This window comes from Temnothorax nylanderi, unplaced genomic scaffold (genome assembly GCF_030848795.1).
Source record: "Temnothorax nylanderi isolate EJ_2023f unplaced genomic scaffold, tnyl_v1.0 TNYL_tig0084_pilon, whole genome shotgun sequence".
NCBI classification, from domain to species: Eukaryota; Metazoa; Arthropoda; class Insecta; order Hymenoptera; family Formicidae; genus Temnothorax; species Temnothorax nylanderi.
This window is the reverse complement of record NW_027249146.1, coordinates 271943-813179: the sequence shown is the minus strand read 5'-3', so window position 1 is coordinate 813179 and position 541237 is coordinate 271943. Positions and strand designations below refer to the sequence as shown.

The 541237-nt window shown below is 34.7% G+C and overlaps 31 protein-coding genes, 10 long non-coding RNA genes and 1 other non-coding gene across 66 annotated transcripts; 25 read left to right on the top strand and 17 right to left on the bottom strand.

Moving 5' to 3' along the window:
- The first annotated feature begins 59 nt into the window (after positions 1 to 59).
- LOC139774670 (uncharacterized) lies at positions 60 to 820 on the top strand. Its single transcript, XR_011718639.1, has 3 exons — positions 60 to 268; positions 425 to 680; positions 742 to 820. It is a non-coding gene; the product is annotated as an uncharacterized lncRNA (long non-coding RNA).
- Positions 821 to 6621: 5801 nt separating this feature from the next.
- Positions 6622 to 8915, top strand: LOC139774657 (uncharacterized). The gene is made up of 6 exons (XM_071710073.1): positions 6622 to 7085; positions 7465 to 7626; positions 7809 to 8061; positions 8236 to 8304; positions 8414 to 8500; positions 8732 to 8915. Exons 1-6 carry the CDS (start codon positions 6829 to 6831, stop codon positions 8786 to 8788), a joined length of 885 nt encoding a protein of 294 aa, XP_071566174.1. The 5' UTR covers positions 6622 to 6828; the 3' UTR covers positions 8789 to 8915.
- Positions 8916 to 12248: 3333 nt separating this feature from the next.
- LOC139774659 (uncharacterized) lies at positions 12249 to 15719 on the top strand. Its single transcript, XM_071710075.1, has 7 exons — positions 12249 to 12860; positions 13411 to 13685; positions 13827 to 13988; positions 14363 to 14618; positions 14901 to 14969; positions 15047 to 15136; positions 15347 to 15719. Exons 1-7 carry the CDS (start codon positions 12600 to 12602, stop codon positions 15422 to 15424), a joined length of 1191 nt encoding a protein of 396 aa, XP_071566176.1. The 5' UTR covers positions 12249 to 12599; the 3' UTR covers positions 15425 to 15719.
- Positions 15720 to 15979: 260 nt separating this feature from the next.
- Positions 15980 to 18653, top strand: LOC139774663 (uncharacterized). The gene is made up of 7 exons (XM_071710078.1): positions 15980 to 16191; positions 16514 to 16785; positions 17578 to 17742; positions 17815 to 18067; positions 18129 to 18197; positions 18302 to 18391; positions 18474 to 18653. The coding sequence occupies exons 1-7, from the start codon at positions 16099 to 16101 to the stop codon at positions 18531 to 18533; spliced, it is 1002 nt and encodes a 333-aa protein (XP_071566179.1). The 5' UTR covers positions 15980 to 16098; the 3' UTR covers positions 18534 to 18653.
- Positions 18654 to 19059: 406 nt separating this feature from the next.
- LOC139774662 (uncharacterized) lies at positions 19060 to 24828 on the top strand. Its single transcript, XM_071710077.1, has 13 exons — positions 19060 to 19567; positions 19956 to 20230; positions 20416 to 20577; positions 20657 to 20906; positions 21060 to 21128; positions 21280 to 21344; positions 22699 to 22756; positions 23137 to 23408; positions 23564 to 23725; positions 23885 to 24134; positions 24284 to 24352; positions 24466 to 24555; positions 24647 to 24828. Exons 1-13 carry the CDS (start codon positions 19301 to 19303, stop codon positions 24713 to 24715), a joined length of 2058 nt encoding a protein of 685 aa, XP_071566178.1. The 5' UTR covers positions 19060 to 19300; the 3' UTR covers positions 24716 to 24828.
- A 393-nt stretch (positions 24829 to 25221) lies between these two features.
- On the top strand, positions 25222 to 27825 carry LOC139774665 (uncharacterized). Its single transcript, XM_071710083.1, has 7 exons — positions 25222 to 25787; positions 26169 to 26440; positions 26599 to 26760; positions 26923 to 27172; positions 27320 to 27388; positions 27506 to 27595; positions 27690 to 27825. Exons 1-7 carry the CDS (start codon positions 25515 to 25517, stop codon positions 27747 to 27749), a joined length of 1176 nt encoding a protein of 391 aa, XP_071566184.1. The 5' UTR covers positions 25222 to 25514; the 3' UTR covers positions 27750 to 27825.
- A 310-nt stretch (positions 27826 to 28135) lies between these two features.
- Positions 28136 to 31306, top strand: LOC139774661 (uncharacterized). The gene is made up of 7 exons (XM_071710076.1): positions 28136 to 28791; positions 29173 to 29448; positions 29605 to 29766; positions 29906 to 30155; positions 30306 to 30374; positions 30491 to 30580; positions 30675 to 31306. The coding sequence occupies exons 3-7, from the start codon at positions 29654 to 29656 to the stop codon at positions 30732 to 30734; spliced, it is 582 nt and encodes a 193-aa protein (XP_071566177.1). The 5' UTR covers positions 28136 to 28791; positions 29173 to 29448; positions 29605 to 29653; the 3' UTR covers positions 30735 to 31306.
- Positions 31307 to 33476: 2170 nt separating this feature from the next.
- LOC139774668 (uncharacterized) lies at positions 33477 to 35274 on the top strand. The gene is made up of 6 exons (XM_071710085.1): positions 33477 to 33611; positions 34116 to 34277; positions 34417 to 34666; positions 34817 to 34885; positions 35003 to 35092; positions 35187 to 35274. The coding sequence occupies exons 1-6, from the start codon at positions 33535 to 33537 to the stop codon at positions 35244 to 35246; spliced, it is 708 nt and encodes a 235-aa protein (XP_071566186.1). The 5' UTR covers positions 33477 to 33534; the 3' UTR covers positions 35247 to 35274.
- Positions 35275 to 57691: 22417 nt separating this feature from the next.
- LOC139774666 (uncharacterized) lies at positions 57692 to 58713 on the top strand. Its single transcript, XR_011718636.1, has 3 exons — positions 57692 to 57822; positions 57944 to 58033; positions 58132 to 58713. It is a non-coding gene; the product is annotated as an uncharacterized lncRNA (long non-coding RNA).
- Positions 58714 to 59416: 703 nt separating this feature from the next.
- LOC139774669 (uncharacterized) lies at positions 59417 to 60354 on the top strand. The gene is made up of 3 exons (XR_011718638.1): positions 59417 to 59788; positions 59954 to 60109; positions 60175 to 60354. It is a non-coding gene; the product is annotated as an uncharacterized lncRNA (long non-coding RNA).
- A 17399-nt stretch (positions 60355 to 77753) lies between these two features.
- LOC139774655 (uncharacterized) lies at positions 77754 to 78651 on the top strand. Its single transcript, XR_011718632.1, has 4 exons — positions 77754 to 77907; positions 77989 to 78238; positions 78384 to 78452; positions 78570 to 78651. It is a non-coding gene; the product is annotated as an uncharacterized lncRNA (long non-coding RNA).
- A 1742-nt stretch (positions 78652 to 80393) lies between these two features.
- LOC139774628 (uncharacterized) lies at positions 80394 to 85682 on the top strand. The gene is made up of 10 exons (XM_071710037.1): positions 80394 to 80551; positions 80729 to 80890; positions 80961 to 81213; positions 81487 to 81555; positions 81663 to 81752; positions 82599 to 82609; positions 83090 to 83161; positions 83401 to 83613; positions 83785 to 84061; positions 85413 to 85682. Exons 1-10 carry the CDS (start codon positions 80454 to 80456, stop codon positions 85524 to 85526), a joined length of 1359 nt encoding a protein of 452 aa, XP_071566138.1. The 5' UTR covers positions 80394 to 80453; the 3' UTR covers positions 85527 to 85682.
- A 9692-nt stretch (positions 85683 to 95374) lies between these two features.
- Positions 95375 to 131479, bottom strand: LOC139774660 (uncharacterized). The gene is made up of 3 exons (XR_011718635.1): positions 131446 to 131479; positions 95707 to 95829; positions 95375 to 95428 (listed from the first exon to the last, which is right to left on the bottom strand). It is a non-coding gene; the product is annotated as an uncharacterized lncRNA (long non-coding RNA).
- A 32392-nt stretch (positions 131480 to 163871) lies between these two features.
- LOC139774652 (G-protein coupled receptor dmsr-1) lies at positions 163872 to 186953 on the top strand. Its single transcript, XM_071710070.1, has 2 exons — positions 163872 to 166773; positions 179923 to 186953. The coding sequence occupies exons 1-2, from the start codon at positions 165747 to 165749 to the stop codon at positions 180132 to 180134; spliced, it is 1239 nt and encodes a 412-aa protein (XP_071566171.1). The 5' UTR covers positions 163872 to 165746; the 3' UTR covers positions 180135 to 186953.
- A 3012-nt stretch (positions 186954 to 189965) lies between these two features.
- On the top strand, positions 189966 to 193839 carry Xpc (DNA repair protein complementing XP-C cells). Its single transcript, XM_071710071.1, has 6 exons — positions 189966 to 190158; positions 190222 to 191981; positions 192096 to 192301; positions 192408 to 192672; positions 192787 to 192955; positions 193124 to 193839. Exons 2-6 carry the CDS (start codon positions 190236 to 190238, stop codon positions 193477 to 193479), a joined length of 2742 nt encoding a protein of 913 aa, XP_071566172.1. The 5' UTR covers positions 189966 to 190158; positions 190222 to 190235; the 3' UTR covers positions 193480 to 193839.
- A 1966-nt stretch (positions 193840 to 195805) lies between these two features.
- LOC139774664 (inactive ubiquitin carboxyl-terminal hydrolase MINDY-4B) lies at positions 195806 to 208580 on the top strand. 3 transcript variants are annotated; one of them, XM_071710080.1, is made up of 14 exons: positions 195806 to 196181; positions 196535 to 196695; positions 197906 to 198069; positions 199869 to 200103; positions 200198 to 200422; positions 204940 to 205025; positions 205169 to 205386; positions 205541 to 205748; positions 206215 to 206280; positions 206495 to 206565; positions 206688 to 206838; positions 207089 to 207288; positions 207650 to 207799; positions 208109 to 208580. In XM_071710080.1, exons 5-14 carry the CDS (start codon positions 200299 to 200301, stop codon positions 208152 to 208154), a joined length of 1320 nt encoding a protein of 439 aa, XP_071566181.1. In that variant the 5' UTR covers positions 195806 to 196181; positions 196535 to 196695; positions 197906 to 198069; positions 199869 to 200103; positions 200198 to 200298; the 3' UTR covers positions 208155 to 208580. The 3 variants fall into 3 exon arrangements, with proteins under 3 accessions (XP_071566181.1, XP_071566183.1, XP_071566182.1); XM_071710081.1 differs by lacking the exons at positions 195806 to 196181; positions 196535 to 196695; positions 197906 to 198069 and adding an exon at positions 198486 to 198813; XM_071710082.1 differs by lacking the exons at positions 196535 to 196695; positions 197906 to 198069; positions 199869 to 200103; positions 200198 to 200422 and having other exon boundaries at positions 195810 to 196181.
- Positions 208581 to 210389: 1809 nt separating this feature from the next.
- Positions 210390 to 223365, top strand: Cad96cb (protocadherin Fat 4-like Cad96Ca). The gene is made up of 18 exons (XM_071710066.1): positions 210390 to 211079; positions 214103 to 214213; positions 217203 to 217489; positions 218041 to 218133; positions 218211 to 218318; positions 218506 to 218607; positions 219165 to 219290; positions 219396 to 219590; positions 219661 to 219742; positions 220212 to 220321; positions 220404 to 220550; positions 220704 to 220818; positions 220898 to 220967; positions 221172 to 221282; positions 221369 to 221542; positions 221857 to 222110; positions 222463 to 222734; positions 223169 to 223365. The coding sequence occupies exons 2-18, from the start codon at positions 214147 to 214149 to the stop codon at positions 223256 to 223258; spliced, it is 2403 nt and encodes an 800-aa protein (XP_071566167.1). The 5' UTR covers positions 210390 to 211079; positions 214103 to 214146; the 3' UTR covers positions 223259 to 223365.
- On the bottom strand, positions 221801 to 222608 carry LOC139774651 (uncharacterized). Its single transcript, XR_011718631.1, has 3 exons — positions 222487 to 222608; positions 222326 to 222377; positions 221801 to 222098 (listed from the first exon to the last, which is right to left on the bottom strand). It is a non-coding gene; the product is annotated as an uncharacterized lncRNA (long non-coding RNA).
- Positions 223366 to 226188: 2823 nt separating the features above from the next.
- On the top strand, positions 226189 to 227895 carry LOC139774650 (uncharacterized). Its single transcript, XM_071710069.1, has 5 exons — positions 226189 to 226285; positions 226610 to 226819; positions 226976 to 227080; positions 227281 to 227572; positions 227731 to 227895. The coding sequence occupies exons 1-5, from the start codon at positions 226204 to 226206 to the stop codon at positions 227888 to 227890; spliced, it is 849 nt and encodes a 282-aa protein (XP_071566170.1). The 5' UTR covers positions 226189 to 226203; the 3' UTR covers positions 227891 to 227895.
- Positions 227896 to 227931: 36 nt separating this feature from the next.
- On the bottom strand, positions 227932 to 232902 carry LOC139774648 (uncharacterized). Its single transcript, XM_071710067.1, has 4 exons — positions 231681 to 232902; positions 229842 to 230103; positions 229193 to 229339; positions 227932 to 229055 (listed from the first exon to the last, which is right to left on the bottom strand). Exons 1-4 carry the CDS (start codon positions 231902 to 231904, stop codon positions 228693 to 228695), a joined length of 996 nt encoding a protein of 331 aa, XP_071566168.1. The 5' UTR covers positions 231905 to 232902; the 3' UTR covers positions 227932 to 228692.
- A 137-nt stretch (positions 232903 to 233039) lies between these two features.
- On the bottom strand, positions 233040 to 239079 carry LOC139774649 (5'-deoxynucleotidase HDDC2). The gene is made up of 4 exons (XM_071710068.1): positions 238874 to 239079; positions 237191 to 237315; positions 236828 to 236996; positions 233040 to 236724 (listed from the first exon to the last, which is right to left on the bottom strand). The coding sequence occupies exons 1-4, from the start codon at positions 238925 to 238927 to the stop codon at positions 236494 to 236496; spliced, it is 579 nt and encodes a 192-aa protein (XP_071566169.1). The 5' UTR covers positions 238928 to 239079; the 3' UTR covers positions 233040 to 236493.
- A 956-nt stretch (positions 239080 to 240035) lies between these two features.
- LOC139774642 (uncharacterized) lies at positions 240036 to 244492 on the top strand. 4 transcript variants are annotated; one of them, XM_071710060.1, is made up of 4 exons: positions 240036 to 240224; positions 241026 to 241109; positions 241355 to 242285; positions 242492 to 244492. In XM_071710060.1, exons 2-4 carry the CDS (start codon positions 241068 to 241070, stop codon positions 243706 to 243708), a joined length of 2190 nt encoding a protein of 729 aa, XP_071566161.1. In that variant the 5' UTR covers positions 240036 to 240224; positions 241026 to 241067; the 3' UTR covers positions 243709 to 244492. The 4 variants fall into 4 exon arrangements, with proteins under 4 accessions (XP_071566161.1, XP_071566162.1, XP_071566160.1 ...); XM_071710061.1 differs by lacking the exon at positions 240036 to 240224 and adding an exon at positions 240354 to 240597; XM_071710059.1 differs by lacking the exon at positions 240036 to 240224 and adding an exon at positions 240622 to 240749.
- Positions 241104 to 245440, bottom strand: LOC139774646 (uncharacterized). Its single transcript, XR_011718629.1, has 2 exons — positions 245302 to 245440; positions 241104 to 242294 (listed from the first exon to the last, which is right to left on the bottom strand). It is a non-coding gene; the product is annotated as an uncharacterized lncRNA (long non-coding RNA).
- Positions 245272 to 250509, top strand: LOC139774643 (V-type proton ATPase catalytic subunit A). Its single transcript, XM_071710063.1, has 12 exons — positions 245272 to 245407; positions 246645 to 246744; positions 246821 to 246933; positions 247011 to 247376; positions 247462 to 247518; positions 247600 to 247694; positions 247776 to 248047; positions 248164 to 248347; positions 248545 to 248662; positions 248743 to 249023; positions 249145 to 249334; positions 249437 to 250509. Exons 2-12 carry the CDS (start codon positions 246654 to 246656, stop codon positions 249527 to 249529), a joined length of 1860 nt encoding a protein of 619 aa, XP_071566164.1. The 5' UTR covers positions 245272 to 245407; positions 246645 to 246653; the 3' UTR covers positions 249530 to 250509.
- A 51-nt stretch (positions 250510 to 250560) lies between these two features.
- On the bottom strand, positions 250561 to 253512 carry LOC139774644 (upstream stimulatory factor 1). Of its 2 annotated transcripts, none has more exons than XM_071710064.1 (5): positions 253358 to 253512; positions 253068 to 253138; positions 252648 to 252937; positions 252389 to 252556; positions 250561 to 252310 (listed from the first exon to the last, which is right to left on the bottom strand). In XM_071710064.1, the coding sequence occupies exons 1-5, from the start codon at positions 253396 to 253398 to the stop codon at positions 252089 to 252091; spliced, it is 792 nt and encodes a 263-aa protein (XP_071566165.1). In that variant the 5' UTR covers positions 253399 to 253512; the 3' UTR covers positions 250561 to 252088. The 2 variants fall into 2 exon arrangements, with proteins under 2 accessions (XP_071566165.1, XP_071566166.1); XM_071710065.1 differs by having other exon boundaries at positions 253213 to 253489.
- Positions 253513 to 254419: 907 nt separating this feature from the next.
- On the top strand, positions 254420 to 255769 carry San (Probable N-acetyltransferase san). The gene is made up of 4 exons (XM_071710058.1): positions 254420 to 254651; positions 254825 to 254981; positions 255254 to 255420; positions 255508 to 255769. The coding sequence occupies exons 1-4, from the start codon at positions 254644 to 254646 to the stop codon at positions 255677 to 255679; spliced, it is 504 nt and encodes a 167-aa protein (XP_071566159.1). The 5' UTR covers positions 254420 to 254643; the 3' UTR covers positions 255680 to 255769.
- A 166-nt stretch (positions 255770 to 255935) lies between these two features.
- Hsl (hormone-sensitive lipase) lies at positions 255936 to 260870 on the bottom strand. Of its 2 annotated transcripts, none has more exons than XM_071710054.1 (10): positions 259612 to 260870; positions 259319 to 259523; positions 258980 to 259193; positions 258633 to 258814; positions 258185 to 258467; positions 257879 to 258101; positions 257546 to 257724; positions 257114 to 257448; positions 256884 to 257009; positions 255936 to 256790 (listed from the first exon to the last, which is right to left on the bottom strand). In XM_071710054.1, the coding sequence occupies exons 1-10, from the start codon at positions 259971 to 259973 to the stop codon at positions 256722 to 256724; spliced, it is 2178 nt and encodes a 725-aa protein (XP_071566155.1). In that variant the 5' UTR covers positions 259974 to 260870; the 3' UTR covers positions 255936 to 256721. The 2 variants fall into 2 exon arrangements, with proteins under 2 accessions (XP_071566155.1, XP_071566154.1); XM_071710053.1 differs by having other exon boundaries at positions 257546 to 257727; positions 259612 to 260866.
- Positions 260871 to 263044: 2174 nt separating this feature from the next.
- Appl (amyloid-beta-like protein) lies at positions 263045 to 310235 on the bottom strand. 3 transcript variants are annotated; one of them, XM_071710057.1, is made up of 15 exons: positions 309844 to 310235; positions 281820 to 281873; positions 281092 to 281223; positions 278828 to 278954; positions 275526 to 275616; positions 274793 to 274923; positions 271095 to 271320; positions 270686 to 270896; positions 270259 to 270441; positions 269748 to 269819; positions 269478 to 269668; positions 269176 to 269276; positions 268879 to 269105; positions 268536 to 268682; positions 263045 to 268319 (listed from the first exon to the last, which is right to left on the bottom strand). In XM_071710057.1, the coding sequence occupies exons 1-15, from the start codon at positions 309901 to 309903 to the stop codon at positions 268209 to 268211; spliced, it is 2064 nt and encodes a 687-aa protein (XP_071566158.1). In that variant the 5' UTR covers positions 309904 to 310235; the 3' UTR covers positions 263045 to 268208. The 3 variants fall into 3 exon arrangements, with proteins under 3 accessions (XP_071566158.1, XP_071566157.1, XP_071566156.1); XM_071710056.1 differs by having other exon boundaries at positions 269176 to 269336; positions 270259 to 270432; positions 309844 to 310234; XM_071710055.1 differs by having other exon boundaries at positions 269176 to 269336; positions 309844 to 310233.
- A 6832-nt stretch (positions 310236 to 317067) lies between these two features.
- On the bottom strand, positions 317068 to 330398 carry LOC139774637 (persulfide dioxygenase ETHE1, mitochondrial). 2 transcript variants are annotated; one of them, XM_071710051.1, is made up of 6 exons: positions 330055 to 330369; positions 327195 to 327339; positions 324237 to 324422; positions 321013 to 321101; positions 319039 to 319249; positions 317068 to 317415 (listed from the first exon to the last, which is right to left on the bottom strand). In XM_071710051.1, the coding sequence occupies exons 1-6, from the start codon at positions 330190 to 330192 to the stop codon at positions 317348 to 317350; spliced, it is 837 nt and encodes a 278-aa protein (XP_071566152.1). In that variant the 5' UTR covers positions 330193 to 330369; the 3' UTR covers positions 317068 to 317347. The 2 variants fall into 2 exon arrangements, with proteins under 2 accessions (XP_071566152.1, XP_071566153.1); XM_071710052.1 differs by lacking the exon at positions 327195 to 327339 and having other exon boundaries at positions 330055 to 330398.
- Positions 330399 to 331269: 871 nt separating this feature from the next.
- LOC139774633 (small ribosomal subunit protein eS19) lies at positions 331270 to 332310 on the top strand. The gene is made up of 3 exons (XM_071710049.1): positions 331270 to 331331; positions 331556 to 331626; positions 331882 to 332310. Exons 2-3 carry the CDS (start codon positions 331556 to 331558, stop codon positions 332270 to 332272), a joined length of 462 nt encoding a protein of 153 aa, XP_071566150.1. The 5' UTR covers positions 331270 to 331331; the 3' UTR covers positions 332273 to 332310.
- Positions 332311 to 332452: 142 nt separating this feature from the next.
- Asap (ArfGAP domain of ASAP) lies at positions 332453 to 380534 on the top strand. Of its 5 annotated transcripts, none has more exons than XM_071710043.1 (17): positions 332453 to 334185; positions 355703 to 355775; positions 363376 to 363521; positions 367539 to 367793; positions 368562 to 368647; positions 368854 to 369010; positions 369375 to 369639; positions 369747 to 369974; positions 370434 to 370656; positions 370772 to 370952; positions 371071 to 371346; positions 371629 to 371748; positions 371849 to 372059; positions 372227 to 372481; positions 372567 to 372730; positions 374102 to 374170; positions 375480 to 380534. In XM_071710043.1, the coding sequence occupies exons 1-17, from the start codon at positions 334060 to 334062 to the stop codon at positions 375693 to 375695; spliced, it is 3051 nt and encodes a 1016-aa protein (XP_071566144.1). In that variant the 5' UTR covers positions 332453 to 334059; the 3' UTR covers positions 375696 to 380534. The 5 variants fall into 5 exon arrangements, with proteins under 5 accessions (XP_071566144.1, XP_071566146.1, XP_071566143.1 ...); XM_071710045.1 differs by having other exon boundaries at positions 372197 to 372325; XM_071710042.1 differs by having other exon boundaries at positions 372197 to 372481.
- Positions 380535 to 380942: 408 nt separating this feature from the next.
- On the bottom strand, positions 380943 to 389846 carry Smg (sterile alpha motif domain containing protein 4 smaug). 2 transcript variants are annotated; one of them, XM_071710047.1, is made up of 9 exons: positions 389655 to 389846; positions 387348 to 387677; positions 386921 to 387239; positions 386550 to 386785; positions 386359 to 386469; positions 385768 to 386142; positions 385521 to 385680; positions 385147 to 385402; positions 380943 to 385060 (listed from the first exon to the last, which is right to left on the bottom strand). In XM_071710047.1, the coding sequence occupies exons 2-9, from the start codon at positions 387559 to 387561 to the stop codon at positions 384893 to 384895; spliced, it is 1839 nt and encodes a 612-aa protein (XP_071566148.1). In that variant the 5' UTR covers positions 387562 to 387677; positions 389655 to 389846; the 3' UTR covers positions 380943 to 384892. The 2 variants fall into 2 exon arrangements, with proteins under 2 accessions (XP_071566148.1, XP_071566149.1); XM_071710048.1 differs by having other exon boundaries at positions 387348 to 387674.
- Positions 389847 to 391325: 1479 nt separating this feature from the next.
- Positions 391326 to 392834, bottom strand: Yippee (yippee zinc finger protein). The gene is made up of 2 exons (XM_071710050.1): positions 392326 to 392834; positions 391326 to 391980 (listed from the first exon to the last, which is right to left on the bottom strand). The coding sequence occupies exons 1-2, from the start codon at positions 392484 to 392486 to the stop codon at positions 391782 to 391784; spliced, it is 360 nt and encodes a 119-aa protein (XP_071566151.1). The 5' UTR covers positions 392487 to 392834; the 3' UTR covers positions 391326 to 391781.
- Positions 392835 to 393638: 804 nt separating this feature from the next.
- On the bottom strand, positions 393639 to 401240 carry Bbx (bobby sox). Of its 4 annotated transcripts, XM_071710038.1 has the most exons (9): positions 401026 to 401240; positions 399194 to 399663; positions 398090 to 398290; positions 397488 to 397940; positions 397202 to 397377; positions 396731 to 396853; positions 396540 to 396647; positions 395966 to 396285; positions 393639 to 395663 (listed from the first exon to the last, which is right to left on the bottom strand). In XM_071710038.1, the coding sequence occupies exons 2-9, from the start codon at positions 399296 to 399298 to the stop codon at positions 395575 to 395577; spliced, it is 1575 nt and encodes a 524-aa protein (XP_071566139.1). In that variant the 5' UTR covers positions 399299 to 399663; positions 401026 to 401240; the 3' UTR covers positions 393639 to 395574. The 4 variants fall into 4 exon arrangements, with proteins under 4 accessions (XP_071566139.1, XP_071566141.1, XP_071566140.1 ...); XM_071710040.1 differs by lacking the exon at positions 399194 to 399663 and having other exon boundaries at positions 401026 to 401238; XM_071710039.1 differs by lacking the exons at positions 399194 to 399663; positions 401026 to 401240 and adding an exon at positions 400432 to 400917.
- A 723-nt stretch (positions 401241 to 401963) lies between these two features.
- Positions 401964 to 404389, top strand: LOC139774656 (uncharacterized). 2 transcript variants are annotated; one of them, XR_011718634.1, is made up of 3 exons: positions 401964 to 402408; positions 402480 to 402562; positions 404031 to 404389. It is a non-coding gene; the product is annotated as an uncharacterized lncRNA (long non-coding RNA). The 2 variants fall into 2 exon arrangements; XR_011718633.1 differs by lacking the exon at positions 404031 to 404389 and having other exon boundaries at positions 402480 to 403052.
- A 41610-nt stretch (positions 404390 to 445999) lies between these two features.
- On the bottom strand, positions 446000 to 508706 carry LOC139774622 (prolactin-releasing peptide receptor). 6 transcript variants are annotated; one of them, XM_071710029.1, is made up of 4 exons: positions 507741 to 508704; positions 504219 to 506506; positions 501375 to 501626; positions 446000 to 446343 (listed from the first exon to the last, which is right to left on the bottom strand). In XM_071710029.1, exons 2-3 carry the CDS (start codon positions 505200 to 505202, stop codon positions 501390 to 501392), a joined length of 1221 nt encoding a protein of 406 aa, XP_071566130.1. In that variant the 5' UTR covers positions 505203 to 506506; positions 507741 to 508704; the 3' UTR covers positions 446000 to 446343; positions 501375 to 501389. The 6 variants fall into 6 exon arrangements, with proteins under 6 accessions (XP_071566130.1, XP_071566131.1, XP_071566132.1 ...); XM_071710030.1 differs by having other exon boundaries at positions 508088 to 508704; XM_071710031.1 differs by having other exon boundaries at positions 508094 to 508704.
- A 2622-nt stretch (positions 508707 to 511328) lies between these two features.
- Atg101 (autophagy-related protein 101) lies at positions 511329 to 516961 on the bottom strand. Its single transcript, XM_071710035.1, has 2 exons — positions 515630 to 516961; positions 511329 to 514783 (listed from the first exon to the last, which is right to left on the bottom strand). Exon 2 carries the CDS (start codon positions 514773 to 514775, stop codon positions 514119 to 514121), a length of 657 nt encoding a protein of 218 aa, XP_071566136.1. The 5' UTR covers positions 514776 to 514783; positions 515630 to 516961; the 3' UTR covers positions 511329 to 514118.
- Positions 516962 to 519316: 2355 nt separating this feature from the next.
- Hlh54f (basic helix-loop-helix domain-containing transcription factor HLH54F) lies at positions 519317 to 522959 on the bottom strand. Its single transcript, XM_071710074.1, has 3 exons — positions 522855 to 522959; positions 520979 to 521291; positions 519317 to 520060 (listed from the first exon to the last, which is right to left on the bottom strand). The coding sequence occupies exons 2-3, from the start codon at positions 521288 to 521290 to the stop codon at positions 519863 to 519865; spliced, it is 510 nt and encodes a 169-aa protein (XP_071566175.1). The 5' UTR covers position 521291; positions 522855 to 522959; the 3' UTR covers positions 519317 to 519862.
- A 2192-nt stretch (positions 522960 to 525151) lies between these two features.
- Yeti (yeti) lies at positions 525152 to 528723 on the top strand. The gene is made up of 3 exons (XM_071710036.1): positions 525152 to 525466; positions 526037 to 526417; positions 527247 to 528723. The coding sequence occupies exons 2-3, from the start codon at positions 526066 to 526068 to the stop codon at positions 527759 to 527761; spliced, it is 867 nt and encodes a 288-aa protein (XP_071566137.1). The 5' UTR covers positions 525152 to 525466; positions 526037 to 526065; the 3' UTR covers positions 527762 to 528723.
- Positions 528724 to 528943: 220 nt separating this feature from the next.
- LOC139774627 (uncharacterized) lies at positions 528944 to 529444 on the bottom strand. The gene is made up of 2 exons (XR_011718625.1): positions 529349 to 529444; positions 528944 to 529273 (listed from the first exon to the last, which is right to left on the bottom strand). It is a non-coding gene; the product is annotated as an uncharacterized lncRNA (long non-coding RNA).
- A 2618-nt stretch (positions 529445 to 532062) lies between these two features.
- Positions 532063 to 533303, bottom strand: LOC139774626 (uncharacterized). The gene is made up of 2 exons (XR_011718623.1): positions 533041 to 533303; positions 532063 to 532717 (listed from the first exon to the last, which is right to left on the bottom strand). It is a non-coding gene; the product is annotated as an uncharacterized lncRNA (long non-coding RNA).
- On the top strand, positions 533291 to 533453 carry LOC139774671 (U1 spliceosomal RNA). Its single transcript, XR_011718640.1, has one exon. It is a non-coding gene; the product is annotated as a U1 spliceosomal RNA (small nuclear RNA).
- The last annotated feature ends 7784 nt before the right edge of the window (positions 533454 to 541237 follow it).

The window sequence follows — 541237 nt, the reverse complement described above, 5'->3', positions numbered from 1 at the left end:
TTCCTTAAAGGATTTAAATTATATACACATTAAAAAACATGTCATTTAAATAAAAACTTTAACATTCGGTAATATATTATGTAGTTATATAATTTCAGAAATATTATTTGCACAGGTATATTTGTATCAGATTTGACAAAGTAAACGAGCATATGCGATACGTATTAGCGAGACAAGATCATGATCTGAGATATACATGGAAGAAATCTATGGTCGCTCATCGACACACTTTATGTACTAATTACAAGCAAATATTATGGACTTCAATGTAAATCGTAACACACTGACCAGATTATCGACTTAGTGCTATTTGAATAAAAAATTTGAACTTTATTTTAAAAAATAATTAATTAAGATAATTATTTTCTGCAAATTTTCACAAAATATATTTGCATTATTATTAAAAAATTATATTTTTTTATAGGCATCTTCATTTAGAATTATGTCGCATTGCTCGCGAATTAAATTCCATCTTTGGAATACACATAACTTTTGAAATGACAACGTGCCTTATATTCATAACGACATTGGCTTATGGTATATGCATGCTGTTAATGCAGGAGGTTTCAAAGGAAATATTACAATCACCATATGTATGGTTTTATGTCAGCTTATCGTTCTTCGCATTATTAATAAGAGTATACGCTGTAAATTACATATGTGAAAGTGTTATGATTAAGGTAAAATCATTTAATGCAAGATAAAAGTGTATATTCAATAATAATGAATTCCGAGTTTCAGGCAAATGAAATTAACAAAATAATTTATCAAATACCGTCAAATACCCTATCAAATACACGTCAGTACGCTGATGCACGGAAGGAGGTAAATATATTTTAAGAAATAAAATAGATATGAGCAAAAAATAAATATATAACAAATAAATCAAACTTAAATAATGACTATTATCTATAGATTTATCAGTTTACTTTTCAAAGCAATGCATCATCCGTATGAAATTAACTGGAATGAATCTTTTCAACCTTGGAAATGAGTGCTTGCGAAAGGTTTGCTTTACATTTATCTCTCTCTGTCTCTACCAATTTATTTTTCGAGTTTTAAACCATAAAAATACAGAAATTCAGAAAATTACTCTTTTAAGATTATCTCCATCAAAACTATTATTTTTTTTATTGCTACCGCAGTACTATAGTTATGTCAAACGTTTCTATTTGTTAAATTTATCTTATAGTTTTGCAATAAATTACTGTTTTTAAACTCAGCTAATTGATATGTTTCTTTTTCAGTTTTGCATAACAATTGTGACGTTCGTGATTATCATGGTGCAAATAGAAGTATATATAGGTCAATAAATGGCTGATAATTTGTTATCAAAGAAGAAACTAAAGAATCAAATACTTTATTAAGCTTAATATCATATCAAAATTATTTTATTTATACCGATTAAACATTACTTAGAGACTATAAAATATCAGTAAGATAATAACTAAGACAAAACTTTCCTTCAGAATGGCAATAAATGTAAGCATCTGTATTTCATTTGAGTATATTATAATAATAATAGTAATATTATATTATATACTTGTTCCATCTTTTTGCAAATTTTATAGAAGGAGATTAAATATAATAATCTTGATATCTTCTTTTCCATTGTATCACAAACCAAAACTATACAAGTCGGAAAAGGGGGGAAGTACTCGTGGTATTTTTATTTTTCACTTAATATATATCTACAGATAACTAATTAAACTTTAACACTGACAAAGAATAAAAACATAAAGGACGAGACGCAATAGACCTAAATCAGAAATTCTATTAAAACAAAAATATTTTAAATACCTTAAGCTGTAAATTTATTTAATTTATGAAAAATAAATTCTTGCATTATTTTTCATTGGGATTCCATTTCTTTTCTTATCTCTCTACAAATTACTAAAATAAATTTCAAGAAACTCTGTTAAAATATGATTGTGCTGTTTTATTGAGAACAAAATATACGCAACATGAAATATGTATATTTTATTCTCAAAACATACGCTAAATAAAATTAATTTTAAATAATCTATAATCGAATAATAGATAGGTATATATTTTATCTTTAAGAACTTTTCTTTTCTTATGATTTCTTTTCTTATGGTAATGTAATGATAAATCATATAAACAGTTGAATTACTGCTGTGTAATTCTTTATATGTAGATATATTCAACTTTTTATGCTGTATGTTATTTATATCTTACATTAACGAAAAATTATTTTTAATTATAAAAATATTATCTTTTGTATTAAAGATAAAGGTAAATAGAAAGTAACTTAATATAAAACATCAGAAATATATTTCTCCTCTTTCTTATTCGTTTTCTTCTTTGTAATTATATTAAAATATTTCATGTCAAAAGGAGAAAGTCATGTAAAAATACAATATTATTACCTACATTATTCATTATTTTAACTTTCTTTAATCTCATTATGCACATATACAATATAGCATATAATAATAAAAAATTATATAGGACAACATTACAAGGAGAATATTGAATGTGCTTGCTTCATACAAGAAAACACGCGGGAAATGAATTAGCAACATTACTATGATAGCTTGCATTAACGATGAATTATTTCTTTGATTAGAGAGGATTGATCGCTTTAATTTGCGTGAGTGCTATAAATTATAGAAATGTATATTGCGATTACGAGAATCTACTGTCGTTGCAAATTGGCACAGTCGTATTGCGCCTAGTAAATAAGTTTGAACCGTTAGTGTGTAATCATGATGGTTACTATTCAACAAGTTTTACGTCCTCTTTTGATTATGTGTTTCATCATGGGTTTAGGCGTCTATCCTATGAAACAATCGAATCCAAGGATTCGCTGGATTGCATACTTAAGTATTTTATATTGTTTGACTATCTGGTTTTCTTATGCTTATCTTCTTCACTACACAATAACTTTCTTTGCATGGAAAGTATTATTTCGTAATACCATAAATAGGATTATTACGACAATTAACATAATTACCACTATTATATCTGTGATCATGAGTTTCTATCATCAAAAGGTACAATTACATTTTCCCTTTCTTGTATTTATATAAAGTGTATATTTAAATATCATATCATATTATTTATATTTAATATCATTGAAATCTTCAGTACAGTAAGTACAGTAAAATTTTTATCTTTTATAATTTAATATTTTATATTAAATAACTTAAAGTTTTCTTAAATGTCTTATACTACATGTCACTATAAATGTGTGTCTTTCAGTTGTCGATTTATTATTGTTTTAGAGATTTGAAATAACCTTGAAAAAGCTTTCTGCTGTGGATAATTCTTTGGAAGAATTGGGCGTTCCAATGATGTATCAAAGGATACATAAATATTCAAACTTAGTGGTAATCGGGTGGATTGCATATAGTCTCTCTCTAAATTTTTTGGATACAATATGGTGGACAGGTTTAGACAATTCCTGGGGATTATTTCTAGCTCATATACTAAATCACTGTATTAATATCAATGCATTCGTGGATTTACTATTTACCTTCTTTTTATGGTTTGTATAATACTTGTATAATACTGTAACACGTATGTGTGTGTGTGTGTGTAAATTAATAAAATATAATTATCACTAAAATGGTAATTTTCGGCATTCATAACAAAAGCTTTAGAAAAATTATTTTAAATAATATATTTTTCGGTGGTTTAATATTATTTCTTAAAGGATTTTAAATTATACACATTAAAAGACATGTCATTTAAATAAAAACTTTAACATTCAGTGATATATGTATGTAGTTATATAATTTCAGAAATATTATTTGCACAGGTATATTTGTATCAGATTTGACAAAGTAAACGAGCATATGCGATACGTATTAGTGAGACAAGATCATGATCTGAGATGTACATGGAAGAAATCTATGGTCGCTCATCGACACACTTTATGTACTAATTACAAGCGAATATTATGGATTTTAATGTAAATTGAAACGCATATGTTTGACCAGATTATCGACTTAGTGCTATTTAAATAAAAAAGTTTAATGGAACTCTATTAAAAAAAATAATTAATTAAGATAATTATTTTCTGTAAATTTTCACAAAATAAATTTATATTATTTATTAAAGAACTATATTTTTTATAGGCATCTTCATTTAGAATTATGTCGCATTGCTCGCGAATTAAACTTTATCTTTGGAATACAGATAACTTTTGAAATGACAATGTGCCTTATATTCATGACGTCATTGGCTTATGGTGCATGCATGATGTTAATGCAGGAACTTTCAAAGGAAATATTACAATCACCAACCGTATGGTTTAATCTCAGCTCATGGTTCTTCGCATTATTAATAAGAGTATACGCTGTAAATTACATATGTGAAAGTGTTATGATTAAGGTAAAATCATTTAATGCAAGATAAAAGTGTATATTCAATAATAATAAATTCCGAGTTTCAGGCAAATGAAATTAACAAAATAATTTATCAAATACCGTCAAATACCCTAAAAATTACCCATCAGTACGCTGATGCATGGGAGGAGGTAAATATATTTTAATAAATAAAATAAATATAAGCAGAAAATAAATATATAACAAATAAATCAAACTTAAATAATGACTATTTTATCTACAGATTTATCAGTTTACTTTTCAAGTAATGCATCATCCGTTGAAATTGACCGGAATGAATCTTTTCAACCTTGGAAATGAGTGCTTGCGAAAGGTTTGCTTTACATTTATCTCTCTATATATCTACCAATTTATTTTTATATCGAGTTTTAAACCATAAAATACAGAAATCCAGAAAATTACTCTTTTAAGATTATCTCCATCAAAACTATTATTTTTTTAATTGCTACTGCAGTACTATAGTTATGGCAAGCGTTTCTATTTTTAAATTTATCTTATAGTTTTGCAATAAATTACTTTTTTTAAACTCAGCTAATGGATACGTTTCTTTTTCAGTTTTGCATAACAATTGTGACGTTCGTGATTATCATGGTGCAAATAGAAGTATATATCAGTCCTTAAATGGCTGATAATTTGCTATCAAAGAAGAAAGTAAGGAATCAAATACTTTATTAAGCTTAATATCATATCAAAATTATTTTATATATATTTATACCGATTAAACAATACTTAGAAACTTATGAAATATTAGTAAGATAATAATTAAGACAAAACTTTCCTTCAGAATGGCAATAAATGTAAGCATCTTGTGTTTCATTTGAGTATATTTTAATAATAATAGTAATATTATATTATATACGTGTTCCATTATCTCAAATATTATAGAAAGATTAAATATAATGATCTTAATATCTTTTTATCCATTGTATTACAACCCAAATCTATACAAGTCGAAAAAAAGGGGAAGGGGGGGCTCGTGGTATTTATATTTTCCACTTAATATGTATCTACATATAACTAATTAAACTTTAACACTGACAAAGAATTAAAACATAAAACACGAGAAGTAATAGACCTAAATCAGAAATTCTGTTTATAATAAATTACATATAAATGTAAACTTTTTTCTTTACAAAATTGAATGCTATAAAAGTGCACATACATACATACAGTTTTACACACATAAAACATATATTGAGAATATTATAAATTAACCTTTATATTTACATTTATAAATCATATTATTATTACAAAAATAATTTTACGTACCTTTAATTTACGAAAACATATTGTGCGCATTAACTTCTATATATAAAATGCTTTATCGAAGCTATCAGCTTTAACTCAAGTCGACACGTGTCGACACGTGTCGTTAAAAGTCATGTAAATAAAGAGTACTCATTAAATACACTTATTGAGTTCGGTATAAAGACGCAATATCGCAAGGATACTCGTTTATAACCGTGTACATAACGTGCACTTGCTATAATACATACGTATAAATAATACTTGCACGAGGAAAAAGCAATCTAATCTAGATTATCTATGTGTTTATTCTATCGCTCAATACTCGCTGGTCAAATGACAATTCCGATGTGTACCTTACAGTATAATTCTCGCAAAGTTTCCTAGAGGATCTACGAAAAGGAAAGTAAAAGTGTATTCGAAATTCTTGCGAAAAATATTGAAATGCGTTTGTGTCTCGCGCAGCAAGATGCAATTCAAGAATTTATAATTAGTAATCCGGAAACTATGACGAAAACGGTCCAGACAGCGCTGGCACCATTATTGATCACCGGCTCGTTCTGTAATTTGGGCTTGTTCGAATATCCTCTTGGACAACCTAGGCCATATCTCACTTGTCTATATTTCTTGACCACATGGAGTCTTTTTGCGTATTTCTTCTACTATCTAGTCTATATCTCTTCTACTTTATTCTTGTACACGTCTTGGCCTAGTGTGATAATAATGATCTCCGCAATTGTGTCGATGCTTGTTAGCTTGTTTCGTTATAAGGTAAGAGTCTTAAAATGTACCACAAATCCCTAGTCTTTCTTAATTTTCTAATAAAATTTTTAATCTTTATTTAATCGTTAAACCATTTTCTTCATTGAGAAAATTAGTCTTGATCTCTGACAGTTACAGACAAAGATGAATTTATTAAAAACTTTTAGACAGATCAATTTTAATGCTTCTGTTATTATTCATTGCAGACAAAATGCTTGGTAAAATTAATATTTATATTTGTATATTATTACTTTCTTAAATTAATTTTCAATACACCTTTTTTAAACCTTATATTTCAAATGCTAGTCACATTTTGATAACTTCTTTCTTTATCACATTTTCTATATATATATCTGAATAATAATTTTTATTAAAATATAAATTTCTTCTAATCATTTCCCTTTTACGTCACGTAATCGATCTATATGATTTTTTGAAGGAATTGAAAATGTGCTTACATAAACTTTCCATAGTGGACGACACATTGGAATTGTTGGGATCGTCAAAGAAATATCAACGGTTACGTAAATGGATAATTCTAATGATATCCGGATGGATTGCATTGTCTCTTTTCATGAATACAGTCGACAGTATTTGGCTGAATTACGATCATTTCAGTATCAGTCGTATCTGTGTTCCATTTCTGGGAAATTATTTACTCCATGTCAATACTTTAAGTGCTTTGACTTGGGGAACTATTCTGGGGTCGGTATATACATATATACATATAAATTTCGTAAAGCTACTCGACGCAATGTGCGTCAAAATATTTACAATCTAAAAAGCTTAAAGATTAAAAAAATGTTTTTCAAATACTTTGAGATTCTTTAATAATTTTAAATAAAATTTCGTCAGTTAGAGTTGTTATTGTAAAGAATGCATTGTAAAATGGAGAGATAATAAAATTATATTCTATACACTAAATATAAAATATGTATATTAAAGCATACTTAGTAAAAGACAAAATTCTAATTTAGTGCACCTTCCATTGCTAATTAATACAATTAAAATATGTGTATATAATAACGTCTTAATTTTAATATAACAATAAGATATATAGTTAAATCTCTTCCATTAAATTCAGATACACAAGCTCTAGATTCCAGCAAGTCAACAAGCACATTCATGTGCTCTATTCTGATTTGTTAGAGGACAACGCAGATTGTACCAAAAGAAATAGATTTATCATAGTTAATCAGCGGAAAACAGAAGCTAAAGAATGCAAGCGATATATGTGGATTATAATGTAATTAAAAAAAATTATTGTATACATGTATATTATTTCAATTTCAATTGTGTAAGATACGCAAATCGCAAATTGTAATTAAAGTTTGAATCGATTTATATGCTAAGAACATTTTTCGCTTATAACTTTTCGTACGTGTCTCTGTGGTTTGTTTAATAGTAACAATTACGGTTCAATTACAGGCACGTCCATCTACAGATATGCCTCATATCACGCGAGCTAAACAAAGTATTCAATGTGCAAATGACAGTACAAATGACATCTTACTTTGCGTTTATTCTAGAACTGTGCCTCGAAATTTATTCGACGCATATAAACAAGAATTCAAAATCATCTGGACATATTTTAGACAACATATTTTCTTATGTTGGGGGTATCCTGTATAGCGTCATTATTCTCATATTAAATCATATCTGTCAAACTGTCTACTATAAGGTATAGTAGACTAAAATTATTAGTAATTAATTATAATCAGTATGATAAGCACAAGTAACTATTCTGCAACAATGAAAGCTATGTCAAATAGATTTTATTTAAGCTATTTGATCTTATTCTGTGTAAAACTGTTAACGTAGCTGCAAGTTTTAATTTATATTAATGTAATTTCAGGCAAACAAGACAATAGCAAATCTCTACAAATTGTCCAATGACAATCTCGATGAAGACTTACGTGAACAGGTAAATACATAATTACTACATAATTTCGTATATAGAATTTTCATGTTAACTATCCTATACATATAATAATTTGTATTTAACATTTATTTAATTATTTTATTTCAATTAGACTCTACAATTTATACTACAAGTAAAACAAACGGAAATAAAATTTGGCTCGGGATTTTCCTACTTTGGTTATAATTTCATTCGCGGGGTATGTTCTACATTTAGTAAAAGTATAAATATATAATAGAATACAAATATATTCAATCTTTTGTAAACTATATAAATATCTAAATAGCAACATAATATTTAAAACATTTTCTATTTTATTATTTGTATTTTATATTTTTTGTTGTTATGTTACATATTCAAAAACTTCTTTTCAATTTATGCAGTTTAACTAAATTGTTTTCATTAAGTACAATTAAAGCATATTTTTCAGTTCTACCAGTCAATTGTGACAGTCTTGATGATTGTAATACAGATGGGTTACATATAATAACACTACTTGATTAGAATGAAATACGCAGATGCGCTAACACATATTTGTCATATCTAAGTTTTTAAGAAAACATATATGTATTTTGTAAGTAATAAAAAATAAAATATAAACCTGTCATGCTCAATATAAACTTGTCTGTTTTAATTTGTTTTAATTTTATTTAAATTTTTCTATTAACAGCTCATTTTGTAGTCTTTATTTTCTAAAAAGGATTCCAATTGTTCTAAATATAAGGAAATGTAAAACAGAACTATAATACTACACTGAAAAAAATTATGTCATTATTTAGTCTTCATTTCACGGTCTTCACTCAACTATAGTGCAAATTGTGTTCTATTTTTTTTTTTATTAGCAAAAGTAATGCTTTCTTTAACAAATCGATTCTTTTAATCTACATAAGTGCTAGCACATTTATTCCTGAAATTATAGAGACATTTATCTTCGGGTCATGTCAATGTCAAGGTAATCTCCATTATCTCGCAGTGTCGTTTAATACCTCAACGCGATATCCCTAGTTGAATCTCGCAGAAAGAAATTTCCATGAAGAATATTCAAGTGCTATAATACGATCGCTTTCAATCGCATTGTGCTTATTCAGATATGCCATATAAGATATTTAAATATCCTCAAGGTTGGCCGAGACTATGTTTCACCATCTTCTATATTCTAATATTATGGCTGCTTTATACTTACATCACCTTTGAAATATGGATATTTCTTAAAAAATGTAAGATTAGCTTTCCTATAGTTGTGACGGCTATAGTAACATTTGTGCTGTGATATCTATATATGCTGCTTAATTTGTATTACATTAAGGTATGAAAATTTTACATAATTTTGCATATATATAAAAAATACAAGGAAAGAGAAACTACTTTAAAATTATATAATTAAATTATGTGAGCTATTTATTTTAAAAATAGTATAAGTTTAATTTTAAAATGTTTCTTCGATAAATATAATATACGCAATAGCAATGTAATATGTATATGTAATATATACATATTATATTGCTATATATCTGTTTCAAGATTTTTAGAGAATAGACTTATGCCACCTTAGGCACAATGTAAAATGATATGAAATAGAATCTATAAAAAATAATAATTTTAAAACATTTAATCATAAATATCTAAAAGATATCCTAATATATTTTGCTACATTTTTATTATTTTATAATATATAATACCAAGATGTGCAAAGAAAAAATATCGAAGATTGATTATTAAAGTACACAGCAAGTACCTAATGTTATAAATGTCTTATCTTATGTACACAGTTTTCAAAGTACATATTTTTTTGTAACACATTTTTTTAGAATTTTAAAGATTGTCTAAATAAATTGAATATCGTGAATGATACATTGGAAAAATTCGGGACGCCGAACAATTATAAGAAATTACGCATGTGGATTAAATGGTTGATCATTGGATGGATTCTTTCAATCTTTGTTATGAATACATTAGACAGTTCATGGTTAATTGGACGAATTCCCACATTTTACACCATAAAAGCAATAAAAGCAATAAATATATTTGACATTCATAATAAACTGTACGCTTCATATCAATACGCTATATAATATATTAATTACAATATTACTTAGGTGTGTACAGATAAGATTGCAATACAATAAAATAAATTTTTTGCAATATGAAATGCAGATTATGCAATTATTATTATAGCAATAAATTATTTTTTTTGTACCACGTTCACTGCAGATACATCGGATCTCAATTCGAACACATAAATCAGCATATTCAAGAAATAACACAGCAAAAAAACCGGCGAATAAGGCATGCCTGAACAAATTCTGTTTTACCTCTGATTCGCCGACAAATGGCTGGTACCAAAACATCTAACAATAAGCGACTTATATGGATCTTAATGTAAGAATAGTTCACAGAAAGTGTAGCATACTACATAACAATCCTCAAACTGCAAGCAGTAATAATACAATAAAATCGCAAAATATTTGTGACAAAAAATGTTACTTTTAATTTTTGTTATATCCAGAAATTAATATATTCACAAACAATTTAAATATAAACAGTTTAGTAGAATTTAGTTATTCTTCAAATAGAGAAATATTAATTAGGGATAATATATTTTTTACGTTTCACTAAGACTTTCAATCGTTTTGTTTTTGAAAGAGATTTCGTAACAAGACAAGTTTGAAAACTGCGAATATGTGAGACAAAGATCTACCATATTTAGTAAGGTAAATGTACGAATACCTGGACAGTCAGTAAACACGGACCTATGTCTGGACACCTTTATCATTTTAGTCCTTAAGATGAGTATAACGCGAATTAAAATCAAAGATAAAAATATTTTCCTTGTATTTTGAAACTTTAGTTACGGTATCCAAACGTTAATTCGCGTTATACTTATTTAAGGACTAAAATGACAAAGGTGTTCAGACATAGGTACGTGTCCACTGACCAGGCATTGGTACATTTACCTAATTCATATATTGTACACGAAGATTGTTCATCACTTGATTGAGCATTTCGCAGGCACGTACATCTAGAATTGTGCTCGATATCACGTAAATTAAATACGATATTTGGATTTCAAATGGTGTTGCAGACGACTACGTTACAAATTTTCACAATACAACTTGTTATCCTACTTTATGATTCAATCATGATGATAAATACACACTCTATATATCAAATGAAAATCGATATTTTAATTATTTTGGCTTGGACCATAAACAGTATCACTAAAATAATTGTTTTTAATTATATATGCGAGGAAATTTGCACCAAGATACATTAAAAAAGTTATTCAGTAGCCAAATAATATCTGTAATTTATGATTTATCTGCGTCAATAGGAAATAGATATATGTATGTTTACAAAAAAATCATAATATTAGCTATAATCAAGTTAAAGCTGCTAAAATATTTCTTTAACACCATTTCAAAGCAACAAAAAATATAAATTGATCTTTTTAAAAACATAATTAATCTATATTAATCTTATATATATGTATATAGAGATTATATTTCGGATTTAATTAATATTAGGCAAATAGAACCGAGATGTTTCTCAATAGATTGACAAATCATATTTTTGATGACGAGATGCAGAATAACGTAAGCAACGATTTTGATTGCTTGAATACTTGTGCAAAATTAAACATTTTTAATTATATAATTATTTACAGATTACTCAGTTTCTATTGCAACTGTTACAAAGACCATTACAAATCTCTGGGCTTGGATTTTACTATTATGGTTACAACTTCGTACAATGTGGGTCTGTAGTTATTTTTGGATAATATAATTAATATAATTAATGTAATTTGCAAAAGTGTATAATATTATTATAAATAATTAGTCCCTAGAAATATTAATAGACACGCTAAAAAGCTAAAACATAAGAAACAATTTTTCTTTCAGTTTGCGCGAAATATTGCGTCAATCATAATAATCGTGATACAAGGACATCCATAAGAGGAATATTGAAGAAAAATAATATTGTTCTAAATATGAGAAAATAATATTTAAACATGCAAATGCACATTACATTTTATCCTTTTTCGCTTCTTTCACTTAATTAGAATTTGAATTACTATGCCTATTTGATTCGTAAACAGTTTTTTTCTAACAGATCGATTTTTTCAATTTGCGTAAGTGCTAGCATAATTATTAAAATTACAGAAATTATTATTTTTTCGATCATGATGGTATAAATGTAATTTGTGTTATTTCACATTACAACACATTTATAACAAGACAGACGTTTAATATCCTGACACGAAGTAAGAGTTCTTAAGTTAATCGCGCTAAAAAATCACCATGAAGAATATTCAAATGGCTATATCACCACTTTTGACCGTGTTGTGCTTATGCGGATTTGGAGTGTTTGGCTATCCTCAAAATCAGCTGAGATTTTGTCTCACCATTTTCTACATTCTGATATCGTGGTTGTCTTACATTTATATCTTCTTCAAAACGAGAATATTTCTTCAGAGGAACAAACTTGAATTTCCTATGTTTGCTTACACTAACGTGGTTTTTGCAATACTATATATGTTATTCAATTTCTATCATAATAAGGTACGCTAATTCGGCCTAATGTTGTATCGATTTCATTCTCTTTCTCACATTCTTATACATGTACATTAAAGAAGAAACGTCCAAAAATTGAATTATATTATTATGTTATATTATGTATGACTATCTATCACTACACTATCTTTGAAAGTAATGCAAATCCATTTTAAGAAAATTGAATAATAAATGCAGGATTTCCAAAAATAAATTTACAATATATTAAATATTAGTATAAAATATGTATAGTGCAAAATAATAAGAAATAAATAGATATATATTTCTTTAAAATATATATTGGCAAGTATTTAAAAGATATCCTAATATTATCAATATTTAAATATATTTTTACACATATCTTGCGCTGTATTGTTTGATAATATCATAAATTTTATAATATAATTTTATAATATCATAAATATATAATAATATTTTAAATAATATAATAAATATAATAATATTATATTTAATATAATATTATAATTATTCCTGTATGTCCCGTTATTTGTATAGTTCTTAAAATATATATTTCTCCGTTTGTTTGCAATACTTTCAGAAATTTAAAAGTTGTTTGGACAAACTAGATATTGTAAACAACACATTGGAGAAACTTGGGATATCAAAGAATTATGCAAAATTGCGGGTACAAATTATATGGTTAATCATTGGCTGGATCGTCTCGATATTTTTATTAGATGTAAACGATTATTTGTGGTACAGTCGACATATTCCTAAATCTTACACCAAAATGGCTATATGTGTACCATCTATTGCAAACCATCCTATTCATATCAACACGCTGTACGATTTAATGTACATAACGCTGCTAAGGTTTGTAAATAACGTTTGCATATAATAAATATTATTTTTTAACGGAGTTAAAATAGTATTATGATAAATTGTACATATCATGTAGACAGATTCAATAAATTTATTCAGTAAATTAATTATTTTGCATCGCATTTAATGCAGATATATAGGATCTCAATTTGAGCATGTTAACAAGTATATTCAAGAGATAGAAGAGCAAAAAAAACAAAGAGTAAGATATGCGTGGGCAACTTCTACTTCGCCCCTAATTCGCCGACACATGGCTGGCACTGAAACATCTAAACAAGATATATGGATTTTAATGTAAGAATAGCAGAAAGTATATACATATATATTATAGCAGTTCTCAAACTGTATATCATGGTAACAAATTAAAATTATACTAAAGGATCGATTTATTAATATGTGAAAAAAATATTACTTATTATTATTATACATATGTGTTCGAAATAGATAAATATAATTATTTTCTAAGCAAGAGACAATTAAGTAGAAAAATATAATGTACTTTAACAAAAGTTTTATAAAATTTATTCTTGTAATAGACTTTATAGACTTTGTAAATGAAAGTTTGAAAGCTGCGTACGTATAAAGTAAATACAGTATCTATTATACTTTATTGTATGTACATTTTATGTGATGAGCCAAAATTACCATTTATCACGTACATTTCGCAGGCATATTCATCTCAAACTGTGTTCAATATCACGTGAATTAAATACGATATTTGGATCGCAAATGGTGATGCAAGCAGTTGCATTTCATGTTTTCACAGTACAAATTATTTATGAATGTTATATTACAATGATAATGTTACATAACAACTTCACGTACGAAAAACTGATAGATTCTTCGGGTATTTATTTGTGGATCCTAATCAACACTATAAAAATGATTGTCCTTAATTACATCTGCGAAAGAGTTTGTGCTAAGGTACATATATTTACAAAAATATATATGCAACAAACAATAAAATTATATAATTTGCTTATTATTTATATGTATTAGTAATTAATATGTTTTCATACATATTTATAAAAAAAATTTTCTTGCTTTCTCTTCTCTCCTTTTAGTTACTTTTATTAGGTAAGATATTACAATATTATTCAAAGATGTCAAAATTTGTTTGAAAATATAATAAATATTTTCTATACATATGATTTATTTTTTATTTAAATATACGCGTAGCTGTTAATAAAATTTTGTTAATATTAGGCAAATAGAACGGAGACATTTTTGAACAGATTGACAAATCTTACTTTTGATGTCGAGACTCATGAAACTGTAAGCGACAATTTTTGTGTAAATGTGTACTTGCACAAAATGTAATTAAATGTTTTTAATTACATAATTATTTACAGATTATGCAATTTCTGTTCCAAATATTCAAGAGGCCATTAAAAATCTCCGGGCTTGGGCTTTTTCATTTCGGTTCTAAATTTCTTCGTGAGGTATGTAACTATCTTTTGATATATGATGAATTTTAGATTATATTATGAATAATAATTATATTATAAGATTATAAGTTAATTTAAGTTTAAACATATCAGAAATAAAATCTTTTTATTATATAACAATAGAATACTAATATAGATAATCTATTATACTATTTTATTGTATTAAAGTAAATAAAATGATAAATAGCAAATAATTCTTTCTAGTGTGCAAGCTTCGTTGCGATGATCATAGTATTTGTGATACAATCACCTCCAGAAGAAGGCAGTTACGTAGGTAGCTGAAAAGAAAAAAAATTTTTTAAATATTGCTTATATTAATTTATTAAACGTTTATTAAAATTATTTTCTTCGTCAGTTTTCCAACTAATACTGATTAAAAAGTAAATATTTATCTTATTTATTATACGGTAATTTTTTTAAATACATGCAATGTTATCATACAACAGTCCGGCGAATAAGTATATTAATATAGAGATGTAAGAATAACATCGACATTTACTATGTATTTGCTTTGTATAAAAACATACACCAACGTATTTTTCAACAACCTTATTCCAATAAAAATATTAAAAAGTAATAGTATCGAATTTTTTGTTATGAATGCATTTACTTTACGTCGACCACGTCATTAGACCTCTTTGTACAGCTCGTGGTATGTAAAATTTAACAGAGATCGATAATTTCAATATGCATAAGTGCTGCAATTACAATTATGGAAATTCATCGTTGTAGTCATCCACTCAACAGAAAAAGCATAGTAGTTTGTAATTTCAACGATACCTACAATGACCGAGAGCATTCGAACGGTTCTATCGCCTCTCCTGATAATCAATTTCGTGCTTGGTTTAAGAATTGTCGAGTTTCCGGCAGGTCGCTCCAGACCATGGCTCAGTCTTTTATACATACTGCTATTGTGGTTGACTTACTATTATGTGAATTCCATTGCAGCGTTTTATATGAATATTTATTCAGTCTGGCATCATATTTGCCATTGGCTAAACACTTTCATAACGTTATTATCAATTATAATTGGAATGTACTATGATAAGGTAGGAAAAAATTTGACATAATCTTATCACTAAAAAATGTTATCTCGGATGTATTCAGATAATTTTAGTTCTGAAGTAAATCATTGATTGATAAATAAAGCTAACAGTTTTTTGCAACATTAAACTACTAAAAGAAATAGTTATAAAACATGTGAAATATCTTACATATTAATTAAGATCATATAAATTATTGGCTCTTTTCGGCAATAATATAGTAAACTATTACATTTAATATAGTAAAACTATTCCTTAAAACAATATAAAAAATATCTTTTAAAAATGATATCTACATACACATCTTATACCTTATTTTTGTGCTTAGAAATTTAGATATTGTCTGAAGAAGCTTGCTATTGTGGACATCACATTAGAAAGATTGGGAACAACAATAAATTATCGACAGCTATATATAAAAACAGTATGGCTTGTCGTAGGATGGTTTGTGACAGCCGCATTAATAAATTGTCTGCATATCCTATTTCTACAATATCAGTATAATTATGATATTCTAATACTTATTTGTATCACCATGGCAGTAAACTATTGTTCTCATATTAATTTTATCGACGATCTAACTGTTGCAAGTATCCTTGGGTTGGTATCTTATATATATAAACATTGCTATATCAGAATTGTATGTGTATATTTTGTATAAGATATACATATAACATAAATTATATATTCTAAAAAATTATTATGCTATACACAATATACAGGGTGATTCAAAAGATTACTGCTAAACTTAAGGAGCGTATAGAGGGATCAAAATAGAACAACTTTTGATTAAAAACTTGTATTCTCCGAAGTAATCTTAAGTCAGTACAGGTCTTCGAATATATTTGGAACTCGGATAATATACCAATGAAATAATCGCAATTTGCTACTCTTCCACTAGCTTTATTTTGTTTTCTTTAAGATTTTGTTAAGGATTACGTGAGATACCTGGGATATTTGAGAGAGTGCGTCAGAGTTCTGTTCGACGATGCCGAAATGCTTGCATTGAATGTGTGGGGTCGCCAATTCAAACATTTTTTGTAAATTCAGTTTGTGTGCTAGTGTAATCCTTAACAAAATCTGAATAAAAGCAAAATAAAGCTAGGGAGAGTAGAAAATTACGATTATTTCATTAGTATATTTTCCAAGCTCCATACATTTAAAGGCCTGTACTGACTCGAGATTACTTCGAAGAACATAGGTTCCTAATCGAAAGTTGCTCTATTTTGATCTCTCTATACGCTCTTTAAGTTTGGCAGTAACCTTTTGAATCACCCTGTATAATACATAAAAAATTAGTTTTTTAAAGTTTAAAAAAAATTTTTAATATATCTGCGTTTTTTTATATGTACATTAATAATCGTTATTATTCAATCTTCTCCATACATATAGATACATAGGATTACAATTTGACGAAATTAACAAACATCTTCAAAATTTGGCAAGCAATAACAAACAAGCAATAAAGCGAGCTTGGGAAAATACTCTATTAGATTCACCGGCCCAATGCACACTTCCGAAAACTTCTAGCAATAAACAGATAATATGGACCACAATGTAAGAAAATGTTTATAATTTTAGTCTACAACAAAATTGGACAGCAAAAGTTAAAATGTCGTCTTTACGCAGGCATCTTCACTTAGAATTATGTAAAATATCTCGTGAAATAGATACGATATTCGGAATACAGACGACTTTTAAAATGGGATGTTATTTTGGCTTTATGGCGATGAATCTTCATGAACTTTTTAATCTGATATTTATAAAGAATTATTTTATAAATACTAAGAATATGAACATCTGTATTCAGATAACTTGGTTTTTCCATAACGTTTTGAAACTCCTCTTCGTTAATTATATGTGTGAAAAAGTCAGCACAAAGGTATCAGACCATTCACCATTCTTAAATTAGAAACAATTCTGACTTATTTTGACTCTTTTAGGCAAATGCAACGAAAACTTTTGCGAATAGAGTATTATGTTCTATGTGCGATGTCGAAATAAATGAAAATGTAAGTATTAATATAAATTTTATAAATATTAAAATAAACATTTAATTTAGAAAACAGAAAAACTATTATTATTTTAATCTGTTTTGTATTCTAATATATAACAGATATCGCAATTATTATTACAAATGGCTCAATCGCCACTCAGATTCTACGGGCTTGGTCTATTTCAATTTGGATTCAAATTCCTTCACGGGGTATGTAATATGTACAAAATAATTATATATTACAAAATAATAAATACATCATAAATATCTAAAAAGATAAATTATCTTTCAGTTCACTACATCTCTTACGACAGTAGTAGTTATATTAATACAAGCGCATACAAATGAATAGACATTTTTAAGAAATATGGTTAATACAGTGCAAAACATATTCAATAAGCAAGCATCAGAAGCAATGTAATATACAATATATAGTAGTATAATTTCTTATAAATATATAATGTTAACTATATTTTTGACAACAATTTACACGCACTATAAATTAATAATTATCACATATTTTCAAAACATTCAATAAAATAAAAGCATAAAATTTTTCACTATGTTTTTATGTCGATTTTATCGATTCTTTCTCTCCTTCACCCATTATGCGTGCTTATGAAAATTATTTTCTCAATAAAGCTAATTTTATATTGTTTTATCGAATAATATCTCTACAATCCTTAGACATAAAAAGCAAAACTGTAATTTCTTATATATGCATATTCCACTTAAAATAATAATATAATGGTTCCTAAAAACAAATCTACCATTGATACTTATTAATATTCATATTATCACGTACATCATAAAAATATTTTGAGACAGTATATTATACACAATAGAATTATATAAATACGAAACATTAGAAACATGAAAATAATACAATATTTATATTTCTGTCTTATATAAACGTATCTGTATTGAATAAAAACAAAGGCATATCCATCATCCGTCTAGTTCGATAAATAGTGATGCATACATTATAGTAGACTAATTGCTTTAATATCCATAAGTGCCAAATGAAAATTGTAGAGTTTGCTATCGTTACCGTTCGTTACAATTTGTGCAACCAACAGGTCAATAAAAGTACAGTTTAGAATAGATATCGTGTGCGCAATGACCAAGAGTATTCGAAAAATTTTGGAGCCACTTCTAATAATCAGTTATGTGTTTGGTTTAAGAATTGCCAATTTATCTAGTCATGTAAAACTATGGCTTAGTGTCTTATATATGTTGCTAGTTTGGTTAACTTACTATTTCTTCTCGACATGTATAATAATGTCTTCTGTTGATAAAGTTCACTCCATCGAAGACCATATTTGCTATTGGCTAGAAATCCTTACGACCTCATTGACAATCGTAATTGGAATATGTAATAATAAGGTAAGGAAATATTGATATAAGTAGTCATTAATAATAAGCAATTTCGTGCATATATTTACACAATAACACTAATTAAAAAATATATATCTATAAAGCTAATAATTTATAATTTATTAAATTTCATACCTATTTAATAATAAGAACTGCCATAAAAACACAAAAACTTTCACACACACATATAAATACGCATTGCTAGATACTTTTTTTTAATATCTTATAAAATAATTTTCTCAAACCATATAAAAATATAAATAAAAATAACAATTTAAAGAACTCTTATATGTTCCTAAAATATAAAAAATATGTTATTAGATATGTTCAATACAATCGTCAAATTTTTGAATAAGTAATAATTATTTGTCTATTTTGCATTTCATTTCTGTGACAGAAATTCCAGAATTGTCTGAAAAAACTCGATATTGTCGATAATACATTGCTTAAACTAGGAACAATGACAGATTATGATAAACTACGCAAGAAAACACTATGGCTTGTCTTAGGATGGTTTGCGATAGTCACATTAACGAATTGCAGTACAGCATTATTCATAAAAGATGAATATAACTTGTATAATGCTGCAAAAGCCATGTGTTACATCTTTATAAAAAACTACTGCTTTCATATAAACTTCATTGGTGATTTAACTACCGCAAGTATTCTCGAGTTGGTACATTTTTCTAAATACAATAACTATTATACTTTCTCGAGTAGTCATATACATAAATTAATTTAATTAAATTATCATGCATAAATTATATGATTTCCTAAGTCTATTTGAAAATATTGATACAATATGCTGCTATTTGCAAATAACAAATTTATTTTCCATCTATTTTCTTAATATTTAGATACACAGGATTAAAGTTTGATCAAATCAATGAACATCTTCAGAACTTGATGAAAAATAATAAACGGAAAATAAAACAGGCTTGGGAAAATTCTGTGACATATCCGCACCAATGCAATTTTTCAAAAACACTAAGCAGCAAATGCATAATGTGGACTATTATGTAAGAAAATTTACATAAATTGTACTACAGTAATATTGCTAGTAAGAATATAACTTTATATTTATATATGCATGTCCAGACATCTTCAATTGGAGCTACGCAAAATATTCCGTGAAATAGACTCAATATTTGGAACACAAATGACGTTCAAAATGGCATGCTATTTTGCTTGGATAGCGATTGATTTGCGCGAAATTCTTTACCCAATCCTTATCAACAATTATGTGAAATATAGAATAATAGCGGTTACCCTACACTTTATCTGGCTTTCTCATAATGTTTTCAAATTCCTGCTCATAAATTACATATGCGAAACAGTCACTACTAAGGTATTCATTTTATGTTTAATCTTATTTTAGAAAATATCAGTATAAAATTTGTTTATGATAAATAAATCAATTTAAGATTTGAGTATTATTGTCATTAGTTTTAAAATGAAATTAAAAGCTTCTATAATAATATTCAACATATTACAATTTCAGGCAAGTGCAACAGCAGATTTATTAAATAAATTTTCGTGCTTCACTTGTGACACTGAAATTCGTGAAATTGTAAGTCTTAAAACAAATACATTGGAATATTATATATATTAAAATAAATATTGAATAACGTGTAAATGGGTAAATATAAAAAATCAACAAGATATGCATTAAAAGTAATGCATTTTGTTAATATAGATTTCACAATTTTCCTTACAAATAGTTTATGCACCACTTAGATTCTGCGGAATCGGGTTTTTCCAATTTGGCTTCAAGTTTCTTCACAGGGTACGTTATACTTATGATATAGTTATATTACAAGTAGTTAAATTTGACAAATATTTAAAAAACAAACTTACACTGTCTTTATTTTTAGTTTGTGATGTCTATTGCGACCCTCTTAGTTATTATATTACAAGCGCACGTAAATTACGACAACGTTCCTAAAACAAAAATCCCTACATAAAGTATGTTTCAGAAAATGTATTTTATGGTCACTTCTGTATTTGGTTTGTTATTACTCATATTAGTATTAAGAAAATATTTTTTAATTTTGAATTTAAAATTGTATTTAAAAAAATAATTAAAATTATGTTATCTATAATAAGAGGTAAGAATATAAATTCTTTATTATAGAATTATATCAACTTTATCTGTTCACTCTTTGCATATATAGTTTCTTTATATAATTATTTAAATAATATAATTTCTATTGTAATAAACAGAAGTATTTTATAATTGCGCATATTTGGTAATACATAATGGTATTTGTATATTATGTACTTGTTATAGCAATAATTGTGATTGAAATCTATCTTGTTTAATGACTTTAAACAAATATTATATGTATATAACTAGTATTATTTTATATAACTAGTAATTGATAGTAGATAGTAGATATTAATACTAATATAAAACGCAAATAAAAAATAAAATACGAAGCAGTCGAGAACATTCACATTTCTGTTACACAAGTATATATGTTTCTTGTTAAAACAAATAGTATATCTATCATCAGTCGATACATCATACGGCATATACTGTATATGTATATGCAGGATGATAGTTAAAATATATATCTTGCTTAATAAAATATTTAAATAAGTATATACTAGAGATAGCCCTATACAAAGCTCAAATAAAAAGATAAAAAATAAAGTTGACAAGAACAATAATATTCTTATTTCTGTTACATAAACATGTGTACACATACACATTATGTATACACATCTGTTTTATGTTAAAACAAGTAGTCCATCATCTGACTTATTGCGATAGATCATAAAACATAAATTATAATAGACTGATTACTTTAATATCTATAAGTGCCTTAATTGAAATTGCAAAGATCCACTATCGTTACCATTTGCTCGCAACCAACTTCTGCAAACACCTGGTCAACAAAAATTCAGTTTGGAATAGAAATCATGTGCGCAATGACCAAAAGTATTCGAATGATTTTAATGCCATTTTTAGTGATCAGCTATGTGTTTGGTTTAAGAATTGCTAATTTATCCAGACGTTCAAGACTGTTTGGTATTTTATATATGCTGCTGGTTTGGTCGGTTTACTATTTCTTCTCAACATCTACATTGATGTCTACTTTATACAAGTTTTATTCCATCGAACAACGCATTTGCAGTTGGGCAGAAATCTTTGTGACATTACTGTCAATCGTGTTTGGTATATATCATGATAAGGTAAGGTAATGTTAGTATAAGTAGTTATTATTAATAAGCATTTTCATACTGATTTGCACAACAATAATATATAAAATGTCTGTAAAATTTATAATTTGTAGTTAAATAAGTTACAAGCCTGCTTAATAATAAAAACTACTAAAAAGAATTTCCTATATACTGATATAACATGTACTGATAAATTTCCTTTTCTTAGATATCTAATAACATAATTTAAATTGAATGTATGATCATCTAAATTGAATGTCCAAGAATAATAGATTAAAAAACTTCCATACGTCCTTGAAATACCAAACAGCTATTAGATACAGAACATAAATAAAGTCTTAAATTTTTGGATAAATAATAATTATCTGACTACTTCACATTCTTTGTTACAGAAATTCTGGAACTGTCTTAAAAAGTTCGATATTGTTGACAACACATTGCTTAAACTTGGAACAATGACGGATTATGACAAACTACGTAAAAAAACACTATGGGTTGTCTTAGGATGGTTTGCGATAGTCACATTAACGAATTGCAATACACTATCACTTGTAAAAAAGAAATATAACTGCAATGTTGCAAAAGCCATGTGTTACATCTTTATAACAAACTACTGCTTACATATAAACTTTATTGGTGATTTAACTACCGCAAGTATTCTCGAGTTGGTACATTTTTCTAAATACAATTACTATTACTTTCTTTCGAGTAGTCGTATGCATAAATTATATGATTTCCGAAGTCTATTTGAAAATATTGATATGATATGCTGTTATTTGCAAATAAATATTTACCTTTCCACACTTTCTTAATATTTAGATACACAGGATTAAAGTTTGATCAAATTAATGAACATCTTCAGAACTTAATGAGAAATAATAAACGGAAAATAAAACAGGCTTGGGAAAATCCTGTGACATATCCCCGCCAACGCAGATGTTCGAAAACATTAAGCAACAAGTGCATAATATGGATCGTTATGTAAGAAAATTTACGTAAATTGTACTGCTAAATATTAATAGATATTACTAAAAATTACTCAAATATACGTCAATTGTAACTGCAGTAATATTAATAAAAACAATTTACAAATAGTAATGTACACAAAATGAAACGTTATATGTACATGTATACATCCAGACATCTGCATTTGGAGCTGCGCAAAATATCCTATGAAATCGACTCAATATTTGGAACGCAAATGACTTTTAAAATGGCATACTATTTTGGCATGATAGCACTTGACTTGCAAGGAATTCTCTACACAATTCTGACCAACAATTATATGAAATCTAGAATAATGTCTGCCGCTGTGTATTTTGTTTGGCTCTCTTATAATGTTTTCAAATTCCTACTCATTAATTATTTCTGCGAAATAGTCTCCACCAAGGTATTCATTTTACATATAATTTCTACATAACATCAATTTAAATTCTACTTATAACAAATAAATCAATTAAAAATTTGACTGTTATTAATTTCCAGTGTTAAAATTAAATTAAAAGTTTCTTCAATTACAATCAAAATATACAATTTTAGGCAAGGGCAACAGCAGATTTATTAAATAGATTATCATATTTCACTTGTGACGTTGAAATTCATGAAACCGTAAGTTTTAAGATAAGTTTGTAGGAATGTTTTAAAATAGACATTAAATTATTTTAACAAATATAAATAACCAACTAAATGTACATTATAAGTATTGCATTATGTTAATTTAGATTTCACAGTTTTCATTACAAATAGTTCATGGACCACTTAGATTTTGCGGAATCGGATTTTTCCAATTTGGCTTCAAATTTCTTCTTACGGTACGTTACATTTATTGTGTAATTACATACTACAAATAGACTTCGTAACAAATATTTAGAAGAAGAACTTACACACTGTCTTTATTTTTAGTTTATAACGTCTATTGCGACCATTTCAGTTATAATAATACAAGCACAACCAAATAGGCAAACATTTTGATCAAATTATGACAGAGTTCATAAAAAATAGTTTAATAAAAGTATAAATAAACAGTTTAAATAAAAATCAATGTATATTTCATAAAATGCATTATACGATATCTCCTGGATTTGCTGTGGCATAATTATATTAGTATTATTATATTAGTATTAGTATATTATATTAGTATTAGTATAATTATATTAGAAATAAAAATATTGAATTAAAAATATTTTATGCAATAATGAGTATCTATAGATAATTAATATATTTTATTATTGCCATGTATCTATTCTACATTTGTTCATTATTCTCTTTATTATTAACAAAATTACTTTTTCCATGTAGTTTTTTATATAGATATAGTTATTCAATTAATATAATGGAAAGAAACATTTTATAACTATAAATTTATGGTATTTGTATGTTATGTATTTGTTACAGCTGTAATGACGGTTAAAATATATCTTGCTTAATAAAATATTTAAATAAGTATATACTAGATATAGCCCTATACAAAACCCAAATAAAAAGATAAAAAACAAAATTGACAAGTACAATAATATTCTCATTTCTGTTATATAAACATGTGTACACACATACATTATGAATACACATCTGTTTTGTGTTAAAACAAGACGTCCATCATTGGACTTATTTCGACAGATCATAAAACATAAATTGTAATAGACTGATTACTTTAATATCCATAAGTGCCTTAATTGAAATTGCAAAGATCCACTATCGTTACCATTCGTAACCAACTTCTGCAAACACCTGTTCAACCTGGTCAACAAAAGTTCAGTTTGGAATAGAAATCATGTGTGCAATGACCAAAAGTATTCGAATGATTTTAATGCCATTTTTGGTGATCAGCTATGTGTTTGGTTTAAGAATTGCTAATTTATCCAGACGTTCAAGACTGTTTAATATTTTATATATGCTGCTGGTTTGGTCGGTTTACTATTTCTTCTCAACATCTACATTGATATCTAATTTTTACAAGCTTTATCCAATCGAAGATCGCATTTGCATTTGGGCAGAAATCTTTGTGACATTACTGTCAATCGTGTTTGGTATATATCATGATAAGGTAAGATAATGTTAGTATAAGTAGTTATTATTAATAAACATTTTCATACCGATTTGCACAACTATAATATATAAAATGTCTGTAAAATTTATAATTTGTAGTTAAATAAGTTACAAGCCTACTTAATAATAAAAACTACTAAAAAAGAATTTCCTATATACTGATATAACATGTACTGATAAATTTCCTTTTCTTAGATATTTAATAACATAATTTAAATTAAATGTATGATCATCTATATTGAATGTCCAAGAATAATAGATTTAAAAACTTCCATATGTCCTTGAAATATCAAACAGCTATTAGATACAGAACATAAATAAAGTCTTAAATTTTTGGATAAATAATAATTATCTGACTACTTCACATTCTTTGTTACAGAAATTCTGGAACTGTCTTAAAAAGCTCGATATTGTTGACAACACATTGCTTAAACTGGGAACAATGACGGATTATGACAAACTACGTAAAAAAACACTATGGTTTGTCTTAGGATGGGTCGCAGCAGTCACATTGACGAATTGCAGTGCAGCATTAGCCATAAAAGATAAATATGACTGTCATGTTGCAAAAGCCATGTGTTACATCTTTATAGTAAACTATTGCTTTCATATAAACTTTGTTGGTGATTTAACTACCGCAAGTATTCTCGAGTTGGTACATTTTTCTAAATACAATTACTATTACTTTCTTTCGAGTAGTCGTATGCATAAATTATGCTTTCCGAAGTCTATTTGAAAATATTGATATAATATGCTGCTATTTGCACAAATAATTTCATATTTAACTTTCATACTATCTTAATATTTAGATACACAGGATTAAAGTTTGATCAAATTAATGAACATCTTCAGAACTTAATGAGAAATAATAAACGGACAATAAAACAGACTTGGGAAAATACTGTGACATATCCGCGCCAACGCAGATGTTCGAAAACACTAAGCGACAAGTGCATAATATGGATCGTTATGTAAGAAAATTTACGTAAATTGTTCTGCTAAATATTAATATTACTAAAAATTATTCAAATTTACATCAATTGTAACTGCAGTAATATTACTAAAAATAATTTACAAATAGTAATATACACAAAATGAAACGTTATATGTATTATACATGTATATACATCCAGACATCTGCATTTGGAGCTGCGCAAAATATCCTATGAAATAGACTCAATACTTGGAACGCAAATGACTTTTAAAATGGCATACTATTTTGGCATGATAGCGATTGACTTGCGCGAAATTCTCTACGCAATTCTGATCAACAATTATGTGAAATCTAGGATAATGTCTGCCGTTGCAAACTTTCTTTGGTTCTCTCATAATGTTTTCAAATTCCTGCTCATTAATTATTTGTGCGAAATAGTCTCCATCAAGGTATTTATTTTACATTTAATTTCAACGTAACATCAATTTAAATTCTACTTATAATAAATAAATCAGTTAATTTGACTGTTATTAATTTCCAGTGTTAAAATTAAATTAAAAATTTCTTTAATTAAATTCAAAATATTACAATTTTAGGCAAAGACAACAGCAGATTTATTAAATAAATTGTCATATTTTACTTGTGACGTTGAAATTCATGAAACCGTAAGTTTTTAAGATACGTTTTTAAGATAAATTGGAATGTTTTAATATAGACATTAAATAATTTTAACAAATAACTAACAAAATGTACATTATAAGTATTGCATTGTATTAATTTAGATTTCACAGTTTTCATTACAAATAGTTCATGCACCACTTAGATTCTGCGGAATCGGATTTTTCCAATTTGGCTTCAAATTTCTTTATATGGTAAGTTATATTTATTGTGTAATTACATACCACAAATTGTCACATTCGTAACAAATATTTAGAAGAAGAACTTATACACTGTCTTTGTTTTTAGTTTATAACGAATATTGCGACCGTTTTAGTTATAATTATACAAGCACGAGCAAAGAAGTAAGCATTTCGATCAAGTTATGACAGAGTTCATAATTAAAATAGTTTAATAAAAGTATAAATAAATAGTTGAAATAAAAATCAATGTATATTTCATAAAATGCATTATACGATATCTCCTGGATTTGCTGTGGTATAATTTTATTAGTATTTAGAAATAAAAATATTGAATTACAAATATTTTATGCAATAATAAGTATCTATAGATAAATTAATATTTTTTATTATTGCCATGTATCTATTCTACATTTGTTCATTATTCTCTTTATTATTAACAAAATTACTTTTTCCATGTAGTTTTTTATATAGTCATAGTTATTCAATTAATATAATGGAAAGAAACATTTTATAACTATAAATTTATGGTATTTGTATGTTATGTACTTGTTACAGCTGTAATGACGGTTAAAATATATCTTGCTTAATAAAATATTTAAATAAGTATATACTAGATATAGCCCTATACAAAACCCAAATAAAAAGATAAAAAACAAAATTGACAAGTACAATAATATTCTTATTTCTGTTATATAAACATGTGTACACACATACATTATGAATACACATCTGTTTTGTGTTAAAACAAGACGTCCATCATTGGACTTATTTCGACAGATCATAAAACATAAACTGTAATAGACTGATTACTTTAATATCCATAAGTGCCTTAACTGAAATTGCAAAGATCCACTATCGTTACCATTCGCTCGTAACCAACTTCTGCAAACACCTGTTCAACCTGGTCAACAAAAGTTCAGTTTGGAATAGAAATCATGTGCGCAATGACCAAAAGTATTCGAATGATTTTAATGCCATTTTTAGTGATCAGCTATGTGTTTGGTTTAAGAATTGCTAATTTATCCGGACGTTCAAGACTGTTTAATATTTTATATATGCTGCTGGTTTGGTCGGTTTACTATTTCTTCTCAACATCTACATTGATATCTACTTTTTACAAGTTTTATCCTATCGAAGATCGCATTTGCAGTGGGGCAGAAATCTTTGTGACATTACTGTCAATCGTGTTTGGTATATATCATGATAAGGTAAGGTAATGTTAGTATAAGTAGTTATTATTAATAAGCATTTTCAGACTGATTTGCACAACTATAATATATAAAATGTCTGTAAAATTTATAATTTGTAGTTAATTAAGTTACAAGCCTGCTTAATAATAAAAACTACTAAAAAAGAATTTCTTATATACTGATATAACACGCACTGATAAATTTCCTTTTCTTAGATATTTAATAACATAATTTAAATTGAATGTATGATCATCTAAATTGAATGTCCAAGAATAATAGATTAAAAAACTTCCATACGTCCTTGAAATATCAAACAGCTATTAGATACAGAACATAAATAAAGTCTTAAATTTTTGGATAAATAATTATTATCTGACTACTTCACATTCTTTGTTACAGAAATTCTGGAACTGTCTTAAAAAGCTCGATATTGTTGACAACACATTGCTTAAACTGGGAACAATGACGGATTATGACAAACTACGTAAAAAAACACAATGGTTTGTCTTAGGATGGGTCGCAGCAGTCACATTATCGAATTGCAGTTCAGCATTATTCGTAAAAAATAAATATGACTGTCATGTTGCAAAAGCCATGTGTTACATCTTTATAATAAACTACTGCTTTCATATAAACTTTGTTGGTGATTTAACTACCGCAAGTATTCTCGAATTGGTACATTTTTCTAAATACAATTACTATTACTTTCTTTCGAGTAGTCGTATGCATAAATTATATGATTTCCAAAATCTATTTAAAAATATTGATATAATATGCTGCTATTTTGCAAATAATTTCATATTTACCTTTTCATACTATCTTAATATTTAGATACACAGGATTAAAGTTTGATCAAATTAATGAACATCTTCAGAACTTGATGAGAAATGATAAACGAAAAATAAAACAGGCTTGGGAAAATCCTGTGACATATCCGTACCAACGCAGATGTTCGAAAACACTAAGCAACAAGTGCATAATATGGATCGTTATGTAAGAAAATTTACGTAAATTGTACTACTATAAATATTAATATTACTAAAAATTACTCAAATTTACATCAACTGTAACTGCACTAATATTACTAAACAAAATGAAACGTTATATGTATTATACATGTATACACATCCAGGCATCTGCATATGGAGCTGCGCAAAATATCCTACGAAATAGACTCAATATTTGGAACGCAAATGACTTTTAAAATGGCATACTATTTTGGCATGATAGCGATTGACTTGCGCGAAATTCTCTACGCAATTCTGATCAACAATTATGTGAAATCTAGGATAATGTCTGGCGTTGTGTACTTTCTTTGGTTCTCTCATAATGTTTACAAATTCCTGCTCATTAATTATTTGTGCGAAATAGTCTCCATCAAGGTATATATTTTACATTTAATTTCAACGTAACATCAATTTAAATTCTACTTATAATAAATAAATCAATTAAAAATTTGACTATTATTAATTTTCAGTTTTAAAATTAAATTAAAAGTTTCTTCAATTAAATTCAAAATATTACAATTTTAGGCAAGGACAACGGCAGATTTATTAAATAAATTATCATATTTTACTTGTGACGTTGAAATTCATGAAACCGTAAGTTTTTAAGATAAGTTTTTTAGATAATTGGAATGTGTTAATGTAGACATTAAATAATTTTAACAAATAACCACCAAAATGTACATTATAAGTATTGCATTGTATTAATTTAGATTTCACAGTTTTCATTACAAATAGTTCATGCACCACTTAGATTCTGCGGAATCGGATTTTTCCAATTTGGCTTCAAATTTCTTTATATGGTAAGTTATATTTATTGTGTAATTACATACCACAAATTGTCACATTCGTAACAAATATTTAGAAGAAGAACTTATACACTGTCTTTGTTTTTAGTTTATAACGAATATTGCGACCGTTTTAGTTATAATAATACAAGCACGAGCAAATAAGTAAGCATTTTGATCAAGTTATGACAGAGTTCATACAAAATAATTTAAATAAAAATCCATACATATATATATATATCTAAATAGATTATCATATTTCACTTGTGACGTTGAATTCATGATACCGTAAGTTTTAAAATAGGCTTATTGGAATGTTTTAAAATAGACATTAAATTATTTTAACAAATATAAATAACCAACAAAATGTACATTATAAGTATTGCATTCAGTTAATTTAGATTTCACAGTTTTCATTACAAATAGTACATGCACCACTTAGATTCTGCGGAATCGGATTTTTCCAGTTTGGCTTCAAATTTCTTTATACGGTACGTTATATTTATTGTGTAATTACATATACCACAACTGGCCACATATATTTAGAAGAAGAACTTACACACTGTCTTTGTTTTTAATTTATAACGTCTATTGCGACTGTTTTAGTCGTAATAATACAAGCACAAGCAAACAAGTAAATATTTTGATCAAGTTATGACAGAGTTCATAATTAAAATAGTTTAATAAAAGTATAAATAAATAGTTGAAATAAAAATCAATGTATATTTCATAAAATGCATTATACGATATCTCCTGGATTTGCTGTGGTATAATTTTATTAGTATTTAGAAATAAAAGTATTGAATTAAAAAATATTCTATGCAATAATGAGTATCTATAGATAATTGATATTTTTTATTATTGCCATGTATCTATTCTACATTTGTTCATTATTTTCTTTATTATTAACAAAATTACTTTTTCCATATAGTTTTTTGTATAGATATAGTTATTCAATTAATATAATAGAAAGAAACATTTTATAACTATAATATAAATTTATAGTATTTGTATATTATGTATTTGTTACAGCTGTAATGATGGTTAAAATATATCTTGTTTATAAAATATTTAAATAAGTATATACTAAATATAGCCCTATACAAAACCCAAATAAAAGGATAAAAACAAAATTGACAAGTAAAATAATATTCTTATTTCTGTTACATAAACATGTGTACACACATACATTATGAATACACATCTGTTTTGTGTTAAAACAAGACGTCCATCATTGGACTTATTTCGACAGATCATAAAACATAAATTGTAATAGACTGATTACTTTAATATCCATAAGTGCCTTAATTGAAATTGCAAAGATGCTTATCGTTACCATTCGCTCGTAACCAACTTCTGCAAACACCTGTTCAACCTGGTCAACAAAAGTTCAGTATGGAATAGAAATCATGTGTGCAATGACCAAAAGTATTCGAATGATTTTAATGCCATTTTTGGTGATCAGCTATGTGTTTGGTTTAAGAATTGTTAATTTATCTAGACATTCAAGACTGTTTAATATTTTATACGTGCTGCTGGTTTGGTCGGTTTACTATTTCCTCTCAACATCTACATTGATATCTGCTTTTTACAAGTTTTATCCCATCGAAGACCGCATTTGCTGTTGTGCAGAAATCTTTGTGACATTATTGTCAATCATGTTTGGTCTATATCATGATAAGGTAAAGAAATATTAGTATAAGTAGTTATTATTAATAAGCATTTTCAGACTGATTTGCACAACTATAATATATAAAATGTCTGTAAAATTTATAATTTGTAGTTAATTAAGTTACAAGCCTGCTTAATAATAAAAACTACTAAAAAAGAATTTCTTATATACTGATATAACACGCACTGATAAATTTCCTTTTCTTAGATACTTAAGGGGAGGTTCTCATCTAGCGACCCAAAAGTAAGGTAATTTTCTTGAATTTTTTTTTCATAAAAGGAAGTAAATGAACAACTGAAGGTTTTTGACACTTATTTATGGAGTCTAAGAGTACATAAAAAAATTTTTTTTAATAGAAATTGCTGCCGTGGAATGGTGTTACACGTGGTGCATCGTGACCGCGTCAAAAAAAGATGTCCAATTGGCAATCACTCTAGCACCTGTAAAAATTATCAGAAATCAAAAATCCAAAAATTTTCATGAAATATATAATATTTGTTGGAGCTTGAACCTATAATATGAATAAAAAGTCGAAAATTAAAAAAATGACGGACATTTGAATTTTGAGTACCGTTTTTTCACGTTTTTTTCGCTCTTTAATGTGCTATATAAAAAAGAAAAACAACAAATATCACCTGCATTTAGGTTCAGGCTTCAATAAATTTAATATACTTTAAAACAAAAAAAAAAGGCGATCCGTCAATTAGTTTTTGAGTAATCGTGATTGCCAATCGTGATTGCCGCGGTCACGATGCACCACGTGTAACACCATTCCACGGCAGCAATTTCTATTAAAAAAAATTTTTTTATGTACTCTTAGACTCCATAAATAAGTGTCAAAAACCTTCAGTTGTTCATTTACTTCCTTCTATGAAAAAAAAATTCAAGAAAATTACCTTACTTTTGGGTCGCTAGATGAGAACCTCCCCTTAATAATAGATATAATTTAAGTTGTATGTATAATTATGTCTAAGAATATTAGATTAAAAAACTCTCATATGTCCTTGAAATATCAAACAGCTATTAGATACAGAACATAAATAAAGTCTTAAATTTTTGTATAAATAATAGTTATCTGCCTATTTCACATTCTTTGTAACAGAAATTCTGGAACTGTCTGAAAAAGATCGATATTGTCGACAACACATTGCATAAACTGGGAACAATGACGGATTATGATAAACTATGTAAAAAAACAGTATGGTTCGTCTTAGGATGGATCGTAACAGTCACATTGACGAATTGCAGTGCAGCATTAGCCATAAAAGATAAATATGACTCTTATGTTGCAAAAGCCATGTGTTACAGCTTTATAATAAACTACTGCTTTCATATAAACTTTGTTGGTGATTTAACTACTGCAAGTATTCTCGAGTTGGTACATTTTTCTAAATACAATTACTATTACTTTCTTTCGAGTAGTCGTATGCATAAATTATATGATTTCCAAAATCTATTTAACCCTTAAATGCCACCCGGGGTCCAGCGGACCCCAGACCCTTTAGAATGATATATTTTCAAATGTTCCCTCCAAAAATGGAGCTCATATTTATTTATTATTTTTTTGATTTTGGAGCCAATATTTTAACTGTTGGCGATCTTAATTTTTTATACTATGTTGAAATTGAAATTTTAACAATATAAGCATTTTATTCTCTTTTCTAAGCCTTGAACAACATTGAAAATAATTTTCATAACTAAATATCAAAAAATCAAAAAGTAAGGAGACATTTTTCATGCTGGGGTCTTTTAGACCCCATGTGTCATTTACGAGATTTTTGAGAGGTGTGGCATTTAAGGGTTAAAAATATTGATATAATATGCTGCTATTTTGCAAATAATTTCATATTTACCTTTTCATACTATTTTAATATTTAGATACACAGGATTAAAGTTTGATCAAATTAATGAACATCTTCAGAACTTGATGAGAAATGATAAACGAAAAATAAAACAGGCTTGGGAAAATCCTGTGACATATCCGTACCAACGCAGATGTTCGAAAACACTAAGCAACAAGTGCATAATATGGATCGTTATGTAAGAAAATTTACGTAAATTGTACTACTATAAATATTAATATTACTAAAAATTACTCAAATTTACATCAATTGTAACTGCACTAATATTACTAAACAAAATGAAACGTTATATGTATTATACATGTATACACATCCAGGCATCTGCATATGGAGCTGCGCAAAATATCCTACGAAATAGACTCAATATTTGGAACGCAAATGACTTTTAAAATGGCATACTATTTTGGCATGATAGCGATTGACTTGCGCGAAATTCTCTACGCAATTCTGATCAACAATTATGTGAAATCTAGGATAATGTCTGTCGTTGTGTACTTTCTTTGGTTCTCTCATAATGTTTTCAAATTCCTGCTCATTAATTATTTGTGCGAAATAGTCTCCATCAAGGTATATATTTTACATTTAATTTCAACGTAACATCAATTTAAATTCTACTTATAATAAATAAATCAATTAAAAATTTGACTATTATTAATTTTCAGTGTTAAAATTCAATTAAAAGTTTCTTCAATTACATTCAAAATATTACAATTTTAGGCAAGGACAACAGCAGATTTATTAAATAAATTATCATATTTTACTTGTGACGTTGAAATTCATGAAACCGTAAGTTTTTAAGATACGTTTTTAAGATAAATTGGAATGTTTTAATATAGACATTAAATAATTCTAACAAATAACTAACAAAATGTACATTATAAGTATTGCATTGTATTAATTTAGATTTCACAGTTTTCATTACAAATAGTTCATGCACCACTTAGATTCTGCGGAATCGGATTTTTCCAATTTGGCTTCAAATTTCTTTATATGGTAAGTTATATTTATTGTGTAATTACATACCACAAATTGTCACATTCGTAACAAATATTTAGAAGAAGAACTTATACACTGTCTTTGTTTTTAGTTTATAACGAATATTGCGACCGTTTTAGTTATAATAATACAAGCACGAGCAAATAAGTAAGCATTTTGATCAAGTTATGACAGAGTTCATACAAAATAATTTAAATAGAAATCCATGTATATATACATATATATATATATATATATAATATTATATACATTTTATAAAATGTATTATACAATATATTCTAGATTTGGTTTTGTATACTCATGTTAATATTGAAAATTAATGAGTAGAAAAAATAAAAAAATATTATATGGTATAAAAGGTAAATCACAAATATTCTTTATTATGCTTTTATATCGATTTCATCTGTCCATAACTGTCTTAATTATTAAGAGAATTATTCTTTGAATATAGTGTTTTAATACAGGGTGTCCACTGACTAACCGAAAAGTAAAGATAGGTTGGATATAATATAAAAGCAAAGTCATGAACCATTTTGCAAAATTAGCTGCTGCAGTTATTGAGTAATTAATTAAAATGTCTGAGCGAATGAGAGCATGAGAAGCGGTAAATCGGACTTGGTAGGCACGTAAAATGGCTTAATTGTTAGATGTCTTATTGTTAGCAATGATGATCATTATCCGATAGCGAGAGGTGGAGTCACACAGCTGCGAGCAACGCGTGACACGATCGCGTGCCGAAAAACTATGGCCCACTTTGGTTCTCAAGTAATTGTAGTGTGTATTAGGCATAATACCATGCAAACAAACGGTACAATTCTTGCACCAATTCCATTATCCACGTTTACTTCAACAACTATATCTTTATATAATTTATATAACTTAATTACTACTTTAAGTTAAAATGCATCATACTGTCTTTGATTATGTATTTAAAACTTAAATTGTATGTGCGTTATCATTATATTCCAACATTTGCACTGAAGTTTAGTATACAGTGTATATAATATTAACGTTGGATAATACATGTATAATATACTACAAAAATAATATAATCTTTTTATACATGTATAATGTTAACTATAATTTTCACAACTATTTACACGCACTACAAATTATAATAATTTTGTCACATCTCTTCAAAATATGCAACAAAATAAATACACAAGATTTTTTCACAACGTTTTTATCGTTATTTTGCCGATTCTCCTTCTTCTTTACTCATTATGTTTATAAAAATTATTCTCTCCGTAGAGCTAATTTTATATTGTTTTATCATATAATATCATTCCTTAAGTATAAAAAGCAAAAGTTTGTAATAATTTTTGTGTTCGTAATATACTGGGCAACAAAATTATCGCAACAAAAATTTACGTAAAAAATTTGCCCAACTTCAAATAAGCATAACTCCGCGAAAAATTGTCATATCTGAAAGATTTTTTTTTCATTTTAAAGGGTGAAGTCTGTATTTTAAGGAACCATTGTTAGATTTTGAATTTAGCCTTCCGCCCTCCCGCCGTTCTTCGAAAAGTAAGGACGTGTTACGTCTCCAAAAAATTGCATACTTTGACACATTCTACGGAGTAGAATGAATTTTTTTCGTAACTATCATGGCAACCATCGTAAAATATGGACTTTTCCCTGCAAATTAAAAAAAAAATTAAGTCCGTACGATTTTTTTTCGCCGAGTTATGGCTTATCAAAGTTACCTATGCATTTTTGTGCATTCAATCACCGCCAACATTAGTATTACCCGATGAACACTTCGGGGAGGTTATTGGTCGGATTTTGCCTATCGTGTATGTGTGTGTGTGTGTTAGCAGAGATTTGCGCAAACTAATTTTTATTCAAACGAGGCATTGTTACGATTTTGTCTTTTGGTTCCGAATGAGCAATACAATACAGTGACTGCAATACTGTGAAGTTTTGTAATACTGAAGTAAGTAACTTCACAGTACATTACTTCTGTAAGTATAACTTCACAGTATTGCAATCACTGTATTGTATCGTTCATTCGAAAACAAACGACAAAATCGTAACAATTCCTCGTTTGAATGAAAATCAGTGTGCCCAAATCTCTGCTAACACACACACACACACACACACACACACACACACATACACGATAGGCAAAATCCGACCAATAACGTCCCCGTAGTGTTCATCGGGTAATACTAATGTTGGCGGTGATTGAATGCACAAAAATGCATAGGTAACTTTGATAAGCCATAACTCGGTGAAAAAAAATCGTACGGACTTAATTTTTTTTTTAATTTGCAGGGAAAAGTCCATATTTTACGATGGTTGCCATGATAGTTACGAAAAAAATTCATTCTACTCCGTATAATGTGTCAAAGTATGCAATTTTTTGGAGACGTAACACGTCCTTACTTTTGGAAGAACGGCGGGAGGGCGGGAGGCTAAATTCAAAATCTAACAATGGTTCCTTAAAATACAGACTTCACCCTTTAAAATAAAAAAAAATCTTTCAGATATGACAATTTTTCGTGGAGTTATGCTTATTTGAAGTTGGGCAAATTTTTTACGTAAATTTTTGTTGCGATAATTTTGTTGCCCAGTGTATATACACGTAATATAGTAACATAACGCTTCCTAAAAATACATCTGCCATTGATATTGATTCATATTTATATTATCTCATACATCGATCATGGATATATTTTAAAACATGTTATACATAATATTATACATATATATAAACACAAAACATTAGAAATATAAAACTATCACAATATTTCTGTTATATGAACATATCTGTATTCAACAAAAAAGGCATATTCTTTTATTCATCCGGTTTCGATAAATGATGACACATAAATTGTAATAGACTGATTACTTTAATATCCATAAGTGCCTAATTGAAATTATAAAGATCCGCTATCGTTACCATTTGCTACAACTTCTGCTAGCAACTGGTCAGCAAAAGTTCAGTTTGTTATAGAAACCATGTGTGCAATGACCAAAGGTATTCGAACGATTTTAACGCCATTTCTAATTATCAGTTATGTATTTGGATTAAGAATTGTTAATTCATCTAAACGTTCAAGTTTATGGTTTAATTTTTTATATATGCTGCTACTTTGGTCAGTTTACTATATTCTCTCAACATCTGCATTGATATCTTCCTTTAATGAGATTTATCACATCGAGGACAATATTTGTTATTGGCTAGAATCATATACGACCTTATTGTCAATCGTGTTTGGGATATACCATGAGAAGGTTTGTAGTTACTAATATATAAAGCTATTATTAATAAGCAATTAATATTGTAATATATAGAGCTATTGATAATAAATAATTTTTTTTCTCTAATACACAATTACACAGATAAAATAGACATGAAAATTATAATCCATAATTCACTAATTTCTCCCTGAGGGTGTTACACTTTGTTGTCAGACACTCTGTATATTCTTAACATATAATATAAAATATGCGCTGTTAGACACATAAGCTGAATAAAATCGTCAAATTTTGGAATAATGAATAATTATTTATCGATTTCACACGACAGAAATTCCAAAACTGTTTGAGAAAACTCGATATTGTGGACAGTACATTATTTAAACTAGGAACAGTGACAGATTATAACAAACTACGTAAGAAAACAGTACGGTTTGTCTTAGGATGGTTCATGATGGTTATATTAACGATATACAGTGTAGCATTATCTTTAAAAAATGAATATAATCGTGATATTGCAACATCCATATTCTTCGTGTTGATACGAGACTACTGCTTTCACATCAACTTTATCGGCAATTTGACTGCAGCAAGTATTCTCGAGTTAGTACATTTCTTCCATATACATATTATTACTTTATAAATTAATCAAACTCAATTAAAAATTAGTCAAACTAAGATTTGCAAAAATTAATTAAACTAAAATATAACGCTTAAATTTTATGATTTTTTGAAGTATTTTTGTAAACATTAATGCCATATAACTATTTTATACACAAATTTTTATACTTATTATTAGATACATAGAATTAAAGTTTGATCAAATCAATGAGCATCTTCAGAACTTGATAAGAAATAATGAACGCAAAATAAAACAGGCTTGGCAAAGACCCAGAACACATCAGCATCAACGCAGATTTTCCAAAGCACTAAACAGCAAGTGCATAATATGGATCGTTACGTAAGAAAATTTACTTAAATTGTACTGCTAAATATTAATATTACCAAAAATTACTTAAATTTACTTAATGTAAATTAATTGTAAGTTACTTAAATTGTAACAGCAATAAGATTACTACAAACAATTTACAAATAATAATATATACAGACTAAAATTTTATATGTATATGTGCACGTCTAGACATCTTCATTTGGAGTTACGTAAAATATCCAGTGAAATAGACTCAATATTTGGAAAGCAAATAACTTTTAACATGGCATGCTATTTTTGTTGGATAGTGGTTGACTTGCGCGAAATTCTCAACGGAATTCTTATAAACAATTATGTGAAATATTGGATAACATGGGTTACCATATACTTTATCTGGTTTTCTCATAATGTTTCCAAATTCTTGCTCATTAATTATATGTGCGAAACAGTCTCCACAAAGGTATTCATTTTACATTTAATTTCTAAGAAACATTGACTTAACCCTTAACGTGTATACTTGGGTCTACGGCGTCCGAGTCAAAGTGATATCCGCTCGTAACTGTAAAACTTGCAAGCCTGTTAAAAGATATTAAATAAACGATATTTATCAAAATGACTATAAAATCGTCAACTACAATGTAGACAGATGTTTCATGAATTTTTTTAGATTTTTTAAAATACTTTAAGGTAGGGAAAAATAGCGTTGAATGTGACAGACCCACCTACACTGAGAAAAATCTCTCGGAAAAAGTTAACACAATATTGTAGACCTTATTTTGTCAGATAAGTAACTTTAAATTGTAATGTAATAGAAAATATGAAATACACCGATTAACTACAATTTTGTAGCAAATTTATTTTGTCACATGCAAACACAAAAACTGTGATTCTGTGAAACAAATGCGCGAATTAATACTGTAATATTTTACAGTCTTAAGCAGTTTATCAATTGATTTCAGACAATCTGAGAATAATTTTTTAGAACAATTTTTTAGACTCATTTACTACAATTTATCCCCTGTCCCTATTTGTACTATTATTTGTAGAAGAGATCTTCACAATTGTACTATCTGATGCTACAATTTTTTCTGAGAGTATACACCGTCAAGATCGCAAAACGTATACACTTTAAGGATTAAAATTTACTTATAACAAATAAATGAATTACAGATTTTACTGTTACTAATATCTAGTGTTAAAACTAAATAAAAAATTTCTTTAATTACGTTCAGCATATTATAATTTTAGGCAAGTGCAACAGCAGATTTATTAAATAGATTATCGTATTTCACTCGTGACACTGAAATTCGTGAAATCGTAAGTTTCAAGATTAATTCGTTGAAATATATATATAGATTAAAATAATAATTAAATAACGTACAAGAAAATATTAAAAAATCAATAAAATATGCATTAAAAATATTGTATTTTGTTATTACAGAGTTCACAATTTTCATTGCAAAGAGTTCATGCACCACTTAGATTCTGCGGAATCGGATTTTTCCAGTTTGGCTTCAAATTTCTTTATATGGTAAGTTATATTTATTGTGTAATTACATATCACGAATGGCCACAAATATTTAGAAGAAAAACTTACACACTGTCTTTGTTTTTAGTTTATAACGTCTATTGCGACCGTTTTAGTTATAATAATACAAGCACAAGCAAAATAAGTAAACATTTTGATCAAGTTATGACAGAGTTTATACAAAATAATGTAAATAAAAATCCATATATAATATTATGTACATTTTATAAAATGTATTATACGATGTATTCTGGATTTGGTTTTGTGTACTCATGTTAATATTGAAAATTAATGAGTAGAAAAAATAAAAAAATATTATATGGTATATAAAAGGTAAATCACAAATATTCTTTATTATGCTTTTATATCGATTTTATCTGTCCATGATTGTGTTCATTATTAAGAGAATTATTCTTTAAATATAGTTTTTGTATACAGGGTGTCCACAATTCACTGACCGAAAGGTGAAGGTAGGTTGGATATATAATTGAAAAGCAAAGTCACGAACCATTTTGCAAAATTCGCTACAGTTATTGAGTAATTAATTAAAACGTCTGAGCAAATAAAAGCATGAGAAGCGGTAAACCGGACGTGGTAGGCACGTAAAATGGCTTAATTATTAGATGTCTTATTGTTAGCAACGGTGATCATTATCTGATAGCGAGAGGTGGAGTCACGCAGCTGCGAGCAACGCGTGACACGACCGCGCGCCGAAAAACTATGGTTTACTGTAGTTCTCAAGTAATTGCAGTATGTATTAGGCATAATACCATGCGAACAAACGCTACCATTCTTGCACCAATTCCATTATGATCGAATACCAATGAAGAACAAAACATTTGGTTTTTATGGATTTTATATTATACTGTACTATTTTACGACCACTTTTACTTCAACGACTATCTCTATATAACTTAATTACTACTTTATGTTGAAATGCATCATACTGTCTTTGATTATATATTTAAAACTTAATGTGCGTTATCATTATATTTCAACATTCGCTGAAGTCGGTTTAGTATATATTGTATATAATATTAACGTTGGATAATACCTATATGTATAATATACTATAATAAATAATACAATCTTTTTATACATATATAATGTTAACTATAATTTTCACAACTATTTACACGCACTACAAATTATAATAATTTTGTCACATCTCTTCAAAATATGCAACAAAATAAATGCACAAGATTTTTTCACAACGTTTTTATGTCGATTTTGCCGATTCTCCTTCTTCTTCACTCATTATGTTTATAAAAATTATTCTCTCCGTAAAGCTATAATTTTAAATTGTTTTATCATATAATATCATTCCTTAAGTATAAAAAGCAAAAGTTTGTAATAATTTTTATGTGTTCGTAATATATACACGTAATATAATAAAATAACGCTTCCTAAAAATACATCTGCCATTGATATTGAATCATATTTATATTATCTCATACATCGATCATGGATATATTTTAAAACATGTTATACATAATATTATACATATATATAAACACAAAACATTAGAAACATAAAACTATTACAATATTTATATTTCTGTTATATGAACGTATCTGTATTCAACAAAAAAAGGCATATTCTTTATTCATCCGGTTTCGATAAACGATAACGCATAAATTGTAGTAGACTAATTACTTTAATGTCCATAAGTATCTAATTGAAATTATAAAGATCCGCTATCGTTACCATTTTTTGCAAATTCTGCAACCAACTGGTCAGCAAAAGTTCAGTATAGAATAGAAACCATGTGTGCAATGACCAAAGGTATTCGAACGATTTTAATGCCATTTCTAATGATCAGTTATGTGTTTGGATTAAGAATTGTTAATTTATCTAAACATTCAAGATTATGGTTTAGTTTTTTATATATGCTGCTACTTTGGTCAGTTTACTATATTCTCTCAACATCTGCATTGATATCTTCCTTTAATGATGTTTATCCCATCGAGAACAACATTTGCTATTGGCTAGAAATCCTTATAACTTCATTGACAATCGTGTTTGGAGTATACCATGAGACGGTATGTAGTTATTAATAATAACCAATTGATGTTGTAATATATATGGAGTTATTAATAATAAACAATTTTTTGTCCATTACACAATTAAATAGCTAAAACATAAGGATTATAATCCACAGTTCAATAAATTCTCTATCTGTTTAATAATAAAAACTACCGCAAGAAAACTAAATCCCGCACATATTAATACGTTAATAAGTTATTTTCTAAATATCTAATAAAATAATTCATTCAAATTCTATAGAATATACATATAATAGAAATAACATAATAGAAGACTCTTATATATTACATTCTTAAAATATAAAATACGCGCTGTTAGATACATAAGCTTAATAAAATCATTAAATTTTTGAATATATAATAATTATTTACCTATTTCGCACGACAGAAATTCCAAAACTGTTTGAGAAAATTCGATATTGTGGACAGTACATTATTTAAGCTAGGAACAATGACAGATTATGACAAACTACGTAAGAAAACAGTTTGGCTTGTGTTGGGATGGTTCATGATATTTATATTATCGACATACAGTGTAGCATTATTAATAAAAAATGAATACGATCGTGATGTTGCAACATCCATGTTCGTCGTGCTGATACGAGAATACTGCTTTTACATCAACTTTATTGGTGATTTGACTACTGCAGGTATCCTCGAGTTAGTACAATATTTTACTATATACTTACTATTACTTTATAATTCAGTCATTTGCAAAAACTAAATAAATAAAAATAAATGATTATAATGCATTTAATTTTTTTAAATAATTTTTAAAGTATTTTTGTAATTTTTGATACCATATAGCTAATATTCACAAATTTTTTTACTTATACACTTAGATACATAGGATTAAAGTTTGATCAAATCAATGAACATCTTCAGGCTTGGGAAAATCCTATAACATATCCGCGCCAACGCAGATTTCCGAAAACACTAAGTAACAAGTATATAATATGGATCGCTGTGTAAGAAAATTTACGTAAATTGTACTGCAGTGATATTAGTAAAAATTAATCAAATTTATGTCAATTTTAACTGCAGTAATACCAGCAAAAAGTTTGCAAATAATAAAATACATAGAATGAAATTTTATATGTACATGTACACGTCCAGCCATCTTCAATTGGAGTTACGCAAAATATCCAGTGAAATAGACTCAATATTTGGAACGCAAATAACTTTTAAAATGGCATCCTATTTTGCTTGGATAGTGTATGACTTGCGCGATACTCTCTACGCAATCCTTATAAACAATTATGTAAAGTCTAGATTAATGTTCATTATCCTGCACTTTGTCTGGTTTATTATTAACGTTTTCAAATTCTTGCTCATTAATTATATGTGCGAAACAGTCTCTACCAAGGTATTTATTTTATAGTTAATTTCAAGAAAATGTTTATTTAAAATTTTCTTATAATAAATAAGTCAATTAAAGATTTTACTGTTATTCATATCCATAGTGATAAAACTAGATTAAAAACTTCTTCAATTACATTCGGCATATTACAATTTTAGGCAAGTGCAACAGCAGATTTATTAAATAGATTATCGTATTCCACTTGTGACGTTGAAATTCGTGAAATCGTAAGTTGCTAGACCAATTCATTGAAATATATATATAGATTGAAATAATCATTAAATAACGTATAATATTAAAATATTAAAAAATTAATAAAATATCTATTAAAAATAATGTATTTTGTTATTGTAGATTTCACAATTTTCATTACAAAGAATTCATGCACCACTTAGATTTTACGGAATCGGATTTTTCCAATTTGGCTTCAAATTTCTTCACAAGGTATGTTGCATTTGTTATGTAATTACATAATAAAAATATTCACATTTGTGACAAGTATTTAATAGAAAGACTTACACACTGTCTTTGTTTTTAGTTTATAACGTCTATTGCGACCGTCTTAGTTATAATAATACAAGCACAAGCAAATAAATAAATATTTTTATCATGTCATAACATGTTCACAACACAGTTCATAGAAAATATTTTAAATAAAAATCCACATATATAATATATATTTTATAAATTGCATTATATATAATTTCTTCTGGATTTGGTTTGATACACTCATATTAATATTGAAAATTAATGAGTAAAAAAAAATAAAAAAATATTTTATATAATAAAAGGTAAGTAATTAATATTCTTTATTATGCTTTCAAGTCGATTTCATATGTCCACGATTATCTTCATAACCGTAAGAATTATTCGTTGCATATAATTTTTTATATTTATATATCACATAATTTATTAATATCATTAATATATTATTATATTGTATATTTAAAGTATATATATTAACATGATTATATGTATTTCAAAAAATGCAACAAAATTAATGCATACAATTTTTCACAACATCTTTATATATTTTATAGTAATTTTACCGATTCTCCCTCTCCTCCATTCATTACGCTTAAAACAATTATTGTGTCCATAAAGTTAATTTTATATTGTTTTATCAAATAATATCATTCTAATATAATAACATAATGCTTCCTAAAAATACATTTACCATTAGGTAATATTGATTAATATTCATATTATCTCCTATATATCATGGATATTTTAACTATTTTAAGACATATTATATAGAATAGTATTATATAAACACAAAACAATAGAAACATAAAAATGTTACAATATTTATATTTTTGTTATATGAATATATCTGTATTCAATAAAAACAAGGACATATCTGTCACCTGTACAGTTTGGATAAACGGTAGCGCGCGCATAAATTGTAGTAGACTGATTACTTTAATATCCATAAGTACCTAATTGAAATTATAAAGATCCGCTATCGTTACTATTTGCTACAACTTCTGCTAGCAACTGGTTAGCAAAAGTTCAGTTTGGTATAGAAACTATGTGTGCAATGACCAAAGGTATTCGAACGATTTTAACGCCATTTCTAATTATCAGTTATGTGTTTGGATTAAGAATTGTTAATTCATCTAAACGTTCAAGATTATGGTTTAATTTTTTATATATGCTGCTACTTTGGTCAGTTTACTATATTCTCTCAACATCTGCATTGATATCTTCCTTTAATGAGATTTATCACACCGAGGACAATATTTGTTATTGGCTAGAATCATTTACGACCTTATTTTCAATCGTGCTTGGGATATATCATGAGAAGGTGTGTAGTTATTAATATATTAACTCATTATTAATAAGCAATAGATCTTGTAATATATAGAGTTATTGATAATAAATAATTTTTTCTCTAATACACAATTACATAGATAAAATATACACAGATAAAAATTATAATCTATTATTCACTAAATTCTCTATCTATTTAATAATAAAAATTACCACAGGAAAACTAAATCTCGCACATATTGATACGGTATATAAATGTAATGAATTACTTTTCTAAATATTTAATAAAGTAATTCATACAAATTTTATAGAATATATATAGGACTAACAAAAGAGAAGACACATATATTACATTCTTAAAATATAAAATATGCGCTATTAGAAGGTATATTAAGCTATCTAAGCCAAATTATCAAAACACAAAAAATTTTATATGGAATTAATTTGCTAATTAATTAATTTGCTAAGATTAAGCTATCCAGCCATTGTAAAAAAAAACATACACAAGTCAAAGCAAAAAATTAATAATACCAAAACTATTTGCTATTTTTTGCTTGCAAAAATAATTTTTTTGCTCACACTATTAAAAAGTTACAAAAGGCTGGATAGCTTAAGAATAAGTTACCACGCCATTGTAAAAAACAGCACATACATAAGTCAAAGCATAAGTAAATAAATTAATAATACCAAAATTATTTGCTACTTTTTTGCTACTTTTTGCTTGCAAAAGTAATTTTTTTGCTCCAGCTTTTAAGAAGACACCAAGATCAAAATGGAGCGTTTAAGAGTAAAGCGCATTAAAGAAATTAATTTCTTGCATTATTATAGTATCAGAATGTTTCCTGCATTATATTTGCTCTCAAGATATCCAAGTCTCGAATTTTTTGCTCGTGAAATAATTTTAAAAAATTTATATTTTACTCATTATACAAGTCTGTTTCCCTTTCTAAAAAAGGCATGTCATCGACTCATCGATACCCGAATCTATCGAAGTATTGTTGTCAATACTTCGCGATGCCGATTGGTTCTTTCACTGCGCTTACTTCATGAGCATCTGTCATGTTGCATATTTTGACAGTTTTGTGTATCAAAGGGTTAATATTGTAATGTAATAGATAAATAGCGCGCGCATGTCTGTGATGTCTGGTGTATAAAATATCTCGTTTTTTTATTTTTTCTATATCCCTATTAGTTACAGGAATAATTTTTTGCTTTGATCTATGTATATGCTGTTTTTTACAATGGCGTGGCAGCTTATTCTTAAGCTATCCAGCCCTTTGTAACTTTTTAATAGCTGGAGCAAAAAAATTACTTTTAAAAGCAAAAAATAGCAAATAATTAGCAAATTAATTCCATATAAAATTTTTTGTGTTCTGATAATTTGGCTTAAATAGCTGCTATTAGAAACATATAAGCTCAATAAAATCGTTAAATTTTCGAATAAATAATAATTATTTTTCTATTTCGCATTCTACCTTTACGACAGAAATTCCAAAACTGTTTGAGAAAATTCGATATTGTGGACAGTACATTATTTAAGCTAGGAACAATGACAGATTATGACAAACTACGTAAGAAAACAGTTTGGCTTGTGTTGGGATGGTTCATGATATTTATATTATCGTCGTACAGTGTAGCATTATTCATGAAATATGAACATAATCGTGATATTGCAACATCCATGTTCTTCGTGTTGATACGAGACTACTGCTTTCAAACCAACTTTATCGGTGATTTGATTACAGCAGTTATCCTCGGGTTAGTACAATATTTTACTATATACTTACTATTACTTTACAATTCAGCCATTCACAAAAATTAAATTAAAACATAAATATAATGCATATATTTTATGATTTCTAAAGTATTTTCGTAATTATTGATACCATATAGCTATTATTTACAAATTTTTGTACTTTTATAGATACATAGGATTAAAGTTTGATCAAATCAATGAACATCTTCAAAACTTGATGAGAAATAATAAGCGAAAAATAAAACAAGCTTGGGAAAAGCCTGTGATATATCCGCGCCAATGCAGATTTTCAAAAACACTAAGCAGCAAGTGCATAATATGGATCGCTTTGTAAGAAAATTTACATAAATTATAATGCAGTAATATTAGTATATATCACTCAAATTCATGTCAATTATAACTGCAGTAATACTAGTAAAATATTTGCGACCAATGAAATGCACATAATGAAATTTTATATGTACATGCATACGTCCAGCCATCTTCATTTGGAGTTACGCAAAATATCCAGCGAAATAGACTCAATATTTGGAACGCAAATGACTCTTAAAATGGCATATTATTTTGGTTGGATAGCGATTGACTTGCGCGAAACTCTCTATGCAATCCTTATAACCAATTATGTAAAGTTTAGAATAATGACCGTCATCAACCATTTTATCTGGTTTCTTATTAATGTTTTCAAATTCTTGCTCATTAATTATATGTGCGAAAAAGTCTCCACCAAGGTATTCATTTTACATTTAATTTCGAGTAAATGTCAATTTAAAATTTTCTTATAACAAACAAGTTGATTAAAGATTTTACTGTTATTAATATCTATCTTAAAATTAATTTAAAAATTTCTTTAATTACATTCGGTATATTACAATTTTAGGCAAGTGCAACAGCAGATTTATTAAATAGATTATCGTATTTCACTTGTGACGTTGAAATTCGTGAAATTGTAAGTTGCTAGACCAATTCATTGAAATATATATATTATTGAAATAATCATTAAATAACGTATAATATTAAAATATTAAAAAATCAATAAAATATCTACTAAATGTAATGTATTTTGTTATTATAGATTTCACAATTTTCATTACAAGGAGTTCATGCACCACTTAGATTTTGCGGAATCGGATTTTTCCAATTTGGCTACAAATTTCTTCATAGGGTACGTTACATTTATCGTTTAATTACATACTACAAATAGTCACATTCGTAACAAATATTTAATAGAAGAACTTACACACTGTCTTTATTTTTAGTTTATAACGTCTATTGCGACCGTTTCAGTTATAATAATACAAGCACAAGCAAGTAAATAAATATTTTTATCATGTTGTAACACAGTTGATACAAAATAGTTTAAATAAATATCCACATATAATATATATTTTATAAAATGCATTATATATAATATCTTCTGGACTTGGCTTGATACACTCATATTAATATTGAAAATTGTGAGTAAAAAAAATAAAAAAATATTTTATGTAATAAAAGGTAAATAATTAATATTCTTTATTATGCTTTCATATCAATTTTATCTGTCCACGATTATCTTCATAACCGTAAGAATTATTCTTTGGATGTATTTTTTTTATACTAGACATCACAGACGCGCGCGATTTTAACCATTTCTAATGATCAGTTATGTTTTGGTTTAAGAATTGTTAATTTATCTATAAATCTCTCGCGAAACTATGATTTAGTCTTTCATATATGTTGTCCGTTTGGTTGATTTACTACTTTCTTTCGTATATTCATTAATATATTTTATTCATGAGTCCTATCCAATTGAGAGCGAGAGAGAGAGAGAGAGAGAGAGAGAGAGAGAGAGAGAGAGAGAGAGAGAGAGAGTACTATACATATATGCTGTTAGCTGGAGATTCGTTATCAATCTTGTAGTTCGATGTATATCATAATAAGGTAAGAAATTATTAATGTAAACGATTATTACTATAATAAATAATTTCGAACGTATAAATAATTTCCACAGCTATATTATAATAAAATATTGATGCAGCATGTGTTAATAAAGTCCTTTGCATATTTTATAAAATAATTATTTAAAAATAAATTTTTTTTCCAGAAATTCCAGAACTGCCTAAAGAAGTTCGATATTGTTAACAATACACTGTTAGAACTCGGAACAGTAACATATTATAATAAACTATACATAAAAAATCTCTGTGGCTCGTCTGACGGCACTATTCATAAAAGCTGTACGTGGCTGCAACATTTAAACTACTATGAATCTCGTCTTTACACGAAATTACTTTTTTTATATTAATTTCATATTAATCGGTGACTTCACTACTACAACTATTCTTGGTTTGTATAACTTTTTACATATATAACAGTTGTTTCGTAACAGCACGTTTATAAATTAATAAAACTAAACCATTAGGGGTATATCAATTTAAAATATATTAAAATAAACACAAAAATTCCAATAAATAAGTTCATTATATCGCCATTAGAATAATCCTAAACTCTACCATTTTCAGTTTCAATAACAAAATCTATAAACAAACGTTTGGCACCTCCTTGGTCTCACCATTGTCTCCGATCATTGCGGATTTAATATAAGATCTCTCTAAATCAAAGCCATTGAGAGCTGACTACGCTTCACAATTCAGTTTTATAGATATGTCGATGACATTGCATTCGCCGCTCTTACAAATTTACTAAAGGAAACTGTTGACATTTTTAACTCACTGCACAATAGATTACATTTCAACATTGAGATAAGTTCACATGACCGCCTTAATTTTTTAGACGTTATAGTAATTGTTGACTAAGATAGGATCATATATTCGACTGGTATTGTAATAAAGCAACTTTCTCGGGAAGATATTTAAATTATTATTCATATCATCCAGCTATCCATAAAAGAGGCGTAATTTTTGGGCTAGTGGATAGAGTATTCCACCTCTCTCACTCTCGTTCTCATCAAAAGAACTTATTTTTAGTTATTGACATCCTATCTCAAAACTGCTATTCAGTTATCTCCTTCTTATTTACGAATAACCGACAACAACCTTAAAACTCTCATCACAATAAACAACAAACCCAATCACTATACTGATAGCCAACTGCCTTCCTCAACGTTTTTCACACTCCTTTAAGTAAACATGTATCGAAACAGTTCAAACCAATTGCTTCCAAATTTAAATTTACACTGGCTTACAAGGTATTAACAATCTCAGACCTATCATCAAAGCACAAAAAAATATTTTAGACAAATTCTCCAATAGCAACGTACGTAGTCTATAAAATTTTATGTCTTAATTGTAACTCGTCTTATGTGTGGGACAGACAAAAAGACAGCTTAGACTCAAAAAACATCGTACTGATATTATTAGAAACACATGCCCATCTGTCTTTCTCTTGAGTTTCCCTCACTGTTTATTTCTATGTTTATTTTTATTCTCAATTTATTTGCTGATTTAACACTTGTCACTCACAACAATAATCATTTAAACGTTGCTTTTCCTCGGCGTAAGTCATCCCAACAACGTGACCTGGTCGACGTTGACATGCATAATAATGCGGTTATTAATTTGATCAAATTTTAATCCTATGTACATAGGATCCTATGTACATAGGATTAAAATTTGACCAAAATAATAATCATCTTCGTTATATGACAACAAATAATAATCATGAAATGAAACAAGTTTGGGAAAATCTCAAGATTCGCACCGATAAACATTAACCGGTTTAATATACAATAATAGAGGAAAGTCCCCTATTATGAGATAGGATCCTAATATGAGTTGGCGGAGTTTTTTCATGGTGGGATCAACAGATGGGGCCTATATAGGGCCTTTCAGCTTAACATATCTCATATTAGCATCCTGTCTCATAATAGGGGACTTTCCTCTATTAACGCCGGATAATGTATAGTATACAATACGTAAATTTTTATAAATATAAAATGTTAACTATACTTCTGACAACTATTCACACGCTATAAATTAATGATTTTGTCACATCTTTTCAAAAAATGCAACAAAATAAAAACATAAAATTTCCCACTCTGTTTTCATGTCGATTTTACCGATTCTTTGTCCTTCACTCATACATAGACGTTATATAATAACATAATGCTCTCTAAAAATACATCTACCATTAATATTGATTAATATTCATATTGTCTCATATACATCATAAAAATATTTTAGACATATATTATAGATAATAATATTATAAAATCAAAACATTAGAAACATAAAACTATTACAATATTTATATTTCTGTTACATGAACATATCTGTATTCAACAAAAAAAGGCTTATTCTTTATTCATCAGGTTTCGATAAACGATAACGCATAAATTGTAGTAGACTAATTACTTTAATATCCATAAATATCTAATTGAAATTGTTGCGTACGAATAGTTTATAAGTAGTCCGCCTACAGGGATCTATGTTTCGCTAGTTACTTCGCTAGTTACTATTTGGTGGCGTTGTCGGTCGAACACTGAGCGGCGAGTTTAGTCAAGACTTTTTTTGTATAAGCGGGAGTCTCAAGCGGAGAGTCGTCACGGCAGCACGCATGGAGCCCCTTGCACAATGCCAGGCAACAGGCAATAGGAACAGGGAATAGAAATCATGTATAAATGCAGAATAAACAGTGACACAAGCAATAGACACAGAGTTTCCGTCACGTTGGAAATTCTGTGCCTATTGCCTGTTGCCAACCAATCACAGTATTCGAATTTTTTAGGTTGTAATTAAAGATTTTTTTGTTATTTCCTGTTCCTATTGCCTGTTGCCTGGCATTGTGCAAAGGGCTTTAAATACATACAGTTGAAAGGGTGTCCTTCATTATTCCACCATCTATATACCATTAATAGTAATAGCGTCGACATACGCATGCGACACGAGTCGCGGATGTCAAGAAATTGATATCATCAACAGAAATTATAAGGTTCCGCTATCGTTACCATTTTCTGCAAATTCTGCAACCAACTGGTCAGCAAAAGTTCAGTTTGGAATAGAAACCATGTGTGCAATGACCAAAAGTATTCGAACAATTTTGATGCCATTTCTGATAATCAGTTATGTGTTTGGTTTAAGAATTGTTAATTTATCTAAACATTCAAGATTATGGTTTAGTGTTTTATATATGCTGTTACTTTGGTCAGTTTACTGTATCCTCTCAACATCTGCATTGATATCTTCTTTTAATGAGCTTTATCCCATCGAGGACAGCATTTTCTATTGGCTAGAATCATATACGACCTTATTTTCAATCGTGTTTGGGATATACCATGAGAAGGTGTGTAGTTACTAATATATAAAGCTATTAATAAGCAATTAATATTGTAATATATAGAGTTATTGATAATAAATAATTTTTTTCCTCTAATACACAATTACACAGATAAAATAGACATAAAAATTATAATCCATATATAATTCACTAATTTCTCCCTGAGGGTGTTACACTTTGTTGTCAGACACTCTGTATATTCTTAACATATAATATAAAATCTGCGCTGTTAGACACATAAGCTGAATAAAATCGTCAAATTTTGGAATAATGAGTAATTATCGATTTCACACGACAGAAATTCCAAAACTGTTTGAGAAAACTCGATATTGTGGACAGTACATTATTTAAGCTAGGAACAGTGACAGATTATAACAAACTACGTAAGAAAACAGTACTGTTTGTCTTAGGATGGTTCATGATGGTTATATTAATGATATACAGTGTAGCATTATCTTTAAAAAATGAATATAATCGTGATATTGCAACATCCATATTCTTCGTGTTGATACGAGACTACTGCTTTCACATCAACTTTATCGGCAACTTGACTGCAGCAAGTATTCTCGAGTTAGTACATTTCTTCCATATACATATTATTACTTTATAAAATTAATCAAACTCAATTAAAAATTAGTCAAACTAAAATTTGCAAAAATTAATCAAACTAAAATATAACGCTTAAATTTTATGATTTTTTGAAGTATTTTTGTAAACATTAATGCCATATAACTATTTTATACACAAATTTTTATACTTATTATTAGATACATAGGATTAAAGTTTGATCAAATCAATGAGCATCTTCAGAACTTGATGAGAAATAAGGAACGCAAAATAAAACAGGCTTGGGAAAAGCCTGTGATATATCCGCGCCAACGCAGATTTTCCAAAACACTAAACAACAAGTGCATAATATGGATCGTTACGTAAGAAAATTGACTTAAATTGTACTGCTAAATATTAATATTACCAAAAATTACTCAAATTTACTTAATGTAAATTAATTGTAAGTTACTTAAATTGTAACAGCAATAAGATTACTAAAAACAATTTACAAATAATAATATACACAGACTAAAATTTTATATGTATAATGTGCACGTCTAGACATCTTCATTTGGAGTTACGTAAAATATCCAGTGAAATAGACTCAATATTTGGAAAGCAAATAACTTTTAATATGGCATGCTATTTTTGTTGGATATTGGTTGACTTGCGCGAAATTCTCAACGGAATTCTTATAAACAATTATGTGAAATATTGGATAACATGGGTTATCATATACATTTTCTGGTTTTCTCATAATATTTCCAAATTCTTCCTCATTAATTATATGTGCGAAACAGTCTCCACAAAGGTATTCATTTTACATTTAATTTCTAAGAAACATTGACTTAACCTTTAACGTGTATACTTGGGTCTACGGCGTCCGAGTCAAAGTGATATCCGCTCGTAACTGTACAACTTGCAAGCCTGTTAGAAGATATTAAATAAACGATATTTATCAAAATGACTATAAAATCGTGAACTACAATGTAGACAGATGTTTCATGAATTTTTTTAGATTTTTTTAAATACTTTAAGGTAGGGAAAAATAGCGTTGAATGTGACAGACCCACCTATACACCGTCAAGATCGCAAAACGTATACACTTTAAGGGTTAAAATTTACTTATGACAAATAAATGAATTACAGATTTTACTGTTACTAATACCTAGTGTTAAAACTAAATGAAAAATCTCTTTAATTACGTTCAGCATATTATAATTTTAGGCAAGTGCAACAGCAGATTTATTAAATAGATTATCGTATTTCACTCGTGACACTGAAATTCGTGAAATCGTAAGTTTCAAGATTAATTCGTTGAACTATATATATTATTAAAATAATCATTAAATAATGTACAAGAAAATATTCAAAAATCAATAAAATATGCATTAAAAATATTGTATTTTGTTATTACAGAGTTCACAGTTTTCATTGCAAAGAGCTCATGCACCACTTAAATTTTGCGGAATCGGATTTTTTCAATTTGGCTTCAAATTTCTTTATGGGGTACGTTATATTTATCATGTATATATACAACAGTCACATTCGGGACAAATATTTAATAAAAGAACTTACACACTGTCATTTTTTTAGTTTACAACTTCTATTGCGACTGTTTTAATTATAATAATACAAGCACGAGGAAATAAGTAAAAATTTTAAACAAGTTATGACAGAGTTCATAAAAAATAGTTTAAATAAAAATCCATGTATATTTTATGAAATATGCATTATACGATATCTTCTAGATTTGATTTGATGTACATATGTTAATATTGAGAATAAATGAGTGAAAAATATAATAAATATTTTATCCAATATTATAAAAGATAAATGATAAATATTCTTTATTTATGCTTTCATCAATTTTATCTGTCCACAATTCTCTTCATTATTAAAAGAATTATTCTTTGTGTATAGGTTTTTATAGTTATATATAATCTATAATTTGATAATATTATTAATATATTATTTATTATTATAAATTATATTATATATATAACTTTTAATATTATTAGAATAATAATAAATAATAATAGATTTATTTTTTGTTATTATTATATTAATAGTTATATATAATATAAGTTCGATCATAATAAATTAAGAAGCACTTCATAATTGCATATATTATATTTATCATATTTATATATTATGTCTTTATTGCCACTAATTAATTATAATTTATTAATTATAATTAAAATCGTTCTCGTTTAATAAAATGTTTATACATGTACGGTACTATAATATAAAAATTAAAAAATAAAAGATTAATGTATCAAAAATAATATTCATATTTCTGATATATCAACTTATCCGTTTTATGTTAGAACAGGTAGTATATCCGTTATCCTGTTTTAATAGATTATGGCATAAAAATTATAGTAGATTGATAACTTTAATATCTATAAGTGCCTTATTAATTGAAATTACAAACATCCATTATCGTTACCATACGGTGTAACTTATGCAACTAACTGACCAGAAAAGTGCAGTTTGAAATAGTAACCGTGTGTGCAATGACCAAAAATATTCGAACGATTTTAACGCCATTTCTAACAATCAGTTATGTGTTTGGTTTAAGAATTGCTAATTTGTCTATAGATCTCTCGAAACTATGGTTTAGTTTTTTATATATGCTGCTAGTTTGGTTGATTTACTATTTTCTTTCGACATGTACATTAGTGTATTCTTTTCATAAGTCTTATCCAATTGAGTACCACATATGTTATTGGCTGGAGATGTTTATGAGTTCATTATTAATCGCGTTTGGTATATATCATAATAAGGTAAGAAAATGTTAATACATATTGTCATTACTATAATAAGCAATTTCGAACGTATTTCCACAGCTAAATTATATAATAAAATATTAATCCAGCACGCGTTGATAAAGTTCTTTGCATATTTGATAAAATAATTATTTAAAAATAATTCTGTATAAGAATGTGCAAAAAGAACGCAATAAAAATGCATTCGATATTTGATACAAGATATTGTATTATATTACTAAATTTTTCGGTTCAACACTAATTACCTATACTTGCTTTACTTTGTTTGCTCGTCTAATTGTAACTTCTTCAGAAATTCCAGAATTGCCTAAAGAGGTTCGATATTGTTGACGATACGCTGTTAAAACTCGGAACAGTAACAGATTATGACAAATTACATCAAAAATCACTATGGATCGTCTTAGGATGGTTCGTGGTAGTTATATCAATAAATAGTATAACGGCACTGTGCGTAAAAGCTAAAGATAACTGTGACTTTTTAACTGCTATGATTGTCGTCTTCACACGAAATTACACTTTTCATATTAATGCTATCGGTGACTTGACTACTGCAACTATTCTTGGGTTGGTACAACTTTTTACATATATAACAGTTATTTCATAGCATAATCATGTGTATAAATAAAACTAAATCATTATAGATATACAAATTTAAGTTATAATTAAATATTTTTAAATTTGATACGGTACACTTATCTTCTAACAATAAAATTATCCAGTAATTTTTTTCTTTCATATGTTTAGTTACATAGGATTAAAATTTGATCAAATAAATAAACACCTTCAAGATTTGACAGGAGATGACAGATCTGGAATAAAATTGACTTCGAAAAATCTCATGATACACTCGCATCGACACAGATTTTCGAAAGCTCTAAGCAGTCAATGCATAATATGGACTGTTATGTAAGAAAGTATACGTAAATTCCAGCAATTAAATGCAGAAATTTTACTTATTGTTAGTAACATTTAATATTGTGTACGAGCAGACATCTCCAATTGGAATTACGCAAAATATCCTGTGAAATAGACTCAATATTTGGAACGCAAATGTCTTTAAAAATGGCATGCTATTTTGGTTGGTTAGCGTTCGAGTTACGCTCAATTTTCAGTACAATACTTATCGACAATTATATAAAATCTGATAGAATAATGAATACCGCAATACACCTAAGTCACTTATTATGGTTTTTTCATAATGTTTCTAAATTTCTCCTCATTAATTATGTATGTGAGACAGTTAGCAACAAGGTACTGATTCTATATTTAATTTCATATTTGAAATAGGATATCACTTAGCGGTCAAATTATAGAAAACCAATTTTAAGTACATAAATAATATGTACTTAAAATTGGTTTTCTATAATTTGACCGCTAAGTGATATCCTATTTTAAATTACTGTATTAGAAGCAACTTCCATTTTATTCAGCATATTCTAATTTTAGGCAAGTGCAACAGGAAATTTAATGAATAGATTAATGTATTCCAATTGTGATGTTGAAGTTCGTGAAATAGTAAGTTTTAAGATAATTTTGTTGGAACGTTATTAAAATAAACATTTAATAATGTCTAAATAAATAATATAAATGTCCAACAAGATACCTATATTAAAAATAACCCATTGTATTAATATAGATTTCACAATTTTCATTGCAAATGACTTATGTACCACTTAGATTTTGCGGGATCGGATTTTTTCAATTTGGCTTCAAATTTCTTTACAAGGTATGTTATATACTTAGGTACTTATAATATAATTACATATAACTTAAATTTCTGATAAATATTTAAGACAAAAATTTATACATTGTTTTTATTTTCAGTTTATCATGTCTCTTGCGACCGTTTCAGTTATAGTAATACAAGCAGGTGAAAATAAGTAAATACTTTTATCAAATTTCAGTTTTATAAGTATTCAGTTTCAGAGTTCATAAAAAAATAGTTGAAATTGTAATCACTGTATATTGTCCAATTTATAAAATGCGTTATGTGATACCTTCTAAATAATAGTTTGATATGTTCACATTAGTACCGAAAGAGAGAATTAATAATTGAGAAAGAGTATTAATAACATTTTTATGTAGTACAAAAGGTAAACGATGAATGTTCTCTATTATATATTTTTATATCGATTTCGTCTTTCTACGATTCTCTTCATTTAAGAGAATTAATGTTTGTCTAAAGCTTTATATATAATTATAATTAATCAAATAATACAAATTGCACCATAATGAAAAGTAATTCGTTGTACTTACATATGTATATTTATAATATTTCTATATTATCTATTTGTTACAGCTGTAATTGTGATTAAAATGTATCTTATGCTGTTTGAAAGTAATACGCTTACATGCTATAGCACTGTATAAACGCTCTGTCCAAGAAATAAAAAACAAAAATGTCAAGAACAATATTTATATTATTTGAACATGTCTATTACGTATAAGAAGAAGTACTTTATTTATCATCTGTCCTATTTCAATTATGTCGCATAAATTTTAGTAGATTGATTACCTAATATCCATAAGTGCTTTAATAGAAATTACAAAGATCCGCTACCATTACTATTCGGTGCATTTTATGCAAGTCAGCAAAAGTGCAGTTTGAAATAGTAATAGTGGGCGCAATGAGTCAAAGTATTCGAGCGATTTTAACGCCGCTTCTGATAATCAGTTATGTTTTTGGTTTAAGGATTGCCAATTTATCCACAGGTCACGCAAGACTATGGTTTAGTTTTTTATATATGCTGCTAGTTTGGTTGATTTATTCTTTTCTTTCGATGTCAGCCTTAATACCTTATTTTTTTAAGTTTTATTCCACCGATTACCACATTTGCTTTTTACTGGAGTTGTTTATAACATTTTTGTCGATCATATTTGGGATATATTATAATGAGGTAAGAAGATATTAATATATTCAATTATTAATAATAAAAAATTACAAGCACTGCACATTCAGTAGTTATAAATTTTTAACTTATAATTAAATGTTATTATTTTATTTATCGGTTTAATAAAAAGAATTATAGGAGGGGTTAAGGAAACATAAAATCTCCACATATTAATTTAATAACACATATATATATGTGTGTGTGTGTGTGTGTGTGTGTGTGTGTGTATGTGTGCGCTATTTAGTGCCTAAACTGTAATATTATTATAAATTTTTTCAAATAATAATAATTATTCGTTTACTTATATCTTCCTGACAGAAATTCCGAAGCTGCTTAAAAAAACTCGATATTGTCGACAAGACACTACATGAACTCGAAACAGTAACAGATTATGATAAACTATATACAAAAACACTATGGCTCGTTTTAGGATGGTCCATAATAGTTACATTAATGAATTGCGGTACAGCGTTATATCTGAAATTTGAATATAATTGCGACATTGTAACAGCTATTCTTTTCATCTTTTTACTAGCCTACTCTTTTCATATTAACTTTATCGGTGATTTGATTATTGCAAGTGTCCTTGGGTTAGTATATCTTTTTATTGCATGTACAATCACTAATATTTTATAGCATAGTTTATATAAGTATGTGCATAAATATTTCACAATTTTTTAAGTATTTCAAAAAATCCAGATACAGTACAACTACAAACAACGATTTTGTTACCCATCAACTTTCTTTACGTTTAGATACGTGGGAGTAAAATTTGATCAAATCAATGAACAACTTCAGAATTTAATAAAAAATAATAAACATAAAGTAAAACAAGCCTGGGGAAATCGCATGACGCATCAACGCAGATTTTTGAAAGTTCCAAGCAGTAAATGCATCATCTGGATAGTTATGTAAGAAAATTTTCGGAAATTCTATTCATTGCAGCAATTTTATTCTGTAAAATTTAACATTGCAGACATCTTTATTTGGAGTTACGCAAAATATCCCGAGAGGTGGACTCAATATTTGGAACAGAACTGACTATTAAAATGGCATATTATTTTTCTTGGATAGTGATTGACTTACGTATAATTTCCTCCGCAATACTTATTGACAATTATGTGAAATCTAATAAAATAATATGTGTTGTCCTATATTTAATCTGGTTTTTTCATAACGTTTGCAAATTCCTGCTCATTAATTACGTGTGCGAAACCGTCACCACCAAGGTATTCATTTTTAATTTAATTTTAAAACATCAATTTTTAAAATTTACTTTAGAACTGCGTTATTAAATAATATACGGTGTTAAATTAGTAAATTAGATACAACTTAAATTTAATTCAATATATTTTAATTTTACAGGCAAAAACAACAAGAGATTTAATAAATAAATTATCGTATTCCACTTCTGATATTGAAGTTCGCGAAATCGTAAGTCTTAATATGAATTGGCTAGACATTATTAAGAGAAATATTGAAAAAAGAAAAATATAAATAATCTAAGTAAATATAAATAATTTATAAAATAAAAATTAAAAATAATCCATTGTATTAATACAGATTTCACAATTTTCATTACAAATGGCTTATGTACCACTTCAATTCTGCGGAATCGGATTTTTCCAATTTGGCTTCAAATTTCTTCATAAGGTATGCTACATTTATTATCTAATTACATACTAAAAGTAATAAAATAATTGTAATAAATATTTAAAACAATATTTAAAACAAAAACTTATATATTGCCTTTATTTTTAGTTTATCATGTCCATTGCGACCGTTTTAGTTATAGTAATACAAGCAAATGTAAATAAGTAAGGAATTTTATTATAACAGAATCATATTAAATCATGATAAAATCACAAAATATTGTTAACGATAATTATAATCAATCCATAATGTCTAGTCTATATAAAACATGTTATATAATATAAATATTCTCTAGCTAAAATATGGTTTTACATTCCTGTATTAAGACTGTGGGAAAAAGTAATAATTTAAAAAAAAATTAATAACATTTTCTTAAAAAAAAAAACAAGTGGTAAATATTCTATTATGTTTTCATATCTATTTCTACACCTTTTTGCGATTTTTCATTTTATAAGAATCATTCTTAACATAAAATTTATTTATATAATAAATAAAATAGAATATATAATGTGTACCGAAACAGAAAGCAGTGCTTTAATACACAATTAAATTTATGTATAATCTATTTATTATTATAACTAAAATCTTTCATGTGATGTTTAATTAATAATATTTTAAGATTTCTGCTATAAAATGCAAATGCTTAGATAAAAAAATAAAGTATGTTAAAAATAATATTTATACTTTTGTTATATAAATATCTATTTTATGTAAGAACAAATAGATACAGATAATACCTATCATCTATCCTCTTGTGATCGATCGCGTCGCGTAAACTTTAATATAGATTGATTATACCTTAATATCCATAAGTGCTTTAATAAAAATTACAAAGATCTACTATACCATTCGATGGTAGTACTACTTATACAATTATCTAGTCAACAGAAATGCAGTTTGAAATAGCATCGGTATGTGCAATGACCAACGGTATTCGAACGATTTTGACGCCATTTCTGATAATCAGTTATGTGTTTGGTTTAAGAATTGCTAGTTTATCTAGAAAACATTTAAAACTATGGTTTAGTCTTTTATATATACTATTAGTTTGGTTGATTTATTATTTTCTCTTGACGTCTGCATTCATATCTTCTTTTAATAAATATAATTCCATCGAGTACCACATTTTCTATGCGCTGGAATTGTTTATAACATTACTGTCAATCGTGTTTAGTGTATACCATGACAAGGTGAGAAAATAGTAATATGTAGTTATTAATAATAAACATTTTCAAATATATCTGACTACTACAATATCTGAAGTAGCTGTAAAGTTTTTCAATTATAATTCATTACTTTATATATCTGTTTAGTAATAAAAATTGCTACAAAATCATGAAATTTCTACATATTGACGCAATATACACAAATAAATACACTTTTCTTACTTAAATTAATTAATTTGTACCGTATAAAATAATGTATAAAATAATACAATAAAAAAGTATTATATGTCTTTAAAGAATATGATACATACGATATTAGACACATAAGCTATATAAAATCGTCAAATTTTTGATCAAATAATAATTACTTATCTCATTACATCTTTGTAACAGAAATTTCGAAACTGTCTAAAGAAGCTTGATATCGTGGATGACACGTTGCTTAAACTCGGAACAATGACAAATTACGATAAGCTACGTAAGAAAACAATATGGCTCGTCTTGGGATGGTTCGTGATAGTCATGTTAATAAATTGTGGGACAGCATTATTCGTAAAACATGAATTTAAGTGTGATATTGTAGCAGCCATGCTTCTCCTCTTTATACGAAACTACTCCTTTCATATTAACGTTATCGGTGACTTGACTACTGCAAGTATTCTTACGTTGGTACATCTTTTTATATATACGATATTACTTTATAGCAATTATATGCAATTAAATTAATAAAGCTAAATTATCCTGCAGAAAAACTCAAAATCTTTTTAAAATATTTCTAAAAATGTTTTTAGATATACATATATTACCTCTTAATAAATTTACTTGCTAATAACGACATCATTATTTAACAACTTCCTTTTTATACTTATAGATATATAGGATTAAAGTTTGATCAAATCAATAAACACCTTCAGGATTTAATGGGAGATGACAGATATGGAATAAAATTGGCTTCGGAAAATCTCATGATACACTCGCATCGACACAGACTTTCGAAAACTCTAAGCGGTCAATGCATAATATGGACTGTTATGTAAGAATTAAAGTATACGTAAATTCCAGCAATTAAATGCAGGAATTTTACTTATTGTTAGTAACATTTAATATTGTGTACGAACAGACATCTTCATTTGGAGTTAAACAAAATATCTCGCGAGATAGACACACTACTTGGAACACAAATGTCTTTTAAAATGGCATGCTATTTTGGTTGGATAGTGATTGACTTACGTATAATTTTTTCCGCAATGCTTATCAACAATTATATAAAAACTAATAAATATATTTGTGCTGTCCTGCATTTCGTCTGGTTGTCTCATAACGTTTTGAAATTTCTGCTCATTAATTACGTGTGCGAAACAGTCAGCGCCAAGGTATTGATATTTATTTAATTTTGAAAAACTTCTATTTTCTTTAAAAGATACAACTTGACTGTTAAATTTTTTTTATTATTAAATTAAAAGCAATTTCAATTTTCAACATATTCCAATTTTAGGCAAGCGCAACAGGAGATTTATTAAATAGATTATCTTATTTCACTTGCAATGTTAAAATTCATGAAATCGTAAGTTTTAAAATAAATTTGCTAAACGTTATTAAAATAAATATTATCTAATTAACATTTATTTCCATACAAATAACCAATAAGATTGCATTAAAAGTGATCTATTGTATTAATATAGATTTCTCAGTTTTCATTGCATATAGTTTATGCACCACTTAGATTCTGCGGAGTCGGATTTTTTCAGTTTGGCTTCAAATTTCTTTACAGGGTACGTTATACTTATTATATAATTACATAGATACTACAAATAGTTGCTTTCGTGATAAATATTTAAAATAAAAACTTATACACTGTCTTTATTTTTAGTTTGTCGTGTCTATTGCAACTGTTTCGATCATATTAATACAAGCGTACACAAAAAAGTAAGCATTTATAAGATATATAATAAAATTTACAAAAATATTTTAAATAATAATCTGCATATAATGTATAATTTATAAAACATTTTATATGACATAATTTTCACACAATTCTCAAGGAAAGAATAAATATTTCTTATATCTTATTTTCATATCTCACATTTTAATATTACACTTTCATAAATTAATATTATTAGATATTGATTCAAATCAACATTATATATTTGATAATATTTTTAGATAGTTATAACTCCTCGATCAAACAATAAAAAACAGAAATGTCATAAACAACATTAATTTCCGCATATTTTAATATTACATTTTCAATTAATATTATTGGATATTGATTCAGATCAACATTATATAATTTGATAATATTGTTAGATAGCTATAATGACTCCTCGATCAAATAATAAAAAACAGAAATGTCATAAACAACATTAATATCTGTATCTTATAAGTATATATTTGCTCTGTGTAAAAAGAAGCGACATATCCATCGTCAATTCTTTTCCGATAGACTGCGATATAAACTAGAATAAATTGATTATTTCATTATCTATAACGCCTCAACGAAAATTACGATCTACTATTCTTACTATTCAGTACAACTGATGCAACCATTTGGTTAGTAAGAGAAGTATAATTCGAAATCACAACAGTGATTATCATATACGCAATGAAGAACATTCAGTCAGCTTTATTGCTACTTTTGACGATCAGTTACGTGTCTGGTTTGAGAATTGTTGAATTTTCAACATATCACCGAAGATATTTCAATCTCTTGTACGTGCTGCTCTTCTGGTCGGTTTATTATTTCCTCTTCAGCTATACAGTAATGCCTTATGTTAGCATTGATGTTTATCCTCTTACATATCGTATTTGTATTTATGTGGAGATTTTCACAATGTTATTGACAATTGCAATTGGAGTGTATTATAATAAGGTAAGAAAATCTCGTCATTAATCGCTCACTCAATAATAAGTAATTTTAGTTACATTTCGAAATAATACAACTTCAATGTCTGTATTAATATAGAATTAAATTTTATATAGTAATAAAATTTTTAATTCATAACTTCTATATTTTATATTATATTTTATATTATAATTTATTATTCCTTATTTTATTTATTTTTATAATGAAGAAACTTGTCATAAGAATATAATGCTTTGCATGTTGATACAATATAAGTGATTGTTAAATTTCTTTTTTCAATATATTTAACAAATTATTGTTTCATGCAAAAAAGAAATATATTATAAGAATGCCATTTATATTCAATTACATCTCTTTGAAGTTAATATAATAACGTTATTATATATATATATATATATATATATATATATAGACATAGGATAGACAAATTTTCAGATAAACATTATTTCTTTGTGCATTATCACGCATTGCGTCTTACATCAGAAATTTAGGGACTGCTTAAAGAAGCTTACAATTGTGGACGATACATTGGAAAAACTTGGAACAACAACAGATTACCACAAGCTGTATATGAAGACGATATGGTTCGTCTTGAGTTTGATCATAATAGTCACGTTATTAACTTATATAGAGACTCGATGGTTGCAAAATGAATACAATTATGACGTTACAAAAGCTATCTATATCGTCTGTATAATAAATTATTGTACTCATGTTAATTGTATTAGAAGTCTGATTTTTACGAGTATTCTTGGGTTAGTATATCTTTTATATAAAGAAGTTATCTTAGTAGAATTATATGTATAGGGGAGACCGGGGCTCATTGGCACAAGAAAATTATCACTATCAAAAACGCTTATGTCGCGAAATACACTATAACTCAGAATGTTCCGTTTAATACTGGCACATAAAGACGCATTACAGTAGGAAAGGTAGATTTAAAGCCTAGTGTCAAGTTTGCCCCGTTGTCGGCTTAGCCCCGGAAGAATCCATTATCACTTTGAAAATAAAAAATAACGTTATCATATATTTAAATATAGACATTTTTTACATTGGACCCAAAGATTACTTAAACAAACTTATATAGAGACTCGATTTGTTACAATTATGATAGAAGCTATTATATCGAGGAAAGTCTCTGATTCAAGAAGGTAAAAGCAAGTTGAAAAGTTATTTTCGAAGCAGAGGAAACTCTGATTCAAGAGGTAGCAAGTAAATTTTCGAGCGTTTAAAGTTGGCAAGTTGGCTACAATGCAGCATGTTCATATTTCACTTATTACAAAGAAACTATACAGTATACAGGAGCGTTCCTGGCATGAAAATGTAGAGAAAGGTTCTCTCTATCATATTAGTACTGTTTAATCATGATAATTGGTTGTTTAAAAACTCAAATGTCGAAATTGTGAAAACTGTGCCAAGGAGCCACGGTCTCCCTTAAATTAATGAAACTATATTAGTAATACGTGTAAAAGAAATTATACTCCTTACAATCTTTTAAAGATTTAAATACAATATATTTTTGCATATACATATATATGCTAATGGTACGAAACGTTATCCACTAATCTTTTCTCTATTTCAGATGTATAAAATTAAAGTTTGATCAAATTAATAAATTTCTTTGGAATTTGACAAGAAATAAACATAGAATAACGGCAATTTGGGAAGATCCTGTGTCACATTCGCATCAACGCAGATTTCCAAAAATTGCAAACAATGACTGGCTGATTTACGTTTTAATGTAAAAAATCAATGTAAATTCTAAAAATAATAATAATTGCACATAATTAATTTAAAATATTGCATTTATTCAGGCATCTTTATTTGGAGTTATATAAGATATCTCGAGAAATAAACTCGATATTCGGAGTAGAGATAACTATATCCATAGTATGTTACACCTTTTGGTTAACACAGATTTTTTATGAAATTACCAACATAATATTTATCAACGATTATGTAAAATTCAACAACAAAACACTGTTCATTGTTTCCATTCTAATGTGGTGTTTCTACTTCATCTTTAAACTTCTGTACATTAATTATGTATGCGAGAGAATCAGCACTAAGGTATTATTCTATATTCAAATTCAAAATTATTTTGGAATAATTTTTAACAGTTATTAATATAACACTATATGATTAAATTAAAAACAATCTTAATTTTGCACAAATTTTAGGCAAATATAACAAGAGATTTAATAAATAAGATATCTTATTCCAATCGTGATATTAATCATGAAAACGTAAGTTAATCTTAAAATAAGTTTGTTAAATATTGCTAAAATAAAACACACGAATTTAAGTTTAAGTAAAAACAGATAAACAAAAATGTGTATATATTAACCCATTATGTTAATATAGATTTCACAGTTTCTATTGCAAATAGCTCAAACGCCACTCAAATTCTGTGGGATTGGACTTTTCCAATTTGGCTATAAAGTCTTTCATGATGTACGTTGTAGTTTTCATATGTTTATTCACTAAACACGTATTTATAATAAAAATTAAAAAATAACATTACTTTTTTTTAGTTCTCCAAGTACACTGTGACCATTTTAGTTATATTAACACAAATGCATATGGATAAGTAAGCGTTCGAAAAAGTCATGATTAACATAATGTATGAATAACTTTTAAATGAATAACTTAAAATATTGAAAAATAAAGACGTTGATAAGTAAAGTATCTAATAAAATGTTTTCTCTAAACATGCATTGGTAGTTATATATTTACGCTGTAAACTAATTTATCATTTTCTAAAAAAATTATGTTATAAACGAAATTAATATTTTGTACTTTACGTTCTATTTCTATACCAAGTATCTCTCCCTCCTGTTTTTCTTATAATTATTCTTTACACATAACGTAAAACATTTTTGTATAATTTATCAAAAGATATATTTCTATTACCTTAAAGCGCTACATGTTGTAAAGATTATTTATGTTTATATATTGTTTCATTAATACATTATTATTGACATCAATTTTATTACTACATTGTCAATTATTAAAATAGACATTATTACATATTTCAAAATTACATGTGCTTTTTCATAATTTTTTTACCCACATAATAGCACTGTACAATAGTAAAAGTAAAAAAAGAACAAAGAAAAATACCAAGAACAACATCGGTATTACGAATGTATTTGTTCGTGAAAACACGACGAATCCATCTAATTCTATTTCGAGGATAGCTCGTGGTATGTAAACTTTAGCATAAAATCGATTATTTCATCATACATAAGTAATAATTGTACTTATAAAGATCCGCTATCGTTATCATTTAACGAAGTTGTTGGCAAAGAAAGTGCAGTTCGTAATTGCGAAGGCATATGCTATGACAAAAGATATTTGGGAAGTTTTGTCGTTGTTACTGATTATCAGTTATATATGCGGTTTAAAAATAATCAAATTTCCTATATGAGATCTAAGACAATGGTTCGGTTTTGTGTACATATTGCTGTTCTGGGCGGTTTACAATTTTATTCTGATATATACAACATCTTATACAGTCTCTTATACTTATACAATTGAATATCACGTTTGCATTGGACTACATACTTTTACAATGTTAATATCAATTATCATTGGAGTATATTATGATAAGGTAAGAAACATAGGATGGAAATCATGTGTCTGATTGTGAGTATTTAAAATAAATGATTGTAATTAATATCCATAAGTGTAGATAGTGGAAGGGAAAGTATGGGGGATGATAAAGGAGTTGAAGGAGGACAGTAAAAGAAAAGATGAGGAGATAGAAGAACTGAAGAAGGAGGTAGAGAGATAAAAAAAAAGGCGGATAGGATGGAACAGAGCAGGGGCAAAAGGAAAAGGGATGATAGCGAAGAGAGTAAGGGTAAGGCTGGTAAGAGGAAATGGTAGGCAGAGGAGTATGAAAGGAACGACAACGAGAAGAGAAAGAAGAATGTGATAATAAGGAACCTAAGGGAGAGATGGGTAGGAAAGGAATCAAATTGGGAGAAGGTGAAGGAATTGTTTGCGGAAGGATTAAAGGTGAAGGTGGAGATAAAAGAAGTAAGTGTGATAGGACAGAGAGGGGACTGGGTGACGATATTAGTAAAGATGGGGAATAAGGAGGATAAGTGGAAGGTATTGGAGGCAAGGAGAAAGGAAGGGAGCAGATTAAGGGTGAAAATGGACGAGGATAAATCGGTGGAGACGAGGGTAAGAGAAAGAGAAAAGAAAGAAAGGAGAAAAAAAGGAGAGAGGAGGAAAGCAGTAGTTCGAAGAGGACTGAGGAGGACGAGATTACGAAAAGAATGGAGGAGAATCTATTGATGGATTCGGACGAGGACAAAGATGATAGGAAGAGAAGAGAGTAGGAGAATTGTGGAATAGTAGGGAGAGATAAAGGGAGATAGAGAGAGAAGCGTTAAGGGAAAGGGAAAGGACGAGGAGAAGGAGGTAAAAGCGTAGGATTAATACCTGTATTTGCAGAGTAAGGGCAGTGTAAGAGGGAAGAAAGGCGTCGAACGCAAGGAGGGAGAGAGCCGGACAAAAGGGAAGAGCCGCGCCAGGAAGGAGGGAGTCAGAGGGGTGCTGAATTGGAGGAAGCGGATGGAGAGGGCCAGAGAGGGGCCGGACGAAAGGGGAAGGGAAGGGAAATAAGATGTAAGGTCGCACATAGCCAGGACGCGAGGGAGAGAAATATATATTTGTAAGAAGTTTGGGAACGTTCCTCATAAAAAAAAACGCCTTGTAAGCCCTACGGGGAGAGACAATAAATTCATACATACATAATATCCATAAGTGCTTTAATAAAAATTACAAAGATCTACTATACCATTCGATGGTAGTACTACTTATACAACTATCTAGTCAACAGAAATGCAGTTTGAAATAGCATCGGTATGTACAATGACCAACCGTATTCGAATGATTTTGACGCCATTTCTGATAATCAGTTATGTGTTTGGTTTAAGAATTGCTAGTTTATCTAGAAGACATTTAAAACTATGGTTTAGTCTTTTATATATACTATTAGTTATATATACTATTATATATACTATTAGTTGATTTATTATTTTCTCTTGACGTCTGCATTAATATCTTCTGTAATTATATAGTAATACGGACCACCCTCCGATGACCTTGACCTTGACATATGTTGTCAAGGTCACCCTCCTGAGTAACCTTCGGAAGGTTTTAGCCGTCGCTCATTATTCGTTAAAAAGTTATTAACAAAAAAAGTTTCAAAAATATAGCAGTTATTTTAAGTATTGAGAGGCATAAATGACTAATATTACGTCTTTTTTTTTAAGTAGAGAATATCTCGTTTCGCGTGAAAGTTGCTGCTTTACCAAAACACAACATTTAAAGCAGTAAATTGTTGATAAATTGAAGTCTTTTTGTTAAAGCAGAGAATACTTTATTTCGGGAGAAAGTCGCTGCTTTACCAAAACAAGTAAATTTTCTTCTGAAGTAGAGAATACTTTATTCACTGCTTTAAATGTTGTGTTTTGGTAAAGTAGCGACTTTCACGCGAAACGAGGTATTCTCTGCTTTAAAAAAAAGATGTAATATTGGTCGTTTATGTCTCTCAATATTTAAAACTTTTTAGACACAAAAAATAGTCTTTTTTTAAGTATATTCGTGGAGGCAGTAGGTTCCGCCCTTCTGTGGTCACATGGGTTCGTGGCGTGCTTTACGAGCTCGTTTATTGTATATCGCCACAAATATTCACACAGATGATCGACTAACTTATCTTGTTTAATATCACCTCTACTTAAACGAGCTCGTAAAGCATTGCACGCCAACCCATGTGACAACTCGTTTCGCGTGGAAAGTGTATGCGTGAACTATTTCGACTTTTTCATTAGTCATTTATGCTTTCCAATACTCAAAATAGCTGCTATATTTTCGAAACTTTTTTTGTTAATAACTTTTTAACGAATAACGAGCGACGGCTAAAACCTTCCGAAGGTCACTCAGGAGGGTGACCTTGACAACATATGTCAAGGTCAAAGTCATCGGAAGGTGGTCCGTATTACTACATAATTACCATATCTTCTTTTAATAAATATCATTCCATCGAGTACCAAATTTTCTATGCGCTAAAATTGTTTATAACATTACTGTCAATCGTTTAGTGTATACCATGATAAGGTGAGAAAATAGTAATATGTAGTTATTAATAATAAACATTTTCAAATAATATCTGACTACTACAATATCTGAAGTAGCTGTAAAGTTTTTCAATTATATAATTCATTACTTTATATATCTGTTTAGTAATAAAAATTGCCACAAAATCATGAAATTTCTACATATTGACGTAATATACACAGATAAATACACTTTTCTTACTTAAATTAATTAATTTGTACCGTATAAAATAATGTATAAAATAATACAATAAAAATTTTTATATGTCTTTGAAGAATAAGATATATACGATATTAGACACATAAGCTATATAAAATTGTCAAATTTTTGATCAAATAATAATTACTTATCTCATTACATTTTTGTAACAGAAATTTCAAAACTGTCTAAAGAAGCTTGATATCATAGATGACACGTTGCTTAAACTCGGAACAATGACAAATTACGATAAGCTACGTAAGAAAACAATATGGCTCGTCTTGGAATGGTTCGTGATAGTCATGTTAATAAATTGTGGGACAGCATTATTCGTAGAACATGAATTTAAGTGTGATATTGTAACAGCCATGCTTCTCCTCTTTATACGAAACTACTCCTTTCATATTAACGTTATTAGTGACTTGACTACTGCAAGTATTCTTACGTTGGTACATCTTTTTATATATACGATATTTTTACATTACTTTATAGCAATTATATGCAATTAAATTAAAAAAGCTAAATTATCCTGCAGAAAAACTCAAAATCTTTTTAAAATATTTCTAAAAATGTTTTTAGATATACATATATTACCTCTTAATACATTTACTTGCTAATAACGACATCATTATTTAACAACTTCCTTTTTATACTTATAGATATATAGGATTAAAGTTTGATCAAATCAATAAACACCTTCAGGATTTAATGGGAGATGACAGATATGGAATAAAATTGGCTTCGGAAAATCTCATGATACACTCGCATCGACACAGACTTTCGAAAACTCTAAACAGTCAATGCATAATATGGACTGTTATGTAAGACTTAAAGTGTACGTAAATTCCAGCAATTAAATGCAGAAATTTAACTTATTGTTAGTAACATTTAATATTGTGTACAAACAGACATCTTCATTTGGAGTTAAACAAAATATCTCGCGAGATAGACACACTACTTGGAACACAAATGTCTTTTAAAATGGCATGCTATTTTTGATTGGATAGTGATTGACTTACGCATAATTTTTTCCGCAATGCTTATCAACAATTATATAAAAACTAATAGATATATTTGTGTTGTCCTGCATTTCGTCTGGTTGTCTCATAACGTTTTGAAATTTCTGCTCATTAATTACGTGTGCGAAACAGTCAGCGCCAAGGTATTGATATTTATTTAATTTTGAAAAACTTCTATTTTCTTTAAAAGATACAACTTGACTATTGAATATATTTTATTATTAAATTAAAAACAATTTCAATTTTCAACATATTCCAATTTTAGGCAAGTGCAACAGGAGATTTATTAAATAGATTATCTTATTTCACTTGCAATGCAATGTTAAAATTCATGAAATCGTAAGTTTTAAAATAAATTTGCTAAACGTTATTAAAATAAATATTATCTAATTAACATTTATTTCCATACAAATAACCAATAAGATTGCATTAAAAGTGATCTATTGTATTAATATAGATTTCTCAGTTTTCATTGCATATAGTTTATGCACCACTTAGATTCTGCGGATTCGGATTTTTTCAGTTCGGCTTCAAATTTCTTTACAGGGTACGTTACACTTATCATATAATTACATAAATACGACAAATAGTTGCTTTCGTGATAAATATTTAAAATAAAAACTTATACACTGTCTTTATTTTTAGTTTATCGTGTCTATTGCAACTGTTTCGATCATATTAATACAAGCGTACACAAAAAAGTAAGCATTTATAAGATATATAATAAAATTTACAAAAATAATTTAAATAATAATCTGCATATAATGTATAATTTATAAAACATATTATATATGACATGATTTTCATACAATTCTCAAGGAAAGAATAAATATTTCTTATATCTTATTTTCATATCTCACATTTTAATATTACACTTTCAATTAATATTATTAGATATTGATTCAAATCAACATTATATATTTAATATTATTTTTAGATAGTTATAACTCCTCGATCAAACAATAAAAAACAGAAATGTCATAAACAACATTAATATCCGCATATTTTAATATTACATTTTCAATTAATATTATTGGATATTGATTCAGATCAACATTATATAATTTGATAATATAATGTTGATCTGTTGTTATAGCTATAATTAGATAGCTATAATGACTCCTCGATCAAATAATAAAAAACAGAAATGTCATAAACAACATTAATATCTGCATCTTATATGTATATATTTGCTCTGGGTAAAAAGGAGCGACATATCCATCATCAATTTTTTTCCGCGATCTAGACTGCGATATAAACTAGAATAAATTGATTATTTCATTATCTATAATGCCTCAACGACCTACTATTCTTACTATTCAGTACAACTGATACAACCATTTGGTTAGTAAGAGGAGTATAATTCGAAATCACAACAGTGATTATCATATACCCAATGAAGAACATTCAGTCAGCTTTATTGCTACTTTTGACGATCAGTTACGTGTCTGGTTTGAGAATTGTTGAATTTTCAACATATCACCGAAGATATTTCAATCTCTTGTACGTGCTGCTCTTCTGGTCGGTTTATTATTTCCTCTTCAGCTATACAGTAATGCCTTATGTTAGCATTGATGTTTATCCTCTTACATATCGTATTTGTTTTCATGTGGAGATTTTCACAATGTTATTGACAATTGCGATTGGAGTGTATTATAATAAGGTAAGAAAATCTCGTTATTGCTCGCTCACTCAGTAATAAATAATTTCAGTTACATTTCGAAATAATACAACTTCAATATCTGTATCAACATAGAATTAAATTTTATATAGTAATAAAATTTTTAATTCATAACTTCTATATTTGATATTATATTTTATATTATAATTTATTATTCCTTATTTTATCTTATTTTTATAATGAAGAAACTTGTCATAAGAATATAATGCTTTGCATGTTGATACAATATAAGTTATTGTTAAATTTCTTTTTTCAATATATTTAACAAATTATTGTTTCATGCAAAAAAGAAATATATTATAAGAATGCCATTTATATTCAATTATATCTCTTTAAAGTTAAGATAATTACGTTATTAGACATAGGATAGACAAGTTTTCAGATAAACATTATTTCTTTGTGCATTATCACGCATTGCGTGATAATGCACGTCTTACATCAGAAATTTAGGGACTGCTTAAAGAAGCTTACAATTGTGGACGATACATTGGAAAAACTTGGAACAGCAACAGATTACTACAAGCTGTATATGAAGACGATATGGTTCGTCTTGAGTTTGATCATAATAGTCACATTATTAACTTATATAGAGACTCGATGGTTGCAAAATGAATTCAATTATGACGTTACAACAGCTATCTATATCGTCTGTATAATAAATTATTGTACTCATGTTAATTGTATTAGAAGTCTGATTTTTACGAGTATTCTTGGGTTGGTATATCTTTTATATAAAGAAGTTATTTTAGTAGAATTATATGTATAGGGGAGACCGGGGCTCATTGGCACAAGCGGTAAGTTGACAATGCGTTCCGTTTATGTATTTATAGAAACTATACAGTATACAGGAACGTTCCTGGCATGAAAATGTAAAGAAAGGTTCTCTCTATCATATTAGTACTGTTTAATCATGATAATTGGTTGTTTAAAAACTCAAATGCCGAAATTGTGAAAACTGTGCCAAGGAGCACCGGTCTCCCCTAAATTAATGAAACTATATTAGTAATACGTGTAAAAGAAATTATACTCCTTTAAAATCTTTTAAAGATTTAAATACAATATATTTTTGCATATACATATATATGCTAATGGTACGAAACGTTATCCACTAATCTTTTCTCTATTTCAGATGTATAAAATTAAAGTTTGATCAAATTAATAAATTTCTTTGGAATTTGACAAGAAATAAACATAGAATAACGGCAATTTGGGAAGATCCTGTGTCACATTCGCATCAACGCAGATTTCCAAAAGTTGCAAACAATGACTGGCTGATTTACGTTTTAATGTAAAAAATCAATGTAAATTCTAAAAATAATAATAATTGCACATAATTAATTTAAAATATTGCATTTACTCAGGCATCTTTATTTGGAGTTATATAAAATATCTCGAGAAATAAACTCGATATTCGGAGTAGAGATAACTATATCCATAGTATGTTACACTTTTTGGTTAACACAGATGTTATCTGAAATTATGAACGTAATATTTATCAACGATTATGTAAAAGGCAATAACAAAACACTGTCCATTGTTTCCAATCTAATTTGGTGTTTCTACTTCATCTTTAAACTTCTGTACATTAATTATGTATGCGAGAGAATCAGTACTAAGGTATTATTCTATATTCAAACTCAAAATTATTTTAGAATAATTTTTAACAATTATTAATATAACTTTATATGACTAAATTAAAAACAATCTTAATTTTGCACAAATTTTAGGCAAATATAACAGGAGATTTAATAAATAAAATATCTTATTCCAATCGTGATATTAATCATGAAAACGTAAGTTAATCTTAAAATAAGTTTGTTAAATATTGCTAAAATAAAACACACGAATTTAAGTTTAAGTAAAAACAGATAAACAAAAATGTGTGTATATTAACCTATTATGTTAATATAGATTTCACAGTTTCTATTGCAAATAGCTCAAATGCCACTCAAATTCTGTGGGATTGGACTTTTCCGATTTGGCTATAAAGTCTTTCATGATGTACGTTGTAGTTTTCATATGTTTATTCACTAAACACGTATTTATAATAAAGATGTGAAAAATAAGATTACTTTTTTTTAGTTCTCCAAGTACACTGTGACGATTTTAGTTATATTAACACAGATGCATATGGATAAGTAAGCGTTTGAGAAAGTCATGATTAACATAATGTATAAATAACTTTTAATTACTTAAAATATTGAAAAATAAAGATGTTGATAAGTAAAGTATCTAATAAAATGTTTTCTAAATATGCATTAGTTGTTATATATTTGGTTGTTATGTAAACTAATTTATCATTTTCTAAAAAATTATGTTATAAACGAAATTAATACTTTATACTTTACGTTCTATTTCTATACCAAGTATCTCCCTCCTGTTTTTCTTACAATTATTTTTTACACATAACGTAAAACATTTTTGTATAATTTATCAAAAGATATGTTTCTATTACCTTAAAGCGCTACATGTTGTAAAGATTATTTACGTTTATATATTGTTTTATTATTACATTATTATTGACATCAATTTTATTACTACATTGTCAATTATTTAAATAGACATTATTACATATTTCAAAATTACATTGGCTTTTTCATAATTTTTTTACCCACATAATAGCGCTGTACAATAGTAAGAGTAAAAAAAGAACAAAGAAAAATACCAGGAACAACATCGGTATTACGAATGTATTTGTTCGTGAAAACACGACGAATCCATCTAATTCTATTTTGAGGATAGCTCGTGGTATGTAAAATTTAGCATAAAATCGATTATTTCATCATACATAAGTAGTAATTGTACTTATAAAGATCCGCTATCGTTATCATTTAACGAAGTTGTCGGCAAAGAAAGTGCAGTTCGTAATTGCGAAGGCATATGCTATGACGAAAGATATTTGGGAAGTTTTGTCGTTGTTACTGATTATCAGTTATGTATGCGGCTTAAGAATAATCAAGTTTCCTATAGAAGATCTAAGACAATGGTTCGGTTTTGTGTACATATTGCTGTTCTGGGCGGTTTACAATCTTATTCTGATACATACAATATCTTATACAGTCTCTTATACGATTGAATATCACGTTTGCATTGGACTACATACTTTTACAACGTTAATATCAATTATCATTGGAGTATATTATGATAAGGTAAGAAACATAGGATGGAAATCATTTGTCTAAGTATTTAAAATAAATGATTGTAAAATAAAACTCACACAACTTGCAGTTTGTTATATTAATGTTCATCTAATAAAAAAGAAACTGTTATACTTATGTAAAGTGTTTTGCATAATAATAAGTCATAAGATATAACATTTTAATTTTTTGCTGCACATTTTTGACAGAATTATTTCTTTAGAAAAGCAATTTATAACAATAATATTCATATTTTATTATATCTCTTTAAAAATAAAATTAATATCTTATTAAAATCGTTGTGGATATACAAATTATCTATCTACACTTTATTTCTTTACGTCAGATATTTAGAAGTTGTATAAAGAAACTCACTATTGTGGACGACACATTAGAAAAACTTGGAACAACAACAAATTATCACAAGTTTAAGATGAAAATAGTATGGCTTACTTTAGGATGGTTTGTGATAATTATATTGCTAACTTATTTGGAGTATTATCTTTTAAGAAGCCGTATGGATATTTTACCAGCTATATTTATTCCCGTTATGCGCAATTATTGTGTTTATATTAACTTTATTGGCAATCTAATAATTACGATTATTCTTGGGTTAGTCCATGTTTTTATTTAAACAAATAAATTTGTTAATTTTTTTATTCACATTTGATATTATTCATATTTTTATTTAGATACACGGGATTAAAGTTCGATCAAATTAACGAATACCTTAAGAAATTGTCAGAAGATAATAAACGTAGAGTAAACCTAACTTGGAAACATTCCATGTTACGTTCATATAAATCCAGATTTCCAAAAGCTTCGGGAAACAAATGTAACAAAATATGGATTGTAATGTAAGTGTATTTATGTAAGTTTAATTAATCATCAGTTATAATAGTTACATCGTGCAGCAAGATCACTGTCATGTTTAATAGGCATCTTCATTCGGAGTTATGTAAAATATCCCGCAAAATGGACTCAATATTTGGGACACAAATGACTCTCGAAATGGGATGTTATTTCACTTACATAGCAACGGCTTCCAAAGAATTTTTCCGCATAACGTACAATAAAAATTATGTAAATAACTCGATGCTTTACGTCTTCATACTTCTGTTCTGGCTTCTTATATATATTTTCAGACTCTTTCTCATTAATTATGTATGTGAGAGGGTCAGCACCAAGGTATTAATGCTACATACAAAAAATTTTTAAATATATTTATTTAAAATTTAATTTTAATAGTTTGATTATTACAATTAAGTAATATTAAGTTCTAATATTAATAAATTGTGAACTATATTTTTATTTAGCAAATTCCAAATTTTAGGCAAGTGCAACAAGAGATTTTATAAATAAATTTTCATATTCTACTTGCGATATTGAAATTCGTGAAAACGTAAGTTTTCAAATTGGCTTAATGTTATTAAAACATAGATTTAGATTAAAATAAAAATAAAAAAACTATATGTGACAAAACTATGTGACAATTAAGTAATTCATTGTATTAATATAGAATTTACAGTTTTTACTGCAAATAACTCAATCGCCACTTAAGTTCTACGGGCTTGGACTTTTCCAGTTTGGTTTTAAATTCCTTTATGGGGTAAGTTGCAACTTAATTATTATAAGTACTTGCTATTAAAAAATATCTAAAAAATAAATTTACAAATATCTCTAAAAAATAAATTCATTATCTTTTTCAGTTCTTCGCTTCTGTTTTAACCGTATTAGTAATATATACACAAACGTTTACAACAGTAAACATTTAAATAATAATTAATGTATTAAACATTTAAATAATGTATAAATAACATTCAAATATCTAACAGTAATATTTAGCACGTAATTCATAAACTTTGATAAATATTTTCTAAATATACATATATGGCAGTCATATACTGTTCCTGAGATTTATTTTTTACAGAAAGTTTAACATATAAAACTTATCTTTTTTATATTATTTTATAAGTCTCTCTTATATTTATTCGTAATAATCATTTTCCTTATAAAGATAATTTTACATAGATATATATAGATTGATAGAATTAGCTGTGAAAATCGCAGTAATTTCAATAATAATAATATTATAAGAAAAGTATTATATGTAATTGTAAAAGCATACATTTAAGCAAAAATAAAGCAGAATATTATAAACATTTTTTATATTACACTATCATTTAACATTAGTTATCGGAACACTATAATGCATCATTTGTTATTTAATAATATTTTAAACGTGTATTTTATACGTGTATAACATCACTGTAAAATCAATAAAAGAAAAGAAAAATAAGTAAGTATATTAACAAAATCGATTTTTGTTACAAATTATTTATTTTGCTTCGTAAGCTTATTGTGTTTTACGTGAAAATAGATAAGGAACTTAACAGTTGCCCTGTTTGCTTGCAATGTAAAATTTAGTGGATCGATTATTCCAATATGCGTAAGTGCAGCAATTACAATTACGGAGATCTGCTATTGTAGTCTATTGGCGATCAGCAAGAAGAGTATAGTTCGAAATCTGCCATGGCGAAAAGCATTAGATCTGTTTTATCGCCACTTCTGTTAATCAGTTCGATGTGCGGTTTGAGGATTATCGAGTTTTCCGCGGGACATCCAAAACTTTGGTTCAGTCTCCTTTACATTCCGCTACTGTGGTCGGTTTACTGTTTTCTCGTGATAGATAAAGGAATATCTTATATACCTGAGGAATCCGCCGATTATATTATTTATGTTTTATTGAACATTTTTACAGTTTTATTATCAATACTTCTCGGAATATATCATGATAAGGTAGGAAAACTGTTAAGATAAATTAAATATTAATATATTATACGCACATTAATAATACATTATCTCAATCATATTATTATTCAAATTGCTTTTATATAAAATAATTTTGATATTTAAATATTAAATTGAATTTGAATATCCTTGCTTTATTTGTACATTCTTGCAATATTATTTATTTTTAGTAAAAAAATTTTCTAATAAAAATTATTTTACATATAGATAAGTATACAAATTATTAAAATTTCTTTTTGCAATATGTTCAATAAAATCTTCTTTAACTTCATTTAACTCGATCATACTGACGCATTTAACTTAATGTATCTATTGTTCAAATAAAATCGCACTTTTTTGAAAAGTGACATAAATACACTATTAGGCACGTTAAATTTCTAAATAAATAATATTTATCAATCGTATATTGACTTTTTTACATAAGAAATTTAGAAACTGCCTAAAAAAGCTCGCTGTTGTGGATGACACATTGAAGAAACTCGGATCAAAAACGGATTACGAGAAATTAACTAGAAGAACAGTGTGGGTTATCTTAGGATGGTCTGTAATAGTTTTATTATTAAACTTTTGCGATTATATACGGTGGTCCGATATGCATGACGCTCTATCGTCCATCTATGCAACACTTATACTAAACTATTGTTCTGATATCAACATTATTGACGACTTGATTTTTGCGAGTATTCTTGGGTTAGTAAATCCTTTTATATAAATATATAAATTATCATACATGAAAATTATTTCAGCAATCTATGCATAAATTAATATTAATGTTTAAGAAATTAAGTTTTTTTTAGAAACTTTTCTAAATTACAGTATATATATTTGTGCATATTTCTATCTTTCGCTAAATCTCTTCTACATTAGATACTTAGGATTGAAATTTGATCAAGTCAACGAACATCTTTACAAATTGACAACAGAGAATATACGTGGGATAAAACAGGTTTGGGAAAATCCTGTATTACATTCTCAACAAGCTAAACTCCCGAATGTTCCGAGCAGTAAACATATAACATGGATCGTAATGTAAGTATAAATAATATAATCATTGTTACACAACGATTTTGCATAATAAATTTGCTATTTTTTTACGCAGACATCTTCATCTGGAGTTACAGAAATTATCTCACGAGATAAACTCGATATTCGAAATACAAATGACTTGGAAGATGGTATGTTATTTGGGTTTTATAGCGGAGTTTTACCGTGAACTTTACACCGCGATATTCGTCAGGAATTATGTCCCTAATAAAAGAATCTTAATCGTCATTATAATTATATTATGGCTCACTTGGTATATCTCCAGAGTTATCCTGATCAATTATATGTGCGAGAAAGTTAGTGCAAAGGTATCGAATCTATACATATTCAAATTCGAAATGCATCTATTTTAATTCGCTTTCAGTGATTACATAACTGCTAACTACTGAGCACGTATTATGGAACTTTTCGGAATGGATTCCGATCGGAATTGTTATTTCCTAGATTTCTATTATGTTTTCTAGGGAAAACGGAATAATTCCGATCGCAATCCATTATAAAAAGTTCCATAATACGTGACTTGAACATGAATGCTAAATTTCACAATATGTAAAGTAATATCAATTTGATTCTAATTTTAGGCAAATACAACAGGCGAAGTTCTAAGTAAAATACTGTATTTCTCTTACGATGAGGAAATACGTGAAAATGTAAGCTTCAACCTAAAATTAAAAGATTACGTTACTGTGTCTAAATCAAGCTCTGATTTAACGCAAACTGAAAATTATATATTAAATTATCTATTATCTTCATGCAGATTTTACAATTGTTATTGCAAGTAACACAAGCGCCACTCAGGTTTTGCGGGCTTAGATCTTTCCAATTTGGATATAAATTCCTTTACGGGGTACGTTATTAATTATTTATTATCATGTTGTCCACGAATGACTGTATATACACACTGAACATTTAAAAATCAATATTAATTCTTTTTTAGTACTCCGAATCTATTCTGACACTTGCAATTATATTAATACAATCAGACAGGTTCAACCGTGATGCATTAAAAAATTATAGCTAAATGCGATATGCAAACAATTTTCAATAAGCAATTAATATATCGATTTAACATTCAGTATATAATGTACATTTTTTAGATAACATTTTAATATATCTATATGTTTTTGCTGAGAATTAATATTCTTTTCTAGTGCAAGAAACTGCAAAATATAAAATATCTGTTACCCTATTTTTACGTTTTATCTTATCTTTTTCGTTTGTTCTTTCTCACAATAGTTATTTTCTTAATAGAAGCAATTTTATATATTTTATTATATAAAAAAATATAAGTTGTTACTGAAAAATAATGCCAGTAATAAAGAAAGATAAAGTACTCAATTTCTCTCATTTACATTACATTAATTATTAACTGGGATAATTTAATGCTAATTGGATGTTGAAGCCGACAAAAGAAATAAATAGATGTAATTAATAAATTAATTAATAAATTGCACATAGTCAGGTACGCGTTTATACCTGTAAGTTTATTGTATAATAAATATTATTATGCTTATATATCTTTCAAAAGCACATTGTTCGACAACATCGTTAACTCGCTATTAAATTCAATCCGAATATTACACAGTAATATATATTACCTGAACATTGCATCAATTCACATAAACATCATATGAATAAAGACTAAAGACTTTCATAAATTTTGGTTATAAATTTGCACCAAATAATATTACAGATGAAATTAACGTAAAAATATGATAATATCAGTACAAACTGTACAAAAGATATCTTTCTAAAATAAAAATTAAATTTTATGCAAATTTTGTGCTATTATGAATAATAAAAAGCGTAAGAAACCTCGTCATGTGCATATTGTCGCAAAAATCGATAACAAACCTCCGCATTTTGATGCATCTATTAATTTGAAAGCTCATGATTTGCAACAAGATGCTCTACGAGTTAAACAAATAGATAAAGAGAATATGAAACTATTGAAGAAGATAAACATAATTCATCGATTAGGGGTTAGTATCGTCATATCTTATTTTACTAAAACTAATACAATTTTATACATATTATATATTAAATACTAATTATTTAATTATTATATACTTCTTAATATTATGGAAATTTGTTCAATTTTATTTACCTTTAAATAATATTAATCCAGATGTAATAGGCAGAAATATAAAACACGGTAATGTTAAGCGTTTACTTTGTTTTTAGGGACCTGTGGATTGCTGGGCACCGGACGTCAGATATAAATCGAAATTTGAGGATCAAGAGCGCAAAAACAATGTAATTATGCGTAAAAATAGAATTATGCTAAAGAAAATCCGTCAAGCGGAAAGTCAATATCCCACCCGCGCGTTTTTGAAAAACTGGAAGAATATGCATGAAGCACTAGAGCACCATGCAAGGTTTCTTTGCCTAATTAATATTTAAAAAAATAATTTTATAGTAACTTTAGCTTACACTTCTACTTAAAAATTTGCATTTTGCAATTAAACTTCTATGTATTTTTCTATATTATGCAGATACATCTCAGTGATTCAAAGACTGTCCGTTGTATTTGATACACAAAAGCGATTATCTGAGAAAAGTCGAACGAGATGTTTCTTCGACATTGGTCTTAAAGAAGAAAGTCAGAAATTAGGGCGTATAGTATTTGAACTCTACGACAGTGTCGTACCACGTACATGCGAGAACTTCGCAGCTTTCTGCCGTGGAGTAAACGGATTGTCGTATAAGTACATAAATTATATTACAATATATTATATTATACATATTATATGCGAAAAACAAGTCAATAATCATGTTTGAAATTGTACCAAAATTTAAATTTATCAAAAATTTATCCAAGAATGTTTATTAAGCCCAAGGTTTTCCGAAACATTTCGTATAAAATTTTTAATTCATAGGCACACTCCATTTCATCGTATCGTCTCTGGCTATTGGTGTCAAGGAGGAGATGTCACAAAGTTTGACGGTACCGGCGGTACTTCCATATACGGTGACTCATTTGACAAGGAAAACTCTAATCTACGTCATATAGGACCCGGAATCCTGTCTACATGCGACAATAATGACGGAAAAAACGATTCCAAATTTAATCTTACATTTAAATGCTTGAAAACTGTAGACCCCCATAAGACCGTTTTCGGCCGAGTAATAGATGGAATGATGAACATTTACAAGGTAACGTTCTCCTTTTCTTTAGTAATTTAAACTTCATTTAAATAACGTTTCTCATGCAGTAATACAATGTCATCAGCCAGCATTGTTCATTTAATTATGTAAACTGACTTGCTGATGACAGAAAAGAAATGGTCTCTCTTATTGTTCTTCTGATAAAGTGAAACTCTCGTATCACGAATAAATAATATTCTGTACTAAGAGAATTATACTACAACTAAATATATTACAATATATTACAATAGATTTTGTTTCTTTTTATGCTTTAATGCTCAGTTTTACCAAAATTTAACTAATTAGATTTCTTTAATATACATATATTAAATTAGGAAAATATATAAACAATTCTAAAATTGATAGACAATAATTTAATAATTTAATTTGATCGATTATGTTTTTTGTTATATAGGTAAAAGAAATAAAAAAATAAGTTTTAGCATGTGCTATTCCGCTCTACACGAATCTATACAAATCTGTACGAATCTGTATAAATCTTCCTTTTTTTGTTCTTATATCTTCCTTATCTGCTTTCCATATTGTCTTGACTTGACGCATATAAATGAAGAGCTTCTATATTATCGTAACTTGGAACTTTATGTTTATTGATTATGTAATGACAATGGAATATATGTCGCCATCTAACGAAGAGCTTGCAAATTACATACGAAAACACATTTCGATTTTTCTTTTTTTATGAGAATATATTATACTACAAATTAAATTATTTATATTCTTATATAACAATTTATATTATTAAATTTAACATAAAATATAATGTAAATAATTTATTAGTTTATAATTTTTGTTTAATAGTAAACTTACTAACTTTTAACATCAATGGTAATCATCATATATGGAATCCCAAGTAGAACATTGCATAAAATGTTCTCTCAGATAGAACATAAAACTTATAATGATATCATGATGAGAGAGAGATGTTATCATGAATGTATTCGCAGATAAGTGGTGAATAAAGTCATGATAACATCATCATAATATCATTGTGAGTTTTATTTTCTATCTGGGATTAAAAGTAGATCTGAATTTTTATTTTTCAAAATTTGAGAACAACAAATTATCAAATTTGTCTTTTTATCTGTTATTTTTAAATAAAAATATAATTTATCACATATTACACTATAAAAGTTGGCAAAGATCATTTTAAAAATATCGTGAATGAAATAAATAAGAGAAAGGGAGAGAGAGATAATTATCCCGTATTTTACAGATAATAAAAAACTTTATTTTTATTGTATCACTCAGTATCGTTTTGCGAGAGCGATTTAATTGTCCACGCGTTTAAATTTGACCACGGAATAGTGGTAAACTGTTTATCTGCTATCTGATTAAACAGATCGAGGGATTCGGTACGAAGACTGGAAAGCCAATAAAATCGGTGATTGTGTTAAATTGCGGAGTACTATCGGCAAAACGTACGTATGAAAGACTATCCAAGTTTCAAATATGAGCAAACTGCATTATTCATGTGTAAAAACATAATTAACAAATTCTAAAACTAGCGTATCAATAATCGTAATTTCAACGTTCTGTTAGAAGTCCACAATAGTCATTAAAAAACAAATAATAAATAATTTATTTTATAAAGAGATATCAAATAAAAATGTTACATAATTATAAAAAGTCTATTCTTTTAAATATAATAATAATAATAAACTAATTTTACTAAATATGAATTATTTGGTCGCATATTATATGTATTCCAAGCTTAATAAAAAAAAATCTATTCGCAAATGTAATGAAATTTTATATAGTTATTATAAATGCACTCCCCTCTCACACTCGTAAGATAGAAATGCCTATGGTGGATAGTATTCATATTTGGTACGATTTGTTAATTAATTAGAATTCTAAATAGACAGACTTGAATAAAAGGCTCTATATTAAAAATTATATTAATATGTATGAGAGCCTTTCAAAACGTGGCGAAGAGATTTTCCCGAATTTTTCTCCAGTTTTTAATCAAATATCTCTCATTAAATATTTTCCGCGCAACACGTTAAAATATCCATTTTATAACACGGTCACGTATTCTATAGAAAATATAAAAATAAATAAAGTTGTAAAAACAAATACGAATTCAGTTGATAAAAAAAATATAAACAAGCAAAAACAAATAAACGAATATAAATTAAGACATAAATTAAATTGATAGTGTATGCGCAGGTCGCAGCATTACTGTTTTAAATGCAGGTCATGTAGGCGATTTAAAAATTGGAACTTACTAGTATAGTATAGTTTGATCATAGTTTGATCATAATCTTGATTGATGAACAGACTAGGATACTCGTACGGAATAAACGAGTAAGCAAACCCCATAGTTTCCGCTTCAACAAAATTTGTAAAGTTAAGATAAAAAGTTGAGACAAACTGTCTCAATTAATTATTTTGAAAACTTTAAATATTTAAGAGTAAATATATATTTTTTAATTCGTAATTGAACCACATTATCGCTAATTTTGTTACACATACTATGAAGTGTAAGCAATGCAGAACGAGACATCGTAAGGCAAAGCCGCATACCTTCTTATCTATTTCGGAAGAGATTGGAAAATGTGAGTTTCGCTTCATCTCGTTTGTTTCACGACTAACTGTAATGGAGTCAGCATAATCAGCATAACAACAAACGGAAAGTTTTTCTTGTGGACATGCACATTCGAGCTTTACGTTTCTCGTTTTACGGTCGCATTATACACGATGTACTTGGTCTTTTACGATTTCAAAAGACTTGCCGGTTGTTTCCAACTGCAAGCATGTATTGACCGTAAGATATTCCCGGCATTCATTGAGATGTCTACCGTCTTACCCTCAGCCCCTCGGATGTCCCACATTCCGCGAAATGATGCATACCTCGCATTCACAACATTAATCCGACCATTATACTTTCGAGTATGCCCGTGAGAATAGTTCATCCTCCACCTTCTTACTCTCTTTTATTCTATTTCTTCCTTTCCTTTCTCAAGGTTATTATGATTATTGGTGCTGGGCAGTATCGCAGTTACGAATATACTGAGAGTTAAAGAGAAACAAATATAAGAATGTAAAATATAAAAGTCAAAACATAAATATAAAGATAATAAAAAAGATATTCTTACACTTAATTTCTTCATTAATTTCAAACTAATACTCTTTCTAAAAAAATACTATAGCTGTTTATGTTCTTTATTGCAAAACATATCGTATATTTTTTATACATTGTTAAATATCATACATGTATTTCTTATATTTGATTTTTTAATAATTAAAAATTGATACCGTTGACTTGGAATATATTTTATTATGTATCAGTTTCATTTTTTGTAATTTATATGTATCTATATTTTTCGAAATAATAACGCTTTAATTTGATATTCAGATTTAACTATGGTATCAGAATAATATCACAGTGACGAAATAAATTTATTATTATTAACTTTTCCAACGATAAATAATTTCTCTTTGTATTCGTTATGTTTTGCAACAATAATTATTATTGTAACATCGTAATGGTGATACCATTTATTATTACGTCGACATTCACTTGAATGTATCGTCGATATTGAATTTGGAATTGGGATTGGTATACGGAAATTGTATCTGCGATCGTTGTGACGTTACAGTAGTTGCCTTGATAAATAATATTGCTCTCCGATATGGACGATTATTATTACATTAAAACATATATTGATGCAAAGATCATTGTACCGTGAAAATCTCTTCAATGACCATCACAGTAATTACGACGTATTAATTATGGCAATTATCGATAGTATTAATCACGTTTATTTTAAGTTCATAACAGCTTGTCTAATTAAATTATAATTTAAGAAATAATGGTTCTGCACCGTTGCACACAATGAGATAAAATTAGACAAGAATGAAACAAGACTTCAAACAGTTCAAACCAAAAATTGTAAAACAGATTCATAAATAACTTTGATTTATCATTACATTATATATTTTTAGTAACAAATATATTACGCAATATCCAAATTTTTCTTTCAATTAAACTAAATTATTTTCTAAAGTTGAATAGTAGCGCTTTAATAGTACTTTATAATAGGACTTTAAATGTGTTAAATAATATTTACATTAGTATAAGTACTTTCTCAATTATTTACTAATTTCTATTGATAAATGGTCAAACTATATTTATTATGTATGCTGTCGTTTTCTCCGTTTTCTCGTGTAAACTATCTTTTTATCATTCCAATCGTGACACATTTGTTTCGTTCAATCAAAGAAAATCTTTATTTCTTCCCATCACCGATACAACACACAGCCTTGCTACGTGACCAGAGCATCGATGATAAACTTTTCCTCATTAACTAGAAATAATCTTCTTTTATATCGAATTTAAACGACCACGTATTATTAGAAATATATAGAAACACGTGACCAAGACGTTCAAACATATCCGCGTTACCATCACCACATGAGTTCGTTGTCATGAATTGTACTTTCTCCTGAGTTTTTTTGCTCGCATTTACGCGGAGACGTATGTCAACTTCACCGCTATTCCAACAGCTTAATATTTTCCACCGGTATAGCCAGTGTTATCGTTATTGAAGTTTCAATTCTCGCGTGCTTGCTTAATGCGCGTATCCTCTAACAAAGGCATTTCCACGTGGATAAATGAGAAAATATTTTTACGATCTCTCGTTTTACGACCTTTTTTTATTGGTCAGATTATGCGCGTGCTCCGATATTTAGATGCAAAAGACGCCGTTACCGAGGAAAAGAATTTTAATACGATATTTCTATGCACATTCCCGCGTCTGCAGAAATCTCATGAGATTCTGATTGCCGCAATTTTCAAGGACACTAAAGTGTTCAATTGAATAAATTTTAAATTTATTTCTTTCGGAGTATTTTCCTATTGATAAACGGAATTTTGAAATTGAGAATGTATACATGTATATATGAATGAGTTGAAGAATTTATTTACATTAAATTTTAAATCCAAATTAGAAACAATAAGATAATTTTTGCAATTACATAGAATTTCATCTATCTATTTCTACAAATGGAAAGATGTAAATGCACATTTTGAGATTTTATTTTTCTTATTTTCATATACCGTTGTACAATTAAAATTTATATGAAGTTTATTAAAAAATTAATTCGCGAATTCTTTCTATTGCCTTGAGTTCATTTAGAATAAACCAAGCATTGCATATTAATTAATATTTTTCTCATTATTATGTTCATTTCTAATATTATTTTTAACACTACCATTTAATAATATGGACATTATAGTACGAGATATATCATAGAACGAGTTATAATATATATCTTTATATAATTTCACGTTATATAAGAAACTACGTACTACGTAATACAAAAACAATGCCTAATATAGTTAGACACTTCCTAATTGTCACTTTACAAATTTCTTATAAAAGAGAACAGACAAAAAGAAGAAATTTATACAATCAAAAAATAGGAAATTGCTTTAAATTAGAGGTCCCGTTTCTTTCATTCTACTTTTATAATTTATATAATATACGAATAATAAAAGCTATATTGACAGGCCGATGAGTCGTTATCTAAATTATCCAACGAAAATTTACGAAGCTACGAAAGAAAAAGACAAGTCTTCTACATTTAATTCGGCGTTCAAAATTAAAATTTCCTCCCGGCCGTAGCGCCGGGAGGAAATTGAAATTGATCAATTGATTGACCAACAATCAGGAAAAAAACGAGGAACTATTCGGCAAAACTCATCCTCGGTACGTTTGTCGCGCACGAGTGACATTGCACAATTCCCGTTTGAAGCAGGAATTAAAATTATAGAATTTGCAAAAATTTATTCACTCTGTGCACGCAAATATTACGAAAGATCCAGCTAAAGATTCTATCACGAGTGATTCTCTCACAATGCAGCTTAACGAAACGTCAAGCATTAATATAGAATAGAAGAAAAATAATATAAAATGATATCATAATATATATTAATTTAGAGTATGGTAATAAAAACCAGAGTTTGAAACAACAGAGCGCTGAATTATAGCCGCGATTATTACAAAGGTCTCGTTTATTACATAATCTTTGATTATATAAGATAAAATAACTTCAGAATGAGAAAATACAACGCTTCGTAAATCCTTATCCATAAAATAATTTAATAAGATTTAATAAAGAAAGATTAAAAGCTTATAAGGAATATAGTATCTAAGTAAATTTTCGTCGAAAAAAAGAAGATTTTATGTTGGTCTAAAGAACAGTTTCCAGTTCGTTGAAACGGTTCAGCGTCCTGCACATGTTACTTGGAGCGCATCGGTCGTCTGCGGTAATGAAAGCTGCAGTATTGACCGCTCATACCACGAAATGAAATAATCGAAATACCTCTATGAGATTATCTAATCGTCGGATCCGTCGAAATGCGGTAAACTACGAGCGGACTCGCACGCTCGGAAAATTAGGTCGCTAATTCTATAGATTTCGCGTATTCGAACTGCCTCCGCGTGGAACGCAATCGGACGGCGGCGCCGCGCTGGCTCGTTTTAATCACCGATTAAGCTCTTGGCGCGTTTCAACCTTCGTCCAAAGAGCGCCCCTCTTAACTCTTGATTCGACAATATTAATCCGGCCAACTTGATTACCGCTCAACTGAGAGTTATTCTCCGCGAATTTCCGCCTGTTACCGACGTTCAACGTCGAGAAGAAAAACGGCGTAATAGCGAAATTTTTCTCTCGGATACAGTATGATGCGCGGTTGATTAATGGATCTTAGCACGTACAATTAATCATTTCATTGTATACACTTCGACCATACGTTGTGATATATTACGGCGATGTGTAAGCAAGATAAACCTGTTTGCGCAAATGTGTGTAGTTGATGAAGTCAGGTGTGTACGAATTTATCAATATATGTATATTTCAATTTCCTAAAGAGATATTTATATAATGTATAATTTTTGATAAAATTAGATATATATATATAGAATAAAAAATTTGTAGTCGAGTTCGATGACAATATAAGTCGTCTCAGTTATCATTATTTTATATTCTTACTAAGAAAAGATTGACAAATTTTATACCAAATAATTTTATCGTATCCCTCTTTTGTCAATTTAGCAATCCTCAGCGATCTGGAAAGCTTGTAAGGAATTATTAAGGCTTCTTGAATTGTGTAGCTTTATGAGGCTTCTTGAATTGTTTAACGCTAATGTTTCAGAAAACTTAGCAGAGTCAATTTTTCAGTTGTGCTCTTCATGCAAATGCAAATATGTACTCGCGATGAGGTCGACGAGAATAATAGAAGGATATATATTATGAATATTTTAATGTCCAAATAGAGACAGCAAACTTCTCCTTTCATTTTTCTTAAATTCTGGATTTCTCTCAGGATTCTTTCTCGTTTAATTTATTAAAGTTATCTTTTATATCGTAAAACATTATGTAAATATTATCCCTTTTTATTAGCATAAATGAGTTTATTAAAGAGAATAAAGATAAATTGAGCGCATTCTAAAATACCGACATGATAAACGAGAGAAATTTGACGCAATTCTCTCGCGATGATATTTACTTCTTTCACGATCTCGTCCTAATGAAGCAGTACATCATTCTATGAGCTTAACCAGAATAAAGAGTTTGAGGGATTGCATTGGCCTGAGAACACGAATTTTAATAAGCTCGTAACCACAAACACATTGTCTCCCAACTTGACATCCTTTTAATAAACATAAAATATGTTTAAATTCGGAGAAGATCCATAAAAGCTGTACTGATTACATTTTTTTATTAATACTTTCATAATATAAGTAGATAAAAACTGAACTTAACAGTTTAATAAGTTTACAATATTTTTTCCAGGAAATTTATTTACAATTATTCACTTGTGTTTAATTATTTACAATAGACATTATATTTAAAAACTAATTACATTAAAATGCATACTAATTTTGCTTTTATTATTATAATAAGTCATTACTCACACCAATTTTTTTCAACGCAAAAATTGATTGTCACTATTTAATCACAAAATTATATTAAATTTACTTAATTGTAAAATTGGACATACCCTTGACCCGACATAACTTTGTACTTTTCCACTAATTGCTTAAAAGATCATTTAACTTTGAATGCTTTATTCAACGAGATGTGACGACTCCGGCCAATTCCGCGTCGGAATGTACGCTTTGAACATGAAGAATGTAACGTTCGATGACGCTGGCTACGCGAGAGTTTAAAGGCGCAGCTTTGTATAGCAACAAACCCACTCTGTAAATATATTCTACCATCAGAAGCAAAGAGGAAACAAAGGGTTTCATACCTTGCTCGCGAGAAAGAATGTCGTGAAAATTGAATCGACGTGAAAAGTGGTTGCGAAGCAACTATTTGCCGTATCTTTTGAATGGAACAGAAACATAGGTAAAATAACCAAAAGCTCTTAAAAAGAATGTCACATCGCATAACAGCGCATTTGACAAATTATTCCTTTCAAGCGTAAATCTCCAATAAGCAACTTTTCTTTTGTCAATGTTGCATATTGTAAAGTGTACATTATAAACTCATTAAGTACTCCGTCATATTTATATAAAAATTATTGAAAAATATAATTATCAAAATTAATAAATATTAAAATTTAAAAGTAATTAATTAATTAACACCTTAATTAATGTTAATAATCTCAATAAATATCACGTATTATTATATCAATAAGCATTTAATATCTGTACGATTTTAGAGGTTTATAATACCTACATTACTATAAATAAAATAAAATTAAAAAAAATTATAAAGTTAGATTTGTTTTTCCACCTATTGCAATCTATATATTACTTATTGTTAGTCTTGTATGATCTTTCATCAACTCCCTTTAGGTGGAGATGGAGAATTTATATTCTAAAAATCATAGATAACAATTATTAATTTCTAGCAAAACATAATCTCAAAAACCTGTTTCTCAAAACGTAGCTTGGTTAAACAGTTAACTTTCTCTAATCTGAAGATATATTGAACCAAGGAAGTTTCAGGATGAGTTTTAAACACTCCATGCAGCGCATGTCATTGCAATCTCTGTTTGCAAATGTCTAAAGTTTTAGCTATAACGAACCTTAAACTTCTTAACACACGCGAAACTTTCCGTAACATATGCAACGATCTCGTCATATCGTCCGTTAGCTAATTATTACATGTATGTGTGAACCTGGATCAAAAAATAAATAAATAGATCAATATAAAATACACGCACGAACGTATGGTATATTTATTATTTATTTTAATTTGTTTTCTGATTATTTTAATACGTACTTCAATGATACGTAATCAATGATTGCTAATGAAGATGTAAAAGATCCTTTAAAGCTTTAGCCGTTTAGGCTAGGCCATAAAAAGCTTTAGCCTTAAAAACCATTAAACCTCTGAGAAAATTTATTTTAGTAAAATTTAAGATTTAGAAAATGTATTTTAGTACCATCCAAATTTCATTTTATTCTATTTGTGATACGAATTATCATATTAAATATTTTGCACAACAGTTTAATGAGAAACAGTTCATCTTTGTGTGATGCTACCAAAGCAGTTATGCATGTAAATTATTATGTAAATTTTGAAGTGTGAAAATAGTTAATTTTCTGCTCTAATAGCTTTTTAAGTTAAATTGATCAAAATATAAGTTTATGTTTTACATGTCGATAACATAATTAAAAAATCAATAGTTCAAAATCTAATTCTAAGTAATTTATGTTGTGTCTTTTAAGAATAATCATTTATAAAAGCTATATAGTAATTCAGAAATTAAATAAATTTATTATTAGATTAATAATTAGAATCTTCTAAGTAGATGATAATAATATTTTAAAGCGTTTCTTACATACAAAAAACGTTCTCTGAACCAGGTTATTTGATATTTATATCCACAAAACTTGTAAAATACGCTTGGCGGTGAATGTGTTAATATATTATACAGTACAACATTGTATAATTTTTATAATAAAATATAACGTCTCTCGTATTTCATAAATTCATAAAAATAAAATTTAATTTTGAAAAATTATAGGGTAAACTCGGGTAAGATGGCCATACAGGAAAGATGGCCAACTTATGTTCTTTCAATCTAGCTCGCCATGAAACATCGAATGAACATGGGTTGGCCATCTTTCCTGATGTATGGCCATCTTACCCGAGTTTACTCTAAAGCTTTTTATATTCTTTTATATTTGATTCACGTTCTTATCTATCTTCGTTCTTATCTACTCGTTTATTTCTACCTATAGTACACCGATTTACAGTTATGACCGTAATCATGAAATTAGGAAAGCGTTGCATGAATTTAAATTGCGAACGTCGATTTAAATCGCGAACGTTTTGAAATCTTATTGGAACTTTAACTTACACAAAATTGAAATTTAATTTGAGACAGCACATCTTTCCGCCTCCAATTGCGTGTAATCGTATACGAGAAAACATTATTGGGCTATTTTTGTATAATGTATTTTTTTTATCTTGTCTGATGTTTTTTACACCAACCTACCTTGTGTATGTCTTCTTCTTTCTTATGGCCAGATTGAACTTAGCTTTTGTTGCTCCTGGCTAATATCCATTCTAGCCAGAGATAAGAAGGAGAAAGACTCCTGTTGCCGGCTAATTATAATAGCCGGCAGATAAGCGTAAAAATTTACGCTCTTTTATGATGCGCGAAACTCGAACATGTTGCGAAAGGCCATTGTAGTAATTGAATTTATTCAGTAAAAAATATGCAATAAACGTCCGCTAAGATATTAATTAATTTCGTATTTATTCTTTACACACATTTATTCTTAACACTTCCAACCGACACTTGAAATTTATATCCAATCAGAAATACATTTAAATTTGGAAAAAATTTGTATGTTTATCGCGTTCTAATTCGAAAATATTATATACTCGATAATTTAGCAAATGTTAAAAATTTTGCACGTTAAATTTTTATAATACAAATAGAGAACTTTAATTCAGAAGTAATGAATAAAACTTGCTGGACACGATGCAATAAAATCCGCGGCCCATATATACGTATATTTTCATCGATTCGATCTTTATTCGTTGTTGAATATGAATCTCAAAAGCATGCAGAGATGAGAAATTCAGAATAAGTGACGTGAGATCCGGAAGAATTCTCAATAAATTTCTCTCACAATTAATATCGATAAAAATATCTGTTTGTATTTTATTTGTAAATTATCAAAATTATTTTCCATATTTTATATTATTAAAAATTCAAATATTTTAAATAATATAACTGTAAAATAATCATTACAAAAAATTATTCTGTTATGCGACAAAACATATATAATGGATCTCACGTCATATAATAAAGTTAATTTATCACTCACCGAATCGATGCGCAACAGCAGAGTGATCAGCTACGTAATTACGTTGATTCTGTAACACGTAAACGTAAGATCCAAATTAAAGAAGCATTCAAAATCTTTAAAAACATAATTCTTATGTGTATCGAATCTTTTATTCGTCTTTCAATTAGATATTTATCAAAATAATTATAGATTTTCTGAAAAAGATCTTTACAAGAATAAACTTTTATGGAATTTTTAGATTACTTCTTTTTCTATAATTAATATATTTAAGTCACTGCGAAATAAAACGACCTACATAAATAGGAAAGAACAATTAATTTCACGCAAAGAAGAAATAATACTCACCACAAGGTTGCTCCACCGGCACCCGATGCCTTTCCTAGGCCTTCTCCTCCTCTCAGGTCCAATTTGTCAGCTTCATAAAACTCCCTCGACGCGATATTATTCTCGTAGTCGAATCGTTATTTTCTGAATCATTTAAGTAAACGATTAAATTAAAAGGAAATAAGAATACAATAAATTTAATATATATAATATATAATATAAAAGTCAATTATATTCACTTTCGCCTATCTAGTTACGAATTGTCAGCTCTGTAGAACTCGCTCGATATTCGCGAAAACGCGGGTAATTACGATCGCGCGATACTGTGCATACGACACTCCCAGAGTTAATGCGCAACGTGACAAACCGACTGCGGTTCGTGTCAGTTAAGTCGGTGATGGATACGTTAGCTTCCCCGTCATTAGGGTATTAAACCCTTCAGGGTACTGAGCCCTTAAATTCCATCACTGCACGGTCGTACTTGCAGACGAGTTATCGTCGACAAAAATTATGTATTATCGGTATGCTTAGAAAAAAATAAGTACCAAACGCGTCATATATGCGAGCCAATGCGTCGTCGCCGCGACATATTAATCAACGAACAAAACAAATATCGAACATTTTGTTTAACAAATCGCAAATTGATTATTAACAAATGATTGATTTAACGTTTATCTAAAGAATAAAATTTTCCTTCCCTTTGATCAAGATAATTACTTACTGTAACAATTCTGATTGTGAGATATGTATAATGACATTTGGTATCTTTCTGTATCTGTTGCGATCGTATCTCGTGGACTAATGCGACAATACACGAAGCGGCACGTTCCATTGCCTGTTTGTTCGACGGTCGATGTGCGAATGGCGACCTTGTGTATACAAAAATATAACAGTACGCTATACTCTGGAGTAAACAAAATATCAAGACCGCGCGTCAACCGAATTATTGTCTCTTCGAAAAATATTTTAATGCTTTTCATTATATAAATTTATTCCAAATAATCTTTTCCTTATAAATACCAATGTTTCTGACTAGGTTTGATTATGTAAGCTGTAAGCTATCAGCGCGCAGTTTCCCGCAGTTTCTCGCAGTTACATAAATAACTCCAGATTACCTGTTTTGACGGAGTTAAGCTTTCGTCAAACTTTCGTTTAACTGCCATAAAACCCGTACAAAATCATTAACTAAATTTACAATAAATACGCCTCGAGCATTGTAACAGATGCTGAAACCCTTCATCATGCTCTTCAGTATATTCGCCAAAACGTCAAGTTTAACTAGCTTTGCTACGCGGATTATAGTTTCGGAACGGTATAAGTTCTCACGCGGTTTTGCCTCCAATTAGTACAGAAGATTCGACCCTCAATTTCGATAGAAATCTATCGGCGCGGACAGTGAACATGTTACGTTCAGGAATTGATCGTAGATATTCTCGGAAGTTCTCTCGCTACGTAAACTTCATTATTACCAATGCGGATATCACGTTCCCGTATTATACTGTGGATATACTATGATATTGTCATTTGCACCGGTATGGAAACAGTATTATCCGGTATTATTCATAGGGAAATGAAATTGGCGCCAATTTCGTGACGGATAAATTGGTTGGGTTTCTAAAACGCCACCGGAACATAACTCGGATAATATTGTCTTCCGCACAATAATACAGGCAAATATACAATAGCCACTGCATTGCGCGGATTGGTTATCGCTTCTATGTCGATAGCAGTGTTAGTTTCTTAACATCACAGAAACTGAGTTGCATAACAGCAAATTCTATTACGTATTTCATCGTCTTAATGAAATTTTCCCTCTTTATCGAAGATTGGGAGAACTTCGAAAAGCAAAACTTCCCATGGAATGTCTACAATGTATGTCGCAAATATTGACATTATTTTTATTAAATGTATAGAAAAATATTTTAAGAATCTCAGAAAACGAATTTCGGAGAACGGAAAATGTTCTTAAAGAAAGGAATCACTCTGACATTTGTTTTCCTCGAATTATTGCTTCTTCTAAGAACTCGATTAAAACGATAAAAGGATTCGGATTTACGTTATATATTTTTATCATTAGATAAATTCCATAAAATAACTTTAAAAAATAAAAAATTGTTGATTCTTAAAAATTCTATTCTATATTACTTAAAAAGTAATTTAAATGATTTAAGTAAAAGATATATCTTTATACCTAAGTAAATGTTTTTCTCGATAAATAATTAGTTACGTTTGTCGATCAACATTTAGAACGTGACAATTTATAATTATTATAACTATAAATAATTATTGATTTTCAGAATAGTAATCCCCATATACGTATAGAAAAATTTTATATCGCACTATCTTATCCAAAGATGCGATTTGATCATTGCAAATTTCCGTACAACATATTAATTCGGAGATCAGACGCGTTGAGAAATGTCGATACATTTGTAAAATGATTAGATTAATTAGCATACCACGATGGGACATGACTTACCGCAAATTGCCTACACGATTTAATAATGGTACAAAAGCATTTCTTCGCGTAAGCCTGTGCGCATAATCGAGTAACCGATACGCTCGTTTCAGAAATGAAGCAAAGCTATACAGCTTAAATCCTCCACCGATCGTAATATTATTGTCTGATGCAATCCAATATGATCCTGTATCGCATTCAGAACCGCGGAATTCAGATTGGAATGCTAATCGATTATATACCCGGATCGCAATAAACGGAATATCCTACGTAAATGCTGTAGCTTACAAATATTATTTATGTGACTAAATCTCTTTGCGGAAACTATGTGATAAATATTTAAAAATTAAAAACCTGATGTTCGTTTTACATACAAGTTTATTTCTGTGTCCATAACTTTTTCGTATCAGCGTGTATACAAATTATATTAATCTCATCTTGTACACTCAAAAATCAAGATGTTTCGAGTAGTTTATATAATGGTAATTTTTGTACCCATCGCATGTAAATTTTTAATAATATAGAATAATAAAAGCAATATAAAAATGTAGTTTTATTCTTGATTATAATCGCGGCTCATAAATAACGTTTAAATAAAAAGAATTTGTTTTGCTTCCTCATAGAGGAAGCTTTGTGATGGTGAAAAAAAAATTTTTCGAGATTTTGATGGAAATAGGTTTAGAATGTTCCAAAATGTCGAGAAATCATATTATTTTATAGAAATTTAACAAGCAATTACAAATATTTCAATATTGCAACACTGGCATGAATCGTTCAATTTTACGTAACGAAGAACTATGCGTATATATTGAAAATTTATAAAACGTGTCTCTCTACTTTTAAATTTTTTTATTGTACATTTACATGCTTTTATACGAAAATACATATACAAAAATACAATACATAAGTGCTATGTGCTTTAAACACTTTCAACGATGAGAGATGGAAAGGGTTGCAACGTCAAACGAATTTTACATGGCCAAGTCGAAAAACAACTGACGCGAACAGATATCGCACGCGATAAGATTGACACGGAAAAATTGGAGCAAACGTATATATTACGATTTAATGTGATTTCAGAAGTTTTTTATTTCAAGGCTATTGCAATTAAGAGCGAGAATAATGTTGGAAAATTAAATTTTTTCGAACTAATTCATAATTAACAAATTTTAGTCGGATTTTGTAAATTATGATTAACAAATCCATCTATATTACAATAAAGAAAATAGATATTTATTAATGTATTACATATTTTGATTTGTAGATCTTCTTAATACTATATTGTTAATATTATACATTTCTCTTTCTAATTAAATGTATTAATATAAAGCTATATAAATAAAACTGCAAGAATTATTATAGAATTGCAATCAGTTGCCGAGTGCCATAATATCATATATATCATTTCGAGGATTATTCGAATTATCGTCATGAGTATCCGAGTTGCAGCTTCGTCATTAATTAGGTATCAAATGTGCATATATGCTGAGATATCCATTCCTACTTTGATCTAGAAGTACTTTCAGCGAATAGCCACAGTTTTATAGTGAAAATCAATAGATGTAATTAAATCCTGCAGCAGTATTGAAAGGCTAAAATACGATTCCGCTAATAAAAAAAATTAAATATCTCCTTTAAAACTCATTTCTCTTACTATAAACACAATTAAACAATTTTTAAGATTAAAAAGCTATATGTAAAAGAAGAAAAAAGAGATTAAATTTCTGTCAATAAAAAGTTGATTACAAAACAGTTAGAATATAATATTTTACATTATTCTATTCTCTATTGCAATAATATCACAGAAACAAAAGCTAGGCAGTACTTATACTGTGGTAAAATCATCAAAAAGTTGCTACTCCACTGTTGAAAAAATAATCAGTGGCTATATATTTATAACAAATGGCGAAGTTAGCTTATAATAAATAATTTTAGGCATAACGAAAATTCAAGATGAAATAAAAGGATTCTACGAAAGTACAGCATGACACTTTTCTGACGAACTTCTAAAAGAAAAGTCGGCGCTCGTAACATAGTCTTTGAAGTATTCGTGCCCTGATGCTCACCATGTAACAAACGGAGCGAAGGGCGTAATGTTGCGTTTTATAAGGGTATAAAAGAGTCGTGACGTCGTAGCAGAGACGGAAAAAAAGAAAGCGAAATTTAACGGGGCATACATGCAAGTATTCGAAGTATTCAAATAAAGTATCTCTGTTAGCTTAAGCACACTGCCCGTTGAAAAACTGTAAGTTTCACGATAAAAGAATTTCATAAAAATTAAGAGCTTGGCAAGAATGCGAGATGTTAATTGACTAATCGGTGTCGTAATAATAAAATACTTCAGTAGTTTTATTCCAATACTGATTTATCGTCTCTTGATATTACTCATTAACATGCGTTTTCATAAAATTTAAAAAGTTTATTGACGTTTGTAATTTTTCAAAATCTTGAAACTGTTATTTTGTATGAATCATATCCGTAAAACATTTGAAATAAAACCTCGTGTTTTATTTCATGACGAAAAAAAATATATATTTATATATTTCTCATCTTAAAATAATTATCTTAAAATAATCATCTTAAAAAACTCTAAACATTTTGCATAGATATTTCTACAAATAATTGCCACTTTATGACAGTCATAATTTATGAATTCTAGTTGTTCCTTCTTACATTAAAAAATTGAATTCTATAGATCTTTATATCTTAAATAATAAAACAATACAATTTATTAAATATTAGGAGAATTCTGTGACTTTAAGCCAAAAGTCACGGTCGTAGTCTTTATCACAGAAATATGTTTCGCTTTATACATGGTAGCCACATCGCTATGTTGGTACCTGTCTATACAGTGCAGTGTAATAATCGCATTAAACTGTCTGCCTTAGTTTATAAGCTTTGCGCGTTACGGTATTTAAACGGTCACGTGTTTGTAATAACATAAAATTCTATATATCCTAGTGTAATATTTTATAATAATAAACAATTAATAAGAAATGCAAAAAGAAGGCTTAAGAATTGGCACGTGAAAATACCGCGACACAACTGTGATACGAAATAATCCCTTAGTCCTGGAAATTCTCGATCCCTCAAATACCTAATTATTTAGATAAATCGTGTTCTTAATGAACGTTTCCACTGAGCAAAAGCTCATTTGCTATTCAAAGGTTTGCCACTGACATATGGAATTTTTCTCTAAGATCGTATAATACGACATAATTAACAAAATCGAGTTAGTTAAGATAGACAGTTCGAAAATATATAATCGAAATTAGTATATCACGTGCAATATGCTTTAAATGCATAAATTCCGCAAAATGCGTGTATTATTTAATTAATAACCGATATATATTGCACCTTTAAATTACTTTGATACCTCGTTAATTACTTCACATAATCAATCCGAAAATAAAGGGAGGCAAATTACATTTAAATCATTAAAAGACTAAAAGTGCGATACGGAGGTAATATTCGAAACTAAGCATTGTTAAAGAAATAATTACATCCATAAACATAATGTAATAATTTATCATTTCCATCTCCTGTCATTTCAATTTGTATATTTAAATAGATCGCGCGACATACCTACTTCGATAAATAAGTTGTTGCCTCATGTTACTAACGCAACGTTGAGGGTGCAAGTTAATTACCACGCAAACTTATAATTGTTAGTTGTTTATAGGAAATTATTGCGATCGTGTTTCTAAAGATAATTAAGTGCGTTTTCAAAAATATTAACACGATGACTGACGAAGCAACTCGCGTCAGTGCTTGCCAACTCGAGTGCTCACCGCGCGAATGACAACAAAGGAACCGCGTATACACAGTAACATATGTTGTACGCCACGAAAAAAAAACAAGCACGGCATTGTGCCAGCCAGTTCACCGTTGCAAAAATATTTAATATACATATATACTGCATACCGTAAATTTCATATCTTTATCCCTGCATATTAATATCGAAGGTTACTATCGTACATTAAATCTAATATTAATCTAAGTTTAATCTAAGTATTAATCTAAAGTTTAATTTTACTTTATATCAATCAAAAAATTATTTACGTCAAATAATTCGTTATTAATTTGCCAAATTGCCTCTTGCTAAATTATTTATTTTTTTCAGAAGAATAAAATTTTAATAATTCAATGAATTTTATTATAATTTAAAAAATTAAAATATTAAATAACCTCAGAAAATGTGACAATTTATTTTCTTGATAAAATTATCTTAGTTAAATTATATTATAATATCTTATTATTTTGGTATGTAGAACTGTACAAGGTAAATAATAATGATAAATCAACTTTTATTTTCCGATTACACAAAACAAAAATAAATAATTAATTATTCGGTATTTCGTTTAAAAAGATTAAATTATTTGCATGTTAAACTTTACAAGTAGGTAATCAATTTGCCAAAGTCATTGATACCTATATAATAGATATTGAGAACCTATGTATAAGAAATTAACAGAATCAGTGGAATAAAAGATTAATATTATTTGAATTGTGAGAATCAATAACAGATAATAGACTGCACATACGTATAAGAGCAATTACTAAGTGCACGATACTACACGTTGGCCTATAATCGTTTATAACTCAAGAACCATCGTGACCTCGACAGTTTTGTATTAAGATCTCCTCTAATTAATCCTCAGAATATATTAAAATATTATACGGTGTTTATAGAGCATTCTGTGTATAAGCATCATTTATAAGTATTAAATAGTTTGCAAAGTGACAACACGGATAGTCTTCCGCCCGGCGCGGTAAAGTTCACTCTAGTTTCTGGTACGTGTTGAAAGTCATTAAAATGCACGTATATAGCCGGTAACCCGCTCGCCGCAAGTTGCCACCTGTTCGAGAACTAATTAAACGAGCTACGCCCTCATAAAAGCAAATAACTGAAATTCATTCCTATATGCTAATCTCCTCTAAAAACGATAGCAAATGAATAGTAGAATTTGATTTTATTCCTGTTCGCAAGCATTTTGTGGCTCAATTGTTAATTAAATATATTCTAATTTTAACTCCTTGACTGTTAGTCGGGAAAAAATGCTTGTGGACCAAAAATGCTTATGACAAGAGTTAATAAAATTATAAAAAGGATACTTTCTGGAGGTTTTTCGAGTTGCTGAATCTACATTTCTATTGAAATTTTAAATGTATATATTTTAAACGTAAAAATTTATAAAAATTCTTATAAATCAAATTTTATGCAAACCGAGCGGTATTTTATACTCTGGGAAAATTTTTTACCGATTTGGACCCACAGTAAGTACTTTAACATTTTGGTTAGTGCCCCTTAAGTGAAAATTATCTTTGCGTAACTGAATATCGACAGAACTAATTGAGAGAATTAACTAGTATAACTTAAAAATCTTTGAAATAGATAGAATAGCTAATTACGATTTTTAGTTACGCGGTGTTATTTCTAGTCCAAATACGTAAAATTAGAGGATTACGATATCCAAATAATTTGATTACTATAATCGTGGGCCCCAAATTTTTCCCAGAGAATTTTTTGGCCGCCAGATTGAATCCACTATTTTAAATTTTGCAATTTTAATTTCAAATTTGAATTCAGCAACCCCAAAAACATAAAAATATAATATCCCGTTCTAATTGCTCCGGTATCTTTTTTGAATATGCGAATATTTCCATCATTGATAGTCAAGGAATTAATGATAAATAAAGATTTATTTGTCAAATGTGCCTTTAGAGAAGATATTTGCCAATAAAACTTGAAAAAGAATTAAATTTTAATAGTCATTATATGTACCTATTATATAAAAGACACAAATTTATAAAAAAAAATAATTGTCACAATTATGCAACGTATTTTGTATGTGCTTTCGACTCTATGTTAATATTTCGTAATTAAGCAATCTCGTAAATATTGCTTACATTAATATTTATCGATGTAAAAAATAACGTATCTTAAACAAAAAGTCGATTTGGCCACGTTATTTCGAGACATTTATTTCATTTTATTCAGGGCTTCAGTTTCATTGAAATTTGTCTTCTTTTCCTATTTTTCATTCTAACATGCCAAAGGCTCGTTAAATCGTACTTCTCTCGTTTCGTTTCACTTCTCTCAGCCTTTCTCACGAATGTCAGTATCAATTCACAGGAAATGAGCGCAGCGGGAGTTTCAAGTTAAACGAAGAAACGAGAATAATACAGAGATAGTACGATCAGAATCGTATTTACATAGAACGATTCATTCTATAAATTACCTCTAATTTTATTTCTTATCATTGGACTATATACATATATATATATATATATATATATATATATATATATATATATAAGAACATGTATTTTTTATATTTAGATTTAGATCTTCAACAAAGTTGCAAGCCTGTTCATTTGCAATTGTATTTTACAATTGTATTTTCATTTACAATTGAACAGTTTATTTGCTGTAATAGTCTGTATAATTCTACAGAGAATCTAATTTACATAACTGTAGAATTTATCCAGAATCTAAAACCGCTCTTGGGTATAGTAGCTATAACAGTAACACGAGCATCTTTTTCAACACCATTGCATGGAAGGTGTTGAAATTATTCGCTCTAGCGTTCGTGTACTTAATATGCTGGGAACTCGTGCGCCAGTATTTCTGCCGCGAAAAGTTCGCCGGAGCAGTCGTTGCAGCCTCGGGAGAAAAAGAAAAAAATTGCTTTCAATTTCTACTCTCATTTAAATCGCAAGTCAAATGCAAATCAGCCGCGGAAGCTCGTGCACGCATGGTTAAATGCAATCGTATTATCGCGTCCAGGAAGTGCGTCGAACATTCCTCTTTAATTAACGAATTCAGACGAGCGAGGCACGCGATGGAGCCTCTAATTTAACAATTTATTAAAAATAAAAAATCATCGTGCAAATAATAATTTTATTAAAGAGATCGAAAAATCGAGATCGAGGAAACAATTTTTGATGTTTTATATTCGAGATTTTTTAAAAATACGTATAAAAATTACATTCTGCGAGATAAGGAATTTAATCAGTTCGGCCAACTCTGCGTATAATGTTAATAATGAATAATGGTTATAGAAATCAAACCCGTATGCACGTAAAAATCATTCGCTGCAATTTTCTCTGATGTGTCCCATTGTATTGTATTTATTATTGAAAAATGATTCACTTAAAATGCAATATAATTATTGCATGTAATTATATACTTTATTCAAATGTGATATAAATTGTAATACAAATAGCCGTAAAGAATTAATAACAATATGAGTTAAAAACAATTAATTTAAATTTCAAGTAAAAATCTAAATTTAACATAAAAATAATTCATTTAAAACAATTTTAAAATTTATATAGTTATGTTTCAATTATTTTAGAAATATTTTATATTAAATTTAATTTAATATAAAAAAGACGGACTAACGAGCAACGTCGGTTGATTAGCACCCTTTGATGCTGGTGGATTGATAACTTGTGATCGAACCTTGCGTTACCAAGAATTTTATATCAAACATTTCATAAACAAGGAATCACTATCTTGCTTCGAAATCAGCTAGAACATTATTTCATCAGAAACTTATCAAAAAATTATGTGAAATTACGTAAAGATACGTAAATAGATATAAAAATAATATTAACTGTATATGTAATATTTTGAATCATACGCGTTTCATTGAAATATTTATAAATATAAATTATGCAATCGTAGGATGTGATACATACATTTGAAATTGATATCACGTAAAATCTTAATAAAATATTATTTTTTAGTATCGCGATAAAAATATTTTTATCACAAGAAATTAAAGATGTAACAATAATTTATTATATGATAAATGTAATTTTAATTATAATATGACATTTTCATAGCAACTCCGATATTTGTAACAAACACAAATCACAAAAAAAAGAGAAACGGTATAAGCTTAAGGAAAGCGAGTATTGTGTGCAACCAAAATAAATGTACTCTCTTTATTTTATTAAGCTGTTATTATTTCTGTCTTCGATCGTTTAATTACACTAGAAACCTATTGTGCTGTTACATATTACGCGATATAATTCTGTGTAAATTCTGTGTAAACGCATCAATATTGTTAAATCCCATCAAGGCCGGGAGCAATTTTAAGTCTTCAGCTTAATAATTAACCAGCTCAGTATCTTGTCGAAGCGCAAAGTCAAACGCTTAATTTGTTTTCAGTTTACTGTAATTAAAGCACAACAAGTATATATATATGTATATTGCATACACTATTATATGTATATTATATATTATATATATTGTAGGTACACAACTTTCCCCTTTCATCTTTTCCTCGCAACGTTTGACAATTTTTATGGGATTCTGTGAGAATGAACAATTTTTTATCCGCAGAACTGTCATCACTATTATTTTTTATGACAAAAATAACTCCTTTCTTATCTTTCCATGCAATTCAATGGTATCGAAACATCTCATCTGTCGCACATTTTCCGTCCTAAAATCGTAGCAACGGCACGATTGCTTATCGCCTTTAGCTCGTGATTCGTTGTTGCTAAATTCTTTATCGCCGTTATGTCACTATGATATTTCAGGTTGTATAGATTTTGAAGTGACTTCGCTATTAATATCTATATTAAGTAAAATAATTCATAAGTGTTATAATACAACGTTTATATAATTAGTTGCAGCATAAAATTTTTTCAATGTTTTTATTACTCCATTCTCAAAAATTTGTTTTTGTGATTTAAATATATATCTCAGGATTTTTAATATGTAATCTATTATCGTGAATACATTTATTACAACGCCCAATTGCCCCAATTAATACGATTATTTCAAAATGTTTCATGAACCTAGAGATATCAAGCCCAATTTAAGTATTACAAAACCTGCATACGTTATATTTGTTGCATGGCTTCATACATGCGCAAATAACTTGCTTGTTTTCTCTTAATAACGCGGAAATATATGAGATAAACTTTACAGAGAAACTGTGAAGCTATTTATCGTTTTAATCGAGCGATATAAATCGACGAGTTTCTAGATTGTTAATTAACATAGTAAAGCGAGTTTTAATAAGAAATAAAAATCTGCCAAGAATAAGATTTTGCAATAAACAGATGAAAAGACTTCTTGTCTACTCTTTATAAAATGCCATAACTTATTGCAAGATACATAATAAAAAAATTGTGTTTCCTTCCATTTATCATAATTTAAAAGAAAGAAATAAACAGGCAATTATGTTAAAGTAAGTCATGTGATTCAACTTGAAGTTATATTTAACTAAAATTTAATATCGTTACCGTAATCGAGACATTAAATATTAAATATAATCTCGGATTTTTAAAAGTGATATCCATGTTTTCACTTAATCCTAAGAACCGACAAGTTAATAAAGAGAAGTTACGATCTTTTGAAGAGAACTTTCAAAAAAATTATTTCTTATACCTATTTAAATAATCGATAGTCAGCAGTTCGTCAACTTTATGTTGCCGCTTGGTATCAATTATAAAAGTTGAAGAGAGATTCGAAGAAATCTGTTATATTAATAAAATCATTTTATATATGGAATAAAAAGTCATTAAAAAGTTTCAAAGTACAGAATTTTTATACAAACTTAGAAAAATTTGTTAAAACAGCGAGGAACACAGGATAAGATTTATATGTATTGTTATTAAGCCAGGTATGTAAATGATCAAAATGTTAAAAATTTAGATAAATTTGTATCAAATTTAAAAATGTTTAATAATTGAACTAAAATATATATACATATAATGTATATGTATATGTAATATACGTAAAATTTACTTCGATCCAGTTCTGGAGAAAACAATAGCTTTTGCCTTAGTTTAATTGTATATCATATCGGTGGTTTGCTTACTTTTATTAACTATTATTAAATTTGATGTTTGTGAATATTTAATTATCTATTTTCTTCTATATGATATCTCATAAAACAGTGCTCAGTTTAAAAATTTACTTTTGCAAATATGCCTTATTCACTTCAGACATAGAGGTCAACTTCTCAAAATAACAGAAACTAAATTTTATTTCGATATATTCCACAACTGATGCAAAGTGGCCGCAATATTATTTGTCTTGTAAAATTTAAATAAAGAACTCTATGGCACTCTGTATAGACGGTTATTAATTCAGAAAATCGATACCAAATAATACAGCCATTTCTAAATAAGCACAAAACATCGGTAACTTTCCGATACGTTATAAATTATTTACAGGAGCAAAGCTAAATATAACGAAAAGTTTTATCGTCCCACAGTTACAGTTAGCAGTCCGCAATTACAATTTCTGTTTGAAACGTATACATTTGCGGTGATTGGTCTGGAAGAGAGAAACGGCTGGGGAGAAACTAAACGAAAAAGAGAGGAACCATCAGAGATCCATGCGCAAATGATTTCATTAAACATTAATCCTACGGCAAAAATAAGTCAAAAATAAAGGTAGACCACAATACTACTTTCATTTTCCTTAGCTTAATGAATAAATTTCATTTCATAAATAAATTCACGTTCTCTCTTTTTCTTCTCTTTCTTCCTGTCCTTATATTTGCACCAGAATTAATCGGCTCGCGTATTTTTCCCCATGTGAATTTTGATATAAAGCTCACAGCGAGATGAAAATATTTCTTCCGCGAAATCTATCTATACGAATAACGGAAATGAAAACCTTCGAATAATGAAGAGCTCTATATAATAATTTGACGAAACGGAAACTGTAATTCTCGATAATTACCATTTAAATATTTTCATTGGTCATATATGCACGTTATACCTTACTTCTCTATCTCAAATTAAATATTCCCATAACCAAATCTTCTCTCTTTAAAAAATCTCCTATCAGAATTAAAAACACATTCATATTGATTTAGTATCCTGCAATGCGTCGTGCTTGTTATTTTAGTTTGTGCGAGAAAATAATTTTTTACGTTTCTTTTCTTTGTATTATCTTTTTCAGATATATATAATATCTAAATCGTAGACACGTATATAGATTGAACTCGCGACGTCGTGACAATGATTGATGCGGTTTGGATTTTTATATCGTTGTACAGCAAATGATATTGGCGACACGATATAATTAATCTATTAGATGACTCGAGATTGCTTGTCAAACCTTTTTCGGCTTTTAATGATACGGCCGTGTTAGTAATGCTATGGTAGTAAATGAGATTAGCAAACGTTATTGTGACGATCAATACAGTTTATTGCGCGCGTAAATCTTTATGCGACATTCTGAAGCTGCGTTAGATATAATCTAAATCCGATGCCATATTTCGAAAAATTCAAGAATAAACAATAAAATGGATATACAATAAAATAAGAATAAGTAATTTAAAAAACGGCGAGTAAAGCAGTTGTCAATACAATAAAACTTTAAACTTTTTTATCTGGAAATGTAATTTTCTTGACAAAATAAAGTATTAATTATATTTCCGTATTAAACACAGAAATATTTTAATAAAAAACGTAATTGTATGTATAAAATTTTTCATAATATTATAAAATAACTGTTAGAAATTTAGAAATTGCCAGTTGTCTTCCAATTGCAAAGCAAATAAAATTTTCACACGTCACGTCATCTCATGTAAGTGCGTCGTCTCATCTAAATATTCAAATTTAATGTTTTAACAACTCATAACATCGTAGCTTTTAGCAAAACCTCATTTATGATTCTACCATAGCGCATTAAACATTTTTAAGCTGTCGCAGCTTTCACAGTCCCGAGAAATAGCTAAAAAGATTATATCTTTCAAAATACTTTTTAAAGCACTAAACAGAAATCCATTTCTTTCCAATACTTTAATCCGTAAATTATCATGGGATACTTTTATTATAACAAATTTTTTAATATCGCAGCTGTTGTTCATAGAAGTTGCTAAATGGATTTTATCTCTTTCTTAAATAATTATACACGGTTAGCAAATTCTAATAATGGAAGAAGTAACAAAAGAAGAGAGAAACTTCTTTCATTATCCTAGTTATTATTTCAGGTATATACTTCTCCACAAAACTTAATCTTATTTTTAAATCTGTTCTTTTTTACGAGAAGATACTTATATTTTCAACGTGTAAAATAATTTAATTTTATCCAAGTAATACAAAGAAAAATGTCAATGAGTGGTAAAAGTGTATGTTAAATATATATAACATCGGACAACTAATTCGTTTTTTAATTACATTTATTTAAGAAATAAATCAAATTAAAATTCAATATTACGATAATATTAATTATAATTAAAAGAGAGCAAATTTTACAGTTTAATAAAGCAGATTATAAATTTTTGAAATTTTTGAGATACCAAAATAGATTTAATTAAAACCTTTTTCGCCTTCAACTATTTAAATTTTGTAATTTGAGAATCTTTTTAGTAAATAATTATTCGTTTTGTTTCAGTCTTTTGAGATTTTCATCTTTAGCCTTTAAAAACTCCGTTCGCAATTTGAATTCTATATCCACCTATACACGAGGGTCTACAGATTTTAAATCATGCCCTCACAGAAAGTATCTCGTAAGCCTAATTTAACCCAGAAAAGGGTTAATTGAAATTTGCCCATTAAACAGTGAACTGAATCTTGTTGTACTCAATTCACTGTTTAACCCATACCCCGATACTCGCTTTTCCCATATTCGGTTTCCTCACTACGCAACACTGGTAATTGGAAAACTTTTGCTGGCTAAAGGACAGCTTTTCAAGGGAATTTTTTTCCACCGATATCAATCGTAAAACTTTATTGGGTTTGGGAGCGGAGCAAAAAATGAATTCGTTTCAGTATTGTTTGAACGCGGGCAAGCTTGAGTATCGCATTGCGTTATTTCCTTTTTTCTCGTATGTGTGAGTGTGTATTTTGGATCTCCATACTCTGCGTACTTTAGCGCTTGAATTTTGTTGACATTTACGTTCACCATTTTTAGTGACTGTCCAGTACATTGCGCACAGCCGATAATAGCAGATAATATCGAAAACGTATCGAACGCTTCATAAATATCCTCTAAATATCTATTAAAAATAAATTTAAAAACCACTTGCAAAAATAGATTTTCTCATATTTGCAAAAAGAAAATAATATTCTATTATGAACTTGCATCTATTATATGTCTTAAATTAAATTTAAATTATATAATCAAAATTTGTATAAGTTACAGATATTACATATGAATGCGTCTTGCCATATATGATTTCTCTGTACTCTAAAGCAGAGAAAATATGCTTTCTTTTATTGACAGAATCTCTTAAGAAACCTGTTGACGAAATTTTTCAAGCAAACATCTTCAAAGAAAATGCACTCGTCGTAAGTTAAAACTTACGACGTTATGTTATATTAGATTATTTAATTGATCGTTTTCAATCCTTAATAAATAATATATATCTTCACTAAAGAACGGCGCGTAAATAATAATAGAGGAGTATCAAGTTTTGATTGCAATTTATATGGTTAGTCAAGTCATTAGTGCGTTTCTGTTGAATAAGGCATTAAATAATAAAATATTTTACTTAGTAATAAGACACTTTACAAGCACCTAAATAGTAAGAGAGAACAAAACGTAATTTTATTAAAATTAATGTTCAACTAATGTGTAAATATCGACTAACACGATGACGTTAAGTTAAAAAAATAACAATAGAATTTTTCATCGCATAACATGGCTATTCGCTCGAGGAAAGGTATATAAAATTCAAACTTGTACAGATATTATTCCCACGGCATCAGTTTTGTTAATAAATAAAGAGATAAATTAATCATACAAACAATGTGCAGCGGTTCGCAAGCAATATTAAGCAGGTTTCAGCCCAAATTTCACACCAAGTCTGCCAGTCTGCCATTAATTTATGATGTTATTCATTCACAACTACTTCGTTGATCAACGAAATTCGCATCAGCATGCAGAGAAATTGTTTTTTCAACGGAAATTTATGCTTTTTGCAACTCCATAGAAAGTAATCAAGTTTATTTAGAATGCTCATTATTATCGATTTTATTTTGGTGCATTTCTGGAACCGAATTCGAGATCGATTTCCGGTCCGCAATGAGCTATGCGAAAAATTATTGCGAATATATTTCTGGCAAGATGCGTGAAAAATTTTCGCGATCGAGTCGACTCGTCGGATGGAGTATAAAAATGAAATTCAATAAACGCACGTGTAATATCACAGAACAAATTGTATTTTCACAGAAAGCGTTCGCACACCGCCGAAGGTTCTCCTTCGTGTTTTTACTCTCTCCATGGCATTCCATGTACCGCAGGACATGTTGAAATTTCAGTGAAACATCATTAAGCGATCAATAATAATTTTTTACAAGACCTTAAGTGTAGGAATATATATATGTATTTTTATGTTACGTCAATTATAATTCAGATATCAATTCGTGTATCCAATTTTGAGTAGGTATTAATATAAATGTACATTATTTTCTCCAAATTTAAAAATTTTATTCGTGTATTCAGTTTTATATTTCTATATGTTGAATAATTTTATGTAGGTATATCTAACTAATATCAGTAGAATATATAATAATGCTCTTTTCATATCAAGTTATAAAAAAAGAATAGACAGATATGTATAACTTCATGCACGTGGAGAGATTGAGATGGTAGACACGATGGAAAATTCATCAGCCGGACGTATTATCGTACCGCGACACAAGCATAGAATAATTTATATTCATTTATTAATTGAATGACCCGTCATCACTAGAGATCGATAAGTATTTTAAGTAATAAGTAATTATTCATTGTTCCGGAATAGAATATCAAGACAAACTCACAATACACCGAGATACCTTCAAGTAAGTAAGTACGGCAAAAATAAACCACTAAATAATGTATGGGAATGCGCATAGTTTTAATCTATTATAACTGCGTTTCACTTTGCGCTAATGTATCTATCTTAATAAATATGCCCAAATTTTTTGCAAGAACGTGAAACTAAAATTTTTATTAACAAGGGTTATATGTAAGTAAAATATAATAAAATTAATAACAGTAATAAATAATTAAATTATTAAGAATACAAGAAAGCTCGTATAATTTAAAATCATCTAAATAATAAAGAGTTTAGAGCCGTGACAGGATGTTCGTGTCGATAATAATATTTCTCTGTGAATTTTTAACTTTTAATTCCAACTCAGTCGATTTAAATATACAGATTCACTGTTCCAACAAAAACTATAGCTGTGTTTTAAGACCAAAAAATTTTCAGCGCGCAGTTCACTGATTGTGAGTTGGGAAAAATATTAAAAATTTACACAGAAATATTATTATCGACACAAACATCCTGTCACGGTTTTAAGCTCTTTATTATTTAGATAAAATTATAAATTATTTATTTGATAATATTATTCTTCTTAAATATACTGTTTGCATCAAGAATATATTAATAAATTAATAGAAATGTAGAGATATTTTTTATGTTTCTTTTCTATCAAACAACAATTGCGCGAGACATCGCAAGTAAATATAAAGGAAATGTCTCCTCACGAGATTAATTAATTTCTTAGTAAGGCGAAAAAACAGTTACTTGCTAAAAAAGTTTGAAGACAGATCTCACTCGTTAATCATAATCACGAACTTTGTATCCTTCTTTGCGCCAGTCAACTTTGTCGAAACATTTTATACTCGTGTGCACCACACCACAACAACGTCTATCATACATATCACAGAGTTACGAAAAGTTTGGTAAGAAAAAAAACCAGGAAGAAATGATATAACAAATTTTCATAAGAAGAGAACTGAATCCAGGTAAAATAAAATATTTTAAGTTTCTATGAGACGTCGGATAATCCTTGTGCAATATTTTTATATTAACACAACAATGCAATTTTTATGTTAAAATTAAGAAAGATTAATAAAAAACAGAAATTTCAAGATTAGGATAATTTCCAAATTATAAGCAATCAAAGTTGACTATCGCAACTTTTATACTTGTTAGTAACTGTGCATACCAATCTCTTACTTATTATTGATTTTCACAGTTCAAATAATGTTCAACTAATTTTATCTCTTGGTTTCTTTATTTAGAAATAATTCTCTTTTTCTTTTGTAAAAGTTGCTCTATCAACTTTCATCACTTTCTAACGAACTGCTTCTATCCATAAAGTATTTTATATCGTCTTTATTATTTATAATTGCGCGATTATCCTATAAGTTTATAAGTCACAGAAGACGCGTATGCATAGATAAACGGATGGTTACGTATATATTCCGTGATTAAATTAGCTCTAATCAGTCTTAGTCTATCCACTTTAAAGCAATGATCTTTAAGTAATATTACATTATTCTTATACTACTTGTAAGATAATATACAGATGTATACATTTACATATGTATTTATATACAAGATACATTTTTCATAGATCCATTACTTCAGATTGAAATAAAAGAATTTGTCATTCACCAATACGATGCGCAACAGCGGTGTTGTTCATATTGTACATATATTTACATATATATATGTATTTTTATGATCGATGGAAGAATAAAGCGAAAAAAGTACGAAAATATATAATTTAGATACATATAAACGCGATATTCCGCAGATTTATGTTTCCAGTACCTGTCACGATCTCTCAAGAGATTATGATACGACACAAGGAACGGCTCGCGTCGCACGATTTGTCGACTTGTATCTCACTGCATATACTGACGCAATGACTTTGTGTAAACAAATACGCCATACTGCACCGCGTATATATACAAGTGCCGAGCACTGACAATGAGTGTGGTGTAACAGCCAATTTGTTGCCATCACTACGAAATTTAATACGCGCTTTCAAATATATACGTGCTATACATTCTTAGATTCTGAATGGAGTTCGATGAATAGATTATTTTCATTCATTCTACGTTTCGTAACGACGCCAAAGACACCAATTAATTTCACTCGATTGAGAAATCTTAATGAAGGTATACTATTACTTAAGTTCTAATTTAATTCTTAGATGAATATTCCTCATTTATATATATATTTATATATATTTATTTGTCAGTAGCTGATTGCCATAATGTACAGTATTTGCACATAAGAAAACAAAGACAAAATTAGCTGAGCAATAAGAATATTATCTAAGCTGTAAAAATCTTTATATTGTAACATATTATTACATGTTACATTATAAGTAAATATTATTATTTTATTTTGTTGTTTAAATTATAATTCTTTCCTTTCAAAGATAACTTTAAAAGATTTAAATTAATTTAAATTTATTTAATTAAATCATAAATATTTAAAAATTTGACACAATAATATTTTATATAAATTATTTGTTTTCTTGCATTTGAATTATTTTATTATTACCTTAAATAATTAAAAATATATTATTTTAAATATGTATTATATATATGTATGTCGTTTACGAATATAATTCTATTTTATCCAAATTTTTGTGATAAAATAAATCATATAATAAATCACACACATAAAATAAATTATAAATGTTCCTATGCTATATCTTACAGTCTCCTGTCTTTTGTACGAATCCATTTCCATGTTTTGCTTCAACAGAACGCGTTTATAGTTTCCTAGCTTTAGTAGACCAACAAAATGTATAAGCGCGGAAAACGCGCGTAGGCATTCGTTTTCTCGTATTTGCTCTCAGCGTTCTCCTGTTTACGATCCGAGGGAAGGTTTCTGCGGCAAAAAAAAGCCGATTGCTCCCGTGAGAAAATACTGTCAGGATTTTACGATGGGTCCGTCTCGCATTTTGCCAATAATTCCGTGAAATATTGACTGCGACTACGTTTCGTTAAATGTTTACCGAATACTCAATTAATGATGGCTAGGATCTTGTGTACACATAGAATAGGACAGACAGAATATCCATAAATGCGATCGATAAACCTTGCAAACAGAGAACATGTTTATCGCCGGCTCAGAGAAACGCTTCAATCATTTATCCAGATCTCGAAACTTTATTTTCTATTATATAGGGATGATCAATGAAAATTATTCCACGAACTTTTGGTCTTAAGACAAATCTGAAATAGAGCCTTTAAAGACTCGAAATAAAAGTACATATGTAGGTATATATATTCTTAAGTATTGAAATTTTAAATCTCATAATTATGATGTAATCCAAGTATTTAAGTAATCTAAGTATATATTTGAATTTAAAAAAAGACATTTTATCGCGAGTACTTTTTTTTATTTTAGAACATACATATAAAGCATTTTATCAACTAATTCTATTATAATAACTTCACAATTTTATGTGTGGTACTCTATACATTCTTATAACGATATCCCTTTTACTGCGACATTTTATTCTCTATGTGTTGTTTCAAATTTTTACTTTATAAGACTAGAAATTAGATTTTTTTATTGCGTTTCACATTACTTGTAAGAATTCTTTTGCTATTATTTGAGAAAAAAGCAGTGTCTAAAATCAAGTCATTTCTTGTAAAAGAAATATATAAGTACTATAATCTATAATGGACTGCAATTCAATATTTACGTAAAGGTAAAAATTCGGAGCTTTTTACCTTTGCTTACATCACACGTTTCGCGGGTTGAAGTAAAACGTCATGCAATCGGCTTCATAAAATGCACGGTTGCTAAAGACATTTGCTGCATTTGACTACATGGCAGTAGCCTAGGTGCACTTTACACAGATAGCTGTAACTTTATGCACCACTCACAATATGCGCAAACATACATGTAGAAACTGTCTACACCGCAATTTCCTATATATATTCATATTTCATTATTTATAGTTCTAAAAAAAACTCAATATATGAGTTTTGCCATAAACGTGAAGTAATCCAAACGATATACATTTTTTAATCATAAAACCTCCTAAAAAAATTGAAATCTCTTTCTTTTAATAGAAATTTGATGAAATAGAAATCGTTTTTATAACTACATAGCTTTTAAATATTTCATAATTAAACTTCAAATTACAATTTTATTTTAGTTAAATTCTTTAAGATTTATACATTATCTTAAATATCTTGATATTATATCAAATATTTTGTAATAATAGGTCTAAATAAAAAAATATATAATTATTTTTTAATAATAATTAATATGCTCAACATATCCGAAATGTTAAAAATAATTAATGCAATTTTTAAAAAATACACTTTAAAAATATTATTTAGCAGAAAAAATAAATTTTATTAATTAAAAGCTGTTTTCTGGTCCTGCATTTTTAAAATTTCGATAATTTGTACTTTTTAGCGTACGGAATTTGTACATTTTGGCATAAAGCAACGAACTAATTTTTTCGTTATAAAAGAATACAAATTAATTTATCCGTTTATCTTCGTCATGTCGTGAATTTCCACAATGCCAGCTCGTGCAGAAATTTGTTTCAAAATTATATGCGATTTTGAATTAATATCGGACGGAAAGGAATAATCAATGAGCTGTTCGTAATTTAAGTAGGTCGACATTACAATATATGCTTCTCTTTGGCTTTTCTTCTTCTTGAATTATGCCGCCCTGAACAAAATCTCTAAGAAGCTCTAAGTGATGCATGGATTATTTACGAAGCACTTAAAAGTGTTAAATTGAGATAAAAGCATGTGCAAAAAGGGATGTCAGATATCGCGAAGAGGTGTGGGTTTAAAATTAGGTCAGAAAATCATTACATAAAACAGATCTTCATCGTCGAGCAAAATTGAAACTTTATACTCGCTGTTGCGCAATACGCCTTACTAAATTGACGCTAACATAGCGGAGCCCGAAAAGAGCTCCACGTGTGTTGTAACTTAGACGTTAATGGTAGTCGCGGTCAATTTATCATTTTAAAGTTTTATATCTCGAGTTACATTTGTGCGACAGTCTTTTAATAGTAGTTTTATAAACAGCGCCATGAATCTCAATAGATTAAAAAATTTCTTAACTTGTGAAGTTTATTTTCTCATGTCTCACCATATCGCACAAAGAGTAGTTTTTTACGAAATCTAAAATTTGTTAATCTCAAATTTACATTTTTATTCGGTTAAAATTGCATTTACCTCTGTATCTATTTATGCAGCTTTAATAGAATGAACAAGACAGTATGAAAGGCAATATTCAAAAAATAAACGTATGAGATGGATAATAGGAAACCGATTCCCGTGTGCGATAAAGTTTCCGCAGATAATGATAAATTGGGCGTTACGTTACGCAATAATTGCGCGATTAATTACACATGTAGCGATCGCTAACACGCGTGCCAATTTATTTCCTACGATCCTACGTATCTATCGATCTGTAGTTTCTCATTACCGTCTCGTGAGTATCAACGCAATAAACACGAACGCACAGAGGTAATTGACGTCCGACATTAACTTACACTGAGATAAGGATGATGCATCCTGATTAAATGGACCCACATAAACAAACTCTGTAAATGTCGCATTTATAGCGATTGCTCTAACGGAAATGAACAAACTGGGCAAACACAACAGGTAAATTTATATATTTTGTGTTTTGTCCAGGAACTATCTTGATTTTCATGTTATACATTCGTAATTAAATTATTTTCAATCGACTGGAAAATGTAACATGAATCAAAATAATATTTTACACGCAAAACAGATATCATAAGTTACCAAAATCTCAATTACGGTATACCTATATATATTTTTTTTACGAAACATTTAACGTTAACAATCACAGAATTTAGCAAACGTGCTTCGAGATCGTAAAATAAATACTCACTATTCTCTGCTAAAGACCATTTCCAGGATATATTGTATGGATATATATCTATATGTATATATAAGTACATATGTATCTTCTTGAGAAGTGTGTTAGGATATAAACTACGCTTCCGTGACCGCGAGACCTCAAAATACTCGCAATAGTCGCAATAATTGTTTCCGTTACCGCGGCGACTTCCGGGATTTTGTGCGACGTTAAAACGACTCCATCGTAATAACAGACACATAAATAAAACACACCGATGCCAAACATACGTCACTTTTTCTAATTTTATAAAAATATAATAACGTCAATACACCGTCAACTGAAATATCTAAAAAGCCTCTCTCAGTCTCTCATGTTTTTCAAACAACTTCAATGTTATTACTATTTCCACAGTCTGAAACAAATATTTCTTTTAAAAAACCGAATATGTATTTTCTTTTGCATTTTTAATGTATCAGTAACATTTATATTGATTGTAAATATGCGTGGCATTAAACATTTTCAAAACTTCTGCATGAAAAACTAATATTGAATACGTTATTATAAATATGTATTATTCTTATTATTGACACAATATAAATTAATAAAATAAAAGAAGAAATACATAGAAGAAGGCAATGTACCTATATTGAATTCAGTATGCAAAATTCAGCTTTTCATGCTCGAGAAAATAAAAGAACCGATTGACGAACTTCATTATTATATTCGAATTCATTATTATTAACATATCCTGGTGCTCATGATACTCTCCAACGATCTTAAAGCTAATATCACGAATATATAGATGATCATTTTATCGTCCTTCGAGAAACCATCCTTACTGTAGGCCACTGTAGGGCATCTAATCAATAGGGCGCGTACACACCGTGCCCTTAATATACAAAACGATCTCCAATTTGTATTCGAGTGAAATGTCAACCAATCGTTTGGAAATCAAGATATGGGAAAGCCATTACGTTCCCCATCATCGAAAGAGAATGGCAATCAAATGCGCTCGACCCGACATTTCGTTCCTATTAGATCAGCCGAAGGGAGTAATGATGCGGCTATCAAATTTCTACGCTATAGAAAATCGGGTAACAACGGAACACAAGAGAGGAAAGGCCAATATGTCGACAAGTTTACGAGCGATCGAACGAATTTTTAATGACGTACATTGTAACGAGTATGGCCATCGAACATGACTGCCAATTACGTTCTTCTTTACATTCATACATAGGGAAATTTAAAAAATTGAAATTTTTCCTGCAATGATATTTTTTACCCTATTCTTGCTATAATTCAATACCGGGGACACAGGCAGAGAGTAAAATAAAAAGGGGGAGAGTGAAATAAAAAGGGGAAGAATTTAATTTTCAAGCAGGATAAAATGTTTGAAATATGTACGGCGTTACCATATGATAATTTACTTCCATATTGAAACAAGACATAATCCAGAATACTGTGAATTTTTACTGTAATTTCATGTAAACTGCATTACAATTAATATTTATTATAAGACACGTTGAAAGAGTCGGGGGTTTTGTAACGAGATAAAGAAGGAGAGAGAAAAAGAGAAAAACAGGAGAAAAAAAACCTAGACTGAGCGGATTAGTTTACCCCGAGGCAAAGGATACTCCCCGGTAGTAGACCTTTCCCTCAACCAAAGTGTCTCTACGATACATCGTACCGATCCTTCGAACTGATATATCGTACCTCCATATTGGTTGAGTGATAGTATTTACCCTTTACGCACGGTAAAATAATTTAACATTCCTATGACGTGAATTTTTATTGAGCTTTAGATAGACCATTGTCTATCGAACGCGTCATCATTGTTATATTTACACATATGTTAACTTTTCGAAATTTAGCAAGTTGTATTGCGATACTTATATAAGTAAATTACTCGCTTAACTAATATACTTGCTTCGGATTTTTTATGTAAAAAAATGTTGCTGAGCATCTAATGTATTCCGTTACAATTTTCATTGTTACAGTATGTACAGATTAAATAAAATTTATTACTGATGAATCGAGCAACGATCAATTTACGAAATTATGGCATAATTATTTGTTGAACAGCATTTATTTTTCTGCAGAAACATTTCAATCCACGCAATCAGTAAACGTAATCAGTACGTAATTTTTTAAATTGTTTAATTAACTGACTTATCTCCTGACTGAGTATGAGTATATATAGTCGACTTGCTACTCTTTTAAGTATAATAAAAAATGTCTGATAATTTAACTCGTCTCATTTTTTATTTCTATTTTTTTTTCATATCAAAAGGTTTTTTTTTCGATTTCTCTCTAAATGAGTTAGATTCGCGCTGAATCATTTTATCGCGTTCTAAACATTTGCGCGCTGAGTGCAATTGACATTTATCGGCACTATTATCCTCTCCTTCGCAATTCGACGATGTTGATGCAATTCGCCTACGTTTCCATCGTCGTTTCCTCGAGACTAATTGTATCGAAGTCGATACGAGCGATATAATTAAACGAGCGACTTTTCTCGATAGCGCTATCGGTTTACACCTTTCTCTGTAATACGCATGATCGATAGATATAGTAATTAGAGAGGTGACTCAAATTAACCGTTGCGGACGAGACTCGTAATTACAGAGGCCCCTATCAAAGCCCGAAGATCTGTCGCACATTGGAATAAGAGACACGATACGAATCGAGCAGAATGGTCTCTGATTAACACTGTCATGCTAAAAAGTCATTAGCGATCTTAGTAACATCGTTAGCTTCTTTTGTATAATTTGAGAAACGATCGATCACAAGTCGAATTGGATTCTGAAGAACGCATTATGCAAATCGTGTTAAAAACAAACTACATGCGAAAAGAATATTACCGAGAGTACTATAGTAATCTCTAGTATAATAATATAAGTACTAGTATTATTATTATTATTATTGTCATTATTATTATTATTATCATTATTATTATTATTATTATTATTATTATTATTATTATTATTATTATTGTAACGATAATAATAGTGAACAGCGCAATTCAATGGTAAAAGGATATTGATTGTTACGAAAGATGTCTGACAACACAGCAAAATTGGAACTCAAACACTTTAGTCTCCCCTCAGGGACAAGGCAATCCTAAAACGCGTGCGTTGAATTTTTATTCTTAGGCCTTTCTCTAATAAATTGAAGATTCTCGAAGAATTTTGGGCTTAACGCGTCAGTTAACTTGCGCATTTCTTTATTAACATTCAGGGTTTGTCCCAGAAAGTTTGTCTAAGTAAACCTAAAACAAAGCTTCCTCTATGAGGAAGCAAAATTTACGATTATGTTACAATATTATTTAATTGTAATATAAAAACTATTTCATTTCTTTCTAATAAGTTCGAAACACTCTTGGTTTTTTAGAGAGAGAGAGATGAAAGCGAATATATAAAACGTATTATGCAGGTAAAAATGTTAAGGAACGCGAAAGCAATTTTCGTATGAGGCCAAACTTCAAAGTATAAGCCAAATTCCAGCGGATGAAAGCTGCGAAGTGAATCAGTAGAATACGTTTGAAAAACACTCAAGAATTTTTCCCTCTACTATTGGCTTTGCACGTGGACTGTTTAACATCTAGGGCGACGGCACGTATACTCACTGTTGGTCTTATGCAAAATGCTTCTAGCTGTTTGCTGACACGTTAACGTGAGTACATAATCGGTTTAAGTTATACCGTCAAACCAGTCAAACTGGCTTGCCTTGCTAGTAAATAAATATTTAATACCCTCGAAACGCTAGCAAGGTTTCGAGGTTCGAAAATACGGTCGGACAATAATCGTATCAACGTATTGCCTAAACATGAAGAATCATTGTAAGAATCATTCTTTGCTGAATATATATACTCAATATGCTTTTGTTATAAATCTGTTAATAATAAAATTCGGCAAGCTGCAAAGATATTATATTGAATAATCATAACAGCCTAAAAGAGAATAATAAGAATACATATCATAAATTACTAATTGTTTTAAGATTTTGAAACAATTGGTGAAAAATAATGAAAGTTATAATTAAAAGTACGCAAATTAAAAAATGTATCATAGCTTATAATTTAGATTAATTTAACTTTAATTATTGTTTAAGTATAAATATAAATTATAATTATTTAAAACAATTACTAAAACCCAATGTGGATGTGTTATGTTTTTGGATATGCGATATTATCTTTCTATATCGAACCGCTGTTAATTATACAAAATGTCACAATAGAGAATAAATAGGAAATGACCAGCAATATACAATTCAGCTCGTATTTATTTTCGCCCGTGTCACATCCATTAAAAATGATCAATTACACACGGTGATAGCTCACATTTAATAAAAAAGAAATTTTCCTGAGTAAAAATAAAATATTTTTGATTAAATAATATGAATAAAAAAAGATATTTAATTTCGCAATAATTCTAACTTATCATTTCGTCTTATACTTTTAATTTTTAAAGAATGTTATATATTTTTTCATAGATTTATCATATAAATCTCATATTGCATCTTCGTCAAAATTATATTCAACTACTCTAATCATTTCCAATAGCAGATAAAATAATAAATATTGATTTCAAACATTTGAAAAGCTATCTTCGACAGGAAATTCAGACTTTACCATCCACGCCACGGTACGCCAAAGCAAAGGAAATCTGTCCGCAGAACAAAATCTAAAAAAAGAATCGCTCTAGGGCTGCGACGATCGGATTTATCTCAGGCACATCAGTCCAAAAGACTTACTCAAAGATGAATATAAGAAAATAAAATGTCGCTTGATGTGTGTGCTCGAGACATTAAACAAATAAAATAAAGCGATTCTCCATTCGCCGGCACAAAATCAAATCGAAATGTCAACAAAGGAAAATATAAGATAATTTCAGCAAGAGTTTATAACGGAAAAAAAGAGAAGAAAAATAGAGAAGAAAGAAAGAAAAAATAAAAGTTACAGCAAAGAATATTATATAATTAAATTCTCTATTATAATTTCATATATTTCGTAAAAAATAAAACAATTAATTATAATCGCGAATTTTAACGCAAATATAGTATGCCATGGAAGAGATATATGTATATATATATATATATATATACATATAATATGTATATACATATACATATATATCTTACGTTCTATTATTTACGAACTACAAGTTAATTCCCTTTGATATTCCGGTTCTGGAAACATCGATGCACTCATGCGGCAATTATGAGACCGTTTCGAGGATCATATTCCCATGATATCTGCAATATGTACAGACTATGAGACGTCATGAAACATCTGATATCACCCATCAGGCATATCAGTCAACGAATGTCGGTTCCCCGGGAGAACAAACCGAGAACGGAAACATGACGGTTAGGTCCGGTTATCAAATGCGAGACAGAATAATGTTTGCCACCAGGCTTTCATTAGCATCAGCAATTATCAGATCCCATTTCATCGAGAAATTTAACATCAGTTTGATGATCGTAATCAAACTATAATTTAATCAAAATTAATTGGATTCATTTGCATTTGCAAAATTTATTGTTTCGACATTGAAACATTAAGCAAGTTGGTAATTAAAATGTAAGTTAAAATTAATAATTAGTAATAAATTAAAATATTAATATTCACGTAATATCATATACCTATTATGCGAATATTGTTTAACATTAATAATAATTTCTTATAATATAACTTGTACGCAGATGTTGGTCTACTAGAATTCAATATAGTACAAATAATATATATTATTGTTTATATAATTTATTATACGTAGCAGAGTATACTAATATCTGCAGACTCCATTCTAATTGTTTATCATCTTAGATCTAATTATTATTTTATTCGTTAAATTACGATTATTATACTTTTAAAAATGATATTAATTACTTTTTATTACAATTAGAATAAAAAATATCCAGTTAATAGATTATCGTTTTAATAGATTAAAAAATGGCAAATAAATATGATGGGCTTCAAAGCTATTTCAGTTCTCTGTCATGTGGGTTTGCAAATGTAATTTTCTTCGACGAAATCGATTGCTAACTCGATGCACGTGGAAAATTCTTATTAAGACGACAAATTCTTATGATCAATCGATAAACTTCATTAAAAGGGGATGGCAAATTACGCAGGGACTTTTATAGCGCGGCACCAGTCGATAATTGCGTAAACATGACAGACTTGTAAATTAGCTTGGTAATAATACCCGTAGACTCGCAATAACTAGGATATTCGCGCAATCTGTACATGATACATATTTGCAAAAAATTTTCATAAAATGTCTTATATTCAGAAGCTCGTATATTTACAAGTTATTCAATGTGTGCAAGTTGGATGTTACTGTAGTACATGTAATTTATCTTTAACGATTACCATAAAAATCTTTTTAAAATAATTGACTGCTTTCAATCAATCATTTTTTTGTCTGGTGTTAATTATTTCACTTTTAAACCGTATATGTTCTCTCAAAATTTAACACTTAGGTATATATATATATATATATATATATATATACATTGTGATTTAATTATTTACAAAACAAATCGACAAGCATTTTTAATTTTAAAAAATATTAATTACATATCTTTGCATAATAAGAGTAATATTAAGAAAAATAAATATGTTAGTAATGAGAGGAATATGTCTCATTTGCTGCTCTTATATGCATCTTTAGTCGCATCCAATATTGCTCGTATTCCACACAAAAAATTGCCACGATGTTATTCTAATTGCAAATCGGCCACGAGCAAAAATAAACGAGGACAACGCCGATGCGCGTCGTACATCGTGCTTGACAACCTTAACGTCGCATCGTTCTTTTCGCGCAGCGGAAATTTTATTAGCTTCCACGACACGCTCCCATTGGGACGCAAAAGTGATTTATTTTTCAGACAGATGGTGAGAGGAAGCTATGACGTCGGCGATAGACAATGTACACCTCAAGGCAAAGTATTATATGAGCTCAAGCGCGCACACACTTTGTTGTATTATTTTTCAATCTGTAAGAATATACAAATAATGAAATTGTGATATATATTTACCGTCAATTCACGATTTTTCTCCGGACTATTTTCATAATTCTATGTTATAAAGGTAAATTCAATATCAATTCGAATTTATCTTCTAAAATATTAAATACTACATTAAATACAGATACAGATCAACAGACGTGTGGTCTTGATATTTATTTTTATTTTCTAATGTATAACGTGTTTTGGTGCGAACACTGCGAACGTAAGGTTGCTGTGCTTTCGCTGTGCTATTCATATGAGGACACTCGAGCTATCTGCTGGCGCGAGACGCTTCGTGTATCGTCGAGTGATTTTCCGTCGATGATTCCTTTTCGCAAACGGTTTGCGAATATCGTTCCCCCCCTAATAATGTACTTTTACAATTAACATTCTGACACGCGCGTATCGAGGCGACGGCTGTTTGAAAGCAGGTATTTCGCGTGACTTAATTGTTCATTAGAAGGGAGAACCGGAATAATAGAGCGGTAACTATAAATTACCGTTCCCTTGCTATAATTACGGTCAATAATTATCTCTACAACAATGCTTGGATTTATCTCGAATAACTCTCGTGCTTTGAATTTCTCGCTGATTCAAAATGTAATTTATCTATAATTATTATCGGATCAGCACAGCGTAATTGTGCACGAATTGTCGAATAAAGCAATTCAAGTAACGGAAACTGCAATATATATCCACCGTTTGTTAATAATATTTCGTTTATTTTGCGGGATCATGCGTTGCATACAATATACATTGCCATGGAGGTAAAATATAAAACGCTACATTATCGTTGTACTTTAGTGACTACTACGCGCGCACTAATAAAATTAATCCGTTTTCGTGAGTATTTTCCTAAATGTGAAAAAAAAAACAGAAAGAGAAGAAAGAGAAAAGGAACAAGGAAACCTGAGCATCGAATAGCTTAATCACGACTCAGTTGCTACGCATCGTATCTGTAAGTCTCAAATTATCTTTTATTTTAATATACGATAATGAATCTTTGAATATTATTTAGTATATTCCAATTTATCTATATATCTATAAGATTATAAAATCTTATAAATCCATTACCTTGAAATGGATATATTGGCTATATTGGCGTAAATATTTAACTGTATTCTGTACATGTCGAAATCGTACATCGATCTTTATCAATATCTCTTTATCAATATCTTTACCAATAATCATCAATTTACGAGGATTTGCACGCATTAAAGTTGAACGATAGATCAAGATAAATATATCAAAACATTATAAAAGTTTTAGAATAGGAATTTTAAAAGTGTCTAATTTTAAAATGTTACGAAGAAAACAAAATTAGATGAAATTCCCTTTTCACACGTTACTCAAAATATTTGCTATGTTATGCCACGGTGGCCATATACAAAATAGCAAAGAGTATAAGATGAGTTTATGCGTCGCCGTAGTTCCATCACGAATTAAATCATAACCGGTGACGCATCCGGGACGTGTGGTTGGAATAAACTCTCGGCGGATTTTACGTATATCGTAATCGCGCGGATGCTATAGTTATAGACATAGACGACAACTGGCGTCGCCATGGCGACCTCAATGTACAGACGAGATACTCCACGTTTGTAATCCGCCGAGATTAAACCGGATTTTTTTGCTAGATGATCGCGCCCCGGATTGCGGTGCTCGACCATTTTTCACGGACCATTCGTTCGCCCGCTTCCATAAGAAATGCTCCTCACCGCGATTTCGAAATGCCGCGATTCATTAATAGGTGTTCCGATGCGCGATACACGTTGTACGATAAATCCGACCGTAATTCTCAATTAAGAGATCGACAGTGAATCTGCGATTGATTAATATACGTAAAAAGTTAAAATTACACAATTGAGGAAAGATATGTCTCAATATCTCAGAAGCGTCGATTTTATTTTTAACGATAGATATTTTAATTAATTTAAAATTAAATTCTTTTAAACTAAAATATCGGGATATTGATAATGAGAATAAAAAAATTTTAATTAAAAGATTAAAAGAATTAAATTTTTACAGTGGAATAATTTCATCATTATTTTCACAAAAGTTCAAAAATTCTTTAAATTACATTTGAGAGGTAAATATATGTAGACTAGGTATTTCTCTCTCAACAATTTTTGCACACGCGCCGAAGTGAATAAAAGCGCACAAAGGCGCATAGAAGCGTAACAAGTACGAACGAACTCAGTATACTCCGGATCGAAATTGCACGTGTACTCGATTCAAGATAAATACAACCACAACCGCGATATTGCAACTATTTCTGGCGGCAGAGGCCTTCGAGAAGTCTCGAGCGCGCTTTTTCAAAAAGGATGACAATTGCAAGGACGACGATAAAAGCTATAATGATACTCCTTTAGTCGAGCTCGCGCGTGATTTTAGTTGCATAATATATGTAACAAAACGCGGAGCAAGATTCAAAAACAACGTCAAGAGAGAAACTCCGTGACAAAGGAGTATCTCCTTTCTCGACTGTAAGCTCCTTACGGCATAATATGAGAACAGTAGCTTCCTATGCAATTGCCACAAGTGCTCTTGATGAAATGCGCCTGTGTTCGTAACGCGTGTTTGTGGAACGTTATCGAGGAAACTGCAGTATTGCATGTCCGACGATCCCGTATGCTGCCGCAGATGCAAGTACTGTCACTTACAAAGCTCTCCGTTAACTGCTTTAAACTGCGATTCAGCACGTTCGCAAGTTCTGCGCCGAGCTTTAAATCTCTCATCTTCGCGAAAGAAAAAACGAAAGAAAGATAGGACACGCGAATAAAGAAATTCTTCTTCGGCGAGTGATCGTGTGCATTCTAATGTATTGGTTGAAGTAAAAATGTCATTAATGCAACGAATTACCTCATTCGTCGTTTTAGAAAAGAAATGTCTTGTTGGGAAAGAAATTCTCCTGTCACAAGAACGGTATGATTCGAATGCAGATCTCGTTGTAGCCGTTTAATTTCCTGATGTTGCAAAGAGAAAAGAAAGAAAAAAAACATCGAGCTTTTATGATGAATATTGGCAGTAGCCAACGCGGAGGATAATAAAATATTGTATAGTTCAATGATAGAACAGTATTTCATTTTTTGCATACTTTACCTCTTTTATTCGTTCCCTTCATTGATCATTCATGTTGCATTCATGTTTCATTGACAGCCGCCACCTCTCCCACTGACTCACATTTGTTATCTATATAGTTTAATTAAACGTTGCAACGCACTGCATTCACGATTAGTTTTTACACGACCGTAGCTTCCATTTATCTCGCAATACATATTTTCATACATATGCATGTGCTCAGACGCCTATGCAAATCCTTTCTGACCTTTAATACGGTCTACCTTAGGGTGGAAATACGGTTACGATATGTGCATGATAAGTCGCCGAGAAATAGTCGCTATCAATATATTCCTCTTCATTATCTCTATTATTGTATAAAATAATACATTCACCTACTTTATACATTGACATTTGGAAACAAAAAGGTTCACTTTTATTATATTTATTATATTTATCGATTTATAACAGGCATGGTCAACTTCGAGCTCCGGAGCCACGACACTTCTCCCTTCTATCTACATAAAATGGAGGAAAGGGGTTCCTCCGCTGAATAAAGTTAATCATGCCTGCTAAACTTTATCCAGCGGAGAAACCCTTTTCCCCCACTCTCCGGGGATGAAAAAAGGGAAGCGTCGTGGCTCGGGAACTCGAGATTCATCATGTCTGATTTATAACATTTGTAGTCAATACTCTCCTACTGTAATACAATATAATATAAGTCCCAGAACTAACATATTTAATAATTATATATGTATATATTTAATGTTGTCTAAATATATGTATAATAGGCAATTTTAATGAAAAGATTATTCTGCATCTTATCGAAAGACACATTGACATCCAAAGGAAATAATGGTTTGAATGGAGAAATGAAATTTAATAATAAATGCGGTGAAAATGCGCATCGTTATTTTCATAGAACATACTGTTATATTATAGCGCATATGCAAACCATAAAGCTCGTAATGTAACTTTGTAATTCCGAAACTCGTACAATAACGTAGATATGCCACTTGCGTTTTACGAGAGACTGTAATTTCATTGCACGACAAAACACAAATTTTGCAGCTAGTGATATTTTGCAAATGTATTACAAACAAACAAATCAAATTTTTTAATATTTATGCTAGTTAAATTTTATTGTATATATGAAATTTTTAGATTCAAATTAAATTATTTTTACAATTTTAATATTAAACTTGCGCTTGGAATCATATTCGTATAAATTCGCGGAAATTTATTTTATTATTTGTGGTTGCGTAGTCTGTTGTAATAAATATCCATGCAGCTCTCGAATTTCAAAAAGATTTTAATATTCGCTTTTTCGTCTCCTTTCTTTGCAATTTATATAATAAAAATGTGATTTTCTCCATATTTTTAAATCTCGAAAAAATCTCAAAATTGTCTAAATACATAACTTGGTTTTCGTATCCCATATAATAGAAGCCCATTATGCTATAACGTACTGTGAGGATAACGGTATACAAATCTGGGACCGACCAAACTGATGATGAGAACAATGAAAAGAAAAGATCGATTTCTCGTTTCCAATATTGAAACAAATTTTGAAACTAATAGAAGTTTGGATATTGATATCCGTTACAAGGAGAATTTTCGAGATAACTCTGAGAGTTTGCAATATTCACGTTTAAATATTGCGCAAATTATAAATTGCGTTCAATCATAAAAATATATATATATATAATAATATTGCTCAAGTATATTTTATAAGTTTTTTACGTAATCCACAATTCATAGCGGATGCTTGTTAGCGTATAATTGACGCTAATGTGATGTATGTTAGCAGATTTGTATTAAAATAATTGAGTTATTATAATATATTAATTTATAAATGACACAATATGTTAAGGGATAACGAATATTCTCAATTACGGTAAAATAATTATCCCAATAATTTCTATATTATCTGACAAAGTGCTGTTACACGATTTAATAATATTTAAGCATATGAAATATTATAAAAATTAAAAAATATTTAACCATTTTTAACCAAAATATTCTATTAAGTCTACTTTTAAACTATAATTTGCGTTAGAATTCAGAATAACATCCTATTTATAATTTTATATATTGTGTAATACAAAAAATATTTGAAGAATTAGAATACGCCCGTATATAAAACATATATTAAAATATACATATATATACATAAAAATATGACGCATATAAAATTATAAATAAAAACCTAAAATCTGACACAAATTATAAAATCGTTTAAAATGGGCTTCATAAAACGAAATACGATTATATCTTTGAACGAGATCAATATAAAATTCGCAATGTTAAAGTTTGCGATAAAGTTCCGTTCCAAGTATTTTAAAAGTTTCAAGTGAGTTAAACTTCTCAAAGCTTTCAGTACTTAAGGTACTTAGGGTACTAAAACTAGAAGTGTCTTAAAATCGGAAAATTGTCAAAATATACCCTCCTAGAATTGATAGTATTTCAATGGCAAATTCCTAACAACTACCTTCCTAATTTTACGGAACAATAAATTATATAGCTTTCTGCGGCGGAACTTCTAGACCTACAAGACCTTAAAATACTTTAGTAGCATCGACAGTTTAATCAAACACGACTTAATAGAGTAATTAAAACGTCAAGACTTACCAAGATGCTCGAGACAGCGAGATAATCAGAATCTGCAACAAATAAGAAAAATTTGTAAATTAAAATTTAGATTAATTATTTTTCGTTAATATGATCGCAACGCATATTTATATATCATAATTTTTCTATCAACTTGTGATTATACAACGTAAAAAATCTAATCTTGAAAGAACCTAGGTAAAGAAATTTATCGAATAAGATAGATATATTTTTCTTTTTTAACCTTTATGGAAATTAATTTAAAAGTTTACTATCGAACAAAGGGATAGCGAATATTAATTTTCTCTATGTAGCGCAAAACAATACCGTATCATCCAGGATAAAAGAAGAATTGATATCGCGCTACAACGCAAAAGCTGGATTAACATACATATATATGTATATATACAATATATATATATATGTATATATCAATCGCACGTGCTTTTTAAAAATTGGGTGCAACTGTCTAAAAATTGCATGCGACTTTCTAAAAATCGCGTGCTATTTTTTAAGAACGCGTGCAATTTCTTTAAAACTTAAGTGACTATATAACAATATAAGTAGCTGCGCTGTATATAAGTAAAAAAATAATTTTTTATTTTAAAAATAAGAATTCTACAAAATATAAAAATAATTTATATGCTGTAATAAATGTACAATAAGTTATTTATATTTTAAGAATATATAAATCTATTTTAAACAGCTGTAATGTTTATATTATTTTCTTAAGTATACTCTGTATACACGTATACAGAGATTATATACTCTTGCCGAGATTACTTTTGTTTGAAATAAAATATCATGTCCTTCTGAATTGCTCTGAATCGCTTCTCAGTAGATCTTTGTAAGTTAATTAGTGAAGTTACCAGACGCTCGGCAAATACAAGCGCGAAATTGAAGAAATCCACCTTTATGTAGGACAACTACTCCAAACCAAAAATAAACTTTCTTCAACCTCGACAATTGCTCTGATGACGCGTTTAGTTTATCGGCGGTGTTCATTATTACAATTAAAAGTGCTTTATTTCCGAGTCCATTATTACAATCTAAAGTGTTTTATTTCCAAGCGCATTATCGATGTTGTGATTTCTAATTGAAAATTTACACATCACGCTAAACGTCATCAATGGCTAACGTCACAGATTTCATCCTGTATTATTTTAACTCCGCAAAAACATACATTAAAACTGATTTTAACGATACTGTTAACCAAAGGTATGTCACGATTTAATTAATTAATTCAATCTATTTGTGAAATCGCGAATACAATAAAATATATGGCAAATTATAACAGTTTCCAGTACAATTACTTTGTATTATGTTATATCGATTATTGTCCAATTTTATAATTTGATTATTCATCGAAAAATTCGCATCTTAATTATAATGCAAAACTTTTAATGAAGATCACCGGCCGTGTATCGTCGCGGAAACGACAAACATTGCCACGTACTCTCACGTCTTATCTCGAAGTAGAAGAGACAACCGTTCTTGAGATGCTAAATCGAAATGGAGTTTGACGGGATCATTAAAATCATCAAAATGGTACTGCCTCGCGTCGACGTTTGATAGACAGGAGCAAATAAATCAACCATGTTTATTCATACAGTGCTCGTCGCCGACAACTTCCTCGGCGTCGCACGGCCTCCTCAGGATCGATAACATGCCATATGCTCGGCTGCCTCGCGATTAATCACCGAAAATTCGGGATGCGGTTGTTCACTTGCCCGGAGAAAACGATATAACACGAGATTTCGCTGGGATGATAGATTGACGCGGTGTTCGCAAACTCGATTATTATATACTTCTCAGTAATCTCATATCTGATCCGAAATGAAAAATTGTACTTCAATTTTTGATGTGTCAATATTATGTCCACAATAGTTCTCACGGTAACGATGAAGGGCAGTTATCGAATTTTATGAGAATTAATTCGATATGCATGAAAAAGGCATGGAAAAGGCACATTAATATAAATATAGAGAAAACAAATTAATCAATGTAAATAATTATATTATTCTGTTTTCTGTTCTTTAAATTTTTGTTTAATATTACTTAACTGACATTCACTTATTTTTCAATAATTTTATTACATATTTTCATGCATTTTGCTTTTTACATTTAATTATTAATTATTAAATGTAAATCTGTTGTATATTTTTATATTATTAAAAATTAAATGTTAATTAAAATATTTAAAAATAATTAAGTTAACATAAAATTAATAAACAATTCATTATCAATTAATTTGATAACATTATTTGATGGTCTTTGATTTCTATTTTTTATTTTTATATTTTCTATTTCGAACATTTTTCTACTTGACCAACTAATAATATTATTTCCCACGCATTATATCTAATGTGAAAAGATAAAGTTAAGTTCTAAATGTAATCGGTCACACTATATAAGGATTCTTCGTGTAAGAACGTCGACCCGGAGTATATCGTCCGTAGACTTTCCTCCAGGAAACTTTCTAATATAAGGCGTGTGGAGAAGAAACGATGTATATGTGTGGCGAGGGGGGGGGGTGTAATCCTTATAAAACCTAAATCACAGACCAGCAGGATGAAGAGGGATGCGCTTAGAAAGAGAGTATAGGATTATTTTAATCTTGGATTAAAGTAGATATGCTTCCACCTCGGTTATCACGGTATCAAACTTTCTCACTTGAAACTAGCGAAAAAACTCTTATCACATGCGAGATGTGTCACTAAGAATACACTCCTACAAAAATGCGATATAAGGATATTTCGATTGAAATACATCGAGCATCCTTTTTTCGAAAAGTATTAGTAAATAAGTGATTGTTTAAACAAAATTTTAGAACGCTGCAAATAATATTTAAGTCACTTTTGTTTTGTACATAGTGCTCACAGATGTCTTCCTTAATATGACAAATCGACATAATTTACTTCCTCAGAGATGACTGATCCGCGGTCATTTAAACTTGGCACGCGGACCCGAACTCTATATATACACTCGTACACTCACATATACATTTACATGCTTTGAAATAAATAAAACTAAGATAACCGAAGCTCAAGATAATTTTTTATAAAATTATAATATATATTACTTAATTTATTTTGCGTGATAAAATCAATTGCTCATTTATCAATAAAATGTAATTTATGACTAACAATAAGTAGAAACAAATTTAACGAAATAAAGATCTCTAAACCGCAGAACAATTTAGTTTCGTGAACAAATCTCAGGTAAATAAATTCGTTGCTAGATAAACTTGAATAATAAAATTATTCATAAATCTCGCTTAATTTAAAGTGATAAAAATTATCAAAAATTTGCATCACTAACATGCAAGAAGTAGTCATAAATTAGTGTTTTGAAATCTTTTTCAGCGCAAAGTACCGTGACTTATTAGCTTATTCGTTCTACGTATTATACCATAAATTACACGCTTCTCTTTCCAAGAAGCAAAATCCGCGTGACAATATATCGCGCGAGATTAAAAGGCATGAAGGATTAATTGAAAATCGTTTGTGAGAAAGCGATCGTTAGGAAGCGGCCACGTCCAGCGTGAAATAATGCCGCGTCATAAAAAGGATAGTGTCAGTTTCAAAACAACGGGACCAGCTATAGTGCATCCACGACGGGTACTTTAGCCCTCTTTTACGTTCTTTTAGCTTCTACTACCTGATATCAGTCGCCGTCATGGCGAGACGGAAAAGAGCTCTTCCCGAAGCAATATGGCAAACTATCGCTCGAGTGATGAAATAAATTTTGTACCAGTTTGCCACGGATACTCATGGTATTTTGCATCCATTTATAATGCATTTATATGATATATTTAACAGCTTAATATTCATATAGAACCATTACTTCGCAAATAAATAAATTTAAAAGATGTCAATATCTCGTCTGATGTAGGTATATCTTCATTTTCATTATAATTCCTTATACATATACAGTTAAAGCGTGCTCCTGAATTTTGCAACTTTCTCAAGTATTTTACTTTAGAAAAAAAATACTTCAAAATTTACACTTATAAAAATAAAGATTTTAATACATGTTTTTAATTGCTATTATATTGGTAATGGAAATTAGAATGTGTTTTTATCTAAGTAAAAAGTTAATCAATTTAACGAATCTTTTTCTATCAAATTTAACTTTAACTGCATGGAATTATCTTGACTAACATTAAAAGTAAACGATCGCAATAAAGTGGAGCTTAACAAACTCACTATTTTTTTCTTTGAGACTACATAATCCCTCGATGTACACTATGGTACATTCTGAGCATATATAGATAGTATCCCAGGGTAAACACTTTTAAAGGAACTAACCGGAATTACCGGAATCCACAATTATTGAGCAATCTGTTATCGCAAACTTCGCTCAAAGACTTTTTCCCCAGATTCCGTGATTTTATCACGATAGTCATTTAAACTTATCAAAGCCGTACGAAGTACAGGCTACACCCGCTCACACGTACACCCGCGCATGTTTACACGATAACTCGCGCTATCTCGGCGTAGCTTTGCGAGGCGTTATTCTTGAGAGGTTTTTTTCTTTTCACGTCCGCAGAAATAAAGAGTAACTGTTTCCTGCGTCTACCGAAAGTGCATCGCCGATGCAATTTAAACTTTTAACATTTTGCGTTAGAGCTGTACGCAAGGAAACCCGCTATATAGTAGTAACTTATTTCTCGCTATCCCGCAGGCGTAACCTGTAAAAGACGGGTGAACGTAATGCGATGTAAGAAGTACAAAAGCTGTCGAACTTACCGATTTCAGCTCCCGTGTCTTCTCCGCTCGCAAAAGATTTTTTGAAAAAGTTCGGTGATAGACATAAGCGATATTATAGTTTTATGACGGATATTGACCATAAAAAACATCATTGCCGTTGATGGATTTTTGAAAAAAAAATTAATAACCATTTCAGTGGAATGTCGCAACTTAATAAATTTCGAAAAATCTGTAAATTTTTCAGCAAAATAAAACCACCAAGTCATTCTTCAGTCATTTTGTGTATGTTACTTGTATTATGTACAGTGCAACGCAAGATATAATTATCTTGTTAATATTTCCATTTAATTACAATTTTTATATTTACAAATTAAAACTGAGCCCTAACTTTTTATGTATGAATAGTAATCGTACAAGTTTATACATATTTCTCATGTGTAAGAAGAAAAAGTTAATTTGCATTTATTATTAACTGGCGTATGCAACAGAGTATTAATATCCTATTTATTATATTAATTTATTGACCATAAACGATAAGTGGTTCATGTACTTATTCATTACATTTATCTAAACTTAAATATATTGTTTAAATGTGAAACAATTAATATTTAAAATTAAAAACACTGAAAAAAGTAATCCGGCAAAAAAAACATTTAACATATCATAAAAACTCTCCCTTGAACTATAACTTGAGTGAACGTTAATTAACATGAAAAACTAGAGAGGGACAAGAAAGAAAGAAATAGGAGACACGACATGACGAAATAGGAGACACGACATGACGATCGGATTGAAGAGTAGCGGTGTTAAATGAAGTAAGAAACTGGACACGCACATTTCGGCGTCCACTATTTCTTGATTTCCCCTGTGAATTAAACTTCTACCAACCAATTAAAGCCCAGACTCCGGATCTGCAACTACAGCGATACCTAACTACAAATTACCGGAAATTAGATAAGCTTTGCGCGTATTTGCTTTGCACCTGTGCAAGTGTTAATTACATGTCGTCACGAAACTGATAGTCGTCGAAGTATTTCTAGATCGGCATCGCCAGTCTATTGCAATATGCCATTAAAATTAATATCAAACGATTCTAGGTCATGATATCGCTCGTTCTATAATTTCTCTAATTGTAAGACGCCAATAATATCTACGTTTCATCCGCCAATAATATATATCTGAATATGAATCAAAAGATTAATATAGAAACTACCATAATTAAAAAATTTTGTGGGTTTCGCCTATGTATATACGCAGCGGAAAATACTGTGATGGAAAGCAGCGAAGAGCTTTCAACGAGGAAAACGCATTATGGTAACCGCATTAATAATCTTCTCTCTGCCGGATTACTCTCCTTCTGTGTAGCTTTAAAAGCCTCCGATAATTAATAAAACTTGATATAATACAAATAAAGATCCCCGAAGTTAAGATAATGCTCGTAACCACTTTCGCGCTAATGGTAGTTTCGAAGCCATTTATTCAAAACAAACGCAAATGCGCTTATTAAAATACAGTCGTCTCATTTTTATCTAACAAGAGAGATTGAGATCTAGTTATATGTGGCATAACTTTTATATTTCGAGCAATATTTAATTCTGGATAGACAACATGTATAGGCTTGGCATATTTATATGAGATTAACAGTACGATTAACAATTTAAATCTACCAAAGTTAGTCACACTGTATAAATTTTGAAATTTTAGCTCAATTAAATATAAATTATTTTACCAAATAATATATCTGTGAAGTATAAAAAAATATTTAAAATGTTTCGTTTTTTAAACGTTTTCATTTAAAATATTTTATTAATGAAAAAAATTAAACTCCTGTTGACCAATCTTATCAAACACTGAGACAAGCTTTGACGAAGTCAATTTTTGTGTGAATAAATTAGAACCGGGTCGTATTCAACCTTAAATATGTTCGCTTCTTCGATAAATTTTAATCTACTCAACCATGTGTTTGCTTTCTCTCTGCATAGTATGATACAAAAATTACCATAACATGTCCACGATAACGTCGACAACTTTTTTAATAAAAGTAAAATAAAAAATATACGCATCATATCTCGTCCGTTGTAAAAGTTTCTATATATATTACGAAAATGCATTCGAGCAGAAAGATAGAGCCTTCTTATAAAACAAAATAAACGTCAGATAAATGGAACGAAAGTTATCTTTTCTCATACGCGAAAACACGAGGGTGGCCTTAATCTTCAAACAGCGCTAGCTGTTCTACTTCAAACACCTCCTTGTTTTCAGTATTAATTGTAAATAACATAAAATAGCTACGATACGTGTAACAATGCAAACTAACGTACGATAGTGTCAAAAGTCGTAGCCGCAATTAGTTACAAAATATGGATGACATAGAGATAGGAGCAATTTAAGCGCAAGTATAGCTATACTATATATCGAGAATTTATGCAACGCGTCGTGTTATACGAAGCTCACAGCAATGTTTCATAAATCTTCAATTCAGACCAGAGTTTCATGTTAAACGAGGTATTAAACAAACGCCGCGTGAATTTCAAGTTTATATAAGACCACGATGCATTATACGGAGTAGGTATTCAAAGTGATGCTACGTGAAGTTTATATATTTAAACCTCGTTACGTGTACATTGCACTATCTATATACCAATCTGTTCGAAGAAGTCGATTGCTACCTTTCTACGTAGTCATGCATTATTTTATCTATTTGATATTGAGAAAAGAAGGGCACAGAAATGATCACGTTTATTTTTAATCGTCATTTTGTACATATCTATAGCGTTGGCATATTGCATTTTCGATTATACAATATATTTTAAAATTTGCAGTCAATATTTTTGTAGCAATTTCTCGTTTCCACTACGTTGTGATCTCTAATATATTAAATAAATTATGTCGTATTCGTTTATATCTACCATTTTTTTACCGATATATAAAGCATTTATTAATATCAAATAATAAATGGAATATCCAGCAATCAAGAATTTTTGCAGCACTTGAGTAAAAAACTTTCCAATAATTCCAATTTCTATTAATACGTAAATAAAATACGGTTTCTCTAAAACGGTTTAAGAACTACTACTTTTGCGTCAACATTGCAGAATTCTGTATTCTGGATGCAAAAAATAAAAGCCGAAGAGCTAATTGAAAGCTCATCAAGGTTTTGTGTAATCCGCCTAAATCTCTTATAGGACTTAAAAGTTTCCTCAAACTGTTGTTTACTCTGACTTGCTTCCATCGTGTGTTGTTTTTACTCGTGATTTTCATTTTTCATCGACCAATATCGATGTGTACCTTATTCCACCTACGAACGAAGCGCGATTTATTTTACAATAAAAAGTTTTATAAATAAACTTGAAGTGATTAAAAGTTTCACTTTACGGATTGGAGTTCGAACACGGAACGCTTTAAGTTTTTTTCTTTCAAGGCGAGTTTCCTCATAGAGTGAATTCTTCAAATTAGACCCATAAGAGAAAGAGGTCAAGGGAGAAATCTGGCGAGCTAAGGAAACTATTAAAACAACCGAGCATATTTTGTTATTAAACTATTAAAATACCTGTTTTTCTCTCATTCTTTCAAAAATATGCACGAAAATCATACTAATAAGGATTAATAAAATTAGCATTTTGATAATTTTGATATAAAAACAAATTTAGTTATATTTATGTAAATAACGTAAGGCTAATAATATAATAATATAATTTAATAATGTAGTAATAAAATATTATAATAATCATAATTAAATTATAATCTTGCATCTAACAATTTATAATTGATTATCAACATCAAACTAGAAACCTTTATTTCGTATTTATAATAAATTAATCCCAGTCAAACTTACATATTCCATTCAATAGTGTAAAAAAGTCATGACTAAATACCTATAGTTAATTCTAGTATAATTAATTCCTTTAAAATAAATGTTGTTGTTATTAATGTTAAAAGAATAACAATAAGTATTCTTAAAAATTATAAAACTTATTATAAACTTACTCGAATTATTCAGTACATTTAACCTTTACTTTCCACTATTCAATAATTAATAGTTTGCTTTAAGTAAGATATCATTTAATATACAAACACGAATAAGTTTCGCTTTAATACATCTGAATGCTCGTGGACGTGTTAATTACTAACAGGTCACGCCAGCGATATTATATACCAGTAGCTTAATAATGTTCTGCCCGCATGAATAAAGATGATAATTACGAATTCGCAATGAGCACGATGTTGCATTAAGAGAACAAGGCGGCATTTCTAATTAATCACGCGGTTGGTTTCATCTAACGGCTAACAAGCATTCTGCAATCTGACGTGCGTCGCCTAGCTGCTTCTGTCTTTGTGCGCCGATTTGTATCCCCAGATGGAATTTCGAGCGGTGAATTAACGCCATTAATTATCTTATGCGAAAAGCCACGTTTTCAAAGCAGTTATTATTAACGATGGAACATTCACCGAGCCTACATAATAGCGGATTATAAAATAACTGTTCGTAATGACTTTAATGAAGATTACTATGATATATATTCGGGCATATATCATTTATAATTGCGTTTTCATATTGTTTTCAAGATTAAATCTATGCAATATAGAATATTATCACTCTCAGATGTATTAAAGATTAATGTCAAATTTCTATGTATTACATGCCTTATAAATAGAATAAATTTTCGAAATCTTCCAAGTTTTAATAATTTTCAGTTATAAATCCTATACACGAATTTGTTATTTAATTATGTTATTTAATTACTAATTTATATGATACATATTAATGGATTTAGAAAAAATTAATTTATAAAGTTTATTTAGAACATGAAAATTGTGTAATATCCAAAAGACTATCCAAAGAGAATCCAAAGTTATAGTTATTGCATCTTTCAGTAATAATATAATTATTTATTATATTACACTATATGTATGAGTATTTGTTACATTATACTATGTCGTCAAATTTAACTATTATTTTCTTTACCTATAATCTCTTGCAAACTGCTTACGTGCTTTTGAGCTTTACTTGTTACATTACAGTGTTGAACAAGAAATCCGGTTTGAAAGAGTTGAATGTGCGTCGCGCTCATAATCGACACTAGCCACGTTTCTCCGCTAAACGTGGAATCTTTCTTCCATTATGTATTGCACTTTCTCAGAATCGAACACGTTGCATGACTCGTGAAGAATTTCAATTAAATACGTACATATATTTTCAAAAAAGCCAGATTTATTTTTAAATGAAAAAAGCTTCATTCGACAAAGTACTTTCATATATGCATGTTTAAATTTATTATCTTTTGACGTAGAACTACGTCTTTGTCGACAGTAAATAGGGGGTAACATTGGGAGCACAGATGCAACAAAAACATGTCACACTTTGAACGTTTATATCTTCGAAACTAATAATCGTAGAGTAATGATTAATACGTCATTAGATAGCTTATATAGTCCCATTTTCTCTTGAAAGTTTCAGAAGTCTCAAAAAGCTTCCTAAATGAGGAAGCCAAATAATTATAAGCAAATAATTATGCTCAGGTCTCAACCACTTTCAATTTTGGCAATTTAATATCAATTATTGGCAACTTTTCTAATTCCATTATATTCTTCAGTTTTTTCTACCCCTATTTCATATATAATACTTTAAGATTCGGTTGATTAGACCCAGCTTTATTAGGCTTCTATGTATGTACGTATTCCTAGCAAATTTTAACGTATGTAACTCAAGAACTAATCGACCAAATTTTAAAGAATTATATATGAAATAGGGGTAGAAAAGATTGAAGAACATAATAGAATTAGAAAAAAATTGCCAATATAATAAAAATCAAACGGGCACAGTAACAACTGTGCCGCAACCAACAACGTAGAACTACGTCTACTGTCACTAGTTCATGTTAAACTATTCAGCGAAGGACAGTTGACGTAGGGCTATGCCAACTGTCCTTCACTGAATACTTTAACATGAACTAGTGACAGTAGACGTAGTTCTACGTTGTTGGTTGCGGCACAGTTGTTACTGTTTGCTAACATTTCTCTCATTAAACTATCAAGCTTCGGCGCTCGGTATTTTTTATATCACTCCTCCTTCTTTTTCTTTTTCTCTCCCTATCTTAAAATTATATGTATATTTATATATATTATATATATATAATTTAATAAAATATTTTAACTTAATACAAATTTGCATTGAACAAGAACGTATTAGTAGGTAATAGTACTTATTATTTCAAATTTAGCCCTAATCTCGTTTAATTGTGAAACTTTATCAAATAAGATTTCACTATCGACTCCGATCAATTTAATTAGCCCGTGACATAATGCATCTCCGCAAAATTACGGTTTAAATAGAACCATCCATTAAGAGAGGCCTCTTCGATCCGACCTCGGGGTGACATTTAATGACGACATAATTGATTTGTGTTACGATGGCTTATCAGACGTGCTTCGATAGTGAGGTAGAACGATCCAGAGATTAGGTATAAAAGCACTCTCTCGGATCACTTTCTCGAGCATTCTCGCGTAAATGGAACCCGCATCGTTGAATTGCTCTCAGATTGTTTTATGAACAAACAAGTGATTTTGTTCTACGAACAAACACTTTACATACCTCGCCAATGTGATCATGCATTTCGTATTTTAATGCTATCATGTTCCTTCTTGCGTGTGCCAAATTTTATGATAAAAGTAACATTACGCGAACAAATCTCAGAATTGGTGAATTAATGTAATAACACTTCATCAGTTTATTGATGTATCGCATGATTCTGTTTAAATACAGGAAAATTACAGCAATTCTTCATTTAATCTACTGGTTTCTGTTAGATTAATAGTCATTATTGGGTAATTTGTAATTTAATCTATCTATACACATGTAATTCTTGATTATATTTGCAAAAAGATATGAATCCAGCCAATACGCTAACAAGGTAATCTTTATTAAGAATACATTCCATATTAATCATTGTTTACCCATTCTAATGCAATTGTTACCGTAAAATTATACGTTCGTGTACAATTACTTGTGACAAATGGAGTTTTGTTTCATAACGCAACACTGACAATAATTCCAACCTTTGGAATTACGATATTATCTGCCTGATGAAATTAGGTCTCTACGCGAAAAATTAACACAATTCAATTGTGACGTTTACATAATTCCCAAACGCCACGTCGCAGGTCATGGAAGTCACGCTAATGAAGAAATTACGAGCCGATAATTACACGTGTCCGTCGGAATCAATAGCACCCATGCATATACCTCGAATATTTGCTACTATGCACAAGATATCGGTTAGCCACGTGCATTTATGTAAGCTATATTTATGTCGCCTATATTGCAAATTATTTTATCTCGCGAAAGACGAGATACGGCACTTTTTTTCCGATATTCTCTCTCAAATCCTGTTGCTGACAAAAACAAAAATATGCCGATGCGATTTACAACATTCAGCTACACTCCATGTGAATATTTTCCTAATCGGCTTTGTTATTTCTCACCTGTCATCGTGCAACATGCGTGGCAAATGTGTCATTTACACACCGCATCCTCTATCGATGACACATGAAACATTAATTTTGCGTTTTTGACAATGTCATGTTTAACGATCTCGAAAAAAAGTTTTCTCATTTTTTTGGTCTATTGCATCATGTGCGAATGATATAAGAAAATAAAAGCATATAAAATCGCAATATTAATATAAATGTCTGACAGTGATATATATCAAGATAAAAGCCATCATAAAATTATTACAAATTACTAATAATTAAACGCTTCTAATATAAAATTATGACACTTAAAAGTGGAGTTATTCAATATTTAATTTTTGTTTGTGTTCTCAATCCAGAGTAATTGGCATATAGATGCGCCTTTTAAATTCAAAAATAATATAAAATTACGAAATCAATAAAAGTAATAAGATCTACAGTAATTTATTCACATATTTTTTATTTTATTATAACGACAATACTTTCTCATTAATATCAAATTTGTAATGTGTGAGAAAGAAGATAATAATACGTTCTACAGAGGAATTTTACGTATCCTACGTAGTAGACTTATATATATATCATGTTCTATAAATTATCACCAATAACCTCTTAAGTTTGACACACTTACTCCTAAATTGCAATTGAGCTAAGTTCAACAAAGTAATATCATAACCGAAAGTGAAGCAGTCGATCTATTTCATTAACTAAATGAATACTTCCTTCTTACTCCCGTAAGTTCGTTATTGCGAGATTAATTTTTTGTCGTAATTTTGACATCACATTAAGAGACAATTCTAAAGTCATTAACTACGTCGAGAGGATCATAATCGACGAACTCGCACCTCTTTATAATACTTTTTTCTCCAGTTTGATGGCATTCTTAGCGAGACTTGCAAGTTCTTTAAAAGATTGAAAATATCGACAAATTGTATTACACGGCCCTTCATGTTTTGCAATATCCATGTACATATATTTCAGCAATTTTCTTTCTTCTAACAGTCAATCATCTTAAACTGATAGTTAAGAAAAAAAAATTACGGAAATATTAAAATAGAAAGACCTAGATATAACTATAAGAAGTTTTCGTATAATATTAAATAACTTCTCTAACTTCCTCGCGTATAAAATTTATGGAAAAATATCGTGTATGAAATTGATATTCCAAATGACTGACATAAAAATATTAAGAATCTTTAAATTATCAATTAAATTTGCACGATGTTCCTGAAATAAAATTATCCGATTTAAAATATAAATGATATAAGTTGAAATAAAATTATCCAATTTGGGTCACTCGCAATTAGAGAAGATTGTAGATCTTGTCCGCCAACTACACGCTTACATTTTTTAAGAATTCTTCGGTATTTGAATTATACATAAACAGCTCGGAGACAATTCGCCGAGATAAAAGAATAATACTTTCTTACATTGTCAAAAAGTTTCTCCGCTAGAGATATTTTTCCATAAATTTCTCGTGACGTGTGTGATCTATGTTCTAAAATAAATCCATTTAAATAACTTTGTTCTCGCAAAACTTTCGTATTCTAAACAGGTCGCGATACTTGTGATTCGAGAAGGTGCACTTAATATTCTATATGAAATTCCCGAGAAACGATGACTCTTATTAATAGAGTTTCAAACAGCACGGACGAATTAATTTCAAAGCCGATTATATCGCAAAATCATATTGCCATGTTGTTGTCGAATTCAGCTAACGATAACGATATTAAAGGCTTTCGTCATTTTCTGGATCATTAATTGCCGTTATAGAAGCCATTAAAGCTCATAATAAAAGCCGACGATAATCATAGCTAAACCGATTTACGACTATCCTATTAAAATGCAACGTGTTAATACGTCGGATACATTAATCTATGCAAATAAATGATTAATTGCTTATATTTATGCATTATTTAAGCATTGCTTATGTAATGCAGATTAGAAAGTTTTGCAAGAATTGTGACGAAACGATTACACAAGAACATTATAAAATAAAACAATTTTCAATTTGCTTTTAGCAAGTTTTAGAAAGTTAATATTGCATTGCATAATTCATTTTATTCATTTATTAAAACTAACATTAATCAATTGATTAAATTCTTCAATTCAATGACAGGGATTTTGTAGTGCTGTCGCTTTATACATATATCGCTCGCAAGTTAATGCAGTAGTTGCGGCGTACCGACGACCAAATAACATAAAATAATGACACTGTTTAGTACCAATGCTACGGTCAATTGTCGGCAAATTATCAATGACCGCATGCGAGATGTAAAACCAACCACACATAATCACCATTATGCGTAGCATATATCTGGATTTCACGTGCTATGAATTTAAACTTCACAGAAATAACGAAATTTTAGTATAGCACAAGCTTAGAAACTTTCTCGTAAGAAAATAAATTAGAAAAAATAATCCTCGATAAAAATGTCGGAATTCTCTTTGAAAAAACGATAAACTTTTCCAAGACCTATCAACACATAAATAAATTTTCACTATGACTCACGTTTACGTCTAAACATCCCACAAAAAAAGAAGCTGTTTTAAAAAGTTTTTAGTGCAAAATATAACAAACAATACTGCGTGAAATATTATTTTACGCTTATGTTTCGCTCTAGTTTTTACCCGAAACTCATGACTATAAGATTCTGTGAGCGCCGCGTGAAACAGGCGCGTAAAATTCCTCTACAATTTTCAGCCATGATAAACAAAATATCTCAACGTTCCGGAAATAGTGTAGTGACGCCAGAAATGCCAAGAATTTGCAGGATTATCGCTTCCATGCGTAAGCATAGTCTTCGTTATTAATCGTTCGTTTCTGTAACACCTCGCTGTTTGTTTGAATAAAATTTCCAACGCGTTCAGAGAATACCTCTCAAAGCGACGAATTGACACAACGTATGAGTCGCCATTAAAATTTTTTCATACAAGCAAAAGCATATTGGAAAAAAAAATTGCTGATAAATTATAAGAGCTAGTCATCCGTTGAGAGAGTAATATTTTTCTGTAAAAAAATTGTTGTTAAATTAAAATTTGGGCAAATTAACAAAACACTTCGTAATTACCATATTATTATAATAGATATATCTCTGATTTCACGTAACTAAACGAGAAGTAAATTCTAATTAGGACGTAAATTAGAACGAGGCTTTCCTTTGCGGTTACTCTTGATTATCAATTTCAAACTATTCGCAATATAATAATCGTTAATGCGGAAATTGTTAATATTAGATGTAATGTATTGCAATTAATTGAATTCAGTAAATAGTTTGCAATTTCGTGATCATCGCTATTAGGTGGATATAAAGTATCCTTCACACACACACTTTTTTTTTAACTTATCGTGATACGTTAAGTATCATATTTATTGTAACTCAATTATTTTTAATATTTTAAAGAAAAGAACAATAAGAAAAAATTGTTTATCTAAATTTAATGATATCAATCAATATTTTAATCGCAAAATTGCAAAGGGTTACCGATAATTATGTCAATTAGAATGAAACGCCGTTCTCTCATTAAGTAAGTTCGTCTCTACTAGACAGAAGTTTTGGAAGAATGCAACTGTTTCTCGGAAATCACTATAATTACACTTTATTACATTCCGTTGATCAATTTTGGAAATACGAATAATGCGTCATTGCAAACTATGAGCGTGTTCAAGACACTATTTAATTAAACCAAATCCCTACTGTTAAAACTCAACAATAATTAATTTTCTAAAAATAATTTATATTAATAATCGCAAAAATATATAACAGATTTGTAATTATATTATTTCTCATCTCGCTACACGCGATTTTTGTCTTTATGAAGCTACGTAATTTTTCTATCGCACGTGACCATACTTGCAATCAGTCTTAAGCCGGTTCTACAATACGTCGCAAACGATGGCAACTGCTAGTTGAAAAGTGTTATTTCTGATTGCCGATTGCCAGTTACTGTCGCCAAAAAAGTTAAAAGTTCGCCAACTCTCTTTTGACAACCGCAATTGACAAGCGCAACATAGAAATAACACTTTTCAGCTAGCAGTTGCCATCGTTTTGCGACGTATTGTAGAACCGGCTTTACAATCACTTACAATCACCTACAATCACTCACGATCGCTTACAATCACACTTAGAGCATTTCTAACTATAAATCTCTTGAATCAATTTTCTGCACTTACTTCGCAGAGAAGCAAAAAACGAAGCGTACAAAAGACTGGAACATATTGATCAATAGGGTACGTGCGAAATAAAACGAATGCGCTGAGCTCGCAATCACATCCTACAATTTGGTGGAGACTTCCGTAAAACCCCATTTTTCAAACGACACGTGCGCAACTTTACGACAATCTTCTATCTGCTTAGTGCCGAGGAAGGAAATAATTTTACAAAGATAGTTTAAAAAAAATGTTGGAAAAATATTCTTTGCGTTTTTCTAAAATCGATATTATCTCGCAACATCTTGATGTTTATATACCTTCCCATAATACTTCAAAGACCGAAAAGATAATGAAAAATTCTCTTTCAGAAAATTCTAGCTCTAAGAAAAGCTCTGAGAAAACTCTGGCTCTAAAATTCTGAATTTTCATGAAATTGTTTGTATTTAATAATAATAATATGTCGATATAAAGTTATTTCGTAATGACAAGCTGTAATATAGTTCGGCGCATTTTATCTGACATGTACCATGTTGATCGATATTCCCGTCCTACGTTTCTAACGTTTCGCTTCTCGCCTCTCCGCAAGGAGATTTCAAAAAACCGTTTATAAAATTTTGGTCAATATGGTTGGTAGGATTATGGAGTGCAAACATAATAGAAGTGAACGTGCACTTCTTGAAGCAATATCAGACGGAAATATTTTTCCTCATTGCATATAAGAGGCATCGCAAAAATTCATATCACAAAAATTGGGTGCTCCAAATGTCGTAGAAATGTTTCTCACAGTAAAATCTCTCGCGTTTACTAAACGAAATCACGATCTGCTCATCTCTAGATATATAATAGCCAGTGCTGAAGCGTTTCTGGATTCCAGCCAAAATTATTTCGAGAATTATTACTAATAAAGCACGTTTTGTTCCACTGAAACGATGTCCTTCGTTTTATTGTAGATTTTGATTGTCGTGTTTTGTAAATCAAGGAAAACGATATCTTTATTAAATAAATATGCAAAATCATTTTCGTTACTAATTCTTGTTAAATTATTTCTGCAGCTTATTTAATAAAAACTTTTATCACGGCAAATAATTCTCATTATTACATGGAGAGATGATGAGAATAAGAACTCATTAAGCTATTTTATACATGTTATAAATGTTTTAATATTAACATATCTCACAATAACTCAATTAAATATGAACAATTATTTCTACATAATATAAGTCGACTAAAGAACAGACGCATACGCCTCTCTGTCAATTAAATAAAGATTTCTTAAAAGAGCTATATTAACGGTAGATAAATTATCCCCTTTACATAATTCCTAAAGACAAATTTTAATGTAAATTTTGTAGAAATGCAAAAATAATATCTATTTATTAATATCTATTATTATGAAAGAATAAGATTTATATTTTAATACTAAATATCCTTGCTTTTATCTAAAATAATTTTAAACAAACTTTTATTTTCGCATACCTTGGCATGTAAAATTATATCGTTAAGTAAAACAGTTTGAGTGAAAAATCTGGATGAGATATCTTGTTCTATATCGAGGTAATCACCCATTCTGTACTACTCACGCTAACTGACGGTGGAAATGATGGACAGGATATGATTGACAGAATAATATGTGTTCTATCGCAACGAAGTATTCGTATCTATCAATTTTAGCTCGGTAAATAACGCCCAACAATTTCGCATCTCAAGTAAAATTACAAGCATGAAATGTCTCTGTCAGTTATAATATATTAATATAAATTCATGAGAGATTATTTATATCTCTTTTTTGGATAAGATTATTATGTTAAAGAGATTTAAACTTCATTAACTCAAGATCTGCTAAAACAATTTACAATTTCTATATAAAATAATTTTAATTCATTAAAATCCAAAGATCAACAGCAAGAGCAAAAAATACCCAATTAAATTTTTCTTTCTAATATAAAGTGCGTATATAGTTTAATATTACTAATAAAATAAAACTCGATTTAAATTACAGAAACACGAGTTTGAAACATTCAGGTAACGGGATCGTACTGCCGAGCTCCACTGCAAATGGCATTACGTTAAATAATTTAGTCGCTATTATCCTGGAACGGGCATTAACTTTGTGCGACAGCTTTTTTCCCAAGCCTGATGGTTACAATTATAAAAGCGTCGCTAATACGATCTATTCTATTGCAGGCAGCGTGTGACGGTATACCGTCTTTGCAATCTGTGTCCACGCATTTAGCTCATTAGTGGCGTTAACACTACCAATCCTCGTCTACAAGGCAGTTAACAGGGGACGGTAATTATGCGCTTCGATGATTCGCGCAAAGGTGGATATGCACGAGAATTCGCGTTACACATGCATACATAGACATGTACAAAAGCATACACAGGTATACACATATATACGTATACAGGTGTACAAACGTCATGCGTAGGCCCTTGGAGATATACGAAAGCTCTGAAGTGCGCCTCATGCCTTATTCCCGCCTCACAGAATATTTGTGTCCGCTATAGAGAGGACTATGTCAAACTACCGTACCGAGATTTATACATACGCATTCAGATCTGGGCTAACGGGGTCCGGCATAGAGGTCCCATAATTAATACGCATTTCTCTTTGGCTCTCTCTGTCTCTTTCGTTTCGGCTTTGATCCTTCGAAAGGCAAATCGCATTCGACGGCCTAGTTCGTGTCACATTACAAGCTGCACAACTCTCACGTAGCGTGTAACACTGGGCTTTATTTTCGAATTTTTGGAATGACTGTAATTAGCGGGCACAATAACGCGTTTCTGCGTTCGCACCGTGGCATACAGGAGCGCTTTTGTGATTTGCGTTAATCGACAGCACGAAACATTGGTTACATAACGCGACCAAAGAGATTCATTGTAGAATGTAGATGATGTTTGTTTCATAGCGGACTTTTATTTTTCCTTCTATTTGTTAACCTTCTATTTGTTAAAAGGTATTCTTTTTCTATTACGCATATAAAGTTGTGCGCAATAAATATTTTTAAATTCTTATTTTAAACGAATATGCGAGATACTAAAAAACCCTGCTTTAATAATTTAATTAAATTATTTTATTATAATATGATATAAAAGAATAGAATTAAAATAATGATATAAAAGAAGACTCAAATGAATGGATTCCGGAATTGTACTCGTGCATATATATAGAAACTAGTCTGCAGTAATGTACAATAAAAGAATGTCGAAAAAATTAATTCGAAAATTAGTTCACCGGAATGTGATATATTAGGCCAAGCTTTTAATAATTTCTATTAAATATTAAAAAATAAAAAGTTTTTAAATAAATAAAAATCCCAGATGTCAAAAACTTATATTTAATTGCAGAATTATCATTAACTTGGACGACTAAAAAATCTAAACGCAAGATTGAAAATAAATATTTGTTTGTTACAGTATTGCTGCGTTTCTGTTATAGAGAAATTGATATGGAAAATTTATAACGTTGATTGCACATTTCTAACCCACTGTTCAGATCAATCAGCTGTTTTGGTCTACTTTTGTAAACTTTATTTTATTCAGTTTTTCAATTGTTTCAATCATGCTTGTGCTACCTATACAAAAACATATTTTTTTAATGCAATTTTGTTTCTTTACCTCTTTGAATAAAAGAGAGCTTTCCTTTATACAACATATTTTTCACCGTAAAAAAAACCAAGGGTCTAGTGAAAAGATCAATTTTATTCGACTATACGATTCTAATTCACCAACGTACTCTACGGTTACGTAGTAAAAATAGCGTGAAGGACCATTCTTCCATAGCGAAAACAAAAATGGTTTAATGGCTACATCGTGTAAATATTGGATAATGTAAAAATATACATACTAGCGAATGGGCTGCACCTACTCTACAAATGAATATGATCACGCATTCTCGATGATGCCATGCGTGTTTTCCCTGCAACTAATCTGCACATGAAGGCAATTCCATTGCAGTTATCCAATTACATTAATACGATTGTCATTCGTTCATTTCTCATTTATTTTACTATAAAATAAAAATTAACTTTCGAAGAGAACTAGCTTTTTCCTTGAAAAATTTTACAATCTTTACCTGCTTTCCTTCTTCGTACTATACATTATGCAACACTTCACGGTTCTCTTATTAACTTTTTCGCGAATAAACTTTTGGTCTGCAGTTATGAAAAATTGATGCAAATACGAGTTGCGAATATACGAAATATACGCGAATATACGCGGATAAAGACTGCATAAATATAAAACTCCTATCATGTTCTTATTTTTCTTGACCTCACGACAGTTTGCCATTTAAATTTACAAATAATATATTTTCTTTAATCCCTCTATATTCATTTTCAAGTATATACTATAATAGCAATGAAAATCCCCCTTAAGTCCGTTTTCGAACGACCATTCGACAAAGTGAATGTAAACTAAATTCTCACATTGTGATCACGAAAAACCTGAAAAGGGTACGTCCAAGGAAAAACTTGATTTGCTTTTGTTGACGTAAGATAAACCAATAATGAACCGGAGTTGATAAAAAACGCGAGAGCACGCGATCTTAACAACAAACAACTGTATTTTTATACCTATTTATATCTTTCTTTCAATATAGATTGTAAAATAACAATCGCAACTTCATCAATAACCTGTTTTATTATTAATAAAAAAAAAATTTTTTACTCGCTAAAACATAGATAAAACTTTTCTCAGTTACCTAAAATTTTTATTTCAAGAAAGCGAAAGAGAGACTGAGAGTTCACAAAATTCCAAGCAAACTTATCAACTTTGTGATAAAAAAATCATAATATATTGCAAGATTAGAATTCATTAGCATGTCTATTCCCTTAAGATAAAAGTTGTACCATTATTTTAATTACCGGTAGACACAAACTCGGCTAGCAGCAAAAAGACAAAATCTCTTTCTTTCGTTATTCTGGCCACGGTATATGAAATTTCACGCTTAATAAGCAATTTTTCTTAGAGAGAGAGAGAGAGAGAGAGAGAGAGAGAGACGATGATAAAGTACTGTAAGACTTACTTGATAAATATTGTAGGACTTAATCCTGACATAGCACTATGTATATTCTTTCTTTCATCCCTATCTTTTCAAAGAAAGTCGACAAGCTTACCCCATATGAAAAGAAAAAGAGCGTTAATTAAAATTTCTTTTATACTGAAAGAATTGATATATATTGCAGATTTCTCTCTCATTAAGTAAGACTCATTGAGACTCTTTTCGTTCTAATCTAACAGGTACAATATCGAAAGTTAATATTGAAAGATCTTTCGACAAAAAATTTCAAAGCGTGTTTTTTTAAACTGCGGTTATAAATCAGCCGATAAAATCACAATTTATTCTTTTTGCTTCTTAAAGAAATATTGCCAATCTACATAATGCAAGGGCAAGAACCACTTAATCAGTGAATTACGATCATTTGTCACAATCCACCTGGTAAGCGCATGTATTAATTCTCGAAGTGTCGCGACCACTCGCTCGTATATTTAGTCGGATTCTGTCAAATCGATTTCCCTTTTTCACAGCGGTTAACATATTTTTGCAAGACAGCCATGTAGAATGCAGATTCGCCATTTTCGCAAATATGTAATCTTTTTCATCATCACCGGATCAGAGCGACATTTAAACTTTAGCATTTATATAAGTTTCGTATATCCGTTACACCTTTGCAATCTTCATCGTTATAGATAATGTTGTTTTACATGTACATTGCATAACGTGCTATCCAGCCGATACAATCAGTGATTAAATATAGACGGAAATAAAGTTAAACGTGTGTGTCGAGGGAATTTTTCAACGCGAGCGAAACGCGTCGTTTTATAAAACGTTAATTTCAAAGCGCCATCAAAAGACACGCAGGTCACAACGGTACTGAAACTCATTACATGGCAATTGGAGATACGCTAGTGCAACAGATAAAATGACGTTTATGAAGAATTCCGGAAAGACGCCGCGCCGGTCTGACACGAACGGCTGCATTGTGTCGCGTATTCTAAGCTCTTGCGCAAGCACGGATTACTTCGCAAATAAAACCTCGTAACTTACAAAAGTACAATGAAGTTCTCAATCCTGTGTCGGCGTGAATATGAAAGTAACATATCCGTACTAGATCAATAAAAAAAATGTGCATGTAAAAGAATGTAAAAACAGATATAAACTAAAATCTAAAAAAAAAGTTTGCAGTTTTGAATATTATAATTCGAACTTACAATCAAACTAACTTTATTCGTAAAATAATAACTGTAATAATTAAGAATATGATAATTATTATTATAATCACATTATGTTTGTATAAAACGTGTTTTTCTGCTACACGTTGACATTACCCGAAAATGAAGATACCACGATTTTTCTTCATTTTCATGCATATGAGTCAACACTACCCCAACTATGCAAGACATGTTATACACAGCATTACTTTCGACTGCGTAGGAAGCAAGAGACGACCTTGTCGTGAAAGAAGCACGACATACCAAGCGCACAAGACATATTCCCCGTTTATAAGCGGCGCGCAACAGCAATAAAGTTCCACATTAATAAGCGGCAGTGGATGTCAAGTAAATTATTCTCTCTCCAACACCTCCGCCAAGTTTTGAAAGAATGTACATGAGTTTCATATGCTGCATGAACGTAGTTAAAAGGGATTTTATCTTCGTCGCGTGATGAAGATACTTATAGAGTAAGAAAAGTATAAAATTTTTACATTCCGTGGCACGACACATTTAATTTTCAACTGTTCCAATTGTATTAAGCATTATTGCACTCTAAGTATCTTATAAAATTTCATAAAATACCTGGAATTTTATTAAATACCAGCTTTATCCTTTTTAATATAAAAGCAAATAACGAAATATAAAATCGATATCGTTTTCCAAACTGTTAACATAAATTATAACACCATTTATTTATCGAAGTCAAAAGCGCCCGCTATATATATTAATTATAGTTATCAATACTTATCCATCATATTTAACTACAAATAATCAAATAAAATTATTCACATAAATAAAACATCAGTTCAACACATGCATATTATTCACCGTGTTTGTCATAAATTTATAATTTTTATAACTTTTATAAATACTTTCAGATAAATTATAAATTAATATAAATTATAGATCGCGTAAATTAATACACGCCTGTGCAAATAGCGAAAAAGTAATATCTAAAGTCATCGAGAACGATATATTTGACGTATCAAATTGTGATACTCGAAAAGCAATAAAATTTAAACAAATAACCCAAGGGACGGACGAAGGTTCGATAACGACTGTCTGGCGAGGGCAATGACTTTTCGTACCTACATTCGCGATTCATTCATATCTGTCACAACCGGTGGTTGCCTGTCAAACTTTGCATGACGGCGAATGATTTTAACGAGCTATATACAATTCGTCGTACTGAAACGTCCAATTTGCGATCGTCGACATCTATTTGACGCACTTTTTGATCGATCCTACGCAACTATTTTTAATAACTGGCGAAGGGTTCAGGGTAACCCTGCTCGTTACTAAATTAACGTAACAAGAGCGCCCTTTCTTTTTCGCAGAACAATGCAAATCATTCTTGTTCTATCGCAGTATTTCACAAAATATTCCCCTCTCTCTCTCTCTCTCTCTCTCTTGTGGGATTAACACATACATCTTTAAAACAAAACAGAAGGTTTAAATAAAAACTCTTTCTCTTGCAAGCTATTGTTAGAAGTATACGTATGTATAGAGTCATCATAGTTAGAAAAAAGTTTAACTCTTCCTTTCTTAGAGAAAAATACATTGTTACAGTTACCATAGCTAGTAGACATAATATTTTATTATATTTATTATAGAGCTAGACGTTATAATTGACACTCAACAGCAACACTTATCTTTTTTTTAATCTTGAAAATTAGTTCGTTTTTACGCGTATATGAATGTAAATTTTTACTTTAATATAAATATGACAGATTTTCTTTTAAACAGATTTTTAAAAACATGTATTTACAGATACGTATTTTATATCTTTTTTTAATATGTGAGCGTTAAAAATAGAATGTCAATATATAAACATCTGCTCTTTCAACGTACAGAAGTACCTACTTCAAAATATGCTCTTTAAAGGCATACGTATACTACATCGTTCGTCAACTGCACCCTAATTTGTCGACTAGTGCCTTGGCGAAGCCTCACCCTGTTCCCGATAAAAATAACTTTTTATTACAAAGGGAAAATAGATCGAGACTAACTTCTCCATGTTCTTAAATATCTCATGAGCATTAATATTAAAATATGTTCATCTTTAGCGAAAGCTTTATGAGTCTAATATATGTCAATTAATATTAATGATAATAAATGGTATTAATGTGTGTGTGTATTTTACTAATGTACCATTTTACTAATGTATAACTCTATACATCAGTTGTCTACTAATTTTTTGTTTCATAATTAACTTTAGCAAAATTAAGAAGAATTAGTGAAATATGTAACAATGTGTTTAATCGTTCATTAAACTATTTGTTATATTGTTAAAAATTTCCATGTATTTTAATTGTACATAAACGTAAATAAAAATATAGAAATTCCTAAAGTTAAATAAAACGTTACATTTGTTCGGTTCGTCCTCCAATATTACATTTAAAATTATGTTTTTTGTTTTTGTGCAAGAACTGACCTAACTTCAAGCTGTCATATCGCGTTATTATACGTCAAAACTTAATCCAGCCAGAATGTCGGCTACAAAGTACAAAGCAAGGATTTTATTTATAAACCCGAGTATATATGTTGCTTGTCGCGGTTCATAGCCGCGGGATGAATGTAACATAATTTAAGTACTGCAGAATGTGCATGTAGATTCGAAACGATACGGCACGGAATATGTGCGCGAATATTGTATCTTGTTATGCACGCGATGCTACTAACAGTGATACGCAATACAAACATCACGCAGCAGCATTGTTACATATGAGGATTTGGCTGTATGCAATGTAATTTGGACAAGGACCGTACGTCTTGCGTTTGGAATGAGGGCCTGACAACGGGAGAGCGGTGAGAGTAACTATTAACCCTTCGGGATCAAGATAAATCTCCAATGGTATTCTGATCGCGCGCTTGGGTTTGGAACCGAATCCATTTAGCTTATGTGTCTGTCACATTCATTAATTGACGTAAACGAGATAGCTATTACTTTCATGCGTAATTATACGCAGTATTCAAATTTTTCCCGTACAAATTCATGCTTACATGCTTTGCATAACGAAATTTCGTAATTATTTCTAATACAATTTTTCAAATGTCACATTTTATCGTAAAATTGTTTAATATTTGAAATGTTCTATCAAGCACTAAATTAAAGTTTCATATAAAATGCAAATAATTGGAAAATAAAATATGAATAACAACGAGACTGTTTAAAATTTAACTCACAAGAACACTGACTATCTTATCACTTATAAATTATTTTCAATATTATAATTGGTTGGGGAAAAAGAAATCCATTATTTTTTCGTTTATTTCAAGGCTAAAATAATAGATTACTTTTTCCCCAACCTAATATTATACTATCTAGTGCGTTAATTAAGTATTATTGCATTATTTTGGAAGCCATATCTGCATGTTAGAATTTCAAAATAACAGAATAACTTAAAAGCTTTAGGCTTTTGACCAAGAGATAATCAAACTTTCGATTAACTCCAACCTTCATTTATCAGCTTGAATCTCAGATGTTGAGATGTTTCATCTAACCATCAATTGAGAGAAGCGCGTTCACCGTGATCGCACCGCGAAAAAAAAAAACAAGAAAATATCGTTTAACTTTAAACTACACTTTCAAGATTGCTCCCAGGAAAATTGTTTTTGACAACTTGCGCAATATTCAATTAAACCGCAATGAAGTACCCCCGTAGAAGCGACAGCGCTATCTTGAATTTCCGGAGTTATTAGCTTGTGGACAACCGTACTTCCGTTTTGCCGAGACATTTTCATTAACAACGTACATCAAAGGCATTTCCAGTCTTTTCGCGAATACTGGCAATGTGCTTCGATGCTGAAAATGTACTTACCGTATGAACAAACAACAAATATACTAGCTGTTGTTGCACATAACAGTATACATTATATAGGGTATGAATTTTAAATAACCAAATGTTATTTTCTGTTCAACATAGATGAATAAAAGAGAAGACAAACAGAGTTAAATAATGTTCAGAGAAGTATCCCTCATCTTGCGTAAAGAGAAAAAAAGCGCTTTAAAAATGGATGTAATAAAAAAGTAATTCTAGCTATTATGCATTATTATAAAAAAACTAATATTTACATACATTTTTTATCTTGTGACTGATACATATATAATACAGATATAGATATTTCCAATCGCAAAGCGTAATATTTCGCAAAAGTGTGAAACCAACCGCGTAAATGCGCGGTCATAAATAAAAAGTATATTCGATTCAAAGTAATATTTTATATTGATGGTTTTTTAACAATCGGACAATAAATGTCGGTATTGCCGGACTGCGTGCAAGCATTGCACTTTTTTTATTTTGTTTTTATTATATATAAAACCGATTTCAATCATCTACATTTTATACGATGTGTGAATTTTAATAAAAAATATTCTCCAATGTGTTTATTACGAGCTACTTTCGTAGCCAAGCGTAAATTATCCAAGATTCTTCCTTCATTTTGGTATTGATTTAATTCGCAGCTCAATACTGTGAGTTGGTTTAAATAGAAAACAGCGCGAAGATTCATCTGAACGAATCTGGAAATTCCAGCAGCTGCTATTTACATGTTCTGTAATTCTGAATCGATGACCTACGGAGTGATAATGTAATTATTTGATATAATGAAATAATTCAATCTCTGTCTCGGGACATCGATTCGACGAGGACCGTTGTTTTTTGCGAAATAGAGTACTGTTGTTTGCGTTAAATAAGTAACACGATCGCACATTATACTCGTAATCGTTCTCTACTGCAATATAATAACACGTTTACAGCATAAATATCGTATTACCGGCAAATAAATAAAAAGAAAGTGTTAAAATAATACAACATTATACAACAGCCACTGTTAAACAAGACAGGATTACGAAACGGCTATAATTTCACTAGCACTGTTTATTGGAACACATTGAGTTCTGTTATTCACTTTATCGTGCTCCGTGGAAAACAATTGGCAAAAGGTAGTCTCCTCGATATTACTGTCGTCAATCGATCGAGAAATAAGAAAATAACAGGAAAAGGAAAACAAACTGACATTGATCATCTGTGAAATGGTGACAAGGAAGTTTGCAGATACTAAAACACTGCTCGTGAAAGTTAGAGACGTAATAATGTATGAACCATCCCGAGAATGATTCATACCTTGTCTTTCTCGAGTTCCACCGAAATATTGTCCAGATCACAGATAATCCCCAAGGATCATCTTAAAAAATAAAAAAGTGTACTATCTCACATATGTGCTTGCAGAAAATAAAAATACCGACATTTCTTTCTTTTGCAAAGATATGTAGCTAATCGACAAGAAGCTGGCGATAATTAATATAAGTAAATGTTTAATTATAATTTATTTTAATTTATAATTATTGTGATTGCACGTTATAAGTTTCAATTTTCTTTTTCTTTTTTAAGTTTCCATTTTCTTGTGTATATATATTTGATCATAATTATTATATTATTACAATTTAATTAATACAAACAAGGTTCATTGAGTATGATAGACATCTCAATAAAAATTACAATAACATGTTGATATTATTGATAATTTTTCTTAGTGACACAATTGTATAATTAAACATTTACTTACATTATATAGAAAAATGTTTCTTCATACCTTCGCGTGTTATTTTTTCACGTAGAATTAATACCGTCCTTAGTTTAGGACGGCCCATATATATCACTTACGACAGAAAATTTAATATAAGAGAAGATAAGTTTTGAATCCCCGTATTTTTTCTCGAGGACGACCAAAAAGTTAAAGGTGTATATCATTCGTGTCACGTTAGAAAAATAAGAAAGGTCTGATCGAAATGTATCGGAAACAATTTGTGTACAAGCAACGATTTCCATTCCATGTCGAAGTTGTATTCTCGTGACAAATAACTGTTAACACGCTGCGACTATTCTTTATCACGATTGAGATATTGTCGAAATCCTGTCAGCAAATTTCAGATGTCATATCAACCAACAGAAAGTCATCGAATATACATTCGAATATTATTCGTCGAGATGATTAAACATTTATGCATGAACTTTGTCTGATCTTTCCATCAAGGATAGTTTATGTAAGTACTCTATTTTGAATGGAAAATATGTTTCGTACGAAATCGTATATTTCAGAGCAAGATATATCCCGCAGATTACATATAGGATACAAAGTTACAATAAAATATTGAAAATATAATAATGTACTTTATGAAATACTTCTAGGAAGAATATAAGAACGAAAAGAAAGAGAGCGAGAAAGAGAGAGAAAGAGAGAAATACAATAATAGAAGCTTTTACTTTCCTAACTCAAAAATTGGATGTAATTTTAAATTTTGTTTATAACAGAGTTACTTTTTAGGAGAGTACCATCTCTTATAATACGATACTCTTTTATAATACAATAATTCATTAATATTATTACGCCGTATGTAGTAATTTGTTTATGCGTTATACAATATTATTCAATTGTATCATCTTACAATTAGACTTAAAAAATATAACAACTCCTATCAGAAAATTGCACTTCCAGCCTTTCGCTCTCACCTTTTTCTCAAATATATTTCACAAAGTGTATTATTACATCTCCAATGTTTTCCAACTCTAATAGAGTTACGTGTGTCGAATTTCCTCCAGTTATATTCTACAGATTTCAGAAGTATATTATGCTTATCAATTCATGTTGTTTTGTTACAATATGTATTAATAATTGGCATTGCGTTCAATATAGTACAACTGAGAAGTTAATGATTTATTCTAGATATATAATAATAATGCACGCAGGAGCCGATGCGTAACGCTAATATTGATACAAACCGAATTCACGCACCGTAAAATAACGATTTCCCTTGAGCATTTAAACCCATTTAAATAATTATTATTGCGCAGTGGATACTCCATTAAATGTCCCATTTGCAGACAAAGTTATATTTCAGATTTAAGGCTGACTGTCTCACATGTGATTCTAAATGCTTTCGTGAGTCAAACAACGTAACATTATATGAGACGTGCAATGATATAACGTCCGAAAGCTCTAGCTTCAAAACGTTTTTTCAAACCGAATAATCCGCGATTGAAAATAAAATATAGAATCATACAAATCCGTACGGAAGCTTCTAATGCGATACCATTAAGAAAAGGCATGCTCTTGCTCGCCCTAATGTAAAACTCGTTCTCCGCGCTCAACTCAGTGTAATAGCTTTCCAGTGTTAGGTATATAATATGCATGAGGCCGCAAAAAACTTCAAGAAGAAACAGAAACGAAGTAATAAGGTCAAAAAAGGCGAAAAAGCAGCCAAAAAAGGAAAAAAGGAATAATTTATTCAAACTCTTCAAAATCAATGAGTTTATATCCAGATACTGAGAGCATAAAATAGTAATCTCTATATAAGAATTCAATATCCTTTCTATGTGTTAAAAGAATTATTTTGCCATAAAATGTTTGTAATAAAGTAAATCAAGAATTAAATCTAAAAGACAATGTAAAATTCTATAGCGTTTAAATTTTCACAATTCTTAATATTAATTAAATAATAATAAAATATATTAAAATTATAATAGATTCGATAAAAAGAGTAAGAATAGAATTTTGCGTAATAAAAACTTTAGGTATATAACTAGCAAAATTATTGATTACTTTTCTCCGCCTTGTTTCGTAACGTTACACTTAAACGAGCCCCCCTTACTAAAACGAGCAACTTTGCGCTGGTCACTATAACCCCCTATCCACTTTAGCCCCTATCGCCCTTTACGGATTACTATGGAAACGCGATCTAAGGTACTATTCCATCGTGTCTATGTATAACGGGGAAAATTGAATTCATTGAAATTATACCAGTTTCTGCACGGACCGACTTTGAACGACGAGTTTCGAACGGAAATACGAAGCGCACGTTTTCAATCGAACACGAATTGCTACGCGTTGTTATCTGCGCTCATTGTAAGCCTCACAAGCTCGGAGAGACGACATACGAATATCTTTGGAGGTTTCTGAGAGACGAAAAGCTCAGCACGGCATGTATTAATGACAGAAATTAACGCCGGGATGCTGTTACAAATTGTTTCACATATGCAAAATGATTCTCGCTGTCACGTGTATTAGGAGATATTGCGCAATGCCTGCACTTTGCAACGGAGATTACAGAATAATAAGAAGGGAGATTCATCACTGAGCTCCATTAAATACGACTGCAGTACAATGTTACTATAACGCAAGGAAATATATATAGAAATTTTTATAATGCGAGATTATAAAATATTATTTAGTTTTTCTTTCTTCGAAAATCTCCGAAGAAATTGAAAAAAACAATTATTTGTATTTTTACATGAATAGTAATAAATAAACATTTGTTTTTAACCCCACTATTCTAAAAATATTTAAGAGAAGAGAATATTTAATTAAAAGAATTGCAACTGCCCAGATTTCTACGCTTTTTCGCGATTATCCTCCATTTAGAATGTTTAATGTTAAATACGGACATTTAATCTCATATTTTATGTATATGTAATATGAGAATTGCGTTTGCGTATTATCAGAGAACATTTAGTACCAAATCTGTGATGACAATACGGAACTGAGTGTATTCATGAAACATTCCCCTATCTACGACCGCAGTATTTTCGTACATCATCACCATGCGTTTAGAGCGCCCCAATTTTCAGGCAAATTACTCGATTAATTAACTGAACATACCAATCAATTGATCACTTCTACTGAACCGATTACTCCGATTTACTAACGCTAATCCACATTTGTAGGTGCTAATTACGTTCGCTATTCAAAGATACCGAAGCGCGTACGTGGATTCCATTCGCGAAAGGGCCGTTCTATTAACACGAGACAAACGACGAATGCAGTTGCGAGAAAAAGCAATTCTCAGTGATGCGGAGATTACATTGCTACGTCAAAGCCGAGTCGGGGATCACTCCCATATCGTTGCAACCGGAAGCTGATACCGATGGCTGATACCGAAGCGCGCCGATGACAGGAGACAAACCCGAGTAAAGAGCAAGGCACTTTAGCGAGGGATGCGCTTTAACGAGAATCACAAGCGAAAGGACCGATAAAAGAGAACCAGGAAAAGTATAGCAACTAGGAAGAATAAAAATGAAGCGTTCTACTCTGATGCGAGGCGACCAGGAACCAGGATTTTTCTTCCGCCCAGTAATGTATGCCGACATTTTAATGGTTCCTATTGTTAACTCAGATTTCTCCCTCTACCACCCGCACGAGATTTAGACTGTTTCCTTTTCTCGCAGAATTGTATAGCGCCACGATTCGATTGTACACAAATATCGCAGCTCTGCGTTGTGATTTGATAAAATTAAATCTCCCAGTGTGACGATGCTTCCAATGTTTTCTAAATATTCTTTCTCCTTTTACAAAGGAAAGATACCGTTAAAAATAAAGACAGTAAGAAAGAAGATTACATAAGAATAAAATAAAAATAATCTTATTTGTATAGTTTCTCCACAGCATTGTTCGATAAATACAATTTACGCAACATATTACACAATTTTAAAATAAAAAAGATATAAGAATGTATGGAATTATGTAAGTGAGTCTTAAATCACGATAACAAATAATTTAATTTACACTTTTTCCGTATAGGTTTATTTCCAAGAAAAGATTTCAATTAAGATTTAAATTAAATCTTCACTTGTGTGCCTTACGGATTGCCGCGTCCAAGATTTCTCGATCATTCCTAAAGAGATCCGAACTATATTCGCGCTTTCATCGCGAAGACGCAAAGAACTGCTTTGACAGACGAGAAAGGACAGTAAATACGGGGGTGGAGAGAGAGATAGAAAGAAACAGAATGAAGGGAAGGAAGACAGAAGGGGACTAGAATGGAGAAATGGACGCAGGCGCAAAAGCTACCCCAGATGTACGGGCGTCGCGACGCCTTTCGCTTCATTCGGCGTCCGGACGTCAACTTACCACACATGTGGAACCGCGCGACGCTCCTCTCGCAATCCTACCTAACGTAAAACAGCTGTGTTGTTCGCGATAGAATCGCTAGTAAAGCGAAAAAATCGCGAAACGATCGGTGCGAGTGTGATAAGTATCACGAAGAATTAAGATAAACTGTTATAAAGAGCGAAAAGCGCGATAAAACGAGCGATCTCAAATTAGCGCTCGAAGTAATTTTAGCTGGTGGCATTTCCGCGATCAAAAGCTCGCCTAGTGATCGGTTGAGTGGGAGCGGTAATTCGATCCGCAAGCGGCGAGGGAAGTGGAAAATTGAAAGCGGAATGTTTGTGCATCTCTTCGTCCGGATTGACGATAATGCTCGTTTCGTGCTCGAACGGTTATTACGCTGTGCGTAGAAAAGTGAGTCCCTATGGCACTCGAGGATCATTCGCACTACACCAGGGTGCGGCAGCCGCGATTAATAACTGAAGCGTCCTTCTCACACGTGTCACCGGTCGTACGTGTCACATGACGCTGTGTCCTGCACGCGACACAAAAATTCAATTTGCTCGAAAAGTCGCGATTCCTCGAATCATCGCGGAAAACTGGACTCCGCACTGGCAGCGCAACTGATTTAAAAAAAAATTAATTAATCATCATCCTCTTTAATCGTAATCCTGTCTACTAATTAATAATGCTACTTGATATTGACGTCAGACACTTGAAGAATTTAAATCTCTGATAAGAAATATGTTAACCTTTATCGTTGTAAAAGAGAGAAACAAGCTTGATATGTGTCATATAAAAGCTTGATATTGTTAGTGCGCGGAATCGATTTGTATATCTTTTAAGCGCTAAAACAAACTCCAAAATGTGAAATATAAAAGTTGAGGTGACTGCACTCATACTAGACTCTCCACTTGGAAACGTTAAATTGTCACGCGATAACAATAATAATAACGAAAAAGTTTTATTACTATTACATTTCAGCGTTTCGTGTTCTCTTCGATAGCGTAAAAGTTTGTCCAAAACGCTATCGACTATGATCATTCGAGTTAAATCGAAGGACAGGATCCTTAATCGCGTGGTAACTTTATCCTTTCCTTCATCTCTGCGCGTGTACGAGTACATATCGTCTCAAAGTAATCGCGCGATTTCCAGTTCGAAGAACGTAGAAAAATTATCACATTCTCTCGATGTCGCGCCAGTGAACAGTGATTCTCGCCTTCTCATCGAACTTAGTCAACCGAAATTTTAAAGTGAATCAAAAATGTGATATAAGTAGGCGACGGATTGATTCGATTATTCCGATCACATCTCCCCGAAGTGACATCGAAATGACGAAAACGTTTTCCCGTTTGCTGTGAAACATGCCAATACCGGTTTATAAATTTTCCCTAATGTTTAGAATCGCTAATAATTAGCACTGCTAAATAAAGAACAATTATTGTAATATAATAACTGTAACCTGTGTGTGATAATTGTCTTCGTTAATCTGACAGTGATAACTTCCAAGTAACGTATTTATAACTATAATCTTAATTTGATTGGCAGTATTGAAATATGTGTAAGTCGTCATCACCGACAGCTGCAACGTGATATAATTGCAAGTTATTAATGTAATTTCATGATAGTGATTACGATAAATCGCTATTTCTTTATCGGAAATTGTAATTCCGATTAACTCTGATTCACGTTACTTCATTTGTGTAACGTTCTTCATAAAAAAAAAAAAAACAGTAAGAGAACTATTGTCACAGATGGTAATGATTCAGCCGAGGGAAATCAAAACTCGAAAGCGCGTGAAAAAAAGAAGAGTTTGTTGATCTTTCCGTATATCCCACAGTGGAAGTGCACTTTACTCGTTCGCAGGACCACTTCATTTCGCGAAGATGAATGTCAGTCTGAACTTTACGCCGGAACCCACGGGATATACGTGCGGCAAGAGCTTGGAATCCTTCCACGATTGGTATACTCAGGTGCACGGTTGGGCTAGTCTGTTGGTATGCATATTCGGCTCAATCGCCAATGTGCTCAATATCGCCGTGCTGACGCGTCGCGAGATGCAATCGCCCACTAACATGATTCTCACCGGTCTCGCCGTGGCTGATCTCCTTGTGATGATCGAGTACATTCCTTACGCGATCCACATGTACCTCTATCAACGATCCCGCAAAGATACCTTCACTTACGGCTGGACCATCTTCGTGCTGTTCCACTCGAACTTCACCCAAGTATGTCACACGACCTCGATCTTCTTGACGGTGACTCTGGCGGTCTGGAGATACATCGCGGTGGCACATCCACAGAGAAATCGCGAGTGGTGCAGCAACAAGCGCACTTTTCTGATGATCGCCTTCGCTTATGTGTCCTCCCCGATACTTTGCATACCGCTTTACATCAACACCGAAGTGAGGCCGCAAGTGGAAATGTTGGACGAAAAAGGGATGAGCATAAATATAACAAAACTCGAGCAGACGGCCAACAGCACGGTCGCGTATCCCGAAGGCACTAACACCACGCTATATTTCGTGAAACTCGCCGAGTCTCCGATAAGCAATGTTCTCAAGGACATCAACGTCTGGATCTACAGTGTGGTGATCAAGCTAATACCGTGTGTGGCTTTGACGGGATTGAGTATCAAGCTGGTTAAGGTGTTACTGGAGGCAAAACAGCGGCGGAAGAAACTCACTACAAAGAACACCGCGATCAAGATGGGCAATGGCAAGGGGAACGCTTGCGAGAAACCCAAGAAGAGAAGAAAGGGCAACGATAAAGAGAGACAGACTGACAGGACTACAATGATGTTGTTGGCGGTGCTCCTGTTATTCCTCGTCACGGAAATGCCGCAGGGCATTTTAGGATTGCTCAGCGTTATATTGGGTCCGAGTTTCTTCAACACGTGCTACATGATGTTGGGTAAGTCCAGAATGTATCAACATTGACCAGAAATAAATATATAATATTATATTATTATTTTGCATTATTTAATATAATATTATCATCTCAGAAAATAGCTAGGATGTATTCTAAAATCTTTCTAAATTTTGTTTCTAGCCCGATTGTTATGTGCAATCGAGTGCTTACATTCAACAGTTAAATTTTTGTACAATACTTAAGAAGCGTACTTCTTCGTTTACTCGTTTAATCAATTTTATGATTTAAATGCTCGAAAAACACGAAAGCAGTGGATAATTCGTGCACTGTAGTATATAAGGATATGTCACACTTGTTATATATTCGTTGTATGTACATATCGCGAGGGCTGAGATTTAATTAATAAATTCTATTGTAATTTAACAGATTAATATTTGATCGCTGCTGTTGTGACAATGACGAATATGCAAGAATTAAACTCTGTATAATAACGATGACACTGTTTATTATTCATTTTATACGTGTCGTGTATGTTGTAGAATTGTAGATCAAGTTTTATTTCCATTCTCAATTTTAATAAAAGTTTTTATATGGTGTAGCAATAAAAAAGTGAAAATTATTTTAATGCGACTAAATAATAAACAATATTTTTGTGCTATCGGTTATTAATACATTACATAACTTTTTTATATTGCTTTACGGTATCATTTCCACGTAAAAGCTTCAATGATTGCTAATGTAATTCACGCGCGGGATCATTAACCGGCATTATTCACCGTATAATGTATTTCTACTAAAAGTATGTCATAAAGAAGATGTATTGAATTTGATAAAAATTGATATTAAGCCGCAAACTAGAGGGAAAATTACTATGGCAGACATTCGAGCTGATGAAAATTGAGTCCATACGATTCAGGAACAAAAAAGGCGATTTAAATTCAAGCCACGAGACTCGTGCGAATCTCGAGTATTTGCTGTGAATTTCATGAATTTGTCTATAAGACGTCTTTGTTTGTGGGAGCACCGTAAATAGAAGAACACGCTACTGCACTCGACATTTACGATAAAGCATATAAAACTTCTATCGTAAAAGTTCTTCCGGAGTAAAAGAGTGTCAGAGCGTGAAATATGACAGTCCGATAGTTTGTATAAAGAAGTTTTAATAAGTGCGATCTCCGTCGGATAAGTAACTGTTAAGGCAATATTTCACGCGCAGAACGATAAGTCATCAATGTCCTTCCCCTAATTGGTATAATATTTTAAAAATTGCCAAGATAATATAACGAGTCCAAGACTTGTTATAAGATTTCACATTTACTGCAAATTAACGCAACATTAAGTTTATATTATCGGAATTATTGATTAACTAATAATAAGAAATTTTATAGAAAAGCGATTTTCTACAAAAAAAAAAGAGAGAGAAGTGCTGTCTAAATTATATATAATGGTTACTCTGGCGAAAGATCATACGGTTAATAATTGATGTACTTGATATTACAATGTCTCATGCGTGAAATATGAAATTGAGGCGGAAACAGTGTTAGGCGAATCAAATTATGCATTTCACGAACATTAAATATGTTTACTTTACGTCACCGGCATTTTCATCGTCGTCACGTTTAATCTGCATTTTACATCATCATATATTATACGTCGCTCTGAAATTGTTACGAGAGTGTTATGAGTGGTTGAAAGCATAGCAAATACTTTTAAAAGCAGTATATTAATATATTATGTCAATTATAACTTGTTATCAAAATCTGTACTTTTACGGTACTTTATAACGACGCGATATTTCATATTATATCATCTTCATATAAAATTGGCTTACAATAATGTGTTTTGAAATTATCGTCACTAGACTACAAGTGTGTAATCGCACTTTATTAGATTTACTACGCTAAAAATTATTGGAATATCATCTCTTATTTTATATAAAAAGATAATAGAACAGAAATGCTAATATACTAATGTTGATTTCGTTCCTTTCGTAGCAAAAACACGACACAATCACGACAAAATACTAAAAAAAAATCAATATCTCCCTCTTTTATCATACACATAATCATATCGTAAAATTATACCGAAAGCGAGAAGAGTGTCGCGCAGAATGCCGTGTGTAACAAATCTTCTCCGCTATAGGATCCAAATGCGACATAATAAGATCGTTTTGCTCCGTCGGAATATTGAATCAGAAAAAGGACCAAATACTGGCTGCTAGATGTCGAAACTTTGCAAATATTATATGAAATTTTCTATGTCTGAACCTTTTTAAAGTTCGGATTCTTTGCTGATATGTTATCGTACATCAAATCAATCCATCAATTATTTTAATAAATGGAAGAAAAACATTTCTTTCATATCCCAAAGGAAACTGCAGTATCTGAGGGTAACTCATTTTCTCATCTCATTGCGTTAGTCTCTTTTAACTTCGCGATCCAATTATCGAGAGCGAATACTTTTGTAAGATAATTTGAATATTTTCGTAAAATAAGTTATAAAGTATATAATATATATAAAAGTGATACTTTCGTTATGATTTAAAGCCTTGCGCGGTTCATGAATATCTTGAAAATCGCAAACTTTCCCCTATTTTCCCGTTAGCAAAAAATAAATTGAGGATCTGCGGTAGAACGCAAATCACATCGGACGAGACGTATATAGATAAAAATATGGATTTTCACTAATTATATCAAAGAAATATTTGACCATAACTTTATCATTTGTGAATTTGATCTATCGTAATTGTTTATATAAAAAATATTATTGTTATTACACGATCGTATCATCCTAAATTAAAAAGCACCCAAATAATTTCGTTAACTTGAAAAGTTCATATCTTAGAAAGAATCGTATTTTAGAATGTACAATGGTCTAAATATAAATTAAAACTAGAATTTTAAGTTTTTAACTATCCAAAATTTTAAATATTTTAAGATGCATATTTGAGATCAAAAAATTGGAAAATGTAAAATTTCGGATTTACAAATATTTAAATATCAAAAAGAGTTTCGAACGTATCTCACGATTGTGAATCCTGCGAACGACAGGCGATTTTATACATTTTCAGTTAGATTTGCCAGTTTTTGATAGGCAACTAGTAGTGGAGTCTCGTTTGCGTTCTATCTTCGATTGGCGTATTCTAATTAACACGTGTATTTTCATCAATATTGTAATCATGCACAAATGTAATCTTGTATGGCGAAAGCAAAGGTCAACAAGCATCGTGTACCTATGTGCACGATACGTCGATACATATGTACACCACCGCTATTCACTCCTCGATTTAACCGCGGGGTTTCATGGAAAATACATATTTTTCTCTTTGTGCCGAAGATTACACGGATATTACAAAGATATTAATAAGATGTCAGTAAAAGACTTTCAGATCTTTTCAAACGTTTTTTCTTCCGTAATTTGTTTTTATATCTTCACCAACGATTACTGATTTGCGATTGGTTACGAGTTAAATACTCATCTCATTTAAAGTCATTAATAAGGTTCTCTATGTTTCAGGAAAAAGAAAAGAGAACAAATAGTTAAATTGACCCGTCTGCTTTCCTTTCATTATCTCTACATAAAGGATCGAAAGTTATATGTAACCATTTCCATAAAACAATCAAATTAAACTTTTGTACCTGGAAGCGGTGCAAGTAAGCTTACTGAAACTAATTGCACGGTGGTCTGCTCGAATGTGAGTTCACTATCTAGTGAGCGAAAATATATTCCACTTGCCAGTTCATTAGCAAATGGAATACATTTTCTTTCGTCGTTGATACATACGGCATCAGATTCCTATATTCAAATTTCAATTCGTATATCAATATGAGATATGAGGGAAGTTGACATAAAAATTTCACATCACGTACTACACAATTTCGAATTTCAAACGAGTAATTTTTATGAAACTTTTCTTGTGGAAGTGTCTCTGTACGTGCGTGTATATCGATATCGGATGCGTTTGGCAAGCAAAGAAAATTTGCGCTACGTACGATTATTCGCATATATTATCCCACTGCTGAAAATTCTCAGAAAGACTCGATATCTCGATCTTATATAGAAATAAAAAAATTATTCTGATAAGAGACATTAAAAAGCAGACTTGATATAAATAAGCTATTTGTCGAGAAAATTGTTTCCACGAACGACGGAGAATATGATGTTAATGCAGAAAAAATGAGAATCTATATATAAAACAGTAGTTTTCATTTGCTTTACTTGTTCGACATGTATAGCTGATATAGCGACAAGTAGAAAGTACAAATAAAAATTCCCTTTAGAGTCAACTTTTGACATTTATACATGCAATGACGTCTGTAAAGTCACCTAATAAATTTCATTTGTGTGACATTATGACGTACGCGATAGTAACTCGTAACATAATTTCCGTTGCTGCATTTATATGGTATTTGCTACTGTTAACTTTCTCGTACTTTTAACGACCGGCCACATGTTACTGGGCGCGTGAAGCATATTATGATATAGTGTTTGAATACGTAGTTCGTATTGAATAATATTCCTATTAGCACAACATTAACGGACTGTTCGCGTCTCGCCACTGATGACGACAGAGCGCAAGTTCTTCAACTTCCCTGACTGTACATTGCGTCAACAAAGTGCGTCCTTTAAAAACAACAAATGCTACTGCGCTCGCAACAACAAACAGGAGCGGCTTTACCAACGATCCTGTTATGCTAAATGCTAAATAGCGACGGTTAATGTATCGTCTTTCTTATGCAACTTGTTGAAATTAAAATTACGCACGTTTGACCAAAAGTTAGATAATTAATAATGCAAGATTAAAAAGCGAGAAAGATATATATGAAAATTTGTGCAAAATAACGAACTTATAATTGAACTTTTTCCAGACCATCTGGTGTGTCTCCGATATCATCTAACAAAGTCTCGTAAAAAAATATGAGAATAACCATTTCTGATTATGGAACTTATAATTTGATCCTATGATTCAGAGAGAGAGATAAAATTTTAATTCAAAAATGTAAATTTTGTACTTTTTACAATGTTAGAATATCCGTCTAAATTTTGTCGTTGGATCGACCAAAAAGTATTACGTGAGTCATCTTGTAGAAAGATTTCATAGAAATAAAAAGATAGTAAATTGTCTTATTATTTTCTTTGTTTTCTATTTTCATTTTCTTAATATTATTTTAATAAGGTATAGCCGATTACCAAATATGGTGGACGTAAATAGATGATGAATAGATCTGCGATCTCGATAATGAGCATACGAAAAGTGCATAATTTGGCGCGGCGTGATACCATCAGCAGAAAAGTTAGACGCTAACGAGGAAGTTACTGATTCCGCAATAACTCTGAGTGACATAAACGCGACATCACGTCGCGCATTATCTCAGCACGCTACTGGAAATAACGAGTACGACGTAGTATGAAGGATGGACACAAAAGAGAGAGTATGGCTCCATGAATAATAACGCTATTCCTTCTCCTATATTCGTCAATAATAAACGACTGACAAAATTACGAGCAAGTCATGTTGGCGGTCGGCTACATGACGCAATCGCTTTCATGGCTGCATGTATGAAAATATAAATATGTTCTCATAAATATTTCTATTCATACGTCACGTACATTTAGAACCATTAATATATAATAGGCGTGGAACAATTGAATTTATTTTATATGTATCCTGTTTCTCTCTTTCTTCTGACATCTTGTTACATTACTTGATCTTTTGTCTTTTATCAGAAAAAAAAAGATATAGTATGAAATAATTTATAACAAATAATTATAATAAAACATAAATTAGCCTAAAATAAATTATAATATATAATAAGGTTATTATGAGATCAATTGAACATATTCTTTTCAGACATAGGCAATTTCATTATTAGTAATGTGATTTGTAACGATATTTTGAATGCAAATGTGGGTAATTGAGCTTGCAAAGAAAACACTATGTTTTATTAACGATTATAAACTTAAGCAAGATTAATCTGATTTACCAATTTTACACAAGATTGTACTCAATGTGATGATACAAACAGAAACATGAACCATCCATTCACTTATCTAGCGAAACAATTTTGAGACAAATTCACATTATGCAATGCACAATTTCAATTAATGAAGCTGTTCATGGCAGAAGTTAATTAAGAGAACTTCTCGCTCAAGAAGATTCCGTGAATTCGTTCTTGGAGTTTTGCAGACGATAAGCAACGTAAGATTAATCAAAGTGGTACGTTGTATAGGTAATGGTACATGTCTTGTTAAATTCTATACAAGATCTCGAAACTTTGTGGAAGACAAGTAAATAAAAGATTGATGTTACCGTTGTTGAGAAGAAACGACAAAACGTAAAAGGGCTTAACTTTATTATATACGACGCGTTTTGTACGGGGACACTGACAATAAGTCACATCGTAATGTAATCACATAACGATAAATTCTATTACAGAAAATGCGAGCAAAGCTGGCAAACTTTTATCGCCAAACTTCTATTTTCAGCCTAGCTCTCTATTTCCATTTAATCTATTTAGATTTATTAGTAAGTAACTATTTCCAGACTCTTTGCGACAACTGCCAACTGAAGGTTGCCAAAACTAAATTAGATTGGTTTTCAAGGAAATGTGGGTTTTTCCGGCAAATAATCTTGACATCAGCTATCTAATAAAATAGAGCATCAAGTTTTGATATGTAACAATCAAATAGCTGATATGTTGATGTACTTTTTATCCGGAATTGTAATTTTAAAAAGAACTTCCCATATTTATTTTATCCATTTTTATTTATTTTTAAAATAAATAAACGTAATCGGATCACATAGAATGCTGCGCCAAATGGAGCTTACTAGCTTACACATATACGTTATCTCTGTACCAAAAGTTAAGCTATATTACAAAAACGCTTTGTAATGGAAAATGGTGCAAATGTAGGTTTAATAACGTCACCATTAATAAGGCAAAAATAAGGAAAATAAAATATGTTATAACGTGAGACATTTATGATATAACTACACATAAATGCATGTAGCGATGTACAATACATCGCTGTATTAACTAAATAGTTAACAAATCCTGCGGAAATTACGTTCAAAATTTTACTCCAAAATTATTAATAACTTTCTATTGCAAATATTATGAGTGTATATATGTATATAAAACAAATTTTTGACACAAAATTAAAAACAAATATTTTTAATTAAAATTAAAAAAGCAAATACTTTTAAAAAAGTACCTAATGAAAGTTTGATGTCACTGTATTAAAAATTTAATACTCAAGACCTGTGTCGCTGAAAGCATATTGATTTTCAACAAATGTTTAAATCGCTCGTGAAACCAAAATCATAAAAACACATTTCCCTTGTATGTAACACCTGTGTTTAAAGTAAAGACATAAAAAATGTATTTAAAATTTATTATTTGCGCGTAAGTAAGCTTAAGCGATAAAAGCGTTAAAATATGTATATAAAAATGTGTCTATCCATTAAGAATACTTGTCAAAATACTAATTTTACTTTTTTTACCTATTATTCTTTTTTTTATATTAAATATCTTAGTAACGTTAAGTCAAAATTTTATAAAATTTATTTAAAATTAACTCTAAAGAAAAAACTATATATTTTTTTTATAATCTAGTATGTACAAGCCAATCGCTTTCACAACACGACTTCAAAATTATTTCTAATCAAAACTTTGATATCTTCTTTCGAAAAAAGAAAAAGTTGCAGATTATAGTTAAAACACATGTAGGCGAAAGGAATAACGACAGGAGTTCTGAAAGCCCACGCACATGCATAAAGTGATATAAATTCTCTACTTCGTACGCTTACAATTACCTATATTTTATATCAACTATTATCTAAACTATTTCCCATCAACCTCGTATGCACATCGTCAAACTTCAGTTAAACATTTTGAATATCAAATATTATTCTCAAAATTTATGATTTAATAATAACTATCTTAAAAGTCACATATACACACACACACACACATTCTAACTTTTTCAACCACTTCCAAATTCAAAAAAATCCAAATTGAAAAATATCAAATTTAATATTTAGCTACAAAATATTGTAATATCACATATAATACTATAATAATAATAAGATTAAGATAACAGACAATCCACATTTTTTTTTTTTAAGTTTAACAGCAAATCTTTAACCTATACTGAAAGGAAGGGATCTCGAGCTCTTAAGAAATTGTGGGTTAATTGCTATAATCTATTTTACAATATTTTGTACATCCTATAAAATTATGTTTTTTGGAAGGAATTTTGATATGCTGAGTCCTTAAAATTTAAAAACGTGGTTGCCTATTGCAATCTTTTTCTAAAGTATTTAACACATATTATAAAACACTTCTGTAAACAGTTACTAATTTAGATATTTTTAATATTTGTACATTTTTCCTATATTATTTGAATTGCCTGTATAGAGATATTTCTTATTACAAATAGTCATTATTGAACTATAAATTAAGAAAAAGATTTGCTATTCAAAATATCTCGTAAAAACTTATCATATACACACGGACTAGTAGGAAATGACTCGGAAAAGCTCCGCTACTGACGTTTGCACTTTTCGCACATTTGCCTTGAAGATTATACTCGTGAAAAGACGGAAAATTCAAAGCGAAATGTACGAATGCACAATATAGCAACATTTAATAAACGGCTTTGCGAACCCAGCTATAATGAGGCACAAACGTGTCAGACCTTACGCTCGACATTTTACATTCGCAAGGTTATCGAGACATCGGAATTGGATCTTGAAACGAAGGCAACCAAACGCGCTGACAAAAACGAGAGAACGAGGGAGAGAATGAGCAATTTATCTTTCCAGTTCGGCTGATCGGAATCAGAAAAGGGTCGTTCCGATCACAAGAAGAGTGCCCTGATAGATTTAACGTGATGAAGATCGCGTACAGAACCATTACTAAGGATTCTGTTCGTGGTCTTTGTTCTTGCGATTCTACCGCGCTGATTGAGGATCACTTGAAACGCGTTTGCCGAGCGTCTCACGAATCTCATTGTAGGAGGGAAAAGACTCGCTCTCGCGTTGTCTTTCTCTCTACAGGGACAAGAACAATCGTATGAACTGGTAAGAACGTCAGAACTCTGACGAAGACGAGGACTATGCTATGGAGGCATACTGTGGTAGTTTCCTAGGAAGTGGCACGCAATTCCATTAAGATATCGTGGAGCTATCTAATTACATAGAATAGAATATAGGATCGTTGCCGTTTTTTTTATTTCAGCCGATTATTAAAACATTTTTCTCAGTACCATTAAATTGATCAATTGAATGATACGACAACGACGAAAGCTACACAGCATATTCTGGAAAATGTCATAGAATCTCATTAAGATATTGCAGAATAACCTCAGAAACGATTATATAAGACATGAATCTGCTGCTGTTTAGCAATATTAATTGACTTTTTATCAAATTGTTCCTCTTTGATGAATTTTAATTGAAAGTTTGAATTCTATGGAAAATAATAAGGCAAATAATTTTAATAAAAGCGAAATATCTATCCTGACATAAGACCGCAAGGTAAAAACACATTTTACAAATTAAATGAAAAGCATCTAGTAAAAACAGGTTTTATTAAATTAATCCCTAATTTAATAATAATAATTTTTTGCGCTAATATGTATCTCAAAATATTCACTTGTAATCTTTTATTCATTTTCATTTTTAAAAACGCATATATCTACATGATTTGTGCTGATATTGTTAAAATACATACAGAGTTCCCCACTTATAAACAAAGCAATGAACGTAATCCATAAAAATAAATGTTTATTTTTACAGATCACAAACTCTTGTCTTGCTTCCGTCGTGCTTTAAAAGCCACGGTATGTTTATTATTTAAATATCTATCATCGAAATACGATAAGAGATTTCAAATACTTGACTATTTCGATATAAAAGACTACGTTGAGGTTGAGATCGCAAACAAAGATATATCTATATTGGCGAATGCTCGACGAGAATATCTTTCGTCTTATTTTCTTCTATTTTCACACTTCTGAAAACAACAGGGATGTTACCGACTCTTGCTACGAGAATCCTCCAGGGTATTTACTTAACGTTCGATACTGAGATGCACCGTACTTATCACGCGGTACCAAAATGGAACGGTCAGGACAATGACAAAGGATACAGGTATTGCAAGTGAGGAGGTCTTATTTGATGTGCACTCGTATTAAACTTGCTTCTATTATTCGTATTCCCCTGTGGTTCTCGTTATACTGCAATAACAAGGGCTTTTTGTAAAGTAAACACTGATGTTGCGTGGAATCGTGTGTATAATGTGGAATAGCAAATACGGTTAGATTGTGGCATTGTAATCATAAAATTAAACATAACGCGAAAAAAGAAAGAGAGAGAAGAGTAAGTTGTTATACCTAAATCATAATTTTAGAGGAATATTAATTGTGTTACATATTGTACTACTTTTACCATATTATTCGTGATCCGCTTCCAATTTGATCAAAGAATCTGTCATAGAATGACATAAGAACATCATTTTTTAATACTTTAATTTTAGACTGTATATATATATATATATATATATATATATATATATATCTATGCATTCTAAAAAAAATATGTATATATGACATTTAGTATACTATATCTCATTTTTAAGATACGTATATATATGTATATGAAATATGTTGGGCAGAATATTTCCAAGATAAAATTTCACATAAAAACTCGCGTAATCTTGTAATCTTATATCGAACACGGTACCCTGGTGTCCACCCCATCCGAAGTACGGTATCGCAAAAGTTCCCTATTATTTCCTCCCGACAACCGTAAAACGTCGTCGTTAAACATGGATCTGGAGGAAACGGCGCACAATTCGCTGGGATTGTTTGCAGCTTGCGGTCGCGCATGGAAATACATGTGGGTTTGCCGCGACGGAAGGGTAATTTACACAAACATTACATCGTTCGATAGCGCGCCGAAAGAGATTGAGAAGCAATGTGTTTGCATTCTTGCCGCACAGCACGGCGGAAGCCGTTCTAACGCGAATAGATTTTTTCGCTTAGCAAGACAAATGGTCGATTTGTCGAGCAATGTTATATATACAACGGCCGTTGTATACCGTACACAAAGCCCAAACGGCATTATGTGGTAGACGTGACTTCAGCATCGTCGCAAAAATTAGATCGCATCTGCGCATCAGTAGATACTATTGACTTTATGGTAGCCGACAAGACTGATTTATTTTACGAATGTAAAACGTAATGACACATGATATGTGGCAAAAAAAATTTTTTTTTTAACTTTAGAATAATGTTATACATAATTTTTATCTTTTATTACTATAGATTGTTGTTTATTAGATTGTTAGATATGAAGCAAGGTCACTTCTCTGTGCAAATTTTGCGAACTTTGCAAACAGATGAAAAGATTTATTTCCTAAATCTTATAATGGTAAAATACATATATGCAAAAACATAATCGAGGAATAAATTCAAAAACCAAAAAATAAGTTTAAAACAATACAACTACTATTATAGAATTTAAAAAATAAGAGATTATTATTATTGCTATTAAATAAATTTAATAATCTTATAGAAATGACAGTAAAACTAGATTGACCATTCAAAATAAGTATTCTTTCCTTATTAAGATAATTTCAATAAATATTTGTATATAAATTAAAATGTAAAAGTTCAAATATTTACAATGCGTATAAATCAAGTAAAAAAAACATAAGTAGATCGTATAAAACGTACAAATGCTCTTATAGAAAGCGTATTATTTCAGTTAAAATCCGATTAAATATTATCAATAATCAGAGAAGAGAACTTTATCATAATATAAAGTTATAATAACTCTACATCAAAATCAATTATTTCTTTTGGCTTATCCGATCAATTTTAATATTAAGTCAATTAAATTCTGATATTTAAAAGCGAAAGGTCACATACGATATAATGTTAAATCATATATTTTAAGCCAAACCGCTAAAACTATTAACTTAGAGATTAAGATTTAACGAGTGCTTGGATAATCATGACATTTTTTAAATGTGACATTCACGATAAAATATGTCATGTATTATTATAATAAACATAGATTATAAAAATTCGCGAAGCATGTATAATGGTACTTGAAATTTTATAACCAAAAAAAATCACCTGGTTAAAATGTTAAACTCACTGAAATAGTGCGAAATACCTAACAATTTATATTTTACGATAACGGTACTATTATTTTACAGAAGCGATACGATATGTCCGAAATTTATATATTTCATCGTTCCGGCAAAAGAATTCAAGATGGTATGTGGAGACTTCCATTCAATCTCGGAAGCGTGTCGAGAATGTATCTACCGAAATGCATGCTTTCTCGTGTATGAAGTGTTATAAAATACATCGTTTTATTTATGTCGGACATTCTTATATGTCGGACGTCTCTCGTCATGCGAAAAGTCCATATGTCCGGCCCACTCGCCCATACCAAAATCAAGACGCTAGCTCCGATTGTTTTTTACTCACGTCACGCACCTGAATTATTGCGTATTCCAAAAAAAAGACATAATCTCTTTAAAATTTAAGAGAAGACAAAGATAGAAGGGGCGCGGAAAAAAGATAAGGAAATGTCGAAATACGTACGAAAAGAAATACATTTCTGCGAGCCCCCCTTCATGTAAAAGATTACAGAAAGGATTTTAGTAAAGCCCGTGAAAAACTTCCATTCACATCTTTGAGCCTTTCGAAATGTAATGCATATAGAGTATAGACGTTTGGATAAAAACAAGAGAAATCCCAGAAAATTCGAACTTTAACCTAATCCACTTCGAAAGTGGATTGTTTAATGCATAGATATTTCTTTTTGATAAAGAGAAAGACTTTCTGAAGAATTTTCATTAAATCTGTATTTACATTTAATTTGCGACTCTATGATATATAGCTAAGTCTCAAAGTAAAACTTAATTGACTAGTCGGTCAACTAAAGACAGAAGATCATTAAAAGAGCATCTTAATTTTCGGATTGCTAAAGATTCTTTTAGAATGTTTTCTTTTCTTCATCAACAAGAAACTTATGTACCAAATTCCAGAGGCAAACTTCTCAAAAATTTATTCAAAAGTTCAAAGAGTTGATGGAAAAGTTTCTGAAGCTAAATCATTCTTGGCAATTTTAAACTTCCTACTAATCAAGTTTGTTTCTTTTCTCGACAGGCGACGTGATAGACATTCTGACACTTATAAACTCGGCCATCAACTTCATCTTGTACTGCGCCATGAGTCGACAATTTCGCACAACCTTCAATCAGCTGTTCTGCAATCGATGGCGATTAATCGGCAGATGGATGGCGGTGCCGCATCAACCGATGGAGAACAACGGGCACACCGGGACCAATCACACGGTGACCCAGGTCACCCAGGTCTAGCGTCGAAGAAATCAACGAACCTTTTGCTATCCGGTGTAAAGAGCTCGCTGGACTAGCTTCCTCTTAAACACGTGTACCGCGAGAATGGAAAGAAGGTATTTCCTCCGCGGTTCTCCGCCCGCCAACATGGCGGCAAGCAAAGAGAGGTGAAATTTATTTGCTCGCTACTGCCACCGGTCTTAATTGCATCGTCGTTGCGAACTTTACAACGCCCGGGGCGTCTTCAAGCGTCGGCTTACGTCCCGGGCGTACGACACACCAGATATGTAACAAATATTTGTTTAAGTTAGTTGGCGAGTCGTTATGTTTTTCCAACATGTTTCTATTCAATTTTGCATGTTACTTAGTTACATTGCAACGTGTCCGACTGCCGTCGAATTGACGATACGCACAATTATATACATAAAAAACAAATGTTGTGATAGGTATGTGAAAACGTCAGATTATTGTTATTAGTGATTTTATAATGCCATCGTACTTCCATATTTATAAGATGTATCTTCAATTAGAAAATTATCAATTTGCCAGATGACTGTATCAGAAATTATAAAACTTATTACATGAATAGCGAATTTTTATTCACAAACACTATTTCTTGTTCATTAAAAATTTTTAATTAAAGCAAAATTAGAAGCTTGTACATCATTTCGCAACAAGTCACTTTAAATATTGTTTTAAAATTTACATAAAATTATCATATTATAGAATATAAAATGATCCTATAATCCCCGTACTACATTCGATGATGGAAAAATATATATTTATCAAGAAGTTTCTTCATATTTTCCAATTTCCAATTCTGCGCTCTAATATCTATTTATGCTGTGAAAATAATCAGTTTGTATTTTTGTTTATTGCACATTCTGATTGACTATTTCAAAAACTTAAACGAAAAAACCTTAAACGGGCAATAAGAGCACAAGCGTGTCGTTAAAACGCTAAACTTTATTCTCAGAAGTCAAAATTAACGAAGTCAAATTCACGAACGTTTCAAAAACTTATATTGTTAATTATTATATTAATAATTATATTGATCTCATATGCACTAACAACGTTCTATTTACATTTTGCTTAGTCAATATTAACAGTCATTGACAAATTAAGATTATCGTACTACGCCAAATAAATTGTTAACAGCACAGCCTAGTTGAAACATAAGACGTGTGCTTATTAAACTGAGTTTAAATTGCTTAAAATTTGCAGACAAAGATCATTACGATGCATAGCGCAAGCTGCAGTATAATTTTCTACAGGAAATAGAACATAACTAACTTAACTACGTCGTAAACAGTTAAGTCCAAAGGCGTCATGCTTCTTCAGAAAATACAGCAGCAGCGAAATGTTTAAATAGTTTAGACTGTACTAATGTAGAATAGTGGCGCAACAAGATGGCATTCGAGCAGTTACCTATTTTGTTCTTAGAGATTTAATAGACGTTTTTTAAGATACTTTCTTTAAAAAATTTCAATATTTTTGTAATATTAAAAACGTATTTTCCACTTATTTATCTCGGTTCTAGTTTATAATAATTTTTTATTTGTAATTTGCAAAAATGTTTTTTAATTATTGTAAAATGTTGTTTCACAAAATAATATTTAATAACAGATTTGATCTAAAAAGGCGATGTTTAATATATTTTTTTAATCCTAAAAAATGTTTAATTGCCATTGATTATTATCTACAAATTCGCATACCTATTTATTATAAACTAGAAAATATATACAGCATATATACGAGATGATAAGTATAAATAATAAATTAATTTGTCATACAAATCAAAATAAAGGATTAAGAGCTCAAAAAGTAGAATATAATTATATACTCGTAGAATAATTAAATACTAATTACATATGGATTAATATAAAAGTTGCTATACTGTTTTTACCGACTCGCAAACCGGATAGACAACTTTATTATGGAATTATTCGAAAGCAGCGCCGTGAAAACGAGCGCAGTGATTAACATAATTAACAATGCAATGCGAGATGTAGAATTTGCGTCGCCCAAAGGACAGTTTTGCTTTGCGATTCACAGTTATGCAGTTGAATATTTAAAAAAATCTCCTCGATGCAACTTCTTCTTTCGCTCAAGTTAAATGCAAATTACATTCATAATTTACATTTTACCCTTAAAAGATAATAAAAGATCAAAGTATTTCTCCGTAAAACGCTATTTATGCCTCTTTTTATGCAAAAAACTTTTTGCGGGAAACCTTATCATGATTAAAATATTGATTTTCCAATTACAATCACGACGCGATTTTACAGTTACTATCACAACAATACTTTTCATTATTAATTATTATCTCTATCGCTAACATTATCGTAAATTCAAAAATGTATTCAAAAACAATGTTACATACATCTTTAATATGCATTTCATAATTTGCTAATGCATGTTTTCTACAAATTTGATAAATACTTTAAAATATGTTGTAATTTATTTTATAATTAAATGTTAAAATATTATATTTGACAAATTTCTTATAAAGTCGCCTTAATCTTTTATACACGACTTTAATAGCATTAAAAGCGCAATCACGGAAAATATCGCTCGTTTTCACATCTCTCTTTTTGGAAGTGTTCTTTCAAAATGGTTTTGCATCTGAAAACGTTTAATGTACATTTCAATTAAAAACTCTTGCTGGACAATAATAAATCGGACTATTTGATCAAATTTTGCAAAACGAAGCTTTCAAATCTCGACGCGTTATTAAAATTCGAAATATCAAACGTCCGTCCGAGAACAAGTATGAAAAAAAGTGGCATCCGTTCTTGATTTCAGAAGCGCGCAGTACACGCGCGATAATCGAATTGTCGCGTTTTCAATCTCGGGCTTGCGTTTATTGCACGTTCAACGCGCTCGATACCCTTATCGATTGCAAGAGACCGCAGAAGCGACGGATTACGAAATAAAAATCTGTGAATTGCGTCACCGCAATAAATTAGAACTTCCTTAAATCACTCCGTCTGTCCGATAAACCACTCTTAGACCAAATCGCAACAATTACTACGCGACACGAAGAATTGTCGCGATTAATCGTTGCCTTCCATTTGTGGCAAAACTTTATCGGCTTGTATAAAAATCGCTGTGTAAGTCGCGCGAACACATAAAGTTTCTCGCGGGAGCTGGATATTTATTTGTGTCCGCCCACAACTGGGTTCGATAAATTGTCGCGGTCGCGGACAATTTTTATCTCAACGGGCTTTTCAAATTTCCCTGACATTAATTCTTTATATTACATTCATTTTCATTATTGAAAGACATCGGATTGCTTGCACGAACATTCTATTCTCTTATACTTTTATTTTCAGTTCTGTGATTATTTTAATAATGCCTTATGTCATTTATTTTATTATCATATATATTTTCTATTTATACAATTTTTTAACACAAAAGTATATTTATTGTATTCGTAGAAATATGTGAACTATATAATTTATTTTTTAATATGTGTTAACTTTTTAGTCTCTACAGTATATTTTGTGACAGAGAGAAAGCAGGAGAGAGTTCATCTATATAATAAAATTAATAATCAAATGTTTTTAATTAACGCAGTATATCTAAATGTTGGAGCGCAAAGACTTAATATTTGTGCAAATTTAAAAAATTTACAGAATTGTTAATCTACTGTATCGTAAATGTCTGGAAGAAATTGGAAAAAATATTTTTCTAAGATTGCGAAAAGACTGTTTCATATGAAATTATGATAAAGATATATGTAAAACTCAAGATCAAATCATGAATCAGTTTCAGACTTCTTTCCAGCAAGATTATGTACAATTTCTCTAATTTGATTCACAAGCTAATTTCTCCTATAAAATACGAATCACTTCTTCATTTCAGTAAAAAAGTACCTGAATCAGGGAATGATTTATTACCTTCAGCAAAATGGCTGAAGCAAATCTTCTTATGAGATAAGTAATGTCCTCGTTTAGTCGAAATGAGTTGTACGATAAGTATGATATCAAGCTAAACCCTCTTCACGTTGGCAATGGAACAGAAACATTATCTCTCTATGCAATCTTGTACCATTAGATAGGCGCTGCAAGTAATATTTCCCTTTCGTGATAGAGATTCGTTAGAAAGAAATAGCAAATATGCTTATATACAAAAGAAATCAGCGCTGAAATCAGCCCTACAAATGTGTTGTTACGTGTTGTTTGTAGCGGATAGCAAAAAGTTCGTTGATTACTTCGCGAAGGGAGTTGATAAAAAAATGATAATTAATGAATGCGGTTCGGTCGATACGTTAAATGATCTTTGTATCTGAGGGTATGTTGTAAACTATACTTTTGGGAAATCTCTATAGATGCGTTACGTTCGTTTGAAGAAACATGTTTCATGCTAAAGTGACGTTAGGTTGGGAGCCAATTACGAGGATCAATTGGGAGATTCGTGTTTCTCGAAGCCTTTTGACAACGTTAACAAAGGCAGGCGCTCACCACTTTCAAAGACGTCGTTGATCTCTCAATACTTCGTTTCGCGTTTCTCAAAAGCGAAACTATACCGTGTATAAGGTGTACGTAAATACAAACGTGGATTTTCGAAGAAAACGCGAGATAAAGTAAAATAAATAAGCGAGAATGACAAAGGACTGACACTGTCACAAATATTTATGTGAGTCTTTCTATCCTAAGATAAAACATGATAAAATATTTGTTAAATGTCCCGTCAAACTGCCCAATCTAACATCATAAATATTTATTAAACGCGAAAATGCAAGTTCGTGTCTTTTACGTAATTTTCATATTTTGTTTGATATAAATTATATAATCCTTTTGTTCTTTTACATGGAACGTAATAATATCGAGTTTGTAATTTTATTTCATTAATTGTTTAATTTAATTAAATTGCGTTATTATTATCGATATTATGATAACGGGACATGTATCCCGCTGTATAAGATTAATATAAATTGTAAGAGCTAGTATTTATATTGCGTCATATAATATAGTTGTCTTTACTGCGGAACATGCCAATTTCTATGTTATATTTAAAGATAACAATGTGGAAGTGATAAATAATTATTGATCCATTAATTATAAATTATATTTAAGATTTTAAAAAACACACACACAAAACACACACTTTGAAAATGACCTGGCGGTAGTTGGAAAGTAAGAATAACCGAGAACATCTCACCGATATTCTTATACCTGTACAACGACCATATGAGTAATGAATTAAGAAACTTATTAATTTTTAATATTCCCTGTAAAATTATAACATATCGAATTTTTAATAAAAATAACATTGTTTTCAGGAAAATGATATTACTTCCTTTAGATCGAATATACTCAAACACTGTATAGACTGATTACCAATGATAGAAAGCAATGATAAAATTGCTTTAAAGAGATTTTTTTGTTACTTTTTATTAGAAATATCGTATAATCTCTTCATGTTTGATATATAATGATTAAGCGTGAACTATATACATTATTACGTCGGTGTAAAGTTTGCATTATCTCCCAATACGTTTAAATAATTTTAAGCGCATGGGCAAATATTGTTTTTATCGGTTATTTGTTTCCGATTGAGCTTACGAATGACGTTTAATTTTCGCGTGACCTGGTCATTTAAAACAACACCGTTGTTTTTATCGACCGTATTTAACTAACAATGACGAAGTAAATTACATCGAGACACGTGTCGCGATGTCTGGTTATTGTGAATCTGCATACTGCAACAATTGGTGTATCGTATAGGTAAAACGCTATTATTTACGCTTTTAATAAGCTCATACAAAAAACTCAACGCACTGAAGTTTTGCTTCTTGAGTTTCAGATGTATGGAATATTCTATCTTTGGAAGTTGTCCGCTCTTATTTCCATTCTAAAAATTCTTGATCAATTTAAACATTTAAAGTTTCCGAAGAAGAATTAATCTAATTGAACTATCTTTTCTCACAGCTTCTTAACGCTTAATCTCCGATATCATTTTACTGATTCACAAATTATTAATAATCTATTATAATAAAGTCTGCTTGATATTAAGTGAAAAGACAAGAAGTTTTATCTATTTTCTCTGGAGTTTAATTTGTAAAAATCCCCTACTTACAGGAGAAAAAGATATTAGTCAAAATCTATGTTTAGACAAAATGAACACGAGAATTATAATAAAAGAATTTGTATGAATTTGTAAAAAATATAAAGAAGAAATATAAAGAGTCCTATATGTATGCAAATGATAATATTGTGTGCTATCGAATAAAATCGAGCATGAATAATAATAAGCATCGATTTATGTCGTTAACAAGTATTACATATCGACAGTGTCTTTGTATAAACAGTCGCGCGACACCATCTATCTTTTTTTTTTCTTTTTTATTTAAACTTCCGACAGATTAAAACTGGGAATCAATATCTTTAAATCAAAAGTCACAAGTCCTGTAATTGCTTCATTCCAACTGGTTCCTTAAATATGCATTTAATCCAAAGAGTTGAAACTGATTTCACAGAGTTTAACAGTGCTTAATTAGAAACTTTATACTTGAAAGTGGCTTGGGAGTAATTAAAAGTCTTAACGAATGCTTGATACCGGAAACGCAATTTGTATTAGCTACATCTCGAACCAGCTTCCGAACAAACCATATCTCGGAACAGCTGTGCAAGCTGTAATTATCTCATATCCTCATGTCCTCGCATAGAGGAACAATATCAAGGTAAAGCTACATGTATAGACGCAGTAAATGCACATTACACATTATGTGCATTACGTAGTGTCATTAAAATAAATGAGATTGCATACTAAAATTGTATATTATTAGAAAATATTCTATAGAAAATAAATGGTAAAGTTTCTTTTATAAAAATCTATTGCTTGTTTATCAATTCAATCAGTAAAATTTCAAAAACTAAAGAATTCTAGTACATCCTATGCATAACAAGTATTTAACATATAATCTTATTATTATGAAATGAATGTTACACGTATTAATATTGATAAAATTCTGTACAAACAATTAAATATTGATATTTTCTTACGTAATTTGTCTATGTATTTATATGCAGAATATATAATGTACATAATTTAGCTACACAATTTACAATTTATGTAGACAAAGTATTGTAATAATTTCCAATTTTCCAGGCTATCATGTTTTCTGAATTTATAATTCGCATAATAAAGAGAATATATGTATATGTAAAAGAGAATCATACATACTTCATAATTAATGAGGTATATTCTATAATAAAGCTACTGGAATATGAAAAACACAGTAGAACTTTTTTAAAAGGTTTGAAATTTGAAGCATAAAATATAAGACACGGTTGTTTTACATTCATGAATGTCCCACGTGGATAGAAAATATATTTTTCTCCATCTCCGTATAATTTGTAATTTATAATTTCATTAAAATCAGATTGTGTTTATCTATAGGTCAGTCTTCTTCGAGGGAACGTAAAAAAGATCGTAACGATGATCTGAACACGAAATGCAACCCCGTATATTAAATACTTTTGGGCCGGTATTCAGATTATATAAGATCTTATATACATATAAGATCGTCTTAAATTCATCTTCAGATACTCCGTAGTCAGTGAAACGAGTCGTACAGCACCTGAAGATAAACTTAAGACGGTCTCTTAAATATAAGCTCCAACTATGAATACCTTAACAATCGATACCCACAAATAAATCTTCATAAATTCATGTATATGCATGCGGCTGTTTACAACAGCTTTATACGACAGAGAGATCCGTTCTCTGTTCAAGGTTTGGTTTCGATAACTTTATGCACATACCTTTATCAGAAGTCCACACTGGATCCTCACACCTATCCTGCACACTGATATTGAAGATACGTGGTGTTCCAAGCATCCATCGTGTCCTTTTGACCATGAATAGTCCAAATCTGAAAACAATATTTTTCGTTTTAACATCAAAACATTGATAAATGTTTCAGTTATAAAAATTAAAATATTCTTCTCTTTCACAACTATATATAAGCTTTATTTTCCGTTTACTTCTAAATACAGTTTTCATTTTAATGAAAAATAAAGCTTATTTAAGATATTTAATACTGATTATTGACAGGTTGCGAAAAAACATATGCTCAGCTTTAAATCCCGATTTACCACGGAATTCTCAACTGCGGAGAATGGAACATTCTAAGTCATGCATGCATGGTTTATTATTCGCAGTTTATCGGATTCCATGCTACGTACATTGGATTTGAAATGTGACTGAACAAGGCAAATGTCGGCACCGGGGTTTACACATAAATGCACTTAGGTATTGTACATCGGCCATCGGATCGCCAATTATCCATTACGTCAAACCATATTCAGAGAGTGCAGGTGCACGAGATACTGACAAACTCGACGTATCCCGATAAATTGCCGGAGGCGATGCACGCGCTCGGAGAAAGCCGCTAACGTCGCAAAAGAGACGAGCGCATCTGTTTGCTCATTATTTATAAACGTTAGTACGCTACTATCGAAATAATTCATCGCTTTATAATCAAGAATGTGACTCGCAGCTGTACGCAGGTTTCCGTAGTAGAAAACCCATCATCGCACCATTACATGTCGATTCGATTACAAGCATTAGAGAACAAAAATGGATTAAAAAAAAGAGATAATCTCTTCAACCCCAAAACGTCGATAACTGTAAGGTCATCTATAATGAAATACTAAACCGATAAAACTCCAAATTAACAACGCTATGAAAAGATCAAAAATTATAAGAAATAAAATTTGAATAATGAACGTTGATGAAGTAATATAAATGTTACTCATTAGTTAATTTTACATATTTGAATAGAAATTTAATTCGAAAAATCTGGTAACCGGTAATACCGAGTTATTTTATCCCCTTGCATGTAATTCATATGTTTAATGTTTCTATTCAAATTTCAAGATAATTCTGGGAATTATTTGAATGGACAACGAGTTTAAGTGCGCAGACAACGTCTTTCAAACCAGCGAAAAACTGTTTTGCTTCAAAATTCATACACTACCGTGCGCACTTAATTTCTCCTATTTAGCGCACGCTTTTTCCCCGTCACGCTACACCTTCCGCAATTTTTTCACCAAAAGGAGATCATTGTTACAGTAATATTTCATAAAATCTCCAGCTTTTGTTATGCAAGGATATAAATTTCACTGTCGCACGTAAAGCGAAGAATAAATGAACGCCTGGGTAAACCGGCTTTGTTGTCAACGTTACGCGCTATCCATCATATTCACGAAAGTCGGTTTATTATCATTGTTAAGAAAAGGTTCGAGTCAAATAAATGCGTCAAATGTATTATAAAAAATTGATAACTTTCCGATCGCATTTAGAGGATACGATTATGATAAAAAAAATCTTGGTAAAAAATATTTTAGTATATTTCTTTCTTTACAAAAATCGATAAAAGTTATGAAAAATACGATATAGAGATATCTAATGCAAAATATCATAAGAATATATAAAATTATTTAAGAAATATTTAAGGAATACTATAAAAATGTATTGCAAAATGTTGATTTTAAAAATATGACTTGCAAGTTGCAATAACAAAAATATTGCTGTTGATCTGAAAATTCACAATTTATAAAATTGCAAATATTAAAAGAATGTAAATTTTACTTTGTATCTCATTTTTATCTTGAATTTTTTAACAAAAATTTTTAACTAAATTCTACTATTTAATTTAATCTATAATTTAATTTAATTCTCTGTATAAAATAAATTTATACATATGTTATTAATACAAATTTGTTTATCAAGAAGTAAATTTCATCTCGAGCCAAATTGTAAAACAAAATAATATCACGTTTGCACACTATACTTACTGTTATCGATAAACTAGCAGGCTTATATATCATTCGAAGGTAATAAGACTATTTCATAACAATGCTTTCCTGTGTTTTTCGTCACACACGTGCAGTGTCTTCTCACATTATTGTGTATAAGTACATTTACATAATATAAATACAATAAATTGTGACAGCTTCGTATAGGCAATTAATCTTTGTTAAATTACGTTATAAGAAAAATCAATTTCACGGACATTAACGAACTGCGGCAGGTAAAGTACGATAATAACGAACAATAACAAGTAGCGGCAGACTAATGAGATTATATTTTGCAGGATAAACGCTCAATATGAATGATTCCGACGATGACAGTTCCGACAGCAGCAACGATTTCGCCGGTATCACGCCAAAAGACGAGCTGACAGCTAGTTTCTTCTCAATAAAACCGGCGACAAAGCCTAACCTAGTGAAGCACGATAGCGAGGACGGGAGCAGCGACGACGAAAATTTCGCGAGTGTGCCCGAGAACAATGACATCGAACTGTTCTCCGAAGTGGTCAGGAATCTGGAAGCCTCGCAGAGGGCTCATGTCAACGATGAGGAGCCTAAGCAGCACTCCTCCAAGGACGATAGCATGCGGGTGAACAAAGAAGTCAAGACAGAAAAGAAGAGGAAAAATATATCGGACGAGATAAACGCCGTTTTGCTTCAAGGGGAAAGCGGAGCACACGCATTCCGCAAGGATGACGAGGATGACGAGGACACGAACGACGAGGAGGAGCAGGAAGAGGATGTTAAACGTCCTGAAGATTATACCATACCTAAGGAAGGTGTCAAGATAACTTTGCCAGGCACGAGTATGCTTTTCAAGAAGAAAACAGGCAGCAAGAAGGAGTCCGATCTGACTGCGCTTCTACGAAGAAAATTGAAAGCCAATCAGATTATTATAGAAAAAGCTGGTAGACTTTGTTGGCTGGCATATGGTTTTTACTTAAATCATCAAGCAAGTGATCCTGAGATAATGGCAACAGTGGTGTCTCTTATCTCGACTAAAAATTATCCAAAGGACAACTTTAATTTGGAATATCTGACAAAATTGACAAAATGGTTTAAAAATGTATTTACTGTAGAATCTAGCGATAACGAAGTCATTATAAATAGAGAAACGTTATTGAAAAGAATCGCGGAGAAGAAAATTTACAACTACAGAGAATTGGTGATATTGTACGTGGCGATATTGCGAGGTATCGGCTTACATTGTCGTTTAGTAGTGTCTCTCAATCCACCGCTTGTAAAAGCTTACAACGAATTACTGCCTAAAACGAGCACAGCGGAAAAAGATGGTAAAATTAAAGACGAAACAAAAGCTAAGGTAACATCTAAGGAAGATAAGAAAAATGTGGGCAAACTTAAAGAAGAGACGAAGGAAACAAAGAGTAAGGTAACGTCTAAGGAAGATAAGAAAAATGTGAAATCAAAGAAAGAGCTCAAAAATAACAATGTAATTCAGAATAACGAAGCTGCACGAAGTAACGCCAACGTAGAAGCAAAGAAAAGGGCAGCAGAGATTCTTCGTTCCAAGTATTCCTACAGTAAGAAAAACAAAGATAAGTTAAATAGCAGTATATCCGCGCAAGATAATGCTTCTACGTCCAAAAATGTCGAAACAGCTTCGACAAGCTCAAATAAAGTAGAGGCTGATCCATCCCCAAGGCGTTTAAGATCTCGTAAAGCACATGATGTTGTACCTACTTCAACCGAACAACAAAACGCTAAGATTATTTCAAAAAATGACCAATCTAAAATGAGAAATTCTAAGAGACAGTCACGGAGTGATAGTCAAAGTTCAAGTTCCGAAGAAGAAGAAGAAGAACCACCCAGCAAATCAAAAAGGAGATGCAGCAGTAAAAATAAAGCAGTTATTAAATCTAAAGGAAAGGGTGAAAAAAAAGACCAAGCGTCAACCGATGAAGAAACCGATAATAAATTGAAAACGAGACGAGATGTATGGGCCGAAGTATACGTGGAATCTAAAGCAAGCTGGATATGCATAAATGTTATGGATGGAAATGTAGATTGTGTAGCTGAAATATATGTAAGTAACTTGAAAAAGTAACGGAAAATAATTCCTTCCATAATTACAAAACAACTCTTATAATTTTTTTGTCTATGAGATTTTCATGAAATTTATTACATAATAATGTTTCAGAAAAGAGCAACCAAGCCAGTATTATACGTGATAGCTTATAATTCGGAAAGATTAGTAAAGGATGTTACAAGACGCTACTGCCCGCAGTGGCTTTCTGTCACACGTAAGCAGCGTATTGATGAGAAATGGTGGATTGAGACTTTAACTTATTGGCAAGAAAGGGAGACAGCTATGTCTAAACAGGAAGATGAATTGCTATTGCAAAAGTAATCTCTCTTCTTGTTTTTCCAATTTTTGATTCTATCCTATTTATTTAGACACAACTGCGACGAACGATATCAAAAGATAACTAATGTACCACTGTTTTCACAGGGAATTGGAGCAACCATTGCCTAAAACCGTTGGCGAGTGCAAAGGGCACCCATTATACGTTCTCGTCAGGCATTTACTAAAATACGAAGCATTGTATCCACCGGATTGTGTGCCATTAGGACATTTGAAAACGGGCGAAGCTATTTATTCGCGGTATTGCGTACATACGCTACGCTCGCGAGAGACCTGGCTAAAGCAAGCTCGTGTAGTTAAGCCGAAACAGGACCCTTACAAAATAGTTAAAGCACTTCCAAAATATGACAAGGTAAAATGGGTAAAAATAATATACCTCGTAGAATACACAGAGAATGTGTTTGTCTCATGTGTTAGTCTCATTTGTATGAAAATTATATGAAAAATGTAACAAAAATTTTGGCAGCTTTCAGGTATGAGACTTAAGGATTCTGCGTTGGAACTATTCGGAGAATGGCAAACTACAGATTACGAGCCCCCAGAAGCTAAAGATGGTATTGTGCCACGAAACGAATACGGAAATGTTGATTTGTTTAAGATGTGTATGCTTCCAAAAGGCACAGTGCATATAAACCGTTAGTACAATATATCTGTCATATTAACGATATTCTCTTTAACATTTCGTCACATTATTTTACATCGAATAAAATAAATAGCAAAATGTAGAAAATTAGAAAAATTTTAAAGGAATTTTACAATATTGCGATATCTCTAGTGCACATTCAATGAATGAATCCTTGTAGTTCCAGGATTAAATCGCGTCGCGCGAAAATTGAACATAGATTGCGCGACTGCCGTAGTGGGTTTCAATTTTGGTTGCATGGGCGCTGTGCCGGCCATTGAGGGCTATGTCGTATGCGCCGAATACGAAGATACGTTACGAGACGCTTGGGAAACTGAACAAATTGAATCAGCTAAACGGGCCGCCGAGAAAACGAGGAAGAAGGTCTACGGTAATTGGAGGAAACTTATTAGGGGCTTACTCATTAGGGAGAAACTATCGAAGAAATACGACTTTACCGAAAAATCGAAGACGGACCAGTCGAACAAACGTCCGAAACCGCAAAAGGGCGCCGCGAAGAAGTCCAAAGCGCAATAGAATACATGTGTACACATATCTGTTTATATACGCGTTAATTTGAAAACATTTATTGTCTTGAATGAAGCCTTATTCATATTGAATGCCATAAATCTTTAGAATTGATACTTATTATTGTTGAAGCAGGTTTTTTTTACCGATACCTCACATAACATTGTATAAAGCTCCATACTTGATATTACTTTGATATTTATTCATTCAGGTATACTGTGTATGATTTATAGCGCTGTGAACGCTTTTTGCGTGGATTAAATTATTTTTATAACATAATAATGTGCAGTCTACGTGATGTTTTTCAAACTCCATTGTATTGTAACGAAGAATGTAGTATTATATAAATATCGAACATGTTTATATTTACGTTGAATTTATAATTCCATGTTTGCGCAAAAGAAAAATACCCGAATGTTTACTTCCTCGGTCGCTGTGACGTTTATTGTTAATATCATTATTGATATTTTACACTTATTTTTTTACCAACTGTTTGATAATCTCGCTGAAATATTTGCGATATCAATTTACATTTCGCTCGTTTATTTCCAATATCTCATATATTGCCTCTAATGGATTACGGACTACGTGATGCATTATATATCAGTACGGTTAGCCAGATGACCCAGATTTTTCGCAAGAATTTCATCTTCCCACGATCGTGTGCGTGGGTGTATCGTGGGTGTGTAAATATCTTTTATTTGTTCTTATCTAAACTTGGATTTCCACGAAAAAAAAGGAATAATCTACGTATGCGGCTCCGGAAGCACTCGTTTCCACGAATATAAATTTTCTCATCTTACAATTAGTGCGTGGATATTAATTTTAATTTTGCTTCTTGTTAGGCGCGCGCGCGCGCGCACGCAACGATTTCTCGACAATATATCATATCATACGCTGCGATACTAATGAATAGCTTTTAGATGCGGAAAAATTACCTGGAATTGCGAATTTGCGACCGAAAGTCGAGGGGCGTTCATTGCGACGTGCTACAATTCGCGCGATAGCTTGCGGCCGGCGCGTTTCGGAAATACATCGCAATTAGGCTGCCATATTTGAATCTTTTATATCCTCTCATCCCAAACGCGTTAGGGCCAAAGCACATATGACAGTCGTAGTCGTGGACGTAAGTAACGCACAAGCTTTGGCGTATCCTGATCTGTCAGGTCGGGGACTACGACCGTCGTATATTATCGCTACGCCATGTTAATCGACCTCGCTACGGATATCCCTCGTTCGATCTTATTTACCGCCAGTCTTTCCCGTGTCTCGTAGGTCTCGAATATCTCTTCGATATTTTAGATCTTTGCGCGGAGAGTCAAGATCGATTGTGCTCTACTTGTTTGACCGTCGCGTCGCGGCGTACGTCGGAGCCGGTCACGGATACTAATTTCGGCTCTGTTCTTTTATCCGACGACTACTCGGCGGTATTACGCCATGAGCTTCAAGATTAACGGCTCAACAGCTTTAATGCGGAAGAATTACCTGGATTTCCGAATATCTACGCGGCTGTGTGGCCGAAAGATCGCAGGTCATTACGAACGACGCGGCGGCGGCGGCGGCGAACGCGGCTGCAAATCCGCCGAATCTGCGAGGCGCGAATGCGTTCGGCAAACGGCGCGAATCGCTCGCTTCGTTCGGGTTCGCGACGAGACGAGCGCTGGCGCGCCATATTCAAATTTTGAAAATGACAATCTCTCGTAAAACAAACGCTAAAAAATAAAGCGTTTTTACGTTTTAAACTGCTCATTCGTTGTCATTCTTTTTCTTTTCAAATATCCTTTGAATTGTGAACAGATTCGAATATGAAAAATTAAATTAAATTAAATTAAAATACTAACCTGAAGTGAAACACGTTAAAAAGAAGAAAATTAGGAGCTTTTTACATACATCTTGCTATTGTTTTCTGCTTATTAAATTTATGTTTAATACTCAAAGAAAACGCATGATAAATAACTATCTATATATTCACTCTTTCAAAGAAAAAATAATAAATTAATTAATTTAAAAATAATAAATAAGTTAATTTAAAATTTTTAAATATCCAGGAAGAAAATACCATGTTTATTGTCAAAATATCATAAATAATATTTATGACACTTTTACAAAATATAAATATTACTTGTACAATATATAAATATTACCTTTTTTTAATTAAAAAAAGATTAAAGAAATTTTTATCTAATCTCATTAATTATTAATTGAGTAAAGAGTTTAAAAATTATTAAATTAACAATGTTTAGAATTGACTATTTGACGTGTTGCGTAATTAATTGTTTTTTAAAGAGACGATTTCCTCGAGGATCACGCCAGTGTAATTTGGGAAACACAATTCGTTTGGGCATATACGTAATAAAACAGCGGGGCAGCAAATAATTTATGCAACTTCCATGGAAGTGTGCCAAAGACGGTGTTCTCGAGTAATTGGAGTATTTTTGCTAGATAGGCATGCCCTAGGTGGAGCTTCTATTAGCCCGGATCACGAAAGCCGACCTGGAAACTGATTCAGCCTGGATTCGGGTTTCTTCTTTGTAATGAGACCGTTCATTTACGGCGGAAGTGCGATAATACCGGGGCCGAAACTGTCATTTCGGTCTCAATATTTGTATCCCGATATTGCATAATCAAGGATATTACAAGTCAACGGCGTTCCTTGCACTCGTTTCCAGTCAATAAAAGTTTCGGAACAGGATGGAGGGATCATTTATGAGGTAAAAAGTTTCCTTGACGTAGTTGAACTCTTGTGCTTCATAAAGAATAAAATTCTTCTTCTATCTCGACTTTGAATAATATTTATGGGCATAAATTGCATTTAACACAATATTTTTAACTTCTAATTGTAAGAGATGTAGTGTAGAATTACATTAATCTGTATTTTACAATTTATCTGGGAATATACTTTCTTTACTTGTACGATTCGTTCTTATATGTATAATTTGTTAATTAAATAAGAAGAAAGTAATATTCTGCATAAATAAACTCTGCATACATAATAAAAATAAAAGGTATAATCAAATGTGTCGCATTTTATTTTTTTACGTAAAGAGCTTCTTGTTTTTAGCAGATTTTTAAAAAATTGAAGAAGATAGATCCTAATTATTTTTCATGCAGTACAAAGGATTCTATGATGCGTATTGGAAGACAAAGGAAAAGACTAATAGTAGTAAATATTATGCATGGTTGCAATGACAAATTCAATATTTCTTTGTCTGATTGTAATAAAAGGTACGAAGTACGAAAATTTTTACATTAAATTTATAAAGATAGGAAATAAGTTAAAATTGTTCTCTTAGATATTACATTATTTCAATAGAATACTTCCCGAAGTTAATTTTATTCTACTTTTAAGAGTAGCCTCTGTATGATTTATATTTTTCCTTCAAATTTTTCTTAAAAGAATAGCAGAATCTAAAAATCCCAAAATTTGTAAAAGAATCTATTAAAGCTAAAATTGGGATTTCTAGAATGCTGTCGGCTCAATCGCAGAAGACATCATATGTGTCCCGATAATGAATGTCATAATTTAGAGTTTCTAATGCTATTTCCCCCGTTTTACAAGATTTAAGCAACAAACACTTGTACTTCGAACTTTACGAGCTTCGGCAACATTACACAATATGAGAAAGAATCATATGTTCTCCTTTGTACGATGAAAGTTTTCCCATTTTCCGAGGCGCCCGTCAACGATCGATCATCCGCGCGAGATATATGATCTCCGCCTCGCCTGGCGTAACCCGTGTAGTGCTGATCGATCATTAAGCTCACCTCTCGTTCGTTCCGGTATACTCGCACGTGTGCATGCATTGCACGGCTCCTGGTACTACGCCACACGGTTTTAGCTGTCCAATTTCATATTCGCACCGGCGTCAGCTATAGATATCGCACGTATATGCATACAGTTGCATCAACACCTTGACGCATTCTCGTGTATGGCACACGGACTGCACGTCTATTTCAGAACGCGAACTTGAACTTAGACTCGTTCGAGCGCGGACTCGCGTAGGATAATCAGGAAATTGGCAATTAGAAACGAGCAAGAAGTTCGATTCGTTTCGACCACGAGAACGGCGGGGAAATCAATTTTAAGGATCCTTCGGCTTCCTTGTTATCCTCTGGGCATCGTGATCCGAGCGAATCGTTTAATTGAATCTTCCGATCAAGCGAAAGGTCGGAAGATGATAATCTGATCGGAATCTTTTCGATTGACTTGATATATAAATCAATAATTTGTAGACTATTTTTATCTTTAAGATACTAGCGCTATTCTTGATGTTATTCCTTTATGTTACTTATTATTACAATTGTTTAAATTCTGCAATACTCAAACAGTGTTTCTAACTAAATTTTAACATTTTATTTGATTATCTTATAACAAAAATAATTTATCAAATTTTTATAAATTTCTTACGGTTTGGTGCGTACATTTTTATTTCAGAACGATATAAGACAATCTAATTATCATTTATAACGGAAACTGGTATTGCAAGGAAGGATTAAATACGCGCATTATGCGTTAGTCGTATATGGAGCGGAAGAATCATATAAGGAAATACGCACACCATTCCAGTTAATTACAAATAGTTCTTCTCGATGGTAAAGGTAACTGTTGCTTATGGTCAAATGGCTTTCTTCTGCGTGCGATGAAAAATTGCAAGAAGTTTGAAAATCTAACTGACCGGGTCTAATTAATGGACTAAAAACACGCGTACTGAAACTTAAATACCACAAGCGCGACCTTTGCTAAATTTTTTATCGATATTTTTTGTAGTGTATTACATAATGACATAAATTACATTTTAATTAATTTATTCCAAAAGATGCAATAATTTCTTGTACAGATATTTATATTTCAATAAATGCTTTGTTAACAACAAGATGTAACGATTTAAGACTGTAATCATCTTATTTTGCAACACTGTAATTAATGGAATAATTTATGGAATATTGCTATAATAATCGAACAATCATACTTTTTCCATCCTCTGGCCCGGAAAAGTGCAAGTGCCTGAATTTATTTGATTAAAGTCGTTTCTGAGAGCAAGACTTCATTTCCGATTGTCTGTAAGGCCGGCACGAGAATAGCACGAAACACATGCAAAGATGCGCAGCTCCGATAGATCTATAAGATAAGACGATTCGTACTCCGCACATCTGTGCCGAATACAATAGCTTAGATATAGAGTAGATGTGTGCCAGGTGCTACGCAGGTATAAAAGCGTGATTCGGGCACGTCGAAGCTGTCAGTACGTGTATAACAATTAGACGAACAATTTCCTTTAACCGCGATCCATTCATTACAGATCATCTCATTACAGTCTATCAAATAATATTTACAACACATGGGTATATGCAGAAAAACACTGGTTTAGCATTTAAGACTTTTAGTAATAAGTCTACATTTAAAAATTTTAGAAATTTAAATCTCCTTAACTGTGTCGATTAATCTCTTTAAAGAACTTTACTATATTCACATAATTTAAAGCTCGATAACTACGTGATAAAAAATTATAAACTATTTGGAACGTTTAGAAATTAATCTTTTCTAATATAATTGAAAATTTATAGGCATATGTGAAGAGGACATGAATGTCTCGATCGGAAACTATTTTCAAAATAATAGCTTGCAAGAATACATCGCTTTTTAGATTGAAATTTGTAATAGTGATGAACAAGCATGATACGTAAGATGAGTCGCTACAACACTTTAATCGACGAAATTGTTGTGTTCTCTTTTTGACCCACCCTCTGTGTAGGGTGCTCGCGCGGTGTGCTAAGCTGAGTCAGCTCGGGGGTGTTAGTTAGGGTTATTATTTCTCGCTTCACGTCTGACGGCAGTCTGTCAGTTATCGCAAGTCAATGAAAGTACAAACAGCATCGTTACCTTCACAGACATTCGTGGTACTCGATTAGAGTGATTAGATTAAATATTCGGAATACATGCAAATGTATTAAACGTATGAACAAGTGTCTAATGTAATGAACGTAATTTTAATTTGTTACAATATAAACTAAAGCTATTCTAAAGAACGTGTTCATAAAATACACGCACATACAAACTAACATGTACATGTATAATATTAATATAACGCGTCTAAATTAAAAATAGATAAAATAATATTTTTAATAAAAACCTTTAAAATTGTTACAACAGACAGACAATGTTTTTTTAAATAATTGTACAAATTAATCATAAAATAATGGAAGAATACTGATTTCAAAATAAAATAAAACGAAGCAATTATTGACTGTTAAAAAATAATAAATTTTAAAATTTAGCTATTCTGCCGAATAATATCTGCATTTAAATCACCGACATCTTAAAGATTACTGCATGCACGTAGAATTTCGCGTACTTCAACTTTTAAGCGCGGACGTTAAAGTCTAACATTGCTTATCAGAGAACCACCGGGAGAAACTGTAGGCAAGGCACGTTATTTTTCCTGCATTCCGTCTTCGGCGAGCAAAATGAGAAAACGTGAGAATTTACTAACTACGGCGTAAATCGACGTGATCGTTTTTGCCGAAGTTATGCCGGTTAAGGAACGACTGCTGAATGGAAACGAATGGAATTTTATGGACCGTCGAGCTGCATCAGACTGTGGATCATAAAGCTGACGCATGAAGCAGAAGAAGGTATATATCTTCCGAAACGAAAAAAAAACGTGTCGTTAAACAAATTCAATATGTGATTGTTACATAAAAAAATAACTGCGATGGTGTCCAGCAGCGATCTGTCTGTGTATTGGTGGTTTGAAATTCTTTAGACTGTGAGTCGCAACGTGTGCCTAAATTTAAATCTTGAACAAATACAAAAAGTAAACTTTAGAAATGGCTGAATCCGACGTGACGGAAGAGAAGGAGGCCGCTGTGACAAACGCGACATCCACCTGCGATAAGCGACATTGCAAGGAGATGCGGAAGGAGAAGTTACCCCCATACCTTCGGGATAGAGGTACGAAAAAAATCTCTGATACTTAAATCACAAAAAGATAATTTTTTATTTGTACACTGAGAAAAAAAAGCTGTTGCTTCAATTACAGTGCTATCACGGGGTGCCAAAAACATAAGTAGTTTATTCAATTGTATTATTATTAGACCCAAATATCCGGATTATTAAACCAATAATTTGATTATTGGTTTAACTTTACTAAAACTACCTCTAAAAGGCTGAAAAATACCTACTTAAACCAATAATTAAATTATTGGTTTAATAATCCGGATATTTGGGTCTAATAATAATACAATTGAATAAACTACTTATGTTTTTGGCACCCCGTGATAGCACTGTAATTGAATTTTTTCTCAGTGTAGTATACCTACTACGATTGCCCTAATTTCATGATACGTAGTTATATTCTAAATCGCACACTTAAGTATGTTTAATTATACTTTATTTAATGACCAATTAGTAAAAGAAATATTGTTTAAAGAACTAAATTTTTTTCTAGTTAAATACTCTTTTCTCTGTAGAAAAGAAACGACATAATTTTATATTGTAAGAACTAATTGTAAGTTGTAATTATTTCAATTATATTAGTAATTTAAATTACAAAAACTAGATTGCAATGCTTTCACTTTCTAGATTAGATACTTTTTAGTATCTAATAATATATATATGTTGTAGTCAATTCTATGTGTGTGCAAAGAGATTTAAACTTTAAAGTAAAGTAAACTTCCAATATAGTGAGTTAATATTTTGCGCTGAATTAAATTATTAATCAACTACGGCAACTTTCTCTTTATTACGATAATCCTCATTTGTGCAAACCAATTATGAACTTAAATTTAACGAAGTATGAAAGGAGAGCATCGATTGCTTCACTGGATGAAGTATTACCCGCATAATATTTCGTATATTGAATATTTTCTCGGCTATGAGTAATATCAATGTGTACGAAGCGATTAATTATGTGAGTTAAACGAATATATATATATATGTATATCTTTTCATGTCCCATATAAAATATATTCTTTTTAGCTTCGCAAACACACTTAGGTTAAAAGTATTTTTATAGTTCTATACAAATTTACTCGCAAGCAAGATGTGAAATAAACTCCTCTTGCAAGTTTGGCTCCTCTTGCTGAAAACTCTTCAAGTCAAAAAGATCGATAGGCCGTGCTTTCGCAGTCTCTATGCGTACTGAACATCGAGATCAAGCAAGCTTTTGCCCTTTTGCTCTACGCGAGGTTTCTGTCCTCGCTGAGCTGGCCTTAGGACTGCAATACTGTTAGTACAAGTTATTGTCTGCAAGTAAAATTCTTTGCAATTTTAAGTAAGCTATTTCACATCTTGCTTGCGAGTAAATTTGTATAGAACTATAAAAATACTTTTAACCCAAGTGTGTTTGCGAAGCTAAAAAACAGGACTAACTGCAGTATCGCATTTTGTATTTTCGCACATGTAATCTTTTATGCGTGAGAAATATTTCTGTATTATAATTTTGCTTTATTAACGCACTTATATAGTTTTTTAGCTAAATTTTAGTTTATCTTGCATGCGTGATAAATAAATCAAATTTTATCTTTATCATATAAAATAATACTTACATTATTTACTCTTTCCGTATTTATAACGTTTTTTTGTACGCTATAAATATTATTATTAAAATAAATAGTGCATGTATGAACAACATCAAAAAATAAATCTTATTTTTGGAATAATTTCATAAAAATTATTTGCAACAAAAAACAATAAAAATTTCAGCAGTCTCAGAAAAATATTTATTATTGTCAAAAATAGCTGAGCTAAATAGACAGATAAAGGTTCATAATTAACACTGCTTTTTATTTACTTTATTCTAAAATGTTTTATCCAAATACAACATGCACCTTTGTTATAATTTTGACTCTTCCTTTAAGTAAGCGAACTCATTTGCTTTGTTAAGATGATAGAACACAGAAGGATGCAACCAGGCATAATTCTATGGAACATACAAGCGTGTACACTGCAGGAACGTAAACGAATAGATCGATAGGTATGCCTCCTCGACAGGCGCCTCGCAAATGTAAATTAGGGACGCGATATATCAGGGTGTGCAATCGCCAAATGCAGATGGCCGTTCCGGCGCGAATTCGTAATCCGATATTTTGATTGCACGCGAACACGCGATCGCTTTCGAGCTACGAGGTAGTCGAAAGGCCGCGCCGGATGATCTATACACGTCTTCGCCATCTGAAAATGGCAGCTTCGGTTGCCATCTCTCTCTCTTGATATTCAGTCAAACGACATTTTGTTTTTACGACGTCTATCTAGATCTAAAATCGAGAGAATAAATGGAGAAAATAAAATCACGAAATTTTTTCGCATCACGCATATGCGTGCATATGAGAACAAGTTTTATTTTTATTTCTAACATTGTTATAAGAAACAGAATTCAAAAATTCCTTCCTTTTAAAATAATAATATTTTTTTATATAAAAATAATTTACAATAATGTAAATTTTAATTAATATAAACTAAAAATTGTTAATAGATTAAATAACAGAGATACCAAGAAGAATTAAAAATGTAGAAGAAAAAGTACAAAAATATAAAGCAGAATAAAAATTTGAAATTAAAATGTAATTTTCTGACAAAGAGTGAAAACGTAAAATAAATTATAATTTTTTTCAAGAACCCATGTAAATTCTTTAAATGTAAAATTTTATAAATTACTTTTATTTTAGGGATTGTTAGAACAAAAATTCTTAAAAACATAATGGATTTTAATGGAAATTCTTTTTTTTCATATTATTTTAGTTATATATACGAATATTAAAATATAGTAATTACGCTTTTATTTCAACCACCTCTTCAAGCTTTACCTTAAAGCATTAAATATAGTAAATGTAGTTAATTTGATTGGAAACCTCGTATTGGCTTTCCCACACATTCGTTTATTAGTTTTCTGTCAGATCCGTCAAGGTCCTGCCGTAATAATCGATCAGCTCATCCGAGCTGTTCCGAGAAAACAAGAACCTTGCCCCCAAATTCACCCCATCTTACCCCTGTATGCTTCTCGCCGTTATATCCGACGTACACGCGAGAAGTCTAAAGACCCGAGCACATCCATCGCGTATATAAACAGTATCGCATTAAACTTCATCGTCTCCCAAAGCACTCACCAGCGGAAATACGGGAAACACAGGAACTTAGATAACTTCAACCACTGTTACATCTAGCCACATGCAACGGCGTAATGTTTTAATTACCCCTCATTCAACCGACAGAAAACTTTAAATGATCCTTCAACCTTTACCAATCTTGATTTTATCCTTTATCTCTATAAGCTTCGTGATAACTTCAATATTAACAATGTGACAATGTATGGTTAAAAAGATAGAATATCACACATAAATGTAGCATGCTTGATTCAGAGTGCTACAGAAATGAAAATTCTACAATTCTTTCTTATTTTTTTCTTTATTTTACTTTTTCGTCTTTAGTTTCCTTTCTCTTGCCTCTCCTATTTTTTCCTATTTTTATATTTCTATATCTCTTCTTCTCTCTTTGTTTCTTACTTTCCTCTTTTTATTTTTCTCCCTTTTTATTTATTATTTTTATTTTATTTATTTATTATTTTGTTTACCTCTCTTTTCATCATATCTTTCTTCCTTTATCTTTTCTCTTCAGCTCTCTTTTCTTTTATCTTTTCTATTTACATTTTACTTTATTCTGCTTTTTTTCTCCTTTATATTACCTTTTTTCTGTTAGTTTCTTTTTTCTCTTGGTGATAGATCTTCAGATAATTTACTTACGCCAATGACCGCCACTCACCTGCGCTCAAATTCCAGCTCGAAGTGCGGCATGACAAATAGACATTAGTAGGGCATGTCTATCGTTCCCAGCTGTCGTAACTCTTTTCGGACGTTCGAATTGACACCTCTCGTGCGCGATCGGTCTGAAAGCCCCGGCGCGACGTACATATTTCGCGAAATGCTTGCACGCATAAGCGTCGCATATTAGATCCTATATAAAGGAAGGTGCGGATTCCGGCACGATCTCAATTGATATCAGATATTCTACCGACGTAGTACCACCGGGTGACAACTGGCTGTGGAAGCCATCTGAGAATCTCCCTCGTCTCGGCGAAATCGTTTCTTGCGCTTCAATACTCGAGCTGGGCAAAAAGTAGAAAAGTAGTGTCGTTAAATAATAAATTGAAGATTTAATTTTATTGTAAAAAATTATATAATTATTAATTGTATAAAGAGAGACATTTGAATTAACATTGTGCATATAATACACAATGGAATGTGTTTTAGTAGATGCAATATAATATTATAAAATAATCACAGCTAATACTTTCCATACTTTTAATATCACAGCATTAAGAATATTTCGAAGATGTTGCTGTCAACTCGAGCAGCCCGATACGCCGCTCTTATGGCCGAACCCGACGAGCTTTACCCAGGTGTAAAAAGGCATTTAGTTTTAAGCTCTGTTCTATTTCGTGAGTACTAATATATCTTTTGGATTGTGTGTTTCAGAAAAAATACTCTACCCACGTAATACGAGAGCTCTACCAAAAACGCCCGTGATCGGTGGACAACCCATCGAGGAAGAAACGTGCATGGTAATTTTAAAATACACATAAATTTTATTATAAATATAATAAAGAATTATATAAAAATTTATAAACGTATAAAAATGTTTGAAAACTATCGCTTAATTCATAAAAATTAGTCGTTGTATGTTAATGATTTCCTGTCGTTATAGGCTTTGAGAACGTTGGTCTTTGGTTCCTGCGCGAGTCCACCTAAAGTCGAATGGGCAAGGACCGGGCTGACCTTACGACCATATGGACAAAGTTTAGCATTTGGATTGAGAACGCCCAGGAACACAACAAGAGGCCTCGTCACCGCAGTGCAAGCTGTCATGCTAAAGCACTTTCTATTCAAGTGCGACAAGCAAGATCTACGTGCAAATTCCGAGACGTAAGTGCCTTATTTATATAAACAGCAGATATATTATTCTATTACCGTATGCGTAATCAAAATATTATTAACACGATAATTAGAATATTATTAGATAAGTGTAATTATATGAAATCGTAAATCGATTATTAAGGAAAATTTCTTTTGATTGCAGCTTGCTGAAACCTTCATATGATCGACAGATCGAAGTGTTGACTTCTGCAATATCGGAGATTATCTGGCGTTGTGCAGGTGGTTTCTCCGTGTCCACATGTCCAAATGTGGTCAGCAACATCGTGCCAAAGGCCATAGTAGCTCTGCCGCAGGATACGCCATATCTTCAACACAGTGTGCAATATTTTCAAGATGGATTAACAGAAACGGTATGTTTTCCTTTATGTAATTTTCTGCATCAATAAATTAAATAGATATTTAAAAGAATTGCTTATCAGTAATTTCGTCTTCGTCAGTTTTAATATATATTTTTCTTTATTATTCAATTATAAATATATACTTTTTATATTAAATAAACAGTTAGAGATTTAAATCTTATAAAAAAAGGTAAATCTGTGGCGAAATTGACATTCTCGCGCGCGTTCAGTGAAATAATTTAGTAATGTGTCACTCCATTTCTATCACATTAACGAGTAACAAAGTGAAATCTAACTTTCTCATTTAATTACGACGAAACAGAATATGTCTCAAATTATAGCGTTGGTATTTTGGTAAGTGTGTTAGAATAATCTCGAGATTGCGTGCGATATATCTCTGACTGTATGGTTGACAATTCATGTTCTACGACGTTATCAGATTCAAGTACACTCCTTGAAAGGTTGCTTTGTACTCTAGCTGCACCTTTTCGAGTTCAATTCCTTGGAGGATCTTGAGATATTTGTCAAGAGATACTTGTACCTGGTGAGTATTTACGTAAGGAAACTAAAACATACTTGACGGATTGTCAGATTATACAAACATTATCGGACATTATTTAAGTGATGGAATCGCATATTATAGTTTCTATATCAAACTCAAATTTTAATTGCGTTTTATCATTGTGATAAAATAAATTTCTTTTCCATAAAGTCAATAAAATATAAAATTATCTTACTCAGAATTTTCATACCTTCAGTTTCACGACGAAGGCGGACCTGGTGCGAAGTTACTTTTATACAGCGCAGTGCTTTCAAGAGGCCTCTCAAAGTAAGATACCTTTTTTAACATTTTTTCTTATTCTATTTCAAGTTGAAGATGAAAAAGGATTGCCTCAATTGGACAATTAAATGCAAGTTACTTTGATTAATGTATTTAAATGCATATTTCAGGGTTCGAAACGATTTAGAAGATTCAAAGGCATCGATCCTCGGTGGATGCTCGGAAGAAGGCCCAATCAGTGTTATTGTCTTCGTTTTAACTGGTCGTGCTTCACCGCATCTTCACAACGGAGTGCTTCACGTTGGCGATGAAAATACATATGTAAGTTTATAATAATTTTGTTCCTTACCATTTACAAATTTACGTATTTATAATTACGATTGTTATAATATATATATATCTATTATAACATCTATAGATCATATCGAAATTGGTATGAAATTTCTGCATGTATCATAGATTATTTCCACAAAAAGAATTATTGATATGTATCGAATAAATGTAGCCTAATTTAAAAAAAAAGACAATTATTTATTCAAATGTTAATTCAATATAATTAATTCGAAATAAGGCTGTACCGCAATGGGGCGTCCTTATGAGAAGCGAAGTGGGGTTCTTAGTGCACGAAGGTGACAGCAATATAGGCAAACAGCCGGGTTCTCGATTGAAGACACCCAGTTTACCGATATGGGTGACTCTTTGTCTCGGTCACCATGGCGTGCTCTTCAACACGAATCGAGAATTGCTGAGGAATTATCACGCAGAACGACGGTACATATCCATCATGTAATTTTACGTGTCACTCGAATTTTTTGTTAATTTTATTTATGTCCTAATTTTTTTATAGTAGTAATAATTTATTAATTTATTATCAATACAATATTATCATAATATTAATTACCTATATTTTATTTCTGACATACGATAATCCCTATATAAAGTATAAATAATCAGATATGCAATTTATAAATGAAAAAAGCTGTTATATTGATTATATGCATTAAGGAAATGTATCTTATGTAAACATAGCTCAGAATTCACTTCTAACTTCTAAATACAAACACATAAATAGTATCTGACTTTTTCTTAGACAGTCTCAAGGAAATATCACATATTCTAAATATGTTAAAAGATTCGAGATTCAATATTTCACCTGCGGTGGCAGTCATGCTACGTTGACGGTGGATACCAGGGCAAACGAGACTTCCGGAGGATCAGATGCTGCAACAATGGAAACCGCGGATATCGCCGCGACACCATTAGAGAAGCTTATTCGATCCAAGTTAGTATTATTTAACAAATAATATAAAGCATAAATTTTACTTAAGTAAATTTTACTATTCTCAATTTTACAAGAACTATACTCCATGCTCGATTCAATACAACAGCTTAATTTGAAAAGTTTATTTACTTGCACCGTTAATTTTAGAAGCTTTTTAGTGCGTGAAAAAGATCTAATTGTAAGATCGCTATTGTCTTCTCGATTACAAAATGATCATGCGATATCTGCGAGATCGCTCGTGCGTTACCGTAAACGGCGCAGAATTCAAGGTATCACCTCTTCCACTTATTGTTCCACGCTGCACCAAAGGTGGCAGGATGCTCTAATACAATGGAACGGAACGCCGGTGATGTGAGGGATACGAAAGGATGACGACCAGATCCACTCTTCCGTGTTAAGCCGTGTGTCCGTGATTCCGTGTATCCGTGATGCTAATCGATCAGCGCTTATCGAGCGCTATGCACGCTTATCCCAGTAAAGGGGATTAATTAATTATCGTTAATAAGATAAGTCCACGTAGAAATTATATGTGTCGCGATGTCAGACGTTCCATGATTTTAAATGTGATAAAATTCTTCTGACGCTTTCTTAGATGGTACATCAGGCATTTGTACGATGACCAAGAAGCTTTGTTATTTCGTGAAATATTTGTCAATAAATGGCTGTGTTAATGAATTATTATCTCATATGAACTGTGTATTGTAAGAAAAGAATACATTGTGTAATTGTTACGTTTAACATCATATTTGTCTACAATAAATACTTTGCTTCTTTTAGGAAATTACAATATCTTTATTTTAAAGAAATCAAATTTTATATTTAAAAAAAAAATATATATATATATATATAATTATACACGCATATACAAAACGAATATAAAAATTAAACCGACCTAAATTCATCATTAAATCATTCTTAGAAAGAGCGGATACCGTTCGGCAGATATACCGTTCAGTGAATGATAAACAAACTATCACGCGATCGCGTGGAAAACGATACGTCTTCTTTGACTTTGACTCATGTGCATACAATATCACAATGCAATCAGCTTGAAGGATTATACAGCCAATTTTAATTTATTGAGATCAATACTATTAATAATTTTGTTCAAAATATTATTGTCAGGAGATATCAAGATTTTCAATACAGTAAGTACATTATTTTATCAATATTCTATGGTTAAAAATATTAACAGAATAACAAATAGAAATAATTTTAAAAAATGATTCTAATAAAAAATATACAACAGCTAGAGACAAAAACGTTATTTTTCAAACATTATTAAATAGTGATATAAAATCACCAAGAGTAATGGAGATATTTTTGACAATCAAATAGCATGACTAACTGTTTCATAAAATCGAATAAAAAGTGATCTCATAAATCTCCATTTGTTATAATGATCGAGCGTTTGAGAACTTTTATAATAATTGAGCACTTTCGAAAATATCCGATAAATTGCATGTCTCAATTGTGTCGGCCGGTGGACGCACCGTTAGCGAGTCATTCTGCGTAAATCGCGGACAAAAGCAGAAACTGGTTCAAAGTGGAAAGGACTTAAGACAGGCCGATGTTTATTAACTGCAAGAACCGTGCATAATAAAAGTCATTTTTCCCATGGGGGGTACGAAGAGGGACGAGGAGGGACGAGCCCCGCAATTTCACAGATCGATGGATCCACGAGGGACATCGTCGCGATGCCATAAGCCATAAGCGAATCACGGCGCCTGCAACGCGGATCTTGTTCCACTTGCCCTCGACCACTTCTCACGACATTAAATCGCGAGCCGCCAAGGGGAACGAGACGCTACGCGTATTGCCGAAAAAAATTGCGCGCTTACACAATTGTTAGTCATTTCTTGATTATGCGATTCGTTACTCGTTATTACAGTACGCTGTACTGACAATCTCATATTCGTTACGTGATTAGAGTTAAGAAGATAAGAAGAAAACGTATGTGAAAAGTTGGTATGAAAGATATTTAATGTAGTGCCAGGTCAGAGAGAATCCCAATTTAAATTATTATTTATAAAATACCGCTAACTCTTCTACTAGATGCAATTGCGATTAGTTCATATTTTTCACAGTAAATGTATCAAAATTATTGCTATCGTGTTGCTGAAATGTGAGACTATCTTTTATCTATATCTCTTCCACTATATCAAATATCGCAAATTCCATCCTGCTCTCTCTTCTCTCAGCGCGTATAAGTTAATTGTTTTTAATTGTTATATTATATCGCGTTTTAATCTTATTCATTTAATTCTTACAGCTTTCTACGTTTTGTTTCTAAGAAAATTTTCTCCGAGGGAAAGACCGAAAGTATACTCGCGCTCCCGTCTTTGGTAAGGTCGACGCAGGTCCCCGAAGGGCCTCGAAGATAGGGGTCAGTTATGCGCACACCTATTCAAACGCACGCATATGCGTCGCGTCCGTTCCCCCATCGTATATGAAAGCAAACACCTGTTCGCGGTGCGATTCAGATACACGTTTCTGTTGGTCGCCGCAGTCCCCCCTTCCTGACAATGGGGAGCCGAGTGGCACTCCGGCCGCTTTGCACGACGGCTCCGTTTTGTAGTAAAGAGTTCTACAGCCCTACAGCGCGGTAGTCGTAGCCGAGTTTGATCGAGATCGATCACGATAGTGCACGGAGTATAAAGTGCGACGTACACGGTGTATATTAAAGCTGAAGCAGAAAAATAAAACGACGAAAATAAATGAAGCAATATAAAATATTTAAGACCACACTGAAATATAAATTCCTAAAGAAAGAAAGAGTTGAAGATCTCCGGAAAATAAAAAAGACTCTGCGAAAGTAAGTGATCTTTTGAAGAATCAAATCGTCGTAAGAATATAAAGATTAAAAAATATGTAAATTGTGAATTAAAAAAATCAAGTAAAATATGAATTTTATTTAAAGATATGACAAAATTGTAGATTTTTTTACTGAAAAAATTTAGTTGAACAAATTGATCGGTACATTTATAGTATAAAATTCGAGAATTTAGGCTTATGTTCATCATGTGCGCGAAAAGAAGTGAATTATAAGACCGTCTGGCCACGTCGATCGATAAAGACAACTGAGGGTATACTTCGTAAGCCCTTTGTGCTTTTTGATGTAAAGGGAGGTGGCTAAGTGCATGGTAGATCAAGAGATTAGTAATCTGCGGAATTTATGTTATTAATAAAGAACCAGTGCTGTGAGAGAGATCTCTTGTCTTCGCAAACAATGGAGATATAGATACATGGACTTGCACGCTTTTTCCGAGCACATTTTGTGGTAAGTATCTGTTACTAATCTCTGATTTTATTTTTTAAACCTATTATTTAAAGAATCTTAATAAAAATCTTTATAATAATTCAAAGTAATTTATTATGGTTAATAAAATTAAACGTAATTTCTTACAATAACAAATTATAATTATAAAGTATAAATAATAATTAATAAAAGCAATAATAATATAAAATAATTAACAAGAAGTAATATTGTTGATGAAAAATTAATCACGGCTTATACATTAATATCGATAAAAACATGTTTTTATGATATAAGATATCAAATTTTGATATCAAATTCCCTTATTATTATTTGAATAGGCATCAGAATTCTTTTTCTCTAAGAATTTGATAATTATAAATACTTTAACAAATGGAATTAATAAGAAGTAAGTGCATGCTTTTTCGAAAGTAAGAAATCTTATATAACTTCTGCCTTCATACTTCTTACACGCTTTAATTAAACGAAAGGTACGATATAACATGATTGAACACGATCGTGATAATTCAACATTTAAATATTATTGTTAAGTTAAATATCACTTAAATATTATTAAGTAAAGTAAATATCACACGTACGATTGTTAATTTCATAATGTAATAAAAAAGTAATTAATTACAAACTTTGATAAAGTGAAGTATCAATACGAAGATTCAGATCACTTGGACTGTCAATTTCCGCAACACAAATACTAATGATATTTTTATACAGTTATCCGCTGAAGCGGAGGCCGGAGGCCTTTACGCCGGTTGCCCATTGCGTTGCGTTTCAATTTACGGTTCGTGAATTTAAGCAGTACTGCGCCCCATATAGCCAAGGTATCCGACCATTTTGCGTATAAATTTCCTTGTCCAGGCATTTTCGAAAAAACTTCTTTACACCTGTTTCTTTATTGTAAATTTATTGCATTTCTTTCCTTATTTTTATCTCTCTCATGTTATGCCAAAAAATATCCCATAGAATGCAACAAACAACAAACAATTATGCAAAATGTTTTAGACAAAGATAACAAATAATTTAGAAACAAAATCGAGCAAATTTACAGGTAATAAATAAAAGCGTAATAATAATAAATATTAATGCAATGTTGGATAATTGAAGATATTTTGTGGATATGGATATGAATGTAAATGCAGAAAAAGAAAGAGAGAGATATTATAAAAATATTTGTACAATATTTTATATTATTATTATATTAAAAACTTAAATATTATTTAAAAAACTAAATATCTTTTTTTAAACCAAACAATATTTTAAATAAAGCATTATTAAATTATGTTTTTGAAATTAAATATTACTAAATTATGTTTAAAATTAGACACTATTTGAAACTGAAATATAAAATATATAATATAAATATAATATAAATAAACGTTAATTTATTTTTGATAAAATTTTATATAAAATCAATTTTTGTTGGACAACAAAATATTATGAAACATTCTTTTATCTTTCTATAATGGCATCTTTATTATATGTTTTACTTATTTTATGACTAAAATTAAAATATTTGCATCTAAGTAATGAGTATTTCTTTACTACCAGTCCATTCAACCACCAAGTATCATGAATGGGGAAAACGCAAAAGCAAACTTTCTCGCACTAACAAGCTTAAAGAAATCTGCTTCTATTCTTGCCACTCAATCGTAAGGAGGAACGATTGCGTTGTAACTTTAGTATTTCAGACACTCAAAATGATCATCAACTTCCCGACATGACGTCACGAAAGAAATGCGCTATTTGCGCGAAAGGCGAGAGTGCAAGGTGTTAACAGCTGCCTCCGGCGATAATTCGAACGAGTCATCCTAGTCCTGATGAGACGCGCAGTCCTACATAGCCATAGTTCCACGTAATAAAAGAGTTTCTCTGCATGCTTTCTAACCACGCGTTATGCTCGCTATTGCAGACGCGTTTCGTCGTCGGACAAAGTGGTCGTTCGCCCGGCGCTTATGTTCTTACATTCGTCTGCTAACACGATGACAAACTCGATTGTATGTTACCAGCAAAATGGTTACGTTTAATGGCACGTGCTTGCGTCATCTCGTCAAAAGCTGAAACGTGTGTCAGTGGACGATAGACACCGTTCTTTTATTAGCAATATTTATAAAATACGTTATTATTTTTAAAGAAGCTATTGTGAATTTTAGTATCTTTTCGTCAATAATGATAAAAAATCCAAAAAGTATCTAAGAACCAGATAAAAATTCCAAATTTTTATATATTTTTGACTTTATTATTTTTATTTCGAAGTTGCACGCGTGACTCTTTATAATTATTTTTTAATTTTATTACTGCTTTCTTACGAAACTTAACGTTTTTCAAAAATTATTTTTAAATTTGCATTACTTTACTTAATTACAATAGAATTAGCTATTTTTGTTTGTATAATAATGAAAGAGCGAAAAAGTCCGCTATGAAAAGATCTATATTAGATAAATATAAAAAGATAGACACTAGACTGAAAAATTATGTAATAAAAAATGACAGATAATCCTACAACGTTATGTAAAATTCTTGTACTGTCGCGTTATTATATCATATAATTTACTGTTACAACATTAGAAAAAAACTAATATACCTAGATATCATCTATACAGATTGGATAAATTCAATAAAAACAATTAAATAATTATTACAATTTAATTAGATTATAAAATTGTATTATTAACAATAATATGAAATACATTTAATATTTCTACAATTAAAAATAATAATTAACCAATTAATTAAAAACTTATAAATCTTTACGAAAATCAACAAGTCATCTCGCGCAAAATATTCTCGCAAGATGAAACACTTCTCGACAAAAAGCAATAAAAACTTCGTAATGATTCCGAGAAACAGGGTAAGACGTTTCGAACACAGGAAATACTATTTCCGCAGATACGATAAATCGAAATATCTTCCGGGAAATTCATTCCCACGGCCCACAAGAAGATTAAGGAAACTCAGTTGCGCAAAAGTAACGCGCTGCATCGTCTCGTCTTATCCCTCGTTTCCACTGATTTTCGTCCTTTTTTTTGCAGATGCATCTGTCGACGGAATCGGTGGACGATGATCTTAAATTGCCATGGGACGAAACGTATTGAGGATCTTGCTGCTTCTCTGCTGCGTGCTGCAACCGCACGTCGGACAACGTAAGTCTTCCTGTATCACATATATACCAACCTTCCTTATTTCCACATGTTCCTCTCAGAATCTTTCAACAAGTGCAGTTTCCAGGATCGATATACTGAAGTCCTGTTATAAGTAAATAGAATTTTCAACTTTTAAGATATAATTACAGAGCAATTGGTTCAATAATTTATTTATCATACTTTTTTTCTCTTTCTTTTCCTTAAAAAATACCAATGCAATAATCGAGCAAATGAATAAATTGGAATAAAAACCGAGATAAGTTTCTAACGTATAGATCTTCTTTAAGTCATTTAAAACAGACATTGTGTCATATTTGCTTCATTTTTTTTTTGTCTCTTCGCGCGAATTACACGCAGTGTGCCTATATGAATCGTCTGCTGAGACAAGCTCGTACAAATTTCCGCGGGTTTTCGCGCACGATCGAACGTCGCTCGCTTTTGCTAGTGAGAGGTCCTCGTCTGTGCTAGGAAAGGAGTTTGCGAAAGGCCAGCGCCGTAACGCTGCGCCGCCGACGATACGCCATGAGTTCGCCGCGACCGGAACTCCGCTCCAGGGAAGCGCGCATATCTACCCCCTCGCATACGCGTTAAACAGCCCACGCATATATTCGTCTACGCATCCGATTCGCGTCCTTCCAACGTCCGAATTCCCGTCGATCAACCGGGAAGAACGAGTGGATGACGCGACGTCCATTCAGGTCTTTGTCAAGCGGCTAGATTATTCAAGGTGTAATTTTCGAATAAAATTACCTTCCTCTTAATTGTAACGCAATCTCGTTACCGTAATAACGATATAAAAGTGTCCAATTAAGCTCGTAATATTGGCACGCATACGTATAGAACCGCTATTTTGGAAACCGCTATGAAACAATTTTTTTCTTCCCGATTTTATCTCATTTTTATACTCGTTATTTGCTCATTATTGGAATAAATAGAGTAACGCCCGAATAACGGTAATTTGAAAGTTCTTTGGAGCAAAACGCTAAACTGTGGTGTTTAGCTAAAACTGCCGTTTCGCTTATCAAGCAATTACACGTAATTATAGCAATCGATATGCGCAATCATAAAGCGAACCTGAGAATGAATCTCCAACGGCGATAGCTATATGTATCAAACGAGGCACAAAAGCGGCTATCGTGATTTATGCTGGCGTTAGAACAACTGAAGCACTGTTGTTAGATAAACGACCTCGCCGCCCCTTGTGTGCACTTTATGCAACGTAATTTATTCACCTATTATATGTAAGAGAGTAATAATAGTACACACATACATACATGATAATCTTTACTTTATATCGTGTCATATATGTGTATCAACTTTCATATTCTTTACTTTATTAGCTTTTCTCTAAAAATATATTCTTTACTCTCTAAAAATCTTATTAGAGGAAAGTATTCAAAAAAATATTGATTTTTTTTTAGTTGATTTTACACAATATATTCTATATTAAAACAAAAGTATGCGTAAATATTCTAAAAAACATTAGAAATATTTTTATGTCTGCATATATAATAATTTTATTTTTAAACGTTCTGCATATATTTTATACTCTTATAGAAAGATATTTTATTCTTTATAAAATGAAGAAGTACTCTCGCTTTAGATACTCGTATTACGAGTTTCAGATTACAAAATTACGTTACGTTTACGGTAAACTTAACTGCGTTACGATATAACGCTTCTGGAATGCGTGTACTTGCGCAGGATTGTTTGAAGTCATTAGAACAGATCCAATTAATAACTGGACAGTGAGTATTACGAGTAAATAGGTACTAACAGCATAAGCATTACCTAAGGCTGCGTGTGTAAAGTAGTTATCTACTATTACAAGCAACGAATAAAGAGCTATCTCCTTCCATGGCATTTCTGGTTATTAAAAGCACAAAAGTGCATGCTTTCTTACCGTTAAAGGTCTCATAAAATAGACATCATTGTATACTACGTAGTAATACGATACCTGTTTTATAAGACGGTCTTAAAAAAATAAGGAAGTCCTTGACGATTACTTAAATATAGCAAAATATTCAGAAATCTTTATACATATATTTTTTCACTTTTTAAAAAACTCTTCTCTCAGATGAAATTAATTTCAAGATACAAATACTTTTAAAAACTTTTTATTCTAGCAAATCTTTTTAAACATTTATTGTTAATTAGTTTCTGCACGTTTTTTAAAATGCACTATCTTGGACCGCAATTATTAAATTAGAATAAAAAAATAAATCATACAACTTACTGAATATATATCTTTCTCAATGGCTTGTCTTTTGAATTCGTATCGATCTTATATACCGTTACAATCGGACAGTTTCCTATAAAAGATCATTGTCCCACGGTCCTTCCATCATCACGAAACTTTCGTACAACCCACAGAAAACCGGTTGTGCGTATTCGACCGGAAACTCCAGTAACCTCAACGGCATTAATCCAATAGCGACCACTTTTTCAGACGATATGAATTTTTATTCAAGACTACAGCATATATACATATATATATATATATATATATATATATATATATATATACAATTCATATTCAAACAATAAGATATGTTCTATGAAATATTTAAAAATATAATATATATATTGTTCTGTCAATTTTTATCCATTTTAAAGAAAAAGTTAAAAAAAAGTGTGTGGAAGCATGATATGCGTTTTGTGCGATGTATCTATTAATCAAATAAAACACTACTTACACATAAAAATAATGCCTAAAGATTGCTTCCTCTAACTTTTAACAAATATAGATCTAAGATTTGAATCTAAATGCCGATTAGCAGAAATGCCGAATTTATATTTTCAGATCAGATTTTTTCAACTAAATTAATTAATTTTATGTAATTTGAATGTACAGTACTTCTATTGATAACTTTGCATCCTTTTTCCTCGCGCTAAAAATCAATTTCTTTTACTCAAACGCCGTTAAAAATTTCTGATTCAACAACAGACCACATTTCGTTGTTCGTGTTAACAATCGCTCGATTTCCAGTGGCTCGAGACACGCGATGCTTTCTGGAGAACGGAGCCACCGCGGCGCATCTCTTTGTCAGCGAGGATCTGCCCGTAGGTGATACCGTGGGAATTCTCGGGGTATTAGGTGATCCTGGCTCGCAAGGTGACATCGAGTTGAGCCTGCAGGAGCATGACAGCCCCGTCGCATTCTCGCCATACTCGAAGAATTTAACTCTCATCAGGCCGCTCGATAAGGAGGGTGTCGAGGGACCAGCCAGCGTCTACATCAATGTTATTTGCGAGAAAAAACATACGTTGGACCCGGTGAGACAATTTCTAGAAGCTATTACGTTATATTAAATATTAAAGTAATAAAAAAATATCTTTGAATAGGGTAAACTCGGGTAAGATGGCCATAGAAAAAAGATGGCCAACCCATCATGTTCTATCAATCTAACTTATCGTCTAGTATATCGAATGAACATGGATTGACCATCTTTCCTCTATGGCCATCTTACCCAAGTTTATCCTACAATATTAATTTTATTTCTTCCAAATTTCATGATATGTACTAAAAATATAAATTGCAATGCAAACATTTCGCGCACTTTCTTCTTTATTCATTCCTTAATTTTTCGATAAATTCAACAAACTTAAAAAAAATAGATATTTTATTAACAGAAATGCCGAGTTCATATTTAGCAGATTAAATTAATTTTATATAAAAAGCCTCAGTGTATTTTCATAACTTTTCTATTTTTCTATTCATGATTTTTCAAAAAACATAACGTTTTATTGTTTTGCTTTATTAAGTAAAAAATTTCTAATTTTCTTTTTATTATCATTTCATAAGAAATTATATTTAATGTTTAAAGGGGTTCGTCATACCGGTGAACATCCGGGTAACCGACGCGAATGATAATTCACCGCAATTTGTGAATGCGCCTTATGTGCTGAATATTTCTGAGGTGAGAAGATTGTTCATATTTTAATATTGCGCGTTTCTTTTTATATTATTAACGTGGCATTAACATGGTTATTTCAGGTTACCGTCGTCGGCACGAGAGTCCTACAAGGAGTCCGAGCTGTCGATGCTGATCAACCAGGACCATATTCCACTGTGCAATACGCAGTTCTACCAGGAGCTCACTCGGTAAATTTTATGAACATTTACACGGCTTATAAAAATTATTTTTCCGCCAATAATCTGTTATCCCTGCATTTGTCATACAACTATATTGCTAATCACTTTTCTCTGCACGAATGATAATTCTTCAGAATATTATACAGAGTATAATTTATTTAATGCATTGAATAAATAGTTATCTCTTTGTGCACAGGATTACTTTGTTTTCGTAAATGCTTTGGAAGGCACTCTTGTATTAAGGAAATCGCTGGATTACGAAATCCTCACCAACTTCTCCGTTGACATCCGTGCTCAAGTAAGTTCAACGATCTTACATACCCCAGTTCGATATTTAAAAAAATCAAATATTAAGAAATAATAAACCATACACCATATATGGATCCCATCACTATTTTATAAACCTGCACATTGCATTGCATAAAATCAAATATCTAAAAAAGTTGTTGCGAAGCTAAAAAGTTATTTAGAAGCATTTTTTCAAAAATATGATTTAGATCTGAGACAATTGAATTGATAAAATTCCTGAATAGAAATTATTTATTTTACGTAACACAATCTGCAAAATCCATAAAGTTCAATGTCACAAAAATACCATAAATAGATCATAACGGTCTTGAATAAATTGATTCGGATGATCGATGCCTATCGATACGCAACAGTGAACAAGTGAAGATTACAGAAGATTGATCGAACAAATGCTTCCTCTGACCATTTCTCACGCTTGTCGTTATACTCTAACAAAGAAAGGCACAAGTATTTTCTCTCCCAATATAATTGTATGTCTCTCAGTAGTAAATAATAATAAGTGTTAACTTTTAACAATTTCACAGCAAAGAATTTCGTTCTTTACAGGACCAAGGCAGTCCACCACGTTCATCAACGACAACGTTATATGTTAATGTTATCGATGCCGACGATCAAAATCCAGCTTTTTTGAATGATCAATATAAGGTCACCGTACCTCGTCATATCAAAGGGGTAAAATTGACTTATTTTCTTATTAAAAGTTTACTTTGATCGAATTAGATTCTATACAATTCAAAATAAATAAAGAATTTAATGAAAATTAATTTTTTTATTTAGAGAAAACAATTAAAGGTGTTACCTGCCGCGATAAAAGCCTTAGATCAAGACGTCGGTATAAACGCGCCAGTCCGATATACGATACAAGGTGGAATCTTACCCTTTTTGGATTTGAATCCTGAGACTGCTGAAATCGTCATGATACGCTCGTTGCAGGACCCCGAGCTAATGACGCCAGCAACTATCGTTATTAAGGTAGATATATCAATGTGCTTTAATGTCTAATAGATTAAAAAATATAATAATAATATTGTTCATTAAATAGGCTACTCAAGTGAATAACGCGGATAGGTACGCTCTTGCCACGGTTATTGTATCCCGAGAAGATACAGTTGGTCCAACAGCAGGTAAATAACATGCAGATTTAACGAATATATATTTTTTTTATTAGAAAATAATAAATTTTAATAGACTAATTTTTGAAACTATACATGACAATTTTCTTAATTATTATTTTGTTACGGTTCTCATATGTCTTCTTCGTTGTAATTATTAGCAGACATATAATGTATATATTCATAGTTACTAGCTACATTTAATATTATTATACATTTAATAAAAGTTTATTATGTACAATTAATTACTTATTAATTAGCATTATCTGTCTATTAAAACAAATAGGTCTGCGACCATGCATTAAATAATTACGGTGAAGATACATTAACAATATATTCTTCATCAATATCAAAATTTAATTGTACAAACACCGTTTTGCATGCAAATGTTAAGTGTCAAATGTCAAATATCATGACGAATCGAGTCGTTGTCGATTTGAAACAAATCTCAAACTGATACTTTATATTTTACGGATGCTAGGCGGCCGATTACCCGTGAAATTCGTGCTGAAGAATCATCAAACGAGCGTACCAGAGAACACGCCGTCTGGGAGCGTTCTTCTAACGACAGGAGTCAACAAAGCTGATCCTGTAAGTAATGTAAAAATTCGCGTTCACGATAAAAATGCAAATTAATCATGACATAGTAGCGTAGTATAGCTTTTGATCCTAGGGTTTAAAATTCTGGCTGGTGGGTCCGGTGGAGGATTTGGAGAGATTCTCAATCACTAACTCTGGCGAGTTGATCCTCAAAGGGAATTTGGATTACGAACGGCGAGTGCAGCACAGCTTCCTGGTTCACGTCACAGACGGATACCATGTACGTTTATCGCATTAATATTATTAAATTTTATTAAATTATTTTTTGCATTATAATATATGCGCACAGACGGTCTATACATATTATATGTTATAATATGTTTATAGTATATTATTATGTATATAACGTACAATGTATGAATATTTTTTTCAGAACGATACCTCACGTGTAAACGTTTCAGTCGAAGACGTGAACGAATGGGAACCTCGATTCCAATATTCCCGGTATGAATTTCATGCTCATTCCGCGAGAGAAGGCTCCGTCGTAGGTAAATCATCTCTTTGTTAAATTAAATTTCTATCGAATTTCTATTACTCTCAATATTCAAGGAACATGCAACTTTTCAGGAAAATTAGAAGCAGCTGACGGCGACAGGGGAGACAAAGTCAGTCTATCCCTCAGAGGACAAGATGCAAGGTATAAAATTATAGTAAATTTTAATAGCTCAGTAATAAAATTACATATGAAAATAATATACATAAAAAGTAAGATGTATTTAATCTTAATTTAAAAAAAAAACAAAATCTTTTAATTAAATAAGAGTTAAACACGTACATTTTATTCTTCGCAAAATAATTATAATTATTTTTAGTAATCATATATAAATTATATTATTTTCAGGTCCTTCGAGATTAGAGATAACGGAGAATTAGTGCTGAGATCGCTAGGTTCGTTTAATGGATCTTTGGCCAGATTTATAGCGGTAGCTACCGATACTGGGAAACCGCCCAGGTATTTATAAGTTTGTATGAGATTATTTAGCTTACTGTTAACAATTATTTTAGATGTTAATCTGTGTTTGTCTGCAATTTCTTTAGATCCAGCATGATCCCGGTGATCGTTCACATACCGAACGGCGGCTCTTTGCCGATCGCTGCGAGAGCCGCACCCGCTTGGCTCGGTAGCAGCGTGCTATTAGTTGCAATCTTCGGCGCAGTTTTGGGGCTTCTTGGAGTTGTCATACTCATTCTCATCCTTTACATTTATAAGCAGTGAGTAAATGTGTCAAACACAATTTATAACTATGTAATAATGGAATAATATTAATGTATGTACAGTATATTTACAGACACGTAATAGTAACTATAAGCGCTATGATTATATCATGTCTTCTCTTTATACATTTTTAATTTTCTGATTTCTGATTCGTCAAGAATTTATAACGAAAATATTAAGCTCCTTGCACAATAGGCTATCGCTATCGCTATCGCCTATTGTGCAAGGGGCTTTAGACTTAAAAATATTCCAAATTTTTTATTGGATTAAGAGAGACTTTATTAACAAATAACACACTTTTTTTTATAAGTAAAAGGCCAAAAAGCGGTGGTTCGGTCAGCTCTGTGGGTACAGGATACCGCGAGAAATCACCGGTTCCCTCAGCTCTGAATTCAACTCCGCAAGTACTAGGTGCCAACGTTCTTCAGGACGCCTTGGAGGGCCCGCGGAATCGGCGTCACGATATCGATGGCAACGAGAATGATAACGTGGACAGCTGTAACGAAATCGATAATCCCGTCTTCGGAGAAACCAATGAAAGCTCGTACAGTGCTACAATCAAAAGTACGTTTCTATAGGCAGCACAAGTCGAGCAATACTGCACAAGCTTTCTATTCTTCGCGCTCGGCATAATTTAACTCGACATACTTTATTTTGATTCTTTAACTCTTCACGTGTCTTTCTTTTTTTATACATTTATTTATTTATTGTATATTTATTAACTGATTACCAAAAGCTGCTCGATGTAATTACTGAAATAAGATTTCTTCTTTACATACCGTGATTATATATATGTATATATGTATATATCTTTCTCCTTCCTGAAGCGATCTGAAATTACAGAGCTTTCGTAAAATTCTATTGTCAAAGATTTATAATGTTAAAACATTCCATTTCTTTCTCGCATTTTTACTAGGTATAGCGTCGGCGAGACAATTACCATTGTACGCCCGGCATAAAGTAGCGCCCGCCCCGAATCCACCAGCTTTATCAGCCACTTCGAACATTCCCAATATCGGCGGATTGGTACAAAATATGAATGACTTGAGTGCTAGAACTAATCTGGATGCTGGATCCCACGACTCTTCCAATTATTCCGGAGATCCGCCAGACTCTCTGGTGCCAACGTGGCCCGCTAGTTCGGCCTTGCCGAGGATCAAGAAGTTGTCCTGGGACGACGACGACAGGGTAGTTATCTTGCGACAAATTTGCAATCTAGCAACTAAATAAATCCACAGATTCTTTATCTAAATTCCATATTGTATAACAAATATTAAAAAAAAGGATGTTGTAATATTTTATAAGTTGGTTTTATATAAACAAAGATAAGTGTTTTAGAAATTCTGCGAATTGTTAAACAAATTTAGCTTGAAAGATTTAAACAACAATAATTTAAACAATTGAAACTACATCAGAACCGTAATATTTTTAATTGTATTGAGCGATTTAAATAGAGGATAACGTTTCGTATACTAACTGTTTCCCAAGGAATACAATTGCATTGACTTATGCAAGAGAAATAATTAAATCCAAGTTCGCTTGCAAATACAAAACTTCATGCAATCCTGAAGAGCAGATAGATGGAGAACACAATGGAGACAGAAGTATTTATCGTTTTCCAGACCGTGGATAGTGTCGAGGTCGCAGCGGAAACGCGAACCGGAGACAATCAAGCTGGCAACGAGAGGCTCAATCTCACCGTATACTTCTAACGATCCATTATTTTGTAAATGGGACGAATGTCCGATAATGATGGCGGAAGACTGTTGTAAGCGCTGTTTGACCAATTCAGTTAAATAAAGTCTCGTTGATGTCGAAATTCTGTGAATGAATTTCGAAGCATCGCAACGCGATGCGACCTCACCCGCGTATTCGGTCCACAGAGTATCTGTGTTATCTGCGCAGCATAGCGTTAATTCGCATCATCCTGAATGGATTACATTCATTATCTGCACGATTCGACATTGATCTCCGATATAATAAGAAGTAATTATTAGAAATTGTGCTAGAAATTCAACAATGGCGAAATATTACAAAGAGCAAGCTTTCATGTTAAAATTTACATTAAAATGGGAAGAAGTAAAGAAATAGCGAATTGGAACATGACGATAAGTCTGACGATATCCTATAAATATTATCAATACAAATTAATTAAGAAAAGAAATAATAAAATATTTTTGATAATTATATTGTTAATGTACAAGAAACATTACGATTGTATAGTTACCGCATATTTTTAATCACCTTGTTAATAAAATTGATAAATTATCGATAATTTAAATTTTGTACGTGAAACATTGTTCTGATGCTTACTACTTCACTACTTTAAGAGTTATCACAGATTTCTAAACCGCTAGTTTCATTTTAACAAAATTATTCGAGGAAACGTTCAATTGTTCGCTATTACACGCCACAAAGATGAAAGTTTAATGCATAAGAATACAAATTACAAGTTGCGTGAGCCGCGTTATAACGAGAAAGTATATATATAATGGCTTCACACGCTTCTATCATTAAGAAGCAGATGAAATTTCCGCGTTTGCGCTTTGTTAAAGCCACCGATATTCGAATGCACAGAGGAAACCGTGTCAGTAGGTCGATCTTCGCGAGTAATTACACGAGTAAATGAAAGAACATTTGCGGGATTTGAAATTCATGGAAATGCAACTTTCGTTGGAAACAATAAATACAATGTTAGACATAAAATTCCTAAAAAAAAAATCTCAGAGCAAAACGCGATAAAGCGATTTTTTAAAGAGATGAGATTTTATCTTTGACATCTATCTTTGCTAGAAATATAAGCATTCTTTAAGCATACTTCTTAACATAAAGACATAACAATGTCTGCAATAATAATTGCAATGAGAGAAATTAGTTTTATATAAAAAAAATGTTATAATATAAATTCTATAGTTATTAGATATGAGAAGTTTTAAAAAAATCATAAAAACATTCATACAAATTTCAGTAATTAATCTATTATTAGAAAAGTCACTTTATATATTTGTTACCATATCTATTGTTAAAGAAACATTAAGCGAAAGTATAAATGATCAAACTGCTCTTATATTCTCTACCGATATTTTTTGTAATAATTTGTTCTAAAAAATGAATTTATATATCTCGTTGTCATAAACTGTCATTATAATCAGTAGCTTATCAAATCCCATCTGAGGTAGGCTTGCCGAAGAAAGTGACTTGACTTCTAAGGTGGGGAGAAAGTGACCTAGAGAGGTCTGGGCTACGACATCGTCCTCGAATCTTTTCTTCTCAGTCTTCCGTAACGTATGATTGGGTGTGGAATACTCGTGATACCAAGTAAAAATATTTCGTGAGAAGTTAATTATTCCATGCAAGCCATGTGATTGAAGGTATTTATATTTATGACGTATAAATTCCGTGATTATTTTTTTTTTTTAAATATACGAAGTAATTATAAAGAAATTCGTTCTCTTAAAATACCTCGCTGTTTTTGTATATAAATTTCATAAATTTTTAAAATTGTAAAAATGTATTGTTTAATAACATGTACTTTTTGTTAGAGAAGTAAAAGATTTAATTAACATATTAAATTTTAATGTAAAAGTTAATTTGAATTTAACATTTTAAAATATAAACTAATATTAGGCTAATTAATCTTGATTTAATATGTCGACTATTTATTATTTTATTTTAATCTTTTAATATTAAATATTGCATGTCGCATTTTGCAAAATATTCTTATATAATTCTTATATATTTAATTAAAACAATCGATGTTGTAACACAGGTGTTACAATACATTGCACTCCAATCGTAAACAGAAATTTTTAATGTATCTGTGTCCATTGAAATTTCAAGGATAAACCCTGCCAGTCATTTCTGTAAATGAGGCTGATAAAAGAGATAATTGTTTCCGACAATCATTATACTAACTTCCCTAATTTCATTCATTACGTAATTACTGTTACAAAGGCAATGAGACATACACATGAATTGAAAATTCATGCTTTGATATGTAAAACATCAATTTTTCTGAAAAAAAATTTCTCGAAATATTTAAAGTATTTATATGCATAAATTTACCCAAAATATATATTATGCTAATAAAATATTATAATATTATTTTTGTAAATCAACGACTACAATGAGAAATTGAGAATCAATTAGAATCAGATAATCAGATATAATATAAAAAGAATAATGCATCTCCTGTAAAAATTATTGCAATTTGAGTTGAAATGGAAGAATTCATTATTATGACACAATATTTCTTATTTTAAAATACTTCATTTCCTTAACGCATATATAATATTATATTTTAGTATCCAAATTTTCTTAAAAAGGCAAATATTTGTATTTTCAAATACATACATTCTCTTACATGTATTATCTGAAAGTTACTTTTTTGTAAATTACGTCGTTACATCACGTATATGAGTGTGTAAAGAAATTTTCCAACGTACTCGTTTTACATCCGGATGTTTGCTATTTCAACATGCCACCGTATAAACTTTCCTGGAGAAAGTCAGAGATACCGCCAACATTGATTCAGATGATAAACGGAGTATCTTTATTTCGTTTACTTTACATTTCGTGGAAGGTTGAACGCCGGCCTCTCAGTTCCTGTATCTAAGATCTCATCTCTGTGCTGTATTTCTTCTTCGGTCTCAAAACCATGACGACGGGAAAGATAGCCGTGCAATTATATTCTTCAATTACGCTTATCACGTTGATAGCAATCGTCAGCGTGCTATCAGGTACGTATTATAATTTATACATACGATATTTTTACAATTTATGTTAAGAAAGCAGAAGAATAAGATTAATGTTATCTCTATAATCACTAAAATTTTTTTAGAAAAGTTAACAAGATCGATAAAAGCATGTACGAAGTGTATACTCTTACTCGTAATAATCTATTTTTTTCTAATGTCATCTTTAATTATTATTATGCAATTATATTACTATATTACATTCTTGTTATTAGATTATTAAATCTTTAATTATTAATCCGAATTATCAATCCAAATTATCCGATTGTGCGATCGAATTTTCTGATATAATCACTATAACTTTATTAGCTGTGCCATCATCATCCCAACCGAATATAACAACTGTTACAATGAATCATGGTCCATGGGCAGAGGTTCTCGAAAATTGGATCACCCTTCAATCCAACAATACTCGTGCCGCACGAGTAATAAAGATTGATGATAAGACTGTGACAGTGTCGACTAAAATCGCCGCATCAAATAAAAGAGACGTTTCTGAAACTGATCTTTATCTACTTGGTACGATTTATAAAAGATTTAAAAGAGACTTCATAATTTCAATCATCAATATAATTTATAAGTAATTACAACAATTATAGAGAAGAGAAAAATTATAAGAGAATTTTTTCTTTATTAAAAGAATAAGATTCAAGAATCTTAAATTGAAATTTACAGGTGCCATTGAGAAATTGGTATACCGAGTGGACCACCTAGAAAAACGAGTAAGAAGAGCAGAAGAATTGTTATACTACGTTATTGCAGGAAATAATAAAATAAAAGGTAAAACTGCCTTACTATAAAAAAAAGTCATTGATTTCGATGTGAAATAAATGATTATAATCAACCCATATTACATTTCTTCTTTCATACTACAAATATTCAGAAAACATTAATTGAAAGTTAAGAAAGAAAGGCAAATTTGTTATTTACCAGCTTAATTTAATCTATATCGTTGTTTATTATTGCTATCGGTTTTTCAGAACCTTGTCCTGCTAATTACACGAGAATGGGCCAAAACTGCTATCACTTCAGTAATCGTGATTTTAATTGGAAATCATCGGCCAGTCTCTGCCGCGGTATGGGTGGACACTTGGTCGAATTCAACACAATCGAAGAGAGCCAAGATGTAATCGCGGGTTTGATGTCGGACGCCAAATTGAAGGGCAAAAATTTCTGGACAGGTGGCTTAAATCCAGGACTTTTATGGATCTGGGCGAGCAGTGCTAGACCGGTTCACCAAGATACTAAACAACCCGTTATTGGTGATGGCAGGTCGGTATCGCTTTTAAATAGCAATAGAATATTTTTGCATAGATAGAATAGGTTCCACGATAATTGCCGATGTTGCAAAGCGCTCGTTAAAAAGTAATTTATTACGCTCTGTTATATGGTGAACCAATATTTGCATTATAAAATGTTTTAAATTGCAGATGCTTGAAGTTAACTTTCAACGCATCGTCAAAAATTTACTCGTACAGAGGTGAAGATTGCGGCTCGAGGCAAAGATATATCTGCGAATTGACAGTCGATGATGAATCGGCAAACAGGATTGAAAGAACAGCACGATTATTGATTGATAAAAAAAATTAGACGCGTTTTAATGGCGGATGAAAACAGGATGACAAAACGAACACTGAGGAATTACTTTTATTTGTAAATGTGTATATCTTTAGTAATTTATATTATAAAAGTTTCATATTAAAATAGTACAATCACTTTTTTATATCAAAATAGTACAAATTACATTTTTAATCAGAAATGCAATATATTCTTAGATTGTTCTTGGTACTATGTGCAGATAACGTTTGTAGCAATTTTACATAAATTTAAACAAATTGACAGTTAATTATAAATTATATCACTTATAAATATTTTTTGTCACGAGCTGTTAATGTGATACGTAACCTTGATGTATTGAAAATTACTAAAGTTTTACTTCAAATTTCAGTCTACATATATTTCTATTAATTCATTTCTATCTATATCTATTTCCATTTCAACACAGTGCTATACTAAATCATGAGAATGAAGATGAATTCGTTTTACGCTTTGTAATTATAACTCTATGGTTGTCGAATTAGTTTCTATTTATTTTTATTCCTATTCAAATATTTTAATTTTCTTAAAAAATATTGTCTAATTTCGAGTCTTGGTCGAATCTAAAGATTAGACTTAAAATAGAACAGGAAAAGATTAGAAGTAAAAAAATAAAAAAGTAAAAAAACGTTTACTTTTTTATTTTTGTTATCAGTCGTTACAATGACTGCTAATAACGACAAAATAATTTCTCTATTCCTTTTATCTCTCATCTTTTTCTCTATTTTAAGTCTAATCTTTAGAATCGACAAATTATGGTCAATATTTTTCAAGAAATTTGTACGTGTCTTAGGTCTTAGGACATAATTATCTTTGCGGCGTGATGTGCCATCACCAGACTATGCTTGCCTTTGTTCACCAAGGACAGAACATGGTCGGAACACGTCACTAAGCCGCCATTTTCGGTAATTAATTTTTTTGTGGCCGTTATATCATCGGGTTTCACACCGCGACAGCAATCGTCAATCACGGCTAACCGATAACCATACCACAAGCCATCTAAACAGGTTTGCTTCACACATACGTCATAGGCGATACCGCATACGTACAAGTGTGTGGCACCAGCGGCCGACAAAATTTTATTCAGCTCCGAGGAACCATCTGTATCTTTTGCGAACGCTGAATATGTCTCCTTCTCTGGGTGCTGACCTTTATATATCTTAAGTATAGAAAGGGAAAGAATGTATAAAAGTTAATATCAGTTTTGCTATGCGGTTCTAAACAATTAAAGAATCTTTAGTCAAATATGATAACACAGCTCTCTATTAACTTTTCTATATAAAATTGTTAAATTACCCGTTCGGAAGAAGGCAATATCAGTAGATCTTTATGCAACTCAGCGCCCCAGGTGTTCATAACGCAATGCCTGGGCCAAAGTATTTGCGTTAAATGAGGTTGCAAGAAAACGACGGTGTCGAAGGGCTTCGCTATTTCCTTAGTGATCTATATTTCAGATTGTAGGATTATTTTAGATCTATTTCGGACTATAGGATTACAGGATAAATTTATCTCACAATCAGATAGGATTTATTGTTTAAAATCATAAAAGAACACCACCGACTTAAAAGTCTTAAAGGTGCTAGCTAAACACAAAAATCCAGGAGTTACATATCTAAAAAGAACTGTTCAAGAATTTGTTTAGATATCTGTTCAATTTAGATATCTGTATTTATATATTTTATATTATCTATATCCAGACAGTACGCATGTCTAAAAGATATAAAGACGACATCTTTTAGATATGCACACTGTCTGGGTAAAATGTTTTATGTATGACTACTTGTAAGTATAATATTTTATGAATAAGTAAGTATGTATGACTAAGGTATAATATTTTTAAAAAATAGCAACGCAATTTCTAAAAAAGGAATATAACCATTTATGTTTGATGATCCAAATTACTAATAAACTGTTTTATTATCAGGCAGACATGTCGTCTAAATACCTTAGATTCCGGATGAAATTCGCGCATCGCCAAATTGTCAAAGAAGCTGATGTGGTTCTCGGGATGCCAATCTTGCGAATATATCACTTTGTCCCAGCGACCATCCTTCAGAAGTCGATTAATCGGTTCCAACACTTCCAACCCCTCCTGCCCATAGCCGCATTTTCTAAGTGCCAACGTGCCATCGATGAAATCGTTCTGTACATCGACGACTATCAAAACGTTGACGGGATTTATAGTCGCATGTATCCAATTACAACATCTGCAACAGGAATTTGTTTATTGTGAAAAACAATTCGGATTTTATCTCTCTTAGCAATTTGCTTTTAACCCGTTATTCGCGTAAACAAAAAAATTATTTTCTTGCCTGTAAAATTTAACAAATGGTTTGGAAAATAAAAATTATACATATATATTATTTTTAATTTAATTATTTTTAATTATATTATATTATATATATCGACATATTATGTACATAAATAAATTCTATTCGCTAGCCGCTATTTATTTCAATATTTTATATGTCATACATGGCATTGACATCAAAATGCATATTATTTCTTTTTAAATAATAAATAGGTAATTGAGATACTTGTTATATTTGTTTAATAGATACATTCGCCTTGAACAAAATCAAACTTACATTTTGTGTGCGCGCTATTTTTTAAATATATTTATTTGTACAAGATTTATTTTGTTCTCTGATAATATTTTTAATTCTTTATTATTTACTGCATTATTCTTCCTGATTCTAAATTAATTAAATATTGACAATATTGATAAATAATTGATAATATTGATAAATATTGATTATATTCTATGTATTTTTTAAAATAAATGAACGACTAGCGAATAGAATTTATTTTTATACATAATATGTCAATATATAATATAATATAATAAAAAATAATTAAATTAAAACCGCGAATTTTTCACATCTAATTACGAGTTACATATATGAAGAAATTCACGGTTATTTTCATTTAAGAGATACATAAGATATTATAAGTTTTAAATTAATTTAAAAACAGAGAAGAACAACAATAATAAAAATATTATATCGAAGAATAAAACAAACCTTGCACGAATAAGTATATTTAAAAAATAGCATGCAAAATATAAGTTTGAATTGTTTATAAAGACAAATGTATTTATTAAACGAATGTCGGTATCCTAATTATTAATTATCACTGTAATTGCCCTACAAGATATATTATTATAAAAGGAATATCTTTATTTATTCTATTCATGACGTTTTATCTTTCCTTTTCCGGTTGGATCGATATCGGGTATTTCCAGGAGATATAGCTAAAGCATGTTGCATCACTTTGTATCTAAATTAATTTTTCGGAATAGCGAGATAAGATACTGAAAATTTCAACTAAAAAATTGAGTAATCCAATTTCGTGAAGAAGAATTAAAATCTCCGCGAAAATGAGTAAAGATAAAAAAGAGATTCAACTATATAATGTACGTATGTCTGAATGAGGTATTTCCAGCTAATTGTTTTTAGCTAATTGCACTTATTTTTCAATTTAAATCTACACAAAAATTTATTATCTCTAATAAATTATTATTTCTAATAAATTATTTCTTCTAATAAATTATTTTCGAAATTTCAAATACATTTTCCCTCTCAGAACGAAACGTCGCTTCGACGCCGGAATTCGTGTTGCAAAAACATGAATCCTCGAAATATATGCGCGAAGAAACTAATATCTTATTTATTTTCTATATCTCTCTTTCGCTTATGCGTTTTTTTCATTACCTCTTCTGGCTTTTAACCGTGTATGAAATTCATTCGATCAATTTCGACAGAAGAGTTTGCGCACGCCTCACCTGTGCAATTCCTGGTCGTTCAATGCGCCGTCCGCATCTGCGTCGAACAGCTCGAAGACCTCTCGTGCCCTCCACTCGTGTTGCTCGACCTCGTCCGCGTCGAACAGCTGAGCACAAAGCGTCCGGAACTTCTCGTAGTCGAACGTCCCTTTAACTTCAACACCGAATCTCGACAGTACCGTTACCGAAGACGACCAAGGATCGTCGTTCGCCGGCTGCGCCATGCGTACCACCACGTTGTTGTCTCGCGCGTCACTCTTGCGTTATTTACGTCGGCACGACGATCGCACGACTGTCGAGTGTCGCTCCGATTTTCGTAGGCTCCGATTGTTACTTGTTCCGCCAGTATATCTGGAGCGGAAGTGTCCAAACCTGAGTTGACCAATCAGAAAATAATCTATACTAGTATTTGTAGCGCTACATGGACCGCTTCAGGTAGTCACTCGTAGTCAGGCAGACACGCAAATACGTCAATCAATACGATCGTCGTGATGCCGCCTAACACGACATGCAGTCGGTTACGAGCGAAAAAAAAATGTTTTTCAATACTTGTTACGAGCCAGCTATTTCTGATGTATTCAAGTCTAGAAGCATGCTAAAATTAAGATTATTTTAAATTTTATTATTATTTTAAACTTAATTTTATACTCGTGACCTTTGCCATGTCTCTGATCTTTTCCATAGTCGATCTTATCGATCTTACTTTTACGATTCATATTTTGTTATCCATGAAGTTATACATCTTTATTCATCTTTATATTATGTTATGCCGCCTTTTTATATTATATATGTTGTTTACTTTTTAATTCTCATATTCTTTGTTTCAATTATTGTACTGAAGAAGACTGCTTAGTACAATATTATACAGTCGAAACGTTCACAATGTTTCTTCTATCACTAAATAATAAATTATAGATTAATTTAACAGTAACATCTTTTATTTCTTGTATTTTGGCCTTTGACTTTCCTATATTGTTTTTACATATAACGAGCCTGACCTATTTATTATTTAGAATTTTCCACATTAACTCAGTTTACCTCCGACTTATTTCTTTTTTCTGAGTATATCTTATTATATCTTCACACAATACGTGAATACAAACTTTGACTGCGCTTACCTACGTCTACTCACTTACTGCTTTCTTGGAGGGATAAATAAGCGCAGATAAGCGCAAGATTTGTATTCATGTTTGTAAATATGTAATGTAAGGCATATCCAGAAAGAAAGAGATAGATTGTGTAGGTAAACGAAACTAACGTAGAAAATTTTTAATAAATATTTGAATACCTATCACATCGTTATGCCTTTGAAAAAATGTACAACTGCTCCCTCAAAGGACGAAATAAGCGCAAAAATGATTAAGTGTATAATTCAATTCAATTTAATATAATTTTTGAACTGTACATTTCTAAATTGTTATACTAATAGTTTTTGGAGTTTCCTATAATATCATTAGAGAAAATATGTATATGTAGTTTTTAAATTAGACAAAATTTTTTATTAGGGTTTATATTTGCGTAACTATTCATTGAGAAGCGTTTAAAGCTTAATATTTTTTGTGCTTCTGAACAATAAAACTTTTAAGAGTTAATAGAATATTAATAAGATTTTATTTTATTAAATTTTTCAAACGTGTTGATTGGTTATAGGACAGAAAAGCATTTAAAGCTCAATAGTTTTTGTGCCTTTGAACAATGAAACATTTAAATCAATACTTAATAGGATTTTATTTTATTAAATTTTCAAACGTATTGATTAACTATAAGATAAAAAATTTATCGAGTTTTCAAAAATTCTCCCCTATATAACCAATTAACAGATTTGAAAAATTTGTTGCATAAATGAAATAGTTATATATTTGTCACTCACACACTTTAAAAAGATTTTAAAAATTGTTCGGACAACTGAAATAACGTTTATTGCTCGTAAATATCATTTATCGCTCGTAACAATTCCACTGTACGTAAAATGCAATTAAATTTATATAGATTTCTATAGGTAAATATGAAACGCAAACACTTTGTTAAGAAATTTGAATAATACAACTTGACAATGATCGCACGAATTTCGTTAATATATTTATATTATGGATATTTGGACTTTCATCCTTCTACGTAAATCTGAAATCTCGGGTACTCGCAACTCGTCGCGTCGCGTAAAAGAGTCACGGTGCGGTCTCGCTTCGCGTATACTTGGCGCGAGACACTACCGTGTCTCTTGATAAGATTCTGCTGAGTTGTAATACTTATATTATCTAATATAAAATGCACGTGATAACACTGATATTTAGTATAATATTCTTTTCTAAAAATATTCAATGCAAAGTGACTTAGGCTTAACCAACTCATACAATACCAATAGCAAAAGATTATTCTTCAACACAGCGGTATGACTACGGCAAATCCTCGCGTCATAACGATTATAGTATACTTTTTGCTATTTAAAAATGACCTCTATAGTACCCGGCCTACCTTCATCCGGTTTCGATAATTATATGTATATATACGACACATATATACGACTTATATTGTACGAAAACTATTCAATTCACTGTTTTCGAATTTCATGTTTAAAATATAAATTATTTTATTTGTAAAGATCTTTTCAATATTCGATTTATGTCGATATTATGATAACACGTAATTCTTTTCATGTATGACAAATTCTATTTAATACTGAAAGTATATATACCATTAAATTGTCACAATCAACTCCGTAATTTTGTTTATTATTCTGTTTTATTATTCTTGATTAATAACACCAATGCTTTTGATTATAATTCATTTATTTTTATATACAAAGAAAAAGTTTCAATATTTTGTGTTGCCACGTTCTTATCATCGTTAATTAATTAATTATTATGCAGATGGCAAAACTTATCCCATTATTATTCGTTGAAAATAATTTTGCTGAATTATTTTTTCATAATCGTAAATTATCCGTAATAAATTACTTTGCTGCAAGAGAAAAATGTATTAAGAGTTGACTCAATTGCTATCAGTAATTTCACATTTGTATGAAGAATAAATAAATATTGATATTTTCGATCATCGATATCAATAATATTAAATTGATTATCATTGATAATAACGTTTGATAATAACGTGGTATTATATTTTCAGCTTTGGTATAAAATTGTATTTCAAGAATAGCAATCGGCACGCGATTCAAGTGGTGGAGAAGAAAAGAGACGGAATGTATAAAATTCACAAAAAGTTATTAAAATCTTGCCCAATTTCTTAAAAAGACATATTTTACTGTTATATCAAATAACAATGATTGCGTTCGAATAGCATTAGCGTAATAGCAATAATAATTTTGTACATAGCACAATTCTTAATTTTTCTCCATAAAAATATAAAATATCTAAAGTTAAATATCTTTGCTATTTAAATTTAAAGTCACACATGTATATGTCTGCACAGCATACATGTATTTCGATTACTTTCTTTATAATGGTATTATCTTTGCTCTTGTTTAACAATTGTTAATTATTGTAAATCCTAATAAATTTCTTTTAGAAATTCATAATAATTTACGAGTAATGTACCTATGTCTTTTTTGTCATGTCTCATGTCTATTACGTACATTTATAGGTAATGTAGTATATATAAATCTGACGCATTTGCAAGATTGAATCAATATTCTTACGCAAGGCAAACAAGCTAAGTAGGTATATGTTATACGTAATATTTCAAAAAAAACACTTAAGTAATGAAAATATCGATGATAAATGTCACAGTCCAATAATTATACTTTCATGCACGAACAAATTAATCTGATCATCCGATATAATATCAGACATATCACTTTATGTTAGATGTGTTCAATATCTTAACATTCATAAAATTGTGACTGGCAAAATTGAAAATGCAAAAAATGTTGTAGGCACCAATATTACACAAATAATTGGTTAGAGATACATGATTTAAAAAAAAATTTGCTGATATAAACATATAAACTATAAAAAATTATGTTACAAGTATCCAATTTAATTTATTTCACATTAACTTGTTAAATGTAGGAAGGGACGAGAAAATAAATTATATACATTGTTTTGCATGAAACATATATTAAAACGCATTATTATATTCATGAACAAAATGATGAGAATTTCAAAAAATAACTAATCGCATTAAAGCAACACAAAAGTGAAATGTCAACAAAAAGTAAAATGTCAACACAAAGTGAATTGTCAACAAATTGACAGGACTGAAAAATCGCTTACATACATGTTTTTAAATAAAAAGGCAGTAATTATACATATTTCTTCGTTGCCGTTAATTAAACCGCACATAAAAGTGCTTAAACTAATATCCATTCCTATAAGGAATATCGAAAGCTAAACTTTCTTCTCTTTGTGAAATGTATGTAACGTTTAAAAAGTAATATTTGGTAAACACTTTACTGCATCGAAAATTAACTACGTTAAAATAAACATAATTGAGATATGTAAAATATACGTTTATATTTTACACTCCACAATACTTTAGATAAGAAAATAATTAAAAGAAAACTATTAATTTGGTATGTAGAAAGACGTCCAAAAATATGAAACTCATAAATTTCTTACCTATATGATCAGTTTTCAGCGCAACAAACGATCAAATTAACTTAAATAATAAATGACAGAATTTTATATGCTTATTTTATACTACCTATATCAAAATCTTATGTATTAAAATTACGTTTAATATTAATAGCCGTTGTGTCATACTGCGCGATATGGTAACCGGATTAACGCTTAAAATATCATTTGAGCTATCTACAACCTTATTTTTCCAGGTTTTCGTCATTAAATTATTACTTTTGCTATTTTGAGATATTGATATTGCGACACAACTTGTCTCTCTCTTCGGTTATGTCAACGGCGATTTTATTAATAAAAGGATGTCTGATCTTGCCATTAATCGCGACGAAGAACTCATCCAGTTCTCCCGGAATGTTATCCCTTTTCTCGTATTCGTACGCTTGCATCAGCAAGTCTAGTCTATCTAAGTCTTTTACGTACAGTGCTTCAGGAGATTCCTGTTTTTCATATTCCTAAACATTAAAGAAACAGGGAAAATATTAATAAATATTAATGGCACAACGAAAAATTAGAATAACATAAGGATATTCGAAATATTTGTGGTATCTCTCTTACACGAAATATTTGTAGTATCTCAGGTCCCTTATCACCTAGCAGCTTGCAAATCTCCTCCATAGCTTCATCTTCCATTCTATGTTTTTCATCCGGTGGTATGCCACAGTAAGGTGTTATGTCTCCCACAATACACTCGGCCAAATCATGAATTAACGTCATCTGCATTATTCTGCAAATCGAAAAATTATATTTTGCTAATTTTTTACCGTTTCTTGTAATATATATGTATAAGTTATAAAATTGAATAACTTAATTATGATAATGATATAATATATATCATTATCATAATTAAATTATTCAACTTTATAAAAGCGATTATAAAATTTCAAGTTATAAAAGAGTACTATAATAATAATGTCTCACTTGGTTTTGTCTAAATTTTCTTTTCCATCCACCAAAAATGATAACATCGCCATTCGATACATATGTCCAGCGATTGTTTCAGGATCAGGTATATTCCGTTTTACCCATCCCGTCCTTTTCATGTGCTGAAAAGAATAACAACAAAAACATGCTTAAGTAAAAGTATATTAAATATCAATTTTTTCCACATTTTAAAGAAATATGTCTCTTGACATAAAAAAAAAGTTTTTAAAAGCAAGAAATAAAACATTACGTTACATTATTCGAGTTCTTTTGTTTCAGATAAAAATGATAGAGAAACTGATAGAGATTTCTAGGATATTATTTTTTTTCTTTATTTTTATGCATTATCATTACTTATTTTTTTAAGCTCTTGAAAATATGTCATGAAATTCAAAGCCTGAAATGGAACCTTATATTCACATAAGTAGAGTCGGAAGTATATAAAAAAATCAATGGAATGCCGAATGATCAAAGACAGAGCTGTGTTGATTCAGCAACGTATCTAATCTAACAATTCCATTCATTTAATCGCATTTGTCGCGATGCAAGTTAGCAAACAAAGAAAATTGCATCACACAGTTGAATCATGAAGTCAGTTATCAAAGCGTTCATTAGTCAGCATAATTACGCGAGTGTAAATAAACAGACTGAAAGAATGATAACCTTGAATTTATTAACGCTAACAAATAAACTGGGCTAATCGGTTGGAGACACAGTGATAACTGATAAGACTAGTCTTATCTCAAACATTTAAATAAAAAAAAACAATATTTCTTTTTCTCTATTTTTGACTTTACGTCGTACATTTATACTTCTAAAAAATTCTCAAGCTTAATATTGGAAAAGTGTTCAAAAGACATTCAATGACTTCTTGATGCATTTTTATCGTTCAAATAAAATAAAGGATACGAAAAGGATCTTTGTTAATACTAACTTCAGCGTATAAAGGACAATATCTATCGTACAATACAATGAGCTATCAGCTACAAACTGAATTATCCTTGATGTTTTGTTCAAAGGTCAAATATGTATATACGTATACTTTCATACAATTGTATATATATTTATCTGTAAGGCCGAACATTAGAAATTTTATATAGATCATATATCTCAAATACCAACAATTATATATATTTCTCTATCTATTTCTCTCTTTTAATAGTTACTTCTGTATTCCTGCTGCGACGACTCAGACTGAGAACACATCGAAACAGGAATACGAAAATACGAAATGACATTCTCAACACAATCAATTCCTGACAACCACGATTGTCAGAAAACAAATTATACCCTTCTCATTTTGCCATTTCAAATCTTCATCGAGAACGCCTGTAATCATGATTCTTCATAAAACAATGTTCACACACAGTCATGTTAGGAGGAAGGAGAAAGGGCAATAATCTCATTGGAAGTGATCAAATGTCATCAAGCAGCAACATGAGACGTCTTCTTATATAAGTATGTTTTATTTTCTTTCTTTCTTTCTTTCTTTTTTGCACACAGTACCATCCTTCTTTTCTTTCCTGACTCTCTTCGTTATGATATTCTATTTCCGCGGAAGGAAATCAGAAATAACTGTACTGGCGAGAATGGCATTTTGCACAAGTACCGAAGGTCACTTGCGAAACGTATAAATGTTAGGATTTGACAGCTGCGCGAGCGTATCGTTTCGGGATTTACCTTCAACCGGCCGACCAGCTCCATAAACTCCTGCAGTCTCTTCGTGTCCTGCATCACGATCGATTAGAATTCCCGTGACCGTTTTGTGTCCGTCAGTCGTACAGAATCGCTTTTGGCTGAACCCTGGCTACCACCGACAACTGCGCTACTCCCGCGAAGCGAACACGTCCACGACTGACGAAAAAAATCAAGCGGGACGGGAAGTGAACGGTCATTGCAGTCAATCGCGACGAACGATCGTTTCCCTAGGGCGCCTTCAGTGCCGTAGCAAGTAAGAAGCGGGCGATTCAGGGCCGATATCACAGTCTCCGATTAACGTGATCCTCCGATTAAACTCACTCTGCATCTCTTTCTAACTGTCCCCCTAGAAAGAGACGAAGAGTGAGTTTAATCGGAGGATCACGTTAATCGGAGACTGTGATATCGGCCCTCCAACCTTGAAAATCTTGAAATTGGAAGATTTTTCGTGATAATTAAATTTGGATATTCGTACTTTTGCCTTGCGCGATAGACCGACGCGACGAGATGATTTCTTTCATTGCTCAAAACTTTCAGCGATTCGAATGGATCGTGGATCTTACATTAAGATTACACTTAATTAAATATACTGTAGAATAAACGGTACTTATAATCCGATTTTGCACTGAAGATCAGCTTCGGGCGATAATTTGATCTTACATTTAAAGTCACATATATCTTAAATACAATCTCAAAGTACCATATGATCAGTTCATTGGCTAAATTGAACCTTAAAATCGTCTAATCGTAAGACAATTTTAAAATTGTGTAAAATAATCTTTAAATATAAGATCGTATTATAAATCAGTGGATATCAATATCACCACGGAAACAACCAACGTAAAACAATAGGCCTGTTCGTTTTTAGCTGAACTTCTTGCTCACAGTTCATCTTTTCTCTTTTTCTCCCCAACGCGAAAAGAAAAGGAGAAAAGACGAACTGTGAGCAAGAAGTTCAGCTAAAAACGAACAGGCCTAAACTCCGAACTAGTGCAGTCAGTTCAGCAATAGAAAATAGATCCTTTATTACGATTGGTTTGTGCACTCATATGCCGAAGTGAAACTAAAAGGCAAGAACCAATCATATTGATGAATCGAACAAGCTACTTTTTCTGCTGAACGCAGCCTAAACTGTCACCAATGTCACTGTACAATTCGGGTATTCACATTTCACCGTCATATACTGTTCTGTAATCTACCTGTCCACCTCAGTGCGGCGTATATATACCAGGGTTTTCTGTTGAATAATTGCCAAGTACAACGTAATTAGCGTTCAACGAAAGAACCGTATTTAAGGCCATAGGCAAGACCCACTATCATTAGTATCATTTAAGTAAGTAATTTCGCTAGAATATTTCAGAAAGAAAGTGCTACTCCATTTTATAATCAATTAAGATCAGCTGTTTGATCCTTTCATTAAATTGATTTCTACTCTTACTTAATAAAAATATAATTGGACTCGACCGCGTTAATTTTGCATTGCGGTCGAATAATACAAGGATTAGGATTAGTTGGATTAGAATTGGAAACGATCTAATTAACGGCATATTAAAGTCGCTGGCATTCCGAAATTTCTCCGGGAAACCCCAATTTTTATCTCTAATTTTTACCTCTGATCGCTACAATGCGATTTAATTTGCCGTGGATCGTTCACGTGTTCTTTATGATTTTTAAAATAGTCAAACAAGCGAAGTCCTGACAGAAGTGTAAGTAGTATCGCGTTGAGTGACAAGCTTAGGAAATTGTGACAATTAAAGATATTTAAAGAGCTTTAATTAAATCGGAAATATTGGCGCATATAATGAATTTTCGAATGAAATATAATATGCTACTTAAATGTTTTTCGCCTAAAAAAGAAGTATGTAATGTTATAAAACTAATACTGTGTAATTGATGGAATAAATGTATGAGGTTAAGTTGCGTCAAGAATGATGTCATCTTCTCAAATTAGATGAAATGCGCGTAATATGCGATATAATAGATTTTAAATAGAGGATTTTAGCAGCGTATCGTTTTCGAGTGATATTCAGTCAATAAATAATTTTGCAATCCAATTTGGTATTGATCAATTAACATGTATTATTTTGACAGAAAGATAGAAATACATATTAATATCATTTTTCTTTAATTACAGAAGACAAGTCTACATAAAGTTCTAAAAGATTTTGTAAAAATAATGGCTGAGAAGGAAGAAGAGGAAGTTACAGACATACTTTGGGTAAGTTATCTTTTGCAACCTTAAACTGAATTATTCTTACAATAAATTCTTACATTACATTGATTTTCCTAACATCAGTTAGTTATACTAGTTTGCTTGTCTCTGCCGTTCCAAAGATACAGAATCTAAGATTCGAATTTAACTAACAATCGAGGAATTAGTTGCTTGACATTTTTCCTTAAGTAATTTCAAACAGAGACATAAAAATGTTTGAGCGTATTGTTAACGGTATATTTGTTTTTCAGGAAGAGACGAAGACTTTTGCTGTGGAACAGCAACAATGCTTGTATGATAGTCTTCCTGACTACTTAATGTATAAAAGTGATGAACATAAATATCTAAAACAGAATATTGGATATGCTCGTTATGGGTCGCCAAAGGATACCAAGGAGGCAAGTGCAACAGAAAGCAATAGCTGTTATTGCAAAACAGAAAATTCAAGTGATACAGACGTAGCTGATTCAGTGGTTTATGATAAAAAAGCTCAAGAGACCATAGATAAGATATATGATAAGATCTGCAAATGTGCCGGAGAAACTGATAGTTGTGAACCAATTTATGTTGGTATAATTTATAATATGGTATTCCGTCGGAAAATGAATATAAAATCTAAGAAAAAAGAAGGAAAAAAGAAAGAAGAAAAAACGGAAGTTAAAAATGAAGAAGAAACGGAAGTTAAAAAAGAAGAAGAAATGGAAGTAAAAGAAATAAAAACAGAAGCAAAAGAAGATGAAAAGGATAAGAAGGTAATGCTACTTGACGTATTACCTGTCCCCATTTTTAAAATCAAAAGAAGGATTCAGAAAAACTCCGAAACTACTAAGAACGCAAAACAAGAAGACACAGCAATTACTGATGAAATACAGTATGAAACGTGGTTCGTTGCTCACAATGCCAGAGTGTATAAGAATTGGAGAGACTATATAGAAAATAATGATTTACCAGCTTTCACTATGGTTCTTCCAAAAGATGGTGTTTATCAACCAAATCCGGATTATCCAATTACAGAGGATTATTCGACGGTTTGGCTGGAAATTATGGAGTCTCCTGCGTGTAATTGGAAAGCAAAACTCTGCTATGGAATTGATATCGCTTCCAATGTCGTTGGATTTGGCACCGTTGGCTTGACTGTCGCTTCGCTGTTCACACCTCTTGCACCAGTTGTTGTCGTGTCAGGTAAATTGCCTTTTAACATATAATTAATGCAAAATTAATTTATTATGTTAAATATTGATTGTATAACTTATAATTTACTATTAATGTAAAATCATGTTAAATATTGATTGTATAACTTATAATTTACTATTTTGTGCCAGTATTTACGCAAAATCAGTGCATGAAACACCGTTTTACATTACATTTTATTTTGTCGCATATATTAGGTCTTGCTGCTGCTGGTGCGACTGGTGCTTGGTCATTTGGCCGAAACGTACAACAATTAGCAGATCGCAGTAGCCACGAAGAATCTATTCATGTTTTTGACAAAGAAGCACTTCCACATTACCTTGGCATAGCCGGTACTGCATTTGGTTTAGGAGTAGTTGGAGGATCAGCGATTATTTCCAATGTTGCTGCACGTGGTATGACAGTAAACACCGTCGCAAGAGCAGCATTCAATACTGTACAAGGTGGCAATCTGATCATTAATGGCGTTGGCGTATTATATCAGAGTTACAACATGATAGACAAATATATAACAGACAAGACGGTCAGCATCGGAGACGCACTAAATTTGGCGACGCATCTTATGTTTTTCTGCGGCTCCGTAGTAAAGGTTCAATTCGCCAGCGACATCATCGAGAGTACCCAAGGTAGAATTATGAATGATTACAAGGAGAATTTGGGCACTAAACGTCTCCGTAAAAAGTACAATCGCGCTGTGAGAAAAGCTGCCGAAACTAATGTATGTAAAATAGAAGAGAATGCAGAAGTGATACGCTACATAAGAAATCGTCAAGAGCTATCGTCTAATCAATCTTTAACTAAAGGCGGTAACCGGTTATCAGACAAAGCTTCAGACAAGCCACGTAATATCGTATGGTCGTGCGAACATGGTAGACTAAAAGTTAATGGTATCTTATTGTTAGATCCTATCGTTTATGTTACTCGTCTTATAAGACTGGGCATATTTATCGAAAGTAACCAAAATAATTCATCTGGTCCACATGCTAATGACTCTATCGCTGATCAATTAGCACAGGTACTTTGTGATTTGTTATCGAAGTTGTATGTAAGTGACGACTGTCCCAAAAGCACCAAAATACCAATAGTGCCTGACTTTGAACCGCTGCTAAGAGAAATGGGTTCTATGAACATTAATGAAGAGTGCTTGAGGAAGCTATTTGCAGTCGCTGTAAAGTTAATGAAACGTTCCAAAGATATGGACGATTTTTTATTCCTAACTTTTACCTTTGTTTGGCAGTATTGTAAAGCGAATTTGAAGCAGTGGGGCATGAGCTTAAGATATTGCACGCAAAGCATTTCCAGCAGCAAGATTTTGGAAAAGATTATTATCGCAATTTTTGAAGCGATTGATATGTTGCTTAATAACTTATCTAATGCTTTTATGACGTATATGAACACCAGTTTGCACAGATAAATAAAGAATATAAATTTTAATATGACTAATACGACAAAGAAAAATTAGAAAAATGGTGCGCACAATAGCTTATGTAGCAATAAGTCACGATTTTTATAGAAATATATGCTATATTTATTAGGCAACAGATTAGTAAAGTTTAAGCTTTAGACTACTTTAGAGTAAAGTCTTTGCCACACGGATTTGTGCCTAGATACATCGTTGAACAAATAGTGAAATTGTCAATTTTTTTTATAATTTATCTTAAATATGTTATTATAAATAATTATGTTAATTGAAATCAAATTTATATCAAGAGACACAATAGCATCTTGCGCTAATTATAAATATAACAACCTTAAAAACAAATTACATGTATATCTATTTTTAAAAACATATCTTTTGGCGCATAAGTGTCTCAAATAAATGAATGGTGTTATATATTTTTTAAGTATTGTAATATATGGAGGGGTAAAAACCAGAATGGTGTAAGTCCAATTTTTTTAAATATTTTCTCGTGTGCATAGATGCAATCTGTACAATATATAAATTGCATCTATGCACACGAGAAAATATTTAAAAAAATTTGACTTACACCACTCTGGTTTTTACCCCTCCATATATCTAAGTTATCGTGAAAAAGTGCTTCTCGCAATTCGGAACAATTACAAATCCTTGGAAATACACCACATATTCTGTGCCTTGTATTTCAATCTTTTATGTATTGTATGTATATTTTATATATTATATATGCAAATTATGTCATTGAAAATTATAAAACAATAAATACGATCTATTTCCTTAATTGCACTTTGTACTTTTCATTAAGATTGACATTATAGTTTACCCTGATTTAGCAGAATAAAGATTCGCAAATCTATAGAAAGTATTGAATACACCTAAGGGCGAGAAAAGAATGCAGCTAGGAAGGAATTTTATTAAATATTTAATTTTGTAAATGTAAGAAATATATCTTAATTTTTGTATTAAACTATTTTTCCTCGAAAAGTCTAAACGAGAGAAAAGAGATAAGACGACTCTGAAATCGTTTCCCGATTTCAAAGATTAAAAATTTACAGACGGTTATACTTTTTCCACGTGTATTCTTTTCTTATTTTTCTTAATTTTATTTTAAATTAATAATAGTACAAAGCAATACTTTCTTTTGTAATTGTACCTTAGTACAATATATCATACTTTTTACTTATTTTCTTTGTATGTTCCCTTTAAAAAGTAATTTTACTTTTTCTTTTTTATATCCTTTCAATTCTCTATTTTATTTTATTTTTCTCTGATTAGTAAAAATAGAGGAAAAGAAAGAGAGGGAGAGAATTCGAATCTTTTCTTTTTCTCTTTATAAAATATATAATTACAAAATCAGCTGATCCATCATTCAAAAGTTCTCTCTCTGAGAAACATCAAGCAAGCAAATGCGAGGGAATAACAATTAAGGAAGAACAACCATAATTTCACGCGATATCCCTCGCCCTCGGGGAATCACGACGAATTCGAACACGGGGGCGATTCCCCGCCGTGGCTCTCATGCGGATACCATCTTAACGCGCGCATGCGCGGCCGATAATTGAGGATCGGCACGCGACTCAGTCAGCTGACCTGTCTTGTGATAGCCAGCTAGGCCGGAGACTCGCGAGACAGGTACGGTAGCACGGTTCTCGTCGCTGGCTGAACTTCGCGCTGGAAAACGTCGCACCTCGTCGCCGTGAGTATCCGCGGCCGAGTCAATCAACTCGACCGTCGACGTTTCCTCGCTCGCGCGGGCGGACTCCGAGTCAACGTTTCCCCGTCGGAGCACTCCGTGCGAGCGAGCGAGCGAGCGAGCGAGCGAGCAGTATACCTATCGATCCGGTGGCCACTTTGCGTGCGCCATCGTCTTCCACGATCGGGCGCGAATCGACGAAGCCGATTTCCGGGCCGGGAGAGACGCGGAACGTCGTCGCCGACGGCCGCCGCGCGATCGATCGATCCGCGGCCGTCCGCAGACGGGAAAACGCCGCCTCGCCTCCGCCTAGCAGAAGACGGTCTTCACGGGGGCTACGCCTATTTTTTTGAATGGCCTGCTCACGTGAGTCGCGCAGCCAGCGTGTGACAGCGTGCGCTTCTCCCGACAGTCCGTCTCGGCCGCACGTAATGATCGACTGTCCTGTTCGGTTTTACTCCTACGTTTTCTGCGGTCTTTCGTTTACTTCAACCGCGACGAATGATATGTATTTTTCGGGTTCTGGTATGGGCAAAAATTGCAAAAAGGCGTAAGAAGTGCGGTTTAAAGAAGCAGGCTTGTTACATACGCTTGATATATATCTGCATTATATATTCTTTTATTTGATGTATTTAAATTAAAACAAGTGTTTTTGTTTAAATTTAAAGCGTAGATGGGAGAAAGAGAAGATATAGTTGAGGAATAATTTTCTGGCGCAAATTTATGTATAACTTGAGCTGCGGCGATTAAGATAGATAAACGTATGTCAATTTGCGCGATAGCGACTCGTTTTCCTTGAGTTTTGCAATATTTAATTCATAACCGACAGGTAGCTAGATCATAGTTTGAAAAATCATTGGGTAAAAATTATATTCTTATGCTAGATGTAATCAGTGATAAGATAAAATATTTTTAATATCTGCCACTGAAACATTCCTCCAAATCCTGATAAAATAAAAACCTTGTTTGTGTAAAAAGATCATCATGTCATGTGTTGATGATATATTTCTCTAAATCTATATTATATAATGTAATTTTCTTCTGTCTCTCCTTAAATTCTACGTTTTATTTTAAGACGTGAAATGGAAAGAAGTATATAAAATTATAACTATAATATAATTTAATTATAATCTTATAATTTATAAGATCATAATTAAATTATATTGGAATTTTTTCCTCTGCAAAATGAAATTTTAGTTATTGAATGTACAAAGTAATAGATACAATCTCTTTTTTCCAGATAAATTAAATGTTCAAAATGACGAACCAGAGTTTAGCGAAGATTGCGCATGAGGAGCGGGAGGGCAAGTTTGGATACGTCTATGCGGTATCCGGACCTGGTTAGTTTTTAGTTCTTCTCACATGAATTTGACCTTGCTCTATTACGTACTTTTTATCTAACATTCTTCTTCGTAGTTGTCACCGCCGAAAAAATGTCTGGATCAGCTATGTATGAGCTGGTGCGAGTCGGTTATTACGAGCTGGTAGGAGAAATCATCAGATTGGAAGGTGACATGGCTACGATACAGGTAAGAAGTGTGCTCCGTACATTTATGTTTCATCTTAGGATGTTGGAACAGTTTGAATAATCTCGCAATATGTTTAGGTCTACGAAGAAACAAGCGGCGTGACAGTTGGTGACCCTGTGCTTCGTACCGGGAAGCCGCTGTCCGTCGAATTGGGCCCTGGCATCCTCGGCAGCATCTTCGACGGTATTCAGCGTCCGTTGAAAGACATCAACGAGCTCACGGGCTCGATCTACATCCCGAAGGGTGTCAACATACCGGCGCTTTCGCGTACCGCTAGCTGGGAATTTCATCCGCATAACGTGAAAAACGGCAGCCACATCACGGGCGGTGACTTTTACGGCGTCGTACACGAGAATACTTTGGTGAAGCATTGGATGATCATGCCGCCCAAGTGCAAAGGCACAGTCACGTACGTCGCACCCGTCGGCAACTACACTGTTGATGTAAGATTTTGTTTCTTACGTAATTTTATTCCACACTTTATATTTCCACATTATAAATTTATATAAGTATGTAATATCTTTGTAGGATATCGTATTGGAGACCGAATTCGATGGCGAGAGGCAGAAATACACTATGCTTCAGGTACGAAATATACTTCTATGATAACATATATGAGACTTTTGATTGATTGCTTATTGTGAATTTACGTTTATATTCATGCAGGTGTGGCCAGTACGTCAACCTCGCCCGGTTACTGAAAAATTGCCGGCTAATCATCCTTTACTCACTGGTCAACGAGTCTTGGACTCTCTTTTCCCGTAAGAACATCTTCGGATAAGCATATTGTAGAACACATCCAGAAAGATTTGGAACGTGGATGCAACAGATCTGTGTTACAGATGCGTCCAAGGTGGCACCACGGCTATTCCTGGTGCTTTCGGTTGCGGTAAGACCGTCATCTCGCAGGCCTTGTCCAAGTACTCTAACTCCGATGTGATTATTTACGTCGGTTGCGGAGAACGTGGTAACGAAATGTCTGAAGTACTGCGCGATTTTCCTGAATTGACCGTGGAGATCGAGGGTGTCACCGAGTCCATCATGAAACGTACCGCTCTGGTCGCCAATACGTCTAACATGCCAGTAGCTGCGCGTGAAGCGTCTATTTACACTGGTATGTGCGATACATTATTAAGAAAAAAAACTCATCAATTCACTCGTATATAATAATTAATGTAAATAGCACTTATTTAAGTTATAATAATAAATAATTTGTTGTTTGTGACGCAGGTATTACGCTATCTGAATATTTCCGTGATATGGGTTACAACGTGTCGATGATGGCGGACTCAACATCTCGTTGGGCTGAGGCTCTCCGAGAAATTTCAGGTCGTTTAGCTGAAATGCCTGCCGATTCTGGTTATCCTGCTTATCTTGGTGCTCGTTTAGCCAGCTTCTACGAACGCGCCGGAAGGTACGATGTCATACTTGATATATAAAGTAGTCAAGTGACTAATAATGTGACCAAGTATCTTTCTCGAAATCATAACACATCACGGTGAATATATGTATAATATTAATTATATGTACAATCTTGGAAGACATTTATATTAAAACAAATAGTACCTTGCCGCTAATCAATGCAACTAATATTGGATGATTCTTACGTAGAGTGAAGTGTTTGGGCAATCCAGATCGTGAAGGATCTGTTAGTATCGTCGGTGCCGTATCACCGCCAGGTGGTGACTTTTCCGATCCTGTGACCAGCGCGACGCTCGGTATTGTGCAGGTACAAAGGACATCTGCATATGAAAAAAATAAAAAAGGATAATGATAAACTGATTTTTTAACGAATTATTTAATTTGTAGGTATTCTGGGGTTTGGATAAGAAACTTGCGCAACGTAAACACTTCCCGTCCATCAATTGGCTCATATCATACAGCAAGTATTTGCGAGCACTGGACGATTTCTACGACAAGAATTTCCCAGAGTTTGTCCCGCTGAGGACGAAAGTGAAGGAGATCTTGCAAGAGGAGGAGGATCTGTCGGAAATCGTGCAATTGGTAGGCAAGGCTTCGCTCGCCGAAACAGATAAAATAACACTCGAAGTAGCAAAATTGCTGAAAGACGATTTCCTGCAACAAAACAGGTACGACATATTATCTTATAGTAATTCTGTGCATGTTACATCAATATTGCAAACGGTTAAATATTACTTGAAAGAATTTCTTAATTCTTTTCTGAATCTTTTTTTTTTTAATTTCTTCTAGCTACTCGCCGTACGATCGTTTTTGTCCATTTTACAAGACCGTGGGAATGTTGCGAAATATGATCGCATTCTACGATATGGCAAGACACGCGGTAGAATCAACAGCCCAGTCTGATAATAAAATCACATGGAACGTCATCAGAGACAGTATGGGCAATATTCTCTATCAACTGAGCTCTATGAAGTTCAAGGTGGGTAACTTTAAACAAAAATCTGACTGGATCTTTTCGTAACTTCAATTTTAACGTATCTCTGTTTTTTTTATTAAAAACACACTTATCTGAAACTTGTAGGATCCTGTTAAGGACGGCGAGGCGAAAATCAGGTCAGACTTCGATCAGCTACACGAAGATATTCAACAGGCATTCAGGAATTTAGAGGACTAAATTCCTGACTCGTCACTTGTTAAAAGCAATTTTAAGATATTAATTGTTTCTGTAACTTGGCTCTAACATTTAAGGATGTCCCGGTCCAACTAGTGAATTGCATATAGCTTGCTAAAAATATGACTACAAGCAGCATTATCGATTATGTCATATATTATTTGCCGAATATACGAATATATCCTTGAAAGCGTTTGAATGAATTGTAAATAGATTAGCTACGTTGAAATCTACTATCATGCAGCGAAATAATCGAAAGAATGTCATGTTATGCACGTGACGATTGTGACAATAAAGTGGGACATTCTTAAATGCGTTCGAAGCGTACATTTAAAGATACGCTTCGCTTCCTCGAGAGTTAACCCGCTTGGCTCGAGAACAGAGCTACTTGTAATTAATCGGATATTATCAGAGAAAGTAATTTTACCCTTCGCGCAGAAATATACTTTCGTTTTTTTTTCCCGCTTTGTCAAAGGTGCAAATAACCAGAAAGTTATTCCTATAGGTTTTCCGTAAATGTGTAATATAAACGAAAGTATAAGACGGCTGCCTGTTTCATCGATGATGCGCGCAGACTAGAATTATGGTATGAGAAGATACTCTTAATTACCAGTTATGTGACACGTGGATAACACGGCAGTTCTTACCTTGCAAAGAGATTGTGAATCGTGGAGTATTAAATATTGTAACATATAATGTACTATTTAAGTGCGATGAACGATAATCGCAACTGTTATTCATTAATTAAACACACTATACCTTAACGTTATAAACATGATTTAAAAGTTTAGAAAAGGACATATACACCCGCGTATACATGATACATTAGAGACAGATGATCAAGGTGCAGGGTCTTCAATATCGTGAAGATAAATACGAAAGGGAAAAAAAGAACGTGTAAACACGATGTTCCATTGACTTCGATATCATTTCCATTGTATGATATGTAAAAAAAAAATACAATAAAATTATGCACAAGAGGATCATGGACTTGTTGGACACGGATATGATGATACCAAATAAGTTCTCATATATCACTCTCAATTTTTCTCGTTTTAATCATAATTATCATTATACAACAATAACCTCGCGATATGTACATCAACGGTATATTACATTCCGATATCTAACGTTTGGTGAATTAAAATTTTGACGTCTCTTTTTTCCATAAAATGTCTTGTATTGACAAAAATATGTTATTGCCACATGTATGTCAATTTGTATCTCAAATATGTATACATACATGAGCAACTATACATATATGTTCATGTGTATCCATATATACATATATGTATCCATATTGATCATATTTAAAATTTTAATTCTAAACTCAGCCTATTAGATACTCTATTCTATAATTATGTAAACAGTATTAAAAATAAAAAATAGTCAATGAACTCTGCGCGGTTCCTATGCTTCGTTTGCCCTCTGTAGACTCTATGTGAATCAACGCAAATTGCTTCCTTTCTCAAAATAATTTCGGCTGCACCGCCGTTTGAATTTTTCCGATAAAAAGAATATTACGTCAATGTTTTGATACTCACAGCCATGATGAACTTATGTCAGTTACATTGACATGTTGCGTCTATTAGCGAATTCGGGCGCTTGCACTAGTGCACACTGAGTGAGAATAAGAATTAACTAAGGCTTGTTCTTAGTTAATTCTTATATTTACAGATCATTTTAAATACTTCTTAGCCAGTAAAATGATCTGTACAGCATCTATACAGATTGTTTTATTTTTTAAACGTGTATTTAAGCGATCTTAAATATAAGAACAGATTATAAACAAGCCTTAGTGCGCACTCAGTGTGCACTAGTGTAAACGCTCGAATTCACTGTATGTGTAATATCCATAGGTCTTCCATGTAACAGTCATAACTACACAGCTGTTACACTTTCTATTTCACCTAATTCATTATTAAACAATACGCGTAGAATATATTTTTAAAAATTGAAAAAAATCTTTCAGTATATGTATGCATAATCAAAAGCATTTGGCACTATATTAATTGTGCGATTGATATGAACAGTCGGTCACTTAATAAGATCTTTATAAATTTATATATAACATTATTCGTGTGTTACATCTTACATTTTACTGTCACAAAATAATTGCGTAATAAAATAAAATTATTCTTCTAGACTTCCTTACAAATTTCCGATTGCATTGTAAAAATTGGAATATGTGCAAAAGTTTACATTTATCTTTTTTCAGTTTTTGTTTCTAAAAAATAATTTAAAAAACTTTACGATCAGAAACTTTTACATGTCACTGTAAAATAAAATCTATTACTTGCTGAGAGAAAATTGATATTTGAAATTAATAAATTAGTCCGTATGAATATCTGTAAAATATTCATACTATAACTATAAATGTGCAGTTATGACTATATTATTAGAAGTACCCAACTTGACTTTGGAACTCAAGGTACTTTAAAACTTGGTAAGACCGGTGCAGTCGCCAGAGAAAAGAACATAATATTGGATTTCCTATGATAAGACAATTCAGAAATTCTAAAATTTACAGGAAGAGCCATTGACTCGCAAATTAAAGGAAGCTTAAGGACTCAAGTGTACAACGTCAGTACCGGCTGATGGCGAGGACGATATTTGTGATCTGAGTTGAAGATTCTCACGTTTCAATTGGGTAACTAATTGTTTTAGCGTCGTAATCTCTTGCCGTAGCTTCTCGTTATCGCGCAAGCATTGACCCAGGCTTTGATTAGCCGCGCGCAATTCTCCTATGTACTCGCAGGCCCTTGCTAAGATACCACCTTTACTCTGTTACGGAAAAGCAACAACACCATTAACATAATATCATTTGAATGATTATATAACAAGAATTTCACTTGACTATACCTGAGTTTCATAGTTGCTTTTCCCTTCTCCACTGCCGCTGCTGCCAGTGGTATTAGTCCCGGTATTGCAGTCAGGGATGATCTTGCCCAACTTTGTAATCCAATTGTTTATTTTATCTCTACGCCGGCGCTCCACTTCGTTGTGCGTTGCTCTCCGCCTGTCGTCTCTCTAAGAGAAGGTAAAAAAAAATAACTTTTTTGCACACTACAGAAATAAAGTAATAATCAATTATATATAAGGTAATAATGATATATCAAACCTTTTTCAAGCCAGGAGCGCAACTCCTTGGGTTTTCTATCTGCAACGTGGTTGTTCTTGGCACCAAGGATCTCGACGTCTGAGCTGTGGTAAAGACATCGTTGGCATTCCCGATAACATAAAACTGGCCATTCAAAGGTGACGTTAGAACCTGTACAGTATTATTCCCTGGTTGCGATACAGGCAGCTCTATCTCATTGGCCGACTGTATAGCTGCCGTGCCGTTCACCTGGACAACTCGGTACGCTAAAGTCTCTGGATAACGCATCTCGTCCTCTCCGACAGGTTCCTCTGAGAGAAATACAATACGCCACAATAAAGATTGATGTTTAAACGACATAGCCGTCACAGTCATTATGTTAAATCTGAATGTTGATGCTGATATAGCTCAAGGATCTCAATGAAAGTGGCTTGTTCTCACCTTCGCAGTTTACTATCTCCGCTTCCTCTATAACGATCCCTGTCGTGCCGCTGCCGTCGTCCTTCACGGCGCTGCAAAATCAAACAACGCTTTCAGACGCGATATCATCTTATCTCAACGCGGCTGCATGCTACACGTGTATTACTTCGACGACTGTGTCAGTCGGTCCTACGGCGTAAGTTAAGTGCGCACTGTGCACTAAGTGACGATGACCTTGAGGAGACCTCGAGCGAGACGGAAAGGATGGGTGTTCGCAATATCGGGCGATCGATATCTAACGTAAACGCTACCTGACATCTTGCTGTTCGAGCTGCTGCTCCAAAATGTCCATTCCTCGGCGCCGAAAAAAAAAAACGTTTGAATTTGTCGAAATTCACGTGAGCTGGTCACGGGACACGGCAACGAGGTCATGTGGTGCACAAGATGGCGTCGAGCGCCGCGCGTGCCGCCCAACGGCGCGCCAACGAACGTCCCCTAACCTTATCGACGATTACCGTCGGGGTTAAAGTCCGTCGTGTTTTAAGAAGCGACCGGGTTCTCAGACGGGGAGCGGCACCGTCGCACTCCTTCCCCTTCCGCCTCTTTCGATCCAACTTCTCTCCCATGAAGGTCCACCCGCGCGCGCGCGCGTGTGTCTCGTCACAGATTAATAGACTGATAGCCAATGGCCCCTCAAAAGTCGAGACCAGCATTTCCGTGCTTTGATTACCGACAGACTTTGCCCCTGGTGCGAGTCCGGACTAAATATACCCGATTTTACCTACAGATGGGAGATACATATATCTTTTATTTGAAATAACTCAGACAACATACATGTCCAAAAGCGGGTCTTTCAGATGTCTTACGAAAAGATGGCTAAAAGACGTCTTATGTCCCGATTTTGGATATTGTGCTGTCTGGGAAGTGTGAAAGTGAAAGAAGAGAAAAAGTGAGAGAGGGAGAGATGAGGGCTATTAGATATTTAACATATAATATAAATATTTAAAATAAGTTAATATTTATCGATACATGTAAGATATTCTCAATTGTAATTGGTCGAGGATCAGTTTAATATTTATATCTTACATGTATCGATAAATGTTAACTTATTTTATATATTTATATTATCTGTATGTTTAATATCTAATAGTGATAGCCCTCTCTCCCTCTCACACTTTTTCTCTTTCCGACACTGCCGATAAAACATCATTCTAGTGCGCGTCCGTGCTACATCGCAAATGTTATGTAATATATATATATATATATATATATATACAACAAAATGATGTTTTATCGGCAGTATCGGAAAATGAACGTGGCTACGTAGTACCAATTTCGATAATGGATGTACTGGCGGTAGTGTACAGGGGCTTTCGACGGTCCCAGGAAAAAGGCCGGGATGGCCTCTCTCAGGCTTCTCTCTGCTCTCGTTATGTTTTCGCCCGCCGGAATTTTGCGCGGAAACGTTGGGCGTGAGTAGTTGACGAGTCACGCGACACGTGGCTTTGCTCACCGGTGCGACCCGCCAAGAACCGCGCGAAGGAGCGTCGCAGTCCGTTCCCGCCGAGATCGCGAGACTTCCTCGACGCCCGTCAAGATGACCAGGTGAGCGGCGCGAGCCGTTGGAGGTTAGGTCCGTTCGCGCGGTAGTCTTCCTACGAGGGCTACGAGTTTTCCCGCCTCGTCGGCGGAATACGCGCGACGGACGTCGTGTCTCTCGCTCTCGGAATTCGTCGGCCGTCCCGCCTTCTAATGTCACCTGTGTGTTCAATTTTCAGGTCGAAAATAGAGCTGGGCGACGTGACACCGCACAACATAAAGCAGCTGAAATTGCTCAACCAAGTCGTATTCCCGGTCTCGTACAACGAAAAGTTTTACAAGGACGTACTGGAAGCCGGAGAACTCGCCAAATTAGCGTATTACAATGACATAGTGGTAGATAGATCTCAAATGATTTTTTGTTCAGCATTACGGTTTTTTTCATTTTGCTCGCTGAGTACCGGTGGTTCAAGGAACATGACACTATTCATATAACTCGATAAGAACTAGCTAATTCAAACAGGAATTAATTAAGGAGAATCCATGCTATTGCTAATAGATATTTGAAGTACTTTTCGCAAACCGAACAAGTTCCAAGATCATTGATATAATACCAAATTTTAGTTTGAATAAAATACAGATCTTGATTTGTGTGTCATGACTTTCAGGTTGGTGCAGTCTGCTGCCGTGTAGATACTTCAGAAAATTCTAGGCGTTTATATATAATGACTTTGGGTTGTCTCTACCCTTATAGAAGATTAGGAATTGGCACTGTTATGGTCCAGCACGTTTTAAACTACGTTAATAAGGATGGCAATTTCGATTCTATCTTCTTGTGAGTACGGCTTGTGCAATTGTTTTATTGTGACATACTATCTTGGAAGAATACAGTTTTATAAATAATGTAATTCGATATTCGCAGACACGTTCAAATAAGTAACGAGGGCGCGATTGATTTTTATAAGAAATTCGGATTCGAAATTGTTGAAACTAAAGAGCATTACTATAAGAGAATAGAACCGGCGGACGCTCATGTGCTGCAGAAAACGCTGCGTCCACGAACGAATCAAACGAATCATCAAACGGTCAACTAACAAGTAGTATTGTTCATTAATTTATCTTTTTCATAATTTAGAATCTACACACGTTTCCATGTTCTGTCAATAAAGTCATTTTATATTATATCTGCATGGTGTGAGTCAAATTAATATTTCCTACTTGTGCCGTATATTGTACGTATAAAAAAAAACATTAACTCTGTGGATTAAGATTTGAAATTATAACGAAAAGTTAAAAAAAAAAGAAGAAAAATACATAAAAGATATTCCCTCTGAAAAAGCAGGACTGTAGTTTCTGTAGATCATTTTTATTGTCCATCAATCTCTTTCTATTCAGATGCACTTAAAAATTTGTACACAATATATTTAAGCCATCCTTTCTTATAAAATTGTGGTGATTAAAACGATTACATGCATATTGAAAAATATATTTGTTAGAAATAAGTATATTGCACATTGGATAGCTTACATATCAAAAATTGTCATGTAAAATGAATATTACAGGAATAAGTGCACGCGCGCGCAGAGAAACGTGCAAAGAAACCTTTTCATTTGCTATCTAACGTAACATTTTGTATAATGCCTCATAAATATATTCGTAGAAATACACATTTTTACATATATTAAAAAAAAACAGAATAAATAAATACTTTGTGTCTGTCTTTTTATATGTACAGGACGTTCTTTGCTAATATGTGGTCGGATATCAGATTCGAAACATCCTACATTCTAATTTAGATAATGCCGTATAATACGACAATATATGACAATACATCAACGTGACAACAATAATAACTAGTGCAGCTAATACAGTAGAAAATCGCTAGGGTAAAGCATTATCTATTAGCCCTAGCTCCTGGAATGTTACAAAATATAGTTAAGCCGCAAAAAACAATAACAGATATTTAGATATATCGCCTTCAGATATACTTATATTCGCTGTATAAATAGGTGTTGCTGCAACTGACTGAAGTACATCTGCTCATTCTAGATCAATATATATAATATATATATATATATATATATATATATATATATTTTTTTTTTAACAGTAATAGTTTTTTTAAATATTAGACAGTTATAGTTCCAGCAACTCTTTTATCCTTGCGGCACAGACCTCTGAGCCTTCCATCGCTTCTTTCGAAGCCTACAAACAACAAAGTTAAACAAAGTTAAAATACAATGAAATGTTGCGATTTATATTGGATTGATTCATATACACTAGAAATGAAAGTTTCACCTGCAAAAGATTAAGAAATCCGTGCGGCAAGCCCGACAAAATATCCAGCGTAACTTTATTGCCAAGTGAGCGAAGCTTCCTCGCAAACATAATGCAATCATCGAGAGTAGGATCAAGATGACACGTCTAGAAACGAACCATTATATATAAAGTGTCCTAAAATTCTCAATAGTAGCTAAAGTATATTATGTTTTACATTATTAGATTATAACAAGAATCTAGAAAATTACCAGTATCTTTATGGGCGGCATATTAGCTAACATATTATCTGGTGCGAGATAAGGGCTCAAAAAGGGGTCCCTCGATATCGTAAAAACGAACTCCTCGGAAGAAATGGCGTTCTCCATATTGAGTTCCCTGCTATCCTTACTACTTCTTCTACCGAAGGACCATCCGAACAGGGACCATGACTTGTTACTTTGTCCTGAATTGTTACCATTTCTACTGACACTGCCGTTCCTCGCAGCAGGCGACGACGTGGAAGCAAGGCCGGAATTTCTGTACATATTTAAAAATCTGCTGATATATTCTTGAGACTTCGCCTGCACTTTCGGACACTCAGTACCTGTTGCATTAAAAGATACCGCATTATTGTACACTCGAGATGTATAGATATGTATATGATAATGAATACTATAAGAATATGATTGATTTATATATACCGTCGACTTCTGTCAAGCTGACAGAATTTAACGTCGAATCAGACGGAAGGGATACTAATTTCTGATCATCGTTTGCGCCGTCTCCGTTTGGACTCAGGGCTAATGCTATAAGGTCACTTTCGCTGACTTCTGCAAAAGACTCTGTATCCGACTTGACGTCTTCTTCATTATCGTATTCTCTGCTGTACATAAATTAATTATATGTAAAATATAAAACGTTTTCATGAAATGTGTACACAGATTCATGGGAGTATTTTTACGATTGATTTTTGCTATATGCGTTTCTAAAAACAAGGTGATTAAGATATGATATAATTTTCATTAAAACCTTACTTTGTAGGTTTCTTGTCAGGTTGTACCGAATAAGCCTTCAAGCATCGTAACATAAAACCGAACGGTAGTAACGGATCCGTGAGACAGAGCATACGAGAGGGCGACGGGACGAACTCGATGCGTACCGGTGTATACGCCATAAAAATACCGTCCGGTTTCCTTATATTTAATTGCATACATTTCAAAGTAGTTCCTAAGTTTAAGTTCCCTCCCGCAGAATCGCCTGTCAAGACATCGATTATAAGGCTCTCGAGTTTATTCAATCGATAGAGAGAAACGTGAAAGATAAATTTATTTTTGACTTACCGACAAGTATCACTTTCTTCGCTGTACTCCCGAGTAAAGTGTTTGCATGCTTTAACGCCCACGCATAAGCATACAGCACCTCTTCGAGCGCGCGAGGATAAGGTGCCTCTGGGGCTAGACTGTAATCTATGCTCAAGATTGGTACGCCAAGCGTCACAGTCCAATTTCGTAGATACATCTCGTGCGATCGTGAAGTCTGCGACACGAATCCGCCCCCGTGAGTATGAATAATCAGTTCGTCGCAGAGACCGCATAATTCTCCTCCTATACCCCCAGATCCAACCTTAATAGAGTGTTGTCAATGAAAAATATTATTCACTAACATCACAGCTAAAGCTTCTCTATAAGTCTATTCTAAGTTCTGTAACTTATACCTCAGTACATAGTAAGATATAGTCAGTTAAATGAATCGTACAGTACTCTATAAACACATTAATATTTTACGTACCATTCCTAGACGCCGTTTGGAGCTTAACAACCTAACGTGGATCGGTTTCTTCCCGATGTGACTACTCGGTATTGGAATTGAAACGGTCCCGCCATCCAAAGTGGGTAGAATTAATTCCTCGGGCGGAATAGATATTACTTGATTGATTGCTAAGTTTGAGGTGTTCATCATGTTCATTATTGCTGAAACGAAGATCAAAGAAATTTCATTAATTCAATATACAAGCGAGATAATTTAAATATCTAAACGGCATCTTAATTGCTGCAGCATATATAAAGCTTTTCGGATGCAGGACATTCGATATTCACGTGTACTAAATATCTTTATTATTTTTCCTTATTTCTTACCAGATTCGCTCAGAAACCAAAACGCCTGGCAGAAAGAAATGTCAGCGTGCTGAGATATATTAACAATACGGCGTGCTCTTGCTTCAGGATCCAATAAATACTTAACGGAATTAGTGCATCGTCCTAACAGAGTACCATTGCTGTAGTACATCTCGCTGAAGGACGCCATAAAGAACGACAGCGTTTTTAATACATGTCTTAAACTATCGCAAAACTGAAAAAAAAAACAACATATTTTAGATAAATAAACAGTTTGACATTTCGGATAACTTTGATTCAGGGCTAATGCTGCTTATATGTTATTTATTCACGAGTGTGTCATATGCTATTTGCAAGTACCTGAAACCCCAAACACCTGCCGTAAAAGCAGTACTGATTAATATTCTCTGCATTATTGAGAAGTTCTTGAATACTGTATTGCTCCAGCGGGAACAGCGACAGTTTTCCATCGTCCAACACCTCCGTACTCCACGAGTACATTAGTTTTAACTGCTGCAGGCACGTATGAAGCGACGCCATCAGCTGGGAGCACGCCTCTATTTCCCTGAAAAACCCAGATCAAATCAGTCCATCGTCTCGCGGCTTGCGGAAGCGAATGTAGTGACGCGGCCCATCTCTACGTATGCAATTACTTCATGTAGTAGCTCTTCCGGAAGAACACGGAATCCTTCTGATTGTACATCTGCCGGCAGACCAGACCGGAGTACATGATACACCTGTCGACCAACGAGAGGAAGCTCCTGTACCCGTTCCCGGGGGTCTCCTCGTCGAAGTCGAAGTGCGGCGCGAACCTGGCGATCTCCCGGTACAGCGGCTGCAGCTGGGTCAGGTAATCCAGGATCGCCATGAGGGCGGCCCTGATCCGGACGCCGTTCTTATCCTGGTGGGGCGCAAAGTACTCCACGTTGGCCTGGCACAAATCGCGCAACGCGCCCCACTGCAGGGGCTCGAAATCCTCGAACGGCCTCTCGAAGTCATCGTTGAACGTCGACATTTGGAACGATTCTCCGAACGATGACTGGGCCCGATTGTCTCTCTCTTCTCTCTTTCGCTCTCTCTCTCTCTCCCCCTCTTGCTCTCCAGCGCCGGGACTCTCTACGCCGCGATCAACCGCCGACGATCTAACGGTCAGAACGAACCTTGACCCTGTCACGCATCCTAGACTACCGGTTGCCCGACGTGACCTGCCGGCGTGTCATAACGGACTGTGATCCCGCGCGCACGGCGATCGCGGCCTATGTCAGCGGTAGGCTCGACGCGTACGTGCATCGCGCGGATGACGCCGATCCGGCCGATGACGCGACGCGCGATTCAGGTTAATCCGACTATTCCGACTGCTCGAGACGCCGCTACGTAGTTACTTTGGTCCGTTTGCCCGGTGGATCGAATTCGCGAGGGTCAAAGACGATCGCGATTCACGCCGCGCGCTATAACCGCGACGCTGCGATCGATCCCGCTCCGGTGTGGCGACTGGCGCGAAGAATTGCGATTATTGCGAAGAATCGCGCGCGCTTGACGGCGACGGGCGATGACGACTCTCGCGAGGAGACGCGACGCGCGGACTCGCGGAAATGAGATCGCCGCACCGCGCTCCAATTTCTCTTCTCCCCGAAGCGTCCCACTCGCGACTGTCACGTAATATATGTGTCACATCAGAGCGGGATGCGCAATAAAGTTTTCTCGGTCATGCGGGGAAAATCGACGGGAGCTGACATTAGATAAGAGCGCGCCGCGTGTCTTTATTTTTATATTTATGCTTCATAAAAAAACGTTGGAGTTGATGATTATATGTATTAAAGGTCCCTCCTTTGAGATCCGCCTACATATGTTTTCCGAGCGATATGCAGAAACGCGCGCATCTCCCTCGACGTTGTGTGTTTCATTGAATGATAATCCGACGAGGATAAATAATGAATATATGAATAGTAAATAGGAAGGAAATAGTAAACAGTTAGGAAGTGATATAATAAATGATTAATTATCATAATGAGTAAATGATGTAATAATCCCGAGCGAGATATTATGTTTGTAGTTATATAGCAAACTCGATTTTAAATTCGCATCAGAACATCGAGATATAATTCTATCTGCAATTTTACGTATCGATATAATACAAGCAACAATTGAATACATAAAATAAATAAAATATATGTAATATATATAATGTGTGTGTAAATGTAGGATATATTAATAAATGGAATTATATTCTGAAATCTGAAAGCGGATATAAAAGAGGCGACGATGGTCGGATTAATTTATTAGAGTCCTCCGAAAAAGATTCTACGATGCTCATTGATTGTAAGAAGTTAATTAATTTAATATTAATATTAATATGAAATGAATTAACTTAACTTATTGATACTGCTCTTTAGCGTAAAATTTTTTATCAACGTGACTCAATTATTTCTATACTTTTAACGTTAAATATATCTCGAGATATGATGATTAAACAGAAATGCGCTTTGATCGATCAGCAGGAGCGTAGGTTGCTCGGACAAACAATAGCGATGACACACCGGAGTCTTAATGAGAAAGAGTTCATTAATAAGAGAGATAAGAGAGAAACTCGGTGACGCGTGTGGGCGACCGTCTGGATTTTTTAAAAATTCAGTTCAGCAACCTCTGCTCCTCAATGCGGCTTTGTTATAATCGAAATTTCGACATCGTGCGTATTTTTTATCGTTATATCTCACCTGTGCGTAAGAAAAGGAATTCACGCGACTAAAGCGCAATTACGTATACGCTTTATATAAATTAAAGCCTGAAGGCCTGAACGCTCGTTGACGCTGCCAATGCCATCGACCTTAGAACTTAGAAGCAACGTTATCACCGATCGCCGGGATTGTCAAGATTATCGCGCCGAGAGATTAAGAGAAATGGATACGATACGCACACGGAAAAGTGCCCGTGTGCCCTCAAGGCGAGAATATCGCAGCCGCGTACGATCGTAGTTTTGACGCGAGACTACCTTTAGACGCGCAAAACGTCATCGCCACGCTGGCGATATCGCGTTAAAAAACCATTTCTTAGAATTTCATTAGTCAATCGCGGAAGAGCGTAGATAACGAAACGCGAACAAGGCAACAAAGAGAAAATATAGTACGAACGCCGCGAATATTTACGAATAAAGCGGCAACGGAGAGGCGAAAAAATAGCGAAGCGACGCGCGTGCTGTCGCGCGTGGGATTTCATTATCTTGTATCTTGTTATTTGCTTAATTGCGAAAAACGCTGACGTATATCCGTTCTTCGTATCGTTCCGTGTATAATTTGACGCATGCAAACGATCTGTTTCGGCTAGTAAAATTATCTAACGACCTCGCTGCTCCGCGACTAATAATCGGAAGACTGTCCAAAACTGTTTATTATCGCGCTCAGATATAAAATTTCTCAGATAACCAAATCTGAAGAGCAAATTTTACTAAGTGTTCGCCACAGATTTTGTCAGTAAAGCGCTAAAAATATAACAGAATCCGTTAGCGGAATATGATGGCAGACTGATTGCAGAAATTGAATTCTGATTGAGTAGAATCTCTACGCATTTAAATGATTCCAATTAAATTGGTTACGAAATGGCAGATTCTGCTTATGTCAATGATTTCAGATTATATCGGCAAATTCCGCTGGTAAAGCACGTGTTTAATGCGTAGTTGATGCCGCTCTGCTGCAATCCTGCTTGAACCTGCTAATATTTTGCTTACTGGATAGATATACTATACATATTAATATTGCAATAACGACTGATAAACTAATAACAGAGATAAAATACAATTATATAACAGTATTAGATAATATAATCATGTAATAATAAAGATGATTTAATTATATTATACATATGAACGTCTTTTGTATTATATTTTCATCATAGTTACGTAAAGCTTCTCGGTAGACACGTAATTAGTTGCGATCAGTATAATCACTGGATTTAACAGATAAACAATTTAATAGATACCAGAATTACGTAAGGACTTATGTAAAGAGCTTGTTTTAAGCAAATCCGATTTATGCTCACTTTGATGTACCTTCATCGCGAGACGCAACTGCAATGAAACACGCGGTCGGGAGATTCTTTATAATTTATTTATTGATAAGTAAAATTACATATATCCACAAACACAATACGTTCTTTTCACGGGGTGTAATAATGCGTTAAAACTTGTGAGCGGCGAGGAGAAATACCTGCGAAGGAGAAAGAGGGACGAGGAGAGTTTGCTTTTCTTTTTTTTTTTTTTTTTTTTGAGTCTTTCGACAGTCTGCCCCTCTTTGCGTCTCTCGTGAACAACAGCAAACCAGCGGCACCTGCTCTCGCGATCGCGATTGTCAATAAATAAAAGAAGAGACGAAGGAAGAATCCCGGAGGGTTTCGTTCGCGATGCAGAAACGAATAAGCTTGGAATTTGCAAGACACACTTCGACGCGATATGGAACCTAATCTAAAATAAAAATGAATTATGAGTCCGTTTCATTTCTGAGTCCTTCGATTCCTGAAAATTCTTTCGGAAATCGAAAGATCTGCCCGCTACATACGTTATAAATGCGTATAAAATGCGTGATGTACATATTTAAAAGCATATAAACATTTATTACATCTGGATAGCCTAATTTGCAGCAAACATCTGTCGAGGACAGACTTTTGAAAGTGTTTGCTGCAAATTTTTGATAGAATGCCAGCAGAAATATAACAGAATCTGTAACAGAATATAATGGCAGATTGACTGTAGAAACCGAGCAGAATATGCTATTTTGCAACTATTTAAATGACGTATTTAAACATTTACGAAATGACAGATTCTACTCAGTTTCTGCCGGCAAAGTTTAATGCAGACACAGATGATACCGGATCTGTTGTCATATTGCGGACAATTCGCTTACTGGGACACATATGTATGTATGTATACGATGAGTCAACTATTCCATGCATTAAAAAAATGCAATATTATTTTTTGTGCAAAACAAGTTCTCGGCATGATAATGCGATTGAAATTCCAACGACACACGCTGCAGATACTCTCACAGAACGATCGTTTGTAGCTTTTCAGTTGCTACAATTTAGTCTCACTAACGTATAATCAAACGTTCTCGCTACGGATTGCCATTGTTCACAGAAAGAGAAAGCGAAACCTTTCACGCGTAATGATAATTCGTCAGAGTTTGGAATTTTCGATACGCTACGATAAGAAACGTAACGGGGGCAATTATTTAAGTTGCCCTTGCGCCACGCACTGTCTTCGTCTGTATTATACGACCGTGTCATAAATAATGATACGAATGAATTTCTTTTCGCTGTTAACTTATCTTTTTGATAACGGAAGCTAAATCGGATTCCCCCGATTGTGGATTTCCGATCCGAGGAGGTTTCTAACCGGGCTGTTATCGCATCGCGCAAGGGTCAACGAATATGATACGTTTTTCGGAATCGAAGATAACAGTGCGAGGACACGTAATCCGTGCTGCTCGATAAACCGTCCGAAGACGATGAGGATGACGCGAGGAGATACCGAAAAAACTGTAAAAATAAAGTCCAGTTTTTTGTCTCATTATTATACTCTTTCTCCATCTCTGGACTCGCTAATTCTCTGGACTGCGACTTGAAGGACGTATATTTCTTTCTTTTTTTTTCTTCTCCTTCACGTCTCACATGGCTTTTAAGCTAAGTTTCAGTTATCTCGATATAATATATATATATATACTTATTACCTCTTTACAAAAATCAATTCTTAAACTTATACGTACGGAGGTGGCCCGATGCAAATTCACAGTATCTTGAAGCGCACACACCGACCTTCTTTTCTCTCCCTCTCTCTCTTTTCTCTCTCTCCTTCTATCTTTTCCCGCTACAATCGAATCACCGAAACATGATATGCTCCGAGACTATTGGCTAATACTGATACCTCCCCGATATCTTCTACAAAAGTCATCGGGAGAGCATTGGACCGTTGTTGCCTGCGTATGGCGTAATCTCGCGTTTTCACTCTGGGTAAAAATCGGCGAATCGACTTTGCATGCTTGTACACGCTTGAAATACAGTGTTCCAAATCGCTGCTTGCTTTGCACTTAATCGCGATTAAATTTAACGAACGATATATGTATATATGTATATATATGTACGCACGCCGATCACAAATTATCCTCAATACAGGCCAATCGTAATGATTGCAAACTATCTTTCTGCGAGAGCAGCTCTAGCTTTGTGAGCCTTAGAAAAATAATAAGTCCCTTTACAATCGCTTAAGGTCTTCAGCATCTGTGAATCCGTATCAAGGTCAGATTTTTTTTCTTTCACATGCGATGTTGTCTCCATATTGTTTAACGACTATATACGCTATAGGTACATAATGTTTAATTTAATATGTATACATGTATATGCATGTGTATATCCATATATATAAATATATATATTTATATATATATATTTGTATATATATATATATATATATCTCTATATATTATTCTCGTACGTCGTACACACACACAAACACATATACATATATAATAGACATTTTATATCATTATTGTTAACGCATTGATGCTATCTGCTGTTATTCGTATAATCATAGTACATTTACTGGTATAATTGCTATCGTCTTACAATATATCTAAAATAATATTTTTAACATTCAGCGATGTGTTGTTTTAATGTGTGTGTCTGTGTCTTGCATCTTGTTGCCTGTCGCCGGTTATACACACTCTTTTCCACCGGAGTTGCGTGAAGACAAACGATCGGTGTGTGTGTGTGTGAGAGAGATATTCGCGCTAGATAGATAGGAAAGGCAGCTGCTTCACGTGCGCTTAGGAATACAATATCTAAAAAGGATCTTCCCTTTCTTTCCTTCTTTTTAATCGCTCTAATTCGCCGGCGATTATCGTGTCGCGCGTTACAATCTTAGCAAAGTGAGCGCAATCGAAGGGGACCACCTTAGCACGTAATTGGGAATGTATGTACTCATGCATGGACCGTGTGGAGCGTTATTTCACACAAGAGACAGAACAGCGACTCTTTAGCGTTAAATTGTAATCTATCCCGTAATAATAGTAACCATCGCGCGCCGCCGAGAGCTAAAAATCCCGTCTCTTTCAAACATGTATTACCGGCTGTATCGATACATCGGTGATCGACCGACCCGAGTACGTCGGGGTGCATTAACGGTGCACCAACGATAGCGATGAGTGTGCTCTTATCACGCTGCGACCATAGATAGACGTCGTAAAGACGACCTAAAAAAAACGTTCTCTAATCTTTCAGACACCCAAAAAATGTTTTTCCCGCAAAGACGTCGTAGAGATATTCTAATCTTCCAGACGTCGAGCGATGTTTCACGTCTTTTTTTATGAGGGGGAGTGTCTTGAACGTCTGTGTGGTAATTGAATACTACCACTGACCACCGATGGCCATAGGGACGGTAAATGGTTCTATGGACCGCGGCAGCGTATTCGCACATGTGCCGCATCGCATCGCGAGCGTCACCGTGACCTCTTTATACAAATAAAGTCCGACGAAAGCGCGTAATGTGTATTCCAAGATAAATAAGAAAAGAACTGTACTTCCCCACGCGACCCTGGCGCTAAAGTGCTGGCTACTACCTTTTTTTTTTATCGTTTGACCATATACAAATATATAAGCATTAAACGTGTAATATATTATATCATCATCGTCGTCGTCGTATATAATTAGTAATATCCTAAGATAGTTATTGTATGAACGATCTTTTTTCCCTTTTTTTTTCCCCCGAGAACGCAAAACGCGGAAACGAAAAAGAAACGCTTATCTCAACAGCCGCCGCTTCTTTCTTTTCCTTTTTTTTTGTCCTTCTTTCTCGACCTAACAAGTCAGAGGTACTAATGCCACTCGAAAATGAATCTCCGGTTGAACTGTTCCTCTTGTTCGACAGCATCGGCATGATCTGTTCGATGCGTCGCGGACGCGGTTCCTCGGCGAGATCGGACGAAGCTGCCGAACATTTTCCATGCTAGCGTTCTCAGCACCTCGACAAAATGGACTTTCGCGTGGAATGATAGAGCATCTGACTTCCTTCGTCATTGTCATTAACTCGAGATACGTCAATGATTCTTAGTTTGCTTACGTCTTAAGGTTATCATCTAAGAGTTAGACGTTAAGTACTGAAAAAGGTCACCGAGAGAAACCAGGCAGTGGGAATCGAACGGAGACGGAGGGAATAAAATAGCTGCATCACGAAGATAGAGGAGTGAAAACGTGCAACGATGAGATGGCGCGTGTATGTTCCGTGTATGTGTGTATGTTCTGATATTTTAAGAGTGCCGGCGTAGCTCGCTCGCGCGCTCGGTTATTTTAGCATAACGTTAACGATTACGCCATTAATCGGAGTATTTATTTCTATATGCTGCCCTCAGTGACAAGCTACTACGATCGCTATCGCATTTTTTTTTCCTTCGTGTTTAGTTATTTAAGCTGCATTATGTTTTATTGCCATTGATTATCTCCGAAAATATCAGAACCTAAAAATACAGCAAAGAGCGCAACGACAACGCATACACTGACGCTTACATCGTCCGTGTAAACGCGTTCTAGCATCGTACGAACGTTCGTCCCCGCGGAGTGAGAGCGACCAGCCACCGAACGCTGGTCGTCAATCGATCCGCGGCGCTTCCGGTTCGAGTGCACAACGTGTAGAGGCGGAGGAACATCGAGGTACGTCTAAAAACGGCGTTTTCTACTTTTACAACACGAGCGCTCCTTCCTGCGTTTTTATATCGACATGTATGACAACGTAATAAAAACGATGTGTGTATGAGATACTTCCGAAGATAGCGTGTTCGTATGGCACATAGGTATGCTGAATTCTACGTCATTTTATCTCCCGTAGAATCCGTTTCGTTTCCCATCCAGCGTGTCCTTGCTACAAACTGTATTTTACATATATATTGTCAATTCTTCGCGAAATTCTTCGATTTACACCGCGACACGTGATCGTGGTGTGTACAAGCGGACGCGATGTGTACGGCGGTAGTCTCGTCGCAGGTGCGATCAGCCGATTAGGAAACGCGTTTTCTGAATTTGCGCATTCCCGGGATGTACATGTCCGGATCTTCGGAAGAATCTCGGGGGTTAGAGATATACATACTATTTATATATATCTTACTCTAACAAAATACTATGAGATTCTTGAAGAAAATACGCGAGAACGAATACGCGGTTGCGACCAGCTTCAGAAATCAAAATATCTGTGATAATTCTCGAGGCGGCGGCCGAATTATTCCTTCACCTCAAAGTATTTGTATGTAGGATTCTCGTAACCGTTGATCTGCATATTCGCGACGTGTCGTTCCTCGGGCGTGGCCGCTTGATCGACCTCGATGAAGCCCTGCGAGGAAACGGGAAATGTCAGTTATCACATTACGTTGTCAATTAACGTGTTAATTAATATATTATTATTACTCTTCTTCAATTACATGCATTTTCGTTTGGATCATACATTAAAGTATTGCACACTGCACAACAACTCTCGATTAATGATAGCGCGGAATATTGCAGATATTATTGCGATAATATTGATGTGTTTTTTAATATAATAGTATACCTGGCTGTGAGGGCTTCTCGCGCTGCGCCTCTTGAATACCGCGACGCCAACAACTGCAGCCGCCATGAGTGCTATGCCAGCGAACGCGAGCGTGAAGTAAACGGATCGATTCTCTCTGTGATACACCTCTCGCCTTACGGAATAACCCTGCAAAGTTAACGAAATTTGTGATTTCTAATAAAGAAAAATATATAAAGATATAAAGATATTCTTCTTTTTCATTTCTGTCGCAATGATAAGGGCTGTGATAATAAAAGAATAAATTTATTCAATAAGTAATAAGAAATCAGCAAAATTTTGTATGATGACTTATAGGCTTTATAGTTAGGGTAAATTTTCTTACTGGCTCGGAGTGAGAAACATCGTGAGTCATGCTGTGAGCTGCTCTAACTACTCCCTCATTATGCATGGCGGCAACCGCGGCGGGTTGCTCGGATTGCTGAGGAATATCCTTGGTATCGATTGCCGAGTCGCTCTCCTCGTGTTGTTCTTGTTCTGTGCGTAACTCGCCGCGTTCTGCTTTACGTTGTTCCTTGCGCGCCCGCTCGAGCTGTTTCTGATGTTCCTTTTCTGTAAGATACAAAGTGAGATAAAGCATGTTCGTTTGTACAAATTTGCTTGACAAGTTTGCCATAAATACCTTGCTGTTTGCTAGCAACATCGGCCTGATACTTGTCTAGAATAGCTGCCTCCGCTTCGCGTGTCATCGCCAACAGCAATCCCGGAGTTTCATCCTTACTCCTGAGGGCCAAAACGTAATCGTCCATGAGACGGCCGATCTTCGCGCTTAGGTCTGGATATCTGAACACAAGAAAAGAAAAAATGAGTCTAATGTCTTTGCGGTCGTGACGTTAATCGTTTCGCGTGTAATGTATCGCGTGAATCGCGGTATATTTACGATATTAAAGGATATTAAAAATGTACAGTTGAAATATACATTACCGTTCTAACATCAAGAGACTCTGATTGGTAATCCTATCAATTTCCGCCAGATGCTCCAGAGTGGCTGGCTTCTCTCGCTGTGCCTGTTCTAAGCTGCTATCGAGGAGATGCTTGTAATGGGCTATTGTGTGGTGCCTGTCTTTGTGAAGAGCTCTGAGAAGCTTTTGCAAGCATTTTTGAATACGGTGCATCTAGAGAACATATAGAGCGATCGTTAGGTAAAAAGATAAGAAGTATTCTTTGTGCAAAAATATATAACACAAAACTAACATTCGGCGGCGTCTCGTTAAGGGCCGCGGTATAGCACGACATAGCTTCCTCGTTCCTCTGTTTAACCGCCTCCTGCGAAAGAAAGATTATTATTGGATATAAATCGTCCGGTGAATACTGGAGATTATTATTCGTTGCTCGACAAAAAAATTATAAAATTATTAGCAATAGTAATTACATATAAATAGATTCTTGTTTTTAAAATGTTTGTACGAATCATTCATCCTCTTATAAAGAAAGAATATCAAATCGTTACGTGTTTATTGTCGTTTGATAACAATAATTATAGACAATAATATCGATTACTTATAAGTGGATTTATCTTTGAATTATCTTTGCGAACGTCTTTTTAAATATTTTCAGTCATTTAGAAAATAATGTAAAATTCCAACTTAAAAAACCTTATCAACATAGCTTTATGTTCGCTTTTTGTTGAAATTCGTAAAACGTTTCAAAGTTGGGCGACTTTCAAAAAAGGATGATTTATATCATATCACGCGTTTCCACGTACCTGCACTCTCTGTTGGTGCATCGCGCTTAACTGATGCTTTTCCGCCGCGCCACTCTCTTCGAGCGCGGCGACCGTTTCCTGGAATCGCGCCGTCATCCAGCGTTTGAAAGCATCCGCGGCGACAGGATCGTGGGCCCTGATGTCCTGATATCTCTCTTCGAGATCACTCCAATCCTTCATCACCTGAAAGCGTTGTAGCACAAAGATTTCGACACCAATGTCCCGCGCCATAATACTTATCTTCCAAAAGTCTTATTTCTCTCGTATCTTTTTTTTTCTCAAACACAAATTTCAGTATTTTGACTTAACGTTAACGATCATACCTTTACTTTCTCCTAAATATATGAAAATGTATGATACGCTAAATAGATGAAGATGTACAGTACGCTACCTCGCTCCTTTTCCTATTGCGATTAATCGAACTTACTTTCGTAACTTTCTCCTTGTGCACCTCCTCAAGTCGCATCTGAGCCTGCTTGTAACTCTGGTGCTCGGATCGCGGATCGAAATGCGTCAGATAAGGATCGGGAGTGCCTTGCGGTTGGGAAGGCTGCTGCGTGCTCGTGCTAACCGGCAGCGGCATCGCCGTCGCATCCTGCTTGGTCTTCTCCGTCGTGGAAACGGTCGTCGATGGTCGACTGATTTTCGTAACAGATTTACAATAAATATTTAATTTCATTGTCTAGAATATCTGGTCTTTACATTAATTAACTTTAAATTCTTTTTAATTCGATATAAAAAAAAACAGAAATTCAATAAAGATATTTATTGATATTGCTACTATTGATGGCTGTATGAACGCAAATCTCAAAGATGCTTGCATTATTTGTAACTACCTGGTAGTTGTGTCGTAATCATCAAGGTCGTCATACTCCTCCTCGGTTTCGTCCTCGTCGGGTTGATTGCTAAGCACGTCTTCGAGATCACCGTCGGAGTTGTCTTCCTCCTCAGCGTCGCCATCCAGATCATCTTCGTCGTCGATATCATCCTCATCCTCGTCGAGATCATCGTCCACGCTCTTTGGTATAGGCAAATCGATCGGCTTCTTCACCTTCACGTTCTCTGCAAAGGTATTTCGCATGTTATTCTTCGCTGCACCTGCGTTCGGTATGATTCATCGTTACATAAATGCGTAAAGCGCGTAATGATGACGATTGGTTTTGAAAATAGGCTCTCCAGCGTGCATCGCTTGCGCCCAACGCGGGAACTTGCATAAAGAAAAAGAAAACAAAGATCGTTTAATTAATACTACTGCGTACTGCACTCATCCTTGATTATGCAAAAGTGCCTTCTTTTTCTCTGGCATTTCCCTCTAACGATTCGGCGCACATATACACGTCGCGTACGTACATGCACGTACGTGACGTGGTAGGTGCAATTATTGGAATTCCTGTCTGCGCGCACATTCCAGTATATCGACTGCCATTGTTTGAATAGTAAATGGACGGGATTGGGCTGGCCACAGATAGCTCCGCGGAATTCTGGCCCATAATCTAAATCAATGCGCGCCAGTGATACACTGCCGGTGTCACCGATCACTTGATTATTTATCGATATACTCGGAAAAGGTCGGCGATACGACAGCATAATATAATTTGACAATTTTATGGCTATAATTCATGACGACGAAGACAGTCTCGACTCCTCCGATGTAAGGAGACATCGAGCTAAACAGCGAAACGGTGTCTACGGATAGATATTTATCCTGTAAAAGAATTAATTAATTAATTAATTAATTAGGCAGAATTAGGAAGATAAAAATTTATTCAGCAAAAGACAAATTATAATATTTTAAAATTAACTCAGCGTGAAAATGATCAGGATGAAAATTCGTATATGTTTTAACTGTGCAAAATGCATTTTGTTCTCATCCCGGTTCCGCATCTTTCCAGCTTGGAAATTCTAATTTGGTCGAGTTACTTGGGAAAAGCGGGCTGCATCTTGGCTAACTAGGTTCTCGAGAGATGTGTCTCATTCGTTGAGAATAGGGGCACTGATGAGACGACTTCTCGACTTCTGCAAAGGCAGACAAAAGCCCCACCTGACCATATCCTCCTGTGTCGTCCTTTTATCTGGGTCACACGGCAGATACGCGATAACTGCACGCGTTGGCAGTTTCTCCGGGGATACCTTATGTCACGATTGTTCGTCATAGAGAGTTATGGATTCCTCGCGAGGACGTGGTTTATCCAAGATCGATCAGGAGAGTGGCAGAGCAGAAAGGGATGTAGAATGACGGAAATTCGATGTTATCAGTGCCAATAACGAAAGTTCTCGGCATACTCTATAAACTTAAAGTTGCATATTTCTAAGATATTCGCCCCCGAGGGTCTTTCTAAGATGTAAACCATTTATTTTTCACGATTCATCCATTCTAATGAACAAACTTGTTAATATCTGATTTTGCACTGTAAAAAATTTTTGTAAAATTACAACTATTATAGTGGGAATTACCCACAATTGTGAGACCCACTATAATAGTTGTAATTTTACAAAATTACAGTACGGAAGGAAAAAGTAATTTTGTATTACAATTACACAAATTAAAAATGTGTGGAAATTTACACCTATTATAGTGGGTCTCAAAATTACCCACTATAATAGTTGTAATTTTACAAAATTTTTTTACAGTGTGGCAAATTAAACGTTGATTATAAGTCACGCTTGATCGAAAACGCGTTTAAAACATAGAATATCTTTCAAACTCAAATAATATCTGCGCAAACGATGAAAATTTTTAAATTATGCACGTTCAAAAAAGAGGATTTTAGTGCAACTTAAGTCTTCAATTTTTGGTCTTTAACAACTCGATTTTATCATAAGAATCTGAAGCTTACTAAAGTCGGCGGTTTCCACAAAAATGGAAATTCCACGTTCTGTTCAAGTAACATCAATTACCAAACTGATCCGCCTGACTAGTGGTCATACCCTAATACGTGTATCCCGATTTTATTTGGCGTACGACGCGCAGCCCATTTTTCATCCCCTGGACAACACGTCATCCTCCAAAGTTACATTTCCTATGCTGAAAATAATGGAGTATATGGATTCAAGCGGGCGGTACATAGCGGACAAAACGGACAGCCCCGTGTGTGCTAATCGAGCCCATTATATACGTGGTGTGTAGGAAAGAAAAGTTGCGCAGCGACGCCGAAAGCTACGGCGTGTTACGTTGCGCAGTCGTCGGGAACGTCGACGGCGAACATTATTGATTGCACGAGGGAGAGAGAAGACAAGAGAGCTTGCGATGAGTGGAAGAGAAAGAGAGAGAGATATATATGTATATAGAGAGAGGGAAAGGGAGAGAGCGAGCGAGAGAGAGAGAGAGAAAAAGAGAGAGCTTGCGAAGGGTGGCACGAGCCACCCGGGGTGCTGGAAGGAAACGAGGAAGGAGACGAGGCGAAGGTAGGTGGCACCCCTCGCTTAATACACCCTCTTTGCACCCTTCTATAGCCATTCTTTCTCTTTCTTTCTCTCTCTCTCTCTCTCTCTCTCTCTCTCTCTCTCTCTCTCTCTCTCTCTCTCTCTCTCTCTTTCTCTTTGTTCTTTGCGACAGTCGATTGGAAACGAACAGCGTAAATGCCGAGTATTTCCACCGTGCAATAAATACGCCGCGAATTCGTCGTAAATATTCATGCCTCGCCGTCTTCTTTCTTCCGATATGCTTTTTGATAGACACGCGTTCCATTAATCGTTCCGTTCTACAAAATGAGAAATAACAGAAAAGCGAAGGAATAATAGAGCGCGGCGTGGTATCAAAACGAAAATCGAATAATGTAAAGGCGTTGAAAAGCTTGATAAAAACGTAAGAGAGGGAGTTTGATAGTATCATCAAAGTAAATGATAAAGTGGGATGATCAATGGATTGACATCTAACGAGATCGTTTAACGGTTCATCGCTCCATTATTCATTTGCACATTATAATAAACTAGATTTAATTAGAGATTACAGTATGATGATCTTATTTCAAAGAATAAACGCCATTCTTAAATTATTCTTGAAATAGAGGGAAAATATAAAAATTGCAATTCTCGAAAATGTTTTAAAACCTTTTGTCCAGAGATATTTTACATAGCACAAATGCAATCCGGAGTGCAATTTAATTTCATTACATCGAAAGCTCAACGTATCCAACAAAAGACAGACGGGATTCGCGCGTTAAGTCTCGAAATAAGATCGTCACAAGTATTTCCACTTTACGGTAAAATGACCTCGCGCCAAGAAGACACCCGAGCTCGCGGAGCTCGCGGAGCTCGCGTCTGGAAAGGATGTCACGGTATGGAGATGCGGACGCAGCGAAACGTTCGCACCGATAGAATATGCATGAAGATGAACGTGAGTGCCGGGTGCGGTTCTCGCGAATACGAAAATACGAGCGATGGGGGGCTCGCTCGTTTGCCCGCGCGTGTGCGCTCGCGTCTCCGGTCTCCGTACCCCCGCGACTCCCTTCTCGAGATCCGCGAGATCCGCGCGCGCGTGAAAATGAGAACACGAATGAATGGTGATAAGGCAGAGCGTACGTACGTTACGTACCTTTCAGGTGTTTCGGGCAGCATACAAATTCGACGCCGGAGAACAGAGATATGCCGCACGGCAGCAACATCGCGAAGCTACGCAGATTCATGTTTCGCTCCCGGCAGGTCTCCGCCGCCGTGGCATTCCATCTGGAAACACGAATCCATTTGATGCAGTCACGTGTATTCGGGCAAACGCGCGCTCCTGATATACCGCGACGCGATAAACAGGGGTTTTGATAACGATCTCCACCGGCGTAAACTACACTACGTTGGGTTTACTTTACGTCGGTGTAAAATAAGCGCCGCAAATAGCAGCCAGCTAGGTTGCGTCACTCATTAGCGAAGTAATTAAATGTAGTACCCTTGGTTGTACGATAAAGTAACAGAATAACAAGATAAAAATGACCAAATGTGGTAAAATAAGTTTGCGATAGCGCGTACAATTGCGAAAACAATGAAGAAACAAAAGCGAGAGAAAATCTGTTTTGTATAAAAACTCGCTATTAATATAATCAAGTAAATAAACAGTCAATTTGACGGTGATTGCCGGATCATTGTCGGAGTAATTGGATCAAACGTTGAGTCTTCTTCGCGAAGAAACGGAAGAACTGGTGCTTAATCTGTTTTTTTTTTCCCCCGAATCGCTCGATTGCTTTGACGAAACGCGACACTCTGTGAATCTAAGCTCACTCGAGAAATTAATTCCGTTTGGCGCAGACGATATTCTGACGCGCATATACGCTCGTTACCTGTGAGACTCCCAGCATTTTGTTTGATTATGAAGATGATCAAAGAGACAGCCCTCCGGCACGAGAAGTGCGTCGCTCTGGAAGGGTCCCTCTGAAAGTAGGAAACGGTACATATTGCAGTGGCTAGAATGCAGGGAAAGGCTCGATTAAACTAGTAAAGGTCGCGCATCGCCGGTATTTATTCTTATTCGCTCTTTCGACCGAGCGACGATGCAGATCTCTCTCTCCCCCCCCCCCGTCTCTCTCTATCTCTTTCTGCAAAGAGGGAATTCTACGAATTATATTGCGACGAATTATATTGGCAGCCGAAGCACGAATCTGCCGATGACTATTTATATACCTGTGCGCATATATCGAGATATATGAAACGCCTGAAATCAATAACGAACCCGGCGTATGAGGGATTCGTGAAACCTTATATATGCTCGTCTAAAATAAAATCTCATGCGCTCGATACTTTAATTTTATATTATTGCATCTCTAGATCCTTCATGTATTAAGTTCTTCTGTTCTTTCAGAATTCTGTAACTGCAATTTCAATGACAGATTCTTTGATCCAGTCCCAGAGAGGATTTTTCCTAAACTAAAATGTCAAGGTAATAATCTTCACAAATAATAAACAATTCAAGATGAAAAATTTCCTCTCGAACTACGCTTCTAAAAGTATAAGCAAATAACGAGACTTTATTGTTCATTTAAATTCAAAAGCATTTTCTCAGAATTTTAATTCCAGGTTTAATTATCAAGTCGCTTAATGTTGAATATTAAACAGTTTCAGCATAGTAATAGCCTCTCTTAAAACTTTCCTAAAGATTTATCGGAGAATCTGCTTCTAAAATATTTATGTTCGAGACACTTTATGCGCACGTATAGGTATATCACGTACAAATGATTATACATAAGAATCTGCGTTTGCGGATATAATGTAGAAGCACGGAATACAAAAAGCAAGAGTAACAATTTTGCAGTAGTATATTGTAGTATATTTGTCTAAATGTCTGCTACTTTCATAAACGTGATGGAAGAACGCGCGAAATAAGGAAGAGGAGAGAGAGAGAGAAGAGACGGTGGAATGGATACGCGTCTAGAGCGGATGACGCATCGGTACGTTCACCACGGCTGATGCGCTGATCAATAGAACTAGTCACGCAGACTCTTCGAGGGTATTAACCACTCGCCCGATTTGTCTGAGTACATTCGCGTATCACTCTTCCACAAGAGCGCCGCCGGCAGAAGTTAGGTAAAGGAAAACTAGACGAATGCGAGTACATTTTCGCAAAAAACATTTCAAGCGTTATTGAAACGAGGCAGTTGTATAAAAATGCGGTAATAAAAACCTGACGTTTCACGGTCGATCTCTTTTTTTAGACCGCTCGACAAGGAAGTGGCTAATGGAGCTTTGTAGGACGTGAGACACGCAACCGAAGACATGCGGACGTTTAAGAGAACGGCCGTGACCGTCTCTACACGTGGCCATGCATACCGGAATAATGGCATTTATCTAACACGATTAGAAAATGGTACGTGGATCTCGGCGCTCTAACGGCGTGTTCTTACAGTCAAAACAGATAATACGGAGTACGGGTCAGAGTTCTCGTCCTGTTAAAAACGTGAACGGATAAATGACTGCCGTCCACTTACGGGATCGCACTCAAGGGAATGTATCACCAAAAGACAGACGTGTTTTGTGTCATTACTCCTATTCACGTTTTGGTTCAATTATTCATTTCAATGACACTTAAGTATAGATAAAGAGGTACTTAAAATAGAACAGGAATATGGACGTTGAATCAATATTGTTTGTAAAGTGTGTTACACGTATATCGAACCAAGATTTAATAGCGATTTGTGAGAAAAATTTGAAATAGGGATTTTTAAAAGAAATCTTATAGAAGAAAATTGTCATCGTTATTTCCGCAGCTCCTCGGTCTCCAATTAAATATATTTACTGACGCTAATTAAAATTACGTTAAAGCTCTGATTAAAATAAAGTATTACATTATGTAATAGGGAGATGCTCCCTGCATAAATACATTCTTCCTTCATCTTAATAAATGTCTCACGTTTTTCCTACCGTTTCTTCAAACTTCTCGCGTTATTCGATTTAGAATATTCCGCAATTAAGTGCTCCTTGCAAATTGAAGAGTTCTGCGCAGGAACGAAGTAAGTTTATAATTCATAAGGTCCACTTTAATTAACGTCGTACATAAAATAGACTTAATAAATTACGAATCTACTTCTTACCCTCCGCATGCGCTGAATCGTTCAATCGCATGGAATAGAGCTCGCGAGAGCTGCAATAAGGATACAATTGCTTCGAGAAGACATGCTTGACAGTCGCTTCGAGTGCTCATACACGGAAGGGCAGGAGAGAAGAGGGGAGAGGAAAATAAAAAAAGAAAAGTAAGTGCGATCTTGAGTCGCGCTGCCGCGCGACGTCACGTTCGCGATAGTTCCTTTCGTTTTTCAGCGCGATAAAAAAAGGCTGATCAGGAAGGCAGCCGGGCAGACAATCCGACAGCAGATATCGCGTTGTCCGTTACACAGCGTATTGACTCTACAAATTGAATTCTTCTGTCCGGAGCAGATCGAGCGCCCTGCTAAATTTATAACTAAATCTCCGCCGCGCCGGAGATCGATCTCTCCGTTTCTCACGGCCGCGCGGCCGTGCCGCCCGCTGCCGCATTATCGATCGATCGGCGACCGGCCGCCCGGCCCGCGGCCGCGCGCGGATAGCCCTCTCTCTCTCTCCTTTTGCAATTTTCAAAGCCAGCCAAGAATCGAACGTTATCGCGAGTCTCGCGAGAATTTTTACGACTGTCGAGCCCCCCCCCCCCCCCCGATATTATGGTATCCCGCCATCAGCCCTGGCGATATCGATGCGGCGAATATTGAGATTGAGAGATCCATACCGCGTATTGTCGTAAACAGAAATCCACGCTGATGGTATTGACATATATGCTGACAGTTACATTATTATATTGATTTCGATATCCCGTTCGAATATCCTGTTCCGCGGTTTTACGTGTCTCACGTTATCCGTGACAGATTACCCGCGCGCTTTATACTGACCCGAAAAGAGATTGATTACGATATAGATACGGAGAAAATTGGCGTGACCTTCTTTCTCGCCTACACACAGCGAAAATTTAACCCGCTGAAATTATAGGGATTTAATCTTTAATCTCGCGAGAAGGGCACTTGGGCCACACCGACGACAGGCGCTCACGAAAGATTGCAGCATGCAACGTCAGGTTTTAGGATTACCATGGCGCAGAAGTATCAGTAAAATTACCACTCACCCAAACATCTGTAAGGTTTGACCCATCGGGAGAGCTTGCACTTGGTTCTTCCGGGTTTGCACCATCCGCTCACCCTGACGTAGTGCGACGACTCGACGATGTTGGTGATGTCTCTCTTCGGGTAAGCCTGTAAGAAAAAGAAAAAAAAAAGAGATCAGGCACGGATTAAGGGACCCGTAAGTACCACATTAGCAGGTGGTCCGACCAGCCTGTAATCGCGCGACCAAAGGTAATTATCGAGCACACACGCGCACTCGGCGAACCTATTATTATCGCGAACGAACGACTGCTTAATCTCCGTTTAAGAGGCCGCAAAAAAGAACGCGCGTTCTTACTCCGCGAGCCGTTTCGCGACGTGGTGCTCGCGTAATGTGCAAATTAAATCTAATGAGACTCGTGTTGTGCGACGTTAGTTCCAACAGCGGATCGATAACGCAATTCAGAGCCGTGTGACATGTATTTTTTTTTACAATCCGATCCGATCCGATCTCGAAATGGGAATCAACGTTAAGAACTTACATGTATTAAATTTACTAAAATTTGTTATAATTTATAAGAATAAAGAGAAAATAATAGTAAAGGAATCGCGTTGTTTACAATGTTGCTAAATTCAATTTAAATTTAAATTGCAAGAATTTCTCTCGACTTGTTTTGTAGCGATCAATTTAAAGGGGGATTCAAATAACTGGATCTTCGGAAATTCCTCTCTTTTAATCTCTCGCTGAGGATTAAAGGTCTCTCGCGAAGGTATTCGCGAACTATCGGGTAGGAAAGATTAGACGGCACGCGAATACCGTACTTAGCGAGCTCGCACACATATTAATGCGAAGAAATTTAAGCAAAGCACGACATAATTCGCGATGCAACGATTGCGGACCGGTGCAAACTCGTGCAATAAAGTCATCGGCGAAGATTAACGTTATTTTCACGGTGGAACGGCGGGTGAAAGGTAACGAACCGCGTAATTCTGTGTTTTGTCGCGACTGAAGCGCGTCAACGAAGGGATGAAAATTCGATTTACGCGGCTCCGGAAGATTATAAACGACTTAATCCTGCCTGCAGGGCACCGGCAGCACCGCTGGGCGCGATGTTAAATAACACGCCCAGGCTTAATTAATAATTCGCTCGCGAGTGGGCCCGATTTTCTCCCTGAATAGTCGTCGACGCCGACGTCGAGAACGATGATTCGAAAGTTTGGTCCCGATCCTCATGACTTCGTTTAATAATTTAAGTATCGCGACTCGAACGATTTACATTTTGATGTTTCCCAAACGACAGAGAGACAGTAATTTAAATCGGCACCCGATGCACGAAGTGACAATAGCTCGTCTTCTTCTGCTCGTGCATGAACAAGTACGAGCACGTACGCATATGCAAGCTGCACACTTGTCCCTGTCTTATACGCACAGTGGATTGCGTGAACGTGTCGCGTAAGCTGGAGAACGTTATTATCCGGTAATCCATACGCCAGTCTTGCCTTTCACCGTGCTCTACTTGCGAAGGATTCGGAATGTAAATCGTGCGTACGATATCGTCATTATCCCTATCATTAATCTCTCCTTACTGTCAATCTTTTTCAATAAGCTACGAACTCTGTTCAATACTTAAAAAAAAAACGTGACAAAAGATTAGATATTTCATGTGGGTAATAACGATAAATAAATGCATCAATGAAAGTTAACGTTTAAAAATAAGACCTTGCCAGTTTCAGTAATTAAAGTTAACCGTATAAGGTAAACGTACCAATGCTTGGACACGTACCTAATGTCTGAACATTTTTATCATTTTAGTCCTTAAATAAGTTATAATGCGAATTAAAATCAAAGAATCAAAGATAAATATATTTTTCTTGTATTATATTTTTATCTTTGATTTTAATTCGCATTATAGTTATTTAAAAACTAAATTGATAAAGGTGTCCAGGCATAGGCGGTCTTAAGTGTCCCGGCATTGGTACATTTACCTTAATAGGTTTTGATTTTAGCTTATGTAACCGAGACTGCGGCAGAGCGTTGAATCGTTAACGTTTCTTTTAAGAACTTCGGATGATCTCGCTAGCAAAATGTTTACGCGCGCGCCTCGTAGAACGGAAGATGCGAAGAGGAGTGTCAGAAAGTTTGATAATAGAAAAATGTCAGAGATCTATTTTTAATGTCTATATATAACTCTTAATCGACTATACATGCCTAACGCCGATCTCCGACATTATACGTGTGAAAGAATTTAATGGTTGCGTGATCTTATATAGACTTTTTTTTTCTTACCTTCTTACAATATTCCAGGATCTCCAGCTTGTCCGTCATGCAGCTCTTCTTGTCGGTCGAGGAGACCCATCGACCCTGCTCTCCCATGTGCTGAGCAAGGTATACCTCGCCAGGTTCGCACAAGGTAGCGACCTTTGTTGAGGAAAGATACGGTCATTAAAGGCACGCGTTAGCTTCCAAGCGGAAAACACATTTGGTGACTCAGTCAACAACTTCATCAAAGTGTTTCGCTTTTCGGGAAGCCGATTGTTTCAATAGTCAGTCTTTACTTTTCGACAAACGGATATTGCAATAGCTAATAAACTTTTTTATTACTTTTTTCTCTTGTCTTTACGATCATTAAGAGTTGTCTCTGACGGAGATGACATGCATGCATGCACACGTTTACTTCATTTCAAAATGTATATACTTTTTTTCTAACACACATTTTTATGATAAAAAAAAAGATTAAAAATGTTATCCACAGAAAAATTTGTACTTCTTACGTTATACAATACCACATGTTACGTTATATCTAAATCTTTAATACGCGTCTAACAAATCTTATTTCAAAAAATCCTACATTCAATAATTTAATTAAATAGATAAGTTAGGCTGTTTCGTTTGAGCAAAAGCGCGAAAGGTAATAAGGACAATCGTGAACAACGAATTTTCGCGAAGTACATAATTTTGTGGAGTTTTCATCGAAAAGGAAATAAGACTGGAACGAAGTCTCTCACGGTACTCACCTGAGGCTCTGATCTTCCGCCAGCTGGTGCCAATTCGAGCCTCTCCGACACCGCCTGCAACACAAAGTGAGAGAGAATATTTGAAAGCGACTGCATGTAGACCGAAGGAGCGGAAACGGGGTGGTTAAAACGTTTTTCGCCCCGATAAACGTGTACCTACTCGCGTGAATTTAAATCTTTGACGGGCAGAATGCGCCAAGTAGTTTATTCGCTTTACGGAACTGCCTGATTTAAAAGAAGAAAAAAAAGCTTGGCTCGTTTACGAAAAGGAAATGTATTTAGCGAATAAAAGGGGGCAAAAAAATGCAAAGAGACGATTGAGTGCATTATTCCTACGACGTGACTAGAGTACACACAAAGTATGTATTTTCCTTTGATATAGTAAGCGTATACATTTTCCTTTCCCATTAAACGTAAACTTCCCAGGTAATATAGCGAACTTATCGACCAATATACAGTAAATATTTATTTATAAGATAGGTCAGGTACTTATAAGACGTATTTTGTAAAACTTTGCGTTATTTTTCCTGAAAGAGAAGAACAAAGAGGGAACAGAAATCCACATCTGAATGATTAACAGAAAATTGTTAACAAGTCATGTGTAGGAATATTCTTCCATTAACCGCGATGTTCAATCATTACAGAAATTTGTTTTATTTTTTATATTATTCCACGTTTATCTCACATTTATTTAACGCAAATTGAACTATTCCGAATTTCGCGTGATTATTTCTGCAAAACTAGTTCGGTTTTGCAGATAAATCTGTTATTTTGAAGAGGAAAACCTAATGAAAACGAATGCTGACTCGGCTAAAACACGTTAAAGATGATGACATAAACCCACTCGTTTCATCCGATCGATAGTAGCCTGTAATCTCTCGTCCAATCGTTAAAACGTCAACGTTTTCGCAGCGAAAGCCTCGTAATGGGGACGTTTCATTTCGCCATGCCAACCAGGAAAAAAGTTAACTTTTAATACAGAGCTTACGTAAATAAAAATATGACACATCTCATCTGCGTTTTAAGTATATTGCTCTGCTTATGCATGTAAAATGTCTCTAAATTCCAATATTCATTTTCAAGAAATTTTAATAATTTCGGTCTTTATTAGAGCCTTCCTATTCGAATGTTCCTAATTAAAAAATTATGTGAGCAGCAATATTTTACATTTAAGAAAAAGTCGATATTGGAGAGGAAGTCGATTACTAAATTCGAAATAAAACAAACATGTGTGGACTATTTTCCGTACATCAGTATATCACTTAAAAAAAAAGACAATTGAGAAATTATGGTTTTTTATTACGTCCTCTCGTTTATGTGTTTTAAGGACGAAATGAGACACGTTAACGCCAGTTACGACAACTGTTTTGCATACAAACAGGAAGTCGTTAGAAAAGGTAGTAGCATAATTACGTCGTTCTATAATACTCAAGTAACTAATTATATCACTCGATAATGTCCGATAATTACGAACAATCCTCGGTTAATGCATTAACGCATCAAGGAGGCACGACGGTACTTGCGGACAGTCAGCTGCCCGTTTACCGCCGCGCGGAGCATATTAATTTCATTATATCGGATGTCGTGATATATTGCTCCCAACAACAGTCGCCCCCGAGTGAAACGATTATCATAAGATTGCGTAAAATCGGAAAGGAGCTTCACGCCACGACGCATAAAAATTGCAGTATCATCTAAAGCTCGTGCATTATTACGGCCGTATAACAGCAAATTGCTTCGTTGCAACGTCAGCAATATTTGTTAGGGATAGACCGTATTTTGCTTTAGCGGCAAATTAAATTTGCCTTTAGTAGCGAATTCTGCGAACAAATTTGCTCAGCAAGATTTTTCAATATAAGCCATTTCGCTGTAACATCAAATAATTTGTGCTATTGCAGCGAAGTTCGATTACTTTCACATCGGATATGCAATAGCAGCCACGGCAATAATAAAGTTCTCATTTTTCGTGCAAGTAATTTCCTCGCGATACTTCCCGAACGTTTTCAATTTCCCTGACTTTCCCCGTCACTGGGTCTTTCCATGGGAGTCCTTTCCGGAGCTCGTGGCTGAGCGACGTTCAACCGCAATGATCATATCTCGCTAAAATCACCTACGTGCCCCGCATTGTCGACTCATTTCATTGACAAGGTCGCGTCTGAGTCGTATCGAGTATCTCGAGCAGATATATCGAATTTCGCGAGAAAACGCGAGGGAATACGTCGTCGCACCCGCCATCGGCGTATCTACTTGTTTTGATCGCGCGACGACGCATCCTCATGCGGTTGCACATGTGCACTTGGTGAATATCGGCATGCACCGCGCGCGTCGCAACCATAAGCGGGGTCACGCTTCGAGTTACGGTCTTTGGGATTCGGGATTGGCGTGTCGCCGTGGAAAATATCGGCTCCGCCCGGATAAAAATCGCGCGTTCGCTTCGCCGTTGGATTTACGACGGCGCGCGGCGCGAGGAAACGATGGCTGGCAACGTCAAACTCGAAAGTGACAAATCGTGAAGAGTTAGGTATCAATTTTCCGGAAGTAAAGTATACGAGAGAGATGTGGAATACATGGGACATATTATTTGAGGATAATTAATTTTTTTAGATAGAGAGGACGTGCGCGCGGATAGACAGAGGGACAAAGAAATTAATTGTATAATGTGTATTATTTAAAGAAAATTATGTAAGCAATTCGTGTTAGTGCAATTGCAGCTAATTTTTACAAATGTATGAGTAGTGTTGTATTAAGATAAATAGAAAAATTTATAACATGTTGGGGAATTTCATCTCTGTAAAGTGGAAAATTATAAGAAATTTAAAAAATAAATTTTATTGCGAGATACGTTATACATGAAATGTGTTATATTTAGGGATATTAGAGCAACATTAAAAAATTTTTATTAAACTTTGCCGTTCTCACTGCAGTTGACTGATTGTGTTTACTTCCTATATATATCAATTTTTAACGTAGCAAATAAAAAGAAAAATGTTATCACATAAATTTTCCTTTTATCTCGTCGTTCCAATTTCCAGTGACGTCCCGAGAGTCTGCTCGGCCAGTTTGTACTTTAATTCCCATATTCCCAAACCTGTTTTGCGATTTAAACCCATCCAAAGTATTACATAGCACTCTTACACGACCTTTCACTTCCTGTCTACACAACTCGCTCCAGTTGCATGAGTCATCTTCGTGATTTTGTGTGAGTGCAAAGATATATACTCGAGCTCTTGGGAATGTTACGAAAAGAAATCAGTATAAAAACTGACGTATATCCTGACACTTTGTATCAGGTGAAGATAATTAGTTTGTTTTAAGACGCTATTTATCTTAATACGCTTGACGCTAAATATACAGTCATGCACTTCCAAGCTCTATTTTTATCTCATATAAAAATCTCCACGTACAATATCAAGTTAGACTGATTATTAGGTGATCGCGTAAAGCGTTAAATGCGAAGTAACACGAGGTTTTATATTTTTAACATATACCTTTGAAAACACGTAGGGGACGACTGTGCGACAGTGCGACATGCAACAACTGCGTCGCGACCAGACGTCGCATTATTGACTGTGGCATCAGATATGCGCGAGCGACGCAGACTGTTACTATCATCACGATCATTATAATGGAGCGATACATTTCGAAAATTCGCGCTAATGCAATTACTCGTCGATGCGAACGGTGGCGGAAAGGGCAGAAGGGCGGCGGCGCTCGCCGCTTCGGCCGATAATTTCGTTTAACGTTCGCAAATTGCGAATCGCGACGCGCCGGCCGGCGAGGCCGGCCATTCGCGTTGGAGACCGGGACGTCGCGTCGCGACGCCGTCGGCGCTTTGCATTTCATCGATCCGCGTCGCTGTGTCAGGGACAGATCCGCGACATGGCGTGCCATTATGTACGGAAGCGATTCGGGAACCCCCCCGGCACAGGTTCAACCACGGGGTAGGTTTACCCCGCCGAGGTAACAGACAGACGGAAAATTTCCCGGGTTTGAAGCTAACAACCGAGGGCCAGAATTTCCAGTCACGTCCGAAATCAAATAAATTATTACATCTCATTTTTGTTCACTTCATATTATACTACTTGTACTATTTGTACTACTCGTACAAATTATTTCTTAAAAAATATTCTATATTTTTTATGTCTTTTTATATACCTAAAGAATTCACTTTCTGGTAAAAACTGATAACTATATAAATTAATTTGTTTGTATTGGTATCTCCTAGATGAATGATGTTTCTCTTGAATTGATTATTTTGGAAATGTAAGCCTGAATATTGATTTTATACAATTACAGTTGAAATATACACTATATATCTATGAAATACAAACATCATTCTCAAGTCGAATAACATCCAAATGTTACATACTGTTACACGTAGAGGAAAGTCCCCTATTATGAGACAGGATCCTAATATGAGATATGTTAAGCTAAAAGGCCCTATATAGACCTCATCTGTTGATCCCACCATGAAAAAATCCTGCCATCTCATATTAGGATCCCTATCTCATAATAGGGGACTTTCCTCTATTAATATAAAATACAGCTATCAATTCTAATCTATTATTTATAAAGTACTTTTTTTATAAATTAAATTTTTAAAGATATTTCATGCATGTGTAAAACATATTTCATGTAAATATAAAAAAAATATTTAAAGATATTTCATGCACGCATAAAAAATATTTTATGTAAATATAAAAAAATATAACGTTTTCCAATTACATAAAAATGTAATTCTCTAACTGCTATCACTCGCTGTTTCTATTTGTCGTTTGGGAAAAAATGTCGAGAATCATGAATCGCTAAAACTCAGCTTATCTCAATACTAAAAAGAGTTATTACAGCATTTTTTTTACTATCTCACGGAAATTGAGTATGCGATTCTAATCGTGGGCTATTAGAGGCGGCTTTGTGTTTCTCCGATAAATCGACACATTGCAATAGCACTTCGGAGTTCGACATGATCACCACACAGATTGCGGTGGCCGGCTTATCGACTGGCCGAACGTGGTGTGTGTCCAGTGTATTCCGAACTTGTTGTCGGTGATACGCGCATCCTGCGGTTTACGTTCGCTTTTACGCGGGAGAAGGTGGGATCCAAAAAGCTCGTAACCTTGAACACCTGCGGCACACGTTGTTCGATAAAGCGACCTTCATTATTTTACATAAAGCTGCCCCATCGTTCGGCGATATTAGATAGTAAAATTCTAATCTATCCCGGAACATACACATCGACAGGAGAAATATTTCCTTGTAAATATTTCTCCTCTTGAGTTTGAGTCGACACTCTTTATAACTGTAACACCGATCTCAACGTCATCTGTGAATTTTTCTCTTAATTTTCATTACAAAATCATTTATCTTCGATCCATGATCTTTTTATATAAGTGATATATAAGTGATTTTGGTCATTCACTGGTCGGTTTATCCTACTTGTGGAGTCTCACTATCGTGACTCACAGAGTCGCATGGTGTTTTCGGGGATACATTCTCCACATATATCATTCAACTACACTCCTCTACATACATTCTTCTCCATCATCATCATTTCTGATCTACGATACGAACCCCAAAATGTCTAAGTAAGTGGTGTATAAAAGTTAACACAATCGAGGAAACATAACTATCGAATATGAATGTAACAAAACTGTAAGCACAATAGCACATGTAGCCGAAAATCGTGTATACTACTACGAAGCTGCATAATTAAGAAAAAACCCGAAAAATAGAAAGTCGAGTTTATCGGCTCAGTCACTATCGCCTAATAATAATTTAATAATAATTTGAACAATAATAAGTAAAATAAAACCGACACGAATCTTATCAATTAATTAGAGAAGATGCCATTTTCGATCGGGCTGGATCTTGATAGCCTAATAATAATGTTTCTGTGTGAATTTTGTATACTTTTGCTTCCTTGTAGGAAGCTTTGTTTTTTAACTCAGTCTGTGTGATGATTATTTGTCAGACAGCTTTCTGTTGAAACTTCTGTTGGAGTAAATCTACATACTTAAACCGATTTAACATTTGATGCTAATAAGCATCCTTTTTAAGTCTTAAATTTATTATAAAAAATATCACCCCAGCCAGGGTTCGAATCAGGACCTCTTTACATTCCGTGACGGGCATCTTTACCAAGCCTCAGTGGTCGAATCAGCATCTTTTCTAATTAATTGTAAAATTTATGTTTGCTTCAATTTATTAGTAGGGTAGACCTGGGAAAGCCCCATCATTTCCAAAAAATATATGATCTTGGAAATAAAACACAACACATGTTTATGTTTCCATCAATTATATATATGTAATTATTCGTGTATTGAATACGAGAAATTATTTATGTCCGACTCCATCTACAGCATGAAAGTTGACATAACAGTATGTGTAATACCTATATATACACTACCGTTCCAAAGTTTGGAAGCACTACTTCCTTAAGAAAAACAACAGTAAGTGCTTCCAAACTTTTGAACGGTAGTGTATATAATATTTATTTGTGTGTGTGTGTATGTGTGTGTATTATATAGATATACATATATTGTGCATTCTATGTTACATCTATTTTATATATTTATCTTTTGACGATATTTTGGACATAATTAAATACTTGAGGTAAATTGAAACACATAAACAATTATAATATTTATACAAAATTTCTCTTTTTAAATCTTTTTAAATTTAGTTATATTTTATTAATATTATTAATATATTATTATATTATAATATTTTTAAATATTACAAGAGATAAGTATTGTACACAATACATTTGCTACGCTGCACTGGCTGAAATCTAGATAGTATTTTCCCAAGTAGATTTCTCGAAGATTTAACGGTCATTTAATTGTTGTCTTAAAGTAGTTGCTGTGCTTAATCCAGATAAACCTATCATACCTCCGTAAAGTCTGCACGATATTTTTTTGAATTTCAATGTAATTGATAATATTCTCTTAAAGAGCTTCGAGGACTTTTCCTGTTATGTGATTTTTCCTAATATGTTTCAAAAAAGAGTTCTGGTTTGTATCCTACATAAGTGTTTCCCTAGATAGACATGCATTATTTTTATTTGACTGATAATAGTTTTTACAATGTATCTTTCTCTTCACAAGCTAGCGTACACTTTGAGAGATTTAAGCCGGAGATTTCCCTGTAGTAGAAATCACGATTGCAAAAAGTAAAACACATCTATACTCATTACGTGTCTGTCTACAGCATGTGACATGGAAGATTCAATTAAAATAACATCGCTTGCTGCCTGACTGGAATATCAATATTCGTGCCTCCTCCCCCCCCCCCTCTCTCTCTCTCTCTCTCTGTCTCGAAAACGCTACTTTCCGTTCGGAATGGTTTCCTCGTTAGCGGAAATTACTTGGAGATATCAGCGACGGAATCTCCTGGGACGTGTGCGGTCGGCATCGTGGCTTGCTCAACACCACCTCAGAGCCGCACATTTAGGGGGTTGGCGACGTTGCACACTGCGCTAACTATAATACGGGCTAACTATTCCCGCGAGGAAGCGCGCATTAAGCTGCGTATACAAGCAGAACTTTCACGTGACTTAGTTCCGATATACGATGAAATAGTAACAAGAGATATGAAAAAAAAGACGAGAAATATATGCGCGATATTCGGTAATATATCTGATATTTTTAACGAAGCGACCTCTATATTTAGTCGAAGATTGAGATCACTTTTCTTTAGGAAAAATATCTGATCTTCACGAACTATGTATAATTTAAAAAGAAAAGATTTGACAAATTAAACTTTAAACGATACTCTGATAGATCATTCTTTAATTTAATCGAAAACTTATCCTTCACAACTCCGGTATACCCTGTTTTAATAAAATTTTAGAGATACAATTAATAATAAAGTTCGATATAATTAATAAAAAAGTTTGACAAGCATATAATGCCAGTGTCTAAATGTATATCTGCACCAACACATGAGTCAGTTCGGATTAATAGTGAAAAAAAGCTGCGAGAGATACAGGGATATTTTAAAGGATGCATGCTCTTTAAATGTATATACATTTACATATTTTAGAGGATTGGAAAAGGCATATGAATATATGATCGTGTATAAGTATAGAAGAAAGTACTTGACTCGGACGCGTATCAGAAGGCACGACCGGCTCAGAAGAAAGGCACGGAGCATAAACAACGGCGTTTGATTTCATCTTACGCGATACTGACATGCACCTCGCAGAAGCGGGCGTGCAGAGGGCGTCGACGTTACAGAGACTCTGCTGAATAAACAGAATCTCCTTGTTATCTCCCGGTTATTAGCGAGACGACGGCGGCAAGTCATTCCACAAAGCGCCTTCCAATCTCCGGCATCGAATTTTTCCTCGGTGCAAAAAGTCGGAAAGCCACTTTTCAACGAGGAGGAGGAAGCCGCGCGCCAAAGGAACGGAGAAAATATCGCACGCGTATATGATGTGCGTCGAGCCGTGCAATTACCAACATAAGAGGGACGAGAGATGAGTACGTAGTTTCCTCATCTTTCTTCACGATCGAGAAGATTATTTTGGAGTAGATCTTTATAATATGCCTTATAAAATTCAACTTTCCGACATATATAAAAAATGTAATATAAAATATTAATAAAGTACTTATACGTAAAATATTTCAGAAAGTTATACGATATAAATTACCTAATTAATAATTTAAAAAATAACAAATTAAGCTCGTACATATCCTATCATTTATAATGAAATTAGATATATCATTTTGTAGCGTAAAATATTCATGTAATTTTCAAAACAAGCCAGAAAAACTACTGAATATTGAATTCTTTCATAATATTAATGATTAATAAACGACCTGTTCCGCGAATATTTATTTTCACGAAAGGAATTTTGCTGTCAGGGCCTATTACGCAATATCCGTGGCGCTAGTCGATTTGCTTCCCCCTTATGCACGTAAACGGGCGCTAAAAGGCTAATAAACGACCGGCCGGCGCGACTCTAAATTTCCAGGCACGCGCGAAGCATTTGACATTCAACTTTCACGCCGCGTGAACACCTAATTAGCTGTTGTACTATTCAGCGGCTTATTATTTTATTAACCGCCGTTCGCGCCGCCCACACCGAGCGCATTAATTAGCCGTGAGTACACACGCTCTTAATCGCCTCACTTCTCGCGCGATCCACTTTATCAATGTATCCGATCGCGCAATTCGTTGTACTGCCATTTGTTTTGCAACGTTTCGTTTGCTCGTTGTTTCGTCCGGTGCAACCCGTGTAATTTTCATGTAAACGAGAATGCAGCGACGACTTTACAGCTCAATAATTTTCCGAGAATCGAAAGCTTAATTCTTATTGGTTTCCACGTAGATAACAACTTTGGTCTCGAATAAGGAAACAAGATTTTTCCTGAAAAAGAAGCTATAAACGTCGACATGATTTGCCTCGAGCATCTGTTAAAACAGAGTTCATTTTGTTCTCATCTTTCGTTTATTTTTAATTGTATTTATATTATGTTCATAAAAGCTCTGGTTCTTTCTTATAATGTTGTAATATCCTTTATTTTCTAAATAATATTTACCAGTTATTATTCTACCTGAGAACTATTCAGTGCAAACCTTATGTAAAGCAAACTTTTCTCAAAAAATAAGAAAAAAGCTTGAAAGTCGCGTTTTATTTGATGTATGTCTTGTTTCATTCTTCTATTAATGTCCAGTTTATATATATTTAACAATTGTTTTATTATTATAGATAAGAGATCTCACAAAAGAATTGATCTAAACCGCACATATAAATTTTAATATTCACGAACATACGTTTGCAATTCAACGATATGAGAAATGATTGTTTTATAGTATAATTCACGTATATCGATAAGCTCGTATTTTCAGAATACGCTGTAATATCCAAGCAAATGAAAATTAGACGTCACTATGTTAACGAGGATGTAATTCCACAGCACCGGAAAATAAATACGCTTCGCGGAAAGCAAACAGAATAGGATTTATCGATTTGGTCGATTTTACTGGGCGTGAATTTGGCATTGGGTTAAACAAACACGAGAAACAATGGCGCTTGATTGAATCGTGTGCAATTTCGAAATTAATCGCAGCTACACGGAACTGAGCACATTTTAATCAAGGCTAGTATTCTATGGCCATTATACACAAATTATTTTTTGATATTTCGACGTTTACGTGATTGTGCGATTTAAGGATTGTACAATTCGAAGATCCGAAATTTTAAAAACTTCGAAAGTTCAAAAGTCTTAAGGATTGTTGGCTCGTAGATTCGAAAAACTGAAAGTTGGGAAATTTAAGTTCCAAAAGCTTAAAAAAACTCAGAATCGAAAAATTCAAAGATCTTGAAACTTCCAACATGCTAAGAGCAAGATATCTCCGTAATCCCTTTGACCCGTGAGTCTCGGTATTTCAAGATCCAAAAGTAATCTGATTGATCGCAATTCCTGATCAGCGTAATCCGAAATACGGAGGTAGTTAAAATTCTCCATTTAATTCCGCGCAATTGGTTTTTCGTATTGTCAAATATTTTCCACCTGCATAATTCTTATAATTATACTGAACAGCCCGCGTAATTATAATATAATTACAGTTTCCCCATAATTACACTGACCGACTGGACCGTTTAAATAAAATCCCCGAATTTTGCCGCGGACTTAATTCAATGTGCCGTCGAAATTTACCGAAATTACCGGTGTTCTCGTGGAGGGTTTTTCTACGTTCTCTTCGCATAATCCAAAAATACTTCAATTTAAATAACCCCGGCGTACGGCGGCGAACGTATAACGTCTCGAGGAACAACGTAGTCGAAATAGCTTAATGATTAATTCAATTCCTGGCCCGGAGCGCCGGCTGAAATTAATTTTCTAAAATTAAAATCCCCATCTCGCACGCGGATGCTTAACGAGCTAGTGGCGATTTTCTCTACGCGGTGCACGTAGGTATAATATTCACTTTCTCACTGTCCGTGACAGGACAGGCAAAAGGGCAGAGCCCGGCGGGGAACGTGGGCGTGCGTTCACGATCGTTGCACGCTTCGCGATCATTCATGATCGTCATCTTTACGGAGGGTTCCCAAACCCCCGCGGAATTTTAAAATTCAATCGCCGCAAGGCAAAACTTCAATTCGCAATAAAACGAAAAAATGTAAAGATATTTCTGAAATAAAATACTTTTTTTTTTAAATCTCTCTAATGTATTTTATTTTAGTACTGTTTTACTGGAAACAACCTGTATACACTTTTCAATTGGAGTAACAGAGCTTATCAACAATTTACGATATATAATCTGCTTGAGTTACTTTTCAGTGACAGCGATTCAACATTTTCTGGGAGGCTCAGTATTCTGAAATCGCAAAATAAATTAAATAAATAATCTTCCCTTGTAATAATTAAATTAGCACCTTCTCAAAATTGTCGAGAAGTTTGGGAACCACTGATCTGTACGTTGTTACTCACTGCGGACGATATGCACGAGGCACACCCTCGCACACACTCCCGCAGAAAGACACAGAATGCCCAGCACGTGGCACGGCGATGGTAGTGGTTATCGGCACTGGACGGACCGATGCGATGTTTCGCTCGAGCGGGCCGCGTTATTAAATCAACCAACCCTCTCGTCGCGCAACCCCCGGCCGACCACCCTGCGGAGTTCCGAGCGAATCATCCACTCGGGCCTCGACGAACGGAACCTTTACCTCCGCGTAAAACAACGCCCTATTTTTAATACCTCAATAATCGCCGACAAACTATGGCAACCTTGATCCCGTCGACAATACTCGCGATACGTCGTTGTCGGGAAATAATAGAATCGCGCCGGGCGAGCCGTGCAAGATGTGATCGATTCGCTTCATTTTTTTATTCGTTACCGTAAAACATGAGACACACAAGCAAAATATTACGTTCCGCCCATTGTAATACTGAGTGTCGCAGAATTGGCGGAAAACACACGGCGTTGGTTTCATGCGGTCGATGCTTGTGCATGTTGGTCGAAATGTCAAGGCACTTCAATAATTTTCGAATTATATATATATATATATATATATATATATATATATATATATATATATACACGATTGTAAATAAAGAGCTGTTCGTGAATTCATAAGCTTCAGAGGAAAAAATTAATAATGGAACGATTATTAGTTATTCTATTTACAGATAAATTTATTTTGATGGAATTTTAAATTAAAATTTATTTATTAAAAGCGAACGTTAAATAGTTATCGAATATTTAAAAAACCGTCAATTTTCTCAATACACTCGTTAACGAAAAAGTAAAAGAGTATTTTCGCTCGAACGATAATAAATAGAAATGTATTTTCATTGTGGCTGGTCTCTGAAAAATGGAAAAAATCGGAATCCGAGATAGTAGTCCATTTGAATTATTCATCATAAATTTATTCTACTTGTAAAACTCACATTTTCAATTCTTTTTTCCTCTCTTTCCTTCTCTCTTTAATACAACCGTAAAAATATTGGTATATATATTTTTTAAATAATCTATTTCGATATCTTTTTCTAAAAAGTTGATTCCCTATTCACGGGTATTTTTTAAATAGCTAAGAAAAAGGACTTGGATAATTTTATTAAGAAAAAGCTAACATTTTTACCGAAGAACGAATGAGAGAAAGAACGAAAATGCGAAAAACGTGTAGAAAATCCCAGCGTAGAAGTAGAGGTAACAGTTATGACTTTGAGAGCGTTGAACCATACTGAAAACTTTCAGCTTGCTTTAATTCAATACCGCCTACGTGGAACACGCTCGTGAATTAGCCGCCAGTCTGCTACACGACCCTGCGACTACGAGACAAGCGATCGAGCAACGCAGCCAATGTTCTGCGATATTGCAGGGACTAGGGAGAGGCCCGGAGAGGTCTCCGTCGCAAGTGCCGCAATGTGTAACCGCTTCATCGACTCCCTCGTAGCGCAGGATCGCGATGTCGATCGATAACGTCTTATTTTTAGTCCCGGCGCGTCACGGCAGAACCGTCTCGTGCTTCCTCCGCTCCTCCGGTGATGCCTCCTTCCGATCCTTGCCGTTCACGAGGACGCGACGCCGAACGGAACACGGGCGGGGACGTCGTGTCGCGTCTGGGGTTATTAAAAAACGTGTGCGGAATGCGACGGGAGCGGCGACGAGAGATTCCGGCGCGTCCGCTGAATTGATATAACACGAATTTTCTTACCCTCCGTGCCGACCGAAGCCACGACCACTCTGACTGGTCACCGCCCGCCCGTAAAATCGATAATCCTCCTCCCCCGTGGAACCCCCCCCTCCTACGGGGGGGGAGTGCCTAATAAATCGAGTCGCAGAACGAGAACAGAGCTGTTGACTCGTCTCGGGCTTCGCCCGAAATATCCTCGACGATTCGGATAACTTATTCATGTATATACTTATAGTTTTGTTCACTCGCGTCATCGATCGACAAAAAAGGATAAATATAATCATTCGTGTAGGAGTTATTTTGAGAAGTTATCCCGCACGGCTAATGTAATTTCAAAAATAATAATAAAAAAAAACATCCGTGCATGTTGAATAAATCCGTTCATTACGCTTATATATATATATTTATCTCTTTTAAATCATCGATAACATATAACTTATATAGATATCAACGTAGCATTAATAAATTTTGACTAATTTTAATTAATTTTGTAATTTAATTAAACAAGAAACATATGTAGTTTCACTGGTTTCATAAAAAGATTCTTAACCTCTACAGGACCGGCCCCTTTTTTTGACGACCTTTTTAGTTTTAGTGCTAGAACATTCTTGTCCTTGTCAGTGGGTTGAACTAAAAGACGGCGCCACTCCAGCGCCTAATATTAGGCTTTCGGTCCCGGGGAGAGGTTAATAATCAATTCCGAATAATCTCGCAGAGACATCCGTTTTCTGAATCGCGTTCGTATTTCTCCTCATTTCCAAATTTAACGGAGACGTTTAAAACGTGTCGCGTCTGTAACCGGGCCGCTTTATATACCGGGAAGACTCGGATTGCAGATTTTAGTTCACTTTGAAGTCGAGACGTGAATACATATTTCAGGAGCCACTGATACGGTTACCGTCGAGAACCGGGGATTTACGCGCGGGGTCCGCGTAAATAATGCAGGCGGAGCGGCAATAATCTAATAGCGATATACCTGGTGTGTCGCAAGACAGGGCCGAATCATCCCCGCTCAGATGTAAGCTGACGTCAAAGGGCGGCCCCGTTTATTTTTTAACCGTTAGAGAAATCTCCGACGGCAGCCTTTTCCGGCTGCTCGCGCGCGCGCGGCTCTCTCCCGCCATTACTCTCCTGCGCGGCCCGCGACACCGGGACCGGAATCCTTATCACGGGGCTTCGATTTTTCCGCGGCGACCGGGGGAAGAAAAAAAGGAAAATAAAAAGAGAGAACGGAGAAACGCGCGACCCACTTCGTGGAAGAATACGCCACGGCGAGGTGTTTGACCTCACCGTGGCTGCACCGCGTGCACTTCGCGATTTCCGCGACCGGTAATCGCCGCGGTTATTAACCCCGCGATAGTCGGTAATCTCATAAAACGACCCTTCTTTTAAGCAGAAAAACAGCTTTCGAATACGAGAAAGGGAGCGAAAAAAAAAACCTTCATTCATTCTTTGTTGTTCGACGGATACAGATTTACGTAGTGAAAACATGATGCAAGAAAAAAAAGTTGGTAATATCAGTACTTATGACAGTGTAAATCACGCTACTATACTGGAGGATTAAAACGTTTATTCTACTGAGCTAACAAAGCGTTCTGTTCATGAAGAATGACAGTGATAATAACGTATATTTCTCGGGGAATACGTCGGGATCGAATGTAGTTCAATTACTCACAGCGCGAATCTGTACTCTCATTTATCCTACGCCGTGTTAAAAACGGAATAAAACGCACGGAGTAAAAACGGAATAGAATTACGATTATTTGCGAATTTATTTATCGGATCTTTTCACAATTAATCTCTCTTTTTTTTAAAGAATTCTCCCCAGAATTTTTCCCAGAAAAGTTTATGGTACTTTTAAGCCCAGTTCCACAAACGTCGGTTAACTTTTAACCCTAGGTTAACTCACGTTTTACCTCTGTTTAACGTTCCCCTTAGAAAGAGACCTTTCATTAAATTTTTAATAAAAGGTTCTAATATAAATTATATTATATATTTATAGCGGCATAAATAAAATATGTTGTATAACAGAATTATGTATGCCATGGAATCATTATCCAAAAACAAACAAATACAAATTGCTATGTGATAGTAAGTTATATGTAACAAAATAAAGATAAAATTTCAAAAACATTCATACACATATATCTCTATACAAAATATCATAAAATTAAAAAAATATATAAACAAATGGTAAAGAAAGGAAACCAAAAAGGTACCAATTCATGAGACGCTGAAAATGAGCGTCAACAGGGTGAACGTGATTCAGCTTTGACGCTAGAGTCAAAGAAATAAAGTTGAATTTGTTAAATATTTAGCGTCGTCGCTGAATCGTCGTTAATCGTCCCAGTACAATCCAAAATGGACTTCGAAGTACGTAAAACATTAATTATTTTCAAGTAATATCTTCATACACACGTAAGTAGTAATATTTTCGTTGGCGGCAACCTTAGTCCTTTTTGACGCTGAAAATGTTCGTCGAGCGACAACGTGAAAAGGCACCTTAAGTGTGCAAGAATCAAATCAAGGATTAACGCAAATGTTTGAGAAAAAATATATGAGTAATTCTACACTCTCTATTATAAAAGCATCCTCAAAAATGCAAGTTCTCAGAATACTTTGAGGTGTATCGCGTTGTCTAATGCAATCTATGCATCTCCGGAAGGATCAATGATACTATTATTACGCTGTATCCATGTTTACGCGTTGTTGACGGAGTTAGAGGCGTAGGTGTTCCGATCATCGACGATCCCCATGACGTGTTAACAGGCGTTGTCGCGCGCGCGCGTTTTCCCCATGACGTAATGAACGGTTATAAGAGTTGGCGACGATCCTGCTCGAAGAACCACGACGACCATTGTGCCGAGAAAGATGCGAGTTAGAAGATCGTGACACAGATCTGACGGTGTGTGTGTGTGTGTGTGTGTGTGTGTGTTGTGTTGTAACTGCGTGCAAACGGTGCAAACCACGCCTCCGCTGCACTTTTGCGTTGCGTGAATAGGCCACGTACTAACTTCTGATCTTTGGAATCTTTCGATTACTAGCACTCGTTTATAAGTTTTATAACGCTAGTGCAGTTAATGCACAAACGAAAAAACGCGCGACCGAGAGAACTTTTTATTACGAGCTTGTGATTGATTTGCGATAATAACTTTTTTCTGTAAATCACTTCATTTTTAGTTTATTGTGTAAGTTTGATTCACGCGAAATTTCTTGCAGTTACTTTGAAACACATGTGTAAAAAATGTAATAATCGCGCATGTACTTGCTACAGTTGCTACTTATATCGACGAGCTACGGAAACGTAGTCGATCGTAATCTCTCTGTCGTGGCGTGCTTTGTTTTGCTCTAGTTATTCATCGATCATAGCAAACATAGTATGTAACGTTTCGTGCGTTGAGAGAAACTATAGCTGTTGTTGGCTGTAGCGCTGACTGCAAATAATTGAAAAACAGGGCTGGATATTTACTGAGAAAAGTTACTATCGCAAGCCGATTCGCCTTGCGTTCAGAAATATTATCGGAACTCATATATTTTTCGTAACAATAGCTAGAAACATAATAGTATTACAATTAGGCAGATACTAGCATTATTATAATAATTCGATATCTACAGTAACTCTGAAGATTTCACGTAATGGAAGCGCTTCGAAGCCGACTCGTATATCGCAATATCAAGACGAAAATGCATTCTTGATCTAAATACCCGATGACATCTTCCTCTCGAAGACATATATAATTCGCCATATCCATGTCGGTAACGTCTTACGTGACTCGCAACGGCGTGGTATGCGGTAATTATAGCGACATTGTCTTCGTGGCGTAATAATGCGGCGCGAAAAAGAAAGACAATCGCGTGTCAGCCTCGTCAGTTTCGTTCTTCTTTTGCGACTTTGAACCTGCGGCATGCCGGAAGGAAGTTCGCAATTTTCTTTCTCATTCGACCTTTAACGGAAAAGGCGAAAAGAGAGGAATGCCGATGAAATCCTGGGAAACGTTTCCAACTTTCAAGCATACGCGCGCGCAAAGGAAAAAAATCCTCACGAAACATCACGCTATATAGCTGTAAGTAATCTGCTGTAAATCCCATACGCTAATCGGTTATTTAAAAGCAAAGCTTTATTGCGCGACGCTCGCGACGCAAACAATGGCGCTATTTTTTACGACGTTAGTAGTAGCGGCATTAACGTTCGCGCGATTTACGTTCGGTGAATGGCTCACATTAAGGTGTTCCTTCGGCGAACAATGGTCACGACATCGTGAACAGCTGCTTATGCGTTTTATGTAATATACCGTATTTAAGGGGATTTGTTTAATGCATTTACGGCGAATCTGACCGCAGAAAAGGACTTAAGGAGCTTCTGACGCACGCGACATTACATGCGACAGACTTTCGGAGCAAGCACCAAAAAGTAGAAAGGTGTTGAAAGAAAAAGAGAAACAAGAATGTACAAAGTGGAAGCCGTAAAGGCGGTTTCTTACAAAAAAGGAAAAAAAAACGGTAAATAGAGAGGCGATGGTAACAAAGGAGAAAAAGAGATACAGAAAACAGAAAGAAGAAAGATAGTGCAGGCACGGTAAGTGCCGAAGGTAGAAAGTAGGCGTATATATAAAGAAGTTAGAGGGAGAAGTATACGGAAAGCACACGGAGCAGAAAGGAGGTGAAAGTAATTACAACAGCGTGGTGTATTTAGTTTCATGAATAAATTATGTACTCTTCGTGCAGTTTAACGAAATTTACCATACACCAGCACTTTTCATTTTCGAGCAAAATCAGATTGAAAGAATATATAATGACGCGATAACGTAAGTTATTCAAATACAATTAAACTAGAATTAAAGTCAAAGTGCAATTGGAAATTAATATCATCTAAGTTTTATCGCACGTGCGCTCTATTTTTTATAAATAAAATTATTAATTAATGTTTAATTATTCCAATATCCTACAATAGATATAAGATTTTGGACCAGTCTATGTTTGCCGGATTTGATCGAGGACAAATTCGTTTCCAACACGCTGTTAGTTCTTAAAACACGCACCAGGAGATTAACTGATGGAGTATAATTAAATCAATCTGACGACAAGCTGAAGTCTCAATGTGAGAGAGTCAAATTATCGACTTTTTCAATGCGGTTTAATAAGACATTAATTTAAAAACATCGATAAATTAAGAAATAGCTATTTAAGAAGTAAAGTAAGGCAAAATCAGAATAGATGTGTAAAAAGAAATTAATAACGTAAAAATAAAAGTACACGGAAAAAACGGTATGGTTGCCACATCCAAAGAAATAGTAAGATTTGGCGCAAGAATATCTGGTGGTTGTCACACCCATATTGATGTGGTGTCTTAACTATATCATAGTTGCCGCACCACCACACCAGCGCTAGTATCAATTCTCTATGGTTGTCCCAACCATATATAGTGTATAGTGATCCATCAATGTGGGTGTGACCACCACAGATATTCCTGCTCCAAATCTTACTATTTCTTTGGATGTGGCAACCATACCGTTTTTTCCGTGTATATAAACGAGAATAAAAAAAAGTCTCGAATTCATTTTGTCCGCTTCCACGGCCGATCTTTCCCGAGAATCGTCAAGGCTTCACGCTTCGCGACAAATGAAAGGACCGAATTGGCTTCCACGTCTCATAGGGTTTGATCAATCCGTGCACGTCCCTCGGGGTGGGAATATCGATTCGGCTCTTTTAAATAAATGATACGCCGTCGTTTCTACTTACAGAATTGGCTCACCGACCGGGGCGGCCGTTCCTGCGATTTATTAGCGCAGCTTCGTTAATGGCCTTAAAGAATTAGCCGGCGACAGTTAGCCAGGCTGCGCAACGAGTCGCAACCTGTGCTGCGCGAGTGTAGGTACTTTAAGCCGACAGGACGACGGTCTCTCCGGACGAGAGACGTTAAGGGGATTAAAGCAAACTTCGTCGAGCAGATAACGACTATGCACGGCCCGTCGACGCATTACGCGGCGCGCGTGGATGAACCTTGAAATCTACTTAAATGTACGCACGCCGGCATCAGTTGCAACTATCTCCGTTCTTTTAGAAATTTCAACGAAGTTACGCGACGGATATCGCAGATCATCCGTGATCCAATCGTATTTATCATCGCCGAACGAAGTTACGTCTCTGTACGTCATCCTTTCGCTGTACTTCGATGTATCTTTGCATCTTCCTCATTTACGAGTCACATCTCCCAAGAATAAACTTCGAAAACGCAGTCTTCTCTTGCGCTCTCGGAAGTTTTTCTTTTCGGTATCATGCGACGATTCCTGACGGCGATTTTATTTCCATTTCGAAGGCCAACTTTTTGATTCTGTTTATCTCCGAAATCTTAGATTCGGTCTAATTTAAAGTTGATCCACGTGGAAGTTTTGAGAAAAATAAAATGTAACGTATTTATTAGTATTGACAAAAATGACGATACACTTGAAGAATTTATCGTGAAAATATTTTCCGGCGATGTGGTGAAGTTTATATAATAATTCTCCATTTCTCGACAAAGTATAACGTAAAGAATGCATTCGTAAAATTTCCATGTGCATACATCCGGAAAGTTACAATTTATTTCTTGTTAGCGATACTATCGCATAAACGTTTCCTGCAGCGATATGTTAGATTCGCCATAAAGAAATGTCGGAATTAGAAAGAAAACCTTCTCGGGGGTATATATATATATATATATAAATCTCTCCCCTCGTAAATATCCGTGTACGACATCAATTTCGCGTTCGGCCAAATGCTTCGCGGCTTTTAGAAGGCGTTATAAAAGCGAAATCTTTCATTTAGCGTCGCTCATATAGCGAGTCTATAAATATAATTCCTTCTGGACCGCGAGATATGTTTTTTTCCCCACCATAATCTGGCCCGATTAATCACGGTTGCACGCGCAAGAGGTTCGGGTCAAAGAAAACGTATTAAAAGCTATTTCAGCTGATTTCAAGAACTCGTTGCGGCACGCTTAACGCGGATTTGCCGTCTCCCTTTGGTGGTCTCCCTTTGGCTGTGTAACGCGCAGAAATTACATCGCTACACCTATGGATGTGCGAAGGTCCGTAAACGTTTACGTCGCGGATTACGTCCGCGATTGCGAGTAGCTCCCGTGCTTTTCTCGCGCCGGCACGAATAATGTGGGGCAGTACGGACGAAGCTTTGAAATTTAAATCGTCGATGGCAGATGGTGAAACCGTATATCCCGCCCCGTATACCGTATAGACCGCAGAAACAGTCGCAATAAAAAGATCGAGCGCACGACAAGCACATATTTATTAATCGAATGCTGATACACGTTCTGGCGGCCATTCTCATAAATTTTAACATGACATTGTTTTTGTAATCTATTATATTTCTCTAAAAGTTTATTTTTAAAACTTAAGCGTAAGATTTTGAAGTTATTAAGTAAATTATAGTATGGTCATATCGTTAACTTGATACAAATTTAAAGGAATTTTACTAACAGATAATTTTACTTTAGTTTTTGTTAGTCTTCGTTATCGAAAAATTTAACTATGTATTAATTATCTTCTCTACCTATACAATTTCCAGCTTGACTCATTTATTACAAGAGAATACGTTAAGTTAGGTATATATATATAATATATATATTTAGTCTGTATTTTGCTCTATTCTTCAATCATTACACGGAAAGAACGGTTTTGCTGAAGTATCTAAAAATTTAGCTACATACAGATGTGAAAATAATTATGTAGAACACTCAAACTGATTGCTAAAATGTCAAAGTTTTTTACAGCGTTATCATCACACTTCAGCGACCTACTATATAATTATTTTGATGGTGCAACAAAATTATTTTCAGATCTGTACCTATCTAGCTAAATTTTTAGATACTTCGGCAAAACCGTTCTTCCCGTTTACGCTCGAATTACGCAGTATTCACGTAATCATGCGCTCTAAATTTTTCGGCGGATCTACTTTCAGATATATCATGACGATTTAGGTTGCGGATATTGGATCTCGGAATAGTAACAATCTATTCCGAGTAAGCAATTATGGTTTTCACTCTGCTTTCACCGGCCGACCGATCGCGCGAATAGAGCCTATATATTTTTCATCCGGTTTCGGGAGACTCGTCGACCCGCCGTGATGTGCGTTAGTTGTCATTAGATTCACGCCCAATTAACGAGAGCATGTGCGACAGTACAAATCACGTAACGCCGTGACGCGCGCGTGTGGCATCGCAAATAATTAATAAATCGCGAGCGCAATCACTGCGCCGATGAATAAATTACGGTGTAATCAACGCTGATTCCCCTTGTCCGGTGCATCAGTTCTTCATTACTTTCGCAATCGCGGGGGGTCACGCTGATTTTTTTCGCGTTGAATGTTCCGCAAGTTCGGCAATGAAAAAACGTCTCTCCGGGATTAAAGCTTTCGCTCGCCGACAGTAATTTCCAGCTTCGGGATGAAATTGTATGTCGGAATAAATTATGCGCCGCGCAGAAAGCACCGAGCCGAAATAAATTATACGTGTGTTGAATGAATCACGCGAATGCGACGTGAGTAGTATCTCATTCCTTCAGCTGAGAGTTAGAAAAATTACGTGGGAACAAGTTAAGTGGCTTGATGAAGTTTGACTCTGTAACCCCGGACTTCCTCTTTTATACATAATATTTTACATAAAAAATATCGCGGCTCCTTATCTATAATGTGTAGAATCGCGTAATTTTCTTTAATGTTTCGTGCACCTCGCTCTTCTCGAGAGCATTAATTAAAAACATACTTTAAGAAACAATATCATTATACGTATATCAATGAAAAGAAATATCCAAATCTGCGTGAATAATTAAAAATCAACGTAAAAACCGACCGTCCCGTCATTTCTCTTATAGGGAAAGATTCGCTTTTTATACTACAGAAATATTGACTTTTTATTCATATTCACGATGAAAATTAAAAATGAAAATGAACCTGACAGTTTTCCCTTCTGAAACTAGAAATAACTGGAAGCGAGAAGACTCGATCCATGATCGACGCCACGAGTGCGTATACGTACTTTATCTGTCACACGACGTAGCATTGTAGACAGATCAAACGCATATTTTTCATGTATACAAAGTTCATCATCCGTATGTTTACATCTCACATCTCGTTTCCGCTTGTCGATAGAAAGCACGCGTTTATAGTTGTATTTACGATTTACGCGAATTTTTTCCCCGCCGTTCAGTTCGCATTGGGCTTTATTTTTTTTTTGCCTATCCTGCGTTGTATAGCGTGCAAGCGAAAAGCTGTCAAAAGCGGTCGCTTTGAAAAGCACATGCTCGCGAATATTTTCGGCAAATTCTACCCTTGCTTGGTTTTTCCTTAATTCCACGCGCTAGTCATCATTTATATGTTAATTCCACTTGAAATAAAAAAGACCACGGTTGACATATTCGCAGGAAATCATTTTTCCTTGAAAAAGAGCTCTGTATATATAAAGCTTGTAGTACAAATCTAACGTCTGTGAAAATATTTATGCGACGTAAAAGGGAGAGAAATGTCTTTTTTATCTTTTTCTAAGTAGATAAATTAGAAAATTAACTTCTCTCTCTAAATTTTTGTTTGTGACATTTAGCAGCTAAAGTTTTTCTTTTTTACATCGTTTCAACTTTATTATTGATTTTTTAACTTTTTAAAAATATTAACCTTAATATTTTATTGCTTTGTATTACAGCCTGCAAGCCCAGATGTCAATACAGGATCCTCAATCAAAATGGCTTCCTCCGAAAGTAATTAATTGCGGCGAACGTAGCTGTTATTACCGAGACCCAAGAAACCATAACATTCATACACGTGTAGTTTTATTTAATACAACTGTCGAGCAACAAATTCGCGTTTAATTATTCTGCTGAATGAGATCGTTTTGTTGAGTTGATTCTAAGAAAAGCGAACGACTTGCTTTCGTTTACTCTCGCTGCAAACTGTAGAGAAACTAAAATACGGACTGCTGCACACCATTATCCAGTTGTTTTCGTTTTCGAGAGATTTATTTTTCCGTGGAACGGAAAATGTTTGTACCAGTATCTCAAATATACGTGCCGCAAATCGAGGCAATTTTGTGATATATTATTACTTTAATCGCATAGAGCATCAGTTATATAACTGATTTTATATAAGCAATAATTATATTAATATTGACAATCAATTTCCGATTGGTATTTGAGAATAATCGATAAAAACGAAGTCTTGAAATAATCAAACTTAAAGGAATGTGTCTCATAAAGTTACCTCGTCGCAAAATAACTCCCGGTGATATGATAAGAATTTAAATATCGTACTCACATATTTATGTGAGTACGATACATCAACTATACATGGTTTTAAAACTTATATTTTATACGCTAAGTCAAGCTTTTTTCTTTTAAATTTAGATATACATGCATTTCATATCGTAATCCGCGTATTTTGTACCGTCTGATTGATATGTATTTTTTTTAGAATCATCTTTGCCATTTTTGCATTTCATATTTAAAGAGTAGTTTTGCTGTATTTTGCGCAGCCTCATGCACATAATCATCATTGAGAGTAATCTGAGGTTTTACTACTTCTATAATTTGAGTCAAAGGGATGGCGCGCTTCTGACATTCCTCTTTTGACACAGCGCAGCTTTGCAGAGTAGAGTTACACATGCAATTAAACGCTAAACGTTACGAGAATAGATTTAGAATGAATGTATCCAAGTGCAATATTAAATTGAATCCTGCCATGGAATTATATAAATTAATCGCTGCGACGCTTTTGCATCGCGCACTGTTATGTTACGGTATTAATACTGAGCAAATTGGATATCGCATTAATTTGTGCGTGCAGAGGAAACGGAGGAACTCGATTAGTTTGAAAAAGTAGATTATATCACACAAATAACAAAATATAAATGTAATAAGAATAAATTATATAATAAAATGATATCCGCCGACGCGAAAGGAAAAATTACATATGATATAATCGTTAGTATACGATAATTTAATAATCAGCGAATCTGTGTTTCACACAATAATACAAATTATATTGAATATAGATTCCAGATTAGGTATAAATACCAATTTGGATCAATTATATGAAATATTATATTATATGTACTATCGAGTGTATACTATCAAAGCATTTTAATTGAAAAAACGTCACCGAAATTTTTTCAGCAATAAAACTGATGCCCCTGAATAATCAGTCAATAATAATAAAATGGCGTTACGCATGGAATAAAACAAAATTAATATCATCCTTTATAATCTCCATCTTATGAAGTCACTTTCGTGATACGAAATTAAATCTTTTTTCTTTCGCACGGTTACTCCGAAATTACTACAAGGTAGATACTAAAATGCTAATCGCATGCGACACACCACCGCTGTTCATCCGCTGTTATGCATTTCCTTGTAAACCCTATTTTACATGACATGACATAAGTCATTCGACACACATACACACACACACACATACACTGGAACGAACTGCATCATAATTCCCGCCCATGATCCAGGCTAATAACTTGACGTTATACAAAATTTTTCATCGCCGCGTGTATCTAGCTTAAAATAATATTTATTCTCTTTCATGAAAGCACTTATCAAAAAATGAAAAATTTTTAAACTTTCAGGACATTTTCACTAAGAAAACATTTATTCTGCATTAATTAAAGGATTGCGTCGTTCAAATAGCCATCCGGTGAGTTTTGGATGCTCTGCGTGATAAAATGAGACAAACCTAAATTTATCACATCAAATACTGATAATTTAATAGATATAAGAGAACTTCTACGACAATAGCCCACACTTTTTAAAAGATTATAATCGTGCATCTGTATAAAGAGAATTGTGCAACGATGAGGTGCGGAAATAAGGAATATCAAATAGCGGATATTCCCGAAAACGATTCAAAATCATCGCGCATCGCTATCGAATGCTTTCAGGCGCGTTTTTTTAATCAACAAAAGGCCTGTTTACGGCGATACGGCATACGCGTCGATATAACAAGTTGCATGCATGCACGCATGGCCGCGTGCGTGAAACGGGCGTGACACCTCCAGGCAACGAGATATTAATGCGATGACGATCACTTTTGCCTCGTGACTGATTTAAATGACGCTTTTTAATGGCCGGAGCAGATTTAAATGGCGACGCAGCGTTGAAGTATATCGGAAAAATTAACGATCCACCCACACTACGTACAGCTGGAGTAATCAAACCGAGAGAGAGAGCGTTTTACTAGTGATTAAATAAAGGAAGTTTCGATAGTATCGATCGCGCGTGCACGCGAGCGGATTATTTATTGCGCGCGGAAGATACGCCTCGTATGACAAAGCCGCAACCCTAAATTTTCGTGAGTTAATATCGCTAATGCCGTCATCGGAATGCCCCACCGTTCGAGTTATATATATATATATATATATATATGGCGTGACAAACCCCAAATTTCCGTGAGCGCGAATTAATTTCCAGCTTTGGAAACGCCTACGTTAATTTATGGCGGGCGCAACGGGCAGAGCGCCTAAATTTTCACGGACCTTAGCGTTATTTCGCTCTATCGGAAATCTCGCATTAAATTAATACACGGTAACGGCTCGTCAATGCGGCGTGATTAAAAATTCACGCGGCAATATCATTAACAATAGTTAATTCATTAACTATTATTATATTATCACCGTTACTGCAACGCGCACACTGAATTCTATATCGTGCGCGCGCCCGACAAACCCCAAACTTCCATATGAGAATATGATTAAATATATCGTCCCTGAAACGCCCCCGTTAATTTACGGTGCAACGAACGTTACGCGAATTCGAGTTAATGTCACTGGTACATGACTTTCGCGCGAAGCGCGATATTACACACATATAGCGAGCTCGAAATTTTTGTCGAGTTCAGTTAATCACGCGGTGGTCGCGCCGGTATTAAAAGTCCGGTTGCACGCGGCGCGACAAACGTTGTCGCGTGTACAGTTAAAAACCGTTAAAAACGCTTCCCTACGCGCTTCGCGAAACGCGGTTTCATTATCCTAGATGCGCAATTAACGCATCTCCCCCGCGCGCGCGCGCGCGCGACCCCGCCGGCGTAATGGTCGACGACCGCGTCCGTGGGTGGCAGATCATTTTCAAATTATAAGGGATCGATTGGGTGGGACGACGATACAGTCTCGCGATACGCAAATTGTTTGTTATATTGCCGTTTATGGGATGTTTTATCGCGCGCGCTACACCGAAGCGGCCGCTTTCAAAACTACATTATTGTTGCACGCAGCGCTGTTAATTATTGCCGGGGGTAATGGGGCGATATTAATAGAGATGCGTTGTTGCGCTAGACGATCGCGAAATTCGCAACGCGGGGGGGGGGGGGGGTTGGCAGATCGGAAAGAGAGAAACGAATATGAATCTCGCGCCGGGTGGAACTGAATCTCTCTCGATTTTCGGAACGAGACCGGAACGCGAAAGAAAGATACACGGCTGCGACAAAAAAAAATGGGGAGGCTAATTCAAGATTACAAGTATCTTCTTCGCAGCTTTTAACTGCATTTCCAGAAAGAAGCGCCAATTAACTCTACTACTGCAGCGTGTTTCTACGTAACAAGCCAAATATACGACAAAAAGAAAATAAACCGTGCTCCTTCTACGAGATCTGACATTTATGGCGTCTCTTTTTCTCTCTCCCTCTTTCTCTCTCTCTCTCGCGATGATACGCGATTTTCGCGAAGCGCAATATTGCTGCAGAAAACATACGACAAAAACGCGTTTTTGTATTCGTATTAGAAGCTCGCTGCTCTCAGCTCTCGCACTGAAATAATGATAAAAGAAAGAGACGCGTGCAACACGGAGAGAGTCAAATCGATCGGTATCGAGGACTGCTACGAGTCGCTTCTTTACACGGCCCACGGCCTCTCGCCACCCACACTGGATGCCCACACGCGCGCACATCACACGCGCGCGCGCGCGCGCGCACGAAGAGAACGCGGGCGTGTTAAAATTCCCATGGACGATGAACGTCGAGCGTCGCGCGTGTATCTCCTTTGCGCCATCGAAACCTCGTTTCAAGAACCTACGAGGCTCGCCGGACGGTAAACGGAAGAATAAACGGCTTGATCAAACTACGGACGTGAAACCGCATTTTATATCGCGCTTCGAACGTTACCAAGTCGCTATAAATAATTGCTCGTCGATACAATTGCGGTCCTCTCCTCGGCGATCACGTTAGCTTTTTCTCGCTACTACGATTTCATATTAATGCGGAGTCACGTTCTCGTTGATGCAATCGATTATTTCTGATGTCATTGAACGTGTCTTCCTTAACTTCCGCATTTTTAAAAGATAAATGTTTCGTGACAAGGATCGCGTCGCGTAATATTAATTACAAAAGTACTAAAATACTAAGTAAATTAATAATAAATATTGCCGATAATTTCTTTATGTATCTTGTCTCCGATGCAGCTCGAAGAACGCGGCGTGTGGTGAGTCGACGCCTTTTACTCCAGACTTTCGTACTTTCCCGAAAACGGTGCCCGGGATTAAAGGCAGGTGCAAGGCGATCGGCATCGCGGTCATTGATCGGACCGTTTGACAGCCGCCATGGCACCGGGGCCGGAGAATCGCGGAGTATATCGGCACGTTGATTTCGGAGCGAAGGAAAAAAGCGGAGTTTCGCGGCAACACTACATCGATCGGCGGTCAGAGGCGTCTTGCTGCGCCTGACATTTCCCCGGCTCAAGGGTGAAAGCGTCGCGTGCGAGCGAGCAAGCGAGCTCCCGATCCGTTCGCGTTCCGCGACTCCACCGCTCGCACCGGTGAAGAAAAAAGGTACGAGAACGCAAGAAATATAAAAATGAGAGAGAGAGAGAGAGAGAGAGGGATCGACAAACGGATGGATTCTTACCTGTACCCGGCAGACCGACAGGACGCCGAGCAGCGCGGCCAGCGCCAGCATCCCCTTCATCCTCTTCTTCCTCTTCTCGGGCACCCACCTACGATCCCACGATTCTCGTCGGGAGAGATGAATCCGCTCCGAAGGTACCCTCGCGACAACTCCTCGCGTCGTCCCTTCCGCCTCCTCTTGCCGCGGTCGCGGGGAGCGCGAGGTGCGTCGTTGAAACTCGTCGTACGCGCCCGCGAACGAAACTTGTGGATACTCCGGTATACTCGGTACGCGTACGTGGCCCGATATATGTGCGGTTTTCGATATGCACGGCGCGCCGCGTTATACACCCGTCGTGATATACCACCGAGAGCGCAGCGTAACTACTGCTGCCCGCCGCCGCTGGGTGGGTCGCTCGCTCGGCTCGGCCGTGAAAGCAAGATGGCGGCGCGCGTCGGCCGGTACGCCGCGCCGCCGCGCCGTTCCAGCCCGCCGGCCAATCAGCGCGCGGCCGGCGCGCTCGCATGCGCGCCGCGGCCAGTCGATAATGTGGCGGGAACGCCGCGGGTTCAAACGGGGCGCGCTCCGACAGCCGCGCGCGCGACTTTCCGCGATTCGATTAGGCAATTAACGCGCGGGACCGCGCCGCGAGGATTTCAATTAGCTTTCGGTTGGTGCCTAACCGGCGGTAGCGGCTAAATGAACACGCTTCGTGACAAATGCGTATCTAATTTCGATGCTTTCCTTTCTCCTTTGACAAAGGTAATCGGCGCTCATTCGATTCGCTTAATCTTGGCGAGAAAATCTGTTCATATTCCGAGATGGATCCTTTTAAAAATGTATATATATACTTGTAAAATACAACAGAGAAGATAAATTAATTAATAAATGTGGGAGATACTATTTTAATTATTGAAAAGCTCTTGCGCGATAAAGATGTCGCGCAATGTAACGTAACGTAATGTAATTCTGTATATTTTGAGCAATAATCGAATGATATACTTAATTGCATCAGCTTGTTATCGTTTTTCAATAAAACTAATAAACGTCGGTGTTCTTAATTGAAGAATTCGATTCCGCGAGAGGATATATAGAAACGGGAAATTTTGTATAAGTATTATAATTATACAATTTTATTCTCTTTAATCTTCTATTTTTTTCTCCTTTATTCCGATACAATTATTTTTCCAGATTATACTTCTGTACACGGTTTTATGAATTTTTTTATCGTAATATTGCGAAAACACTGAAAATTTATATTGGAAATTGGCGTTAAATCCGCTCATGCGGGATTAAACGTATATTTTAATATACAATTTCCCGGTTCGTATACGTCAATATCTTTGATTTATTTGGACTTTGAGGCACTCATTACTGATGCGTATCGTTTATCGTTAAATTATTCGACAATTTCAAGTAGCGCAATGTCGCGTGCGTTTAATGAGTTTATTTGCGGTCGCAAATTACAGAGGTGTAAGAGACCGCAAACGCCACTATCAGAATTACGGAAATCTCTGAATTCGCAGGTCTCTGCAGTACTCTCTGCACATGCCGGCGAAATATTTCCGAACAGAATTATTACCAACTTTGTTGCCTGCGTAATTGAAGCGGTGCCCGGAATAACGTTGTTGCCTGCGCCACGCCACTTTTCAAACTTTACACGAATTAATAAAAGCATTTGTTTGACAGAATATTCAACGAAGTGGCTATTGCGTCTAGAAACATTTTAATAACCCGCGGTATTCATACAGATATATTTCGCTATAAACAAATTACACGCATTATTTGAACTCGTTTCTGAAATTTGCTAAACGGAGGAACTCTCTCGTGATTAATCGCAGAACTTTATTACGAAAATACGTGATACGAATCGCTTGAAAAATAGAAAACGTGGTTTAATGCTTTGATTAACGCTGCACAATTCATTTGCACTCCGATAAAGAAAGCGACTCTTTGTGATTCTCATGTAATTCGAGAAACGAGCGCCGAGACCCATTCCGATCGTAAAAATCCGAGATGTGACTCCTTTTGCCAATTAAAGAGGCTCTCCGTTCTTTATGCCGGAAGAGAATCTGAGAGAATCGACCCCGGCCACTGTAGCGGTCGATGAAGAAGTGAGAGTCCGCTGCAGTAAATTGATCTTCCATACCTATGCAAGAAATCGAGGCGATTCGGCGAAAGAGACGACGACTAGGTGGAGAAAAAGGAGGAGACGAGAACGGAACGGAAGTGGCGGTGGACGACAACGAAGGAAGAAGAGAGGACACGTGGAAGACGGGGGGGAGGGGGCGAAAGAAGGGGGTGCAGCGGAGCAGAAGTTGAAATGTCTGCATCCATGGCAAAATCAACAACCTGTAGATACGAACTCCCGGCTGCCGCTATCGCTACGGCAATAAGGTAACAAAGAAACCATGTTACCGTTCTATGGAGCACCACTCGAGGGGAGTAAGAGCGACGAGAAAACCGTGCAAATATTCTTCGACAATTCGGGATCACGTGTGCGCGACTGCGAACACTCGCAAAATTCGCCTTTATAGAGGGAGGAAAATGTTTTGTTCGACACGACCGCGTCGACGGAGTCGCTTCTCCGACGAGAGACGGCGAAAAGTCCTCGATTCCCGTCACATCTCCTTAAATTCGCGCTTTTTGTACGCCATTCGCGTTTGCTATCAACTAGCTGCCTTAACGAAATTTTCCCTTCTGTACACGCGGGGTAACGGGAGGAGATTTCTCTTCGTAAAAATGCTGCGCGTTAACGGTTTCCGAGTTAAAACGATTACCAGGGGCTTCAGCGAATTAAGCCACGGGAGAGGTCAGAATTGATTAAAACGTTTGGTTCTTCCGGATTTTATGTTTGTAAAATACGACTTCCCGGATTTAGTTACCGAAATGTTTAATTCTATGGGGAGGTAGGAAAGAGAACGGCTGGATTACAAATTTTGACGGAAACTTTAAGCTTACTCCGGTTATCAAATGTTCTACAATGCGTCCTATTGTAGAATAGCAATCCAATACAATTGTACAATAGTTTTCTGTACAATAATCCAAAAAGAGCGACAGCGTATCGCCAATTTGAATTATTTTATCCCGACTTCCTCTGCAACGAAACACAAATCGCGAAGCAGCGCTCGAAAATGGCGAATTACAATGTGGCGGCGCTCTCTTTCCGCTAATTTATATTAAAATATAATTTAGCATTTCGGCCACGTCGGTCAGCTTTGAGCGTTAACCAAAAGTGCATTCCGCCGAAGAATAATTTTTTTAAATCCAAGCCCGGACTTTTTCACAACTTGCTTTACAAGTTAAAAATGACGTTCGGACTGAAATACGTTACATGGTCCGCTCGAAAAATACATATATATGATAATCCAGAGCTTGGATTTAAAGTCTAAATTTTCAACACATTTTACATTTTTTTTTTTTTTTTTCTATATCTCCCTTTGTATTATATGCATTTATATGGTTTTTATATTCCCCGCGATTACGCATACGGCCATTAATTAAATGACCACATTTGCGCGAGAAGCGGCTGACAATCACCCGACCGCGACCTACCTTCTAAATTTTTTGCAAAACGCGGTTAAATAAACATAACGTTGTTTACAGTGGTCGTAACCGAAAAATAAAACCGATGTTTTTAATCGATCCCCTCGTGCGTAACTACATGCAATCGTTACAACACATCGTTAGTTACGGTAATTGGCTCCGCGCGTCGAAATAGTAATTTTGCCATTCGACGTATCGCACTCGCAGAGCTGCGTCGCGATATGCGGCGCTGAAATAATACGCTAACGCGGCCGCGGGGAATCCCGCGTTTCAGAATCAATTACGAGCTCGTAAATTGTGGCACTGGTTTTATTTTCTCCTTTTTTTCCTCTCTCCCTCTCTCTCTCTCTCTCTCTCTCTCTCTCTCTCTCTCTCTCTCTCTCTCTCTCTCTTCATATGTTATCTCACGCTGATGGAAAGTATGATAGAAAGGAAGAGAGCGAAAGAGAGAGCTGCTCTAATACCGTTCCCTCGACGATAATTACCGAACCGTGAAGACGGTCGCGGGTCTTCAAAGACCGCGGTGTTTCGAAATTGCGGTTTCTTGAAGGGGCCGCACTTCGTGATGAAAGCGGGAAAGGTAACGAAATGAAAGCAGAAAGGGTGCCGCCGCGCAAAGTAACGCATTAAATTTCCGAACAGGGTGGTCCGTTCTCCTCTCGCAACAGCGCGGCCATTTTTCAGTGATAACACCGTGAGGGCCGTCCTTGCGATAAAATGCGGCGGACAATCCGCGGTATCTTCCAACGCGGACAAATGGGGCAGGTGCGTTTGCGGACCCGCCCCAGATAACGGGGGCCCTATCGCGAACGACGTAAAGAAATACTGTTGCTTGTTTCTTTTGTTATTCATTAGCTGCTCAATATCTTGCTTATTTTAATTGCGGAACTAAAATCTTATTTGTTAATATAATTTAGATATCATTAACAATAGATTGAAGATAAAGAGAAAAGATGTAAAACAAATAACGAAGAAATGTGGATATATGCTATATATTATATATATATGTTGTTAAATTTAGAATAAAATCTTAATCTTTTACGAAATGAGCTTTTGCGGCTATATATTTCTCTTTTGTTTCTTCAGTGAATAATGAGTAATGTAATACGTAATAAATTAACATTTTTACCGTAAGCAAGAGATCACAAATCCGAGCAAGAACGAAATATGCCTTATAAAAAATTACATAGCTCTAGAATTAGACATACAAGTCAAGTGAAGGTGAGTTCAAATATCACAAGCGCACGAAACTACCTCGTTTTAACCCTGGCAATGAAAACGTGACGGACCTGTGCGGTATATATATTTTTTCGCCCCTACATAATCGAAAAATAAATCCGAACACCCGAAGTTATACGGACTCCGATATTTGGCCCCAAAAATTCACCGCGAAACGAGTTCACTGATCCAAACAAAAAACAATCCGGCTGAAAGAAAAGCGACTTTTATTTTACCGCACTTTATTCTTTATGATTCTCGGTTCCCGCAATCCCGCAATATGAAAGAGCATAAGGCAAATTTGCGAGGGAGGGAAGAACGTGATTATACCATTAAAAATTAAATTACTAAATGTACATATCGTATTATATTTTTTTGCCGAGAGAGCTCGGATAAGCCGGAAGAGCGCGCTTCTGGAAAATTGAATTCTTTTGAAATTTTCGCCAGGATCAGAGAATTCTCCTCGTCACTCGATCGCGCGACTCGCCCCGCTCGCGCGAGTGAGCGTACCGACATCAAGCGAGCCAACAACGCTCTTGTCTTTGGCCTTTTTCGGCGGGCACATGAAAATGCATGAGTAGGTAGCCTTGGCCCGTGTGCCTTCGCCCGTGTGTCGGGCACCGTAGCCGTACTGGTTACCCTGGAAACGGTATCGATTTCAACCCTCAGCTATGCAGTAGGAAACCAGCACCAGCACCATGGGGGTCTCTTCACCCTGAGTTTCGACGAGGCGCACGGAGCCCGTTTCGACAACCCGATTACAAGGGCCTCTCTCTCTCTCTCTCTCTCTCTCCTCCCCCCGCTTGCGAATGAACACCGTTCATTCTCTCTTGTCCGAGTCCTTTCGAGGGTTTGTCCTAGGACCTAGCAATAAGCGCTTTTCTCTCTCTCCTTATCTCTTTCTCCCTTCCTATCGCTAGTCTCAATCATCTCTGTTTCGCTAATTTGCGAAACCGTATGCACCTCTCGGCCCGATTGCTCCGGCCCGAAAGTTATTGTTAGCGCACCGCAAACTGCAAATAGCCCCTCGATCCTCATAGTAGATGATGGATTTGCGGATCTTCCTAATTACACGTGGATTGCATTATCGTGGCGCGAGAGTGTCGACTCTGTGCGAGTATAATTGGAATATTCAGTCGAGATTATCGGCGGGATTATCTGCTGCGATTGTGTGCGATGATAGTGCCCAGAGTGGCGATGGTGATTATTTGAAGATTTAAAGTAAATACAGTTTAAAGTAAATGACGAGATAATGGCCGCTATCATTATAATATTTGAAAAAGTCTGACAGCTTGAGTTTGAACCAATTACCGGGGATTTCCATTCGATCTAGAGGTCTGCGCGCGGGTCTAGGAGAGAGTTCTTCCATTAAATTTATCGACACGTGAAAAGCATGTCATATAAAAAAAAAAGTGTCACACGGGAACTGTGTTAAAGAAGCGCGGTTGTCAAGTCCTACAAAGTAAGTGATAACTCAGGACGGATGTAATTCGTGAAATTGAGGTGTTACGGCGAACTTGGTAGTTCAAGAGAGAGAAGGAGACCTCGAGCAAGCGTCGCGACGTCGCGACGCGGTCGAAAGGATGACAATCCTAAATGCATAGAATATTTTAACGCGCGGTGCCCCGAGCTCGGTGAAAAATATCTCGACCGATTGCTTTACTCGTCCGACGACCTTCGTTTACGTTTTCCCACAGCATTACGCTTCTTCGGCGGGGAGGTCTGAAAGTTTGAAACAAAGCTCACCCGAAAATCACAGCACAAAGTTTTGTTCATTCACTTAAGTCCCTGAAATTAAATTAGCGAAATATCCCGGTAATTAAGCCTAGTGGAAAAATTTCCATTAGAGAAAAATCTACTTGAGAGCCCTCGGAGACATTGTCCGTAAATTATTACGCTGTAACTCCGGAACGTATGTACTACGGGGAGAAAAAGGAATTATCCGCGCATAAATTTCTTGATAAATTGAAACGAGAATGCGAACATTTGTCGAAAAAAATTTTTTAACAACTATATGTCACGTATATGTCGGATGTGGAATGTTAACAATTGCGTAATATAATTTTATTTCTATCGTAAACAAAATTACGTCCATTAAGAACGTTGTACAACGTTCCGTCATTCGGTCGTACGTTTTATACAGGTCATATTCCTCAAAGAACATGAAATAAACGCATAAAACGCGCGTTTTAATCCATTAAAACGTGCACATGAAATAAAGCGCTCATTTTATACGCGTTATCGGTTATGTTACCGTTACGATGAATAAAACACTAGTCCGAGAAAGCATGCAAACAAAGTGCCATAATTAAATAAAATATTTGAGCGTGTGAAAAGAGATGGCACATATGTCCCGTTTAACGTATAAATTTTTAGGTGGATTCTAATGCGTTAAAATAGCGCGGATATAAATATAAATAAATAACGTCGCGAGCTCGTATATGCAAAATGGAGTGGAGGAAAATAATTCAACGATATCAATGCTGTACACGAGTTATATATTAAAAATTACCGTGTACCATAATATCACATGCCTTACATCGCTCTTGAATACTGTCCGTTAAAAACTAACAAGATATGTGATTATTCTTCATTTATAATGTTAATAATACCGATAATAAAATGCGTTAAAATCGGGAATACTCACGCTATTCGTGACATATGAATGTTAGCTATCGGGACCACATGCATTTATTAATAGAGTGAGGAGAATTACAATACTAGCGTGCTAGTGCATCGGCTGCAGCGCTGTCAATAATTTTCATTGTTCGCCCTTTTCTTCTGCCACCTCGTACAGACCGCAAACTTTGTTGGCCGGTACAGCTTTATCTGAAACAACGTCGTATTATATTCGACGCTCTTTGTCGCAAAAATGGCACATGTCAAATGCGGGCAATAATTTAATATTTTTCTATCTATTTCCAACTCGACTAACAACACTTTACACATATAACACTCGTTGCTGTCGACACGTCAATTGTTCTTCGTTACGTGAAGTAGTTAACTTCAATAATTCTTTCTTTTATTAGTGTTATTTCGCAATTCGTTATAACGCAATTTTCAAAATTTGACTCAAGCCATGTCTGCGAGATAAAGGGCTCATTTATTCAACATGCGACGATGCAAACTGGCAATTTCATCGATTTTCTTTCGCCCCATCGGCAAGATGTAACGGCGTCTCTGCTCACATTTAATATTTAGACGCGCCGCGAAGAAGAGTTACGCGAGAGGACGGCACAGTAGCTGCAAATATTCCTCCCCGTGAAGTCATATCCGTCAATTTTCCTTCAATTTAGGATCGCGTCGCGTGAGAGTCAAATCAATGGGATGGAAACGGAAAAAAAAGAGAGATTCGTAAGAACGATTCAATACCTTGAAACCGATTTCTGATATTGAACATTGAAAATTTGAAAGCCTCACAAAATGGATTCGTGCGAAATCTTTTTTTAATTCATTCAACCTCCACGAGAGATTCTTTTTATCATTTCCTTCTCTTACGTCAATCACATAACTGTCAGTGGAGTTTTTCGCTTAACTCGCGCTTTGCGTCTCGCTTCACATCCCATTCAATCGATTCAAGCGCGCGGGGGAAAAAAAAGTTACGCGTCCGCCACTTCCGCAAATTTGTGCGGAATTCGAGAGAGTTTTCACTTTTTACCGCGTAAGAAGAAGCTACGTGATCAGGCGCCTCGTTCGATCGACGTGATCTTCTCGCGGATTCAGCATTCGCTTCCCGGACTGTACCGATAGGTAGGACGAACGCCGTAACGCCCCAAAGACGGGGCTATTAGCTTATCAGAGGATCGAGCTGATAGCGGCGGAGCGCGCGCAACCCCAAAAATAGAATGCGAATTCCGATGGGAGTCGTGCAACCGCCTGATGGCTTCTTCGAGAGAACCATTTGGATAACGTCTCGTAGATAACACAACAGCCCCGTTCCATCAATACATAAATTATTTCCGATCGCTATCAAGGGCGCTGTACCGCCTGAGTCTACAACCTCTAAGATCCGAATTTATAATACGAGGCAAATTGCGAAAACATTTTACGACAAGAATGAGTCGACGGAACACGCGCTAACTTAACAAACTAGTTTTTGTAATAATACTTGTATCGAGTCTCTCAATATAAATTTTATGTTAACCCTTTATAAGCCATGTAACACACTCATACATCTACAAATTTTTCTTATTTTATTTTTTCGCCACAAAATTAGCGTAGCATCTTATTTTAAGTTACAAACTGTTTTTTTTTTATAATAGTTTAAAAATTGTAAATTAATTATTAATTTGTCCAAAGATTAATGTTTGTTAGTTTCCCATTATATAATTTTTTAGACACAAAAAATTGGTTATAAAGGGTTAATAATTATGTTAACAGAATATAAAATGGTACGGACGGTAGGGAAGATGTGGCTGCATAAAGTAAATTAAATGTCTCTGCTAAACTTACCGATCATTTTGGGATAAGGCAGGTTGAGGTTGTTCATAATTCGGACGAACTCTTCCAGCGACTTGGACAGTCTTGGATTAAGGGCTTCCTCCTCAGCCACGGTGGTGACGGTTCTGCCGTTGTAATCGTGTGCGGGGTATAGCCGGTAATTTCGTGGCAGCGTGAAGATCTTCTCGTGAACGGATTTGTACAGGATCGTGGCGGATCCGCCCTGCGCACAGGTGGCATAGTAATTCGAGCGGACGGCTATTATATGTCATAAAGCTACGAGACTTGTAATACACGATATGACAGGCGCAATAAAGAATAATTAGCGAGTGAAAATAAAGGATTAAAAATTTTAATTTTATATTAATTTCATCGATGAAAGTTGTGGGGTTATTGAACAAAATCTGTCAATCCCCTAATAAATTTTTTATAAGCGTTAGAAAATAATTCTCGCGCGTTGAAATTGATACTCGTCGGAATACAATCAATGTCGGTGTCGTGTTATTTACTGTCCGGTAATAAAACGAAATATGAAGCGAAGCTTGAAGTACGCCACAGGCAAAAATAATGATTTCAGTCGGTTTCCTGTGTTAAAACGTCATTTAAACCGAGCTTTCGAGGGAAGAAAAGGTCGCGGCACGTTTATAAAATGCACCGACGCGCGGTCGAGCACGATGACGGACGGCTATTCATCACGCGGAGAGTTGCGGAGAAGAAGTCTTTCATATTCCCCGATGATATATCGACGTTTACTTGCACTACATACGACACGTAGGGAAAATGTTATTGCGCGCGTCCGTCGAACGCTTCGACGAGAATTCAGGATGCCGCCCCGCGTCTGTTCCAGGACGGCATTGATCGTTGATTAGTTATGACGTTCCAAATAAACAATTTATCGACATCCGACAATTATATCGGCGACAAGTTGCGAACGGCACTTCCGCCCCAGGAAAAAAAGAGCTGCTCGTTTTTTGATTACGCGATACACACGATAAGAGAAAAATAGCAAACTTGCCGGCTGAAATTAATACTCGGGGTCAATGAACTCGGGAGTGCTGGTCGATCAATCCTAGGAAGATTTTCATGAGTCACGTGCAATCTGTCTACACGGTGTGCGCAGAAATATCGCGTACTTTTTCACGTCTGCAGGGTTTTATTTGACAAATTTTGGGCCCGGTCTCTTTGAAAAAAATTTCGATTGCGTAACTTTTATTCAATTTTCTAAATTTTAATATTGCAAATCTATAATTAAATCAAGTCGCAAGACTTCAGTTAAATTAAAATTTAAAAGAAAAAATATACATATTACTTATTCATATTTACTAAGAAAAAAGAATACTTCTAAGTTTAAAGAATCTGCAGTCCAATTTTAATTTTAATTTCAGCATCTGTATTTTTACATCTTTAAATGTCACCGGTTAAAAAAGAAAGCAAAAGAGAGCAACAGAGCAATGCAATACCTATATTAACCGCGTGCAGGAGATCGCATATTCCCCGTACAGAAAAGCGCATGAGTGCGGTTTCCAACTTTACGAGGAAACTTCACGAGACCGTTCTCACCGCGCATTTAACGCTGAACATGATCGCGTAATTGTTAGTTTTGTTTGCTGGCCAGCTTTTATTTAGGGCTAGATTTCGAGACAAAAACAACCGTCGAACGAAATGGCACGAGTAATACTAAATCGAGATTTCGCGGGGAAACGTGATGCTCAGTTTTTCTCTCACACGGCATAAAAGTTCAGATTTTTCCCCTTTCTTCGCAATTTTTTCCTTTATGATCACAGAAGATACTACAACGAGGTAAACTTTACATTAAATGTTATCGCAGACGTTCTCGCTCCTCGGAACAAGAAGATACGACATCGTTGTTTCATTTAATTGCACATATGTGCGATCGAAGGTCGAAGGTACTGATCACGTGCGGTAACCATACGCGTATCCGCAAGGATACACGACTTTTCCGGCGAGTTTCCCGATCGAGCTTACCTGAAAATCAGTTCTGCCGCATCCCCGTATCAAGAGCGCATCACCCGTGAACGCGATTGCCTGCTCATCGCAAACGTACGTGACGCAACCTGCACAGATATCAGATGGAATATTTACGATATCGTGCTTCACTTCATCCGACCGCCATCCGACAAGCATCGCGTCGTTTTTCGAGCCAAATGTATATTTATTTCTTCGCGGTGATTCGCTCCGTAATCGACCGGCACGATAAACTAAGCTCTCGTTCGTCGGCTCGTTCATTCCATTTACGATATCGCATTTGGCGAAAAAGGAAAAAAGGGGCAGGGCGGAAAAGAAAGAAATTGCGAACAGATATATTACGTTCGCTCGAAAAATATTGGTACGCGGCAGATAGGTGTATCCGACATGGAGAACATGAACATGATTCGTATCCTCCGAGATATAAAAAGTGATTTGAAATCAAGTGAGGTAATTGGAAAATTTTGCGTAAACGCGTGCGATAACTTGCCAATATAATGGAATTACGATAGCTATTTTCTTAACAATTTTGTAAAGACCAAATCAATGGACAATGATGATGACTATAAAAAATATAACGTAACATTAACTAAATTGTACTAGAATTATTTATGTTCCCCACGCGTATAATACACACATGTTGCTTTACGAAATATTTGCCGGTTTTCTTTTCTCGCGAAATGTATGCGGTAACATTTACCATGAAAGAGCTGAAATATCTAGGAATTTAATCAGCATCGTTGAAGTTTTACGGTGTATAGGAATGAAGTTGATATCGAATATCTAACCCGCAGGTATTTAATACACGTTATTCCCATATTCGGCACGAAAAATCGAGCCTATCGAACGAGCCCGATATCGAGATAGCTCAGTAGACGCTTTCAGGATTTTCCTCGGACAAACGATTGAATCGCGACGAGTAACGAATCGGCACGATCGATAAGAATGGCCGTATTCCTTTTTTTTTCGTTCCGTTTTTCCAGTAGCGTAGTATATGTGTATATATACATGTTCCGAACTACTAAATATCACAAACGTTCGAGACCAAACTAAAAAGAAAGCTGTTTATATCGCCGCTAAAAATTAATGGTTTCCGAATTATCATATAGATAGAAAATTTAAAGAAAATTTTCTTTTCTTTGCGCCTCCAGACATAAATACAAAACATTGATGTCTATTTGGCACAAAGTAAAAATTATTTTAGTGACAGTTTAATTCAAAGATTAATTATACAATTTAATGTTAATAGATGAGCAGACATTATAATACTCTATTAAATTCTTTTGCTAAAATTCAGCGAAAAAATTCGAGCTGATTCAGAAGTTCGTGATTCCAGTGGTGATTCCGGGACACCGTGTATAAAAGAACCTGGCCTGAGTGAGACTTTCTCAATGATAGAAAAGAATATCAATATAAGAACACGTGTGTTGAGAAAAGTACAGAAAATTGCAGTTGCGATATATCCTGGATAGAGAACAGCTCAAGTTAATCACTCTAGGGATTGTATCGCACACGCAACACGCGTGTAAAATTCAAAACACGATGCAGCACATGCTCTTCTTCTTCTGGAGATAATGAAAAAGAAAGGAGAAGGATATGAGAGAATAGACAAAGTTGCAATACCGAGATAAAATTTTAATCTTTTGTAGAAAAACGTTTGAAACATGTGAGAGTAAGAAAACAATTTGTATAAAATAATATTAAATTGCGGTCTAACAATATGTAATATTAAGTAAAAATGAAACAATATTTTCTACATCTATCAGTACTTTATATTATTAATAATATCTTTCTCGAAGTTTAAAGATTAAAATCATAATTCTCATATTTCTACCTTCTCTTTCCTTTTGATCTTCAATGAATAATCTGCACGTCAAAAATCACGGAGTCTACGATATATTTTTAAATGCAGTTCTTAACAATACGCATGCGCGCGTCTTTCTAACAAAAATTGCAGTTGATCAAATCGATCCGGCGTTCGAGATAAATAGACGTGCACTATATATTTCTGATTCTTTCGATCCACGTGGTAAAAATATATATATCGCCGTCTCTCGCAAGAAAAGTATTTCGCCACTTTTTCTCGGCACCTCAATTAATAAAATAATAGACCGGGCGAACGCGCGATCGATCGCGCAAGAAATGCACCCCGACATCGCAAAATGTGTGCGAACGTGTTCCATAACTTTTCCGCAACGTTATTAGCCCCGAAACTTTCGTTACGCTACCCGAAAGTCGTGTTTCGTATCGTATTCATCGTGCGAGCGCATTAAAAATCGCGTTAAACCGGATTTACCGAATGCTTCGCGAAGATTTACAGAACACGACGTTGTACACCGGCATTCGCGTCGAAGAGGTAAAAAAGCTTGGCTTTAATGGAATTCGGAGTAATTTCTTTCAAGTAAACCGAGACTTAAAACACTCGCTATTAAATGTAAACGTTAAAGAGCGAAATAATTCTCGAAAACGATAAAGAGAAAAGAAAAAAAAAGAAAAGGGCAAAGATTCATTTTTCACTCGTGGACTCAACGAGACAATATATCATATACGTATATATCGTAAACGCGAAATAGCTCACAGAACATGTCGAGAAAACGCCTGAAATCCACGTATGTATCAAATATGATACACTATGCACTTAGCCCCTTATAGGGCGGCGTTGTGCTCTATTTTACCACTCCATGTAACTGACACATATGCGATGGTAGGATGCTAGCTAAATGGACAATGGTGTAATATTTTACTGCCCGAAAAAAAAATAGGCGAAAGCAAAAGCAACCATTCCCGGCAAAACACACACACATTGTTTTATATATTTCACCAGTAATATGTATAACTTTAATCGCGCATCGATTAAGCGCGTATCGATTTCCCAAGTTATTCTCGACTTCCTATCTTAAAAATTAACAAGTTGCAAAGTGGAACCGTATACAAGCATGACAAAATATTTAAAACGTTAAAAATATCGAAAGAGAGAAGCAAATAATAAAATAGGAATTATATAAAGAAAGATATTAATCCATAAAAATTCGTTCAGGTCACAATTTTTACAAACCTACAAAAAGGTTATATAAACATGAAAAAACGTGATTATATCATTTCAATACGTGTTGATACAATTCAACTTAAATAAATATCGATTTATCTCAAAATTCCGACATCCTGCACGAGTTCTCCGAAATGCGTTCGCCAACAGAGGCGAATTTATGAAGAGAGAGCTTTACCTTCGGTGTGACCTGGAGTGGGCAGCACCCTCAGTTGGTGCCTGCCGAATTGGACTTGATCGTTCGGCTCCAGGAGCACGTCCGCCTTGGCACCGCTGCTGCGCGATATCATGGACTTGCAGCCGGGCAACAGGCCCTTCAGCCGACCGGTCCCGGTGATGTGGTCCGCGTGCATGTGCGTGTTCACTGCAACAAGCGAGAAAGATTGCCGCCGGGACAAAAACGCCAGTCATTGTTATATACCAGCAAATGCATAATCGATAAGCGCGAGCCGAGTTCGCGCGAGATCGCGATCACGTCGTTTTATCACATTTCCGTTACAGAACATCGTGGAGTCGAGAAATGAAATACGATTGTCCTAGTGTAGAGACAGTAGTGACGGAATTATTCATTAATAAAGATTTTACGAAGGATCCTGTCGATCAACGCCGACGTAGATCTGACAAATGATAAATCCCAAAGATAAATCCTATCATATGGAATGACAGGATTAATCTTTTAAAGACATTTAATACTGACGTTTAAAAAGTTTCGGCGAACACAGTTGGTACTTCGACGTTGATTAAAAAGTCTGAAATTAATGTCGGAAGTTCTGGAATATCTTGTACCGTCGCTTCTAAAATATCTACACGTATAAATGCACGCGGATATATATAATTTAGCTTTAATGGATAATTAAATTACGTTAAATCTATTAATCTAATTAGCGGCCTCGCTCTCTTTGTGGAACTGTGAGTTACAAATAATGCGCATATAGTTTTACGGGAAGGAGGGGAGGGGCGGCATTAATGGCGTTTGCATTATCGGAAAACAGAGAGAGGTGCATTATGGAAATGTCCGTTTGTTCGGGACAGAATTGGCACACGCAGAGTTCCGCATAAACAAGTGCATACGTTCCACTTAGCCAAAGCGATCCCTCGCAAAAACCACTTCGCGGTCTGATAACGCAATAAGTAATAAGGTAATCCTATCAACCTTTTTTCATCGTGATATACGACGCCGTAAACTTTGTCCCTTCTCGCCGAACCGAAAATCCCTTGAGTCATTATAAGGGCGCAAATTTCGAAAAAGCTAATGCTGCGCAAGTAAGGGCGGATGTGTTGATTTATCTCGACTCTGAAATTAACAATTAGAAGTCGAGGGGTTTAAAAAAGAAGGGAAAAAGAACACAAATATATCTTGTTATATAAATTAGTTTACAATCTACGCTTAACTTTGAATAATGCATTTTAACCTTTTAAAGATATTTAATACGTATCAAATATATGTGTAATTAATTAATTAATTGGCAAGTATATCAAATTTGTATCTATCTTCTGAAACTTTATAGAGATATTTCTGCAATAATATTTATGTTATATTATTTTAATTCCTGCGCCTAGTATATTTCGAAATTACCTTTTTATACTTCCTTTCTTATATAATATTTTGAACAGTAAACGTTTGCGCGACATTGCTTCAACAGCCATTACCGCTGATTAGTCAGTCAAACTTTTAATCAAGGGTTAAACTTACAATCAATTAATTTCCATGCAGATCCATCCTCACGCGCGATAAGCACGATTTGTCGAAATAACGCTCTCGCCGTCGCGATACACTCGTGAGAATTATACAGCGGCCGCGAAATCGCATCGGCTCGTGCCCCGAAGTCGAAGTTCTTTATCGAAATTGGCGAAGTTCGATAATATGCCCAAGCGCACCACTCTCACCGGGCTTATGGTCCACGGGCGTGTTAACCCTCAGGACAATGGCGAAACTATGCGGGGTTCACGACCGTTCTTAGCGGCGGCGGGATTGCATGCTAATTCATTACGAAGTTCGGCAAATATTGGTCGGTTAGTAGGATAGTTCGCGATATAACTCTGCGCCCTCGGCTCGTAAATCACGGCACGGAGCATCGCGTACTTAATTGCCGACAAGTACATTTCCGACGATATCGAGTAACGGCGCCGGTAAGATAATACGTTTTGTTGTTAATTAGTGTACGTAATTAATTAGTTATCAATTCGGGTATTTTCTGGGTGCAGTACGTCAATATAAATGTTAAGCTTCTGCACCCGCAGGATGATTAATTTCGTGCAACGTTAATGCAAAAATGCCGGCCTAATAATCACGTGTATCGGGATAACTTTTATTAACTATATGCGTCGATCGATATGGTTGAGAAATGTTTTTGAACGTTCAAGCCAGATCTTGCGAAATAAAAAAAGGGCAGAAAATGGGAAAAATCCTATTACCCATAACGTTGTGGAAGGTGGAAGTGGCTAGCGATATTGATTTGGCACTTCGCAAGTTGTAAAAGCTAAAAGAGCAATAAACGTCGATATGTAAAAGCTAAATATTTCCAGAAAGTTTTCCCAAAATTTCACACACGTAGTTGAGGCAACGTGTTTTCGAGTTTGAACCGATATTTCTTATACTAGTTTAATAATAGTTCTTCGGTAGAACTTTCTCCAAAAAATTGTGTGTATTATATCATAAAAGTGCACAAATTGAAGTTCGGAAGGAAACGCAAGGATATTTTTTCTCGCATTATTTATAACATATAACACATCAATTAAATATACCTCCCTAAAATTACATGACAGGCATAGACAGGATGACTGACGCGTGTAAGACGCTTCTATTCGAATTCAACAACGGTCTATATTCGGCGTAAGTCGAATTTCACAGTTTTAAGCTAACAGCGATTGTAAATGTCGACATGATACTATTTTAACGCGCTACTACTTCGCAAAATTTCGAATTTGTTTCAAAAATATACATGGTAAACTCCACGTGTAATCTAGCTGGAATGTACCACGCAGAGCATACAATCCCGACTAAATAATGTCGAATGATACTGGAAAAACTGAATGGTATTCCCGCATTTTCTCACGCATCGATTTACCGCTATTTTTCACAAACCGCGAAATTTACGGGCGAGATAATGATCTATACGTCCGGTTGGCAACTCACGGGCGTATTTCAGCTTTAATCCCAGCTCCTCGACGATTGTTTTGTCACGATCGGCCCATTCGATGACCGGATCAATCAAAATTGCTTCCTTATCGTTGACATCGGCCAGCAGATATGTGTACGTACTGGATATCGGGTCGAAAAACTGGACAGATTTAAACACGGTTATCCATTACTTTTTAGCAAAATATATACGGAAATAAAATTACATTATCCATAACGTAATTATAAAGACACAATCACGAGAATGATATTATTATTACTAAAACAAGAGTAATATATTATACATAAATAACATATTATTCTTGTTATAATAATTATATAATTACTCTCGTAATTGTGTCATTATAATTGCGTTATTACAAATAAGACCGTATTAAATATGTATGATGCATACATTAAAACGCTGGAAAAAGCAAGTAGATGATGTAACATGATGTCCACAAGGAGATGATGTAAATGTATCCATACGACATATAACGTCATACACGATAATAAAGTCACGAAGGAGATTATGAAAAACTTCACGCTATCAGTAATATATATTTACTGCACATGTATTTCGATTCTGAACAAACTAAATAAAAATACGACAGATAAAATAATCAGTCGCCGGCAAACAAACGCATTCACATTTCGCAACGTTTAACAATGATTTGTATATTTTGAATCCTATCGCATGTTTAATTGCATCGACCCTCCGATTTGTGTGTGACGTGCAGGAGGCAAGGGGACGGCAGGAAATATAATTCTTTGAAAATACACTAGACTGCGCGAAACCATTTTCACGAAGCGCAAACAAAAAACAAAATGTTTTTCTGCATTTTTCTTTCCAATGTTAACACGCAACATTCACTAATCCTGTCAGTTGTGACCCGTTTTTAGGGATATGTCGGATGTGTAATAATTTTTGTTTCCAGTCAGATTTCATCTACGTTTTCATCCGATTCTGATTTGAAGCCTATTGGAAAACAAAACGTATTTTACTTCGAGTACAAATCCAAATATGAACGAAAAAATATAACGGCGGAATATTTTCACAGTTTCTTTGTTATGTCGATACAGTCGTCCGCGCGTCTGTATATTCATCGCGGAAACGAATTTATTAACGAATTAAATTCATTCATTCGGCCATTTTCAAGCAGGTGGCCCCCTGCGTCGTAACTTATCACTTTTATGTTACATTTTGCTGCCATATAATCTTGTTACGTCTATACGCAAGCTAACCGATGTAAAAGCCGTAAAAACAATGGCAAATATTTTGCATTCCATACGTCAAGTTAAACACAAAACCGATTACTTTTCGACCGGTAAATCAAATTTCCGTTCGAACCGTTTCAAACGTCTGTTGAAATTGTAAACGGAAAAAGCTCCATAGAAAAAAAAAAAAACACGCAGTTACGGTTGACCAATACAGAGTATTATAGAAATAACGCAGATTAAAGAACACGACATCGAACCTACTGCGGCAACAACGGCGAGTTAAAAAAAAAGAGTGTACAGTTTGCTTAAAACAAATAATTCGTTGGTGTTGTATAGCTGATATAGCATGTAGAGCGAGTAACAGAATTACAAAGTTACAAAAAATTCCTCGACATTTTTGTTAAGAAGAAAAATTTGTTCCATATTCGTGAAAAAATATCCTCTCTTGGGACGTTCCAGTCAGCCGGAGAAAGTTTCTGCATCAAAATTTTTACAAACCGAGTAAACCGTCGGATGTAAAGTTCGGCGTGTTTTCAAGGTTATTCCGAATAACCTTTCCAAAGGCGAACGTGAATGCCAATGCTCTCCCTACGCGCTTTTCCATATATATTTTCCTGCAATCCTTTCTTTTATCCCTCAAAATCCGAGACGCGGAGCCGCTTTGTTTTATTTATTTTACACAAACGCAGAGGAAAGGAAACAGATTTCAGGTACTTTTTTTTTTAATTGATATCTCTATACCATCTCAAAATATTTTTTTTTTTTGGTCTTTTTTGAGATATCGAGTATACATTCATTTTATTTAAAATATTACAAAAAACGGATCTTAGATCTTTTGAAAAAATGCACTTTTCTATTATACTTTCCAAACATGTTCCTCGTACTTTTTTTGTGTTTCTTCTTTTTCCCTCAAAATTTTAAATATACAAAGATATACAAGGAGATAATTAATATAAAGATATTAAAGGATCGAATTCATGGATTTAATTTTCCCGATTAAGATTGTTTTCCAAAGCGATATTCCAAGATTGAAATAAAAAGGATTGTAACATGTATTATGGATTAAAAATTTGATTAAAAAGAAGAAACAAGTGTAAAAATTTTCGAATTAAATAAGATATCTTTGTAGGATAAATTCAACCAAATTTTAATTAATTTAATCGGTGATTATCTTATCAAGTAACACTTGAATTATTTTAAAAAGAGATAGAATTATAATTTTTTTTATTATATTCAACTTATATTTATTTTTTTATTAATTATCTTATTATTTATATGGAAAAGGATTAGATTAGGGACAAAAAATTATATATAATAAAAAATTTGAGCAGAATTTTACCGATTAAGTCGGAGTTCACCCTTACAATTTTAAGTACGAAAAGTGTGCGAAAAGATGCGACTAAGATTGGGATTTATAACTCGATGCTACATTCAAGATCGTTTCAAGTATGCTCTTTTCGGTCATTTTATTAGCCGGATGGAATTTTAAGAGCAGATTTTTAAAACGATCTTAAATGTATTAATCGAGCTACAAATTACGCTTTAATAAACTTGAAGAGTCGCACATATCGTCGCTGCCGCTCGTCAGATGACGTTGGCGACCAAGCCGCGTATTCCTGGACATGCGCCGGTTACCTTTCGGGCGAGTGTTACTTACCTGGCGAAACAGGAAATCCCTCGAGAAGGGCACGCGCTCCGTCAGAACGTCGGCCATGGCGTGCTTCGCGCGCGTCCCGTTTCCCCGCAAAACTGTCGGCGACGCCACTCGGCAGATATTGCGTCCGCATGCAATCATGGTCCGCTTGCATCCGTCCACGTGAAGCCAGCGACGGCACGCGTCTCTCCTCGTTTCGTCGCGTGGCGTCGCGCACGACTACCGGCGATAAATGACGCCGCCGATTCGGCCGATTCCCCCAATTTCGTATCCCCTCGCCTCGTATTTCGCAATATTGCGCAACACAGTTATCTTTTGCTATCTGTTCAGTTGCATCGGTTTGCCACGTCACGATGCGTTAATCGCTTAATCATTTCTCTCAATGAGCCTAATGTGAATTACGTGTCGAGCAATATGCGAACGATGCCCTATTCTCGAATCGTTTTCATGAAACTCGCATGCGAAATTCAATGCTTTTCAAATAGAAAGTCGCATACGAAAATCAGTAGGGCAGGCTCGAGAATACGGTGATAGAAGTCGTAAGAAATGGACCAATCACAATGGAATGTGAGGAGAATACTCGATTGTGATTGGCCAATTTCTTACGGCTTACAATTAGAGCTTAAATACCTTTTAAAGCAAGGTTGTAGACCAGCGCTAACGCGTACTGTCACATAAGCACGCCTTTTTAAAGCCTTGTGTACACGATACTAGAAATCGGTCCGAGTTTCGGTTTAAGCCAATCAACTTCCAGCTCTTACAGAAAAGCAGCAGTTTCATTGGCTTAAACCGAAACTCGGACGCAGTTCTAGCATCGTGGACACAAAGCTTAAGATAAGATCTATTCTCTATATGATAGAAATAATATAAATTATGATAATATGGACGAAGTTATATACGAAGTTATACCTACATTAATATTTTCTGCATGTTATTTCGATAAAACTCAAAAAAGAAATACATATTCTATGGAAATAAAAAATATATAATAAAATATAATACGATCTTCTCTAAAAATTATATTGTTGTAGCATAATTATGACGTTTATATAGTAAATTAATGCCTGAAAGATTTGACTATTGATTAATTTTATTATTTATGATACATCGCTCTTATCTCTTTTATGTAAACATATTTAGCAATCGTGAAATGTCCATTCGCCTTCTTGAATTGTCCGCCTCGTGCCATGGCACTCAGGGCTACCATTTTGGGTGCTTTTAACCCTAGCCGGTCTCCTGCTAGTTAAATCTTGTTCTTTCCGATTTGTATTCTCACGAAGGTGCGTGGTGTTGACAGTCCTCTGACAATTTAAGTCGTTTTTAATAAATAATATAAGAGAATTTATAATGAATTTATAACGTATCGATTTAGCGGCTTCCACGATTCTTTATCAATTATCGAGATCGGGGATTCAGAACGTTAATTTGTATTTCACACACGTGCAACGTGTGTACATACTATTTCACGTGTTAATTATTTTATCGAGTTAAATTTTCCTTCCAGATGCCGTCTGTAACGCTAAAGGACGTCGATCAACAAAAATTTGTGAAGGCCTTTGCAGCCTTCCTTAAAAAGTAAGTAAGAAATATGTCCCAAGTCTAACCTAACCTAAATAATGTACATGTGTAGTTTCCAGAACACATATTGGATTATGTTCTTATTTATTCTTATTTTTATCACTTTATATTATTGTACCTTCTTTTCTATATTATTTTAATTCACTTTTATAAAAATTTTCATTTTATGTTGTATGTTTCTTACAAGAATAACTATATACTGTAGCTTGATGATACATTTCATAATTTGATTCGTACTTTGTAAAATTTTAGAACTGGCAAGATGCGCGTGCCAGAGTGGGTGGATATTGTCAAGACGGCCAAATTTAAGGAGTTGGCGCCATATGATCCCGACTGGTTTTACATCAGATGTGCGGCCTTAGTACGCCACATCTATATCCGTAGTCCGATCGGAGTCGGCGCCGTTACCAAGATCTTTGGCGGGCGCAAACGCAACGGCACTCATCCCAGCCACTTCTGCCGATCGGCAGGTGGTGTCGCGCGTAAGGCGCTCCAAAGCTTGGAGCAGCTGAAGTTGATCGAGAAAGCACCTCTTGGAGGACGCAAATTGACCAGCCAAGGACGCAGGGACTTGGATCGCATTGCCGCGCAAGTTAAAGCTAAGAGCAAAAAACAGCTTAAGCTTCAGGAAATTGTAATGTAAAGTTCTTTTATGTTTCTGTAATAAAACACATCGAAATACTTGGCTCTTTGGATCGTATTCAATGATGTACAACACAATTTTACCGCTGTGATTAAATTTGCTGTATAGTATGTAAGAATTAGAAATTAAGTTTCTATTATTAGAATACACGTACATTCGGATCATCACGGATATTAGTGTTACATTCTACGCGAAAATAAATTTTCACAACGTGTCCCTACTAGACAATTTTAGTAAGAAATATCTGAAAAATTCGATTATCGGTCGACGCTGTCTATAATTCCCTTTTTCTGGCCGTATCGCATTTACGCAACGATATAAATCTGAAAACCCAAGTTTTTTGCATTAAATGTCTTTTTCATTTCAATTAACTATCATATACATTTAAATACCTCCTATTATCTTGGTGAGTTTAAAAATTTAATTTTTTAAAACGTTTATTATATTTCTTTTTAATTTGTGCAGTTAAATATTTTCACCATTTTTAAAATTATGAAATGTTAAAAACTTTTTTGCGGAAATCAATATTGTCTATGGTGCAATATACAATTATTTTATATTATTGATTGAATATATTAAAACAATTATGTACAACAGTTTTTCAATATCGCGTGAAACGCCCGATCCCTCTTTAACTTTCCCGCCTTTTCTCGTTCCGCCGCATTCCGCCGTCCGACGGTTCCCGTCCGTCGCCATGATTGTCGCTGTCCCGCTGTCGACGAGCGACCGCTCTGAGTAACGTTTCACTTCGTGGCGAACGGCTGGCCTGGCGCCTGGTCGCGCGCGCGTCGACAGCGCCGCCTCAGTGAAACTTCGGCCGCAGTCGCGAGTGTTTCGGCGGTACTCGGCAACCGACCGAGGTAGTTTTGGGGTGCGCGGTGCGCGATAAGGTGCGAGATTGCGAGCGCGAAGCAGCGCGAAGGAGCATCCCGCGGACGCAGCTGCGTACGCGCGCGCGCGTGTACCTTCTCCGGTGTGTTTTTATGTGTTCGTGTTCGTGTTCGTGCGCGTCGGTCCGTCCGTCTGACCGTTCGTCACGGCGGTGTGCATGCGCGCATGTACTTTACGTATGCGTGGTGACCCGCGCTCCTCGCTGACGGGAAGAGCGAGCTCCTGCTGCTGCTGCTGCTGCTATTGTTGTTGCTGTTGATGTTGATGCTATGCGTCCTCGCGACGGCCGGTGGCTCGCCGCGACCATGTCGCGAAAATAATCGCGCCGGTCTGTCGTCGCGCGAGTGTCTGTCCGTCTCTCTTTCTCTCTCCCTCTCTGCGCGGACACGCGACACGGAGAGGTGGTGACTCCGTCGGACACACGCTGCTCGAACCCTGCCGTCTGTCTCGCTCCCCTCGTAGTCCTCGTACGGCTCGTACCCTCGTCATTCATTCCTCTCTGTCTTTCTCGCTCGCTCTCTCTGGCGCCCACTCTCCTTCACGCATACGCGCGCACGTCTCTCCCCGTCTCTCTCGCTCCCTGTCAACTCTTCGTACCGGGACGACGACGTTCATACCCGTGCGTCACGGGAAGGTGACGCGCGGCTCGGCGGAGGCGGAAAAACGTGATCGGAGGGTCCCCGGCGGAATTTACGGTGAGAGACAAGTGAAGTGAACGGTGTCCGCGGAGTGTAAGAGTGCGCGCGTTCGCCGGCGGCGACGAGGGGGAGTCGCGGTGGCGAGAAGCGCGATCCGCCGAGGGGACAGCCTCGCTTGCAGCTGGGCGCTGTGCGGCGGAGGGTGGGGTGGACGGCGGGAGACGGAACAACTGACGGAAAACGAGAACGGGCGGAAAGATGCCGGGCCTGATCGCCGTGAGTGAGTTCGTCGAGGAGACGAGGGAGGACTACAACTCGCCCACCACGTCCACGTTCGTCTCGCGGATGCCGCAGTGCAGGCAGACCATCACGTCCCTCGAGGAGGTGAGTGAGCTTTATGTGATGTGATGACGATCGGTGTGCGTTAACAGCCGCATACGCACGCACGCATCCGTCACGACGCGACGGTGGGCCCGTTCCCGTAAACATTGATTGAAATTCACCGTAGCTCCGTAGACCGGTCCTCCCGGTCTCCCCGCTCCTCCCGCCTTCGGGAAGTGACCGGGAGAGTCGAGAGTGAACTGCGATCGGCGCCAATTAATAGTTATGGGAATTGCATTACGGGAACCGCCGATGTGTGTGTGTGTGTGCGCCGGATCGGCTGATTTGATCTCGACTTTTTCGCCCATTTTTGCACAAATTTCTCGCGTATCTTCGCTCCAACTTTTTACGTATCTTTGTTCCAATTGTTCGTTCAACTTTGCTGTAATTTTTGGTGTATTTTCGGTGCAATTTATCGTGTATTGTTGCCGCAATTCGTTACTCGTGCTCTATTTCTACGCTTCTCCATTCGCGTCCCGCTCTCCAAGTTTCCCCGGCTCTCTTGATCCCTCTTTGTTCCGCCACCCCCTCGTACACCGTATCGTCCTTGCCGCTCTCTTTCTCCGTGTCGGCGTTAACCGTACCGGGTCGCGGTCGGCGCCCGGCGGCGGTCGCGCGCGTGTTCCCCGTGCGTGGGCGTGTATATCGCGTATCGGTCGGCACCGGGGAACCCGGGAACGGGAACGTCCGTCGACATCCTCGACCGCGATCCTGCGGGACGTCGATGACTTATGCGATCTTGACGTCTTTTCTGAATGGTACCTTCTATGTGCTTTCAGCGTGAACCGAAGATAATAATTTGTCCGTAAAGGGCCTGAACGTAATACAAGGGTACAGGCAAAAATGAAACAGGAAATAAGCCAGGCAACAGAAGGCCCCTGTTCATTTTTTAGCTCAACTTCTTGCATTGTTCATCTTTTCTCTTTTTCTCTCCAACGTGAAAAGAGAAAAGACGAACCATGCAAGAGAAGTTGGAACAGGCCAACTGAGATAATCACATTTCGACTTATAATAAAACTGAATCAGTGCGATTGGTCAGGTACAGGCAATGGAGAATAAAAATCCAACGCATCGGAAATTCTGTTTTTATTGTTTATTTCATATTCCATTGCGTTAAATTGGTATGCAATTTTTGGTGAGTTGAAATGTGGGGTTATTTCTGTTGCCTGTATCTTATTCCAGCTGTTTCTATTGCCTGTATCTTTGTATTGCGTTTAGGCCTTAAGGCTTCGACTCCCGGGATGACGAGAGCACTTACAATTAGCACGATTAGTACGCCTTACGAGCTTCTTTTATTATCACTTTACAGTAGCTTACCGAACGAAAGACGTCCCGTTTCTGACGCCGATTGTGCAACATCGAGATACAAGTATTATCGCCCCGCGGTTTTCGTTCGCGTTTAATTGAATCGCGCCCATTTTGTTACGAGTCCACAAGAATTTCAAGTCTTGCGAAAGCACGGGGAAGAGGCGAGGGAGGCTTGCTTATCGTCACCGATTGATCGTTAACACTTCAAATGTGGAAATGATGCTAATGCCGAGGCATTTAAAGCCGCGACGTAGTCGGCGATGACGCCTGTTATTATCGTCGCACGTGCTTTGAAGTCCGATTTCCTCGCCAGGAAACTGGCCGCATTATCGGTTTATATTCCGCTGTTCAGTGGCTCGTTTCTCGCGGTAAGCATTGGTAATGCGGACGTAAAACGTTTCTCGCGGCGCGATGCGTTTTGAACGCAGCTTCGAAAATAATATAAAGGTAGATAAAAAAGCGCGACGACTTGAAGGAGCGCTAACAAAACAGCTCTCGACGTCAGATACTACTAAATAGCGATATTCTTGAATACCGGATGTACTGCATTTTTCCTTGGATTCCGTAGACATCTGCGGCCGTTGTTTCGCTATGCTGCCGGCGCGATGCGACGTGATCATCGCTTCGCGTCGACGCTTTTCTAATTTGCGGGCGCGTGAATGACTATATGATACGTATCTCTGTCAAGTGGAATCCGTGCAACAGTAGGCCGCGCGTGAAGTGCGTATTCCTGTGCAAAGATACGGCTAGGCGTGTAACAGGAATATAGCGCAAATACTAGGCCCGACAAAGCCACACGTCTTATTTTTTCCCCACGGAACAGAACAATGGGACCTTTTTAATTGGATTTTTAATCGAACTCTTTAACATGTAGAATTAATTTTGGGGATAGAAGATAGAAGATGAGAATTTTATTTAAAATTAAGTGCCGTTATTCGAACATTCGAACAGTGTTAATTATTGAAGTAAGTTAGTAATATTCTCATTTGAATATGAATGCTTGTCTTAAGTGACTGTATGATTGCGACTTGTTCTTCATTATGTAATACGAAAACGTGATTTACATTTGGCACTAGTAAAGATACTTGGAAGGATTTATCGATAGGCTTGGCAATAGGATCTAAAGAGACCCGGTATATTACTGATGCCGTGATTATTATTATTATTATTGTCACGAACGTATCGTTTTAATATATTATTAAGGCTCTCATTCATGGAGCATAAATAATATATTATTTCATTATTCCATTATTCCACCTGCGCAATAATAGAATACATAATTAACTAAATAGTCGATCTATTAAATTTTGCTACTTAAAACAAGAAATTAAAAGAATAATAGAAATCTATTTATCTATTTCAACATAAGGATTAATTTTTATCACCAGTGTAATGGTATCAATTTTCTATTTTGTAAGTAATTGAAATGATAAACTGGTATTTTTAAGCAGACATATGTCGCTCATTTGCTGCAACAACGACATAATTCGAAAACAAAGTTTTCCAGAAAATAATTTTGAATGTTCTGTATCATTAAAAAAATATATAATAACATTTTTAAATGCAATTTTGGTGTACAACTCAAAAATGACAATTTTTTATTTCGTTATTGTAAATGAGCGATGTGCATCTTAAAATGTATTGAAAATTGAGGCTAATAAAATTTTCATGAGAAATCTAAGAAAAGAAGAGAAAATCATTTTTCATGTAATCGCCAAGTATACACAAAAAAGCGTTCACGGTCTTTATACATAACTTGTGCAAAATCAATAATGAAAAATTGCTTTCCATTGCGTGTCCACTGTCACATGTACTGCTATCCATCATTCCAAACATTCCGCATTGTTTCCAGATATATACGTTCAAGATCGTAAATTTTCAAAAAAAACAATCGGCAAACGTAACCATTCATCATTATGTGATGAATAAGTGTACGCTAATCAGAAATATCGATCGAATCAATATAGAATCAAGGACGATTTGCGCAGCTCTCGCAAGGTCGTAAGTAATAATTTGATGAAGGTTAATTTTCGGGAGCAATTTCGTGACCGTTCTTATGTGATTGGGCCAGGAGTTGCGGAACTGAAATTAGACGTGTATATATTCTACCACTTCGATATTACTTCCAAAATTGCGAGGACTAGTTCACGTATTGCCTGGGAAACCATCCATTTGCTTGATATAAATGTTTTTGCGCAACCGTGCAGAAGCGTGCTCGTAGAGCATAAAAAATCCGAACTGGGGCTTTTCGAGGAGAGAAAGAGATAGTGAAAGAGAGAAATGAAAAAAGGGGAGAAAAAACAAATTCCCGATACACACGAAGAGATAACAAGATAAAAATAATAAATATTGGGAGAGGAAGCCGAGCTTCGAGAGTCGAGTGTCCGGGATTACTCTAAAGTAATCTAATCGGACGTAGTGCGCGACTCTCCAATTATTTTCTCACCTTTTAGCAGTATCTGTTCTTTTTTTAACGCATCTTTATTATTAAATGTAAACTTACTATCCAAGAGAGAAAGATAGTCTCGTGAATCATGTATAATATTGTTATATGATCCCGACATGAAAAATTTTTCACCGATCTCGCCTCAGTTCGCCTCGGAGAAATATGTCCAATATCCCCACATCGCGTGTCGGAATTTCCGGGTCACTCGTTCTCTCCTCTTTCTCTCTCAGGAGCGGCAAGGTGAAGGAGAGGAAGAGGAAAAGATGCACGCCGACGGTTTCCCGTCTCCTTTAACGATCCGGAGAATTTTCGCGAGGAGAAAATGCTGCCAGGAGCATGCTCGTAGAGGCCGCGGGGGCTTCTTCGTCTTCCTTCCATTCCTCCTCTTCTCGCCGGGAATTCCTTCTTCATGCGCGGTGACGATTATAACGCGGTAGAACATTTCGCTGTTACGGACGTGCTGACAGACGGTGACGAGGAGTATAATCGCCGTGGCGAAGTTTATTCTGCGACGGCGACGACGACATCTGCACACTTTTAATACGTGCCAATTCGTATACCGGATATCTCCTCGCGCTATGTCTCGTACTCACGTAAACTTCATTCAACGCTAAACGCTTGATTCATCAATTATCAACGTCCGTGTTTTTAATTTTCGACACTCGACTCTCGATATTCAACCTTCAGGCTTCGATAATCAACGCTTATGTCCATTTTTTACCAATGTAGATTAACTTTAATTTTGGTTTAACTTACTTTTTATCTTTTTCTAATTCTTAGAACTAGAAAGAGATGAAAAGTAAGTTGAACTAAGATTGAAATTAACCTGCATTGGTAGAAATGGACATTACTTTCACAATTTCTTAAATTTTTTACCTTAAATGTTGCCATTACACGTACGATTAATACAGTTAACAATAAAAATTGCAAATGATACATAATCTTCCATAGTTTTTAATTGATCTAAGAGCAAGATCATTTATATCATTTAATTTTTACATGACTTGTACAAGCATCTTATTTGAAAGGTAGCATAAATCAAGTTTCGAAAACTTCGTTAAAATAATCCGTGTATTTTTATTTCAGTTCTCTTTCGTTCTCTCTCTTTCTTTTTCCCTTTCTCTCTCTCTCTCTCCCCCCTTTTTACTGGTGACAAAAATAGATCGCGACGGGTTCCAAAATAGTAGCGACGCTCGAATTTCGTATAGACTGGTGTCGTAAGTCCTAAGTGCTAAAGTGGGAAAGTGGGTGACTCGAAGTGACTCGAAGACAGTCAGGGTCAAGAGTACGGGAGTTGCTCGAGCTGGTTCTCTAAATTACGTTGTAATTTATGAAAGTAAAAGCCCGATAAAGAGAACTTTTCGTTCGCTTTCACTCACGCCGAGTACAAAAAATATGCGCCGCTATTTATTACCTCATTAGCAGTATTATCATGTAGAATATGTAGATTGCTTGTTTTCATGTGACACGTTATGGAATTATTATTTCATGTAGAAAAAAATCAATGAATAATATACCTACAGAAGCTATTTATAATTTAAAAAAATATCTGTTTAATTTAATAATGACTTTAATACATCTCGACTGTACAGAAAATTTTGTTATCGAGTAAAGAAATGAACCAAAGGCTTGTCGGATTATAAATAGGAATAAGGAATATCTATGATCAAAAGCTTGAATATTTTATCAACTTTGGTATGAAAAGTCAGAAGCATATTACGGGTTTCGAGTGTTAAGTATTTTAAATCGATCATTGTATGTAAAATTAGCATTCTCTCGACGCGAGAGAAACATTACTAAGCGAAGTGCGGGGTTTAGTTGCGGCAGTTTCGCAATTTTTTCTCAATGATTGACGAAAGCGGCAAAGCTGCCTGCATCGCAAATGAGCGTTCTATTAACGCAGCATGATGTAAGAGTCGTCCGGGCGTTCGGAGGCGTCGAGGAGCTCGACAGGATCTATTACCCCGCATGCATTTGATTATCGGGCGAACGTTAACCGCTCGTAAGGACGACATTTTACGTTCGTAAGAGCCACCAGGCCCTCGGGATAGTTTGGCGAACGATTTAGCCCGATGGCGATAAATAAAATACAATTCAATTTCGGTCAGACGTGAATCCGAACGGATTAAACAGCGGAGCAGGATCGAGTTCTGAACTGTAATTAAAAGCAGTTCTATTATTATCCCAACTATTTATACGTATAATGGCGAACGTAGCAATAATAATAATAAAGGTGATTGTTATATTATTGCCTATTATAATTGCTGGTTTAATCAGTAAGATTAATTTTTGCAAAGACATTACTGAGCATTATTATCAATAATAATAACTTATTAATAATAATAATTATTGCATTTATTTTGCATAGATATGGATGTGGGATTTTGTGCTCATGCGATCTTTTTTATGAGTCAAGGAGCGCGGGGGAAGGCACGTTCAATAAAACAGAATGATCAGAAGATTATCTCTATTAAGAATATGAAAGCATAACTAAATAAGCGAATTAGATAAAATTAATTGGATTGAATTCGGCGAATTGAAATAAACCGCTTTATTAGACAGTGTAGATAGGGGCACATTGAGCCAACAAAAAAATTACTTACTATATTACTATATTATTCTGCTTAAGTGGGATTATTGAGAACTGCAGACAGCGGAACGATGTCCGCGAAATATTTTCTGTATATGATTATTGAATGGAAATATGAAGCTAAATATAAGCATACACGGTTTTAAAAGAGAAATCGGAATTGAATATTTTTAAAGAGGCGTAATTGAGAAAATGTAAAATATAAAAGACTTAGAATATTATTTAAAAAATGCATTGAATTTGTGCTAATTTCATTTCGAGTATGTTATTTTAGTGATTTGGCGAATTGCCGCGCGAGATTAGTACGTTGCAGATAACGTGCGAACACTTTAAAAAGTAATAACGTAGAGAGCGGTCGTTTTTTTTTAGGGTTTCCAGACATGGCGATATTAATTCGGGTCGACTGTCATCGGCGCGATTGCGTAGCTTGTTTCCTGCCAAAGTACTCCGGGCGACCCAGTTCGTTGTCTGACTTCCGAACGGGGAATTTTAAGGGCCACGTAATTATACGGTGCCCGTGAGATCCTGGTACGTTTACTCAACCATTGCAGGTCGGAGCAGGGTCGGATTTAGATATATTAAGCTATCTAAGCCAAATTGTCAGAACACAAAAAGTTTTATATGGAATTAATTTGCTAATTATATGCTATGTTTTTTTTTTACAATGGCTGGATAGCTTAATCTTAAGCTATCCAGCCCTTTGTAAATTTTTAATAGTGTGAGCAAAAAAATTACTTTTAAAAGCAAAAAATAGCAAATAATTAGCAAATTAATTTCATATAAAATGTTTTGTGTTCTGATAATTTGGCTTAGATAGCTTAATATACCAGTCGGATTTACAATTTCAAGCCGCAAAGTGGATCTTACCGGAAAAACTCGACATGAATATGTAATAATCGTTATACATACCTAATATTGTTTAACACGTAATGCTAATTGAATTTTAAATTTAATTGTATTAAAAGAGAAATATTTTCTTAAGAGTTCTGATATCTTCGAGATTGGACGTTAGGGCCGGCCGTTTCTTCTCGTGCCTTGTGACACGAACCGCGGTCAGAAATTAATCGCGTGCCGCATTATGATGCTGGCTGATGAAAAATCTTCCTTTCTCTCCGCGACTTTCACCCGGACCGTTACATCTCGTTGTAACGACGAGCGTTTCCTGTGCCTGTGGCGCGAATTCCGGAGCGAGATGCGTGCGTTTAGAAATCGCATTCGAGCATCACGATATAGCTAAAAAGTTAATCATTATCGTGCGAGACATGATGCATCCCCCCCGGAAGAACGATTATGATGAGAATAACGATAAATAAAACAACGCGAAACGCATTGTCAGTTAATGAAAACGGGATTGTTTAACTTTCTCTTGGAAATGCGAAAAGAAAGCATTGTGAAAAAATATGCTTGCTAATACAAATAAGCGGGAGTCAACTGTGAACGACAGTCTTTTTCCACGTTTATATATAAATTCCTTATTAAATATTAATTTTTATTTTTCAAGATCAATATCAATTTCTATGTGTTTGATATTTAAAGAATTGTATGTATACCAGCAAAATTTATATAAAAATATTAATATTAACAAAATAATTAAAAACGTGTAAACTGTTTGTCAGATAAGGAAAAAGGATTTGTCAAAAGATTTATTTATTAAAAAGTTTTTCAATTTTGCTTTGGCAACTGATATATCATTGTGCTAATAGTGGGGGGTAAAAAATCGTCAAAAATGTTTGCTTAATATTTGCAGTATAAATATATTGCGACGACAAAGAGATTATCGAGATCAAATTCAATGGTTGCGTCCACGTCCGCACAACATCGCCGGAGTAACTCAATAAAGCGCTATATAGGGTGTTCTTCAAGTCATTGGTGGTAGAGCGTTCTTAGCAATCGAAACGAGTGCCTCGATAATGGCCGGTGACAGCCTGCTTTCTCGATCGAGGATACCAGTTAAAGTGGACGTCTTTTATGCCAGAAATAATCGAATGCATTTAGGACCATAGCTAGGGATTAATCTTGGCTAATCGTACGAATTTTATCATTGCGAGAGAGAGAAAGAGAGAGCGCGAGAGAGAGAGAGAGAGAGAGAGGAGTATGTTACAAAATTAGAACACATTGTTAAATTCGTAGGGTTAAATTATACTCAATTTGAGTCATTTTTAACCATTTCTAACAGGTCGTCACTGCTCCTACTCGATATGTCGTTAATTTAACTATAAAACAATGTATTAATTCAACTAAATCAATGGAGTTAAAATAATTATGTTTTATGTTAAAATAATAAATTTCGACACATATGTTAAAAATAACAAAATGTAATTTGACTTGAGGTATTGGTTTAAATTTCATCCTTTAATATTTAACAGTGTATACATTATATACATTATATTACATTGTATATTTTACATTGCTCTCGCGTGCAAATATCGATATGCAATATATCGCTGATATTAGTAGTTGCAAGATATCTCAAATTTGTTTCATTTCCCGTTTATATACATCAACGATAGAAAATTAAGTTTGTGAGTGCTGAATTATGCATTCCTGTACTGTCAGCGGCAGTAACTGCATTATTATTTTCTCGGGACGCAACGAGCGTGCTTGTACGACCTTCTCCTTCTTGATAACGGGAGATACGCGGAGTGCATCCTACCAAGACGCAACAATGCAATTTCATGCAAATCGCGCGCTGCGCCCGCGGCGAAAGCGACCGACTTCTTAATTACCGATGTCTGGGGCTTGCTTTCGTTGTCTTATAATCGCTCTTACGCCATCGCGTAATACCGGGCTGCCGGTGTTCTTCCTTTTTTTTTCTTTTATTTCTTTTTTACGAGCATTTACGAAACGCACCTGGGCGTGTTGCTGCGGCGGAGATTGCGACGCGCGGCGTCGTTTAGAGAGCGATTTCGCGATTTCGCGCGGCACATAAACGCTTGCAAATCGCGGCGCGTAAATGTCGACGATACGAACGAACGGCCTGTCAAGGCCGGCATGGGCTGGGAATTCCTTTCATTCTCTCCGTGAGAGCTCTCGCTAGCGCACCTGCGTCTGCTGGCGCGGAAATGTATCGGGATGTTCGATACTATATATTCACAAATCAATATTTTAATGCGACCATTAATGCAGTGGGAATATGCACAATAAAATCGTGAAACACAACTGACAGATTTGTTGATCAATTTAGAACCGATCTTTCGTAGCGAGACTATCGAGGAAAGTTATCATTAAAAAATAGTGTTTACTTCTGTTTTACTCGAGATGGGTTGATGGGTAACTCGAGATAATTGAGGTATTTGATTTTATCATTTATTTTCTCTCTTAGAATTCAATTTGCTCCGTTACTTTCAAGTGTTAATTGTGATTAATGATGAAAAAAGCGGTAATGAAGATATAGGTGTCTTATTTAATGTTGAATAAAAGTTCAATTTCAAATTGATTGAGGAATTTGTAAAATAGAAATGTGATAGAAATGGGACACTATATAAATTAGTGATTTATCCGGCATCTGATGTATTGGAGAATTTCACGCTACAATTATTCAATTATTTCGGTATCTATTGATGGAGATATCTGTGGTGTCTATTCATATACATCTACCGCATCTATTCATACACGGCAATCCATAAAGGTGATTGAACTTGTCTCGCGTCGATTTCTGGAATGATAATTCAATCCGCTACGCTTTCTTGAGGTTGTGTTTAGCCATTTACGTTGGAATGCAATGAGCACTCTCGCTCGCTTAACTTCCAGGTTGCAACTTGCAATTCAACACAGACACAATGTTGCAGGCGAACATTGCCGCGGTTCTAAGGTCGGTATAGAAAAGAATTTACGATACGAAGCGCTGAATTCTGTCGAGTTGTTGCACGTAATTGTTAATTCCAGACACACTAAAAGCGTAGAAAAATAGTAGTAGTCGTCGAGAAAAATAGGGATTTATTAATCGAGGTACATTTGTTCTTCAAATTAATTGAAAACAAAGAGATTTGAGTGAACTTGTTACAAAATTTAAATCTGTTGCGAAAATTATTGAAACAGATTCAGTTAGTAACTAGAACACGATACTAGTATAATTTATAATTTTTTTATTATTTAATAATAATTGAAATTTAAAGAGAGAGAAAACATTTAATAGTAAATAAAATAAAGTCAAAACATATTTATTGCAAAGACTATTTATATGTATTGTTTATATTTCTTTATGAGAATACAAATATGATAAACGACGGCAAAGTTACTTTTTTGTATTCCTGAAAAATATTTTTCAGGATATGTATTTTTTTTCTGACGACCGTTTTGAAAGATCGCGGTGTCCACTTCAAATGTAATAAATTCCGAGGCAGATAGCGATCCTCCCGTCAACGAGTATAGTTACAGGATAACCGGCTGCGGTTATCGGAACGGAAGGCGATACACATATGGCCCTGCATTCAAAACAGTTCGTCAGCTGTAAACGCCTCCTTATTCCTCATATGGTGAACGTGGGCAACGAGTCGGGAATACCGAAATTCATGGATGAAACGCGAAATATCGAAGAGCATTTAGATAGTATACGTGCAGCTTTTTCATCATTTAACACTGGAGGACGCTGGAGGAAATTTACATTAAAATAAAAAAAAACGAGTATTGCGGTAATAAAATTTTACCGTAATGAAATTAAATTCTTGAATTATTGCGCCGACTAAAATTCAATATTTTGCATATCATGAGATTTTGGGATTGGTATCCGACGTAATGAAATTTTATTTTAAAATATGGTCAGGGATTCATTATGACGTTACATTACAGAGAGATTTTACTGTCCTTCGTGATAATTGGCCTATCATTGAGATACGTCTAATCTATTCCAGATTCCAGGCGACCTACTTTTGCGCTTATTTTTAGCGACAAGCTATTATGACATCACATTATGTGGAACTTTTTATTTTCTTCCAGCCACTCCGGATATTGCGCGATAGTCGCGATACCCACTACGTTAATTATATACATTAATTTTCAAACGTACGTACGTATACGTTTTACTTTTTCTTGTAAACGGGAAAATGATAATATAAATTAAAGTTTCGAAAGTCGCACGTGAGATTTCTCTCTTCGCCGTGAAAACCACACATGGCAGAGGTATCCGTGCGGAAACACGAAAGATATCGTTCGACAGCGAGAAAACGAAAAGAAACTTAGGTGGAACGTGGACCGTGGCGAAGAAGAATGAGGTGCGTCTTCTCGGTGCAGCTGCAATCTAATTCTGGCTCCATTGTGCGCGCAGTTTCTTGACAATAGAACGCCAAGTATACTCGTAGAATGATGAAATCTAATCTCGAAGGGGAAGAACTAAATTCGTCCGGCGTTTTCCTGCTGTAATTTTCCAGGTTTGTAACGCCGTATTAAAATTTACTCTTATTCCCTCTTCAATATCGAAGAAAAACCGCGTTTCATAAAAAGTTGATCATCCAAAAGTTAGTTTAATAATATTTATATTACTGATAGCTACTTTAGTTAGCTATAGCTCTTGCCGTTTCGCATCTACGACTACTTCAATCGTATCGGGGATTGATTGTCGCAGTCTCGACGTCAAACAAGAGTAATCGCGCGAACGCGAGAGAAGCCGGGGATAACGCCCTGGCTGCCGTGAATGCGTTATTATATAGATTTATAGGAAATCGATGTTATCTCATGTCCGTGTCGCATCGTCCGGAACAGCGGGTGTTCCGGATAGATCGAGACAGCAGCAGGAGCAGCTTGGCAGAGCAGTCTGCTAGTCGTTCCTTTTCGACACGCTCCCGGAAGTCATATGCGATCTTCGCGAAGTACACAGCTTCGACATCTGGCACTTTATGAAAGAAAATTTGGTCGACTCACAAATTGGGTTAAAGTATTGTATTTTGTGAAAGAAATAGGTCGTCTCTGCACAAAGATGCATCATGAACTCTTGCATACTGATATATTTCTATATGTATACAAAAATTTGGTTATTTTTGATAGAACTATTATTGGCTTCTCTCTCTTATGCAAAATATTTAGTCATCTGACAGTAATATTATTTAATTAAGATATTGTACTTGTTATTATAATTAAATGATTAATTATGATAATATTGATAATGGACCATTGATATTAATCATAAAATATTATTGAAGAAGGTTAGTAAGAGTGAGAAAATTTATTTGGAAACTGACAAAATCAGGAAATTTTGTCAGTACAAATTGATATTAAACTCCATACATATTTGAGCATATTATCAATACTGGCAAATCAAGTGGCAATTTAAAAAATTAACGTAATTAACATCCCGAATAGTTGCAATATCAGGTAATTTAAGGAAATTTTGATTTGAGTGTGTTACTCTTTTCAAGAGCTGTTATCCTAATAAGAACTTCAAATGTATAGCTCAAGGATACATAATTGCGCGTAGTTTCGACCATTACCTGTCACCTCGGTTACGAAAATGACCGGGTGTCATTATCTGGATCTCTAAGGAAGCAATACACGTGTACTTATATCGGCATAATTCAATCTCCGGTTCGATCGTTGCCGCAAAAAGCTCACGCATATTCAGTCACACAAGGAGAAAGCGGTCATTTAACCGAACGATTTAACCGTTAACCGAGCGACGTTCATTTTTCCGTGAAATGCTAAAAAAAAGAGAAGAAGGGAAAAAAGGGAAAATGCATGAGAACGATGCAATTGTTATGTCGTATTATCTTGTGGTGTATTATTAGTGCAATCGCCTCCCTTCCGTCGAAGACGGCCGATAACAGTTATGAAGAATCGTCTGAACGTTGCAATTAAAGAAGCAGACTTTGACCGAAGTAAAGTCGCTAGTAGCTTATCAAAAATTTCTTAGAAAAAAAATAACAATTTTGAATTTTCTTAATGATCTATATAATTTGCACTATATATATAAATGTAGTATAAATATGCAAATCATGTTTATACACTACACAACATGAAATACACTACATGTATACAACATACATGTATCGGTAATAATAAAATTTTAAACACATAATGCTTCTTAAAATAAAGTATCTAATTTTGACGTAAATTCGGGACATACATCCTGCTTTGTCTACACTATTAATATGACAAACATGCCGGTAATCGATCAACGGCGAATGGGTCCCGGTCGAATATATTCAGCAATAAAAGAGGCGTAATTCGCGCGTCCTCGAAATCGATTCGGGTATATCGCGTAATTGAATGTTAAATTAGGCGCTAACTGGATGATGCACTACGCTGTATATGGGAACGAGAGTGGGAGTAGTAGAGGGGGCGGTTGTGCTAATATGAAATCGATTTAATTTGCATAGATCTGCGATAAAGTACTTCTGCATTTCGGCTATGAAATCCAATGAATTATTCGTAATAACATCTGTAACGTAGCATTTTACTGACAAAAACATGTTATCGCTCCTTATCGAGGCATGATTTCTAATTGTAAGTTATATAAAAGCGTTGATCGCATTCAATTACTCGAATGTATATAGAAGTACATATTAAAATAACGAAGGGTATTCACGTGTGTAAATAACTAACGAGTTTTTATTCTCATCGGAATTTCCTGCGAGAGATTCCCGGTTCGAAGAGTAGCCTATAAATACTGGACTAGTTGACTTAACTTCGGGATATATGTTAGCGAGTTTTATCTCAGAGATTGCGGTAAATATATTTGCACAGAGCATATGGGGAATGCTTATCATTCGATATATAATCAGTATTGCGGTTGATTTTATTCTCGTTTTTCTTTCATCGTTATTTCAAGCGCAACGCCGAATGAAATTTGCACGTAATTATTGTAGTAAATTCTTCTACGAGGTATACATTTGCACAGAACGTAACGCGTAATGAATGCTGATACCTCCCTGATACCTGAATTTTAATTATAGATTCTTCGACGCTTTTGGGATAGATCTTCCTCAAACAATTTTTTTAATGAAATACATATTGGTTTAAACAAACATTTTCTTCAACTTTTTACTTATATTTACACATCTTTAACTTTATTGTCATTACTATTTTTCTTTCTATAATTAATATTAACAAAATTATATTAAAATACCCAAAAGTTCTTGTGTAGAGTTTGTTTATCACATTTCTTATCTATAAAATTTCCTTTGTACTCTTTGTTACGATATCGATATACTATTTTAAGTGTTTCCTCGATTTTGCTAACATAAATTTAGAACTGGACACTATTAGCATTTGCATTGCCGGATGACATTAGTATTACAGTGTTAATCAGTCTCAGAAATTGCATGATGATGCAAATATTCTGGATCGCTCGAAAAATGCCACCATTTCCCGTTATTATACGTCGTTATCGCGTTCTCTGTATAATAACGCAAATTACTCGTAAACTTCTATAACGCTTTCCGACATTTTCAACGTTCGTCTAGGAACATGAATATGTCAAACGTACTTATTAACATAAACAGAACCTCGGCCACGTGTCAACGTGCCAAGTATGTGTCTAAAATTTTGCCAAAAGTGTTACAACCTGTGTGATATTTATCTACATCTATATACTCTACAAAGCAAGAAGCTTTTGATATAATTAGAACAATTTAAGGGAAATAATTTATAGTCTTGTTAGAGAAATCCATTAGAAAATAACTTTATCAAAATTTACATGAAGTGAATTTTTTCCCAATTATAAAATTACAATTTTTAATTGTTGAATATTTTTATAAAATAAAATTTCAATATCGAATTTTTTGATGATTTTTTTATGTCGACTTGTTGCAAAGCACGTTTCTAATGTTTCTAATTCTTTTAGTTTACATAAAATTGTATTTTTATTCAACCTTTTTCTATAAATAAAAAAATCGGTTTCTTCCAACGCGATTATATGTCCGACTTTTTATGCGTTCAAGTTACGTTCTTTGTCTTTAGCTTTGCGCGCTGAGTTTTGGTTCCGATACAATGGCCTCTCTCGCAACTATCCCTGCATTTTTCCCTTCCAAGACTGCACGCTTGTCCGACAGATTAACCCCTCAGCGGAGCGGAAACGTGAACGCGCGCTTTGACACATCGGCGATTTTTTTTTCGCGCGAATCAGCGCGAGCAAATTCTTTGGGCGTGTGGCTGGAAAATCCGACGTTTGCCAATGTCTAATAAGCTGTAAAAATTCGAAACGTGCCTAAGATGATTCTAGGATTAAACCTGTGCATATACGCGACGTATTTACAGTTGCAAGTACAACAAGAAACGTTGTAGGAAACGGTCTTGAAGATTTCTTAGGTACTTACATAAAATATTTCTTTACTGTTGAAGCTTAAGTTCTTTTATTATTATATATTATTTATCTACCTATTATTGTACATATTTTCCGAAAAGCATAATATTAAATACAAATTTTTTTATCTTATATTAATTCATAGATTCTATATTTTTCTATTTGACCGTTAAGTTTTTTTTTTTTTTTTTTTTTTTTTTAAGGAAGAGTCAACATTTCAAATTAATTAAATCTGACTGAAAAGATAGTATTATTTTCGGCACTTTGTCTTGTTGCGTTGTCTTGTTGAGACTGTGAAAAATACCACCTAAAAGGAACGTATAACGGGGCTGATTATTTTACGTCAGCGAAACGCGACGCGAAAACCAGTCGCGAAATTGGATCCGGTGTATTTTTTTTTTCACTGGCGCAAAACTAGACTGCGTCGCACCATTGTCGAAAGATGGTGTCGATGCACGCACCATGCATCACGCATCGCAAACGCGTGTGCGTACGCTTCTCTGCTCCGCCTCGTTCGAGCCGCCTCTGGAATTCGCGGACGCGACGTTCTCGCGCGAGCTATTGCCAGGCAGGCCGCATTCCGGCGGCGATCGGCGAGCACGTTCGCAAGCGAGAAAACCGCCGCGGGAATCGTTTTCAGGTCGTACCGCAGGTTTATCTACCCGGCAGCAGCTCGCAGAACATGAGTCTCGTCACCGTCCGACGTCCGTGTCATTTTTGTGACGCGCCAGATACACGCGACTCGCCGTAGGCGGCGTCGTTAAGGATTTTTAACGCTCGCGTAATCCCGCGGTCGATGATGATGATGATGATGATGATGATGATGATGATCCTGCTGATTTTCTCCGCATCATCGAGAGACGCGCGTATTTCGATCGTATTTCCGCTCAGGCGATGTCACTTCAACACTCATTCGCGACAATTTCTTTTTCATCATCAAATACCGCGTTGTTATTTTGTTATTTTAGCATTATACCGTTTTATTACATATATGTATATATCTGATGTTATATCCGAACGCGCACATCCCGATAAATCAAATCGTATATCTATAAAATTTTTAACTGTACGACGAAACGTGTTCTCTTTCGATGAATTCTCCAGTCTCAGATAGGAAGTAAAATGCGAGTTTCATTACGCGTGATATTTCCGCATTGCTTCTGCACGACGAAGAAACTTTTCTCGCGAAGTAGCGGGAAAACCGTTTAGCACCTACTAAGAGGAACACGCGTTGTACGTTACGTAGCGTAGGTAGAACGTGGGGCACGCGACACGATGGGAACGAGGGAACGAGAGCCTGGATCATTAATTGCACTTTGCTAAGGCTCGCACAAAGCGGGATCGCGCGCGATTTATCGCCTAATGTACAATATATAAGCCGCCTGGTGTACCGGCATCAGAGTGTTCTCAAGTGATCAACAAGAAAAACGTTTTCCGCGACGCGCTTGTACGGCACGCGCTGCTGGCACACGTCTTACGACAGAAGCAGATAGAAGCACACGCGAGAATTATGGGTGTAACTCGAAGGAAAGTTTCCCCGGTTGGAACTTTGCGAAACTTGCAATATCGTCCTCGACTGCACAATACGTATTTTATATTGTGTTGCAACGGAGGATAGTTTCGAAGTTGCTCCTTAATCTCTCCGACGGTTACACACGCGCAGGATGAATATTGTCAACCGGTTTTATTCACAGTTGCTAATTCAATTTCGTGATAGAAACACAAAGCGGAATTCAATATTTTCCATAGAATATACGGATGTCGGTCGCGACCAAAGAATATTTCTTGTTGTGATTTAATTTGGAATTTTACTTTTATATATAGATTTAAAACCATATACTGAGATATCTCATAGGTCCCATTGTGTTAAAAAACGTTCGAAAGATATTCTCATTAAATGTGAGTTTTGTAATAATATATCTATATCTATAATATAAATAATTAAATCTTTCTCATGATTTAAGAATTAATAAAAAATAACCACAGATTTCAAGAAACGAAATTTAAATTGTAGAATAATTTTTTTGTACGGGGTTTGTTTTAAAAATAAATGATTTTGAAAATCTATCAGTATACACGTGCACTTGACTATATCTCGACTAAAACTAACGGATCTTGCTATAAGTTACTATTTCTGTTATTTTTATTTATGGAGTCACATGTCAAAAGTTTAGTTTATACGCCACAAACAGTTAATTATTTAAAAAACAAATTATAGTAGCATTTGAAGAATTAAAAGCTCAGTCCACCTTAGCAAAAATGCCAAAAATTTATGAGTCTGTGATTAAAAAAGCACAGCTTTGCAATAAAAAAAGACGGAGTTTCAACAGTTTCTTTGGTAAAATTAAAGTAAAAAATTAAAAAATGTATTATTATAAATATTATATGTAATATTTATAATAATACTTATGAAGAACTTTTAATAAAAGATATAACTACATTGTCACGTCGAGCAACTTCCGGAATACTTTCTTACCACAACCACGTAAGACTTCGCCACGCAAGCGATCGATTGCCGAGACATTTAGTATGACGACCATATGTGCTGCCGGCTTCTCTGCCAACGGCGTAACCTTTGCGCGTACGTTCGTGCTCATAGTGCGCATTAATTAGCGAGAGAGGCAATTACAGCTGGATGCGAGGTTACGCAGGCACGCGGGTGCCATCGCGGCTAATTACTGGCCGGCGAGACGCGTGCCTGTCTTTGATTCGCATGAGAAGGCACTCGGTTTGCCGGACACGAGGCCGAATCGATTTCGACAATATAGTTTTCGAAAATAAAACGTTTATTCGCGATTTTATATTTAGCTATTTATAAATTGACGTATTACTATCCTCCGTTTTATTATAACAACATTTTTATGAGATGTATTATTTAATTGTTATTATGGTTATAACATTACAATGCCTTTCTTTCGATTATTTGAAATTTTACTGTAATCAGTTTCACATAACATTTTTAACAATGGTTAAGAAATTCCGATGAAAAAATTCGATCATCTGTGAATCATTTATTACACGTGTGAGATAGTATTCAAACGACTAAAGAGATATCAAGCAAGTCTCGTCTCTCTACTAAATGAAGCACATTCTGAAACGCCTTCTCTGATTAATCAAATTTCTCATTTATCATTACATATACCTTTACAATAAAAATTTACTATTTACATTGTACGTCTCATTAATTCTCGTTGTTATTATAAAAAGTAATTCTCTTTATCTTTTCTTTTTTTTTTTTGTAAAAAATTTCTATTTTTTAGACAGAATTTTTGGGACCAATGTCTCGGTATGGGAACCACTCTTGTTTAGAGCATTCACAAGCATTCCTTGACAATATGCTTGCGTGCGAGTGCGTGCGCAGCGCAAACGTAAGGCCCATATCCCAGAGGCACATATACATAGACAATTATCTTCCCGGTTCTCTCGTCCGGTTCCGGGGGCAGGAAGGGACGAGGGGGAGAGGGAGGGGAGGGGAGGGAAAGAAGAGAGGTCGCGGGCGTGGTGGAGGCGAGAATCCCGATCTCGGCGAAGCCGAGAGTCGTTTTGCTCTGCGGGCTCGTGCGCGCGGCCTTCTCTGAGAGCCTCAAGGACGGCGAAACGCATCGCATGAGCTGCCCCGGCCCGAATGCCGCCGAGGGGGAGAATCCGGCAAGGTCGACCGGCAACGTATTCTATTTCTTCGCTCGGATTTTTTTTCGATCGCGCCTGTGCGCACGAAAATAATTGCGTTGGACGCGGCGATGTGCATCGCGTGCGCACTCCTCGAATAAAAATTTAGTGGAAAATTATTAAATAAAACGAGCGATTATTAATAGAGCTATTAAATATTGCGTGATGCAAAAAAATCCGTACAAGTTCTTAAACAATCTTAGTTAAAGAAGCTACACGCGTATCTGAAGTGCGAGTTTTGAAGTCAGTTTTTCAAAAAATTATTTCAGTTTTTAGTAAAGAACAATGTCGCGCATTATAACATCCTCTACAAACTTATAAACTAAACTCGTAACTTTTAAACTAATATATATTCCTTATATTATTTTAATATATTCTGGATTCTATAAAAAAAAATGATACGATTAAGAATAGAGAAGCCCATACGAGAGACGCTGCGTATTTCGGAAGCAATTTGCATGAAAGAGACAGAACCATCCGCTGTAATGCACAATTCGGATATAATTGCGTCGGCAAATGAATGCGTCAATAATATTTCGTGCGTTTCACGGATCGCGCTCTGCTCATTATACGGTACGCATTAAACTTGTTCGTCGCGTCGTATCGTGCGTTAATCACGCGCGCGTTTCTTACGCTCGCCCGCTTATTAAACTCTTATCGATATTTGTCGTCGTCGGTCGGCGTTATTTCAGTACAGCATCCCCCGTCGTTTTTATTGCTCGTACGCCGCGTGAATTCCCGGCGCGTCCAGACGCCCTCGATCATCGCGCGGCTCAATCCTTTTCCTCCTTCGCTCTTTTCCTTCATCTCCTTCTCCTACAGATTCCGTATCGTCCTCTTTTCTTTTCTTTCGTTCTTTTGCTTTCTGCTTGCACACAATTTGTTTGCGCTGGTTGCACTGGAGAGATAGCCGATGTTTGGGTCGGTTAATAAATGCGTACGATGTTTTCTTATACTTTTAAAATTATATTATGGTTCTTCTCCATAGAGAGTTTTGTACTCGATTAATCGATCGACATCAATATCTTTTATATTTTGTTTATTAAATAGTCCTGTGTGATTTATTTTGTGTCTCTTGTAAAGGATGCGTTGCGCGTCTGCAATTTATGGGAAAAAAAAGACTGTGTGCGTGAAAAAGATTATTCGGTCGCTGTGTCTCGAATCTCTTATTTTTAACATCTATACTTCGCACGCCTCACCTTGCTTCAATTTTTTTCCCACCCTGAAATAAAGTGCGACGCGACCGTGAGCGCCGATTTGACCCACAAAAGATGCAACGCGACGAATGATGCACCACACGTGAATGCGAGGCAGGTGTGATTCACAACATCGCAGCTAAGATAAAGTGTTAAATATATATCGTCAGCACCTTCTCGCTGTCACACGAAGTAAATGGCACTTCCGGGCAAACGCGTCGCTTCAGGACCGCATTTTAGCGCTAAGTATACGTGATAAAATTACGGCTGCGGTAATCATGCTTACGAGCATAACTTTTACTTGTATCTTTATTCCCTCCTCTATTAGCATAAGCTGATAGAGCGGTTAAAAGCACGTGTGGAGAGCGGGGAGGATTTAAAGCTAACCGGATGTCCGGATTCACGAATCCGTGACGGATTTAGGTGAAAGACACATCCGGATTTATGACTCCCGCAGAGCGCACATCGCGTGAAATTCAAATGCATACAGAATCATTTTTTTGGAGTTCTACGAAAAAATTCACGTTTGAAAGATGTTTGAAAAATGACATTATTGAAATTTGACGAAGAAGAGATTGTTATATAATTAAATTTTGATTAATTTGCTTTGTAATTTAAATATTTATAATGTCCATGACTAAAATTTCTTGATTTGATGTTGATTCTACGATATTTTTACTAATTATTAAGGATTATTTCAAATGGAATATTTTTAAATTATGTTACAATCTTTTTTTAAAGCGCATCGACAAAAACTATAGTTTTCGCATCCTAAACAAACAAAAGAACGAAAGTTGGAACGTCATTTGCAATTTTATAATATTTCCAGAATATTCACACAAATTAAATAAAATAAAATAACTAAATGTTAGATGTTCAAAGTTCAAAGTGTGTTTTTGTTATCGGAAGAGAGATTGTTGAATATTTTACATTTATGTCGCTCGCACGATACCACCACGTTTATAAACGCTTATTTAAATGCAAAACAGTCTGACACACAATTTTGTGGACTTTAAGAAATTATCATTTTGCTAGCTTGCGTAATATTTCACCGTATTATCATTATTTTTTTCTTTCAGACGTTGGACTTCGATAGGGATGGTCTCACGAAGCTCAAGAAGGCTATCAAGGCCATCCACAACTCCGGAAACGGTGAGTGTCATCGTAAATTTTCGTTATACTTGCGACTTGGTTTTACGATTGCGCGAATAACAGTCAGTTATCTCTTAAATGACGAAATTGACTCGCGCCACAGAACGTAAAACGAACTGTCGTTGGTAACGAATAAAAATGCAATAAGTAAAATTATATCTCATGCGACACACATAACTCGAGTTAAATTTTAAGGACAAATTCTTCGATCAAATCCGATCTTTTCGTAATTTAAAGATTCTATCGACCTTTCTTCATTTTATTTGTTTTATGGAAATTTTATGGAAATAGCTGCTCCATTTAAACATCCCATAAAAGATCTTTGAGTATGCATTGTTAAGCTTTGATTACTCTGATGACTCAGCCTGAGGGCAAAACCCTACTGTATATAGATCGTGACCATTTGAATTATCATCCTGGGACGCTAGAGCTAGACTCATGCGTATTGAATAGCGTTATAAATATACTGATAATGGTGGTCGAATGTTATATTAAACATGTCAGCACGGCTACTACAAGTGGCGATAAAAATCAATAGTTGATAGTACTCCGCTTTATCTTTTTTTTTGCATGTATAACATTACTAAGAGTATTTAATATTTGATCGAGAGAGATATGTTTGCGGCATAAAATCAAAACCTGAGCGAGAAGAGCGTTCTATTATAAAAATACGTAAGAACCTGCAAACTTTTCTATATTATTTAAAAATCTCAACATTTGATTTGATTGAACCTACATTGCAGTTTATAAAAATTAAACAATTAATAAAAAAAAAATTGAGAGATAGAGTCCCAAAGGACTTTGGGTTTATGAAATATGAGAGTACATACGTGGGAGACGCGGGGCGTCTCAAGACAAACGGGACGTTTACTTGCCCCGCGTACGTTCTTTCCGGATCATCCTACGGCGAACGTAACGCTACGTGCTCTAATTTTACGGACGTCCGCGTCGGTCCGGATTTTTATTGCACCCGAATGGGCAAGTCGCGTTGGGTTCAACATCCTAAAGGTCTATAGACTCGGAATGAGAAACCCTGAGCTGTGTGCGCTGACTTTTACGGGTCGGGCTCGCCGCCGGCTTTCCGCCACTTCTCCATCGGGCAGACAGATCGATTTCTCCGGCGCCCCCTTTGTTTCCTCGACCAGGCCATCCTGCGAGAGTCTGCTGGGGGGGTTCATATACCGAATGTCTCGCGTTCTGGAGTCTGCGATCGGCATCTTTACGACCGCCGTTATATTGTTCGCGCCCGCACTCCGCGAACGAGCGGGCGATCAATAACGCGTCGTTGTCAACGTCGATATATCGCGAGCCATAACGGCTCGCCAAGACACATATAAGAACATAGTTATTAAACTGCCTCATTTATTCATATGCACGATACACGCGCTGGACGTATATAAAATATCGTCGTAGAATATTTATATTTAGAATATTTATATTTCCTGATAAAACTTGGAAAACAAGTAAGTTTGCAAAATCGACATTTTCATCGTGTTGATGTTAAAAATCGCGGTGTTCCTTTCGCGCGAACTTTCAACGCATTTCTGCTTATTGAAGCAAATAAATGTTGAAGCGCATCAAAACTTTATAAACTCGCGTGCGCGAAACGTACGCTGAAGTTACGTGACTTTATCGTTGAACCAAGTAATGTTATCATTTATCGTGCATGCGTTAGTTTTCTGCGCGTGTGTTGAATACATGTATTTATTTATAAATTTCATAGTTATGAAAGGGTTACCCGTAGGTTGTATAATCTCGCGTCATCCTCAGCCCTACAAGAATAGCAGTAAACGGCACGCATGTCGCACACACATTCTAAATAATATATTTTATTATGCAACTGATATTACATCGTGCGAGTAATTATGAATTAAAAAATCCATAAATATGCCGCGTTTATGTCTCAACATCTACGAACAAAGTCGTCGTACCTAATTTCTCGCGAGTCGAAAATTAATGTTAATTAAGCCGCAGTGAGAAAATGCGGTTTGCATTGACAGAAAAATGGCGGATCGGCGGAGATATTACCGACTTGGGTGTTTCCAGCGGGAATAAAACGGCAGCGCGTGCCGGGCGGCGTTCTCGCGTTAGCCGCGAGACTAATGAGAGATTAAAGCGGCGTTTCCTTTCCACGTCGGGTCGATAACGCTCGCATTATTCCGCGAAAGTTGCGTGCTCAGGCCGCTCCTTCGCTTTCCATATAGCGAGGCGTCTTCCGTTATATCTATATGGTATTCTGTTCTCGAGCGAAACTCTCGCGTGAGTCTCCGTCCTCGAAATCGCTTTAAGAAGTTCTACCGCGAATTTACATTGTATTTCTGCGGATCATCTCGCAGCGACTGCCCGTACCTAGATTGCAGCGAGGTGCTCATTCAAGACCGCCCGTTCGCAAATATTATCTTAGCGCGAGGCAACCCTGAGCAAACATGCCAGAGATGTTGTTCTTTCTGAATTGGACTTTGAGTTACGGATCTTTCGTGACGCAACGAGCAGGTAGTCGCGCGAAATTGCTTCCTCAGGTCGCGAAACGTCGCTGAGGACCTCACTGCCACGTGGTAGGATACTGCTGTAATTGTCGGGAGTTGGCCTGTAATTATATATCGCGTAATGAGAAGACACCTCGTGGGAGCCTAGTATTATAAAACTGTCTTTTGATGAGAGAGCTTTTATTTCTGGTCATACTCCTCTAATTGTGAGCTGTGACACGACACGCATCTATATTTTATCAAAATATTTTATATAAATATGATAATTGTTACATCTATTTATTTGATGTGATTGGTTGATATTTAAAAAGTCCTCATTTATCAATCATCTCAGATTAGCTATATATATATTTCACATAATGTAATGTTATTACGACACGATATTATATTGCTAATTGAGAACAATGATATGCATACGAAGTTTTTAATTCTGGAATTTAACCCTTATACTTCCTAATTCTTGTAGTTTGTCATTGTTTCTGTGAAACCTCCTGTAAAAAAAATTATTGATTGTCTTGAAAACCTATTTGTGAGCAGTTCAGGACCAGGCTATTTTAAGAACAATAAATTCTAGAAACATTTTAATACCAAAACCGGTACAACAATTAATTTGTTTAATATATTTTACTCTTGTAGCTCTGTGTTTTCGATAATTTTTAAACTTGTTTTGCGAGCAATAAATTTCAAAGCAAGAGATTTTGTGAACATTTAAAATAATATTATTCGAGAAATAGTTTAGTATTCAACTTATAAGTATGATTAATTATTTATTTTTGATTGCTTTGTCTTACATGGTTACGGTAATTAATACATCCATAATTATTCAAAATTTGCGATGTTTCTTTGCAGTATTTTCGAGCAAAAAATTAGCAAAAAATTCTGATACATCAGTTTTTGTTTACGATATTCTATACCGTAAACGTGTTTTTCGGAAGTGGAAGTGTGCTAGTGTAACAATGAAGTCAACATCGCTTTTAATATTAATTTCCTGCGAATGAGTAAGAGCAATAAATTAGTAATAAATTAGCACTTAATTATATCATATACATCCGAACTTTTCAATAATGGGAGACTAGGTGTTCACATAGATGCAAAATGCATAACTTTTCCGCGCAATAGAGTTTATGGAGTAATACCAATGATATCGAATTTTAATTTACAAGAGGCTTCATAAAATCTAACGGCTAATTTAATCTTGAATTAAACACTTCGTTCAAAATCTTTTTATCTCTTCAGGTCCACCTTCAGGTCACTCGCTTTACTGATTTTGCTCGTTTATCTTTGTGCTCAGCGTAACCCTTTCCTTACCGCAACCTCTTCATCGCCCACGTCACTAAGGCTCTCATCTTCGCCGTTATGCTTCATTAGCTTGTAATCACGGGAAATCTCCTTTACGCTAATTGTCATCTTATCTACCTCATATCACGTTGCTTATCTCTATTAAGACCGTTATTACGTTCCTCTAAAAATAAATCGCAAAATATCGCGTAACAACACTTGCAATCAACGTGAAAGAAAATAAACTAAGTGCAGCAATGAATAAGTGATGAATGTTTATCCTTTTGTGTTCCTATATGTATGATTTAGCGTAATTTCAAATTTTTTTAAATGAGTACATGATTTTACTACTTATCTTTAATTACTATTTATAGTGCAATATAATTTTTTCAAGCTGTAATTATTTATCTGTGTCGTTACCTCGTTATCTTGATATCTTTTCTATTATTAGACTACAAGTACTAAATTTTTTATATTATCTTATTTACACAAACGTCAATAGCAGTGACAAAAAATCTAATTGTCTAAAAATAATAATGCCGGCAAAAATAAAAGCTTCCATTCAGTGAAGGAAATAAATCACCTAGCGAGTATTTTCGCAGAAATTAACGAAACATCGAAAACGTCACTCACACCACTTTCCAGGAATAATAATCGCAGAACAACGAATCGCTGTCACGCGCAATCGAAACGCGATGTATTATTAAACGCCCGCGTTTGTTTACCCGCGGTGCGTTGTATTTTTTTACGAGTCCGGACGATCTCTCGGGCCATTTTTCACTCGTCAATCGACCCCTGGAAATCGCGACTCCATCCGTATCGGACTGGTCAGCATTATTTCCGCGTCGGACCACAATGGACCAACTTTTCTCCCGATATCGTTCCCGCATGTCCGATTTCGCCTCTCCGCCCCCGGTTTTTTCCTGCCTGTTACCCATCCTTTCTCTCTCTTTCTCTGTTTCTTTCTCCCGTCTCCGGCCGCTACCTGACGATAGACAGGATGTATCGCTCCGAGTACCCCGTGCGCGAATCGTATGCCGTGACGCGCGTGTTGTCCCTTGGAGACAATGGGCCCGCGGGAGCACTCGTGCACCCCGATATTCTCTCTTTCGACCGGAAGCGCTTCGCCGACACAACAGACGGGAACGTTAGGTATTCAATCGTTCTGCAGGTACGGTTTAAAAAAAAATTTGGCCCGACGAAATATACTTATATATATTAAGTATATGTTAATTATATTATATTATTATATAATTATTCGTTTGAATCGGACTGTGTGATTAGAAAAGCGCACTGCTCATAAATATCTCTTTCGATGAAAAATTATTCTTGGCGAATGTATGTAGAAGTCGCAACGTACGATTTTACACTCGCTCGTCTATCTCCCAGAGCTGATGCGCGCTCATGAAAGATGCAATTCCAGAGATGTATCCGTGGCTGGAGCAGTAATACCGTGCTCGTGCGACGCGATTGAAATATTCAGGGGCAATACATTAGCATTTCCGGAGCCGTGAAAAGCTACGGTGCCGTTAGGCCGCGGGCCTCCCACGTGGTTTCCAGACGACTTCCGCGTAATTTCCCGGCGACGAGCGGGGACGACGACGACGACGCCGCGACGCGGAGAGTAATGGGGCGCGAGGGCCGATAAATTTCGCGGGGGAGACAAGAATGGAGGAAACGTTAACGGGCGCCAGAGGTCCGCGCGGTGGTCCCTTCTGATAAATTCCCTCGAATAAGACACTTCTCTCCGTGCGCTCTGAAAAGAAGGTACAGAAGGCGAACGGAGCGGAAGTCGTTTATGCCGCGAGGACTGAGAAACGTCGGAATGCGCAATCGGAAGTTTGATTTATAGAATCGTAATGACGCGATACACTACCGGCATTTGGCCTCCAACGAGGGCTTTTAGTTTCCCTTCCGTTGGGCAGGCCTCCGTTTTACTCGCCAGTTTAATGACCATAGTCTATCTATCGGTTGCGCCCGTAAACTACGTTTCGCGCTGGATTTTAAAACAGGCGCCAATATAGCGCTTCCGTTGTTGTCGCATTTTCCATGAAAGAGGCCTTTTTACCATGTAATGTAATTGAAAGTTTCATCAACTAGAGGCGAGTGATGAGTTCTCGCCGGTTCATCCACTTTGCTGGATGGACCACGATTATACACGTCGCATCGCAGCCGATGAATTGAACACCACTTCGCGACACAGGGACAATACCTTTTATTCTTTCCTTCCCCCCACCCGTCCTTTGGTGCATCCTGTCGAGAAGTTTCTCTCGACTAATGAAATTTCTCCCGGGAGGAAGGATGCAGTCCCTTCGGTCGAGCGATAAACGCTTTATTTCGACGTTGCTCAGAGTCAATCAGATTGCAGTCTCCTCCAATGGGGAAAGAGCGCGGTCGGATATTGAATGGAAGAAAGTTTTGGAACAAGTTGGAAGGGAAATCGAAGCATCGAGACACGAGCGGAACAAAGGATTTTGACGACTTTGAAAACGATTGCATTGTTCTTATTATTGCAGATACATACAAGATCGAAATTGATAAAATATAACCAGAGCATTTATAGAATTTATAGAATTCTAAAAAAAAAAAAAAAATTATTTTATACGTCCTGCGTTAGAAATGGAAAAACTATTATGTGAGTTTAATTTATAAAAGTAAAGGTGAGAAAATATTTTATTGCAAACCTGTAGAGTGTTAAAACTCGTAAGCGCGCGAGTCTCCATTAAAAAAGTAAACGTTATCCCCGCTGAAGAAAAGAAAACGGAAGCCATTCTCTTTTGAACCGGACGCGAAACGTTTTTATTTTATTTTACTTGGTCTCGCGGTCGAGCGAGATTCCATGCTCTTGGTCGTGTACTTACATGCGAGAGCCGATATCGGTCGAGAAACTTTGCAGGAACCTGGAAGAGGAAAGACAAGAAGAGCGCGCACAGTCGGCGAAAAAGGAGCAGAGCGAAAGAGAGAGAGAGGATTATTGGAATATATATTGGAAAGTGAGTTTCTCTCCCCCCCCCCCCCCGCGCTCCGAGATTGCAGCCGGGAGATTCGGGAAGCCGGAAGAGAGGAAGGAGATAAGGGAAGAAAGAGGAGCCGCCTCGATGTCTCGCGGAGCGCAAAACGAGAGATCGCGGCGTTTATCGTATATAGAGAATGCATTCCACGTTAGCGTGTGGCGTTAGCCTTGCCAAGGCTGTGCGCTTCGTAATTCGAGGCGTACGAGGCGGGGAATGCAGGAATGTAATGTCTTACAGTCGGAAAGGGTTAAATTACTCGTCCCTCTTTCTCTCTCCTTTTCCTCTCTGTCGCCATTTCTCCCGCAGTCGCCTGCTGCTTCGCGGAGATGCAGCGCGGGATACTCCGCAGGATGTTGCTGCGGGGAAAAAGTGCGGTCTGGCCAAGGAATTAATTGCGATTGCGGGCGTTTAATAGTCTAACAGCGTGGCAGCTTAATGGTAGCCGCTCGTACGAATGTTTGCCGCTGAATTAATATTCAGCGTGATGCCCGCGTAGAAAATTTATGAGCCGCACGATTCCGAGTGGAGAATAGCGCCGCGCGCTTTAATACATTATGTGATATAGTTATGCGTGAAGAGAAATTTGTCCGTTTCGCAGAAATGCGGGGAAACGTTCACGATCTTTTAAATTTGCAGAATTTTCGGATAGGTTTGCGTATCTGTTATGTTTTATTCTCTACTATTTTGCTATAAGATAAACGTGAATCTTTAAAGCACCAATTTTCAAAAAGTAAACGCGATTAAGAAAGGAATTTATTCGCGATATTCGAACATTTATATATTCTATTTAAATCAACGGCGTTTGCGTTTTTCTTTTCGCAGCTCACGTGGACAACGAGGTGTACTTAGGAAGGGCGTTGGAGAGACTCGGCGACGCCGCACTGAAGGAACAGGAGCCGGACATAGGCGCGGCGTTTCTCAAATTCGCGGTGGTCACGAAGGAATTGAGCGCCCTCATGAAGACCCTGGTACGTGCCAAACCCTACAAGTAAAATTTGCGCCAAAGTATGCAGATCACGGAATATTCCGTGCTTTCATTCCTATTGATTCCTCGCGCCGCACGGAATATTCCGCCTCTTGTCGCTTTTAGCCATGTACTTTACGTGACGGCGAATAAATTCTGGTAATTAATTAGGGCAAATTAAGAAAGACTTTGCTAAGAGAGAAAGAGAGAAAGAGAGAGAGGTGTCGAAAGGATAAATAATCGCGTCGTTTGCGTAATAAAATATATGAAAAACTTTCACGTTGGAGCAAATATCCGATGATAAATTCTTTAAAATAGCAAGCTTATGACACCTTCATCCGATGTGTCTCAACTTTTACAATTCATCGACGCGGATGTATTAAAACGGCGACCGTAAGCGCGTCCTCGATGCGCGCGTGCACGCGTTATTGGAAAAATCTCTTCACGGTCCATTGTCACCGGCGGCAACGACCTATACGTAGCCTGGCGTAGTACGCTCTTCTCGCGTTAGTACACGCAAGAACGGAATTTCTAAACCGATCAATATGAAACACGTGCCCCGGCGTGCGCGACGAAATAAAATTTCGCGCCCGCGGGCTGTCGATCGCGCGAGACTTTCACGATTAGTGGCCGATCGCGCCTTCTCTCGAGGAAGAGCCGTGGATCGGCAACTGCGTTTCCTCAGCCGAGGACATATGGCATTCGCAACACTCGCCAGAGGAGCGAATTGTTCCACTGGAACAATTTTCCATCGTCGTCGAGTGACACATTTAAACCATTTCACGCCCTGCAGATTACCGCTATTACTATTATCACGTGCATACATCATATACAGCAAGATGAACACGCATCTCTTTCTTTTATTTAGACATATTCATTGTTATTTTTTTATTTAGATACAATAAACTCACGAAATTTTAACTCTCGCCCTCTTTTATAACTACGAATAAAACAAATTGTTATTACATAAGAAATATTATTATTACGTGATTTTTTTATTCGCACTGCTCGATCTATTACGTCACCACTTCGTGAAAAGATACTAAGAGTCTCCTTTCCACGCTCGTCTATTTTCATTTTTCTGACGTCTAACTACACGTCCATTACTACAGGTTGATGATTGTGTTCAGCGAGGAAAACCCTCGGCGCTCACTCGTAATTTTTTACCGTAGTGGCTTCTCTCGTCCTCCTCTTCTCGAGAATTCTGCCCGGAGTTGCTCGTCACTCCGCCGAATTAAGTAACTTGATATATGAGTCAGTCCACGCTAACAGGATTTCTTCGCGCAAAAAAATCCGGAAGAGGCGTATATTAGAGACGAAATTTCACGTGAAGAAATAATATCACCGACAAGCATAACACGTTCTTCGCTTTTGATTACTCTCTTAAACCGAACTAGTGAAAATTTCGCTGAAAATAGCAACACAGATTTCACTGAAGATGAGTATTTCACTTATTTTCAATGCAAATTTTCACTGTGCTCTTTTATCTTATATCTCACTGTAGCCAGGAGAAGTAAAATGTCACTGCAAAATCAACGGTAATCTCACGTATCTGCAAGATGTAGCTCTTTCTATATTTTTGATTTTTATTTCTTGGGAGAGGACTTTGCGTAATACAAAACTCATATTCAACTATTCAAATTCAGGGTCATATATTATACTTTTTTATGCTCAAGTTCGTTATTTAGAGCCACTGTTTCCAGCAAAATCGCTGATTGAAATTGTCTCTTATTAATTGATTAATTTTAGAGAAATCTCACTGAATGTGCGGTGCCATAACTGCCGCTATACCGTTTTTCGTAACACACTGATTTCGTTTAAGAGAGTAATAAATACGGATTTGATACGCAAAGAGCTCGGTTTATAACACATTAATTAGGACCGTCGTCTTGGTGACTTATCGAACTCTGAAGAATTGATATCAAGGGAGTAGAGGCGCAAATGAATGTGCGGATGTCCCTGTAAAGTATCCTCCCAGTGCCAATAAATCGACTAAAAGTAAGAGAGGCAGGAGAGGATGTTAATCGTCCGGGCGTGGATTTAGTGGTAAATTCAAACTGGTTCTGCCCGTGTTCCGACGGTTTCCTAAGCTCGGCGCGATGCGATTAGCCTGCGCGGCACAAATCGGGACGTCTCACGGCGGCGGGATAATTACGTTTACTGAAGCGTGCACGAACGTTATAAGCCACGAGAGCGAGCGACCAGGAGGCTCTCCTAGATCTTCTATCACGCACGAACGACCGCGCGAATTTATATTTATCGGGGACTTTTAAACGTTGCGTCGCGCACACTCGCCGCGGTCGCGATTTTCAGCGCGACTCTCCGTCGTGACTCCCGACGTATCGGGGACACGGTCGCGGATCGAATCTAAATTCCGGCGTTTAAGCGCGATTTTTATTAATTCTTTTAGCCGTCGCGACCGTTTTTCCCGATCCCAGTCATTACGTCCGATCGTTTACGACGACGTCACACGTGCAATCGGTTAAAATGTATCTGCATCCGATATTGGTTTCGGTTCAAATCGCGCAATACATTCCGACGAGAGCCGGAAGCAATATCCTGGCGCTCGAACCTAAGATTATACTCGATCGTATCCAAATCGAACTCGAGATTAGCATATCCGATCGATTAACCGTAATTGGGCTCGGCAATAATTTTTCTTCATCGTTCGCGGTTCAAGATAATTTCGTAGAATGTATGGAATGTTATCTTAATGTCAAGAGCTTGACGTTCATGAAGAAATAACTTGAATCGCTCGAAAAATTTTCTACAGAAAAAAAGCAAAATAGAATTTACAGACTATTTATTGTGTCTACTATTTGCGAAAATCATTGCAATACTTTTCTCTCATTCTCAAGAACAAAAATCAAAATGTAAAAATTAATATTTTTTTTAAATTGATAATAACAATAATGACATTTAATTTGCATCGGACAAAATTATATAATTAAACGTTAATCAAACATTAATAAATTTACTTGTAATTAATTTACTTGCAATTTATTTGTAATTAAACATTAATTAAAATCGATCGTTATTACTTCGCGTGACCTGGTAATATAAATCTCCGCGAAGAAGATCAGAAGTGATTCGATAGGGAACGATTAATTAAATGAGATTCTGTTATCATATTCCGAATGACTTCGCGAAATAAACAAAGTGTAGGTTGCCATTTTCATTCACGGGTTTCGTTCGCGAGGAAAAGTGTCGCCTTTATACGAGTTGGTTGCACATTGCCCTCGCAGGCCCATTATGCGGCGCGTTTGAGCGCTTTCCAGCCGAGTTTCCACGAGAGCCGGGAGTCGTGAAGCGTCCGAGGGATCGCCCTCGAGAAAGAGAGAGAGCGCCAGGCTCCGGCTCCGAGAGGAAGCCGCGTTCTATTCAGGGCGAGCGAGGCGATCGACGCGACGGGCTAAGCCAAGTGCTGACGCGAATCGACGGTGATTCACTATTTACCGGTCCGATAGACGATAGAGCCAGTCGGTGGATCCCTGGCTACGGAATCCCGAAGACTCGCATTTTTCATCGCTATTTTTCCATTCGAGTCCCTGTCAGACCGGTTATCCCGATAAATAGGTAAAATATTGCGCTCCGGTCAATCTGAAATAGCTCGTGCCGTTCCGCGGAGATAAGGAAAGCTAATATTTTCACGTCTGTATCTAACAGATACCGTAGCATGTGCGCCATCGGTATTTTTATCGGAATATTGGCCGTAGTCGGCCACCGCGGATGCTGTGCGGCACAACAAAACTTGAATACCTTTTGATTATTGTTGCAAAAATATATATAATTCATTAAGTGCATTAATGTACTTAAATACTTTGATAAATGTTTTTTTTATTTATATATCTTGACTAATAAATTTATTTAGGAAAATGTAACTTTTTTATATGTTTTTCTTCATTCTTGTCTAAAACGTATATTCTGAGTTTTTCGTGACTTCGAAGTTTAGCAAGTCTTAACGTGTTACTTAATTAATGAAATAAAATATTTATTAACTATTGATTTTATGATTTCACAGATGCAAAACATCAACAACATCGTGATGTTTCCGTTGGATTCGGTGCTGAAGGGCGATCTGAGGGGCGTGAAGGGGGACCTGAAGAGGCCCTTCGAGAAAGCCTGGAAGGACTATGAAGCTAAATACGCAAAAATCGAAAAGGAGAAGAAGCAGCACGCAAAGGAGGCCGGTCTGATTCGTACGGAGGTCACGCCCGCCGAGATCGCAGACGAGATGGAGAAGGAGAGACGGTTGTTTCAGTTGCAAATGTGCGAGGTAGGTGATGTAGATCCGTGCTATGAAGTATAAACGGTGTAACATCACGCCAACGGAGAGAAACGTATGAATGCGTTATCGATGCGCATGCATCGATATCCGGTCGTTTAGATACTGTATCGTGTGCGTCAGCTGAAAAGTGTATACCTTTCTAACTCGAGAACTTCATTTACATTTTACATTCCAGTCTACTCTTTTCGACTTTTCGCGGTTTACATTTTGCATTCGACTAATCGGTACAAGGTGTCCGAGAACTACATTCTATTTTAGAGACAGTTGAAATACTATAACGAATTTAATATAAATAATATATGTATAACGTGGAAAATATGAAATTGAATTAATTTAATAAAGTATAATAAGTATAATAATTGTATTTAATAAAATATAAATTAATTTAACTCTATTTTCTCTCTTTCTCTCTCTCAAATAAAATAATTCATAGAATCATTTACGGGTGATTAAAAGTAAAAAACCTTTCGGCGCACTAAATCATAAATATTTCAATAAAAAAATTACTACGTGAAATTGAGGACTGTAATTTGAGACCTAGTTACCAGAGTGCTCAATGCTAAAATTTACTCGCTAAAAATGGGTGGATCCTAATCAAACTCCTTAGGACGATCTATAGATTAAAGGAGTGGCAATGGTTCTCGCACACCTCGTATTTGCTGATCGCTTTTATGATACGCTCGATAAAAATATATTTGAGCAAACGAGGGTAGAGACGCAGAAGTGCTGATCATTACCGTATATGTTTGCTTACAGTATCTGATCAAAGTGAACGAGATCAAAACGAAGAAGGGTATCGAACTGTTGCAGCATCTAGTCGAATATTATCACGCGCAAACAAAGTAAGTATAACGCAGTTAATCCTTTCATTAATATGTTATCCGCGTCGCGGATTCACGACGATATCAAATTGATCTCAAGTTATTATAGTAAATATTTATCTCTCTAAAGCTTTTTTTTAATTTATATGGAGCATAATGGGAACTGAAGAACGATCGAAGAACACCCAATTCGATTTTCTAACGTTCTTACGTTCTCGGGAATTTAGTTACTTTCAGGACGGCTTGAAGACCATTGAGCACTTCGGCTCGTACGTGGCCGACCTGAGCGTGAAGCTGCAAAAAATCAGACAGACGCAGGATGAGGAACGGAGACGACTAACGGAACTTAGGAGTCTTCTTAGAAGCTCCGGATGTGACAAAGAGGTAAAACTGTCGAAAGCTAGATTTTTTTACAAGGTCAATTCGTCATAGAAAGTGCGATGAGAGATTTAATAGTCTTTAATTGATACCGTTGCTTTTTCATTTTCATTTGATATTAACGGTACACAACAGCGTTTCTCTTCAAACATCATCTTATTCATATTGGCCTATTTAATATAAAATTAATTACTAAAATTAAAACTGCTAATATTTTTATCTTAGATTTAGCTGCCTTGTACTTAAGATCCTTGCAAACTTTTGGATTATCTTATTATTTAGTCATTCCATTATCGCGCTTTATATTGCACATAAATTGTAAGCAGCATCGTACAATAAACCTTAAGCTATAAATCTTATGCGGTCGCAGCTGAACGCGAACGCGAACGCGGGTTACTCGCTGCACCAGCTGCAGGGCGACAAGCAACACGGCGTCACGCGCTCCGGCCACCTGCTGAAGAAGAGCGAGGGCAAGATGAGGCGAGTCTGGCAGAAGAGGCGATGCGCCGTGCAGGCGGAGGGCTACCTCGATATCTGCCACGCGGATGAGAACAAGCCGCCCACCAGGGTGAACCTATTGACCTGCCAGATTAAGTTAGTACCGGACGACAAGCGAGGCTTCGATCTCATAAGCTGTAAGTGTTACGCTTGATATACGAGCGAGCTTCCAAGAGACGCCCGTCCGTCGTCTCTCTTCACAATGAGCGGACGCCGCGTAATACTGTCATTGTTTCGATTCCAGACAATAGGACGTACCACTTTCAAGCGGAGGACGAGGCGGACCAGCGCGCGTGGATGTCGGTTCTCGTGAATTGCAAGGAACGCGCCCTGTTGCGGGCGTTCGATGCGAGCGGCAAGGCGGAGGCCGGCAGCGGCAATCCTAGCCTCGTAGAGCTGCAGCAGGCTGTTATACGATGCGTTATGCGATTACCCGGAAACGATCAGTGCTGTGATTGCTCCTCGCAGAACGGTAACATGAATATCGTGGATCATTTAGTGGCCGGCCGGCCTTTCTTCGACGCGTGCCAAGTCCGTCCGTTACACTTGAAGCATGCTAAAACGATTTCTCCATCAAATTAACATATTATGAGATAGAGAATTGATTTATTTATATTAATTTCTATCAAATCTTTTTATAATGGTAATTACTTATTATTAGGCAGTTATTTAACGTTACATAGCAACATACGATAATTTATCTCTTATTAAATTAATAAAGTCTGTTAAATTAAACTAATATAGACCTAAGGTTTTTGAGAGGCCACCGAAAACACGTTTATGTCGTCAAGTAATGTGAATGCCCGTCGGTTCGCTGGCCGGGCATTGTCGTAGACGTTACCGCGTGACAAAGCCGAACGAAACGGCAACTCGCGCTCCACTTCCCGCGGGAGCGTTCTGTTATCAAACGACAATTGTGTCTCCTTTTCAGACGCCACGTGGCTGTCGACGAACTTCGGCATAATAGTATGCATAGAGTGCAGCGGCATCCACCGAGACTTGGGCGTGCACATATCGCGGATACAGTCCCTGACGCTGGATAACGTCGGCACCGCTCAGCTGTTGCTCGCGCGGCACATGACGAATCAGGCGTTCAACGAGGTGATGGAGGCAACGTTACGCCACAATCTCAAGCCATCGCCGACGTCGACGATGTAAGCGTACTTGCAGTTTTCTAACAATTCATTCGCATGCTCGCACTCGACATTTTACCAAGCACTCATACTTTCACTTTGCTCGGCGTTTTCACATTTATTTTCTGGTATTTAGGGAAGAGAGATACGAGTTTATACGCGCCAAATACGTGGACAAGAGATACGTGATGAACACGTGCGCGGACGAGCGCGATCTACTTTCCGATTTGGAGCACGCCGTTAATAATCGCGACCTGCAGCAACTTCTGCAAGTTTACGCCGAGAACGTGGATTTGGCTGCGCCATTACCGACATCGGTAAGGCATTGTAACTGTCTTTATAGGGCTCTCTCTCATATCTAAGGAGATAATTGAGAGAAATGCTCTCTCACAATTACGTTAATAAGAAATTCCAAGAAACCAATATCTATTTCAGGATGTAGGCGAAACGGCGTTACACTTGGCCATTCTGCGCGAGATGGGTAGCAGTCTGCACATCGTGGACTTCCTGGTGCAAAATATGCCGAGCGGCGGTATCGACAGGGCGACCATCGATGGTGAAACGGCGTTACATCTTTCCGCGCGACACGACAGAGCGGAAGCGATGAAGCTGCTTCTACGAGCTGGCGCGGATCCCTCCCTGCGAAATAAGCAGGATAAGACACCGCTGGACATCGCACAAGAACTGGGACACCACACATGCAAAGAACTGGTAATTCAACAAATCGTATCTTATATATTTCTTGTTATTCTTTCCTACCTTCTTTCCTTCGTATGATTTTTCTAATAAACACATATTTTTCATTATTATTTAACTTTATCATTCAGAATTAATTTTCCTTGTAATTTAAAGAATATAATAATAAAAACTTAATAATAAAGTAAATTTTCTTATAATTTTCTGTAATCTTTGTTCAATCAAGACATATATTGTGTAAAACAATTCCTTATGCTTTAAAGAATCGTATAAAAAAAGTCAACGAATAATTTTCAGCTCAGTCACGCTCTCCAGAGGCAAAAAACTTTGTTTGATAACGTCAATATTGACTGGAATCTTTCTCACGATGAGGGTTCCACGGACTTCTCCGATGACGAAACGATAATAGAAGACAGGGTAAGTGTATTAACATAAACGTGCATCGCAATACTCCTAAAATTTACATCTACATGTAACTACCTACATTCATACTCACAAATATGCATTTCTCTTGTAGAATGGATGTTTAACGCCTGAGAAAAAGTCACGTAGCAGACCACCGTCATATGCCGGAGGTGGCGGTACGGGATCGGGTGATTCGCCGGTGACATTGCGCAGTCGGAGCAGCACCTGTGACAGCTTACAGAGCGGATCCTCTCCGAGCGCCTCGACGAACCGTCAGCAAATGCCTCCGCCGCCACCGCCGCAAGCGAGGAAACCCGTAGCTGGTAAGCTGGATTTGTACTCTTATACTTTTCACGTTGCGCGATAGATCTGCCAAGTATGCTGATTCAAATAACTGATTTTCCGTAATCTTACATTTTTTACTGCCTGATATCTTGATTATGCGAATCCATTGGCGCAGTGCCCACTCCCATGGCGCCGGACATTTCAGTGAACATCCACGGCTCGCTGAAGAAGCGGGTTGCGCCGCCCCCGCCACCCGCTGGAAACTCCGTCGCGAGCGGCGTCGTCCTGCCGTCGTCGCACTACGGTACGCTACCTTCGTTGGCTACGTCGACGCACAGTCGTACGACCAGCGAGCCGATTTTAGCCGGCCACACTTTACACACTCTACCGCATACGTTGAATACACTAAATAGCCAACATCATAAGAGATCACCGAGCGGCGACTCGTCGACCGGATACGGTACATTCGATAAATAAATCTCACAGGAGAAGCTCTGACATTCTAATTATCATATCGATACTTATCTCTCTTTTTCTGCATACAGGTATGGACAAGGGGAACAGTTCGACGCTGCAGAGACCGCGAAATCCACCGCCTCCGGCGCCATCCAGTGTCACAACTAGGCTAAGCAACGGACGTAGCAGCGAGTCCCTGAGTTCTATGTGTTCGGATCATGGTCTGGGCAATCCTATTCCGCCGCCGCGAAAGGTAAGCCATTTAAGTTAACACATACCTCAATAGGAATTTTGAGATTTCGTAGGAATTGGGCAGGATATTGTGTTTATCTCGAGAAATAAATACTTTTTGTGTTAAAAATATCGTTATCTTTCTGTATTTATAAGTGTCTTACTTTGAGGATTTTAGATCTTTGGATAGAAATTTGTTTAGGATTCTTAAAAAGAATTATCTAAAATGTAAATTCTATGATCTGAAAGGAGATTCGAATTAAGCGAGTGCTTTACATATTGAGTCTTATTTATATAAAATTATAATGTGTATAAATTTCTAGTGAATCATGTTGCTTCAGTAAATGCAAGATGGTAGTAAATGTATTTTGATAAAAATGTAATTTTATGAAAGGAATTTTAAAAACTTTGGTAAATATCTTAAATTAAAAGAAAACGATCATAAATATAATATTACAAGGTCCCAACAATCTTGGTAAAACTAAGAATCTAAAAATCATAAGTCTCTATATAAAATTTATAAAACTATGTCGAATATGCAAAGCTCTCACTCATACGAAATCCTAAATCGTTCTCTAGTTTACCTTCGAACAGAGCCACCACCATAATTATATGCCGAAATCGATATTACATCATCTCTGTATTGCCTAACGAGTGACGTCGACAATTATTCCACTGTCTCACATCTTACCTATTTGCACACATACACATTCTATCGGATGGTTGCCGTTGTTATATTAACACAGTAGAGAAAAATATGTAACTAACCAGGGTGTGCCATTGTGTTCTCCTTCGTAGTATAGTTTTCATTCGATTCATTCATGGGAGCTTGAGCATTTTGCATTATACTAACCATACGTCACGCACATCGACATATTATTTGTACCCTTTCACATTCCATTATACTATCATAATATCAAAATACGTTAATGTTGTACAATATATTTAGTCTTAATCATCAATATAATAATATGTTATAGAATTTCGTTATCATTGTATTATTCTAGCCATCATCCATTTATTGTCATTTCACGTCATAATAAATAATCATTTTTAGTAAACTTCATGAAAAACAATGTCCTGAAGATAACATCGAAAGCGCTAATATTCTTAATGATTGATTAATTTCCATTATATTTTAGAAGAGAAAATCATTCGAATATTGAAAGTATTTCACGAAATAATTGTCGAGATAAAATCATTCGATAAAGCAATAAGCGGAGAAAAAACTACAAATATTCACCAATTTATCGCGTATTAAAAACAGTCAATTTGCTACGATCTCAATCCGAATTAAATATATAACGTGTATCTATGATGTGTGGATATGTAGAGAATGCATGCATTTCAAGATCAGTGCTTTACGGTTTGTCATTAACCATTGTTGGTACAGCGAAGGGACCGGTCCAGGCTAGAGAGCTACGCCGAGGAGCCTTCATCTTTGCTCCCAAATCTGAATCTGGTAAACATCAGCCATCCCACATTACAGCATGTTACACTTGAAACCACTTGTAAACGAGTTTCATGCATATCGTTATACTTGTATCTACGTAAGGATAGTTTCACGTGTTATCAATCATAATACGAAGCATGTGATACCTGTATATAATTATATTGATTAATTAATATTGTATTCTATGTATAATAGAAAAACGTAATCTTTCGAAGAGAAAGATTGTGTAATCCATACCATAATGACAAATCTGAATGACAAGAGTTTACTCTTCTCACTTCACTTGCCAACGATACTTTCAAGTGTAACAATGCTTTGCATGATCAGACGTGCTGTTCGTGTCATCATTTATGCAGCTCACGTCGAGGCTTTAAGTATTATTTCCACGTATGCCAAATAATCATTTAGATCTCATTGCCATTTTAATCACGATCAGACGCTCTTTATCGATTGAGATAATAAATAATATAAATATTTTTACAAGACATGTAACTTCATAATTGGACCCCTCACCGCGAAACGCCGCAAGGTGAAACACGTTGGATTGTGTTCGAACTAACGTCCACATCCCGGTCATTTATTAATCCTATCTAGATCACTAGTCTACGTGTGACTTCTTTAATGAAAAAATTGTATTCTTTCAACGAATCATTCTTATGGCTAATGTATGAGTAATACTTTAGACACTGTAATATAAAGTATAATTGTAAATACTGATCCTCGCATGGGTTTCCCCGAGTGAATTAATGTTTGGCAATACTTGATCGCATTATGCTACTTCTTTCGACACGTGAGATATTTCCCCTTTAAAATTCCCTTACCCTAAACGGCCTAAACTATTCGAATATTAAAAGGCATATAACTAGCATGATATCGGTGTTTTATATTGGAAATTCTAGTTCCAGCATATTTTACTAGAAGCATATTAAAATATTCTTAAAAATCCTTCATATCTGAATAAAATGTTATTTTTCTTGGATATATTTACTTATTATAATCTGCTTTAATGACAATTTCAATTAATTTCTTTCTTTTTTTCCAATTCTGCAAAGAAATGAATAATATCAGTTAAATAAGGAGTAAAATAAATTATTCATGAGTTAATTAATTAATCGATGTCTCATATCATTCGCTGAATTTGTAATTCTCCTAGAATTTCCAATATTCTCCTAATTTCTGGAGAACAAACATTCTTAAGCTTGTCGTCTCGTGACAAAGGTACGAGCAATAAAAGTGCTTGCTTCTGCCATACGGTCGAAACATGCACGTTACGGTATTTGCCGGTTCTACGAATGACTTTTTTCCATTCCATCCCCAGCCAACGTCGTCGACTTTGAGTGGCCTGCGACGCTGCCGGGCCCTGTACGATTGCGAGGCCGACAACGAGGACGAGCTGTCGTTCCGCGAGGGTGAGGTCATCATCGTGACGAACGAGCAGACCGACGATGACAACTGGATGGAAGGCGCATTAGAACGGGCGCCGGAACGGCGGGGCATGTTTCCGATTAGTTTCGTACACATGCTACAGGATTAACATTCGGTAAGCCTGAACTCGTTGGCGAGCGTCACCAGCACTGCCAGTTCGATGAGCGTCGCCAGTCTCGGCCGTAGAAACTGGCTGAGGAAGCCGAAGGAGTGAAGCCATCTTTCCGTCGTCTCTTCAGAGTTGAAGCAGTCATAAGCGTCTGAAGGAAGAAACTTTGGATGTTGACGAGCGCCGTTAAAGAGTTTAATCCGCATCTTGATTCTCTCATTTTTTTATGTTCCCTAGGAAAATCGATATTTGTAAGAAATTGGGATTAAAAGTGCATCAACATGGGCAATTTTGCACCTGTAAATGGAGTAAATACTTTAGAAAATCAAGTAGAATAGAGATATACATTTATTTTATTTTATTTTTTTCAAAAGCACGAGACAAGTTTATGTGTTTACTCTGAGATTAGATTCTTGTTTTTTATAAGGAGGAAAGTTCATTTATCTCTATAAAATAATACAATTTTATGTTATGTCAAAATATATAATTAGATATGAAAGGTGATACACATTGAAGTTCTATTGTTACTGGTATAAATTACATTACTATTCCTTTCATTCGGTAGTTTAATTACGTGTAAGTTTGAGTTTTTATCGTTCCGGAAGATTTCTACAGTTCTATAAACACTAAAAAGATTCTAAAATTCTTATCTACTCCGGTGCAGAGTTATTTCTGCTGATGCAATGGTATTCAATCCTACTTTACGGATGATTCTTTTAAACCGATCAAATATCTTGTGATAAATTTTAATTCACTCTTTGTCGTCTTATAATGCAACATCAACGCGTACCAGAGAGTCTTTATATTTCAAGAAAATTAGAAAGTAAATTATAATTTACTTTATTCAAAAATTAATAGATACCTCGAAGATTTTGCACGGGCTGTAATCAATACGTACGCCATGGATTGTGTTAACTGCGTGATTATTGAAAAAGCCGAGTATTAGTGTCTTACGCCGGATGACAATCATATTGAAACTATCGAAGGCATGTGACTATTACAGTCAATAATGGAATACTCGGAATTTCGTCTCGTCATCCGGGCATGATTACGCAGATATGATTACGCAGCAGGGTTTATCTTTCCTTGAGAAGGTAACTCTCGGTTTTTGGAAACACGAGGGAGAAAAAAAACTGTACAAACGCCGCGATGTCGACATTCGCGGGTTTCCGGTGTTTGTCGAGGAATGTTGTATCTGAAGAGTTTATATGTAGAGAGATCTTATATGTATTCGTCTAATTCATATTATATACGGTACGCAATTGTTCGCATTGTAATCTAGTTGCAAGATAAAAATCCGGCTAACAAAGTATGACGTCGAGAATGACGTTGGCAAAAATAGGTAACGTCGCGCGTTGCAGCGGCTGACGTTAAGATCGGAATTGAGAATGACTCTCGATATCGCGGAACCGCGACGCTAAAAAGAATGTGATATATATATTATATTTCAGAGTAGATTATTAGTTACTATGAAATAACGCATGTACGAACAAATTGTGAGACGAGTTACATTTTCCATACCAAATGAATAACGTAGAGATAACGTAGATTTTATCCGATGCATTTCGGTTTACATGGAGAACGCCCGAAAAAGAACACACACAAATAAGCATCTATCAACAGAGAGAACGTAATAAATATATAATGATAAATAACTATACGTAGCTTAAAAAATTATAAAAGAGGACTCTTAAATGCGGATTAGAAGGATATGAGCTTTTGGTGATTGTACCAGTGCCAGTGTCTAGTGAAATCCTATATAATACACTCTGGCGATTGGAAGAGTGCTGGAAAGAGATACGCACGGTTTTGATGTCTCACCGTTTGTACGTTCTATTGATCTGGCGCACACTTCTTTTTTCTGTACTGCCAATAACGGATCGATTTAACGTAGGGATAGATGAACTCGCGATACATAGAGCCGTATTTATATTCCGCATTTAGCGCGAAATAATGTCGATTCTAAGTCTAGGATTACTGTTAAACGCGCGATCTTCGTACGAGACAAATAAATCTCATAATCAAACGACCACGTTTGGCGTTAAATGTGAGAATGTACGAATGCGAACCGTAGCCTTTAGCAGAGCGGAGAGACGATTAAATTTAGCGTAAGAGGAAATGTGGGGAGGCGAATTTTAGCGTCGAGCACGAGATGTTGTACGCCATACACCGATATTGCATGACAAGTATTATTAGCGTACTCGATTTAAGGAAGTTGTTATGTACGACTGTGTTTACATTTTTTTTCTTTCTGTAATGCCATACTACATATTAGTCGATCCTTAAATAGAATACGGGGCTCGAGACCGATTATTAGCCGCCAAGTGTGCTACGAAACATGATGAAAACGTGTAATGTGACGCGACAGGCGGAATTCTTCACGTCGCGTTGTATTAACAATATTCTATTTGCACGAGACCAAAGAGGATTTTGCGAAAGGAGAGAGCCGTCGAAAACGGAGCGTTTGCGGAGTCATTTTAGTCTATTGGCGTTGATCGGCAAAATCGTTTCCCGAACGGAACGGGGAAAGCTGTGCAGTGAAAGCGATATTATTAATAACGTAATTACATACCGCTGCCGATCGGTAAAATGACTCCACAAATCGCCACGATTCAGTAAACAGTATAATCGACGTGTGTTCGTCGTGTAATATGATCGTTTCAATCGCACAGATCGTGTATCGACGGCTAGCACGAACGATTATTGAAACTGGACTGTTTTCCTTACGATTATTATAAAGCTTTGTACATAGACGAAAACTAAAGTATCCCGCTGCAAGCTATTAGCTGTGACACTATCTCCTAAATGTAATTGTTTCATTTAAGGATGCAACGCTTAACACACATACTTCTTCATCCAAAAACGTTGCTACTAGGAGTTTCGAATATTTTCCGGTTTTATTCGTAGAAATAAAAGTATATCCGAATCCTTATTTATATATGTAGATGTGTGTGTGTATACATATGTTTCTTTCTGAAGAGTTAACTGTTTAAATTTTCTTTTTTTAATTTACTGCATTTTATTATTCTCGCGTTTAAAGAAAATAGATTTTCTTATCGACAGTTTTAAAAAAAATTAATCAACTCATAGTTCGCAGTCTATAGAATTCAGGAGAGAAAATGGGGAAAGCTAAAGGTGCCGTTACCGAAAACAATTTTTTCATAAAGATAGATTCACTTTTATGAAAAAATTGTTCTGCTTTAAAAAGAAAAGAATATATTACCTGTTATTGTCTAAAAATAATATAAAAACGATATAGATGGTATATTACAGAATTTTTAAATTCAAACTATACTGGGTTGAGAATTTATAATAAAAATTCTTCAGCGAGGGCGCACTCTTAGCATTTTCTGTTCCCTCTTAATCATCCTCAAAAAATCTTTCTTCGACGATACTTACATAGCAGTAACATGAACACCAAATGCCCAGCCAAGTCGTTATCACGTTTAGGCAAGATAAGATTGTTGTCCCGGAAACCGTCAGTTTGATAGAAATTTCTATAGAAATCTTGAATATACAACTGATTAAAGAAAATAGTTTCGGTTCGATGCAATTCTGTTTTTAAGTCAAAGCGATAAAATAGGTAAGCTCGCCTAACGATACGTAGTGCTGTATTGAAGTTGTATCTCGTCTATAACTTCAATATGCAATATCTGTAATAAAGGAAAGCGTGATTAGCTAAACTATTTAACACTAAATTAAACAGTCTCTCACCTCATCCTACGTTGTCCTGGAATTCATGAATTTCATCGCAAACGTATCAACAGTGTCATGTTGATCTACGTTCGTAACAGTAAAAACGTATCGTCGATCTATGTAAATACGTGTATAGACAAAGGTAGAATTTACGCGCCCGTGTTATGCGTGATGAAGAGAGGAAGCGAGATATAAATCGATGTTTATATTATACCGAACATATATATTAAATTACGATTTAACTTTAAGTATGTGGATACTGTCTATTTAACTGTACGAATTAAGCGATGATTGATCCTTTGCATTTCAAACTCAAGAGTAGTCGTTAGGTAGGCCGTAAGTATTTATTATTATTTTGTAGCCACTTCGTATACTAGACGGAACGCGTGAAGTGTATAGAAAACGAGGGGAGGTTCTTCAAATGTTTGGTACGAACAGCAAAGTGCACGAGCTAATACGTTGCACTACCACCGTGATTAATTAAATTCTCTTTCTCTGTCTAGCTCTACATTACAGCTCGAGTCTGAATGAAAAATCTTCCATCAACATTTTCTAACATTAGCTACTTAATTCTCAATCAATACAAAAAGAGGGACGCGTCTAAAATTTCAGGAAGATCTTTAGATCGTTTCTGTTGTCTGATCTATCTCTCATGTTGTACGAGTGATGTAGACAAAAAATGGCAACGAGATTTTAATTTAATCAAGGCTGTCAGTGCAACTTAAAGGAAGGTAAATTCATGAGTGTATAATGGCCCCGTTTTATCAGGGGATTCAGCGCGAATCGTTTTGTACTCGTATCCGATATTTCAACAACCTTACATCGATTGTGAGAAGATACATTAATATATTGCATCCCTGCGTGTGTACGTAGCCATTCCGTTAGAGATGGTGGGTGGGAAACGAAGAAACGATGACGACGCAAGTCGATCGAACAAAATCACACGATTCTAGATTCGGCGTACGCGTTTGTCGCCGGCACAGGTCTAAATATTTATATATTACACGGAACGATGGCATTGTATCGACGTTTAATCTTATCTTTCACCGTTAAAACTGTGCACAACGTTCCCGGATAGGAACGCGACTTCAGAAATGTAACAAAAGAAGAAAATAAATGCTGTTTAGAGAACTATAAAATCAATCACGGTTCTCTTTCATTTTTATACCATCGTCTCATCTGAAAATCCTACCATCCGAATACGTAACAAATATTTAAGATAAGTAGATGAAATCACATTTTTAACTAGACATAGCTATGCAAAAAGTAATCGAATATCAATTTGTGTTAAATAAAAATTACTATCCGATTGAAATGTCTGATGGTGATACCTTTAAAAAATGGATACCGTGAAATATTAACGTTGTCTTGTTCTTTCATCAGAAAATTGTTTTTACAAGATATAAGTTCTTAAAGTAGATATAATTTCTTATAATAAGATAATGGAATAAAAAATAAACGTTTCGGAATCGATTTCTCTTCGCAAACCGATTCTCTCCAATTTCTGTATGCAGGATTAATATTAATAATAAATAATCATAGTACGCGATGTATATGCGTATGAAAAATCTTTTATTGAAAAATGTTCTTTCACGCTACAACGTCAGTGTACCTCGTCTATTCAACTTTTTATAACAGTACAAAAATTGCATTTTTACAAGTTGCCCAGCTTACTTATGTGACTAAGGTATCCCAGTTAGCAATCTGACGAAGGGTCTTATTACGACTTATCTAATATTATCCGGAGAAGCTGCGGCAAAACGTGAACACTAGTACTCCAGCGGGGGGGGTGCAAGACCCCGCGTACAAGAAAAAAGCGTCTCGCGGCGTGCTTTCCGGTCGCGCGACGCGCTTTCTTTAAAGTAAAATCAGTCGCTACGACGCGTCGGTCCTATATGCTTATCCACATCGGATCTAATTACCATTTGCTATCTGGGTCTCGTCGTGAAAGTCCTCAGCCGGAAACTCGCATCGTCTTGTCCTCGAAATCGCAATCAAGGAAAATCATTCCGACAGTCTATTATGATTACTACTGTAATCATCAGTAGCGCAACTCTTAAACAGTTGTTGGTCGCTGCAAGTGTCCGGCCAAAGCACAACCCGCGAATTTTTCACCCAAGTACATAATCTACTTTCGTTCTATCCTGAACTTGAGGTCAACGAGCGGACAACAGAACGGGGCGAGCGTGGTACATTTTACCGCTATCCAAATTAAATGGATAGCCAGAGAACCCGATATGAATGTAACGAGTCAAGCAAATAAAATGCGCACACGCGTATGTGCAGATAACCGCGAGCTGGAAAATCGCAAGGAGTTAAACGTAAACCATTAGTATTTATATACTAATAGAATTGATATCGCAATGAGACGCGAACTGAATTGCTCCATTAATATGTAAGTACAGGCTATAAAATGGAAAAATTTCGCGTTACCTTTTCGTGGCCGTCGTGACCTACTATTTCGGTAACTGTTTCAGATTTTTGCATTTTTTTTTTATAACTACAAAATGCAATAAGTGCATTTTACATTTATTATTAACATCTATCTTATATCGAGAGAGAGACGCTTCCTTCGTGATTACTCGAAGTGTTTGCTTCCTATACATAGGATACATATTAATCCCCTTGTGATTCTCCACTTTGCGATCAAACGTTTCAGTCGAGCATCTCGTCGATTTGTTTATCCGCTCGTTTACACTCGTTCGCGCGCACCGTCGGCCCTCGCGCCTTCGAAAATCACGTAACAGACCGCCGCCGACAGTTAATTTTGAGCAAGACAGGCGTCCATCGATCCTGACAGAGATTGTTCGAGTTACTAAGTACATATGTTTTTACGCTATTCCGTAAAGCTTACCACAAACAACAACGACGCTAGATTAATGATCGATTCGGCAGAAAATTAACGTAGCGGCGGCTCCGATCCTCGGCAGGATTGATTACTTTTTTTTCTTTTTCCCCTGCTTTCTCTTTTTTTTTTCCTTTTAGCTTTGATCGCTTTACGTATATGCGGATAAAATCTCTTTGCATCCTTCATCATAGTTTCAGGTCCTGCCTTTGTCAGTTGGAGATTAGATGCTGCGCTTCAATTAGATGAAATATATAAGTAGTAATTCTACGCTGAATGAAATTCCTGATGTCGCTTAGGAGCAGTCTTTGAGCTTTTTCACATGCATTCTCGCTCGGATCGCTTCACTTATTGCGTGTATAACGTGGCGAGTATGAACATATGTATGTGGTTTGTGTACGCGCGTGTACATGTCCTATGTGTACGTGTGTAAGATGTGTGTGTAAGATTATATGTGTCTTCTATCTCTCTTTCTCGAGTGTACCCCTATATAATTCTGGTAATGCGTGTATGTAGATTTAATGTACAATTAATTAACTATACAGGTTAACTGGTAGAAATTAGAAACGTATCGTTTGACTAGCTTTTGATCATCTCTCTTGGAATTCGTGGAGTTTCATCCTTCGCAATATATATGTATATAACCGATCGGATACAGTTTTGGTGCTGCTATTGCCGCTGATCGAGTAAAAGATATCACGCGTGTGTGAAACGAAATAGTGATTAAGTATGGTCTCATTCCCTTCAGTGTGTACGATTATTATTAAATATAAACAGTTCTTAGCTTTTACTTAGCAGGATACTCCTGGATTCGAGAAATCACCGCGCGATCTTACACGTATTACCCTCTAGCAGAATATAATTGTTACAATAATCACTAATATAATATATACTAATTAACTAATTTCATCTTCCTCAACCTCGGTACTCACCCGCTCATTTTTTCTTTTTAATCTCTTTCGCTCTTACTTTCTCTTGCGCGCTCGCTAATTCTTAATTATTTTGACAAGTTTTTCCTTCTTCGCAGTCTTCTCCAATTATTCTATTCACGCACGCACGAAGTCCGCGCGAACGGAAGGGATAGTGAAGCATCCAGATAATCTAAATCGACGGACCGTGGCGCGTGAATTATTCAGTCTTTCGTTATATATATATTTTTTTCCTTACTCCACGTTACTCGGTTATTATTCACTAGCGTTATGCGATTTTAATAAATTTAATTTTCTGCTTGCACGAAAAAATATTATGCTACATTACTCGCGACGCTACTTTAACACATGCTAAATAGATTAGATACGATGTATGCTTATAATTTAAAGCCACAGATTTCGATGTCGCGCCATAACGTATAGCGCCAGTCTACCTCCCTCGAATTTCGCTGCTACTTTATAATATCAAATTTCTATACCTCATACGTTTGCTCGTCCATCTTCACGTAAGGCCCTTAATATCCATTATTGTATATTTACTCGCGTTTACAGCTTATTATCTTATAAAAACAAGAAAAAAAAGGGAAAAAAAATGGGATGAAATCCGTCAACCAAATCGAAAAATCACGAGATCTGTGCGTAAACTACAAAGCATACACGCCGCTATACGTGCTTCTCGGGTACAGTTGAGATTAAGTTTTAAAGATATTAACTTATGCGACAAAGCGGCAACCCTTTAAGTATGCTCATTCTCTAGACGGAGTATAGTAGTAGTAAAGAGCGACAGTAACAATAATGAGAGCGATAGTAGTGATGATAGTGGAAATAGTAGTAATAGTGATAGAGTAGTAGTGGTAGTAGTAATAATAGTAGTAGCGAGATAATAGTAGTAGGAGCAATAGTAGCGCTAGTAGTAATGTTGATAGTAATAGTAGTAAAAATATAATATTAATAATAATATAGTAATAATAATAAAAAGAAGTAAAATCAGTCCAGTTATTAAAAAAGTGACAATTACGTTACTATAACGTCTCCGCAGCGCTTAAAATCAGACGAATTCCATTTCGTAAAATGGATAACACAAAAAATAATATTGCAGAACATCGCGTGGTGATGTAATGTCATTTTTCCATCTTTCTTTCCCCGTATTTTATATGATCTAAAATTCCTTTCTCTCTTTCTGTCTCATAAAATTCTATCATATACGCATGTGTGTATATATATATATACTTCTTCTTATATAATATCTTTATATATACGGTTGCAGCAAACAATCGAGGAAAGAATCTATCTTTCTAATAGCATTTGGCTTGCTGAATTCTGTCAATTAAATAATACAATTGCATCGGACATAATAAAAAATAATATGTATGTAATGTGTATACGTGTGTGTAAGTGTCGTTTGATCTTCAAAGAAAAACTTATCTATCTCTCAGCAATGTCGCACATGTCGGACATTTCTTTTTCTTCATTTGGTAGGGATATTAAAGCATAAGTGTGTGTATACGCAGGTATTTGCACACAAAAAAAAGTATGCGTCGTCCCCATTGCAGTATCACTTTTAAACGATGACTCAAACATGCTGTTTGCCAAAACACGAGCGAGCGCGAGATAGAGATGACTCGCGCCTTGGCGAACAAAACTTCCCTCGTTTTCGAGGTCGAAAATCCAAAAAGGATTGTTGAAAACGGGACTTACGATAAATCCCAGAACGCGTGTATGGAAGATTAGGCCTCGCCGAACCCACCGATCGCTTGCTCGGTCATTCTCAAGCAGAGAGACTGCAGTCGAATATCAATTTCCGGTTCCGTCGTCTCATTCACTCCGTTGGCAGAATGTTCCACAAAATGATCACGCGGCGCGCTACTTACATGTTGCAATGATTTCTGTAATTGCTGCAAGATAAAAATCGAAGTAATTGTATTAATAAACGGAATATATTGTCGGTCTTCAAGATTATAAAAAGTAAATTCTTCATTACCTGCATGCTGGTCTCTTGTAAACTCGATCTCTTCTCGGTCGTATGTACCGCACGCAAATTACTCATATTCATGTTATTCATGTTCTGATTCTGATTATTTTGCAAATACGGTGTAGATATACTATTTCTATGCGAAGCAATCATAAACTGATTGTGCGTGTGGGTACTGTGAATGTGATTCAAATTCAAACTTGGCTTCCTGTGCTGCTGCGGATTCCCATATCTCCTATTATTATATCCGTAGTTATGCTGCCACCTAAAATTTCACATGTACATGTGATCATGTCGAAAGTAATCGCACATTTACGCGACATGTCAATTTACTTGTATTTCTAAATAAATATTTTTTATCGAGAACGTATGTCTTAGCTTACTTTTGAGTCGGTCGCGGATTGCCAAGTCTACTACGCCACTGCTGCACTTTCTCCTTCTGATTCGGGGTGAAACAGTCGTGCTGCAATACCTTTTCCAAAATGTTGACGTACGCGCACAAAATACCGTCCTCGACGCTTTCCAAAGCCAATCTACTGCACACTAAAAGAAAAAATCGAGATAACGAAATCTTTTTCACTCATTCTAACGAAATTTTAATAATAAAATTAGAACTCGGTTTGTACATACGTTTGCCAAGCACTTTCGTAAACTGTGCAGGGATATCTTGTGGATCGCTCTCTTGACTCGGCTTCATAGGAGTGGTCAGAATCGTCTTAAGTTCTTCCATTGTATTAATGAGTAGTGATGGACCCTGTGAGAATGAAGTGTTTTGCATGCCGTCGCGGGCACTAGGCTGCACTAGACCCTTTTCTAGATTTAAAAGTGTGTTGTAACGCTGTTGCAGTTTAGCGATAGAGAGAGCCAGCTTGTGTCTAGCACCTTTCGTAACACCTTGCTCCGCTAATTGATCCTCCGTTAATTGCAGCATATCCTCATAACTCATGGTAGCGAACAAATAACTGTATTTATGAAGTCGTAATGTTTTAAGCCATAATTGTACGTCTAAAAAGAATAAATACAATTAGATATCGATGTTCTTATCCATGAAGGAGAAAGTATAAGTGGTCAGAAATGACTCGGAAAGAAAGAGATAATTAAGACTCCATAGTTTAAAGAAAAATTTATATAAAATACAAAGATACTTGAAAACATCATAAAAAAAATGTAACTTCTTCCGGTCATTTTATATGCTATTGATCAAATAACATAAAAATTTACCTCTCATGCCACTCGCGAGCGAACGATTCGAAGCGTCATCCAAACGACCCTCGCTACCGCTACTCGCACAGGAACTCTGTGGGCTCAGTGGACCCAAACCAATAATATTGCCTATGTAAACATAAATCATTTAAAGAAATGTACGAATACAATATAAATTCATCTATATATGAAATATATTTGGAAATTACTGGCGTGATCTCCAGAGACACTAAAGCTGCGCGGCTTGTGCCTGGAAGCGTTCGTGTTATTGGTACGGTCGACAATTTCGAGATGATGTGGCGGCGCTACCGGTGGTGTTAAGCTATTGGAACGACGTTGACGGTTAACGGATGTGGGAAAATGTAAATTAAACGTGCCGCCCGGTTGCGTGTTAAACAGATTTGACTGATCATGTTTGGAATTCCTCTGCCATGGACTTTCCCATCTTATAACATAGAAAAAAAAACCGAATTTAAAAAGATGTTACAGATAAAAGAATATTATGATTATGATGTCACATCATTTCAGTTATATGAAATATTATGATTATCGGACCACATTATAACACAGTTTAATTCACCTCATTGGAGTATTTGGATAATCTTCGAAACTAGAAACGGGTGGTGTATTGCTAATACGCTCTTCCAGATCTTTGAGCCATTGAGTTAAAAGACGTCTATCTTGATTAGTTATGGCTGGATGTATCAAAGTGTAGCTCAAAAGCTGCTGCGTCTTTTCTGTATATTGTCCCGTGCTCACGCAGTGGTTCACTATATCCGGTATAGCTACTAGATAGCTATTTTTGCACTCTACATTCCCGGGTCTTAGTAAGGGCAAGTGTGACAAGAGTTGATTAATCGCGATCTCCGTTGACTCCGTTGACAACGAGTTGATGTAACCTGCAATACAAAGTTTTTTATTGTTATGTCTACTACATAAATATGATATACCTCGTTAAATCACGCATAAAGTTATTCTAGAATATAGAACGTAAGTACTGTAATTACTTGGATTATTGGCATTCATTTCCTTGGTACCCAATTCTGCCACAGAGTGCAAAGAATGTTCTATCGCCTGCGAGAGAAACCTCGCCTGTACCGCAGGTATAATACGCAGCAGCGCATAAAGAACAACAGTCTGTTCGCATTCGTTCCACTGGGAGAACACGCGAGTGAGCTCGCACACTTGTTCGTTAAAGGGAATACCGGTTGTCCACTTCATTTTGAATCTTCTAGAATCTTTCTCTTCTCCGATGCAGCGTTTCAACAACTGCTCAAGCCAAACGCACAGCAGTCGTGCTCACAGCCTTTAAGTAGCTGACAAATGTCAGTATTCTGCTACAAAAAATAAACGGAATCCAAATCATTCTATTTAAAAATCACCTGTCTTACATTTTTTATAAGATTGTGTTTCTTCTAAAGATATAAACACAGTAAATTATCGCTCTAATGTTACAGTGTTTGTAAACGTGGTTTTATAAAGAGAATGTAAGAATAAGCAAGAATTTATTTTAAATGCAAAATTCTAACGATACAGTGTAGGTTTGCTTTTCATTGCTGAATCGGACTGCACTAAAACTTCCTTCTCGCTTTCGTCAAATTTCAAACATATACCTATTTCACTTTAAATACAGAATATACACTAGTTCAGCTATATAAAAAACAGTTCTAATGTTTCAACTTGGAGACCAAAAGTATATAAACACAAACGTTAATCGGCTTAACATTTTTTTTATCTAGTAAAACAAAGAGAACATTCTTGCATAAATGTTCAAAGATATTAGTTTCAAAAATTTTACGAGAAACGACATGCAATTTGTATACAAATCGCAATTACGTATGTGTCTCGCAAAGATTCGTGTTTTGAAGCTGAATTTGTCCTAAGCAGATAAAATGCTTGTTTTGGCAGACGTGTCGCGAAATTCGAGAAGGCCATCGAAGGCCGTCGAAGGCCCAACCAGAAGGCGTCTTCTGGTTGTCGGACGTGGCACGCACGTTGTCGCGTCGCTGCTCGTTCGAACGATCGAGGAGTGAGGAGCCCCATCGGATTCGTCCTCGAGCACCGTGAGCGACCTTCGTCGCGCGCGATAGCGAGGGCTCGGCGATAACGGCGAACGCCACTCGACACGAGACACGCGACGCGTCTCCTTATCGCCGTGACGAGACGCTGCGCCGAGACGCCAACCGGGGGACACCGTCTCGTCACCGTCTCCGGCAACGCGTCCAATTCAAGGGACGTGGACGCGACACATAACCTCAACGCCGCTCGCGTATACAACACGCCAATAAGAGAATTCCGCTGAGGTCAAGTTTGTTTACCCCGCGCGCGATGCGTGCGTATTTATAGCCTTTCCTGCTGCGATCCGCGTTCGGCGGTGCAATGGCATCGCGCGCGCGAGTCGCGAGACGATGCGACGTGGTGGGCGGCGGGGGAGGGGAGACGAGCGGCGCCTCGCGAGAGAGAAAGCCGATAAGATGTCTCCTGGGTTATCTTTTTCCTCGCCGACGCCGAAAAGCGTCGTCGGCGTCGCGTCCGAGGGAATTTTCGCAATCCCGTTCGCGACTTCGCAGGAAATTCACACATCCGACATCGGTTCGCCTTCGCCCTTGTCAACGTCGCGCGCGCTGCCGTCGCGTGTATGTATGTACATACGTGTCTGAACGTGGCTGTGCGTGCTTGCGTGCGTCGTGCGCGTTCTACGTCACAAGCGGAGACCAGCAAAGAGAAAAAGAGAAAGAGAGAGAAACCGGTAGTGGAGAAGAGAGAGAGAGAGAGAGAGAGAGAGAGAGAGAGAGAGAGAGAGAGAGAGAGAGAGAGAGAGAGAGAGAGAGAGAGAGAGAGAGAGAGAGAGAGAGAGAGAGAGAGAGAGAGAGAGAGAGAGAGAGAGAGAGAGAGAGAGAGAGACACGGCGATGCGAACGTATACACGTCGCGGCGGGGATGGAGCGACGGAGAACGAAGGGACGAAAACAAGGGAGGACGGAGAGGATCCCCCGCCGGGATTGTCGGGAACGATCTAGACTAATCTAGAGAGATCGATCCACGATGGATCCTCGGTAGAGGCGAACGACGACGACGCGGGGACAAGGGCGATCGCCACTGTGGAGCAATTTCCGTCGCCGACGGACGCATCACCAGGATGCATCCCTCGGCGACGAGGCGGATAGCGATACGCCGCTCACTTCGGTCGGTCGGTCGGCGCGCCGACGTCGTCGTCGGCCGTCGCGGGCAAGCACGAGCCTCCTTTCCTCTCCTTCTCCTCGCCATCGCATCGTCGCGATTCATTCCCGCGGTCGAGCGCACTCTGATAATTACCGCGACAGTGGACCGACGTGGGCACAATCTCCGCTGGCGCGCGCTCCTTCCTTCTCCGGTGCGACGGCGACAACGCACACAGTTTTACAGCATTTTACTCCGGTGTCCGTACGGGCGAAGCATCCATCCACCATGCGGCGCGATGGGACTACGTGACCACACTGCGCTTCGTCGCTCCGTCGCCAGTGATGCCCGATGCCCGTTTGCCCAGAAGTACTCCGCCGTTCGTGCGGCCTCGGCTCGCGTCGTCGCACGCCGCGCGCGGATTGGCCGGCCGCCGGCCGGCACGCAGCGCGCCGGCCAATCGCGGCGCGCCCGCGGGCGCGGTTCGTTTGTCCCGCGGGTGCGTCGACCGCGCGCAGCTTCACCATCACCCCGAACCGAACGGCTCCGGGCTCGCTATTATCTCGCTAGCCGACGGACGCGGCGCGTTGGCATCGCGATAATTGAATTCGGTGTTAAAAACGCCGCGTCTCGCATCCGAGAACAGAGATTCGGAATATCGCATTTTTATGAAGCGCGTCATAAATTATTATTATTCGAAAATATGAAAAATCTGTAAAAAGGAATCTTATTTTTTTTGCGCGTGTATAATTGATAAAATTTTATATCCTCTGTAGGCTCTTTTATATTCCATTTCTACCAATGTATTGTAGATTAACTTTAATCTTAATTTACTTTTTATCTTTTTCTAGTTCTAAAAATTAGAAAGATAAAGAGTAAGTTAAACCGAGATTAAAATTAATCTACATTGATAGAAAATTAGAAATGGACGTTAGAGTTAACTCGTTCGTTTTTATCATGTGGCAAATGATTCGAATTTCTTGCTTAAGTTAGGCAGCCAAATATAATGACGAAGCCCTAGCTTGTATCTTGCTTGTACTTGCTGATATAGCACGATAAGTAGATTAAAATAAAACTCGATAAGTCTCTTTAAAAAATCGAGTATGATAAAAAAATTGTATGAAACTTACGTATTTAGAATGTATTAGAAGATTATAAACGCAGATACGCGGATTTACATTATATATTACACATAATTCGATTTACATTACATACATCATAAATACGTTGAGATAAATCGGCACGGGAAATACTATTTGATTATCTGTTTAATTGAAAAGACAAATCAACATGATCGAAAATACTTTGTTATGAAAACAATTTTTATATCGCATCATTTATCTTGACCTTTTATCGTTCGACTCTAAATTCTGTTAAGATTGGGACAATTTTTTTTATTTTTGTTCTCTATAGGACCGTTATCTCTAAAGTACCAAGTAAACGCTTCAGTAATATTATTAAGTTCGTATCAAATCTAAGTGACTCGCTTCTATGTTTATGTTGTACGCGACCTTTATTTCTTCGGAAAGTGTTCAAAGTTCCCAAAACGTGACTTTCACGAGATTTTGAATATCTTCTTATGTATCTTCTCAATTTGTACCTGTACTGTATCTGTATGTATGTACCTATACTTGAGAGACAATTCAATACTTCTTAAAGATTTATCTTGGTATATTTTCACGAAAACAAACCCTTAAAATTAAGTATCTCAGGAAATCGTATTTAGCGCTAATTGTATCTAACGTTAATCGCACGTGAATCTCTGCATGTTGTTACTTCCGTCAAATTTATTGAAAGGACATAAATAAAGCTGAAGGCATAAATAAATGCTGTCCAATTTATATCTATTTTGCACTCGTCGATACACGCTTTCTTAATTTTCTTGACAAACACATTTGCCACAGGTCAGTTTATTAATGTACTACAAGAAAATACCAATGATGTTTACACTTATAAATGTAGATTCAACAATTGTCGTGAATAAAAATCTAGTGCGAGACGCGGGCTAGATCAAAAGCAAGTGAACTAAATGAGGGTAGGAGAACCCAAGACATTTCCTTTTATAAAATAGGAACCGTACCATATTCACGAAAATGTTGAATGTCGCTTATCACAATGAACTAACGTCGTCAATACTTGTTCACGCACAAACAAGTCACGGGCACTAACCAAGAATCTCTTGTAATTGACAAGATTTGAAAATTATAATAACTTATGCGAGAGATCCTATGTTAGATTATTTCTTAACTGTATCAAACGCTACTTGGCATAAAATATTTAACATTATTGTTGAACATTGTGCTCCGTCAATCCATCGCTCTCTGTGACGAGAGCTCGTTCCAGGATAACGCGACCCTCCTTGTATCGTTGTTGCTCGTCTGTCGCAAATTCATACACCCACCCAAGTTTTGCGTCACAGTTTTTACAGCTGACATCTCGGACCATGTGACGACCCGTCAACATGACTCTGTCTTGAACCTCGCTACACATTATATCACAAAGTTAAATGATGAAGAAACACAAATGTATACATATAAATGTGAATTTGATAATTTACATATCATCAGTTTTAACCATCATCATACACATCATTCGGATTTTATATTTTTTAACAGATAACTCAATTGTAAAACGCAGAAAGAGAATAAACAAAGAAGGAACAATTGGCAAGAATACAAAATTTAATATATAATAAATATCTCTTTAACAGTAGGGCCTAAAAGTTCGAATGTGAAAACAAATTATGCGGAAAAGCTCTTCCATCGAGTCTTTACACGAACGGTCTTGTCCAACAAACAGAAGGGATAAAAAGGGGCCTATAGTTCACCTATAGTTCAAATTGACGACTTTGTTGAAGAGGAAAGCGCGTCCCGTGGCACCCGTGAAGCGTGTGCTCACGAGTTGTGACCTGTTGGTGAGATTGGTGTCGCAGGAGGCGCAGGAGAACAGGCGACTGCCACCGATGTGCTCGAGGAATATCACTCCCATTGCGAAAGGCAGCTGTCGGGACCAGTCGGGACAACCTGTCTGCGATCGATCCGCGAATGGACGGCGTTTATTTATCTGGCGAATCGATGAGAGTCGATATGTTGCTGGGAACGAAAGTCACACAACTGTCAATGCTGCCATACTGCTCTCTCTCTCTCTCTCTTTCTCTCTCTTGTTGCTTGTGTATGTGTATGTGTATGTGCGTCGTGTGTGCTTGCCAAATGTATACCAACAGTCGGCGGTGGAATGGGAAGAATGTTTTTACGGTACGTCACGGCTCATCGGAATATGTAGAGGCGAAACTTCCAGCGCACTTTCATGACTTTCAGCGCGAGATAATGAACGGGGAAACATACAATACTTGATTCAAAACTGCAACAGTTTGACACTTGTGTTTCATCTGTGTGTAAAGGATTAAATCAATTAAATGTAACATTAAAATACACGATATTGATTAATCAACAAAATAATTTTATTTTTTAACTAGCGTGAATATTTAGATGCAAGAAATACCTAGATTCAATCCGGCAGTACCCAACTTCGGGTGCGCGGGAATAAATAAATTTCAGTAGACATCCGTGAAGCTGTGAAAGATTTAATTTGTATTATAAAATTGAAAATAAATATAAATCATTATTAAGTACTTATAATTAATAAAATATACGAGTCAATTGTATATAAAATATAGAATATACATATAATTATATAAATAATAGACATATACAAACATAATGTATTATCTAAATTCATTAAATATAAGTTAAATATAAGCCTGTGTAATAATTAATCTGTATATTGCACATATTTATTTATATATTTATTTTATATTAATATTGAAAGTGGACACACACACAAATCACACCAAACATTCATTATATAATTTTTAGAGATCTTATTTTTTTAATTTATCAAAAGAAAGTCCTCATAGCGGGCACAAATAATAATAATAATGCATGCTTTTATAATTACATATTCTGAATAAAATTATGGAATCCATAATTATTTCAAAATTAATTATGCCACTTATAAGTTTTGTAACAACAAAATATTATACATGTTGCAGCGTTCTGTAAAAAACAACATTTTTCTGATTATAATAAATAAAATAATCATAGAGGTCACGACAGACTACACAATTATAAATCACATATGTATTACATCAAAATATTATATCTTTATTATTCATATATAAATGTGGTATATAATATGTACACGTATATAGACTCATGTAAATTATACATTCTTTTAAAGCTAGGTACATAGATGTTTTGTGCAGTAAAATTCGAAACATTCTCCCCTGATTTCGATAAAATCGTCCGATCTTTTATACATTGGCAACTAAGCCCGATTGTAAAGTCCTGCAGCAAGACAGTCTCATACTGCGATAGGTACAAATGTAAAAGCCAAAATGCGGTCAGAAGAGCGAAATGAATCGAAAATATATTGTTGGTCGGTTAGTTCACTATATTCATATCTCTTCAAGGCACATTTGAAATATAATCAGTACATTCTTTTGCAAACTACGGAGAAACCTATTAACGTTACATAACTTACATAAATTGCGTAACGTTACATCCTTCCTATCCATTTCACAAAGAGTTCACAAAGTTAAATTGTTAATAAAATTATAGAGTTTTATATACACACACGTATAGAAAAAGAGAAAAATAGAGTTTTATACATGTCACAGAGAGTGAAAATACAAGAGAAAAGGAAAAGACAAAAAAATCATTAGAAAAATATAAAATATTAATAACTCCTTTTTAGCCAAAATCACAGACAAGTCTCTACTTTCTCAAACAGAGCACAAAGTCGCATCCTCTGATCTTAACGCTAAATATACAATGTATATATAATAAGATATATATGTATATATATAGCTGATATAAATATTATAAATATACATTCACATATGCAAGTAGTCTTATCACTCTATTACATGCATACACGAATATACGCGTATTTCAGTACATAGAGATAGTCATCTAACATGCACTCGTGTATACACTTGAAAATCTATAAACATTTAAACTGACACGTGTAATATAGCGTGTATAGCGTGTATGCATGTATAACATATAAACAGTGGTCGCACATATATCCATATTTTGATTATACCCTTTTTGATGTTCAAGTCGGATCGTAAAGGATATTCCACATCTCCTATCTGTATATAATACTGCACCTATACCTATGTACATCGAATGCTGATAGAATAAAATAAAATAAAAAGTAAAGTAAAATATATTTTCGCTTCTACACATTATTGGAAATAATAATGAGAATAAATTCTTCTCGAGAGTTACACTTTGCGCCTAGTAGAATCGTCTCAATCATGCCAATTCACGTATGCGACTTTGTATGTATAAAAGAATAGCAACAAGTTAAGAAAATAAGACATATACAAATCTTCCTCGTGAAAAAATAGAATGTACAAATCCTTGCGTGTTCATATCCTGTTCTACTCATTTAATTGAATCCATCTTCGTATAGTCACAGCTTCGCGTTATATTATAATCAGATTTATTGTTGGCATTATTACGCTTCATAGAAATTCTTATGAAGATTTTAACGAGGAAAAGATAAAAGTATGGATAATTAAGGATATTATCATAATTATCGAACTTAGTAACACATGACAAAATAATTACACTATTTGCATTAAAATAATCAATTATACTAGATAACTTAACTGTTTTATGTACAACTAGAAGAAACATAAAAATAATAAAGTAATATATCTATTCCAAACCGTAATTAGAAAATGACTTTTCACAAAATAAACTGTAAAAAAGATATCATTTACCTTCCTATCTTTTCGATAAAACTGTTATTCCAAATAAAAAGAATACGTCCCTCATATACTGAATAATGGAATAATCTATAGTCAATAGCAGTCGTAATATTAATATTTGTAATAGTAAAGATTAACAATATAGATATTAACAATAATCATTATGTTATCGATACTGTAACAGTATCGTTTATAACAGCACTTGAAAAAGTATGTTTTAATAGTCCCGGTGATAGGAAATTGCATAGAGAAAACTTAATAAAGTTTTGGTTTTTATAGTGCGACCTTACACAATTAAGCATTATTTTTGGTAAGTTTTGTTCTATTGGCGGCAACCGTTGCAAGACACGCTAGAGCTTCAAGATCTGGAGATGCGCACCAAGCTATCAATGTGCAAAATATTAATTAAAGCTTATGTCATACATACAAATTTAAATATTTAATAAAAGTATCAACATGTCCTAATGATTAACATAGGATTTTTAAACGACATAAAAATAATTACATGAATTATATCTAAAAATAAATTGCAGTAAGGCTTTTATCTGCGGTATACCGACAATTATACAGAAAAAGAAAATGTACTTTGTATATTTTCTCTGACTATAATAAAATTACCATTAATGTAAATAAAAGCACATATTAATACACATTTTCAATTAACTTATTAAGAAAAATTACTTACATTTGTTTTGTTCTTGATCCTCAGAATGTTTGGTAGAATTTATTGCCGCAGCATTTCGTGTGATGCTTTGCTTTCGTGCTTTCCGTTTCTGGCTTCCAACAAGATGGGCTTTCTCTGATTCCTCGTAATTCTCATTTATTGTACTAACTCTTTGAGTTTGACTACCAGAAGACGAATTATTTTGATGTTTCTTGTTAGCTGAAGAATTGAATTTTTGCAAAATTTTCTTTTTTTTCGTACGTTGCTGTTTCTTCTTTTCTTGAAATTCCTCTAGACTCAAAGACGGCAATGCCTCGATTTTCTTCTCCAAATTAAAATCTCTACAAAAATATTTATATATAACACACTGAATAATATAGGCTGCATTCCGATATTCACTGTCAGTACTGCAAATCTATATTTTACGTCACGTATATCATAGATTTTCAGTACTGAAAGTTGCTGACAGTGAATATCGGAATGCAGCCATACTGTTTATAATATGTCAGATATCAGATATATCTAATATAGTATAAAATATATTAAGATAAAATATAAGATGTTATTTATCCAGGAATAATTCCAAAAAACATACTCGGCTCGAAATCTTTTACGTGCTGTCCAAGGTCCATAATCCACTTGATCTTCGGCACCTTCAGTTTCTGTATCTTCAGGTTTGGAAGCTTCCATTTTTCCTTCAGCACTAAATATATTTTCGAATTATTTCTATGTGTAAAAGATTAGCACATGCCCTGAAAAAACCTAAAATATGAAGAAATATGTTACCTCTCTACAAGATGTTCTAAATCTCCACGAGAACTGTTTCCTCCCTCGCTACTTAAGGAATCTGTTTTTTCACTAACGTTTGAAGAAATGGAATTTCTTCTTTCATTTGGACGTTCATCGTGTCTAGAACAATAAAATGTATTTCTTAACATTATAGGGTGCTTTCCATTTAGTGACACAAGTCGACACAGACGTCGTTCTATCTTTCTTGGTATTCAACGAGTAACAAAGACAGAACGAGACTTGTGTCGACTTGTGTCAGTAAATGGAAAACACTTATAGATGACAAAATAGATAATAAAGTTAGATATAGGCCTGTTTATTTTAGCTGAATTTTTGTACGGTTTATTTTTCCTCTTTTTCTTTTCACGTTGGAGAGAAAAGGAGAAAAGATAAACTGTGCAAGAAGTTCAGCTAAAAAAATAAACCGATCTTATTCCATATCTCAAGAGAAAAGTTTTAATTACTTACCCATGACTTCCAACTATTCGTTTTCGTTTGCCTTGTTGACCCGAAGGCCCAATATTCTGCTCAGCAAGGAATTTTTGGTAACGTAAACCTTTACATGTCCTTTCACTACGAAAATTATTCTCTTCTGGTTGTGTTGTCACAAAAGAATTTATTGTATGTTTATCATCTTCTATGATCTAAAATAAATTTTTAATTGATTATATACTGCATAGGTACTAACAATATACTATTACAATTGAAAATATTTCAATTAAACTTATACCTTCATAAGCAGCTCGATTCTTACCGTTTCGTGCTGTTCGTTGTTGTTTGACTCAGCTCTTTTTCTTTTCTTTTCGCCAAAGAGGTCTGTCTTGCAGTCCCTCTTCTGATCACTTTGGAAAGGTGATTCTGTATACCTCTTTTTGGGTGGTTTTGGTGGGGCAGAATCAATTTCTGCAATACCATTGACGGTCTGTTCCTCAGACACCTCTGACTTTTGAGGAGTAAAGAGAGAACTGAGCCCACCAATCTGCGATTCATCCGCTAATTTGCCTGGCTGAATTGATTGTCCGTCCCGTCTGTCTGATTTTGTACAATCGGAAGACTCATATTCAGATTTGACACTATCTGTGGATTGCACACCGCTACTCGACTCTTGCTTCTTGTTGGTAGGCCTAGTATTTAAAGTACGTAGCGGAGGTGCTGGTAATTTGTACCACTTGAAGTCAGGATTTGCGTTTAGAAATGCATCCTTGTACTGAAAAAGAAATAATTATGCTACGTGTGGTATCTGTCTTTCTATATATACATAGATCTAATGGTAGTTGGATAAAATAATTTTATTCTTGGTATAACTTTATTCTGCAAAATAACCGGTTCATTAATTTTTCATACGACTATCCTTACTTCCTGTGCGAGATTTGTGTAGGAACGTTTCTGATCGGGATGAAGGGTTGCCCACCATTCACCCAAGACTCTGGTGACTGCCCTGTTTTCCAAATGCGGAAAGCCAGATCGCACTGAGCCTCGATGCCTCTTACAAAAAATCAGAAATGCATTCATGGGACGTCTCGCATGATGGGCTGGTTCCCTGGCTTCACGCGATTCCTGTTTATTTACACAATAACCTGTTTCATTATATATATTAGACAAATACATAAAATATAATAAAAACTAAATAATAGCCAATTCACATATGTCATTTATTTATATTCATGTACATATTAAAAACGTATGACAAAGAACACACAATAATAAGACATATATTCGTATCATATTCTTATTTAAATGAGGGTGATTCATAAACATATATCCAGAGATTGCGTCCAAATAAACACTGTAATATACGAAAACCATCTATATAACATGATGCAATAATAGATTGTGCGTATTTCACTATGGCTTTTTGATTTAAAATATCATTTATTCTCTTATACATATATTTTATTTAGAAAGAAAGAGAGAGAAAGAGGAAGGATCACTGAAAAAATAAATATGGCTTATTTTTAGTAAGAATTATTATATCTAAAATTCTAAAAAACAAAAGATCAGTCTTCACACAATCCTGATTCATCTTTGTCTCTAATCACAGTGAAATATTTATGTCACATAAACGTATTCAAAATTTTTGTTGACCAGTGACTTCCAACATCCTGAATAACATTATTAGCAAACTAGGATATTCTAGGCAACACGTTTGACAAGTTCGGATGAACAACAAAAATGCGCCGTTCCCACTCCCCTGCATTAGGAAATATCTATCATGTGTATCATCAAGTTTTGCATCATAGCCATAAGTAGCCATGTTGCTGTGCTGGTGAAGCCTTAAAGTGACACAGCCTTTAAAGTGACACAGCTTGTCAAGTATCTCGGGTCGCGTATCCGCCCGGTTGAAACTTTTGCGCTCGACATTGATCCACATCTAGCCGATTTTATCCGACCCCGAGCTCGAAGGCAACGAAGAAAAAGAAAGGGAAACGCGTTCTCGTGGATCGTGGCGAACCAGATTACCAGATCCCGATCCCCGCGGTCGGCCGAAAATAAACGAGAAAGTTTCGCCGCGCGCGGAGAGCGCAGGCAGGAAAAGCTAGTCCTGTTGCACACAAAATGGATCATGTGCGGCACAATTGCGACATATGTCTCAACGGGAGAGCGTGCACGGGGCCGTGTGAATGGGGAAACTTGTCCGTCCGTTTATCCGTCCGCGATCGAAGGCATCGGGCGATAAATCCGCGTGTCTCTCTCTCTCTCTCTCTCTCTCGGGCCGCGCCGATCGGCGAGGTTCCTTCTCTCATGCAAATCATGCGCCGTCGCGCTTATCCGCGATGACATGACACACGGCCGTTTCGTGACAGGGAGCCAACACGAAGCGTTCCGTACGCTGATGATGTAGCGTACGGCAATTAACGCTCGGCTCGTAACGCGCTCGTGTACCGTTCGCGGCGATCCCCGCAATCGATTCGACACTCGCGGCCGCAAAGCTGAAAAAAACAAAAAAAACGAGGCGTTTATTAACGGGAAATGCAAACATATACCGAGACGTAGACGACGGAAAGGCGAGATTCCCGACGACCGAACGGGAGACTTCCGTGAGAAAGGAGATCGGCGCAAAAGGCGGACGGAAAGTGAATCGCAGATCGCAGCCCCTCGCCGCGATTTCTTTATTCCTTCTCGATCGTCGATCCTCGCAACGTCGTTCTCGCCGGAACAATTCCCTCGACGTCGGAGTGTCGGAGACAAAATTGTCGCATATGCTTTGTACTCGAGCACGAAATATCGCGACCGCCCCGCGGAAAGAGCTCGTCCCTCTCGTGCCAGATTTCTCGCACGAGCGTCCACGAGGAATTCCCGAGGGGCGCAAAGGCGGAAAGAAAGAAAGAAAGAAAGAAAGAAAGAAAGAACGAGGGAAGGAGACGGGACACGGTATACCCGTTGGACGGGAATTCGAGCAGCGCCCCGAGAGCTGTCACGCGTTGAAACGCCAGAGCTCGCGTCGAACGGCTTTACGGCTCTATTTCGTCGCTGCGCTGCGCCTCGAGCCTCGATTGCACCGTCAGCAAAGGTTCCGCGCGGGGGTACCCCCTCGCAAGAGAGCGGATAAGAAAACAAGAGCGAAGAGCGCAGCGCGACTCCTCGGCTCCTCGGTCGTCGTCTCTCTCTCCCTCTCTCTCTCTCTCTCTGAGGAGTCTTTTTTCGGCTTATCGGGGGGGAAAACCAGGGAAAAACGCACAGCGCACACGGCCACTCACGTCGTGATCTTCGTGATCCTCGTGATCCTCGTCGCGCATCTTGGGACGCGATCGCACCGTACGTCGCGCACTGACAGCTGCTCGGCTGACCGATGTAAATACGGGCGACCGACTGCGCGATCTTTGAATGAAGACGTGCGATTATCCGAGAATGCGAATGCGGGGCGAGGGAGGGAGGGAGGGGGGGGCGCACGCGAGGGGGAAACGTTATCCCGGGGGATCCGTCGTTCGGTCGTTCCGTTCCTCGTCGTCGTGACGAGTCACGATGATTACGATGAACGATGAACGTCGTTTCCGTCCTCGTCCTCCTCGTCCACCGTCGCCTCGCGTCGCACGTTTCCGTCGATATCGCGCAAAAACGACGGAAGAACGTCTCGACGTATACGTCGTGTTCCCCGCGGTAAACGGCGGCGAGAGAAAGAGAGGCGGATCGCGGATCGCGGATCGCGCGTAGTGACTTTTGACACAAAAGCGACGCGCCGCGCGCGCACGTTCCGTCCCGCGGGATCGACGGGGCAGCGCGACACCGCGCCGCTACGGTTTCCGCCGGCGCGGTGCGTGAGAAATCCGCGCGGCCGCCTCGCGCTCGCTCACCTTGCGCTGTTGCTCGTTGGCAGCCATTGCTGATTTCACTTGACAATTCACTCAGCGGCGCATGATACGGACACGACGGGGCACAGATAAAGGCCCGTTCCACACTGGCCGCGCCGCCCGACGCGACGCCCGGACTCGATCGCTCCTCCGTCGCTCCGTGACGCTCGCTCGCACGCTCTTCCCTCTCGCTCGTCCCCACGTCCACCGTCCTTCTCTCACGCTTTGCGCTTTGCGCGAGCACTGCTCTCCCCTCCTCCGCTCGTCCCGCTTCCCACCGACGCGCACGCTTGACACACGGCCGCCGCACTCGGCCCACGTGAGAGAAAATTCTCGTAGGATACAGTGTACAGCGTGTGACGTCCATTTGCTCGCTCTATATACGTCTCTCTTTCTCTCTTTTTCCTCATTTCTTTCTCTCGCCAGACGCACGCGTGTCTAAAAAAATATCATAAAAACGTCCTTAAGATGTTTTTTAGGCACGTGTATGTCTAAAAGATGTTTTGAAGATATCTTTATGACGCCTTTCAGACAAGCGTGCTATCTGGGTCTCTCTCTTTGTCTCTCCCTCGTTTCCCGCATCTTCCGGAAACGAAGCTCGCGCGACGAATACGTTCAACGCGCAACCGCGATCGTCGGAATCGCGGAATCCCGGAGATATCTTCGCCGACGAGCTTTTCAATGAAACGTCGCGCGACCGTCGACGTCACGTCTGCGTCTCGCTACGGCAGACCCGCGCGTCTTCGCCGTCATCTCCACCAGGAGGCCGGGTGCGAGCGATCTCGGGAATTCACGTCGGCGTTTCCGGCCAGCGTCGAGTTCCGCGCACCGTTGGCCCTTTGAATTGTCGCGCGCCGCGGATCGGCGCGCGCACGCGCGCTCGCGCCCCCGCGAAAGTCCCTAGGCGGCGCGCGCACGCCGCAACAGCTGATCGCCGTGCGCAGCGTCGACGCAACAGCTGTCGTTCGGATGATTGTCAAAATTTAGAGCCGTCGCCGCCGTCACCGCCGTCTCCGTCGCTACTCGCCCGGCCCCCCTGCTCGGCAAATTTAGTCGCGAGAGGGGAGAGGGAAGGACAGGAAGCGAGCGAATGAATCACTTTTTCGGGTGTTCTCAAAGAAAGATCGGATAAGGAACGTAGAATGGCATGTAAATAGCGTTATCTATTTCTCCGTCTCTCCCTATCGCTCTTTTTCCTTCTCTGTGTCTCTCTCTCTCGCTCCCGTCGGAGTATCTGTTATTTACGCTTTCGATGAGAACAAAGCTGAGAATAGATATCCGAGGAAATTGGCTTCGGGCGAAACAGATTAGGCTTAGGAGAGCTCTCGTCGCGCTGACACGAGGCATCGATGGTAGATCGATAATCTCGTGTGACGAAAGGATTGTGTAAGTATATATATATATATATAAGATATACGTCACGCGTCCACGCATTATATGTGTCTTTATTGTTTCAGGATAAAGAGCAAGGTTCGAGATTAATGGACGCTGTCGCTTGGCCGTTGTGCGCGCTAGGCGTAATATATTTAAAAATAAAAGGGTAAAAATATATCGTTGACAAAAAAACACAGTATTTTTATGCTTTTTAACGTAGATCAATTATCAATGATGATAGTGACGATAGCGATGGGACAGTTCGTCATGCGACTCGTTTTATTCCCTTTAAGCTCTACTACGTTTCCTTTTAATTCATAATTAAAGAAATAACATGATATTTCACAGAAAATATATCTTAAGATTCTGGGGTTCTCAACGTTCAAGTTTACGTTATAGTGCACTCTGATAATATCATCACGATAGCGGACGTGTCAAAATAAAAAAAAATCCCTGCTAATCACGCAAATGAAATGACAACTTTTGTCATCCGCTGAATTATTCCAACGCGATACGGCTATAAATAAGAGAATATATCAGTTTTTGTGCCACGTGCTTATTTTCTACATACACACACACACACACACACACCGACAATAATGTGCAATGCGGCCATGAATATGAATAAATACGCTACGCGTTTTCTTTTTCTTGGACATCTTCCTTCGAGCGCGATATAATTCCGTCCGTACGTATTTACGTTCTGTTTACCACATATGTGTAGATAGCGAGGCACGAACTATACGACAAACATTTAAGCTTGGTTCCACTCCGTAATAATTACGCTTCGGCCGATTGTCATTCGCGATAACAGGCATATTTATATTTAACTACTTCCATTGTTGATAATATTCATTTCGTCATAATTGCAGCCGCGTTTTGAACGGAAATAATTATGTTTGCTTCAGCTTAAAACGCGTTGTGTTTTTTTTTTATGCACAAACGTGCATGCATGCAAGCGGAAAAATATAAATTTTTCTGACGAGGCGAGAAATGATTTTCATTGAAACGATTTAATACGTTCGAGAACGAATTTTTAGTTATTTCTTTGTCTCGTAATATTTAATACTTTTGAGAAAATATATATATGTATAATTTGTCAAAGTGTTGCTAGAATTTTTGTGCGACGGTCGATAAGGTGGAAATTCCCGCTCACTTTTTGATCGACTGCACTTCGGATCAGTCATTTGAATCGCTCGAATTGTTTGTGGCGCCCCGCGCGGGAAGACTAGGAACTGTCTGGATTCAAATCGCGGGTAGCAAGTACGACAGTCGGGTTCAAAGCCGGTCTTAAATAAATATCGGGGGGATCTTGGTAGTCATCCCGTCGTCTATTTGCCGTGGATTTGCATCCGGATTAGAATGAATGAGGTATACGTTGGTATGCGTTCCCCGGGGGAACAGGGATTTCCTTTCCGCGCGTACAAATAAATCGCGAGCCTATCTCTGCGAAACTGATCACCCTGGGAAAGTCATTTTCTCGGAGGTTGCACGAACTCAGTTGTAGTTATTCGATCGCGTTACACGATGAATCGTCATTCCCGCTTTGGCGACAGCCTATTTCGCGAAAGAGGCACGCGACGTTAGCGTAGACAAACGGATATAGTTTATTTGAAATATTACTGTTTTTACAGATTATACTACTTGGTGGAACTGTGCCGTTCATCACAGCGGAATTTTGACGAAATCGTGATGGTGTCGTGGCGGTCCCGCAGCGAAGGAACGAAGGTTGAATCGCAGAACTTCGACGATTCGGTGAGTCGTGCGATTTTAAAGTAATAATTAATGATAAAGAGGATGAGAAATCTGTTAACATGTTTACCTTCGATTTTGGAGTTTGTTTACTCCTTTATGACAATTTCCCATAATTACGTTTTCTATGAAAAAGAAACATCTTTAGATTTTAATTTATTATATCTGTTGTGATATGATTGATGTTAATGTCTAATATCAAAAACAGGAATGAATGTAACGTTTCTTTTCGCCCTTGACAATTTTTATATTTTGTATATTTATCTACATATATATAGATAGTATTTTTACATTCATTATCAGAAGTGAAAGGAAAATTAATATATATATTTCAAATTGCATATAAAATAACATCTCTCTCTCATTTATTATTTTTTATATTCTTTAAATTAATGACAAAGCAATTTTTTTTATACTAAATGAAAACAGTTTCCTTTATTTCGTAAATCCAGGATGAATTAAAATGTAATTTAAAAATAGTTACAAACGTAAATCTAAAATATTAAAATTTGTAATAATATATTTGTGATTATTGTAAATTTTTGAGATTTGCAGTTTGCCTAACCTATTACTAGATTGCTCCTTTTTTTTCGGCGATCCGATATAGACAGCGAATGCGCTGCAAGTTACGTGTCTTTCTTGTCGAATATTGCGAAATTTAATTTACGTGTTACCCTTTGTGTATACACTCTTCTTCCCTGTCCTCCCCGTACGATGTAAACTCATATAAAAGTCAATCTCTGGCAGCCGTTGTCTCATAGCGATCGGGCGCTATGATCTGCATGCCTTTGATCCGGCTGGATGATTTTTTGGCCTTCCGAGCGACTCGAACAAAGTTCTTTATCAGATTTCTTTAAGTTCGCTCGAAAGTTTACCTGTAATAATCTTCGTCGTCTACCAATATTCCTTTTTATAGGAGAACGGCATTTTTAAATTAAAATCCTAATAATTCGCAATAACTTTACATCAAATTTTCTGCTGCCACGATACTTTTAATTACGTCGCGTTTTAATTATTTCATATCTTTATTGTTTCTCTAAAAATATTTTCGCGCGTTTTTATGTCGTATTTTTACCTGAACTAATCTTATATTGCGCGTTTGACGCCTTCAGTCCTACTTTTTTTTTGTCGTACCTACTCACAAACAGTATATAGCTCACACTGTGAGGATACTGCTAACTTGCTCTAACTTGCTTACGAAATAGATGACTTTTACTTCGTCTAATCCTTTAGGAAAACATCGTTCTAGGTGGGCAATGACGGGCCGAAATCCTTTTCACCGTCGATTAGATTTGTCTTTATTCGTGATACGAGAAGCGAAACGGGGGAACGGCGCGGCGCCGAAAGAGATTTGAGATCAAAAGCTCATGGAGGGTAAAGCACGTGGCTGATGTGCGAACAACAATACTATAACTCATTTACGCAATTCTGATTGGCTTAAGACACGCGGCGTCCTTCCCCCTTTTGATTTACGAGCACGTCTCGTCCGTCTCGTTGCCAGTCTCCGGCTAGTCTCTTCTGAGATTTATCCCGCCACGACGATAATCAAGTTTGGCCTCGATAACCAAATTGCATTTTTACTCACGAGATATATACGGTACCCGAGATTTCTCACAACTATTCAGGGCTATTCCTTGGTAAAAGTTCTAGTAAAACAAGTAGTGTTGAATTAAACATTTTACATCTAACAACCTTCAGGAATTAAGTTTCAAAAAGCTGCGAATAGATAAGAAAATCTTAATTCTTCCCCTCCTTTAACTGTAAGTAAATTATTCTTTATTTTAAAAAAAGTTTCTGAATAAGTTTCGCTCTTAGAATTTTAACTTAAGACGAGCCTCAAATTATGCACATATTTAATAATATGAAAAAATTGGTCTCTTCAGCTGAATTTTCGTCGAGAAAAAATTCGCTCCAAGTTGTTCTCGTATATATATGTATATATATATATATATATATATATATATATATCTATATATATATATGAAAAGAAGCGTACGGCGAAACTGGGATACCCAGTATGTACGAGGATATATAGTTCGGGATGAGGGACAAAAGGAATGATAAATTATAATCATGACTTTGTCAGATTTCCCGAGAGAAGTTAGCCGTAAAAAGTGATTTTACCGTCCTACGCGAACATTTTCCTCTTCATTTCAAGAGTAATTCGATGTCAGAGAAAAGGATATGGAAGGATATGGAGAAACTTACTTTGGCAATCAAAAGTATTTTTACGTACGCTTTTTTCAGTTTAAATTGAATTCGGTAAATAAAAATTTCGAATTAATTTCATGTACAATATTAAATATTTCATATTCTATATTATATTATATTATGTCTAAGACTTGTTCACGTGATTTCGCTCCCCGCATTCGCGTCAGCTCTCGCGCATTCCCGTATACACGCACAAATAAAGGCACTAAGCTTGCGGAAATGAATACGTTCATTAAGAACAGAATATAGCGCAGCTGAATTAAATACGTCTGTATGGTTCGATGACTCGACTTGAAATCTTCATAGCGTCCGTTTATCAACGACAACGTCGTCCCGGAGAGAATGCTTCGCGATTTCTCTTTAAAAGCAGCTCGATTCAGCTTGATTCAGCTCGATTTAGCTCGATTTAGCACGAACCTAAGGATCGATTAAATTATATTATACTTTATGCGTTTGAGAATCGTGATAGAGATTTATTGGCAAATATTACCAAATAATCTAATGAAATGTAGTAGAGTTTTAAATGAAAATTGTGTTTGTCATGCCTTTGACAATCATCAGATTTAATTAAAATCGACCTTTTACATGGTACTTAATCGTTTGGTCGTAACGCGCGTTAAATGATATTGATTTCAATTATTATTCAATTAAAATTATTCGATGATATTAAATTTTAACTCTTAATTAAATTGTGATTTATACGGTTAATGATTTAATTGTATGAATATTAATGCTTTGCTTTTTTTAAATAGTTTGAATCAAAACAATCATTTTTTAGCGATTTTTTATTTGTCAATTTAACATTAAGTGATACCAAACTAAAATTCTAAATCATTATATAATGTGTTTGGTTTTTCTGAAGCTATGCACGATTTTTTTTGTAACCGCGTACGATTCTTCTGAAACCGCGTGCAGTTGAAGTTGCGTGCGGTTTTTTTAAAACCGTGAAGTATTTTTTAAGAATTTTTTGAACCGTGCAATTTTTTAAAGACCCACCTATATAGAAACCGTGGGCGGCTTTTTTAAGACCACCTATAAAAACGCGTAAAAAGCACCGGCATTTTTTTTAAAACCGGCGTAGAGAACTGTCTAGTTATTACTTCCTATTTTTATTCTAGATTAATAATTGGAATTTTTGTTATTAATAATTAACTAGCTATCTTAATTAAGGTGATTACAACTCCGTATTTATAGTACGAACGCTCCTGATATGAAGCTTCCCGCATTTTGTTTACACGCGTTTGTTGGCTTGTTATAACACGAGAGGCAAGAAGCAGATAGTATAATAGGCGTGCTTTGTTCTAAATTGTCTAGAATTCATGTCAGAATGCATAGTTCATGATAATAAAAATAATTTGTGAAAGAATTCTATTTATGACGTATCAAAATTATAAATAGAATTCTATCGTCAAGTTCGATGTGAATTACAAATCGTCTAAAGCAGGCTTTATAGTTTCTCGTCTCCACGTTATACTTTTCCTCTCTTGAGGGAAAATGGGAAATTTATGCGGTTTCGTAGAAATGCGCAAGTTTGGCACAATCCGAGATTTAGCGTTAATCAACTTTAACAGACGTCTTCGTGAACTAATAAAGTCATTCTGGACCGCTAGCACAAGCGAGCGCGTTCTTTGTACTTATCTCGAGAACGGCGGAACTTTCCAAGATGCGGTGGTGCACTCACATCGAGAATGCACGTCTGTATCGTGTCGCGCATAATGCCCGTTTTGACACATTCCTCGAGCGGTCTCTTAAAGAGGATGCGACATGCGACATCTTCTCGTGAATTTAATTCGTTTTTGCTGGTAACTTCGCATCGAGATTTGAACGTGTTTGCATCTAAACTGAGGAAAGTCGCTTTCATAGTGAATTATACGCACAGACTGGAATTATACTTTATGAAGTAGTAAGACACCCGTCGGTTTGAACTAACGTTTACAGTCGCGGTAGATATAATTGTGGAACAAACAGTGCGCATTTTAAGTCGATTACTTCACACTCATACATTTATTTAACTAGCATGAATTGCAATCTGTCAGTGTGAATTGTAATTCTCATTCAATAGGAAGATTGCATTTGATTTAAATACAGAGAAAATCATATTTTATTGTTACATTTTTAAAACAACAAAATTATATTTGACAAAACATACATGCAGAGAATAGATATTTCTCTAGTTAAAAAATGGCTTGATAAAATATTGCATATAACTTTTGTTGACATCAAATTGTTGACATCTAATCTCTAATTATCTTCTTAATCTTCCTCTATTTGTCAAAGATAGAGATTATCAGCTTAAAATAGAAATACTTTGAAATACCATTTTCCTCTGTGATGCATAAAGAGAGCGATTTGGCACGAGATCGCGATCGAGGGTAAATTTATTTACATTAAAGTCTCTTTGATGAAACTGTGTCCCGGGCGCAAATCAAACGCTAACGAACATTCTGTTTGCTATTTTGCTATGACCTATACATCTTCCGAATTTTAAGCGAGGATTCTCATTTATTTATAGTATAGCCACATTTACGAAAGCTTTTGAATAAGATTAAGATCGCGCTACCTTTTAAAAGTTATAAATAATATAAATTAGCGAATTTCGTATTCTTCGTGCTTTCATATTCCTTTTAGAAAATCAGCCATTCGGTTTTAGTCACGAAGCGTGTGCTGCTTAATCACAGATATCCGACAGATTTTCGCCGCACAAAATATTATGTCGCATAAAAATATCTTATAGTTAATCCGCAAGTGTAACGTATCCATTTTTACATGGCTTTAAAAATTTCATCGTTCTGAATCTTCTAATTTTTATATGTTTATCGTCAAGTCATTTGTACAAACCGTTTGTGTGAAAGCACTGTTTTTGTGACTAATATCTTTATTTTTCAATAAATATCTCGGATAAACAAAAATCATAATTGCAAAATAATACAACTGATTAACCAGAGTATTATATGTAATATTATATTTTACTAATATATATCTATTATATATTTTAAATTAGATTGTCGTATGCGCGTGCATGAAGATGAATTAATTATTGCATCATTTATTATTTTCTCGGATATTTGCATCGAGAGAAATGCTCCGCATTTCGGAGTAAATCGAATTTAATTTGCGCGCATCGTTGCCTTAGGAGGGTGCAAAAGAGCATGCCTCCAGCACTATTCTCTTGGCCGGTTTGTAAACCGTTACAGACGGGTGCACGCTATCGGAAAACTATTCTATTGCTTCAAAATGCATCGTGAACTCTGTTTTCTTTTCATTTCTTGGCTGTGACAATTGCTTTTTATCGAGGCACATAACGCGATCCGGTTCGCTATATGTATAAGCTTCAACGAGCATCGCAATTATTTCTGTAATTAAGTTATATGGTCATTATCTTTAGCAGTTATTACGTATCTGGGTGTCGCTAATTTATATAAAAGGAGACAATAAAAATGTTTCGTTCCTCATTTTCCGATAACAGAACATGAAATAATGTATATTCTATATTTTCCCTTAAAGATTCCTTTTATATAAAAGCCATCCCATCGGATTACGAAATGTAGAAACACGGACTGCAATTTCCGCGATTGATATTTTTCCTCTATGTTTCACATTTCCTCCTGATAATCAACCAAAGGAATAAATACACTTACGCATCGGGATTATACGGAATAAAACATTCATATCCGGAAGCGATAGCGATGTATTCTGTACCGGAAACTACAACATTTCCTTCCTCCTGCGTTTATCTCACAAAATGGGTTTGTTCTCGTTAAATTGATATATTAACGTCAATTAGTATCAATTTATGGAGTACTGATAATGATATACTTTACTTTATATGGCATACTTTGATTTCACATTAATAATTACGGCAACAATATGTCTGTCGTTTCTCGAATACAGGATTATTTCAAAATATTAAACGTATTACACAATGGTCATCTTAATAAGTACACCTTATCCGAAGCACAATCCAGTCACCAGGGGAAAATATAAGAATTAATTATAAAACTAATTAACTACCACGAGGAAATTGTGCGTCTATTATTTATAAGAACGGATATAAAAGAGGATTGCGCAAGGTCCTTCCACGATATAGCACGGATTTATCTTCACTCATCTCGTTAATTTTCTGCAAGATCTCATTCTCACAGAAGAATCTTCTACCGCCCTGGTCTTATTACATAACTCTTCTTTGTGATAAGTCTCTCTTTGTCATAATTTATACTACCATCGGCAATCTATCGAATCCTAGGAGTGGTGCTACGCAAATAAGGGTGCTGCCAGGGACAGTAACATGGCAGGTTAATTTACTCCGCTTAAGTAATCTCGATAAGCATGACATGATCGGTTCTTCGGATAATAAGAAATATACGAGCTGTCTTTCAAAAATCCATAAAATGACAATAAGAATAAATGGCAGATCGAGAGGCGACCTCAGATTCATATTACGTTTCAATCTGTGGTTATTTATAAAATTGAAAATTTAATTTTAGTTTGGCTGACTAAGTTTTGGAACGATAGATAGTTAAAAGATTATTTTTTATTTGATGTTAATAAACTTCTAATTCGCGATTATCGATATATTTAACGTAAAGAATTAAAGAATGGCAGGAAAAAAATGTTTAATTTTTCTTAAAGCAAATTTCAGAAAATTAGATAGAGAACACTTTACTAGCGTGATACACAAAATTTCTGATATTACACACATGCTCAGAATTATAAAAACTTTCATCTTATAATTGATCAATAATTTAATTAATAATTCAAACTATTTATCACTCACGCGCAAATTTTCGGTCAAAATGCAAATAATGGTTGTTAAGATAGGTTGTTGGATAGAATCAAATACGATAATAACCAGGTACACGGCTTTTCGGATAGAGAGTAATTAGCGTAGAAATCTATGCAAATAGACAATGAATGCATATCTAATGTTGGCGTTGGAGATAGAAATTGATAGAAGCAAATGATGCAACTTCTCTTCAGCATTATTAGTATGTTTAAACATCATCAAAGATTATTAAAAAGTTACTATGCGATAAAACGAAAGTATGTTGACGATCAATATTGAGGAGACTTAAAATAATAAAATTATTATATTAAACGTAGCAAAAGCGAAACTCTATTAATTGTGCAAGTTGGTGTAACGCAATTTTTTTCATAAATTGATAAATGTTAACGAAATTTTATCACTTATATTTAAAATTTTAATTTATATTTAAAACTTATATTTAAAAAAGAGTTTTCAAGTGAAATATTAATCATTATAATATCAAGAAATATTATAAAAGGATCGGCGATTTATAAATTTACAAAAATCCCAGTTTTTTTCAATATCTACATGTTTTAAAGAATTTAAATCGAACATATTGCTCTCAATTTGAATTCGTAATTGAAATTCGTATGTCTAAATTCGAATTTTCTTTATTGCGTTCCACACGAGTAATTTCGATCTCAAGCCAAAATATAAAGCAAAAAGTAATTTCACGGGAGGATTACTGATCTCTCAGTCGAGCGTAATTCGTGATTTCGCGAAATTTAGAAATACTCAACGTTAGAGATGCGGCACCTCGATGCGGCACCTCGAATCGTATTAAATACATTGGATACAAGTGCATTCTAAATATTGTTGAACTGTCGCAATCAGTAGATTTAAAAAGATCGTCGATTACAGTTTGCGTAACACATGATGATTCCCTATAAAATTATTGCGACTAAAATAACATTTTGTCATTTGAGAAATACCATTATTTTGTAGTTTATCGTCTGAAATTATGTGCCAAAAGAAATGTTTTTCATAATTGTTTTATAAATATATTCATTATTTGCGAAGACAATTACTTTAGCGCTTTCATATAATATCACTTTATTATACATTCCCTCTACTTCGTCACACGCGCGGCGAAATAGAAATGTAACTGTCTCCATATATTTTCTGCACCTCACGTTGCTTTCTTCTGCTTTATCGAAAAGACCAACTTTGTATCAAGAGTATACTTTTACCGCACAGTTGTGAATTGCACAACTAGTGCTGGCCATCACTCTCGGCGGTTGTTTCGCCTTTTTAACCTTTCGCTTTATGTTCCTCTTGGTCCTCTAGTTAGAAGTCACGTTCGCTCGTCGTCGCTCTCTTCACTCACGGCGATCGTACTGAGTCGCCTTTGTGCACCACTTTCATTGTCCCCGCACTCGTTTAATTTGCTGTCCAGCAGGGTTGCAATTATCGTTTACGACAGAGGCAGACTTTAATTTATGACCGGAAATGACGCGATTTCCTCCCCACGCAAGAATGTTTTAAATTATTAGCAAAAAAGGAATAACCAGCGTTTGTGTTGGAGTTCAGCTATAATAAAATATGGGAATTAAGACAAATAACTCAAATTAAATATGAAATAATAATTGTAAAAATTAATAAGTAGATATTAGCAAATAATAATTAGAATATTTTAATAACTTATTGCTTAAATTAGAAATTACGTAAATAGCTTTTAACTCTTATTTAAATAATATTTATATTGATCTAATTTTTTATACACCTTTCAAACTAAACTAACTATACATAAGTCTTGATTTCGAGAAAAGAATTATGTAAATAATCTACAAATGATATGTGTACAAATTTTATGTAATGCTCAAAATTACAAAGAGCATTACTGACGGTATAATATTATTATCACTTAATATTATTAATATTATGTATCACTGTATATTTCTTAGTGATATTACTAATGAAAATTACACAGAGTAATATCCAGATATTACGGAATTAATATAATTACAATTTTTTTGTCCTCAATGATATTTGCATTTCTGATTGCTTTTCATAATTATTGTCTTTTACATTAATGATACTATGTATTTTCCTTTAATTTTTATCTTACTTGAATTGTTGCGTGATAATAGAAATGTAGTTCAGCGAGTTTAACTATGCTCTTGTATCTACAAATATATTAGAATATTATCTGATTCGGTAATTAGTGATGTCGCTAATGCGGCGCAGCTCTTTCGTTCAATATGAGAATGTGTGACAATCGATTTCTATCGTATCATATGACATTAATGGCACTGTTGTCGTAGCATCATAAATACATAATCATAATGCAATTAAATTATGACTTTTCCACTTTAATAGAATAGCGTTGTGTTAAGGCTCAGTCACAATTAGAAAAATAAGGAATAAGATAAAGGAATAAGGAATAAGGCATGTTGCATCTCACTTTAATGTACATGTACTGAAGTGAGATGCGACATTCCCTTATTCCTTATTCCTTTATCTTATTCCTTATTTTTCTCATTGTGACTGAGCCCTTATAATACCATCAAAACACTACCAATAATTTGTAATAATTTCTCATAACTATATACTGTAGTATTCTTTTCTATTCTGATAGCATAACTGTAAGAAGCGTGCTTAGCTCGTTAGTAACAGCAATAATATTGGTAATAACGACAATGATAATAACTTCATAACATTTTTCGTATAACTTTATTATTTCTTTACTAAAATTGAACGGCAAATTAATTAAATTTTTTCATTTTTTTTGTTAAATGTGCGTATACATTATTATGCATTTATAACACAACGCGGTTTGTTTAATTAAAAATTAGATAAAAGGTAGGTAAATATTTTTAAATCGAGTTAAAAAAATAAATAATTCATACGAATTAAATTGGTTTGTCAAACTTAATTCTTGAAGCAATATCAAGAAATGATCTATACCGTTAAACATGCGTCATGTTTTTCTTAAAATATCCCACTCTTTATTTTGCTAGTAACACTCAATATTTCATGTTCTCATCCTTTTCTTTATAACAAGATACAGGGAACGGGACAATAGAGAGAATAGAGAGACGATTATTAAATCTGAAAACTAACATTTTCGTAACTAAAGTCAGCGTTTCGTTCGACGATGATATTTTTCGCATTTACACCGAATGAATTTATGTCACGCCAAACAGGTGCGCCAGGAAAATTTATCTACTGATGTCGACCGCTTATTTCCGTATTATTTCGCACTCTGACTACTCTACTTTGTGTGTGTGTGTGTTTCCTTCTTCCTCTTTTTTCGCAAAGTCGATTTTTCAACGCTGATTTACCGAACCGTGTTATTAAATTTCATGTTTTCATACGATCGTGCAATTTCACCTCGCTAGGCAATCCGTTCAATCCGTACTTCTATAATAACAACTTGTCAGATAATTTTAATTCACGGGGTGGGGGGAGAGTTAATTTACATATGATATACGTCGATCAATAAGATAAAATTACAGTCATACGAAATGACATGCTAATTTAGTTTATGAAAGGAGAGAGAGAGAATACGGTTTATTTAGTTTATATATCGTGACAAACAGTATCATCTCTCTATTACTATTATACAATTAATAATTCATATGATAATAATAGCAAACATATCCGTTATGTTTATTTTGCTTATGATTATTGACAATCGGTAAATAATATCTCTCAATTACTGAAATTAATACAGTATAATTATGTCACTTTGTTGAACATTTGCATACAGGTCACTTAATTTGATCATTCAAAATTACTCGTAAATTGTTTTATGAAAAATTATTTCAAACAAAAATTGTATGCTATGGGATGAAAAGAATCATTTGTATTTTAACGCTTAGATTGCATGTGTATGAATTATATTTATAACTTTTAAATTGTCATAAACTTTCTTTTTTGTTAACTTTTAGGATAAATTTTTTATCGTCAAAATTTTTATTGAAGAAGAATTGATAGAAGTTATTTTAAAATTCTATTACTTCAAACTCTGAAATTTTTTGACTAATTCTGTCCCTCAACTAACAATGAATAACATTTATGGAAGACATAATTGCCGGTATACGAATCCATATTGTCATTATTCTCTCATATGTTTTTCATGCCGAGAAGAATCGTGAAAAAATAGTAGCAATTATTCATGTGCATTTATACAATTAATTCCCGAGTATTTGTTTCCGCGAGCCTCATTTTATCATTCTTTTTCCTCATATTTTCGACATTTTCTGTATTTTCCGAAATAATTCTTCACGAGCATTAAATTATTCGGAAATTATGACATATTGATAAGATTTTTCACAAATGTATGAATTATATTTTTATCGTAATCTTTCATAACACGTGGTTTTAGTAATCTCAAGATTTAAAATTCTTTTATATGTAATATATTACATAATTATATTATTTGTCAGATTATAATACTTTTAATGATACAACAATATATTATTAAAATAATGCAAATAAAGCATCTACCATTTTTAGTTACATGTAACGAGATATATTTTACGTATGATATAAATCACGTATATGTCGCAGAGATTTTGTAATATTTAAATATCTTCTCGAATGAATTTTTCATCGGAGATTACCATTTATTTTATTAGAGATTGTCAAAAGATTTTCATTCCTTGTTTAATATTAAATATTTTTGTTTCACAAAAGATACGTTTTTAATGTTGCATCCGCGAATTCGGGTATTTGTCGACAGCGGCAATTTAACAACATAAGTAACGATTAGTCGAAAACAATTGATTAACTCACGGTTCATTAAACTCGAAAGTGTGGTATTTCGCTCAAACTAAGCGAAACTCTTGGTCATTTACTCTGGCACGCTTTGTAATTTATAAACTTCTCGATTGCCGAACAAAGCGAAAGACCACGACACGTTGGGCAGCTATTTATTATCCGACCGCACATATAGCTTTATATTTCCGCTTATATTTCACACGATAAACTCTTGTTTCGATTCCCGACGGCAATTCACAGTTCACGAAATACAATAAATCGAGGCGAAAACTGAATCCGCGGTAGCTCTCTTACAATTAAAGTGACTGCGAGCGCGAGAGTTTCAAGGAGGAGTCGCGGTGTCATCATATATTTTGCAGAAACGTCGTCAGCAATTGCTTTCGCTGGCAAAATTATCCCGCGCACGGGGTCTAGTTTAAGCGATAACTTAATATAAAAGTCAAATACGAAAGGAAAGGTACATCTCGCAAATAATGTACGTCAAAAGTTTACTTTAACGCTCAAAATGTGATGTGGTAATTTACATTCCTGTATAAAAAAAAGAAAGTTGTATGTAACAATTTTTTTCCATTCTAATGTTGTTATATTATCATGTAAATATTATTTTACTAAACATACATTAGAATAAATAACAACCAAAAAGTTTTTAATTTTAATTTAGCAATGATATGAGAGAAATTAATTTTTATAAAAACAAATAAAAAAATAGTATTAACTGCATGAAGATTGTACGAAAACTTTGTAAAGTAGATTTTAGTCGCGCTCGTTCGCACGCGTTTGTAAACGCGTATAAATTTCTTTTAACGTATATGAGAGTCGTTAAGAAAGTAAAGTATGTTTGGTCATTTAAGTTACAAATTTTATTTAAATACAAAATCAATGATACAACTGACCTTGATCTACTTCTCCACGTAGTCACCCATGACAAATTTTAGTGAGGCACTATAGTCATATCAAGTGACTAACTTCAAGATGTCTTTATCGCAAAAGTCTCTAGTCCGTTTAACCAGTTAGCCACCATCTCCTGCAGCTCGTCGTCATCCACGGCACGTTTCTCACCCAAAAATTTCTTCAGATGAGCGAGTAGGTGGTAGTCACTCGGCGCCAAGTCAGAACTGAGAATGGTCGAAACTTCTCAACCAAATTTCGTTGAGCAGAGTCTGAGTTCTAGCTGCAACATGCGGGCGAACGACGCGAACGTCATCGTGGAGAGGCGCAACTCCGCTGAACAGTTGACCCCGGGCGCTTGTTCTAGATCGAGCGTCTTCACCTTCAAAGTGTGACACAATAAGCCAAAAATGGACTGGCGGCAGACTTTTGTGATAAAGACATCTTGAAGCTAGTCTCTCGACACGAAAAGTGCCTCAACGTCTTGGGTGACTACATGGAGAAGTAGAATCAAGGTTAGTTGTAACACTTGTATATATTGATTTTTTATTTAAATAAAATTTGTTTTAAACGCACTTAAATAATCAAACGTGCGTTACTTTCTGGGCAATCCTCGTAATTATATCTATAAGTAGGTTTAAGTCAAGGAATCAGTAAAGAGACGATGACATAACTTCATTATGTAGTTAATCAAGATTCGTTGAGACGAAGCGCGAACGAGAATAAAAAATAATCGCGTTAAAAAAATGTCTTATAAATATTCATAAGTTCACACTCCTATTCCAACTTCGGCCTTAGAATGTAAGATGAAGTAAATATAGAGGTTGAAATGGTATTTTCTGAGATTTCTCTTATAACAGTGAACTAATACTACCAGAACTCTCTGCTTCTCAAATAAGCATTAAGTCAAATTATAATTGAAGAGGCAAGTGGTTAAAGGAAACATATTCTGTCATATTCTAGCAAAAAGTAAAGTACAAATATAAATATGCCATGATTTATAATCGTATCATATTCTATTATAAATTGTTGCGCAATATATTTTCTAATTAAAATTAGTTCAAAATAAATAATTCATCAATCTAAATTCATCAATCTAATTAAAATACGTTAATCAAATCTAAATTACAATATCGTGATTATTAATCAACTTTATAACATTAAAAATATTAAAATATAGAGATCGTTAATATACATTTTTCAAATCGTTTTCTGTTTTTTAATTATAGTTAAAGATTTAAATTTTTAAGCTTTTAGCTTTTTGCGCTTTATGATCATGGGTATAATACAGATGGGTAAAGATGAGTAAAGATTGTTATTATTATATTAAAATAATTTTACCCTATAACATTTGCAATTTGCAATGAGTAAATGCAGCCATAACTTCATTTAAAGTCGCTAACGCCATTTTCGAGGGATCGTCACTAATTATTGAAGTAAAATCAACGTACGATTATTATACGCATGAATAAAGCCTCGCGAGAGCGCTATTATCATCATAATTTTACGTTCGAGCTTCAATTTCGATAATGCGCTGGAAGCGTAATAACTTAACCGCTGACTTACTTTAATAAAAGAAATTGTTGAAATGTATCTGGCTCCAGGTGCAAAAAGTCGCTCTCTCTAATTTAGCGTTGCGATCGGAAATTGTTCCGAATTCTGCGATTAAACGGACGCGTAAGCTGATTACTTTATATCTCGTACTGATGAGAGAACAATTTTGCAAATCGCACGAATCGATCGGTAATCGGAAGAATTGAGAACGAATCGAATTGTTTGAGAAATGCGCTTTCATGAAATTGCGAAATATACTCAGAGAATTTTTGTACATATGTAAAATATGTATATACAGGTACATATACTGTCTAAACCAGAGAACCAGAGAATGTGTGGTGAAACTGTTCATTTCTGAGAACATGCAATATAACGTAGTTATTATCTTTATTAAAAATAGAACAAGAACTCTGTCTAAAAAATTTATATAATACAATAATAACAATAATTTTCAACGTGTTGTAACGTTTTTCTTTTAAATAGGAAATAGATACTCCATACTTTTATCTTTCCCTTTAAAAAAAGAAGTAACGGCTAAGTAAAAAGAAAGGAGTATGATAAAACATCCATTTAAAATGTACAAGCTGACGTTTCAGCTTTTCTTCAGACCATATATTTGTTCGCAAGTGCTTTTTATATAGAAATTCCGAAGCCACCACTGAAGCGTAGTATTTTTGCCATCAGCGTGAGCGGAATTCTGCAGAAGATAGTGCATTCGATGTATTCGATAGTATTTAGAGTATGCGCGGTTTGGTCTGCAGTAGGTGGATCGTTCGGTAGGTGATGGCCTTTTGGTCTCAGCATTGAAGAAATAGTTGCGGTAATAGGATAGGAATGAGCAATTCGATGTGTGGTGCAATACGAAATAGCAGGTATCTTTAGGCACATGGCCTAATAGATTAGTATAGCCAGATAATATTAATGTCCGATGATTGCACTCTGAACATCTGCTGTGAGTGAAATCATCATTCATTATACTTGATTATACGATAAAACTTCTTATATTTACTAGTTTATTAAATTAGTCTATTTGTTATGTCTCTATGACATCTACAAATTAATAACATTATCGAAAACTCGCACAGATGTGAGGAGTAGATAATTTTCGTAAATATCGCTATAACTTTTTTGATAAGTTAAAACTGGAAACATTCTCGCACAATCGAAATAAAAGGACGCGATGCGTTTTACTTTTCATGATTTTTGCGGATATTATTCAGCAAAAAAGCGATGCAATATAGAAAAATGAAGTGTCTTTATATATCATGCATATGTATCATCAAGAATATCAGGAGAATGTAATAAGAAAAGCAGAGAAGCGCTTGACGATACTGTGGTGATGACATCGTAAAGTTTGATGAAATCTCAAGTTTATCTCAAGTTGGATGGAAACGTTGGATGATATTACAAACTGACACGTACGCATTTTCCGATAATCTCGACACAGCTACACGTTTCTTATATTCTAAGACTTCTCATTAAAAATTTCTCTTGTCCAACACAACCTTCAAATTATATATATTATAATTTTTTTTATATTTTTATTTAATTTATTTCTATTCTTTTTTAAACTATTGTAACGTTAAAGTTATATAAAAAATAATATTAAAGCTCAAGTTTCCATTTTTAAGCTGTCTTTAAAAATACATATTTTACTTATTTTATTTAACTTATATGCATTAAACATTTTTTAAGCTGATGAGAAAGTAATTCGGCAAGAGAGACTTCATGAAAAATCAATGAGAAAAACTTCATCGTTCGTATGAGAATGCCTCGAATAGACAAAATTTGCTTATTGTCATAAATTTTACAATATTCGAAGTAGATACCGATGAAATCGTGAAATTGTAAAAAGTTTTATATTTACATACGAAGCGATTGTGTATTTACTATACAATCGCGTCGTTTCCTTCTTTTTGTCGCGAAATGATATGACGCAGAGTTCGTTTCTATTTTCAAAGCAGTTTCTTTTTGTTCCACGACGGTTTCTTTACTCCTTACATAAGAATAAATAACGGGGGGAAAAATGGAAAAATTAAAGGCAAGAACTCTTTCATTTCCGATCTTAAAGTGCTACATTTGTCAATATTAAACGGAACATCGAACCTTGAAGAAGTAAAGTAAATTTAATTTAATAAGCTGAAAGCATGAGACTGTGGAGATCCTACTATGAAGATGAGAAGTAGTCACGAAGCTTAATTAAGAAACCTCGTATTGTGCAAAATGCTTCAACGCGCTTTTTCCATCAGCAAATTCTCTCATTTCGAACTTCTTTTAATATCAAGATTTCAACAATGTCTTAATTCCATCAAATATTTTTTTGCCTTATATCACAAAAGCACCTCATCGATAAATACCTCTATCAGTGGTTTTTTAATCTTTATAACGTGGTTATATCAATACTTATTTAATCGATTAATATCCTAATTAATCGTGATTCTGATTTATTTTGTAATTATTCAATCCATACTATTCCATATGATAGAAAACTTTATTGATTATAACTTTTGTTTCTTACTCGTATTTTATTTATCTAATTCGAATTAGTGATATAATTGAAACAAAAATAATTTCTATCCAATATTCCTTCTCCGTAATTTGCTCGCATTTCTAAAAAGAATCGAAAAATACCATGTGTATCTTTTGTGTGCTTATTGGTTTACTTCATATTATTTATCTCTGCCACAATAATTAGGCTTTCATGTGATTAACGCAAGTCTTATGAAATTTTTGTTGTGCAAAACCGAGAATATGAAATCCAAAGGTATATCGTATATTGTAACACGAGATTCGCGCCACGTGACCGCGCGCCACCGGGATTTACACGCGACGCGCGAAAGATACTCGCAAAGAAAGAGGGCTCTTCTCCCGTCGACCCGGAGAGGTTTATCTCGATGACGCTAGCGCTCGCGGGCATCCGAAATTTCCCGTCGACGCCGGGTATGGGAATGGTGATATATTGACGTTTACGCCATCGCGGATTACGGCGCCTTTACTTTCCGCCTAGCGGAAAGTCGACATGATTGACGGTGCTCGTAGCAACGGCCTCCCGGCTTCCCGGTGCGGTCGCGCACGTGCCGGGACTTTTACGGCGCCGTTCTGCGCCGCGCTTTCGAGCTCACCACGAGACCGCCGGCGCCGCCGCAGCGGCAACGCGTTATTATGGCCTCACGGGGGCGTGTTACCTTCATAACGATTCAATTTCGGTGGGTTAACAGCATTAGGTCACGCTCGGGCGACCAATAAGACGATTACACTGCGCGGCGTGACGACCGACCGCGTTTCGCTAGCGCGAAGTATACCGCGTATGAAATAATGTAGGATTAGAGCGGGCATAGGTGATTTTTTATGTCGTGGGATTTCATCCCGCGCGTGGGATAGCATTGCAATTTTGCCCGCAAGACGTCCGTTGTTAGCGACTTTTTACATATATGTGTCGATACATTTATACAGGTATGTCGATACATTTATACAGGTATAAGATCTTGAACTCAGCTTTTGAAACAGAGAACTCTCTCGTAATTTTAACCGTGCATTCATATGGAGTTATCAGTTGTATAGAAAATAAGATTGATTTCTTGTTATGTCCATTTTGTTCTTTTTTTTTAAAGATATCTTCCTTTGTATTCGTATACTAAAAATGTAACACGGTGCAAATAAAAAAATTTTATTATTAATTAATTTTATTATTTCTTTAGCTTTAAGAATTAATTTTATTCGGATTACGAACAACGGCGCGTTGTTGTAACACTTGTGTTAGAAATTTGCTGTTGACAATCCAGACTTTAAGCACAACTGACAGATCCAGCTTATGTGTGTAATAAGGCACTCACGTGCATCTCGGGACAGCTTGGAGGAAAATCCCGCTTTAGTTTCATGTTCAAAAGTTTTACCAGTAACTAGTTCTAGAGAACATGTAACGGTATTCTAAGTATGTCCTTTTATTTAGAGAGAGGATTAATATCAATATTAACATTATATTAAAAAGAAAACTCTCGTTATACGTGCACGGTAAAAAAAACATTTTGTATTTGTGTGGAAATTTTTGTGTTAAATTTTTAACATACACTTATGTTAATGTAACATATTATCATTCTGTTATTTTGACTTCTCTGCGTTAAGTTAATATTCACCATTTTTAAGAGTTAAAATAACACAATTTATATGTAAATTCACGAATTCTTAGAAAAAGAGAAGAAAGAATAACATTTATTGTAAGAATAATATTTAAACAACAATGGAAATATTAATCGACTCTACTGGCCATTATAATCGCCAAGACAATACGACCACGATTTGGTTCGATTATCGTCGAACCCTGTTAGTCGAAATATTGTTAGTTTAACACAGGTTATTGCGATAAATATTACCACATGCCTCAGTGGTCGAATTGGTACGACGCCCTACACGGAATGAGGGAGGTTCCAGGTTCGAACCCTGGCTGAGGTAATATTTTTCGCAATAATTATTTAAATGAGATGCTTATATATATATAAGTATCAAAGATTACATGACGATAATCGAACCAAATCGTGGTCGTATTGTCTTGGCGATTATAATGGCCAGTAGAGTCGATTAATATTTCCATTGTTGTTTTATTATTTGACTGGCGAAGTAAAAAGTGATTTATTCTGTTTGAATAATATTTAATGTAAGAATAACATTTTATTTTAATTAAACATTTAACATTATAAATATGTTAATTTAACATAAACTTTGCTTCCAGATAGCGTCCATGTATTACAATTTTGTGTTAATTTTTCACATATATTACTTGTTTATTTATTTACATATTTGCCTCCTGTTAAATTAACATAAAAATTGGAGTGGATAAATTTTGGGACATGTAAAATGTTAAATTTAATACAACATTTTTTACTGTGTGCGTGATGGAAGACTAGTAAATTTCGTCGCGGGTAAATTACGAGAAGAAACAGTTCTCATTTCTCGATTTTATCCGAAGTTCTGAATAGAGTCGCAATGTCGCAATTGGGAATTAGGATTTCACCCAGATTAAAGAGACTGTATCATGACCGATGAGTTGATCAGAAGTTCGCTCACGATGACTTTGCTCCACATTGCTGCACAAACGAACATTGCCGACAGTCTTGTCGTGTCCTCATTAAGCTATCCATTGTATAAGCCGATGTCGGCGTTTCGCCTTTAGCCGAATATTTGTAACGAAGTCCCGGATTCAAGGCATAGCTTCGTCGTGCCGGCAAAGTTCGTCAAGAAGTTCGTGATAGACTTACGCGTCGTGGCGACGGTAATTGTCGTGCTCATCGATCGTGGTCGCGAACAAAGTGGTAACGAAGCTACTTAAGCTTTTCAGGGTCACGGAGTAGTGGAGGATTTTGTATAGAACAAGCACACACACACGCACACACACATACCATTTTGCGTGACGCGACGCAGCACAGCGTAACAGTGGATCCTGGATTTCGTATAAAATGGAAAGTAATCAGAACTTGACGTGAGAAGCTTTGTATAGATTCTACCTGCGTGCTATATATCCGAGCCCGACATTTCTTCTTACCAGCGCGGGCGGAACACTCTGGAATAAGGAAAATATAATGCAGCCAGTTTGCGCGATAATATCCATTGTTATAACAAGAATACATCGCGAAAGTGCAGCATCTTCTTTGCAGGTTGCATATCTCTTGGGCTAATGGGCTATAAGATAATAAAAGTACATACGATATCAAGTTATTATCGTAATAAAGATCCATAAATCTTGTCTCTCAATGAACTTTGTTAACGTCGCAAAAATCGGTAACACCATTCCGTGATATAATAATTTATCTAGCTAAGACGCAACAAGGTCTTGCGCATGTAATAAAAATATTTTGCATTTAACAGATCATTATTTTTATACAAGTTTTAAACGTATTATATACTTTGTTCTTTAAATAAACTTACATAACTGTTTTGAAAGAAATTTATATAATAAGATCACATACGTTCTACTTGCGAATCTCCACGATACATACAGTTTTAAAGAATTCTTTTCATCGACTTGCAAAGTTACGTGGAATTTGTTGAGTTCTTGTGTACAAATGGCCACTCCTCCGGTTGGATAAAATCGCCCTCCGTGGTTCATAGAATTGCGATTCGTCGCGTTGGGACTTCTGCTTAGGACAGTAAGAGAATATTTACGCAAGAAATTGAGGTCAGAATGCAGAATACAATTTTTGAACAATGTCTTTGTCATTGAAAATGATTATAATAAAAAAATGAAATTTAAAAAATACATTTTCACACGTGAACGTGTGCTTAAATTTTCCAAACTGTTATTATTTAATTAACTATCATTATTTTATAATTTGACGTACAGATATGCAGAGGGGTCACGATGCTCGGAATCGAGCAAAACAACTAAGAAAATTGTCTATCTAGCTGTTATTATTATGCATCCGTCGCAATAATATTACTTTAATTATTAGGTATTATAATACGTTTATTATATGTTTGTGCCTAGCAGTTATTTTAGCAGTTTTATGTATTAATATGTTTGCTACATATCTCTCTCACTCTACAAATACATACGCGATTCAAAGCGAGTATATCTCTTTTGAATTCTGCTTTCAAGAATTAGCACTGAAATCCCGTCAGTCTTTCGCAAATCCTCTATAAAGTTTCTAAATCGTATAAGATAGCTACGCTCTCAGAATATGGTTTATACGTATGCAATATATTATCCTTCCGTCGACACTTGATTTATATTTTTCAACGCTGTGAAAAATTTCACTGTAATTTATATTCTTTTCGTTGTATTCAAAGTTTTCTTGGGGCAAGTTAAAGAATGAATTCCGTGAATAATTTCCGATGTACGCCGAGAGAAAAATTTTTGAGAGAAGAAAAAAAATCACGATTTGTTGCGACCTCGATTCCTATTGTCAAGATCAACTTATAAATCCTGTTTAAGCTCTCAGTGACTTTGAAGAAAAAAATATATATAACTCCATATAATATATCTTTGTCTTTATTTATAAAAAAAAGCTTTGTTAAATTTAATTACTTAACTCTTTTAATGCAAAAGAAGATTATACGACAAGTAGAAGATTCAATGAACACACTAAATCTTCAAGACTAGAGATATGTTTTGCCTTAAATACCATATCATATTTTTGCTTTTTAATTATTCTCTGATTTTTATAGAACTTCTAAATTCCACTAATTCAAAATATTTTTGCAAAATAATTTTACATGTGTATTTATGAACAAATAAATTTAAGGGAATATCCTCTTATGAGTAATATCTCGCTTAATGGTTATACATATCTTGTGTTTGCGATATAAATTCTGCGTCTCAAACATGCTTGTATACGTCATCCATACATTATCGCGAAACGCAATCTGGTTTACGCTAACACGGAGGGAATTAAATTGCGAAATGACTAAAGCCGCGACGAGATGCGCGTGATACTTTACGTAACGGTCCGGGTAACGACTTAATACGGAAAATCCGATTTTATAAGCCGGCAAGGAGAGAAATCTCCACTACGGAGATATTCCTCTTTCGGCGCGGCTCCAATTTCCCGCAATTATTCCTTATTACCGTTGAGAACGATTGCGGTAATCCGAGTCCGTGTCAAGAAGATGTGCAGGGACAAGGAGTAGAAATGAGACGAGGGCGAAAGAGTGGCGGTTTGATAGAGGTGATAGAGGGAAGGATGAGATAGCTAGCTGTCACGATTTAAACCACCAAGGGGAAACAGCTAGGTATTCTACTCGCGGCGGCTCTTGTTGCCGGATTAATGGAAAAATCCGGTAAAATTCTACCGTTAGTCTTAATACAAAACAAGGGCAGATTTACTGTCAGTGAGAGGATATCGGTTGAAAAGAAAGTATTGGATTTTCGAGAAATTTGCATTCCTTTATGAAGAACTTTAAGAGTATACGTGTAAAACGTCGTCTACAATACACGGAGTAAGCGCGGAGTAAGGAGTAAGAGCAGGCATAAGAGGGCTATTTTCGGTTTAAAAGAGCTGGCGTAAGGGCGTTAGCGAAATAAATTAATTTTATTTCTTAAGCCGGTTCTACAATACGTCGCAAACGATGGCAACTGCTAGTTGAAAAGTGTTATTTCCACGTTGCGCTTGTCAATTGCGGTTGTCAAAAGAGAGTTGACAAACTTTTAACTTTTTTGGCGACAGTAACTGGCAATCGGCAATCAGAAATAACACTTTCAACTAGCAGTTGCCATCGTTTCCGACGTATTGTAGAAGCGGCTTTACTCCTACTCTTACTCTTACACTTACGCTCGGCCAATCAAGACCCAACAGGCTATAACGCTTAATCCTGCCTACTCTTACTCCTTACTCCAGGCTTACTCCACGACGTGGAGTCCACGTATTGTAGGTATACCGGCCTTGCTAGCCGAGGAAAGGTTTTTCCAGAATGGTAAATGTCAAATGCAATCCATTAAGCGGAATACTCAGTTTTGTTGCACGTTCGATTCATGTTACGAGACATCGTATTTTGTTCGCGGTAGTAACGCAGTATTGCCACTGGCAATAAGGTCCGATATTTATAATTGATACAGATGACCGTTATCGATTGCCTTTCGCATGGTTGGGGCAGCGATTATTGCCAATAAATTGTCCGTTCCGTTATTGGATACACATAGCAGTAAAGGAAAGGTTCTTGCGTCTTACGTCCGAGAAAAATTCACTATTGTAAGGATATTTACAGAACTTATAGGGGCATTGCGTTTTCTCGTATTTCTCTTTTTTCTTTCTTTCGTTTGGAATCTCATTAGCCGCTTTACTACGAAAGTTGCAACAGTTTATTCTGAGTTTTTCTCATAGATTGAAAAATGATATTCGAATTCAATCATAAATCGAGTCGTATACTAAAAAACCGCTGTTCACAGAACCCCATTAAAGCTCTGTTCTATCGAGCAGATATTCGTGAAATGGAAAATCGGTTTGCATAGAAACAAAATTGAAAAAGTTGATTATTTGCCGGGGAGAAAACGGAAAATTCGGACACCGCCGAGAGCGAAATTTTATGGGTTATAATAAAGTCATTATACAATACATGTGAACACTGACATGGCAATTTTCTATTTTTATTTCGTAACATGCATTATTATACTCGGTCAATGACCAGTTGTGCGGAAATTGCCTACCGAAAAACTTTTGGAAATCTAAATAATGGCTAACGTGAAATAAACTTTTATATATTACGGAATTACATTATAGTAATAATGGAAAAATTCTCGTATTCCTCAATTGAAAAAAGAATTGCGCGGTTTTATTCATTTCCGAAATTTAATATTATCTTGACAATTGCTAAAAACATATAGATATGTATAAGTAATCTTATCCCTTTATGCAGGCTAGCTACTTCGCTCTTACCAAATATTATTGCGATTAAATACACCTTGGCTAAATTTGATTTCGTATTTTCCTGATCAAATCAATTAAATATACTTTCAATTTTAAGTTTAAATTAAAATTTTATTCAGTAAAAAACGTGTCAATTTTCACCTGCCGGTTTGAATTGACGGTCCTCTTTTTTTACATATGTAATAATTTTTTTATTAGTTATTATTTTTATACAATTTGTTTTATTTCAAAATACAATGTAACATAAAATTATAAGATATCTATTGCATGAATTATAGGGAAATATCAAATATGTACAATGCAAAATTCGCCAGAAATTTGTCAAACATACGTATTATGTAAATTAATAAGTAATAATCATGCGACACTTTTACTATTAATTGATTTACAATTACGGAGCTATATGCACCACTTTACGTGACTTAAACTGCCGTTATAAAAATAAATCATTATTAAATTAACTTTATATCTCTTAATTATACTTCAATTACCAACACGAGATTTTCGAAATATAGGACGCCCCAAAAAATAGACAAAACCGACGAACAAATAAGAAGATAAATCGCGATCTAATTCCAACACGCCAAATAAATCGATCATCTACATATATTCGTGATATCCGATTGTGTCACATCTATAATTTCTATATCGACAGAACGAGTATTATATAATTATTATCGCTCTGAGCGATAATAAAGATTATTTGAGCTCTATTTGTATTTAATGTACATGGTTTCTACGTGATAAGCAAATAAACTAAACGATAACATGTACGTGATCTAACGCCTGCTTTATTTCTTACGGTTTACTTTATGGGCTTAAAAAAACCGCGAGAAATGCGAAATCGCATTATTGTCGCATTCAGTGGATGATAACTGGCCAATTACTTGGCCAAAAATCTCTATTGAATAACACGCTCACGAGTTGTCAATACAAAAAGGAACAATCCTCAAGATGGGGAGCAAGTTGAACGCTTTTATCAATGAAATCAATGGAAGGAAATCTAAGCAAATCCACTGAACATCAAGTGCTTCTCTGTAGAAAGAAAATCCCGGTTTTTTCGGATTCTCCTCGGATTTCCGGAATCACGAAAATAATCGTTCTTCAAATTATTGCATAAATCAAATATTGCATAATGCAATTTTCTCGCATATTTCCATAATATAATTTATTATTCTTATTAAATGCACAAAATCAATATATTTTCTCATTATTAAAATATATCTCTCTTATCTTTTAAAAATTAAATGAAAACATGGATAGAATAATTCGCCTAGCGAAAAACGTAGCTACAAACGAATGTATTTAATAAAATGATTTAAAAATTAATCTTGATATCTTGGACTGGCAGAATCCACATTGCCTGGGAGAAATAATTTTTTGTAAAAAATCAAAAATTAAAGAATAGAATATAATCGTTCGTAACTACATTATTTCGAACAAATTGTCAAAGACGCATCATTATTTGGTAAATTTAATGATTAAAACTTTTCTTTTATTTCATTTCTCTTTTATTCTTTTATCTTTATTACATTTTTATCTTTTTTATTTTATAAATAATTATTATATCCATGTCTATTCCATTATCGTCTTTTTATGAAAATAGAATTAACATTAATACATTTTAAGAGGGAGAATATTTATATATATCGAGAAGAATAAAATTTTCTCTTATTAAAAATTGCGTGCTTATCGTCGTCTACCCATTGCCGAAATAACTGCCTACGGGAATCCAAATTTAATTGAAAAAGAATCCGGATTTAATTTTGACTCTGCAACAGCGACCTTTGATTTTCAATGGATTGCAAATCGACAAAAAAGCTCGTTAACGCCTATTTGATACAGCCCACTCACCGAGGCAACAATCGCGCTCAAGAAATAACCGCCATGTTTCTTGCAATTTTATCTAACAATTATTTATCACGGAATGTAATTTAGATTCTTCTGATTATGATTAGCTTCCCCGTTTTTAGAATACTAAACTCATCAAGTATCGTGTCTCTCCATCACGATTAATAAATAAAATCGCATCCATGAGGGGTTTGGCAAAATAAATTTTAGATATGCTGCAATAAATTCTTTAATTCTCCGAGACGAAATATTTATCACGTACTGTAAGACAAGTACTTAATATCTCATGCATTAAACGAATTAATTAAAAATGTACGATCGAAATATGACGACTTTTCGTTAAGCCTCGTGTGTGTTACGCTATAATTTGCGAATAATAACCAAATTTTACTGAATTATTTAACTTGGCAAAAAACTTAAAGTGCGGTGCGAGATTTTTATTCGACTGAATAAGCACGGCATTAAATAAATAATTGTCGCGTGTTTTTAATGTCACATGATAAATTAAACTTTCCGTTCCCTATAGCGCTTTATTCATACAAATAGATAAATTGATATATCTGTTTGGATAAATAGCCGTTGCTTTTTGATACGCTTACGTATCGTTAATAGTGAGAGTCAAGTGAACGCGCGGACTGATAATTATTCGTAAGGAGTACTTAATCATACTTTCTCATGATACGTGTCGCGTTTCAACGGATAATAATGCGAGAACATACGGGGCGGTTCGCTTCATTATGACTCGACGGGCGTTGCTGTATAGTGTATGAAATTGTGAATGATAAAGCGCGCGGCAGTCTCGCTACGTAGCGCGCCGCAATAAAAAGAAACACCAACAAGGCCGTATGCCAGCCTTAAAACATTACTACGAAATAACTGTACGCGTTGTATTTGCAGTTATTTCGTAGTACGAAATATTTTCTGATAGCGGGGCTGCGAGTGGGGAGGGTGGCCTTGGTTTTTGTTTTGATAGTGACGTCACAGCGTACGCGAGTAACGCGAGACCGCCGCGCGTCGTATTATCATTCAAGCGGCGAAGCTCGATGCTCGATAGGCTCGTTTCAGCACGAGTCTCTCTCTCGTTCCGTGTTACATTACATTACATATCGAGACGCGATCATTGCAGGATATATCGAATCCGATATCAGTATCTATTATACAATTAACAATCTGTTGATTTATATGACTAATTAACTTTCGCGATTAATATGCCGGCTATTATTTATCGAGATAAATAAATTCATTTTACGTAGGGATCATATAGATTTAATAGAATAGGGTGGACATTGTTACTTGTTTCTTTATTATGATATTTATTCTTCGATAAGAATTTCTGTAATGCTCATGTTGGATTTTCGACGCATCTTGCGTTATGCTTTGAATTTTTCTAATTCGCTAATTTGAATATTCAATTCAATCTTTATTTCTCTCCCCTTCCGTGGGTTGGAAAGGCGTTTTTTTTCAGGAAAACGTTCCCAAAAACCTTTACAATTATAATTATACATTCAGTCATTATCTCATACCGCTAATTTGAATATAATTTGCTCATTACCTTTGGACATGAATTTCGATTATATTTCGTACGATTACGTTTTGATTATTCATTAATTCGACTTTATTAATCGCATTATATCGCATCGTATAATTTTCGAATTTTCGCAATTAACGTGTTTTTTCGAGTGTTATGTACGAGTGCTGTGTACGAGTGTATGAGTGTACAAAGGATTCTTGTGATACTGACGTAAGAGGAAAAGGAGACCTGGAAGGCATCGGAACAACTACGGTGAGTAATTTATTACATATATTTTTTATTTTATTAATAGATCTCCGTAAAAATGTTGTAAAATAAATATTTATTCTTATAACAAATAAGTTTATAAATTTTGTATGTTGCGTGTGTATGTACTTCAAAATTATTATAGTCTATCTATCTATATTTATCGATAAATTGTATATATTATTTGAAATAAAGACATTTAAAATAATATGAAATGTAATGAGAAAAATTATTTATAATTTTACCGAAAGATTTATTTCTCAAATATTATATTGTACAGCTATTTTCATTCTCTCTAACTATATTTATACGAGTTTTATAAAGTAGTTTTATACAATAGAACGTTCATATACATAGATTACACTTTGAATTAGAATACTAGTATAGGTACGGAGATTATTAAAATGACGATAAGCAACAAATCCAGAGAACTTCCATTATATTTCGAAAGCTAATTAAAATTCTGCTCTATCTGCTCTATCTGCTCGTGAAGATAATCATGAAATGAGAAATCAGTCTGCGTAGAAATTGGAAAAGTTAATTATTCGTCGGAGGAACGTGGAATTTGAACATCACAGAGTTTTACGAATTGAAATAATCATTATTATAATTCACGGCACGCTGATCGAATCGATCTGCTATCTCAATTTCGCGTCATGCATTAGTAGCGACACGTGGCCAGATGCGACCAACTGTGTGGGAATTATTCGATGAGAAACTTTTTGACCTTACTTCCCCTGGCGCAGAAAACGAAACGACTGGGGATGCGATAATGGTGGTAATTCGAAAGAGAGAGAAAGAGAGAGAGAGAGAGAGAGAGAGAGAGAGAGAGAGAGAGAGAGAGAGAGAGAGAGAGAGAGAGAGAGAGAGAGAGAGAGTTGCCCGTATAAATTTTCTCTCACTTAAGCTTCAGATATTCGCCAGGAGAACTCGTGCGTTAAGCAACGCTTGGCAAACTGGTATCGACAGTTTTTCATAACAAAGTTTCTCCATGCCTTTTACATGCACGTTAACCCAATTTATCGGTTTTCCGCGTATACAAAATTCTGCTGTGTGTAAATGTCTAAAATTTTGCTTCGCATTTGTTTAATTTAGAGTGCCAAAAGGATTATACATTAAGTTTTTGATATTTTATAATTAGATTAATTTGGAATGTTTTACATCGAATAACTTAAACGTAATATAATCTTGAATATTTTGCCTTCTGAATTAATATACATAGTACAGAACAACGAACATCTAAAGTGCAAACATTATTTTTTATCGTGTGTTTATATCGCTTTTCGCGGGAATAAATGGCTCATCTTAATAAATCATAGTTAAAATTCAACGTCTCTTCTTCTACACGGATTTAACAATAACAACGAAAATATAAATGCAAATTCCCTTTAGCTTGTTATATTTCTACCTCTCTTGTACTTTTGCTTGGTGTTTCTATAATATACACGGACCTCAAAAGACGCGGTATTATGTTGGATTACGAAAGAAGAGAATTAGCTCAATGGTTTTAAAAGTTGCTGCAAGATTTAGATCTAAAATTTTTAGCTATTCAGATGTTGCATAAAAAATGACAGTCTATAAAAAATAATAATCCTACGCATTTATAAAATAAAAATTATTTACAAAATAGCAGATAATAATAATAACAACAACGATAAATGTTATTTCTTCTTTATAAGCAAACTTCTATACAAGAAATATTTATGCTATTACAGATATCTTCGTTCACGAATTTTCGAAAGAAGTTTGTAACAATAATATGATTTGATCAGTTTCTCTCATAACCATGTATATTGTAAAATATACACAAGTAAATTATATCCACGATATACGTTTTAATCAGTAAATTATTTTTTGTTTTTTAAGCTTTGTGAAACTTCTAATCGATCCTGAAGGCATGAATGCATACATTCCATGAGCACTCCATATTAAGAGCAATAAATTCTGCGTTATGACACTTCTCCGAATTTCATTTTTAATGCTGTCTTTCCCAGTTTTCGAACGCAAAAACATAAGTCTCGTGAGATTAATGGAGCAAATGTGCACGGTTTTAGTGCCGGTCCTTTGTGTCGGGAGCTTTCGATGTGTCCGAAGTATCTCGTCTAAGAAGGAATGCCATTTACAGCTTATTTCAATTTTGTGCTCCTCGAGCACTAACTAAGCTTACTATCTAGCAAAGCTCTTTGATGGTCATGTTGTTTGACAACTTAAGTCTAGAACGACTTTCACAATGATTCTCTTCCCAAGCATGCTGTAATGTGCATTTAGCGTCATAATTTAACGAGAAATTCACTTAAGGCTGCGACATTTATATTTATCGGAAAATTTACCAGCTAGTTGATTAATTGACCAGAGAAAAGATTGTTGGGCAAAGATTGGTTATTATAAAGTTAATTAATTTGTGTCACCTTTTAGAATACATAAAATTTGAGACATTATTATTTGATGTTGTTTGTAAATGCGCGTATAACAAATCATGATTTAAAACCAACGGATATAGAAGTAAAACAAATGAGTGAAGAGCTTTTATTTAAACTTAAAAAAATATTGTCTCAACGATATCAGTATCATCACGGATTCAGTTTTAGTATTAGTATAAAAATGTTACCGCAAATTGTAACAGAAAGCTTTGTTTTATACATTTTGGCAAAGAGTGATATTTTATTGCTGCCTCTACTTTTCTGAAAGCGCGGCTGCCTGCCGCAGGAAAAATGAACTGTGCATGAGCAAGTGGCTCTCCCTAAAAAATTAGATAGAGCTCGCGCGTGTACTCGTCATACATTATGCGACCATTTGCTCTCGAGTTTTATGGTCGAGAAAACTTGGGATGTTGGCGAACACTTTATGGATCAGTCGGCCATGTCAGCACTAAATATTCCATGAGACCAATATATCGACGCTTTCGGCGTGCAAGAACGTGCTATATTATTTATGCCGGGATGGAGGTTCCGGCAAGCGTGCTTCGGACGCGCGACAAGCGCGTAATCTCTGATCGATGACACGGTAACATGTACCCGAGAGAACGGATAAATTCGGTGACGAAGCTTGCGGGATAATAACGGGAAGAATGGCGCGTGCTGGTGGTGCATGATGGCGGATGCAGGACTCGTGCGCGTTCATGGGAATTAGAATTTCCACTTTATAAACGTGTACAAAGCGCGCCCCGTGAACGCGGGAGCAGGTAATGTGGTGTGCAGTTACAATCGCAAACGGAATAGAGAATCATGGGTCGAGGATATACATATAACGGTCGGCCAGAATAACGAGCAGCCAGAAACCGGGTAACGAAAACTAGAGACGACGGTATTACGGTCGGACATTGTGAAAAGGATTTTCTCGGTGACCGGAAAACGGTGACCGGTGACTCGACGTTTAAATCGTCAATGCGTCGCTCGTCCGTTTCAGTTGATAAATGCACTGCGAGTTTTATCATTTATAAAATAGGAAAAGAAATTGGGGGATATAATGCACCCATTATCAAGCTCGTACGTGCATGTACTCGGTGAATTAAACGTTCATAGAATTTGTACGTTTTTGCGATACAAATTATAGGAATCATTAAATATTCAAAATTATAATACTTTTTCAAAAAAGATCAAGATTTGCTCTAATGTCAAAGTCAAAAGTTTTTATCTCGAATTTTCACTTTATTATAATTTTTTCTGAATGTAAGCACAATACAGGTTTAATTATTGTACAATTATAAAGTAAAGTGATTATTTAGTGGTTGGGTTATTTTGTTTATTTGATACAAATAGCCAAAGAGAGTAGGTATTGATTATCGCGTTTCAACGAGGGGAAAAAACGCCCGTAGAATCGAGATGTATCGCGATCACACGTGCGAGCTCCCTAGAGCAAGTGATTACTAAAGTGATAAACGGGTTTTTTCTGTGTAACATATATTAATTTCTAGATTGAAATAACACATAAGTAGAACAAATACGAGTGGAATAATTGATGAAGCCGTCGCAATTTAGGATTGTGCAATTTATATTGCTTTATAAAATACAATTGACTCAATTCTCGTTGCCAAAAATTGTTTATGCTTCATTCACTTATTGAGCCACGTTCACAAATTTGATTATATAAGATATAATAAAATGTAATAATTAACAATTTTTTTAATCCATTCAAAAATTGGGATACAGATTTTGTCTCATCATTTAATTTACGCTATAAATTATTAATTATAAGTTAGAGTGTTATAACTATCTGTTAGTTACATACTGAAGTGTTATTGAATTAGGGATAGCTATCTAGTAACGTGTTGGATCCCCTCTGGGCTGATAACGGCCGCCACAGGATGAAGCGAGGAGTCCACAAGCTTGCGAAAATGTTCCACAGGTATGTCGACGCATGCATCTTCTAGAGCTGTGCACAATTCGCTCAAGTTTGCCGGTGATAGGACACGGGTCCGAACATTCCGCTCGACGGAAATCCCAAAGATACTGGCTACTGGTATCCCAGAGAGTGACTACTGCGTGATACCGGGAGCATTCTGACTTTGAAATAAAGTGGCCTAGAAACGTAGATTTAAATTTTATCGAAAATCTTTGGGATACCGTCGAGCAGAGTGTTCGGGCCCGTGTCTTATCGCGAACTGTGAATAGCTTTGGAGGATGCACGAGTCAACATATACTTGAAACATTTTCGCAAGCTATATAGAGTCTTATCGTTGCGGACGTTATCAAGGCCAGAGGAAGTCTAACACGCTACTAGGTAGCTATCCCTAATTCAATGACACTTCAGTGTACAGTTATAACTAATAGTTACTTATAACTTATAACTTAATATTATGCTAGTGTTAGCACATTTAAGCGTACTATGGCTGTATTTTGACTAGAATATTGTTGGGCTTATGGTTCTACATACGGACTCCCGTTTGAGTTTTATTTGATATTAGATTAAAGTCTCGTCAGGTGCGAGGTAACTAAATGCGACGTGACGAAAAGCATCATCAGCGGCAACGGATGGAGAAAAGTCGCTCGCGTCTCTTTCCCTTTACGGCCCGTTTCTCTGTTCGTTCTCTCAGGAAATTAACGTCTATCCGGCAAAACTCGCCCATCGACATAAACCGGACGCGGCTATGGTACCGATAACGAGCTGTTACCCAATGAGAAACGTAATAGAAGCGTCAACATCTCAATGGGCGAAAGGGTTAATATTTTTGTATCTAATTAATCCGTAAAGTTATGAATATTTATTATATATATTCTTATTGTTTGTTAATTCGTTCACATTTCTAGTATAGATTCGTATAAGAAATAATATAGAAAGACATAAACAAAAAATTAGTCAAGTTTTAAGGTACCTACTGATAAATCGTTGATAATGTAAAACTGTATACGGTGATGATTATATAAAATCATTTTATATTGTTTCGAAATTTTTCAGAAATGCGAGTATAATGCACGGGCAAACTACATTTTAACATCTCAACATGCGGCACACTTTACAGTTTCGCTTAATCTTCTATTTTATCGCATTAAATGCTGCATCGTATTAATAAAATTATAGTAAAAATGAAATGTAACCCTCAGTATATAGTATAGGTATCTGCAACGAACAATCAATACGATTGACACATGATTCTTTGTTTTACTCAAGAGCGAAAAATCGGTGATAATGTTTCATTGTTGGACAATATTTATTGTTTTCTGGAAAGCTCAAATTGCGCGCAATATCATTCGATTTCGTGTCACGCATCGAATGATTTTACTCGATTTTAAAGGGTGTACACAGGGTGCATGTGGCGGAAATGCGGGCCGTGGTGCTGCAACAATATACAAATCGATAGTACGTTTATTTTCCGAGATGCGCGCGAAAAAGAATTTTGTCATATAATTAAACAAGATTTACGAAAATCGTTGTGATTTCACAACTATAAAATCAAAATATGCGTAAAGCTAGTATTTAATATATCATATGTTACACTTACTGGAATTACGGTATTGCGGTTTAACAAATATTTGCTGTTTTCAAATCGGATAATGGTGATGATGCAAAATGCAGAATGGGCAACGGCGAGCAAAGCGATCAATCTTTTCTGCATTCCATCGGTACTCTGCAACCGAGTTCACTCCTTTTAAGCTCTTTTAAAAGATTTTTTTGAAGTGAAACTTCTTTTGGCACGGTAGTAAGTTCGATTTTGGTGACTCGAAAATTTCGAGATTACGAACAGATGAATAACTACTGAATAAAAAATAAACTTAACTGTCATAAAATAGTTGTTCCATTCTTTTAATGGTACGTTTTCCTGTCCTTCACCCTTGCCTTCAGAAGTGTCACTTTTAACGCGCGTGGCGACTACGCGCTCATTTTTACGCACGAAGTCTTTTAACAATAGATTTTTGTTTCGAGTGTGATGTAATTGAATGGCGCAGCTGGCGTCCAATATAAATTTAAATCAATCGCACCTCTATATTTGCATACGGGCTGTGTATCCAATAGAAAAGTATAGTACCAACTGCCACCATTTTGTTCTTGAAGCGATTTTACAATATGCTTGTCTTGATTAAATTGAAAGTTTCTTGAGCGAAATACGAAATGCGGCAATATTTACGTTCAATTTTCGAAGTGAATTAGACTTTTCAGACTTTTTCGCAAGATAATTGAATGAAAAATAGTACATTGCTGTATATTTTAGTTGGTATGTTTCATAATGCAGCTAGAAAAGGAACGTCACACAAAGCGGATATAAATAAAGAAAATTATTTATTAAAACTTTCTTCGGCAGCGAATGCTCGTGATCGTGAAATTCTTTCTCTCGAAATGCAATATGAATGACATTCAATGTTATTAATTTTTTATTTGTGATGCAATTCGAAACATCCGGTATATCTCTCATTCTGCATGCAATAAAACAATATTTGCTTTAAAAACAATATCAGTTATTACTGCGTGAAATTTTTATACCATTGAACTTTGCTTTTTATTAGAGGTATTTAATTGAAATATTATTACGATTGAAAATATGATCAGTTTTAAATATTCTTGCTTACGTTAAATCTCTAACCGTATTTATTTATCAAATTAAATAGAATGAAAATATATATTTCCAAAACCTTTTAGTTTCTCATTTTAGTTACAATTTGAAACACTTATATGGGCAATGAACATAACAAAATATTTAATGACTAATGTCTGACAATTATTAATTAGCATTTTGACAATAAGGAGAAAAGAAAGAGACAAGATTTCTACGTTATTCTATGTTTATTTAATGTGTGCGAGTTAAATCCGCGCTCCTTGGTCATTAAAAAGTTGAAAGCTCCGAAATAAAATTTTACCGCATAAAGTACAGCATTTCCTTTGTTCTTAATTTTTCGTGGTTGTACAAAGTCAGACGGCAGAAAAATAAACATAGAGGTACAGGATGAGAAAGGCAAGAAAGAGAGAAAAGAAGAAAAAGAAATATATATGTTTGAAAACGCTGAACGCGGTAATAACACGCGTCACGACACAAACAATGCTTGTATCCAGAGGCAAAACTGCGTTTGACTTTTGACATAACAATTCGTTCTTTTTCTATATGCGAACATTAATTTTCTTATGCCATTAGCTAAAGCGAAAGAGCATGTGTTACGATCCGATTTTATGATTTCCGATGTGAATTACGATCGTTTCGCTCAAACACTCGCGATCTTTGATATTTTACCTCGAACTTTACGGAAAATTTGTTGCAAAGCATAAGAGACATTAGTTTAATACTCTGTATAATATTTTAATATTATATTCACTTATCATATCATATTAATATCTATTATGTGACTTTATATGTCTTTTAATTAAAATGTACACTTTTGTTATCAATTGTAGTAAGTATCTTGTTTTGTTAGATTAAATTTTTTAAAGAATTAGAACAAAGAAAAAATTCTCTTATCTAATTTCGCTATATAAGTTCAATACAACGAAAGATTTCTCAAAGATTTTCCGCAAGGATTCAACAATATCATGTGCGTGAGAATTCATGGAGCATAAGATTGTTTCGATGCGATTTTGTAGTCGGTTGCGTTTTTTTATCACACTGATTTCTGACTGCGACTCTCACGATGGCAACCGTCCAGGATTCTTTCACTTTAGCATGGAATTTTAAGTTGGTGCGATCTATTCGATGATTAAATTTCTTTCTTGTACTTCTGTAGGGAAGGCACGTTTCCTCATAGTTGTTTCACCTGGGACACATGGAACTTCCATTAAAACTACGACGTGTCAATGTTCTTTTCCCTCGTTGTCTTCCACATGAGGGATGACCCTTAGTTTTGACGTAGATTTATTTTTTACTATACCCAAGTGTATACAAAGAGGAAAGTTTTTATAACAGTTACGGGAATTTAATTAGTAAAAGTTAACTAATATAGAAGAAGATTAAATTTTAAAGATCAAATTAAAGATCAAATTATTACATTAAATTATTATCATGTGACTTGGTAATGACAAATTCAATAAAACTTATGTTACAATAACGAAAATTCGTTACATACAGCATAAATTGATGTAATTATACATGAAACATTGTAGTGTAATATAATAATTGAATTTGCGCAATGAAGATAATTAAAGTCTTTCGTTAATAATTAGGCAAAAACATTGAAGCTCTGTTTTACAAGGTGTACTGCTCTTATGTATCTTGATACGTATAAAATAGCAAATAACGTCGTTTATCTTGATTTTCCTAACGCAGAATAATCTTTGTGACCGAATAAAGGGATCGATTTTATCTTGCCAAGGCCCATTGCAATTTTACGACTTGGAGTTTTAGAAAAGCACGTTTTAATAGCGTCAGACAACTGGTACTATTTATTCGAGCTTTGACATACAGATCTGCTTGAATTTTGAAAACAAATTCTTGTAACGCGAATATCTTGCCGGGGATTCTAAGAATGCTTGGTAATGCGAATTCGTTCGAGGCACGTCTTTATTGTAACTGTAACTTGCCAGTTCGAGGCGAAAAATTTATAGCTTGATAAGATTCGTAGTACTAACTCGTGATTTATGCGGGGATGAAACCTGCGGGTTAAACGATCGACATCGTTCACTTCCGTGGCACTAAAATGTGCACTAGGCTCCTAAAATTTCACCGTTTCTCGAGTAAAGTACTCTTCTTCCATTATACAGATGTGAATATTTTATTTTAGATTGAATTCCCACGAAACCGGATTATTACCGTGTGTAATTGTTTCTGACTTACAGAAAATTGAGATAAAATAACTGTTCAATTATGCATAAAAAGGATTATTTAAATAGATAATTATATTTGCCTTTAAATGCTAAATTGAAAGTCTGTTAAAATTTAAGGTTAATATTTCTTCACAATATTCATTTGTGCAAATGAGTGATGAAAAGGTTTGGTGGAATGACGACTTACATTTTATATCGTTTCGCTCTCTTTTCTATAAATATTAATATTTTACATTATTATTACTTAATATTATAATTATTATTTAATATTGTAATATTTGAACAATAACCTTTTGCAGGAACGTTTACTGCATCAAGAAAGTTTATATATTGACAGTTTGCGCATTTTCTATGAAAATGCGATCCGTCGATTGATTACAATGTAATTACCTAAGAAAGCGAGTAACGCGTGGAATATTTCTACTCATTTACCTTCCATCGTGGAAGTTAATTGAAAGGCACGTGGGGTACACGAAGGTTGATACTTATCACCTTCTACAACGATGAGAGCTTCCGTTAATGACTCTGTCTGCGTTCTTTGTTTTCCGTTTTTTGCCCTTATCATCGGTGTAGCGTTATCGAGACGGGATGGGCTTTCTTCGTCGATTGAATTCGCGTAACAGTATGATCGAGCTTTTTCTGGCCGATGACTCCTCATTCTTCATCCCTCTTCTCGTGATTCTACTTCGACGATATCATCTTCCTTGAGGGTTAATCGAAAAGTGTTTTTCTTTTTTTTTTCCCAAAAACCAACATTTGACTGCACGCAAAGAGTGTCTTTAATTATCATCGATAAACATACGATACGATATCGCCCAACGTTCACAAATTATGATAAATTGATAAAAAGTAGTAAAAAATAGTAAAAAATCTTACGGTTTGTTATACTCGTGATGTATATTACAGTTATAAATATAATTATGTGTGATAATTAATTATGCTACATGTAACAAACTGATTAATTTTTATTTTACATACACTGAAAAAAAATTTTTTCTGCATTTTAGTAGATATTAAATTTGCGTACAACTATATGATTCTATTTATTAAAATGAAGAAAATTTTCCTTTTTATTAGTACATGTGTATTTACTGAGAAAAAATATACTGATAAAAAGAAAAATTTTCTTTATTTCAGTAAATAGAGTCACAGTTGTACGCAAACTAATATTTACTAAAATGCAGAAAATTTTTTCTCAGTGCACATGTATTGTTGTTTAAAGTATACGCTCCCATATAATTTCTTTGAAATTAATATTTTTTAAATATTGTTATAAAAATTTAAAGAAAGTTTCGTTAAGCCGATATAAATTCGACAAAAAATTTACTGTTACAGAATGTGATAGGAATTATTATGGTTTATATACGTATGTCTCTTGTATATTTATTACAGATTTACGACAACAATCTGTAATAAATATGCCGTTTCGAAATACATGTTTCGTTTCGATATTGTGCAAGTATTAATAATTTGTAGCTGTAAACCGCGTTATCCGAAAACAAATCCAATTGCCATCGTCTCGATGTGGTACATTTGTAATGCAACAATAATGGTAGCGGAACGTAGAGATGTCGTACGAATAAATGATGTAACACGATTCTCTCTGATGAAATTGGAATTCATTCTCTCTTATAATAAACATGGGGTTGCTATATTTCAAACTATTAATTCAAAGTTCGCTTTCTGAGCGTAATTCATTTATGGAGTACAATCCGATATGCCATTGTTACGTGTTTTGTTCTATTTCTGATTATTTGGAAAATTAATACCGCATTCTTGAATGTTATAATTAAGTAGAGAACCTCACGTAATAATATATCGATAATAGCTGTGTAAACAAAAGCCATCGAGTAAATAATGATGTAACATGATTCTTTGGTCAGCTTGTTTTTTTTTTTTCAATTTCATCGTTTGGCTATTTTTTACCGTGAGTTTTTAACTTTCAACCTTAAATATCTTTGTAATTAAAGCACAATTTAAAATTTTATAAATGCAATATTTACTGAAAATTAATTAAAAGAAAAAATGATTAATTTTTTTGTACCTCGAAAACTTGATGTAAAAATTCCTTTAAAATAATTTCTTTGTTGGCTTATTTTTTAATATATTATAAAGTGATGTATAATACATATATAAAAGAAGAATATTAATTATTATAATATATCAAACAATCTAATGAAAAAAATTGGTCAAGCCATTGTTTTATGCACGGTATCTCAAATCTATGAAAATGTTTCATGCATTATATTCAGATCGTTATCGTTATCAATAAATATTCATGATTTTGGAGATTACAATTTATAATTATTTTCATTTTGATTTCTATGTAACCGCATTATTCATACAGATATGAATCGTTCTTGCAAATTATTTACGGCGGGCTTGCAGAGAGACGTCGAGTGGGTGAAAGTCGCTCCATAATGAGCGGCTCTTCGTCAATATGTCAAGTACAGATTCTTTTATAAACTTGAAATGGCCGCGGCGTTATGCCGTAATATCACAATGTTGTATAACGCCGCGAAATGAAGCACGTTTCGTTACGGAGCACGCAATTTATTTCACATCTTTCATGACGCTGAAAAAGCGAGCAGCAATAATTAAGAAGCGGTCAATTTCTGTCGCCGTCTGCGGCGACAAAGGACGGGGACCGGCTATTGCCTCTCGCGCAATATCGGTTGCCGTTGGCTTAACACGCTCATTAATAATCGTCCCGCTTGTTGTTTTTCCGTCTGCCATGCGCGCGCGCCAGTACGGAAAAGTACGACCTGTTTTTTACGATGTAGATCTCCTCGGTCTTCCTCGTTTGCATTCTCTCCGAATGAGGGACGACCTCGTACTTTTGTCACTCGACATTACGCCTCGTAATTTCCATCTAATTTCGCCCACGACGGTGTTAAATGCCACTCCCGCGCGCATCCCGACCGCGGGAGATAAATGCGACAGATAAGACAGACGGATGGACATTAGACGGCTGATTTGCGTTCATTCCTGTGCGTGTCTGTTAAAGTAACCCTTGTCACAGCGGAGAAGGTAGTTCTCCGGTGTCGCGGCTTTTTTTTACGCTTTAAAAAGAGCTGCAGTCCCCGCCGGAGGAGCAGAATGTCCTAATATTTTATAAAACAATATTGAGTAGATCGATGAATTCTCGGGGGTGATCTTAAACTTAATAATAATTCTTTTGACGAATAGAGATCATTAGTCATCACGTCTTTGATTTTTTAAATGTTAAAAATTTTTGTAATATTATATTTCTGGATTTGTTGTAAATAAAATCTGTTTGGAATTAATCAAAGAATAAGGTTTTTGAGTACATATATGACGAATAATTTTTATCAGATTTTTCTCGCGAATCGACACGTTTTAAAGGCCAGCTTTCGAACGTTTCTTCATTAATCATTCGATGCAGGAATAGGTGCACAATATGTGCCATTAAAGCCTCGAAGGCAGAAAGAAATATTGGCACGTGATCAGAAAGAAAGATCGATTTTTTTCGGTTTGCTTTGATAACGGGCTTGATGACGAATCCGCTTTAAGGATATTTAATTTGTTTTCCCTTTGATCGAAGGACGTGCGAAACGTGCATGCGGGATCATTAATTTTCCGAAAAAATTCTACATTATTTCATATATATTAAATTAAAAAAGAAACGAGGAAGCTTTTTTGCGGAAATTTGTATCTTTAGAATATTGTTCTATCAATAACAGCGTGTCAGTAATTTTATTGTTCCTTTTTCAATATTTTTAGTTGTTTGTTATTATTTGTGAATAAATATTGTGTTCTATGTTCTACCTCGCTTTTAAGTTATAACATTTTAAAAATCGATTGTAATCTATTTTTATTTTCCTATTTATTTTCCTAATTAATCCTAAAAGCGAAAAACGATACATATACATATATAATAGTACTACCGTATATTACTACAATTATTTTGCATACATGGCTGAAAACATTATCTGTTTTTTTTTTACAGAAAATATATTTTATCTTACTGAATATTAAATTTTCAAAATCGCGATATTGTAGTAACTTAAAACAGATAGATCGACAGCAGAATAGATTGAATTTTTTTCGAAATATTACAGTTGTATCTAAATTCCCGTTTGCATGGACTTAGCGTAAGCGGATATAAATCTTTTATATTTTTATTTGTAGCTTGAAGTTTTTTATTATTAACTGTAGAAGAGCGCAGATCAGAATTATATAACAGCAAAGAATACAATTTATGTAACGTGTAACTTAAAAATTATATAATATATTAGAAATCGTATACTACGACTACATATATAATGGAAAGAGGTTTTTAAGTTATGCAATTTGATCTCGGTGAAGAGTTGCTCCGCGATAACCATTGTTCTATTTTAAAAACGCGTATTACGTGCATGAAAGGACGCACTTTCGTCTTGGTTTCAGTTTTCTCAAAGTGACTCAAGATGCTGAACCTGTTGTGAACAGGACCGTTTAACTTCTGCTGGCAACCAAATCAATTGTAGCTCTCGTGACAAAGAACCAGATACAGCTCGCCTTCCTATATATATAGACTGACCTGTGACCCGTGAGAATTTAATATCCTGCGAATTTTTCTCGAGAATTTTTCGCGTGCCGGCGAAATAATTCTCTGTCGTATTTAAAATTTATTTAAATTCTACCTTCAATTCCATTGATTTTTATAACATGCATGATGTCTGTTCTGCTTTGAGATGCAATTCTCGATTGTATTTATCTGTTTTGATCTAAATTGATATCGTTATTCTTTATTATCATCGAGTAGATCCGATAATACTGACGTTGTGATCGTAAATGGGAATGAAAGAAACTTTGGAAATAAATTGCGAAGTTGGTCCGGTTAGAGAGGATGAGAAAGTTATGATAGTTAAATCGATTGATTTTACTGGCGTTCGAGATGATGCGCCGGGTTCTCATTTCCACCTTAATACAATATAGAGGTGTAGGCAGTAGATTAGTGGACAGTAATCCCTAATATTGTGTTAAGATAGAAATAGTGAAATAATCTCGTATTTAATCTTTATTCTATAAAAAGATCGAAAACACATATACCTACATCTACAGCCTTAGCCAAAATTATTAGGTACTCTATTTTTTCAAAATAACATTTATTTTTGAAAGAAATAAAAAATAAACACGTTCATAATAATGAGTGCCTAAGTAGATAATTGTTAAACAATAGAAGTCTCTCCTGGTATTAGATTCAGTACAGTATAATGATTATAAGAGTGTCTAATTTTGGCCAAGACTGTATATGATGTATATGATCATAAATCCCACGTGATTTTCCGCAAAGCTCTAATAAATAATATAAAACTTATATCTCATTATATATATTATGAGAAAATAATACAAAAAACACATATGTAAAATTGAGATAAAGTAAGCAAGTGCAAACGTTCTTCTTCAAATATATAAATAAATTTTACAGAAATTATATTATAACATAAAGGATTAGGAATTATACGGTGAAGCGGACGATTCTTAAACAGAGTGATAACAGTATATTACAGAAGCGCCATTTATTATGATTGAAAGTAAATACATCGTGGACAGGCCATTTTGATCAAGAGGTAGTTATAATTATAATTCGTATTCTTTATAACGCTTTTTATTCTCGAGCCTATCGCCCGTAGCTTGATACATGCATGCTCTTATCGCTAGTACGTGTAATATTATTTTTTTTTTAATTACGTCACAAGCACGCGTACGATATATTGTGTAGGATCTATAGTAAACACCCGTTGTCCTTGTAGCATCCTTTCTGTATACCTTTTGATTTATCCGATCGACAGCTTTTCGATCACGGTGATGCTGATGGCGCATTCCCGGTATGACGGTTGGAGCTTCTGGAAAATAAAAACAAAAGTTTTTATCTCATGAAATACAATACAAAATCAATGATAAAAGGAGGGGAAGTGGAAAATTGATAGAGGAATGGCAGGCTTATTTTACTGTCGTTATATAACAGATATTTTATATCGTTCTTAAAAAGATTTACCGTTAATAAGAAATATAAATTTGCTTCAAAATACGCCAAGTATCTTAAATTCAGAGAATTAAACAAACAATGTCCACAAATTAAAAGACACAATAAATTTTCAGAATATTTTATTAATAATTATGTGATTTATTATACTTAATTCAGAAATCAACATTTTAAGTTTTTCTTTATTTTGAGAGCATTCTTTATTTATGTATAATAATTATGATAAAATATATTTAATTAATTAAAAATGCTCTATGCTTTTGATTACAAAGATATATTTTCTTATAAACAGCAAAATTCTTTTAATAAAGATTATCTTGTAAGAAAAAGTGACAGTAATAACTGATTAATAATTATAGTCATAACAAAAAACCAAATTAATGATAATCTTCATTTTACCGCGATCACTTTTTACTGTAGAATATTATTTCATGCAGAGAATTTTAACTTGAGCTCTATCGAAAGAACTTCCGATCATCCAACCGTGAAGTAAATTTTCTTCAGATGCCATGGAAAGTGTTCTCGACTAGCTATAATCCTACGGAAAATTAAGTATTTCTACGTTGGAATAAAGCTATGACATTGATTAATCGTCAAATAGCGCAGGTGCGTTTAACCCCTTCGCTTACGAGAAGTTTGATCGAGGCAAGTTGACGATGCGCTGAATATTAACAGCCATCGATTTTGCCCTCTATACCCAGAAACAGAGAGAGAGAGAGAAAGAGAGAGAGAGAGAGAAGGGGCGCGCGCGATATGCACTTTACGCGCGGCTTGCAATCTACGTTGCTAATGCGTTTCATTACGCACAAAATAACGAAAATTGCGAACACGGTAAAACTTGATCGAAATAAATATAGGTATTTAGATCACCGTTCAGATACTCTGTTTTATACACCTGTCGTTATCTCGTTATCATCAAGAGATCCATTACCTTCAAATGAATATTTTTTTAATGATTTTACATGTGTGTATGTGTGGGGGGGGAGGGGGTACGTGCATAGCGCCAGAATGCACGATGAATTTTATACGTTCATTTTAAATGATACATTATTATTCGAGCACTCTGGCTGTAATTAAATTAAATTTAGAACGATAACATGATTTATGACAACGCACAGATGCAAAGAGGATTTTGATCTAGATTATAACTTCATGTTTTATAAATTCTGTCTTAAATACGAATAAATGCTACAAAAGCTGTGTTTTTATTCTGAATTCTTCGCAATATTATTTTTGAATATTTGATAGTGTGATCAGAGGATCAAAGGACAATCAATGGACAATCAGACTAGTGTAATCGGATACGACAAGTTTCGTCCTTTGACAGGACAGAGAAAGCAGAGAACACCCTACTGGTTACGACACGTTGAATTCGGCGGTTCCTTTGGCCCAGTGCTTTGTGCCAAAGCATTCTGCCTCTCCAAAGGTGGACGGACGTTAGGTCAGATTGCCGATCGCAATGATCGACGACCCGAGCGCAATGCAATTTCTCAGATGTTAGCGTTTCGGTAAGGAATGACGTCAATCGGTCTGTCATCGTGATTCGCACGGTCCCATCATTCCGCGTTCCATCATTTTTACAGTGCAGCTGAAGTAGATCGAAGCTGCCATCCATGCCTCTGGCAATTTATTGAACTCTTCATTTTTCAATATCTTCAATTTTTGAAATCTGGTTTTTATGAACAGAATCCTTTATCATCCTGAGCCTGAGGCTTGAGAAAAAAATCGAGACTTAGAATAAAAATAAAACTTTATCTTTAATTTTTTAAATAATTAATTGAATCACGAAAAAGAGAAAGATACGTTAATTTACGTGGGAGGAGAAAATGCCTGAGACATACAGCCTCCCTAAGATGGAAGTCGAGGGGAATTTACGTATGCCGCATGCTCCTGGGGCCGGCCTCAGGGGTAATGTGGGGCTCGCACCCACAGTAATAATATACTATGATATAATAAATATATTATAAACAAAGTTAGTATTCTAAGAGAGTTTCTCCCGCTATGTGACACTAGAAATACGAGTTAATGGAATATGGTTCTCTTATTTCTTCGAGAAGGGAATCTATTTCACCGCGCAAACATTCAATTTTTCATTTCTTAGAACTTTCTGAAAATAGTCTGAAGGCACATCTTTTGTATATCTGATGGAATAGCTGTGTCAAATATGCAAAGATCAAAATGCAGACGCATCAGCATCGTACCACAAATGCAATATGTAGAGTTTGTTGAACGTGTTGTTTGATTATCATATCGAATTTACCAAAGATGAGTAAATTCTCGGCATCCATGCTATCAAATGGAGATTGTTGATCTTGAAGCCAAATAATTCAAGGAAAACCATCGCGTGATTGTACAATGTTTATGTAGGAAATCACGATAGTTCAAACATTCGTCATTTAATTGGATTGACGTCTGACATTCGAAGAATACGAAAAGAAGATTTTACCATTTTCTTACCGTTTCTTGTATTTGTCTTGCCTTGCGATCTCTTCAATTTATCATTTTAATTAATTATTTAATTAAATCAATTATATTATTTCGTAACTGTTAATATTTTCATAATTCAAGATAAACGCGATTTTAAAAATTTTCATGTTATAATGCTGATTACATAATACAGTATCAGAGGCAATAGCATGGCTGTTAATATTAATTTCAGTTTGAAAGTAGAGTTCGAAAGTTCTTTCGATATTGTGTGAACTTAACTCGGTATTTTTAGAGAGATGCAGAGGATGCTTGTAATAAAATCGCTCTTCGCGAATCGATCTTTTCTGTAGTACCGTTTCTCTCTCCTATCTTGAAAATCTCGGAATCAGTACAGCTGATATATCACTTACGCTCATGCACTTTAATTTATTTCGAATCTTTAATATAATATATATTGTTGGCTATTGGGATAATTATTATCGATACTCCACAAATACCTGACGTTCCTAAATTTTTCACGATTTATTTACGCTAATGGTTTAACAGAAATTCCTATTCAACCGTTATTAATTTTATTTATCCATCGCATGTTATAATTATTTATTATTAACAAAATAATTTATTACAAATATTAATACGTGTAGAGAAATAATAATTTATTACTTATGTATTAATATATGCAAAACATCAAGATATACTTATAAGAATTTATAGATATATTCTTAAAATTCAGTTCTCTCTGATCATTATTCGCAAACGTGAAAAGCATTTGCAGAACACGAAGATTGTTTGTGTACTCTCAACAAATCGCTTGAATTTCCGTCAAAACACACCAACTGTAGGGAGTTCATAGGACGTGCGCGGAAAAATTTGATTGCCGCAGAACTGCATCGCGGTACTGAAATATGACTTCCTGGTGTGCGGGGTTGTCCGTGGTTAATTCTGTACTACTATTTCGAGAGAAGTACGTGCGCACGATTCCGGAGTAAAGCAGTAAAATACCGATTCCGTTAGCGCTCCGTTTTTCACGCCGAGCAATGTCATCGATAAATTAAAGCACGCTAATGAGAACACGATCGTACGCAATACCATAATTAAACACTTTCCCGCGAGATTCACGCAAAAACGCTGATTGACATAATTTATTAAGCATCGCGTATATCATTCTCGGTTTTATTTAAATGGTTGATGCTTATTCGAAATCAGGTCATGCGCTGCTTCCATGTGTCTTTTCCCAATCATTTTTCCCGTCATTTTGCATGCACGATGCAATTATGATTTCTTCGTGTTCAAAGTAAGTCACAACGCTTTATGACATAGAATAAGTATGTAATATTACATCGAGAATCCCTGCTCGTAATATACACTTTGTTAAGCTTGCAAAGTGAATTGCATTCGTCGCACAGTGTGAATCAGAAAAATTTTGTTGCGTCGCGAAGGATGAGAATTTCTGCATGTCTCTAGTGTGTCATAAATATTTATGAATTCTTTAGTTTCATATATTTATGTATAAGACTGCAACAGCATATTAATTAGGTACCTACATACTCTCTAAAACTGTATTTTGATGAATAAAGCATTAATATAATTTAAACTGAGCGTAACTAAAATTAAATTACAAGAAAATTGATTAGTAATGAGAGAATCTATGCAGTTTTAATTACATGCACGGTAATAGGCAATCAGTGTTTTTGATTTAATTTAACTGATATTTTTCGGACAATTTTAGATTGTAATATTAATTTGATTAATCAAACGCAATTAAACATAAATGCATTTAATTAAACGGTATTCCGATTGATTCACTGAACTATCGCGTATAATCTCTTTCTCTCTATTTGATCACTAATAGAAATTTTTAAAATATTTTGCAAATGTTCAACTTTTTATTGCCGACATACATTCTCTTGAAAATATTTTATTCCGATATATTTTATACATAACAATCTTGTCTATTCGCATATTTCGACAAATATTGATTTTTAAACAGTTCTCAATATAAAATAAATGTAAATTAAATTGAAAATACCTAACGATATAAATTGCAAAAATATTTGTTAGAGGGAAAGAGAGAGAGATTTTTACATTTTAATATTTTATTTTTCCCATTTTTATGACATGCAAATTATTTTTTAGTATATTTGACATAATTGTATTGTTTTTTTTTCCCAATGCTTTATTTATAATTATATTTTTAATTAGGCAGGACATTATTTAAAATTCTTTTTTGGGATTTACAGTGTTTTCCGTTTCCTACGTAGAATAAGTAAATGATAAGTAACAAACAAAATACGATAAAAGCAGGATAACGGGCAATTCGGGTTAATCGGTTGAAAAGACATGATAGCACCTAAAGAAACATCTTTTGTGGTTTTCACGAAAATGGATACCGTAATATAAACCACCCATTCTTATCCGTAAGAATATACGACCTCTTTATCTTGGTACTTGCTGAAACTAGGCTTTCGTTCCGTTACCTCTCAGTACATCAAAGCTATTATTCTTGCTTCGCGCCGAGAAAACCAAGGTATCGCTGGTATTTTGTCATTTATTCGACATCGATACTGAAAAGTGAATAATGAAAAAGAAGCGCCGGACATATATCATTTATATATCATCATTTTTAAATCTTAAAAAACCCATCTCGCTTAACTGTTTTCGCGTTTTCCTTTGAATTTGTATAAAGAAACTAATTTAAACACGTTGTATATATTCGAAAACATTTCTTTTGTTTATAGAAAATAAAATGTGAATATCCTTACCTTCTTTAAAAAATGCATAAATGTTTTAATTTCTTTTCGCTACCGTGCAAATCGTACTAGAGAAAGAAATGATCGTCCTGAGTCAGACTAAATATTATTCGAAAACCACAACTTTTATGGGTCGTAAAAGCGATCTGAAGATACAATAAAGAAGAGACCTTGATATTTTAACGGCGGTCGCAAGACTTCTATGAATAGCGTGAATATACCGACATTTAATATGGCGCGGCAATCAGGCAAAAACTGTATATTCTCGACACACTGTATTACTATATCTAAAGAGATAATCACGTCGAGCGTCGTCGAATCACCGCTGCCTTCGCATGCAAATAGCGGCATGCCGGGAGATAATTATGTCTCGCGATTTAAGAACGACACTAATCATCGTTTTGATTCTTACGCGAGGCGCATCGTTGAATGCATCTCTCGTACACAAAAGCACCGATACAATCATTGCTTTCCTCTCGCTTGAGTATTTTTCACGCGATTCATGCAAAAACGCGAACTCATCTCGGGAATGTTCCATTCCTGCTTATGTCCTCGTAGATTGTTCGTTCGAGTGCCCGACGCGTTTTCATTAAAGGGTCGCGAGCGACAAGATAAAATTTGACGATGTTGACTTGTAGACGAGAATTGAAGCTTTTATGTATGCAAATTAATATAATTTTATATGAAATAGGAAACGTTTATATGTTTATTAGTTATTCATTATGAATAGAACAAATTGGTAGTGTTACATTATTGTATCTCTGTATCTCTTTTATTTAAATCTTAATTGCTGTGGTTGAATAATATAATTATTATGGTGGGATCACACGAATATAAACGGCGCCAATATCTGTATTAATAGATTAACAAGTACCTAATATAAACTCCATTCTATTATTAAAGTACAAACGATATTTTTCTTTGAATAACGATATCTTATGCAAATTATCTTAACAATTTTAACTTGACAATTTCTTGAAAAAAATTCCAACGTACACATGCGCGTATAAACTCACGGAAAATGTTTCATTAAGAAATAACTGCGTCGAACGTATTATTTATTCCGACGGGGAAAATTTATTGCCGGACTGAATTTCCTCCTCTTGCGGGTTGCGAGACTCGACGCTATCGAAGGCTTTTACGTGCAAATGAGCGTTTCTCTGTGCTTTCCCGACGCGGTCAGTCCGATGTCGATTGCAGCGCGGCACGAGAAGTATCCATCTAGGGAGCTTTTTTTATCGCGGCTTTTTTTCCATCGCGCGGAAAGAACGCACACACAGTCGAGACGGATAATCGCGCGGCATCGTTTCGAGAGTCCCCGTCGTCGCCAGGCGGTTTGAGTGCTCGAGAGAGAATGGGTATTTCCTGGTTCTCGGAATACAGAATGGCGTATCGCGATGCCATTTGTCAGTAGTGGTGAGATCCATCCACTTCGGGCGGGCGGTGCGTCAAAAAGAGAAAAAGCCCCGGTCTTGTTCCGTGACGAAAACTCGCGGGAAGATTTGAGTGGAAATTGCCACGATGGTTGGCGAACACGTGTGCCCCCACTGATTCAATAACGAATTTAAAAATTACGTTATCCTCAAGAGTTTTATCTCGAGGGTTGTTCTCACGCGCATAGCATCTCGGTATACACGTGCCGAGTATCGAACGCGTCCGTTGAGGATATACTCTCTTAAATTATCTTCGATCCTGTCGCTCGCGCCTTATCCTTTTCAACGCGCACATTGCGCGAATTGTCACGTATGCGCTTCCTATACTTCGCCGTTCGTCGAATAGAATCTCGAGATTGTGCACGTTATATTGAGGAAAAGGACGGTGGGAGGAAAGTTAGCGCCCGGACTGAGCAAGCTCTGCTGTAATACTGTTCCGCAAATAATGCCGTGCCATGACTATTGTAGGTAGAAGAACACGGCTTGATAACGCAATACGAAGCAAAATGGAATGAAGTGTGTAATTTGAAGATCGCTTTAGACGATTCGCGTATAATAATTTGTGACAAAAAATTCGAAAGTGAGATCAGACTCGATTTACAATTAAATATATCACATATTTTGATGTATTATATTTTCAACACATTCAGTATTCTGATTGTACATGTACTTGTGGTTTTTTTAAAATGTTTCTTGTAACGTATGTAACGTGAAATTATAAATAGAATTTTATGTGTAATGAGTAATGTAAAGTTTTATATGATATCGATTATATCGTTTTGCCTATTATATTATACTTGTGTGCCATATTACATAAATATGTTACGTTTGCATGTGCATTATCGAAACGTTGCGATAAAGTTTCACACTCTACTCGCATTCACCGTCGCAGTTCCTAGAGATAACGGCATTGCAGCACAAATCGCGTTTTCATAATAATAGTATCTATATCGCATCTATGTTACGTGCTGTAAATTCGATTACTTTCCGGAACGACCGGGTGGAGGAGCTTATGGAATTTATAGGGACGATAGTAACGTGCAAACTCTCATAGAAAATGAACAACTACCATTTACGTCTTGCAGCACGATGCAGGAATCACAATGAAAAGTTTACTATTTCGTTATTGTTTAATAAAATTCATACAGAATTGAAAACGATTGATACTGAGATTTTAAAAAATAATTATAAGAAAAAAAATTAAGTCAAACTTAAGTCTCCCTTAAAAATAACAGAGTAAATTTAATATCAGTTTAAATCAAATTAAAGACTGCCAATTTTTGAAGAGATTATAAAAAGTTTAAGAAAGTCAAGTTTACGAAAGTTTTGAAGAATATTTAAAAAGAAATCAGTGTTTTCAATATTTATAATGAATTTTTAATCGAAGGAATGTCTTAAAAAAATACAAGTTTGAGTTTATATACTACCTGATACATCAGTACGTATATAAATATATAAAAGTATATAAATTCCTCTATACAAATTCTTTTATGCAAATTGTAATAAATTTATGTACATTTTCTGTCATGGCTTCAACCCTTTCTATAAAATGTATTTAGCTTTACTGACTTTTAATCCCTTTCCCTGCATCGACTAATGCGCATGCATTTTAATGGATGATAAACGGACGATCTGTATGCCAGAATGTCCTACGTGTATAGATATATATGCACGTTTTAGCGTATAGGAGACTTAGCACAAGCTGATTGCCAGATTTGTGCGATAGCGCTTCCGCAATTATCCTCCCTTCACACGCGGATTGCGAAATCTCATCGGCTGGACGCGGAAGCGGATGTTCGCTAATCGCCATGAAATTCCTTTATGCGCGGCTCGATCGTTTCCGCCCCGAAGGACGTGGAATCACGGATGTAGATGGGACGTTGCGATGAAGTCCGTTGAAATTGCGCGCGCGACGGCTGGCGCGAGATTACGAGGGGGTAGTTCGGGCGACGGTGGATCGCGTTAAATCGTCTCATGATCCTTGACACGGATGCTGAATAATGCCTCGCGTTCGTCGTTCTCGCGTAACTCATTTCGATGCCGCCGGAAGTTAGTTGTTTCGGCGCACGTAATCATCAGGCTCAGCCGTTAATTTCTGGTCTTTCTCACGTGAAAGCGATTCAATCTTTTGATTTCATTCAGCCATATGTTCGATCAGATATTATCTTACGTATCATGTACGATAACATAAATTAATTGAATGCGTTACGTCTGAGCAGCTTATGTTTCACGTCGGAAGGATTAATCTCGCTTCCCAATGGCTAGCGATCACTAAGCAGTATTGATTGCCATCTGGCATGGCTATCCTAAGGACTTTAATCCATTGATAAAGATATATGGAGGTCTTTGGCCAACAATCGGGCTGCCTCTTAATGGCTGATTCTAGAGATCAATAAGCCATACAATTTAAGCGGACAGATGTATTTGGAAATAGAGTTAGTATTCACGGTATTTCAGGATGACACAGACGATTGCATTTAATTGTTTACTAAAAATTTCATGAAACACACACGGATGGTCGAGCAATTTCGGGCGCAATTTATAAGTTGACAATGGCGCAATAAGTTTCTATCAATATATTTTTAAATTATATATCTCTCCATTCTCTCCATTCAATTTCACTGGAATAAATTCTCTCCGATACCATTTCCATTCACTCATCTTTTATAGCGCGGTATCCATAAAATGTGATATGACTTGAAAGCAAAACGCTATCAGAGCACGATATCAAGACAATATCTTATTGAAAACCATTTCGTCGAAAGGATATGTAGCACAATCGATGACTTTGTCTCCCGATTCCCTCTTAACGACCTCCTGGCTGTTTTTCTGAGAGGAGGCGGCCGGTATCTTCGTCGATTCCACCGCTATTGAGCGGGTTCGGGTTCCATTGCTGATTTCACTGGTTGCCGGATGCGTTTTCACGATAGAGCCGCACTGCGGCTTGAACGTTACAAAGCGATTGATAACGGACGCATGAAATGACGGTAGCCTATTGAAAAGCTGTTGTGCGAGTCGCGCTACACTGCGACTCGAAACGTCATAAAGGAGCGTCGCTCTCTCGCTCTCGTCTTCAATTACATAAGTCTGATATAACGTGTTCAAGGAGTAATCAATGGCGGAGGAATCAATAGCGTATTGCGTATCGGCCGACCGGACGCTAAAGAGAAAAAAAAAACAGGAGGATGAAAGTAAATGAGGAAAAGCAGAGGATTCAATCAGACAAGAACGTTTTCTTTGCAAAAGGGAAAATGTCGATAATTAAGATAATTAGGACATAAAGTTTAACCTATAAATTATAATTAAGTTTCATAGATTGAAGAAGAAATTGCATATCTCGTTAAATAAAATATAATTGGAAAAATGCATCTTTGGTCAAAAGACGTTTGCGTATATCTATTTTTTGAGATAATTTGACATACAGATAAAAAATATTTTTACAAAAAATATGTGTGTTAATTTAAATTGTTTTTATTTCTATTAATATATTAAATGAGGCAACCTTTTTCCTCTTTATATAAAATTATTCCAAAAAGAAATGGGGAGTAACAAATACTTTTCATATATATCTAATAATTATATAATGTGTTAAAAACTTAATTACGGTTATCGTAAACGATAAACAATTATTTTTAATAAAAGTTTTAATTGATCAAATTAATATCGATTTTCCACTCTGCCCTGGTAGTCCAGCGTGTTTTCCAGTGTTAGAAGCTTAATTGCATGTTTAATCTCAATCGCGCGGCAAAAGCTAACAAACACTCCCGCAGCGTGCGCGTACTTGCACGCACGCAAGTGTACTCGTCGAAACATCGAACCCTTTGAAGCTCAAAATGAGTGGCTTGACGCTGTAAACAGTTTAAACCTCATTTATTTTTTAAAATTTTATCGACGCACGCCATCATTCGCGTATCTTCAGTCGCGTTAAGTTTTTTTTAAGTAAAATAAGACCGCCGAAATTCATTTAACATCCCAACTGAGGGTGCTCTGATACTCCGATAAATCGTTTACGGCGAAACTTAGTTCCCCGTAATGCACTCAATTACCATGAACCATGAACTATCCGGAACCATTAAATGCCAACTACGAACACTCCGCCCGCGAGTAATTTAAAGATGATGCAAACGATCTCTCTTTAGTGACCGTTAATATCGAAAACGAACATTAGATGCTCGAGAAAACCAAGCTCCGGTCCTATATAAACCATGTCATAAATGTAGCCGGTAGATCTCGCGTTCTTCTTTACCTTCTATGTATATCTTCTATGTATACCTATATGATTACTCACGTACGCGTTGTGCACATATGCAGTCTGCATTAGGAAGATGAAAAGTAACAGAAACTGAAATAGTAAGTACACGAAACAATTCACGTAACGATAACCGAAACTTTAGACGAGCTCGCAAGTATAATTTATATGATTACTTTATCCCTCGAATCCGCTCAAAAATATTCCAGTTTCAAACAGTATTCGTTAAATTAGGATTTTTAAGTGATTAGGATTTCAAGTCTTACTTATGTTTACGTTATTTTCATAATACATCGTGAAGAAATAAAAATCGTGAAACATAACAAATCGCAATTATTGTTTCGAGTATTTAAATAACCAACTCTAATTTCATACACATAACGTTACCTAATATAGAATACAAATAGTAATTTAGAGAGATCATAAAAGCACGATTTGCTATAAAATTTGAGACAAAATTCCATTATAACTTTGTGCATTCTCGATACACGTGTGCATTTTTATATATATTCTGTATTTTCTGATTTTGCAAATAATTTATTATATTATGAATTATATATAGCGTACGCACATATAAAACTCACTTTTTCAATGATAATTTGCATCAGATTTTAGGATAGAATTTTATTTATATATAATTTTATTCGGAATTCTAATATGAATTATAGATGTGATCCCTAAGATGGATTTAGATTATAAACTTCTGTCTCTTACTTCTGTTACGAATTGTAGATGTATTTAAAATAAATCACATGAGAGATTATTTCTTATCAAAATCTTTATTGTTATTAAACCGCGGCTGCCAGTTTCTTGTTTATTGTGAGATAGGCAATAGCATTAGGAATTAATTATTTTTAAAATTATATTGAAAGTTTTTTTTTTTAAATTAAAAAAAAAGTTTTCAAGGGAATTGAAATTGACATATTCAGAGAGTTGGTTCCTCATCGAATTTAACGATGCGTAATGAAGGTTTATTTTCGGTACAATTTTCTTTATGACAGTATATTCATCGATGCCGGGCGAAATACAAGTACAGGGGCTTGAGTGGCTAAACCCTCAGCCGCAGGGGCCGATAACCAGATGATAACCGGCTCTTACCCGTTAAATCCATTAACGCCACCGGCGATTAATCGGTTTCCGTGGCGCCGTGCTGACGGCGAGCTTCTCAAATTTGCAATGGAGGGTCGCAATTGACCGAATCAGTCAATGTTTATACAGCCCTAGAATTCTCAGTATTCCAATCAGCTCAAATCTTCGACAGATTTCGAATCGATTTCTCCTATACGAAAATATTAGATGTGAATAGCATTTGAATTATTATTTGACAAATACAAATAAAGAGCTAGAGAAATTATATTTTGAGCTAATTTCACGATATTTATTATTATTATTAAGCGGTTATAGGATAGAAATGTGCGAATTGAAAAATAGGATAAAAGTATTATTTAAAGAGATTTAAAGAGACAATATTTTTTAATTGGGAAAACATATTTTTAATAATAAAGTTAAGATACAAAATTATAACGAAAATATTGAAATAATAAACAATATAATAGTCTTAAATAATCATTACAATCCATGCGTGCCTGTATAGTGGCCAAGATTTTAGCTTCGATGAATTATCTGAGACAAAAAAGTAGGAATATTTTTTAACTTTATATTTGTCATTTTCGGTTTGCGGAAGGAATTTAGAAATATTTTATTTCTCATGAAACTAAATACATCTTTAAACATGGAAATTTTGTTTTCTTAAAAAAAATTTGTTTTTTAAACTTAAGAAAAAGATTAAAAGTAGGAAAAAGTCTCCGTGAACTGATGCAGAATATTATTACATTAAACTTTTACTTTAAAACTTTAATACTTTAATACTTTAAAATTTTAAGTTGATCGGGTAAACCGTGTTTGAGTTATCGTGACCACACACTTTTCTCAAAATATTATTTTCGAAAATAATGTTTAGAGAAAAGTGCGTCTGAAATCTTCGGACGTATAAATGTTTAATTATTTACTTACAGCTATTAATCTATATCAGCTTATTTTTATGACTTTAAACTAGTAAAAAATAAAAAAATTCAATTTTTTGAAATTTTTAAAGTCCTATAATTCCTTAAGTCCAGATCTGATAAACAAAAAAGGCAATGTGAGAAGTAAAAACAATTGGGAAAAATCGAGTTTAATCAGTTCGTACGTAAAAAGTACATATAATTTGCATTAGATAAAACAAGCTATATTTAATATATAATCTATATGATATTTTTCATAATTAATTTGTATTTAATTATTTTTAAAACAAATACGTCTTCTATTTTTTCTAATATAAATTTATCTATTATCTACATAATCTATTTAATAATAGTTAGATACATATATACCCTAATATACCCCTATATATTAAATGTAGTGTGCTATTGTAATAACTCGCTACCCCGTTCTTTCATGCGTTTATGGATAAGGAAGTTTGGGCACGTATAAATTGTACGCACAGCCGTATTCATTCCGACGCAGTCAACCATACGAGTAACATATTGTTTGACAAGGTGCGAGCTCGGTCAAAGTCACATATAAATTGAACGCGCCATACGCGACGCTACAAAATCTCGCCCGGCGAGACAACAACATAGCAATACAGAGTACACATTATGAAACTATTTGGAATGGATTCCGACTGGAATTATTCCGTTTTTCCTAGAAAACACAATAGAAATAACTATACAATTCCGATTGGAATCTATTCCAAAAATTTTTATAATACGTACTCAGATAGAGCGAAGCAGTACAATAAGTGATAGTAATTGTATCGCTATACTGTTCAATGTGCTGAAATATATAAAACGATTCCGCAATTGAAGTAATATCACTTGGATTATAACGCGATTCTGTATCTTTATTATATTTTGTCACAACGGTACTTATATTACAACATACAATAATGTAATAGTAATGTTTAACCGATATCCTAGAAACTGTGGGCATTACGATCGATATTGGTTGTTGTATATTCGGTAGAAAATAGAATCGTTTAATGAGGCGCGAATATTTAGCACAATGTGGAGAATTGATATCATATATCACGATTATAATTAATATCAACGGATAATTTAATTATAATAATGATATAATTAATATTAATACCAATAATTTAATATAATATAACAATTTCTTATCGCTAGCTTTGTCAATACTTCGAGAAAGTTACATTTGGTGATTCTTACAAATTTTATAGTATATTGGTATTGTATTTAATTTTGAATTTTATCATGAATCTCTTAATAAGATGTTTGAAAGAGAGATAATTCTTTTCTAAGTTCTATAATGCATTTTGAAATTTTTTTGTATTTGAATAATTATTATTAATTATCAAAATATTATATTGGTAATAGGTCGCAATATGAGTTCTGACATCGTAAATAATACTATCGTGATCAATAAATTAATTATAACATATTAATATCAGTTTTCTGTACATTTTCTCGAAGTAAACACGATGATTGATATTCCTACACGAAATAAAAATAAATTACACACTCGGTATTATGATTATCAATATGTAATAATAATAATAACGCATTGATATGAAATTGGTACAAAAATACAAACAGTAATATAATATTAAGTAAAATAATGAAATATTAACAGAACTTGATTTCTTTAAATATGATTTCTCTCTTATATTATAAATGTAAATATAAATAAATGTTTTTATATGTATAAAATAAAATTACTTGGAATTAATATATATCTTTTGTTAAAAATGAGAAGAAAACACATTTTTTCCGCCCAAATATATTGTGTACGAGATGAAATAAACATAAAATTAAGCATAATGAGCGTATAGAACTTATGATTAAATTCGCAAATTTCGTTTTACGATAACATTCGAGTGTACATACGTGAGATAAACAGAGAAGTGCAATCAACATAAAACGCAAGGGAATGCTCGTTTCCGGATATTGTTGCAGCGGTTGAGATGGCTCGATGGACGACGAGGGACGTCGCGAAATGATGAGTCCAAAGTGCCATTCAATTTTAATTAATTCCAATCAAACAAAAAATACGTTCTTTTAGCTACACTCTTTCTTTGCAGTTTCTACTATTATTTCTATTAATCTACAAAATAAAATTATTAAGAAATAACGTCAGTTATTTAAATTAGAAATAGAATGACTCAATTGCTTTCTTTATTCTTTACAATCATTTTTCTTATCAAAGTATAATGTTGTATATAAAATTTATATATGAATGGAAGTTTTAATCGATCCCCTTAGAGTTACAATTCTCATCCATCACTACCCTTCTCCTCTCACTTAACCCTTTGGACCAACGGCTTAACGTCTCTTTCCGAAAGACGGAGCCCAGTTTGCTCCGCACAAGAGCCTATCTTGCACGGAGGGCGCAGCTTTCGGTAAATAAATTCCATGTTTACATGCTCTAGTGGACTCTAACCTGGTTCTTCAGATTACGAGTCTGGCGCTCTACCACTAGACCACACTGCCGCCATATTAAAAAAAAAAAGAAAAAAAAAGTATTAAAAAAATATTTAATATGCAGGTAATCTATAGACGTACAATTTATACCAATTATTTTGTATAAGAGTATATCTATAGATTACTTGTGTATTAAATGTTTTTTTTTTTTTTTAGATTTCACTTGGTCAATAATCTATAGTTTACAAATATACATGTATTCAACATCGATTTTATGTGTGGCGTAACGAATAAAAATCAACGACTTTTGGTCAGATTTGAACTCGGATCTTCGGCTCGTTAGAGCAGCGCACATCTCTCTGCGCTATGATCGCCACGTGTTATATATGATATATAAATATATATAAGCATAAATTCATACAAAATATGAAATCTGTAATTTTATCAGAATTATATTTCAGATAATAGTATTTGTACGTATATTTTATCCCTTTGTAACTCCTGGTAACAATACTGTTACAAACCGGCAAAGTGTCCATCAAAATTCTAAATCATGAATTTATCTGTTGTAAATCAATTTAAAATAGTTGTCATATACCAACGCATCAATACAGTACGCGACCAAAAATATAGATGGCGTTCAGAGTTGATTCCGTTCATTCGAACGGCGCATTTTCTAAAATGAAATTCGTTTCGACAAGTCGACATTTCAATATTGATGAGTTACAAAGGGTTATGCATAAAAATTGTAGAGTATATTGCGCAGTTAAAACGAATACATTATACTATATGCGTAATAATTACATTATTCGCAACATTGATGTTTAGTGGCAAACATAAAGACAATTTTGCCTTGTTAAATAGTACCTATAGTTATTGTATAGTTTTGTGCTTTACGCGTTGCTTTGCGATATTGTATATGCATGTTTCTACTAATGCGATTTTCATATGTCATGAAATTTTTATATATAAAGCTCTTATAGATCTTTATAATATATATTATTACATACTTAGAATTTTATATACTTTTAAATATTATCGATACAAACTTAGTTTGTGCAAAAATTACAGTTGTATCATTCATTTCTATAAAAATCAAAAAATAATAGTACTTATTTTACACAATTTTTAGTCATGAGATTCCAGGAATTTTTTTAATTTGTGACAATCTGCAATTCGAAAGTTCGCAATTAATTTCAATTAATTTAGGTCAGTAATGAATTTCTATGTGATGAAAAAACTGCCGAAAATGATATATAGTTCGGCATGGCGCGATAAATCGTACGTGATAAATCGTTATGTAGTCTCACGACGCTGAAGAACCCAATTTTCTTAGCGCACGTTCTTTCTTGGCTCAGTTACTATCGGAAGCCAGTGCATGTTATAAGACCTCACTGCACAAGAACTGCGCTTTATACAGAGCATGTCGTAAGATTTATATTATTGTAATAACGCGATACTTTCTTTATTGAATTTTGAGAAAATCTTCCTCCAGCAAACATCTAATTAGACGTCGACTTTTCTGCGATTTAAGTTTTCAAATGAGTATCTTGATAATTAAATCTCAAGACAATTTCGGTAGAAAAATGGCCTCAAATTGCGAAGGAAGAGGCCACTATAGGGGGTATTGTGTATAGTAAACGTTACCTCATTAAGAAATGGGTGTCGCGCGAGAAAATGGTAATTATCGCGAATATAAATCGAGAAGTCGAAGCTAAATTCGTTCGTTACTTTGTCGAGCAATAAAGAAGTGGGAGCGTTACCTCATTAAGAAATGGGTGTCGCGCGAGAAAATGGTAACTTTCTTAGTCCGGATACACGGTAATTTGCTATGTTCGCGCAGATAACGTTGATTGCTATTATCCACAATTCGTGTGCTATTGTGCACGAGTTTTTATCATTAAGAATATACCTTTTTCCTTATCTGCAAAAAAATGGTAGCAACAAATGCCATAAATAAAACGAGGAAGAGTAGAAAAGAAGAAGAAGAAGAAAAAGAAGAGAGAGAGAGAGAAAAGGGAAATACTCTGCCTTACGAGGTGATGAAGTTCTTGTCTAAGTCCTTATAATCTCCTTCTAAGAAGTTAATTCTGTGATAAGCTAAGTCTTATTGTTAGGATTATATAGTCGTCAGATGACGACAGATTAGATGAATTTTATAGTAATTTACACAAATTCGTTTGTCCGTTACACCGTATAATTTTTTATCATTTTTTACGTTAATCCTCTTAGAATTATTTACATAAAATCTCATTATACTATAGCATTTGAGAAAGAAAAAAACTTATTTCCAAGTCAAATCTTGGTAACTGAATTTTTAAATAAGTTTAAAAAGATATCTATATATTCCAAGCGAATGATCAGATTTAGTTACCCAAAGCACATAACTCTCGAAAAATTGTTCACTTTATAATTTTAGAAATATTGGAGTTTTTGACATTTTAGCACTAAAGAAAAATTAATTTCAATGTAACATGTCATTAAAATTAAAATCATTAATTTTATACGGATTTAGATATACGCACTTGTGGATGTATCTCTTACGTATCTTTCTTGTTTGAAATTTTCATTGAATGAATCATAAGGGAACGTGGTTGGGACCGATCGATAACGCCAGAATGCTTGACGCACCCATCCGACCATGTGTCTTTCATTCAGCTCTTTCGTCGTCGCGTGGATATTTAAAAAGTGACATCGTCATGCTCTTTTTTCATGGCGACTACTCAATTTCTGTGCCAGCAGGCTGCTCTATTTTACCACGACATAATTGGCAAGCGGTTCGGTTTCGTTCGTGTTGTGAAATAGTAAATATATCACGGAAAGAAAAACAAATCATCGATAATAACGATAGCCATTAGCTCTTCTGTTACGATAGATTATTATCCATGCATAATTTATAAGTATTTTAAGGCACATCTAAATAAGTACTTAATTCAAATTCTATTGTTTGCAATGTAATAGTTGATATTAAGAATTCTGTGTGATCAGTTTTCATAATTTATTTGCTCCATGAAATATAAATATAAATAAATAAAATTTAAATTAAATTTTGAAATTTGGAGCCTATTGTTTCGACCCTAGTTTCAACATAATTATGCTTAAATTAAATATCTCTCCCTCCCCCTGCCCCCCCCCTCTCTCTCTCTCTCTCTCTCTCTCTCTCTCTCTCTCTCTCTCTCTCTCTCTCTCTCTCTCTCTCTCTCTCTTTCTATCCCTTACTATAGTCTCGAGAAACGCGTCACTTACCTAATTATTCCTTCTACGTCATAGCACTTTGTCTTCCATTCTCGACAATCACTATCATTAATTTGCATCAACAAACTCCCTTATTTAGCCTTCGAAGACAATCGTGTAAGGGCGTTGAAAGTCTTTACCGGCGTGCGACACTCTATTCTGGTATTATATATAGTAGGAGAAATGTTTTCTGAGGATAAGAAACTGAGCGGTGTGGAGGTTAATGAAATTAGTAGAGTCTGATTAAGCGAGGTACGTAGGTAATAGCAAATCGCTATGTAAGGCATTCGTGAAAGCAGCTCATCAAATCGAATTGTCCTGCAGCAGTCTTGCCAGTAGTATCACTGCGGTATTAGTCAGACCGATTTCAGTAGAATTGTTAAGGATTGGCCGTGCCAATTTCCGTAGGACTACCAGTGGCGCATTGGTCAGACCGAGGCATTGGTCAGTTCTCTGCGGTTTCCTGTACTCTCCAAACGTGCCCGCAACTGTTAAACTGTGCACGAGTCTTAGCTAGAATTTATCCCTCGATTAAACTGTTACTACGTGATCTTATGAATAATTGCCAAAATGTCCTAACTATTATGTGAAGTCTTCTCATTCGAATTTCACACACTATGTTAAAGTAGAAAAATACGCTGGCTTCAGATTTAATTTTGACAATGTGTCATATGCGATTTATTTCACATTTTAAGACATTATACTTTTTAAATATTATTATTCGTAAAATACACTGAGAAAAAAATTTTCTGCATTTTAGTAAATATTAGTATGCACAGACTGTGGACTCCATTTACTAAAATGAAGAAAATTTTCCTTTTTATTAGTACATGTGTATTCAATGGAGTTACAGTTGTATACAAACTAATATTTACTGAAATACAGGAAATTTTTTCTCAGTATATCATTATCGTAAATTATTGAAGGTGATAATGCGGTCTCGTACTTTTTCTACTGCGTATTCATCTGCATTTATATAGAGTCACGTTCAGAAAACTTAACGATATAGGTACTCGTCTTTTGAATTTCAAGTCATCCTCGTTTCTCACGAGGTCATATCAATTTTCTTCGCATTATCATATTAGTCGGTGCACAGATATTCCATCATATTTGATGGCTCAACGTCTGGTAACTGATCGAAACATCCATCCGTGTCGTTATTAAATGTCTTGCAACAACGCAGCGTATCGATCAGAGTTCGTATTATAAATTATCGAGCCTCGCGAAATTAAATACCACCCACATATTTCCCGTGAACAACATCGCACAATGAATAGAGAATCTGACAAGCGTCTGTACAAAGGATGGTAATCGCATACTATCGCAAAAGTTTTTGATTCATCGTCAGTCTATGAGAGATCACGTTCGCGATCGCTCGTGAAAGATAGATACAAAAAATAGAAACATGAAACAACGATATTCGTATCATGGCCATTAATGTCATTTAGCAAATGCGCCTGTTTAAATAAGTACCTATCAAAATATATCACCCCAATTATTCTTTGCTTAACTTTTTCATGGGGAATATCGTAGCGGATGCTAATTTAATACTATAAATATTTAAGAATCGTTTTTTAATTTCTCTCGTAGGAAACAGTATTTAACCGACGTCATTGCTATGCGTTTATGCAAACGTGTTTGAAATTCTCCTTAATACAAACGATAACGAGAGCGATGAGAATAGCAGACAGAAGACAAGTGTAATTACACGCGAGTCTCAATATGTATGCTCTACAAAGACTTTCCTTGATATTTCGTGTAATTAAATTCCGACGAATTCCGCTAAAGGTTGATTGCTTCCAAGCAAGCAATTATAATTTGTTTTGCGCGAAATTCAGTACGACGTATCCGAAAATATTATTTTTAATTAGAACGGAAAAGGAAAGCAAAGTATGGAGTGTAAAAGCCGTAAGAATCTATAAAATCACGAGAAAGGTTGTTTAGTTTCATTTCTGGGATATTTTTATATCATTCTTTCTAATATCTTTCCGATTATCTTTCATGCTTCGTGCATAACGAGGTTGGATTTCAAAAGTCAACGAGCAGGTGTTCGAAAATCTAAGAAATTTTTATTCATATTTATTGGTGCGTTTGAAATCCTGCTATTGTTTGCCAGTCAAGCAAAGAATGGCTGTGAATGTCGAATAAAAGAGATAAAATTACGGATCGACACTTCGCTAAAGTTGACTGAAGTCAACCCAAAAGTTGCATTCTTTCGCATCGAGATTTAATACCGTAAAATTTAATACTGTATAAAATGTCGAAATTAATACTGTTGCATATCATATGCGGAGAAATCTCTCGTTGTGTGAGTTTGATGAATAACAGGGGATTAGTTCGATTGATGATGTACACTTTTGTGTCTTTATAGTAACAATTTGATGTATCAGTGAATAAAAGACATCAAAGATACTGCATCAAAGTCAGCAATTAACTCTCCATTGCTTTCGTGTTAATTAAGCGAACATCGCCTCTTATTTTTTCCAATTTCTATTCAACTTCTATAGCCAATTTCTGTTGACTATTCTGAAGTTAACGGTCGGTTAGAGTTTAACAGACGTTGGAAATAGTGGCCCTTGATCTAAAAGAATGGGACAATGTCGTACTAATTACAGTGACAAACATACAGGCGTGGCACGGTGCTAACATGAGAGCACTGACGTTCGTTTGCTGAACGAGAGCAATCAACTGGAGAGTTAATCCTATTTCTCTATTTTTCGACATTTCAACTTTTATCCGCTTTTTGGCTTATAACAACTAATGGCTATTCTTCAAAGACTTCATTTTGATATGATATCGCACTTTCGTGTTTTTACACACACACACACACACACACACACACACACACACACACACACACACACATACGTATATATATATATTTTTTAAAATATATTTTTAACTATATTATTCACGAAAGTATCAATAATAGTTTAATTGATCAATGTATTCAGTTGATGCTTTTAAAGAATAATCCTCATATAATTTTATTTCTTTTCATTGAATATCAAAAACAATAAAATATCACATTTAATTTATAATAACAATTATAAAAAAACTGAAAATGTTGGAAATATGTTTTCAGTCAGACTTGCGGAAAATTTAGCATAATTATTTTTTCGCGAAATAATCGAAACACGATTTTCAATCACGATTACATAAAAGGAATTATTCATTACGGCAAAACTCTATATAAAAAAACTTTGAAAAATTACTAATGCATCTTTTCAATTATATCTCTTTGAAAAACTGTTTGTTAGAACATTACGAAAACATCCAATCTATTTAATAAAATCCAACGCAAGAATGCGCAAAAGGTAACATTTATAAATTAAACAAATTTTTTCCTTTTCCGTGCTAGTCAACTAAGAAAATTTTACACGGAACTACGTTAAATAACATCGGAAAGCTTTATTACAAAACCACTGCTTGCCTCTATCGAATTAAAAGAAAGAACAAAACTCTGCCGCAAAACGTTTTACAAACAAAGGCATTAGGTGAGAGGCGATTCAACCAAATGGAAGAAAGAGAATGCAATCCGGAGAAATAGTCGTATTCTTAAAGCTTTTAAATAGTCATACAGTTTTAAAACAGTGATAATTTATTCGAACATTTATCCGTTTTTATATGCTGACCATTTATTCGAACATTTCTGACAATTTTAGGAAGTTATAATTCAAAAATAAAGCATTTGTAGACGGTTAAGGTATTTTTATCATTATAATGGATAGAATGTATATTCCTGAAGTCTCGTTTCTTATTTGGGGCACACTCCGTGCATCTGTACCCCCCGCCCAGGGTTGAGACAGAGAAAGCGAGTGGTATTAATTAAAACCGTCGTGTCGAGCATGTCGAGCGGACACAGTGCTCGCTATCGCCTTCTTCGCGATTCTGTGTCGCTTTTACTAGCGCGCAAACAATTCTGTCGCTATCAACGGCTCTACCTGTTATGTGTGCTTGCTTTCTCGTCTTTCACCCCCCCCCCCCCGCATCGCCGTGCCATATCTGTCGTTCGGCGTCCGTAGGTCCATATCTATCGCGCCCCTCGCACGCATTACAAAGCGCGACGTCTGTCAAAGCTCGCAAACGCGCCACGTCATCTCTCTTGTCAGAGGCGGCTCGACCCGGCTTGGATCAAGGGCTCGGATCGCTCACTGAAAATTTCCGTTTGCATTTCCGGCTGATCAATCCTTCGCGTGTATAGTTTCCATTCTTTCGCGTTCCAGCTTTCGTTTGCATTAAGTCAATCGATTCCCTTCTTTCTCTCTCGTTTTTATCGATTCTGCTATAATTTCTCTATGCATTAATGTTTTTATCTCATATTACATCTACGTAAAATAATCTATGTAAAAAAAGTCTTCTCCGCATCGCTGAGCTTGTTACAGACTTTTAAAACAATTTGGATACGCTCCTACAAGCATACTTTCCTAACATCAAACCCAAACATAATATAAATGCAATATAAACAAGAGGTACTTCGTTATTACTCCGGATAATAATTTCCTCAGGACGTCAACCATTTTTTTCACCACGGATAAGCATTTACGTGTTTTGCGAAGCCATGGTCTACCTCAGATTATATATCGGGCACAGTTATTCAACAAGCGTGTTCGCTTAATCGCCGTAAGCCGCGTGCCCATAAATCGCGCATAATCTCTCCATGTTCATATTGCACGGTTTGCTTAATCCCCAACTTGAGTAATGCGTTAAACAGACAATAAGAAAGTCAGTATTCCCTTCGTCATTAATCCACGCGCGGTCGTATCGAATTAACGTTCCGTTTAAAAGCTCCCGTTAACATTTTATCCTTCGTTGCATAGCAAAAATTTTTCAAGAACTCTCGGCGATGCCACTCGTCGAATTTATCGAATTAACCGGTTCGCATTAATGTACTCGACATCGGCGCGTACAGTGCCACGGGAAACAAACGCGTGCAACTGGAAACTGCAATCTGAATGCTAGAACAATAAAAAGTATTATGCAAATGCGCGCGCGGAAGCACTTCGTTAACGGGCTACGGTTGTACGCGCGAGAATGTCCTCAACACTCTCTGGCATTATGATATAACTTTGTTTCAACAACCGTTCACTCGTTGAATATATATCGGATTGAATTCTCTATGACTGCGTCATGTGTTGTGCCGTTTCTCCGGATTATTATTTTAACAATAAGTAAGTTTATTTCGAAATTTCTCACGTAAGCTGACTCGCTAATGTCGTTACGAGACGTTGCCAACAAACGATATACCTATTTGCGAATGTATTTCACAGATACGAAAAGGGCTACTTTAAATTATTACGCAAATCTACTTTTAACGTGTGCGAAATTGATTTTGCAATTAAAAATGTATCAATAATTATATAAATTGATAAATAAACCGCATGGATATTGGATTGCGGTCAAAATACTTCATCGAAATTTAATGAGTCGCGTGTGCAATACAGACAAAAATTAATTACCACGGATTAACTTTCATCTATCGGTCGTGATGCATGCATTTATCACTTCGACCGTGCAAAGTTTATCAAATATACAATTATGAAGCTTGATGTACGGAATTGCAATCATTAGTGCCGTCATCGTGAATGCCGTTTCGCGTGTGGAACATTTCCAAATGCATTTCCGTCGCGCCGAACGAACGTGCATGCCGCGGCGTAGCCAGAAATAGTATTCTCGAACAGCATAGTCGTTTAGACGTGCGACAGAAATACGTCGAATTTTACAAGCTTGCGGTGCATCTTACTCTCTCTATCACGTGACATTGTTAGATACAGAGACGGCGGTCTTGTCCAACGTGCACCTGGTACCCACCGAGCTTGTCTCACTTGATTGCCCCGGTTGTTTCGCATGCCACGGATCGCAACAACAAACTGTGAATGCCAGCAGTTGCACGTGAAACGGGGTATTACTTAAATTAATGACGACGGTTGCGGGATAAACCCCCCCGTTGATTATCCGTTCACAATTTGCAGTCTTGGACATTTGCGCTGAATCGTACGACCTTACGATCTCAATTCCCTGAAAAATCGCGAATTTCTTAAATTACTACAGATAAGAGGAAAATTTGTAATATTGATTATGTACTTGTGTAAATAGTTGCTTAAATAACATGTTATTTCACTGAAAATTTATTTCTCATAATAAAGAAGAAAAATCTGTTTTTCTCTCGGACTGTTTGCTTTTTTATCGTTATCACGTGTAAATATTTTTTCATACGCGTCTTTTATTGAACATTTTTGTAGATGTATCAATAGCATATTATTCAAGAAGCTTATCTATATATATCGCGCAGCCTGTCATGTACAAGGTGCTTCAAAGAAATATTAATACTTATATGGAAACTTTTTTAGAGAAACAGAACTGATAACACAAGACATCATAGTAACAAATGTATTTTATCTTCAAAGAGCCTCCACTCTTGTTCACTATCATTGTTAACATATATTCTTGAAATCTTCTCCTCTGGTAGTCCCTAGAGTCCTGAGGCACATTTCTTTGTTGCAATCATATTTGCAATTTTCTGTCAGAGATTTTGTACATTGCAATGACGAACAAGTGGAGACTCTTTGACGACAAAATACATTTGTTACTAACGATATCTTGTGTTATCAGTTCTGTTTCTCTAAAAAAGTTTACTTTATATATAAGTGTTAACATTTTTTGAAGCACTTGTAGATAGTATCGAATATCCTTGCGTATTTATTGCAGATTTATTGTGCCATAATTATTTTTTGCACAAATCTAGCGCCTTCTTAGGAAAGTGATAACGAATTTTTTGTCATACTCCTCTTTGATATCGTTTAAAATTCATATCATCCGCAAGGTGCAAACACACGAGAGTTTCGCCAGGGAAAACTGCAATGTGATATTTCAAGATAAAAAATTTAGCAGAATGGGAGGATGGTTGGCGTAACCTCGAGCTATTTCGTTCAAATATCTTTCGATCGCCTTGCCTATTTGGACAGAATGGCCCCGAAAGTGGTGTACAAAAAACACCAATCTTCATATTGATAATTTATGGTATACGACGTATACGTAGATACCCGTTTTGTGAAACCCGAATCTTTGCAGTCTACGAATTGTCCCTTGCGAGAGTGGGCTCTTTTCAACGACTGCGGGAATGGCGAACACGTTGCCAGGTTAACAGAATTACATGGGCAGCAATAGCTCGACAAATTAGAGAGTGAGTTCTCTCAACTACTCGGGAGTAAACACTCGCGTTTTATCGGCAGCTAGCCGCGTTCCTGCGCCGCTGACGGCGCGGAAGGATGTTCTTGACGGCCTCGATTCACTTCAACGATACAGTTACGCTAATTAAGCTTCATCCCAGCAATTGTGAGCTCGTGACCAGCATTCTTCACATGCAGGGTCAATCGGTATTGGCGATAATTTCATTTATTCTAAATTTTTAGTTACCAGACTTTCTTAACATAATTCTTAAATTTCGTTTACAAATAAAAAAAATTAGTAAGCATATACATATATTAATTTACAATTATAATTCCTAGTTTTATAATATGTATTTTGCCTATTTTTTATTAATTTTTTAATATGTACGTTATTTTCTTTTCCTCCGTCAGCATTTAATATAATAAAATTCTCTATTTTTTATTAAGTAAATTTAATAATAGTAAACGATTAAAAAATTTCGAAAATTTGTAGAATTTTTATGACATCTTGTTAAAAGAAGAGTTAATCTTTTTTTTCTTATATTGTACAAGATTAACGTTGCCTGCATACATAATGTTAAAGCATTGAAAAATTTTACAATTATCCACACTGTTCCACAATCGCCTTGAAAAATATATAAAATAAAAACGAGTTATTTTCAATATAATTAATTTTAATAAAGTATTGCGCGTATCTCGGATGTATATTTCAATGTATGGATTATCAAGAATTACTTTATTAACCGTCCCTTATATCTTTTAGATAAGATTAAAAAATTAGATTGTTTCCCGCTAAGGCTTAATTAAACTGTGTCACACGAGTTATCCTGGTGGGAAACAGGACTTGAATTTCTCGACCTTCGTCCTCAAGGCTCTTTTATGCAGCGACTCCGAGCTTCGGCTTTTCACCTATTGGCTTGCTAATTAATCCCGTCAGCGTGACCGAACATCCGGCTGTGTTCGACGACGCGTGATGAATTCATCGGACCGGCTGGAGGATACTCGAGCGGACAAGTTAGATTAATGCTAATGCCGTATCGGGTAAATGCGCGCGTAGAATGAGCACTCCACATTGATATGTACATTTTTTACGATACGATATAAAACCATGATCCTGTTCGATCATCCTTAATACAACACGTGACGTTATACGGGGGATAACGAAGCTTGTAAACGTGATATTACAAGGGAAAACGTTTCGGAGCTTATCCACTATCATGTTATAAGTACGGCGCTTAAAAACGTAAATACCTTTAAAAATAATTCGTACTGCTTAACGTATTTGCGACGGTTCGATGCGATTATTTTATTAATAATTATTTTTTCTCGACTATGAAATGCGAACATTTTACGCAAACAAAACTTCTGTTCTTTTTTTATATACCGTCCTCCCTCTTTTAACCCAGTCTCGAATAAAGTAATTTACGTATATTATTTTAAAATTGGCACGGAATTTTATGAAAACTTTTACAATGAAAACTACACAGAGAAGAAACACACGAATATTTCACAAATATTTCAATACGTTATCGTAATTTCTAGTCAAAATGAAATAATGAGATTGCAATATATCTTTCAATGGAAAGCACATCTTATGTCATAGTAGAAGATATATACGTATTCGGAAGGAATGCTGTACTCTGATAAAAAGTACGATGTACGTCATAGACTAACGGAGTTACATGAAACTTTCAGTGGACATCAGTAACGATATTACGTAGATACAGCTGACCGCTGTTAGAACGATGTAACTTCGCAGGTACTCACGTGTACCGGCTTAAGGGTTTAACTGTGACAAATTTACAACAGAATGGTCGATGGTGTGTTCGCTTGACCATACTGCCACTCTTTCATTCATATCCCGCAAGATAATCATTTTTTCTCAACGCAAGTGGCAATTTAACAAGATCTCTCGAATTTAGAAGCGTATACTTTCGCAGAAGAAACTGCGACTGAGAAACAGAGTCTGCGTCTTATACGGGCTGCATTGCCAAGATTAAGTTAAACAAATGTACGGCTGTCGTATCCGGAGTACGTGGAACGCACCGCAATGAACTGCAGGGAAACGCGCGTGATGTTTTACGACTCCCGCGTATTCGGTCATTTTGATTGGAAATCGAGGAAAGAACTGAGCAACCGGCAGGAATTCTGGCAGGTGACTCTGTACGTCTCATCATTTAGCGCTCGCAACGCTCTCAGAATCATTTCATCCTTGTTGTTCAGCAAATGTTAAGCAAGGACGAATGATGCTCACGAGCACCAAATGGAATCTATCCCCAGGTTTGCTTCCCCGACAGAGTTAAATTTCAATTCTCGCTTTATTGACGGGCGCATTCGCGACCGTGTTTTTTCCGCCTGGACGCGCGCCGCGCCCGGCGAGCGAGAAAGAGATTTATATTATATCCACGTTTATATAGATGGGAATCGCAAACGGAATATCCGATACCGAATGATGGGAATCGCAAATAGTGTCTGCGCGATCGAGTATCACGTCTCTCGTTATATCGATCGCGTTGCAGATCGCGAAAATATCTTAGCGTTATCAAGAGGGAGTCGGTTATTCTCTGCTCTCCAGTTCCGTCCAGAGATCATATCTTTTTTTCAAATAAAATATATGTACTTTCGTTCGTTCGTGTCTATTTCTGTCGTAATCAAATTGCTGGAAGCTCGTTTATGCGTTTCCATCCAGAAATCAAATTATCATATATAGTGCTATATGTATAATAATTTGTAGTTACTGTATAATGATTTGTAGTTGCTATATAATAATTTGTAGTTCTTTTACACGCTCGATAAAAGATATTTCTAATAATCAAACTTCTCGCGATTCTTTTTATCTCAAAATCTAAATTTTCCTAGCAAAGGAATTACATATGGAATGTGAATGGCCGGAGCTTCGCGTTATCTCACTATTGCACGCAAGTTCGATCACTCAGCGAATTATGGATCATCGAATTCACGGCTAACCGGCTCGTCGCTGTTTCTCCCTTGTACGTGGCGCGCTATTTTGTTATTAAAGGTCACGTGTATCCACGTGGCGCTCCAAAAGCTCTGGTGGTAGTACACGCACCCCAGTATACGCGTTAATAAAGCAACTTCCCAGCAGGCGATATTACATGCGACGTGTAGATCCGTGTACTTATGATCCATAATTTACTGTGCATCAATACGGCATCAATAAAACAGTGATGGCAATGATGACACGAGGGCTGAAAATTGCACAAATTGTGCGGGCGTACGTCAACGAGAAACCATCTACGAGAGAAACGTTGTTACATCGCATTTGTTTAATTCACAAATGCATCGCGAACCGTCAATCTACGTGATTGCATAGCCTTCACTAAGACCTCCGCAGTTTCCATTAAAGTCACTCTATTAAGGCTGATGCTAACGTCAATCAGTGAGTCGAATCAGCTATTCGAGCGTAATCGTAATTATGTTTTCATGAGGGAGTATTTATTTCGAGAGAAGAATTTTGATATTTTTATCAGACGCTTTTAGATGCTTATAAACCTTTCAGTCATCTTCGGGAAATTTTTATTCTCAGTTTCGAGGAAGAAAGAAAATAAGTGAAGACTGATTTTTATATTAATCACTATCCCTTCAACTTCAAATTACATTGATTTTCTTTTGATTTATTATAAAATTTATTATAGAAGACGTGTGTTAATGAAGGCAATATTATCGGAAATGTTTTCGTATTGTAAGTGAAGGAAGTATTCTGCAATTGTGGAAGCTAAAAGCGAAAGAGTTGGTAATAAATAATTTGTTATCGATGCTGTCGCACGCCTCAGTAGAGATACCCTAGTTTTCTCTTGATCCTATAAGATTCTCTTGATCATATAAGATGCTCGTTGAATTTTTTCTCCTTTGATTATACGCGATTTTCATTTCTAATACCACACATTATCCAGCTGTGAATTATTTATAAATTTCAGAATGCAGGTAACATCGAAATTGCACTTGATCTGAAATAATCGCCAAAAGGGAGGGAGATTAATTATTTAGCGAAACGTGTGATAACCGTTTCTGAAAATCAGTCAACCGAGACCGATTAAATCCAGCTTCGACAAATCTGTCACAGCTGTCAAGTTTCTTTCAATATTTTTCCTTGATATCTTTCTGGTTCGAGTTGTGTTTCATATAAATAAATAGGTGAAATTCGCATATCGTGAAATTAGATATATCAGAATATCTCGTATACATATATTACTGAATCAATTTATTATAATTATATAAGTTTAAACTCGCAAGTGGATGTCTTCTACATTAGATTATACTGCGTATAATAATTGAATCGCTCATAAGTCAATTAAGAACATTGTGGATCTTATAAACACCATCTTGTGAATTTGCTTTTTCAAGCGTCGCTATCAAAGCGTTTAATTTAAGAAAAACATGCGAACAGCTTAATTCGATTTATATCGAGGGTATTCACGCGCTTGTCTTCATAGAAAGGCGGTCTTCGCGAGGTTGATGGCTGATGGCTGGCGCACAGTGCACAGATCACTGCCGCGATATCGCTCTCCTCTTTTATTCGCGATCTCTCCAGCGGGATGCGCGATTAGCTGGCAGGTTACTTCATTCGTCGACGAGATTTATGTTCCCGTGCTGAGAATTGCCACAGCGTGTGTGTTGCAACTTCCGATAAGCGACGGCGGCGATTTATTTACGACTTCGCTCGCGCCGGGAGTCCGATTCCGGTTACTAGACGGATGATGTATAATGTTGGACGCTAGTTGCGGGATTTATGACGACGTCGGTCGTTCATAAGTCTACTATCTGGTCCGGCGATGATCGATGCAGCTAAAAGGAGATTCGGAAGAACGTTGCACACGCTGAGAGAGATTACGTTATCGAAAACGGAATTAACTTTCTTGGTTAAAGCTTGTTTTCACTTACACCGTCTCTATTTACCTAGAAGTAATTTTATCGCGGTTTGGTAATCTACTTGATTAACTCTAGACTCGATATCGAAAGGAAAGCGAGCTTAAAATTACATTGCAACGAGAGATATACAGAGGAGATGCGATACGACTTCCGCAAAAATATGACAAGGAGATTAAAACTAATGGAACCACAAGTTACGCGATTAGATTGAAATTATATCATGAAAACGGGAGGGAGCATAATGTGTGTTATAACTTACATAGTATAATAATATAATTATACTGGATAATTACATTATAATTATGTAATTAGTTGCTACGATGTAAGCCTATTCCTAATAACTGATCAACCCATCAACCTTTTGTATTGCACAACTGTGAGACATCCATCTCCAAGCTCGACGATAATACATCGTCGACAGAGATTTGCCTCGCCTCGTCTAACTACCGCCCATGCGCTCATTTATTCCGCATCTGCTCGCTCCATTAAAATCTGATCGCGACACACAGAGAAGAGATTAAGATAGAGAATTTTATCGGCGCTCGTAAAATTCATAAGCGAGGCTGGAGGCGTCGGGGATATGCGTTGTACGGAGCTTAAAGCGGCAATGAGGATAAAATCGAGGAGGACTTTGCATCGAACTAGCTCTCCGTCTCTAGCATCTGCCAAGAAAGTTACTGTTGCTCATAGCAGATGGGAATCGATTGACATTTACGAGAAGATGAGTCCGACATCTCCCACGATGCAGTTTCCGGCCTCCTTTACGATCTTACAAATTTTGTTCGACGCCTCGCGTGCAAGCGAGCTCTCGTGAATAATGTATCGAGGTGGCACGACGATTGACGTTAACGCTACGGCGTGTCGAGTGCGCCTTTCAAGGGAGGAGCCATAATCTACGATGGGACGCGATGCTGTCGATATCATTATGCCCGGCGAACATACATGCCCTCTCGCGAATTCGACTGATGAATGTTTTACCGATGAGAATATTTGAATTTCAAGCACGCATCGCAATTGCGCCGTGCAGATACGGCCGTAATTATGTCGAGAGAGTTTTAAATTCGCGGTGGATTACTGACGGATTAACTAGATGGAACACAGGCGAAATTGCAGTTCGCGATCGACTTTTTCGCGGCCAGCAGCGTGTACTCCCAGGAAAGTTAAATTACATCAATATTTCGCGTTAGAAACGAAAGGATTTAAACTTGATTAACTTCAGTTTCGAATTAATCATCTAAGTTTAACAGAAATTTCATTTGAGATTTATTAGAATATTATACGGTGCATTCACCGTTGGAAATGAAGAAGTTCCGGTAAAACGGTGACATTTCTGGCTCGACATAAAAGCTTGATTCTGAATCTGTACCGTAGAAGTTGTAGAAATCTTCTGAAATACTTTATGTGAAACTTTTAGAATTACTAAAATATTTTCCGTATCTTCAAAGGGTACCGTGCTTCCTTAATTTTCAACCCACGATTTATTGCTTTTTCAAAGTAGTATATCGATTTTAAAAGTATGCTTTGACTAATACAAAAAGAAAGAGATGGCAAACGATCTTATCGGATGTAATATATTTTGATGCAAGTCGCGAGTTTCATTAGTGACTAATTACAAGTTATTTTTTTGCCGCAACCGCGTCGAGCAATGCAATCGACCGCCTTTAATTTGCGGCTATTGTCCGCGCCGACCTGCATGCAATGTTGGTATGTTGGCATTTGTTCCTGATTTGGCATCGCATTATCGGTCGCAATAACACAATCTCGCAATCTCACCGCCTGCAGAGATGCCATGTCCGTTTCGCGTGAACATACATGCGTGCATAATGATGCAAATTGGTTTATAGATCGCCCATATTTGATTTTATCTCGGCGCGAATACGCGCATCGCGCTACTGACCGACACGACACGGATTTTGACACTGCGTTTCGTTTGAATATGTGTCACCGTGCATGAAACAAGTGTGTCATAGTCACGTGTGCGAAGCATACGTCGAGTGGGCGAGTCTCGATGCTTCATCAAGCTACTGCACTCTGAAGATACCGAGAATATCGAAGCTAGAATAATGCTGCAGATCGTGTCAACCATAATATTTAAAATTGTATAATATCTTTGTTATATTAATATTATAACAACGTTGCAAATTTCAATTTTTGCGCATTATTTTACGTACACGCGTTGCAATAATCTACTTTATTTAGAAAAAAACATAAGGCACGAAAAGTAACGACATGTATAATATTTTATTAGAAATTAAAAAAAAAACGGTGATCTAACTGAGAAACTAGATTTAAAAAAGATTAAAAAAAGACAATTTTATAATTGTCAATAAAAGGACAAACACACGCGTTCAATAAAAGTAAAGCTAAATATACGGATCATACGGCCACTCTTCGTGCAAACAATAAAAAATGTTGGTTTAATTGTAAAAAAATAATAATTTATTGGATATTGGAAATAACAATCGTTTATATTTCGACTTACTTATTGTTAGTCTTCACCAGAACATGTCTGATTGTTAGTCTTCAGAACATGTTTGATCTATCTAATAAACTTGCACTACAAAAAATATATAATTAAACAGTAGTCTTATAAAGAAACAATTAAAATTTTTTAATTAACATCTTTTATTGTTTGTTCGGAGATTGGCTGTATGACCTATATATTTTACAGTCTTGGCCAAAATTATTAGACACTCTTATAATCATTATGATGTACTGAATCTAATATCAGGGGAAAGACTTCTATTACTTAAAAATTATCTATTAAAGTGTTCAGTATTATAAACGTATTCATGCGTTTATTTTTTATTTCTTTCAAAAATAAATTTTAATAGGGTGTTTAATTTTGGCCAATGTTATAATTGTCGTTTCTAAATTAAATATGAGTAATTACATTACTCATATTTTTCCATAAAGTTGCACTAAAATACATTGTATCTTTAATTTTAATGAGATATTACAAAAACCTTTTATCTCTCTTGAAAAATTTAATCTTCGATCTCTTACTGTCACAATATAAAAACAATATAACATTTGACAGAATTTTTTATGCGCCAGCCTACGTTAAGCGATATAAGATCTCGCGTGTAACGTTCGATCGGATACGTATTATAACGTCAAAGGTTGACAGAGGATCAAAAAGCGTTGACTATTACGATTTTCCGATACACTATAACGCTGTTGTAGCGAAACGTAATTTTCGCATGTGCATGTCGAGCGCAGAAGCCGGTCGAGAAAGAGTTCAACGGGTAACACGAGCAGCCCGGAAAGGGATGCTTCGGTTACGATAAAAGCACGCTCGCGAATCCAAAATGCTCTTTCACTTTTGTATGCAGCAACCGTATCCATTTTAAGCCGGATACTCGAGCAATTTTTTTCTTTTTCTCTTTATTTATCTTTTTTTTTTTACATACAGCCGTTTTAGATCTATAGCCGTTTGCGCCGCATAAAGCATGGATATTTTCCGCATTGCCATGTTTTTCTCGATCCCACATGCCGCCCGTGCGAATCGATTGAATTTACATCGAGCGAATTTAAATCGATACGACATTTCGTCACTCGTTAGTTTACGATAACGTGATCAGCGAGAAGTTTGACGGCGGATGTCGTATCGATTGGAAGCGTGCGCGCTCTCTCCTCGAATCTGAGCGAAATTTCAGAGGGAATTTTTAGCGGCGAGTTTTGCCACGCGAGAGAGCAGCTGCAGCTACTAAACTGCATAGGTATACGTGTATTGATTGTTCGCACGCGATGCGCTTTGCATGTGTACGCGCCGATGTTTCGCCGATTTTTCGCGCGAGAAAACTCGCGAGACTGACGTACGAATGCAATCGATGATTTGCATGTATACGCGCTGATGTATAATACTTCACACGAGAAAACTCGCGCGATTGACGAGCCGAATGCAGTCGGCGACATGATCGACGTGAGCGGCTATCGCAATTTTAATGAAACATCTTGCTCCATGTTACGCCGTCAAGATAACGGAACAATGCTCGCACGTTAATTAAAAATTCTCATAATTCAACTGCCGAGCTGCGCAACTGTTTCACAAAAGGCGTGTGCAGCGACAGATTTAAATAAAAAATCGCCAATTATACCCGCTGACATCGCGTAAATTACAATTTTATGAGCTAACAAATGCGTCAGCACGTGTTTAATATACACAACATAATATAAATGATTCATTAAAGAGAAAGAGGGAGAGAGAATTGAATTTTATAATTATTAAATTTAAAAATTTATTTTTCGCGTTGTTTTTATTTTTAACATAGAAAAATATTATCTTTAATAATGAATTTACGTTCGACAGCGGAATATTTGAGCTGTAATATAGTTGTAAATATTTTCAACGGCTAATTTAAGTATATATCATATTTTCTTTTTATTGATATTTTTCTCTCCGCTCGGTCTCATAAAAATCCAGATTATTGCGATCCGCGATATCAAGCGCGGATGGAATAAATCTCGGTTGAATGGCTTTCCGAAATAAACTTGTGTCCTGCGTTCATCGATTTTTAGATAAAAGTAAAATTCCGTTCGTTTGTTTCGGCGTTTTTCGACGCGGTGTTTCTCCCTCGGATGTAACCGGATTCGTTCCGCCGTGCGTGTGTAAATCAAATGTCGCCATCGATTTCGTAAAACTACCCAGCGGCCAATGAGTCTCGCATCGTTCGTCCTCCGGATATAACGATACCGAGTCGTACAGCGTCGGCTTCGTTGCGTATAACCACGCGAACGATTTTGACGTTTTCCAATACTTGCGGTGAAATCCGGCGGTCACGCTTATTCCTATATGCACGCGCCGTCGACCTACGCGATCGACGAATCCGACTTTGACCAACACGGGAAAGCATGAAATACAGAGGCTGGATGCAGATATGAATAGCTCGACACATACATGACAAATGACGAATTCGAACAAAGACGGTATTTCAGATATCATTTTGATACTTTCGGGAATGATATATTCATAGAAATTATAACTTGTATGTATATATAGAGGGAAGAATATAAAATTAAAACATACAGAGAAATTTAAAGAACTAATGCAAAATGTAGAATAATCATATAGAGAATAATTATTCTATATTGTGATTTATTATGGTGTTAATATTGTGGTATTAATATTGTACGGTTATTGTGAAATATTATTACCAATTTATATAAATGGTGTTAATAGGATGTTTGTAAACCCTCTTATTTAACAGTAAAATTTAACGTGGTTAGTATATTTGCAACGTGTTCGAGTATATACATTACGAACAACTTCCGATATTAGCCGCGACATAGTCAACTCTATTTCTAACATTGATACAGGGCAATGCGTTTGTCAGAAAAAAAAGGTAGATTTGGACAGATAGTTGAAATAGAGGCACGCGTCAAAGCAGCTGGACCAATTTTTCCAGACACTCTAAATGCAAATCAGTCTTGTTATTTTCGCTGAGTACAGATTTTCGAGATTACGAACTTCTTTTATGGAAGTCGTGACAAGAGAAAATCAGTAATCCGTTTACATGCAGCAGCGTGCGCGAACAGTCCGCGACATGTACTAACCACTCGGGTATCAAAGAAACGCTAATATTATTTCACATTTAAAAAAATTGCGTTAGCATTTATTTGCATCTCTCTACATCATGACGCTCGTCTTGCCGCTCGTAAAAAAATTTGATCATTGATTCATTGATTCATTGATTGAAAACCAGAAAGAGACATTGATTTCAAGTGTGTTCATATTAAGCTTAGAAAAAGATAGAATTCTATCTTAGCACATAAAAAATGTAGCCAATTGAAAATTTTATATAAAACGAATTTTATTTAAGAACATAAAAACGAAAGACACAGAGAGAGGGAGAGAGAGAGAGAGAGAGAGAGAGAGAGAGAGAGAGAGAGAGAGAGAGAGAGAGAGAGAGAGAGAGAGAGAGAGAGAGAGAGAGAGAGAGAGAGAGAGAGAGAGAAACAGAGAGACATTATTTAATGCAATCAGGATAATTGGAAGAAATTGTTTGTAGATTTTTATTTATTTATAATTATTTTATTTTTATTTATTATCATTGATTCCAATAATTGTTTTCTTAAAATTTGGATATTAAATTTTAATATGACTGAGTGCGTACGAGCACAGTATTTATAATTAAGCACAATAGCATTTGTAATTAAGCAATTGTGCAACGATGTTATTGGTATTTTCATTGCAGCAAGCAAATGAAACATTTTCCACGTAATTAATCTGACTGGTTGCGTTTTACGCAATCGCGCGCGCGGAACTCGCGCGTGAGAGATAATCTTATCAACGACAAGTGGTGGTTTGTTGATTCGCGACGTGTTTGATAAAGATACTGCGTGGGAACGATTGTTATCGATTTCATGAAATTTATAAATTTTTTATTGTCATACATTTGGATTGAATTGCTCTTTTTATTTAACTACATACAATTAGATTTTCTTCGAAACATTGACCAATCAATATCGCAACATAGTGTCTTATTAAAACACTGTCAATCGCGAAGTCACAATTATGAGGAAGCCAATAGTATTCCGCGGATAAATAATAAAGTCATATACACAACTTATCCCTCATGCACGGAAAAAAAGACTTGGTTGAGATAAGAGAAAAAATGGTCGCCTCGACCAAGTCTTGGTCAAGGCGACCATTTTTTCTCTTATCTCAACCAAGTCTTTTTTCCCGTGTGAGATCTCACTCAAGAAAAATGACAGGGAATTTATTTTTCATTACTCGATGCGACTTTATTCATTTGCGTGTCCATTTCACGTTTCTTCATATGGCGGCGAAGTGGAAAATTGTCTGTGAACGTAATATTATTCGTTCGCGGAACTCCAATTTTTCCACGTCATTGCGATCGCGCTGAATGGAGGTATATTCCCGAGGGATGTCGCGATCGATGAAACTTGAGAAAAGCGAGTGTAATACCGGGGATAGATAAAAGCTCTACTTGTTTCTACTTTTTACATAATTATAAGTGATATTTGAACGTATCTGTCACAAAATTATAAGTGATATTTGAACGTATCTGTCACAGAATTTTTATTTTAGATTTCATGTAAGGTTCGTTAGTCAAAGTGAGCCGTTAATCAAAGTGATTTCATCAGCTTCTCTGAGATATCTTGTTATCTTAGTCAGTTATAATGCCAATCAGGGTAATTGTTACAGGAAATTAAATATCTTTGCGCCTCGTAATATCTTTAAAATTTTTAGTCATTACAAGAACAGCTATTTTTCACCAGTTATTGTAAAAATCAGACTAAATTGCGGTCTCATATTAATCTCACAATTATTCCAAGTGACGAGAGAAAAGATTATTTTTAAAATACACAGAATTATACCAAATAACCAAATATGCAATATAATTCATGTAATATTTTAGGTTTGTAAATACTTCTTATTTCTTATCTAGTATGAGATATAATATGCATCTAACTATAATTATGCATCTTTCATGGTTGGAGCGTTATTTCTATCTTTAATTGGATATTAAGAAGAAAAGTCAATGCCTTTTGCGAAATTGTTGAGTTGCGTAGCGCCACGTTGATAAATTACTTGGTTCTCAAGGGGACGCTTGATACGCCCGTAATAAAATAACCATCGCGAGATTGTTTTGTCAATTATAGCAAATTGAGGAAGGCTCGTGTTGATTTTCTTTGAAGACTTGTAGTTATTTCCGAGCTTCATCGCGCAACATTGTCTTGCTGCAAAACGAATTATCGGAAATTTCGATGCATAATGACATAAGAAATGACAGTCAGACGGAAAAAAGTTATTTGCAACAAGACAAATGGAAGCTATAATTTATTAATTTATTTCATAGTACTATGTGTCTTGTGTCGCTAGAAAAATACTTTCGGATAAATCGTGCATCGAAGCTATAAGCGACAAGTCAAAATTGTCTGTTAAAATCTAAAGACCCAAGTAGCAAGATGACGTTCAAAGACGTCTTATTGACGTTACAGACGTCATTAGGACGTTATTAATGCGTCATTTGACGTCACTCTACTACTTGGGGAAGTATTCTTAAAAAAATATTGAGATAGATTATTTTTATTTATCTATTTATACATATGTATATATAAATATGTTTAAGGTTCAATACGCAAAAAACAGCTATATTTCCAATAATATTTTGCAAAATATTGATACTTCGATACTCCGATCATAGAAAAATATAATATCCCTCAGAAATTGATCGAGCAGCAATATAAAATACAGCAATATAAATGGGTTTCCTCACATGAAAGCAACATGAGGTATTCTGCATATGAAAGTTTCGAAACGTAGTCGATGATTATACGCTCATAGACTCGTACGCTCGCTCGCGCATGTTATATTGCACGAACACACGATAGATAAACAACGGGAAGAAAGTATCCAGAAGGACCTTTACATTTTACCTTGCGCTGTATCGCTCGATTTATACGGCGATACGCGACAAATGGTGCAACTAGTTTCGCGTATTTGCCATCCTGCAAACAAATAAACAAACAGAAATTCCGAGCGTGCCTGTAACGCCATTTGTAACGTCTGTATCATGGCATCGATTTTACCGCGCTTTTCCGTTGTGAAAAAATCCCGTTTCGCCTGCAAAGTATTTTCATTGCCAGTCTAGCTGCGAGAACGCGAGCTTAATGCTATTATTACCCCACATTATGCAATTATCCCAAGATTACCAAATAATGCGAATTACCTCTACCATTCGAGTAAATAGTAAATTATTATTACGCGCGTGTATTATTTTTTTATGTCGTAATATTGTCGAGAATGCGACGTTATTCGAAATTTTGAAATTGAACGCGGTAACTTGCGAGAAAAATTTTAATTCTTAATTGTAAATATCGAACATTACGGATAACAGTCTTAATAAGATTTCGCTGAATAAACGAAAAATAAATACCAGCGGAAATGAAACATGAAAAAATGATGTTAAGCAAATTTTAATACGATCTGTTTGCCGTTTTAAAACGAGAAGAAGATGAAATTATTACGATTTTAGCACCGCGTAATTAAAATGTATGTAAATAATACGATAAATAATTTATTGCGCACAAATTTGTTCATCTTGTCATTATTTTATAGCTTTGGGATTGAAATATAATAGTCTTCTTTCATATATCCGATAGAGGTTGAATTAAATAAATTAGGTTGAAAGCATTTATTTCAACTGCGTGTAAACTGCGTTATAAACTTAAAAAGATAAAAGATACATTTTAATTAAATCATGATAAATATAAAAATATAATTACGTAGATATACATTTACTGAGCCATATCTTTATTATGTGTAATTTGAAAACACAAGTAATCCAGGAATTTGCTGATTAATTGTAAAAATGAAAGACAACGTATCTATACAAGTGATTAATACTATCGAATATTAATTAATTAAGGAACGAAATAATTGCAGCTGATTTCCATTAGGGTTTTATATTACATAACTATCTTGACCAGGTTGTTACGAAAATCATGGGAACTAGTTAACAACTCAGTTCAACTCGAAACCTGCAGAATCTTGTGAAACTCTTGATGCTTCCTTGAATATTCCTAGTGCCTAGAGGCAATACCTGATAACTATCGCAAGGAGCGTAATTAGTATATGGCACGAATTTTAAAATACAAGTTTCTAATTATACTTTAAACATTTCATCCAATTATATGAATAAGTTTAAAACGATATATATTAGCTCTTTAGATTGCACCGTGTGGAAAAAAAAGAAAACCAATGTTTTATATTCCTGTGGGTAACTAAAGTCTTCCGTCCGCTGTTAAATCTCGTTTCCAAAGCGCGCGTGACTTTTTCGAAAGAATCAATTTAAATATAACAAAGAATTTATAAAGTTTAATACTTGTATAAAGATCCCACAAATCCCAGTTACGCTGCTGAGTGATTGAAAAATTCAGCAAAGACGATTGCGTCTCCTATCGTAAAGGTAAAGTCAGGTCAATCCGTGACAAGTTAAATTCTCGCGCGGACAAGTTTCAAATTCTTACTAAATTTGGCAACGAAGGCAAACGCGTTAACAAGTTATCTGACGCGAAGGAGTGTGTGTGTGTGTGTGTGTGACAGGGGATGTTAGATATTCCTACAGGAACCGTATACACAACGTAGGGCCTCCCGAGGGATCGGCCGGGATCGGATGTTAAATCCGTGAGACGAGCGTTACCCGCGACTTTATTCGACAACGGCTCTCGTAGTGACGAGGGTGGACGACAACGACGGAGTATCACTAAAACCGAAAGCAAACAGACGTGATGCAAAAATGTTGAAGAATATAGAGAGTAGGAAGAATATATTTCATAACTTGCCGCTTTAATTTCAATAGATTCTATTTCGAATTCTATTACGGATTCGGAATTGATTTCTGAATAGATAAAATATAATGTCGAATAGATAAAATGCGCCAATAGCTTTCACATTATAAACGATTGAGAAAGAAACGTGAGCTATTTTCAGAGGGAAACAAATGATAAAGTGAATATTTTTTATCTTTTAAACTTTACAAGTGGATTTTGTATGTATAACATCTATATATATGTATGTATAATTTTATTTTGAAACTTGTTACATGCAATACATGCATGATACTGAAACTTGCGACAAGTAATAATGATCTTCCTATAACCAGACAAGTACGTATTTAGAGAACATGGTACATGTAACCATTAACCATGTATATACATAAATGCACACGCAAGTATATATTGTACATAAGTATAGGTACTTATGCGAGAAAGGTATAAGTCTAGGTATAGATATAAAAGAATATTTAAGAATATTTCACAGCAATTGCCAAAAAAAGACGCTTGGTTACTTTAAGTCACTGGACAACTGGTTTTTCTTTACACGATATCTCGATGCGTGATTCGAGTTTCTATACAATTTACATTTCCACGACGCAAAATGATTTCCATAGAGCTAGTTCAAATCTTCAACCGAAATATTGCATATCGCGATTTACATTACAATGAAAATGTAATTCTATAGATAGGTATAGATATGGATCCATTTCGGCATTTTACGTATTATTATATATTTTTCCTTTAATATCGCTTGTGCAATTTATTATTTTACGTGAAAATTGCATGCGCATTATTTCCGTTATCAACTGCAGCGATCCAAATGCAGCACTGTCGTTTTAAATAATTGCGTAATTATAGCAGCTCGTTAATTCCCCCAGGAATGTCTAGTTGCTGGTTATCTTACGAAACGCAAAATTGAATCAAGTGTTTGCACGTGGAATAGCAGTTCTAATGTGATTCCAACAAGCTCGATGTTCATATAGTTACAGTAGCAAGAGCTTCTTTAGACGACAAGTTTACGTCAGAATATAGGATAGATTCTATTTGCAATGTTGTGTAATACAAGAAACATTAAAAAAGATACATATATGTATGTATATGTGTATATAAAAACATATAACAAAATGTACGATATATCAAATTACACGTAGAATTCTATCACGAAATCTGACGCAAATTATAGATCGCCTAAGTAATTTAAGCGAGTTTAAATAGTTCAGAGATCTTAAACTCCGATATCGGAGGCTAAATATATATATATGCTAAAATATAGAACATTTCTAGCAAAGTATGTAGGAAATTCATAAATTGTTGGAGTCCCTGAAATCGGATAGGAGTGGAAAATCACAAGAAGTGAAATTTTAGCGGCGGCAATATGATTTCACATATCTTTAGCGTAGATATTAAAATAAACTGCGTCACATGCGAGATGTCGGGTATTATAAAAACCAAATATCGGATACGTTGGGGCGAACGATGACGAGGGGTCGATATCGTCTCTAATTGAAAGAGGATCCGTATTGCACCATAATCTGCCCTACGACATCTTGTTCGTAAAATCGTGTACGATGTCAGTGATCCGACACCAGTTTATCAGTAGCGAAAGATTCCCGACATCGTTATCTGTTTACGAATCTTATTCTACCATTCTATAGGAATGTTCGACAATGTTCTTAGAGAGAAGGATGCTACTTGATACTTTTGAAACCCGCGGACGTCATTCTGCTCCCGTATTTACGGATTAATCTAGCTCCCACGTCGGAGTAATTCGAGTAATTTGAGTAATTTCACTCGTCGAAACGAATTAAGTTATTATATCCGGAGAACGGCCGAATCTATTATCCTTTTCTTTCCGTATTTTATATTATGATCGCGTTGTAACTCTGTCATGACCTCGTTAACATTATCGCCCGTGCACATGTTACTCTTAGGTAATACCATAGCGAGGCTGGCTCTGGCTTTGGCCGAGATAAGAAATCGATCGATATCCGTGCAAACGCAGCTCTCACGATTTCAACGCAGCTCACGTACTTTAACTTGAGGGTGTTCGAACCACGAGCGTCATTAATCCTTTCCGAAAGATTGGCATATAAATGACAGTGTTCGCACGATTTAGTGCAAACGTCGGGATCGTACTTGCCACGTAATTGCGTTTCACGAGAGGCAGACAGCTACAACGAACATTGATCTTATATATAATACTTCCATTTAATCCCGCGATAAATTATTGACATAATAGTAGCGATATTGGTTATCGCCTGTGATTTCAAGTTTCAGATTAATAGAACCTTTTGCGGCGCAGATATAATAACATATCGGTTTTTGTAGTATTTAACATGTCCCGACAGAGAAATTTAGGTAATGATATAATAATATCATTGAGATGAAAATGAAGCTCATTACGGAAAGACGAATTGTCTGCGTGCGAAGAGTTAATATAACTTCCATTAATAATGAAGAGAGCATGTTATAATATCACATGGAAATTTTGCTCAAATGAAAATTATTGATTGAACTCTTTTTTATTATATTGCCTTTATACGAACAATTTTTTCCGCAAACAAAAATGTTCAAAATTTTTCATTTCAGAAATTCTAACATAACTTTCTATAACGAACAAAAACTAAACAAAAATTAGTTAAAGTTAAGTATGTAAAATATGCATGAATATTTAAATATCGCTTTAGTATGCTAAAGTTGCTCATTATTGTGTAATATAGAATCTAAAAGTATTAAATATTAATTAACTTGTAAAACAGAAAGTAAAGAATAGGAACCAACAGATAATTATTCTAATAATAATTTTTCGAATGATCAATTCTCTTTTCGTATTCAGTATCACCTTGCATCTAGTAGTAATACATCAGTTGATATAATCCGACATCGCCTAAGTGAATTGTACAGAAAAGAGTCGGACGTCGCAGCCAGCTCTTTATTTTATTTCATTCTGAAAGAGACTTTTATCCTTGGCGAAGTTTTTCTCGAGGGGTTCGACCGACCAGTTGACATGGTCGGCCGAGAAACTCTCGCGGAACTCGATTCAACTTAAAGGTTCCGTTGACAAATCCTTCGGTCCGAAGTGGCTTTCCCTCGTGGAAGTCGCGCCGACCTAATTTTGTCGCAAAAAAAAATGCCCGGCGAAGCGGAATCGCTTTTTATTCCTGCGATTTACTGCCGACTCGTAAGGAAATTAATAGCGACACTCCTGGAAAGCGTTACATTTGGAATTTAGCACGCTTTTAAAACTCCGACCATTGCGAGATGAGTGTAGCCCGCCTAATGGCTGACTCGAACTACTTCGCGCGTCCGGGCACGTAGATCCGATTCAAGGCCGGGTCATTGTCCGCGAATGCGACACACGTGGATAAGCTTAATTCTTACTCAAAGGCACGCCAGTGCCTTTCCGTCAAAGTGATGAGGGCAACGTCGTGATGGCGAACTCGAAAAAGAGATGTCTTTTTGTATTATTTTCTTTTCATTTGAAGAGTTTTATCCGCTGCTTCTACAAAGCGGAAAAATGCGAGAAAATTGCGATTCGTGTCACAAATATTATTTATATGTATATATATTTATTTAAAGTTCGCAAAATTCTTTGAATTTCGTTAGATTGGTATTTTTAATTCGTAGAAGAGTCTTTGTCGTAATGAAGTACACTCGAGCTTAAATATTTAATATTTCCTGATTGTCCCGATTTCGACACGAAATTGTGCTATTCATAACGAGATAATTTATCGAGCGATGACGATATATGACATATATGTGAACGCAGATGATGAATTTCTGTAAACGCGATTTTCGCGTTACAAGAGTTAATAGACTCTTCACTATGACTTCGTCACTAAGTGCTGTTGACCACTTAACCGGCGTATATATACACGTTTCTACGTATGTATACATTTCTGGTATGTATATATGACGTAGCATAGCATTGAGCTGTTTCTCACTACAAATCAGCGGGAGATTCTCGCCTCCTGCGGAAAATAGAAAACTAATGTGATCTGAGAATTCGACGCGAGCGATTACGGAAGCGATTCGTCATGCGTAAAATTGCCTGGAAGTAATCTGCCGTGGGTTCGCCCACGTACTTACAGCGAAACGCGTTAGACAAGAGGTAAGTACGCGCGATATTCCTCGCGACGGAATATTTTGCGTAAAGTTGCCACGCGTACCGACATCATAATGGCACAATTCCAGCACGACGAAACGTCGACACGTGGAACGACCCGACGAACATTTGCGACCCTGCTGCCTGCGAATACCGTGTCGATACGGCGGCACACCCGAGAGTGTGATGTGTTGAGACAGTGATAAATTTTACGCGGCTAAAATATAACTTATACGAGACTGACTTCGTTCGCTGTATAATAGGGTGATCCAACAAGAACGGAACACTCGCGAATAATTCTTCTAGAGTTTGAAGACACTAAAAGAGAAAACGTTAAGGAAAAAATTTTTTATGATGTAGGTTAAATTCATCTTAGTGTCAGTTGCACAAGAAGTAAGAATATATTCTTTTATGTATGTGTATAAGAACATATGAGGCAATATATATTTTTCCATTTGAGAAAAGTTGCGCGGAATACGAGACGTCTTACAATATAATATAAAAGTTCCATCGGAATTTTGCGATGAATTGCAGAATTTTTATTTTTTTATCAAATTTAACATATTGACTTTCACACCACTGGTGTGAGAACTGGGTCGCAACGTTTCGCTGGGAAACGGCGTCAAAGAGGATATTAATTCTTGTACCACCGCTGCTTCTTGTGTCTCATGAGGCGTTTATGGCTTACGTCATTGCCATGCTGCACCGTTGTAAAACGCTGTAAAGTCATCATAGTTTTTGTTATACTGGATTAAAACGTGGTAGCTGCATTTGCGCCGGTGCCGCGGTGGCTTTCAAATCCGTAAAACGATAAGTACGACACGGTATGCTACTCACTACTTGAGACCTTTAACTTCAATGTTGCAGAATGGACGTAATATAACGTGACTTTACTGCATTCTCGTCCGAGTAGATTAACTTTCGCTGCGAATGGCGTCCGCGAAATATTACAAAAGCAACGCGACGTACTTACGGCACGTTTATATTCAGCTTAGAGAAGGCTAGAAAGATTTATAAAATGAGAAGTCGCGGCAACAAATAGTTAAAATTAGTTTTCAGTAATAAACTGAATTGTGTCTTCTTGCAAATTTTTGCACCAGTGCGCTAGGAGTTACTTTTTGCCAGGGAAAAAGAGTGGCAATTAATAAAGAAGCAAATGTAACAAGGAATGTAAAGTAGGAAGAATCTTATTTCATTAGGAAAATTTTATTTCGCGACTAAGAGATGATTTTTATTTTAACGAGTAGTATTAATCAAATTGTAATCATCAAGCATAAATTCAAACGATTCAAATATTATTTCAGCGGAACCGTGACCTATATTATTTTCTTTTCTAAGAGACAACAATATTATCTTTTGCTAATGGCAAATGATGCAATCCTAAGAAAACGGTAATTAAGAAACATTAATCACTAAAACTTAAGGAACTGCAATCCATCATTTCTTATGGTGGTTGCAAAGCAATTAACTGTCACTTCTGAAACGCGAGAACTTTTAAGCCCCGTTAAATCCGTAATTCGATCAATTAAACTTCCTCTAAAAATAGACAAAGTGCAAGAATTTTTATAACAAATTTACTAAAATCAATATCAAGTAAAGTTTTAAGCGTATTCCATTCTTAAGCATATTTCTCACTTAAGGACTGGAAGCGATAAGAGATAAACGAAAAAGTTTACTCGTATAATAAATTGCATAGGTAATAATTTTAGAATAAATTTGTAGAATTACTTGCATATTCTTGTATGTTATTTGTATTTTTCCATCGTGTTTTATTGTGTGCGTCTCGCTGCAGCAAACTACACGGTTCTTCATTCGCTAAATCACGGCACCTCGTTTCGCATAAAGGGAAATACACGAATTGCCTCTCTCGTTCAGCGCAATGCGCCAGTTAAAGTGAAATTACAGCTGGTGTAATGACGCTCGAGTTTCGTCTGTCGGTTTTCAAGCGCAAGTCGCGAAAAACACGTGTTCGAAATAGTTGAGAGGGAACATATTAAACTTATGCATGTAGCGAACGTTACGGAACATTTGCAGCATGTATGTATAATTATATACACTCAACTCCATGATTTTATATTCTATTACTAACATGCGTATGTCAAATATATATGGATATAAGGCGAGAAATAATTACATGCATAATATACATCACGCACATATGACAATATAAAATAATAGAACCTACACTATACGCTACATAGTACAAAACAATGATTGATATGAAAAAAGAATTGAAAAGGATATTCTAAACATTTATCAAGCTTTAATCAAGAAGTATGCGACGATTTCGCAGTAATTATTAATTTAGCAAATTTGAAGGTTTAATTAATCATCGAACGAGTTACAAAATTGATCGAATGTTTCAAGAATATCCAGAAATGATTTAGAAATGCATTATCTATATAAAGAAAATGTCTTTTTGATAATATAAATATAATAAAAGTTTATTTGTTTAACTTATTTTCTCTATTCTTCCTTATAGTATGAAACAATTTCATAGGAATTTTAGAACATTTTTCATCAATTTTGTGTAACTATATCTTTAGAATAAATATATTGCAAATATCACCGAAATAATGTATATAGAAATATTAGGAACAAATTTTTTGGGTATGTTTCATGCAATATTAATAAATGGAATAAAAAACAAATTCCGAAGTTAATTTCTAGCTACGCGGTGATTCACTACTTCCTAATTGTGATATATTTTCGTAAGGGATCATAAAAAAGGGACGAGCGCGTGAGGAAACTATTTCATGGTGAAGCGAGAAGTCAATGAGACGGCGAAAATGTGCCTATAAGAGAAAGAATGGCTAGGGAAACAGCGAGAAGTAAAATAAACCAGCAGCCATCCTCATATACCGGAAAAGCTTTTACTATTCTATTGTGCAAAACACATACACAGACAAACACACACACACACACACACACACACACACACACGTTCAAATAATAGAAATGAATTAGTGAGAGAGTTATCCCCTTATTCTCCGGTTAGCGAAACGCCGAACGACCGCAGAACAACATGCGTAAACTTGGCATCCTACGTAAACATAATTTATCTATTTATCGCCTACAATTTCTTTAATGCCGATAGCATTTGCGACGTATATCATTTTGAAAAAGACAGACATTCGTATAAAATATGTCACATTTCGATAAATTAGAATTTGGATCGATTATAATTTAACGAATCTGGTAAAAAATCGAGCAGATTCGTGCTATTTTTAATTTTTGATTTGTTAATCTATTACCTAATGTAATTGCGTTTTTTTTTCGCTCTATCCCTTTCTAGATATTCGCTATCGTTCTTTGAAATTGTTTCGCTTCACTGTTATTTTTAGCTCTGTTCTCTGTTCATTTAACCTTTAACCACATCCACGCTGTGTTTGTCAAATTAATTTTTCAGCTGTATTTTGATTCGTTTGCAATAGATATAAATGGTCAATGGAAAGGCAACAGGACACGGAGAACATCACGTTAATTTAAAATTTGTCGGGGCAGTTTTTGTAGATCTTGTTCCAATGACGAATAGAACGTCGTTTTAAAAATCACCGATCGATCAATCACGTCTGCTTTTCGTGAAATGCGAGTACTTGATTGTCTCTAGTTTCAAAAGGTCTTTTTACGAAAAGCTGAATGAAATTGGAAACGTAAAATCAAACTAGGTGAATACTTGAACAAATTCTTATCCATAAAGAATAAAAGTATAGAAATTCTGAAGCAAATTGTTTGACCTTTTTTTTTACGAAAATAAGCAGAAATTTTTAATTCTGAAATAGCGTTAAACTGCAATATAAATATATACATTCGTTTACACATATATTTGCAAAATTCTTACACATATGGGAAACTTATATTACGTTTATCAAATAATTAAAATTCAAGTTCTACGCGCGACACTATGCATTGTTTTGTTACTTAAAATACTATTTGCGCGGCAAATATAAAACAATTAATTACATATAGAAATTGATTATTTTGTACTATTATTTGCTATCAGAAATCAAATATATTTTAACCTGTTTAGAATTAAATGTCAAATGAATACTATTTTCCGGGGAATACGAAACGTTCGCAAAACGCTACTGCAAAACATTTGCAAATATCGCAAATGAAATGTTTGCTTGTGTTAGCGAAAATGTCAGTGACTATTCGCGTTGAATTTAGCAGCCGCATTGGATAGGCAATTTTGATGCTCCGATGTGATTACGGGATAAAAATTAAGCGGACACGAGCCAGCGAGAGAGAACGGATGCTGCGCCCTTTCCGAGGTACGATAAATGGTTGCTTTTAATTCGGATCGACGTGTTCGGCATAATAACGTTGCGGGAATGACTAATACAGAACCATTATCGCGGTAACAGCATATACCCCGCGTTTGCGTTTGCATAATGACGTGTAGCGCAATAAGAGTTCAATCGGGTAACGAGCGCGCGCGATTATTGTTAAAATGCAATAAACTTACGCCGGTAAATCGAAAGGCAGTTGTTGATAGCATTTAATGCTCAATTGATGGTAGTATATCAATTCATTAATCATCCAATAATAAAATAAATATCTTGAAACATCTTCTGAAACATTAATATGGGGGAGATACATCACAAGATATCATAATAAGCGTTCGACTCTTCTAACTTTTGAAAATATGAGTAAATAAATAATGTAATATTATTCTTTTTTATTAACTTTTAATAATCTTATTAAATTCGCTAATTATTTTGTCTTATGTTATTATACCCCAACGACTTGATATGTTTAATTATTTACAATATATCGCAAATATCTTTAAGCTACATTGTAATAGGTTTTTAAACTTGACATTGATGTTAATTAATCCGCGATTCCGTAGTTTAGTTAATTATAATCTCTTTAGCAATTTAGTTATATCGGATTCTGTTATCGTTACTGTAAAAATTTGTGCTTTTCAACCGCAAGGCACGGGTGTTGAATTACAAACAAGAGTGCTTCGATTTTCCCCATTACGCGATGTAATCCGCAAGTAGCGCAGTTTGCGCCCACGTAATCAGCGATTTTGGTCAAGCGTTCTAATTAGTGAGATTATGATGATTTCCATCGTGGGCGAAACCGCGTCGATGCAACATTTGTTGTTACATTGATTTGGCATCAATTGATCGACATTGACAGCTCGAACGAGCTGTATTTTAACGGTATAGAGAAACGGATCGGTCGCGCAATTCACACGTTTCGCCCGTTTTGATGCGTTTCAGGAAATTGGTTTCATTACCGGCTCTTTTTAGCAAGAGCAAAATCGAGTTTTGGCGAATACGTATTGCTAGATTTTTTTGCTTTCGTTTTTTTTTCGCTGATAATTAAACCCGCACCCACAATTGTGCGCGGGAGCCAAGCTTTTGGGAGAGAGAAATCGTTAATTCGTTAACGCATTAATGCAATTTTTATCGATGATTTACAAAACGTAACGTGATATTCATATGACGTTCGTGAAATGAAATTTGATGTATGTATATTCGCGTAAGAGTAAAATTATTATACACGAATAGATTTTTAAAGCAAAAGCGAATATGCGAATGGAAATGTACCTATTATTTGGAGATATTACATTTCAATCAGATATTAAAATTAGAAAGAGAAAGAAGGATTTTTAAAACAGATGTTTTAAAGAATTTTCAAGAATTACAGAATAAAACAAAGTTTATCACTCCTGTAAGAAGATCGAGAGTCTCTACTTATAATATCAGTTTCCGTCGGAAGATAAAACGCCTTCCTCTAAACAGCTTCATCTTTTAAAGACAATTAATTCAGCTTCTTAGTACGAGAAAGAGAGCTCATTAAACATTTCGCAAACCCGTCGAATTCAATAAGAGTGGAAGTTCAGTTTGCAGATATTCCTCTCATTATTCTCATATTAAGAATGGCGCTTTTTATCGGATAATTATTACCTAATGGAATTCTGCCAATAAAAAATTCATTATTCTTTCGTAATCGCCTTGTATTTAAGAGACATCTGTGAATCTCTTTAGCAAAAACTTCGATAATACTCAGGCAGGCTTCATTACGAAGTTTCGAGCTGCGTCTCCCTCGGCTTTGCTGTCCTATTCGATAATGGGAATTTGTTCGGGCAGATCGAAGCGGCTCGAGTTGCAGCGTCGACGTGAATCGACAGGAAAGTGGTACGCCCCGTGAAACCTACATTCTTTATACGCGTTTGTCATATTAAGAACCATCTGGTTCAACGATAATCGATTGTTATCTAATGTGACAATTCCATTTTTTTCTTACACACAAAACATCGGCTATCGCCGTCGTTATTTATGGCATATCGGAGAACATTTAACATAAAATTATTTGATGAGATTCTTAATTTAAAGTTTAAAGTTTAGTCGTCATGTCAAAAGACAGTAGATTGGCAGGAAAAATGATAGTTCCTCGAAACAAGATCTAACTAGAGTTGCTCAAAGGCTGACACTGTAAATACACACTGGTAAACATATTCTTTTGGCTGAATTACTGTGTAGGGTGTATGTGTTTTCCATATACATATATTCTCTTTTGATTCGGATGTGGCGAGTAAGGGTATCATGTGAATGCGTCTAATCTCGAGGGTCGTGTAATTATAGCTTTTAATACATATCAGTACTCTTGTATTCGCTGTATAACAGGGCACACTATAATAATCACGATTATCTTAGACAGTCTAATCAGTCTGATAGCTGCTTGATCGTTAAGATACCTTCGTACATAGAGTTCGATCGAGCTGTTTAATATTCAAGGGGATAATCAACGATTGTAGGTGTACTCTAATTGACATAATCTCTGGTCTTACAATATTCATGTTCAGCTTATGCTTGGTTATTGTTATATCGTTATGTAACCTCTCAAATTTAGTTCATCACATCTCTGGATGAAAATTGCAAAAAGATGTTGCTGTATTATCTTTATAAATCAACTCGTAAAATTACGTTTATCGCTATTTTACTACATCTGTAGACCCTGTTTCAAGACCAATATATCCACAAGTAGGTTTATGATTACTGGAGACTATTAATTTCCTGGTAAAAGATTAACATTATTCGTATCGTGAGAGATTAACCCATAATGAGAAAAAGTCTTACAATTTCTTAATTAGAAAAAGAATGTATCTATTATGTAGGATTTAAAACAGATTGTTAAAATATTTTCCAAAATATTCCGCGATTAATTTCTATTCATTCCTTCGATATTTAAGACGATTATGAGCACGAAATTGTAGAATTCAAAGGCGACGAATATATATAAAGATTTAAAAAATGGGTAAACTCCGATTTATTTCCTAAAACGCGAATAATAACGTAGAAATTTAATTCGTAATCTTGCAGTTTATGCAAGTTTATGCAATTAAGTCAAAATGAAATCCGCTAGATTACGTGTATTTCGAAACCGTTAATTAGGTTGCTAATTACGTCGTCTATCACGTGTCTTTTTGAGTACGACTATTAATTTCTGTTGATTCATTTTTCCCGATAAACGTCAATTCTCGCAGATGGACGTTATCTTGCGTATTTTTTTTTATTCCACCTACGACATTTGCAGAATGTGCAACCAAAATCGAGCACAGCTCGATACATCCACAGGACAAGCCCTCGAAGGGGGGCGCAACGTCATATGATGGAATATTACGTAAGCCATTTCGCGTCATCATGCTATAAAAGGACGATTTAATATCGCCGTTCGGGGGCTTTACCCGCTCGAAGTTTAACTTGCACTCGGCTTTTAAACAGGAACGAGCGATGCGTGGGTGAGCTATCGGAAGTGCTTCGAGATTTAATATATGGAAGTCTTTCGACGAGATCCGATGCCACCTTCGCTCTTGCGAAACTTTCGACTCGTGACGCGTCATTTCCGGCTCTGCGGAGGCTGTTTGCGGAACTCACCGAACTTCTCTCCTCTTTTAAAGGTCGAAGACTCGCGCCCGGCATGTATTGTTACGTCGACGCTAAAATATCTCGCGATGCGAGTCTCTCTGCGAAACTTTTTATTCAGTTCTACCTCCCCGTTGTATTTCCCTAGCGGCAGACCGGCGATCGGCGGGGAGATATAAAGGGCAAGCATGTTTGTATATCGCAATCAAAGGCCTGATATAACGCAGACTGTGAGCACTAGAATAAGAATCTTAGAATTTCACTTTTCGAAATAAAAACTTATCAGGAAGAAAAACATTTTGATATAGCGCACATATTACTTACTTTATTTAGAATAATTAAGTAAAACAAAGAGGAAATAATACTCGGCTTTTACATGTGTGAGAATTAATTTATTTTTTATAAAATATACTCGTATAAAAAAAGCCTGAACATATATTAATGCCGATAATTAATGAACTTTAGCTACTTGGTTCTATAGTTATTCTCTTCCAAATTTTATTTTAGTACGTTTTCCGTCTCAATTTCTAATCTCGGGGCATATTTAAATTCGCGCCGGAATTCAGGATAAAATTTTATTTATAATTTCATACAACGCCACGTATTTGTACATATATTTCGATCGTATATGCGTGCGCATTTCGTTTCCTCTCGAATGTTTCTCGTATTGTAGTCGTACATTAAATTATAAATAGAATTCTGTCACGACGATTTACAAATCGTCTAAAGTGGGCTTTACACAAGCGTGGAATATTTACCCGCAGGGGTAATCAATCGATCTTGTTCTAATCGAAGTTTCCTACTTACACAATCAGTATGCTCAGACTCGTATAAACAGACGAGGGATATCTATAGCAATTTTCTCTCTCGACGCATCTCCTATTTCGTTTCGATTCGCGCGTTGCGGCGGAGCGGAGAATGAAACGGTAACTCTTTGCGCAGCGGTCGTTACGTAAGTCGATCTATCCTGTTTGTGGGGCAAGAGCTTTACCGTCGCATCAGCGGAAAGTGCGCAAAAAGGCGAGCTGCACGACCGCGACTAAATGTGGATGGCGAAATTCTCAACAATTGCGATGTGTCAACTAGAGTAAATAATTTCCCCGCCGCGAGGAAGGATCGGCTCCGGCATTCCGTGAGAATCTCTCGTCGTGTTTCGCCGTACATACTTTCCCGGCCATAGCCAGATCGGAGATGGAAATCGCGCACGGAACATTCGAACGAGCTCTCCTCACTCTCGTGGATCTCGTAAAGCTCGGGATTCCTTTCTTCAGTATGTCCGCTACATATGCGCGCACGCGCGCGTATGTGTGTGTGTGTGCACTATGTTAGCCAGTTGGCGTTTGTCGTTCCGTCCACAGAATCCCATAAAGTACGAGGTACGAGGGAAATGGAAAAACCGACGGAGATGAACGTTCTTGCCACTTCTTGCGAACGAAATCAAAGCATCTCTCACCGAAGGCTACAGGAAAATCAAGTTTCTTAACTCGAGATGGCCCGGGTTCAAAGAGCGAAAGCCCCACGATGCATGAAGACATAACGTGAAGAAGTTTTATTTCCACGTCGGCAAATGGAAAATAACATTAGAACGAATATTGCATTTGAAAAAGCAGCGACGAAAAACTGGTGCGCAAAAGTCGCGCGTGAGTATAAAGAGAGTATGGCGAGGTGTAAAAAAATATTTCTGATTAATATTTGCGCTTTCAAATATTCATTTATATATTTTCTGATACACTGGATACGCGAAAACAGAGAAAATTATTTATAAAAAGATAACTTTTATTATCGCTGTGCAAGGCGAAAGTGATTTTTATTTATTTAGATGCGGTTCTCTATTCTATTCATTCTAGAGAACGGAACGAAATTTGGCGAGGAACAAAGTTGGCCGAATCGCAAAGAATACTGTCACTGGCTTGACAGTGAACGATAGAATTGCTCTCCTGCCGTGGCATCTCCATTGTGGTAGTTGATGTTTACTTCGTCCAACGTCTAACAGCTTTTTCGTAACGAAATGTATTTGCGTACCTTTCGCGTTTTCCCTCACAGAGCCGCGTCGTTGAAATCTTTCGAGGAGCTCGAGGGTTGATCCAGCTCCTTCGAGATGTTCGTTGTCTGCTCCAGAATGATCATCTCGCATCCCTCGGGATTCTGCGTTTTCGTGCTGGGCAGCAGAGTCTCTTGCAAGGTGTTATTACCGTTACATATCTTGTCGCCCCTGCAGCTCTCCTTGGTCCTCGGAGTGCTGTTGCTGGAGTTTCTTGAATAACACGGTAGGACCTGCGAAAATAATGGCGCATGATTTTTTTCATTCAATTGTTTCTAGCGATGGTTTTGATCGATAGTATGAGACTCCGGCATTTAACCTTTCGACTCCCAAGCGGGGCGAGCCTCATAAATGATTTTCTTAGAATAATTCTGCCATGAAATTTTCATAATTTTTGTGGATTTTTCTAATTTACTTTTAAGTTATAAGCTTTTATTTGAAACAAATAAATGCTATACAAATAATATATACAATTTTCAAGAAGATATGACTTATTTACTCGAGGCGAGCCATTCGCCCCACTTGGACGCTTATGTCTCAGAAATCAGCATGGGAGTTATATCGAAAGGTTAAATCTATTATGCATTTTTTTCAAATGATTTGTTATTACTGACTTACGTCAAATTGAATCCTAACTAATTTACGCCACTCAATTAACAACTTAATATGCATACTCGTCAAATTTAACCAGGTAAATTATATATTTACAACTAATTGAAATAATATCTCTTAAAAGTTAGCTCAGTTTTCCGATTATCAATTTCATTAATTTAACACGCAGATCTCATTTTCTCGACATAAGCATGTTCAACCGAGCGATATTTGGCTTCGCGTAGTCTCATTTATCAGCGATATTCCTCAGAGAAAGACGCGTTTTTTAAATTAATTTTACACTCAGACGAAATTATTAATCGATCCTGTAATTGCAGTTTATGAGAGCGCTCCGAGCCGTTATGGGACAATCGTCAAGCATATTTTATTAATGCGGAAGGAAATTGAGGTCGGAAATTGATGAAAAGGCGTAATCAAGTCGTAGCAGATGTGGATAATTAAAAATTAATTCAATGCGGGTCGAGAAAAATTAATCAAACTTGACGAGCACGATGAAAATGCTCGTGACTCTCGCGCGAGACTCAACTTTCATTGATACCAGAGCATTCTGCATAAGAGTAGAATGACGTCGCAAAATCAAATTCTTTAATATTAATTCCTCTTAATTATCGAGAGTTTATAAAACGATGTCCTAATGTCACAACAGAAAGCAATAGATCATATCAAATAATATTATATTGCTCGCGTTTCTATTTCTGTGGCAAAATAAACATATAAAGAGGAAAATAAATGAAAAGAGAGGAAAGCAATACAATGAAAATGTATGGAAGAAAAATAACAGAAACGAAGCGCGAAGTAAAATCCGACACACATTTCCCAATAGATAAATATATAATAAATATATAAAAATATATAAAAATATATAAAAAAATAAATATATAAAGAGGAAAATAAATGAAAAGAGAGAAAAAAGCAATACAATGAAAATGAATGGTAGAAAAATAACAGAAACGAAGCGCGATGTAAAATCCTACATATATTTCCTAATAGAACATCAGGAAACGAGAAAATACCGCAAAATATAAAGGATTCTCGTTACACATAAATCTTTTTCCGTTCTATGAATTTGCAAATAGCGAGGGTAAAGTCTTTTCGCGAAAACAATAAAGAGCGCGAGTCATCCTTTTATACCATTTTTACCTTGGCAAATGCGAACCGTGAATCGAAACCGCCAATATACCGGCATCTTTGAGGGAATCGATTGAATACTAACTATTCAGAATGCAAGTTGAAGTTGCATTCAATAGACACCCGGCAAAATACATACTATCTTCCTGGCGCACGTACGTTGATGTCCGAAACACGTTTCATCATTTCGCGAACGTGCAGACACGGAGGGAAGAAATAGCTCCGCTGCAAATTAATTTCGGCGCGCGATAGAATTCAAGCTGCTGGTTTCTGCCCGAGCGTATTGCAATTGAGAACATAACGCATCAAATTGTCGCTCCTTCGATGGTTTCGATGTAAACAGTTCTGTCCCAATTACTTAAAGTGCATTCCTGCACGATCCACCTTAGAAATTGCATGCAGTTAATTATAAATGCATTAGACGTATCCGCGTAATATTACGCATACTCAAAAAGATATACTAAGTAAAAGATATATATGTAAAGTATATTCAAACGAACGTTGCATGCAATGATCTGTGTAACATTACTTTATTTTATAAAAGTATTGCCTAACATTCTTGTCTAAAAATTTAAAAAAATTCTGAAAACAATGCTATTACAATAATCCTTAATGTTACTTTTTTCATAAAGATATTATCTAGCTTTCTAATTTAAAAAGCTCTGAGAATAAGTTGCGGATTCGTGTTCGAGAACCCGCTTGCTTCGAGATATTTAATTTTTAACGCACTATTTCTGCGGCTGGGCACGTACACGGGACTTTTCGGAATGGTTTAGTTATTTCCTAAATTTCTATTTACATTTTCTAGAGGAAACGGTATAACTCCAATCAGAATCCATTACGAAAAGTTCCATAATACGTGCCCTGAATAGTTTCGCGAATTATTTTATGCAAAGTATTATACGTTTGCTCTCCGACCGTAATAAGAATGATCTATTTGCTGGTGTATACCTCGCGGATAAATGAGAAACAATGAAATGGACGGATCATATCCGGCAATTTCAAAAGGCGCCCAGCTTGGCCTTGGCTCTCACGATGTGATATTGGAAAGAAACGAAAGGCGGACAAGCTCAATACGTACACACCTGTTTGAATTCCTTGCGGAAGTTGTCGTTGAGCCAGGCGTAAAGGATCGGATTGTAGCAGGTACTGCTCATGGCGATGCAGTGCGACATGAAGAAGCAGAACTTGTAGTAGGACCAGCTGTTGGCGTCCGAGTAAAAGTCGTCGACGACGTTGACGATGTTGAGCGGCAACCAAGACACGCCGAATATGGCGACCATGGCGATCAGCATCCGATTGGTCCGGCGCTTCCTCTCGCGATCCGTTTCCTCGCGCTTGCTGGTCTTGCTGCCGGGTTTGGCGCGCGCTCGATCGTTCAGCTTGATCGACACGCATATGTAGCAGAAGGCGATTACGAAGAACGGCACGACGAACTGCAGTATCGAGGTGAGCGAGCTGAAGACCTTGCGAAATGGCTCGCTGGGCCAGTTCTCCTCGCAGAAGGACATATACTTTTCCTCCAGCTGCTGCATGTAAAGCCCGTACGGCAGGGTGACCAGTAGCGCGACCATCCAAATGCTCACGATGATCGCCAGGCACATCTTGATCTTCATGCGCGGATGGAACGGATAGAGGATGACCAGGAACCGGTCGACGGCTATGCTCGTCAGCGTGAGCGTGCTGATGTACACGCTGACCCCCTGGGCGTAGGGCACCAGATGGCAAAGGGTGTTACCGAAGACCCAGCCGTTCATGAAGGTGTACAAGGGGGTGAAGGGCACGGCCAGCACGCACAGCAGCACGTCGCTGAGCGCGAGGTTCGTGATGAAAAGATTGGTGACGGTGTGCATCTGGCGGTTCCGCCCGACGACGAAGACCACCAGCACGTTGCCGAATATGCCGAGCACGAAGATGACGATGTAGAACACGCAGAATACGATCTGGACCGTCAGATTCGACGTCATGTCCTCCGTTTGCACGTAGCTGGAGTTGCGCGCCGACACGTTCTGCATGGCGACCAGGACGACCGACGAGGCTGACGTTATTTGCGTTGTGTTATTATCCATGGCGCATCTTGAAGAGCGCGGGTCAGTTACTCGCGACCGACGACGCCTCCTTTTCCTCTTCCTCTCGCTCTGCCTCTTCCTCCTCCTTCTCCTCCTCCTCCTCCTCTTCCTCTTCCTCTTCCTTCTCCTCTCCCTTCCGTCGTTACCTCGTCAAATCGATCATGCGTCAGCGGTACGCGGATAGACTCGCTGGTTCATCATCCCCGACGATTGCGAGGTGCGGAAAGTCGATCGGCTAATGCGACTCGGCGAGTCGAGAGTTAGTCCGGAAGAAAATCGGAGCGGTGTACATATACACGTGCCGGCGTTGTCGATTCACGAGCCGTGAATTAATTTCTCACGAAGCTCCTCGCCCCATTAGCGTCAACAGCGCGCTGCTGTTATCCGGCGCGGCGAACGCTCAGGCGACGGAACTTGCGATAGATAAGCGAGTTATAGCTCCAGATAAGCAGATTAGCTTGAGTTTCGCGCGCCGCGGTATCCTCGCAGGGCCAACTGTTTGAGGGGCATCGATTACGCTTGACGCGCATGCAAGCGTTGCAACTCTTACCCCGACTTTCGCCGAGATAATCCTTTAAGCGCGATTTAATTTAAGTTTGACTCTCCGATAGTTTAAGGACAGATTAAATGAGGAGCGCCGCGCTTTTATCGATCGTTATCCCGCATCGAATATTCAGTTCCTTTCTTTATCCGCGAATCTTAAAGGTCCATTTTACATTTTATCTACTCGAACATCGACAAGATGGATATCTTTCTTTTTCATTCTCATAATGAAGCCATCTTCCAAGCAGAATTCACATTAAAACGAAAAGTGGCGAGTGGCTTAAATAAATGACGATGAGTTTGGAGGCAGCACCAATTTCCTTGTTCATTAATTCGCAAGGTGGCAGTGAGTAAATGTTTAATTAAGGAAGAGGGTTTTGTACGAATACACGAGCGGGGATACTGGTAAAAAGCTCGCCGGAAGCGTCGTTGCACATTTCACACTTTTATTCTCGAACTATATATTAGTGTAATCTTTACGCTGTTCCTCGCGACGATTCACAACGTAGAAACACCCAATCGTCCAGAGTCATTTATATCAAGAGCTTTTTTGATTATTTAGATTATTTAGATTATTTAGAATTACGTCATACGAATATTATATGCTTGTCAATATTAATAGAAACGTCAATTTCGTTCGGTTCGTTCGGCGTTTATGTACTCGGGGAAGGGGCGAATGGCGATGACAGTCAGGCAATTAACATGTTTCGCCGGTTTCGCGACGAAACTTTCGAACCCCCGGGAAACGGTCGTTCCTCTCGCTGAAACAAGACATGAGAGAGCAATTAGAAGTACCGATTATGACCGGGTCGGCGTGGACGAGACCCTCGGCAAACTTTGGCAGTGTCGTCGTCGCCGTCAAGCAAACGTTTCGGAAAGTTCCGAGCGGTCGACAATACCGGCCACGTCGCGCTTCACGAGTCTTGAAAGTGAGGAGAAAGAGAGAGAGAGAGAGAGAAGCAGAGGAACTATTTAAAAAGCTTGGCAGACACTCCTCAAGATCGTTTCGTCATTAAGAATCGGAAACAGGGACACGTATACTCCGACGATAAAGCTCTGCGTTCTCTTTTTTCTTTCTCTTCCTCTTTCTTTTTTTTCTCTTTCCTCTTATTGAGTAAGAATTTCGTCAGAAAGACGACACGACAATTCCACTGATGTTTTTTTAACGCTCTAACGCGCACGGATTTATTTACGCGCAGCTGGAGGATCGTAAATTACACAGGGAAACAGTTTTCCACTTGGATGTGCGATGCGTATTAATCGGAGATTAATGGAAGCGCGTTACGTGCTACACGGCTCGTTGATAGACCGATTTTAACGGCCATGGTAGATATTAATGAATTCGTTGAACTGGCCGAGAGAGAGTATCGAGAAACACTTAGGAGAGGCTTAGAGAATGGGGAACATTTGTTAAAATGTCCATTTTAAACGCGAAACGTCGAGCAGCTAATATAGCGTGAGTTAAATTCATTACTAATTGCTTAATTTTATAGTATCATTATAGTACCTCGATAAATAAGAACGAAGGATAATTTTTTAAAGATAGAAAATTAAATATATACTTAAGGTTCCTTTAATCGATATACCATAATTTTGCATTTCTATACATAAAAGTATCTTCAGTTTTGTTAACAATCAAATAATTTCTTGCTAATTTGTCGATTTTAAAATTTTTCGTTACTATAACTCTATAACTTAATAATTAGATGGTAACTTTATTACGTATGATAATGTAAACTTTTACTTAAGTACTTAACTAATCCAAAACGATAATCAAATATTCTTAATTATTATTGTTATTGTAAAAAAAAAAGAATACTCCGAAAACGTTTGGACAAATCTGTTCAAAAGAGAGAGCCTCTTCTCTTCTCAATACTTTCAACTTTCATATCTATAACCTAGAGGTTTAGAGAAGATTGCAGCAATAAAAAAAGCCGAAGAAAGAAAACGGAAAGAAGAGTGTGCAGCGATACGCCGTGAAAAGTGATCACGTACGCTTGTAAACGTGCGAGATCGATTTCGGCCACCTGTTGAAGGTCTGCGGGGTCGAGAGAGCGGACGAAGTTGTGGGCGATTTCTTCCGTCGCGCGACGGAGACGACGATGATGATGATCCGCCAAGTTTCGCCGTTGACGCGGAACGAAGTTCTTAGAATCTACGAACGCGTCGCTAGGCCGCGCGGATTTCTCGGGCGCGGGCGCGCGCGCGCGCGATTACGCGAGAGATTTAGGCCGCGGCGTGACTACTGGGGGGGCTCGCGCGTCCTCGGAGGACCCACGAGGCGAAGAAAAGAAGACGAAGTATATACGAAAAATATAAAAAAAATCCTATCTCACACATACACTCACAAACGCGCACGGAGGACTTCCTTTACACGGTCGTCCCTCTTTTGCAACTCATCGCAGTCTCATCCGCGACGAAGAGTCACGCATGTTCGATTGTTTTTCTCCTCGCGAGAGATCGAGAGTTCGGTCTCCGATTTCTTTCACGGCGACACGCGGAATTGCACGCGCGCACGCTCGACCGTCGTTCGTAATCGAGACTGTCCGAGGAAACTGCACCACCTCTCACGAAGCCCGCGACTTCGACTTCGTTATCGTTCCATTTATCTACCTCTTATCTTCTCTTCTCGAGAAAACGCGTGCGGAGGGTCGCGGCACGTCGTGCACGTGTCTAAGGAGCACATGTATCTCTCTACCGCGCTGGTTCTCCCTCGCGGAGTACTCCGGACGTACGCGCGTTCAGTCGTTCAGCCGCGCGACGACTCTCGCGACTTCATCGAGGATGCTGGGTCCGCGATCGCGGGACGACGATCTTTCGCGCGCGCTCGATGCTGCTCTCATCTCGGATACCAGCGCGGACGGACGATCCACCAGTCGGGGCGTCGCGACGCCGGGCTACGTATGCGAAGCGCGTTGCCTCCCTGTCCTGCCGGCGACTGAGACGCGAGAAAATCGGCTTCGAGGGAGACCGAGGGCGGCTTCGCGCGCACGCGTATGATCGCGTATGATCGCGATGCGCCTACCTGGGTGCACGCGGAGATATATTTACGACGGGCGGGGGTGGAGTCCGATCGGTGTCGATGCTTAACTTTAAACGTCGTCGTCGAGCGGTATGAAATGTACGTCGCAAATTCGAGAGCGACGCGTCGGCGTTCATTTCCTTCCTCCGCGTAATATTTTAGGCTCGCACCTCCCTCGCGAGCGAGAAAACGGCGCACATGCCGCGTTTTAGTAGCGTTTTCTTTTGAATAATATCTACTTTTCGGAAGCTTCTTTTATTTTTAAAAAGAGCTGTCGAATGACTGGTAACTTTCACTCAAGTAAAGTATTTATTTATAAATGACTTTTACTCAAATTGCTTTATTTTATTAAAGCCAGATTTGCCATTCCGTTTCGAACAAAGAGGATCCTTCCGTTTATGACAGTTTGTTAGGAAAAGCGCAAGCAAGCGAATCTTAAGGGGATCCTGCAGCCGTATGATTTACCGACATTATCGTTTTTAGATGGATCTTTTAATTGGCTTTATAGAATTGCAAAAATGAGATATAAAACAACAGAAGTAATTGAATGCGCAATTTCGAAAAGGACACATCTCTGAAAATTAAAATTTTTCAGGAATGAAACAACTGATTTAATTTTAACGATTGTACCCAGTGATACAAAACTTTACAATTTGCATTTTAGGGTCAAATTACGATTACAGGAGGGTGCCTTTTTCGTACAAAAAAATGTGTAAACGTAATTAGAGCACATATTAGCGAAAAAACCTATAAGCCAAAAAATGCGAGATGTGTCCTTTTCGAAATTGTACATTCAATTATAAGGCTGTTATAAGGATCTCCATAGAACTACCCGCTTTTGTATTTATTGCCACTGTGATCGTACATAAATAAATCTTTCTTCTAAATTAAATAAGGTTGATCCATTCGCTGCAAGCTAAGCTATAAAGTCGAGCAAGAAGTGATTTTAGGTGTTAATTATCAATTTATTCAATCAGAAAGAACAAAATTAAGAAATGTATAAAAATTGATTGTAAGTACAAAAAATTAAGAATTGTACAAAAATTGGTGTACGGTTTTTGTACATTTCTTAATTTTGTTCTTTCTTATTAAATAAATAATTGATAATAAACTAAATTCACTTCTTTCTCGTCCTTCGGTAAATAATTTACTTCAATAAATCTTCTTTTTATTTCACACTCGGAGTGACGATTGGAAAAACGATGGACGGAAACAAAGACTCGGCATAATGCAACTCTACTAACACTAATTCAAGCGTTCTTACAAGATAACGTAAAAGCTTTAAAGCTGGATCTTTCTTTCCGCATCTTATTTTCGCTTTCCTCTGTCACCGTCTTCGACGCGCACTATTAGTTTTCAGTAAGCCGCGGCCAGGTAAAGCCAGAAATAAAATATTCTTATTCGTAGAATCGTTATGTTTCGCGATTTATCGCGATCCACATCGTGCCACGTGTCGTCGAGAGCTATGTCAAGGCGGCGGCCAAAAATACTTGAGATTCCCGCGAGTCCGGGAGTGTTCTCCAGAATCTAATAAAGTCGAAATGAATATATCCTTCACGCGGAGGTCCACAGGCGTGATTCAGTTTCGGGGAGGGGGGGGGGCACGCGAGGGAGGATAAAGAGCGACGAATTCGCGGCGGGGAGGGAGGCAGGGGAGAAGTTTCCCCGTTTGCATCTTATTGCGGACAAATTCTTCGACTCGGTTATATGCTCGTCCGCGAATGGACTTCCGCCGCGAGATATGCCAACTATTCCCAGTTCGTTTGAGGGAACAGGGAAATATGGGATTTCGCGCATTACGAGGAACGCCGACCGGAATGTCGGGAATAAAAAGTCGACGAGAGTCGTACCGGTCGTACGCTTCGTATTTCGTATGCAATCTTACCGCGCGATCTGATTGATGTCCTATGATATCCGGGAATCCGCGTTTACGTTAACGCGTTGCGAATTGCAATGCCGAGCGAGCGTCCGTCGAAAGCTCGTGGGTCACCCGTTAGAGCGCAGCACGCGACGGAGCGATAAAGTTGCGCGCTTTATCATAAATCTAAAGTCTAAACAACTACTTGGACTTTTGCGTCAACAATTAATCCGAGATAAGCTATATTTTTTAACGGAATAGGTCGTATGTATACATATATATTTTTTGCTTTTTTATTCCTCCTAAAGAAGATAACGCAATATTTTTAGAATTGGTAAATAAATACTCGAAGTAACGTCAATAAACAAAGATATTATTTGTACGAGCATAATTAAGATATTTCAGAGACTTGAATATAATAATTACGAAATATTGCAATATGTAATAAATATATATTCTTGTTGCAATTCTTCTCGTAACTCTTTACGATGTAATAGTGAATATAACGTAATAATCTATTCTTTTAATTGATACGCGACAGAAAAAGAATTATTTACTGCTTTCAAAAACATGAAGCATAGATTTTTCGATATTTTCGGAATATGTATGAAATTACGCTAAAAATTTCGTTGCGTGATAGAAATGAAATTAAATGCTTTGTGGATAAACAGGAGGCATGGGTGTTTCCATGAAAAAAGTGCTATTATAAAATACAGTAATTTATTAATAATTAATCATTTATCGTCAGCGTACTCATCATGATAAATTAAAACTTGCAGATATTTCATCTTCCTCGCTATACACTACACATTTTGTCACATTTGTCTCGCAGCTTATAATATACAGGTCTCGGTTTTATCTATTTTGCTATTTATATATATATATGTATATATATATATATATATTATTTATATATATTTATAATTTTTTATTTATTTATAACAGCATGTGGCAATTTGACAAACTCGCAGAACTCTAGTTACACATGCACACGTGGCCAATCGCTCGCTCTTTCGTACCTTCTTTCTCTCCCTCTCTTTGTGTTCTTTCTATATAATATGTCATATTTATATATTTATATATGCGCACGTATGTGCGCCTCTCTTTGTCATAATGTCGTGTCGCGGATCCCACACTGCGACTCCTTTTTACCGTTTACAATATATCGTTCACGTCATATAATTGTAAAAAGTAAAAGCCAGATAGTGCGAGGGAAAGAGACTGCGGTCGATTTTCTACACGGAATCGCAGAGAGAGAGCGGCGCGCTGTCGACGACCACCGTAATTTCCTTTCTTTTTTCCTTTTAGTCGATACAGGAGAAAAAAAAAGACTCACTCCAGTAGGATACACCCAATCGACGTACGCTCGAGTACACGGAACATTCAGCTAAGTCGCAATTGCATATTTTTTAAAATTACCTGGAGAACATCGGCGGAGAAAGAAAAGCAGTAGGGACGATATATGATTAATCGTTTAAATTAACATTACGCTTCTCGTCTACGGTTAATTCGTAAAGGTATGTGCGCTACTAATGCGTCGTGATATTCTTTATTGATTGGTCATAGGTAAGGCCAAGGAGCGGATCTCGGAACGCGCGGTGACCCTCTCGGCACGACGTGATTTGATTTACGGCAATATTCCTCAGACACTATTTACACATTGTATAATATAATAAGTATGATCGCGCGCACGGGTCGCCGCCGACCGAGTCGTTCCGAACATCCGCCTTCCGTTTTACGCCTACCGTCAGCTTGAAAATCCTAAAACGACACGACGTTAACGGCACACACATTCGTCGCTTTATGAGGAATAGAACAAAACCGTCTCGAATCCGAGAAGGATCACAGATTTGTCTTCTGCACGCGCGCGCGCGAGAGAGAGAGACTATTCCACTTTTACGAGATGTGAATGAGATGCTTCGAGCTCAATAAATAATAGTGACACTATCATCTGGTATGTTAGTCTCCTAGCACAATTTTCCCTATCAAAAATTCGATACGAAGGCACGAAACGTCTGGGAGAAATCTATTCGTGACGGCGATTTTTCGTGCGGTTTCTTTCGTATCACCCGGTGCGCTTCGATATTGCGGGCGTCGCGTTGGCTTAATGATTAATTAACTTATTTTACAATTTGATTGTTATAACTTAAGATCGAACGAAAGAAAAGAACAATATGGAAATAATTGTATTTGCTAATCTGCATACACGTAACGCCTAGCGTTACGTATCATCACTCGTGAAAATAAATAACAATCGCTTCCATGCACACACACTGTAATTATAATAAACACTCTGCTCTTCCGCACATTTAACGCTAAATGTGACCCGCTCGCTGCGCAATGTCCGTACTACTAAATCCAGTATTGGACACGATCGGATGTTCAGCGTTAAATTTACGATGAAAATAATAGCGGCTTTGTATGCAAACGCGCGTGTATACACACCGTGTGTAATGCAACGCGTTTTATATATATATATATATATATCCGATATATCCGCATATGTATATATATGTACATATGCGGAATAATCCAAGCGTTCTCTGATCGACAAAGAGTTTAGGATAACTATATATACTTTCAATGTTAGTGACTGAAAAACAGAGTGTATAGTAGCGCCGAATACAGCCGTCGTGTAGTCGGAGGAGTTTATCAAGGAGTAAGTAAGTTACGAGTACTTTTAAGATTCAGCGTTCTCAAAGACTCTACTACGACATTAAAGAATCTGGAGACATCCTGCTTCTCAGCTAGAGACCCGAAATCTCTCTAATCTTATTCTAAATCATGTTATCTTCTCCGTCTGTGACGCGCGAAGATTTCTTTATCTACTAAAGGAAATTACGCTCGAGTCTACTCTACGATATACACAGCATTTGAAAAGGATGAGAAGCGAGAGAGGAACATAATGTCGCGTTCTGCCACAGCGGTAACCTGTGGAGATTTAAGTTGTGAGAGTTAAGAGGTAAAATATCGTATAAAACGTGACTAACGTGATCCTGCTAAAATTATGCGACGGACGTTCATAGTAAAGTACAAAAGAAGCAAGTGTCACAGTATCGTGTTCATTTGTACTATGTAGAGACGTTAGAGACATAGAGCAGTGGAAGTCCCTGCGATGTATACGAGGAATTATTTTCGTTATTAGAGACACTACTGTTACGGAGTTTATAAAATCCGGCAGAGTCCACCACGTAGGCAAAGTACCCGAGTACTTTTGGTAGTTTCCGCCGGGAACGAAGCGGTCGAAGACTCGGGACCATTCTGCTTCCTTTATATAACGCAAATTTAATTTTCTTCGAAACTCATAATAACGCCTACGGCAAGTTAGAGTCACTGTGGATATGAAAATCTGAAAAATCGCTCGGTGCAATGCAGAAACTTGTGCCACGTGGATGAAAAAAATTGAGAGGAAAGTAAGATTTGCGTTTCGATGACTCTAAGCAAGCTGTACGAATGCACTAACGTGAAAAGTTTACACTATACATTATAACGACTAAATAGATAGCGTCTCTCTGATCAGTTTCTTCATGGTGTTGCCCATCGTGGTGGTCGACGGACTGGAGGTCGTGAAGGACAATTTGAAGAGATACGGCTGTATGTCCGGATACGAGGTGTCGAAGATCAGATCCAGCTCGGCCTGGCTCGGCACTTTCGGAATGTAGTCGTGCCGATTCATGACCTCGGTGATATAGAGGATCTTGTCGGTCAGCAGATCACCCACTTTCTCCCGACATATCTGCCGTTCGTGCTCGGTGGCCAATTTGATAAGTTCAAGACGCACGGTCCACACTTCCCACGGTATGCACTCCGGCTGAAACGGCCAGCGACTCTTTTTCCTCTGGAAGAATTCTAGGGATATCTGGCCGGAGCCCGGGCTGTCGGTGGAGCGTAGCGCCTCGGAGAAGCCCGATATCTCGCGCTTGAGCGTCTGGTCGAGGTGCACCGACGAGCAGCAGACGTATGTGAAGTCAATGAAGTCGCAGTCCACGTCCTGGTATCCCACAGTGCCCACCGAGTAGCTGCCCTCCTGTTTGTACTTGAATTTGCCGAGGCTCCGATGGAATAGCACGCTGTGGAATATACTCGCAACCGCCTCGTCCACCTGACGGCCCTCCATGCTCAATTCAAACAGCTGCGTCCTGGCGTTCATGGTGATGCCTGTGGAACACATATCACAGTTTCTTGCCACAATCTCTATAGTAACGTGTGTTCGATGAATAAATAAAATTAATAAGAAATAAGAGGTAAGCAGACCATAAAAAATTATTGACATGTCTATAGAAATTGAAGAAAGCGTTATGCTAAATCAAAATGCTCCAGCGTTATCATCGAATATTTTAAACAACCAATGGAATGATCCCAAGGACAATCACATAAGAATAATAAATCATGAACGGGTTGCAGGATTAGACAATAAGCTGTCGAAAGATGCGACCATGCAGCAAAACATCTCTATTGGGAAACAAGGATGAATAAGAGGGTCAACAAAGAAATGATTCATGGCTGTGTCATCGAGTCCTGTAAATAACAAAGAGATAACAAAAGGAAACCAATAAGACTAACTCCTCCTGCAAAAGACCGAGATACACGTTCGTCAATTCATCACAATTTAAAGAAACAGGCAACGGCAGCCTTCATTACCGGAGTCTGGCCGAGACGGTCGCGCGAGTCAGCAGGCCTAACCTCGAATCCCCGAGGAATCCAACGGAAGTGTACGCTGCTAGGCCTGTTCTTTTTAGCAAAACTTTCCTTTTTCACGTTGGAGAGAAAATGAGAAAAGATGAACCGCGCAAGAAAATCATCTAAATAGAACAGACCTGCTGACACACGTGGACGACAAATACAGTTCGGGATATTAGGAAAGACGAAAGCGGGAATCGGCGCGACGACGTCGACCTTGCGGCCGGTCGCGCTCTTTACGTAACGCAGCGTGGTCTCAGGACGAAAGGACGGACGGGAGGGGTGGGGGAGGGGGGGAGCCGTGCTCCTAGAAGGATAACGCACTTATCGCCGAAGGCGCGGGTCAACTTCGCCGCTCCTCTCCCTCCCGAGATCGCGCCGCCTCGCCGTCGCCGTCGCCGTCGCCGTCCTCGTCGCCGTCCTCGTGCCGTGCGATGGCGAAAACGCAACTAGGTTAGTTTCTCGCGCTGACTCGGTGACCTCTGCCGCCGCGGGTTCCGCTACCCTCTTCCATCGAGTCCGTTTTCGCGCGTCCCGCTTTTTTCTCGACGCACCACCACCACCACCAGCACGACAACCAACACGACGACGACCACCACCACCACTACCACTGCCGCCGCCGTCGCTGCCGCCACCAGCACTGTCACCAACGCCGTCGCCTCCGTCGCCGCCTCCACCGCCACCACCGCCGCCACCGTCGTCGTCGTTGTTGTCGACGTCGTCGCTGTCACGTTCCCGTCACGTCGCCGTCACGTCGCTCGCACGCGAGTTACCCCGTTACTCCGACCCGCTCACTCCGTCGAGTATATATCTCCCATCGTCTCCCCGACCAGTCCCGACGACGGGGAGCCAGGGCAGCCAGGCGTCGCGTCGTGCCACGCGCTCTCCTGCTCTCTGCTCTCCACTCTCTCTCTGCTCCTCTCTCAGCAGCGACAGCAGCCAGTGGCCCGCTCCACACGGGTTTGTGGGTAAACAACAGCTGTGCCCGTAGCACACGCCATCTTGACGCCGCCGCGCCGCTGATTCGCGCTTCGACACCTGGCCCCGCGAGGGCTCCACGCGCTCCGTTTTCTACGTTCCGTCACCCGCCACCCGCCACCCGCCACCCGGAGCCCGGAGCCGCCGGAGGCAGGAGCGTGGAGCGTCCGAGCGCGCGTAGCTTCCGTGGCACGCGCGCGCGCGACCGCGACGACGACGACGACGTCGGGAGCACACGGGATGGCCGACGAGAGACGGAAGCGAGAAACTTTCTCTTTCTTGCGCAGAAGAAGGACGATCGTCCTTCGCGCGACACCGCGAAGTTTGGTTGGACGGATTACCGTGGAGCTCACTATCCGCGGACTGTCAGCTGCGACTATCTTCCTTGCCTAACCCGGGATCACCGCTAGCGCTACATCATGAAATCCGCGCGGCGTATATCACGTACGAAACGACACGGCGTGGATCGATCGACGTCTCGCGTCAGGGCCGGACACTCCGAGACTGGACTCCCCGCTCCCGCTCCCGCAGTCCCGCTCCGCTCGGCTCGGCTCGGCTCGACTCCGCTCTCCGCCTCTCCGCTCCGCTCCGCTCGGGTCCGCTTCGTTGCGCTCGGTACTAAAAATCCGATCTGCCGTGCGCCGTGCGCCGCTACCGCGCACGCGATGGCTGCGTGCGTCGCGAAAACTGCCGCGCGACGCGGACGCCTCGCGGCGTGATCGGCGTCACATCGCATGTATGTACATACGTACATATACATACGGTAAACAGTATGTATGCAGTATGCACACGTGCGCAGTTACGATCGGCAAGAGGCGCGAAACGACCTCGCTTCCTGGAAACCCCGTCGCACGAAATCAATCCCTCGAAATCTCGAAGCTCGGAATCAGTCGCGTTCTCGAGCCGCCCTTCGTTGTCTCTCATTTTATTACCTTTCGATGGATGTTGAGTAGACTCCAATGTCGTTTTGATGAATAACCACCGGAAGATTCGCTGCGCGAGATGATTTTCTCGGTATTCTGTATCACGAATTACCTTCCCAGCCAGAAAATAATTAGCCGATGAATGATCGATGTCGAATGCTGATTATTTTTGTCATCTTTGACCTCGCTATAGTTATTTCTATGTTAATTGAGCAATTATGAATATTTCTATAAGATTTTTATTGTCTTTCGACCAATTCTACATCAAGTCGATGTAAGAGCACAGTAAAATATAACTGTATTCGATGTAGAGAATTGACCAAAAGACAGTAGAAATCAAATAGAAATAGTCATAATTGCTTAATTAACATAGAAACAACTATAATGAGGTCGAAGATGACAAAAATAATATTTGACAGCAACCATTCACCGATGCATCGATGTCAAATCGGCGTTAATTCGACAGGTCGTTTCTGGATCCTTTATTGATAGATTTCCTGTTTTCGCGTTTATATGGAGCAATGAAAAAAAAATCCAGCATTTTTAGACCTCAGCATTTCACTCCGACATCATTTTGATGAATAACCACTACTAAATTCAAGAATTCGCCGCGTGAGATGGTTTTCACGATATTCTATAATTCCATATCACGATGAATCACCTCTTTATCGATAGATTTTCTGTCTTCGCGTCTATACGAGCGAAGAAAAAATTCCAGCATTTTTAGAGTCGTACAATAATTGCTAAAGATGACTCAATCAATTTAGTTTGAAAGATCAAATGTGACTCGGTTTTAGTCATACGGACTTTTTTTTCTGCATAAATTTTTTTGCAAAAAATGCAATATATATCTCCACATATTTTTGCAAAAATATGTTTTATCTTTTATCTTGAATTTGAAAACATCTCATCACATTTTATTTATAGAATGACAAAAGGAATCGACCGTACAAATAATATAAATCCATGCAAAACTGCGATTCATCTATACGATTCATATATTACCAAGACGGAATTTCGTTCCTATCTTAACGAGATTAATTTTTTGAATTACATTAATTAAGCAGCTTTCATTCCTCTTATTGATACTAAACGTTTTCGAAGTCTCTTACTTTTTTTTCAATTTAAATTTTCGATGATGAGCTTAACGATTTAATTTAATCCGAACTGATCTTCGATCGCTTTTGCCGTTGCAGGCAGCGGCCTTCGGTGTCTGTACACCTCGGACATATGGTGGCCGAAAATAGTGCGATGGAAATTTTTTAAGGGTAGTCGGAAAACGGCGAGAGAGAGGACCATCATCTCTCGTTTATAAATTTCCAAAGTCCCGTGTATGTTGTTGTAGAGACGTTAAGCGATACGTTTAGTGCCGGTCGATTTGTCGCCGTGTGGGATATATTATTTTAGTATTGGGTTTACACAAAAGGCCCTTCGCTCTGTTTATTTAACTTGAACTTCTTTATCCTTCTTACCTTACCGCGGACTTCCTCTCCGCTGTTCCGGATACCGCTCGGCGTTTCTCAAAAAGAGAAAGAGATGACGATCGTATTTCTTTACAAAGTCATGTACTTACACCCGCGCGACATAAAATAATAACATAAAATAATCGGAATTAAATTGTAAAAATATTTTAAGTAGAAATGTTGAAGGAATTTTTTGTGGCTAACTTTCTATATTTTAATAACTATTATTAATTTTTTAATATATTGCATTGAAATGTGTTCTCTGCTAACAATAATGTAATATATAAAAAAATAACAAAATTATACCAATATATTAAAGGGAATGTTATTTGTTTATTATATATACGTTATTTTTATCGATCATCGTTTCGCGAGCAATAAATTATTAATAGCTGCATGGTTGCCTATCAACAGGTGCCTAACCATCGTCTTTTAATTTGCTGTATCTCATCAGATATGAAGCATTACAGCGGTGCTTATATATTCTCAAAAAGCTCTTTAAGATACTCTAAACTGAAGCATTACAATACCTACTTTTGAAATTAACATCCCCGACGATAAAGTTTGTCATTATAATTGTGTCGCATTCTGTATATTACATGTATAACGATCTAAGTATAATATTGCATTAAATAATACAAAGAGAATTCTTGAAAATCTTAGAAACATTTTTATTATTGGACTAGTTAACATGCTTTGGTATCAATTATGATTACAATATCATGTGGTATTGCAGTAAGTGAGTACATGAGGCAAGGAAACAGTCGCTTCTCTCTCGCGAATATATAATATCCCTTTATGAAAGATGTTGAATCAAAATACCTCGAGAATGTTAGATTATTGAATTCTCAATACTCTTCTCTTCTTTATAAAATAAAGAAAAGATGATTATAAAAAATGGATTACAAAATAGATTGCAGAATAGATTCCTTTGATGTGTAAAAAACGCATGCAATCGTGACACGAATAGTACGTACTATTTCCTTGCCGCACAAAAGTGGAGATGCAATCGTAATTATACATTAAGATTAAATCAATAAATACTAGAGTAAGGCACTCTGGAATAAATAAGGCGTGATTGGCGTGAATGCACGACAGCATCGTCGCCGTCGCTGTAACCCAGCTGGTGGTCGCTCTTCGTAGATATCGCTCGCTGTCAGTTAAGCTCCGATCGGATTGTCAGAATTTTTTTGTTAGTAATAAGAGAACTGTTGCTCCTGATTATGGCGCATGGTCGCGCCTTGATGACCCGAATGATGGAAGTTTTGGATATCATGAGTCGCTTGCTGGCCTCGATACTGATTACAGCTCGAAGACGTCGAGGAGGACACGTTGCAACTGTTGTTCATAAGCGTCGCTGCGTTGTTGCTCTGAATAGCGAATGGCCATGACTGTAATTCAAATCATTCTTGCCGCATTACTGAATCGAACTTAAATGGATTAGATTGCGACGTGCATTATGACCGTCTCGAGTATTATTAAAATTCGTTGGTCGCCGTAAAATCGATGTTATAAATTAGACATATATTTATATTATGTACTATTACGAGATCTCGTGGTTTTTTTTTAGCTCAGCTTGATTTTATTCGAATTCGTAGAAGCATTTTTACAGACAGAACATTCTTTGATCTTCGCGAGAGGAGGGCGACGAGAGGCCAACTATTTCGCGGCGGAAAACGGCATGCTTCTTCAAACAACGGAACTAACTTAGAATTAATGGTGGCAAAGGGTGGGTGGAAGATTTTGGAGTGATTCGATCCACCTGGACAGACATAAACAGAGTGGATGACTGCGAAGACGGCGCTCGCGACTCCGAGTGGATCCACCTGGTCTCTGTGTTATTTTACGGAATCGTTATCAAGTCGAAAGTCTGATTGTAAAAGCGAGAAATAGGTCGGAAATAACTCTCTCATTTGGATTTCCGTTAAAATCAGATAAATAAAAAAATCCTGTTTAATTCCACATTTCGTGGAATTTTTTGCTCAGTTATATATCAAAGAATAATGAATGCAATTAAGACTCTTTATGGAAAAATTTTGAAAGATACTTGACATTTAGATCTCTTTTCGTTAAATCTATCTATCTTTTCTATACTAATAACTTTCTAATTAATGATTTTAAGTAATTACTAATTACTAAACATTTTTGCCTTATAAAATTTTGCATTATTAATATGCATACTAATATGCATTAATATGCATGATTGTTCTTATTAATGTTTCTTAAAGTTAAACTAATTTCCTAAAAATCAGAAAAAAAGAAAGCTTGCTCAAACTTTGATTAGTTTTAATTTTAATGGGGACACTTACCAAGGCCAGCGACAAAGATTTGGTGGTTTCAGGATGGGCTTCACCGTCATCTCGAAGCACTGATCGCAGATGAGCGATGTATGTTGCGGCCAAACGTAACGTATCCAGTTTGCTTAATTTCGAATCAGCAGGGATCCATGGCAAAGTTGTTTTTAAACGACAAAATGCTTTGCTTAAAATTCTCATTCGCGCGCGTTCACGGGCGTTGGCAGCATTTCGTGGAGCGCGACTGTCCATGTCGTCCTTCATGTATTTCTCGTCAGAAGGATAGTCTTCCAGCGACGATGTCGAGGCGCGGCGTTTTCGAGGCATCCTGTTGCATCAATAAACTATTGTTATTTAATTATTCGGTAATTACGCGAATTGAAAGGTAGATAATTTTTACTTATCGCAGTAAAAGAGATTTTTTAAATAATTGTTCATTTAATTAGAGAGAGAGAGAGCGTAGCTTTCTTTATCATATTAGAAACTTCTATTTTATTTCTCTGAAAAATAGAAGTTATGGACAAAAAATAGAAAATAATTATTCACTAAGTAGAGACTACTAAAATTGTTATTCATTCTGTTTTATTGGAAAAATTTGAGAAACAGGCAAGGCGAATATAATTAAACTTTTACAGCAAGGCATATTTTACGGCACATGATTAATTATTATGCTGACAAATAGGAAAAGCAATCAATGATTAAAACGATTAGTTTACTATCGCGCAACAACATAATATAGAGTTCTTAAAATTGAATTATCACATAAACGAAGCTTTGCGATTATCGAACGCGAAGCTTTCTCTCTTTTCGCGTTATTTTATTTTTGCACAGTCAAAAATAAAATTAATTGTTATCTACTTCCATTCCATTTATCTTTTCAGATCAATTTCTAAAAGCTGGCTCATAATTTCTCTTAACCCTTAAATGCCACACCTCTCAAGAATCTCGTAAATGACACATGGGGTCTAAAAGACCCCAGCATGAAAAATGTCTCCTTACTTATTGATTTTTTGATATTTAGTTATGAAAATTATTTTCAATGTTGTTCAAGGCTTAGAAAAGAGAATAAAATGCTTATATTGTTAAAATTTCAATTTCAACATAGTATAAAAAATTAAGATCGCCAACAGTTAAAATGTTGGCTCCAAAATCAAAAAAATAATAAATAATAAATAAATAAATATGAGCTCCATATTTGGCGGGAACATTTGAAAATATATCATTCTAAAGGGTCTGGGGTCCGTTGGACCCCGGGTGGCATTTAAGGGTTAAATATTTTGCGCGTTTTATGTCGCAGAACCTGAATCTACTCAGGAAACTGAATTGCGAACTGATATTCCATGTTTAGTGTTATACAAAATTAAGAGAAAAAGATGATTATTAAAAAATATTTTTTTTAAACGTCGATTTGAAATAAAAATGCAAATTATTATTTTTAGAAATAATCTTAATAATAACAATTTAATAATCATTGTTTAAATTTGCACTTTGCACATACACAATCCAGAGATTTTTAAAGGCACAAGAGACTTCATTATTTTCTTAACACACATCCGCAACAAGATATATTTATAATCACACAGAACTTCAGGTATAAAGGGACACAAGTGACAAAGTCCGAAATAACGAGCTGCCGCAAATCGTTTAATTTTTTAGTTCACGATTATTAATTTAATTACATCAAGATAGAGATCGAAGATCAAAGAATAAAATTGCGCAATATAATCTTGTGTAAAAAGAGTAGTATAAAAACTGTTTTCTCTCTCTCTCTCTCTCTCTCTCTCTCTCTCTCTCTCTCTTTTTTTTTTAATGGCTACACTTAGATCGTTGATCATCGTCGTTGTCACTTGCGTCCGAACGGCACAATTAATAATGCAACTTGCTCCGATACCTGCGATCGATTATTCCTTTTTTTATTCGCGATCACGCGAGTGTCCACCGACAGGTCACAGCAGATCGCGTCTGCGGCGTGCAACTAATTGTTAGTCAATGTTCTCGGAGCAGAAGCCGAAAGATTAACCGGGAGGAGCAACGCGAGGGATGGGAAGAGAATTAGACAGACAGAAGATGTTGTTCGTTGGAGGGACGCGGAGATTTGGGACGTCCCGAAAACCAGGCGGAGCTTTCGAACATCAGTCGCTAGTCTCATTCGCCTCATCTTGTTTTCCGAGATGCTGCTCGATCCAATCCGCGGGAACGCCCTGGCATTCGTAGCCACCTGGCACATCCTTCCTGGTTTTCTTCTCTTTCCCTCTTTCTCTCTTTCTCTGTCTCAATAGAAATGTAAGGGGAAAGAAACCAAGATCTGTATTAATATCTCGCATTAAACGCTACTTCAGATTTTGAAACATTGTTGCGTGAATTTTTGACTTTCACATTGGTGGCGATCGTCCATTCAATCTATTGATTGGCTTTGATTTCCATACAATTGCTGTAAAATAATATAAAAATTTATTACCTGTTTGAATCTCTCTCTCATCTAGATGTTATACCAGTCGCTTTTAAATAGAATCGCACATTCCGATTGTGATTTAGATAATATATTAAAGATATCCTTAAATATTTCTTCGAAGATTATATATATTTGGTGAGTAATATTATAGATAGGATAATGCTGATATTTTACCAGATATGGAAGAACTTAATTTCTTATCGAGATTATCATTATTGTACTTCTTTAAGATAAACAATTTCTTAAGTATTATTTTGTATTACTCGATTTAACAAAGAGAGAATGCTCTTCAGATATTCTCACATAACTATAATACGTGATACTCCGTACTTATAATTGTATTAAATTCTGCATATGTATAATCTCATATTCTCTCGAGCTCAGAGGCTATATTTAACGCTAGATTGAGATACATAATTGTTATTTAACCATCTGCTCGAGCTCACGTAGTTGCGTAATTGTTGGCGTATCAGATCATACTAACTTCTCTCGCCTACAATACTCACGGGAAATTGCGATGGAATTTAATTGGCGCGTTGATCGCTACTTAATATTGAATTAATATATCCAACAATGACTTCGAATTATGCTCTACGACTGTATTTCCTTGGCACACATACGCTCGTTTCCTCGATCTCTGCCCTCATCTATTCAGACTTTCGCTCCGAGAGGAAGGGTCGGCTGATCCATAATCCATCGCAAATCCCCGTCAACCGGCAGTCATCCGTTCTCGTCGAAATTAGGATTCGAAATGGATCCTGTAATATGAGGTTTGCGGTGGCCCCTGCTGATCCTACTTAGGATATACTGCGTTAGAAGGCGTTAAATTATTGCTCGACAAATTCATGAAAGTTGCCTGGCAATCCGACACTCTCCGACCTTTTTCTCACCAACTAAGTGTCACCATTTAAGAGATTTGTAACAAATCGTGAATAAGAGCGGGGTACTTAACACCTAATACGAGCAAAAAATATTGTAGACAGATTTAATATCTTACAATTAGATTAATATTCTTTGATAGATATATAGTATCGATTCCTTTTTTTTTTTTATGAAAATGTAAAAGATTTTTTTGTGATAATTATATAACATTTATTATATCTTTCATCGTTGAGAATAGTGGGCTAATAATTACCATTGCGTTTGAAATTAAAACAGAATTTTGTTTTTAACCGTAGACGGTCTATATTATAATTTGCATTAGAATCCAAAAGAGAATTCTGCTTATAATTTTATATGTCGTACAATACGAGAAATATTTGAGAAGAATGAAAGTGCATATATAAAATATATATTTAAATATTTAAATACTCATACATAAAATAAAAATACATAAAATGTATATTTAAATATACGTATATCAATATACGCAGCATATAAAATCATAATTTAAATTTTATCCTAAAGTTGGATGCGAACCACAGATGGTTGAAATTGTATTTTAAAGGAACAAAAGTAGTTTTTTTAAATTTATTAACATTTGACAACATCGATGTCTCTAATTCTTTCACTTGATTAGAAAACATCAAAAAATATCGAACAAAAAAGAAAGCGACAAGAAATCTCTCTGTTTAAATAAAAAATATAAAATTTAATTCTAATCGCGATTAGAGGAAACTCGCCAAGTTCAATTCGCACGATCGACAGCGACGTAATCGCGCTAACTTCACGTCGTATTTCTCCGATTCGCTGTAAGATGGCGGCGGTTGTGCCGATAAATGCGATGTGACGTGCGATGCGATACGTGCCAGGCGCATTTGCGCGAGTCGAACGGAGTCGAATCGAGTCGATTGTGTGTCGCGAGGTACCCGTGGCCCCTTTTTCCTCCGAGGTGTTCCTCGCGGATTTTTCGGCCAGGCCGGTGCTCCACGCCCGGTGCGTGTACGCCGCGGGATCGATCCAGGCCCGCGCCGACGACGATTCATGTACGCGGCGACGAAAACGCCGGATCCGCCGCGGCCGCCGCGTCTCGATGTAACGACATTTCCGGAAGGCGAACCGACGTCCGCTCGCGGAATTTTTGGCACCGACGGCACGCCGTTCAAAAGAACGTGAGTCACGAAATCGCATTGGATTAATTGGATATCGCGTTCAGTTACGCCGGGAATCGGCCTGTTCCGTCTGATTAAAGAGGTTAAGTTTCGCTACGTTGACGAGACGCAGGGAGAAGCGTGGTGGTAATTCGGTAGATTTTTTTATTTGCGAAATTTCTTCTCGGACCTTTGTTCGAGTATTGAACAAAGGAATATCAGTATTAAAGTTAATAGTTCTTATTTGTAATATTGTAGTTTAATAGTGACTAAATTAATGTCAAATGCTTAAATTTTAGTTATTAATTGAACACTAATTACCTTCTATGGTATCTAGGATTATGGATTCTAGGATAATTTTAAAATTATGAAATAAAAAGGGAAAAAATAAATCTTGCATATTAATACTTCATTTTGTCAAATATATTATTATCAATTGTAACAAAGGAATGTAGAAGCAATCACGTTTGTAAATTTTGCAAGAAAATATAATTTATAAAATTTTTTTCTCATAATAAAAATGTATGTCGAGTTATAATGAATATATGACATATTTTTAAATTGATACATACTTTTATCATCTTTTTCTAGGTATCTCCTATACTAATCTCAATTTAAGCATGTCAGAAGAACATCAATTGCCTTCTGATTCGGATGAAGATGACGAAGATTATGTTCCTGATGGCGCTGACTGTGATCCAGTATCCGAAGTAGAGTCGGAAGGCGAAATTGAGAGTGGCCCAGAGGACGAAAATGATGAGAACAAAAGAGATACTGGACGGAAGAGAGGTACAAAGAGATCTAAAGGTCGAAAGAGTAAAAAGGCAAAGCACAGAAGAACCTTAGACAAGTCGAAAGTATCCGAAGAAGGAAGTAAAGAGGAAGAAGAATGTAAAGAGAAAAAAGAGCTCACTGAGGAAGAAGAGAAAAAGAGAGCGGATTCTCTTTGGGCTGATTTCATGAAAGATACAGGTAAAACTTGTGCAAAATATTAATGTAGTTGAACATGGAATATTACATATTATATAGTTACATAATACATAATGAGTATTTTTTAAATTAATTTTTTTCTAACTAGTTATGTGAAATAATACTTGAAAAGTCGTTTATCTTAAGAAAGAACAAAATACAATATGATATATCTACAATGTTATAATATAATTTCTATAATCTGTAATGTTTATAATATGATTTCTGAAGATGCATTTAAGGTAGTTCTCCGGTACTTATACTAGAGAAAATCGATTTTCTTAGGATTTTCTTGAAACTGTGAATATACGTTAATTTAGGTGTGCTTTATGCGTGGTATAAATTTCAGTACCTCTTCCGGTATAAAAAATATAGATACTGAGTCTCAAAGTTTCAACTTTTACTAATGAACAGGTTTTCCAGGCCAAACGGTAAGAGATACGAGGTTGGCCAAGAGGACCAAAGTTGCTCCTCTCGTCGAGTTCTATAAGGAAAAAATGCCAAAATTAAAAAAAAATTAAATTAAAAATTTTTTTTGGTAAAAATTGAAACTTTGAGGCTCAGTATCTTTATTTTTTATACCGGAAGAGGTACTGAAATTTATACCACGCATAAAGCACACCTAAATTAACGTATATTCACAGCTTCAAGAAAATCTAGAGAAAATCGATTTTCTCTAGTACAAGGACCGGAGAACTACCTTAAATATATTTTTGAGCTTAATACTATTATATTAGAAAACAGTTGATAGAAATGCTAATCCTATGTAAAGCAAGGTAATATAATATCTAAAGAGATTCAAACTTGTAATACACATGCATATTTTTTACAGCTGTTGCGAAAACAAAGCCACAGAATTCAATCAATTCAATCAATAAGTCCAAAGAGAGATCGCCACCGATTCAAAAGCCAAAAGTCCAAGAAAAGGTTAAGATAACTAAAGTTTTTGAATTTGCTGGTGAAGAAGTAAAGGTCGAGAAGGAAGTATCGGTTGATTCTGCGGAAGCCAGATTATCGCTTTCCGCGGCCGAAAATTCCGCCGCGAAGCCACCGGAATCCACATCTCCCGCGGCCAAAGAACGAGGCGGCATTAGGCGCGTCGGATTAGGCGGGATTTCTTCGGTTCTGGGACAGATCGGAAAAAAGGCCAAAATTAGTACGTTAGAAAAATCTAAATTAGATTGGGACAACTTCAAGAAACAAGAGAACATTGAGGAAGAACTTAATACTCATAACAAAGGCAAGGACGGATATCTAGAGCGGCAAGATTTTCTACAGAGAGCGGATGTACGGCAATTTGAAATCGAGAAACAATTACGGAATTCTAGCAGACGTAGTACACGGTGAATTCGCATTTCCTCGTTTATACGCGTCACTTCCTTCGAGATAGGACGCCGAGATAATAATATCGCGGTAGGAGATATTTACTCGCCGACTTGCCAAACTCGAGCGCTTGCTGCACACGTTTAGCCTAATTTATTCGCGCTACATTTTGAGTAATACGCGAAGGGAGCGTTGCCTCGTTCGACTCGACAATGTGCCGACTACGCTAGCGATCGATGGTTTCTTTGAAGAGGGACCGATCATTCCAGTGTTTTTTGAGACTCATTTCTCACGCGTACGTAATAATAATAGCTTAAGTTACTCTCAGCGAGCCTTTGTCTCGGCCTGATGACCGCACAGAACTTCGCATCGAAGCAGATTGTTCGAAGCTTTTGACGCTTCTCGGAAAAATTGTGTCCATCTAGTATATATCCACAAAATATTTTTTTATTTCATTTCAATGAGACGCGATACGTTTGCATGTGTAGTATGAATATACGCAGACATTCTAATAATAACGATTAGAAAGTTACGAGTGAGTACGAAAGAATATGTGTTTTAGGTAACATAACAAAATGGTAAAATAATGACATTGATTGACCTCATTCATGACCACTGCCTATGGCACTGTATGTGGAATATTATATTTATAAATGGACCTCTCGTAATAGATAATATAGATTATGTTGAAGCAGGTTGCGGCGATTTTTGTATATCATCTATGTCTTGAATTGTTAGTATAATAAGATAGTACAACACATAAAATACAGACATTGTTACTTTCATGTAATGTATTGTATTAGATAGCAATATCAACATAATACATACATAAGTATACTCAATATCCAATATTAACAATCCTCGATTCAGCTCAGGTTCCTCGATATACCGAATTTGAGATACATTTAGTGTAACTCCACACAAGGACTGCTTTACATTTGTGAATTCTTTAGTAATATTACCGAATAAATTGTCGAAAAGGGAAATGGTATTTGATATTTTCAAAACATCAAAACGGTTGATATTTTTAAAATATCAAAACTTGCAATTAGTCCACAAGCGCAATATATAACCCGAAAATAATATTTAAAAAAATTATTGTATATATAATTTTTTCTCTTTTTAAATATTTTATTTTATGCATGTATATAAAAATATGACAACATTACAATATGGAAAACAATCAGGCGGATAATGGTAAAGCTGCTTTTACAATCCATTTTTTTAACCATTTCTTTTTTTTAATTCTACAGAAATATTCATATTTCTAATAATATTCTATATTAAAGTTATAAACTTGTAGAATTATTAGACGAATAAAATTCAGATGATTTTGTACAACATTGCTTGGAAAGTGTAGATATAGATACAAACATTTTAGAACGTTTTAAACAATTTAAACCATTCGGAATATTAATCCATCCGAAGCTACTAAATTATTGTTGTCTTGTCACCAATCTAATTACACGAGCACTAAATCTGCCAATTCCTCTGCGAGCAGTATTTAACCCTCTGATAATTACGCTCCGTTCTTCACTGCAAATTTCGATAATCAAGTAGAAGTCGTAAATGAAACGTTATCTCTTATATAAGAAATATGAATGTGCTAACTTTGGTTTTGCTGGCGATAATTCGCGCGAGTGTTTGAGCGCAGGTTTCCCCTCGCTGGTCGATGGGCCTGCAATACATTTATCCACTTGTGTGTCAGTCTTTAATGCGTTTCTGCGTGTCACTCGTTTCGCCTCTTCTTGTCCGTCCTGTAAAAAAAGTTGATGATTCGCAGTAGCGTAACGTTCCATCTTGATACTTTTATGTGTTCCTCTTTTTTACTATTTACATATCGAGCGTCTTGTTTAATAATATATTTCCCGACCAAATGAAATTTACTTTATGAACTTTTTATCTCCAATTTAAAAAAAGGAGCTCGTATTTATCGAAAGAAAGAATAATTGCCAATGTGCGACAAAACGTCATTTGGAATTTAATGTAATGCGGTTATTATATTGTTATTATATTATTGTAGATTAACTTTAACAGAGTAGCATTCGCGATGCGAAGGCATCTCGTGAGACGACGTGCATTTGCAAGCTCTTAGCTCATCCGAGCTGCGACCTCGCACACAGACGCAAAGCGTCGCGAAACAGTCGTGCCTCGGTCGAGCGCTTTCTCTTTTCGAAGCCTTTTTACGTCGGCGACGCGATCTTCTCCTCCGCCTCTTGCTCCTCTCCGCAGGCGTGCTCTGCAGCAGATTTGCGTGTCCGTGCGAATTTCCGGCCCGAGTACCGCGACGCTCTGCCAAAAATTCACGGGTGAACAATGCGAATCCTCCGGCACGTCGAGCCTGAGGAATCTTTTTTTTTTAACACGCTTTCCCGTCACCTTCGTGACAGGTACATATTTGCTTCCTCCAATCCCGAGAACCGCCGGAAACTTGTCCGAACGTGTTGGGTCCTGTGCTCGTCGTGCTGCAGACAATTCAAATAAGTGCGATGAAGCGTCGTATTTTGACTTATCGACAACGTAGACGCGTTCAATTCTTTAGTTTGACTCCTTTATGCAGAGTGATGAATGTAGTCGCTGTGAGCTTAGAATAATCCTTTTCTGCACGCTGATATTTTTAAAAATGTTCGCATATTTCGTTTCTGTTACTCTTGCCTCTTTATTATCCTGAATATTAATACTGCCTAACGGTATCAGATATTAATGCATAGCAGGTACTAATGTACCAGGATACTCGGCATCTAATGTCGTGTGCTGTTATTTTAGTCTAGAAAGGAATCTGGTTGAGTCAGTAAAGCCGGTACGAAAGACGCAAGATTCTCCCAGGTACGCGGGGAAAGCAAGGTCGAAATTATAAAGAAAGAAGGTTTTGCAATGTCATTGAGTATTGAATTTATCATCCGGTGTCTCACCGCAACTTTCCTGACGAGTATGTCGAAGTTGAACTTTCGGAGGTTGACCGCGACGACTGGCACTTCTTGCTGAAAATAATTTTTAATTGATTAAGAATATAAGTAAAGTTTTTCTGAAACGATTTAATCTACTTTGTTTTTATATTGATATTTATCCATCAAATATTTGTCATAAGGAGAACATGTGCACACTAGCTAAAACTTTATAATTTACTGCAGAAGAATCTTTTCATATAATTAATTTATTTATTTCGAAGAATATTAACTATATTAAATATTATATAATTTAATGAAAAATATTTCGTTGATACAAGGCGTGAATTATTTAGTACTTCTTGCAATTCCTCGACTCGTTAAACGACGTTCCCGAATTTTTCGAGCCATCTCTGGAACGCCTTGACTTCGTACGTTTCTGCTTTCTTTTATTTCGCGACGCGGTAGAATTGTCCGAAGAACTTGGACGTGACGTTGATGGCGGTCTCGGGTCTTTCTCTTTGTTCTTGTATTTGTGACCGCTATCGACGGTAAAGAAAATACTTTCGAGGTACGCGCGAAGTTGAACTGTGTACACGCCGCAGCCTTATCGTAAAACGCGGCATTTCATGAAGATCCTGCCCGGTGACGCGGCATTTCGTACATAAAGAATCCGATTGCGACTTGTCGGCTTTTCACGAACTGACTGGAGGATCCTTCGCGAGATGCTGCGATTCGTGACAAGCTTACAAGAGAGACGTGTTCCCGCAGGGATGACTGATCCGCACAGTCATTTGGGTTTAGCGAACCCACGGACCCGAGCTCAATACGCGGCGAACAGTTTATTACATTTACATATTACATTTTATATATTACACATTTTTCATCCATATACAAGAATTTTTGCAAGCTATAATGCAATAAACATTTGAGAAAAAATGAAGATGCGACCTACTTTAAAAATAAAGAGAAGAAAAAAAATAAAAGCAAGAATCATATTAGATGGAGCAGGATAAAACGAAGAAACTCAATCTTATATTTTATTTATATTCTAATTTTTTAAAAAGAGATAAATATATGTATGACAAAAATTTCGAACGGAATGTTTTATATAATTAAGCAATTTCATAATTATGTGTAGTTTTTTGTATTAACGCTGTTTCTTATTCGTAACTTATATATAGTTTCTTTTCTTACGTCAGACTCTTTTTACTTCCAATGCACTTTGGATTGCGGCATTGTCTCGGCATTTCCGATTCATCCGACTAAAACTCGCATTTTTCTCAATCGATAATCTGCTGTGATTTTCGAGAATGCTAAGATAAATAAGACTGTATAGCATAGATGTAATGACATCATTTGATTTATGAAATATGTTACCGGTACAATACTGCGTATTTTTCAAGCATTTTTTATCTTTTCACGTTAGGAAAAAATTGATTAAATATGACAGCCTCTTTATTTTCGTTTCTGCGAAGTTATACACATTTTACAGCTTTCTTAAATCGTGATCGAGAGAAACTTATTCGATTTTCGTACCAAATTAAATTTTAACCTGCATGCATGGCACAAAAGGTGCACATTTTCGATCGTTGCATCTTTGCGCCTAACTTCAACTAAAGATGTCAAAAAATATATATATCTTCCATATCATAATTTTACATGCTGTTTCTTATAACGACGAAAATTTCTTATTATGATTGCGTTAGTCAATCTGGTAATAATAATTGCTAGTTAAGTACTTTCGCGCCTCTCTAAATTTTCTTTCTAAATTCAGCTACAAGAATAGTTTTAGCCTTTCGAGGGAATGACGAGGCGCTGCTCAGTTTTGCAGGGAAGCTCGCGGTTACGCTCGCGATGAGTATCGAACGCATCCTCGTCCGCGCGTTGCAACCGGCAGTATCGACGCCAGACTGGCGGCCGTTAGTCCGCGGCCTTGCCATCGGCGATTTATTCACCGGTCGGAATACCGAGAAGATTTCTTCCTTCGGCACGTTGCGTTTATTCTGGATCGCGTGAACGCTATTCTCGCCCTTTCGAAACTCTCCAATTAATCCACGTCATCGTCTCTTCCTCAGACTTTTCCTTTTCCTTGCTGTGAAACAAACAATGCAAATTATATTGTTATATAAATGAAATTTATATAATAATATTTTAATATCATTTTTATAACAAAAATATAAATATAAATAATTAAAAAATAAATATAAAAAATATAAATATAAATAATTTAAAAAATTATATATATACATATATATATATAATTACAAAATATTATTACACAAGTAAAATTTATATAATAATATTGTAGTAATATATATACATGTATAAATGTGTATATATATTATATGTTTTTTTATACATTTATATTATATATATATATAAATTATACACAATATTTTTATAATATATTTGTACGGTTTTAACCCCTTTTAATGCTCCCTTTGGTCAATTCCCTAAAAACTCCTGCAAGACCTGTTACTGTTACCATTCACGTGTTTCCACTCTGTTGGACCATTCCCTCCGCACCGTAGCTGCAGCGCTGCGCGCTGTGCCGAGACCAGATAGTTCGAATATTTCACGCTACGTCGCGCCCGCAAGCGAGTTTGTCTCGTGTTTAAAATTCAACATCGAACCTTATAAGAGGACTCGAACGACGGCGAGAAGCATACTTACCTGGCGTAGAGGTTACCGTGATCATTAAGGCGGTTCCTCCAGGGCGAGGCTCTTCCATTGCACTACGGTTAGGGCTGACCCTTGCGAATATCCCTAATGTGGATATCTCGGACGTATAATTTTTGGTAGTCGGGACTGCGTTCGCGCTATCCCGGAATAATATAATTACAAAAATAATACTCTTTTTCGTTTTCGCTGCACTACTGAACTAGTGCAGCGAAAACGAACAAGCCTTTAATGGCTGCATTCCGATATTCACTGTCAGTAGTTGAGTAGTGAACGTCTATATTTTACGTCACGTATACTACAGAGTTTCAGTACTGAAAGTTGCTGACAGTGAATATCGGAATGCAGCCAATATATACTTTCAATCAAAACAGTCTAAACTTAGACTTATCTACAAGTCATAATTATGATTCTGAGTATTCTGACTCTTAATGGTACATAAGATAGAGCAGAGCCAGAATTTACATGTTATAAAATATCTAAAGTTTTACAAGACCCTCGAGAACTTTTGAGGTGACTATTTTTAGATTGAACAATGATACAGAGATGTGTAAAACGGGTGCCTATTTGAAATAAAAAATGCAAAATAGCTGGAATCTTTCCATTTAAAAACGCAAAATACAAAATTCTTTTTAAACACCCATTTAAAATAGGAAATGGAAAATATTTTTCCATTGTATTTTTAAATTGGTGTTTTTAATAAAAATAATTTTTTAAATATTTATATTGTTATCTTTACTTATATTTAAACTCTTATTTTTTATTATTTATCCAATCCGGACCGTAAATGGTATTTTTCTCTCTAATTGATAACAGTGTTTCACTTATTATTATTGCTTATTATTTATATTTCTTTTTTACTATTATTTTTTATACTTGAATTCTTATTTCTTTTAATATAAACTTAAATTACAAAAATTGAATTACATAAACATTTACATATGAGATTACAAAAAAATGTATTTTAAATGCAAAATACAAAATAGGCATTTTACATTTAATGCATCTATTTCAAATAATGCACATCTCTGACAATAAAAATATAAAAACGATGATCAACAGTTTAGAGTCGAGCTTCTTCCTTACAAAAGATTTCTTCATAGATGCTTATTACTTACTTTCGAAAGGTCCAGTCAGGCTCGCAACTGCGTCGCGCGAGCGCGAGCAAAACAAAACGTTACAGGCGTCAAGGTTTAAATTTAAACTCGCTTTATATCCCTCGTAATTCCCGCAGGATGTTCTTTGTACGAAGTATACAAGTTCGCGACGACGCGAACGCGAGCGTGGATACAGCCCGTGAAAATTCTCCGGCTATTTTAAGCGGTAAAACGGGAGCCGAGAGGAAGACGATAAGGGCGGAGAGACGCGCTGCGATTTGCACGCGAACGCACGGATTGGCGGCTGGGATAATAAATCTTAATTGAACGCAATTTTCTAATTAACGATCGAGCAAATCGAATTTAACTCGAGCGTCGTGAGCGCCGAGTGATAATTGACATCTCCGTACGCAGGTGTATGCGTAACAGAATGCTTTGCTGCGAGCCTGTGAACTGAATTAGCCCACGGTGCACAATTCCATTTCCCGTCTTCTCGAAGTAGCTAACGCTCAGCTTAACCCTCAGCTATCGTAATATTCCAATTATACAGGCTGTCAGCTCCGCGTAATATTTATTTTTTCATTGGCTACGCGGTAATTCTAAGAGCGAGCAGATATGGCAATCATTCTTAATTAAGTTTGATAGGAAAAAAAAGTGCAAATGCACGCAATAATGTATGGAACAAGAACATGTGTTTAATTATCGAGTCTTTTTTTTCCTATGTTAACAAAAAAAAAATATTATCTACTACATCTTTCGCATTAAAGTGAGTGATAAATCACTTTGTGACGCGAGTACAAGGTCCGACGAAACTTTTGCGGTTTATATAGGAAGTCTTACGCGAGCGTAAGATTTATTAATAGCATCTTGACAGATCGTTATAATTGTTGGCGATGAAAAAAAAACCGAGAGACGTCTCTCCTCTTGACAGAAGTTTCCGCTCCGTCCTGGCAGACGGTAGACTCGTCGTTTTACGGGCAAAGTGGATCGTCGATTCCTCCTTCGGCTCGCATTTGCATAATTGGAAATATTTCATTTTCCCCCCTCGCGGTACATAAGTGCAGTCGAGGACTGCGCGGGATGAGGATAATTGATGCTTCAGTGGCTGCGTTCCTCTGGGCATCGCGATTCCTGGCTCGCGTCTAGCTCTCGCGAATTCGCGCAAGGCAGACCTGACTGGCACTCTCGCGAAGACGAGGAAGCGCTCGGGGATCTGTCCTCATCGGTGCCGATCATTCACGCGGCGTAGAAATTCCCTCCGCGAATTGTCTGGCTAGGATATAGAGGCGTCCGGGCGAGATGAAAGATCGACCCCGACGTGATCGTTCGTCACTCTGCGACAGATAGTTTCAATCGGAAGCGCTGACGCACGGATTCTGTGTACAATAGACTGCGTATATACGGTATATTGTGTTCTAATATGACGAACTCGCAATTCTATGGCCGAATTACGCAAATTATTTAACCCTAACGTAATATTAATGTAACGAGTTAATGATTTTTTTTTAGTAAATAAAATTTTTCCGCGTCTAACAGACTGACTATCCGTTTTCCAAATTAATCGCGATAGATTGTTTGGAAGTTAATTTCCCCTGGGAGAATTACGGATATCAGGTAAATCGCGAAATTGTATCCACACATTTGGGAATGTCGGCCCGCGTTTAAATTAATCCTATACGTATTCGCCTCGACGTTAATTTCGGAAATCGATATATGCTTCGTTATACGCCGACGATGCTCGCCGAGGCTCTGCAGCGGGCATTGACTGGTCCATTCACCGTTGTGCCGGACAAAAAGAGATTGATCCACTCAAAAATGCGAAGGGGCACTCGTGCCTAAAAGCACTTGTAACTCGGTATGCAGCTCAATTACACGAAAGAAACGTGGCGCAAATTAATGGGAAGCGAAGCGTGGAGCGACCGGGATCGAGGGGGAAAAAAAAAATGAGACACGAGAATGAAACGATGTCGTTGAACTTCCTTTCTGGGATATATTTTTGTCGACAAATTGATTGTATCGGATAAAACGTCCGAGAGAGAGAACGCGATGCAGATAACGTAAAAACCGATTTATCCCGTTAGAAGTTAAAATATTTTAAAGTAAAAGTTTCCCATTTCCGCTTTTTCTTTCGAGGATTATTCGAGAGAAATCGATTTCCCAAAGGCTATTAACGCGAAACGTTCTTTTATTATTCTGAGTTATACTTTATGCACTGAGATAATAAGTAAGTCGTCAGTCTCGATGAAGCAGCGCTTTGTGCGCAATGTGTTATGTCAATATTTGGACACTTTGTTAGTCCGACGATGGAGTTGCAAGCGCTCTTTAGCATCGCATACATTCCAACAGAATGAGTCATGTCAACAGATACACTTTGTATTACATTGAAGAGTGATGTGTACTTTCATAAACTATAAGTACATTATTAATTTTCTGATTCTTATAATTTTAGACAGATTATTTATATACATAATGTTTGAAACTTTTTTCACGATATGTACATTAGATAAATACTTGTATGTCATTAAGATATTTGGTAATTATTATAACTAAATAACTTTGTTTTATTTTATTAGATTTCGAATTATATTAACTGTGCATAAATTTAAGATCGTAGGGGGACAATTGACTGATGAATTTGAATGAATTAAATTTTGAATTAAATTATACCTCGAAAACTCGTGAAAATGCCGAGTCGTGAATTTTCATGTCGCGACGCGGCGACTTCTAATTGCGTTTACGTAAGGAAAAGCGATACTCTCGCCTCGACCGCGACGTCGGGCAACGACCTCCGACATTGACCGAGGTCATTTCAGCTCCGCGCGGCAAAGCGAAGCTCATCCGCGCGACGCGTCGTTTTTCAAAGACCGCGCGTTTGCTTTCTTTTTCCTCACACGCCACCAAACCCGTCCTCGCACCCTTCGTGAAAACGATCCCTCGCCGTCTAAGAGTTTCCCTTCTGCGGAAAAACATGCGGCAGGAAGATTCTCGGTTTCTTTACTCCCTCGCTTCGGGCCCCTCCTTCGTCTTCTGTCTTCCTCCGTCGGGAACGACCATGTTTTATGTATGCACTTCAGGATCTCTCACGACGCCATCGCTCCCTGAATATTTATTCGTTTATTTATTTGATCCGAATTGCCAGAAGCCTGCTGGTGCAGCATGATTCTTACGAGTCATTAAGAATTTATTTCTTTCTATTTATTTGTATAGCTACATTGCTCGCACGTGTAAGTAAAATCTATTACATCGTGTAGCATTTTCGAAAACAATGCATAGACAGCGAAACATTTATTTTTATTTTCTTAGAAACATGTCTTTCCAATTATCACAATAACAACGAACCTGCTCGCTGCACAGCAACGAAATCAATCTTACTGTTTGTCCATTGGCTGTAATTCGCAATCACTACGACGAATGGATAATGCAAATGACAGACTGATTTAGAATCACTCATCTGTGGAAGTCGACTGTGAATTATTCCGGAAGCTGAGCGTTCGACGATGCGAATAAAAGGTGATCTCGCTGGCAGAGCGCAGGATGTAGGTCGTAGAAAGTTGCGCGCGAGGAAAGTAGCTCGCGATTTTAATTTAAGCCATTGGTTTATGCATGTGAGTTAGGACGGTAAAGGGCAACTCTCCGTGGATTTTCGGAATGAAAATTTTAACTGAAATTCGGTAAAAATCGGTTTCCATAAAATGAGACAAATATAAAATAAAAGATGAAACGATCTAAAAATAAGAAATTTACGTTTGCGTATATATAAATACAAGTGAATAATATATAGCGCGGAGTATGGAAATTGCTCGAGATAAAAATAATATCATGCAGTAAAAATAGTTTATTAACGCATTTGCATATATCTAAAATTTTTATTAAGGATATAGTTATCTTCAGATAGAACATATATCATGCATATAAAATTTCTCTGGTCTCTCTAACCTGCATATATATAATAATATACCGAGATTGATAAGCATATAATAAGTACCTCGTAACTATAGCGTTTCTACGAAAAGGCATATCGCTATAAGAGATTATTAGGTGTGCTACCTTTCAGATGCAAATATTCTTATCAGATAAGAGAGAGTAAAAAGAGAATGCACTCTAAGGAGAAAAACGCGTTCCCATTGCATTTGTAAAACCGCAAAATTTATTGCAAAGTTGCAATAAATATTAACGTAAACATTGACTTAATAGACGACGTTTTATGAATCGGCGCTATTCACGTTTAGCTTTAATTTTAAACGATCAATGAATTTTAGCAATTTCCAATAAATGTGGAATGTCAACGAAGTTAAGCTGAGAGAGAGACTAATATGGCATCGGTATTTATATTGCGGTCTTATATTGCGTCACTGAATTCGTACATTTCGTCGTCGGTGGAAAGCAGCGACTCATTCCGGTAAGAAACATCCCGAAGTCGTCATCTGGCATTGGCATTAATGGAGATTCATTCACTGTGACTCATGTCTCGTGTGTGATGTAGCCAGTTTACTTATCACTTTAAACAGGTGTGGCGTGTGGAAATTCCGTTCCGCTGTTAGTCAATTTTTAACGCCTTTATCACAAATTTGCCTGCTTTTAGTAATTTTAACCTGTTGTTTACCAGTATTACTATCGTTAAACGATATGCTACGCTATTTATGTTGTACAATGTTTTATTTAATATTTATATTGAAAATTGCACAATATTACAACGGCTAACGCTATTTAATAATAATATAATAATTTAATAATAATATAATGTAACTCGTATAAGCAAAATATACATTTAATGAATAAATTATCGCCATCAAAGTAAACGATTTTGAATTTTTAATATAATTAATTTAACGTAGTAATTTACGTGACACTCTACAATGTAACAGACATTTACTTTAATTTTACAATGTGTTCCCCGCTGGCATCACGAAATACATTTTGCATACAAAAAACATTTTGTCACAAACATTTAAATTAATCCTGCTATTTAACACTCTTAACGATTATCGGTAATTGCAGAATTTAAATCGTATTTAAAATTCAATACGTAAATTAACGCATGCGATATCCTGCGTGAGAATTTATAAAAGTGACAACACGCGTCACGATCTGTCGTCCGGTGTTCTCATAAATTTTTCCGAACTGTTCGACGGATATAAATGCCCATCGCGATGGTGCGAGACACATTATCGTTATTCCCGCCTTAGTTTCTGGCATTTCGAGGCATTCTGTGGAGACGGCGTGGAAAAGAGAATAATATAATGAGCCATGGTCCTTGGAGGGACCGGTTGACGTAACCGGTCCACTATTTTTAACCGCGTACGTCCTTTTGTTTCACTTTTTTCTGGCGCTCCCGTCTTTATTTCCATCTTTGCACACTCTCGCCTTCCTACACATCCATGTAAATAAAAAGAAACGGCTTCTACTTTTCTCTTTTCTTTCTTTGTAGTTTAAAAAGGCAGATAATACATATACGTATATATATGTATCAATGCTTTTAATCTATATTATAAATAGAATGTTATATATATAAAATATTATACACCACGTTCATAAATTTTTAAAAAGAGAAAATTTAAAAAAACCTTTAAGAAAGGGTTTATTAACATAGAAAAGAAAACAAGAGCTATTTTCAAGAATTTGAGGTATTTTCCTCTAACCATGTCAATGGACACGCGTATGGACATTGCTGTGAACTTGTAGTAGACGCTTGAAAAAACATTCTCGCACGCATATGTTGATCAAAAATAGCCGGCATGTTTGATTCAAAAACATTCGATCAGGAATTTCGGACATTAGCAGCGCAATGCAAACAGCCGACCGAAAAATGTGGGCAAGAAGGGTCGATAAATCCAAGAACATTGCATGTATTAAGCACAGTTAGAAATACAGTTTTACCTCGGTGGAGGCGGGATCGGGAGAGAAAGGAATTTGTCATTTACCAGGCAGCTTTAGGCCATTACCTGCGCGGCAACCGTTACACGACGAATACAAACGAGAGCGTCACGTACAGAGAGTCAATTTGCAAAGAAAACGCGTGGAATTTCTGTTTTGTTGATTCGTTACTGCATATACTGTACCAGGATATAATCGCAAAACCAAACGTGAGAAACTGATTTTACTCGAAAATATAACGGACCCGAAGAATATTCAAAACATGCTTCGTTCAAGACATGTTTCATTGCAGGAAATCGCATCAATCGTGGCTACAGCATCCCGTTGTATCGTCATCTCTATCGATAGTTCATTGCTCATTAATGTCCATTTCTAGTATTTCTATCAATGTACTGTAGATTAACTTTAATCTCCGTTTAACTTACATTTTATCCGTTTTTAGTTCAAAAAATTAGAAAAAAAAGTAAATTAAATCGAGATTAACGTCAATCTACATTAGAAATGGACATAAGATTCTAAAAATTCTTAGAGCCTTGAAACAGGAATGTAAAAGTACACAGAATAAAAGAAGTACCAAATCAAAACTTATATACTCAAATTAACTATTCATTGTTTCGTATATATGCAACAATCTATAATTCTTATAAAAGTTTCAACTTTTTACTTTAACTTTTCTTTCTTGGATGAACTATACATATAAAATACATGTATACCTTCAAGCAAGTTTTCTTCGTTTAACGCAATATAATCTTATTTCAAGATTTCCGTTAAAACTAAAGATATTTTCAAATCAAAATTCAAAAACATTCTTTTTTTTCCGTGTATCGCGCAAATACTGTGTAACTTTTTCAATCTGCCACAAGCCCACATAGTCTATAATTCGTGTTAGATTATTCAAGACTTCTGCACGATTTCGTACGCCACGCATTCGGCCTTTAAATAATAAATCACAACAGCTTCAA

Coding starts and splice junctions, on each gene's coding strand:
- LOC139774657 (XM_071710073.1), top strand. CDS start 6,829: ATGTGCTTACATAAACTTTCCATAGTGGACGACACATTGGAATTGTTG. Junction 7,627..7,808: donor CGATATATGTGGATTATAAT/GTAATTAAAAAA, acceptor GTTCAATTACAG/GCACGTCCATCTACAGATAT. Junction 8,305..8,413: donor ATGAAGACTTACGTGAACAG/GTAAATACATAA, acceptor TATTTCAATTAG/ACTCTACAATTTATACTACA.
- LOC139774659 (XM_071710075.1), top strand. CDS start 12,600: ATGAAGAATATTCAAATGGCTATATCACCACTTTTGACCGTGTTGTGC. Junction 13,686..13,826: donor ATGTACATAACGCTGCTAAG/GTTTGTAAATAA, acceptor CATTTAATGCAG/ATATATAGGATCTCAATTTG. Junction 13,989..14,362: donor CAAGATATATGGATTTTAAT/GTAAGAATAGCA, acceptor TACATTTCGCAG/GCATATTCATCTCAAACTGT.
- LOC139774663 (XM_071710078.1), top strand. CDS start 16,099: ATGAATATTTATTCAGTCTGGCATCATATTTGCCATTGGCTAAACACT. Junction 16,786..17,577: donor ACTGTTGCAAGTATCCTTGG/GTTGGTATCTTA, acceptor CCATACATATAG/ATACATAGGATTACAATTTG. Junction 18,068..18,128: donor GTGAAAAAGTCAGCACAAAG/GTATCAGACCAT, acceptor TGACTCTTTTAG/GCAAATGCAACGAAAACTTT.
- LOC139774662 (XM_071710077.1), top strand. CDS start 19,301: ATGACCAAGAGTATTCGAAAAATTTTGGAGCCACTTCTAATAATCAGT. Junction 20,231..20,415: donor ACTACCGCAAGTATTCTCGA/GTTGGTACATTT, acceptor CTTAATATTTAG/ATACACAGGATTAAAGTTTG. Junction 21,129..21,279: donor ACACTGAAATTCGTGAAATT/GTAAGTCTTAAA, acceptor CCTTACAAATAG/TTTATGCACCACTTAGATTC.
- LOC139774665 (XM_071710083.1), top strand. CDS start 25,515: ATGTGTGCAATGACCAAAAGTATTCGAATGATTTTAATGCCATTTTTG. Junction 25,788..26,168: donor TTGGTATATATCATGATAAG/GTAAGATAATGT, acceptor TCTTTGTTACAG/AAATTCTGGAACTGTCTTAA. Junction 26,761..26,922: donor TGCATAATATGGATCGTTAT/GTAAGAAAATTT, acceptor ATATACATCCAG/ACATCTGCATTTGGAGCTGC.
- LOC139774661 (XM_071710076.1), top strand. CDS start 29,654: ATGAGAAATGATAAACGAAAAATAAAACAGGCTTGGGAAAATCCTGTG. Junction 30,156..30,305: donor GCGAAATAGTCTCCATCAAG/GTATATATTTTA, acceptor TTACAATTTTAG/GCAAGGACAACGGCAGATTT. Junction 30,375..30,490: donor ACGTTGAAATTCATGAAACC/GTAAGTTTTTAA, acceptor GTATTAATTTAG/ATTTCACAGTTTTCATTACA.
- LOC139774668 (XM_071710085.1), top strand. CDS start 33,535: ATGTGTTACAGCTTTATAATAAACTACTGCTTTCATATAAACTTTGTT. Junction 34,278..34,416: donor TGCATAATATGGATCGTTAT/GTAAGAAAATTT, acceptor ATACACATCCAG/GCATCTGCATATGGAGCTGC. Junction 34,886..35,002: donor ACGTTGAAATTCATGAAACC/GTAAGTTTTTAA, acceptor GTATTAATTTAG/ATTTCACAGTTTTCATTACA.
- LOC139774628 (XM_071710037.1), top strand. CDS start 80,454: ATGCATGACGCTCTATCGTCCATCTATGCAACACTTATACTAAACTAT. Junction 80,891..80,960: donor CATATAACATGGATCGTAAT/GTAAGTATAAAT, acceptor TTTTTTACGCAG/ACATCTTCATCTGGAGTTAC. Junction 83,162..83,400: donor ATCAAGAGCGCAAAAACAAT/GTAATTATGCGT, acceptor TATATTATGCAG/ATACATCTCAGTGATTCAAA.
- LOC139774652 (XM_071710070.1), top strand. CDS start 165,747: ATGAATGTCAGTCTGAACTTTACGCCGGAACCCACGGGATATACGTGC. Junction 166,774..179,922: donor CACGTGCTACATGATGTTGG/GTAAGTCCAGAA, acceptor TTTTCTCGACAG/GCGACGTGATAGACATTCTG.
- Xpc (XM_071710071.1), top strand. CDS start 190,236: ATGAATGATTCCGACGATGACAGTTCCGACAGCAGCAACGATTTCGCC. Junction 191,982..192,095: donor ATTGTGTAGCTGAAATATAT/GTAAGTAACTTG, acceptor ATAATGTTTCAG/AAAAGAGCAACCAAGCCAGT. Junction 192,956..193,123: donor AGGCACAGTGCATATAAACC/GTTAGTACAATA, acceptor GAATCCTTGTAG/TTCCAGGATTAAATCGCGTC.
- LOC139774664 (XM_071710080.1), top strand. CDS start 200,299: ATGGCTGAATCCGACGTGACGGAAGAGAAGGAGGCCGCTGTGACAAAC. Junction 205,749..206,214: donor AAGATGGATTAACAGAAACG/GTATGTTTTCCT, acceptor TTTGTACTCTAG/CTGCACCTTTTCGAGTTCAA. Junction 207,289..207,649: donor AATTATCACGCAGAACGACG/GTACATATCCAT, acceptor ATATGTTAAAAG/ATTCGAGATTCAATATTTCA.
- Cad96cb (XM_071710066.1), top strand. CDS start 214,147: ATGGGACGAAACGTATTGAGGATCTTGCTGCTTCTCTGCTGCGTGCTG. Junction 220,819..220,897: donor GAGAGAAGGCTCCGTCGTAG/GTAAATCATCTC, acceptor GCAACTTTTCAG/GAAAATTAGAAGCAGCTGAC. Junction 222,111..222,462: donor GTACAGTGCTACAATCAAAA/GTACGTTTCTAT, acceptor CATTTTTACTAG/GTATAGCGTCGGCGAGACAA.
- LOC139774650 (XM_071710069.1), top strand. CDS start 226,204: ATGACGACGGGAAAGATAGCCGTGCAATTATATTCTTCAATTACGCTT. Junction 226,820..226,975: donor AACTGATCTTTATCTACTTG/GTACGATTTATA, acceptor TGAAATTTACAG/GTGCCATTGAGAAATTGGTA. Junction 227,573..227,730: donor CCCGTTATTGGTGATGGCAG/GTCGGTATCGCT, acceptor TTTAAATTGCAG/ATGCTTGAAGTTAACTTTCA.
- LOC139774648 (XM_071710067.1), bottom strand. CDS start 231,904: ATGGCGCAGCCGGCGAACGACGATCCTTGGTCGTCTTCGGTAACGGTA. Junction 230,104..231,680: donor AACGACCAGGAATTGCACAG/GTGAGGCGTGCG, acceptor TTCCTGTTGCAG/ATGTTGTAATTGGATACATG. Junction 229,056..229,192: donor TATTGCCTTCTTCCGAACGG/GTAATTTAACAA, acceptor TCTATACTTAAG/ATATATAAAGGTCAGCACCC.
- LOC139774649 (XM_071710068.1), bottom strand. CDS start 238,927: ATGCAGGACACGAAGAGACTGCAGGAGTTTATGGAGCTGGTCGGCCGG. Junction 237,316..238,873: donor AGCTGGTCGGCCGGTTGAAG/GTAAATCCCGAA, acceptor TATTCTTTTCAG/CACATGAAAAGGACGGGATG. Junction 236,725..236,827: donor AGATACTACAAATATTTCGT/GTAAGAGAGATA, acceptor TTTAATGTTTAG/GAATATGAAAAACAGGAATC.
- LOC139774642 (XM_071710059.1), top strand. CDS start 240,693: ATGAATTTTCGAATGAAATATAATATGCTACTTAAATGTTTTTCGCCT. Junction 240,750..241,025: donor GTTTTTCGCCTAAAAAAGAA/GTATGTAATGTT, acceptor CTTTAATTACAG/AAGACAAGTCTACATAAAGT. Junction 241,110..241,354: donor AAGTTACAGACATACTTTGG/GTAAGTTATCTT, acceptor TTTGTTTTTCAG/GAAGAGACGAAGACTTTTGC.
- LOC139774643 (XM_071710063.1), top strand. CDS start 246,654: ATGTTCAAAATGACGAACCAGAGTTTAGCGAAGATTGCGCATGAGGAG. Junction 247,377..247,461: donor TCGGCAACTACACTGTTGAT/GTAAGATTTTGT, acceptor ATATCTTTGTAG/GATATCGTATTGGAGACCGA. Junction 248,348..248,544: donor TTCTACGAACGCGCCGGAAG/GTACGATGTCAT, acceptor ATTCTTACGTAG/AGTGAAGTGTTTGGGCAATC.
- LOC139774644 (XM_071710064.1), bottom strand. CDS start 253,398: ATGGACATTTTGGAGCAGCAGCTCGAACAGCAAGATGTCAG. Junction 253,139..253,357: donor CTCGAACAGCAAGATGTCAG/GTAGCGTTTACG, acceptor TTGATTTTGCAG/CGCCGTGAAGGACGACGGCA. Junction 252,311..252,388: donor AAAGCAACTATGAAACTCAG/GTATAGTCAAGT, acceptor TTTCCGTAACAG/AGTAAAGGTGGTATCTTAGC.
- San (XM_071710058.1), top strand. Junction 254,982..255,253: donor CGTATTACAATGACATAGTG/GTAGATAGATCT, acceptor CATGACTTTCAG/GTTGGTGCAGTCTGCTGCCG. Junction 255,421..255,507: donor AATTTCGATTCTATCTTCTT/GTGAGTACGGCT, acceptor CGATATTCGCAG/ACACGTTCAAATAAGTAACG.
- Hsl (XM_071710053.1), bottom strand. CDS start 259,973: ATGTCGACGTTCAACGATGACTTCGAGAGGCCGTTCGAGGATTTCGAG. Junction 258,468..258,632: donor CCAAACGGCGTCTAGGAATG/GTACGTAAAATA, acceptor CACTCTATTAAG/GTTGGATCTGGGGGTATAGG. Junction 257,010..257,113: donor TGCCGCCCATAAAGATACTG/GTAATTTTCTAG, acceptor GTTCGTTTCTAG/ACGTGTCATCTTGATCCTAC.
- Appl (XM_071710055.1), bottom strand. CDS start 309,903: ATGAAGGGGATGCTGGCGCTGGCCGCGCTGCTCGGCGTCCTGTCGGTC. Junction 274,924..275,525: donor AAATGCTGGGAGTCTCACAG/GTAACGAGCGTA, acceptor TCGTGTTTCCAG/ATGGAATGCCACGGCGGCGG. Junction 268,683..268,878: donor ATGTTTCTCACTCCGAGCCA/GTAAGAAAATTT, acceptor TTAACTTTGCAG/GGTTATTCCGTAAGGCGAGA.
- LOC139774637 (XM_071710051.1), bottom strand. CDS start 330,192: ATGATTGCATGCGGACGCAATATCTGCCGAGTGGCGTCGCCGACAGTT. Junction 319,250..321,012: donor GCGGCAGAACTGATTTTCAG/GTAAGCTCGATC, acceptor ACCTGTGCGCAG/GGCGGATCCGCCACGATCCT. Junction 317,416..319,038: donor GCCTTATCCCAAAATGATCG/GTAAGTTTAGCA, acceptor ACGTTGTTTCAG/ATAAAGCTGTACCGGCCAAC.
- LOC139774633 (XM_071710049.1), top strand. CDS start 331,556: ATGCCGTCTGTAACGCTAAAGGACGTCGATCAACAAAAATTTGTGAAG. Junction 331,627..331,881: donor TTTGCAGCCTTCCTTAAAAA/GTAAGTAAGAAA, acceptor GTAAAATTTTAG/AACTGGCAAGATGCGCGTGC.
- Asap (XM_071710042.1), top strand. CDS start 334,060: ATGCCGGGCCTGATCGCCGTGAGTGAGTTCGTCGAGGAGACGAGGGAG. Junction 363,522..367,538: donor GCGCCCTCATGAAGACCCTG/GTACGTGCCAAA, acceptor ATGATTTCACAG/ATGCAAAACATCAACAACAT. Junction 374,171..375,479: donor TGCTCCCAAATCTGAATCTG/GTAAACATCAGC, acceptor TTCCATCCCCAG/CCAACGTCGTCGACTTTGAG.
- Smg (XM_071710047.1), bottom strand. CDS start 387,561: ATGAAGTGGACAACCGGTATTCCCTTTAACGAACAAGTGTGCGAGCTC. Junction 386,470..386,549: donor TGTCTCTGGAGATCACGCCA/GTAATTTCCAAA, acceptor ATGTTTACATAG/GCAATATTATTGGTTTGGGT. Junction 385,061..385,146: donor TACAAGAGACCAGCATGCAG/GTAATGAAGAAT, acceptor TTTATCTTGCAG/CAATTACAGAAATCATTGCA.
- Yippee (XM_071710050.1), bottom strand. CDS start 392,486: ATGGGAGTGATATTCCTCGAGCACATCGGTGGCAGTCGCCTGTTCTCC. Junction 391,981..392,325: donor GTCGTCAATTTGAACTATAG/GTGAACTATAGG, acceptor TATAATGTGTAG/CGAGGTTCAAGACAGAGTCA.
- Bbx (XM_071710038.1), bottom strand. CDS start 399,298: ATGATCCATTTTGTGTGCAACAGGACTAGCTTTTCCTGCCTGCGCTCT. Junction 396,854..397,201: donor CGAATAGTTGGAAGTCATGG/GTAAGTAATTAA, acceptor TTATTGTTCTAG/ACACGATGAACGTCCAAATG. Junction 396,286..396,539: donor CGTAAAAGATTTCGAGCCGA/GTATGTTTTTTG, acceptor ATATTTTTGTAG/AGATTTTAATTTGGAGAAGA.
- LOC139774622 (XM_071710029.1), bottom strand. CDS start 505,202: ATGGATAATAACACAACGCAAATAACGTCAGCCTCGTCGGTCGTCCTG. Junction 501,627..504,218: donor TCCGCAAGGAATTCAAACAG/GTGTGTACGTAT, acceptor TTATTTTCGCAG/GTCCTACCGTGTTATTCAAG.
- Atg101 (XM_071710035.1), bottom strand. CDS start 514,775: ATGAACGCCAGGACGCAGCTGTTTGAATTGAGCATGGAGGGCCGTCAG.
- Hlh54f (XM_071710074.1), bottom strand. CDS start 521,290: ATGCCTCGAAAACGCCGCGCCTCGACATCGTCGCTGGAAGACTATCCT. Junction 520,061..520,978: donor AATCTTTGTCGCTGGCCTTG/GTAAGTGTCCCC, acceptor TTTGAATTACAG/TCATGGCCATTCGCTATTCA.
- Yeti (XM_071710036.1), top strand. CDS start 526,066: ATGTCAGAAGAACATCAATTGCCTTCTGATTCGGATGAAGATGACGAA. Junction 526,418..527,246: donor TGATTTCATGAAAGATACAG/GTAAAACTTGTG, acceptor TATTTTTTACAG/CTGTTGCGAAAACAAAGCCA.